This window comes from Homo sapiens, chromosome 8 (assembly GCF_000001405.40).
Source record: "Homo sapiens chromosome 8, GRCh38.p14 Primary Assembly".
In the NCBI taxonomy this organism is placed as follows: Eukaryota; Metazoa; Chordata; class Mammalia; order Primates; family Hominidae; genus Homo; species Homo sapiens.
In genome coordinates, this window is record NC_000008.11 from 6,321,925 (window position 1) to 6,893,524 (window position 571,600).

Here is a 571,600-nt window from a genome sequence, read left to right on the forward strand (position 1 = left end):
CTTGACGGAGACGGATATTGACAACAGAGGCTCCGGGAGGCTTCTGGGGTTCTGGAAGTGTTCTTTTTCCTGATGTGGTCACAGGTTTCACGGGTGTAATTTTTTAATTAAAAAAATGCAATAAACGGCTGTGCGCAGTGGCTCACGCCTGTAATCCCAGCACTTTGGGAGGCCGAGACAGGTGGATTGCCTGAGGTCGGGAGTTTGACACCAGCCCGGCCAGCATGGTGAAACCCCGTCTCTTCTAAAAATACAAAAATTAACCAGGAGTGGTGGTGTGCACCTGTAATCCCAGCTACTCGGGAAGCTGAGGCAGGAGAATCGCTTGAACCCGGGAGGCGGAGATTGCAGTGAGTGGAGACTGCACCATTGCACTACAGCTTGGGCAACAGAACGAGACTCCGTTTCAAAAAAAAAAAAAAAAAAAGCAATAAACTATATTTATGATTTGTGCATTCTTCTCAAATTTTTTTGGTGTAATAATCCATTTAAGCATTATTATAGAATACAGGGCAATAAATGATATGTTACTAGAAGAAAAAAAGACAACAGAAAGTCTTCCTAAATTGAAGTTAGTTTACTACTATCACTTCCTTAAACCCACAGGGCCTGTCATTCTGTCATGGAACCGTTACAATGCGAAGCAAAATTGAAATAATTTGCATGCAAACAGTAGGCAAGGTTGATAAGGCATCCTGTGTTGATTCTGCTGATCAATGCTGACAGGTGAGTTAAAGTACTTCTTAGTAACTCCATTTTATTGTTTTATTTATTTTAATAAGGCAACAATAAAAAATAATAAAGGACCATTAATAATTTAGTAATACATTTTTCTGGGGATAAGAAAGTCTTCGATGGACTTAATTTTTAAATGACATTTATAAATCACCTAATCGTTTTATTCTAACTGGTGCCAAGAGTGAAAATGCCTGTGCTTCTGCTTATTTCAGTGAGTCTAATTCATCCTAGATAAAAGGGAGATCAGGTTAGATACTAAAATGTCAGAGAGAGGGTAAGAGAAACTCACAGCCCTTAAAGGAAACTCTGTGGAAACTGAGACCTTCAGGAAAATCAGACATTAATAGAGATGAAGAAAATCAAATTCAGAGACCTGCCATATTTTTAAAATTTTAATATAATGTCTTTGACTGTATTTTATGATAAAATGTGCGTAACATAAAATTTACAATGGTGTCCATGTTTGAGTATACAGTTCAGTGCCATTAGCTACCATAACATTGTACAAGTATCTCCACCATCCATCTCCAGAACTTTTTTTTTTGTTTTAGAAACAGGGTCTTGCTCTGTTGCTCTGGCTGGAGTGCAGCGGCACAATCATGGCTCACTACAGCCTCAACCTCCTAGGCTCCAGAAACCCTCCCACTTCAGCCACCTGGGTAGCTGGACTACAGATGCATGCCACTGTGCCTGGCTATTTTTTTATTTTTTTTATTATTATTTTTTTGAGACAGAGTCTCGCTCTATTGCCCAGGCTGGAGTGCAGTGGCGCGATCTCAGCTCACTGCAAGCTCCGCCTCCCGGGTTCACGCCATTCTCCTGCCTCAGCCTCCCGAGCAGCTGGGACTACAGGTGCCCACCACCACACCCAGCTAATTTTTTGTATTTCTAGTACAGATGGGGTTTCACTGTGTTCGCCAGGATGGTCTCGATCTCCTGACCTCATGATCTGCCTGTCTCGGCCTCCCAAAGTGCTGGGATTACAGGCGTGAGCCACTGCGCCCGGCCTATTTTTTTTATTTTTTTAGAGACAGGGACTTGCTACATTGCCCACCCTGTTCTCAAACTTCTGGGCTCAAAAGATCCTCCTACCTCGACCTCCAAAAGTGCTGGGATTACAGGCATGAACACTGTGCCCAGCCTCCACAACATTTTCATCTTGCAAAACTTAAATTCTATACCCACTGAACACTAACATTCTCCTCATCTTCCTCCAGCCCCTGGCAACCATCATTTCACTTTGGTCTCTATGAATTTGACTACTCTAGGTACCATATAAGTGGAAACATACAGAATTTGCCTTTTTGACTGGCTTATTTCATAATGTTCTCAAGGCTTACCTATGTCATAGCACATGTCAGAATCCCATGTCTTTTTAAGGCAGAATAATGTTCCATTGTGTGAATAGAACACATTTTGTTTATGGTTTCATCAACCCAGGGTTGTTTCCACCTTTTAGCCATTGTCACACATCTTTAATTTGAGGGTTTTTTGTGATCAAATAAAGATGGCCACATATTCTTTATCACTCCTCTCATCAACAGGTGGGATTGGGCCACGAGCGGTGGCTCATGCCTGTAATCACAGCACTTTGGGAAGCCAAGGTGATTGGATCACTTGAGGTCAGGAGCTCAAGACTAGCCTGGCCAACATGGCAAAATCATGTCTCTACTAAAAAAAGAAAAAAAGAAAAAAAAAGAAAAAGAAAAATATATTAGTCAGGCGTGGTGACAGGTGCTTGTGATCCCAGCTACTCAAGAGGCTGAGGCAGGAAAATTGCTCAAATCCAGGAGACGGAGGTTGCAGTGAGCCAAGATCATGCCATTTCACTCCAGCCTGGGCAATAGAACAAGACTCTGTTTCAAAAAAAAAAAAAAAAAAGTGGGATTGATGTTCTCTGCCCTGAAATCCGGGTAAGCTTTACGACTGTTTGGCCAATGTAGGAGAGCAGAAATGAAACTGGGCTAGTGTCTGTGTCCAGGCTTAAAACGCTGACAGCCTCCTTCCTTCTCTCTGAAGACCACGATGCTGGAGAGACCGCAGATGTGTGTCCCGTCCTCTATGCCAGTTGAGCCCTGCATTCCAGCCATCCCAGACAAGATGCCAGACATGGGAAGAAAGACACCTGGGACCCGCTAGACCAGCTAGATGTAGAAGAAAACTCAGTCACTGTCACCAGTAGCTGAAGAGTCACCAAGCTGACCTGTGCTCAAATTTCTGGCCCGCAGAATCCTCAGATATGATAAAATGGTTCTGTGAAGCTGGTAAGTTTTGGGGTAGTTTGTAATACAAGAATAGATAACCAGGACTACCTTGACTCTGAACCTTCAGAAAATCCCTGAAGCCTTGCAGGGAAATCTCCCACTAAATTGGGGATATCAGATCTTTAAATACCTGAAGGAGTTCATGGCAGGAGAAACCACCCCAGCGCCAGACTATGAAATATCTGCTCATTCCCAGGCAGGTGTGAAGGAGCAGCCAGACCTCAAGAAACATTCTGAACTTTTGGCCCTATGATCCTGAATTCACTCACTCTATCAAACGCATGTTTTAGGCTAAGCATTGTGCTAGGCACCTGGGTGACGAAGGTGAGTAAGTTACCTACCTGCCGTCCCTATCACCGATCTTCCAATTCTCACCAATACCCTAACCTCAGCTATGTTCTCCGCCTCTTCACCATCCTCCATCCTCCAGCTCCTTATTCCAGGATCAACAGATACACCGGGCCGGGTGCCATGGCTCATGCCTGTAATCCCAGCACTTTGGGAGGCCGAGGTGGGCATATCATGAGGTCAGGAATTTGAGACCAGCCTGGCCAGTACGGTGAAACTCCATCTCTACCAAAAAAAAAAATTAGCTGGGAGTGGTGGCACAAGCCTGTAATCCCAGCTGCTTGGAGGGTTGAGGCAGGAGAATCGCTTGAACCCAGGAGGCAGAGGTTGCAGTGAGCCTAGATCGCGCCACTGCACTCCAGCCTGGACAATGGAGTGAGACTCTGTCTCAAAAAAAAAAAAAAAAAAAACAGATACACTAACAGATACAGTGTTTTACTGAAGGCCGGGACATTTTGTGAGCTCTCTTAATATATGACTGTAGCTCTAAAATCACCTCTCCCAGGAAAGAGTCCCTTGGCAAGCAAGGAAGCAAATGAGAGAAGGAGAGGCAGAGGGAGAGAGAGAGAAAAGGCAGGCAGGCAGGAAGGAGAAAGAAGGAAAGAAAGAAAGAAAGAAAGAAAGAAAGAAAGAAAGAAAGAAAGGGAGAAAGAAAGAAGGAAAGAAGGAAGGAAAGAAAGAAGGAAGGAAGGAGAGAGAGAGAAAGAAAGGGAGAAAGAGAGAAAGAAAGAGATAGAAGAAAGGGAGGGAAGGATGGGTGAAGAGAAAGGAAGGGAGGAAGGAAGGAAGGAAGGAAGGAAGGAAGGAAGGAAGGAAGGAAGGGAGGGAGGGAGGGAGGAAGAGAGGAAGGAAGGAAGGGAGGGAGGGAAGGAGGGAGGGAGGAAGGAATGGGTTTAGCTTTGAATATGGGTTTAGCCTACTGATTCAGGAGTCACATCATAGCTAAGGCAAGAGAATGGTGTCAACTCAGGAGGAAGGAAGGGAAGAAGGGAAGAGGGAGGGAGGAAGGAGGGGAGGAGAAGGGAAAAGAAGGAATGAAAGGAGGAGGAAGAGAAGAGCAAAGAAAGAAGGAAGGAAGAGAAAGGAAGAAAGGAGATCCAGCCAGGTACTGCTTAATACTAGCATTTTCTAGCATTTTCTAATTAATTTTGTTTGTTCATTTTGCTTGTACAGTCTACTAGAAGTTCTCCAGTGTGCATTTTAGAATTCATGAGAGAGACAGAAACTCACCGTTAACTTAGTCTAAGACAACACAGTGAATTCAAACGGAAACCTGAGCAGAATACAAATAGCTCTTAGGGAAAACATTTCTGACTTTGTACAAGATATAGCAAATCAATGTTTTTCTAATAGGACATTAACTGCTTCCCAAGCATAGCATGATCCGTTTCCCATGTTTAGATTTGTTTTATTTCAGAAGGAAAGCCAGTGAAGTCTTGCTCTAAAGGAGCTCCCTTACCTGACAATGCAGAATGAGTTCATTCTGAAGTCAGGGGACAATGTTTACATCTCCTGGTTTTCTCCTGGGGCTGTCATTTGCCATGGGCATGATGACCGCTGTGTGTAGACTCAGCGTTTCTTGTTCCAGGTCCCCCAGGTGGAAGCTGGCATATGTGAGCAGACTCATCCTCATCGGAAGAGAGTATCTAGAAGTGGCCCTGGTGACATTAGCCACTGGTAAGCTGTAGGAGCAAGCCCTGAGCACTGAGATGCCTCCACAGCAGCAGCCTTCTCCTCTTTCCATCAGATCTGCTGAGATCTGATACAGAGCTTCTCTCTCACTTCTCTTATTTACAATGAATTGGTATAGAAGCCCTGTTATCAACTTAGTTCATTCTAGTCCATTACACCCATCATTAACAGTGGCTTGATGTACTTAGAACTCCCAGAAAATACCTAGAGCCTCCTCGACCCAAGTATCACAAATTTTAAACCAACAAGATGTTGCTAGGGTACTTGTGTTAGGATTCTCCAGGGACACAAAATCCATAGAATCCATACAGATATATGAAAAGACATTTATTATTAGAGATTGACTCACATGATAATGGAAGGTGAGAAGTCCCACAGCCTTCCATCTGCAAGGGCGAGGACCACAAACTCAGGTGGTGTAGTTCCAATCCAAGCTCAAAGGCCTGAGAACCAGGACAGCCAAGGGTGTACGTCCCAGTCTGAGTAAAAAGGCTCAAGAGCCAGAAGCTCTCATGCCCAAGGGCAGCAGAAGACAGATGTCGCAGCTCAAGCAAAGAGAGCAAGCTCACCCTTCCCCCATCTGTTTATTCCATCTCAGCCTTCAACAGACTGGGTGATGCCCACGCATATTGGTGAGGGGACATCCACCTTACTCAGTCTACAGATTCAAACGCTAATCTCGTCCAGAAACACCAGCACAGACACACCCAGAAATCATGATTTACCAACCCCCTGGGCATCTCTTAGCCCAGTCAAACTGACACATAAAATTAACTATGACAGCACTCCCACGCCTGGCAGCACGCACACAACCGTAGCAGTGAACTCTGGAGAACCAGCAAAGAATATAGCTGAGGGACAAGGGGTTGGCGAGAGCTGGAACATCAATGACAGTGAGCATTGATCAATGCCTTCAGAACTGTGCTATTGCACCAAACCCACCACATCAGAACCCCTTGGAAAGGGACACAGCCCATAATAAGTAAGCCCCTATGGCCTTTGAATGTGTGTTCAGCCTACTGATTCAGGAGTCACATCATAACCAAATTGCTCCCCCTAGCTGCATCTGTACCGGGTCCCATCTCCCTCTCATTTGACGTCACCCCATCAGTGGATTCCAGCACCCTTCCCAACAGAATCTCCTGAAAGTTGTCATTAGTGTATCTATTTTTTTTTTTTTTTTTGAGACGGAGTCTCGCTCTGTCGCCCAGGCTGCAGTGCAGTGCCGCAATCTCCACTCACTGCAAGCTCCGCCTCCCGAGTTCACGCCATTCTCTTGCCTCAGCCTCCGAGTAGCTGGGACTACAGGCGCCTGCCACCACGCCCGGCTAATTTTTTGTATTTTTAGTGGAGACGGGGTTTCACCATATTGGCCAGGCTGGTCTGAAACTCCTGACCTTGTGATCCTCCCGCCTTGGCCTCCCAAAGTGCTGGGATTACAGCTGTGAGTCACCGTGCCTGGCCTCCTTTTAGTGTGTGTGTGTTTTTTTGTTTTTTGTTTTTTGTTTTTGAGACGGAGTCATGCTGTTGTCCAGGCTGGAGTGCACTGACATGAACTCGGCTCACTGAAACCTCTGCCTCCTGGGTTCAAGCGATTCTCATGCCTCAGCCTCCTGAGTAGCTTGGATTACTGGCGCCCACCACCTTGACTGGCTAATTTTTGGATTTTTTTTTTTTTTTAAGATGCAGTCTCGCACTGTTGCGCAGGCTGGGGTGCAATCGCGCAGTCTCAGCTCACTGCAACCTCTGCCTCTCGGGTTCAAGCAGTTCTCCTGCCTCAGCCTCCCGAGTAGCTGGGATTACAGGCGCTCGCCACCACACCCAGCAAATTTTTTGTATTTTTTAGTAGAGACAGGGTTTCACTATGTTGGCCAGGCTGGTCTCAAACTCCTGACCTCATGATCCTCCCGCCTTGGCCTCCCAAAGTGCTAGGATTACAGGCGTGAGCCACAGCGCCTGACCAATTTTTGCATTTTTAATAGAAATGGGGTTTCACGGTGTTGGCCAGGCTGGTCTCAAACACCTGGCCTCAATTGATCTGCCCAGCTTGGCCTCCCAAAGTGCTAGGATTACAGGCGTGAGCCACAGCGCCTGACCAATTTTTGCATTTTTAATAGAAATGGGGTTTCACGGTGTTGGCCAGGCTGGTCTCAAACACCTGGCCTCAATTGATCTGCCCAGCTTGGCCTCCCAAAGTGCTGGGATTACGGGCGTAAGCTACTGTGCCTGGCCAGTAATCAGTCATTTCTTATCCTTAGGCCTTCAAGTTTAGGAACCCGGCCAGAGACTCTTACTGAGAAGTTAAGAAAAAAAATATATATATATATTTATTACCAAGCCAATGACTGTCAATGATCATTTTCCTCTGCTGAATAGGTTAATTGTTCATGAGCTTATTTTTGGTTAGATATACCAATCATGGCCAGGCGCAGTGGCTCACTCCTATAATCCCAGCACTTTGGGAGGCTGAGGCAGGTAGATCACCTGAGGTGAGGAGTTCAAGACCAGCCTGGCCAACATGGTGAAACTCCGTCTCTACTAAAAATACAAAAATTAGCCAGGCCTAGTTGTGGGTGCCTGTAATCCCAGCTACTCGGGAGGCTGAGGCAGGAAAATCGCTTGAACCTGGGAGGTGGAGGTTGCAGTGAGCTGAGATCAGACCATTGCACTCCAGCCTAGGCAACAAGAGCGCAACTCTGTCTCAAAAAAAAAAAAAAAAAACTGCATGGTTTTAATATCACAATGATGCCATTGGACTTTATAGAAGGCAAACGGGAAATGGAGCCTGGGTTTCCAAATAAATTATCATAAAATACTCCGTAATTAGGTGTAATAAGGGGATTCACAAAAAAATCTTTAATAAGTATTTGTTCACTTAAGGGTGCTCCACCTTAAGAAATTACTGTCAGGTCTTGGCAGAGAATGGGGAGAAGTTTGTGGGAGGAAAGAAGCCTGAAATTCAAATATTTTCCTTTTCGCCTACATATTTCTCTTTTTTTTTTTTTTTTTTTTTTTTGAGACGGAGTCTCGCTCTGTTGCCCAGGCCGGACTGCGGACTGCAATGGCGCAATCTCGGCTCACTGCAAGCTCCGCCTCCCGGGTTCACGCCATTCTCCTGCCTCAGCCTCCCGAGTAGCTGGGACTACAGGCGCCCGCCACCGCGCCCGGCTAATTTTTTGTATTTTTAGTAGAGACGGGGTTTCACCTTGTTAGCCAGGATGGTCTCGATCTCCTGACCTTGTGATCCGCCCACCTTGGCCTCCCAAAGCGCTGGGATTACAGGTGTGAGCCACTGTGCCAAGTCGACCCTCCTTCCTTTCTTACTCTATTGGCAGGAGAAACTATTGTAGGTCCCTCCAAACTACTAGTGCAACAGGAAAGAAGGAGAGTGGGAAGAATCATAGATTGCAAGTAGTGGGAAGAACAGAAAGTACAAACAAAGAAAATGAGTCTAAGGCTAAGCCATCTACATCTACCAACAATCTCTGTACCGTTTTCTTTTCAGTGAGGACTTACTGGGCATCTTCAATGTTCAGATGTGTGTAAGGCCCTAGAAAAACCAAAATGAATAACACACAGTTTCTGCATGCAAGCTCTTGCCACACCGGGGAAGATGGTCTCTACATTTCAGTCCCCAGCAGTCTTATCATCATTCAGTTGCACATGCCTGAATTGCTTTTTGTGAGCAGGCTTTTTGTGAGTCTACTGAAAAAGGTCAGGAAGACAAACAGCCTCCTTTAAAATACTGAATACATTGGAAGGGTAAACAGTACGTTGAATTGGTCTTGCAATATCAGCATTTCCAATTTTTGCCATTAAATATTTATAAGGATTTTAGATTTCTGGTGACGGATATTCTTTAACAAAATTAATTATAATGAAAACTTGGGAATGGTTCCTGTCTCTTTTCCCAAATAAATGTTTGCCTTGATTTATGCCCATTTTAATGCAAAAATTTTTCTCCATCACAGTCCTGAATACTACGACTTGTCTCAAACAAGAATTCTTGTTTTTATCAACTCAAGTCATTGAGAGGGAAATGTGTTTTTTTATTTAGCTTCTCAGTTGCTAATCAATCGCTAATTATCTTTAACCATATTGACCTTCTCCCACTGGTTTTGCCATAAAGATTAATGAGTGACATTACAAGGAGTACAATTTCATGCATTGAAAAGAATGGATTCATACATTATTCACTCCACATAAATACATGCACTTTCACTTGGAACTGTAAAAGATCAGAGAAAGAAGCACTGAGGAGAGAAACAATCTGACCAAGGCAAGAACTGGGACGGGAAAATTATATACGATGGAAATGGGGAAAGACAGACCAATCTGTGTACAAATGAAGCTGCTTGGAAGGAAGTAAGAACATGAGGGAAGACAAATAAATAAGTGCCTCCAACTGTGTGTACATCCTCATGGTGTGTGGCAGAATCCTGAGCCCCAGAGTCTTCCCTGGTCAAACACCACACCTGCAGCCCCCTCTGCTGGCTCCCAATGGGTACATCTGCAAAGAGCGAGTCCAGGCAAATGAACACTATTAAGATTCTCTGGTTGGCCCCCATACTCTCTGGTTTCCTATCCTATGAATAGTCAAAAAACAAAACAAAACAAAACAAAACTTTCTTCTGAACTAGAGGAAAAATAAATAAAAATAAATGGCCTCCTGTGGGCTTCTTTTCATTGAAATCCCTTTTGTTTTCTAGTTGGCCACCTAAAGAAGGAAGAGACAGTTGGTGCATCTTCCAGATCGAAATAAACTCTGGCTTCTGTTGGGTCATGAAGAAGAGAGGGAATGGGAAGAAATCTAAAATGAGAATCCGAAGAATATCCTCCAAAAGAGCTACTATTGTCCCCAGTTCTTGACACAGAGCTTCAATAACCTTTGGAATTTTCTGAGCAGTACAAGTGCCTTTGTTAAGCTAATGAGGTGACTCAGCCTAGGCCCCCTTCATGATGGGGCTATCACCAGGAAGACCAAGCAGGTAGATATAGGGTTGGGACTTTCAGCTGCCGGACCTCCGGGAAGAGGCTGGAGATTAAGTTCAATCGGGCAGCCAGTGATTTACTGAGTCAATGAAGCCCCAGTAAAGTCTTTGAACACCAACTCAGCGCAGCTTCCTCCTGGTCAGTGCACACATGGATGTGCCAGGATGGTGAAGCGCTCCAACTCCCTGAGGAGGGTGTGACAGCTCTGCTTGCCATGACTGGATTCCTGACCCACAAAAACAGCTAACTAATAAATGTTTGTTGTTTTAAGCCACTAAATTTTGGGGTAATTTGTTACACAGCAACAGATAGCTAATATGCATCCCAAGAGGTAAAAATAAGTATTCATTGAGTAACTTCACTGTGAAATTTTAGTACAGGAAATGCAAACAGAATATATTTAAAACAACTGGAAAGGAAAATGTAGAACATCTGCAAAGAACAAAGATTAACAAACATCAGAAAATAACCAATCAATAAAAGGCTAAGAGACAATAAGCAACTGCCTAAAAGTTGACACCCAGTTACTATCATCAAAGAGTGAAGGGAAAATAAAGACACATCAGAGACTATCTGCAACTCACAGATCCTTGCTTAACAAACTTTTTTTTTTTTTTTTTGAGACGGAGTTTTACTCTTGTTGCCCACGCAGTGAGCCGAGGTCGCACCGCGGCACTCCAGCCTGGCGACAGAGTGAGACTCCATCTCAAAAAGTAATAATAATAAATTGGGGGAAATTAAAAACACGTTGGAACTAAATATTGAAGAAAATACTACGTAAGGAAGGAAGTTATTAATCAGAGATACATATTCTTTTTTTTTTTTTTTTTTTTTTTGAGACTGAGTCTCACTCTGTCGCCCAGGCTGGAGTGCAGTGGCACCATCTCGGCTCACTGCAAGGTCCGCCTCCTGGGTTCAAGCGATTCTCCTGCCTCAGACTCCCGACTAGCTGGGATTACAGGTGCGTGCCACCATGCCCAGGTAATTTTTGTATTTTTAGTAGAGACGGGGTTTCATCATGTTGGCCAGGATGGTCTGGATTTCTTGACCTCGTGATCCGCCCACCTTGGCCTTCCAAAGTTCTGGGATTACAGGCACAAGCCACTGCGACCAGCCTAATCAGAGTTAAATATTCTTAAGTCGTGTGTGTGTGTGTGTGTGTGTGTGTGTGTGTGTGTGCGCCCGTAAAGAAAGGGGTCTCAATATGTTGCTCAGGCTGGTCTCAAACTCCTAGGCTCAAGAGATCCTTCTGCCTTTGCATCCCTAAGTGCTGGGATTACAGGATTACATGCATGAGCCACCAAGACCAGTTGACCCTTGAACAACATGGAGGGTTAGGGGTACCAATCCCTTGGGCAGTCAAAAATGCACTTATAACTTTTGACTCCCCCAAAACATAACTACTAATAGCCTACTGAGAGGTGAAGCCAGCTGGACTTCCTGGGTCCAGTGGGGACTTGGAGAACTTTTCTGTCTAGCTAAAGGTTTGTAAAAGCACCAATCAGTACTCTGTAAAATTGCACGAATCAGCACTCTGTGTCTAGCTTAGGTTTGTAAACGCACCAATATGCACTCTGTAAAAATGGACCAATCAGCACTCTGTAAAATGGACCAATCAGCAGGATGTGGGCGAGGCCAAATAAGGAAATAAAAGCTGGCCACCTGAGGCAGCAGCAGCAACCCCGTCAGTCCTCTTCGACTTTGTGGAAGCTTTGTTCTTTCACTGTTCGCGATAAATCTTGCTGCTGCTCACTTTTTGGGTCCGCACTACCTTTATGAGCTGTAACACTCACCAGGAAAGTCTGCAGCTCCATTCCTGACATCAGTGAGACCACGAACCCACCGGGAGGAACAAACAACTCCGGACGCACCACCTTTAAGAGCTGTAACACTCATTGCGAAGGTTTGTGGCTTCACTCATGAAGTCACTGAGATCATGAACCCACCAAAAAGAAGAAACTCTGGACACATCTGAACATCTGAAGGTACAAACTCTGGACACACCATCTTTAACAACTGTAACACTCTCTGTGAGGGTCTGTGGCTTCATTCTTGAAGTCAGTGAGACCAAGAACCCACCAGAAGGAACCAATTCCAAACACAGAAGGATTAAAGCGAGCTGTATAAGGAGGAAGGGATCAATTCACCACAAAGATGATCACAACTTATGTGAACTCGTGTGGCCTTAACAATATAGCCTCAAAACATGGAATTGTTTTTGAAAACATTCCAAGGAAAAATGGTCAAATCTACAGTCATACTGAAGAGTTTAATATATGTCTCTTACCAAGTGATATAACCAGCAGAAAAAAAAAGATTCAAAAAGTATAAACAAAACAATAAACAAGCCTAATCTAATGAGCATATATAGAACCCTGCACCCAATAATTATAAATGAATTTTCCTTTCAAGTACATTATACAGGGAACAATTACAAAAATTGATCACATTCTTAAGTTGTTCATGAATTTTCGACCAATGTAATTGAGTCAATGTCATCCTGACCATGTTCGTTGACCATTAAGCAATAAAATCAGAAGCAAATATCCAAAAGTTCAACAAAAAAAAAGTTATATAGTTACCACTTAATGTCATTGCAAACAAAGCTTTAGGAGTCAGCATACTCCCCTTCTCCTCCTGGAAATCATAAAGAAGCAGCAAGGAGAACCAAAGCCACTTTTATAAACCCCATTTTTTTAGCGAAACCAGGAGACAGATATAACCCACAGACTACAAATTATCTACAGAAGCTTCCAAAAGCCACTGAAATGGGGCAAAAGTCACTCAAGAGGAATTGAAGACAACAAAACACAGTGGAAGTTAATCTTGTAAAACGCCAGCAAAAACATGCTCCCTGGGGGTGAGGGAAAAACAAAAGGCAACAACTATATCCCTTATTTGCAGCAACCTACCCTCGATTTGCAACAGTGGGCGTGGAAATGGTAGGGGCGGGGTGTCCTGTGTGGTTCAGTGAAACCAACAGCAGGGATAACACACATGAGTCATGTTTGTCTCTGTGACCGCCAGAATTCATCTTTCAAGTATAAAAATAACTAACAGTAAATAAACATACAAGAACTCAAGGAACATTGTTCCCATGAGTCTTCCTGAGGAGATTAATAAAGGATGAATCTCAGCCAACCAACTTAGGGAAATAACAGAAAAAAAAAATGGCTGACTATATAGAACTAAAACATAAACAACTCTAAAGTTTAAAGTAGTAGACTGTAACATGCATGTTATATTCCCTGACAGTGCAGAAAAGATTCGTTTAGTAGAAATGTGGCAGGAAAGTGAGAAGAAAGCATGGAAATTAGGATAAATTCATTGAATGCTTAATCCAAAATAGCCAGTTCTAAAATACAGCTTAGAGCTAAAAAAGTAAGTAAATTCTAAACATCCATTATAGTATTAAGACAATATGATGAATAATAATATTAATAAATGTAAAATAGGTGGTTGAGGAATGGAAATGGGGAAAAAAACAAGCTAATTTTATGATTCTTCTTAGAAACTAATAGATATTCTTTAAAGAAATAGAGTTCTGAGATAATTATATGATTATATAAAAGTAACCCTAAAATAAAAATACGAACTTTACTAATTACCCAAAAATTAAGAAAAGAAACAAAGCAAAGAGTTCACAGTTAACACTATATATATATTTTTTCTTTTTCTTTTTCTTTTTTTTTTTTTTTAAACAGACTCTTGCTCTGTCACCCAGGCTGGAGTGCAGTGGCGTGATCTCAGCTCACTGCAACCTCTGCCTCCCAGATTCAAGCAATTTTCCTGCCTCAACCTCCTGAGTAGCTGGGATCACAGGTGTGCGCCACCACACCCAGCTAAATTTTGTATTTTTAGTAGAGACAGGGTTTCACCATGTTGGTCAGGCTGGACTCAAACTCCTGATCTCATGATCGGCCTGCCTCAGCCTCCCAAAGTACTGGAATTACAGGCGTGAGCCACTACATCTGGCCAATACTATATTTTTAATATATTTCATTTTTTAGAGCAATTTTAGATCCACAGCAAAATTGAATGGAAAGTACAGAATTCCTATATACTTGACCCCACATGCTCACAGCCTCCCCCATCAAAATCCCTACACAGAGTGCTATGTTTGTTACAGTCGATGAAACTACATTGAAACGTCATTATCAGTCAGATCCCATAGTTTACATTTGGGTCACTCTTGGTATTGCACATTCCGTGGGTTTGGACAGATGTATGATGATGTGTATACACCATTATAGCATCATACAAAGCAGTTTCATTTCCCCCCAAAATCCTCTGTGTTCTGACTGTTTGTCCCTCCCTCCCCACTAAGCCCGGGCAACCCACTGGTCTTTTTCCTGTCTCTATAGCTTTGCCTTTTCCAGAATGTCTTGAGTTGAAACCATACAGGATGTAGCCTTTTCAAATTGGCTTCTTTCACTTAGTAACCTGCATTTAAGTTTACTCCTCCAAGTCTTTTCATGGCTTGATAGTTCTTTTGTGTGTGTGTGTGTGTGTGTGTGTGTGTGTGTGTGTGTGTGTGACAGACAGAGTCTCGCTCTGTCGCCTGGGCTGAATTTCAGTGGCGCGATCTCGGCTCACTGCAACATCCGCCTCCTGGGTTCAAGCAATTCCCCTGCCTCAGACTCCCGAGTAGCTGGGACTACAGGCGTGTGCCACTAGGCCCAGCTAATTTTTGTATTTTTAGTAGAGACGGCATTTCACCATGTTGGTTGGCCAGGATGGTCTCTATCTCTTGACCTCATGATCCACCCACCTCGGCCTCCCAAAGTGCTGGGATTACAGGCATGAACCACCACTCCCAGTGGATAGTTCATCTCTTTTAGTGCTAATAGTCCATTGTCTGGATATGCCACAGTGTGTATATATATCCAGTGACTTATTGACGGACATCTTGAATGATTCCAAGCTTTGGCAACTATGAATAAAGCTGCCGTAAACATCCGTGTGAAAGTGTTTGTGTGGATATCAGTTTTCATTTCCTTTGGGTAAATACCAAGGAGCACAATTGCTGGATCACATGCTAAGAATATGTTTAGTTTTGTATGAAACTGCCAAATCATCTTAATATTTGTAAACATAAAAACAATGCAAAGTGTTAAATAATATGATACAACCAAGATCAAATATCACTTTCATATTAAAAAATGCAAGGGGACTATTATAAGAGACAGATTTTTAGATTGGATCACAAAACAAAATCTTATCATTTTAATCTTTAAAAAATGCTTACAGTATAGCATGCAGCCAACATACAGGCGCTTTATGTAGCTTTGCTCTTTGGAAACAGCTATCGTGACTAGAGTAGCCACTAAACACTGTGATTTATAGTTTAATTTGATCTGTCTCCCACTTGTGTACAGTGGAGTGGATTCAAAAGCCAGACCGAGGCACACCTGGGCAGTCCAGGAGGTCGGCTCTGATCACCCACTTCCTTCGAGTTCTACTTGCCTGACCCTCCTCTGACTCCCTATACCTCCTCCACCCTTCATCCTGCTCCTATTCCTGTCTCCTAATCCGTACATGAGTTCACAGGTATCAGGTCAGGAATTCATCCTTCTCACACTCACAAAGATACACATAAGACACTCTTTAAGAGACTTCAACAATGAGATACCACTTCACACCCATTAGGATGGCTATCATCAAAAAGCAAGACCAAAAAATATCAAGTGTTTGTGAGATGTGGAGAAACTGAAACCCTCATGAACTGCTGGTGGAAATGCAAAATGGAGCAGCTTCTGTGGAAAACAATATGATGGTTTCTCAAAAAATCCAACACTGAGCTACCATATGACCTGGCAACTCTATTTCTAAGTAGGTGCCCAAAAGAATCGACAGGAGAGACTCAAACAGATACTTGTTCACCCAGCTTACTAGCAGCATTGTTCTCAATAGCCAAAAGGTAGAAGCAACCCAGCTGTCTTATATTTGGATGAATGGATAAACAAAATGTGATCTATTCATACAATGGAATATTATCCAGCCTTAAAAAAGGAAAGCAATTCTGACACGTTACCACCTCGATGAACCTTGAAGACATTACACTAAGTGAAAAAAGACAGTCACAAACAAGACCGAGGAGTGGCCGGGCACGGTGGCTCACGCCTGTAATCCCAGCACTTTGGGAGGCAGAGGCAGGCGAATCACGAGGTCAGGAGATCGAGACCATCCTGGCTAACACGGTGAAACCCCCTCTCTACTAAAAATATAAAAAATTAGCCAGGCATGACGGCAGGTGCCTGTAGTCCCAGGTACTCGGGAGGCTGAGGCAGGAGAATGGTGTGAACCCGAGAGGCAGAGCTTGCAGTGAGCTGAGATGGCGCCACTGCACTCTGGCCTGGGTGACAGAACAAGACTCGGTCTCCAAAAAAAAAAAAAAAAGTGAGGAGTTAGTGTTCAAAGGGGAAGATGAAACTGTGCTTAATGCCACTGAACTATACACTTCAAAATGGTGAAAGGGATAAATTTTATGTCCCATTTATTTTACCATAATAAAAAAAAATTCAATCTTGAACAACTGGGTTTTTGGCTCAAGGCAAATAGAAGGGAACACACATTTTGAATAGTATGCAGAACAGAGTGGTCTCAGTCAGTCAATAACTGTTGTTTAAGTGCCTACTGTCCCTTACACTATAATGGAAGTTCAACAGTCCATTTTGAAGACAAACCAGTTAAAAAAGCAATTATAATGAAGAGTGGTAAGTGCTATCAGAGGATAAATACAAGCTAGCACATTGGAATGATTACACAGAGGACCTGCCCAGACCTGTGGACAACTGTCCATGCAGTTTCTATGGAGCACAATAAACCTGGCCTGCAGTTCACACCTTTTGAAGAGTATATCAGTGCAGGGCAGGGGGACGGTCAACCAAGTAACATTTTTAATATTCCATGTGACATTAGCTTAAAAATGGGGGCTTTGATATGACATATGAGGTTGGTATTCCTTCAAAAGAAATATGCAAAATCTTTTCTCCCTTAAGCCACATGTAGGGCATCTCATTAATACTGTTAGTTGGCTTATTGCAAGGTGCATAATAGAGACCTGGAAAGGGCACATTTCTCACAGCAGCACCTCCCTTTGATAGATGCAGGAGGCAGATAAGGCAGGCTCCCTGGAGAATCTCTGACCCTCCCCACAAGTGTTTACATCAGATGCTTTTGTAAACATGAAGGAACCTTCCCAGGGCCTTGTCTGGGCTTGCCCACAATGTACTGGAGGCCCGCCTGTGCACTGGGAGAATGGGGTGGAGCCACTGGGATTTGCGCCTTATGCAGAGGGGAGGAGCCTGGCCTCTTCAGCTCACGTATGTGCATCTGTGTGTGTCTGTGTGTGTTTTGGTGGCCTGGTATTCAATCTGTGAGGTGGGAGCCTGTTGGCAGAACCCCCTTTTTGTTTGCCGACAGCTTTCTTTTAATAAATCCCGCTCTCCTCACCTTTGAGTGTATTCGTGTGCCTAATTTTTCCTGGTTGTGTGGCAAGAACCTGGATTTTACATGAACTAAGGAGCAAAAAACTCCTGCATCGCTTTGATAGCTCCCCTGTTCGGGTGGCATGTGGGTGGGGCACGGAGCCTATTTTCCTTCATAAAAGCTTCTCATAGAGGACAAAATGGAGTTGAAAATGAGTATAGAGTTCTTATTTCTTTGGTTTGATAGTAGCATTACTGCTACCACACTTAGTCCACGAAGAGAAATATCATCTATAGGGTGACATGCTCTTTTTTAATGCTTTGGTCACATGTTGCCAAGTTCCTTCCAGAAAAGTTGGCCCATTCCTAAGCGATGCATAGGAATTGGACACGTTATTTTCTGGGAAAGAATATGGGGCAATTGGGCCAGGTGTGGTGGCTCACGCCTGTAATCCCAGCACTTTGGGAGGCCAAGGTGGGCATATCACAAGTTCAGGAGATCGAGACCCTCCTGGCCAACATGGTGAAACCCTGTCTCTACTAAAAATACAAAAATTACCTGGGCATGGTGGCACACACCTGTAATCCCAGCTACTTGGGAAGCTGAGGCAGGAGAATCGCTTGAACCAGGGAGTTGGAGGTTGCAGTGAGCCGAGATCATGTCACTGCACTCTAGTCTGGTGACAGAGCAAGATTCCATCTCAAAAAAAAAAAAAAAGAAAGAAAAGAAATAGGGCAATTGGCTGGAAGATTTAAATGTTCCTAAAAGATAAACCCACTGAATTTTTTGAGGGCATATGTGCCCTTCTATTTTCTTACCAAAAAAACCAGGAACTACAAATGGTCCATTTTCTTTTTCTTTCTTTTTTTTTTTTTTTTTTTTGAGACAGAGTCTTCCTCTGTCACCCCAGCTGGAGTGCAGTGGCGCGATCTTGGCTCACTGCAAGCTCCGCCTCCCAGGTTCATGTCATTCTAACCTGCCTCAGCCTCCCAAGTAGCTGGGACTACAGGCGCCTGCCACCAAACCCTGCTAATTTTTTGCACTTTTAGTAGAGTCAGGGTTTCACCATGTTAGCCAGGATGGTCTCGATCTCCTGAACTCGTGATCTGCCTGCCTTGGCCTCCCATAGTGCTGGGATAGTGCTGGGATTACAGGCATGAACCACCGCGCCCAGCCAAATGGTCCTTTCTTTCTATCTTTCCATATGAGAGGCGAATGTTATTAATGTTGCTTTTCTTTCCTATAACACAATAAGTTGTAACAAAAAGAATCCTGGGCTGTTATGACATGAGTCTAAGGCTAAGAAAACGAGCTCCCAACACACCCTCTAGGTACCATAGTAGCTCCTTATTTTCCCTGGACCTCCCACCCAGCCATGCCACTTTTAACCATTTCCACTGTGCTTTCTCCGCATTTATGTCTTATTTGATGCCTGCCTGGTATCTCTGATCTCTGCCTGCCCTGACTTGTGGATTGATGCCTCGTTGCTACTACTCAGTGTCAGGGTTCTTGTCCACACAGCATTCCTCGTCCTCTGAGTCTTGTACAGCAGGTAGCTCTTTCCCTCATCCCAGGACCTGACCTCCATGGCAGATTCTGGCCGCAAAGGAGTCTGACCCAGGTCAATGAGCCTGGGCTGAGCCCAGCAAATATGCTCAAAACATACATAGTGTGTAATAGATTAAGAACTGAATGACATTGAATGATATATGATAGAAAGCCATCGGTTTTCTAAAACCTGGTCCTAATTTTCCCCTTATCCTACAGAAAATAGGAACAGAGAGAGAGAGAAATTCTGATTTTCTGGTTATTGAACTAAATTACCCATCTAATTAGACTGCAGGATTCTTGTTAGGTCGTCTTTCTGTAGGCTGGTGCTAGAGTTTGACTTATAATAGGTACAACAGATGCATAATCTCCTCCTCCAGGGTCAGCTGCTCTACCCACAGCCCCTTCTCCCTTCTACCACCTCTTAATTTTCTTTTTTTTTTCTTTTTTTTTGAGATGGAGTCTCGCTCTGTCATCCAGGCTGGAGGGCAGTGGCACAATCTCGACTCACTGTAAGCTCTGCCTCCTGGGTTCAAGTGATTCTCGTGCCTCAGCCTCCCAAGTAGCTGGGGTTACAGGTGCCCGCCACCACACCCAGCTAATTTTTGTATTTTTAGTAGAGACAGGGTTTCACCGTGTTGGTCAGGCTGGTCTCGAACTCCTGACCTCGTGATCCACCTGCCTGGGCCTCCCAAAGTGCTGGGATTACAAGCATGAGCCACTGTGCCTGGCTGCACCCCTTAATTTTCAATTACCATCCTCCACTCAAGTTAATGATCCTATCTTCCAACACTGAACCCAAACTTTTCATGTCTTGCCCAGCTCCCTTCATGAAGCCAAGTGCCAGCTCAATAGGCAAAGTGTTGGCCCAAAACCAAACTGCCATCTGTGCTGGGATCTCCGGTTCACTGTGGCCTGGCTCCGGTACTGGGATCTCTGACCCTGGTTGTCCAGTTATTGTTCTATCTTTCCTACAGACTTCCCATTTGCTGACCCTCTGCCTGAATTCTGATTCAGAACACGCATTTTCCTAACCAGGCCAGCCTGCTCTGATATCAATGTTTGTTAATGTTATAGCAATAAGTGACTAAGTCATGGTCAACTGATTAACCTGATAGAGTAGTTTTCCATTGCAAGAATAATAAGCCAAATAAATCTGGCCCATTTCTCTCATATCCTTACTATATTTAACAAGGAGTTGGTGGCCGGGCATGGTGGCTCACGCCTGTAATCCCAGCACTTTGGGAGGCCCAGTCGTGTGTATCACGAGGTCAGGAGATCAAGACCATCCTGCCTAACATGGTGAAGACCCATCTCTACTAAAAATACAAAAAAATTAGCCAGGTGTGGTGGCGGGCGCCTAAAGTCCCAGCTACTCAGGAGGCTGAGGCAGGAGAATGGCGTGAACCTGGGAGGCGGAGCTTGCAATGAGCCAAGGTTGTGCCACTGCACTACAGCCTGAGCGACAGAGCAAGACTCCAACTCAAAAAGAAAAAGCGGAAAAAACAGCAACAACAAAAAAATGATCATTTGTTTGTGTTTATCTGTAATTAGATTTGGAGTATTTCATCTTTGAAATTTCATCATCTTGAAAATGTCTTTTCACATAAATAGGAATGACCAAGTACTGACATAAATCCACGAACATATGATTTTAATGGAGAATATTCATCACAAGGATATTTTAGGATTCTATTAGATTCTTCTCTTGATAGTTTTAGCATGCTGCTACATTGCTACACTGCAAATGTATCACTTCTAGTTGAAAGCTAGGTAGAAGCTCTCAATTCCACAGTTTAATACATTTTGAAGTATGGAAATTTCAATCCATACTTGCATTGAGGATAAAACTGTAGTTTAAGCTTAGAAATTATACCCACTACAAAATTGTGTAAGAATAAAGGTCTTACTTCTTGCTTTAACTTTTTACATCACTTCAAGTCTATAAGTAGCTTGGCATTATTTGTGATCCAAATAACATGTTATTGTCAAAATGACTTTCCAGCAATGTAAACTTCATAAACGAGTAATGTTTTGCCTTGAAATTTTAGGTTTACTTAAAAATATTGTCGAGTCTGGAACAAACATTAATTTCCAAAGCCATGTAGTATTGAAGGGAGTTCTTCTCATTCAGATTAATTTAATCTTGACCATAGAGCTTTACCACTGTTAAGCCACTGAAAACAAGTCAGGACATTCACTTTTATATCTGACAATATTTTACAGAAGGGACAATGGTAAAGTCCACCAAGAGCGAAGAGAGTTAACATTGAAACTACTGATTCAATAATATACGATATATTCAAATATTTTCTGCATAGTGCCTGCTGATGACAAAATAAATAACCATAGGCTTTACACACTTTGCATTTTCACAAGCTTTGTAAATTTGTCCAAGACTTTTTCTGCTCCATACATATTTTACCATCATCAGCTGTAACCCATTTTATCAGATTCCACTTGATGTTGTACTTGGTGTTTTCTGTGACCCTATTCTCATCAGAAGTGTTCTCAGTAGACTATTCATCGAGCCTAATCTTTCATTTTTTTATTATTTATTTATTTATGTATTTATTTATTTTTGAGAGTCAGTCTCACTCTGTCACCCAGGCTGGAGTGCAGTGGCGCAATCTGGGCTCACTGCAAGTTCCACCTCTCGGGTTCACGCCATTCTCCTGCCTCAGCCTCCCGAGTAGCTGGGACTACAGGCACCCGCCACCATGCCCAGCTAATTTTTTGTATTTTTAGTAGAGATGGGGTTTCACCATATTTGCCAGGATGGTCTCAATCTTGTGACCTCGTGATCTGCCCGCCTCGGCCTCCCAAAGTTCTGGGACTACAGGCATGAGCCACCATGCCCGGCCTAATCTTTCATCATTTTAAACTCAGCATTGACTCCTTAAATAACAACTGAGAAGCATTAGTAACATCTGTCAACTCATTAAGAACCAACAGAAATCACTTACTTTGTTTTTGATACTGCTATTTATCCCAAATTCCCCAACTATTTGAGCAACTATTCGAGCAACTATTCTTGCTGAAAGGCTAATAGTCTTATTTCCTCTGGACAGAGTCCAGGGTTTATTTTCTCTGGACACATTCCTTTGGCTGCTAATCAAACATGATGTAATTAACTTACCATCAATAAATAGCTCTCCTTGCTTGGTTAACAAATGAGCCTCATGGAAAATCACTTTCCTTGCAGCAATTTTTTTTTTTTTTTTTTTGAGATGGAGTTTCACTTTTGTCACCAAGGCTGGAGTGCAACGGTGTAATCGTGGCTCACTGCACCCTCCGCCTCCCAGGTTCAAGCAATTCTCCTGTCTCAGCCTCCCAAGTAGCTGGGATTACAGGCACCTGTCATCACATCCAGCTAATTTTTATGTTTTTTAGTAGAGACAGGGTTTTGCCAGGTTGGCCAGGCTGGTCCTGAACTCCTGACCTCAAGTAGTCCACCCACCTCCCAAAGTGCTGGATTACAGGTGTGAGCAACCACGCCCGGCCACAGCATCATTTTTATTGTTCATTTTTGTGAACAAATTCAGCTATATTAAAATATTCTTTTTTAAATTATCTAATTTTCTAGACCATTGCCTTTCTGTAAGTTAGGAAGATTGTGATAAGTGCTTAGTCTGGTTATGATGATGCATATTGTATTTTTTAGCCTAACTACAGTGTCATTCTATTATAAATATGATTCTTTGTCATCTAATTCAATAACAAAATAATCAACACTGCTATGCCTTAGAAGTGTGACATTCCGGGAGGCTGAGGGACGAAAATGGCATGAACCCGGGAGGCAGAGCTTGCAGTGAGCCGAGACTGCGCCACTGCACTCCAGCCTGGGCACCAGAGCGAGACTCTGTCTCAAAAACAATTAAAAAAAAGAAAGTATTACATTCAAAGTCCTCTTTTTGACAGAGGGTAGTGGCTCACACCTGTAATCCCAGCACTTTGGTAGGCCGAGGTGGGTGGATCACCTGAGGTCAAGAGTTCAAGACCGGCCTGCCCAGCACGGTGAAACCCCGTCTCTACTAATACAAAAATTAGTCGGCATGATGGTGGACGCCTGTAATTCCAGCTACTCAGGAGGCTGAGGCAGGAGAATTGCTTGAACCTGGGAGGCAGAGGTTGCAGTGAGCCAAGATTGCACCACTGCACTCCAGCCTGGGCAACAGAGAAAGACTCCGTCTCAAAACAAAACAAAAAAACAAAGTCATCATTTTCTTTCCTTTTCTGTTTTGTTTTCACATAATGGGTATGCACTGGGTAATAAAATAAATATTACAGCATGCAGATATGTATGGCACTTGAAATAATGTCAAGTTTTGAGTTTACTGTGATTTGTAATGTGCTGAGAAGAGCATGACGCTACGAGGACCCCACTCAGGACTATTGTGCCTACACAATTCTGCCACTGTAACCCAAAAGTGACCACAGGCAGCTCAGAAATGAATGAGTGTGGATATGTTCTAAGAAAACTTTAAGTATGGACACTGGAATTTGAAATTCGTATGATTTTCGTGTGTCACAAAATATTAATTAAAAAGTAAATTATTGACAGGGTGCAATGGCTCATGCCTGTAATCCCAGCACTTTGGGAGGCCGAGGCGGGCAGATCATGAGCTCAGGAGATCAAGACCATCCTGGCTAACACAGTGAAACCCCGTCTCTGCTAAAAATACAAAAAATTAGCTGGGCATGGTGGCGGGTGCCTGTACTCCCAGCTACTTGGGAGGCTGAGGCAGGAGAATGGCGTGAACCTGGGAGGCGGAGCTTGCAGTGAGCCGAGGTCGCACCACTGCACTCCAGCCTGGTAGACAGAGCAAAAAAAAAGCAAATTCTTTTCAGCCATTTAAAAACGTAAAAGCCGTTCTTAGCTCATGGGCCATACAAAAACAGAGGGTCAGCTGGGTTTAAACCTCAGGCTGTAATTTACTGACCCCTGTATTAAACAGCAGGCAAGCCAAAGTTAAAAGTTATAAAAGTTAATACAAAAGGCCGGGCGCGGTGGCTCACGCCTGTAATCCCAGCACTTTGGGAGGCCGAGGCGGGTGGATCATGAGGTCAGGAGATCGAGACCATCCTGGCTAACAAGGAGAAACCCCGTCTCTACTAAAAATACAAAAAATTAGCCGGGCGTAGTGGCGGGCGCCTGTAGTCCCAGCTACTCGGGAGGCTGAGGCAGGAGAATGGCGTGAACCCGGGAAGTGGACTTGCAGTGAGCCGAGATTGCGCCACTGCAGTCCGCAGTCTGGCCTGGGCGACAGAGCGAGACTCCGTCTCAAAAAAAAAAAAAAAAAAAAAAAAAAAAAAAAAAAAAGTTAATACAAAAATTAGCTGGGCATGGTGGCAGGTGCCTGTAATCCCAACTACTTGGGAGGCTGAGGCAGGAGAATTGCTTGAGCCGGGGAGGTGGAGGTTGCAGTGAGCTGAGATTGCGCACCACTACACTCCAGCCTGGGTGACAAGAAAAAAAAAGAAAGAAAATGAGGGCGGTGGTGTCTAATCTGATTCTAACATTTGAGAAATTTTGCAGTGGCTGTACCCAATAGGCTCTCACATCCCACTAGTAAGTAATTGTGGTTATTTAAAAATGAAATTTTTTAAATTATGCATTTCTTCAAATGGCTGCTAAATTGGTAGTCCAAACTACTTATTAGTGTATTATAACTTCTCTACTTAATAAACAGAACTCTTAGATATATTTTTGAGCCTAGGAATATTTTGAAAAAATTTTGAAGACACTAAGGGATCTATGCGCCTAACAAATTTGGAAACCTATCATCCAGACTATGATTTAAGTCACAGCCAGCTCCTTCTGAAACAGGTGGGGCCTCTCTGGGAAAGAGAGCAATTCTCCCACGCAAGTCAAAATCCTCCACCAAGGAGATGGAAATCAGGATACACGTGCCTGGGACTCTTCTTTCCTAATGACTTGGAACCTATAGGGGGGAAAGTAGAAAATGGAAATAACCCAAAGAAGGTACATAAGAACCGAAAGACAAGCAAATAGAAAAATCACGACGGGGAGTCTGTATTTCCACCCTGCTCTTTTTTCTTTTTCTTTTCTCCAGACCCCCATGCCTCCTCGACAGTGTGTTTCCCCATCACTTCTAATCCCAGGCTTGTTTGTTGATTTGCTTGGGCTGTTACAGTGGAATTTGGTTTTATTGAATTCTCAGCATGAAAACGATCCTTGCTGAAAGCAAAATTGTGTGTAAAAGTTATATCTTCCTTCTAGACAGTGATATGAGCATCCTCTGTGAGTGAGCCTAATCCCTTTTCAGTGGGGGGTCTGCTGGAAGTAAATCATGGAAGGGACACTCACCACCCCCACCCCGTGGAGTTGTTCACATCGCCTAAGCATGCCTTTGCAGCCACAGAGTTGCAAAGAGGGAGAGCTGTAAGAAAATTCGCCCATTCACTTACCTGTGTCGGGCCCACTTCTCCCTTCCTCCGTGAAGTCCCAACCCCCTGTGCCATCTGGGTTCTCAAAGAGTCCTGGGAGCTCCCATCCTTCCAGTACCTCGATACACGTCACCCTTCCGCCATTCTGCTCACCGTGCGTCCCGGCATGCAGCCTGCAGAGCTATACCCTCTACCTATACCTCCATCTCTCCTGTCCTCCTGTCCATCTGATGAAAATCAACTCTTCCAAGAGCAAGCACCCTCTTTTTTTTTTTTTTTTTTTTTTGAGACAGAGTCTCGCTCTGTCACCCAGGCTGGAGTGCAGTGGCGTGATCTCGGCTCACTGCAAGCTCCACCTCCTGGGTTCAGGCCATTCTCCTGCCTCAGCCTCCCGAGTAGCTGGGATTACAGGCGCCCGCCACCACGCCCGGCTAATTTTTTGTATTTTTAGTAGAGACGGGGTTTCACCATATTAGCCAGCGTGGTCTCGATCTCCTGACCTCGTGATCCGCCCGCCTCGGCCTCCCAAAGACCTGGGATTACAGGCGTGAGCCACCGCACCTGGCCAAGCAAGCACCCTCTTAAGCCAAATAAAGGATTCCTCTTTCTCATGCCCGCAATGAAGCTGCCGCTCACTGGCTGCCTTTGGCTTTGACCTAGTCACAGTGAATTGCAATAGTCTGCTGCGCTTCTGTCTGCTGTCTATCAGGCTTTGACCTTTGGGAAGAGGAGGCTCTGTCTCTTTTATCTTTGTCTCACATTCGCCTAGAACGGTGACTGGCACTTAGGAGAAGTGGAGGAATATCTGTTGATTTATAAATGAATAACTGAGGGCTGTCATCGTCTTTCCTCTGTGCTGTTGAGGAAAGCTGAAGAGACGGCCAGCCCTTCAGCTCTATGATGACAGGTAGCTTTGATTTTGCACTTTAGAGCTTTTTCATGCACATAAATCCATTAGTTTTTCTAACAACCTCAAAGGAAGTATTATTTTCGTCACTTGCATATAACTTCTAAAATGAAGTTTGGAACCATTACAAGACCTAACCCAAAACACACAGTTATTAATTGGCAGGTGTGGAACTTGAACTCAGCCTTACTGAACACCAGTCCAGCATCCTTCCTTCAATAACAGCATTTGCTCTGTGAAGCCATGCGTGCCATGCTAGTAGGCTCTTCCTCCTACCTTGCATGTGAGTTGCATAAGGCAGTGTTTGAGCTAGGGCTCCTTGGTTAGAAACAACAGAAACTGATCCAGACTCACTTAAGCAAAGGGCGTTTATTATAATCATGTTGAGGGTCTATAAAATCTATGAGAGGCTAAAGAAACGGTCAGCCTACTAAGGGAGGTGAGATGCTACAGTCACAACTGCTTTTCTGCAAAAACAGACCTAGCAGGATACCCAGGCTGGGAAGAGTCCATTGCAGTGGCTTCTTGCACCTCTGAGCCATTCTTTCCGGAGTCAAAGTTCTGGCAGATGGTTTCATTGGCCAAGCATCAGTCACTTGCACCTCTATAGCTGTACTTGGTGGGAGAAAAAGGAGCCGGCTCCTTTAGTTTCAACAGTAGGAGAAAGGCACCCGTACTTACCATCCCCTCCATAACTGCACAAAATGTGGGATGAATAATTCCCCAAAAGGGAATTGAGTGTGGACGGGTAATAGAAAAAATGTTGCATGATAATAAACAGACAAATAAATGCAACACTCAAGAATAATATTATTGATTTTGGAGCATTTTACATAGAAAAGAAACAGAAAAGAGAATGTGTTTGTGTTGATTGTTTTCCTGAATGGAACTATAATAATCGTAACCAACATAGTCATCTATATTTAAAAGTCAAGTAACGGTGCTTTCAACTCACACATAAAATCTCAAAATGTGAAAGATTTCAGGCTGCTGTACCATAGATGTTCAATGAAATTTTTTCTCTTCCTTTCTTTCTTTCCATTTGTTTTTCCTGGCTTTATTAAAGCATAATTGACAGATACATATTTCTTTCTTTAAATATGTCTACCTTCCATTATGTGGTATGATTACATACCTTTGAGGGCTTACGTATCTAAAAAATCTTTCCTAATTTGATAATATCTTTTTTTTTTTTTTTTTTGAGATGGAGTCTCGCTGTCGCCCAGGCTGGAGTGCAGTGGCACAATCTCGGCTCACTGCAGGCTCCGCCTCCCGGGTTCACGCCATTCTCCCACCTCAGCCTCCCGAGTAGCTGGGACTACAGGCGCCCGCCACCACGGCCGGCTAATTTTTTGTATTTTTAGTAGAGACGGGTTTTCACCGTGTTAGCCAGGATGGTCTCGATCTCCTGACCTCGTGATCCACCCGCCTCGGCCTCCCAAAGTGCTGGGATTACAGGCGTGAGCCACCGCGCCCGGCCGATAATATCTTTTTATCAGTAACATTGTCTGGTTATATTTGCTTGACTTCGGCAAGTTCGCTTCTGGAACATCAGGACACTGTGGAGATTAAGTTTCTTCCCATATTGTTGTTTTTCCCCCCAAATCATCAGGCAACCTGAGCTTTGCAATACCCAGAATTGTCCACAGTCCTAGGTCCTTTTGCAATCACGATTACGTCTCCATTTCTTATGTGTCTGTAACCTCATTGTGACCTTCAGTAATTTCTCATTTGAGGTTATTTTTTCCTGGTTTGAAGCATGACTGTGGCAGTCATCTTAATGAATGATGCTTGTTGAGACTGGCCACAGTTAAAGAGTGAACTCTGGCTATCACTCAAGTTTCTATTGATCAGTGAAATTTCAGGGGGGAAATCAATAATTAGCAATTTCTTTTTCTTTCCAAAATATTGGAGGAAACAAAGACATGTGATCGGTTATTTACTACTCCAGTTGGTGCAGAGAATTCAGGAGCTTACCCACAGTCACTTAATCTTTCTCTGCTTTAATGAAGCTCCAGCCCTGACTTCAGCATCAGGTCAATTTGACTGATTGCTGGGGGACTTGCCAAAATTACCTACTGCCCTTAGTTGTTCAATTCCAGAAACTGGAAAATAACTTTGGAGGCAACTTTAGGAGGAAGACTATTTGTCCTCTATATAGTCTAACCACCACCCCAAGACCCCCTATCTTCCTCTTTAAGAAACAGGAGATAGGGCTGGAGGCAGATGGGCTGAAATCTAAAATAGGTTGCAGCAAATATTCCTACAGTCATAAAATATGCAAAAAGCATCCTTTAAATGTTAAGTATTTGGTTGACTCATATGACATTGCCGCTTTTGTAGACTAAGGACAGTGAAATACCAGTGATTTCTTATATTTTAACCTAAATAAAGCTGGCCAGGCTCTGGGGATACAGCAGAAAGTGAGGCAGATACAGCCTTTGCCCTTAAGGCAGGGAAAATGACATGAAGCTTTGTCACATGACATGTTATTAATTATGTTGTGGGCTCTGCCACAGAGCAGGTAACAGAGGAACTTTCCACTGGGGGTAGTTCTGGGATGGCTTCTCTGCAGACGTGACCTGGAGGTTTCATGCTGAATGACGAGCACAGGCTGATAAGCAGAGGCCGGAGGAGGTGGGGACATTTCCGGCTGAGGGGACCACCCCAGGGGGAGCTTGGGGAGCTGTGCAGTGACTACAGATAGAAAGATGGGGTTCATCAGAGCACCACACAGTTCCCTGGGAGGCAACCGCCCTCAAGTGAAACTCCCAATGAGACACTATAGAATTCTAAATATTTTATAATGGCATTTATCTCTAGAAGCAAGAAAAACGCTATGGTTGATGGAAAGACCAAATAGAATTAGATACGACGTCAATAACTTTGCATGGCACTAAAATGTCTTATGGAATTAATTTAGAGTTTACAAAATGGAGATTTCGGTTACACCTGATTTAGGAATTTTACCATTTATAGATGAGATTGTAGTGATTATTCAGATGCAATGAACAGAAGGGAAGAAGCCAAAATCAATCTTTCTAACAAGATTCTCTACACTGCTTGCAAGCTTTTGTGTTTCATCAAATATATATTTGGAGTTATTTTTCCTCCAGATGAATTAATTCTCCATTTCCTGGTTTAAAGTATTTCCTTTCCTGCTCAGCTGTCTCATCTCTGAGAGTGTTTTTATATTTCATCTGCATCATCAAGTATGTTTACCTAAAATGGGCCCTCTGACACAAATTTACACGTACCTGTTCCAAAATTCAGGTTCATTTTGGGGGTCAGAAGCTTTTCCTCTTTAGGAAGGCCACACAGCAAAGTGGTTAAATATAAAAACTAACAAACAGAAAAGCTGGGCTTTGGAATCCACAGGCCTGGTTCTGATTCCCACTGCTGTGTAACATGACTTTGTACAAGGCACTTGATCTCTCTGAGCCACAATTTTTGTTTATTTTAAAAAGGAAGATAATTTTAAAAATGTGCATAATAGAGTTTTTATGAGCAGTAAATGTCATAGTGCATATATTCACTTAACAGAAAGCTTGGCACGTATTGTGCTTAATAAACAGCAATCATCATTTTGTTCAATATTATGTGCAATTCATGATTTTCCTGAAGTAATCAATAATAATAACTTTTATTGAACATACCCTTTTAGGCCAGGCACTGCTTTGTAAATTTAACATATATCACCATATTATTTTAAATCCCCTCAAAGTTGATCTTATTTTTATCAGTTTGGGGAATGAAGTAGTGTAATGCAGTCTTCAGAGTACGGTTTTCAGAGCCGGAAGACCTGAGTTCCATTGCTGATTCTGTAATTTATTAATAGCAAGAACTTGGGACAGTCATTTAGTTCCTCTGGGTCTTTGTTTCCTCATCCGAAAAATGGGATACACTTATCAGCTTATATAGACTTTGTGGGAACTGACTGTGACATAACATGAAAATTACAAAGTACAGGCCGGGCACGGTGGCTCACGCCTGTAATCCCAGCACTTTGGGAGGCCAAGGTGGGCAGATCACGAGGTCAGGAGATCGAGACCATCCTGGCCAACACGGTGAACCCCACCTCTACTAAAAATACAAAAAAAAATTAGCCGGGCATGGTGGCGGGAGCCTGTAGTCCCAGCTACTCGGGAGGCTGAAGCAGGAAAATGGCATGAACCCAGGAGGCGGAGCTTGCACAAGCATCTGTTCTGCTTGCTGTAAAGACGCATCCAGGAATAAATATAGTCTTTGTCAGAAATTTACTTAAACTAGTGGAATTGGGGCAGGGCACGGTGGCTGACACCTGTTATCCCAGCACTTTGGGAGGCTGAGGCAGGCAGATCACGAGGTCAAGAGATTGAGACCATCCTGGCCAACATGGTGAAACCCCGTCTCTACTGAAAATACAAAAATTAGCTGGGTGTGGTGGCGTGCATCTGTAGTGCCAGCTACTCGGGAGGCTGAGGCAGGAGAATCTCTTGAACCCAGGAGGCGGAGGTTGCAGGGAGCCAAGATCGCGCTACTGCACTCCAGCCTGGTGACAGAGGAAGACTCCGTTTCAGAAAAAAAAAAAAAAGATAATTACAAGGTACAGCTCCTTATGCATAGTAAACATAAAAAAATCTTAGCCTGTTTTATGATTTTCACAAGGAAATTGAGGCTCTAAGAGAATAAGTAGTTTATTAAAGGCAGCAAGTGTCAACACCAAGATCTGAGGGCAGCTCTAAGTCCAAAGTCTGTGTTCTTTCCAGGAGACGATTTGAGTAAGTAACCTTGACCCCTGTTATTCTAAACACTGAAAAGCTTGTCTACTTGCCCTTGTCGGACACAAGTTGGCTAAATAGATTGTGGTCTTTCAGCTACCATATTCACTACAGTTATCAGTTGCCTTGTTTTCCCTAAGGGTGGCTACTTATACCTTACAAAATCATCCATCTGAACTCCAGGACTTTTCAGTAGCAGCTGGATAAGGAATGAGCCATGGAGATAAATACACAAGGATAAGAACTGGCTGCCCTCACATGAAATCCAACATCTTTATAAAAGTAATATGAACATGCTGAAAAAATAAGGGCTTTTCTGCTTATAAGAAGATACATTACATTCGAAATAAAGATTTTCTGCTTATTACTATTTTAATGCATTAATTAAAGGCAGGTCATTATTGAACACATTATCATTAGTTATTTATTTCAAAGATGCATATCGGTGGGCAGGTTTTGTGGTCCACAGTAAGGTTCTCTCAAATTTGAACTTGAGGTTAGATGCTATTTTCCCAATAAAATTAAAATGAAGAGTTTGTCATAAATAAGCCCAGTCATCTGGAGAAGGAATTACCCACCCTAATTGATCAATGTAGTCACTGGAAAGTGTTGCTTATTATTTAAGAAAAATTAGGTCAGGCACAGTGGCTCTTTCCTGTAATCCCAGCACTTGGGTAGGCTGAGGCGGGAGAATCACTTGAGCTCAGGAGTTTGAAGCCAGACTGGGCAACATGGCAAGATCCCGTCTCTACAAAAAAATGCAAAAATTAGCCAGGCTTGGTGGCACATACCTGTGGTCCCAGCTACTTGGGAGGCTGAGGTGGAAGGATAGCTTGAGCCTAGGAGATCAAGGCTGCGGTGAGCCATGCTTGCACCACTGCACTCCAGCCTTGGCAACAGAGTGAGATCTTCTCTCAAAAAAAAAAAAAAAAAAAAAAAAAAAAGGGAAATTATAGCTATCTTATCTAGTTTGCAGAATAATAATATTAGGAGATGAAGACTTAGAGTAATTTAGATATTAGCCACCATGCTAGATTCATTCACGTATCTTTGTTAATTAAATTTCCCCAACAATTTGAGAAGCGTCTTACTCTCACAGTAAAATGGTATACCGTATTGTATAACATATATAGGTGAGACAATCAAAGTGCAAGGAGGCTATGTCATTTGCCCAGGAGCACAGTGATGAAATTTGAATTGAAGTCTGACACCAAATCCCATATCCTCTCAATAGAAAAGTAAGAATTCGAAAGTTTCCAATGCTACCCAGAGAAGAGTATGCCTATGAGAACTTCTCTACAGCAGCTCTCTCATCGCCCTCAACAGATTTCAGTTCTGGTGACAAAGAAATTCCAATTTCTCATTGTCTGTGTCAGTCTCTGTAAGGTATGTCTAGTTAATCACTGTAAAGTCAGATAAACAGAATGTTCCAGAAACACTTATGCTCTCAACAATTCCATCAAGAGTTCAACCCATATGTATCAAGTTCCTATACGCCCAGACACTACACTAAGTGCTATGGGTAGTTTAGACTCAAATAATTCATCTTTGATGAATGCAAAGATAAATTAGAGTCCTTCTCTGTCCTTAAGTTTAGCACAGAAGCTCACAACTTCTCATCACAAGATCCAAAATCAACTGAAGAATCCAGGGAGGTGAGTTTTGTGTGGAACAGAACAGAGGGGCCTCTGGTTCAATAGCCCTAACATGATCTAAGGCTATCACAGGGAGCAAATGTAAAACCCTGTGTGAAGGGAAGGGAAATGTCACCTTGTTACTGTAAGTGAAGGCAGGAGTCTGGGTTCCACACTCAGTCTCTGTTGATACCCCACAGCAGGAGGGCCCCTCATTACTCCTGCAGGAAGCAGCAGGAGATTCTGCCCTTCCCACTGGGCTTCTGCCTATGCCAGCCTGGGAGTGTGATGCTCCTCAGGCCCTGAGGTCATCGGCCAGCGCTTGGCTTTCTTCTGCCTTCCAGGGGATTCTTCTGTTTGCTTTATGTATAACGTCCAGGGTTTTTAGTTGACTTAGCAGAAGAATAGAGAAAAGTACTTCTACTGCATCTCCCAGAAACCACTTGTCAATCCAAAGCCAGCTTGCCTTGCGGGGGCTGCACATGGCAAGGGTTGAAGGCTGTGTTCAGCGTGTGTCACCTGCAGTGAAGACAGCCCCATGGGTGCTTCCTGCCCCTCCTGCATCTTGGCCTCACAGCAAAACCATGTCCCATCATAACTAGCCAGTTCCTGGAAAGGCAGACAGGCTGGGACTTAGATGAGAAAACAGTCATTCATCTCTGGATTTAATTCTGTCGTCTCCAGCTACAAGAATAACAAGCCATATGCTGTACTGTATTCCTGGCTAATACCCAGCAAGGAGGAAATGAGCATGCTTATGAATTATCCTGCTGATGTTCTCCAGTTTGCAAATCCAAGTGTTATTTTAAGTACTATCTCTGCCAAAATAATCGTTTCCCACCACGGATGCTTCAATTTGAAAATAACCTTAGAAATTGTCTTCTTTATATTACATGTTCATCTTTACATTTTAAATCTATTTTTAACCCACAAGGGTTAATTTTGCAATAGCCACTGACTTACAAGAATCAATGCGGTATTGGCTGGCTAAAAAATTGCCCTTGCCTGCTAGTATGCAGTGAAAAACAGAAAAGCAGTTATTACCAAGGTCTACTTAAATAGTCAATTAAAAATATGTCTGGGCCTGGTGGCTTATCCTGTAATCCTAGCACTTTCGGAGGCTGAGGCGGGTAGATCACGAGGTCAGGAGCTGGAGACCATCCTGGCCAATATGGTGAACCCTCATCTCTACTAAAAATACAATAACTAGCCAGCCATGGTGGTGTGTGCCTGTAGTCCCAGCTACTCAGCAGGCTGAGGCAGGGGAATCGCTTGAACCCGGGAGGCAGGGATTGTAGGGAGCTGAGATCCTGCCACTGCACTCCAGCCTGGCAACAGAGCAAGACTCCATCTGGAAAAAAAAAAAAAAAAAAAATATATATATATATATATATGCCAAATAATAGTTATGGCCTAAAATTAAAGCAAATTCAGATGTATTACTAAAAAAGCTGTTTTTCAAGTAGAGGTCAATGCTGAATCCTCAAAAATACACAATAAACCAAAACATTCACATAAATGAAAAGATTTAAAAATCAGAAGCTAAACAGAAAACCTGGATTTACTTTTTATTCTTCAGTGTCTTTAGGTTTGAGTTCTCCTGTGTAACTATGGATAATTGCACATTCTGGCTCATTTTCCATAAGCTCCTGAATTATAGCATCTTTGTTATTATGGTAGTTAATGTGCAAACTTTGAGAATCTACTTATTGCTGGAGAGGCACTCAAGTTCTTTTCCTGCCTTTCCATACAATCCAAAAACATCCACAAGTTCAAAGCGGGGAACAACAGTTAGCTGAGTACATGAACGAAAGACCAATACTCATGGTGAACCAGCCCCCACCAAGACACACACACACACACACACACACACACACACACACACACACACACAATGTGAGCCACTGGGTGTAGCCAGAAAAAGGGGAGAGAGAAGCAGGCCATTTTCAAGATGCCCTTCATATCCCTTGAGATAGCTCCACAAGACCCATGGGTCTGAGAGCAGACTACCCAGCAGTGGAACGCCTCCACTCCCAGCCTCTAAATGTAGCACCTTAACAAAACATCTAGAACGGCTTCTGATCTGCTTGTGGATTAAATTCCAATGGATTTTTTTTGCAACGGAGTTTCTCCCTTGTTCTCCAGGCTGGAGTGCAATGGCTCGATCTCAGCTCGCCGCAACCTCCGCCTTCCGGGTTCAAGCGATTCTCCTGCCTCAGCCTTCCAAGAAGCTGCAGTTACAGGCATGCGCCACCACGCCCAGCTAATTTCGTATTTTTAGTAGAGATGAGGTTTCTCCATGTTGGTCAGGCTGGTCTCGAACTCCCGACCACAGGTGATCTGCCCGCCTTGGCCTCCCAAAGTGCTGGGATTACAGGCAAAAGACACCATGCCCGGCCCCTCCAGTGCCTTTTCTTATTGTTTGCTGCCTTTCCTAATACCACCCACCAACTGACCCACATCAAGCCTCTTACGGAGATAACACCATCCATGGGTTCCCTGTCCCTTCTACATGCCATTTGCATGCTCACCTTCACCCAGCTACACTTGCTTATTTGTTTATCCGCAAGTATATGTGAAGCGTCTGCTCTATGTCAGGCAGCGTCCTAAGCGGGGAGGATAAACTGCAACCCTGGGACTGCCTGCCTTTGTTCACGCTCGTTTATTCTCAGAGTTTGTACAAACCTCCTCCTCGCCCAAACTCCACCCTTCTCCAAAAGTCCTGCTTCTCCCATGAAAAACATGCTCTGGACCCTCGTACCACTTCCATGCACGAAGGAGCTGAGACCACACATGTTCATAGGACGCTCCTGTATAGTATCAAGTGCACATATCCACCCACCCCTACTAAGAGCTGCAAGGGGTTTTTAGGAGAATATTCACATCCCATAGCGGGTTGTAGAGTAAAGGTTCAAATCTCAACTTTAGGAGAAAACAGATCACCAAGTTTTATCCCCGGGAAAGGGTGAGAGAATTAACATTTTTTGAGCAACTGCTAGGCCCTTTGAGTCAAAATCTGATTTAATCCTCTCAGCTATCCCAATATTAGACATTATTATTTCAAGTTTTAAAATGTTTTATTGTGGTAAAACATACGACACAACATTTAGCATTGTAACCTTTTTTTTTTTTTTTTTTTTTTTTTGAGATGGAGTCTCACTCTGTTGCCAGGCTGAGGTGCAGCAGCACAATCTCAGCTCACTGCAATCTGCACCTCCCGAGTTCAAGCGATTCTCCTGCCTCAGCCTCCCGAGCAGCTGGGACTACAGGTGCATGCCACCATCACCAGCTAATTTTTCTTTTTTTTTTTGAGATGGAGTCTTGCTCTGTCACCCAGGCTGGAGTGCAGTGGTGCGATCTCGGCTCACTGCAAGCTCTGCCTCCCAGGTTCATGCCATTCTCCCGCCTTAGCCTCTGGAGTAGCTGGGACTACAGGTGGCCACCACCACACCTGGCTAATTTTTTTTGTATTTTTAGTAGAGATGGGGTTTCACCATGTTAGCCAGGATGGTCTCGATCTCCTGACCTTGTGATCTGCCTGCCTCAGCCTCCCAAAGTGCTGGGATTGTAGGCGTGAGCCACCGCGCCTGGCCAGAGTTTCCTCCTTTTTAAGGCTACATAATATTCCACTGTGTGTATGCACTGTGTTTTCTTTATCCATTCATCCCTCCACGGACCCTTGGGTTGCTTTCGCCTCTTGATTACTGTGAATAGTGCTGCTGAGAACATGGGTGTATGGTTATCCCCATTTTTCTGGGTAAAACATACAGAAAACAGGATTTCTTACCACACCACTGGGGCTGGAATTCAAACCTAGGAGAGTCGGAATCTAAAAGACATATGCTGCTCTCACCCAAGCTGCCTCCCCTGCATTTATGCAAAGGAATTGATCAATACTGTCCTGACCAGGCCTGTGCAGGACCGAGGAGATGCCAGCATCACCTGCAAGTTTGTACAGAAACTTTGCTGCTCACAAGACCTCCTCCTTTGAGTTTGAGTGTGTCTCGCAAACTCAAATCAAAGGAACATGTTGGGCATGTGGTGAGGGGAAAAGATCAGTGATTGGCCAGATATGGAGGGAAGTCCTTCAGTTGTCCTGAAGGCAAAGGCTCCCCAGGCCTTAGCTGCAGCGTGTGCCTTGAGCGCTGGGCACCAAGACTGCCTGAGTTAGTGGAGAAAGCAGGGGTTTTGATTCTGTGCAGATCCAGGCTAAGGTGACATATAAACTCTGTGAGTTTGGCCCACACTTAGAAGAGCCCCAGTTTTCTCATCTATGAAATGAGATTATGATTCCCAATGCCGCTTGCTCACCCAGTTATCAGGGAGGAGTCAAAAAAGATGGTATAGAGATAGTGCTTTTCAAACTCCAGATGTTCTAATCAAATTATCAGTGGCTGCTACCGCTGCTGTCATTTTCTGCACCTTCTCTCTCCTCTCCACTTAAACACTCCCTGCACGCTGCCACCTCTGCCTGTGTCCTTCTCTGTAGCCGAGCTTCAGGCCCAATTTCTACTCTTCTCCTCTGGGGCAGTAGAACATGACCGTACGTGCCCAGGACCTGCAGCCAGACCACCTGGATTTGAGTTCCCAAGAGTACAACTCCAAACACATCACTAAGCCATGCAATGCCTGTCTGCTACATTACACCATGGAGGAAAAATGGCACCCACTCATGGGAATCTTGTGAGGATGAAATGAACAAGCTCTTGGAAAAGCACCCAGCTCCTGCAGGACTTTCCTCTCAGTGCCTGTGGGCTTCTTCCAAGGCCACTCCTTCTTGCATGGCCATCTCTTGCCATCCTATCTGAGGTCAGCCCAGATAGCAACTCCTTCATTACACCCTTCTTTCCCTCCTTCTCTACCTCCGTGTTAAATATTCTTTTCTTCCATTTGTCTGTGGGCTCCTTAAGAGCAGAGACTATGTCTTTGTCATCCACAGAGCCTAGTCTTGGGTCTAGCACATAGCACAGTGCTCAATGAGTGCTCAGTCAATGAACTAATTAATAATTGGTGAAGAGGTAAATAAACACAACACTCCTTCTGTTCTTCACACCTCAACCCAACTCCCCTAGTTTTTTGTTTGTGTGTTTTAGAGAGAGTCTCGCTCTGTCACCACGCTGGAGCGCAGTAACGCAATTGTGGTTCACTGCAAGCTCCGCCTCCTAGGTTCAAGAGATTCTCCTGCCTCAGCCTCCCGAGTAGCTGGCACTACAGGTGCGCGCCACCACACCCAGCTAATTTTTGTATTTTTAGTAGAGACGGGGTTTCACCATGTTGGCCAGGACGGTCTCAATCTCTTGACCTCGTGATCTGCCTGCCTCAGCCTCCCAAAGTGCTGGGATAACAGGTGTGAGCCACTGTGCCCAGCCACAATTCCACTAGTTTAAGCAAATTTCTGACAAAGACTGTATTTATTCCTGGATATGTCCTTACAGCAAGCAGAACAGATGCTTGTATTGAGACCCTATGTGCTGTCACCCAAGTGATCTCCAATCAAAATCTTCATCTTTATAAAAAGACTGGTTGCTATAACTACTAATGTGATACCCTTAGAAACATATCCCTCCCACATCGTATTCAGAATTAATGGCTGCCTTAAGCCCCAGGAGTGGGGTGCCATGGAGTGGCTTCACACACAGCTAACTGCAAGCCTGCATGGGGTCATGTCGGCTTGAACTGGGTTCTTCGGATGCAGTACAGCCTTCACCTATGCGGTTGGCCAATCTTGTTATAGATCCCATTCTTTTGCCTAAAGCTTGCAGCTCAACTCAGAATCAATGAAGGCAAAATATCTGCTTTACTGGGAGCAGGAGAAAATCTTGTTGAACACAAATAGGACCGTCTCTGTGCAGCTGGTGCTGAGTACACTTGAGGAGTATGTGTCCATGTGTATTCATGCACACAGACATACACACACACTCATGCATACACAACGATCACACAAATCCATCATTTCCAGAGCAGAACATGGACCTGACTACTAGTATTCCTACAAACAGGCTCCCCCACTCCTTCTCAGTAGAGTTCAAGATGAAGTGCAGCCTCAGACCACAGTAAAAGGTCTTGTGTGTTGAGGGAAGGGAATATGGTCCTGCCATCGTCTCTGTCAGGCATCCCACGTCAAAAAGTATAATAATAATATTATTTGAGAGGCCAATTAAAACCTTCTCAATTTCATGTGGTAAGAATAAAACAAGTCTGAAGAAATATTTGCTCTTTTTGCTGATCTGTACCAAGCAATCTGAGTAAAATCAGTGTTCTCGTGCTACAAATGCAGCTTTCAGACACAGCTACTGTCCCCCCTCTTCATACTCTTCCAGCCAGATTGCCCTGTCAGCCCATCAAGCCCCAGTGAAGGCTGCCCAGGGCCAGGGATGGGCATAGAGGGTATGGCAAGGACACAGTCTAAAGCAGGAGTTAGCGCTTAGTAGAAGCAGCTGACAGTGGAAGCCAGGCTGGATGGAGAGGCAAGGGAAGCCAGACTGATAGAGATGGAGGGAACCCCACAAAGCCAGAGCTGCTGCAGTGGAAGAAGTGAAACGGGAAGAGGACTCCGATCACACGGGAAATGTCTGCATATGAGACCTGGAAGGAGAGCAATGTAGAACTCTATGTCTGGCAACAAGAAGGCTGAATACGCAGAGAGAATAAATAATGAGGCAGCTCTGTGTTGCATGTCGGATGGGGAGGAAACGAACATACTTGAAACTGAGGAAGTCTGAGGACTGTAACTGCAGAAGAGCAAAGGCTCATAGACAGGGAGGCTGCGAACCCCAGAGGACGGAGCCCAGAGTTAACTAGAAGATGGCTGTCTGGGGTGAAACTGAAAGTTGAAAACTTTATCGAAGATGAAAACTTTATTTATACACACTTTTCTAGGAAGAAACGATTCCTATTTGCATGTTTTATTCTTATCTCCAACCTAGTCATGCTGCTTTGTGCTCCAATGAGAAAGACCTTGATGATTATAATCCGAAGAAAGAACAGCTAAAAGTCGACCGCTGTATGGTGAAAAAGAAAGTCAAATAAGATGGGATGGACAGACAGAAAAGAATTAATTATATGTAAACTAAGTAGCAATAAAATTACAGCATGAGTAAAGTACTCTGAGCGCAATTTTTTTAAAAAAGTAATTCAAGTAGTTCTTTTGTATCCTCCCAAGTGATATTTTTTATGAAAAAAGAGTGCTTTCTTTTTGATTGATCTCGGTTAAAATATTGAAAAGAGTCCATAATAGAGAGAAAATTAGTTTTATCCCTTTACTCACAATAAGGATACAGATTGAGTAATAATAATACCTTCTTAAAAATAAATATGTCAGCCAGGCACAGTGGCTCATGCCTGTAATCCCAGCACTTTGGGAGGCCAAGGCGGGCGGATCATGAGGTCAGGAGGTTGAGACCATCCTGGCTAACACGGTGAAACCCCGTCTCTACTAAAAATAACAAAAAAATTAGCCGGGCATGGTGGTGGGCACCTGTAGTCCCAGCTACTCGGGAGGCTGAGGCAGGAGAATGGTGGGAACCCGGGAGGCGGAGCTGGCAGTAAGCTGAGATCGCGCCACTGCACTCCAGCCTGGGTGAGAGAACGAGACTCCCTCTCAATCAATCAGTCAATCAATCAGTTGCCTTCGTTTGAACTCTAGAGTTCGAGTTACCTGACTAGGACACTTAGGATTCCCAGCAGTGGAGGGGAAGCGCTCCTGTCCACCCTCCCTCTTCATCTGCCCTCATCCTTATTTAGAGAGACATTTCTGGAGGACCTTCCAACCTGCAGCACATGCGACCTCAAAACCACATGTCTCTTCTCTCCCCACATCTGCCCACTTGTCTTGACCTGCAAACTCAGCTTTCCCTCCAGTTCTGGGATACGACTTGTCAATGGTTGCATTTAACAACTCCAGACTGACATTGGGAGACATAACCATGACACAATTTTCCAGGCCCAGCTCTGGTAACCACAACCTCCACTCCTCTCCTGCTACTGTTACTGTGTTTCAGTCCGCCCGAGTACTCAGGACCACTCCCAAAACCACGCACTAGCTTGTTGTCACTAGATCCTTATCAACCTTCTAATGACAATTTCAGAAATCTCAGTCTGGGATACCTGTTGTGGGAAGTCAGGGACCCCGAACGGAGGGACCGGCTGAAGCCATGGCAGAAGAACATGGATTGTGAAGATTTCATGGACATTTATTAGTTCCCCAAATTAATACTTTTATAATTTCTTATGCCTGTCTTTACTGCAATCTCTGAACATAAATTGTGAAGATTTCATGGACACTTATCACTTCCCCAGTCAATACCCTTGTGATTTCCTATGTCTGTCTTTACTTTAATCTCTTAATCCCATCATCTCCGTAACATGAGGAGGATGTATGTCGCCTCAGGACCCTGTGATGATTGTGTTAACTGCACAAATTGTTTGTAGAGCATGTGTGTTTGAACAATATGAAATCTGGGCACCTTGAAAAAAGAACAGGATAACAGCGATGTTCAGGGAACAGGAGCGATAACCTTAAACTCTGACTACCGGTGAGCAGGGCAGAACAGAGCCATATTTCTCTTCTTTCAAAAGCAAATGGGAGAAATATCGCTGAATTCTTTTTCTCAGCAAGAAACATCCCCGAGAAAGAGAATGCATCCCTGAGGGTAGGCCTCCGAAATGGCCACTTTGGGGGCAGCCGTCTCTTATGGTCAAAGCTGTAGGGATGAAATAAGCCCCAGTCTCCCGTAGCACTCTGAGGCTTATTAGGATGAGGAAACTCCCGCCTAATAAATTTTGGTCAGACTGGTTGTCTGCTCTCAAATCCTGTCTCCTGATAAGATGTTATCTGTGACAATGCGTGCCCGAAACTTAATTAGCAATTTTAACTTCACCCCAGTCCTGTGATCCTGTGATCTTGCCCTGCCTCCATTTGCCTTGTGATATCTTATTAACTTGTGAAGCATGTGATCTCTGTGACCCACACCCTATTTGTACACTCCCTCCCCTTTTGAAAATCAGTAATAATAACTTGCTGGTTTTACAGCTCAGGGGGCATCACAGAACCTGCTGACATGTGATGTCTCCCCCGGACACCCAGCTTTAAAATTTCTCTCTTTTGTACTCTGTCCCTTTATTTCTCAGGCCAGCTGACACTTAGGGAAAATAGAAAAGAACCTACGTGAAATATCGGGGGTGAATTTCGCCTGATATCTGGCTGAATTTCCCCCAATAGATGCCCACCTCCAGCCCTCATGCTCATTTATTCTCGTAGCAGCAGTTCTTCAAGGCCACTGAGACTCCACCCCACTGACGCTGCCATTTCCTCCATCCTCCTCCCTGTCAGCACTTAACCTCACTCATGGCTGAGCTCCCACGGAGTCTACACTCCAACCACTCTTTTGCAAACACTGAAAGTTCCATTGTCTCATGGTTTATCCTCCTCACTGAAAGTCCCTGTTGTGTTGACTGGAAACTCCTACTCATCCCGAAAATTCCCTAAAGAGCTTCTTGTCTTTATATACAGACCCTCTGCCCTATGGAGGGGATGCCACTCATGATTTCCCAACACAATCTTCTTGTTTTCCTCCCTTGCAATAAAAGTGAGCTTCCTACCACATTACTTGCAAAATATTGAAGAAATAGGAATCCTAGTTAGACAAACTCAATCACTCTACATTTTTGATAGCTTGATCTATATATATATATTTACAATTTTTAAAAAATTACAAATAATTTCAGTTCCCTTTACAAAGGCTAAAAACTCAATCATTTAAGGTTAGGTGGGCTGGGCACAGTGGCTAACGTCTGTAATCCCAGCACTTTGGGAGGCTGAGGTGGGCAGATCACCTGAGGTCAGAGGTTTGAGACTAGCCTGGCCAACATGTCAAAACCAAATCTCCAATAAAAACACAAAAAAAATTAGCCAGGGTGGTGGCACACATCTGTAGCCCCAACTACTCTGGAGGATGAAGAAGGAGAATCACCTGGGCAACAGAGGGAAACTCCATCTCAAACAAACAAAAAGGTTAAATGATAAAGCCACCATGAATCTTTCTAGTTATACAAAGGTGAAAAATAGACAGGTATAAACTAAGTGGACCCACTCTGTTGAGTCCAAGAGGAAAAAATGGAATTCTCCTCTGTCCACGACTTTGAGTAAAGACAGAAAGATACTTTGCAATGTGTCTTCTTTACCTGCCAACTTCTGATATAGAGGCTGGAAAAAGGTTATTATTTAGTAGCCAGTGGCATGGCCAAGGCTCAGTCAAGCTAAACTAGAGACTTCACAAATACATACAGCAGCCATGTGTTGGCACACCCAAGACTCTTCTGCTTTGTGCGACTCTTTTTTTTTTTTTTTTTTTGAGACGGAATCTCACTCTATTGCCCAAGTGCGATGGCACAATCTCAGCTCACTGCAATCTCCCCCTCCCAGGTTCAAGTGATTCTCCTGCTTCAGCCTCCCAAGTAGCTGGGATTAGAGGCACGCAACACCATGTCCGGCTAATTTTCATATTTTTAGTACAGACGGGGTTTCACCATGTTGGCCAGGCTGCTCTTGAACTCCTGACCTCATGATCTGCCTGCCTCGGCCTCCCAAAGTGCTGGGATTACAGGCGTGAGCCACTACACCCGGCACCAGCAACTCTTATATCAGAGTCCAGCTGTCTGGGGAAGACAAGTGATCTCCCGAAAAATGCAGGAGAAATGAAGACACCAACATTTGTTAAGTGTGTTGTGAGCCAAACTGTTTCTATGTTCTCTGATTCTCAAAAAAGAAAAAAATAGTCCTTCAAGATGAATAACGTTACATCCATTTGAAAGATTTGGAGACATACAAAAGTTGAGTAACTTGGTCAAGACCAACACAATGCTGCCTCTAGTAAACAGCAGAGAAGAATGTGATGGAGTGGCTCTGGTCCTCCACCCGCTGCTCACCTGCGCTCAGTTTTCCACCATGAACGGAGGCGTCACGTGTTTGCCATTCTCCAAGTCATTAAGCTAAAAGAAACTTCCGGGAAGTAAATTAGTCCAGGAATATCATCAAGGCCACTGCAGAGAGATCGACACTTTACACATCGCCTAATATATGTGTTTATGTAAATGGCAATAAACAAGCCTGATTTACATCAGTGTCTTCAATATAGTTTCCCTTGACTTTGCATAATGAATTTTAACATTCGACTTTAGGTAGGTGAAATTTAGATACAAAAGTCAAAGCAGTGGGGCAACGTATGCATTCAGAAAAGGGAAATACTGGCCAGGTGCGGTGGCTCATGCCTGTAATCCCAGCACTTTGGGAGGCCAAGGTGGGCGGATCGCCTGAGCTCAGGCATTCGAGACCAGCCTGGCCAACATGGTGAAACTCCGTCTCTACTAAAAATACAAAAATTAGCTGGGCGTGCTGGCACATGCCTGTAATCCCAGCTACTTGGAAGGTTGAGACAGGAGAATTGCTTGAACCCGGGAGGCGGAGGTTGCAGTGAGCCGAGACTGCAGTGAGCCGAGACTGCACCACTGCACTCCAGCCTGGGCAAGAAGAGCAAAACTCTGTCACTCACACACACACTCACACACACACAAACACAGAAAGAAAAGTAAGAAAAGAAAAGGGAAACATCAATAAATAAGCCCTTGCCAGACTCCTGGAAGATTTGAAAAAAAAAGGGAGCAAGAGTTCTTTAGATCTCAGAGAGGGGCAAATGAGAAAACAAGTCAGAGATAATGTCCATGGTGAGGCAACTGCAGGTTGAACTACATAGTTTCCGAGCTTTCTTCCCGCATAAGAACCTATGATTCGATTCTATCAGAAGGGAAAATAGTGAGTGAGAAGGGGGACCTTTGTAGTGAGACTTCAGTGAGACCCCCAATATTAATATTGTATCTCTTTCCTGGGCTCAAAAAGCCAAGCTGACTCCCTGGAACCTTCACTGCGAATAATGAGCAATGTTGGCGCTTTGCCCAGTGAACGTTCATCTTCCAGAACCCAAGGCCACCTCCTTTTTCACTTTTCATCAAAGTGAAAGTCAATTAATGTGACTGCTCTCTCCAAAAGGAGAGAAAGCATTGGCTCAGTTAGCTTCAAATTCAGCCGCATTTATCACATATTTTAAAAAGCCAGACTCTTACAGATGTCCTCATGACAATTCTGGATGAATATTCCCTAATTTTTATTTGTAAATCATCTCTATTGAGGTATAATTATACACAAAAAACATCCATTTTAAGTGTCCAGTTTCTTGTGTTTTGACAAATGTATACACCTGTGTAACCATCAACACAATCATGACGCAGAATATTTTTATCAACCTGTGAATTTCCCTCCTTCCCCAGCCCCAGTCAGCCACTGATATGCTTTTTGTAGTTATAAATATTTTACCTTTCATTTTCTATAAACAAAACCACATGTATGATCATATTTGTATCCACTTTGTTAAACTCAATATAGTGTTTTCAAGGTTCATCCATGTTATTGCAAGTATCAGTAGCTCTTCTTTTTTTTTTTTTTTTCTTTTTTGGTGAGATGGAGTCTTGCTGTCACCAGACTGGAGTGCAGTGGCACGACCTCGGCTCACTACAACCTCTGCCTCCTGGGCTCAAGCGATTCTCCTGCCTCAGCCTCCTGAGTAGCTGGGACTACAGGCACGTACCACCACACCCAGCTAATTTTTGTATTTTTAGTAGAGACGGGATTTCGCCATGTTGGCCAGGGTGGTCTCGATCTCTTGACCTCATGATCCACCCGCCTCAGCCTCCCAAAGTGCTGGATTGCAGGCATGAGCCACCCCGACTGGCCATCAGTAGTTCATTTCTTTATGTTGCTGAATAGTACTCCATTGTATGGATAACTATGGTTTATTTATACCACACTCACCTGTTGATGGGTGTTTAGGTTGTTTGTAGTTTGGGACTCTTATGAATTAACATAAAATGAACATTCATGAACAAGTCTTAGTGTGAACACAGGTTTTGACATATCTGGGATAAATAGCCAGGAGTGAACTTTCTCATTTGATGGTATGTAAATGTTTAACTTTATAGTAAACTCTTTTCCAAAGTAGTTGTGCCACTTTACACTGCTACCAGAAGTGGGTAAGAGTTCTAATTGCGGCCGGGCGTGGTGGCTCACGCCTGTAATCCCAGCACTTTGGGAGGCCGAGGTGGGTGGATCACGAGGTCAGGAGATAGAGACCATCCTGGCTAACACAGTGAAACCCCATCTCTACTAAAAATACAAAAAATTAGCCGGGCATGGTGGCGGGTGCCTGTAGGCCCAGCTACTCGGGAGGCTGAGGCAGGAGAATGGCGTGAACCCGGGAGGCGGAGCTTGCAGTGAGCCGAGATCACGCCACTGCACTCCAGCCGGGGCAACAGAGCGAGACTCCGTCTCAAAAAAAAAAAAAAAAAAAAAGAGTTCTAATTGTTCTACATCCTCATCAGCATTCTGTATTTAGTTTCCCATTTCAGCCACTATGGCAAGCGTGAAGCAGTATACCTTTGTGGTCCTAGTTTGCATTTTTCCCTGATGACTGATGATGTGAAGGATTTTCACTGGCCATGTACTTATCTTCCATTCAAGTCTTTTGTCCAGTTTTCCCTATTGTGTTCTTTTTATTAAAGAATTTAAGTTATTTAAATATCTTTAGACTGGGCATGGTGGCTCACACCTGTAATCCTGGCACTTTGGGAGGCTGAGGCAGGAGGATTGCTTGAGCCCAGAAGTTTGAGACCAGCCTGAGCAGCACAGTAAGACTCTGTCTCCATAAAAAATATAAATAAAAATAGAAATTTAGCCAAGCATAATGGTGTGCACTTGTAGTCCCTGCTACTCCAGAGGCTGAGGCACGAGGATCACTTGAGCCTAGGAGTTTGAGGCTACAGTGAGCCATGATGACACTACTGCACTCGAGCTTGGGTGACAGAATGAAAGAGACCCTGTCTCAAAAAAAAAAAAAAAAAAAAAGTTATACAAGTCCTTTGTCTAATACAGGTATGGTGAATATCCTCTCTCAGTCTGTGGCTTGCCTTTTTCTTTTCTTTTCTTTTTTTTTAGATGGAGTCTCACACTGTCGCCTGGGCTGGAGTGCAGTGGTGCAATGTTGACTCACTGCAACCTCTGCCTCCGAGGTTCAAGCAATTCTCCTGCCTCAGCCTCCCGAGTAGCTGGGATTACAGAGGCCTGCCACCACGTCCAGCTAATTTTTTGTATTTTTATTAGAGACAGGGTTTCATCATGTTTGCCAGGCTGGTCTCGAACTCCTGACCTCGTGATCCGCCTACCTCAGCCTCCCAAAGTGCTGGGATTACAGGTGTGAGCCACAGTGCCCAGCAGCCTTTTCCTTTTTTCCTTCGTTTTCTTTCTTTCTTTTTTTTTTCTTTTGAGACGGAGTCTCGTTCTGTCACCCAGGCTAGAATGCAGTGGCGTGATCTCGGCTCACTGCAACCTCCGTCCCCTGGGTTCAAGCAATTCTCCAGCTCCAGCCTCCCAAGTAGCTGAGATTACAGGTACCTGCAGTGGGGGAGAGCATGTTTTCCAGACCCTGTTTCTAAGGAAAAATAATTAAAAAAATTAAAGAGGTAGACTGAGGAAAAGGAGAGCCCTGTGCCCTTAAGGAGCATATATTTGGGTCAAAGACAGGAAATAAACACACAATGGATAGATGAACAGAGAGCTATAGAAAAAAAAAACAGATGGGAAAAATTTCAAGCACCAACAAATTCTCTGAAAAAGATAAAACAATGTAATATGGTAGAAAAGGACTTAAAAAAAAAGGGTTATCACCTCTTTATGAAAATGTGACCTAACTGAAAAGATCAAAATAGTGAGTACGAACCAAAGGATAAGGAGAACAATAGAAAGTGTGAAGGTCCTGAGGCAGAACTGAGCATGGTACATTTAGGATGCAGAAAGGAGGGGAGAAAATATGGTAAACAAGAGAAACACAGAGGCGATGTTGGAGAGGGTGCTGGCCCACCTCACAGCCCATGGAGAGGCCTTTAACTTTATTCTGAGAATAATGAGAAGCCACTGAAGGATGCAAGCCACGCAGACATGATCTGTTTTAGACTTTGGCCAGATCCCTTCTGGCTGCTCTGTGGGTACGAACCATGCTAAGGAGGCCACCTAGGCACTGCTGGGGCCTGCAGGTAAGGGAGTGATGGTGGAGGTCCGTGTTGTGGCAGTGGAGACACTGAGGAGTGTTCAGAGCCAATATGTGTTTACAAGGTAGAGCTATCAAGATGTACTGCCATGGCCAGGCATGGTGGCTCACGCCTGTAATCCCGGCTGCTTGGGAGGCGAAGGTGCGGAAGAATCACTTTAACCCGAGAAGCGGCGGTTGCAGTGAGCCGAGATGGCACCACTGCACTCCAGCCTGGGTGACAGAGCAAGACCCCATCTCAAAAAAATAAAAAATAAAATAAAATAAAAAATAACATAACAATATGTAAGAAAACAGAAACCAGGAAGGGGCAAGGAAGCAATCATGATGAATGAGAGGTCCAGCATCTCATTGTCAGGATATTGTGATCTGGTGAGTTTCAGTTCTTTGATCCTTTCTTGAGAGCCATGAAGGTCATTTCCTGAGGAAGGAACTCAGATAAAACCAATGTAAGGTTTAAGCTCTAAGACGAGAAAAGTGAATTTCTATGTTCATTCAAAAAATTTTTGGGCCGGGCGCTGTGACTCACGCCTGTAATCCCAGCACTCTGACAGGCCAAGGCGGGCGGATCACGAGGTCAAGAGATAAAGACCATCCTGGCCAACATGGTGAAACTGCGTCTCTACTAAAAATACAAAAATATTAGCCGGGCGTGGTGGCTGGCGCCTGTAGTCCTAGCTACTCAGGAGACTGAGGTAGGAGAATAACTTGAACCCAGGAGGGGAGCCGGAGGTTGCAGTAAGCCGAGATTGCCCCGCTACACTCCAACCTGGCCACACCCCAGCCTGGCGACAGAGCGAGACTCCGTCTCAAAAAAAAAAGAAAAGAAAAGAAAAGAAAAAAAAATATCTATGTGACTATTGGGTTGGTTTCATAAGCAGGTTGATATGTCAGTAAGAAGTCCTGCATAGAGATTTTCAGCTAGTGATGCTAACTGAGACTGTGGATGTGGAAGTAGAAGAGGTCACTGAGGATGAGAGTGTTTAGAGAGGATGTGAGAATCTGGGGAAGAGAAACAAGATTTTTACATAAGAAAACTATGGATATGTTATGGAGTAAAGTTCACAACTTTTTAGCATAAATTCTGACTTTGCATGATGTCCACTTACTATAATGTCTAATTGTTCCTGGAGGGAAGGCCTTGAGAGTAAGTTGTCCAGGTCCTTGGCGTTTAGAACAAAGAATTGGACAAAACAGCACAAACAAAGCAAAAAAGGAACGAAGCACAAAAACGAAGCAGCAAGAGCAGGGATTGATTGATTGATTGATTTTTTTGACACAGAGTCTCACTCTGTCGCCAGGCTGGAGGGCAGTGGCATGATCTCGGCTCACTGCAATCTCCACCTCCCAGGCTCAAGCGATTCTCCTGCCTCAGCCTCCTGAGTAGCTGGGACTACAGGCACGCCACCACACCCAGCTAATTTTTGTATTTTTAGTAGAGATGGGTTTTCACCATATTGACCAGGATGGTCTCATCTCCTGACCTCATAATTTGCCGGCCTCAGCTTCCCAAAGTGCTGGAATTACAGGGGTAAGACACCACGCCCGGCCAGCAGGGATTTATGAAAGTGAGAAAGCACTCTGCAGGGTGGGAGTGGGCCCAAGCAAGCGGCTCAAGGGCCCCATTACAAAGTTTTCTCGCTTTTAAGTACTCCTTTTGAGGTCCCTGTCGGTTACCCCTTATCTGGATGAAAATTTGGTCTGTGACTAATTAAACGGTAGGGTGAACTGGCCCCCTATGCAGATGAAGGGATGGCTGGTGCTTGACCCACTTTTTGTCTCAGAAATATAACTAACTACCTACTTTTTAAAAAAAAATTAAAAGTCATTCTTCGCATCATTTAAAGTGTTGGTGATGATGCATTTAAGAGAATCCACAATCCACCTAAAGGCTATTATTGCTGGCCTCTTAAACCTGTTTTGCAATCATGAAGTGCTGGTATACTTTTGGTCCTGCCTCAAGAATGTTGGTAAATACACTTGCCTTGCCACCTTTCCCACCTTCTTTCAGAACCATTTGTTTTTAGGAATTACAAAAACACAGAGAGGCCGGGCACAGTAGCTCACGCCTGCAATCATAGAACTTTAGGAAGCCAAGGTAGATGAATTGCTTGAGCCCAGGAATTTGAGAGCAGCCTGGGCAACATGGCAAAACCCCTGTCTCAGCAAAACACGGAAAAAAAAAATCAGCTACGCATGGTGGTGTGTGCCTATAGTCCCAGCAACTCGGGAGGCTGAGGTGGGAGGATTGCTTGAGCCCGGGAGGTTGAAGCTGCAGTGAGCTGTGACTGCAGGCTCAACTTCCAAGCTGAGACCAAGCACTCCTTGTTTTTTCATTTTTTAAGCATTTATTTATTTGAAGACAGGGTGTCATCCAAGATAACAGAGACCCTGTCTTCAAATAAATAAATATTTTAAAAATGAAAAAACAAGGAGTGCTTAGTCTCAGATTTTTTTCCAGCAAATGTTGCCAATACTCTACCATGCTTAGAGAATGACAGCCACATCATGACTGCCACCTGGCCCTCAGAGGTGGTAAGACAGCAGCGATAGTAGAATCTATCCCAAATTCAGTGATTTAAAACGTGAAACACATGTGCATCACAGCACGATGCAATCCAGTACTGAAGGTAGAGGGAAGGGGAAAAAACTAGGAAGAGTAGTACTGCCACAGAGGCCACGATACTGCTGCAATATGAAGTACTGCCACAGATGTCACAGTATTGCTGCAATATAAAGTACCGCCACAATAAGAAGTATTGCCACAGAGGCCACGGTACTGCTGCAATAACAAGTACCACCACAATATGAAGTATTGCCACAGAGGCCACAGTACTGCCACAATATAAAATACTGCCACAATATGAAGTATTGCCACAGAGGCCACGGTACTGCCGCAATATAAAATACTGCCACAATATGAAGTATTGCCACAGAGGCCACGGTACTGCTGCAATAAAAAGTACTGCCGCAATAAAAAGTACTGCCGCAGAGTCCACAGTACTGCTACAATGTGAAGTATTGCCACAGAGGCCATGCTACTGCCGCAATGTGAAGTACTGCTACAGAGGACACAGTACTGCCACAATATGAAGTACTGCCAAAGAGGCCACGGTACTTCCGCAATATGAAGTACTGCCACAATATGAAGTACTGCCACAGAAGCCACAGTCCTGCCACAATATGAAGTACTGCCACAGAGGCCATGGTACTGCTGCAATATGAAGTACTGCCACAATATGAAGTATTGCCACAGAAGCCACAATTCTGCCACAATATGAAGTACTGCCGCAGAGGCCACAGTACTGCTGCAATATGAAGTACTGCCACAGAGGCCACGGTACTGCCACAATATGAAGTACTGCCACAGAGGCCATGGTACTGCCGCAATATGAAGTACTGCCACAATATGAAGTACTGCCACAGAGGCCATGGTACTGCCACAATATGAAGTACTGCCACAATATGAAGTATTGCCACAGAAGCCACGGTTCTGCTGCAATATGAAGTACTGCCGCAGAGGCCACAGTACTGCTGCAATATGAAGTACTGCCACAGAGGCCACGGTACTGCCACAATATGAAGTACTGCTGCATAGGCCACTGTACTGCTGCAATATGAAGTACTGCCACAATATGAAGTATTTTCACAGAAGCCACAGTTCTGCTGCAATATGAAGTACTGCCACAATATGAAGTATTGCCACAGAGGCCATGGTACTGCTGCAATATGAAGTACTGCCACAATATGAAGTATTGCCACAGAAGCCACAGTTCTGCTGCAATATGAAGTACTGCTGCAAAGGCCACAGTACTGCCACAATGTGAAGTCCTGCCACAGAGGCCACGGTACTGCCACAACGTGAAGTACTACCACAGAGGCCATGGTACTGCCACAATATGAAGTCCTGCCACAGAGGCCATGGTACTGCCACAATGTGAAGTCCTGCCACAGAGGCCATGGTACTGCCACAACGTGAAGTACTGCCACAGAGGCCACAGTACTGCCACACGTGAAGTCCTGCCACAGAGGCCACGGTACTGCCACAATGTGAAGTACTGCCACAGAGGCCACGGTACTGCCACAATGCGAAGTCCTGCCACAGAGGCCACAGTACTGCCACAACGTGAAGTACTGCCACAGAGGCCACGGTACTGCCACACGTGAAGTCCTGCCACAGAGGCCATGGTACTGCCACAATGTGAAGTCCTGCCACAGAGGCCACGGTACTGCCACAATGTGAAATCCTGCCACAGAGGCCACGGTACTGCCACAATGTGAAGTCCTGCCACAGAGGCCACTGTACTGCCACTATGTTAAGTACTGCCGCAGAGGCCACAGTACTGCTGCAATGGGAAGTACTGTCACAGAGCCCGCAGTACTGCTGCAATGTGAAGGAGTAACAGGGTTAAAAACATACTGCATTGATGTCCCTTTCAGTATTCTAGATTTTCAGTATCACCAAGGCTAGCCAGTCTTGCTGCTTTCAAAGCTATGTTGAAAGGCTATAAGTAGTTTTACTGTCATTTTGATGATCTGCATTTTCTAACTCTCTTAAATTGAATCTAGATTATGTGTGTAATATTTTTAAAGCCATAACGTGTGATTCGATGTTTTCTTGTTTCATCTAGGTTAATTTTACTATTTCTTGTACATGTCCTAACATTGATATCCAGGGAGGAGCATCTACGTACAGAATAACTACATTGGAGAAGTTGAAATAAGTGTTCGTGAGATGATTTTGCACAATGATCACCCACACTGTAACATGCACACTGCTGGCAAGCAACAGTTGGCCAGCAAGGGCTTCACAGGTAAAAGGTGCTAGTTACGTGGCTGTTTCCAGGAGAACTCTTGATGTTTTAAGGGCTTTGCAGTCCTTCCCATTTGAAAGCGGAGCAGCACCATCTAGTTGTGAAAACCAAGAGTGCAGGCTCCCTTTTTCCTTCTACTGTGGGTCTTGGCAACACTTCCCAGATTAAACAATTGGTTCTCAGACCTGCTTCCATTTTTATTAATAAGACAATTACATAGTCAAGTTTCTGTGGCTGTTAGTGATACATGTCTTATAAACAAACGCAAAAATGTCAAAACCTCAAAATTCTCTGTAAGTAGTGGCTGTACATCTCTAGTATCGCCTGTAAACAGTCATAACTTTTCAAACAACTTGTATAAGTTTTGGATTATGTTGGCAATATCAGACACATTTTGCCTAAAGATAGATGTGTTTTAATGATGAAAGTATTGTTTCTGTTCTAGAATGTCATCATCACAGAGTGTGAATCCTAGTCTATAATTCACTTGTCCTTATTAAATTATTTTACAAATTACATACTATGCAAACTCTATCACTAGACTTATTGTCTTCTTATTACCTGTCTCTCTCTCTTTTTTTTTTTTTTTTTTTTTTGAGATGGAGTTTCACTCTTGTTGCACAGGCTGGAGTGCAATGGCGTGATCCCGGCTCACTGCGACCTCCGCCTCCCAGGTTCAAGCGATTCTCCTGCCTCAGCCTCTCCAGTAGCTGGGAGTACAGGCGCCTGCCACCACGCCCAGCTAATTTTTTGTATATTTAGTAGAGACAGGGTTTCACCATGTTGGCCAGGCTGGTCTTGAACTCCTGACCTCAGGTGACCCACCCGCCTCGGCCTTCCAAACTTCTGGGATTACAGGCATGAGCTACCGCGTCTGGCCCTTATTACGTGTCTCTTAATTAATTTTTGGAAATTCTTAACTTGGTAGGCTTTATGAAGAAAATACATAAATTCTTTAAGATAGACATTTTCTGTCTATCTTATTTTCTGGTAGGTTAACAAGTGACATTTCTGAGTAATTTGTAAAATGTGACAGATAACCAATTCTATACGGCAGGGGTCCCCAAGCACAGACTGGTACCAGTTTGTGGCCTGTTAGGAACCGGGCCGCACAGCAGGAGGTGAGCTACGAGTGATCCAGCATTACTGCCTGAGCTCTGCCTCTCATTAGATCAGCAGCAGCATTACATTCTCACCCCTATTGTGAACTGCACATGTGCAGGAGAGAATCTAGCTAATGCCTGATGATCTGAAGTGGAACAGTTTCATCCTGAAACTATCCCCCTAGTCCCTGTCCATGGAAACGTTGTCTTCCACAAAACCGGTCCCTTGGTGCCAAAAAGGCTGGGTACCACTGCTATATGGGATATTAAGCTACTATAATATGTGAAGTTATACCACTTGCCAAGAATACTGGCTTTATTTTGATATTCATCTTCCCGATTCTTTTGGATTCTCAGCCACTATTTTGTAGTCTTTTATTCTTTTTCTATCTTGTTTCTGCAATATATAGCAGCAACAGTATAATGAGTTTCATCTAGAATTCTATTTGTTCAGAGTATCTCTTCACTGTTATTTCCCTATTTCCAGAGTATATTGGCAGGCAAGTGATATTCATGGACATGTCTTATGCCAGCAGGGTGCCACACTGCTCTGTTCACTTGCCACATTGAACCATAATTACTTTTTCCTCTATATTTCCACCTGGATTATGATCTGAAAGTTGTCAGACTGAGGATAGTGCTAAGGAAAGGTATTCAAACCTGGGATACAAAGCAAAAAGGTGAGTGGCACATCCTTTCCTTGTCATGTGGGAAAGAAGGCTTAAGGCAGAATTGTAAGCTGCCTGGCTGAGTGTTGAAAGCATGCCCCCAACATGCAATCACAGTCCCTTGACAAAGACTATGAGTATTTAATAAAAAATCTGGCCTGGCTGGGCGCGGTGGCTCATGCCTGTAATCCCAGCACTTTGGGAGGCTGAGGTGGGTGGATCACCTGAGATCAGAAGTTCAAGACCAGCATGACCAACATGGCAAAACCCCATCTCTACTAAAAATACAAAAATTAGCCAGCTGTGGTGGCCTGTGCCTGTAATCCCAACTACTCAGTAGGCTGAGGCAGGAGAATTACTTGAACCTGGGAGGTGGAGGCTGCGGTGAGCTGAGATCACACCATTGCATTCCAGCCTGGGCCACAGAGCGAGACTCCATCGCAAAAAAGAAAAGAAAATAAAAGAAAATATCTGTTTAATCTTCAGCTGACCACTAAGCAATATAGTTGTGACTTCAGTGGCAAAAGAAAAAAAATACAAGCTTTATGGATTTAGTTCAGAAAAGTCACTAAACAAACAACTGCAATAAGCAGTAACAACCGCAAACACTGGGGAGTGCCAGAAGGAGAGAAAAGAAAAGACAGAGAGAATATTTGAAGAAATAACAGCTGGAAACTTACCAAATTTGGTAAGCTCATTAATATCCACATCCAATAAGCTCAACAAATTCCAAGTCATATAAACTCAAACACATACATGCCTAAACATGTCATAACCAAACTGTCAAATGTCAAAATAAAGGCAGAATCTTGAAAACAGCAAGAAATGACTTATCACATACAATGAACGTCAATGAGATCAACACCTGATTTCTCATGTGGAACCTTGGAGGCCAGAAGGCAGTGGGATGATGTACTCAAAACCCTGAAAGAAAAAAAAAACTGTTAACCAAAAATTCTATACCTGGTAAAACTATTCTTCAAAAATGAAGATGAAATTATCAATACATCTGCTGATAGTTCAATTCACATTTAACACTCTGTAAAACTTTAGGGAAAACTTTTTTTTTTTTTTTTGAGACACAGTTTTGCTCTTGTTGCCCAGGCTAGAGTGCAATGGCACAATTTCGGCTCATTGCAACCTCCACCTCCCAGGTACAAGCAATTTTCCTGTCTCAGCCTCTCAAGCAGCTCCAATTACAGGCATGCGCCACCATGCCCAGCTGATATTTTTGTATTTAGTAGACATGGGGTTTCACCATGTTAGTCAGGCTGCTCACAAACTCCTGACCTCAGGTGATCCACCTACCTCGGCCTCCCAAAGTGCTGGGATTACAGGCATGGGCCACCACGCCCAGCCAGGAAAACTTCTATAAAACATAAAAATGTTCCAAAATAAGCTGACTATACTTGCTGAATTTTGATATTAAACAAAATATTTTGCCATCTTGGTAACCTAACATAGATGTTTCCATCAAATATTATGTGATGCACATCAAAGTTACTTCAAGTCATAGAGGAAGAAATTTAAAAGTTTACCCACCAATGACTTCCATAAAAGCTCCAAGTAGAGAAAAGAATTATGACAATGTGCTAATCTGGTCCAAGCATTTTTGCCTACAATCAGAACCAGAATTTTTGTTTTGTCCATTATGTTTCAGCACTATAATTTCACTAGTGATTCATTTGTATATTTATCTACTGACACAATTCTAGAAATTCTTTGTGAAATACATATACATTCTGTTAAAATTTTTATGTTTCCTGTAAAACACACAGAAGTGCATGCACACACATTGTTGTTTTTTATCAGTTTTACCTAACTGAAAAGCAAGTGAGTTGACAGTAACTTGATTTAATCATAATGTAGCTGATATGCTTTTTAAAAAATGCTTCAGCATCTATTGATTTAGTTAAGTCTATTTTCACAGAATAATAAAAATTTTTTTGTTTGTTTGTTTTGGAGACAGAGTCTTGCTGTTGCCAGGCTGGAGTGCAGTGGCGTGATCTCAGCTCATTGCAACCTCCACCTCCTGGGTTCAAGTGATTCTCCTGCCTCAGCCTCCCAAGTAGCTGGAACTACAGTGCACCACCATGCCTGGCTAATTTTTGTATTTTATTTTATTTTTATTTATTTATTTATTTTTGAGACAGAATCTTGCTCTGTCGCCCAGGCTGGAGTGCAGTGGCATGATCTTAGCTCACTGCAAGCTCCACCTCCTGGGTTCACACCTCCAGAGTCCCAGCCTCCAGAGTAGCTGGGACTAAAGGTGCCTGCCATCACAAAATACAAAAAATTGACTAATTTTTTGTATTTTTAATACAGACGGGGTTTCACCGTGTTAGTCAGGATGGTCTCGATCTCCTGACCTCGTGATCTGCCCGCCTCGGCCTCCCAGAGTGCTGGGATTACAGGCGTGAGCCACCGTGCCTGGCCTAATTTTTGTATTTTTAGTAGAGATGGTGTTTCACCATGTTGGTCAGGCTGGTCTCGAACTCCTGACTTCATGATCCACCTGTCTCGGCCTCCCAAAGTGCTGGAATTACAGGCATGAGCTACTGTGCCTGGCCCAGAATAGTAAATTTAAATGCAAAAGCTTAACTAAATTTTAACAACCGTTACCATTTATTTAGAATCTTTGAGCTAAATCTGTGGGACTCATTATTTCTAATTCTCCCATCAACGCAGCAGATGGGTATCATTATTATTCTCAAGTTACAGATGAAGAATACAAAGATTAAGTATGTTGCTGAAGCTCATGCTTAGTAAATTGTAGGGCTAAGGTCTGAAGATTGATCCCCATGTGAAGAAGAGTCATTCTCACCACACTGCGAAAACTTAAGGTTCTCACCCTGAAATCTGCTGCCTACATTTTTCAATCCCTTGAAACTGCTTTCAATAAAGCCCCCTGTGGCCTCCTTGTCACTAAGTTTAAGATGAACAATTTTTTTTTCTTTAACTTTTAAGTTCAGGGGTACAAGTGCAGGTTTGCCACATAGGTAAGCTTGTATCATGGGGGTTTGTTGTACAGACGATTTCATCAATCAGGTATTAACTTTAGTACCCATTAGTTGTTTTTCCTCATCTTCCCCCTCCTTCCACCCTTCACTCTCTGAAACGCCCCAGTATGTATTGTTCCCCTCTATGTGAGAGCTAAATGATGAACATTTTTCATCCTTATCTTCGTTGACCCTTCCACATCTGAAATTGTGACCTCCTCCCTCTCTGTGAAACAGAACCTTCTCTTGCCTTCCTCACCACCACCCTTCTGGTTTGCTTCCTACCTTCCTGGCTACTCCCTCTTACAATCCCTTGCCTATTATACCTCCTCCACCTCACTCATAAAGTTTGGAGCCCTTCAGAGCTCTGTTCTAAGTGGCTTTGCCTTTTCTTTTCTCATCATTCAATAATGCAACAAAATTTAGTGAACCTCTGTTATTCACAAGCACTTACGAGGCTTGGGTACCCTGCAGTGAGCAAGAGAGGTGAACATTGAGTAGATAATGACATGAGGAAGAGCCAAGACGGGAGGTTGGAGAATCCATGAGGAAAAAGTCATGCAGTGCCTCACGGGCTGCAGTAAGGATCTGCATATTCCTTGAGGATAGCATAGTCATTGAGGGACGTTAAACAGAGGAGTGATGTGATCTCATTTGTGTTTGTATAAGTCCACTCTGGCTACAGCAGTAAGAATAGATTGGGGTTGGGAGTGGGGACAATCACCATCATTCTTGGTCAGGCTTACTTTGAGACAGAGTCTTCCTTGTCACCCAGGCTGGAGTTCAGTGGCACAATCTTGGCTCACTGCAACTTCCACCTCCCAGATTCAAGCGATTCTCCTGCCTCAGCCTCCCGAGTAGCTGGGATTACAGGTTTGCACCACCACACCCGGCTAATTTTTGTACTTTTAGTAGAGACAGGGTTTCACCATGTTGGCCAAGCTGGCCTCGAACCCCTGACTTCAGATGATCTGCCCACCTCAGGCTCCCAAAGTGCTGGGATTACTGTCTCCCCAGATAGTTTTGGCGTTAAAGTATATTGAAGGATGGTAGTCACTGAATATTTCACATGCTAGTCTTGTGGTACAAAAATATAAATATATACTCCAAGGTCATGAACTAAATGAAAATACTAATAGGCAGGGGTTAGGGACTGATTTGTGTCTCCTCCCGCATCTTGTATGTTGAAGACCTAACCCCAATGTGACTGCTTGGAAATGGGACTTTTAAGGAGGTAATTAAGGTTAAATGAGGTCATAAGGGTGGTCTGTAATCCAATGTGTCTAATATCAGGACCTGATTAGATTGAACTTTCATAGTCTCCATTCTGATAATTTCCTCATTAATTTTATAACCAGAGGTCACGTGCTGTGGCTCACACCTGTAATCTCAGCACTTTGGGAGGCCAAGGTAGGCGGATCACCTGAAGTCTTGGGAGTTCGAGACCAGCCTGACCAACATGGAGAAACTCCGTCTCTACTAAAAATACAAAATTAGCTGACCATGGTGGTGCATGCCTGTAATTCCAGGTATTCAGGAGGCTGAGGCAGGAGAATTGCTTGAACCTGGGAGGTGGAGGTTGCAGTGAGCTGAGATTGTGCCATTGCACTCTAGCCTGGGCAACAAGAGTGAAACTCCATCTCAAGAAAAAAAAAATTTGTAACCAGTAAACAATTTTTGATTACAGTTTATTCAAACCAATAAAATTTTTGCTGCCCTGATCCTTTGATTAGAATTTAAAGGGGGTTGGCTGGGCACGGTGGCTCACACCTATATTCCCAGCACTTTGGGAGGCTGAGATGGGTGGATCACGAGGTCAGGAGTTTGAGACCAGCCTGGCCAACGCAGTAAAGCCCCATCTCTACTAACAAAAAATACAAAAATTAGCTGGGCATGGTGGCAGGCACCTGTAGTCCCAGCTACTCGGGAGGCTGGGGCAGGAGAATCACTTGAACCCAGGAGGCGGAGGTTGCAGTGAGCCAAAATTGTGCCACTGCACTCCAGCCTAGGCAAAAGAGCGAGACTCCGTCTCAAAAAAAAAAAAAAAAAAAAAAAAAAGAATTTAAAGGGAGTTTATATTAGCCTGAGTGTTATCTAGGCAATTTCTCTTCTAGAAAATATAGATGAAACCCACCACCAAATAAAATTGAAATTAAAAGAAAAAAACCCACAAATTTAAAAACACAGCTGAACTGTTCAGTGCTTCTGCCCCAGAAGAGAAAATGAAGATGGCCTTTCATCACTCAGGCAATCCCGCAATGGTTTCAGGGAAGAGCTCTACCTAGGGCACTGTTCAAAAGCACTTTGATAGTACTTTTTGATTCAGATTTTAAATTTTAAAAATCACCTAAAATTTTTCAATGGGATCATAAATACCACCTTCCTCCACAATCTCAAGGCAGTGTTTTTATTCTCTCTCCACTGTTTTTCTTTTAAATCTTTCCATTTCCTACCCATTTTTTGTTTGGCCATTTTCAGTACTTCAGAGCTGTGAGATTCAATGCTGCTCTCTGAGATGTCATTATTTATGTTATTCTTACCTGGTTGACTTGTTGTATCTCCTTTTTACTAGTGAATTGTTAAGGATTAAAGAGACCAAGAGGAAAGAGGCCAAGAAGACTATCAAAATACAATAACGGTATTTGTTTTCACATGTAATAGTAACATCCAGGGTTCTGTTTTATCCAGAGGATCCTTTCATTATCGGCTATTGAGACATGTGGAGAACATCTCCTCTTAAGAAATATTTTTAAACTATTAAATGACAAATTACCATATACCATTTCTGGGGATATATTCAAAATGATTGAAAGCAGGATTTTGGGCTGGGTGTGGTGGCTCACACCTGTAACCCCACCACTTTAGGAGGCAGAGGCAGGTGGATCACGAGGTCAAGAGATCGAGACCATCCTGGCCAACATGGTGAAACTACATCTCTATTAAAATACAAAAATTAGCTGGGTATGGTGGTATGTGCTTGTAGTCCCAGCTACTTGGGAGGCTGAGGCAGGAGAACACTTGAACCTGGCAGGCAGAGGTTGCAGTGAGTGCACTGTACTCCAGCCTGGTGACAGAGTGAGATTCCACCTCAAAAAAAAAAAAAAAGAAAAGAAAAGAACAGAAAAGAAAGCTGGATTTTGAAGAGATGTTCACACCCACATTCAGACCCCAACAAATTCCAACAGACCTGCAGCTGAGGGTCCTGACTGTTAGAAGGAAAACCAACAAACAGAAAGGACATCCACACCAAAGCCCCATCTGCACGTCACCATCATCAAAGACCAAAGGTAGATAAAACCACAAAGATGGGGAGAAACCAGAGCATAAAAGCTGAAAATTCTAAAAATCAGAGCACCTCTTCTCCCCCAAAGGAACGCAGCTCCTTGCCAGCAATGGAACAAAGCTGGATGGAGAATGACTTTAATGAGTTGAGAGAAGGCGGCTTCAGACGATCGGTAATAACAATCTTCTCTGAGCTAAAGGAGGATATTCGAACACATCGCAAAGAAGCTATAAACCTTGAAAAAAGATTAGACGAATGTCTAACTAGAATAAATACTGTACAGAAGACCTTAAATGACCTCATGAAGCTGAAAACCATGGCACAAGAACTACGTGATGCATGCACAAGCCTCAGTAGCCGATTCGATCAAGTGGAAGAAAGGGTATCAGTGATTGAAGATCAAATGAATGAAATGAAGCGAGAAGAGAAGTTAGAGAAAAAAGAGTAAAAAGAAACAAACAAAGCCTCCAAGAAATATGGGACTACATGAAAAGACCAAATCTACGTCTGATTGGTGTACCCGAAAGTGATGGGGAGAATGGAACCAAGTTGGAAAACACTCTGAAGGATATTATCCAGGAGAACTTCCCCAATCTAGCAAGGCAGGCCAACATTCAAATTCAGGAAATACGGAGAATGCCACAAAGATACTCCACGAGAAGAGCAATTCCAAGACACATAATTGTCAGATTCACTGAAGCTGAAATAAAGGAAAAAATGTTAAGGGTAGCCAGAGAGAAAGGTCGGGTTACCCACAAAGGGAAGCCTATCAGACTAACAGCGGATCTCTTGTCAGAAACTCTACAAGCCAGAAGAGAGTGGGGGCCAATATTCAACATTCTTAAAGAAAAGAATTTTCAACCCAGAATTTCATATCCAGCCAAACTAAGCTTCATAAGTGAAGGAGAAATAAAATCCTTTACAGACAAGCAAATGCTGAGAGATTTTGTCACCACCAGGCCTGCCCTAAAAGAGCTCCTGAAGGAAGCACTAAACATGGAAAGGAATAACCGGTACCAGCCACACTGCAAAAACATGCCAAATTGTAAAGATCATTGATGCTAGGAAGAAACTGCATCAACTAACAAGCAAAATAACCAGCTAACATCATAATGACAGGATGAAATTCACATATAACAATATTAACCTTAAATGTAAATGGGCTCAATGCACCAATTAAAAAACATAGACTGGCAAATTGGATAGAGAGTCAAGACACTTCAGTGTGCTGTATTCAGGAGACCCATTTCACACGCAGAGACACACATAGGCTCAAAATAAAGGGATGGAGGAAGATCTACCAAGCAAATGGAAAACAAAAAAAAGCAGGGGTTGCAATCCTAGTCTCTGATAAAACAGACTTTAAACCAACAAAGATCAAAAGAGACAAAGAAGGCCATTACATAATGGTAAAGGGATGAATTCAACAAGAAGAGCTAACTATCCTAAATATACGTGCACCCAATACAGGAGCACTGAGATTCATAAAGCAAGTCCATAGAGACCTACAAAGAGACTTAGACTCCCACACATTAATAATGGGAGACTTTAACACCCCACTGTCAACATTACACAGATCAACAACACAGAAAGGTAACAAGGATATCCAGGAATTGAACTCAGCTCTGCACCAAGCGGACCTAATAGACATCTACAGAACTCTCCACCCCATATCAACAGAATATACATTCTTCTCAGCACCACACCACACCTATTCCAAAATTGACCACATAGTTGGAAGTAAAGTACTCCGCAGCAAATGTAAAAGAACAGAAATTATAACAAACTGTCTCTCAGACCACAGAGCAATCAACTAGAATTCAGGATTAAGAAACTCACTCAAAACTGCTCAATTACATGGAAACTGAACAGCCTGCTCCTGAATGACTACTGGGTACATAACGAAATGAAGGCAGAAATAAAGATGTTCTTTGAAACCAATGAGAACAAAGACACAACATACCAGAATCTCTGGGACACATTTAAAGCAGTGTGTAGAGGAAAATTTATAACACTAAATGCCTACAAGAGAAAGCAGGAAAGATCTAAAATTGACACCCTAACATCACAATTAAAACAACTAAAGACGCAAGAGCAAACACATTCAAAAGCTAGCAGAAGGCAAGAAATAGCAGAACTGAAGGAGACAGAGACACAAAAAACCCTTCTAAAAAATCAGTGAATCCAGGAGCTGGTTTTTTGAAAAGATCAACAAAATTGATAGATGGTTAGCAAGACTAATAAAGAAGAAAAGAGAGAAAAATCAAATAGACACAATAAAAAATCATAAAGGGGATATCACCACCAAGCCCACAGAAATACAAACTACCATCAGAGTATACTATAAACACCTCTATGCAAATAAACTAGAAAATCTAGAAGCAATGGATAAATTCCTGGACACATACACCCTCCCAAGACTAAACCAGGAATAAGTTGAATCCCTGAATAGACCAATAACAGGCTCTGAAATTGAGGCAATAATTAATAACCTACCAACCAAAAAAAGTCCAGGACCAGACAGATTCACAGCCGAATTCTACCAGAGGTAAAAGGAGGAGTTGGTACCATTCCTTCTGAAACTATTCCAATGAATAGAAGAAGAGGGAATCCTGCCAAACTCATTTTATGAGGCCAGCATCATCCTGATACCAAAGCCCAGCAGAGACAACAAAAAAAGAGAATTTTAGACCAATATCCCTGATGAACATTGATGCAAAAATCTTCAATAAAATACTGGCAAACCGAATCCAGCAGCATATCAAAAAGCTTATCACCACGACCAAGTTGGCTTCATCCCTGGGATGCAAGGCTGGTTCAACATACACAAATCAATAAACGTAGTCCAGCATATAAACAGAACCAATGACAAAAACCACATGATTATCTCAATAGATGCAGAAAAGGCCTTCAACAAAATTCAACAGCTCTTCATGCTAAAAACTCTCAATAAACTAGGTATTGATGGGATGTATCTCAAAATAATGAGAGCTATTTATGACAAACACAGAGCCAATATCACACTGAATGGGCAAAAACTGGAAGCATTCCCTTTGAAAACTGGCACAAGACAGGGATGCCCTCTCTCACCACTCCTATTCAACATAGTGTTGGAAGTTCTGGCCAGGGCAATCAGGCAGGACAAAGAAATAAAGGGTATTCGATTAGGAAAAGAGGAAGTCAAATTGTCCCTGTCTGCAGATGACATGATTGTATATTTAGAAAACCCCATTGACTCAGCCCAAAATCTCCTTAAGCTGATAAGTAAATTCAGCAAAGTCTCAGGATACAAAATCAATGTGCAAAAATCACAAGCTTTCCTATGCACCAATAACAGACAAACAGAGAGCCAAATCATGAGTGAACTCCCATTCACAATTGCTTCAAAGAGAATAAAATACCTAGGAATCCAACTTACAAAGGATGTGAAGGACCTCTTCAAGGAGACCACAAACCACTACTCAATGAAATAAAACAGGACACAAACAAATGGAAGAACATTCCATGCTCATGGATAGGAAGAATCAATATCGTGAAAATGGCCATACTGCCCAGGGTAATTTATAGGTTCAATGCCATTCTTATCAAGCTACCAATGACTTTCTTCACAGAATTGGAAAAAACTACTTTAAAGTTCATATGGAACAAAGAGCCCACATTGCCAAGACAATCCTAGCCAAAAGAACAAAGCTGGAGGCATCACACTACCTAACTTCCAACTATACTCCAAGGCTACAGTAACCAAAACAGCATGGTACTGGTACCAAAACAGAGATATAGACCAATGGAACAGAACAGAGCCCTCAGAAATAATACCGCGCATCTACAACCATCTGATCTTCGACAAACCTGACAAAAACAAGAAATGGGGAAAGGATTTCCTATTTAATAAATGGTGCTGGGAAAACTGGCTAGCCACATGTAGAAAGCTGAAACTGGATCCTTTCCTTACACCTTATACAAAAATTAATTCAAGATGGATCAAAGACTTAAATGTTAGACCTAAAACCATAAAAATGCTAGAAGAAAACCTAGACAATACCATTCAGGACATACGCATGGAAAACCATAAAAATGCTAGAAGAAAACCTAGACAATACCATTCAGGACATAGGCATGGGCAAGGACTTCATGACTAAAACACCAAAAGCAATGGCAACAAAAGCCAAAATTGACAAATGGGATCTAATTAAACTAAAGAGATTCTGCACAGCAAAAGAAACTACCATCAGAGTGAACAGGCAACCTACAGAATGGGAGAAAATTTTTACAATCTACCCATCTGACAAAGGGCTAATATCAAGAATCTATAAAGAACTTAAACAAATTTACAAGAAAAAATCAAACAACCCCATCAAAAAGTGGGCGAAAGATATGAACAGACACTTCTCAAAAGAAGACATTTATGCAGCCAACAGACACATGAAAAAATGCTCATCATCACTGGCCATCAGAGAAATGCAAATCAAAACCACAATGAGACACCATCTCACACCAGTTAGAATGGTGATCATTAAAACGTCAGGAAACAACAGGTGCTGGAGAGGATGTGGAGAAATAGGAACACTTTTTTTTTTTTGAGATGGAGATCGAGACCATCCTGGCTAACATGGTGAAACCCAGTCTCTACTAAAAATACAAAAAATTAGCCGGGCGTGGTGGCATGCGCCTGTAATCCCAGCTACTCAGGAGGCTGAGGTAGGAGAATCGCTTGAACCCAGGAGGCAGAGGTTGCAGTGAGCTGACATTGCACCGCTGCACTCCAGCCTGGGTGACATAGCAAGACTCTATCTCAAAAAAAAGAAAAAAAAAAAAAAGGATGAAATGCTGCCCTTCCCAAGTCTCCACCAAATGAATGGTCTCAGATGGTGGCACCATATCCAGGCTGCTGACAAGTCATCATCACTCAGCAGCAGCACTCACTAGATCAGCCTAAGTGAGAGAGAGAATATGTCTTGGCAGGTAGTCACACATCTCTTCCACACCTACTCCATTAATGAGCCCGTTGCACAAGCACTTGAGTGGCAAGAAAAAAATTCTCGAATATTTCCTGGCTGGCCTGTCTTAACCACTTCCGTTTTTCAAAAGTCTTCTGCAATGAATGCACTCTAGTGAGCAATAATAACTTGAAACACAAAGCTTGTCGCACTTGAAGCCCACTCCCATAGGTCTATCCACATGATTCTTCCCTAGAACTTCTTGTCTCTGATTTTCCAACCTTGCTCCTTTCAGAGCCCTAGCCAACAAGTCAAGCTATTTGCCACTGCCCATGAATTTATATATATGCTTACCTCAGGCCACTTTTATCCCTTCCCAAAGTGGATGGCCAGGTATACTGGCCAAAACTCTGCCCTTGGAAGATTTTCCCTTACCACCATCTTTCAAACCACTCCTCCCCCAAATAGGCCTCGAATGCAGGTGAAGTCCATTTAGGGCTCACATCAACATACTGAGTTGACCCATTTATGACCCAAGCCTGTAGGTTTTCCTCTTCCATCAACTGGGCACAGGGAAGTCCCCCAAGATGCCATAGGTAGAGCTTTGGAGGTGCCCCAGAGGTGACAGCACCTGTTCATGCAGTTCACTCTCTGTGCCTCCTCAAGCTGATTCTAGATACACCATTTCTGTCTTACAACAGATTGTTTGAGGTTTCGCTTGACACTTGGTCCATGATGAATGCCTCTGGCCATCTAGACACTCAACGTCCACCAGATATTCAGTCTCTGCAGGGCCCAGTAGCTCACCAGAGTTGCTTCTCTTTTTTTTTGCGGGGCGGGGGGGACGGAGTTTCACTCTTGTTGCTCAGGCTGGAGTGCAGTGGCGCGACCTCAGCTCACTGCAACCTCTGCTTCCTGGGTTGAAGCTATTCTCCTGCCTTAGCCTCCTGAGTAGCTGGGATTACAGGCATCCACCGCCACGCCCAGCTAATTTTTTTATTTTTAGTAGAGACAGGGTTTCACTATGTTGGCCATGCTAGTTTCAAACTCCTGACCTCGTGATCCACCCGCCTCAGCCTCCCAAGGTGCTGGGATTACAGGCGTGAGCCACTGCACCTGGCTGTTGCTTCTTTTTTTTTTTTTTTTGAGACAGAGTTTTGCTCTTGTTGCTCAGGCTGGAGTGCAGTGGTGTAATCTCGGCTCACTGCAACCTCCGCCTCCTGGATTCAAGTGATTCTCCTGCCTCAGCCTCCCGAGTAGCTGGGACTACAGGCATATGCCACCATGCCTCACTAATTTTGTATTTTTAGTAGAGATGGGGTTTGCCATGTTGGCCAGGCTGGTATGGAACTCCTGACTTCAGGTGATCTGCCTGTCTCAGCCTCCCAAAGTGCTGGGATTACAGGCATGAGCCACCGGGCCCAGCGAGATGTGCATTTTGAATGGTATATATTGTCAGCTGCAGATGGCATGGAATCCTATGCAAGTGGATCCAGAATCCCAGGAGTCTGTTATGGGTTGAATTGTATCCCCCCAAAAATGTACATGTTGAAGTCCTAACTCCCAGTACCTCAGAATGTGGATTTTTTTTTTTTGAACTAGAATTATTGCAGAAGTAATTAGTTAAGATAAGGTGATACTGGAGTGGACCTACCCAATATGACTTGTATCCTTCTATGAAGGGGAAATTTGGAAACACACACACGCACACAGAGAGGCGGATAGACAGAGAGAGAGAGAATGCCACGTGAAGATGAAGACAGAGATCAAGGCGAGGCTTCTACATGCCAAGAAACACCAAAGACTGCTGGTAGCCATGAGGAGCTGGAGGAGAGGCCTGGAGCAGATCCTCCCTGCACAGCCCTTAGAAGGAAGCAACCCACCAACATCTTGATTGTGGTCTTCTAGCCTCCAGAACTGAGAAACAGTAAGATCTTATTGCGCGAGTCCCCCACTTATGGTACCTCCTGGCAAACTAATACAAAGTCAATGTGTGATTCTACTGCTGGTGCTTGTCAGAGACTCCACAGGCAGCTTTTTCAATCACAGATATCTCTAGTATCAAGGAATCTTAAAAAATGTAAGACAGATTGCCAGGGAATTGCTTCTAATTTAAATGCTAGTTTTTTATAATGTTGTTTTCAGTTACCTGAGTAATTACAATTTTAAAAATGTAAACGCACCCTTTCCCCTTATCTTTTTTACAGCACTTAATGTGTGTGCCTCTTCCTTCATTTATTCCACAGGTGCTTATTGACCACCTCCTATGACCCCAGTAAGAGGTGAAGCCTGCTGGGCTTCTGGGACGGGTGGGGACTTGGGGAACTTTTCTGTCTAGCTAAAGGATTGTAAATGCACCAATCAGCGCTCTGTGTCTAGCCAAAGGTTTGTAAACGCACCAATCAGTGCTCTGTGTCTAGCTAAAGGTGTGTAAACACACCAATCAACACTCTGTAAAAACAGACCAATCAGCACTCTGTAAAATGGGCCAATTAGCACTCTGTAAAATGGACCAATCAGCAGGATGTGGGTGGGGCCAAATAAGGGGATAAAAGCTGGCCACCGGAGCCAGCAGTGGCAATGCAGTGGGGTTGCCTTCCACACTGTGGAAGCTTTGTTCTTTTACTCTTTGGATCAGCACTGTCTTTATGAGCTGTAACACACCACAGAGGTCTGCAGCTTTACTCCTGAAGTCAGCGAGACCAAGAACCCACTGGGAGGAATGGAGAACTCTGGACACACCACCTTTAAGAGCTGTAATACTCACTGCAAAGGTCTGCGTCTTCACTCCTAAAGTCAGCAAGACCACCAACCTACCAGAAGGAAGAAACTCCAGACACATCTGAACATCTGAAGAAACAAACTCCGAACACACCATCTTTAAGAACTGTAACACTAATTGTGAGGTTCCGTGGCTTCATTCTTGAAGTCAGTAAGACCAAGAACCCACTGGAAGGAACCAATTCTGGACACACCAGCATGGTGTATGGAAGGATATGCAAACACAGCAGTGAACCAAATAGACAGGGTCCCTTCCTCAGGAGACAGAGAATACACCATCATCAACCAGGTTGCTCAGAAGAATTTTCTGTGGACGAAAGCAATTGTTCTTCAACACTCTTAGTCTCATTTAAAGCTAAATTGCCTCCAATTCTTTCTGGAAGCAAAGCAATAAACACAGAGAGTGACCATTGTGGGAAAATGCTCATAGTATACTGTTAAACTGGAAAAAAAAAAAGTACGGCACCAAATTATAGGTGGTATGATCTCAGATGTGTTAAAAATTCACTGTTCAGGGCCCATATTCAAACTGGGACACACTGGCAGATCTATGCTTATTGCTAAAATACTGGAATATTCCTGGGTCACTTGAAGATGCTGCTGTCTTGAACCATCTTAGGATTTGCCGCCCCACCCATCTCTACCTTTCTTCTGGTTTCCACCTGGCTTCCCAGGCATCCAGCGACTGAAGGATTAACATGGGGCCCAGCGGGGGCCTGCAGGGTTCAGCTCCACACACAGCTGAGGTCTGTTCTCATTGTTTTGCTGCCTGTGCCATATTTGAGTTCATTCCCTAAGAACTCTACTATCTTGGATTCTTCAGTCAGCCACAAAGTTGCATTTTTATTACTCAAAAACATTGCCAAGGCATAAAACTAAGATAAATCATTATTTTTCTTGCAAATAATTGGGGCTCTTTGGTTTTTCATTCCCTCTGCTTTCCCATCCTCTTCCAGTCATTCACTTAGTTCAAATACTCATGATGTTTAGAAATATTTCATGTTTGTGAGTGCAAGCATACTAATTATTCTATCCTGTCAAATAATCTCATTGTAGAACGTAAAAAGCATTTTAAAAATTTTTTTCCATTAAAGACAAGGGTATTTGGCAATTATTATTCAAGAAAAAAGTCACCTTAGCTTCTAATATCAATAGAACTGTATTTTCAATCGAAAAAGCTTCCTGTTAATGAATGATAGTCAATTTTCTACACCAACTTTTAAATTTTTTTGGTTTTATAGAAATACCATAAAGGAAAATGTACCTGAATGATCTGTGCTTCATCTTTGAAATTCATGAACTCCTAGGAAACCCAGATCCACAGCTGCCCTAAATGTTTACCCTGTGCTGGGAGAAGGGAAGATTCGCAGGTAACTTCAGACTCCAGGGCGCCAGCATTTTCTTTCTGAAGTGCGGCCCTTTCATCTGACTTGTTTGCTGGGACTTTTCAGAGAGGTTCGCGTCCTGATTCCTGTCCAAGTGTTGTCAGGCTGTTAGGAAGAAATCTCTGAAAAGGCCTCCGCCTGCTGAGCCGAAGTGTGGGCTTCACAAAAGTCAATACTTTCAACTTTTCCTTTGCCCTGGGTGTGTTTAAAGGGGCTTTCCAGTACAGATCCCTTTTATTGCAGGTGAGGGTTGGTAGAGAAATAATAGCTTTCATCTTTTGTCCTTCTGCGAAGAATAAAAATGAAGAAACAGGGATGCCCTCTTTTAGGCTTTACGAGATCCTTTTTTTAGATGGATTTATCTGATTAAAAATCTTGAATAGAAATGCTATGACAAAAAAATAGTAGACCATATTAGTGCAAACATCAGGTCTCCTTGAGCTCATTAATTTTAATTCACTTTGTTCTTAATAATGAGAGTTTTAGCCCCTAGGCTTTCGTGATGGGTAGTCCTGGTCCTATGAAGAGGGAGTGAGTCAAGTGATAAGAGGTTCATTACCATCTGGAGCCTAAGACGGCTCCTGGTGCATAGAAGATGCTCGATAAATATCTATGGAAGGAATAGCAAATGAGAAATGAACAGATCAGGCCTGATGGCAAGAGGCCCGAGTTCTAGAACGGAAACTAATTTAAGTGGCTCTCTTTCTGAGTTGCTAGCCTGATTTCTTGAATCTGTGAAACAAATAGATTGGATTTGATGATAGCACCCTTTAAATTTAGTATTTTCTTGTGTCAGGGACAGGTCTTTTTCAATATGCTATTGCTTAGTCAAGTCTTAAAGATTTCATTTTTTTAACAAAGCTTTTTGCAACCGCTCTAAAACTGCCTTAAAACAGCACTAAATCAAAGAATCTTTACACTTGAGGCTATATTCTGGACAGAGTAAATAGCTTTCCAAAGTTTATATATGGAATACCTTTCTTTTAATATAGTATTTGATAACAGTATTTTCCTAGACATCAGAATTTCTATACTAAATTCTTCCTACCATTAACAGAGATGATTTTTAAATGGGATAGCAAACTGCCTTTCTATTGATAGGGTGAGATGTTGCTATGATTTCAATGTTTGTGCCTGCCCCCAAACTCATACATTGAAATCCTAACTCTCAAACTGATGGCACTAGGAGGTGGGACTTTAGGAAGGTGATTAGGTTATGAACCCTCATGAGTGGGATTAGTGCCCTTATAAAGGAGGCCCCAGGGAGCTACAAAGCTCCTTCCACCACATGAAGATACATCAAGGAGATGCATCTCTGAAGTCAAGAGCGACCTTTACCAGACACCAAATCAGCCAGCACATTGATCTTGGACGTCCAGCCTCCAGACTGTGAGCAATATATTTCTGTTGTCTATAAGCCACACTTTTTTTTTTTTTTTTTTTTTGAGACAGAGTCTCGCTTTGTCACCAGACTGCAGTGAAGGTGGCGCGATCTCAGCTCACTGCAACCTCCACCTCCCAGGTTCAGGCGATTCTTCTGCTTCAGACTCCCAAGTAGCCGGGACTACAGGCATGCGCCACCACGCCCAGCTCATTTTTCTATTTTTAGTAGAGATGGGGTTTCACCATTTTGGCCAGAATGGTCTCAATGTCTTGACCTGGTGATCTGCCTGCCTTGGTCTCCCAAAGTGCTGGGATTACAAGTATGAGCCACCATGCCTGGCCAAGCCACCCATTTTAGATTTTGTTATAGTAGCCCTGATCCGACTAAGCCAGCTATATTCAATGGTTAAGTTTGATTTCTGGGTTGCATATTCTTGGACTCCTTATTTTCTGTTGCCATGTGCATAAGCAAACATAGTCTAGTTGGTTACAACGGTGCTGGACACGTGAGGCTGTGACTCAACAGTCACCAGTATTTGCCTTCCACTCTGAGAGGTGAGGACCATTAGGGCTAATAATGTGGCCCAGTCAGCTATTTTCCTGCCATAATTGTATTTCCTTCTTATTTTAAAAGAATTTCAGACTTATAGCAAAAGCACAAGAATAGTACAAAATGTACAAAACAGTACAAAAATGAATTCCCATAAGCCATTCACCCAGATCCAAATGTCACCATTGCTTCTTCATTATCATATTGCATATATGAATGTATGTCCGTGTGCATATATTTTTCCTTAAAATATTTGGGAGGAAGTTATAAGCATGATGTCACCTACCCCTAAATACCTCAGTGTGTATTATCCTAAAATGAGGCATTCTGGTAAGTAACCACACTATAATGATCAAAATCAGAGAACTGACGTTTATAAAACACTACTATTGAACATACAGACATTTTCCACATTTTGCTAATTGTCTCATTACTATTCCTCCTAGAAAATACTTTTGGCCGGGCGCAGTGGCTCATGCCTGTAATCCCAGCACTTGGGAGGCCGAGGCGGGTGGATCACGAGGTCAGGAGATTGAGACCATCCCGGCTAACAGGGTGAAACCCCATCTCTACTAAAAAATACAAAAAAATTAGCTGGGCGTGGTGGCAGGCGCCTGTAGTCCCAGCTACTCGGGAGGCTGAGGCAGGAGAATGGCGTGAACCCAGGAGACAGAGCTTGCAGTGAGCCGAGATCACACCACTGCACTCCAGCCCGTCGATAGAGCAAGACTCCATTTAAAAACAAAAAGAAAATACTTTTAATTTTTTGTTCTGTTTCATGATTGAGTCCAGAATCACACATTGCACTTAGTTGCTACGTCTCTTTAGTTTCCCTTAAGCTGCCACAGTTTCTCATATTTCTTTGTCTTTCATGACCTTGACGTTTTTGAAGGATACAGGCCAGTTATTTTGTAGAAAGCCCTTCTGTTTGGATTTGTGTGATGATTTCTCGGAATTCCATTTGGGTTCTGCATTCTTGGCAGGAACCCCCTGGAAGTAGAAGTGATGTGTGCTTCTCAGTGCTTCATATCATGAGGCAGCTGGTGACTCTTTGTCCCTTTACTGGTGATGTTTGGTTCCTTTGAAAGGTGCTGTCTGCTATGTTTCCCCATTGTGAAGTGACTGAGGCTTTTCTTCATAATTGATATAAATAATTGATTATACATTCTGTCTTTAATCTGTTTCCCTCCTGGCAGTTTACTATAGGCAATCAGGAGAAGCCATGCTGCACTTTGCTTAAAGATTTCTTCTGTCAAATACCCTCTTTCATTACTTGTTAAGTTCCTCCTTTCACAAAACATTAGGACCCAACACAATTCAGCTGAGGTCTTTGCCACTTTATAACAAGGATGGCCTTTCCTCCTGTTTCTAATAACATGCCCCTCATTTCTGATACCTCATCAGAATTGCCTTTATTGACCATATTTCTACCAACATTCTGAGTATAACCACTTAAGTAATGTCTTAGAAGATTGAGGCTTTTTCTACAGTTCTCTTCTTCTGAGCCCTTATGAGAATCGCCTTTTTATTTTTTGAGACGGAGTCTCGCTCTGTCACCTAGGCTGGAGTGCTGTGGCGCGATCTCGGCTCACTGCAAGCTCCACCTCCTGGATTCATGTCATTCTCCTGTCTCAGTCTCCCGAGTAGCTGGGACTACAGGCACCTGCCACCACGCCTGGCTAATTTTTTTGTATTTTTAGTAGAGATGGGGTTTCACCGTGTTAGCCAGGATGGTTTCGATCTCCTGACCTTGTGATCTGCCCGCCTCGGCCTCCCAAAGTGCTGGGATAACAGGTGTGAGCCACTGCGCTCGGCCTTATGAGAATCGCCTTCTATGACCCAACAATAGCAATACAAGCTTTTTCTAATGTGCACCTCAGTGTTCTTCCTGCTTCTGCTAATTATACAATTCCAAAGCCACTTCTACATTTTTAGGTATTGTTTTACAGCAGCACCCCACTTCTTGCTATCAATTTCCATCTAAGTCCATACAAGCTGCTAAAACAAAACATGTTAGTTTGAGAAATTTATAAACAACAGACATTATTTCTCACAACTGTAGAGGCTAGGAAGTCCAACAGCAAAGCACCAGCAGATTCAGTGTCTGGTGAAGGCCTGTTCTTCACAGATGGTGCCTTCTATGTGACCTTATAAGGGAAAAGGGTCAAGTCTGTGTCCTCACATGGCAGAAGGGACAAGGACTACTTCTCTCAACTTCTTGTTAAGGGCAAAAATCACATTCATTAGGACAGAGCCCTCATTACTTAATCACTTCCCACCTCTTACTACTACTGAGACCCTACCTCTTAATACTATTGCACTGGTGGTTAGGTTTCAACATCTGAATTTGTGGGGGACACCAACATGCAGACTACAGCAGTTGGTCTAGTAAGAATCTGCCTACCCTTGCTGTCTCTTTTTTGTAATTTTCCATCCAATGACCTCTCACTCTGTTCAATGGCCAGAAATCCCCAGTTGTCTTTGCTGAATTCAGAGTTGAGCCCAATCTCTCTTCCCTATCTCAACAGTCTTTAATAAAGTCTTCCTTCAGTGGGACTCATGCTATCTTCATTGGGTCTGGTTGTTTGGAAAGTTAAGTCTCTTATCAGAGTAACGGTTTTTCTTTAAAATTTTAGAGTTATCATTTTGGCTATTGAATAACTTATAGTGACCTGGGACTCTATTTTCTGATATCCAGTGTTTTTAAACCTTTGATATTTGACAGACCTCTCAAGATCAAATTCTAAGTTAAAAAAAAAATTAAGTTGCCTAAAGTCCAAAAAGACATATTCAGCTTATTTAAAGTACTAAAATCATGCGGTAAACATTGTCAAATATAGTGTTTAATTTTCTTTGGGTTACATTTATATAAATGTGTTATTAGTATGTATTACAAAATTGTATAAGATTATAAGAGTCCTATAATTTTGATATGCCTCAGTATATGTTATCAGTAATAATTATAATTGTTATGTTAAATTATTGTGTGTCACAGAGGTAACAAATTTCCTTGTCAATTTTTTTTTTCTTTTTTTTTTTTTTGAGATAGAATCTTGCTCTGTCACCCAGGCTGGAGTGCAGTGGCGTGATCTCGGCTCACTGCAAGCTCCACCTCCTGAGTTCACACCATTTTCCTGCCTCAGCCTCCCAAGTAGCTGGGACTACAGGCACCTGCCACCATGCCCGACTAATTTTTTTGTATTTTTAGTACAGATGGGTTTTCACTGGGTTAGCCAGGATGGTCTTGATCTCCTGACCTCGTGACCCGCCTGCCTCAGTCTCCCAAAGTGCTGGGATTTCAGGCGTTAGCCACTGCACGCAGCCCAATTGTGTTTTTAACTGTGGCTGCCCTAAAATATTTTTGTCATCCAAGGCAATTGTCTCATTTTGATCCACTTTGGAAGGTGGTTTTATAATCAGCTATAAAACTTTGACAGGTACTCTTGAATGCAAGTTTCTGATAACTTTGGAGATGATGATGACACAAGTGTAAAGGGGAAAAACTTTCAGGACTCTCATGGAGAGCTGAAATGTTCATGGATATGAAGCAGAACAAAAGTTAACTGAATGGACTGAACTAATAAAAGACTGAAGTAACCTTTTTTTTTTTTTTTTTACTTTTTTGCTTAAAATGTTGCTGATCCTTTTTCTTATCCAGAACTAAGAAAACTTATCTTTTGAGCTATTTACAGCCTTTAACAATTGGTAAAATATACTCCTGTGAACAAAATTTGGAGCATATTTCTTTCTACCTGACTTCTCCAGAATTTGGGAACTATTTGTGAGTATTCTCAATTTATGGTAGTATAGACATTTGCATAAGCATGATAAGAATCTGTTTTCTTTTGTAACAGGACACGATTGTAGAAACTGGTTATTTTACCAAGGCTTTGACTGGAATGGCATGCTTTCTTTAAGGAATCAAAGTTGATTTACAGAGCCAATAAAAGCCTCTTGGGAAATCTGGCCTCATATTTTCTTTACACAGTCCCTGTATAAGGTTTCTGACCTGTGATAAGTAAAGAATGGCACTTTCTAACAGGCCGAGGAGCCCCAAGTTATCTTGGCACCTCAAGAGAAGAATAATTTACCTAACTCATAGGTATTTGACGGTATAAACCCATGGCAGGGCTCAGCTTTTAAAAAGTCTTATCTGAGATTCCTTATAGAACAGAGCTCCATCAAAGCCAATTTAAAAATCCTATATGAAAAATAATTATTTTTGCTGTGCTTTATGCAAATAACCAGGCCAAGTACAATAAAAGTTTATTTTGCAAACCAATCAGTCCTATCATTATTTGTTTTTAATAAAAATGATGATTGGGGGGCCGGGTGCGGTAGCTCACGCCTGTAATCCCAGCACTTTGGGAGGCCGAGGCAGGTGGAACACGATGTCAGCAGATCGAGACCATCCTGGCTAAAACGGTGAAACCCCATCTCTACTAAAAATACAAAAAATTAACCGGGCGTGGTGGCGGGCGCCTGTAGTCCCAGCTACTCGGGAGGCTGAGGCAGGAGAATGGTGTGAACCCGGGAGGCAGAGCTTGCAGTGAGCCGAGATTGCGCCACTGCACTCCAGCCTGGTCAACAGAGTGAGACTCTGTCTCAAAAAAAAAAAAAAAGAAAAGAAAAAAATGAGGATTGGAAAGAGAAAAATTATACTTAAAAAAGACTTATAGGCTGGGCGTGGTGGCCCATGCCCATAATCCCAGCACTTTGGGAGGCCACGGCAGTTGGATCACGAGGTCAAGAGATTGATACCATCCTGGCCAACATGGAGAACTCCCATCTCTACTAAAAATACAAAAATTAGCTGGGCGTGGTGGTGTGCATGCACCTGTAGTCCCAGCTACTTGGGAGACTGAGGCAGGAGAGTTGCTTAAACCCGCGAGGTGGAGGTTGCAGTGAGCCCAGATCTTGCCACTACACTTCAGCCTGGCAACAGAGTGACACTCCATCTAAAAAAAAACAAAAGTTACAGTACACCTTTTGTTAGCTGTTCTTGAATTTTTCCTTCAGTTTGGACTAAATCCTAAATTCTCTGTGGGCTAAAAGTCCCCAAACTAATGCTTTCAAATCTTTACTTTTGAAACTGGGAATTGCACTCCTCACCCTAGTATTCATTATCTACCTGATAGTCACTGTTCCCTCAAATGCAGTACTAAAACTATAGATGTTAATACTAATGCCTTTGCCATGCGAGCCTTGGAACCCCAGCCAGGCCTGCATGAGTACGCTCACACAGTTGCAAAGCAGTTCCATTTCTCTCACTTTGGGGTTAACGCCTACCCCTACTATGCCTCAGATCGGCAGGAAGAAGTTAGAGCAGCCTTCGCCCTTTTTCAATTTTCATTAGCCAACACCTTAAGATTAAGGTGTTATAAAATCCAAAAGGAGTCTGGGAGCGGTGGCTTATGGTTATAATCTCAACATTTTGGGAGGCCAAGGCAGGTGGATCACTTGAGGTCAGGAGTTCGAGACCAGCCTGGCCAACATGGTGAAACCCCATCTCTACTAAAAATACAACAAATTAGCCAGGCGTGGTGGTGCATGCCTGTAGTCCCAGGTACTCGGGAGGCTGAGGCAGGAGAATTGCTTGAACCCGGGAGGTGGAGGTTGCGGTAAGCCAAAATCGCACCAAAAACAAACAAACAAAAAAACCAAAGGGAGGGATTGAAACAGCCACTGCAAAATTGTAACTGGGACAGTGAAGGAGATCTGACCTAACCAACTCCATCTTGCTTCTAACCTCCAAGCTGTCCTTGTTCTTTCCCAGGCATAGGCTGAACTAACTTTGGGAGGAACTTAGCTTAGTGTTTATAGTTTACAACCAAGAGAATAACAGTCCTTTCCAAAAACAAACCTCCTTCTTGCCTAGGGACTAGACTGCCTTTGTAGGACTCATAAATTAGCCACAAGATTAGAAACTATGGTTTAGGAGTCATGCAGTTGGAGGCTAGAAGATTCTGACCCTCCCAAAACTGCTCCTAAGATCAGCGCTTGAGATACATTGCAGACCCTGCACTTGATGGATCAGCTGGCCCCACCCAGATGGATAATCGGGCTCATCTGATCTTGTGGCCACCACCCAGTAACTGACTCAGCGCAAGAAGACTGCTTTGACTCCCTGTGATTTCATTTCCAACCTGACCAATCAGCACTCCTGACTCACTGGCTGCCCCCGGCCCAGCAAGTTATCCTTCAAAACTCTGATCCCTGGATGCTCCTTGGGGAGACTGATTTGAGTAATAATAAATCTCCTGTCTTAAATTAAAAAAAAAAAAAGTATTTACTGTTTCAACAACTTTAAGAACATTTTTTTTTCATTAATACCACCTAGAAATCAGTGACTGTGTTTTATTAGAATAATTTCTGGTGCTTTATCATGTCTTTGATTATTTAAGACAACTAAATCTTCTCACCTTAAAAAAAAAGCTATTTTTTTCTTACAATCATAGAATCTCCTATGGCTATTTTTATTGTCAGTTTAATTAAATGGATAATTAAGTGTTGTTTCACAGTGACCTGTGATCCTATTTAATCAAGTGTTCAACGCTTTTGGCATTTTTGACAACTTCCCCAAATGAAATTCTAAATGAAATTTTTTTAACTTTGAACTGACTTTGAGATTTTCCAAAGGGTCCCTAGAAGATCTCAAAATATTTGTTCTCTCATTTTGTAAAAAGAGAGATGTTAAACTAATTAGGTTTATTCAATATGTTAAATTGCACGGGAGGCACTCACTGTCAAGAAAAGATACTTAACCTTCCTTAGGTGGTATTTGCATGGATAAATGTTATTATTTCAGAAACTGAATAAAGTTCCTAGAAATTTGTCAATGCCCTTGATAACCATAATATGTCCTGGTATAATATTATCAGTCATGATTACAGTTATGATTTTAAATGTATGCCACAAAAAAACTGATTTTCCTTGTTAACAGAATTAAAATAAACCTTCATCCGATCTTTACCATGGCCATTTTTGCCTTTTTGTCATTCGCAGTTATTATTTTACTCTGGTACTTTCCTGAAAGCTCTAGCGATCAGTTATTAGCCAGAATACTTCATCTTCAACAAAAAGGACTGTTTCTCTAAGATCCATGGAAAGGCCTGTAACAGTACTGTGGGGTACAGGCTTCTGATGACATTGCTTAAATAACTTTAATCTCATACCACTGCCCTGAGGAAGGATTTCCAGAACTCTAGTTGAAAAGCTGATGGGTTCATGACACTGCTAATCCAAGATCAAGCAAGGCCAGAATTAATCATATGGAACTGAGGTGACTGATAAACAATGGTTATGATTTTTTAAATGGCCTTTGTTTGAAACATTGCTGGTTCTTGAATGTTCTATGTCCTGAATATAAGGGAAGAAACATAGATTAGAACAAGGAAACAAAATAAAAACAATGATTAATGTTCAGAGCAGAATATAAACCCAGTTTTTTTAAGTCCAGAGGGCAAGCCAGTCATGAGGTTTTCTAGATGTGGGGTTCCATCTTTAGTGAGGATGGTAGTGGTATGTTGGAGTCATGGTTATTTTCTGGAGCAGAGCCTGGAAGATGCAAGTGTTCTGGAGAAATAATTGAAAACCCCAAACTGTTGTGATACATCCTTTGATTTCTCTTTTCTCTTAAGCTATCCACAAATGATAACAATTTAATAAACTTTCATAAGTAGAAATGAAAAATTTATCTTTTTCTCCCTGCTTCCTCTAAAATTTGTCAATTCTTATTGAATATTCCTATTCTCATGGCAATATAGTTGTTTGCATAAATTCAAGAAGAATCTGTTCTCCTTAAAAAAGGACATTATTTGGAAAAATTGATTATGTTACCAAGACTTTGACTAGAAGGTCATATTTGAGACTGATGTGCACAGAATTAGACGTGACCAGACATTTTTAAGAAACTAAGGTTGACTTGATGGAGCCAATGCTTACAAAGCTCTGCTGAAATAATTGACCTGGTGCCTTACCTGACTTACAGGGTTCCAGGCTTACAGGTGAGTAAGATGGGTTACTTACTCGCAGGCCCAGGGCCTTAAGATGTTTTGGAAACCTCAAGAAGAGCAACAGTTTTAGGGTCTGAATGGATCCCCACATTTCTCTATCTGAAACTACAGATAGTATAGGTGTAGTCTTTTTTTTTTTTTTTTTTTTTTTTTTTTGAGATGGAGTCTCACTCTGTCCCCCAGGCTGGAATGCAGTGGTGCAATCTCGGTTCACTGCAAACTCTGCCGCCCAGGTTCATGCCATTCTCCTGCCTCAGCCTCCCGAGTAGCTGGGACTACAGGCACCCGCCACTACGCCCGGCTAATTTTTTTGTATTTTTAGTAAAGACGGGGTTTCACCGGGTTAGGCAGGATGGTCTTGAACTCCTGACCTTGTGATCCACCCGCCTCAGCCTCCCAAAGTGCTGGGATTACAGGCGTGACCCACCACGCCTGGCTGTGTAGGTGTAGTCTTAAAACTCTAATCTGAGATTCCTTATAAAAGTTCCAGCCAAGCAAACCTAAAAAGGCTCCTGTGGTCAATTATCATTCTTGCTGGACTTATGTAAATGATCAGGCCAAATTTAATGAGACAAGACTTATTTTGTAAACAAGAGTAATCTTACTTTGTTTATCTTTGATCTCAGTGGTAGTAATTATACAGAGAAATTTTATGTTTCAATGGCAAACTATAACCCAGTTGTGTGAGTTATCAGACTCTAGTCTTGTTCATTGTCTTTGAGCAATTTTTTTACCTCTTTAAAAGCTGGATCCTGCCGGTCAGGCACGGTGGCTCACGCCCGTAATCCCAGCACTCTGGGAGGCCGAGGCCGGGGAATCACCTGAGGTCGGGAGTTCGAGACCAGCCATGACCAACATGGAGAAACCCCATCTCTACTACAAATACAAAATTAGCCCACAATCCCAGCTACTTGGGAGGCTGAGGCAGGAGAATCGCTTGAATCTGGGAGGTGGAGGTTGCAGTGAGCCGAGATTGCACCACTGCATTCCAGCCTGGGCAACAAGAGTGATACTCAGTCTCAAAAACAAACAAACAAAACAAAAAACAAAACAAAACCTGGATCCTGCCATCTTACATATTTTGTCAGTAATCAGTATTTCCAATTTTCCTCCCACTCTACTGACTTGACGTCACTGAGAACTAAAACTGATTCCTTCTCAAAGCCTTGCAAGCTGAAGCTGGATGGCTAGACAGAAACTTCAAAAGACTTATCACAACACGTGGGTCTTTCAAATATTTCCCCAGAACACCTGCATCTTCCAGACTGTGCTCTAGGAAATAACCATGATGGCAACACTACCTACCACTACCATCCTCACTAAAGATAGCTGGAGCCCAACATCTAGAAAATTTCATAACTGGCTTACCCTCTAGACTGGGTTTATCGTCTGCTCTGAACATTAATCATTGTTTTTGTTTCCTTGTTCTAATCTATGTTTTTCCCCCTTTTACAGATCTCTCATCTTACAATTTCTAACTCAAATCATCTCCCCACAGCAATCAACTTAGCTTCTTTTTTTTGTTAATGAAATTTCTAGGGAAGTTTCAGATGGAGAAATGTGTGGACCATTCAGGCCCTAAAAGTTGGTATAAAGATTATTTTACTGTGAAAATATTTGATCTAAGAAAGACGCATCAAGAAATTTTATTTGAACTTCCCTTATTTCACTAAAGCAGAGCCCCCAGAAAATACAGCTGCCATTGGCCTCCCTCTGAGGAAGTTTCCTGTAAATTCCACTACTGTAGAGACAGATTGCCCATTCTCATAAGCATCCAAAAGCCCAAAAGAACCTTCCACAACTTCCTACTGAAACTCCAAAATCTCCCAACACATTTTGTTAAGTGGATCTATAAACCTTTATTTCTATTTAGTGAGTTACTCTAAACCTTGTCTTTTCTCCTGTTAACCTGTTGTTATCAGTTAATTTGCAGGTCTTCAAACACAGGACCGACATTGAATGAGGAAAAGCTTTCCTTCCAACATAGACAATACGACTACCTGTAGAACATCATTTTGAATGTACAAAAAATTATTAAGCAGATTTAGCAAGTTTTCAGGACATGAGATCAATTGCAGATATCAACTATATTTCCATATATTAGCAACAATCAGAAACAAATGAAAAAATCACCATTTACGATATTATCAAAAAACACAAGACCTTGCACAGTGGCTCATGCCTGTAATCCCTACACTTTGGGAAGCTGAGGTGGGAGGATTGCTTGAGCCCAGGAGTTCAAGACCAGCCTGGGCAACATAGTGGGACTCCGCCTCTACAAAGAATTTAAAAAATGAATTGGGCATGGTCATGTGTACTTGTAGTCCCAGCTACTCAGGAGGTTGAGGTGGGAGGATAGCTTGATCCCAGGAGGGTCGAGGCTTCAAGATGAGCCATGATCACACCATTGCACTTCAGCCTGGGAGACAGAGTGAGATCCTGTCTCAAAAAAAAAAAAAAAAAAAAAAGAAGAAAAAAAGAAAAACAAAATAAAAAAACAAATACTTAGGTTAAAATCTAACAACAGTTATATTTTTTTTTTTTGAGATGGAGTCTCGCTCTGTTGCCCCAGGTGGAGTGCAGTGGCAAGATCTCTGCTCACTGCAAGCTCTGTCTCCCGGGTTCATGCCATTCTCCTGCCTCAGCCTTCCAAGTAGCTGGGGCTACAGGCGCATGCCACCACGCCCGGCTAATTTTTTGTATTTTTAGTAGAGATGGGGTTTCACTGTGTTAGCCAGGATGGTCTCAATCTCCTGACCTTGTGATCGGCCCGCCTTGGCCTCCCAAAGTGGCAGGCGTGAGCCACTGCGTCTGGCCAGAGAAATTTTAAAAGACCTAAATGTTAATGGGTCAGAAGATTCAATATGGTTAAAATGTCAATTCTCCCCAAATTCATCTGTAGAGTCAACACAATCTCAATCAAAATCCCAGCAGTATTTTTTTGTGCAAAATGAGAAGTCGACTCTAAGATTTAAAAGGAAATCTGAAGAATCTAGAAGATACAAAATAACCTTGAAAAATAAAGTTGTAGGACATAAACTATCTGATTTCATCACTTATTTATATAGCTACAATAATCAAAACAGCATGGTGCTGGCAGCAAAAAGACAAATAGCTCAATGGAACACAATAGGAAGCCTAAAATGAAACACATACATATGCAACACAGATTTTGATGTAAGCACAAAGGAAATGCAGTAGAGACAAAAATAACTTTTTAATAAATGATGCTGGAACATTTGGATATGTATACATGCAAAAAAATGAACTTTGGTCCCTATCCCATACCGTATACAAAAATTAATTAAAAGCAGATCTTATCCTTTGAGTCCAGTAGGTTGAGGCTGCAGTGAGCTGTGATTACACCACTGCATTCCAGCCTGGGCAACGGAGTGAGAAACTGCCTGGAGAAAAAAAAAAAAAAAAGTAGAACCTAGACCTGATATACAACCTAAAGCAGTAATATTTCTAGAAGAAATCCTAGGAGAAAATATTTGTGATCGTGGAGATGAAGAATCTATCAAATACTAAACTTTTTTTACCACCTTGACCAAAAGTAATTGGTTTATATACTTCATCATATCATTTAATTCAAAATCTACAGAGATCAATGTCACTTTCTCAGTAAAAGTACGTGAGTCTTCAATGATGCCCTGAACTCACACTCCCAAGTAAACCATAACACCATATTTCCAGAGTAGAGTTTATTAGAACAATAACTGGTGATAATGATAAATATTGATCAAAGACTGAGCCTAGGAAGTGGGTTTTTTGAGGCTGCATATACTCAAGGCAATTCTTCAGAACCACAGAGGGCTCATTGGATCCTATTAAAAGCTGAGAGTGAATGAATAAACAGATAAAACAGAGACCTGAGTAGACGGTAGTCGATATTCTTTTACATGTATTCTACCTCTAGATTCCATAGAAAGAACTAAAAGTACATGAATTTCACTACCAACATCTCCATCAGTTACCAGCTGTATCACCTTGGATCAGTCAGGTAACCTCCCGCGAATCTGGTTGCTTCCGGGGCAGGGGATCCGCGGGCTGCAGGTTTGAGCCTGGTTGCCGGCAGGGTGGAGCAGCTGGAGGGCCAAGCCTTTGAGCTCCAGGGGGGGTGGCCGGGACAGTGGGTAGTGCCAGCCGATCGGCGTCCTGGGGATTGCCTGAATGTGAGGTCTGGGTTCACCCCGCGGTGACCTGAGTCCTGGGATGCCCCTACAGGGATTTGCTGCCTCAGGGATCCGAAGTCTCTTTCATTCCCTTACTGGGGATTTGAGGTCTGGAGGTACTCCTGCGGGGGTCTGAGATCTCGGGGTCACCCTGTGGGGGTCTGAAGCCTCGGGGTCCCCGCGTGGGGTCTGAGGTATCAGAGTCCCCTCCGTTGGGTCTGAGGTCTCGGGGTCCCCCATCCCCGGGATCGGAGGTCCGGCTCCCCGGAGCAGGCAGGGCGGTGCGTCTGGCCCTGAACAGTAACGTGGCGCGCCAGCCCCAGGTGGTGTCGGGCTAGGGGGGCATAACGGTGCCGAAAGTCCGCACAAAGCCGTCCGCTGGGGTCCCGCCGCGTCCGCGAGGGAATGACTGTGCCCCCTCCCCTTCCTGATCCTCAGCTCAGGTGAGCCCAGATGAGGCGCCGGGTAGCTTCTAAGTCACTAATGGAAATAGAAGGCTAATTCAGGGGTTAGGGGCCGTCGTCCTCCTTACTCCCAGGAGAAGAGAAAAACCCACGGCCCAGCAGCCAGAGGCGCGGCGAGGCGGAATCGGGCCCCCTCCCCGGGGGCTCAGCTCCCTCCAGCCTCCCGCCTCACCTACAGAGAAATCCCGGAAACGCGGATTCAGCGGAGCGCGGTGACGGCGGCGCGCTCACCCCGCGCATGCCCAGTGCCCGCGCGCGCCGCCAGGCTCGCAAGCACCGCGTAGGCCAGCTGGCCGGATCCCGCCGTCTGTCATGGCGGCCCCCATCCTGAAAGGTGAGGTACTTCCTGCTGCCTGCTCCAGCAGCGGGAGTTTGAGGACCGGCACCCCTCGTCGCGGGCGCACTCGGGGGATCCCGTGGGAGGAGCCCCGCTCGCCCCTCCCTCGCTGCCTGTCTCCCCCAGACCCCCTGCCGCCTCCTTCCTCCCCCGCTGCCTGTCCCACCAAAACCCCCTGCTCCTGCTCTCTCCCCCGCTGCCTGTCCCCCCAAAACCCCCGGCTGCCTGCTTCGTCTCCCGTGCTCCCTGTCCCCCCAAACCCCCGACTGCCTGCTTCCTCCCCCGTACTGCTTGTGCCCCAACCCCCGTGCTGCTAGTTCCCCTCAATCCCCCGCTGCCTGCTCCCTCCCCCATGCTGCCTGTCCCCCAAATCCCGCCTTTCCCCCTACCTGCTTTCACCCCTGCTGCCTTAGTCCCTGGATCTGGGGCTCACTGGCAGGCAGAGTCCTGCCCTCCGGAAGTTGGTGTGGGGCCCTCCTGGGTCTGGTCCTGTTCGACCCCCTCTGAGGCCCACCTGGAGGAGCGGCAGTTGAGTTTCTATGCTAATTGTTCCAATAATAGGAGCCGCCTTTTACTGCGGAGTCTTTGTGTGCCAGGCGCTGTGCTTAGGCTAGTATGGTATTGTCTGATTTTTTTAACCGCTCTATCAACTCTCTTATATCATTTTACAGGCAGAAACTAAGGCATCGGACGTTTAGGTGACTCTCCCTGTGTGTGGCTAGTCAGTGCTGACAGGGCCTTAGACCGGAGCTGCTGTCCTAACCAGTATATGATACCGCACGCAGTCCCACCCTCTGTGCACCTGGAAGAGCCCAGGAGAGGGGAATAGCGGACACGTGTCTTGTAGAGTTTGACCGTGAGAAAAAAGGGGCCTGTATTGTGGGGCCTGGAGTCATAAAACCTCATAGCCAAAAGTAAAGACTAGAGGCTTTATACAAAGTCTGTAATCAGATGTGGCTATTTTTCTAATGTTAGTATTTTGTTAAATTAACCTGGTTTTCTTTTAGCGTTACCCCCAATCATTGACCAACGGCACACCTGGAAAATGCTTTTAAACATCAGGTTTTGAGAAGAGGATATCCACTAGAACAGGGGTCCACTCACTATGCCCCCCAGGCCATATCTAGCCTGCTGCCTGTTTTTGTAAGGGTCTACGAGCTAAGAATGTCTTTTACATTTTTAAGTGATTTTAAAAAAAGGTCAAATGAAAAATTATATCACATTCACATTTCCTTCTCCATAAATAAAGTTTTATTGGAACACAGGCCGGCCCGTTAATATATTACCTATGGTTATGTTTGTGCCACAACCGTGAAGTTGAGTAGTTGTGGCAAATACTGTATTGGCCACAAAGCCTGAAATATTTACCATCTGTCTCTTTACAGAAAATAGGTTTCTGCACTGGAAAAATTAAGCGTAAGAATTTGGGGAAAGCAACTAATTTTACAAATGTAAACTCTCATGTATTGTATGGGTACAGTTGTTCTTTGCTTAAAATTTTAATAAATTCCACTGAAGCTATTTTGAAAAGGCTTTCAGTAGAAATTTATTTATGAGACAGAGTCTTACTCTCTTGCCCAGGCTGGAGCGCAGTGATGTGATCACATAATAGCTCAAGCAATTCTGCTTCAGCCTCCTGAGTAACTTGGGACTACAGGCACTACCACGCCCGGTTATTTTTATTTTTATTTTTTAATTTATTATTTTTTTGTAGAGCCAGGGTCTCACTATGTTGCCTAGGCTGGTCTTGAATTCCTAGCCTCAAGCAATCCTCCCGCCTCCACCTTGCAAAATGCTGGGATTACAGGCATGAGCTACTTTGTTCAGCCAGTAGAAGAAACTTCATTTACTTTTCTTATTTTTGAGGCAAGGTCTTTCTCTGCTGCCCAGGCTGGAGTGCAATGGTGCGATCATAACTCAGCTTCTACCTCCTGGGCTCTAGGGATTCTCCCACCTCAGCTTCTCCACCCTACCCACCCCCATTTCCCACCCAGTAGCTGGGACTACAGCCACTCGCCACCATTCCTGGCTAATTAAAAACAAAATTTTTTTTAGAGACAGGGTTTCACTATGTTGCCCAGGCTGGTCTCAAACTTCTGTGCCCAAGTGATCCCACTGCCTTGGCCTTCCAGAGTGCTGCAATTACAGCATGAGCCACCACACCTGGCCAGTAGAGTAAATTTTTGTTTTACTTTTTTCTTTTTTTTTTTTTGAAACGGGTCTCGCCCTGTCACCCAGGCTGGAGTGCAATGGCGCAATCTCGGCTCACTGCAACCTCTGCCTCCCGGGTTCAAGTGATTCTCCTGCCTCAGCCTCCCAGTAGCTGGGATTACAGGTGCCCGCCACCATGCTCGGCTAATTTTTTGTATCTTTTAGTAGAGATGGTTTTTCACCATGTTGGCCCGGCTGGTCTCAAACCCCTGACTTCGTGGATCCACCCACTTCCGCCTCCCACAGTGCTGGGATTACAGGCGTGAGCCACTGTGCCGGCCTCGGTTTACTCTTAAATGTAAATAGAACAAAATCTATTGGGCAGGGGATGCTGGAATTTCAAATGTATGTTTCATGTTCATATCTTGTTTTCAGATGTAGTGGCCTATGTTGAAGTGTGGTCATCCAATGGAACAGAAAATTATTCAAAGACATTTACAACACAGCTTGTGGATATGGGGGCAAAGGTAAGACACTTATTTTGCTGTTGATTCATATGACAGTCTTCTGATTGGTAAAAAGTTACATTTGCATTTTCTTATTTTGGGAGTTTTTACTTAGAATCTGGACGAAGCAATGGGTAAGCGGTGGGAGAAAAAAGAGCCAAAGTGTGAAGAATTTAGAACAGTAGGACTTTCAGAACTCAATGCCTGTGGGCATTGAGTGAGGAGGAGGAACCTAGGATGAAATGCTGGATTCTTACACTGGTTACTTGAATGCATAGTGCTATTAAGCAAAGTGAGGAATACAGGAAAAGGAACAGGTTTCTAAGGGAAAAATTGTAAATTTGGGCATACTGAAAAATATCTGTTAGATATTTGGATATACAAGTCTGGAGCTTGGAGTGTTCAAGGCTAGAGATGATGATCTAGGGGGTCAGGACCATAGGGGTCATGTGAAGTCACAGGTGTGGACATCGTCCCATGTCAGGCATGGTTAGGATGAAGAGTGGTGACAGAGGAGCGTTGTTCAGTATTCAAGGACAGGCGATGGGAGCAGGGACCCAGTGACAGAGGGAGAGAAGAATGCCAGGAGAAGGAGAAAGGAAGTGTGGAAGTCAAAGTAGGGAGTAATTTTTTTTTTTTGAGACGGAGTCTCGCTCTGTCGCTAGGCTGGAGTGCAGTGACGCGATCTCAGCTCACTGCAATCTCTGCCTTCTGGGTTCAAGCGATTGTCCTGCCTCAGCCTTCCAAGTATCTGGGACTACAGGCACATGCCACCATGCCTAGCTAATTTTTTTTTTTGTATTTTTAGTAAAGACGGGGTTTCACCATGTTGGCCAGGATGGTCTCAATCTCCTGATCTCGTGATCCGCCCACCTCGGCCTCCCAAAGTGCTGGGATTACAGGCATGAGCCACCGAGCCCGGCCAGGAGTAATTTTTTAATTGCCTTTCAGAACTAGAATGGAGTAATTTTAAAGATAGAATTTTTAAAAACTACAGAAAGTTCAAGAAAAATAGGATGGGCAAATGTACTTTGGATTTGAACACTGTAAGGTCATTGCTGAACTTAGTGCAGTTTTCAGTGAAATGGGCAGGAATCATTGAGCTATGAGGAAATGGAGATAGCAAACAATTTGCCTTATTCAAGGTTTCTTAGTATAGCCATCTCTGTTATCAGATTTACTATCACGTACTGCTTGTGTTCAGGTAGCCTCTATTTGACTTAATAATGTCCTTGATACCAAATAGGTATCTTTTGCCCACGCACACTAAACCGATCACTTTGATGACGGGTTTTACAAAAGGGAAAAGATTCATTCACGGGGAAGCCCAGCTAGGAGGCAGAAGAGTACTCACATCTTCATTCCCAAAGATAAGGCTTAGGGATATTTATCAGTTAGGGAAGTAGGGTGATCTAAGCTGTGGGGAAAAATGAAGTACATGATCTGCACAAGCATAGTTGGGATTCATGGAATGCATGTTTAGAAAACAGGCATTATTAGGAGGCCAAGGCAGGCGGATCACCTGAGGTCAGGAGTTCGAGACCAGCCTGGCCAACATAGTGAAACCCCATCTCTACTAAAAATACAAAAAAAAGCCAGGTGTGGTGGCACACACCTGTAGTCTCAGTGATTCGGGAGGCTGAGGCAGGAGAATCGTTTGAACCTGGGAGGCGGAGGTTGCATTGAGCCGAGATTGCACCACTGCACTCCAGCCTGGGCGACGGAGTAAGATTCTGTCTCCAAAAACCAAAAAAATAGGCACTAGTAGGATCCGATGGTGAAGATTTTGGCCTGATGTCAAAAGGTCATTTCTTGGGCATTTACACAGGCCTGGTTGAAGAGTTGGTGGTTGCAGCCTGTTTGAACTGTACGGGTGCTGCCCCAAGTTCCTGAAAAGTAACTTAAGCAACTGTTACCGTGGTGACATATCCACCAGAAGTTTTTATCTTATAAGGAAGCCAGTGAAGGTTATAGCATTTAGTAGTATGACTTGCAGCTATATAGAAATAAATAAATAAATAACAAAAAGCAAGTGACCAAAAGCAAGCAAGGCAGGTTAAATTTGGCAGAACTAATTTTCAGCCGTAAAGTGCAAGAGTGATGATGCTGGCAATTCAGATATGCCAGAGAAGCCTTAAGGTGCTTTAAGTGAAAAGGTGAAAGTTCTCCACTTTAAGGAAAGGAAGAAAATTGTGTGTTGAAGTTGCTAAGATCGACAGTGAGAACAAATCTTCTAATCTTGAAATTGTGAAGAACTATGCTACTGTTGCAGTCACACCAAACTGCAACAGTTACAGCCACAGTGCGTGATTTTTATTATAATACATTGCTACAATTACCCTATTTTGTTATCATTATTGTTAATCTGTGCCTAATTTGTAAATAAAACTTCATTGTATATGTATGTATAGGAAAAAACAGTATATAACCTGTTCAGTACTAGCTCAGGATTCAGGCATCCACTGGGAGGGGTTGGGGGCGGGACGCGGGCATGTCTTAGAACTTAACCCCCGTGGATAAGGGGGAACTAATGTGCTCTTATAGGGAGTTTAGTTATGAACAAATCCTGTTTATGTCCTTGTCTGGCATTTGGGAGGGGCTGACTGATAGGCTGAGTGAAAGAGAACCATTAAAAATGGGAGAAAAGATAATCGAAGGCAGGGCTAGGTTAGGGTGGAGCAAGAGAGCTGCTGTGGGTATAAAACTTAAGAGGCGCTCACCACCAGGCAAAGAGTGGGTGCTACTGAATACCCTAAGAGCCTTGTTTGACCTCCCTAATGCCTGTCTTGAGTAAGAGGTCAGTGGAGAGGAATCCGAATATAGGAGCAGGGCCTGCACTGCAGGAGGGGAGACATGCCCACTGTAATACACTGGAATGTAGGAACCCGAGGGAGTCTGCATGTTGCACATGCCTAACATTTACTTGGGATGAGGAGGAACTACTGTGAATAAGAAAAAAGCCGTTAGACAAGTGAGTTGACAAGGTGGTTTGAGGGTAGCATTAAGATCTTAGATCTTTTAGAACTTTTTGGTTTCACCTTTTATTTCAAAAATTGGCAAACAGTTCAAAGAATAGTGAATACAGATCAATAGTCGTTAACATCGTAAGATTTGGATATTTGTAGTACTCGTAATCCGGGATTATCTTAAGCCAATTTCAGGATTTGAGATGATTTAAAACCAGACTACAGGCCTGTGAGGGTCATTATAACTTCTGATTCACCCTTAATCTAGATGCAGCTCTTTGGGTCTCAGCGCAAGGTGTAGGGGTTTTACCAGACCCCCTTGTCTCTTTGAGGCTTCTCAATTTTCGTCCTGTTTAGTGTGTACTAAATTTGATAAAAGCCTTGTGGGAAGATGGTCTCAAATGCTAGACTCATCTCTCTAGGTGTCAGTCTTAATCTAGAATCTCAGCCCGGTAATTCTTAATTGCCTTGATAGCTCCCATGGACTTGATGGGGGTGTGGAAATTGAGAGAGAGAGAGAGTTATAAAAGTAATACATATTTATTGTTTAAAAAGACTAACGGGCAGTGCCATGAAATTCACAATGAAAAGAAAGAGAAACCAGCAACGCTTTGCAGTACATTTCCTTTTCCATTTTTCAAAGACAGCTACTTTCAAATCATCTGTTTCTTTTGGTATTTACCTTCATATTTCCAAGCATTGTACATATATTACTTCAGTATAATTGAATGCTATAAAAATTATGCAGATGAGTTCTGCTTCTGGAAAGGATACATAAAAGGTAAAATTTTTGACACCATGAGTGTCTGAGCATGCCTTTATTATACTGTTACCTTTGACTAATATTTTAGCTGAGTGTAAAATGCTAGCACAAATATTATTTTTCCTTGAAGGTATTTCCCATTGTTTTCTCAATTCCAGACTGCTGTTGATAAGACTGATTCAGTTGTCACTTATTGTTTGCATGTGATGTGTCTCTATCCTCTTCACCTTGATTACCCACTCTTTTAATATTTTTCCCTTTCGCCAACCATGCTGGAATTCTGTGATAAGCTTGGTGTAGTGCTGTTTTCGTTCTTGTGCTGGGCCTTTGTGGGGGATTCTTTTGATCTAGAATGCATATCCTTTAGTTTGAGAAACTTTTCTTTGATTATTTCTTTAATAATATTTTCTCCATTTTGTGTATTCCTGTATTCTTTAACTTCTGTTGATTGGCTGTTGGATCTCCTGGTCTGAGCTTCTGATGTTCTTGCCTTTTGTCTCCTGTTGTCCGTCTTCTGGTTCTTCTCTTCTACTACCAGTGAGCTTTACTCAACTTCATTGTCTGATATTTCTGTAGAAAATTTTTTTACTTATGTCATCTTTTCTTAATTTCCAAGAGCTCTTTAGGATCCTATTAAAAAATAATCTTCTGATCATGTTGCGTGAATACAGTATCTTTTTTTTTTTTTTTTTTGGAGATGGAGTCTTGCTGTGTTACCCAGGCTGGAGTGCAATGGCACAATCTTGGCTCACTGTAACCGCCACCTCCCGGGTTGAAGTGATTCTCCTGCCTCAGCCTCCCGAGTTGCTGAGACTACAGGCACGAACCTCCACGCTTGGCTAATTTTTGTATTTTTAGTAGAGACAGGGTTTTTCCATGTTGGCCAGGCTAGTCTTAAATTTCTGACCTCATGATCCACCTGCCTCGGCCTCCCAAAGTTCTGGGATTACAGGTGTGAACCACCACACCCAGTTTCCTTTGGTTTTAATTAGCTGAATTTTTCCAACTTTTTGAATGATTGCACTTATTTTCAACCTTCTTACTTTGTATTTATGCATTTAAGATTACAGGCGTCCGCCACCTTGCACCCGGATAATTTTTGTATTTTTAGTAGAGACAAGGTTTCACCAGGTTGGCTAGGCTGGTCTCAAACTGCTGACCTCAGGTGATCCACCTGCCTCGGCCTCCCAAAGTGCTGGGATTACAGGCATGAGCCACCATGCCCAGCCATGGATACAGTATCTTAAGATATGAGGTATTTTTAATTTTGGTTAAATATGTGTTCTGTTTTCTCTGTTGCCTCTGAATTTCATTTGGTTTTATTTTTTTGATGTAGAAAGCTTTTCTGAAATGTCCATTATTATCTGACTCTTTCCATCTTTAAAAATGTGGTGCCTTCTCATGGCCACATTTTCTCTTCTGTCCTCTTTATCCTTGCAGGGCTCCAACTCTATTCTTTCAGTAACACTTCAGAGGGTTTTTAGAGGGAGTAGATGTGAACTTGTGTGTATGATTCACCGTTGTAACTGGAACAGATATGTTTTAAGCAGCGTTATGCATTCCTTTGAGTGTTTCTCTGTCAGATGTTGAGAAACAGAATTGCTGGGGTAGAGGTTTTTTGATCAGTTGTAGTTAAGTTGTGAATGAACAGTAATGTACATTTTGTTTTCTGCATTTTGTCTACAGGTTTCAAAAACTTTTAACAAACAAGTAACTCACGTTATCTTCAAAGATGGCTACCAGAGCACTTGGGACAAAGCTCAGAAGAGAGGCGTAAAGCTCGTTTCGGTGCTCTGGGTGGAAAAGTAAGCAGTTTCTCTCTTACTTTTTTTCCTTAAGTATCTAGTATTGAAAATGTGTGGAGATATTTTTCACAGATCGCAGAACCAGATAAAGTTTGATTTTCATCTTTTCTCTGCCTCTTACCTCACCTAGTAATTTGAAATCCTCCAGCCTCAATTTCTGTGGTTCAAAAATGGTCATGCTATAATACCTAACTCTGCCTAGGGGGAAAAGGAGCCTGCAGGTCCTGAAGCTGGGTATGCAAGGTGGACTTAGGAAGCAAGAGGGAATGTGATGAAGCAGATTGTGTTAGTCAGCAAGCGCTGCTGTAACAAAGGACCACAGAATGGGTCGCTTGAGCAACAGAAAAGGACTTTCTCACAACTCTGGAGGCAGGAAGTCCAGTATCAAGTTGTCAACAGGGTTGGTATCTTCTTTTTTTTTTGAGACAAAGTCTTGCTCTGTCATCCAAGCTAGAGTGCAGTAGCTGGATCTTGGGTCACTGCAGCCTCAGCCTCCTAGGCTCAAGTGATTCTTATGCCTCAGCCTCCCAAGTAGCTGGGATTCATCTCAACCTTTGCCTCCTGGGCTCAAGTGATTCTCCTGCTTCTGCCTCCCGAGTAGCTGGGATTACAGGCACGCACCACCATGCCTGGCTAATTTTTGCATTTTTGGTAGAGACGGGGTTTTATCATGTTGGCCAGGCTGGTTTCAAACTTCTGACCTCAGGTGATCCACCTGCCTCGGCCTCCCAAAGTGCTAGGATTACAGGTGTGAGCCACCGTGCGCGGCCCACACAGTTTTGATTACAGTAAATTTGTAGTAAGTTTTGAAATTGGGAAGTACGAGTCCTGTAACTTGTTTTTCATTTTCAAGATTGTTTGGCTATTTTGATTTGAGTTCCTTGCTAAGATTGTTTGGCTGTCTTGATTGGGTTCCTTGCATTTCTATATGAATTTTATGATCAGTGTGTCAATTTATTCAAAAACAAAAAAGGCAGCTGGGATTTGGTAGGATTGTATTGAATCTCTAATTAGGGAAGTGTTCATAATATTTAATCTTTCAGTCCATGAAAATGGGATGTGTTTCTTTTTCAGGTCTCAAATTTCCTTCAGTGACACTTTCTAGTTTTCAGTGTACAAGTTTTTTACCCCCTAGGTTAAATTTATTCCTAACTTTTTTGTTCATTTTCATGTGAATGAAATTGTTTTCTTAATTTTTTTAAGTTGTTAGCTGTTAGTGTATAGAAATGCAGGTGATTGTTGTATGTTGATCTTATACCCTGCAAATTTGCTTAACTTGTTTATTAGTTCTAAATATATTTGTGGGTTCCTTAGCATTTTCTATATGCAATGTTGTGTAATTTTGTAAATAGAGATAGATTTACTTCTTCATTTCTAGTCTGGCCGCATGTTATGTCATGTCATGTCATGTCATGTCATGTCATGTCATGTTATTTGTTCTGGCCAGAACCTCCAGCACACTGTTGAATAGAAGTGGTGAGAATGGACGTCCTTGTGTTGTTGCTCATCTTTGGAGAAAAGCTTTCAGTATTTCATTATTTCGTATGATGGTAACTGTGGTTTGTGTAAATGTCCTTTTTTAGGCTGAGGACGTTCCCATTCCCTTCTGTTGCAGGTTGTTTGTTTGTTTCTGATTATTAAAGGAAGTTAGATATGGTTGTCAGATGTTTTTCTGCATGACTGATCATCATGTGATTTTTGTCCTTCATTATATTAATGTGGTGTAATTGAGGGGTTTTGTGTGTTGAAGCAACCTTGCAGTCCTAGGATAAATCCTACTTGGTCATGTTGTATACGTTGTCATCTTGCCTTTTTAATTGTTGGAACAGGCCGGATGCGGTGGCTCACACCTGTAATTCCAGCACTTTGGGAGGCCGAGGGGGGTGGATCACCTGAGATTAGGAGTTTGAGACCAGCCTGATCAATATGGTAAAACCCTATCTCTATTAAAAATACAAAAATTAGCCAGTCATGTTGGCGTGTGCCTATAGTCCCAGCTACTCGGGAGATTGAGACAGGAGAATCACTTGAACCTGGGAGACGGAGGTTGCAGTGAACCAAGACCACGCCATTGCACTTTAGCCTGGGCGACAAGAGCGGGGAAAAAAAAAAAAGAGTAAGGGGTCCTTCTCTGGCTTTTGTCAAGATTTTCTCATTATCTTTCACTTTCAGAAATTTAAGTGTCTCGATATGGTTTTTTAAAATTTATTTTGTTTAGATTTTACAGAACTTGTTGAATGTGTAGTTGCCTGTGTTTCTACATATGATTCGTTTTTGGCCATTATTTCTTCATCTATCTTTTCTGCCCCGTTTCCTCCTCATTTTTTCTGATTAGCTGTATATCTTTTTCTAATTAGCTGTATACCAGGGATTGGTAAAGTTTTCTGTAAAGGGACAGATAGTCAATATTTTAGGCTTTGCGGGCCATATGGTCTCTGCTCAACAGCTCAGCTCTCTTGTGGTGTGAAAGGCGTAATAGAAAATAAGTAAACAAATGCTTGTGTCTGTGTGGCAGCAAACTTTACTTATAAGTCTGGCAGGAAGCCAGGTAGTTTCCCAATCCTTTCTGTGTAATACACCTTTTAAACGTTTGCATTTGTCCATAGTGCTCTCCTTCTTCTTCATTATTGTTCAGTCTTTTTTTTTCTCCTCAGATTGATCTTTTTTCAAGTTCATTGACTTTTTTCTCCATCAAATCCATTCTGCTACTTAGTACCTTTATTTGAGATATTTTTGATTTCTAACATTTCTAGTTGGTTTTTGTATACATTCTTTTTATTTCGGTTTCATGTGAGATTTCTCACCTTTGGTTTTCCTGTCTTCGGTTATGAGTGTATTTTCTATTACCTCGATGAGTGTAGTTATAAATAGTTGTCTTAATGACCTTGTCTGATAATTTTGAGGTTGGTATCTGTTTTGTTTTTGTTTTTCTTTGATAGTGTGTCACATTTTTCTGGCTCTTCATATGGCAAATAATTTGAGGTTGTATTTTGCACGTTGTAAATACTATGTAGACTCTGGATTCTTTTCTATTGTCGCAAAGAGCATGAGGTTTTTGTTTTAGCAAGCAGTTAACTTGTCGTTAAAATGAAACGCACACTGTCATTATGTGGGCAGTTGCTTAGATGCGCCCTTTAAGCCTCAGGTGCAGGCTGATTTGTTTGCCTCAAACACATGTTGTTCAGGGGTCAGCCAGAGACTTGAACTTCTATACTCAGAATTTGGGGTTTCTCCTATGGTTCTCTTACTTCCTGAGTCCTTACCTCATTTCTCTAGTAGCCCTAGCTGCCCAGTCTCCTTCCCCTGGTCTCTTCAGCGAGAAAGGAGGCCGGAGCTTCTGCTTGAGTGCTTGCTGCGCCACACCAGCTCCCTCAGAGACTGTGGCTGCCTTTAGGGGACAGACAGAAAAAGTGGTGATGCCCAGATTCTTTTGCTTCCTTTTAAAATTTGCCTGTTCTTTCTTTTTCTTTTATTTCCCTCCAGCTTTCAAAGCTCTCACATAGTTGGTTTATTTTATTTTATTTTTCCTGTATTTCCAGGACGTATAGCTTATAGTTCACCTATATTTGTATATTGGTTTGTTAGGCATAAACAGAAATGGAACTTAGTATGTTATTTTTGAAGCATCTGATGCCAGTCTAATTCTTCTTCCCTTCAACATTATTTGATCTTTTTGGAGACTCCTTAGGGATATTTTTTATTTTATCATTTTTTTTTTGAGACGGAGTCTCGCTCTGTCGCCAGGCTGGAGTGCAGTGGCGCGATCTGTGCTCACTGCAACCTCCTACTCCCTGGTTCAGCGATTCTCCTGCCTCAGCCTCCCGAGTAGCTGGGATCACAGGCACGTGCCACCACGCCCAGCTAATTTTTGTATTTTTAGTGGACACGGGGTTTCACCATGTTGGCCAGGATGATCCTGATCTTCTGACCTCGTGATCTGCCTGCCTCAGCCTCCCAAAGTACTGGGATTGTAGGCGTGAGCCACAGCGCCCGGCCAGGATTTTTTTTTTAAGACTCATGGCTTTACTGTAATATGTTTTGAATTGATCATTCCAGTTCTGGCTTGGCCTTTTCAACAGATTCAGGTCTATATTTCTGCAAAAGTTTCTGGGATTATAGTTTTAAATATTCTGCTTCGTTGTTTTGCTTTTCTTCTGGGACTCCAATTATGTTTACGTTGGGCCTGCTTAGCTATCTTTTATTTCAGTCAACTTGACTTCAACCCTTTTATATTTATATACACATACACACACACACACACACACACAGACACACACACACACACACACACACACACACACACACGCATTTTTACCCCAAATACTTATTTGACAGTATTTGTTTTTGTTTTTTGAAGACAGGGTCTTGCTCTGTTGCCGAGGCTGGAATGCAATGACTCAGTTGCAGCTTACTGCAGCCTTGACCTCTAAGGCTCAATCAGTCCTCTCACCCCAGCCCTCCCTAGTGGCTGGGACTGTAGGCATGTGCCACCATGCCCAGCCATTAAAAAATTTTTTTTTTCTTTTTTCTTTTTGAGATGGAGTCTTGCTCTGTGGCCTAGTGCAGTGGCGCAATCTCGGCTCACTGTAAGCTCTGCCTCCCAGGTTCATGCCATTCTCCTGCCTCAGCCTCCCGAGTAGCTGGGACTACAGGCGCCCACCACCACACCTGGCTAATTTTTTTTTTTTTTTTGTATTTTTAGTAGAGATGGGATTTTACCGTGTTAGCCAGGATGGTCTTGATCTCCTGACCTTGTGATCCACCTGCCTTGGCCTCCCAAAGTGCAACCCGGCATTAAAGAATTTTTTTTATAGAGATGGGATCTTACTATGTAGGCCAGGCTGGGCTCAAGTGATCCACTCACTCCAGCCTCTCAAAGTGCTGGGATTACTGGTGTGAGCCACTGCACCCAGCTGATAATATTTGATTCAAGTTCAAGGGTTTTGTTATATTCTTCAGTTTTGTGTTTGCTTTTATTTTAGGGAGTGTGATGGGTTTTCCTCAGCTGAAATGATTTGCTTTTTCTTTGTTTTTTTAAAATAGATTTTTAAAATGGATGTAGTCTATTCTATTTCCATTCATTGCATAGGCCAGGCTTGTGGCCAGAGCGTCCTCTTCTGTCAGTTCTGCTGTCTTGCATAGTTTCTTTTATAGGTGATGCTGGTGAGGGAGGGAGGAGGGAGGGGCTCGTGTATCTCGTTTGCGTTTTGTTTCTATAGGATCCTTAAATGTTTTTCTCTTAGTTTCTTCTTTTTTTCACTGCCATTGGTTCAAGGGCTGCCACTCCCCCCAGAACTGATGTTTTTCAGAGCCTGCCTGTCCTAGTCTTGCTCCCATTCAGACCCCTTCCCTGGAGTGGGTGCTGTGAGCTGTGTGGGTTCTCTGTTGTGGCAGTTGTGCTGGGTGTCCTCTTTCTGAGACTTCTTTTACCTGTGCTTCATGTAAGTTCTCCAGGCTGTACTACTTTTTATGGAGTCTTAAGCGTATTCTCCCCGACTTTCTGCATCCATAGACTTGCAGCTGTGTTGGAATTTGATTATTTTTCTACTTATAGGTCATCTGAATTTGCGCTGTTATCTCCGTGTCAGTGAGAATGTAGGTCATATGTGTCTTTTATTTAAGTTTCTTTTTTATTTTCTGCTTTTTTTTCGGGGAGGGAATGGGGTAAGACTCAGTATCAGCCAGCCATCATTGTTTTCTCTACCTCATCTTCTTATGGAGTCCATTGAAATGGCTTATTGATTTTTATCTCAAAATCGATCTCTCATAGATCTTTATCTCTGCTGTTACAGTCGAGACAAGTATCATGTCTTGCTTCAGTTACTGTAGCAGCCTCATGCCTGTCTGTTTCATTTTGTTTCTTATACATAAGCAAATGTAACCCCTTTTGTTACCAGTGGAAGGTATCCAAGTTACCGGCAGCAAACACGTATGGGTTTGCAGCAACTTCAGTTCTTGCTTCCTCAAAAGAAAGAATTCCACGGAGGAGCATAAGGCAAAAGAAGAGACTGACGCAAGGGTCAGAGCAGGAGCAGAAGTTTATTTAAAAGGCGTCAGAACAGAAAGAAAGGAAAGTACACTGGGAAGAGTCCCAGGCGGGCATGGAGGTCTAATTTGATGTTTAACCTTGATCCTGGGATTTGTAGGCTCGCCCTTTTCCGCAGTTCTTCCCTTAGGGTGGGCTGCCCGCATGCACAGTGCGGGAATTGAGCACAGGCAGCTTGTTTAGGAAGTTGTGTGGGTGCCCATCTGAAGCTTTCTTCCCGTTTCTCCGCCATTTTGTCTCTTAATGTGCATGCCCGGGAAATGGCCTCTCCCTGGCGTCTGCATTCAGTTAACACTTTAGCACAACAGGTGTGGACTGTCAGGAAATGGCCTCTCCCTGGCTCTGGCTGCCAATTTATCACTTTTAGAGAGGCAATGTGATAATTGTTGAGCTATCACCCAACATTCCTAGTGGGTGGTAGAGGCCTCTCCTGCCGGGCTTATGCCTAACTACCTGTAATACTTCAACACATGGATCAGCTTTATCCTTCTGACAAAATGGCTTAGAGTTCAGTGGTCTATAGCAGAGAATGGCCAACTATCATCCCCCAGCCAAATCCACCCTGCCATACTGTTTATTTTTTTTTAATGGCCCATGAGGTAAGAATGGTTAAGAGAAAAAAAAAATTCAAATGTTTACTATTTCATGATATTTACATTATATGAAATTCAATTTTAGTATCCATAAATACCGTTTTATTGGAACACAGGCATGTTCATCTGACGATGTAGTCAGTGGCTGCCTCTGTACTACAGCTGTAGATTTGGATCCTGTGGCAGAGACCTTACGGCCCACGAAGCCTAAGGCATTCACTACTTTCCCCTTTACAGAAGTTTGCTGACCCAGGTCCAGTGTGCTGCATGATGGTCCCCTTCCCTTCCATTGTCAGCTGCTCCCCTCTCCCTTGTTTGCGTCTTCCAAATGCTCTGGGCTTCCACGTCCCCAAGGCTACACTCTTTCTGCCTTTAGTTCTTGGCCTGTGCTGAGAACTCTGCCCCGTCTTCCTGATTCTAAACCCAGTTTTGTAGTCAGCTCCTTTATACATGTTGCATTGCAAGGTCGCTTTATCAGAAGAGCTTCCTCTGTCCCCAGTTCACAGTTCAAGCCCTATTTGTTATTCTCTGTCTCAGCTCCTTTTTTCCTGTGTGTACTATTAAAACTTATTTTGTTCATTTGACTGCTTTATCTGTCTGTGTATCTAATCATGCATTTTGTCTTTCTATTGTAATGTGGATTCCAAGAGCAGCTACCTGTCTGTCTTATTTATGGTTGTGTTTCTAGTAAGTCTAACATTCATCTGGCTCATAGTAGATGCTCAGTAAATATTTGTTCTAACAAATTATGAACAAAGGAAAATTTAGTTAAGTGGCGTAGAGATACTAGAGAAAATATCATGGGGGAAAATGATTTGAAAAAAAACTACATTTTAAAAGTCGTATAGAAATGTGGAGGGGAGAGTGCAGAAACAGAGACCTTTACTAGAAGCTTGAAGTAAATGGAGATGCATGGACAAAATTAAAATAGTAGCCATTTCTGTACCTAATAGGGCCTCTCAGCTAACCCTACAATGGGGATGGTCACTGGTAGTGTGTTCTGCTGAGAGTTAGGGATTCTTACTCTGCTTTGCTGGCCCAGCCCCTGACTCATTCTCTATCCCCTTTCTCTCTCTCTCTATTTCTGCCCACCACTAACCCCAGCCTTTCTCAAGGGGCTCATGCAGACCCCATAATACTTGTAACTTCGTTATCCAAAAGCAAAGTTTTCTTTTTCTTTTCTGGAGACTGAGTCTCACTCTCTTGCCCAAGCTGGAGTGCAGTGGTGCGATCTCGGCTTACTGCAACCTCCGCCTCCTGGGTTCATGCCATTCTCCTGCCTCAGCCTCCCGAGTAGCTGGGACTACCGGAGCCCGCCACCACGCCCGGCTAATTTTTTGTGGTTTTAGTAGAGACGGGGTTTCACTGTGTTAGCCAGGATGGTCTCGATCTCCTGACCTTGTGATCCGCCCTCCTCGGTCTCCCAAAGTGCTAGGATTACAGGCGTGAGCCACTGTGCCCGGCCAATTTTTATATTTTTAGGAGAGACAGGGTTTCACCATGTTGGCCAGGCTGGTTTAACTCCTGACCTCAGGTGATCCGCCCACCTTGGCCTCCCAAAGTGCTAGGATTACAGGTAAGAGCCACCGTGCCTGGCAAAAGCACACTTTTAAGGTCCTCAGAAGCTCAAAAGTGAACTTAATCTTTTGGCATTTTTCTTTTCTTTTCTTTTTTTTTTTTTTTTTGAAACTGAGTCTCGCTCTGTCGCCCAGGCTGGAGTGCAGTGGTGCAATCTTGGCTCACTGCATTCTCCTGCCTCAGCCTCCTGAGTAGCTGGGACTACAGGCGCCCGCCACCACGCCTGGCTAATTTTTTTGTATTTTTAGTAGAGACGGGGTTTCACCGTGTTAGCCAGGATGGTCTCCATCTCCTGATCTTGTGATCCGCCCGCCTCGGCCTCCCAAAGTGCTGGGATTACTGGCATGAGCCCCTGCGCCCGGCCCATACACTTTAGTCAACTTTTTATTACAGGTCATTTTTTTGCCTGTACATGCAGATGCATCCCACTTTATATATATAAGAATATTTTGTAGTAGCTGTCCAGTAATTTATGTAAGCAGTGTCCTATTGGTGATTGAAGTTTTTCATTTCTTAGTTATTTTTTTCAATTAGAAATATTACAGCATTGAGCTTCTGTATGTATTACCTTTTTGCGGGTGATAAATCTTTCCATAGGTTTAAATCCCCAAAGTGGGCTGTTCATTTCTGAGAGTTTACATATTTAAATATGATAGATGCTGCCAAATTATCTTCTGGAAGGAGTGTACTGGTTTCCATTCTCACTGGAATTATCAAAAAAATGCATGTTTCCCAATACCTTTGCTAATGTTGTGAGTTATCAGTTCTTCTTTCTAATTTGTAGAAGAAAAATAATAGTTTTTATTTGCATTTCTCTGACTTTTAGTGAGCTTGAATTTTCTTCAGCAGAGCATAGAGATAAGAGCCAAACTGACCTGCATTTTTTATGTCACGTCTGTCCTTTCTTGGTGAACTGCCTGCCTTTCCAATGCAGTAGCTCATGGTTTCCACTGAAAATGTGAACATTAACTTCATAAGGTCACTAGGTGTCACTAGAATCCCATTCTGTTGGGTTCCTTCTGGGAGTGTTCATTTTAAGATCAGATGGCAATTGATAAAATTCTGACATTTCCTTTGGATGTAGAAATTTTTACCTTGAAGAAAGAATACATAAAGTTGAAATAAAGGTCAGCTTGGCCCCCACTCTAAGTTCTGTTGAAGACAATTTATCATTTTTAAACAACTGCAAACTAACAGCTAGGTGGGGAATACGGTTCACAGGCTTTGTCCTTGCTAGGCTGAGAGTTGGTTGCTGACCGAAGGCCATCACCCCCTGCATTTAGTGTTTGCTGGAAACAGGGACATATTCCTGCATAACCACAACACAGGCCGACATTAGGGGCTTACCACGGCTCCTTTCCTCCCGGAATCCTCAGACTCCATTCCTATCCTACCAGCAGCCAGCTCCACTTCCCGCCTCCTCAGCCTTCTCACCCTGCAGCCATTCCTTAGTCTTTCACTGGCTTTTGTGACTTTGACACTGTTTAAGGTCACTGACCAGTGATAGGAACGTCCCTCAGTTTGGAACGGTCTGATGTGTCCTCCTAATATCACATCAATGTGTAACAGTGGATGTGTAGCCATTTAGGACTGGGCAAATTACTCAACTGCTGGGCTCTAGGTTCCTCCAGTAGCTCCTGAGTTAACTTCCTACGGTTATTTAGTGCTAGACCACAGAAGTTCGCTCTCTGCTGGCAGAGCACTGTTGTGCAGACTTCTCTGAGTCTCCTGTGTTCTTCCTTGTGTGTCAGGGACACACGTGAAGGATAGCGTGCTTCGCGGCTGGAATCTTCAAGGAGATGCCATTCACTTTTTTACCTCACTAACACAGTGCCGTTTACAAAAAAGATTAATGTACTTTTCCTGAATTGACTTACTGACTGGGCCTAGAGAATAAGATACTGGTGCTGGGCAGTTTGGCACAAGAGTAGCATAAAGAATGCAGGATTGGCCCAGGTGAAGGCATCGTCCTAAGGGTAGAATGAGAGTCGGTGGTTCCTGGCCGACCTAGCAGGTGTACTGTGGGAAGTGCTGGAGTGAATCGGCTCTCTGGGGAGAATAAGCTCATCACAGCACGGCTTCCCGAGGAGAACGTTGCTGCTTTGATTTCTGTTGGCTCTGAGGCAGCAGCAGGTCAAATAGTTGGTTCTCTGTTTAGAGACATCTCTTGAAACACTTTTCGTTTTGACCACTAGATGGTGGGATAATGTTATCATTTTACATTTCTGAAGAAAAATAGAAATCTAACTGGAAGCTTTTTTGTCTGTTCAGTAGATTTTGGTTGGACCCCTGGTAAACATGGGTTTCAGTGTAGCAGCTTTAATGTGTTACCACGTGTGCTAAAGCATAGCTGTTGGCATGCAGAACGGCATTACCAGCAGTAAGTGCCACTTACTTCTTCATAGTGAGTGATGATAGTTACACCCAGGTAGATGAAATTCAGGGAGAGCATCTCTGTGCACCTTACATCTTATCACTCTGAAGGATATGTGGTTGGGAAGCTTCTCCCAAAGGAACAGAACACATCTTCCACAACTGTATAACCTATGTCAGGCACACGTTTTCCTGGGTTGAATCAAGCCCTTCCTTAAACTGCTAACTTAAAGAATACTTACTGGTTTTGTAAAGTTTGGCAAATGATCTTCTCTGCTCCTCGGTTTTCTGTGTTGTGCAATAGGAGGCAATGGTAGTGGCTTTTCCAGCACGGTTGGTGTGAGGCTTCTCATGAGCTGGGTGACCTTTGTCCTGATGATGGTGGTGATTTTAATACTGTGTATTTGATAACACGATTATCTAGGGTCTCCTCTACGTCTTTCGTCCAGATGCATCTCAGCCACCCCCCTTTTGCTGTTCCCTTAGGCATAATAGTGGTAAATCGGTGACATTTTGCTTGAGTAAGAAGAAGCTGCTAAAAACTTCTCATGCTTAAAATTGGTAATTAAGGGGACTTTTTAAAAAGAAGCACAGTTAAAAAACATTTCCTTCCTCGTTCTCTTCCACCCGCCTCCCTTTCCCATCACTTTTATTAGATACAGCATTCTGCTCACCCCATTATTGCAGGCTCAGATAGTTGGTTTGTTTTTTTAAAATCAGCTTTATAAAAACATTTACATAAAATAAAATGGACCCATTTTAAGTGTACATTCACGGGTTTTTTGTGTATACCTGTGTCACCACCACAACCAAAATACAGAGCATTTTCATCACCCCAAAATCTCCTTCGTGTCCATTTGCTGTCGGCCTCCCTGCCCCCTCCTCCCACCCCAGGGCAGCCACAGATCTGGTTTCTGTCATTAAAGATTAGTGTCACCAATTCTGGGGCTTCAGATCAGTGGAATCATCCAGCGTGTACTATTTTGTGCCTGACATCACTGAAGGTGATGTTTTTGCGATCTGTCCGTGTTGTTTGTAGCAGTGGTTTCACTTCCTTTTATAGCTGAGTAGTATTCTATTGTAGGCATGTAGCTTGGTGCCACCAGTTGATGGAGATTGGGCTAGTTTGCCATTTTAGGTTATTATGAATAAAGTTACAATGGACATTTACATTTGTGTCTTTGTATGCTTTCATTTCTCTTGGGTCATTACCCAAACTTTTCCAAGGTGGTTATGGCACTGTATATTCCCACCAGCAGTGTTCCTTTCACTCCACGTCTTCACCAATAGTTGAAATTTATCCATCTTTTGAATTTTAGCCATTCAAGCAGATGTGTAGTGGTATTTCATGGTTTTTTTTTTCCCAACATTGTTTTAAGATCTAATTCATATGCTACACAATTTGTCCAATTAAAGTATACAATTCAGTGGTTTTAAATATACAGTCAGGTATTGCTTGACGACAGGGATGCCTTCTGAGAAACGAATAGGTGATTTTGTTGTTGTGGAGACATCACAGTGTGTATTAACACACACCTGCATGACATAGCTACTGCACACCTAGGCTCTGTGGCACAACCTGTTGCTCCTAGGCATAAACCTCTACAGCATGTGCAGTTGTGAAACAGTGGTAAGTATTTGTGTCTCTGAAATACTTAAACATAGAAAAGGTAGAGTAAAAATATGGTATAAAAGATAAAATATGGTACACCTACATAGGGCGTTTACTATGAATTGAGCTCGCTAGACTGGAAGTTGCTGTGGTTGAGTCGTTGAGTGAGTGGTGAGCGAATGTGAAGGCCTAGGACATTACTACTATACAGTACTATGGACTTTATACACGTCATACAGTTAGGTTACACTGGATGTATATTTTTTGGAGCAACTGTATTAACTGATACTATAACGTTTTTTTAAAGACAAGGTCTTGCTTTGTCTCCCAGGCTGGAGTGAAGTGGCACATTTATGGCTCACTGTAGCCTCAACCTCCTAGGCTCAAGCAATCCTCCTGCCTCAGCTTCCTGAGGAGCTGGGACTACAGGCGTGTGCCACTATGCCTGGGTAATTTATTTTTATTTTTATTTTTGTAGAGACGGCATTCTTGCTACGTTGCCCCCACTAGTCTCCAACTCCTGACCTCAAACAGTCCTCCTACCTCCGCCTCCCAAAATGTTGGGATTACACATGGGAGTTATTGCACCCGGCTCCTCCCATAAGTAAATAATCTATCTCTCTGTTACTTGTGGTGGGAGGAAAAGAAAAAAAACACCTAGGTTATGTATAATACCTAATACGAGTACTTCGTAAGTAGTTATTATACTGTTTTTTTTTTTTTTTGAAACGGAGTGTCGCTCTGTCGCCCAGACTGGAGTGCAGTGGCGTGATCTCGGCTCACTGCAACCTCTGCCTCCCAGGTTCAAGCGATTCTCCTGACTCAGCCTCCTGAGTAGCTGGAATTACAGGCACGCACCACCACGCCCGGCTAATTTTTGCATTTTTAGTAGAGACGGGGTTTCCCCATGTTAGCCTGGATGGCCTTGAACCACTGACCTCCCGCCTCAACCTCCCAAAGTGCTGAGATTACAGGTGTGAGCCACCACGCCTCGCCTATACTGTATTTTTTTTTTATTTGGCCTTACTATAGCTTTTTTACATGATAAACTTTGTAATTTTTTAAATTTTTTTACTCTTTTGTAATGCCTTAAAATACATTGTACAACAGTATAAAAATACCTTATATCTTTATCAGCTTTTTCTATGTTTTAATTTTAATTTTTACTTTTAAACTTAAAAAAAACTAGGACACAAAGACACACATTAGCCTGGGCCTACACAGGGTTAGGAACATCAGTATGTCGCTAGGCGATAGGAATTTTTCAGCTCCATTATAATCTTATGTGATCACTGTTGTGTATGTGGTCTGTCATTGACCAAAAGGTTGTTATGCGGCATATAACTGGATTCACAGAGTTGTGCAACCGTCACCACAATTTAAAAACATTTTCGTCACCTCAAAATGAAACTTGCACCCCTTAGCCCTATCCCCTATTCTCCCGCCAGCCAAGGCAGCCTCTAGTAGTCTACTTTCTTTCTCTGTGGATTTTCCTTTTCTGGACATTTCCAATAAGCGGAATCATATGATATACGGCCTTCATGTCTGGCTTCTTTCTCTTAGCATAATGTTTTCAAGGTTCAGTATGTTGTCATCTGTATTAGAATTTCATTTCTTTTTATGGTGGAATCATGTTCCATTGTATGGACACGTGCGCACGCACACACACACACACACACACACAGAAGAACTAAATATTACAAGGCTTATCATGAAAAACAATGGTCTCTTTCTTGACCCTTTTCACCCTCAATTCCTGTTCCCCAGAGGCAGCTCCTTTCACACTTGTGGCTGCTTCTGCAGATAAGCTGTTCGGTGACCTCCATATTTCTAAATACTGTGGCCGTATTGCTGTTTCGGTTTTTCAGTTTCAGGTATTATCTAGTGACTTTCTGATAGGGAAGTGAGAATTTCGTTTTTAATCCGCCCCTCTGAGTGCACCTCACTCCCACATACACTCATCTGCTGTTTGCATGGACACATTCATGTGCAGGCTCTTTCCACTCTTGATTGCAGTGTACATGATACATTTTGGTTAAATCGGTAGTTTATGTTTACATCATTATGAATGTGGAAGTTGTGTGTTAGGCTGAATCTCAGAGTGAACCATGAATATATTTCCTTTCATGGAAAACTTTTTGTTTTCCCTGAGCTTGGCCTGGTGTCCTTTGAGTCCAGAGCTTCTCAGGCTCCACTTATGTGAACATGGACCCAGTGCCCCCATTGGACACAGGGTGGCAGTGAGTGGGCACAGGCAAGGAGAGAAGGAGAGTCGCTCCCTCTTTTCAGCCTTCCACCCTCTGCCCTCTGCACTTTGCCCCCTGCCCCACCCCAGACTGCTGTGGCTTCACCTGCGCCTCCTGCCCTTGAGGGGTTCTGAGCTCCAGGTTCTGAGCTCCAGATGGACTCCTCCCCCGCCCCAGCTGCCAGGCTTGGGTTTCCCTTTTTTTTTTTATTTGTTTGATTTCATTTCCCCAGACAGCTCTTATCTACTCTTTATTTTTGTTGGTTTATGTCTTTTTGTTTTCCTTTACTATCATTTTATTGGGGTTTTGGGGGTCAAGAGAAAAGCATGTGCTAAGTCCACCAGATTTAACCAGAGGTCAAAAACCTTCCATTTTTATTGTCTAAATATTATTCAGTTAAGGATTCCCCCTCCCCATCTTAGTCCCCAACTGCCTTTGCTGAATCTTTAGCGTCTCCTGCCACAGTTATTGCAGTATTCCCTGACTGGCCTCCTCCTCCTGGACCAGTGATCTGCCCACGACCCCTCCCTCACACCTGTCCCCATGCCCCAGACCCACAGGACAGGGTCCAAGCTCATTAGCTTAGAAAGTACAACCCTTGGAATCACATGAATTCTTTTTTTGTTGCTAGTCTCCTAAGTTGCATTCATTCACTCAGTCATACAAATGGTGTATGTTTTCCCCACAATGTCACCCTGTTTGCTGCACTGTGCTTGAGTCTATGCTCTGCTTCCAGATGGAAGATCTGTGTCCTCCCACATCTGCCTCCTTGTCAGAGTTGAGTCTGGTGATCATCTCTGACCTGAAGCTTTCTCTGAACCATACTCGTTATGCAACCTGTTGCTGCTTTTCTGCCTGGTTGTACTTCTCTTGTTACAATTACTGCACTGTGTTCTTTTTTAAATTTGTACATTTTTGCAGATTTCTCTGATGCCTGGCTTAATAGAAGACAGTTGCCTTCTCATATCTGCCTCTGCATTCAGTGTATTGGGGTGGCACATGTCGTTTTGCTTCGGAAAATTCCACTGCATTGTATACTGAGGGGATAATGCGAGATGAGAAAGGAAAATCACACGTTAGTGTTGTTATAAAGATAGTATTGACTTTACACACCCTCAGAAGGGGGTCAGGGATGCCAGGATGACATTCACTACCCTAGTGTCACTTACCACATTGCATAGACCATACTGTGCCGTACAGAGGCACATATTTCTGAAACTTCCTTTATTCCTAATATATTTTGTAGAAATTTCTATATCAATATGGATATGTGTTTTTTATTGCAGTGTACTTTATTTTTTCAAATAACTGTTCGTGTGTTAGATGTTGAACGGTGATAGGCCTGTGAGGGATAGTTGGAGAGGTGAGTAGAGGCCTTATAAAAACACTTAAACAGCAGATGAGTGAGAATATGCTCTAAACATGGGAGTGACAGAAGGTTTTTATCTAGGTTGGGAAGAAATTTAAGATTAATATTTCAGGAATGTATGAGTGAATTAGAAGAGGAGAAACAAATAGTAGGGCAGGAGATCATTTAGAAAATCATAATTATTTAGACTTGAGTGACAGAATGCTAAGAAGGAGATAAGGGTCACAGGAATCCAGAGATACGAAGGTGGACAGGAGAAATGGCAGGTGTGTCCACAGGGCAGGAGGAGGAGGCTTGGCAATGCGGAGCATTGGTTGCACACCTGGGCCTTGGGGCTGATGGTGGTGTCTGGACAGAAACACAAAAAGGACAACCCAATTTTGGAGGAAAGAGATGTCCTCTGACTTCAATTTCTTTACGTCCCTTCTACCTCTGAATTATCTGTTTTATGGCCTGTTTACTATTAAATGATCCATTTAATAGCATTTACCCTTAGCTTTATGAGTACCATGCACTAATAATTTTGAAGTATGCTACAAGTCAAAAATTGTTGTGTAAAAATTGTACTTCCTTTACCTGCCTCTTGCTTCTGTTATACTTAAATACCAGATAGAGATGATTTTGGGAAGTTTGATTTATACTGACTTTTGTATTTGCAGTTGTATTTATTTTTTAAAAGTCTGTTAAAATGACCTAGCTATGGATTTCTTAAATTGCTAATACATGTGCAGATTTAGTGCTGTGTCAATGTATAATAGAAGCAAATACTCATTAGACTACCTTAATTTAATTATACAGATGCAGGACAGCTGGAGCACACATTGATGAATCATTGTTCCCTGCAGCTAATATGAATGAACACTTATCAAGCCTAATTAAAAAAAAAGTAAGTACATGATTTCAATGTAGATAATGGCAATTAGGAATTTATTCGTTTTTATTTTTTATTTCTAGAAAATAAAACTTCTAGAAATATATTCAAGAGTTGTCTTAAATATGCTATTGATGATATTGTTCTTTTCACATAGCATTTTTAAGTGAATTACAGAGATTATTTTATCCTATGACTTCTTCGATAGCATTTGTATGAAATGGAAAAGCCTGTGGTTGGCCATGGGAAGACTAAAAGGTGCCAAGAGACAAGCAAACATTTAGGTGCTTTGGTAATTACTTCAGAATGAAGTTTGTTATATCTGTAGCCAAAATACCTGCATTCTGTTTAGCCAGATAAATCTCAAAAGTCCGATGGACCTACATCCAAGTGTGCAAAGTCATTTATTAGGAAAATCTGCTGTACAAATACAGTTGTCCTTCATTATCCACAGAGGATCAGTTCCGGGACCCCCACAGATAACAAAATCCACTGATGCTCAAGTCCCTTATATAAAATGCCATAGTATTTGCATGTAACCTACACAAATCCTCCCGTATACCTAAGAAAGAATTGTTTGTAGAGACAGGGTCTTTCTATGTTGCCCAAGCTAGTCTCAAACTCCTGGCCCCAAGTGATTCTCCTGCCTCAACCTCCCAATTGGGATTACAGGCGTGAGCCACTGCACCTGGCTCCTCCCATGTACTTTAAGTAATCTCTGGATTATTTAAAATACCTAATACAATGTGAATGCTTTGTAAATAGTTGTTACACTGTATTTTTTTTTAATTTGTGTTAAATTTTTTTTCTTTTGAATATTTCCAATCGCGACTGGTTGAATCCATAGATCTGGAACTTGCAGATACAGAGGGCAAACTGTAGAGTTAAAGACATTGCTTTCATTTGAGATAGAATTCACATTTTAACCACAACCTTTTCGGCTTTCTATTTATGTAAAAGTTCTAATTGTGATTTCTTTATCTGAGGGTACTTTACTCTGAAACATCACAGCCAGCTTGTTTTCACATGAGATTCTCTGTTAGAGGGAGGATTTGATGACTTTCTCCAAACTGAACTACATTTCCTGTAGACTAGAGGAGAAATAACTGTGAATTTCACATTTCCTGAAAATAGTAAATGATATTTCTTCGTTACATTTCATCTCAGACAAGCCATAGTTTGCCCATGCAGTGATAGATGAACTTCTTCAGTCTTACCTGATTATAGGTGAACAAGTGTTCAGCAGTCTCTGGACTCCCTGTGACATGCTAAAATCAAGTGTTTATTGTAAAAACACATCAGTAGTACATACATATTTTCTTTGTAAAACATTTAGTAAACACAGACATCTCTTTGATTGCCCTCCCTCAATGTAAGCAGCTTTCAATTTGATGAGTATCCTAGGTGGCATTTCTTCAGTACATTACACACATGTACACACTCACACATGCATGCTTGACGTGAAGGGGCTCTGCTATCTTATGTGTATCATTTGGTGAGTTGCCTTCTCTTCCCCAATTAACAATATGGTTTTGACCATTTCATGTCGGTAGCTTTGACTCTACTCAGTTTTCTGTATTGCATTATACATTGTGACTGTTTTTCCGGTATTCATGTACTTTTAGTCACTGTCAGTTTTTGCTAAGTATATTACTTAAGCCACATATTTGAGTTTATTTCTCCAAGTCAGATATCTAGAGATAAAATTACTGGGTAAGAATACATACACATTTTGATTTTACCAGCTCCACCAATCATATACAAGATGACCTATTTCTTGGCCAGATACAGTGGCTCACACCTGTAATCCCAGCACTTCAGAAGGCCAAGGCGGGCAAATCAGTTGAGGCCAGGAGTTTGAGAGCAGCCTGGCCAACATGGCGAAACCCCATCTCTACTAAAAATACAAAAATTAGCCCAACCTGGTGGTGCACACCTGTAATCCCAGCTACTCAGGAGGCTGAGGCAGGAGAATTGCTTGAACCCAGGAGGTGGAGGTTGCAGTGAGCCCAGATCATGCCACTGCACTCCAGCCTGGGCGACAGCAAGGCTCTGTCTCAAAAAAAAAAAAAAAAAAAAAAAAACCTATTTCGTGATACTCTGACCAATATTGGATGTTACTAATCTTTTTAATTTTTCCTAATCTGAAGCATTAATGATTGCTTGTACACTTTACCACTTTAATTTTCATGTCTAAAAACCTTCCCTTTCCTTCTCTTTTCCAAATGTAATTGCAAATTAAACCCGACTCAAGGCCTTATTCTTTTGGGTCCTTGAGATGGTTCTGTGCCTCTGTCTCCCCCCTCACCCTGTCTGCTGCCTGCCTGCCCAGCTTGCTGTTCCTCAAGCATGCCAATCGTATTTCTATTTCAGAGCCATTGCGTTATCTGTTCCCTCTGTCTGGAACATTCTTCCCCCAAAATCCTTACACATGACCCGTTTTCCAGCCTCCCTATGGCTTTGTGCAGATGTTACTTTCTCTGTGAGACCTATCCTGCCACCCGTTTATACCAGCAGTTCCTTCCCACTTGTGCCAACTATGCAAGTCTCTTTTCATCTGCAGTGCTGACTGGCTCCTCCTAACACACTGTAGTAATGTGGGCAGTTTGATGGAATACAGTTGCTAGAGAAGATTCACAGGACCCCAAAATAACAATGTGTCCAACCTGCACCGTACCTGAGAACCAGGAAGCGCAAGATGGAGTGTCTTCTTGTATACTGCTGACCCTGAGTCTATATGAACCAGCCCCACTGGCAGAGCCTCCAGGCAAATCCTTCATCTCACTACTCATAAACAATGTTGACAGGCCAGCACAATCTGTCCCCAAACTTCCCGGACCTGTGGCTATAAAGCACCACTGTCTAATTAGTACATTTTGTGTCATGCAGGTACTTTAGTGAAAGCAGTGCAGGCCGGTTCCAAGCCTGTTGAAATGAACCTCCCAAGACACATACAATTTACTTATTTATTATGTTTATTTGCTGTCATTCCTTACCAGCATACAAGCTCCATGATGACAAGGATCTTTCTAGGTTGCAAGACCAGCGCCTGACATAAAGTCATGTTTTTTGTCAATAAATGAGTGAATAACTAACAGAGCAAGATCCCCAGTATAGGCATTAGCCTTGAGTAGCTAAAAGAAGTTCTTTCTATGAGACTGGAGCAAAAGAAGTTAGCGTTTACGTGGGTAGCTAGCTACCCATGTAAGCAAATTTGGGCTGGTAGCTTCGCGCTGAAAACGAAGGAACCTAGACAGATGACTTAAATTTCCCTGGGGTCCTATAAGAAAGAAGTCAGGCATAAAAGTGTTATAGGTAAAATCGATGTGAAGTTCAGTATGTGTATTTGTGCTGATGGCTGGGCTAAAGACGGGAAGTCAATGGGCAGTTCCAAGAACAGAAAGTGGGGTGGGTAAGGCTGGGAACGTGAGGTGTGTTTCAAAGGAAACATTTCCCCTGTCTGAGGATGGTTAAGAGTAGAGTTAACCCAAGACCTTCCTGTGGATATCAGCCTGGGGTTTCATGTGTTTGTGAGTGTAGTTACAGTTTTTGGGTTTTACTGGCTGATTGGAGTTACTGTGATTTAATGACGGTAGGGCAAGCATAATCATGGTTCTTTTCTTTGGTAATTATAAAATAGAAATTGTTTTATTACTGTGTTGTGGTCTTGCAGGGAGGATGACGTGAGAATAGTGCTACCAAGCAGGCAGTGGGCGTGCTGCCAACCCACATAGAGTCCAAGATCATGCCACTTGTTTTGAGAAAAGAAAGGCTTTATTGCAAGTTGCCTGGCAAGGAGACAGGAGGAAACTCTCAAATCCGCCTCCCTGAGGTGGGGGCTCAGGCAGTTTCATAGGCAGAGAAAACAAAGTGTGATCTGATTGGATCTTGCAATGGGGTGATGCTGGGAGGTGTCATCTGACTGGGTTGTGTCACAAGGTGATGCCAGGGCTCAATCTGATTGGATCATGGATTATGCCATCAGGTGTTTACTCCTTAATTTGGCCCCCGTTCCTTGGTCTAAGTGCTTAGGTTCTGCCCGTGGTTACATGCTTGGTTCACCTGGGCATGCTCAAGTGACGTAACTTGCAACTTCAGGGGCCGTGGCAATTAAACAGTTCACCATTTTGATACACAAAGTTGAACTAGATTGGGCTGGTTTGGTGGTAAGAACAGCAAAAAATCGAAAGAGACTGGCTAAAAACTTTCATGGAAACTAAGAATGCTAGGATCATGAAAATGTCTCACAAAGCATAATACAGAGCCTTTTATACAGTCTTTTAAATTCTGTCCATTTTCTTTATAACTGCACAAAAAAATAAATATTGCCAGTTCACATACAGTGCAAGAAACACCTCTTTTAGAATTTTTTATTACTGATGTTATAAAAGGTATCAGAAATGTATGCGAAAGGGCTTTTTCTCCTGCCTTAAGCAGTTGCAGTACAGCATTAATTTTTGTGTTCTTTTTGCACAGCGTAAATGTATGCAGCCCAAAGATTTTAATTTTAAAACACCAGAAAATGATAAGAGATTTCAGAAGAAATTTGAGAAAATGGCTAAAGAGCTACAAAGGCAAAAAACAAATCTAGGTAAGCTAAGAAATATAATACAGTTCTTTGCATTTGTGTCCATACACCTTGTTTAATTTGCATGATGACTAGTGGGGTTCAGCATGAGAGAGCTGATGAAGACTATGATAGCTTTACTCTATGAAGGAGAAAACAAAATGTCAGGAGCCTGCGGGAGACTTGGCTGGGAGCCATAATAGAGCCACGCAGCTTGAGCTAATCGACCACAGTCTTAACCATTCATCAAGGTGGTCGAACTTTTTATTTTCGGGAATGATTTCAGAAGAAAAGCAAACTTTGGCTAATAAGCATTATTGAAATAAATACCTATTTATTTCTTCTTTATATATAACTTTGTATTTTTACCTAATTGGCATTTTTGTTTTGTTACCCTGAATAGGCAAATCTTAGATGATACATTATTTTAGTGATTTGGGAAAATACTTTAGAATATTATGTTCTATAACAAGATGTCTTAGAAAAAAATATATGTATTCTTATGTATATATATTGTTAAATAATATTTTTATATATAAGAATATTATGGGCTGGGCACAGTGGCTCACGCCTGTAATCCCAGCACTTTGGGAGGCAGAGGCGGGCGGATCACGAGGTCAGGAGATAGAGACCATCCTGGCTAACATGTTGAAACCCTGTCTCTACTAAAAATACAAAAAAATTAGCTGGGAGTGGTGGCAGGCGCCTGTAGTCCCAGCTACTTGGGAGGCTGAGGCAGGAGAATGGGGTGAACCTGGGAGGCAGAGCTTGCAGTGAGCCGAGACTGCACCACTGCACTCCAGCCTGGGCAACAGAGTGAGACTCCAACTCAAAAAAAAAAGAATATTATGAAACATTAAGATGCTTTGTACGTTTTTGGTATTTCTGTTTTGCCTTTTTCACTGTCGTCTAAAGTCAGTATTTCCTACTAATTCTGACACAGCATTGCTACAGATAAGCAATTATGGTCACTAGAAATTCCTAGGAAGCATTAATTCCTCTAGTTTTTGTTTTCTTTGTTTTAATCTATGTTACTATGTCACAGATTCTCTATTCTGTGTTTTGAAATTATTCAAATAGAATTGTCGAGATTTATTTTATTTATTTTTTTGAGATGGAGTCTTTCTCCATCACCAGGCTGGAGTGCAGTGGTGCGATCTTGGCTCACTACAACCTCCACCTCCCGGGTTCAAGCAATTCTCCTGGCTCAGCCTCCCGAGAAGCTGGGATTATAGGGGCGTACCACCACGCCCAGCTGATTTTTGTATTTTTAGTAGAAACAGGGTTTCACCATGTTGGCCAGGATGATCTCAAACTCTTGACCTCGTGATCTGCCCGCTTCAGCCTCCCAAAGTGCTGGGATTACAGGCGTGAGCCACCGCGCCCGGCCAAGATTTATTTTAAATCTGTGACGATAATGCGACAGAACTGGGTAGAACACTTAGCCCACATAGTGCTGCCACATAATTTTCCAGAAACATGGCCTGCATCATTTGTTTCATGCTCAGCCCTCCCGCTGCCTCACCTGGTGCGTGTCCATCCTTCCTTCACACCAGCTGTCTCGTCTTCGTCAAAGCTCAAGCCAGAAACGTGCAATCGTCCTTGACATCTCCTTCTTCCTGACACTAACCCCCATCAAGACCATGGCCCTGCTTCTGAAATAGTTGTTTGACTTCTTCTGTTTTCTCCTTCCCTCCTCTCTCCCCTGATGCCTGGATCATCCCTCCTGCACCACTGCAGCCACTCCTTACGCTGCCCTCCACTGTCTCCTTACAGTTCATCTCTGTGCTGCAGTCACAATGGTGAAAACTTTAAACCAGAAGGACATCCCCTCCCTGGTTTAAAATTTCCTGGTGTCATCCCAAGGAAAAATATTCAGGATAAAATCCTGTATTTAACATATCCTCCAATTTACTAGGTGCTTTATGATCTGGCCTCTCTTTCTAGCCTCATAGCAATATTGCACACTCTCCTATAATTCTTTATACTTTTGTCACTTTGGCCTTCTTTGCTATGTCAGTGACAGTGTATTTGAAAATACTTTGGCAACATGGTAATGATAGATACAAAATTTTCTTCTTAGACCAAATATGTATCGTAATTAAAAACTATATGTATAAAGTATTAATGATTCAACTAATGTACATTTGTATATTGTCAGAACTACAGTAAGGGTGATTCAGGCTTAAGAGTCCCAAAGGAGAATATATTAAATGATTCTTGGTATTTTTTTGTTGGGGGTGAGTATCAAAGTTCTGAAGGGCTCTTTGAGCATATGCAAGGTAGCATTCCAGAAAAAAACACAACTCTGCACCCACACAAAACGAGCTCATAACTTCATGGTTCCGGGACCATGCTGATCCCACTTCATGCAGTCAAGTTCATGTCTGGGTCTGTGAGTGTGTTTGAGGGTAGGAGTGATGGTTCATGGGGGCAGTTTCTGAAACCTGAGACAAGAAACAGAAACTAAATTGCATTCCAGCTTTACAACTTTTAACTTCTGTGTCTCAGTCTTTGTCTTCAAGTGGGGATACTGATTTGGGTTTGGATTTGAGGTTGGATGCACTAATGCATATATTGTTCTTAGCACAGTGCTTGGTGAGGGCAGTTGCTCAGCAGATGTGAGCCAGCAGCTGTAGCAGCAACATCACTGCCTGTGGAGGTGGTGGAGGTAGAATATTAGCAGGAGTAGGTAATGATGTTGAAAGGGAAGAAGGAAAACGGGGTGTGGGGGGTTGTTCTTTAAAAGGAATCACATTCCTGAAGTATGAAGGCACTTTTTGGTCTTAAAGTGGATTTTTTGTTTATTTTCAGATGATGATGTACCTATTCTCTTATTTGAATCTAATGGTTCATTAATATATACTCCCACAATTGAAATTAATAGTAGGCACCACAGCGCAATGGAGAAGAGATTACAAGAGATGAAGGAGAAAAGGGAAAATCTTTCCCCCACCTGTAAGTAATTAGTTTGTAAAATGAAAATTATGCAAATAGCCGATTCAATTATGGTGGAAAGCTTCTTTTTTCTTTGCCTAGATATTTTAATGTTTCCTGGTAGTAACACATTTTGACTTATTTCATGGCTGGCTTTGTTTTCCAGAAAATCTTATGCATCATTAAGATTTTTGAAGCATATGTTGGGTGTATAGTATTCTTCAAGTTTAAAATCCTATTTGTTGTAGCTCCTTTGTAATTTCTATTATCTTTGGAATTTTTTCTTTCTTTTTTTTTAAAAAAAAATGAATCATGTCTTTTTTTTTTTTTCTGAGATGGAGTTTTGCATTTGTCACCCAGGCTGGAGTGCAGTGGCGCGATCTGGGCTCACTGCAACCTCCCTAGTTCAAGTGATTCTACTGCCTCAGCCTCCCGAGTAGCTGGGATTACAGGCGCCTGTCACCACTCCTGGCTAATTTTTTTTTGTTTTTTTGTATTTTTAGTAGAGACGGGGTTTCACCATGTTGGCCATGCTGGTCTTAAACTCTTAACCTCAGGTGATACACCCGCCTCGGCCTCCCAAACGGCTGGGACTGTAATCCAGGCGTGAGCCACCGCTCCTGGCCGTGAATCATGTCTTTTGAAGGAATTTGCTTTAGATTAATGTATCTAAGGAATCAGTTTGTTTTTCATTATTTCTTTTATCTTTAAAATTTTTAATTACTGAAGTGTAATTCACATTTTAATAAAACATTTATCAAAGTAGCTAATAGTAAAAGTTCATCTTGATACCCATCTAATTGTACTCTTCTACCTGGGGGTAACCTGTATTTTAAGTTTAAGTGTTTTTCCAGATCTGTTTCAGTGTATCAGATATCTGTGTATACATGAAAAAGATACGGGTTTGGTTTCTGTGTGGAGGTGTAATTTCTGTTTTACCTAAATTAGATAATGACATATGTATTATTATCCGCTTTATTTACTTAAGAGTATCCTGGAGGGTTTGTTTGCAGCTTAGTTGTTGTAGACCTATTTTTGTTTTAAGATGCTCAAAGTAGTCTACAGTTTTGATATTGAAAATCTATTGGTGGGTATTTTTTTCCCAGTTATTAGAAATTGTGTTGCAGTTTTTATTCTTTTTTTAACCATATGGTTTGGTTGTTCTTGTTTTTTTGTTAAGCCATTTTCCTTTCTCTAGACATAAGTCTTTCCAGCTTCCCACCCCGACTTTTTACTGTTATAACCCCTGCATGTGCCTACGTGAATCCTTGTATTTCTGAGTACTTCGTGTATTTCAATAATACTAATTCATACATGCAGAATTTGATTTTTTAAAGACATAGAGTCTCCCTGTGTTGCGCAGGCAGGACATGCACTCCTGGGCTCAAGTACTTCTGCCTCACCCTCTCAAGTAGCTAGGAATACAGGTGTGTGCCACGATCCCTGGCTTATTGATAGATATAGTCAAATTATCCTTCAAAAAATTTGAGTCATCTTATTGTCACCAGTTGTTTATAAGAATGCCCCTTTCTCCATACTTGGAAAACTGAATGGCATTAGCCTGTAGCCTTTTTCAGTCGGAAGCTTGAAAAACTGGATCTGTTCTTGAAGTTACTTTTGATTAGAAGCAGGTTTAAGTGCCTTTTCATATTACTGACTGACTTACCGAATGCAGCTTTTAATGTGATCAACTATTACCTCGCTTAATTTTATGTCCTTTGTCCATATGTATCAGTTAAGGTTAGTTTCGGCTGCATATAACAAAGACAAAAACCAATGTGTTACAATCGATAGAATTGCCTTTCTCTGTCTTGCCTAGTTCAGAAGTAGGCAGCCAGGGCTGGGATGCCATTCCATGGTGTCTTTAAGAAACTAGGTTCCCATCTTTCTGTTGTACCTGCCTGGCTTTTCTTGCAAAATGTGTGTGCCTCCCAGCTAAGCCATCTCCTTTTGACAGCCTTACCAGACGTCTATCCAATATTCCTGTCTAATTCCATTGGCTGGAATGTGGTCATATGGCCACCCCTTTTGCAAGCAAGACTGAAATGTAGTCTTGACTGGGATGCATTGCTGTCCTGATAAAATCAAAGTTCTGTTGTTAAGAAGAAGTGAGAATGGACATTGAGGTAGATAACTAGCTGTGTCCCAGGTGGACATCCAAATTGTTTCAGTGTGCAATTATGTGTATAAACTAATTTGCCTTAAACTTTACTTTTTCTATTACTTGGCAGTGTTAATTCTGCTACTTTACTGCGTCCAGTACAGTTTAAAACTTAACTGAAAATTTTATGTGTGCTTCCCTTCCTTATCTTGGTTTATTCTCTTTTTTTGCTGAAGTTTTCTCAGAAAAGTATCCTTTTGAGTCTCTAAAAAATATCTTTGGATATAAGATCCAAACATTTCTTTTGTTTCTTGACTATTGTATGAACCGCCTTTGAAGATAATACTTACGATCTTATTTGTTAAGTCATTGACATCCTAAGTGTTTTCTATGAAACCTCTAGGATTTCTCAACCCAGCACAGCTGACATTTGGGTCTGGGTAATTCTTTGTTGGGGGCACTGCCCTGTGTGTGGTAGGAAGCTCAGCAGCATCCCTGCCTCTCCCCACTAACACTAGCAGTGTACCTACTGCTCTCCCTCACTGGCGATATCCAAAAATGTGTCCAGACATTACCAAATATCTGCTGGGACCCCAACGTCACCTCTGGTTGGGAAGCAGTGCTCTAGTTTTAGAGGTAACTATGATGAGCATCCTTGAAGAAAAATCCATGATTATCAAATAAGAAGACTAGAACAGACTGGAAATGTTCACTTAATTCTGTTGAGCTTCTGATTAGATTCAGGCAAGTTGACTTTAAGATCCCTTCTAACTTTGTGATTATAGGATTTAATAGAATCACCTATGATTAATAGGAGGACTTCCTGCTGGCTTCATCTGCTAAGAAATACTGAAACTTTATCTAATGCAGTGTCTTGGTCCTGTTTTTAGCTTCCCAAATGATTCAGCAGTCTCATGATAATCCAAGTAACTCTCTGTGTGAAGCACCTTTGAACATTTCACGTGATACTTTGTGTTCAGGTAAAATTTTTATTTTCCTTTCTGTGATATGTTTAAGTTTTGAGAATAATATGATTTTCTGATTTAGAATTTCATGTAGCAACTTCTGATGAGTAAAATAATTAGTTAAAACTAGAACTTCTAAATTTCCCCCTGAAATTAGGTATTATAATAAAATTAAGGCATGAGTTAAACTTCCTTTTTGGTTCCTATAGGTTTTTTTTCCTAGGCATTTGCTTTCTTGCTACAGAATCCATTGCTCTATTTAAAAAATTATTGTGAACGTATATGAACTAATCTGTATGCAGTTTAAACTACATAGAACTGAGGTCAGAGCTAAGGAAATGTTGTTTCACACAATGTATAATTAACACAAGGAACCTGTTATTGAACGGGGTCAGTGAAGTATGTAAAGATCGTCAATTGAGGAGATAAATAGAGGATTTCTAATTAGAAGCAGAAAGAACACTGGTAGGAATTAGTGCAGTTAGTTCCATGTTACGCACATACATGTTTGTAATGTGGGAGCCCTAGTTCCACTTAGGATGGTAATTTTTCATGGTCATATCTTCTTCGTACCAAATTTCTTACAGTTTCTTCACCTAGTCCCCAGTGGGGCTCAAGTAAGTAGCAGTGATCCCTGAAAGTACTATGTTCAAAAGTGCTTGAGATGTTATGGAAAATTTATCATGAAAGCCACAGCAATGACAAAGCGCAAGATGGCATCAAGATATTAGAAGTTTCAAACAAAGCCTCCTTTCAGCGCAGGGTTAATCCTTGTACTCTCACCTCTGTGTGCTGGAATTATTTACCCATTTCTCTTAAACAGTCTCCATCTTTTTATTTTACACTTGTTACATTTATTTCCTAGAAGTTGGAAACAAGTGATAATAATAGCTAACATTGATTTCATTTTTGTTGTTGTAGGCACTCCTCTAAGTGTCTTATTCACTGTTATCTCATTTATTCTCCCATTAGCCTTAAGAGGTAGGTTCCATCACCATCCCATTTTGCCAGTGAAAAACCAGGACACAGAGGTCAAACAGCTTGTCCAAGGTCATGTGGTTTGTGAATGGCAAACCCAAGCTTCTAACTTAGGCAGTCTGACATCACAGATTACACTCTTAGTGACATGTCACATTGCTTATCGGGTTTTTGAAAAGTGTGATAAAACATAAAACAATTTTAGGTGCTGAATAAGATATATTGAGCATCTAAAATTAAAAGTGACCTTATTTCCAACTACTGCCTTGAAGACACCTGGGGCACAGTTGGAAGGGAAGCTTTGGTGGTTACCTGTGTTCTTCCTTTTTAAAGTAGAACTTCAGTGATTTCAGACAGAGAGTTCTAACACTTACGTGACCTCCAGATTGAGTGATTTCTACAAAACACAGGCCCTCCACCAGCAAGTGCTGAGCCCCTATTGAGGGAGCCAGCACGGGACTAGAGACTTCTTCATATTCATTCCAGTAGCTTATAGCACAGTGACGGGCAGATGCCCACGTAACCATGGGGCAGTATGATGCATGATGGTGTGTAGCAGAGGGGGCAAGGCCAGGGAGAGCTGGCAAGGGCAGTGGGAGGGTCCCAGGGATGTTGACAACCCAGGTGGGTTTGGAAGGATGAATTGTATTTACCCAGAATAAAGTGTGGAGGAAAGGGGAAGGCCCAGAGGGTACAGAGGAGTATAGAATATTTAGGAGGTAGCAGCAGCTTAGCATTACTCTCAGGAAATGAGTAATCCATATAAGAGTTGAAACATTAAAGCCTACCAAATGGCTCACTTTTGAATATCAGTGTAATACGAGGACTTTACTGGAAGACAGGGAAGGTAAGGGTGAGCTGTGTTCATTGAGGGAATGTTTCATGCAAGTCTAGAACTTTCCCTAGATCTTACAACAGTAGTTCTTAGGTTTTAGAATTATTGATCTCCTGGAAAATTTAGTGACAAACTATGGATGCTCTTTTGGAAAATGTGCACATGCATATGGAAATTTGCCTAAAATTTTTAGAAGTTTGTTACACCTCTTCTCTATCCCCACTGCTATCCCATACACCCATCAAAGCCCAGGTTCTCTAGTTAAAAATACTGGCCTAAAATGTACCCTTAAGTGGAAATGAGAAGAACTCAAGTGTGGTTAATAGTCTTCTTAACTAATAGCTGTACTTTAAAAGTTGTTTTATTGGTCAACTGAAAGTTGAATATAGAATAATTTAAACCACTTTTAAAAGTTAGCTCTCCGTTAATGTTTTCCAGATGAATACTTTGCTGGTGGCTTACACTCATCTTTTGATGATCTTTGTGGAAACTCAGGATGTGGAAATCAGGAAAGGAAGTTGGAAGGATCCATTAATGACATTAAAAGTGATGTGTGTATTTCTTCACTTGTATTGAAAGCAAATAATATTCATTCATCACCATCTTTCACTCACCTCGATAAATCAAGTCCTCAGAAATTTCTGAGTAATCTTTCAAAGGAAGAAATAAACTTGCAAAGAAATATTGCAGGTAAAGTAGTCACCCCTGACCAAAAGCAGGCTGCAGGTATGTCTCAGGAGACGTTTGAAGAGAAGTATCGTTTGTCTCCTACCTTATCTTCAACAAAAGGCCACCTTTTGATACATTCAAGACCCAGGAGTTCCTCAGTAAAGAGAAAAAGAGTATCACATGGCTCCCATTCACCTCCGAAGGAAAAATGCAAGAGAAAGAGGAGCACCAGGAGATCTATCATGCCGAGGCTGCAGCTGTGCAGGTCGGAAGACAGGCTGCAGCACGTGGCGGGACCTGCCCTGGAGGCTCTTAGCTGTGGGGAGTCTTCATATGATGACTATTTTTCACCTGATAATCTTAAGGAAAGGTATTCAGAGAATCTTCCTCCTGAATCTCAGCTGCCATCAAGCCCTGCTCAGTTGAGCTGCAGAAGTCTTTCTAAGAAGGAGAGAACAAGCATATTTGAAATGTCTGATTTTTCCTGCGTTGGCAAAAAAACCAGAACAGTTGACATTACCAATTTCACAGCAAAAACCATCTCCAGTCCTCGGAAAACTGGAAATGGTGAAGGCCGTGCAACTTCGAGTTGCGTGACTTCTGCCCCTGAAGAAGCCCTAAGGTGTTGTAGACAGGCTGGGAAAGAAGACGCATGCCCAGAGGGAAATGGCTTTTCTTACACCATTGAGGACCCTGCTCTTCCAAAAGGACATGATGATGATTTAACTCCTTTGGAAGGAAGCCTTGAAGAAATGAAAGAAGCGGTTGGTCTGAAAAGCACACAGAACAAAGGTACCACTTCCAAAATATCAAACTCCTCTGAAGGCGAAGCCCAGAGTGAACATGAGCCATGTTTTATAGTTGACTGTAACATGGAGACGTCTACAGAAGAGAAGGAAAACTTACCCGGAGGATACAGTGGAAGTATGTGAATCTCCTTTTCCAAGTCACCTTCGCTAAATAAACATGTAACAGTGCATCCATATTTTAAATTTATCACAACTTTTTCATAACTTATTTCCCCATTTACTCCTCTTTTTACTTAAAGAATGTGCATTTGATCATTCCAATGATAAACTCTTTAGGAATAGATGACTTGCTGTCTTGTGGAACTTCTAGACTTATTGGTTAAGTCTGTTAGGAATCTATTTCTCCAAGACTTTTCCTTCTTATAGGTCAAAAGGATAAGTAGTCCATAGTATGAATAACTGAGGGGAGTGAAGTCTTTTTCCTTATTCCATTGGAGTCTTGGCGCTGCAGCGTGTGTAAAGATGTATACGATAGAGAGTTTTTTAAAACCTAGGTTCTTAATAGTGAGGCTATTTAAAGAAAGAAATTAAGGTAGATTAAGCCATCGATTGTATCATAGAGAAAGTGTGAAAAACTACTTTTAGAAATCTGTTGTCAATATTGATTTTTGAAGAAACTTTGGTCAGTGTTAACTATGAAGAAACATTTAAACATTTTTGATCATTTGTAACAAGCCTTGTTTAACTTGTACTTATTTTGCTTGAAGCATCACTTGAAAAGGTTTACTCCTATTCATAATTTAATTGTAATTATAATAAACCATATCATTTTATTAAAAGTCAAAACAATAAAAAATTTTGCACTTCACAGTTATAAGCACAAATAGGTTCCAGCAACCAAAATTGAAGAAATCTTGAACTTTGACCGTCTTTACCTAAAGATTAGGTTAAAATTTGAGTGAGAACGCATTCTCTCTGCATGATTTCTCTGCTCTACAAATGTTTTAACTGCCTCTTTGAAGGTGGAGAAGTCATGGTAGCGTTTGAAATCATCACAGACATGTTACATACCTTTTCCTTGAGTATACGCTCCCCAAAATTGTTTCACAAAAAGAATGAAAATAATTTTATGTTTTTGGCCTGCTATTTATATCTTGGCTTTCTGAACATATATTAAATTTGACAAGAAACTGTATTTTATGTTCCATTAGCCTTAGTATGTGTTTTCAAAATATTTATTTTAAAATGTTGACTCAAAAGTTAATATAAAACAATAGATGTGTAAAATTCTTTGGTAGTTAAGAATATCCTGTTCTGAGGTTTACATTCTCCATCTTTCCAGTTTTCACCTTGTGTATTTTTTAAGCTTTTGAATAATAATGACATGGAAATGTAAATTAAGTAGGAAAAAGCTGGTAGCAAACAGTGTGGCATGGCCTAAAATCCCCGTGTTGCTGGGAGTGTGCTAGTCCTCGGAAGCAGGTGTGTTATGTTCTAGAACACTGCCCCCCTGCGTCGACAGCCTCCGGGGTTGGGGGTAAGTAGAAGGGGGTGAGGGGCCAGCACTAGTTGACTCAAGGCACCCTGGTGGGGACGGAGAGGTTTTTTCGCTCAGTGGTGCAGGCCATCAGGCAGGGGTGTCCAGGCAGGGCCCGGGTGCAAGAAAACATTCTGTGTGCGCTAGTGCGAGAGGATCTTCTACAGTCACCTGCCTTCATGCCATTACAGACAGACGGGAAGTCACTGGGTTCTAGGACATAAAAAGACCTACATGTTGGCTAGCCTAAATCGAACCCTTTTATAGTAATAAAGATTCATCAATGTTTTAAACTGTCCACTGTCAGCCCCCTGGGACTCAGGTGAACCAACTCTCTTTGGGAATCTATCTTAGAAGATGAAACCATAAAGCCTTCAGTTTCAATGTCAGGGATGCACACTCTATATCTGGTGAAATTATGGAGGGGTGAAAACTTCTGTACAGCAAACTGTACCTCCAAATCTTTAATGTCGAAATAAAGGGCTTTTTGCCATTTCTGTTTTCAGTTCACTTTTACTTGTTGCTGTTGTCAGTATCTAAGATACAGTGTAAAAAAGGCTTCAAAAACAAGTTACAAAGAGCTTCAATACGCTGATAGAACGGGAACTGAGCGAGAAACAATTTTGGTTTTGTTTTGTTTTGTTTTTTAGTTTTTTTTGAGACATAGTCTCGCACTTGACGCCCAGGTTGGAGTGCAGTGGCACAATCTCAGCTCACTGCAACCTCCGCCTCCCGAGTTCAAGCAAGTCTCTGCCTCAGCCTCCCGAGTAACTGGGATTACAGGCACCCATCACCATGCCCAGCTAATTTTGTTGTATTTTTAGTAGAGATGGGGTTTCACGTCTTGGCCAGGCTGGTCTTGAACTCGCGACCTCATGATCTACCCTCCTCGGCCTCCCAAAGTGTTGGGATTACAGGCGTGAGCTACCGCGCCCGGCCAACAATTTTGTTTTCTAAAATCTTTAAAATCATTAATTTTTTTCTTTTTTACTTTTTTATTCTCTTAATTTTATAAACAGTACACAGATACATTCCCATTGTAACAAAGATTGCTAAGAAGACTAGAATTTCCATCTCCTCACTTGCCTCTTTTCACTAATTCACTTCCTAACTAATGAAAGACATGCACCCGTTGTGTCTCAGGTGCTCTTCAAGTTTGTGGGGACATAGAGAATGAAGCAGCGTGCACCCTCATAGAGGAAGACAAATAGTAAATAAGTGTATAACAATGTCAGCTAGCAAGCAGTTAATGATAAAAAGAAAAACAATACTGCATTGGATAGATAAGGTGACCAACGAAGGCTTCCCTGAGAAGGTGACATCCGATCACAGGCCTGGGGAGGGAGAGGGAGCCTGTGACTCTGTCAAAATCCATGTTTCAGCTGGAGGTAACAGCAGGAACAAATGTCCTGATGGAGGAAAATGCTTGCAGGAACAACGGGGAGGCCAGTACAGCAAGGACTTCCTGAGCTGCAGGAAGGAGGTTGGAGAGGGGTAAGAGCCAGAGCTTTGGGACCTTCAGTCTCTGACAAGGCGGGCAGCTGTTTTGTTTTGAAGTGTGATGAGAAGCCATTGGGGCTTTTGAACAGGGGAGCAACCAAATCTGATTTAGGTTTTAAATGTAACCATGGTCACTGAAGAACAGACTGTGGGTTGGAGTGTTTGTCTGCACGAAGCAGCCACTGTCCACAGTTTAATATTTCCTTCCACACATTTCTTGTGTGTGTGTCTACAAGCATACAACTGCAAATAGATATTTTAAGAGAATTTTTTGCATGCATAGAATTATATTGCCTTAAAAATTGCTTTTTACAAAAGCAGTATGTCATATATTTACATATTGGTACCAGTAAATCTTCATTTTCTAATAGAGCCTATAGGTAGGGTCAGCACACTTTTTCTGTAACAGATCAGATAGTAAGTTTATTACGCTTCATGGGCAAAGAGACCAAATCGAGGTATGTAGGTACTCATGAGATGATTACATAATGAGAAAAAGACATTTTCCACAAAATTTTTATTGACACTGGAATACATTTTTTTTTGTAATACAGGTCTATTAATGAGAAAAATAAAATAATTTGTGGTGGGGGAATAATAACATTTCATTTAATTGGAGTTCAGACTGAGTGTTCCCATCACCAACATTGATTGCAAATGTTTATTAAGGCTGATTTGTAATAAGATAGATTTTACGTATTTCACTTTTGAAAATATCTTTTCACACAGACAGATACTGCTGATTCGATGTCAGTCCACAGTTAGATAATTTGCATTGAGCATCTTCATTGCTTAGAAGACGCTGATGGAATTCTCTTAGATTCTTCTCTCGATGCCTGCCTCTTAGCGTGTCCTTATATTGCAGATTCATCACTTGCAATTGAAAAATAGGTGGAAGCTCCTCAATTGTGCAGTTAAATGGGTTTTGAAATAGGAAATTCCGGCCAGGTGTGATGGCTCACGCCTGTAATCTCAGCACTTTGGGAGGCCGAGGTAGGTGGATCACTTGAGGTCAGGAGTTCAAGACCAACCTGACCAACATAGTGAAACCCCATTTCTACTAAAATTACAAAATTAGCCAGGCGTGGTGGCACATGCCTATAATCTCAGCTACTTGGGAGGCTGAGGCAGGAGAATCACTTGAACCCAGGAGACAGAGGTTGCGGTGAGCCGAGATCATGCCACTGCACTCCATCCTGGACAACGAGAGTGAAACTCCGTCTCAAAAAGAAAAAAAAAAAAAGAAATAGGAAATTCCCTTTGCTCTTGCACTCAGTCTGAAAAGTGCTGCTGTAGTTTGGGCTCAGGAAGTATGTCCACAGCCAGTTTGCATGGGAATGGAGATCTTCTTGTTTTAACCTCTGACAGCACAAGAGAGAATCGTTGCTTATGTGTGGAAATGTGTCCCACCTGACCCTTAGCACTGCCAATCACAGCTCTTCAACCACCGAAAGTCAGTTTGAATTGCCAAGTAGTTAAAGCCGACTGGTCATCCTGAACTAGTGCACAGCTTGGCTTCTAGTTGCTTTTCACGAAGGAGACACAGTTGTCCTATAGGTGCCGTGTGTTCACTAGCAAAAGCAGAAAAGTCCTTCCTATCTATACCCCACTTGTCCATGGGTTTGATACAGATTTTCTTCTTTGCTGTGTGTGATGGATTTTTACATGTCAGCACCTTGTACATACGTGTTGTGAGCTTATCTGAGCAATTTGGTCATGTCCAACTACCAGGGTCTTGTTCATCGATAATAGTCACCAGTTGTTGGAGGTCAATGATGGTTAACTACTCTTCTACCTTCTATCTACCAGATCTTGTTGAAGGCAAGTATCAGAAAGACATTTATTAAACATTTATTGGCAAGCAATTAGGAAGTGGTCCACAAATTGACCAATATGCTGAAGGCCCAGTTCTCTGTCCTTTAGTGCAGTGTCCATACTTTATCTGAAAGGTTTGCTGGAGGCAGACAACATTCTATGGGCAAGTTTCTGCAAACTTGCACTCAGCACCAGACCATCGTGTATCCTTTGACCCTGTGGTTTATTATAGGGTCATTTAGGGATTAAGCCTTGGATACCACCTCCAGGGATACCAGCCACAACTCATACTAGATGGTTATGCTCTGTTATGTGTGGGTATTGGGTTCCCCTGCAATATTTAAGCCAATTCAGTGTTCTTGAATCCATGAATTTAACCAATAAGAAACTGTTTCTCACATCCATTATGCTGATTAACAAGCTGATGATGTCACCGATAACCACTCATTTTTGTCATCCATTTTGGCTTTTAACAAAGCATCTAATATTGGGCTGGATGATTTACAGGAGTTGGGGTTTTTTGTTGTTGTTGTTTTGAGATAGGGTCTCACTCTGTCACCCAAATTGGAGTGCAGTGACATGATCGCAGCTCAATGCAGCCTCAACTTACTGGGCTCAAGTGATCCTCCCACCTCAGCATCCTGAGTAGCTGGGACTACAGACGCAGGCCACCACACTCGGCTACGTTCCCCAGGCTGGTCTCCAACTTCTGAGCTCATGCAATCTGCCCGCCTCTGCCTCCCAAAGTGCTGGGATTACAGTTGTGAGCCACTGTGCCCAGCCTATGGTATAGTACATTTTGCAAATTCTGAGCATTCAAGAGGAACTGTGAATTACTATTGTTGCAAATAAATAGATAGACATATATTCATTAAGTATGTTAAATTGTTGCACTTTTGACTCTTCAAATAATTCACAAGTGTATTAAGAACCCCCTTTCCCATAGCCTGCCAGCCTAACTCACTGGGGCTGCAAAACTAAGCAATCCTAGCAACTTGATGTGGGTTAGTCAGTCTTAACAGAAGGCTATTGACCACTTAACTGTTTGGTTGATTCATTCATTCATTTACATATTCATTTTTTATCTGTCAGATGTTTACTCCGTATCTACTATGTCCAATGTATAAACAGTGAGAGAGGTAAGGTTAATAGAAAGCTCTGTCCCTTGCTTTAAAGAACTTAGCTAAGTAGGGAAGGTACAGTCAAGATACTTTACACACAAGTATCAGGAAATTCAAAAGTCAGAGCAATTACTTTCAGTGGGAATTAAAATTGATATTGGAATGACCTCTACAACGATTACAAAGGATAAAATTCCGCATTATCTATTGAAGAGTGTTGTTTTTGTTTTTTTCAGAATGAACAAAGTGAACTTGATATTTTAATAGATGAATATGAATACAGTCTCGTTAGCAGAGTTTTACTTGTGTAGAACCCGTATAACTTGCATATATACCAAAGGTATCTCTGGAAAGGAATTTTTCCTAGGTGTCTTTTAAGATTCTTTCCAGTCTTAATATTTTGCATACTACATTGTAAAATAATTTCATATTCAAATTTTTGAAGCTTAGAAGACATTTCTCATTGGATAATGTTAAGTGTATATTTTTACATGTTAAAATTATGGATTATTCAGCCTTCAGAAGCCTTTTCAACCCTTGACTCTTGCATAGTGCATTGTAAGAGTAAATACTAATTGTTTAAATGTGTTATTAATATTAGCATTGTTAGTCTTAATTCTGTATCTTGGAAGTAGGAAAGTAGGATGTGGAGGAAAATAAATGTTAAAAATAAGAGTTATTTCTTCGGCCTTAGCTCTAGACAAAATTTGACACAAGCCAAGTTTCTCCTACAGTCTTTTCATCGTCCACTTCTTCATCTCTCCCTTTCCTAGTATTTAAGTTACATGTGTCCTTATACTGTCTTGCCCTGGATCTGGCTCCAAAGTGATCATATTAGTCATTTTCTTCTCTTTTCCCTCAGTATCAATACTTTTCCTTAATCTTGCTTATCTCTGTTGAGTAGCTGAAGGTTGTGATTTAACTAATTCACACTGAGAGGTGAGTGAGTGATCATTTACTAGCTTTCATTGATGTGTTTGCATTTTGATGGTATTATTAATCCAAACTAATTTCCAAATGGTGAAATTTCAGATAACTGAAAGATAAAAATGTGGGGTCTGTCAGATTCATTTCCGTATTTGATCATTTCGTGAAAACGAAGTCAATGAATTGTGTGTGTAATGAGGTTGGGAGGAAAATGAGAGGAAGATATATGGCTTTCACAGGGAAATGCTGTGGACCAAATTGTGTCCTTTGACCCCCACATTTATTTACTGAAGGTCTAACCCTCAATGGGATAACATTTGGATAGGGTGATCTTTGGAAGATAATTAGGTTTAGATGAGGTCTTGAAGATGGGGGCTTCATGATGAGATTAGGACCATTATAAAAAGACCAGAGAACTGGCTTCCTCTCTCTCTGCCATGTGAAGACAGCAAGAAGGTAGCCTCCTTCAAGCCAGGAAGAAAGCCTTCACCGGAACCCGACCATGGGGGCACCGTGATCTCGGCCTTCAGGCCACCAAATCTGTGGTATTTTGTTATGGTAGCCCCAGCCGAAGAAGACAGACATTCATCCAACTGGGGTGTGTTGGAGGAAGAGCAGCTAAAGAGTGCATGTTCGTTGGAATTTCTTGGAGACATTCAAAATAGATGTCCATTAGGTAGTTGGATATAGCCAGCCATACCTCAGCTGGGAGGTCTAGACAAGGTACAGAGAATTAGGTCTCTTCAGTAATGGACGACTTTATGGGAAGTGATGAAATCACCTTGGGGAGTGAGAAGGGAGCTGATGACAACCCATGAAAAAACCACACTTAGGAGCAAACACGAATAAAGAGTCATCCAAGAAGTGGGAGAGTCAGGAAGAGGAGGGTAGGTGTTTGTTTACAGACCTCCTGCCAAAAGTGGAGTCCAACTAATCTTTCCACAAATGTTTTCAGAAGTACTTTGCACTCTCAACTGCTTTGGGTTTACCGATGTCAATGTTAAAACCCACTGGCAAATTAGTGTGGCAGAGTTTATGAAATGTTTTAAATAAAATCATTTACTTAGATCATTTTTTGACTTCAGGATTTGTGAAATTGTGAAAACATGTTAACAATATCAGTCTTTTTTTTTTTTAATATCAGTCTTTCTTAAGTTTTAAAAGATTGTGTTGCATTTCTTAGAACTTTATGTTTATAAAATGCTTTACAGCCTGTTTCGTTGTTCGGCAAGAACTGAGGCAAGTGGCTATTATAAAACTTTTATTGAATACACTAGGAAGCTGCAAATTTATTCATGACTCAATAACAGAGCACTACGTCCCAAATTATATCTCTAGTCCACTGCTTTTCCGATTTTGACACACTCATGCTTCAAGTAAATATTTGTTATTTAAAAAGGAAAATAAGTGCGTAGTAGATATAATTAATAATTCTAATTATTTTTAATCTTAAAGACGATAGGAGATTGCATTCATGTTCTACCCCGGGGGATAAAGTGGGCCTGGGAGAAAAGTCAGTGCAAGTCAACCATAAAAGATACCTGAGGAGGTACGGGATCAGTCAGGATGTGACTGGTTTGAGTCTCGAGTGGATTCAGTATTAGGGATTATGGCAAAGAGTGTAGGTTGGTAGGTTTGTGGTTTAGAACTGGACCTTAAAATCTGTCCAGGGCCCAGGCTGCAAATAACAACTAGCTTGAATTCAGGAAAGTATTAACATTTTTATTCTACATCCTTTTTCACTGAGATAGGACCCTGTTTTTGAAAAGAGTGACAGTTTTTACCTTAGACTCTCCAAACTTAGTTATAGCTGGCTTTATAGCATTTTATCTGCAAAGAAGTCTTTCTCATGTTATATGATTTTTAATCTCTGAGGGCACTGATGTTAATTTCACGTTGCATTATATTTATTCATCTGCATCTACATTGTCTATTGGGTTGTGAGCTCCCTAAGTGTGGGACTATATCTTGTGCATTTTGCATCTCCAGTGGGTAGATGATTAGCTATTTGTTAATCATTAGGTAATCAACAGTGCAGTTTGGCTATCACCTGCCTGGCAGGTTCTAGTACCCCCTAGGCTGCTACATAACTTTTGCGTCAAAGTTTGCATTATACCATTGAGACCATGTTATGGTCCATGTTAGCTCCTCCTTCAAAATCCCATGTAAGTCATAAAGTAGGCAAACTGTTTGAAGGAGGAGGAAGGGTGAGAGTAAGAGGCACCCTCTGAGGCAGTAGATGAGTCAAATCAAAGTACACATTTCACATTTCATCGTGGGTTACTTAGGTCTACAGAGGTTAGCATCTAAGGAAACCACATTTCACTTGAATGAGTATCCTTTTGGTTTGTGTGTCTTCATGGCAAGACGCTGGTCTAAGGTGGAAACTTGGGGGGAGTAAAATCATCATCCATCATTTGTAGGTTGAAGCCTGAAGCTCTGTACTGAAGACTATTTTCTAGAAAATCTCAAACTGACCCCAAAAGTTAGATTAATTATTGCCTCTAATATGGAACTGCCTACTCTGAAGAGCTGTTCTTTGTCATTATTTTAAAATCTAAGAATTTAAGTTTGACGAGTGCGTAAGGTATGGGTATACATTTTCTTACATTATCAAATGGACGGAGTTGATGCTGTAGAACACTGTAACCTGATTGTTACCGACCATTGAATTAAGTGAATTGCTTGGGATATTGGAATGTAATAAACTGAAAGTTCTAGATAGATCTCAAAGAGCCAGATATATACAATTTATTTAAAAGGCCTATAACTTCCTGTTTCCATTATGCATAAATGTGATTTTTGTTTTGCTTAAGTTGTATTTGGTCCATGTAAAGTTCTAACTAATTTTTAATCCCCTTGGGTTTTAGGTGTTAAAAATAGACCAACAAGGCATGATGTTTTAGATGACTCATGTGACGGCTTTAAGGACCTCATCAAACCTCATGAGGAATTGAAGAAAAGTGGGAGAGGCAAAAAGGTCAGTGTGTAAAAATATTATTTTAAACTTTCAAATGCTGATACATCATAATGTTCTTCTCTGGGTCAATGAAACATAAACCAGTCTATCTGACTTGTCTTTTATTCTAAAAAATTGATTATGGGTAAATGCTGGAAAACTCAGAATATGAAACTGAAAGCGTTGTTTGCATTCCAGACAAAGAGTTATTATTGATAGAGCAAGCTTTCTCATATCACTTTGCTAATGCATTTCTTATAAAAATGCCTGTAGCTTCTCTCAAGCAGAGAATGTTGGTTGTGCCAGTGTTTCTTGCCATTTTATAATCGGAATAAATATTTACTAGGTAGGAGGTGAAGAATCCAAACATTCATTCACTTTTGAACTAACCAAGTCTTGACCTCAAGCCATCAGAGTGAAAGGTTTATATACTAACACTCAGGTACACCCTTCCCTTTGTGGTTTTGGCTTTAAAACCTTGCTCTTCCTCTGAAAGACTCCGCTGATCCTCTTACATGAGTAATAGAATGAGGATTTTAAATGTTTTTATCATTCAATATCTACTTGCATTGCTTAAATTTAAAATTAGCCATATATATTATACCTTGTGCCTCATTTTTATGAGGCCAAAAAAGTATAATGTAGTGAAACCTGAATTCAGAATGGTAGGGAAAAACCATACCGATTGAAAAGCAACAGATGAAAAGAATGACAGAGTAGATGGGTCTGCATGGGGCTTCCAGGTCCTGATACGCAGGCTTGAACAGATGGGCGGCTGCATTTGACCTGCGGAAGAGAAACCTGACTCCTTTGCTTCTTATCTTGGCAATGGTTAAAAGACATTTAAAATTACACAGATTTCATGAAAGTTGGCAGTAACTTGTAGAAACTTAGATTTCTTTACTGATGCTTTCTGGTTTGTCTCGGAAAAAAAAGTGGAGCAAGAAAATGGAAAGGAACCCTATTTCAGGTAAAGCAACAGATGTGGAGAGAGAGAGACTGTCAGGGTCCCATAACATGTTTGTGGCGTGGGCAACACCAAGGCACCTGCTCTACAATGGCGTTGCGCACTGTGACTCCACTGCAGCCTGCGGGACCTGCTCAGCGCGCTGCCTCCCAGGGGTGGGGCCCTTCCTAGAACGCTCGCAACACTGTGGCTGAGTTTGTGTTTTGCGTCCCAGTTTCTCAGTCTTCTTCCTACTGCTACATGGCCGCTTGACCTAGTTCATTTGGAAAGAAATAAAGAACCAGTTTCCTTTGCATCTACTACCGTTCCCGTGCCTCTCCTGCTGATGCGTCGCATGGCACCACAGCTCTGTTCTGTGCCCTCCCGCTTTACTGACCCTTTACCCTCTGCCAGTGTCTGCCCAGGGAAGCCGTGGTACCTCTCATCTCTATTGGTACTCTACGTTGTACCATGTCTGGCTTTTTTTTTTTTTAAGTGCTCAGTAAATATTGAGTGTTGAGTTACTTGTTACTCACCATAAAAATACTCCGTCCTGTCTGATCAAAAGGCATGAGGTTTGACTTTCTCATTTGCCCACAGTGGAAGTTACTGTTTCAGACGAGTGGTATTGCCTCCCTGTGCCTGGGATAGCCCTGAATCTGATGGGCTGGGTCTGTGGAAGCACTGGGTTAGGGACAGGCATCCTGGGCGGGAGTGTGGCCCCTTCTTCCTTATGAGGCATCTCACTGTAAATGGCATATGAATGGGAGATGGGTACCTGTTTGACCTTCTGGCATTCTTCTGTAGATCAAATAGTAAGTGCTCCATAAATATAAGGTGGTATTACTGTCTTGAGTAATGATAAAAGAATGAGTGGTCAGAGAGGGAGACAAAATACACAATTACAAATACACACCTCCATATCTGCCTTCAACTGCTGTGCTCAGGAACAAAAATATTTTCATATATTAAACTGCCTAACTTGCTCAAATTTAAGTCTTCTTTTAAAAATATTTTAAGAGTATTAGTAAACTTTGCCCTCATAATTTAGAATGTCATTTCTGAAACGAATCCACCACTTCTGGTTCTGTGTGAAGAATCACTCAAAGCAGGTTTTAAATGCAGATTTTCTGGGCCAGTCATGGTGGCTCATGCCTATAATCCCGGTACTTTGGGGCGGGCGGATCACTTGAGGTCAGGAGTTCGAGACCAGCCTGGCCAACATGGCAAAACCCTGGCCAACATGGCAAAATCCCGTCTCTACAAAAAACACAAAAATTGGCCAGGCCTGGTGGTGGGCACCTGTAATCCCAGCTGCTCAAGAGACTGAGGTGGGAGAATCACCTGAACCCAGGAAGGGGAGGTTGCAGTGAGTCGAGATCATGCCACTGCACTCCAGCCTGGGCGACAGAGTGAGACTCTGTCTCAAAAATAAATAAATAAATGCTGATTTTCTGGCCCCACCTGAGACCCTCCTGGCCAGCAGCTCCCGACCCCAGTGCGGCACCCCGTCCTTAACGTGGAGGGGACGAACACCTAGTGAGGGCGAAGAATCCACCTTCTGTATTGCGTCTCGCCAATAGCAGAAGGAGCAAGACCTAGGTTTCCCCTCTTTCGCAGGATTTTCTTCCTAATCCAGTCCTTATTAGTGTTCACCGCACAGCCTTTGCTTGAATGAATCAAAAACTCCTAATGCCCTAGGGTAGTGCTTCCTGACTGGGCTGCGCATTGGACTCACCTGGGGATCTGTAAGGTTTGTGGCTGCCTGGCCCCAAGCCAGACATGCTGGTGTCATTAATATGGGGTGCACCCTGGCCACTAGGATTTTTTTAAACTCCTGAGGTGATTCTAATGCAAAGCAGAGTTTGGAAACTACAGCCTTGGGACTTTTAGAATTTAAACAAGTAATTTATCCTAGAAGAAGTTTCATTTCTTTATAAACATTTCTCATGTAAAGTTGTTTCATTTTTAGACTCTAAAATTAAAGACCAAGGCTTAAAGTCCTGATTTGCGGGCTGGGTGCGGTGGCTCACACCTGTAATCCCAGCGCTTTGGGAGGCTGAGGTGGGCAGATCATGAGGTCAGGAGATCAAGACCATCCTGGCTAAGACGGTGAAACCCCGTCTCTACTAGAAATACAAAAAATTAGCTGGGCGTAGTGGCGGGCGCCTGTAGTCCCAGCTCCTCGGAAGGCTGAGGCAGGAGAATGGCATGAACCCGGGAGGCGGAGATTGCAGTGAGCTGAGATCGTGCCACTGCATTCCAGCCTGGGCAACAGAGTGAGACTCCTTCTCAAAAAAAAAAAAAAAGAAAAAAAAAAATTCCTGATTTGTTTGCTTAAAGGTTGAGTGAGTGTTTTAGGAGCGCAAATTTGATAGCAATATAGATGAAGGACGTGTTTTATTATTTTACAGGTTAGAAGGAAGAATGATATAAATTTCTTAAAAGGTAACATTAAATTTATTTTATTTTATTTTATTTTTCTGAGATGGAGTATCACTCTGATGCCCAGGCTAGAGTGTACTGGTGTTATCTCGGCTCACTGCAACCTCCGCCTCCTGAATTTAAGCGATTCTCCTGCCCCAGCCTCCTTAGTAGCTGGAACCACAGGCACCCGCCAGCACGCCTGGCTAATTTTTTAAGTTTTTTGTAGAGATGGGGTTTCACCATGTTGACCAGGCTGGTCTCGAACTCCTGACCTCAAGTGATCTGCCTTCCTTGGCCCTCCCAAAGTGCTGGAATTACAGGCGTGAGCCACAGCACCTAGCCAGCAACATTAAATTTTAAGTATATAACTTCCCAGTAGTTTGAGATCTTTTGATATGAGCATGGGGAGAGAAGTTTATGTTGATATGTGGTAATGAGTCCACAGAAACACTAAAATTTAGTTTCCTGGTTTTAAAAGTATACAGTGGAATTGTGGAAGGATTGAATTGGTGAATTAAAATTAGAAGCTTCTGAGTAGCAGCCTACAAATATAATGTTAGTATCTCAACCATTCTTTTTTTCCCATTAAATAGGTTTTACCTGCTTATTTTGTTCCTTGTTAGATTTCAAGATAAACTGTGTTAAACTGAAATTTGGAACTTAACACGGCCTTTTTTGTTTGTTTGTTTGAGATGGAGTCTCGCTGTGTCACCCAGGCTGGAGTGCAATGGCACAGTCTTGGCTCACTGCAACCTCTGCCTCCCGGGTTCAAGCGATTCTGCTGCCTCAGCCTCCCAGGTAGTTGGGACTACAGGTGCACGCCACATATTTTTATGTATAAGGACATATTAAGGTATTAGATTCTATTAAGCACAAAATTGTTTCTATTTCCTAAAGAAAACAAAATCTTGTAATTGAATATTAATGTTGAAAAAGGGAGAGTTTACAGGAAATATCTTTCACCAGCTAATGACTGAAGCAATGCCTCTACTAGAATGGAGAACAGTAAGGTCTGGGCCTGACATTTTTATGTTTTCACTTGAGAGCCAGCCTACATGCTATTTCTGTAGTGAGGAAAATGATTTGAAACTCAGATGTGTCCCGTGGCCCTAATGACTTTATTTTCTTTTTAGTTTTAAATCTGAAGTAGCACTTGCAGGTAATGTCCTATCTGGGCAGCCCTGCAGACAGGACTGTCAGTCGATGAGAGCTGTCAGTCGTGAGTTCTGAGTAATGTGAAGGTGCCAGGTAGAAGGTACAAAGGCAAGAAAGGTGGGAAGGCCTGGAGCCTGTGCGAAGAGCAGCACGGCCTTGGTGTGGCCCGGGGATGGATGCAGAACCGCGAGAAGAGAGAGGCTGACTTCAGCCACGGCCACGGGCTCTGGGGTTAGACTGCTCTCATCTTTGGTTTTCTGTAGGTTCATTGTGATTGTTGTACCAGGGTATTGTTTTTGTTGTTTATTTACTTGAGAGTCACAGGCCGTCCTGTCTTTGATCTGTTCTGGAAACTTCTCCACTGTGATTTCTTTTGCCTGTTTTCTCACGCCTCCATTGCTGGGAACGCAATCTCGTGTGCTATCCTTTGCTTCTATAGCCCATGTCTCATGATTTTCCTCTATTTCTTTCCTCTTGTATCTCCTTATTTCATTCTGGATGTCTTCTATTGGTTTCTTTTCCATTTCACCTTTGACTCTTTTTAAGTCTATTCTGATGCTAAATCCATATACTGAGTTTTAACATGTATTATTTTTCAGTCCCTGCTATTCCATTTATTTTTTTTAATTATTTTTTGTAGAGATGGGGGTCTCTCCACGTTGGCCAGGCTGGTCTCGAACGCCTGGTCTCAAACAATCCTCCTACCTCGTCCTCCCAGGGTACTGGGATTACAGGCGGGAGCCTTCATGCCCTCTATTTGATTTATAAAAACCATTTCCAGTTCTCTGTCAAAATTATTAATCCTATCTTTTATTTATTTGAACATATTATGCATATTTCTTTTGAAATAACTCCCTTTTCTGGCTCCCCTCAATTTCTGTTTTTCTTATCTGTTGTTTTCAATCATACGTTCCATATCTAATATGCCTGGTTAGTTTGTCTTTATCTTCCTAGCAGGGACTGAGATGATCTGGAGCTGGGGTTCTGTCTCTGTGAGGCTAGCTGTCCCCTGGGAGTGTGGGCTTCTGACTCTGGTTCACCTCCTCTTCCATGGGTTTCTTCTTCCATGACTCACTGACTTAGTAGCTGGGCAACGTCTGCAAATAGCTGGGGCTTGTTTGTTTGTTTGCATCTTGTCCAGCTTTTCTGAGGGCTCACAGTGAGGAGCCTATTTCAAACTACTTAGTCCACCATTCCTGGAGACGATGGGTGAATTTTAACGGCCACTTAACTTTTCTAAATAGAGTTTTGGTGTGAATGCTTCTCTGAGAAGACAGCAGTAAGAGGCCAACTCAAGAGAAATGATTTTTGAGATGAACACGTAGGTCAGTTTGCAAAAGACACACTAAACACCTGAATTGACATTAATTCAGTTTCTCTTAAAGAGTGAAAAAAACCATGATTCCATGAAGAATTATAGAATCTCAGAGCTATAACTTCCATTAGCTTTTTTTTTGGTGTAATGCCCATTTTTAATGGCAAAAATCACTCTATAAATCAGTCAGAAAAAGAGTCTGTTTTTTTTTAGACTTATTTTAAATATACTTGTTTCAAATTTGTTGAGACTTTTTTTTTTTTTTTTTTGAGATGGAGTCTCGCTCTGTTGTCCAGGCTGAAGTGCAGTGGCCCAGTCTTGGCTCACTGCAACCTCCACCCCACCAGGTTCAAGTGATTCTTGTGTCTCAACCTCCTGAGTAGCTGGGATTATAGGTACCTGCCACCATGCCCAGCTAATTTTTCTATTTTTTTTTTTTTTAATTAGTAGAGACAGGGTTTTGCCATGTTGGCCAGGCTGGTTTTGAACTCCTGACCTCAAGTGATGTGCCCGCCTCAGCCTCCCAAAGTGCTGGGATTACAGGCGTGAGCCACCACACCCGGCCTGGTGAGACTTTATTTGGAGGATCCAGTTAAGCAGTTTTATTACCTCTGTAATCTTAGCTTGCAGCATGTAGGTCATTGACATTGATAGTTATACATCTTTTCAGAGGGAGAAATAGAAAATATTATGACGAATTTTGACCTGTTTTCTTTGTTACTTGTTGAATATTGTCAGACACAGAACCCAAAGAAGCTATGTATAGATACCAGCACTCTGGTAGAAATACACGAATGTAATTTTTTTTTCTCCAAGTATTTGGTTTATTCTACTACTTCTGGATTTGGTTTTTCAAAATATTGATTATTATCCTCAGGAACATTTTTAATGTGAGTTATCAACAGGATAGCTTTTTGTAAGTGGCTCAGTTGTAGAATCTCATTTTGGAGCCATCTCTGCCAATCCAGCTTGTTGCATGTGAAGGCAAGCTGTGGGTCAGAGCACAGAAATGTTTACAGAGGCTTTCCTAAGCCTGGAGGCCTGGAGAGATGTGAAGGAACAAATAGAGCATACTTATTTTGATAGTGGTTTAAAAAAATTAAAGAATTACACACCACATAGAATGCTTAAATTCCTGAAAGTTTCTCAAATAGGGTGCAAAACAAATAATAGCTTGCATATGCTGATAGTTGCTTGTTCTTACATCTTTGCTAGAATATGAGCCCATAAGGACATAGTCTATATCCTGTTAGTCTCTTAATACTCAGCAGGATATAGCATCACAAACAAAATAAGTGCTCAGTAAATATTTTCTGAGTAAATAAGAGATGCATTAATTTCCCTTTTACTTTTTCAGTGAACATGTTTAAAACATTTTTGGTGCTCTTAACCATCACTCAGTAATGATGGAATCATCATCATGTACTTCACTTATTTTTGAATATTCTTCCAAAACTTGAGAGACTGTCTTCTTTCAGTAAAAGATGGATTCTCTTCTCCAAGGCTGTGCATGGCAGCGCAGTGTTGCTAAAGCATTGCCCCCAGAGCCAGATGCCTGGGTTCAGTCCCATCTCTGTTACTCACCTGCTCTGTGGGTTCCATGGTGTTGAACAAATTACTTAATATCTGTGCCTATACTTCTTTGTGTATAAAACAGGAATAATAATAATAGTACCAGTCTCCTCAAAGGGTTTGTGCTAATTAATTGAGTTGAAACATGCAAAGAGTTTAAGATAGTACCTCATATATAGAAGTGCTCAAAAAATGTTAGCTATTTTCTTCAGCACCAGCTTGGGTGAGGGTCATGTCTGCATATTGACTGTGCTTTGTTCTGCAGCTATAACTTGGAGTAGGTCTCTCTTACCTGCCTCCTCTTTGCCCACTCCCAGAGACCACCATGTGTCTTTAATGAAAATGACCCTCAAAACTCTGGGACAGTCCACACTGTGTTTCTTGTTGGACTTACTGACCACAGGCATGCCAGAGCCAAAATAGAGTCTTGGGCAGGGGGTGAGTATAGGAGTATAGCCTTTTCTAAAAGCTCCTTCAGTGATTCTGAGCTGATGGTCATCCTCCCATTGAGAACCTTTGTTTTGGGGGTGAGATGTAGGCCATTAGCATGAAATTGTGCTCTGTCATCTCCCCCAGGAGGCAGAAGACTGAGTTCTGCGGTCAGAAATGCCCGCTTGGGGGATCTGCTTCCTCAGTTTTCGAGAGATGCTTTCCTCATCTCCAGTATCATTAGAACCTTCCTGAAAGAACTGAGATCTTTGTGAGCTGCGATAGGGTACTCACAGCTGTCATTTATTGAGCATTGTGACCTCTTTTTAGATTGAGTTTTCTATTTCTCAGTCATATGGAAAGCTGAAAAGAAAGTATATTTCAGAGAGCTCTAATCATGTCTTTATTGCGGAGGCAGTAGATTGGGAATTACAGCTCATTTGGGTGTAGCATCCCCAGAGAAGGAGCCTTGCAGTGGAAAGAAGATAAAAGGGTCCCAGTGGTGGGAATAAAAAGAGTACTAGATGCCCAGAGGGTGGGAAAGGCCTAGCCCAGATGCAGTGTGGCCAGGCCAGCTAGGGGCAGGAGGAAAGAGAGCTGCAGGGACACAGATGCCTTCCTGAGCAGAGAAAATAGAATACTTGAGCCAATTTTCATGTAAAATGGATTATTTTCCTGGCGTTTCCTGTCCTTCAAGTAAAAGGTTCTGGAATGAGTACTTCACTGCTGTAATGGAGACACTAATATTTTATGAATGCAGTTTTACAGTTTGCAGTAATGCCAGGCCTTTGGCTGTTTTCCATTAGATGGTGCACTTGGCTGGAAGCATATACTCTTGTAGCTTTGATTTTAAATTTAACTTTCAAGTTGAAAGAGCAGTGACTCATCCAAAGGACAGGTGATATTTATTTATTTTTTCTTGAAAATGCAGCACGGGTATGTTGTTATCACACGTTTAGGGGAATTGCCACACTTCCTCGAGGATGACACCCTTTGTAAATATCCATGTAAATCATTTCCATTGTTCAGACCCGCTGTACGCAGAAAGATAGGCCCTTTAGTGCCGACCAGCCGGCCAGTGAGCTCTGTAAGATCGAAGGTGCCCTTGGTTTCCAACACAGCTGTTTCAGTGATCTGTAATTGCTTTGATAAATCACTTTTGGCAGAGTGTACCCAGAGCTGGCAGTGGCGGGGATGTGCTCGTTGTAACAGGTGTGGGGTCCATCAGCAGATGTTGCTTGATGAAGCCATTTAAAAAACAGCTGCCTCTTGATAGCCTAACAGTTGCTTTCAGCCCCCATTAGCACGTTGTTTTTTTCTTGTTATGTATGAGAGAAAATATTTCTACAGAAAACATTAAATAGGATCTTCAAAGAACTCCATCTTTTTAAAAATGTGTTTTATTTGTTCACTAACTGATTTTGCATGCATTGTAAATGTGTGGTTCAGAAATTGTCAAATGTGTTTTGGACTGGACGTGGTAGAAATGAGGACCAGCCAGGGTGGATCTCCTGTGCCTCAGTGGTCGTCTTTGGCCACGTAAAGGTAGAGGCCACCGACGGAGGACATTTCCCACTGGGAGACCCACAGGCGCTAAGAGAGGAGCTAGCCGAAGAAGTCTATTTAAGATCTGCTGCTTTGGCCAGGTGTGGTGGCTCACGCCTATAATCCCAGCACTTTGGGAGGCCAAGGCAGGTGGATCACCTGAGGTCAGGAGTTTGAGACCAGCCTGGCCAACATGGGAAAACCCTGTGTCTACTAAAAATACAAAAAATTACCTGGGTGTGGTGGTACACACCTGTAGTCCCAGCTACTCGGGAGACTAAGGCAGGACAATCACTTGAACCCAGGAGGTAGAGGTTGCAGTGAGCCAAGATCATGCCACGGCATTCTGGCCTGGGCAACAGAGAAGATTCCATCTCAGAAAAAAAAAAAAAGAAAAATTCTGCTGGTAGGCATTCTATGCACTGAGCAAAGGAGAGATGTGGAGGCCCAATTTAAATAGTTACAGCTGCTAGCTCCTAAGGTCTATCTTACTATCTGCACCGTTTGCGGGGAGTCAGCTTAATGATAGTAAACTGTGCTAAATGGGTCTAGAAATATCCAATTAATCTGTTTGAGATATTCGGAAACTCAATAGCTTGCTGAAGTAGCAAACTTGAATCCTTATTTTTATTTTAAAAGGGAGTAAAGGGACTGTAGATAAGTAAAAGATGCTCTGCACTGCGCCTCTCTGGTACCAGTCCCTCTCGTTTAGGCAGCGGCCACTTCCCGCGGAGCTGTTCACGCCAAGTGACCCTGCCACTGCGCTGCTCCCACCACCCCATGTCCACCCCGTCCTCGGACGCCTGGTCTCAGCACATCACCGGTATTCTCTTCCTCTTACCAGTAATTAGTTTGAGACTGTGACTCACTTCTGTCCAACAAGATGTGAAGGGAAGTCTTCCTGGGAGGTTTCTGGAAAGCGTTCTCTCACTTGTGATAGCCCTGGGAAGAAATGCTCCCCGGGTCCTCAGAGCTTTGTTGTGGCTGGACGCATCTTCTGGAACTGCGACAGCGGAGGAGGAAGCCAAGAGAGTGAACCAAAACAAGGAAGGGCGGAGGGCGGGGGAGGCCTGCAAACCTTACGGCTTATTTCCACTGACATCAGAGACTCATGTTAATAAGTAACAAGCGGCTTTGTTTGTTATGCTCCTCAGACACGCGGTAAGGTAGACACACAGAAATGCACAGCTGTACGTATTTGTCTTGAAGGCTAGAATTTACTTTAAATGTGAGTGGTTTTCCCAGGAAAAATTTATGTCTGTTCTCTTGAGGAATAATTATTTCCTACTCAATTTTATCTATCGATCCATCCATCCATCCATCCATGCATCCATCCATCCATCCATCCATCCGATACAGAGCCTCGCTCTGTCGCCCAGGCTGGAGTGCAGTGGCGCTATCTTGGCTCACTGCAACCTCTGCCTCCCCAGTTCAAGTGATTCTTGTGCCTCAGCCTCCCGAGTAGCTGGGACTACAGGCCCGTGCCACTACACCTGGCTAATTTTTGGATTTTTTTTTTTTTTTTTTTTTTTCCTGAGACAGAGTCTTGCTCTATCGCCAGGCTGGAGTGCAGTTGCGCGATCTTTGCTCATTGCAACCTCCGCTTCCCAGGTTCAAGTGATTCTCCTGCCTCAGCCTCCTGAGTAGCTGGTACTAGAGGCACGTTCCATCACGCCTGGCTAATTTTTTTTTTTTTTGAGATGGAGTCTTGGAGTCTCGCTCTGTTGCTGAGGCTGGAGTGCAGTGGTGCCATCTCGGCTCACTGCAACCTCCACCTCCTGGGTTCAAGTGATTCTCCTGCCTCAACCTCCTGGGTAGCTGGGAGTACAGGCGCGTGCCACCACACCTGGCTAAGTTTTTGTATTTTCGGTAGCAACGAGGTTTCGCCGTATTAGCCAGGATGGTCTCACTCTCCTGACCTCGTGATCCGCCCGCCTTGGTCTCCCAAAGTGCTGGGATTACAGGCATGAGCCACCACGCGCAGCCCTTTTTTTGTGTTTTAGTAGAGACAGGGTTTCACCGTGTTGGCCAGGATGGTCCGATCTCCTGACCTCGTGATTCTCTCACCTCGGCCTGTCAAAGTGCTGGGATTACAGGCGGCAGCCACCGCGCCTGGCCTAATTTTTGTACTTTTAAGTACAGACGGGGTTTCACCATGTTGTCCAGGTTGGTCTCAAACTCCTGACCTCAAGTGTTCCGCCCACCTTGGCCTTCCAAAGTGCTGGGATTACAGGGTTGAGCCAACGCGCCCTGCCCTCAATTATATTTATTTCTTTGCCTTTCCTTACGTCTTTAACTCTTCACACTTTTAAAAAAGTTATTGCCTTCCAAATAATATTTAGGAATATAAATTATTTGATATTAATCCAGGGTAATTTCGATTTGTTTTTAAAAAAGGGGAATAAAAACATTATTATTCAGAAGGGGTTAAATACAATGACAAAAACTGCAATTCAGAATTAATGAGGCGTTATAATAGGGTTTGTTAAAAAAATTATGAGGTATTTAAAATAGATTTTTGGCATATCCTTTTGTGACTTTTGGATAGACTTAAGACTTAGTTTATATATCAATAGTGAGTCTGTATAGGAAAAGAATATAATATTCAGTGACTGTCAAACCAGTGACTGGAGCAGCTTGGTATGAAGCGCTTCTTATTCTGGTCTCCCTAATCAGTGATTTTCAATTTTGAAAACTTTTTTTTGAAGTTGTGTTGTTTTATTTTTCTGCAGAAATATCTTCTGCTTTTCATTTTAAAGTATATTTGCTATTTATTTGCAATCTAGTTCTCATCATTAAAAGCAGTACTAAAATCTTATCCCAGAATTTATAGGTTGTGTCTTTTGTCCTTTTTTTGTTTTTAGTATTTTTCTGTCACTTTACTTCCTCAGGTGAAGTTTTAACAAAAACGAGGGACCATGGATAGGAAAGTAGGAATGAAACAGTTTACAGGGTTGAAGTTGTGGTATAATTCTTTTTTTTTGTTTTGTTTAAAGACAGGGTCTTGCTCTGTTGCCCAGGCTGGAGTGCCGTGGCGAGATCATAGCTCACTGCAGCCTTGATTGCCTGGGCTCAAGTGATCCCTCCAGCCTTGGCCTCATGAGTAGCTGAGACTCCAGGCAGGTGCCACCATGCTCAGCTAATTTTTTTTGTTTGTTTTAGAGATGGGATTTGGCTGTGTTGACCAGGCTGGTCTTGAACTCTTGGCCTCAAACCATCCACTCGCCTGGGTCTCCCAAAGTGCTGGGATTATAGGCATGAACCACCATGCCTGGCCCATGGAGTAATTCTTGTGGAGTTGGAAGGTAGAGGTGTGTACGTGTCTGTTTCTCAAAATAGTAGCACTAGCCAGGAAATCCATGAATTTGCATATTTTTCCCCAAGTTCAGCCCATTTGCTTTGGTGAGTTTGGGGTTATACTTAGAGTGGGTAGTATAAGGAGTTTCTGCCCTACACCTTAGCTTAAGCAATTTGAGCACATTGCTTTTTGAGTTCACCACCAAGGATCCAGAGCTCAGAGGCAGTCTTTCCTGTGCAGATAAGAGTGCACCCTGCCTGCACCTCACGGTCTTGGGCTCTGTGGCTTCTCTCCTCCTGCCACTGCCCCTTATTGTGGGTAGGCTGGAATTCCCTATGGTCCTTTGTTTGGGGAAGGGGGATGCTTGGATGTTCCCGGGTGTCACCTGTGCATGCCCCCTATGCTGTCCTCCCACCTGCCCTGTCCTACAAGCATGACCTGCACCCTTCTCCCACACACCCAGACCGCAGGCTTATTCTTACTCTCCCTGGCCAGCCCCTCTTCTTGGAGAGGAGAAAGGATGATGTGAAAATAAGATCTAACATTGGGGCTCCCCAGCGACTTCCACAAGGAGCAAGGAGCTAGGTGCATGTGTAGACCCCATGGGAGCTTTAGTGTTAGATACCGAGTTTGCTAGATGAAACATCTTTTTAATTGAGGTGGTGCAGATGTATTGTTTGAACACTTTAGACACTAATGATGAACTACTTGGATGTACATTTTTTTGGTTTTTTTTTTTTTTTGCTATGAAAATTAGAAAAAATATTTATCCAAGACAGTAAGTATTGAAAACTGATACTGGTGCTGTATGGATCACTATTATTGTATTATTTGAAACTGTTTGGAAAAGGTATTGTAGTTTTTAGAAAAACAAAGCAACCTGAATATTAAAAGTCTGTGAATTTGAGTAAAAAACAGTCCACATAAGGGAAAAAATATATAAGGAAGGACAATGAAGTTTTGAAACTGTTACTATAAGAAAGCTAAAGGCTGAGCACAGTGGCTCATGCTTGTAATCCCAGCAATTTGGGAGGCTGAGGCAGGAGGATCGCTTGAGGCCAGGAGTTCAAGACCAGCCTGGGCAAAGGAGTGAGACCTCATCTCTACTAAAAATAATTTTTTAAAAATATTAGTTGGACATGATGGTGGCCACCTGTGGTCCAAGCTACTAGGGAGGCTTGAGACCAGGAATTCGAGGCTGCTCTGAGCCGTGATTGTACCACTGCACTCCAGCCTGGGCAAGAGTGAGACCCTGTCTCAAAAATAAACAAAAAAGAAACTTAAAGATTTTAGTCTCAATTTTCTACACTGAACCCATCTTTAGATCATAGCATGTATAAAATTAAAAATGGGGGAATATCAACATTATTATATTTAATGCTATAGCTTATTATTGTATTTAATAAGCTACTTGTTTAAAGATCTGGGATCTCTTGGGTCCACAGACTGAGTCTTTCTGAAGGTGCTTTACACGATGTAGCTGCCAGGGATCTAGGTCATATAATATCCTCAGGATGGGATTTGAAGACATTTTTCCAGAATTTATCTTTTGTCATATTGGATTTTATTTTTAAAAATTTCCTCTATAGTCAAAATTTATATAAATATATGATTCTGATAGTACCATATATATTTAGATGGGCTTATACTGGGCGTGAACAAGGTTAATAATCTTTGTGAATATGTGGGTTATCTCCTTATTTTACTTATTCTTAAGGAAAATTAATTTCACTGTTTACCAAAGAACTGATAGCTAAACCCAAAAGATTTCAAAGAATGTTTTGTTTTTGAAATGTTTCTATTTATCACTAATAAAACGGGTATATCTGTTTAACTTGACCTATCTTTGGTCTTACTAAAACAAAATCAGCTAGACCATTTCCCAAATAATCATGCATTCAATACTCTTTTTCTCTCTCTCTCCCTGCTCCCTCATCTCTACTCCTTTAGAACTTTCAGAACATTCTTTTGTGTAGATACAGTGTTTCATGTCTGTTATTGTTTCTCACTGGTCGTTGGATTCTTTCATGTGACCACCTTTTTCACGTTTGCTCTGATTGCCTTTGGATGCGCCTAACTGTGTGCTTTTCCTGTTAAGGAAAAGAATCCTGCATGTTTTTTTCTCATCGAATAACAATGTTAAAAACAGAAAAGGGTTGTTTTTCTTCTTTGCAGTAGGCATTCTGTAGTAGATACCTTGACATACTTAAATTTGTGAGATGTGTCTAGACGAATGGAAGAGTAATATCTCATATTAATATATTGCTAATAATAAGATAAAGGTTTCAGCTTCCTGGAGCTGTCCATATAATAGAATTTGTACTTGTTTTTTCATTTCTGAGATCCTCATACTTTGGGGTTTTTTTTATTTTTTTATTTTTTCGAGACAAAGTCTCGCTCTGTCACCCAGGCTGGAGTGCAGTGGCGCGATCTCCGCTCACTGCAACTTCCGTCTCCCGGGTTCAAGCGATTCTCCTACCTCAGCCTCCTGAGTAGCTGGGATTACAGGTTTCCTGCCACCACACCCAGCTAATTTTTGTATTTTTAGGAGAGATAGGGTTTCACCATGTTGGCCAGGCTAGTCTCGAACTCCTGACCTCAAGTGATTCGCCCACCTTGGTCTCCCAAAGTGCTGGGATTACAGATGTGAGCCACCATGCCAGGCTCTGAGATCCTCGTACTTTTAAATAAAATGTTAAGATACATGCTTTATGCTTTTGCTGCCTCTCATGTTTCATGAATACAAGTAAACCCATGAGTAACTCATGAATACACATAAACTTCTGGGCCTCCAAACGATGCCCTGCCAGTGGCCATGCCACAGGAATCAGAGGCTGTACTTCACTTTGTGGTTGCTTTATTATTCCACCATTATAAGCTTTAGTAGAAAATGTAAAGAGGGTTGTTAAACTGAAGGAGTGTTGTCTCAAACTGAAGGAGAAAAGTAGTGTTGCTGCTGTAAGATGTACATAAACTAAGGGGTGTCTTTTCTACCATCCAGTTAGCAATTAGGAAAGTCCTTCTTTGCTCATACCATTCCAAAGGGAGTCATCTTATTCTTTCTCTAAATTTCCTTACAATGGAGGCTGCTACAGTTTAAGTATCGAAGGTCCTTTTTTTTCAGATTTCACCTGCAGTGCCTATAAATTTGGGGGAATGCCTTTTTTGGGGGGTGACCAACATACTCAGTGGATCTTGGACCTACCACCAAGTGACCTTCCTTGCTCACCTGTAAGGCTGAGAACACCGTAAGCAAAGTACCAGGCTTCTTTCCCCAAAAGGGCTTTGTAAGCGTTGGCGCCATAAAATCAACCTGAGGACTTAGGTGGCTGGTTATTTCTGAGTAAGTGAATATCACTCTCAAATACGACATTCCAGCAAAGGCCATGGTTGCATAGCCACTGTTTTTAGTTATGTCCTGGTAACTAGGAAGATGGATTGTTTTTTAATCTATGCAAATAATTATATTGCGCTGAAAAAAATGATACTCAATTACAGTTTCACAATTCTGGAGGGATCAGGCAGGGATAATAAGATACCATTTCCAGATGTTTCCTTTCTGTTTATAAAAGCACAGTCGACTGAATTGTTAGGAGATACAGGCAGAGGGAGAAGAGAAAGGGTTCCTTATGTATCCAGAATATAGAGTGTTAAAATAGCAACAATACTGTAAACAAAAGCCGCAGTCCTCCTTCAGTAGTTCATCTGGGCCTAGTCATTAATTTTTGTTCCACTTGATCTTGGGTTAGCAGTCTCATGAATCCGTCTGCTTCTCAATGAGGGTTATAGAAATCCTCTTCCCCTGGTGGGGTCTCAGCATTATTTAGACAATGCCATAAGAAGCCTGTACCCAAAAGTACCCAGCATAGTTCTTCTCCACGGGGCTCTAACACAGCCCCCTCTTGGTCGAAGGTAAGTCACTCTGGCCTATAGCTAATTGCAGATGCTGATCAGGGAAGTGTCAGAGAAAAACAGAAATCTGTAGGTGACAAAAGATTTTAAATGGCTATGGTTCTCGTATTACTGATAATTTTCAAAACTAAATTTATTGAGAGTTCATTACAACAGTATTGGCAACTGATAAGTAAAGTTAGTTATGGTGTGCAAAACAGAGTCAACCCAAAAAAGTTCTAGATACAGCATCTAGAAACACCATAATTAACCTTATTTTAAAAGAACAGTGGATGTTGCATCTAATTTATAAAAATGGAAGAACATAATCTTTACAGAAAAAATCTTCAGATATAACAAAATAGTCCCAAGACATAATATACAATGAATATGCCAAGCATATAATTAGAATAGACCAAGAATATCACATCAAGAGGGTTATTTTAGAGGGGACATAAACACCTATGTATTAATAACATATATTTAACCTAGGGCTGGCTATCTTTTTTGATGTGACAATTTGTCCCATATAACTTATCAATAGTAACACATCAAATGGATCTCCTAATTATTTCAAGCATCTGTTTTTTATTAAAGTAAAAGCACAAATACTTTTTATTTTCCAGGTATGTCTGGGGAATCTTAGACAGTTTTTTGTTTTGTTTTGTTTTTTTGAGATGGAGACTCACTCTGTCGCCCAGGCTGGAGTGCATTGGCCCGATCTTAGCTCACTGCAACCTCCGCCTCCTGGGTTTCAAGCCATTCTCCTGCCCCAGCCTCCCAAGTAGCTGGGATTACAGGTGCCTGCCACCATGCCTGGCTAATTTTTGTATTTTTTAGTAGAGATGGGGTTTCGCCATGGTGTCCAGGCTGGTCTCGAACTCCTGACCTCAGGTAATCCACCCGCCTCGGCTTCCCAAAGTGCTGGAATTACAGGGATAAGCCACCATGTCCAGCCTCAGACAGTTTTAAGTACAAAATATATCATTTAGGATTTGATTTGCGGAAGGCAAAATATCAAAAATTATCAAGAAATTTTGAATACCTGATTCCAATAGGATCATGTAACTTAGAAACAATTTTTGACTACCTATTTAATCAAAGTGACTGTAAAAGGTTTTAAAAGTAAACAGAGAGGTAACATGATTGTAAAGAACCTTAGCTCTTTCCTAAGAGACACGATTTCTTGAATACTCAAGGGTAAAATAAAGTCAATATAAACCATAGAAGGTTATTCTCATAAAACACAGAATCTTTGGAATCTAAGCCAATTATACAGAAAAAAGAATAAGCCTTTATTTTTTAGGTGAATGTGGTAAACAGTAAACCAAAGAAACAGGCTCATCAATATTGGGTAAACTTTTCTTTGTTTTTAAATGTTTAGTCTTTAGTTTTAAGAGATCATCTGCATTTTTTCTGTAATAAACTTAAAAGATATCCACTTATATTTCTTCAGATTTATTAATTCTGTAGCAATTTAAGCATTGAAATGACAGTTTTTCTCTCAATCCTTTTTTTTTTTTTTTTTTTTTTTTTTTTGAGACGGAGTCGGGCTCTGTTGCCCAGGCTGGAGTGCAGTGGCACGATCTTGGCTCACTGCAAGCTCCGTCTCCCCAGGTTCACGCCATTCTCCTGCCTCGGCCTCCCAAGTAGCTGGGACTATAGGTGCCCACCACCATGCCCGGCTAATTTTTTGTATTTTTAGTAGAGATGAGGTTTCACAGTGTTAGCCAGGATGGTCTCGATCTGCTGAACTCGTGATCTGCCCACCTCAGCCTCCCAAAGGGCTGGGATTACAGGCGTGAGCCACCGCGCCCAGCCTGTCTCAATCCTTAACAATGCTATATTTGTTGTATTTCATATGTTTAGCTTTCTCATGGAGAAAAAGAAACATAGGCATAAACCTTTATACTATCCGCCTGCTGGTCCTGCAACATGAGTTTAATAAAGCGTTCCTGATACTTAAACAATTTCTATGATGTCAGCAGAGAGATATCAGCAAGAGTGATTGTAAAGTAGCTAGCCTTATAAGTCAAGAGTTATAATCTTTGATCCACTGCTCAATCCATTTCAAGATCTGATCTACATTATTTTCTAGCTCTTCTGGTTTATTGCTGGGCAGCCGATGCACAACTTCTTCCTTGTAGGATGCCGTGGCTTCTTCATAAAGAACTTGGAAAATCTCACACTGAATATTGTCTTTTAGTTTCTTCTCATTATAACCCCTCATTTGAAGTATTTCGTACAATATGTTGGCATCTATTCTCAACACAAAAACTATGTGAAACCAGCGTTCAGGGAAGAAATCACAACCGTGGTAATCAACAATAACTCCACATTCTCTCATTTGGTTATCTAACTCATCAGCTACTCTGTCTTCATCTAAAATGGGACAATTATACTCTTCATCATAGTCGTCATACAATTGCTTTTCTCAAGCTAAATCACCCACATTAATGTATTTCAATCCTGATTTTGATTCTGATATGTGGTTTTTCCAACCTCTGGTGTACCTGGCTTTCTATGACACGTTTCTATCACCAAGTCAGAACAAAGTGACACTTTAGGACTGAACTCAGGGAGTCTGTGGGGTCAAAACTAATTTCATAATACTACTAAGACTTTAACATGCAATGGGTTCACCTTGCTGTCTCCAAAAAAAAAATTGCACCACTGCACTCCAGCTAGGGCAACAGAGCAAGACCCTGTCTCTCAAAAGTAAATAAATAAATAATTTAAAAAATTATTGTTAAAAAAAGTTTGTCAGGTTAATGATTCAATTTGATTAAGCACAAATTTACATTTTTTCATAGTCTTAAACTTTACGAGTAACGTTCACTTATTTGATCAGTAAATCTGTATAGCTTTTGTAAGAACATGTAAAAGTAGAATAGCAATGTATAGTGTGGCTGGGCACAGTGGCTCATGCCTATAATCCTAGAAATTTTTGGAGTCCAAGATGGGAGGATTGCCGAGGGCAGGTATTTGAGACCAGCCTTGGTGACATAGCGAGAGACCCCATCTTAAAAAATAAGAATAATAATACTTAATGCTGACAACTCATAGAAGACATGACTATTTTTATTAAACCCCAAATATTCAACTAGTCTCATTTGCCAAATATTTACCTAAATGTGTGAACTTGAATTCTTAAAACATTTACGTTTCTATAGGAATACTTTTTTTAGTGCTGTTGAAAGTATTATTGGAAGTTCAATTTCCTTAATTTCTGGGAATTTTAGGAAGATTCAATTTATAGGTGTCTCTTTATTTCTAAGCCAGTCAGAACAGAACATCCTTAAGAGCTATCACATTCTCACTTGGTAAGACCATCTCATGATGGTTATCCCAGGATGAGAGACAATAGCTGCTTTGAAAGTTCCCCTGCCACACTGGGCTTCCAGTACCAGTGCAGCTAATGACCCTGCCCTAACAGCAAATGCTGGGGAGCAGGGTGCAAGTGTTTACTTGGGTGCCCTTCACGGGCACTCCTTTTACGTGGTGGACAGCCTGATGCTTTGTTCTCTAAACCAGTATCAGGCATTCCTCTCATGGGAGATGTGCTTATCCTGGCAGACGCCCTTGTGGCTCTTTTCTGACCCCTCTCCAGTTTATGACTGCCTGACCATCGCTCTGGTGCTCAGAGCCTGCCCTTGTGTTCCTCCCCAGCATCCCGGGGAAAACCCAGGTAGCCTGGGAGAGCCCCTGGTTCTTCAGATGGAATGTGCAAATTCAGCACACCAACACGATAGGAAATAAGTTCCAAGATTTATTACTTCCAGATCCTAGAGAGGGAGGGCGCCATGAGTCGGGAGGGCAATGCTCTATCCCCAGGTCACCAGAAGAATGAATGAAGTGTCAGGCATAGAGCAAGAGAGAGTGGGACCCATGGGCCACCACCTTTACTGGGGGCCAGGGCATTGTCCAAGCAGGTTTCCTGCAGGGAGTTTTAGTTGGTGAGTTTAAAACAGGCAGCCATGAGTTTCAGGATCACACAGCAACTGAGAGGTGGTCCCTGTGGCATACTCCACAGTCCATGTGGGGTGTGGGGTTGGCAGGGCAGCCAGGTAGACTGTCTCTTAGAGAGGCCGTCACCAGAAAGAGGAGGTGTATAAGGCAGATCCCTGGATCAACCCCATTGAGGACTGGGGGTGGCAGGTGGAAGCTGTCGAGGGAAACTAAGCCCTGTTTCTGGTATGAGAAGGTTAAACTTATCATCAAAATAGATGCCAAGGCTATATGAAACTGTCAGTATTCACTACAGTGGCATTTCCACAGTACAATACAGACATACAAACAGACATAGATAATTTGTAAGCTGTAATTCTAAAATTTCAGGCCAGGCGCGGTGGCTCACCTCTGTAATCCCAGCACTTTGGGAGGCCGAGGTGGGTGGATCACCTGAGGTCAGGAGTTGGAGACCAGCCTGGCCAACATGGTGGAACCCTGTCTCTACTAGAAATACAAAAATTAGCTCGGTATGGTAGTGGGCGCCTGTGATCCCAGCTAGTTGGGAGGCTGAGGCATGAGAATTGCTTGAACCCGGGAGATGGAGGTTGCAGTGAGCCGAGATTGCACCATTGCACTCCAGTCTGGGCAACAAGAGCAAAACTCCATCTCAAAAAAAAAAAAAAAAGAAGAAGAAAAAAATTCAGTCATAGACCAAACTTAAAAGCAGAAATATAAAATTTTACTCAGATGTGTACTTCCTGATGGCATGAAATTCTTAATTGTTTTGAAACCAAAGTAGAAAAGCAGACAAACGAAAAATACTAGCAAATCAGATTCTGTTATCTTTCACCCAACAGAGACAAGATCTCTATAAACCAGCAGTCCTTCCCCAAATACGTAGTATACAAACCGCTTCATGTCTGTCATTTTCGTCAACCCTGGGGTCCTTCAAATGCCTTTTGTTCCTTCTCATTTACTTCACCTTGACTTTTCAAGACATATTGGTTATACTACACAGTTGGTTACATTTGAAGTATTTCATGTAAATTACAAAAGTATATGAATAATGTGAATTCATTTTTGTTTATATATGTATATGCATGCATACACATACACACACACTCCTATAGAGTGAACATTTGGCTGAATATACTGCCAAATTGTTAAACAATAGTCATTTCTAGCTGGTGGAATTACAGGAAAATTTGTGTTTCTGATTATATATTTCTATAGCATTTAAATTTTTTGCAAGTCAGCGTGCATTTCTTAGATAAGCAAAAAAAAAATTAAACATTTTATTTAAATTTTTTTCAATTCCAGTTGATAGCAGATGTCAATAGAACAAATAAGTTCCCTTATCCATGCTTCTGTATGTGGGGGATTCACTTGACAGGTGCAACAGAAGCACAAGCATTATTGTGCACCTGTGTCTGAAATGAGAATGAGGCTGCCTAGAAGTCTTGAGAAAAGTGGCTGACGAGTCTACAAAAACACCCTTCTTACCCTTTCTCACTTTGAAGTGCATGAAGACGTTGACACACTTGGAGGTCTGCTGGCTAACTGGTGGAACAGATTCCTGGGGGAAATTTTTTTGTTTTGCTCTTGTACCTCATGTCTGGATTATTTTGGATTGCTTTGGGGACAGTATCTGAGTTTCTATCTCTTGGCCTGTTTTTTCCAGGAATATAAAGGTTTTTTTTCTTTGACATATGCTTAAATGTTTATTTTTAAGTGATGTAACTTTTCAAAAAACTTATTACAGTTTATTTCTGTGGGAAAAATATTTTTTATGTTTTTGACTGTTTTTTGTTCCTTCTTGTTTGAAATCTCTAGCCAACAAGAACATTAGTCATGACAAGCATGCCATCTGAGTAAGTACTTGTTTTGATTTCTGTTCAATGTAAAATGTTAACCTTTTCTCTCTTATACTCTAATTCTGGGTGCCTTTAGGCAACTTGTCAATCTGTCCTGTATCACTTTTACTTTATAAAATTAATATCTGAGTTAGAAGATCACTGAAAATTAAACATGTACCAAATGTGAGCGACTTAGCCTTGAAAACTCTGGGGTTGTTTAGGCAGCATTAAGAGGTGTGTGCTCGTTTTGGTGTTCTTTTGCTTGCTTGATACCAAATAGCTTCATGAATGTTCAAGAAGTGGAACATCATTGACCAAAACATTTCCCTTAAAGGTCTTAAAGCAATACTGCAGCAGAAAGCTTTCCACAGCAGTGTTAAAGTTGCTATGTATGCATTTTGTGGAAGGGTTAATAGCTTGTTGGCATGCTCTTATCATCTCCCTTAAACATTTAACACAACAAAGAACATCCAACAAAAATACAGTGCTATATTCTTTGCAACAGATTTTTGAATTCCTGTTTAAAGGGGAAAACCATGTTTTTGATATCAATCATAGGTTTTAAGGTTTTAAGACATCCATCAAAACATTGGAACATTTCAGTGAAAAATATGCTGCAGAGAGGGCACCTTTAGAACATTTTCAGTAGTGGGATCCTTTTCCTGCCTGGGGCTTAGAAATAAAAGCACTGATCATCAAACACCATACATTATATAGTGAAAAAGGGGGTCACTCAAAATTTTTGTAAATATATTATGAAATATATTGAACATTCTAAATAGTCTAATACAGAAGCGAATATTGAATATATGTGTAATATTTTTTAAAGTCTTTGTATTTTTCCAAAATAAAAGAAAAATTACTAGTTAACTGCTTATTTTCTCATTCAAGATTTAAAAATAAAACTTTTCATTTAGGCCGTCTTCTTGTCTTACTCTTTTTTTCTCCACATGGACTTCTTGTGATACTTAAGAATAAGACCTGGACATTCTGATTTTATGTGGATTAGCTGAGCCTTGCAGAGACACTTGTTACTTACTGGCACATCCAGCAAGCAGCTGCCAGCCTCAGGATGGAGTTCTAGGGAGTGTGTAGTTTAGAGCTTTTTACTTTTTGTTTTTGTTTTTGTTTTCTTTTATCATTTTTGCCTTTATTTCTTTCCAAGTTTAATTATTTTTCTTGACTCAAGCACACATTCTCGGGTTGAAGTAGTGATGAGGCCCAGATCTTGACTCACACATCTTTTCTACCCTAAGGATCTCTTAAGAATTTAAAAGCATGATATAATTCAGCCCTTTCATTTTACAGATAAAGAAACAGGTTTTGAGATGGACATACCTAAGATCACTAGAGATAAAACTAAGAAGGCTGGGTGTGTTGGTTCACGGCTATAATCCCAGCACTTTGAGGGTCCCAGGTGGACATATTGTTTGAGCCTAGGAGTTCAAGACCAGCCTGGGCAACATAGCAAAACCTTGTGTCTACAAAAAAATGCAAAAGTTAGCCAGACTTGGTGGTGAATTGCCTATAGTCCCAACTACTTGGGAGGATAAGGCAGGAGGATCACTTGAGCCCTGGAGATCAAGGATGCAGTGAGCCATGATTGTACCACTGCACTCCAGCCTGGGCAACAGAGTGAGACCCTGTCTCAAAACAATAAAATAAAACTAAGGAACACCATCATTTGGAAGGAAGAGTGTTAGAGGCAGTCTGTATAAGCATAGACAATAACCTCTTCCCCTTTGTAATATAATTTTTGGAGAGGAGAGATGTTTATTTCTTTTTCTATTTATTTATTTATTTATTTATTTATTTATTTATTTATTTATTTATTTTGAGACAGAGTCTCCCTCTGTCACCCAGGCTGGAGTGCAGTGGCGCAATCTCCTCCCACTGCAAGCTCCACCTCCCGGGTTCACGCCATTCTCCTGCGTCAGCCTCCTGAGTATCTGGGACTACAGGCACCCGCGACCACGCCCGGCTAATTTTTTTGTTTTTTTAGTAGAGACAGCGTTTCACCATGTTGTTGTATATATCACAGTGTGGCTTAGAAAGCCCTCCATTGGGGATTTTTTAAATTTTCTGGGAGAGAGAGAAAACTAATGTCAGAACTAATGGCATAGAAAGGTTATTATAAAAGGGAAGAAAGAACTGAGGGTTGTTTGGTAAGGAAGTTGGACGGAAAGAATATATTTTTTTAAAGGATATTTTAAGTATTAAGGGAATGACAGAGCAGGAGATAAGCCATAATGGTCATGAGCTTTGTGACAAATAGGTCCCAGATTTGATTTGATGATTTAATAAAAAGGGTCTTTTTTCCCCTCTTAGTAGAAAAACTATGTGTTGATACTCAATAAATATTACATTTTCAAAATAAAATAAGTGAGGTTCTTGGTTCTGAGCATGCACAGATAGGTTCAAATAGGCCTGAAAAACAAATCATTGCCCCAGTGGGAAGAGTGTTGGTCTGATGTCAGGGGCCTGGTTCCTTTTTTTCTTTTTTCTTTTTTTCTTTTTTTTTTTTTGAGACGGAGTCTCTCCCTGTCGCCCAGGCTGGAGTGCAGTGACACGATCGCGGCTCACTGCAACCTCCACCTCCCGGATTCAAGCTATTCTGTCTGCCTCAGCCTCCTGAGTAGCTGGAACAACAGGCGCGTGCCACCACGCCTGGCTAATTTTTGTAGTTTTTAGTAGAGACGGGGTTTCACCATGTTGGCTAGGCTGATCTTGAACTCCTGGTGATCCACCCGCCTCGGCCTCCCAAAGTGCCGGGATTACAGGTGTGAGCCACCGCGCCCAGCCAGGGGCCTGGTTTCTGATGCTGGCTCTGTCCCTACCCAGCCCAGCCACTGTGGGAAGCCATTGACAGCCTGTGGGCTTGTCTTCTCAGCCATTAAAATAGAATTGAGATCTGAAGTTTATTTCCCCAGGTTTCAAAGCATTGATTATAAGTCAGTTAAGATATACGTACCATAACCAAAATCAGTTTCAAATTTTGGCTTTCTAGTTTTATTAGTACTAATATTGAGTGTAACTGCTTTGATGGGCATGTGCAACAAAGTCATTCATTTTGTTAATTTTTCCCCCGATTTGACAGAAAGCAGAATGTCGTCATCCAGGTTGTGGATAAATTGAAAGGCTTTTCAATTGCACCAGACGTCTGTGAGACCACGACTCACGTGCTTTCCGGGAAGCCACTTCGCACCCTGAATGTGCTGCTGGGAATTGCGCGTGGCTGCTGGGTTCTCTCTTATGATTGGGTAAGCCCTGTGTGTGAACTGCGTATTTTAAAACAAGGCATTTTGATAGAGTGGGTCACCCTGAGGTGCCGACATCAGCACTCAGGCCGGCGTGCACCCTTGTGGATCTGCACACTTTCCTGTGAGCTGGGAACACCCGTCTTTCCTCCTGTTGGTCTCCCGTGGGCTGCTACCCTTCAACCAGGGCCAAGTTCTGGGGCAACAGGAGGACGGGGAGGGTAGAGAGCAGGAAGTGAGTAGCCTCTAAGATAAAGCAGAAGCAAGATTACAAAGATGCTGAAAGAAACGCAAGATGCATGTTCTCACAGTCAAAGAGCTTTCCTCTATGTGTGACCAAGAAACATTGTGAGCTGTGGTGGTGGTGGTTTGCAGAGCCAAAATAATTCAGTGATTGTTTGTACAGATGGATTTACTTAGGATGAAGGATGTTCTTTTAATCCCATTTGGATAGGTTTTATCCTATGTATATCTATCTGTAACATTATTTGCCCTTGTTTCTGTAGATTAAAGATAGCTTTTAAAAATACATAATTATTTTCGTTATTCATAAAAACTGAAATGAACTGTTATTGGTTCTATTATTACTTTCATCCTCAACCTAAGGTTGCTCCAAAGCATTCCTTTCTGGTGACAGTAGCATCACTTGTTACGTATGTTACCATTCTGCATCTGTGGTATCCGTCTTCCCTCCTCCTCTCCCAAGAATGTATTCTATTCATACTCATACTGTGTTCATTTAAACCAGTAGAATTATAACATGCAAAAGCTACACATGTATTTTCAAGAATGGCCGTCGTCTTTTTTCCGTGTTGTGACAGAGGTTAAAGAGATTAGTGCTTCTAGTTGTGAAGTGGAAAACGTTGAAATTCCAAAAGTAAGCACTGTTCATTTGCATTGGTGGCAATGGGGGATCACCTTACCTGATTATATATTAGTACTGCTTTATGTTTATTTGGATGAAAGACAGTAGTGCCCCTCTCATCCAGGGTTTTGTTTTGTGTAGTTTCAGGTACCATGGTCTGAAAATATTAAATGGGAAATCCCAGAAAATAACAATTTATAAGTCTTTAAATGCATTCTTTTCTGACTAGCATGAAGAAATCTCAGGTTATCTGGCTCCATTCTCCCTGGGATGTGAATCGTCCTTCAGTCCAGCCTGTGCATGGAGTAGGTGCTGCTTGCCCTCACTTAGTAGCCATCTTGGTTATCAGATAGAATCTCGTGATTTTGCAGTGTTTGTCTTCAAGGAACCCTTATTTGGCCTAATAATGTTCCCCAAGCACAAGAGTATTGATGCTGACAACTTTGATATGCCAAAGAGGAGCTCCAAGGTGCTTTCTTTAAGTGAAAAGGTGAACGTTGTCCACTTAATATGGAAAGAAAAATGGTATGCTGACGTAGCTAAAATCTATGGAAAAAATGACTCTTTGACCTGTGAAATTGTGAAGAAGGAGAAAAAACTGTGCATACTATATATATAGGGTTCAGAACTATCCACAGTTTTAGGCATCCCCCAGGGGGCCACGGACTGTGCCCCCTTTGGATAGGGTGGACTACTGTCTCTTTAATAACTCTAGCATCAGTGAATGAGTTCTGTGTTTTATTTCTCTCCAATTCAAATCGTCTCTGTGTCTTCATCTGACTACTCTCCCTTCCCTCAGGTTTTGGAGGAAAAAATGTTATTTCTAAGGATATGCATCTGTACAGGATTCCTTACCCAACTTATTCTTCTGGGACTTGGAGCAGTCCATAGAGGTCAGACGTGAGAACGTACTGCCTTTGCTGTCGACATGGATAGAGACCTGCTCCCTGGTTGTCTGCATGTCTCTGCTCAGTGTTCTGCTAGTACTCCACAGCTAATCATACATAGAAACAGAACTGGGTGAAATTTTAGGTTATTGTATCTCTTCTGGGATTACCTGATATGATAAAGGTGGGCATTAAAACACATTATTTAATAAACTTCTCACCTTTAGTCTAGACTCCTTGCCTGGAGGGAAGAACCTGGGGCACTCAGACACATAAGTGAATGAATGAGGTACAAGGCAATCAGACAAGAAAAGATAATAAAAGGCATGTAGGTTAGAAAGGAAGAAATAGAGTTATCTCTATTTATAAACCACACAATTTTCTATGTAGACAAGTCACAAGCAATCTACAAAACAGCAATTAGAGGTGACAGCTGAGTTGAGCAAGTCATCCAGATGCAAGAATTCCATTGAAACTTCAGTATAAAGCTAATAAAATAAGTGCAGGATCTGTGTGCTGAAAACTACAAAATACTGATTTTAAAGCTCAAAGAACTAAATATATTAAAAGACATACAATGTTCATGGATTAGAAGACATAGTACAGTGAACATGTCACTTCTTCCCAAAATGATGTATAGATTTAACACATTCTCATTCAAAATCTCAGTGGACTCTTTCAAGATACAGACAAACTGGTTCTAAAATTTCTATGGAGATATTAAGGAGCCAGAATAGCCAAAACAATTTAGAAAGGAAAGAACAAGGAGGAGGACTGGCACTACCTGCTTTTGGGGCATCCTTTCAAGCTGTGGTCCTCAAGGCAGTGTGGTATTGGTGGACACACAGAACAGACAGAGAATCCAGAAATAGACCCCCAAAATACATCCCATGGGTTTTCACAAAGGCATGAAGGCAATTCAGTGGAGAAATTCAGTCTTTTGAACAAGTGGTGCTGGAGCAGTTGGACATACACAATCAAGAAAAGGAACCTTCCCAACACTTTGGGTGGATCACCTGAGGTCAGGAATTGGAGATCAGCCTGGCCAACATGGTGAAACCCCGTCTCTACCAAAAATAAAAAAACTAGCTCGGCATGGTGGCACCTGCCTGTAATCCCAGCTACTCAGGAGGCTGAGGCACAAGAATCACTTAAACCGGTGAGATGGAGGTTGCAAAGAGCCAATACCATGCCACTGCACTGCAGCCTGGGTGACAGAGAGACACCCTGTCAAAGAAAAGAAAAGAAAAGGAGAGGAGAGGAGGAAGGAAGGGAGAACCTCATTCTATACCTTACACGAGCCACAAAAATTACCTCCAAATGGATCATAGACAAAATTTAAAGGTATAAAACTTCTATAAGTAAACATACAAGAAAAATGATCTTGGTGTAGGCAAAGAGTTCTTAGATACACCAAAAGCATGATGAATAACAGAAAACATAGATAAGTTAGATTTCATCAAAATTGAAAGCTTTTACTCTGTGAAAGATATTATGAAGAGATCAGAAGAAAACGTTTGCAAATCTTATATCTGACAAAAGATTTATGTCTGGAATATATAAAGAACTCTTAATACTGAACAATAAGAAAACAGAACAGCTCAAACAAAAAATGGCAAAGAAAAGATTTGAATAGACAGTTTACTGAGGACACACAGATGGCAAATAAGCATCTAAAAAGATGCTCATCATTATTGCTCACTTCAGAAATATAGTGAGATCCACTACATATCCATTAGAATGGCTAAAAGAAAAAATAACAGTCGCACTCTAGCAAGGAGCCAGGGCAGCTGGAACGGCTGCTGGTGTGTGTGGGAAGTGGTCCAGCCGCTTTGAGAAACAGTTTGACAGTTTCACAGAAAGCTAAATGTCCACTCAGCAGTCCCACTCCCAGATATTTGCCTCGGAGAAATGAAAGCTTGTGTTCACACAGAGTCTGTACGCGAATATTTGTAGCAGCCTTACTTATCATCAGCTGGACCTGGAAACAGCACAGCTGTCCCTCCAGTGGGTGAATGGATCAACCAGCTGGACCAACCATACTGTGGAGTGTCACTCAGGAGTCGAAAGGAATGGTGATAGGTACAGCAGCTTGCATGACTCTCAGGGGCATCATGCCAAGTTGAATAGCTGGTCTCAGAAGGTCACATGCTGTATAAGGCCATTTCTTTGTCATTCTAGACAAGGCCAAACTATAGGGAAGGAGAACAGATGAGTGGTTGCCGCGCATTAAGGTGGGAGTAGCATCTGCCTCTGCAGAACAATAGCAGCTGTCACATCTTTGGGGCATTGGAATTGTGCTGTGTTGTTAGTGGCAATGGTTACAGAATCCATGTATTAAAACACAGAGAACTGTACACACATATGCACACACGAGTAAATCTTATTGTTTCTAAATTTAAATTAAGAAGAATATCTAGGCGGGGTGCAGTGGCTCATGCCTGTAATCCCAGCACTTTTGGAGGCCGAGGCGTGTGGATCACGAGGTCAGCAGTTCAAGACCAGCCTGGCCAAGATGGTGAAACTCCGTCTCTACTAAAAATAGAAAAATTAGCTGGGCACGGTGGCAGGTGCCTATAATCCCAGCTACTCAGGAGGCTGAGGCAGGAGAATCGCTTGAACTTGGAGGGAGGAGGTTGCAGTGAGCCGAGATCACGCCACTGCACTCCAGCCTGGGTGACAGAGTGAGACTCTGTCTCAAAAAAAAAAAAGTATATCTTACATATCTAACGTGCTTTCCAAATGGAGATGTTTGAGCACTGGTAGGACCGGGCTAGTGTCTTGGTTTCAGAACTAGGTTTCCTTCTGTGTGCTGAAGTTTACAGGCTCCTGTACCTTCAACTGCTGCCTCTGTACCTATACTTCCTGTTAGCACTGAAGCTTCATCCCAGCTTTTCTATCTTAAAAAAAAAATGAAAAGAATTTAAAAACATAACTTTCTCTAAATTGCTCTTTGCCCTCTGTGCTACCTTTTTTTCCCCTCATTCATGGCAAAACGTCACAAATGTATGTCTGTATTGCCCTTGCCTTACTGATGATGTCGCTATTTGTTAATAGTATCAACTCTTGGGAGATTGCGAAGGCTCAGGTGGCCTATGGCTTCAGGTGAAATATCTGTTTGTGTGATTACAAGGTAACCATGATGGCAGTCAGGTATATCACACATATATAAATGACACAAACAGATATAAATATATGTTTGTGTGATTACAAGGTAAACGCAATGGTAACCGCAATGGTAACCACGATGACTCTCGCTGGCACAACAGGAGTATTGATGTTCACAGGTTGCTCCTGACTTGCACCCTCAAAAAGTTTAGAAACAAGCCGAGTCACTTTCTCTGTTCATCTCAGTCTTCAAGAAGACAAAGATGACTGCTGCTTCTTGCATGGCCCCCCTCCTTTAACTTTTAAATAAATTGAATAGTACAAACATAAGAAATTTGAGAGAGGATAGTTGCCACCACCATTTACAAAGCCATTCTACATAATTTTTAAAGCTTAGCACCCACTTTAATATTTATCTATGTCTTGCATATAACTTCAGATATAAACTTCACAGTTCCAATTTCTTTTAGGGTCAAGATTTAAAGTATCCATATCATATATTATATACATTGACTTTGTGTACAAGGAATCTCTCTCTCTCTCTCTCTCTCTCTCTCTCTCTGGCACTCTCGCTCTCTCGCTCTCTCGTCCTCCTCCTTCTAACCCTGTCTCCAATGTAGTTGGGGGATTCTTAAAATATTCTCTTTGGCTAGCAGTATAAACTGGCCTCCAAGAAAAACACTGCTGAGCATGTTTTTATTTCAGGGTTTGTGTGGTATTCTCTGGAAATTTCTTGTAAAGGAGATTTGTAGCAGTTCTTCAGAATTAGATGGTTGTATGTGGCCCAGCTAGTCTTATCAGAAACTGTGGCGATTTTATAACAAAGTTCAGTTTGAATTTTGACTTAATATTTTTGAGAAGTTTATTGGCAATTTTTCCATGTTTACAGCAGTTCACACCTCCAGTGTTAGCGCTACTGTTTTCAGGAAAGAGAATAATTTATGTTTTTCCTCCTTCATGACTGAATTGTCTGGCAGATACATGGAAATAGAAAACCATGCCAGGAGTTGCCGAGCTTCCTATTTATGGGAGACAGGAAGTAACACAACAGAAAAATAAAGAAATTAATTTGACCAAAGTGTCCCTTTAGACTCACATTGTTTTGTTATGTGTTGTTCAAGCATAGCACAATTTGAACCTTTAAATACTCTTTATCCCACTCTCACTTAATTTGATGATTCCTGCACTTTCCTGTGACTTGTCTAAAATTCTACTTTCCCTCGAAACCCTTTTGTGGATGCTAACATACAAGCAGAGTGTCCTGTGATTCAGTCTTCCCTTTTTCCAGCTACCACTCCGTGTCACTCTGTCCAGCACAGTGAGGAATAACTCAGCCTGTATTCAGATTTTAATATTTTGATTCTGAACAGCTTATGAAAAGGATCTGATAATAGAGATTTAAAGCTAATTCACTTATAAATACAAGTGTAGGGCTTAAAAGCTAAATCAGCTTTACAACAAAATGTCAAGGCCGCTAACTATCAACAGATAATCTAGTGTTTTCTTAATCAAAAATGATTTCATGATGACTATTTTCTTGAGATAATGTGATCCACATTGAACTTAGTAAGCAGTGAGTCAGATGAGATATGTTTTTATCAGTGGTGAGCATAGAATCAATGAACTGTTAGAATAACACACTCAGTTCATTCCGTTCACGCCTCTCATTTTACATTAAAGAAATGCTGAGCCGCTCTCCTAAAATTATAACTCATGGGAGAACCAGAACTGGAATCTCAGCTTTTCACTGGTGTTAGTTCATCACCCTGCATTCCTAAGTCTGTTCAAAAGGGATCATCTTGAAAAACCATTCTCTTTTTAACTTTCAGTTGGCAGATTAACTTCATAACTCATGTTAGGAAGAATCTTCAGGGACATTGTACTTGGTGTGTCACACTGACACTGAGTTTCTGAGGGTGCCCTTCAGGTCTCTCTGGCAGACATTTATTGCTCGCACTTGCAAGCTGACTAGGATCTCAGGCCTGGGTCTCTGAACTTTCACGGCTTGATTTCAAAGTCCTTTTTATCCTGCTACAGATTATACCTTGGTAAAGGACTTTATACTTCACAGAGTGTTTTCACATGCACTGTCTCACTGGATCCTGACAGAACATTTTTGCAGCCGAGAAGGACGCTGCAAATAATTAGTGAATTTAGTGATGGAGACTCTGGGCAAAAATAGCTTGTCTGACTTGAACGTGGATCTTAGAAACACATCTCTGTCAAGGCATTGTTTTAAGGCAGTGACTATGGTCTTACATTTATCTCCAGGACACCTAATTTATACTTTTTCCTGATTAAAATAATGGATTCTGGTTTTGCCCAGACATAGAACCCACAGAGTTTGTCTGCTTCTTTCACTTGAGGTGGTTCCTGAGCAGTGCCAGAGCTCATTCTCTGCGGAGGCTCCTGCAGGCTGCGGCAGCGTGGCCTCTGGCCGCTGGGAGCATGGGAAGCAGGCGCTGCGGTCTAGGTCCTCCATCCCCCTGTCTGCTGCTCCTGGCAAGACCCCAAGGTGCGCATTTCCCAGGTTGGAGCCGCTGTGCTTCCCAGGACCATAATCTGCTGATTGAGGACAGATACCAAAAAGTGATTCATCTGTAAAATTGAGGGCTGTGGTGCTGCCCTCTAGGAGGACATTTGGAAAGATGTGGAGAAACCTGTGAGTGCTAAGAATGACTGATGTTAAAGTTTGAAAGAGTCAAAGTGATTTTTTTAGTGGGAGAAGACTGTGGAGTCACCCTGAGATGCAACCACAGGCTTGATTAGAAATAAAGTTTGATCACCATTTTCAAATTTTTACATTAATATTTTTTAATTTTCGAAAGGTGCTAAACAGAATCTACTTAATGCACCTGGCACAGAAAAGGCAGTGCCCGGGTCCTAAGGCTGCACCTTTGCAAGAAAGAGAAATACCTGAGGCACCGGGAGTGAGGAGGACAGGTGTTGGAGAAGGCTGTAGGGCCCCAGTATGGCTGTGTAGTTCAAGACGAGGGATGCAGAAGCCATCGGACTATTTTAATTACAGAGTGGCAGCTTTTGTCTCTGTGGCCTCTCAGCAAAGAATGGATTGCAGGGAGGTAAGAACAGGGTGAGAAGCAGGAGGCAGCTAGGGTCATCGAGGTGAAAAATGACTGCGGCTGTGTCTAGAGGGGGGGTTGATAGGTGGAGAGGAGAGAGCAGGTCGGCGCCCTTCCTAGGAAGATCTAGTGGAATCTGTAACGTCAGGTGTGTGGGAATGGAGAAGTCAAGAAGACTCCCACCCAAATTTTTTCCTGGGGCGACTAACTATAGATAATGGTGCCATTTGCAGAGTTAGGGAATTCTGGGGCAGAAGATTGTGTGCAAGGTTTGGGGTACAATAAAAAATTGATGTAGGCATATTAGGTCTGAGATTCCTACTGGACATTCAAATAGAGATACTACATATCAGATTATATATATGTACAAATATTCAGAGGAAAGGTTAACTATTCACTCCAGCCATGGTACCTGGAAGGGAGTGTGAATGAAGAAATGAAGAAAACAGTGAGTTTAGGTTTGATCTCTGGGCTGTGCCCCTATGCAGAAGTCAGGGGGAAGGGGGAGGCAGGGGGACCCGGGAACGGCTAGCTAGCAACCTGGGGGAGACACCAGGGGAACATGGCATCAGTCAGAAGGGGGACTGTCTCAGGAAGGAAGGATGCTCAGCTGTGCTGAGTGCTGCTGGAAGGTGAATAAGAGGAGACAGAAGCCACTGTTTGATTTCTTCAGGTGGATGTTGTCAGAGACCTTGAAAAAAGCAGGATGAATCCAATGACTAAGACAGTTGAAGAGTCAATGGTACATAAAGCAGTGGAAGCACTAGGGTTATGTGTAATGGTGCGATTTGCTGAGTTAGGGATTATTATCAGACATATTGCTGATATGTTATTCCTAGACATAATGCTGCTGCTACATCAGAGAGATTGGTTGGCAGCGAATGGGGCACTGTGAAGTGTGACTCGAGCCTTCTCGTGTTGCCAACTGCAACACAGATCATCGTCCTAGTGCTTGGCGATGTGGTTGCATTATGGTGAGTTGAGTGTGGCCTTGGGAAGCATCTGAATCTGTTGGCTGAGTTATCAGGGAAAAAAAATTTAAAAAGTAAACTAAGATTATGTATATTAATGAAAAAGTTGCTGTATTTGGCAAATACTTTAAATGGATAAGGCTAAAAACCAACAAGTCGAGAGGGTACTTGTTGCCACCCATCCTTTTCCAAATCATGGCCTTCAAGGATCACACTGTTGGTCTTTCCTTTTCTTTTAACTTGGATCAACTGTGAAGTAACACAGGTCTTCAGTGTAGATCTCAGTTCCCCAACATTTGCCTTATGACTGAGACCTCCAGGACGTCAACTTGGTCCATGCTGAACTGCAGCACAAATTCCAAGCTTTGACCATACCTCAAGGTGCACTTTAACCTTTGCAGTGTTCTGCCAGACATCTGAACTTTCACTTTTGTTTCTGACATCTCAATCACACAGTTCTCACTGTAAATATTAAATAATAGCACAGAATATTTTAACTTCAGGTATTCATTGGAAAATTCAACCATGGTTTGGTTTTATCTGTCACTTCAAAAACTGTCTTCAGCTGTCCATCATTTAGATGTCATTTAGATGTTCCTCAGGGACTTTGGGGACATTGTTAACAATCTGTTATTTCAAGGCTTCTAAACTCTATCCCCAAGTTAAAATGATTTCCAAGGAACATCATACTTCTCTTACAGTCTGTGTGTAAGCACCCTCTGTGAATTCGGTTTTAGGGACAATGTTAGCTTTTGAAGAGAGCTGATGTAAGAAATACTAGATTTTAGGAAACTGTTGTACTTTTTTCAAAGCTATATTTGACGACATTGTACATTTTGCTACCTGATACTTTTGATGTATGATCCACCTAATGCCTTTCTCCTAAAATTAATTTCCAATGAATTGAATAGGAATTCCAAATGAAATGAATTTCATAGGAAAATCTCATACAGAAAATTTGTTAGGCTGTCCTTAACCAGAGAATGAGAATTATGTAATGCGGTTTTGTCAGCTAGAGTAACAGCTTGCCATAGGTTCATAATAGAGCTGTTTTTTAGTTCTTTTTCTTGGGTTCTTGTTTCTGAAAGAAAGTTTCTCTGCCAGAATATTGAAGTTGTGCCTAAGTTAATAATTTAACAAGCATTGTATATATTAATAATATAATATCAATAATGCTATTAATCATTAATAACAATTATTTAATATTAATATTAAATACTTAATATTAAATTTTTAGAATATTAAAATTTAAAATTTAAAAAATAAAATTTATCAAAAAAAATTTTTTTTTTACTTTTGAAGCATTGGTTTTATTAAACTTTCAAAGTAGTATGGCAAAAAGGTGGCCACATACCAAATAGTGTCATACATTTCTTAAAATCTCTCCTAGCAAATAAACTTAAATTGAGATCATGAGTCAGTTGAAAAGACAATTTAATTTTTTTGCCATACAATTAAAGTATTTCTGAGAAGTCAGAGTGCTTTGCAATGTTTGGTGAATAATTTACACAATTCCAGAATAATGTCTCACTTATGGAGAATACACCTACCACTTACTTCGATAAACAGAAGTAGAGTCTATGGTTTCTTTCTTTTTTTTTTTTTTTTTAGCTGCTAAAGATTATTATTAGGACAGAAGGACAATTAGCTTTAAAAGCATTGCTCAGAACATGTATTTTTTTTTCTAGTATTCTTTTTTTTTTATTATACTTTAAGTTCTAGGGTACATGTGCACAACATGCAGGTTTGTTACATATGTATGCATGTGCCATGCTGGTGTGCTGCACTCATTAACTCGTCATTTAGCATTAGGTATATCTCCTAATGCTATCCCTCCCCACTCCCCCGACCCCACAACAGGCCCTGGTGTGTGATGTTCCCCTTCCTGTGTCCATGTCTTCTCATTGTTCAATTCCCACCTATGAGTGAGAACATGCGGTGTTTGGTTTTTTTGTCCTTGTGATAGTTTGCTGAGAATGATGGTTTCCAGCTTCATCCATGTCCCTACAAAGGACATGAACTCATCATATTTTATGGCTGCATAGTAGTCCATGGTGTATATGTGCCACATTTTCTTAATCCAGTCTATCATTGTTGGACATTTGGGTTGGTTCCAAGTCTTTGCTATTGTAAATAGTGCCACAGTAAACACACGTGTGCATGTGTCTTTATAGCAGCATGATTTATAGTCCTTTGGGTATATACCCAGTAATGGGATGGCTGGATCAAATGGTATTTCTAGTTCTAGATCCCTGAGGAATCGCCACACTGACTTCCACAATGGTTGAACTAGTTTACAGTCCCACTAGCAATGTAAAAGTGTTCCTATTTCTCCACATCCTCTCCAGCACCTGTTGTTTCCTGACTTTTTAATGATCGCCATTCTAACTGGTGTGTGATGGTATCTCATTGTGGTTTTAATTTGCATTTCTCTGATGGCCAGTGATGATGCGCATGTTTTCATGTGTCTGTTGGCTGCATAAATGTCTTCTTTTGAGAAGTGTCTGTTCATATCCTTCGCCCACTTGTTGATGGGGTTGTTTTTTTCTTGTAAATTTGTTAGAGTTCTTTGTAGATTCTGGATATTAGCCCTTTGTCAGATGAGTAGATTGCAAAAATTTTCTCACATTCTGTAGGTTGCCTGTTCACTCTGATGGTAGTTTCTTTTGCTGTGCAGAAGCTCTTTAGTTTAATTAGATCCCATTTATCAATTTTGGCTTTTGTTGCCATTGCATTTGGTGTTTTAGACATGAAGTCCTTGTCCATGCCTGTGTCCTGAATATTATTGCCAAGGTTTTCTATGCTATAGAAATAGCATATTTCTATGCTATTCATCATTAATAACAATTATTTAATAATATTAATATTAAATAGTTAATATTAAATTTTTAGAATATTAAAATTTAAAATTTTTTTAAAAATAAATATTTTATATTAAATTATCAAATAAATATTAATAATAATTATTTAATATTATAAAATTAATAATCTTTCATTATTGAATTATTGATTGAGTTAAGTAATTAATTGATTAACTGATAAGGATTATTGTTAAATTATTGTACTCTTGGGTAGTACAGAGACTGCATACTGCGCTTTGCCATGTAAATACTATTGTCTACTTCCTGGTACGTGGCTCTAGGGAGGCTATGGCAGAGTCAAGTGCTTTTGCCCTTAATGTGAACAAAAAATAGTGATTGCTCTTAGTAGCCATAATATTTGGTTTATTGTCTGTGTTGGTAATAATTTCTGCTGTGTTTTCATACAGTGAAGTGATGTTTCTGCTGTTTATTTTAGTTGCATTGGAATTTGTTATATTTATTTCTTTGTTTTCCTTTTGATAAGAGAAGTACGCACTTAGTTATTTATAAAGATGTTTGGACTTCACATGTGAGTACAGTGGTGACATGCTGGGTTTTCCTGGTCATTGCTTAGCTGTATTTATAAAGTGAATATTACTGAGCAGTTAAGCCTTAACATCGAGAATCACCCATTTTCATTTTTGAAAACTGGAAAGGATTAGGTAGAATGCAAGGAGAATAAATTGAACTTAAATGTTTGTGTTCAATTGAGGTGAGCTTTTTCATAAGAATATTCAAGCCTAGGTCAACATGCAGCTTGTTTTCCCTCTCACCACCTGGAATTCAGTCTCTATCGGTCAATGTCTTCTAAAAGGGAAATGGGTTCTTAACTATATACTTTTAGTACTTTATTGCTTATCTTCCCTTTCTTGGTTGAATAGGCTGTGTTAGATATTTAGCTTCCTGCCCCTTTCTTTATGAGACAGCTAGAGCAGTGCTTTTCAAAACCTTACTAATGTGTGGATCACCTGGGGGATCTTACTGAAGTGCAGATCCTGGTTCAGTGGGTCTGGGTCTGCTCAGGCTTGAGGTGAGGTCCACGCTGCTAGTCCTGTGACCCAGCATTAGGTCCCCAGGATACAAAATATGACCGGGGATCTCTGTCGTATTCGGGGGTGGAGATGAGACAGCGTCCCAATGATGTTAGTCACATGGAACATTTAGAGATGCGGAGCTACTTTGTCAGTGTTTTACACATCGTCAAGCTGTTAGTCAAGACAGTAATCCTCTGTGGAAACTGTGGCTTGAACACTTTCAGTAAATTGCTCATGGTCATAGTGCTTGGAAATAGTAAATTTTTTTTTTTTTTCTTTGAGACAGAGTTTCGCTCTGTTGCCCAGGCTGGAGTGCAGTGGCACGATCTTGGCTCACTGCAACATCTGTCTCCCAGGCTCAAGCAATTCTTGTGCCTCAGCCTCTTGAGTAGCTGGGATTACAGGTGCATGCCACCACACCTGGCTAATTTTTATTTTTTGTAGAGACAGAGTTTCACCGTGTTGTCCAGGCTGGTCTCAAACTCCTGACCTCAAGTGATCCGCCGACCTTGGCCTCCCAAGGAACTGGGATTACAGATGTGAGCCACTGCATCCTGCCAGAAATGGTGAATTTTGAATTTGAATTCAGCTCTTCCTCAATTCATAGCCCACATTCTTTCTAGCATCTACTTCCAAAGATAGCCTAGAGAGTATTTTTTATCTTCTATAGCTGTAAACCTTGATATGGGCATTCTCTGATGGCCTGTGTGTTTTGAAAAGATTAATGGATAAGGCAGTGGATTTCACTGCTAACCTTGCTACACCGTAGCTGTGTAACCTTGGGTAAGGCAGTTTCTTTATCTGTAAAAGAATGGAAAGATCACCTAAATAAAGTACTCAGTAAACACTCAATAAATATTAAATATCGTTATTATTCAACAAGCATTTTTGACGCTGATCACTAGCCTTCATTAAAAGTATAACTTGGATGAACGTTGAACACACCGAGTGAAAGGAGCCAGACACAAAAAGCACATGTTGTATAATTCCTTTCAGACAGTATATCCAGAATAGGTAAATCCATAGAATAGAAAACTAATTAGAAGTTACCAGGGATGGAGGGGAGAGAGGGATGGGGAGTGATTACTTAACAGGTACAGGATGTTTTTCTGGGGTGATGAAAGCATTTTGAAACTAGAAAGAGGAGCTGGTTGCACAGCATCATGATATAAAATGCCATTGAATTGCACACTTTAAAATGGTTAATTGTATATTATGCCAATTTCACCTCACTTAAAAAAAGTCATATATGGAAAATAGCTTTAAGGCACCACTACAACTACTAAATAGGTTTGTATTTTTAAAAGAACTTTATGGAATTATAGGAAGCATTTCTTGATGTTATGAGATGTGTTGGAAATACAGAAGAATAGCTTATTTTGGAACAGATATTATTGGCTTGAAATTTTGCCAGTTCAAGCTGGTCTCTTTGGAAGACTAGACCTTTATTTTCTGGCTTGAAAATGCTTTGGACATAAGTACCCTATTATTTTGTTGTTAAAAATTATACTATTGACATCCCCAATTTTTTCTCCTGAAGTTCAGTATAACCTAGAAATAACTTCATTGCTACACTATTTCATTAACTACATGGGTGCTTTTTTAGTTAATAATGATGCATAATGTCTTCATGTGGCAGAAACACTAACCTGCCCCTTGTCATAAATCTGTAAAAAGATGGACATTGGTTTAAACCCAGTTGTTGAATTCTGTGCTTTTAACCAGTATGTTACACTGTCTAGTTGGGGAAGAATCCCAAATCTTCTTCTTTCTTTAGAAAAATCCAAAACAGCATACAAACTAGCAAACTCTCATAAATGTTGTTTGAGAAAATCAATTGCCCTAACTACTAAGACAAAGGATCTATAAAATCTGATGAGAACAATCTTTGTAATTTGATTTTTATAATTTTGTCAGCTTAAATTAGTAAAAAGTTAATAATTATTACTTTTGTTACGCTTATAATAAATAATGTGTTTCTACACCTTCCATAAACACCTACAACCACACTTTTTACCACAGTTGGTGGAGTGAAGGGTGGATGGAGGAGATAGTGGCAAAAACACCCCAATCACTTTCAGTGATTAAAGTAAAGATGTGTCTAACTTTACTCCTAAAGTATCATCCAGTAAAGCGGAATGTAAAACATACTTTTGAACTGTTTGAAATCAACTACATTCCTATGGCTTACGACTGTGGGACAAGTTTCTAACTATCAGATTTGATTTTTAATTAATCAGTGATATTTTATACCAGCAGTCTCCAACCTTTTTGGCACCAAGGACCAGTTTTGTGAAAGACAATTTTTCCAGGGACTTGGGGGTTGGGAGGGTGAGGGAGGAATGGTTTTGGGATGATTCAAGCACATTACACTTATTGTACACTTTATTTCTATTATTATTACATTGTAATATATAATGAAGTAATTATACAACTCACTGTAATGTAAAATCAGTGGGAGCCCTGAGCTTGTTTTCTGCAACTAGACAGTCCCATCGGGGGGTGACGAGAGACAGTGACAGATCATCAGGCGTTAGATTCTCATAAGGAGCATGCAACCTAGATCCCTCATCTGCACAGTTCACAATAGGGTTCGCAATTCTATGAGAATGTAATGCCACTGCTGATCTGACAGGAGGTGGAGCTCAGGTGGTAATTAAAGCAATGGGAAGTGGCTGTAAATACAGATGAGGCTTCCTTCACTGGTTCACCCACCACTCACCTCCTGCTGTGTGGCCCCGTTCCTAATAGGCCACAGACTGGTACCAGGACCCCTGTTTTACACGATGTGGAGTCTTTTGTATGCAAAGAATATTGTTGACTTTCGCCACACGGAAGCCCCCCCGCCCCCCTTCCCCCGCCTTTTTCCTTTCCAGTTACATTCCCACAGGTATTCTTAGTACCACAACTGCAGTTGAATTTCACAGTATGGTGGGTGGTAAGCTATGGTGGGCGGTATGCTTGGATAAGGCTGGCTATTTAGAAATTTGGAATAAATGTAGTGTTATGACTAACAGTAATGTTGCCTATCAAAAATTGTGAATGTTAATAAATGTTTTCAACACAATCGTTAATGCTTTCCAGTGAGTTAAACCAGCTTCATGTTACAGTTGTATTTTCCATCCCAGTAGGGAGTCATTATTAAATGGGGTCATGTTTTCAAGCCCAACTTAAAATCCCTCTTACAGATTGCCTTCCCCACCCCACCCCCAGTTTTCTCTCATCACTTATACATTGAAATAATTGCTTATTGTTTTCCCTCTTTAAATTTTTTTTGAGAAGTCAAAAATTGAGTACCTTGTTCAGTGTTTTTGCTTATGAAATACTTTGTGAATAAATTTTGTTCTTAGCTGAAGAAAATTTCTTAGGCAGTTAAGAAAATACTAATAAGCTAATTAATGAATAAAAACTAATTTCATTGGTCCTGATTGGAAGTGCAACATTTACCGATATTTAGCTATAATCCTTTTGATCAGTCAGAAATTTGTAATTATTCTTTGAGAAATAAAAAGTTGAGAGGGCTGGGTGCGGTGGCTCACACCTATAATCCCAACACGTTGAGAGGCCGAAGCAGGTGGATCACTTGAGGTCATGAGTTCGTGACCAGCCTGACCAACACTGTGAAACCCCATTCTCTACCAAAAAAAAACAAAAAAAAAGAAAAAAGAAAAAAATTAACCAGGCATTGTGATGTGCGCCTGTAGTCTCAGCTACACAGGAGGCTGAGTCAGGAGAATCACTTGAACCTGGGAGACGATGCTGCAGTGAGCCAAGATTACACCACTGTACTCCAGCCTGGGCGACAGAGGAAGACTGTCTAAAAAAAATAGAAAAGGAAGTTGAAAACAGCTTAGGGAAGAGCTGCAACCACTGACCAGCACCAGTACTCCATCATAATATATGCTTTTCACTTATAAGGAACTGTAATGTAAACTGTGGACTTTGGGTGATAATGATGTGTGAACACGGGATGACTGGGTACAACACATGTAGCACTCCAGTGGGAGACATCGAAATGCATATGTGGCGGCAGGAGGTGTATGGGAGCTCTCTGTACCTTCCTCTTAATTTTGCTATGAAGCTAAAGTGGCTTTAAAAATACAAATACAGAAAAAAACTTGTGCTTTCTATAGATTAATTTGAACATAGACACATTAATATAATAGATACATTGATTTGAACATAGGTACATTAAGTTGAACACTTAAGGTTTTTATGATGTCCTATACCACAATAAACTGAAGAAGTCTGCCTTACAAGTTTGTTCAAAGAACTCTCAATGCTCTCACTGCTCCTTCCCTGCCTTGAACAGGAAGTGTCATCCAGTGCAATAAGGGGGAAAATAAAATGTGCATAGCAATCAGAAAGGAAGAAATAAAGCAGTTTCTATTCACAGATGCAGTTCCTATTTAAATTCATCAGCAAGGTTTTGGTTTTATGAATGATAATATTAAAATGTAAAAAACACTATTTTCATTATGTAATGTGTCACCTACAAGATGCTGAATTCCTGTTGCAGCGGATGCTGAATTCACTCTGCCCTTCTTATAAGAAATATGTTGGGCCAACCTTTTGTTTTTAAGTTTGCTTACAGCCTTACCTGTGCTCTTTCAAAGTAGATTTTCACTATTTTGAACACTCTATTAAGGTAAAGATGTGTTCGGCCAATGAAACTACTAGAGCAAAATGTTTACACTGTATTTCTGATTTGATTGTTTTAATACAACTGAATTAGTGTTTTCTCCTATCTCTATGCAATATTAATTCCTGGGATGTCTGTGTAAATTAATTAATTTACTGACCAGAACTCTACTTTAGCTTCTTATGGTTTTGTTTTCTTAACATTTAGAAACGGCTAAATTTAGAGGACATAAATTTTCTCCATGAGATTGTTTAAATTCAGTTGACTTTTTAATGTGGATTATATTTGAACTTGAATGCCGCACGCATTTTTAAGGCTGGTTCATGGCTTCTGTCACTGGTACGTTGTATTTCTCACTGTACTATTCTTTTACGTTGCCTCTTGTCTGAAATGAACTTGATTTTAACCTTTTATTTTCTGGTCTAATTATATGAGCTTGTGGGGAGCCTCACATATTGTTAGTATATCTCCTTAAATAACATGCATTGAGGCTGAGGTCAGCAGATCACTTCAGGCCAGAAGTTCGAGACCAGCCTGGCCAACACGGTGAAACCCGATCTCTACTACAAATACAAAAAAAATTAGCCAGGTGTGGTGGTGGGCGCCTGTGGTCCCAGCTACTCAAGAGGCTGAGGCAGGAGAATTGCTTGAACCTGGGAGGTGGAGGTTGCAGTGAGCTGAGATTGCACCACTGCACTCCAGCCTGGATGACAGAGTGAGAGTTTGTCTCAAAAAATAAATAAATTAAATAAATAAATAAATAAATAAATAAATAAATAAAATAAACATGAATTGTATAATCCAGCTTTGTTATTTTAGCTCTAAACTTCTGGTGTATGGAGACAGATTTTCAGGGAGTTTGGTCCTGGAGGAGAGACGGCTGCAGAACCTCAAATATTACTGAATTAAAAAGGAAAAGATTGTATTGATCATTTTACCGTGTGGGGATTCAAATACTAAGAGGATAATGATGATGATAATGATGACGATGAAAGCTTGTTTATGGGACATTTTACTCTTCCAAAGTCTGGGAAGGAATTTCAAGTGTATTCTGGGGACTTCTGAAAATATTAGCCAATGTTAGAAACAAAGTCACAAGCCAAAGGGATTGCTTTTGAATTTAGGCTTGTGATCCATCTTCTTTTAATTCACTGTTTTAATTAATAAAAGTCTGGAATATTTACAGAGGATTGTTTATAAAACTTCACAAATTAGAAACTTGGAATTAAAAATATATATATAAAATATTTCATATGTGTAAAAACAGGATAATATTTAAATATCTGACCTCATGAGAATAATGACTCAGATTTCTTGTTATCGTGAGACTTTTTCTCAATCAACTTTTTATTAATATTCATAACATTTATGCAACATGAAGATTCTGAAGGGACTTTGTTGTCTGAGAACACATCTATTTCAGATCTGCGGAGTGTATCACTTTTTGCTGTGTCTTCAAAGTGATTCTTGGTTTATTGCCTGCTAAGGCTAATAAATGTATAATAAATCTGCTTGTTGTGTCACTTGCAGGTGCTATGGTCTTTAGAATTGGGTCACTGGATTTCTGAGGAGCCGTTCGAACTGTCTCACCACTTCCCTGCAGCTCCCGTAAGTCAGATGTTGTTTTACGATGGTAAATGCAGTTTGCTGTTCTCAAGAAATTATTATAAACATAAGGGTGGACTTAAGTTTTTATCCAGTCAAGCACAATTATGCCCATAATTAAAAAGACATTCACAGAACTTAACACCTTTTATCAATTTATTCGCGAGAACAAATGTGAGAACGTGAGACCATTGTGCAAAAAGTAGTGAGGAATGCAGTCCAAAGAAAATTTGACGATTAACATCCTCAGAACTGAGAAAAACAAAAATGAAAAAAGACTGAATTCTTGGGCAGGTAGTCTTATATCTTGCTTAATGTTTTTACTGTTAATAGAAATAGAACTGATAGGTATAAAGATTATGGCTTGCTGGTGCTGTGATAACAGTATTTATATTTTTATGGCTTTCCTAAATTCCACTTCAACTTTCAAATGCTTCATTGAAAAGTTCTGGGTTCTAATTTTTTTTAAGATTAAGTAATAATTAAGTGGATAATTTAAAGTTTGCTTGGATACAGGATTGTGCAGAAGTTGCCTTTCATGTTCAAAAATGTTAATTTGTTTGTCACAGTTTATTCATTCAAAAGATTAATAGCTGAAAGATAAATGGTGATTTTTATCTGCCACTGGTGTTGTTATTTAGCTGTTTGAGTAGGCCATATGACTAAAACATAACAAGGAGTTGAACTGTGCTCCCTGATCACTGTAGTTATCTAGGTTGTTGGGTTGTTTTGTTTTCATTTTTAAGATTACTGTTTGATTTCCTTTCAGCTTTATAAACATTTTCTTAAGGAGAGACAAAAGCTCCTCTCAGCAAAACTGTTTGTTTGAAATACCGTGTAAGGAATTGAAGTGTAAAGTAAAAACACAAATTCCCCCCATTCTCGCTCATAAGAGATTATATATGATGCACAATGACATAATGAGATTTGTCCTTGAATTTTTTATCACCTGCCTACAAAGAGAATTGATATAAATTGTGTTGTTGCCAGTTTTTCCTGCATTAGCGTTTCCCTACCTAAGTATCCATCACTCTTGTCATTGAGATATCCTAGAAACTTGTTGTTGTCTTTCGAGGCTGTGAAATTTTCTTATTTTCAGTTGTTTTTCAACTTGATACAAGGCCATGATACCGTTGTTGAATTCATAAAACCTTCTTAAATATAAAGTAGATACAGTTCTAAGATAGGGAGGTTCTTAACTAGTTAAATAGTTGTTGGAAAAGTGCACCTTGGTGGAAATAAAACAGAGCCTTGACTTTGCCAGAGTCCATCATTGACTCCAAATATGTAGCAACACCTGTGTGTTCTAAAACTACGTCAAGTGGTGGGGAGAAGTTGGGGTAAAATAAATTAGATTTTGAAATGGAATAAAGAAAAAATAATGGTAGAACACTGTAAGGTGAAGACAGACATATAGTAGATGCTAGTTACAGACTGGACTCTGAACTTCCTTGCAAATGATTCAGAAAAGAATATATGAGAAATTGCCTTTAAATTATAAAGCTTTACACAAATGTTCATTAGTATTAATTGTACTATGAAAATTTCAAAAGGAGTTAAAACTCCAGGAGTTTATGGTTTTGTAGTCCCGAGTATAAAGCTGTGTTCTCAAATTTTCTTTTCTTTCTTTTTTTTTTTTTTTTTTTGAGATGGAGTCTTGCTCTGTTGCCCCGGCTGGAGTGCAGTGGTGCGATCTTGGCTCACTGCAACCTCTACCTCCCTGGTGCAAGCAATTCTCCCTGCCTCAGCCTCCCGAGTAGCTGGGATTACAGGTGCCCGCCAGCACGCCTGGCTAATTTTTGTATTATTTAGTAGAGACAGGGTTTCACCATGTTGTCCAGGCTGGTCTTGAACTCCTGACCTCAGGTGATCTGCCCACCTTGCCTACCAATGTACTGGGATTATAGGTGTGAGCCACTGCGCCCAGCCCTGTGTTCTCAAATTTTTGGTAAATATTTAAATATATTATGAACATCAGATTTTGTTTTTGCACTTTGAAACCCTTTTTTTTTTTTCAGTTTGCTGATTGACATAAAAAAACTTACTAGTGTCAATTATTTTTTTCCTTAAGTAAATTTAAGGGTGAATCTTGAGACATATAGCTTTGTAAATTTCTTAAATAGAAGGCTTTTCTCAACCAGAAATTAAATTGTAGTCTAGTTCTATAAAAATATATCTTACTAGGAAAGAAAACAGACCTCTGTTTTAGAATAGTGAGAAGATAGTAAAGTTTCTTTGTCATAGAATGAAATGTATAATTTTCCTCATCATTAAAAGTAAGAAGTTTCCTTATCACAAGGCACAATTAGGTCTTTTGGAAACAAATTATAAAATTGTAAATATTATCATAAAAGTTAAACATAGGCATATCCCCTAATAAGTTATATTTAATTACTAAAAATACCTTCATATTTAACAATCAGGCAGAAAAAAATAGTACGGTCTGCATATAAACTAAAATGGCACGTTTCTGTTGATAATTTCAGAGATTCTGGAAGTTTCTACCATATAAATTTGAAATACGTATTTGAGCATTAACTTATAACTAAGCTGTCAACATAAATGTAAATACGCTGTTTTTGAAATAAAAATTTAAAGCACCTAAGAGATGGAGTAAAAATGCACTAACTGTTTTTCCAAATATTAAACTTCTAGTAACCCCTTCTCAGAATATCCCTGAATATGTCTTTTTATGGCTTAGAGAGTTTTTTTCTTCCTTTTAATTGTGATAGTGATGGTGAATTCAGGACATATGGGTATTTACACAGTGTATAAACAGTGCTCAGAAGAATGCAGTTCCAAGATGATCTGTATTGTATAACATAAGTGTTCTGTTTTCCAGTTATTTACTGATAAACTTGCACATAACATTCTTGGTTGTGACAGCAGCGTCTGTAAACTGTCAGTCTGATTCTCAGCCTCGGGTTCATCTTTGCATAGGTGTTCTGTCTAATCACAATTATGGATGTTTAGGGTCTTGCTTTGGTCCGTTAAGTGATGCAAGTTTAAGTGATAAAGTTTACAGGCTCTAATCTGGAGCATGTGGGTCCCGTCAGCACCGAGCACACGCCCTCTGTGGTGGAAGAGGACACAGTGCGCAGCCGTGACTTTCAGTGCACTGGGCTTAAGTCTTTGAAAATAGTTCGAGACAGTTCCTCAGGTGGACTGGGATGTTTAGAAATCTGCTGGTCGGATCATCATGGTTGTGGCCTTGAGCGAATAGCCTGAGCCTTTCCAGTAGTACCATTTAATGCCGTTGAACTTATTTGTGTTCTGCCTCTGTGGATAGTACATTCCGTTCAAGTTGGAAGGACCACATGCATCAAACCACCAGCCTGTGAAAGTAAAACACAGAAGGAATTAGGAACTAGGTGATGCCAGCTCCCACCACGAAGACAGCAATACTCAGCTAAGGCAGGAGGCACACTGCAGGCGTGTGGAGTAGGCACATGCAGATGATGGTGAGTATAGGATGTGCACTGGCAGAGGGATTGTTTTCCAGCCATACACCCATGACATCACAGTTCCATTACGGCAAATGCTTTTACAAGCCTTCTTCCACCTTTTCCCTTGTGCTGTGTGGAGAGGCCTGAATTCTCCACAGTCCTATTTGGTAAGCCCACAGTGTGTACACACTTACAGCAGGAGTAAGCAAACATCTGAGGCACAGTTGGAAAACTCTCCTTCAACCAGGATTACTTTGCAGTCCCAGCAACATGGTGGGCTGGACTCGCTCAGGCTCCCCTTGCTCTATTAAATGATTTTTTCGGTTGAAGTTTAAACTAAAATATTAAGTACTCAGTGGAGCTACATAAAAAGGAAGTCTCTATGTTTCAGAGACAAAAAGGAAATTTAAAGTGAGAGTGTGTGCTCGCTCAGCTAAAGCCAGGGCAGGAGAGGTGTCCAGCACAGGGGCTGTGGGAGTGAAGCCCCATCTGCACCTTAATTTCTGGGCTTGGCCAAAAACAGGAGCATGCTGGGGTTTGTGAGAGAAAGAAACACAGTAGTCCCCCCTTATCTGCTATTTTTGCTTTCTGCACTTTCAGATACCTGAAGTCAGCTGGGCCAAAAATATTAAATGGAAAAATCTAGAAATATTCTATAAGCAGGGGCCGGGCGCAGTGGCTCACGCCTGTAATCCCAGCACTTTGGGAGGCCGAGGTGGGTGGATCACGAGATCAGGAGACCGAGACCATCCTGGCTAACACGGTGAAACCCCGTCTCTACTAAAAATACAAAAAATTAGCCGGGCGTGGTGGCGGACGCCTGTAGTCCCAGCTACTCGGGAGGCTGAGGCAGGAGAATGGCGTGAACCCGGGAGGCGGAGCTTGCAGTGAGCCGAGATCGCGCCACTGCACTCCAGCCTGGGCGACAGAGTGAGACTCCAGCTCAAAAAAAAAAAAAAAAAAAAGAATGTATAAACCTTAAATTGCATGCCGTTCTGAGTAACGGGATAAAATCTCCTGATGCCCACTTCATCCCTCCCAGAACATGAATAATCTCCTCTATCCAGTGGATCCACGCTGTCTACATCCGGTCTCCTGATCACTTAGTAGCTGTCTTGGTTATTAGATCGATTGTCACAGTATCGCAGTGCTTATGTTCAAGTAACGCTTATTTGACTTAATAATGGCCCCAAAAGTGCAAGAGTGATGATGCTGGCAATTCAGATATGTCAAAGAGAAGCTGTAAAGTGCTTCCTTTAAGTGAAAAGGTGAAAGTTCCTGACTTAATAAGGAGAGAAAAAAATCGTACACTAAGGATGCTAAGATCTATAGAAGAACAAATCTTATATCCATGAAATTGGAAGCAATATGTTGTATATTATTCAGTTTTATTATTGTTAAGTCTCTTGTGACTAGTTTACAAACTAAACTTTGTAAGTATGTGTGAACAGGAAAAAATATACACATAGGGTTTGATACTGTGTGTGATTTCAGGCATTTGCTGGACATCTTGGAATGTTTCCCCTAAGGATAAGGGAGGACTGCTGTAACCTTGATTTTACATATGTTAAACTGAATAAATCTCAACAACACTGTGTTGGAGGAACACATACAGTATGATACTCCTTATATTAATTTTTAAAATAGAGAAAATAATTATGATTGATATCTCCATATGTAGGAAAATTAATAAATAAAGTGAATTAACCTCGACCCAAGCGTCAGGTAGGGAATGGCACTGGCAGGTCCTCTTTAGCCTTACCCGTAATGCATTATTTCTTAATAAAAACTCTATGCCAAAGAATATATATATATATATTCTTATGTATATATAGAATATATATATATATTCTTATGTATATATAGAATATATATTCTTTATATATGTTTTATATATATGTATACATATATATGTTATATACATATATATGTATATAACATATATATGTTATATACATATAGAAAGAATATATATATTCTTTCTATATGTATATAGAATATATATATTCTTTCTATATGTATATAGAATATATATATTCTTTATATACATAAAGAATATATATATTCTTTATATACATATAGAATATATATATTCTTTACATATATAGAATATATATATTCTTTATATATGTATATATAGAATATATATTCTTTATATATGTATATATAGAATATATATACTTTATATATGTATATATAGAATGTATATTCTTTTTGTATATATGGAATATATATATTCTTTATATATTTATATATGAATGTATATATTCTTTATATCTATTTATATATAGAATATATATACTTTACATATATAGAATATATGTATTCTTTATTACGTATATATATTCTATATATATTCTATATATATTCTTTATATATACGTATATATAGAATATATATATTCTTTATATATGTATATATAAAAACATGCATATTCTTTATATATGTATATATAAAAACATGCATATTCTTTATATATGTATATATAAAAACATACATATTCTTTATATATGTATATATAAAAACATACATATTCTTTATATATGTATATATAAAAACATACATATTCTTTATATATGTATATATAAAAACATACATATTCTTTGTATATATAAAAACATATACATATTCTTTATATATGTATATATATAAAAACATATATATATTCTTTATATATATATATGTTGTGTTTATACATTGGTTTGTTATTTCATCCAGGTTCCTACATTGTTTCTTGGTGGTAACAGCTCAGTGACTTCATTTGATTCAGGTGAATGCAGATTGGACGGAAGTTTGCGTGTTCTATTCAGAATCCTTCACATATTCAGGACTTTGACAGATTCATAGGTCAGTGCCTTCTGGAGCTTGTCCAACTAGAGAAGTTGCTGTCCATGCAAAATGGAGCTGCTCATTAGGCTGGTTCATTCATGGTCCAGACCACTGGCTGGAATTTGACCTCTTCACAGGCAAGACCACTCCACTTTCTCTCTTGGGCTGTTTTTCCTCTCCCCAGTCTCTTTTCCAATTACATTCTCAGTCCCTAAATCTTGATTTGCCTAAGTAAATATATTGTTTCCTTGGTTATTAATGCAATTCTCCTACTCTCCTGAGAAGCTCAGCACATACGGGTGGTCTAATAAGCACACCCTTCTCAAGGAGAGAGCTGGGTCCAGCATGTGGGGAAATGGTAGACAGGAAACAAAGTCCTAGGTGTCTGTGGCTCCTCCACCTGACCCTTTCCCTGCTGTTCAGCTTTAAAAAGGATGATTGTGCCAGGATGAAGGAAACAGGAAGCTTTTGCAAAATCAATAGGAGGGCTTTGCTCATTGGTGTAATAATGGTGTAACATAGGGAGGACCTGTGGTACCAAATAGTAGTCATATTATCTCAGGAACCAGAGGATTGCTTTTTTTTTTTTTTTAATGAGGCCTGATTCTTTCAGCATAAAAGGCATGAAATTTAAAGACATGAAAATTACTGAATTTCATATTATTTTCATTACTAAATCCTCCTTTTGACTGTTAATGATGCTTTTTTTTTTTGAGACGGAGTCTCACTCTTGTCGTCCAGGCTGGATTGTACTGGTGCGATCTCGGCTCATTGCAAACTCTGTCTCCCCGGTTCAAGAGATTTTCCTGCCTCAGCCTCCTGAGTAGCTGGGATTACAGGCGTATGCCACCACGCCTGGCTAATTTTTGTATTTTTAGTAGAGATGGGGTTTTGCCATGTTGGCCAGGCTGGTCTCAAACTCCTGACCTCAGGTGATCCATCCACCTTGGCCTCCCAAAGTGCTGGGATTACAAGCGGGGGCCACCATGCCCAGCCCTATTAATGATTCCTATAGTGTAAATGCATCATAACTTGGGTCATCCATTTGTTTAATGTAGTAACTTTCATTTATAAAACATGTTGACCATAGCTGTTACCTTTGGTTTTCCTGGGTGGGTAACATATTAATTTTTGCAGATATGATTTATGTTCTCTAGAAATTAAACCCTGCCAATTTTCCTGTTATTCTTTACATTCATTTTGCACTATTGGCAGAGTTTTTGTTGCTACTTTAAATCTTTCAGTGTTTTTCAAGAACTAACTTGACAGCATTTGTCACACTTTTTTCTTGTCTCAGTCACTAAGTAGCGTTTGTTCCTGTCAGTGAATTTCTAAACTTTTAACAAATCAGAAAAATAACACTTTCTTTTCTTTTTTTTTTTTTTTTTTTTTTTGAGTGAATTCTTGCTCTGTCCCCCAGGCTGGAGTGCAGTGGCACGATCTTGGGTTACTGCAACCTCTGCCTCCCAGGTTCAAGCCATTCTCCTGCCTGAGCCTCCTGAGTAGGAGTAGCTGGGATTACAGGTGCCAGCCACCATGCCCAGGTAATTTTTGTATTTTTAGTAGAGATGGGGTTTCAACATGTTGGCCAGGCTGGTCTTGAACTCCTAACTTCAGGTGATCCGCCCTCCTTGGCCTCCCAAAGTGCTGGCATTACAGGCGTGAGCCACCGGGCCCGGCCAGAAAAATAACATTTTCTAAAACTTTATTCCTATGTTTGAACTCTCAAATGTTTCTGAATACCAACCCATCTGTTTTAAGTGACTACTACAATGGTTTTTGGCTTATGAGTGTGGTTTTCATTGTCTGTTTTATGGCAGTGTAATACCAAACCTACAATACAAGAAAGGTCTCAAAGTAGAAGATGACTCATTTTAATTTGATTTACTAAAAAAGGTGGATTAACTCATTTGTGTTTATAGGTGTTGCTATATATTAATGGAATCTTTTTTAAAAAGACAGCTGGGGCCGGGTGTGGTGGCTCACACCTGTAATCTCAACACTTCTGGAGGCTGCGGCGGGCAGATCACTTGAGGTCAGCAGTTCGAGACCAGCCTGGCAAACATGGTGAAACCCTCCCTCTACTAAAAATACAAAATTAGCCGGGTGCACTGGTGGGCGCCTATAATCCCAGCACTGGGGAGGCTGAGGCAGGAGAATCGCTTGAGCCTGGGAGGCAGGGGTTGCAGTGAGCTGCGATCACACTCCCTTCTGGACAACAAAGTAAGACTCTGTCTCAAAATAAATAAATAAACAACTGGAGACTGTGTCTGTAAATAAATAAATAATAAATGACAGCTGGAAATTCCTTCTTTGAACATTAAATTATTAGTTGGAAATATTTCTATAATCTATATTACTGTTGTGGTTGCTACTTGGAATTTTTAACTTTTTACATAAAGCAAAATGTAATTAAACCATCTCTCTAGTATCCAGCAAGCACAAACGCAGGAGAGCTTGCTAAGAATCAAATATCCCCTCTCCTTGCCAGGGCTAGGTCCTGAGGAGACACAGTTGGCTTGCTGACAAGTCTAGCTCCATATCATATTCTCACTTAAAACTTAGTCTAAAAAAAGTGAAAAACACATTTACCTATATCAAGCTAGTGTGTCTACGTATGAAATTGTGGACATCGTTACAAATCACAATTTGTAGTCCAAATTGCCAGCCTTTCCCTCTATGAAATCATTCCTTGCCAATACAAATAGGAAGACAGAAAGTCATCCCTACCTCCTGTTAGCATTTGTGAACATTTGCAAATACATTTGTCGTTGTCTCCATCCTTTGTGCTAAAATCATTTCCTGGTTGGCTGATGCTGCTTATTTTGCCGGCTGTCCCTGTAAGTCCTTTAAGGTGAATCCTGTAAGCGTGCAAAGAAAAAAAACACATTGGCTAGGGTCATTGATTTACCGTAGTGGCAAATTTTTTGTGATGAAGAATTCCATTCTACAGAAGCGTGTTCTGTACTCGTTAATGGACTAATGCATACTCTGGACAAAATATTTTGCACTGGTATAAACAGGAACCAACTTATCATCAAATCCTTCAGCAAAGAGGGATGTTTTCATGAAACCTTCAACACATATCACTTGCACAACTATCAGAAGCGACTGTAGAGCCCTGTAATTTATTTTCCTGCTGCTTTCAGATAAACAGAAGAGAAAGAAATGCAGCACCAGGCTCCTCCTCCCAGGTCTCCAGTCATCTTCCATAGAGACGGAGTCCTGAGACAACTGGACAACCTCAAACATTATTTTCCGCAGGGGGCCCCGGGGGGGATGGAGAATGCAGCAGACAAGGAATGGCCACTGAGTTTGGGGAAGAAATCTACAGAACGGTGCTGAAAATAAATCCTTGTGGCTACATTTCCTCATGTCTGTATAGTAGGGTAATGTAATTAAACTTTTAGACATTGAGAAAGGAACAAATGTCGGAGTAAGTTAGACACTATTTACAATACAGACGATCCCTGACTTCCCATGGGGCTATGTTCTGATAAGCCCATTTTCTGTTGAAAATGTTGTATATTGAAAATGCATGGAATACACCTGACCTTTGGAGCATCATAGCTTAGCTCTAGCCTTCCTTAAATGTGCTCGGAACACTCACATTAGCCCACAGTCAGACAGAGCCATTTGGCAACACGGTGCACGCAGTGTCTGTTGTTCACCCTGGGGATCACAGGACTGACTGGGACCTGTGGCTCGCTGCCGCTGCCTGGCATCATGAGGGAGCATCGTGCCACATATCACTAGCCAGGGAAAGATCCAAATTTAAATCCCAAAGTGTAGTTTCTGCTGAATGCGTATCACCTTCACACCATCGTAAAGTCGAAAAATCTTAAGTTGAACCATTGTAAGCTGAATTGCAAAAATACGGCTTACATCGGTCATCTGTGTACCAGCAAGGAGCATATAAGGGAAGGGAGAAGACAATATTTTTGAGGTTGTTTTTTCTTTTTTTTTTTTTATTTTCCATAACTATGCTCAAGAGTTTCTGCTGCAAAGAAGCTTCTTGGCAGATGGTTCAGGACAGATCAGAGCAGGCATTCACGTAATGGGGTATGCCATGTTGGCACGTTGGGTCCTCACGTCCTGATGGAGAAACAGGCACACGAAGACCCAGGCGAGGAGCCTACAAAGCAAATCCTGCAATGGTGGCAGGAGAAGTGTACTTGAAGCACCAAGATGATGCCCTTCTTTGTAAAACCTGCTAATGTTTGCAAGCTGCCACATTGGAATAATATAATTTCTAACAGTTTGTATTGGAAGAATACAAAGAAGAGAGAAAATGTTCTTTTAGTTTTACCTGCTGGTCGGGCCAGGCCAGGTGCTTACACCTGCATGCACACTGGATGCTTATAACCACCTGCAGTGGTGGCCGCCATCTTTGTTTTGGCACTGAAAGTCACTGAGGTTCAGAGATATAAACTTGTCCGAGGTCAGACTCTTAAGTCATGGAGGTAGGATTTGCACCAGATGCAGCAAATGCCTCTGCCGTGTTTCAACACTGGTGCACACCTAAACAGAGATGTTTGTTTGTTGAAGAAGTTGTGAAAAGATGAGGGTAGGGCCATGTGATGTGGAGTTCTGTAAGTGTTGCTCCTAAGTGACTTCAGTATTAAGGCAGCCCTAGAAACTTCATCCTAAGGCATGAACTGGACATGTGAGTCTCAGTATTTTCCCACATGTTTCAAAAGTGAGACTGGCCGTAGCTCAGTCTCTAAATGCCTGCTGCAAAATGCTAATGTCATAAATACTCATCTCTGTTGGGATTTTGAAACACTGTACTTTCTTTCCATTGTCTTCCCATTAATCATAGACAGGATTGAGATGAACCACTTCCCTTGCTTATCTTTTAACTCTCTCTTGTCTCCTTTGAACATGTTTAGTTCTCATGGAACTTGTTAAATTATCCCCAGAGGCAAGAAAAATAAGGGAGAATACTATTTTTTATGAGTCTCTGTTAGAAAGGTTTTGTGTAATTTTAGGTCCTTTTGTGGCCCACTGGTTTAAAGTGCTTTCTTTAAAATTTGGTTATTAAGAATGGCCACGTTCTTGAAGTTGCTTTACATTGGTATGGGTTGATTTTTTTTTTTCAATCTCTGCAGCTTTGCCAGGGATGATTTTATATAACAGTGGAGTAAAGAGGTAACATCAACATTAACAATTAAACCTCAGTGTTATATAAAACTGCCAGAATGTGTGTGAAAAGTGATGAATTTTTAAGATTTAATGTACGCATAGCTTTTAGTTTCACTAGAAAGAATGAAATTCTATTGATGCATTTATGCATTTCTTATAACATGTATTTTCCAGTTTTCCAACACTTGGGGAACATTTCTTCTGGGAAAAAAAAATCCCTTACATGCTGCATACAACTGGCGTCTCAAAGCATTTGCAGTTATGAGAAGTTTCAGTCCCTTCACAGTTCTCTTATCATGCTAGCATCATGTTTTATTAGGATAATAATTTTCGATGTAATATCTATTTTATCTTGCCAAGCAAATTAAGCTTTAAACCAATGTGTGTGTTTTTCTAAATGGCCTATCCAAAAATTGATTGCATTTCTAAAGGAAATATCTGTTAAGAACCATCTCAGTTTAAAATATTTTTATAATGTCAGCGTACAAGGGTAATGACCCATTTTGTAAAAATCTTTTTATACAAACAGCCTAATCCTTAATTTTTGTGCTTCTTTTTTTTTTTTTTTTAATTCTTCTGTTGTAGATTCCTAACTGTTGCCAGTTGAAAAAATATTTAACTTGGAGGTAAAACACTGACCAACCACTTGTGTCTCAAAATTCATTGAAGTTTTGATCTCTTTGGAGTCAAGTTGGAACTGCTGTGAGGCCCAAACACCTATCTTCTCATTCATCTCGGTTGTTGCCTCTCCAGGAGAGCCTGATCTTTCCATAATGAGAATAGTGAATATGCTTCACTGATGTTTAAAGAGTCACATCCATGTATATCTGTTTCTCAAACATGCTTCTGAATTTTCATCCACTGTTTGTACAGCAGGACATACTGGGCATTGTAGAGTTTTCAGTTGGTTGTTCAGGCAACTTGACATTTAGCCGCTTCTCCGTGCTGCCCACCACAATCCTCCCCTGGGCAGCCTGCTCAAGGACTTTAACATTGTGTCTCCTTTCAGACTGTTCAGGTCGTGGAGCGGAGTGTCTGACTTGGGCATTAATGAGATGAAGACGAGACTGTAGGTCAGATGATGACTGTTTTTGTGATGTTCGTGTTGACCTTCATTTGCTAATTTCTGACCTCAAAGTGGGTATTTCATAATGTGTGCTCCATGATCACGAGGCGCCACCAGTCTGTGCTCTTTAGACTCCTTTAGGCTGGCGTTGGTGCCAGTGGGCACACAGTCTCACTTCTCTGCCCCTCCCGTTGCACACACATTTCGGAGTGCCTCTATGTGCCTTGTGTACCAGCATTACTGTGCATGTGGCTTCACCGTACTTATCTTGCACACTAGGTTGTCAAGTCCCATTGCTGTTCTCTCTCTCTACTCTCATGGCATTTTAGAGGCAGAAAGTAAATTCCCAGTCAAGGTTGCCCATGCTATTACTTATGATTATTGCTACCAAATGGGTGAGGACAAGGTAAACACCCAGGGAATGCTGTGAATCTGATGTATTTCCTGTAGAGGAGAGCAGAGTTGACTAACCATCCCACCTAACTCTGCCATCTCTAAACTTGACAACTAATCTTGACTTTGAGATTGAAGACAATTGAATGTGTTTAAACTTCATAAAGACAGACTAACTTTTGAAACCTTTTGGAATAAAACAGCACAGTCACAAGTATCCATCATTTATGCTATTCATGTGACATATTATCATGGGAACACTTACTATTCACTGATTTTACAAATACCTATGAAAGCCAATTATCTACCAGGCAGAGTTCTTCTAGGCTTTGAAGATACACAGTAAACACAATGGACAAAATACTGTTTGTATGAAGTTTCTTTTATATTGTTATAACCAAAGTTAGAATTTTAAACCCAGAGAAACTTAAAGAAGTAATAGTTTAGATCTTGGTTAAATCATTGTGTTTCTCATTTTCTGGAATAGTCACCCAGCAAACCTTTTAATTTTTTTTTTCTTTTTCTTTTTCTTTTTTTTTTTTTTTGAGACGGAGTCTTGCTCTGTCGCCCAGGTTGCAGTGCCGTGGCACGATCTCGGCTCACTGCAAGCTCCGCCTCCCGGGTTCACGCCATTCTTCTGCCTCAGCCTCCCGAGTAGCTGGGACTACAGGCGCCCACCACCACACCTGGCTAATTTTTTTGTACTTCTAGTAGAGACAGGGTTTCACTTTGTTTGCCAGGATGGTCTCAATCTCCTGACCTCGTGATCTGCCCACCTCGGCCTCCCAAAGTGCTGGGATTACAGGCGTGAGCCACCGTGCCCGGCCACAAATCTTTTAATTTTTTCTTTCAATTACCATGAACTCACTTACCTATAATTGAGTTCTTCACTTGAGAGATAGAAATGTTCATACAATGAGTAAGCCTCATTCCCTTCCCAGTCTTTAAGGTGTATTTTAAGCACATAGCGTTGCTGATTAGTCAGTTGCGAAACAAACTCATTTCCCAGCCAATATTCTCCTGAAGGGTTACCAAATCCCTGTAATGCAAGTTGTTAAATTCAATTATTTCATGTAATTTTTTCTTTGTATATTTGAAGTGGATAGTCCGTCAACTTAACATAGAATAACTATCAAATAGCAGAAATTCCTTCTGGTGCTGTGACAATTTAGGGTCCTTCCCAAAGGAAAATGGATTTTAAATAGGTCAGTTATTAGACACTAAGCTGCTGCTGGAAGAAAACTTGTATTAGGATAATGAGAACTACTTGGGGAGCCACCAGCAGAAGCCTTGGCATAAACAGCTCAGTTCATGGGAATGTGAAGCACCATTAAACAGTCGGCTTACCAAAAAAATGCTGAGTCCACCTTTAAAAATAAGCTAAGTAGTGGCAGCCTTGTTTATTTGAGAGTCTTACTCTGTTGCCCAGGCTGGAGTGCAGTGGTGTGATCTTGGCTGACTGCACCCTCTGCCTCCCAGGTTCAAGCGATTCTCCTGCCTCAGCCTCCTGAGTAGCTGGGATTACAGGTGTGCACCACCACACCTGGCTAATATTTGTATTTTTAGTAGATACAGAGTTTTGTTATGTTGGCCAACTGGTCTCAAACTCCTGACCTCAGGTAATCCATCTGCCTCGGCCTCCCAAAGTGCTGGGATTACAGGCGTGAGCCAGCACGTCTGGCTGCAGCTTTTGTTTTGATACAGTTTACCTTATATTGGCCATTCTTTAAAGGGGAGACTGAAGCACCAATTTTAAAAACCATGTCAAAAGTCATTGGTTAGTTTGGGATTGGTGGTTAAGGTTCCGCAGATCTTGAAAGCTATTTTTCACAAGGGAAATTCTTTTCTGATGCCTTAAAGAATGTCCTTACCACTTTATATTCTTTCCAAGTCCTCTGAAAATCAACGCTGCCATCCTCACGTCGCTGAATAATTGTCCACCCGCCTCCTCCAGCTTCCATGTCACAGTAGGCCTGCAAACAGGAATGCAGGGTATAAGTGACAGAGCCCCCCCACTCCCCCCTTACGTAGCAGAAGCAGGAGGAATGTAGACCCTGAGTGCAGGACTCAGCCGAGAGGGTTCTCTGGGATATAAGGCACGGAGTAGACCATCGGGGTTGTCTAAGAAACAGATGGTTTCAAATAAATTGAAAGTGATGGATTAAAATGATGGTGAAACATAAACAGTAATATAATATAAAGTGTTGATGAGAATATGACTCACTTGTCATCATCTGTTCCAGGCTAAAGACCCCACCCTGATGGCTGGTCCAGAGATTGCTGTTTTTTTAGAGATTCATTATGAATGGCACATTTTGGCAGATTGGCCCCGAACCCCACATCTCCATCCTGTAGAAAACCATTGACTTGTGTTCACAGCCTTGAAACCTTTCACTAAATGCCAGCCCCTGCCCCTCCACAGAGAGCTATGTGAAGGGGATACTCTTTGATCATAGGGTTTGGAGGACTCCTGTTACATTCTCGTACTGTGGGGCTGTTTGGCTTCCTTTATGTGCAATACTAATCAGATTTTTTGGTTCACATCTGAGCACAAGGGCCTTGAGGCTCCAGTGTCCTGGTGCAAGGTGTGTGACCTGGGCTTGGCTTAGCACCTTGGCCTCAAGGGCATGACTTCACGCTTCTCTGTACATAGCTCACTGCCCACAGTTTTTCTCTAAGCAACTCTTTTTATTTCTGCTCTTAAACTGGCTCTGTGGGTTTAAACTTTGTCCAGAACACAGAATTCTTTCTTAAGCTAAGCGCATGCATGCTCAATTTCAACTCAGCTGGAGTTTTATTATGAAATTAAAAACCCCTGAAAATAAGATTACATAAATAGTTTTAAATAATAAAGATTACAGTAGAACGAAACATGTTTTCCAGAAAGTAAGATAAATTTTCTGCCACATACAAGGTAGGAAATATTGAAGTTAAGGTTCAAAACCAATTGTAAATATTCTTCTTGTGTTGTGTCCCATGGTCTTTTTGAGAATAATGGAGGCGATTTGGCAGGGTAAGCTTCAACGCACACTGTTCTCTGTTTACGAGTTAGAATCCTAAAGAGGAGAGCGAAAAGAGAACCAAGAGAGTGCTATTCCTGTTCTTTCATTTCCTACATGAGGAAAGAGGGGTGCAGAGGAAGTGCAGTGGCTGCCTGATGCCTCATTGCCAGTGCAACCAGAGAACTGTCCCTGGAACAGCCTGGTCTGCAGGGGACTTCTCCCCAGCATGGTTCTGGTCTCTCTCCAGGAAGGTCACCCAGCTCGTATTGCCTTCCCCAGTGGCACTCATGTTTGGAAACATAGGTGCCATTAATGAAAGTTACATTTATTAAGAAGAAAATTATTTCCTCATTTTAAATTAATCTGATGTAGAAAATCAGTCTGCACAAGCTAACCCCTTGTTACCGCTCTGTATTGCTATGATTTTTATTATCATTGCTACACACCACTCTCATCCAAGTACTCTGCCAGATACTTTGTGTATATTATCTATAATCTCACAGCAACTCTGCTGTAGTATCATAATTCTGCATTTTTGAAAGGAGAAAAGATTTAGCAAAGTTCGATTTTGATCAGTTACTCACCTTCTAAGTGATATATAGGATTTGAATAAGGTCTCTTTGATTCCTGTTATGTTTTTTTTCCACTGACATCATGCTGCCAAAAACAGAGAAACCTGACCCTTTGGTAAATAGGCCAAAAGTCCCTCAACACAGTTCCAAGTTTAAATCAGTTCATGAATAATACTGCCTCTTATTTGCCTGCAGTCAACAAAATGGTCAGTGCTGCTCACTTCTATCAATATTTCTTTTTAAAAATCTATTTCATAAACCAGCTGAATAAGCTACTTTGGTTTGAGGATTCATGTACATATATTGAAGTTAATTCTGTATCCTAAATGGTATGCTCTTGGGTTGAAAGCATTGACGTGGCTCTTGGTGAGCCTATCCTTGTTCCAAGAATGTTTGATTCTTCAGTGTCAAAATTACTGCTATGAAGTTACCAGTACTTAAATACATGTTCTATCTTGTTCAGAGAACAAGTTTATCTTGTTATGGAAGTCAGAGGCAAAACTCTTAAATGTCTGAGAGTCACTGCCAGCACATAAATGATTTGAGCCATATGAGTATTCGCTTTGATTCCATTAGTGATGATGATAAGGTTATTAGAACATTTTCTTAGTACTTCATCCAGGTTTTTAGAAAAAAGAACAGAGGATTTGTAAAAACTGGAGTATTATGGTTAATTGGACTATAAAACTTGCAGAGAAAGATAGTGTTCAAATAGAGTTATCTACCCAGCCAGAAGATACTGAGTAAAAGTGCTGAAATTGATTATATCAGGATCAGCAAAGCAGAAGTCCTCAGATACTTCCCAAGACCTTACCACTCCAATTACAACAAACCTAAGGGCAGTTAATATCTTTAATCTGTCCACTGGTGCATGGTGCAGGAACCTGATATCTTTCTATAAAGCTTGATGTTTTTCAGCAAATAATACTTGACTTGCTTCAACTCTGAGGCAATGATTAAGTGACGGGTTAAATAGCAAACCATAGAGACAACCGTTAGGAGTCAGGTGTCCTGTGAAATTTAGGGAAGGAAATGACCATACATGCTTTTGATAAATGCCATCTTGCAGTCTCTCTCTCGTAGAAGAACCAAATGAATTTTTCAAAACTAAAGCTGCAGTATTTTGGCCTTTCAGGAAAAGATGTGCTCAAAGACCAATTGAACATTCTTTTCTTGAATTAGATAAATGAGTGCAGAATCGGGTCTCCTGCCAGGCAGAGAAGTTGTCTGGTAGTCTTTGAAGGCAGTGAAAATGGTGACCACTACCATTTACTGTCCCAAGTTCTACCCCAGGGGCTGTCCCTGTGTTGTCACAACCCCCAAGGCTGAGGGTATCATTGTTCTGTTACAGATGGGGAAACTGAGCTCTCAGAAAGGTTAAATGACTCGCCCAGAGCCACAAATGGCAGAGCTAGAATTTACATCCAAGTCTGTCTATCTCTCCCTGGATCAGATTGTGACTTACAGAGTCTTAAGTCTGGAAGGGAATTTAGAAGTAACAATTGACACCACTTATTTTTCAAGATGAGAAAATTGAGGTTTGTGAAAGCTTATTGTTCCCTGCTGTGTAAATGAGTTTCTTTTACTGCAAATGTTTAAAGGGAATATAAATCCTAATGTTTCCAACCATGACCTGAGGCTCATATAATCCCAGAGTACTATATATTTTCATCTTTCTGCAGAATATTTCAGTTATTCTGGGGGCCATGGGGTGGGACAGTGCACTGGGGTGGGAAGCTTGCACTTAGACTGAGAAACATAGATGAAACAATGTGATGGGGCTGCATGGTTAGCGGCTGTCCCTCTGCATCGGTGTCCATGGCATCCCCATTTCACATGCATCCTCTGTCCCCCCTCTTGACACTCCTGTCCCCAGGCCAAGAACACGCCAACATCTGGTGACAGACAATGGCATGCACAGAATTGTCATGAAAACCAGATAGCAAAAGAGATTGAAAGGCTTAGCCTAGAGTCTGTTCGTTGCCTTTTCATCTGCAGCAGACTGTGTTGTTTGTGGGTTTGTTCCCTTCCTTCCCTGTTGTATGGCTTCTAGGGCGTTAGGGACATTAACTAATTTTCAGGGTTGATTTAACACAGCATTAATGAATTAGAAAGGTTTCTTTGGAAAGCATTATGTTGAATAGCACAATATTTATCTTTTCCGTTCATAATCAAGATACATGTTACTGTTTCAAGTTCCAGGTCTTTAAAACCCTAATGCTTGTATTTTTAAAGTGTTTTTCTTTGATACTGTTTTAAATACTTAGGATAATACTCAATTTAAAGAGATAATACTTCCAAGAGCCTCGAAAATTTCCACTTTGGTACAGTATCCACTGTATTCTCTGTAGTTATTTGTGTTGGTTCAATATGTAGCTGCTTTTACATTTATATGCAAACATATTTATAGACATTTAATATATACAGTTATCCAGTAGTTACATAACACTTCACCACACTGATTCTCCTGTAATATCATTCTTCCCTATCAAATGTTTAAGAGAAGCCACATTGAAATATTCTCCGGAAGGGTTTTTTTTTTTCCTTATCTAAAGTTCAGTGTCTCCCAAAGCACCTTCAGGAGTCAGGCTCTCTGAGTGAGGCTGCAGAACTAGGAATGACTGAGGTAAGCTGTGTTGTGGCTTTGCCTGCTGTGAGTACTGACTGTCCACTCACGTTACATGCAGTAATTGGACATATGCCTTGAAGTGAACTCCGCTGCTGGAGAAGAAAATGAACACTGTCTTTATGGTGTGTTTCGAGTCTTCCAGACTGCGTTAGATGAGGTTAGAATCGCCTTCCCCAGCGGTTCTCATGGTGTGGACCTCAGAATCCTGCGTGTCCCTCAGACCATGTCACCAAGTCCACAGGTTGAAACTGTTTTCACGATGCTAAGACACCACCGGTCTGTGGCACTGTGTTAGCGTTTGCTCAGATAGAGCAAAAACCATGGTGGGTAAAACTGCCACCATCCCCGTGTGAGGCAGGGCAGCGGTAGCTAACTGTACAAGTCACTATGCAGTCACACACAAAAAAGAAAGGAACAATAATATCACTGAAAAATGACTTTGACACAGCAGTAGAAATTATTAATTTCATGACACCTCTATGGCTGATGCACTATGGTTGTTCAACCTTCAGTTTTTGGAAGATACTTTCTTTAAGGAAATGAGTCTGACACCTCAGGAAAAACAACTGACAGTATGCATTATTCAAGCAAAATGCAAGGAGAATGTATTTCTTGCCGAAGATAAGATAGACATTTCTACATCATTCATATGCAGCTTTTGTATTTTCTGCACAGCAGCGGCACTTAGAGCCCTTGGCAAGCACTCTAGGCGAGGTAGCTGCCCAGTAACTATGGCTTTGTACTGTGTGAGGCTGGGGAAGATCTTTGGGGAGAGACTTCTGCTCTCTGGTTCCTCACTCACTAAAGTGGCCTGCCTAGAGCCAGGGAGTTAGTAAGGGGAGACGAATACCTCACCTTGATCTCTTCTGTAGAATTAGGGAATGTTAACGTGTAGATGCCATTCGTGGTGTGTCCTGATTTGAATACTTCAGCACAGTCTCTGAAGCTGATTTGTTCTTCTTTAGCAACAGTGGGGTCCTTAGCTGCTTTTAAAAAATAGTAAGGCATTTAAACGGAGTTCATGAAAAGACAAAGACTTGTTATTTCAAGAGCCAATCATTTGGTGAGTTTTATTACTTTGGAATTCTTAAGTAAGCAAAAGGCTGTACCACTTTTTTAACCTTTCTAGAAAGTTTCCTTTCAGCCTGTTTTCTTCTTAATTCTCAAAAGATTAATACTTACTTTTTGGTCATTAATTCCATGTAATTAAAATACTTCAAATAATCCAAACTTCCTTTGCTGATGATCAATTACATGTAATGAAAGTACTTCACAATCACATAAATTAAATTATTACTTTTGAAGATCTTTCATCTTGAGCAGAATAGGGTAAACTTAGTATGGAAGAATTTAAAAAGAATGTCCCTAAACACTGTTATCTGTATCATGACCCCATTGCCTGCCCCTTCAGGCCATTATCCCACTGAGGACATAGTGGGGTGCAGTGACACATCTCAGCTTACCGCATCCTCCTCCTCCCAGGTTTAAGTGATTCTCCTACCTCAGCCTCCCAAGCAGCTGGGATTTCAGGTGCCCACCACCAAGCCCAGCTAATTTTTGTATTTTTAGTAGAGACAGGATTTCACCATGTTGGCCACGCTGGTCTCCAACTCCTGTCCTCAAGTGATCTGCCTGCCTCAGCCTCCCAAAGTGCTGCAATTAGAGGCGTGATCCACCACACCTGGCCCTTCCCTCCAATATATAAGAGACGCTGCAAAGTGAAACAATAATAAGGAAGGCAAAATGTGCTTAAGAACCTGGCAAGATAAGGGAACTAGCATCTCTTAAGTGCCATTGTATTATCTCATTTAATCTTAATGGCCATCCCATGGGTCTGATATTATTTTTCCCATGTAAAACCTAAATAAATGAATATCGGCTGTGGTTTAGTAATTTGCCCAGTCTCATCCTTCTAATTAATGATGGAACTAACTAAAAGTAGGCTCTTTACTGCCATGAATCAAAAGTATGCTTGGGGTGTTTGCTTCATAATAATTAGTATAACATATATTTCCCCTTCTCTTCTTCCTTCATTTTAATTGGTAGATATTTCATATGAAATATATGAGAAATAGCGCCTTTTCTGAAAGGTGAGAATTTTTTAGTCTTTTGAGTGTTTTACTGACTAAAGGTTATTAACGCTGAAGAAAGCATGATATGTAAACTTACAGTTTGATGTGGACATCATAGTCAGTAAGTTATTAACTGTCTCCATGAGATCATGTTGCTGCTTCTGAAGAACTGAATTATTCACCGTGGCAGTCACTATTTTTTTTTCTAGTTCTTCAATGATGGAATTTTGCTTGGATACTAACACCTGTAGCTGATCTTTCTCTTCTTTTATTGACTGTAGTTGGATGATGTGCTTGTCTTCCATAGCTAGCACCTTCTTTTCTAGGAAACTTGTAAGGAAAAGAATTGTTAGTTAGTGAAGGCTATTCTAATGAAATATTTTATATTTATTGAATTTCTACTTCTCCAAGGTACTCTGTTAAGATATTGTAGTGGTTATAAAGTAATATGATGTTACCAGAGCCCTAAGGAATCTCTGAAACTTGCTGAGAAGATTAGATATATAAATGTGTGTATATATGTAAACGTATAAGCATATATGTATGTACATGCAGACTTATGCATACACACAAGAAAAGGTACCCCATCTGGTCCAGGATAGGTGGGATATGGGTGTTTTTTGTATTAGATGCTGCAGCGCTCAGAAGAAAGGTGCTGCTCTTTCAAGCTTAGTGCTCATGAAGTGCTTTTTTGAGAAGGGAGAGTTTCAACTGGGCTGGACCCTTGGGTAGGATATTAGCTTTCTCCTAAACTATTTATATTTTAATATTAATCCTAATGATAATAATAGCACTTAATGCTATGTGAGAAATACTCCTTCATGGGGAGGTGAATACTTCTCCCAGACTCAAGTACTGGCTTACCAGCCCTGCGACTTGGAACAGTTTACTTAGTCACCCTATGCGTTAATGTCCTCACCTGTTAATTAGGATACTATCACCTAGGTCATGGGGTTGGTGTGAGGAACAAATGGGTTTTAAAATGTAAATGCTGGCCGGGCGCAGTGGCTCACGCTTGTAATCCCAGCACTTTGGGAGGCCGAGGCGGGCGGATCACGAGGTCGGGAGATTGAGAGTATCCTGGCTAACACGGTGAAACCCCGTCTCCACTAAAAATACAAAAAATTCTCCAGGCGTGGTGGCGGGCGCCTGTAGTCACAGCTACTCTGGAGGCTGAGGCAGGAGAATGGCGTGATCTCGGGAGGCGGAGCTTGCAGTGAGCTGAGATCATGCCACTGCACTCCAGCCTGGGCGACAGAGCGAGACTCCGTCTCAAAAAAAAAGAAAAAAAAATGTAAACGCTTAGACTAGCGCCTGTCATACATTAACAGTCAATGAATGTTTGTTAACGTTAATATAGACATTATTATTCCCATTTCCAATGAGGAAATTGAAACTTAGGGACATTGAGGGCCAGGCTCAGTGGCTCACACCTATAATCCCAGCACTTTGGAAGGCTGAGGCAGGTGTATCACTAGAGTCCAGGAGCTTGAGAGCAGGCTGGCCAACATGGTGAAACCCTCTCTCTACTAAAAATACAAAAATTAGCCAAGCGTGGGGGTACATGAATGTAATCCCAGCTACTCAGGAGGCTGAGGCAGGAGAACTGCTTGAACCCGGGAGGTGGAGGTTGCAGTGAGCTGAGATTATGCCATTGCACTCCAGCCTGGGCAACAGAGCGAGACATCGTCTCAAAAAAAAAAAAGAAAAGAAAAGAAATGTAGGAAGAATGAATCACATACCTAAAGTCACACACAGCAGGTGGCAGGGGCAGAATACAATCCCAGAACTTTCTGACTCTGAAATCTGCTTCTCTCCTTTTAATGTGGCCCCATTCCTTCTCTAAAAAATCTAACCAGCGCTATGGCATGTACTTAATACATAACAGTTAATATGTGAGCCAAGCCCTTGAAAAGTTTTTTTTTTTCTTTTTTTGAGATGGAGTCTCGCTCTGTCACCCAGACTGGAGTGCAAGGGTGCCATCTTGGCTCACTGCAACCTTCACCTCCCAGGTTCAAGCTATTCTCCTGCCTCAGTCTCCCGAGTAGCTGGGACTACAGGCGCATGTCACCATGTCAGGCTAACTTTTTGTATTTTTAGTAGAGATGGGCTTTTACCGTGTTAGCCAGGGTGGTCTCGATCTCCTGACCTCGTGATCCGCCCGCCCCTGCCTCCCAAAGTGCTGGGATTACAGGCATGAGCCACCACGCCTGGCAGAAAAGCTTTTTAAAAATTATTTAGAGAGCTGGTAAAATTATGCCATGTAAGTCCTAAGATACTTTATTAATGGTTATATAGTTTGCCTTCCTAATTTCAACTTATAAACATACATTGCTATAAATATGTTCAATGAAGAGCATACCACTTTTAAACTAAAAATAGTTCCTGTCCATTAAGCCAGAGGAAACAAATCCAAGAGAGTAGAGACTATGTATTTGAGAATGTTAACTGTTTCCCAGGAACAAACTCAAAGACATGCACAGTCAAGGTATTTGGCAGGGTTTTTTGTTTTTTGTTTTGAGATGGAGTCTCGGAGTCTCGCGCTGTGGCCTGGGCTGTTGTGCAGTGGCGCGATCTCAGCTCGCTGCAACCTCCGCCTCCCGGATTCAAGCAGTTCTCCTGCCTCAGCCTCCTGAGTAGTTAGGATTACAGGTGTGCCACCACGCCCAGCTAATTTTTTGTATTTTTAGTAGAGACGTGGTTTCATTATGTTGTCCAGGCTGGTCTCGAACTCCTGACTTCCTGATTCGTCCACCTCGGCCTTCCAAAGTGCTGGAATTACAGGCATGAGCCACCGTGCCTGGCTGGCATTTTTTTTTTTTTTTAATAAGATACAAGAGGAAAATTGGATAGCCTGACACTACATTATTCAGCACCTAAAGAGGCTTTCTGTGATAATTGCAGGAAAAGCAGCAACTAAAGATGTTTCAATATCTTCATTTTGTTTGTACAAGGCCAGTAAATAAAGCTTTCAAAATATAGACACTTTTAAAAATAGAAAAACAGTGACCAGATGTCAGATTCCTCTCTCTGACATTTTCCTTCCAATATAAAGTTTAGTACACATGAATTTGCACATTGCAGAGTTTTGTTTTAAAGGAAGGGGACCTCATATTCCCTTTTTTGAGTCCCGTATAAGTCAGCTGTCTTATTTAATAATGAAATATGTCAATGATGGCATCTTTATGTTTCAGAATTATTTTCTGTCTACTAACAAGTTACCACAGCTTCTGTTAATGTCACATTAGAAGCTGGTGAAATATTCTATACATTTCACTAGCTTTTCTGCGAAGGCATATGAAGAGCAGAGAAACATTATTTTCCCACCTGCTTGATAAAGAAACCTTGAACCGGCCATTTAACACTGCTGTGAGTTATCTGAAGCCTCCTGAGTCACTTTGCACTTACTTTCCTAGGAACCGAAAGCATGTGAAATTGACATACACGTTTCACTGAGTGATAGTTGGGTTCAGATCACGTCTTACCTTCCGTTTAACAGAGATGTATTGAACACCTACCATGTACGAGGTGTTTTTTAGGGTTTTGGAGAAAAATCAAGAAATGAAAGCATCATGAACCATAGTCTTAAGCCTGCGGAAATTTAGATGTTTTGATGGTCTTCACATCATCAAGCTAAAAAGACAAGGCTATGAATGTCTCCCTTGAGGAAAAACTACCCTTGTGGCCATGTAAGGTCTGTAAATAGAAGTTATCACAGGGAATACATATGAAGATCATGGTTTCACTGAAGAGAAAATGGAGACCCTGAGAAGTCACCTTTGGTGTCACGAGCACCTTCAGGTGAAAGGAAGTAGCCTTAGGCTGGGAATCCCACCTCTGCACATGGCTTCCTGTGTCACAAGGGCAGACACCCTGCTGTGGACCTCAGGTGCATGTCTGTCTAGGTGAATATCTATCTAAATAAAGCTCTATGTAAAATGAAGGCATTCGATTTCATGGCCTCTCGGGCCCCTTTTAGTTCGAATGATCTGGTAAATCCACCTTTTTTTGACAGTAACATTTTCTGACTCTTTAACCCTGCAAACAATATTAACCAGCCAAGGAACTGGCTACCCATTACATATCTCGCCCATAAGCAATAACAATCAGTATTAATAATAATTATTAGATATTCAATTGTAGCTCTTAAATGTATTCCAGCCCCCTGATCGTTGTAAATTAGTATGTAATTTTGGAGAGATGGGGGTCTGTCTTTGTTGCCCAGGTTGGTATCAAACTCCTAGGTTCAAGCGATCCACCTGCCTCAGCCATCCAAATAGGAGGGATTACAGGTGTGTGCCACCACATCTGGCTAATTTTTGTATTTTTTGTAAAAATGAGTTCTCATTATATTGCCCTGGCTAGTCTCAAACTCCTGGCCTCAAGAAATCCTATCACTCTGGCCTCCCAAAGTGCTGGGATTATAGGCATGAGCCACTGTGCCTGGCTTGAATCTATTCTATAAAGAAAGCAATTGCACTTTTGGGGAATTATAAAAGATTATTTAAAATGTGGTTTGTCCAATGTGAAACACCATTTGCATATTTTTGTAATGATATACTTGCAAATAAAATCATAGGCCAGTCAGAATTAAGGTAGAAAACACAGCATGCAGAACTCATACACCTGTAAAATCATCAACACTATTTTCTTTTTTTATTATTTATAGCTGTTGATGAAAAAAACCTTTTTATTTCCTTTCATATCTGTGACAAAAAAATACGATTTCTACAGCTGATGAGAAAAAGCTTATTCTTCCTACAGGCATAGTTGAAAGCCAATATGATTGGAAAAATATTTGCAAAGATGATATTTGGGGAACATAATTGACCCAAATTGGTAGTTTTAGCATTGTAGCATGCTAAATTTGAAACCCAAGTGGGGAAACAGTATTCAGTATTAGGGTATGTTCTACAAACTGGACATATCCTAGGTTTGTCACGGACATCATTGTATAACAGGCAAGAGAAAAGTAATCTCCAGCTCCCATGTGTTCCAGGAATCACTGCAGCATTTTGAAGAGAACATTACTAAGTAAGACTATTTTAAGAAAACGACGCCAGGTACGGTGGCTCATGCCTGTAATCCCAGCACTTTAGGATGCTGCGGTGGGCAGAAGGCTTAAATTCAGGAGTTTGAGACCAGCCTGGGCAATATGGCAAAACCTTGCCTCTACTAAAAAAAAAAAAAAAAAAAAAAAAAAAATCAGCTGGGTGTGTGACACATGCCTGTAGTCCCAGCTACTCAGGAGGCTGACATGGGAGAATCACCTGAGCCCAGGAGGTTGAGGATGCAGTAAGCTGAGATGGCACCACTGCACTCCAGCCAGGGCAACCAGAGTGAGACCCTGTCTCAAAAAAAAAACACAGAAAAGAAAATGAAATTAGCAGGATTGTTATATCTCAATGATTGGTCTCAAATGTTCATTTACTGTTTGTAGAGGAGAAATCTGAAACATGAAAGAAAAATATTTGAATTTTAAAAATCTATTTGCTTTTCAAAACCCTAAATCAATAATGACTTAAACTTGGTATCCAAAGGACAGAAAGAATTATTTCAGCTTAGTTCTTGATTAACAGTAAAGAACAATTATTGAACAAGAAGTTTATCATTTTTGGTTAAGAATAAAGAATTATTTAAATTGTGAAATAGGATATATTGTTATAGCCATGTTCCATGTTGTATATACATGTCTTCATTAAAAACAAGGAAATAGGCACACCAGGTATGTGCATAAAATTATCCTCTTTTGTCCCAAGTGGAACAGACATATGAAAACAGTCCCCACCTATCCCCTACAATTTTTTTTCTATTGTTGATCTTGAGATTTTTCTATATTTTATTTAAATATTAATATAATCATGTTTAATATTTTTGGTTTTACTTTATCGTGTGTTTGAAGAGGAAACATTGGATCATAAAATGTGCATTGGCTTACAGTATAAGTGTAGCTTTCATACTATAGACCATTCTGCGTTGAGTGAAGCTAAGTCCCCAAGGGCAAAGGATCTTGGTCAAGTTAATACTGAAATAAAATGCCTGGGCCAGTGGTTCTTTCACTCCACAGCACTAGCTGTATTTTTATAATAGATTAGCATGTAGAATACTGAGGCAGGGTTTGGAGGATTACTCTAAGAGGATCTTTTGGGCCAGTGGTTCTTTCACTCCACAGCACTAGCTGTATTTTTATAATAGATTAGCATGCAGAATACTGAGGCAGGGTTTGGAGGATTACTCTAAGAGGATCTTTAAGGGGCCAGGGAATGAAAGGTAAAATCCAGGACTGTGTTAGGAGAGCTGTGCCTGTGCAGGAATTTTCTCCAAGCCCTCTCCCTTCTCCTCCCTCATGAGGTTTCTGACCCTTACACTAGACATGAAGAAACTCACCATTCTGATAATTCATCATTTGAGACCGACTTTCATATCTGGAAAGTGTGCAGTCCTGAATTATAAATGTTTTAGTACTGTTATTACCTGTTCTTATCTTGCAATTTGTTTATTTCACTGGTCTGGTCCAAAATCTGTTTTTCCAATTTGTTTGTCGAGAGGGAGTGTTCCAAGAGCTGAAGTTCAAGTCTCGTGGTCTGATTTAATACCTAAATGTAACAAAATGAAGTTCCTATTAATTATTTTTTAATTAGTTTAACTTTCTAACTTCCTTTTCATTAAAGTACCCAAGCTACAGGAAAACATAACAAAAACATTATTTATTAACCCAAGTATCTTATTTTGGCATATTTTTCATTTTCAGAAAAGGCTCAATGTCTTAGATCACATCTGAGTGTGTTAAACCTTTTTACTCTTTTCCCCACGTCTCTATTTTTTTTTTTTTTGAGATGGAATCTCGCTCCATTGCCCGGGGTGGAGTGCAGTGGCATGATCTCGGCTCACTGCAACCTCCGCCTCCCGGGTTCAAGCAATTCTTCTGCCTCATTCTCCCCAGTAGCTGGGATTACAGGTGCGTACCACCATACCCAGCTAATTTTTTATATTTTTGGTACAGATGGGGTTTCACCATGTTGGCCAGGCTGGTCTGGAACTCCTGACCTCAAGGGATTCACCTGCCTCGGCCTCCCATAGTGCTGGGATTTACAGGCATTAGCCACTGCACCCGGCCGTTATGTCTCTATCTTGGAAAGTGGTTAGTAGTTCTGGACAATGGGGTCTGTGCCAAATACTAAATGTTATTTTTCTAGTCTGCCATATTTTATTTCATACAATGAGACAAGTAGGAGTATAAAATGGTCATATTTCATAGGTGGAAAGTATTTTCCCTTTGCCGAAAACAAAATGCTATTCTCATATTTATTTGTCACTAGACAGAGAGATTGGAAGTCACATGCTTCCATTATATAAAAATATAGATAATTTTTAGCCTGGGATTTCCTCATTTGTCACCACTTGTTTAGACTTTTATTTCTTCTTGCCATTTCTCCTTCCTGTTTTAAAACTTGTTTGAACCAATCGAAGCCGTATAGCGTGAGTGTGAAGCGGAGCCTCAGCCTTGCCGTGCGGGCCTTTGTGAGCTACTGCGTGGCATGAGCAGTGCGGCTCTCCCGCGGATTCTCTAGCGCCTGGTTGCCCTTCAGCAGGAAGAATCGACTACTCACTTCCTCCATGTCATGCTTATTCAGGATGTGATATCACATGCAAATGTCAGTCAGCATTGTTGCCAAGGAACCGGAGACCTTGAAAGAATCATTGTTTGCTGGTGTCTTTATGTCATTTGCAGGAGCCTTGGCTGGTCCACAGCGTGGGTTTCAGGGATGGTCTTATCCTTAGAGCTGGTTTAGTTCTTATCACAAAAAGTCTTCTGTGAGAATAAAGTCCTTGGCCAACGTAAGGTTTTGTTTGGGTTTTAATATTAACACCTGGAATATACATTTGGCCTACGTCTTCTTTGAGTCCAAACATTCTATGTTGGTTATTTCTAAAAGGAACTGGAAAATTGTGTCCTGTTTAATTCATAAGGGTTATAACATGAGTAAAATTCCGTGTGGAGGCAGGGAAGGATGGCATATAAGTCATGATTGGCCCAGTAGTAATTGTAACCATTTTCACATCACTTTTCTGGAGAGCATCAAACCGCTGGACCAGCCTGAAGGCGTCCATCTGCAGGGGACTGTAAATTACCCAGGCCAGGTATTGATCTCTCATTCCCTTTAAGATATGAGACCTCCAGCCACCCATTGTTGCTCAATTTGATCGTCTCTCATTCTGACAGGCTTGGAGAATCTTGCTTCTAATCAGAAATTTTCAGATTTGAATTTAAGTCTGTTTCACAAAATCAGTAACTGCTCAGCAAGTACCTTCAAACAGAGTGGGTACATAATTCAGTTTCTTTGCGGCCTTCCTTAAGCTCAGCCATTTTTCTTTTTTTTTTTTTTTTGAGACAGAGTCTCACTCTGTTGCCCAGGCTGCAGTGCGGTGGCACCATATCTGTTCACTACAGACTCTGCCTCCCAGGCTTAAGCACTTCTTGTAACCTCACTAAGCCTCCCAAGTAACTGGGTCTATAAGTGCACACAAGCACGCCTGGCTAATTTTTTTTTTTTTTTTTTTTTGGTAGAGATGGGGTTTCACCATGTTGCTCAAGCTGGTCTCGGACTCCTGATCTCAAGCGATCCACCCACCTCGGCCTCTCAAAGTGCTAGGATTATAGATCTGAGCAAGCGTGCTCAGCTGGCTCAGCCATTTTCATGTGTTTAATTGGGCTTCACATGGAAAAACTGCTTACTTTCCATCTGTTTTCTTATTTTCCTGTTATCCTGGATAACATGATATCTAGTTTCACAATAGGCGTTTTTTTTTTAAATCATATGACGCAACACAAGTACATCAAATGCTATGAAGTCTCTGACCGCTATAGGATGTAGCAAGGTTTGCATTGCTGCTCTGTCCTAACACTTTTTCATTACTATTATTATTTTTTATTTTTTTAAATTTTTGCCAAGTTCCCATGCTTGGATCTAACTATTATTTTAAAATATAAGAAATGTTGTAGTTTAAAAATGCTTATGAGACATTTTTTGGATGAGCTATTCAATTACCCATCAGTGTTAGTATCAAAAGGTGGGGCATGTGACTTAATCATTACTAATTTATTTTAATAGGTTGGTGCAATTTTGCCATTGAAAGTAATGGTGGCCAGGTACGGTGGCTCACGCCTGTGATCCCAGCAGTTTGGGAGGCCAAGGCAGGTGGATCACCTGAGGTCAGGAGTTCGAGACCAGCCTGGCCAACGTGGTGAAACCCTGTCTCTACTAAAAATACAGAAATTTAGCCAGGTGTGGTAGCCTGCACCTGTAATCCCAGCTACGCGGGAGGCTAAGGCACGAGAATCGCTTGAACCCGGGAGGTGGAGGTTGCAGCAAGTCGAGATCACACCACTGCACTCCAACCTGGGCAATGCAGTGAGACTCTGTCTCAAAAAAAAAAAAAAAAAAAAAAAGTAATGGCAAAATCTGCAGTTACTTTTGGTCCAACCTAATAATTCGCTTTAGATATATATTGATATATTGACTTTTAAATCTTTAGTTTTTATGACTTCCTAAGATTTAAATTTTTAGTACCTTATGATCCGTTATGTAAAATATTTATGTATGTTTTTCTTGAACTGTTGTGATATTGTGGAAAGACCTGGTAGTCAAGTAATTTGTTATTCTATTCTCTTATCTGTAAGTCTTTTGTTAATCTATCATTTCACTACTGTTTTCTCTGACCTCATCCAACCATTTTTAGGAAGACAATGAAAGAACAGCTGTGTCCTTCTAGAATGAGTCTTACGAGAGTGGCAGGGCTTATGGCATCTCCCCTCTCATGTCCTCTCCTGGCTGACGTCTAGCATTTCTTGATCCTTTTTGCTGAAGTAGCATTTAGGAATAATATGGAGTGGGGATTGTTTCACTTAAATCTGCTCTTTTTTTAAAAGTATTCCTTATAGCCCAGAGTAGGAAGCCACTGACTTCAGAAGCATGTAAAGAAGCCAGGATGAGGAGTCAGAAAGCGGGCTTGGCCGCCGAGAGTCACGACCACGGCCTTGAGCTTGGAGCGTCTGCATTTGTACTGCTAATAGCAGCTTTTCCCTTTCCCACCCAGGCCGTTCGCTGGGTCACATGTTGTGCATCATTTAGCATGTCTCTCGGTGAATTTTCTTCTTTTGAAATTTTCCTATTTTGCTGTTATTTTACTAGTTTCTTTCTTTCTTTCTTTCTTTTTTTTTTTTTGAGTTGAAGTCTCACTCTGTTGCCCAGGCTGGAGTGCAGTGGCACGATCTCAACTCACTGCAGCCTCTGCCTCCTGGGTTGAAGCAATTCTCCTGCCTCAGCCTCCCAAGTAGCTGGGATTGCAGATGCCCGCCACCACACCTGGCTAATTTGTTTGTATTTTTTAGTAGAGACGGGTTTTCGCCATGTTGGCCAGGCTGGTCTCGAACTCCTGACCTCAGGTGATCCACCCATCTCGGCCTCCCAAAGTGCTGGAATTACAGGCGTGAGCTACTGCGCCTGGCCACTAGTTGACTATTTCAGTCTTCTTTCTGTTATTATTAATCACTAGCTCATAGAATCTCACAGTGGAAAGAGAACTTAGCAATCACTTGTCTGGCCCAACCCTTTATATTATTTGAGGCCCAGAAAAGGTGAGTGCCTCATTGTGATGCATTTATTTGGTTAGTGGCGGACCTGGAGCCATGGCAGCGCTCAGGGCTCTTGCTCGGGCGTAGCACCATCTTTTCTGTGGCTAGACGCTTCTCACTGTCCCACTTGTCTCCTTCTCCATAAACTCATTCCACAGGCTGTGTTAGCTGTTGAGATTCAGGTTTTATCTTAACTCAAGAGTTAGATTTAAGGCCAGAGTTTCTAGCTCTTTGCCTCAGTGCTTTTCATTTCTCAAATGTTCAAAGACTTTAGGACTTAGAAATGGAAAATGATTCCCGGAGTCCAGAAAGCACCAGGGAGACAGAGGGGGTATTCATCTTGCAGTGGTTGGGATGCGTGGCATGAAAATGACTCACATGTCTTCAGTAGATAGAACACATGAAATTTAACCTCAGTATTAAAAACAAAAACAGATTTACTGATTTTTAATTCATAAGCAGCCATACATCCTTAATTTCTTATCAATTCATTCCTTTTCTCCTGTGGTGGTGCTTTCTTTAGTTTCTCATGCCTTCATTGAGGAAGCTCCTGACGCGACTGAGTGCTAGTCTCTAGCTGCAGGGACACCGTGTGCTTTATGTGGCATTACTTACTTGGGCTTCCACATCAGTTAACTTCCGCGTTTGCTCCGCTGTTTGGTTCAACAGGTTTGTCCCTATTTCTATCATCACAGCCGTCTGGTTCTGTACTGCATTCTGCTGTATCTCTACCATTTCTTTCTTCATGTTGTCCTGGATATAATTCTCAAGCTAGAAAAGAACAGTGTTAGAAGGCAGTCATTAGTCAAATGACCGGAAACCTGATTCCTAAATGTTTGTCGTCTCCTCCCTATCTTTAAAAAAAAAAAAAAAAAATCTATCAAAAGACTTGTACCTTGCCTTCCTTTTGGAATCTTACTATTTTTTTTTATCATTAGGAAAATACAGTGTGATTTTATTTTTATGCAAAATCTGGCAACTTAGTCACATCATGTAAAGGAGGGAGACAAGCTACTGGTTGCTTCTGTGTTCTTCTAGAAGTCCATGTCATGGCAGGCCACAGAGGGTGGTGAGGGCAGCCACAGGGACTGCTGGGTGCGGCCACTGTGGGGTTGTGTCTGTCCTACCCAGCTGCAACTCTGACCATGCAGTCAGGAAATGATAATTTGACACAAAGAAGCATCACTATTTCTCTCACATTCTAGACTTTTGGTTTCTCCACATAGACTTGAGAAGACACTCTAAGACAGCATATAAGGAGAGGAGCACCCTTTTGATTTTCCTTTTAACCTACGGAATCACCACTCAGTTCCACATTCTGTGGGGTCTTCCCCACCTTCCTCCGTATTGAGTTAATTCGACCTATTAAATTTTTCCTAACATGTATGCATTTTTCACAATTTTGTCATTTCATGTATCAAGCAAACTTTTAATCGCACCTTGGTCCATTTATCACCTAACGTGCCATGGGCTGGTTCTTCTCTCCCTCAGTTACTAAAGATGATGATCATGCTGACTAATTTTAGCATTAACTGAAACACAAGAGAAGGAAGAAGCTCATTTCACTGCCATTGGTATAGCTATCCCTGTCTATGGCAGTAAAATTACATGATTATGTATAACTGCAAGACAACTGAGTACGTGGGAAGAGCCTTTGGGCTTGGAGCCAGGGAAGCCTGCCCTCTGCTTTATAGTCTTGGTTCTAGGAAAGTTGCTTAACCTTTTGGGACCCTAGTTTCCTCATATGTAAAATAGGGTTTCTGGTTGGTCAGAGGAGTGTCTTAAAGAGGGGTTAAGCTGTGCTTTTAAAGTCATTGTGTATGCGTAACTCCAGATACTTAGCGTTTAGTTTCTTTTTTTTTTTTTTTTTTTTTTTAAATAATCTAATGATGGGAACCATTCTTCCATTCCCTGGTCCAAAGTATAAGCTCGTGAGTGCACAAACCATGTTTTCTTCCTTTTCACATAGTGTAACAAACATTGTTTATTACATTGAATAATTGAAAGATGATTATAAAACTGGTTCTGGTGCCCTCCTTTAAAAACTTAGAATTCTTTATAGAGAAACCATTCGTGGAGTCAGTCATCAGACATGATTTCCCCCAAAATGTTAACCACTAAATAATTCTGTGCTTTCTGTCTTTAAGAGTAGGAAAATAGGATGGGAAGGGTAGAGTTTCTCTCTTAGAGCTTCTTTGTTGATGCATTTCATAGATTGTGTCTTGTGACTGGTATCAGATGGTTTTAGGATTAGGCTGGAACTATAAGTTTCCTGTTTCCGATGCCCCCTCGCCATCGACTCTGCCCCACTTCTCTAAGCTCCCAGCTCCCTGCATGCCCCTCAGCCTGGTCACTAAGGCTGCCTCCCTGGCAGTCGTTCTCCCGTGGATATTGGATGGGTCAGATGAGCAGGATGCATGAGAGGCACAGTCAGCCCTCCATCTGTGGCCTCCACATCTACGGGTTCAACCACACCATCAATATATTTTAAAAAAAAAATAACAATACAACAATAAAAAACAAAAATTGTAAAACAATACAGTATAGCAACTATTTACATGGCATTGACATTGTGTTAGGTATTCTAAGCAACCTCGAGATGATTTAGAGTATACGAGAGGATGTGTATAGGTTATATGCAGATCTACCCTGTTTTACGGAAGAGGCTTGAGCACCGTGGATTTTGGTATTCTCGGGAATCTTGGAATCAGTCCCCCACAGACATCAAGGGACAGTTGTACTAGAGCTCCAAGCATGTGTAAAATCATTTTGTTGAAATGTTACTCAAGCCATCCACCCGCCTCAGCCCCCCAAAGTGCTGGGACTACGAGCGTGAGCCAGCACATCTGGCTGAAGCCTTAGTTTTCCATATGAACCAAAACAGAGTAGACCACTACTTTAAAAAATTAAAGTATTAAAAAATTTTTAAAAATTTAAAAAAATAAAAAATCAGTCACTGATACCCGGCAGGCCAGCAACCATCTCTATTATAGGCTTCATAAAATGTGAAGAGTCTGAAATCTTACTAACCGTTTCTCAGAGTTAGCTCAGGCTTTTTAGTGTGTGTGATCTTTCTTAATTCATTCTTTCTCCTTCCTCCCCTGCCTTTATAAAACTGTAACTTTTGTGATTGAAATAAACTATTTAAAAGAAGCCATAAATAGCAGTTCGTAATTCTCCCCTCCGCTCATCGCCATGGGAGTAATGGAATTTTTGAGGTTGCAGTTAAAGCTGTGTGTCACCCAGAGGCACTGTCTTAGTTACTCCTCACAGCACCCCAGCCAAGATAATATTTAAAAAGTTTCATTCCGGGAGGCTTGGAACTATAGAGATAGACTCCAGCTGGAGTTTAGTTTAAGCCCATACTCAGAAATAATAATTTACAAAGTGGTATAAATAAAAAGTCTTAACCTCCTTCTTGATTTCAGTACTTAAGAGCTAAATAAAAATTATTGTATTTTGTCACTCTAAATCATACAACCAGAGAGGGAAAATGAATCCTCTAATACTGCCTTCCCCCATTTCTAGAGCTACTGAGTCAGATGTGTTTGCAACTCTCCAGAGATATGAGAGGATTGTTTATAATTGAAAACTTAAAGTCAAATTCCAATTTGAAATTAAACTTAGGAACTTTGAAAGACATACAGGCCCAATTTTAAAAAATAAAATTTCTTAACCTGCCATATTGTTTTCTAAACATAAAAACAATAGAATGCAAGATCCTTTTTAAATTGCTACTTTTTAGCTATTCAGGATGACTAAGTATAGGTTCACAGTGGGTGAGCTAATGTGTGTCCATTTATGTTAATCTTACATAAAAGCAGATTACAAATACACATGATGTGTGTATATACAGATAGGTATATAGCATATATGTATATAGTGTCTATAAATATATACAGCTCTTGAAGCATGTATCATTTAAATAAAAGAAAATTCTGTGTGATACTGACTGCATTGCTAATTAATTGAAGTCTTTGGGAGAAGAATGGAACAGAACCAAAAATGTGCAGTAGTAGATATTTTGTGTTGATTTAAAAAGATATTTGAGCCAGTCGTGATGGCTCATGCCTGTAATCCCAGCACTTTGGGAGGCCGAGGCAGGAGGATTGCTTGCTCTCAGGAGTTTGAGACCAGGCTGAGTAACATGGTGAAACCCATCTCTACAAAAAATACAAAAAAAAAAAAAAATTAGCTTGGCCTGGTAGTGCGAGCCTGTAGTCTCAGGTACTGGGGAGGCTGAGGTGGGAGGACTGCTTGAGCCCAGGAGAGCAAGGCTGCAGTGAGCCATGATCGTGCCACTGCACTGCAGCTTGGGCGACAGAGTGAGACCTTGTCTCAAAAAAAGAAAAAAATTAAAATTAAAAGTAAAAATACTTATGTTCTTACTCTTGAAGTCATTAAATTAAGGTTTTAAGAGAAATATATGATGTGACAGTCAGGTACTCTTTAAAAACAAGGAAGAATACTGTATATTTAGCCCCAGAAACACTAGCGACAGGAACAGCCACAGTAATGGTAGGTACTGTTTCTTGGTTGCCGGCACTGCCTGTGCTGTATGGGAATCGCTGTGTCGGGATCCCAGGCGCCTCACATCAGCACAGGTGGATGCAGGGCTGAGCACTGGAATGACCCTCAGCAAAATGTTAGCTCAACCCAGAGGCCGCTTCATACTTTTCCAGCCTTTTAAGAGCCAAAGTGATATATCTCAAAATTGGCTTGAGTATGCCTTCCAATTCCAGGCTTCACAATGCCTTAAGAAAACAGACAGACCACCCACCCCTCAGTGGAGGGCCATTTTTACCACCAGAAAAGCCCAGAATTAAAGATGACCAATGCCAATTCTATCTTCTGGGAGCATCCTGACAAAAGAATCTGTGTTTTCTTCCAAAGATTAGTAGTAATTTTTAGAGGTACAGAAAGACTATGGATGTCCATCATATAGTATAAAAATGAACATTTCCAAATAAAGATGTCCCATTTAATGTAGCCTTTCCATAAATCACCACGTATCAAGGATAATGAGAACAAACCTAGAAACAAAGCCATCTGGCTCATCCACTTGGATAGACAGACCTTGAAATTTCCCTGTCTCTTGACCTTGATGAATTAGTTATTTTCTAGTTTATTGTCCTAGAATGTCTTTCTGTTTAGTGTCTCTCTTATTTTTACTGGCTGTGACTGAAACCCAGAAATATAGAAACCTGCCCAGAAATATGAAATTCCATTCTAAGTATAAGGAAGTCTTAGTACAAGAAAAAAAAAAAAAAAAAACCAACCCAGTAAATAAGCCATCCTCCACTGGCAGCACCAAACTCCACTTGCCTTTGGAGAATGTTTCCCATCCCTGTCATCTGCACCGAACTGCTCTCATCAAAACAGTTCCAAGATACTTGAACCTCCCGTGGGAGGGGACCCGGCTCTTTCCAATTTCACATGCATAGCATGTGAAACATATTCATGTTTCGCAGGAATGTTTGCCATCGCCTTCATATCTGAAGAGGATTATTCCATGAGCGTGATCTGTAGGCACACGTGTCTGAATAGGTCCTGCTGTATATGTGTGCGAGGACAGTGTGTGTTTATTTTGTCCTCTTCTTGATGGTTGACACAGTCGGCAAAGTGTGGGGCCTTGGGCTGTTCTTCCTTTCTCAGAACTCAAGTGAGTTATGCAAGTTTAACATTGAGGGCCACAGTGATCCTTCTAGCTGCATGGTTTGCTGCTTAGTGTTATTTGATTTGCTAAAAGAGTTGCGCCCCAGACATAGTCTTTAAAACTTGGCAGCGCATCGAAACTCAAGCAACCAGGATGAAATATTTTAATGCAACATATATATATATATATGTTTACATTAATATATATATATTTTAGTGCAAAATATGTTCTGAAGTTTTTTATTACTCCCACAACGTTTTGAATGATCAAATTTGACAGGAAAAATAGGTCCATTTGTGAGGCAACTATGGCAGATTGATTACACATTTAAAAGTTTATCTGGCTATCTTCCTTCTCACCAAGATTGTCATCATTATTTTTTATACCAAAAGAAAAGTAATCTTGAAACTGGCTCAGTAAAGGAAAACATAGATAATATATGAAAACTATCCCCAACTTGGAGATTCTGATGTTGATTTCTCACCAACTGTAGATGCTGGTTGAGAGATCCTTTCTATTTAAATAAAATTCAAGGTCCTTAGACCTTTTTACTAATTAGTTTTTGTCCATCTGAGTGACCTAAGGTGGACAAAAACTAATTAATCAGAGGGTCTAAAGACCTTGAATTTTCTGGTAAATTAACAAATAATTTGAGATTTCCTTGGAAACTTTTTACTGTTGCCCATTTCAATTTCGAAATAGGATTTTGCAACCATCTCTCACACACACATACACGTTTTTCTATCCCAATGATCCATCCATCTTCCCACCCAGCCCTTCCATTTTTCTAGTAAACCCTTGAATTTTTCTAGTAAATTCACAAATAATTTGAGATTTCCTTGGAAACATTTTACTGTTGCCCACTTCTATTTAGAAATAAGATATTGCAACCATCTGTCTTACACACACACATACACGTTTTCTACCCCCCATGATCCCATCTTCCCGCCCAGGGTCCACTGTCCTCTCTGTCTCTTGCTGGCCACGCATCCCCCAGCTGCTCTCCTTTCATCCCGCTGTCAGAGTCAGGAATCCACATGCAAAGCTGGTGACCGCAGCTCACTTTCTTCCCTTGCAGGTTTGCCTGAGGATAAGGTCCAGATTCCTTCTTTTTAAGACACACACCGCCTCCTGACTGGCGCCCCTGATCTTGTGGGCCTCAGACCTGGGCGCGCACTGTCCTTGGCTGTCCCAGCTGCCCAGCGGCCTCATACCACGGCCGCCTTTGTATCTCCTCCTTGAGTCTTCTCTTCCTCCTCAGGTCCCACCATCCCCCATTGCATGCCCTAAGCAAAGATACTCGTTTTGTGTTTCCTTTTGATATCAAAACCATTTTGTATTTGTGTCATTTCATTTTAAATCTCCACAGACAATAGGTTAATGTTCTTGCTTGCTTGGTGAAGAGTGAACAGAATCCTCAAACTCTGCAACCATTCTACATATACACCCTAGTAACAACAAGCAAAACATCCACTCTTAGAATTAGTTTGAAAACTTGAGTGTAAGATTATTAAATCCAGGGATATTCTATTTGGGAGGCTTTTGACCTAATGTTCTTGGTTCCCTGTCATGAGGAAACTCTGAAACATCATTTGAGGTCTCCAGACAGAAAAGTGGCAAAACTGGGCTCTCCTCCCCCTCCTTTTAGAGTTGGGCTTGTGTGTGTGTGTGTGTGTGTTTATTCTGGAGATTTTGCTGCCTAAGCAGCTGTGTACTCAGCAGTACTTCATGGCAGAGGCTGAGCCTAAAGAGGGAAGGGCTGGGAGATGCGGATTTTGGGCAGCACTTTGTCCTCCTAAACCCCTCGCCAGAGCCTGGGGGGTAGGCACAGTACCCACAGTGAGAGGTGATGTTCACATGCCCTGTGACGTGGGAAGCAAGTTTTCTCCATATATTGATGCCAGATTTGAATTTCTAGAACCTAGAAAAGCCCATGCCAAAGCTACTTGCCATCTGTTGACTGTTTTTATAGTCTTGGCCTTTTCTTCACGTTCAGTGTAAGGCCCTAGAAGTTGAGGCAAAAGCTAAAGGCCGAGGGAGGGAAGCCTGGCCTCTGGTGCCAATTTCCTAGTGGGTATTGTGACTTCTCTTAGGGAGCACACTTGCCTTCACCTGCCCTGACCACATGGACGCCTGCCCACATAGGGTCTTTTAAGCACTTCCTGAAATGGATCTGTTCTGATCTAGCCTTTTTGCTTTTTTCTAGTCATACTTTTTTATTGTCTTTTTTTTGAGATGGAGTCTCGCTCTGTCTCTCAGGCTGGAGTGCAGCGGCGTGATCTTGGCTCACTGCAACCTCTGCCTCCCTGGTTCAAACGATTCTCCCGCCTCAGCTTCCCAAGTAGCTGGGGTTACAGGCGCACACCACCATGCCTGGGAAATTTTTGTATTTTTAATAGAGATGGGGCTTCGCCATGTTGGTCAGGCTGGTCTGAAACTCCTGACATCAGGCCATCTGCCTGCCTTGGCCTCCCAAAGTGCTAGGATTACAGGTGTGAGCCACTGTGCCTGGCCATTTAATAATTTATGAGTGACTATCTGATACTGTATCTAGATAACCAACCCCTTTCCTACTTTCGCTAGTATAAGAGACTGAAAGTTCACTTTTGGCCACTATATAACTCCAAGATGTATTAGGAAATAAGTTTGTGGGCCTCAGCTGGTGGCATTCTAACATTAATAGTCCATGCCTCTCCTCCTGTGGATAGGTACACCCTACAGTAATTTGAGTGTACCAGAATGTCTGTGCTCTGGCAAATCCTATCCGCTTTGCTCTTCTTTGAGTGCAGCTGCATATTCTTTGCATTAATTTTTTTCACATATATTTGAATATATGTTTTTCCACATATATTCATATCATTTTACCTCTTTGTGTGTTTCCCTTACCACTACTCCAAAATTTGATAAGGAAATGTGCTTTTCCCTTCAAAATGTTCCATTTATTTTCTACTGATAAAGTGGCTATTTCTCATCAATAGCAGGCATTTTAAATATATGTAAGTTTAAGGAGACTGCTGTAGTAACCTCATGTAAATTTCTTTGGGCATTTCATATGCAAAAGGTGTCACATTTTACACGAGTGTCTTTTAGAGGTCTTGTAGGGCACATGTATATTTACCAGATGTCTGTGAGCGTGCAGCCTCATGGCACGTTATGCATACCTGACACTTGCACAGATTCCTGGAAGATGAGGAGCAAATACAGTGCAACAGACGTTGTCAGGCCACGTCTGCATATATAGATATATACACAGCAAGAATAGTTACAGCAGCTTACAATGACAAAATGCTTCTCAGTGTGTATGTGTGTGTACCTCTGTCTCACCAGATTCTCACACTGCCTTAGCTTGGGTTTCCCCAAAAGCAGAGCCTGAGACAAAGGCAGGCATGCAGGAAGTTTATTTAGGCAGTGGTCCCAGAGCGCAGCCATGCCGAACAGGCGCGGGAGGCAGGGGCGCCGCAGGGTGGTTCGCACACGTGGACTCAGGCGGCCACCGCCGCGCTGGCTGGTAAGAAGCCCCACAGGATCTCCCAAGGAGCCCTGGGACAGTGTCTCAGAACATCCACCTGGGGCAAGAATGGGGACTGCTGTCCCCAGGGGGCAGGTGGAGCCTAGTGGGCATTCATGACCCAGGTTTTGGAGCTGTGCTTGCGAGAGTGCCGAGGAGGCTCTCATGGGTGTCCCGAGGCAGCTTGGAGCCAACGTCCCTAGGCATGGCCTGGGGGTTTGTGGGAAGGCCTGAGGCAAGGCCTGTCTCTGAGATGTCCTGAAGAGCAAGTTGGGCCCAGAGGGTTAATTCCGAGCAGCACAAGAGGGTGAATTCTGAGCAGCACCAGAGGGTTTCCCTGACACAGCAGGGGATGCTTTGAGGCCCCTTTAATGAAGGAGAAAAATGAGGCTTAGAGAAAGTCAGTGCCCACCCCAAGTCTCATGGGCCCCAGGCTGTGGGCAGTGGCTAAAGACAGGCTAGTGGGTAACTCGGGGCCACGTGGAAGGGGAGCTTGTATTTATAGCCCCCAGTCAGCAGCGCTGGAGAGGAGAGGAGAGGAAAAGCAGTGCTCTGAGAAAGACAATATTTCTAGTAGATTGGGGCAGGGCAGGCCTGGAGACAGGAAACCAAAGCCAGGGTTGTCATGCAGGAGTGAGATGAGGTTGCAGCAGCAGAGCGAATGCGGAGACGCTCGGCAGGTCCTTGGTGGCCTCTGAGTTATTCTGCAGACTTCTGCCATTCGTCTATTTTTTGGGATACTTTGTTAAATTCTCAGCTTAGAAGATAGTAGTGATGTTTTCCCTACAGAGATAGAAGAAAATATAAAACTATTTTCTTTTTAAAACTGTACTGAATGTAGGGCCGGGCATAGTGGCTCACTCCTGTAATCCCAATACTTTAGGGGGCCAAGGTAGGAGGATCACTTGAGGTCAGCAGTTCAAGACCAGCCTAGGCAACATGGCGAGACTCCATCTCTACAGAAAATTTTTTTAAAAATTAGCTGGACATGGTGGCTCATGCCTGTGGTCCTAGCTACTCAGGAGGCTAAGGTGGGAGGATTGCTTGAGCCCAGGAGGTTGAGGCTGCAGTGAGCCGTGATCGTGCCACTGCACTCCAGCCTGGGTGACAGAATGAGACTCAATCTCAAAAAAAAAAAAAAAAAAGTACTGAATGATAAATGATTACAAATAGAAGCAGTTAAAATTTAGCTCTAGGAATGAGATTGATGCATTTAGGCTACAATATACCAGGAACTTCCTTTTTAAATGAAACTAGAGCGTTCTTGCCTTTCTGAATTTAAGGCACACTGAAAGAAAAAATAATAATAATGTAACAAAATGTCTCAGTGTTTTTCTATGCCAAATAGAATCTTATGTATATCTGTCTAGAGACATATATGCATACATTTGTCTACACATGTGAGGTAGGGGTGTGTGTGTGTGTGTGTGTATCTGTGTGTGTGTGTATGTATGTGTGTGTGTTTCAGTTCTCTAAGAAACAGACATTCCAAAACTTGTGTGTGTGTGTTTCAGTTCTCTAAGAAATAGACATTCCAAAGCTTGGTGGGCAATGGCGGGAGGCTTTAGACCCTGTAATATTGTCGGAGTGTCACTGTAAGAGGGACGCTAGCGCCTGGGTCACAGTGCTAGCTGGTAGCAGAGTACTAACTTAAACCCTGGTCTCCCAACACCCCATCCCGCACTCTCATCGCTGTACTGATATGCCTATTCTTATCTTAAAAAAAAAAAAGTGCTGTCTGAGGAGCATTAACATTCTTACTTTTTCATTTTTGAAATGAAGTATAAAGATACTGATGGCCTTTTACGTCTCCTCTCTGCCCTGTTTTTGCTGTCTCTTTCTGTGTTACATGGGTTTGCCAAAATACTGGGTGGAGCTCTGTGGAGGAGGTAGCATGATCATCTCTGAAGTGGGCAGTTTTTTTCTTTTTCCAATAAACTGAATTTACTTGGTCACAATGACTATCCTAAATGGCTAGAAAAGGGAAAAGGCTAGCGAAACTTAGATGATTTTCTAAATTTAGATAATTTTCTAGAAGACATTTTCCAGGCAAACTAGTTTTTGCTGTCCTTTATAAGGCCGGCAGGAAGCGTGTGTTGTTTCTGTTTTAAAAAGGGAGAGGAGCGGACTTGGGAATGCTGATGGGAATGCTTGAGAAATCTCACAGCAGGGCTGTGCGTGCCCTGCCGGGTCCCACTGCCTCTGGACAGAAACCCCCGCAACTCCACCCCCAGCCAAGACTTTCTGCTTCTTTATCTCCTCTTTCTGCTAGCACCCAAAAAGTTGAAAGAATTCCAATGGATAGAATTTTTGAGATAATATTGGAAGATGCTCAAAATACACAGGATTAATTTACACGAAGACTCAGCGGGAACACAAGCCATCTTCTGTACATGAAGATGCACTACTGACCCGCCGTCCGCAAATGTGTTTGTACAGTTACTTTCTCAGTATGGGTGATGGCTCTCCAACGAACTGCTCCTCGTCTCCTGCCTGGACACCCTTCTCTCTGTGCTTTCCTGGGTTAGAGTAAATGGATGCAAACACACATTTCCGTGCTCTGCAGCAACTTGAGACTCCTGTGAGCAAAACGCACTGACGGGCAATGTGCGTGGGTCGTGGGGAGCATCCAGCTCCCATCTGCGGAATAAACCCGCCCAAACCATAGGGAAAAGCGCTGTCGTATAAGGCCAGGGGATTTTCAGAAAAGAAATGTGTTCTTTCCTCTTTGATTTTTGTGTTCATAAAGCTGTAGGTGCAGCTTTTTTTAATGTAATGATTTCATAACCGCTGAAGTTCGTGCTTTTCTGAACTATTTAGGAAGATAATCTACCCCTTGTATTGGATGAGATGATCTGTCCCTTCGACCTCTGGTTCAGTTCCCATTCTCCCAAGTATTTAAAGCTGCGAGTTTTTTCATATTTTCATATTTATTTACATAATTTAAACCCCCTGTGTGCATGGACTTTAAGGAGCTGTACATCTGCCTGGGCTTTGCAGAAGCTGAAAGGGCGCAATCTTTTTATAACTCACATTAGAAACACAGATTATTTAACGGGGCTATGTTTTGCACCTTAATCTTTAAAGTTGCAATATATTTTAAGCATTTTAACCTTGTTTTAGATCTGATCAGCAGTAGAATGTTTTCAGATAAGAAACAATGGAGCAAAAGCAAAACAATATTCAATACCTAGATGATGTGGCAAGACAGAGAATAGTATAACTTTTTGTTTTCCAAACATAACTTTTATCTTCATCTCTTGATCTGAAATTTGGTAGGAAGTGTAACAAGTACGAATCAACATATTTACCATTTGCCATTTCAAATGTTGATAGTGAAGCTGGGACCTCTGTTTATTATGGAAGACCATAGAAAACCCCATAAACACGTTCTACTTCTGTCTGTGGCCAGCAGTCCAGCAAAAATGTTCTAAAAGCACATGCACTGTGTTCCGTGATGATTATAGTTTGACTGTGCTGGAAAGAGAGACTGTGAACTGCACATGGTGATTATGACTTTGGGCAAATCACTGAACTTGTAATTATGTCTTCCAAGACCTCCTAACCCAAAATAAGAGAGTATTTTACTACAAAATATATGTTACGTCAAACTGTTTTTTACAAAATACCAGCTCTAGGGATGTTTCCAAGTCATTTTCGGAGAGAGTTTGTCGAAGTTTTTTTCAGGGTGTGTCATTCATGTATTGGAGGGGGAGAGGGTTGAGTAAGAACCGACATGCACAACTTGGCCATGAAATGAAGCGCAAGCACATATTTTATTTCTATAGGATTCCTCATTCTAAAGTAATTTTTACAGAAAATGGCACTCTAAGAAGGAATTCATTAAGATAAAGACACAGATACAGCATTTAGAGTTACACTTTGCCATAAAAGAGCCTCCCTTACCTCCTGACTTGAATCTATAACATCTGCTGAACTGTCGACATCAGGAAGACTCGAAATATGTTTTGAGGCCAATTATGTCATTTCAGATTGAACCTGCTAACATCAGATTCTTTGGTCAGTAGTCTCACTAGTTTTGTTCTCACAATGGAATTATTATTTTGATTTTTAAATGTTGCTCCATGGAGACTGGTATGATGAGCTCATGCTCTGCAGTTCCATTTTAACAAATAACATAATAGATCGCTGTCAAATGAATGCCATCACAGACATCATGTTGGGTCACAGAAGCCACACCCTAGGAGTGCTTACTAGATGATCCATTTCCATGAAGCTCAAGAATGGACCGAACTTACTAAAGGTGATAGAAGTCAGAATAATGTCTTCCGGGTGGGAGGGGTTTGAGGCTGTGAACTGAGCAGTGGCACGAGGGAGCCTTCTGGAGTGCTGAAAATGTTTCCTAGATCTTGACCTCGGTGCTGGTTACATGAGTGAATCCATATTTTTAAAAGTTATCAAGCTGTAAATTTCAGGTTAGTATACTTTATCCATTTCCTGTGTTTTATATCTCAAAAATTCTTTTAAAAACTAAAAGACATTTAGAAATGAAATGTTTGACAAGTTTTGTTGTGACACTATGACCCTAGTTACTATGGGTGGTTTTATTTGTCTCTGCAGTTTTCATCTAGGAGCACCTAAATAATGCCTAATGAAATGAACTTTGGAAAAGTAATTTTAAAGTAACTATCTTAGAGAACTGTGGATTAAACCATTCCAGCCATCTGATGAGGGTTAAAATGTATATTCGTAATCTGACATTCCAAAACACGATTCTTTCCGGATCAAGCATAAAAGGCATTTGCTCTTGGAAGACCAAGAAAGAATTCATGTGGTTCCCATTAGTCTAAAAATAAATAATAAATAAATAAATGTCTGAGTCATGTATTGGATTTTGTTGGATTTCAGTGGCTTCAAGTATAGGAAGAAAATGATTTGTGCTATTAATAATAGTTCTACCCATTGCCCATTGGAATAAATACAAGATTACTCTGAGAAAAGTGAAATCGATTGAATTTAGTTCTGCTTTGAGCTACTGCAATGCAAGTGTTTCTGACTTTTGAGACATAGTATAAAAAACTGAATAAAATAACTTTGTTCATATTGAATTGAGTTGGGGAAGTAGCGATATTTGTGACATTGGAAGCCATTGTCATTACAGATTCATCATTACAGTACAGATTTGAGAATCAAACACACCCGGTGTGAGTCCCAGTTCAGTTCCTTAGGAACTACTGGCTCAATACTTTCTAACATCACATTTCTGGTTGGTAAAACAGGTATATAAATACCTACTGTGCTATGCTAGTGTGAAAATTAAGTGGAATGAGTTAGCACAATTCCCAAACTGTGTGCCAAGGCACCCTGGGTCCTTGCAGCAAACAAATTGGAGTAAGGGAGACAGTCTGAATATTCAAGGGCAACCCAGCAGTGTTCAATGACTGTCAGCCACTGGAAGAATTCATAGCTCAAAGCAGTTCACCGTTTCAACAGTATCAGCTTGTACCTCTGTAAAGCTAGGTTTTTGGTGGTTGCTGTTTGTGAAAAGCAAGTGCTACAGGAAAATTAGCATAGAGCGTAAAATGCAGGTGGCAGTGTCCAATTTGATTCCAAAGTTTGAGAAGCCAGGTGTGCCTAACTGGCAAATATATTCCATTCATACGTCACTGGGGTTACTTAAGAAAGAAAATAAAGGATCTTTTTTTAAAACTCAATTTATATGTATATTGGTATTTTCAAATAGCTACTAAATTGTCAGAACATAAATACTTAAATTATTTGGAGCTAACCGCTTAATACAAGCAACTGTTGGCCTAGAGATAAATAGAGAAAAAATAGTGAATCACTAAGGGTCCCATGAGCTGAGAAAGTTTGAGAACAACTAGCCTAGAAGCTTGCACTTGGTAGGATATAAACTCAACGTACCCTCTTCCTCCCCTTCCCCCAATCCAAGTATTGCCTTTAATTGTAATCTCTATGATTTGATATGTTTATCGGAAAGCGAGTAAGTCAAAAAGAACTAATAAATTGTGTAAGACCTTCATTAAGATGTACCCTTCCGTGTTTTCCTAACTTCTGAAATCACTAGGAAAAACAGCCATGTTCCTTGCAAGCTGGCTGGTTAGTCCTGTCTTCTTTCAGGTGAACAGCATTTATAACCACGGTGTACCTCGGAAGAAGCGTTCTCAGAGCAACATGCACGTGTTCCGTGTGTACCGTGGTTGCCTTCGGGCTAATGCGTTTTTGGAAGTGTAGATAGGTGCCAGTTTTACAAAACTCATGTGGCCTATTTCTGCTTGTAATTTATAGTTTGCCTCCTCACCATCCTCACTTGCTCTAAGGTGAACTAGTTTTATACCATTAGATTATACAGAAAAGTCAAATTTACTTGCATGCCACAGCAATTCGGGAAGTAAACTTTCAGTGTGATTCTCCAAATGCTTGTGGTAAAAGTACAGAGACTTGAATCATTTTCCCATAATTAGTTTCAGTTCTGGAGGTCCGCCCCCTCTCTTTAACCCTCTTGCCTTGCATATGTGTCTCTTGCAATGGAAGCTAGTGGAAATTTCCTCTCCCCTTTCACTCCACTGCCATAAGTTATAAAAAGCATGCCATTCAGAACTGACGTTTTCTTCTGCATGCTTGAATTTTTACTCAACAACTGGAAGGGGAAGAAGTTATTTCCAGAGATGTTTCTCTGTTTATCAAAGGGGCGCAGAGTCACAGTAGCACTTTGGACCACCGTAGAATGGCTGACTCACTTGCCTCATCAGTAGAGGGGCACATGTTCCTATCAAACAGTGAGTGCCTTTGAGTGACGGTGTGTGACACACAGCACAGCAGCACCATTTCTCAGAGCTGCAGCAACACTGGTTCACACAAGTCACTAGAGATTCCCATCTCCACTGACTCACTCGGTGGGAACAAAAGCTCCCATGCCGGTGGGAATGCGGGGCCAGGGGAGCACCGGAAGAAGGGAGCCGTGGCAGAGGTTTTCCTATTGTTAGGTTTGTTTGTTTGTTTCAGTGAGTCATCTTACCCCCATTTTTTTTTTTTTTTTTAACCAAAACTCACTGTGGTTACTTCTCTAGTTTGGGTTATGACTCCTACGAGCCAGTTTAATTTTATCAGTGGCAGTGAATTCTTGAACGCTTCCCTCAGTTGTAGAAATTTAGTTTCACATTTAAGTGGTCCAAGTGCCAGCTTAAACTTTGTGGTTTAGTGTCTTTACTGAATCCCCCCTAGCGGAAGAACCTACATTGGAGTTTTGGCTGCTCTTTGGGATTCAAATTATGAGTAGTTGGTTCCACTGGAATCTTGGCCTTCTCCTGGAGTGGCTTGAGGCGGCACGCTTTGACTTTAGAAGGCCAAAGTTAGAACCTACGTGAAGGCTTTGTCCAAAATGCCTTTCCTGCACCCTGGCATTTTCAGGTGGTGTGTGTAGACCTGACAGGACTCTACTCGTGCGTCACTTCCCAGCTGTTGGTCCCCTGCCACTTAGATGCCTTTCATGGGCAAGTCCATGCTAGCCTAGGAAATTTCCCGAAAATGGCAGTGATAACTCAGAATTAGGATTTTGATCCTCATCTCAACCATTATCCCCAGTGGTCGCTAGCTCTCCTCTGCCCAGCTCGAGGAAAATGCTGGGTTTTTCATTGCAGCTTACTTGCATTTCAGTGGTCCCAGCAAGCACTCAAGAGGAAAGATCAGACCAGCCAAACTTGCAAGGCAGGCTGATGAGCCAAGGTACAGAAAGTACACCTGATGGATTTTTGTAATGATGGCCGTAAGTCATAGAAGGTGAAGCTTAATGCAATTTAGAAAGATTTGAAAAAAGGAAGAAAAGTCCTCGTGCTCACAGAAGCAAGCTCCCATTGGCAAAATTATTGTGTATAACAAGCATCTCTCTCTGATGATGCTGGAAAAAAAGAAGGTGCTATCAGGGAGGGAGGGAAGATTTGAAAGACCAGAGTGAGCAGCAGATAGGCCCTTGGGTCCTTCCTTTTATTCCCACCCTCTTTTCCATTGGCTGTTGATAAAGTTTCATCACTTTTTAGCTGCCTGTTGTATTTCACTACCTCCTTGTTAACCTCTGGTTATAACCTGGGGGGAATTATGTTTAACCAGTACTTAATGAATCAATCTATTCCTCAAAAGTTGGTTCTGGGCATCACGGAATAAACACCAAGACCACTCAGCGTATTTTCTGCAGAGTGGATTTCATTAGAAGGCAGGTTAGTCTTGGAACTCAGTCAAAACAGCTTTCAGTCAGTCCAACTCCACAGATTTCAGAGATAGCAGTACAAGAAAAATGATACATGGGTTTGTACAGTTGAGTGTTGAAGTGTTGACTTCCATAAAAGAACACAAATGTCAATCTACAGCAGTACCATGGGTACGTAAATTGTGTTATACAGCGAAACACTGCACGGTGATGGAAAAGAAGAAACTTTAACATGCACAACAACATGGATCCATCACAGAAATAATAAAAGAGACCAAAAAGGAGTATGTACTGATTGTTCCAATTACATGACATTCAAAACCTAGCAAAATTAACCCATGGTGGGTGACAGAGCAGAGTCAGGATTGGCGTTGAGAAGAGGGGGATATTGACGAGGAGGGGCCTGAGGAAGCCACGTGCAGGGTGGGAAGCCTTCTGTATCTTGAGCTGGGCAGTCATTACACAGGTGCGCACATATATGGATGAGGAGGGGCGTGAGGGAGCCGCGTGCAGGGCGGGAAGCCTTCTGCATCTTGAGTTGGGCGGTCGTTACACAGGTGCGCACAGATACAGACAAAGAGGGGCGTGAGGGAGCTGCCTGCAGGGGAAGAAGCCTTCCGTATCGAGCTGGGCGGTCATTACACAGGTGCGCACAGATATGGATGAGGAGGGGCGTGAGGGAGCCACGTGCAGGGCAGCAAGTCCTCTATATCTTGAGCTGGGTGGTCATTGCACAGGTGCGCACAGATACAAAAATTTACCAAGTTGTACACTCAAGATTTGTGAATTTTATTCTGTGTAAGTTATATCTAAAAAAAGAAAAGAAAAGAAAAAGCTAGATTCCCTAAAACAGAGACAGCAGGGCTCGAGTCTGAGCTAGCTATAGCCATGCCAGCAGCTAGATCCATGAAAAGGTTGGGGTTGGCTTTGCCCAGGTGATCATTCGGGGACGGGGGACGTGCTGTGAATGGAAGATGTGCCTGCTGTCAGCACTGATGTTGCCCACCCTTTATTTCTACAACGCTGTCTTCAAAAGAATTACATTTCAATTTTATACCAACTATCGTGCCTCCTCATGAATCCCTTCCCCGCACAACCTGGAAACCCTCGCCTGGCGTCGGCTCCATCTCCAGATGTTACTCACTGGCTACCGCTAGGTGGCTGCGAAGGGTGGCGGCGTCACTGATGCGCAGCTCAGGCAGCAGCCATGGGGAGGTTGAATCCCCGGGGCATCTGCCTCTCCCTATGTGTGTGGGTCCTGGGAGTGAGGCAGTGTGGCGTGGGGCTGTTGCACACACCCCCGACTGTAGGGCTGCACCCAGACACGTGCGGTGACCCCGTCTCTACAGCCGCTTGTTGCCCTGGCACCAAGCCAACCACTCAGCATCCAGCGCGTCCTCACCTCCCCTCCGGGGTGAAGCGGAAACAAGGGTATGTGCCAAAACTGGCCTGCTCACCATTTCCCAGATTTTCCACATTTGTTCCCACTCGGGGTGAGGGGTGTGCTTCTGGTGTGACAGCTGTGGGCTGTGTAGGGTGGCGGGCGTTGGTGGTGAAGTCTGTCGGCCCTCCTGACCCACACACGAGGGGGTGTGGATTTTATATTGAAATCTTTTTAAAATCTGTTTTATTGTAAGAGGCTCTGAAAGGAAGAAATTTTATCAGAGTTTTGCGGCCTGTGTACGTTCTGATACCTCTCAGAGCTGGAGTTTCTTACCCATATAGGACAAGCTGTTGTGAAATTGAGTGAGACGATGTAAGCACATGGCGTGCACCTGATAAATGCCAGCTGCCACCACAGTGATGGTCAGCAGCGTGGTCACCACTGTCGTTTCACAATTACAGCCCAAGGAGCCCAAGGGGAAGGAGTGCCTCTCTCTGTTTTGACCTTCTCTGACTGCTGTCCTAATAAACAGTGTCCTTTCTACAAGAACCCTGTAGACTTTTGAAACCAACAAGTGAAGGCACTCCAAGGCCCTTGTTTTGAGAAGGGGTAAGTGTGCTAGGTAAGGGATTTCCTTGGGTGCTTACCTTCCACGGCTCCTGGGCCCCTGACTCGAAGCTGACCATCTGTGCTGATGCTGACTTAGGATTTTAAATCACTTAAATTTGAGCTGGATAGAGAAAGGGTCCTAGTTAAGCTGAGAGGGCTGCTTATTCGTGATTTTTTTTTTCTTCTTTCTCATGCAGAGACTGTTTATTTTAGTGGTAGCGGTATTTAGGGGTGAAGAAGGGGAAAGGAAGAATAGTGTGCCATCAATTAATTCTATGCATGTCAGCTGCAACGCCTTCATGGCACGGGACAGGCCAATTATGTAACTGTAAACAAATTATATGTATTAAAAGTTGTCCAATTAAAGGAAAAAACATGCATGGATTTATGTGTTTGTTATTACCCAGAAGGGAGCCATGCTGTACTTGAAAATATGCAAAATTTCACATCACAAAATCACCAGTTGTTGTTTGAGGGGCTGGTGTTCTGATTAGTCTTAATTTTTTTTAACTCATAACATTTTTGTCCCAGTCATCAACACTGTTAAGAACATGTCACTGGTGCAGTTAAGTTAAAAATGATTCAGGTCAGGAATTCCTGTCATTAACAATTTTTTATATTAAAGTTGGAAAAGTTTAAGGAAATTTAAGAACCTATTCCTTAATAGTTAAAAATAGTAAGGAATTTCATATACCCCCAAATATTAAGCATAGGTAATTAGCTTGTGGTTGGGATTTGATGGTTTTCTGTTTTTCAGCAAAATACAATAACGTACTTTCTCGAGCAGAATTTTTACACCAACATTTCCCATTAAGACCAGTTTGTTTAGGGAATTTTTAAGCTACATCTGTATGTAATAATTTTTTGAGATTCCAAAGACTACGCAGTCTAATAAAACTCTAATACTTCAACTATCTTCAGACTAATGTTTATAATTACCCGGTAGATGACCAAGAATTGATATCATCTGTTGATTCCAGAAATTATGGCAGAGAAAATGCTGTCAGGAACCCAAAGAAAATCAGAGGAAATGGTACCTCTAAGAAATTCTGAATCTTTTCTACTAAGATATGTGGCTTGACTGCTTAACCCCAAAATGCCTGCTTAGAAGGTAGTTTGGGGCTATCTTGTAATACTCATTTAGTTCCTGCCTTCTTCTGCCATAGAAACAACATGCAGAAGCAGCATTGCTTACGACTCACACTGAACCTGAAGGGATGAAATTACATATGACGATGGAATGTGGCCATATTCACGCAGTCACAGCAGTGTGTTGCCCAATGACAGTACTGGAGCAGTTTCCACAGAGGCACTCATGCAATATGCAGAATACAGACATTTTACACACACACTTACGATGGTCCTTTTCATTGTCGAAAAGGAATTCATTATCTTTCGAGTAAACATGTGCTTTGAGGTATATAACTCTGAGGTATAGAAGTTAGAACATTTAACCCGATTAGGGTGACTGGAATTATAACCTTTAACTAATGTGAGATATAGTATAGATCTTGATAAGTGTCTTTCTGGTGTTCCTATTAAAATTCATTATAATTACCGTTCCTGCAATTGTGTAGCATCTTACAGTTTCCAACACCCTGTGCTAGCCATCATCTTATTTGAAACACATAATAACCCTACAAGTTCACTGATGTAGGTAAGAAAACTGGTACCGTTTCTGAAGATACACAGTGATTGTTTCGGCCAGTTAATTAAGGCAAGAGATCACTCAACAATTGTTCTACAGTTATTCCTGCTTTTTTTTTTTTAACTCACTCATTAAGTGAAAGAAGCCAGTCCGAAAAGGCTGTATATTTTATGATTCCAACTGTATGACATTCTGGAAAAGGGAAAACTGAAGATAGTAAAAGGATCAGGGTTTGCCAGGGGTTAAGGGGAAGAAGGGCTGTGCAGGTAGAGCACAGAGGATTCTTAGGGCAGTGAAGCTGCTCTGTGTGATGCTACAATGGTGGATCCATGGCTTCATACATTGGTCCAAACCCACAGAATGTACAGCACCAGATGTCAACTGCGGGCTCTGGGTGATAATGATGGGTCAATGTAGATTCATCAGTTGTAACCAGTGCACCACTCTGGTGCAGGATGTTGATCGTAGGGGAGGTGGCTGTGTGTGTGCCACGGAGGGGGGATATGGGAACTCTCTGCACTTTACTCTCGATGTGGCTGTGAACCTAAAACTGCTCTAAAAAACATAGTCTTTTAAAAAATCATTTACTACATATGAAAAGGAACAAGTAAAGCAACAACAACAAAATGTTATTGTGTACTTTCAGATTGCACCAGTAAACCTAGCCAGCCCTCACTAGGGTCTTCTGATGGTTACATAGTTAAAAGTACACTAGCACACCGGGAGAATAACTTCAGAGGCTTGCTGGTCTAATGGTAATTGCGTCGGCTTCACACGTCAACATTTTTTTAAAAATTAGATTTTCTTGAATCTGATCATGTCCAAGATACCTCTTATTTTGGTATAGAACGCCTTTATTCAAACAACGGGAGAACATGAACATATCCCTTTGCCATAGTTTGGCTAAATTCCTGAGGCTGGCTGGGGCCAGAAACAAAATCCCTGAAATGGTCTCAAAATTTTTTTTTTTTTTTTTACCTCTCCCCTTTTCCTTCTGGTTGGTGGTCTTGGGGCCTACGAGGCCCCTCAGGCAGAGGGGAAATGGCAGTTTCCCCATCCCCTTTTGGGACTTCTTGAGCAGAAAAGCGAATGTCAGACGGTCCTTATAAAGTCCCACGTGATTCAGCCACTGAGGATGGCACTGGCTGTGGATTTACATGTAAGACAACTTCATGGCGTATTTTCGCCTTTTGCTGTTGAATATAACTACCAAGATATGGTTTGGGCAGACAAAATAGAAATCTTCTGTGTGTAGCATGTCCAGTTGGATACTGTTAGTGACATAGAGAGACGAGCGCACAACTCAGGTTTAACCTTCATCCCTGAAATTTGCCGGAACAGTCATAATGAAGGTGCTAATGTATTTCCTGAAATACTGAGTACTTCAGACAGGGAGATATGGGTGGTATCTAGTAGCCTTGTGATAAGACCCATATTAGACTAATAGTAGTCTTATCACCAGATTAAACCACCTGGATAGCCCACCTCAAGTCATCAAGAGTGTTAACATGGGAGTAAGTGTGACAAATGCCCAGGTGGTCTGGACTAAATGTGACAAAATTGAGAAATAGACCCTACAAGATCTGGATTTTAAAAAGAGAGAAAAAAAAAAATGGAAAGGCTGGCTGCTTGCTTCCTTTTAAGACTTTGTTCACGTTCTCGCCCCCAAAAGCCAATTATGATTATAATTTATCAGCCCACAGGAAATGATTGCTTCTCTATGAGACATCGTCAACATGATAAAATAATCCATTTCCCAAGATTTCTATATCTTAGTATCTCATCTCTTTAAAAAGCTCCATTGTCCATAAAAAATTATAAAATTACATATTTTTACATGACAGGTAATTTTTAATGTATATTTTTAATTTGGTTGTTGGTTTTTAAAATAGTAAAATATTAAATATCAACTATGAATATTTTGTGGTGGTAAGTTGTCAGGTTAATGTAAAGATTCCAAAAATAATTCACAGACATGTGGAAAGTTGCTCAGAGGGAGAACCAGTCTGATTTTGGAGAAAGTAATTACCATCAGAGGAGCCCTCGGAGGGAGCGGGAGAGTCCACAGGTTTCAATCAGGTTCTAGATGAATTGCAAAGAGAAAGGTTTTAGCTGGTTGCAGGAGGGGCTCTGGTAAAAGGATTAAGTCCAGTTCTCAGGAGTTTTTTAATAGGTTTCACATCTTTTGTCAAGTGGTGCAAGGAAGGATTAGGACAGAAAAGAAAGGTGATTTCATGGAGAAATATCTAATTAAAATATTAAAGATAGTCGGATGGCACACCTGACCTAGAGTCCAGGCAGTGGTAGGCAGAGTTCCTTCCCCTTTTTTTTAAACCACACATAAAACAGTCATTTTAATTCCAACAAATGGTTCATACTGGTATTCTAAACCACTACCCATGATTTTTTTTACTCTTTTTATTTACATCAAATCATTCAACTTCACATCATTTTCTTTTTAAGCATTAACATAATCCAAGTGCCAGGCCATTTTTGGTGATCCAGTCTGTAGAATGTGAGATGGACAATAACAATCAAACCGTTTTCAAACTCTAATAGTGGGAAGAGAAGGCCACATGGAACTTCCCTGAGGCTGAATTTCGTCGTCCTGCCTTTCAAGTGGTGTCCTGTGAAATCCAGCGTTTCCCCCTGTCAACTTCCAGAACAGGGCTGTAACTAGATGTATGGTTTGTAAGAATATCCCATGTATACTTCCTCTTGGTTATAACATAATTTGTTTTACGGGGGGTGGTTTGCCCTTTTTTTTTTTTTGGAGACAGGATCTCACTGCGTAGCCCAGGCTGGAGTACTATGGTGCCATCCTGGCTCACTGCAGCCTGTGCCTCCTGGGTTCAAATGATCCACCCACCTCATCCTCCTGAGTAGCTGAGACTACAGGCATGTACCACCACGCCTGGGTGATTTTTATATTTTTTGGTAGAGACGGGGTTTCATCGTGTTGGCCAGGCTGGTTTTGAACTCCTGAGCTCAAGCGACCCACCCGCTTCGGCCTCCGAAAGTGCTGCGATTACAGGCATGAGCCACTGCACCCAGCCACATAAATTTGTTTTTAGTCTTCTGAACGATTAAATAGTTGTACCAATTATACCAATTGCACCAATTCTATTACAAGGTGGAATTTCTTATCGTTCCTTTACAAACAGGATATTCCCAGTTGCTTGTTTTTGCTTGTTTTCCTAGCAGCTTCAGCACCATCCTCACATAGAAGGGCTGGCATCTCACCTATCTAGAGGTGAGAACAAAGCTGTGCTCTCAGCAATCGGAATCTGTCAAGTCTGCTGTGGGGACTTGGTATCTCAGGCCTGATGCTGGCCTAGGAGTGCCCTGCACTCGTCTCAAGATCGATGTCCCAGTGGGCGAGAATTGCTGCCAAGACTAACCAAGGGTGTCAACCAGTGACTTAACTTCTCAGGCTCACTTTTTTTTTTATTTTTAATAAAAACAAATTGTTAAAGAGGTAATTTAAAATATGTACTATATAATAAGTACTACAGCATATACAGTGTTTACATACATATAGGCATTAAATATTAAGAATGTTTATTTCAGAATCATATAATTATACCTGATATTTACTTTTTGTCATTCTTTGTATATTCTCCATTTTTTGCAGTATCTATATATTACTTGGGTAATAGGAATAGCAACCATTGAGAAATAGTTCTAATTGATTTTCCTTTTATAAAAGGGTTTCCGTGTAGTGACCAAGGACTTAACATCATCCCCACCCCACAGTCCCTCACACGCCTGACTCCCTTTGTGCTGTGTTTAATTTCTCATTTCATTCATTTACCCCTTCTGTGCAGCACATACTAGCTGCTGCTACACTACACGTTCTGACCAAAGCATAGTGTCCCCCTGGGGCAAGACTCTTGGGAATTGTCTTTTTTTATTTTTTTTTCATTTTTTAGGGTCTCACTTTGTTGCCCAGGCTGGAGCGCAATGGCACCATCATAGTTCACTGCAGCCTTGACCTCCTGGGCTCAGGCAATCCTCCCACCTCAGCCTCCCAAGTAGCTGGGACCACAGCTGCGTGCCATTGTAGAGATGGGGGTCTCACTCTGTTGACCAGGCTGGTCTTGAACTCCTGGCCTCAAAGTGTCTTCCCATCTTGGCCTCTCAAAGCTCTAGGATTACAGGTGTGAGGCACTGTGCCTGGCTTTAGGCATTTTCTTCCCCCTCTGACTTCTTCTAGGCACCTAGAACCAACACTGCCTGGACATGTGAAGGCACTCGATAAATATTTTTTGAACAAATAAATCAACTTGCATGGCTCCTGCCCCAAACTGGAAACCCCACCTAGGAGGGGTGGGCGGGGTCATATGGTGTTCACTCACTTACGCTAATGAACTGAGAAATAACGCACTTCTGCCCAAATTCATGTTCATTCACACTCCTCTCAGCAGTTTTCTGCAGTCTTCCCAGCCCCACGGAAAATTCTGCTTTTGTCAGAGGAGGGGATATGCGTGCTTTCCCGTGTTTGCTTTACCGCTGGGCAATCCATACAAGGCTACTAAACTGCAGAGGGTACTGGTGTTAGCATGCCCCGTGTTTATAAGGGACTTAAAAAAATATACAGGCTTGCATCCACCATACCTACCATACTTGTGTACTAGAGATATTCTCGGGGCAAAATGAGGTGAGGTGTGGAAAGTGCTTTAAGGTGACTCAGAGCCACCCTGTTGCGATTGCTGCCTTCGTGATGACTGGTGTGGCTGCAAAGTTCAGTGGCTGTCTTTATATCAGAATAATTCTAGAATAATTTAGGAGAAAATTCTCATTGTTAGGTTCCTTCAAGCCAAAGGAGGATGTAGTGAAAAGAGAATAGGTGTTGGCTGTCTAGATGGGCCCTGTTTAATTAGAGTCGACTGTATCAGTTGCCAAATGAAGCCAATCTTACAGGGCCATCCTATAGAACAAATATATATTTTTTATATTTAATATGATATATATGTGTGTGTACACACACACACACACACACACACACATACATATATACAGGGAGAGATAGAATGGTTTGCCTGCTGACTTGCCATTAAGTACCGTAAACATCCTGGAAATTGTGAACAGCTAATTGGAAAACAGTCTGTCCGTGTTCATGATTCATTGTATGCATCCTCTAGATCTCAACTCAGGAAATCCACAAAGCTGACCAGGCCCTGCTGTCATTTTGTGGCCAGATATGGAAAGATATAAACCACCTCCTTTCTTCCCTGTCAAAACAGTTGTGCCACGTCCTCCCCCTCTTCCTCATCTTGACTGACTCCCTCACAGGTGGTGTCTCTGTCTCTCCTGCCCCTGCCCCCACACGCACCTTTAGTTACCTCAGTCTTTCAAATTTTGCTCTTTGTTCCTAAGTACAGTCTTCCTTCCAACCTCTCGTCATGTCATTTTTGGGCCAGGAAAGATCCTGATTATGCTATAATGCCACTGTACGTGTTTTAAAAAGAAGGAACGCTGTACATTTGATATTAAATTTGGCATTTTAAATAAAGGGCTGGTAAAAAAATCTCTGAGTGCTAATCTCCAAGAAAGGGATGGAAGACTGGGGAAAGAGAATCTACTTCCTATTTCCACCATTTTAATAGCCTGACATATTTTTTTACCTTGCCCATATCTTACTTTCATAACATTTTTGTTTTATTTTTTAAATTACTCCCATGGCGGTAGAGTTGATTTGAACTCTTGTTTTTCAATTTTAAATGTACAAAATTTCAATTATTTTATGGATTAAAATAAGCACCCCAGACCATCCTGAGCATCTGATCACCAATGGTAAGACCATTATCCTTCTCAAGTTTCATCTACGGTAACTGGCTTACAGATAAACTTGTGGATTACAACCTGTTTGACAACTGTAAAGAGCCACATTGATTAAAATCAGAAGATTTTCAGAGTTCAGTATTTAGACTATATGGATTATCTAGTGTCTCAATAGAAGGTAAGGTTATGGAAATCCATTTCCTAGTTCTAAACTCTGCAAGCAAACAATCATCTCCCCATAGTGTGATATCTAAATAGTTAATCCAGTATGTCAGACAACCCCATTTAGTAAACAAAGACTACTTGACCATAGAAAACATATGATATATGTATAATATATAATCCATATAGAGTAAACATGTATTATATTTTATATACTGTATAGGCACATATCATACTATACATATACATATCGCATAAGAGATACAGTAAACTATATTTGTATTTTCCAAAATTAAATATGTTGCAGTTCCCCTACCATAGTGAAACTGTCTCTTCTACATTCCTTACTGCATTCCTTACTATATAGTAATACTAACACTGAGCACAATCATATTTCACCACTCAGGATGTAGCCAGCGGATACAGTAATGGTTCTTGTCCTCCGCAGGAGGACCACGGGAGACCAGTGGCTGTGAATGGGATGGGATTTTTTTCTTTCCTCTAATGAACCAAGCCCTGGGTTTTATTGTTGTTGTTTTAATATACAGCTATTGAGTGTTTTGTAGCCACACACGACAACACACACACACACACACACACACACACACAGAGTCCCTAGCAAGGGCAGGGTGGGGCTAGCGGGCTGGGTTCCCCTGGGAGCCCCTCACCATCCATTTCTCCCAGTGACGGCAGCTATGTTTGAAGAGCATAACTGCATGGTTTCCTATGCATTCATTCGTGAGTAGTAGCTCTCATATATTATTAAAAAGATACACTATTATTACTTTTAAAGAAAGAAAAGGATTGCAATTCACATTTACACTTTCCAGCCTGTTCTTGTGTTGTTTAAAAAACAAACAAACAAAAAACGATGGCAGAGGAAATGTTTGCCTCCGTAGTAGGCATCAACTTTATTTTTCAAATCATTCTGTTTTAACGTGTTCATAGACTGCAGTTGTTTATAGGTATGAGGCACTCATCAGTGTGAAATAGTTCTTTCCTTTCCATATTTCCTCTTATCAGAAAAAAAAATTCCTGTGGTCTCCTAGCAAAATACAATCCATTTTGCTAAATTATTTGTGAGTTTTTATAAAGTGTGTTTAATATCACCAGGGCAGAGGTTCACACTAGTTGCAGGATTAGCAAGAGAGACGTAGCATGAGTAGTGTTTGGTCCACTGCAGTGTGTTTTGTGTGCTAGCGATCATGAGTTTATCTGATCCTTGTTTAACTACTACACAGTGAGTAAGCTGTCCTGTATTGTTCCATTCATATTCCTCTGAGTTCATTCAGAAGCCTGACACTTCCTTTGCCGGACAGATTAAAGGGGCAGCGTGGGACCTTTTGATGATGTGAAACCTGCTTTCTTAGTCTAAGCTCCCTAGGCTATGCTGACCACTCAGAGGTTGAACTACTATTTATTTGCCCTAAAATGAACCAGAAACTTGGTCTTAGTTTCCTTCCTGACACATGTTTTAATTTCCTAAAAGTGTACGGATTTTGTAGTGGGTTGTTTTTGAATCTTTCATTTTTAGTGCTGATCCAGGAGAGAAAGGAGATATGGAAACATTTTTTTCAAAAAATAGCTCAAAAGAAAATATGTAAAACCATGAAAAACCCAGAATTGTGCTGCTGCTTTCTGTGCTAATTAAATCAGTGGGTGTTAGGTTGTAATGATAACCCTTTAACTGTGTGGCTTATCTCTCATTCCATTTTATATTATTTTCTTCCTCATGAGAAAATCAGTGTTTATTATCACAGGTGACAAAACACAGGAGAAAAACAAACAGTGAGGTTACATTTAATCACTTTAAGTGGGTTTCATCTTTGCTTTTTTGTTTTCATTCCCAAGCCAGAAGCCGTAAACCGAGCGAGAGTGCAAATTGCCTTTCTCAGGTGCACGTTGCTGAGATAGGCTGGGAGAACAGGTGTGGAGCCCGTGAAAAGATAAACATTAAGTCATTCTTGGGGAAACGGTATTTAGCTAGACAGCTGAAGACGGACTTTTGAAATACCATTGTGCTACTGCTGTTCAAATATTGACTAAGTGAACCTGGAAAGGAAGAAATTTTGGTCGCCTAACATAGAACTCGTTGTCTTTTTCTGTCTTTAAATGTTATCTCAAAGACCCAAGAGAAGGGGTAGTTTACCTAAGAAAGAAATATGAGCTTTGCTTATGGAGTTTCAGGTATACCTAATGTAAGTTAATTAAGCAAATACAATGTAGCAGCCTTGCATTTGGCCTAGCATTCTTTTATGTTTCCTGGCTGTTTCTTCGAGGAGATGACCTGCCTGTCGGGCAGATTAGAATATTTACTGCAGTGCATCTTTCATGCCTCGCTGTGACTCTGTAACCACGGTGGATGTGGGAAAGCCATTAACCATCAGCTTGACGGTTTACAAAGAAATAGGAAGTTCAAGTTAAGCAGATATTTAGGATATAGTTTGCCTTCCACATATTTCAACCTGTGTTGCTGCATACTTTTTAAGCTTAGCGTAATTATTCACACAGCTATGAATTTTAGAAGATGTTTAAAAGCAAACCACAGTGACCTGGGAAAGGAGGGAAACTTACTGGAGCGCTTAGCCAGGAGCTTAAAAAGACATTGCTAGTGAGTTTTATGTCACATGAAATCTACATTTGATAGGTCATTTTGGTAAGTTTTTGTTGTTTTAAATGACTCCTCTTGACACAGTAACCAGTGGTGCTGGGAACATTCATTCACATTCATTCATTTAAGCTCATGACTCAAATAATAACTTAGTCGTTTCCTCTCTGAAGGTAGGGGAGGTAATGAGGAGCACCGATTAGGCTCCAAGATCCGTTCTGAGATTCAGATAAGGTGTCCTAACAAAAGGTTTATGGTGAAATGAAAGAGTGAGAAAATAATTGTGCTTTTTCTAGGGTCATGCGTCAAATGAGGCTCACCAACTTTTAAAAGACTTTACATAGCTTTAGATAATCACATTCCCTGCCATGTAAGCATTGTGATGTAATGGCATCATCATGCTACTTAACAATTAATTTATGCATTTTGTTTAAACTTCCTTTAGAATATATATAGTCCATATAAAGAAAATTCCAGGTTCGTTTTGGATTTTGTATAAATAGCTCCCATGTTTACATGTGAAAAAAAATTATTTATGAAAGAAAAACAGAGCTTTCAATATCCTATTTTGGTTACGTCTCCATAAAAACTCTAGGAAACAGTGGGATCATCTGTGAAACAGTGGAATCACCCCAAGAACAAACTGTCAGACAGACCGTCCTGTCGTGGCATGACTTGAACATAACCGTCCCACGTGGGGACGCATTCCGCACCGGTTGCTGGAACTGACGGGGGCTGCAGTGCTGAATACCTCTGGGACGCTTGGGAACTGTGCCCCTGTTTACAGACGGCAAGCCCTTAGTGGTAGGGCCCTGAGATTCTGAGAAACATAAGGTCTGCTTTATTTAATTTCCTCTCGTTTACCAAGAGTCACAACCTATTTTAGTAAATAAATTCAGGAAATTGGTAAAGCACTTTACTCCATCCGTTATGCCTCGGTCATCAGCATGGTTGTCACGGTCTCTCTGGCTCACGGGCTGCTGCGGCTCACAGCCTTCCCTCACTTGCCTGCAACCAGCTGAGAGCCTCCCTGGTGATGGGTGTTACTGAGCTTAAACGATGTAAACAAACAGAACGGCACACAAGTTGTGCAGGGAAGTATATTTCCTCTACCTTGTTAATAAAGATTTCTAACTTTAGAGATTTTCTGTATTGACTCTGGCATTCTTTCCAAATAATTATTTTCACCCCGGGGACTACCCACACACCCTGGGATAGAATAAAAGAAATTATCTTTCATTTGAGGGTACCAGCAACCCGCTCTCCAGCTCTAATCCTCTTCATCCTCCTTCTTTTTTTTTTTTTTTTTTTGGTTGTTAAAACCTGAGCTGCTGCCAAGCTGATCTTAATAGCATGTTCACAAAGACAGATGGATTTTTTTCCTACCTTCATTAGCCACTGAGTGTTGTTTTCCATGATGTTCTCCAGCACTTGCAGCCTCTGCACCGAGTCATCGTATTCGAGCGGCGCGTCCCTCTGCACAGCATTGGACACGTAGGGGCTGGAGGAAGAGCGGCAGTTGTCCATCTCTGGCAGGAGGAAAGTGTAGCTGCAGGACCCATGCTGGACCTGATATTGCTTCTTTCCTATGCTGTCCATGCTCTTCCGAAAGTTGTTATAGGCTGCGGCCAAGACAAGATCACAGCTCAGAGTAAAGAAAACAATCTGCCACATTCTTTCTTCAGTAATAAACCAGCAGCTTAGCAAACTTGAGGGCAAACACACGTCCAGAGTCCCGAGCTGCTGCCGTCTAAAACGCAGGGCTGCTACGCTGCCATGGCTGGGTCCGTCAATGAAAGTCTTCTCTTTCCTCTTTTTCCAGTAGCAAACCTGGTTTTTACTGCTGTGTTCTCTCCAGGCATGCAGTAAACTGTCAGATTGCAGTGGGAAGAACAGTCCTGCTCACTTGGGAGGGCTGTGTCAGCTTTTACAGAGCAGCTTTCACGGTCCTTTGTTCCTCTCTCCCCAGATCCTACAGTGTCAGTATCCGAATCAATCACTTTCCTTTCCTTATATGATAAGTTGATAAGAGCAGCCAGACATGTGTAGTGGGCTGCTCCGCCCTCCTGGCTTAGCCGTTATCTTCCTGTAGGGGGTCACTAGCCAGGCAACAGGAAAAATCAGAGCAGAATGCCTGCCCTCCAACCAGGACCCATGCTGCAGAAACCCTCTGGGAAAAACCGATCTGTTACAGGACCCCTGGGCATTTCCTAGGCACCACCCCAATTAAGTATTTCCTAGAGAGAGCAGTTGATCTCTTTTGTCTGAAACTGATTTTTGCCGTGCTAAGCTGGCAAAATATCTGAGGTAATAACTTTAATGTTGAAGTACAATGAAAGTTCCTGTTTTTTCCTTTAGGAATAAAAATATTACAAATAGGTCAGGACTTCGGTTTATTTTTGTTATTACAAATAAAGAGGAAGAAGTTTGGCTCCTGTAAACGTGTGCCTTTTCAGAGGGAAAAATAGATTCATTGATTTTAGTTGATTCTTGAACCACTAGCCAAGTTACAAAAGATTTTCATTTCCGAACAGTTGGATAGAAAGATCTGTTATTAAGTCACGTTAGAAACATCAGTTTCTGAGCTCTGACCTTTATTCTTTAAAAAAACTCCACTTGGATATTCACTCTAAAAATACACTGTACTGATTAAGTTCATTACATTACAATAGAGAAATTAGAATTTAAGTGCCTGTGTAGAAAGAGGAATACAAACTTTTTTTTTTTTTTTTTTTTTTTGAGACGGAGTCTCGCTCTGTCGACCAGGCTAGAGTGCAGTGGGGCAATGTTGGCTCACTGCAACCTCCGCCTTCCGGGTTCAAGTGATTCTCTTGCCTCAGGCTCCTGAGCAGCTGGGATTACAGGCAAACGCCACCACACCCGGCTAATTTTTGTATTTTTAGTAGAGACAGGGTTTCACCATGTTAGGCTGGTCTCAAACTCATGACCTTGTGATCGACTCGCCTTTGGCCTCCCAAAGTGCTGAGATTACAGGTGTGAGTCACCATGCCTGGCCCACAAACTTCTTTATTGTGTCAGAATTTGTTGACATCTCAGCATTTTGTAACACATTATCAATTACATTAGTCCCCCTTGGTATTAGACTCGGGCAAGTCACTTCCCTGTTTTAATTAAGCTCTAATGTCCTCATCTGTGCAATTCAAGGGGTGCACTCACAAGATTTTTCACCTTCAATCCTATGGCTCTGTAAGTTCTGCAAGTCACTTCCTTTAACAACTAAAACTTAATACTTCAGAGATTAATAATATGTTAACTCAGCAGCCCAAGTGTACATAGGGAAAAAGCCCCCTGCCTTTGCTGCGGTTTATCTCTCAAGGTACAAGGTTTATTATTCCCAGTGAGCGCTGAATAGCTGGTACACTGACTTAACAGACCACATCTACCCATAAAAGATCTTTATTTTTTACTAAGCTCTAACCGAAAGACAGCCTTTCCCTTATCAATGAATAGTTAACGAACAACAGTGTGAATATCTGTGACTTTCTCATCCTCAGAAATCAGCTCTTTTTATTTGCTGCCACAATACTCAGAACTACATTTTTATTAAACCCAGCCCTAGATCTTGCTACTGAACATTGGAATAAAGTAGCATGTGTCTTCTTTTGAGAAGGTGTTTATAGGCTTCACCAGACAACCAAAGGGTTCTGTCACACAGAAAAGCTGGAAGACATGCTCTGGAAGGATCTCATTAGTAGAAGAGGTAGTATGATTCCACCAAGGTTCTGGACATGGTTTCCACTAAGGGAACCAATTAAAGATGCTATACCCATCCGGACAGTGCACCGTCGAAGAAAGCATATAGGTCTTAAAGATGAGACCTGTGTTAGAACCCTGCTTCTGTGTGACCTCCAGCAAATGCTTCCATTCTTGGAGCCTCAGTCTCCCTAGTCATAAGATGGAGATCATTTTTTCTCTGTAGGGTTTTTAGGATTAAGATATAATTGTATGTTTAGAAATATTTGTTCCTTTTCTTTACAGGCATGCTCCATTAAATGGGGATCAGTTCTTCCACCATCAAATAGTATAACTCTGCTATTCTCTGAATGCAAAGCAGTGGCAGTGGCATAGGGTACAATTTTTTTATTTCCTGTTTGAAAAAGCATATTGTAAGGTATTAATATCACATATGTGGTTTTACCTTTTTTCAAGATTATTTTTTGTAGAGACGGGGTCTCACTCTTGTTGCCCAGGCTGGTCTTGAACTCCTGGCATCCAATGATCCTCTTGCTTGGCCTCCCAAAGTGCTGGGATCACAGGTGTGAGCCACTGTACCTGGCCTGCATATATGGTTTTAAAAGTCATTCAGTTGTCTTCCAGGCAAATAGAGTAGTTTAAAAGGAACAAATAGAAAGAGGGCACACCACAGTACTTTTTGTCTACCAGCCTTGTGTCAGACACCATGCTATGCACTGGGGATAGAGATTAAGGCAACTGGGTGTCTGACCTAAAGAAGCTAATAGTGTATGGAGAGGGAGAGACCCATAAACAAATTGGATGTGGTAAGAGAGAGCAGTCGGAGCACAAAGAAAGACAGTGATGCTTCCGGGTGCACAATATGCCATGTGCAGCTGGCATGGACTCCATCCTTTTCAAATTCCCTCAAGTTCCGAACATGGAAGGAACAGCTCTTTGTAGATTCCTAAATGGAAATTATCGGAACCAGAGAGTCAGGGGAAGCTCTAGTAGAGCCGGAGTTGGCAAACTCTGTCCAGTGTCAGATGGTAATTATTTTCGGCTCTGCAGGCTATACGGCCACCATCGCCACCACTCAAAGGTAATGCGGTGCAAAGCAGCTGTGGGACAGCATTAACTGAGTGAGCGTGCTGGGCTCCAATAAAGCTTTATTCGTGATACTGAAATTTGAATTTCTTGTAATTTTCACATCATGAAAGATTCTATTTTCTGCAATCATTTAAAAGTTTAAAAACCATTCTTAGCTCATAGGCTGTTAGAAACCGGGCCTGGACTGTAGCTTGCTGGCCTCTGAGAGCCTAGGTGGTCTGTGGGGGTAGGAGGTGCTGGGCAAGGCCGTCCACAGTGCACGCGGTGTGGTGACCGTGTGTGGTTGGCAAGGCTGTCAGCAGTACACACAGTGCAGCAACCACCGTGTGTGGTCAGCAAGGCCATCCACAGTCCACACAGTGCAATAACCGTGTGTGGCGAGCAAGGCTATTGACACTGTACGCCGTGCAGCGACCGTGTGTGGTCAGCAAGGCCATGGAGAGTGCACACAGTACAGTGACCACCTGTGGTCGGCATGGCCATTAACAGGGCACACAGCACGGTGACCATGTGTGATCAGCAAGGCCGTGGATAGTGCCCGTGGTGTGGTATCCATGTGTGATCGGCAAGGCCATGGATAGTGCATGTGGTGCGGTGACCCTGTGTGATTGGCAAGGCCATGGATAGTGAACGTGGTGCGGTGACCGTGTGTGATCGGCAAGGCCATGGATAGTGCACGTGTTGCGGTGACCATGTGTGATTGGCATGACCATCGACAGTGCTTATGGTGTGGTGACCGTGTGTGATCCGCAAGGCCATGGATAGTGAGTGCACACGGTGCGGTGACCATGTGTGATCAGCAAGGCCATGGATAGTACACGCGGTGCGGTGACCATGTGTGATCGGCAAGGCCATGGATAGTGCACGCGGTGCGGTGACCGTGTGTGATCGGCAAGGCCATGGATAGTACACGCGGTGCGGTGACGGTGTGTGATCGGCAAGGCCATAGATAGTGCACGCGGTGCGGTGACCATGTGTGATCGGCAAGGCCATGGATAGTGCACGCGGTGTGGTGACCGTGTGTGATCGGCAAGGCCATGGATAGTGCACGCGGTGCGGTGACCGTGTGTGATCGGCAAGGCCATGGATAGTGCCCGTGGCGTGGTGTCCATGTATGATCAGCAAGGCCATGGATAGTGCACGTGGTGCGGTGACCGTGTGTGATCGGTAAGGCCATGATAGAGCATGCAGTGCGGTGACCGTGTGTGATCCGCAAGGTCATGGATAGTGTACACGGTGCGATGACCATGTGTGATCCGCAAGGTCATGGATAGTGCACACGGTGCGGTGACCATGTTTGATCGGCAAGGCCATGGATAGTGCACACGGTGCAGTGACCACCGTGTGAACAGGGGAGGACTGGTGCCTCGGCTCAGCCTTCTGTGTGGCTGCTTACAGGGGCTTACTAACGGGATAGAATAGGTGCTTAGAGAAAGTGCCACACTGAAGTGAATTAAGGATGCCAGGTGGGGAGAGGGGCCAGGAAGTGGCCTGGGATGCAAGTGTGCATGGATGGGCGCTCAGCTGTGGCCCCTAGGGAAGTGGAGACATGGTCTGCCAGGCCACTGACCAGGAAGCCTCGGGGAGCCAATGGGAGGCCCTTGAAGGCATTAGGTGCAAAGCCTGGAGTTGTGGGTGTCCAGTAACACCACCATGCAGCCTGGGGGTCTGAGGCCACCCATCTGGGACCCCTTCACTCTAAATGAGGCTTGACTAGGGGGATCTCAGAACTCCAGAGAAAATCTTGGGTGTTCCTCCCTGCTGTACTGACGGGACCACAAGAGGCAAGTGAGACTGTCAGATGAGAAACATTATTACAGGTTCCCAAAATCCACCTGCCTACCCACCCAATTTTTGTCTGTAATAGTTCTGCTGAACAGCTGTGCATAGTGCAATTTATTTCCTTAATACTGTTTGTTTTCTCCCCCATATTCTGTGTCGGCAACTGACATTTCAGAGGTTCCCATGTGTTCTCTGTGGAACTGTCTCAAGTTCTTATTACCCTGGTTGACGACACCAGAAAAACCATAGCTACCTACTCCCAGAAAGAGGCCAGTGTTACAAAGAATCTCGTGGCCAGCCCTTTTGGCTCAGTTTGCCCAGTTGGAGGCCCTAAGGCGCAAACAAGAAAAGCCAAAGGGCCTCCTGAGGACCGTGGAAGTGGGTGGCGCGTGGACCCATCGCTAGCTGAATGTGGAATGTGGACCCATCGCTAGCTGAATGTGGAATGTGGACCCATCGCTAGCTGAATGTGGAAAAGGACTTATGACAGTCAGACCATCCCAGGTTCCCCCAGAGCAATCCGTGCAGCTCTCATAAGCAACCAGAAACCAAAAAAGGATGCTAAGTCAGCACAAAGTGGAGCAGCCCCCCAGCTATGGGTTGCCAAACAGAATTTGCTTGTGGGCCCCGTGACCCCTGCTGTTGTCCAGTTTAATGCTCAGCATTTATCCAGATCAAGGGATGGAAATGGGGCCACCAGCCTGACCCAGGCCCGGGGTCGTTTTGCTTTTCCAACCTGTACCATCCCAGCAATGCATTGCCAGCGTGCAATTTGAAAAAGCCCTGCCGAGCTGAAAAACACATGGAAAGGGCTCAGACACACTTAAAGGCACATTGCTGCCCTGCATTTATACGGCATTTTGTGCTGACATCGTTTTCCATCAGGCCTGGGCAGCCCCTCCTGAGACTGTCTCCCGCCTGCCGTCCTCAGCACGGCCTGCCCGGCTACAGTCTGCTTTCCTCCCACTGCCCCTGCCTGCAGGCCTTGGAGGCGGTGACTGCTGCAGACTTATTTGGGCAGCCTGGCCTTAATTTTTGGAAAGTGCCTTGTTGATGTATGAGGAACTTCCACGGCTGAAACAGTCTAAAAAAATGAAGCTGGGACACTATGTTTTGATTTGAGCCATTTGCAGACAGAGGGGCACACTCGGGACTCTTGGGCGCCTGGCACACTAAGCTGGGAGGGACTTTTGAGACATCTTGGCCATCCAAATCAGTCAACATGTTTATATATACAATTTAATGTTCAGTATACAGGGAAAACCATTAGAAGGTTAGCTGCACATAAAACTGTTGTTAAAGTTATTTTTATTACTTCCCCCCACAAATCGTATGCAATAATTAATAAGAACTAGAGAAATAGCCACAACTGGCACAACACCTGCCCCTCTGCCAAAAGAAAAAAATCTTCTTTCTGAAGGCAGGCTCCCTATATAGTGATTCCTTTATATGCCTCCTGGAAGATCTGTTTCGACTCCATTTTGATATATGTTGAACCAGATTTGAAGACCCACAAATGCAGTCTAGAGCCATTTTGCAAAAGTGTTGCTGCATCAACCATTTCCATTCCCCAGTGCTGCTCATCATGTTACACTAGTGTTAAATCCTGACTTTGGAATGCGAGGAAGGACAGTTCCAGCCATGGGATTTCAAAAAAGTACCAAAGGAAAGCCCCTTCAAGTTACCGTAAAGACAGAAGAAAAGGAAGAAAAATATAAACACACACGTATAAACATGTAAGGTAGCTTTGGTCCCTATAACAGACAAGGAAATCAAGGCTCCGTGAAGAGAGAGACAAGAATTCCCTTAGCCAAGTGCCTGTGTGTGTCTGTCTTTTATGTTAATGGTTATGAATTTAAGGAGAATTGAAAGCAATAATTTTGCCCCTCTTTAACATGGCAAATACAGCCTGCTTTAGAGATGATCAGCAATCACCATTTAGTACTGGCCGTCACCTCTGTGCAGCACAAACACACATCCCGAGTGACAGAAGCCATTTCACTGCCAGAGACTCTTAGCGGCCTTCAGTTCTCTTGAGCTGGAGCCACTGGGTCTTGTATGAAAGCTCACCAGACATCTCATGTGGACCTCGGGCATCTGAGCCGGGACCATCCTATTACAAGTGCGGAAACCAGATCATTAATGCAGAGCTGAATTCAAATTGTTACTTGCTAGCTTAGGAAAGAATCCTTGGAAATCCAACATATTGTCTAAATGGATCAGTTAATCTTACTATGTGCATTCTACATACCCTTTCATTGTTTGGGCTTAAATAACTTTTCTGCTTTGTCTGGTTTAATTTCATCCAATGTGGATCGCTGGAAGAATATGATGTATGTTTTAGAATAGAAACAGTTCTGAGATGAAGTTGAGCACAATTTCCTGTTCTAGTTGCAATTAAATATAAATATAGCATTTGACATAAAATAGCTGGCCCGATATATTTAGAGTACAAGTTAAGTGTCATCCCCTTAGAATTGGGCATTGACTCCGTAGAATTCCCCTTTGTACAAGGTGAGCAAATGTATATTTTGTTAAAAATAAGTATCTGACTGCCAAAACGGACAGAAAGCTCTTTGCCATATGTGTTTTCAGGCCATTTCCTTTCCTGGGAAACAGCCATTTCCCCCGCATTATAGTTGTGTTTTCATTTGCGGGTAGATAGAGTAAGCGCAGGAGTTAAAGGACGCGGGCCTCCACAGCCAAGGCCTTATCTGGGACAATTATCTTTCTCCTTGCAGCTGTGTAACTTCTGTTTGACACAGAACCACAGAAACCCTGTTAGTGGGAAGGATCACAGTTAATAGGAGAAAAATCTTCATTGTTCATGAGACTTCTCAGGTGCTTGGCATTCTTATTTAGGTGGCTTAAAAAAGTTCCAAGTACTCATTCATTCTAACTTATCTGTGTTCATTGTGAAATCGTGTGTGAATGACATTTGGAGCAGATGGATTGTTGTTTTTTTTTTTTTTTTTTTTTTTAACAAACTTAAGAGATTCCCGAATCTTTCACAGTTTGTACTACCGCAAACCAGCCTAACATCTGCTAAAGAATTTCATATTTTAAAGCTGCACTGTACATCATATGGAACCTTAAGGACTTTGAAGGGAAGAGCTTTTTATTTACTGGTAGCTTGGGAAATATCCAAGTAACTATTTTTTAAGAAAAAAAAATTCCTTGAGTTTTTAGAAATAGTTTATATAACTGTTATGCTGTTTGATTTTTAAATATTTTCATTCTCTAGTATTATTATGGAATATTTTATCTTCCCATCAAAAAAATGCCAGAAGGTCAAGATAGAAGTCACAACATTAAAAGGGAGTGGATACAATTGTAAAACAATAGATGAGTACATTTGCCTGATAATATTTTTGCCAGTAATTCTGTGTCCTGTTTTCTCCCTGTAGAATGAAATGCTAAACATTTTTTTCAATGGATTGATGTCAGTGTTTACTAACATGACCTGTGTTAAGTCAAATAAAGTATTTCCTTTGACAAACACCATATTTCATTAGTGGCTTTGAGGTGGGCTTATTTGTTATAAGTCACATTAAATGTTCCCAAATCCATTTCATAAATGTTGTCGAGATCTCAAACTCCGTTGCTTCTAAAAAAATATGTCCAGTCTCTTTGTCATAACCATCCTAATAAAGATCTAAATTTCTTAGAGTGAATTTTCATTTGAAAGTGGCTTAATGCCAGCTAGATTAATTCTTGTTTAATCTAAATTTATAAAATTTTTATCTTAATTATTGAGAAACCTTTTTAAAAAGAGATAAAAATGTCATATGTGCTATTTACATTAAGATATATTATCTCTCTTGGTTATAGGTTAAGATAAATAAAATTGCTTATGTCAAAGAAGTAAAAAAAAGTCCATGACCTCCTTTTGGTATCCCCATCCATCTGGCGGACTTAATATGAAAAAATCTTCCTGTGGGAAATTAGGCTTGATTATAGAGTTACAAGTACAAAAAGTAGTTTTTGAAGAATTATAATAAATAGTTACACATAAAAGGAAGTGATGTTTGCTTGAAGTATATAAAAATATTCCTTGTCACTCTTGTCCCCTCATGAATCTTAGTTGTCTGATGATGGTTCAAGTCTTTCCTAATAATCCAGAATGTATCCCTCCACTTTTTCTCTTAAAAACGCTATTTCAAGCATTTTCTTTGGTACCCCATTAATAATAAAGCATACTTCCCCAAAATGTTCCATTTCAAGTAAGGGGTCTAAAAGTCAAAGACCGACTGATACAAAAGAGAAAAGTAAATTGTACAAAGACTGAAGAGAGGATGCAGTATTAAACGTACCAAGTTCTTGACATCGGTTTCCCTCAAGAAAAAAAAAAAATGAGTAACGTTTTTTGAAAGCCTGAAACTATTCTAGTAAAATATTTACGGAAAAAATAATATGCGCTCTCCTCCCAAATCCTGATGCGCATTTAAATCACCTTTTTCATTTATAGATCAAAAATCTTGCTTGACTACAATAAAAATTAAAAAATGGTACCTATTTAAGAATGCAAGTATCAAATCCACTTGTAATACTCACTAGCTCCCTCTGCTGATCTCCTATCAAGCGACAGGCAAATCTATCCATGATTGTTATTACAATTGTTAATGGAAATGATAGGTAATTTAGGACCTACATCAATTGCAACTAAAATACAAGCTACAATGCTTTCATTTTAATTTTAATGCAAAAGCACATCACACCATATACAGATGTTAAAGACCGACGTGCACACACACAGTGAAAAAATATTTTTAGGCATTCATTTAGCATACATAGACCTAGGAGCTGTCTCTGTATCCTCAGGTGATAAGGTTACTACTATTACAACAGCAGAAAAAGAGGTCTGTACTGTCTGTCTCCATAAGGAGCCAATTTAGAGACCCAGTCCTGTTCACCCCAAGCTTACAGTCTAACGAGGTGAACAGATGTCCCATCTGGATGCACAAGCACTGCTGCCTAAGGCCCTGGGTAGTGCAGGAGGGAGCCCCCACACGGGAAGCCTCCCAAACCACGTAAGGGCTACGTGAACAGCAAGAATAGTTTCACTGTTTATTTAGATCCACACTGTTACTTATTTAAGAAGAACATACTCTGCCCTTTCTCCCTCCCTGAAGAAAGACCAAAACTGAGGGAAATTATATTCCAGGCTGAGAAAATTGCCTGTGCACTTAAAAAATAAATAAATAAAAGGCGAGACCACGGAAGTTAAAATAAATTAACAATAATTGAGCCAAGAGGGAGGAGATGGGTGAGTCGGAGATGCGGTCTGGAACTAGCTGCTGAAGAGTCTGCTTAGGAATTGGGGTTGTACCCTGGACATAAAGCATTTGGGGCGGGGGAGTGTCCTGATGTGACTGAGAAAGGACTGTGGAGTGCTGTGTGCAGAAGGGCTTAGAGGAGGTGTGAGTAGAGGCAGAGAGACCAGAGCAGAAGCTGCTACAGTAATTCAGGTTAGATATTATAGTGGCCTGTGCTAGAATATTAACATCAGGCTCATGATGTTAAAGAGGGGTGATCAATAGGCCTTCTAGATGGATGGAATACAGGGAGTCCAGGAATGGGATTGGTCTGGTACTGGGACTGACTCTTACACTTAAAAATGCTAAAATAAAATAACTTGGCAATAGTTTTTAAAGCATCTGTAAAATGACAAGATAATAAACACATATTCTGCTCAAACTTATGTGAAGGCAGGAATCCTGTGAACTATTAAAGAGCTTTGCCATCAAGTCATTTGCCAAACCTGGCCAACTTAAGCCTACTTCAAGGCCTGAGTGGTTCAGACAGAAGACAAAGGCCAGGACCTAAAGAAATGGGAGCATCTGATGAGATACCTCCTTCCAGGAAGGCTCTACCCCAGTGTCAGGGAAGCAGAAGTAAACCTGCCCACCCCACTCTCCAGAGCAGACAAGAAAACATGCCTGGATGTTAAACAGAACTAAAAGAGGGGAGCCCATCCCTGAGAATTTAACTACAAGCTCACCCTTTTGGGTTTTACAGTACACATAAGGTGGCCAGAAAAAACCACAATGAATTGTTCTAAGGTGGTCCCAGGCTGATCATCTTATTCCCCTAGGTTTGTGGAAGAAGCAAATGAAAATCCTTTCTGGGAGAATGCACTTTCATCATGGGTCTCAAAACATTCTTACAATTTCCCAAGAATAATGGGCAACTCACAGACAAAAATAAACACACAAGAAAACATAGTGCTATTAGCAAAAATCAGCAGAAAGAAGAAATAGTAAAAACAGACCAGCCAAAAACATCTATCCCTGCTGTATTGGTTTGCTAAGGCTGCGGTACAATGTGCCACAAACCGGGTGCCTAAAACAATGGGAATTTATTCTCACAGCTCTGGAGGCTAGAAGTCTGTAATTGAGGCATCAGCAGGGCCATGCTCCCTCTGAAACCTATAGGGGGTCCTTCCCTGTCCCATCCTAGCTTCTGGTGTTGCTGGCCTCATCGTCTCATGGTATTCTCCCTGTCTACACGGCCGTCTTTTTATAAAGATGCAGTCACATTGGATTAAGAGCCCACCCCACTCCAGGAGGACCTCCTCTCAACTAGTTAAACCTGCAGTGACGCTACTTCCAAATAAGCCCACATGCTGAGTTGCTGTGGCTTAGGACTTACATCTTTCTATCAGGAATGTAATTCTATCCATAACACTTACGATGTTTAAAGATGAAAGTAAAATTTTGAAAACACCTAAAGGGGACAGAAAACTAAAGAAGAAAATCTTGCAGATTTAAAATGAAAACTTATAGACATGAAAAATACGATGGTTGGAATTTATAATTCAGAGTCATGTTTAACAAGATTAGACACACCTGAAGCTGAAAGATAAGTGAAAACGAGTCATCCCAGGTGTAGGACAGAGAGACGAGATAAGGACCAGGAGAGAAAGTGAAGGAAGACCTGCAGGATGGAGGAAGAGTGTCTGACAAAGTCCATCCAAATTCCAGAAGAAGGGAGAGAGAACAGGGCAGGCAATATCCAGGGAGATAGTCACTGAAGCTTTTCCCAAAGTGATGAAAGATATCAAGTTACAGATTCGAAAAACGGCAAAAAATGACAAACAGGATAAATAAAATGATGAGATAAAGCAGTAAGAGGGAAGTCAAGAATTACTGGTTCTGCAGTTTCTGGCCTGGCAGCTGCACAGATAGGATTCTCAAGGGCTCGGAAGGGGAGAGCTAGCAGAGAGGCAATGCATGCAGCTTGCACACATTCAGTTTAAATTGGCTATGAGACTTCCGGTTAGAGTTTTCCTATTGCATGTTTGGGTCTGAGCTCAAGAGAGCCACCTGGGTTGGAAGCAGCAGGAAGACCTATTTTCCTGATTAATCTCAATGCCAGCCTCATTACACAATCTTAACTAATATTAAACAGTATATGAAACAGGTGAAGAAGAACAGCTGTATAAATTGCATAAAGCTTAGCAATGTGGGTTTTTCTAGACAAAGTTAAGCAGCAAAGCAGCTCCATTATGAGGGACCCTTGGCCACGGTTTCACAGGTGCAGGTTCTGCAGATCATGGCATGTTGTCCTGTTCTCTGGATTATGGCTCTAGAAGAGATAATGATAAAGAAGACCCAGGGTGGTCAGTAAAAAGGTCCTACGTGGTGTCTATACAATGTTGCAAGTGACTAAAAATGAGTAAAACTTACAAGATATAATTAGTAGCATGCAACTCTTCATAAATTTGTCACTTCTTTGAAGGTCCTTGTTATGAGTTGAATTTTGTTCTCCGAAAATTCATGTTGAAGTCCTAAATGCCCTCAGCACGTGACCGTCTTCGGAAGTAGGGCCATTGCAGTTGTAATCAGTTAAGATAGGGTCATACTGGAGTGGAGTGGGCCCCTAATCTAATGTGACAGATGTCTTTATAAGAGGACGGTCATGTGAAGACAGATACAGGAGGAACGCCTCGTGACAACGCAGGTAGGGACAGGGTGAAGCTTCTACAAAACAGGGAACACCAAAGATGAGCAGCCACTGCCAGCAGTTAGCAGAGAGGCCTGGGACAGATCCTGCCTCGTGGCTTTGGCTTCCAGAAGGAACCAACCCTGCCCCACACCTTCACCTCAGATTTCTGCTCTCCAGAACTGCGAGAGAGTGGATTTCTGTTTAAGCAAGTTTGTGGTACTTTGTTACAACAACCCTAGCAAACTAATACAGCCTTAAAAAAAAAAAAAAAAAAAAGTAATAGGAAAGGAATTAAAATATAACGCTACCTTGCAGCCTCCACCAAACACTGTTGCCATTTGGTTCTTCTCCTTCTTGTTCAACCTCAGGAGGGGGTGAAAAAAGTCCAGGCAGCTCCTGGTGATAGCTATGCAAAGCTTCATTCTGCAGCAGTAAAAGTGTTTCCTAGAAGTACTAAGGCTCGTTAATTGCAGCCACCCTATAAAAGAAGGTCCTCTTTCATGAAGAGCCTGTTTCTCTGCAGGAAGATGGGGCTGACCTCAGGGCCTCCAGCACTTAGGCACTTATCCATATGTCTGTAACCATTGTTGTGAGGTTAGTTGATAATGGCTCATTATCCTCGCTAAAATGAACTCGTTGAAGTATGAGGCCAGGCCTTATTGGAATCCTTCCCTTTCCCTTTCCCTTCCCGTTTCCTTTTCCCTTTCCCTTCCCCTTCCCCTTCCCCGTCCCTTTAGATGTAGTCTCCCTCTGTCCCCCAGGCTGGAGTGCAATGGTGCGATCTCAGTTCACTGCAATCTCCACCTCCCGGGTCAAGCGATTCTTCTGCCTCAGCCTTCTGAGTAGCTGGGATTACAGGTGCCCGCCACCACGCTCTGCTAATTTTTGTATTTTTTTTTTTTTTTTTTTTTTTTTTTTTTTTTTTTTTTTTTTTTAGTAGAGATGGGTTTTCACCATATTGGTCAGGGTGGTCTCGAACTCCTGACCTCAGGTGATCCGTCCGCAGGTGAGCCACCCGCCTCGGCCTCCTAAAGTGCTGGGAGAGGCACAGGCGTCAGCCACAGTGCCTGGCCTACTGTCTTCTCTAAAATGGCATCTGTGCATTCATCTCAGCCGCCCCTGCTCAGATAAAAGCAATGGCGCCTCCTTTGAAATCTGAGAGACGCAGGGCCCTGCCCATTCTGCGGAATTCCTTCTCCCTGCTGCCTGCTGTGAGGAGGCCCCCTTTGCCACGGAACCTGAAATTCCTGCCACTGGAATTACGCTCTGGACAAGCGGCAAGATACTCCTTTCAGTCCCAGCCACTGGGTTCCTGCTGCACAGGAGGCCAGGGTGCTGTGAACCTGCTCTCAGCCCCGGGCAAAGGGAATCTCGTTAATCCAGGTGGCCAGCGCCTCTTCCTCAGAGCATCTGCAGTGCTGCAGACAGGGCCTCCCTGCGTGGGGCTTCTGTCCTCCACACTGTGGTGCTGCTGGGATGTTTTCATGGGGCCTTTCCCTTCCCGTCACCACGTGTGCTCCAGAACCCGGTGCATTTGGATGAAGCCACTAGATGTATAGGTCAGCAGCTCCACATAGAATCAAATTATCAAATGCACACTACCTGATCCAGAATAGATCGTCCTGGGGTAAACACATTCACATATTCTGAATGTACAAATGGCTGTCTAGTAAACACACTGGAACTTCCATAATTATTGTCCTTCCAGATAATTTTTCAAGATTATATGCACGTATTCTGCCATTCCTTTTCAAGACAACTTTAGAACTTCCTTTGGACAGCTACTGTAAGCCAAAGGGCTTGCATTTGAATATCTTGCATGAAGCTAAATCTTTGTTCATGAAAGGCAGAATAATTTTATATGCCACAAAGCTGCAGTAGTGTGTTAGGTTTAGTAGATGGCTAAGCACTACACTGTATTATTCTAATCCTATTTTCACAATTTAACAAATGTGAGACACCGTGCTACTTGTACAAGAGATACAAATTAAGGAATCTTCAATGACCTTGTAGCCTAGAAAGACCTTTAGTAATTCTTCTTAATCTCCCTACAGAGCTAAGTGATCCAGAGCTGAATTAATCCAGAATTTATGTCTTCCTCCGCCTCCGGAGTAGCTCTAGAAAGGTCAAACCCTTCCGAGATGGAGTGTCTGTGGGGGTAGGTCCTCTTTGCTGTGTGCGATCCTGTGAGACAGCGGGATGTCCTGCATCTCTGAATTTGAAGCGAGGAGTTTTTCTGCTATGTTTGGGGAGAGCCTCACTCCCCTGCTCAGTAGATCAGACGTGTTCTCTTCTTTCACCACAGCTACAAACAACACACTGGCATTGTTTCCCAGACACTCGACTGTCCCGATGGGCATTTGGACATGGTCTATGAGAGGAATAAGCTCCAGCCACTGTAGTGGCTCATGGGAGAGGGAAATGGGTAGAAATTCTTTCCCAAACTGGTATTTCTAGTAAAGCACTCAGCCAGAGCCTGCAGCTGTTCACTATTCCATATCAATTCTAAACAGCATTTTCGTTGGCAAAAGAAAAGTGAGAAAACAACAAAGCTTGAAGCCTAAAACTTTGGGAAACCCCTTTCCTGAATGTGTTTACTTAGGGCTTAAAAATATGCCTGTTTTCAGAACAGAAGAACTAATATCCATGTTTTCTATGCCGATTTTTCAGAGTACATTTTAAATGTAAGTACATTTAGTGATTAAAAGGGAAAAATACTTGATCATTTTCTAAACATAACCAAAATCTCACTATGTAATTGTTTTTTCCTCTATTTAAGAGCAGAATATTTCATTGCTACCAAAATGCTAGTATTTTGGAGAAAATAGAAGAACTAGAATAAGTAGTCAGCAATACAAAACCCTGCGTGGAAGATGTGTATTTTGGATAGGTGTCAACATGTCCAAGCTCTCAGTGACAAACACAGGCTCATTACAGGTCTGAGCAAATGTGCCACTTCTCAGGAAGACAAGGCAGATCAATGTAAAGGCAGGTGGCACCTGGTATGGCTCAGACTCGCACGTGGTTCTCCACAGAGCTGCTCTCGGCTCCTTTGGAAGAGGTTCAACGTTGGGAGCACAGGTTGCTTCTCTGGCCCATGTTATTCCTGGAGCTACTACTTCCCAGGGCAGAGTTCATGTTTTTCGTTCATAAATGGCCTGGAAATCCTAGCATTGGGCCAGCCATCCAGAACAGTGGAGCTGCATGATCTGGTCTGGGGATATTTCAAAGGGAATAGAATACTGAGGCCCTGTGGGATGGAGGCTGCTTCCCGATATTGAGAACTGCACCAGACTGAGCTGTGTCCAGAGGAAGGGAGAACGTCTTTCATTCACTTAAAACTCACCTAACACCTGACACCTCCATCTTGGCATCATCCACCTGTAGCCTCTAGCCCTCTTCATCTGTTAAGTGAGAGTAACTGGCAGGTTATTTGGAGAGTGAAGTGACATCGGCAGAGTTCCAGGTATGGTGTCTGATGCGTGAGTTCGCCCCCTTTCCCGGTCCCCTTCTCCTCCATTTGACTAATTATCAAAGAAAGATTGCTTTAGTGAATGAGACAGTTTAGATCCATTCCCTTGGGAAATTATGGTGGTCAGCCCTCCGCTCGGTCTCACTTTTAGATACCAGAAACTATATGTCCTTGTGTTGGCAGAGCTGGATTGTCTGTCGCCCTCTGGTGCAATCCTGCATTAGTAAGGGAAGTGTTTTTCTGGGGCGTTCTAATGAAAAGTGCTTAAGCATTTGTTTTGGTGCCCAGATAATGTGACTGTAGTTAGTATGTAGTGTTTGGACTTTTTGCTCATGCTTTTGTTGTTGTTGTTGTCATTGCAGAAATAAAATTAACCCCTTAATCTTATGCTTAATGTACACACCAAGTGGTTTGCATATTATACTGAGAAAATAAAAAGATTGTTTTAGAAAAACCAAAGGACACCAACAGCTCTTTACAGCCCCAAAGCACGTGTCGCCAGAGGTCACAGGAGGGGTTCTTAGTTATCAGCAAGGGAAACTGAGGCTTTCTCGTTTATGCAGAAGTGGAATTTATTGAATAATATTAAGGGGGCTATGTCGCCAATGCCACAGTCACACTGCCCACACAGAACTGGCCTGGCGAGGTGTTACTTTGACCACCATTGCTGGGCCAGGACGCTGCCACCAAGGCCGTGCCCCTGCCAGAAACTAAATGTGGCTGCCCCATCCCTGGCCCTTTCTGTCAGTAGGGTCAGGTTCAAACTCCTGGGTAGTCAGCCCAGCTCTCATTGACTCAGTCTGAACAGCTGCCTGTTCCCTAGAATCCACATGCGCTGGGACAATGGGAAGTATCGGTAGACGCTATGGTGGGAAGATGACTCTGTGTCCACCAAGGTTCTTGGGCTGGGGAATGGTCTGAGCATATGACGGCCTCAGACCCCAGCCAACCAAAGGGAAAGGTCTCCCCTGTACTCACGAAGCCTCCACGATGTCCATCAGCACTTTCTTCCTCCGTTGCAGTGTAGGTCAGCCCTTCGCAGATGCTCACAATTCCCTGATACAGCCGGTTGCCCTTTGTTGTGTTAAACTGAAAGAATTTCAGAGTTGGGGCCAGGCATGGTGGTTCATGCCTGTAATCCCAGCACTTTGGGAGGCCGAGGCGGGCAGATCACGAGGCCAGGAGTTCAAGACCAGCCTGGCCAACATAGTGAAACCCCGTCTCTACTAAAAATACAAAAATTAGCTGGGCATGGTGGCGTGTTCCTGTAATTCCAGCTACTCGGGAGGCTGAGGCAGAATTGCTTAAACCGGGAGGCAGACGTTGCAGTGAGCTGTGATCATGCCACTGCACTCCAGCCTGGGCTACAGAGCAAGACTCTATCTCAACCACAAAAACAAAAACAAAACAAAACAAAAAAAAACTCAGAGTTGGAGAAGGACTCGGACAAATGTCACATTATAGAGGAGGAAAAAGACCCAGGAGGCAGAAAGACTTCCCTGAGGGCCATGATGGTAGTTAGTGCATCCCTTAAATACAAGTCTTCTGCTTCCTATTCCTGTAAATAACTTTGCATTTAACATTTTTGTACATTAAACGTTACTGATTCATAGTCAATGATTATGGTCAGCCCTCCACATCCGCAGGTTCTGCATCTGTAGGTTCAACCAATCGTGGACCAAATATATTCAAGAAAATGAAATAAAAATACAACAATAAAAAAGTACAAAAAATCGAGTACAACAACTATTTACATAGCATTTACATTGTATTAACTATCATAAGTAATCTAGGGATGATTTAAACTATGTGGGAAGATGTGCCTAGGTTATATGCAAATACTCCATTTTATATAAAGACTTGAGCATCCATGGATTTTGATATCCAAGGTGGGGGTCTTGGAACCCCACAAATACCAAGGGACAACTGTGTATTATTTTCATAACCCATTTCTGCCTAGTGTTCCATTAGTGGAATGCTAACCATGTGGGAATTATTTATATCCTACTGTTCAAGGTCATCACCAAGGTCTGATTTTTCACACACACACAGAATTGCAACCTCCAGCATAAATGGGGATGAATTTACTACTAACATGTAGTTTCCATCCACAAATCCAATGTCCCTATGCTATTTGTAACTGTGGAGCCAAGAGAAGCTGTTGAATCATGTGGTGAATATGATCAAGAACTCAAGATTAGGGATAAAAGCAATCATTCTGTTATTCCTTTTTAAAAATTATTAGCCTGTAATTTAAACATCAGGATCTCATGTAATACAGAACAATATCTTCTGACATTTTTACAATACTAGTATTCTTACAAAACACAGTTAGGAAGTTACATGAAGAAAACACGCAGACTGTGTGTGGCTAAATCTTTAGTACCTCATTTCCATAGTCTTAGAGAAAGTTTAAATTATATTGAAACTTTTCTCAACTGCTATCTTAATGTGTTCAGGCTGCTGTAACAACATATCATTCAAACTGGGTGTCTTATAAACGATAGAAATTTATTTCTCACAGTTCTGGAGGCTGAGAAGTCCAATATCCAGGCAGATTCCATGTCTGGTGAGGGCCTGTTTCCTGGTTCATAGATGGCGCCTTCTCTGCGTCCTCACATGGCAGAAGGGGTGAGGGAGCTCTCTGGGGTCCCTTTTATAAGGACACTAATCCCATTTGTGAGGATTTTCACTCTCATGACCTGCTCACTTTCTAAAGGCACCACCTCCCAGTACTCTTGCATTGGGGATTAGGCTTCAACATGAATTTGAGGGAGGCGCAAACATTCAGACCATAGCCACTGGTCAACATTAGGTAACCTGCAGTGCTTGGCTGTGGGATGGGAAGCCTGTGTTGTAAAGGACGTCTGAGTGGGAACAGGGGTCTCAAGCTGCCTTCACATCTAACGTCAGCACACTAGAGATGGACATTGCAGCTGCAACCTACTGTGCCTGTAAAGCATTTAGAATTACGCCTTGCATACACAAAGTGCTCAATAAATGTTAACTGTTATTATGGTTGGGCATCAGCCACTTTAATTATCTCTTTCAATCCTCATAGTAACTCTTCAACATAGGTAGCCTTATTTTGCAGTTGAGGAAACTGGAGCTTAGCAAAGTTTAGTGACGTTGCAGAGCTAGAGTTCAAACCCAAGTCTGACTCCAAAGTGCATCTATCTGTGTATTTGCTTATTTAACCTCAGACACACAGAATCGGATTAATTAGAGTCCTTGATTCAGCACACGTTCTCTTCATTGATCCTTACTCCTTTATTTTATTTTTTAATGCTATTTTTTGTTTGTTTGTATTTAATAGTAAGATAAACACTGTGAACTCACCACTTACCTCTCACCATGAGAGCGCTGGTGCCCACCTCCACCTCCGAGTTCCACATATCCCATTACCCTGCCTTCCCCGTCCAAGGAAACCACTGTCTGGAATCCTTCGTCATTCAAGCCTTTTCACAGTATGGCTCTTTCCAGCCTTTTATTTCTCTACTGTTTCGCTTGGAAACTCTACATTTCTAAGACAGTGTGGTGCCTCTGAGCTCTGTGGCTTTTGCTCCTGCTAGCCTTTCTTCATAAAGTCTTTCAGCCCCACAAGTGTCGCAGCTTTTCAAAGCCTTTCCCATCCTTTAAGGTCCTACTTTTCTTTTCCATGAAGTCTTCTCTGGGCCACGATGACTGGGGAATCCTCACTGTCTTCTGAAGTTCTGCACGTACTTACTCTGCACATAGTCGGCGGTGAGGTATTCATCACATTGAAATCGAGTTACATGTGGTCCTGTTCTATAGTCAACCAAAACTCCTGGGGTAAAAATGCTGCTTTTCATCTTGGCAATCTCTATCCTAACCAGCACAGTGCCTCGCTGAATATTAGAGGCCTGAGAATTTTCTTTGTTTTTTTTTCAGAGTGATTTTTTTTTCTCTGCTTTATTTAATACTTTGAAGCAGCACACATTTCAGTTTGCTTTATGCTTGATTTTTTTTTATTTCTTCTAAACAAACGAGATACATGTGCAGAACGTGCAGGATTGACACAAATAATAGCTGGCAGAGTGTCCTAGGAAAGACTCCTCAGATGTTATAAATAATACACAAACAAAAACACACACAAATATTTACTGAAGACTTTTCTTGCGCTGCAAGGCACTGGCTGTGTAATGCAGAATAAAACCGACAAAATTCTTGCCATCTGGGATGTGCATGTTATGTCAGCACAGGGAAGAGATCAAGTGTGTGTGCATAGGACATCAAGAATACAATAAAACAAAGTGGACAAAAGGAAGCGAGGGTGGTGAACACAGGACACCTGAATGAAGGACAGAGTTGTTGGAAAAGGACCCCTGAGTGCCCAAGGGAGGAGCTGGCCTGGAGTAGTGAGGGCAAGGTGATTGCAAATGAGGCCTTGGTGATTGGAAATGAGCTCATCCCCACGTCTTATAAATAGTTCTCCAAGTTATCCGAGGCAGGTTATTCTGTGGCAAAGACGCCTCAGCTAACTGGATGCAGAAGAGACAACTGAATAGAGCCTCATGGTCTCGGAGTCTTTTTTTTTTTTTCCTAGGTTATTGGTGTTCATTTCTTGTTTTGTTTTTTTTTTTAAGACATATCTTTGGCATTTTGTACCTACCTTCTGTTCTAAATTTTGCATTTTTACTACTTTCAAGTGGGTGGACTTTGTTGTGGTGGGTAGTTCAAGATTCATCATACAAATGTGATTGTGCTTCGAAACTCCCACCAGTCTGACGCACGCATGGGTTTTCTGGCAACATTTGCCATCTACAGCACTCTCTTTGATCACCTTCATCATCTTCCAACATTCCTGCCACAGTCACTTCCCAGAAACTTGCTAATCTGTAATAGAAACCCTCAGATTCCTATGGTGAATTTGTAATCAAAAGTCACATATTGATTTCAAAATCAATACACACTTTAAAAATAACACTACAGATTTAGCAGCTCAGGGAGGAAGGAAACCGTAAGTTCATCTGGTGCAGCTACCCGTCTGGGATGTGAATTCCTCCTCTTCATGAAATGTTTACATTCATATCACAGTCTAGGGTTTAGTGAACCATAAAAAGCTGAAAGTTAATGCAAACAGTAGTCGCCCCCAAAACATATACCAACTGATTTAAAAGGAGACACAGCAGATGGAGATTATTGTGAAAAGAACTCTTACTGGCCAATTTTTTTGTTATTTTAATCTCTGCTTATCCCAATTCTTTTAGCTGCATATACTGAGACACTTCACATCTATAATAAACTTGGTACCAGAACACAATTCATTCCAGACCTAACTCTTTTAGATCATTATAACCGGGGGAGGAAAAAAGTTAAAAAGGCTTATCTATCTTAAGAAGTATTTCTCAGTGTTCGCTACACGTCACTTAATCTTTTCCAAAATTTGACAATATACAAAGCAGTTTGTAGTGACTTTTCATAGTGACTCTACAATAAAATGGGCCTGTCCTCCTTGCTTTTCCAAATGCAGTCATCATCTGACAAGGTTTAGCTATTTGGGGAAGTCCTTGCTTGCAAACGTAGTTCTTTTGCCAAACAGGTTTGGTCAAACTGTGTCCCCTAGTTGCACAGTTACCCCATATTTGATTAACAAATAGCAAAACAGAGATAATCTCAGAAATATTCAAGAGTCTCAAACCCCAAATAAAATATAGGCATCCTCCTGTTGAGTCGAATTGGCAATTTTGATTAGCAAGGCTCATGAAGCAGTAGATATCCCCTCTGATCCCCATCCCAGTGCGAGGGCACAGTGAGTTGTATTTTCTAAGTATAAACTATTCTCTAGCAGTTCGGCTGGAGTATTGGGAGCAAAACTGTATTTTTCTAATATTTTCAGACTAAGACAGTGTCTCTGTTTTCCGGACTTTTCCGTGGCTAATGAAGGATTTATCAGCAATACAAAGAAAGTTCTCCCAGTGGGTACTCCACGGGGAGAGGAGCTGGGGTCTCACTAGTGCACAGCCATAAAAGACACCACAAGCATATTACACGTGAAGCAGGATCCGTGCCCACCACAGCAGTTGTCCCAGGAGTTTCCTGTTTGAATGAGACACTTTGGGTGGATACTGCAGGGAGGGAGAAGCTGTGTGTGGCCACCACAGCTGGAAGCGTGGCCTGGTGCCCTCACAGCTGTCTGGGAGCCCCTTCCCGGGAACGCCGGCTTTTCCCGGGTGCACCATTGCAGCTGGAGCCATTGTCGGCCGCCTCGAAAACATGCAGTTGGGCTGCTCTGGCAGGCTTCTCCAGCCCTCCTCCCAAGGTTTACCTCTCTAAATGTCAAAAGGGAGAGAATACTGTATTTGTTTTTCCCTCTACTGAAATTTATTTGTGACATCAGGCATCACTTTCACCTTAGTCATTTTGGCTGGATTCCCATACTCAATTAAATATCCTTCCTTCCATATGGCCCATAGGAAGAGAGAGAAATTACATGTAACTGGTCTTTCCTCCTCTTTATAAAGTCTGGTGGCTGAGCAACTTGGCCTGTACTTCCTTCATGACCCACCATCCCATGACTGCAGGGCAGTTTTAAACACAGCAGCTTGGTTTCTATTGCACGGAAGCTGGCCAACAGTCACAGTGTGCATTTTTCTATTGCACCTCCTTGTGTTAACCCAAGTTCACTCACAGCTGTAACTACAGAAGTTTTTCTGAAAGCAAGTGAAGCCATCCTTCTTTTATTGAGTTTTTGAGCTAGGGTCTCACTCTGTCACCCAGGCTGGAGTGCAATGATGTGAACATGGCTCACTGCAGCCTTGACCTCCTGGGTTCAAGTGATCCTTGTACTTCAACCTCCTGAGTAGCTAGGACTGCAAGCATGTGCCACCATGCCCACGCTTTCTGATTTTTTTTTGTAGAGACAGAGTCTCTCTATGTTGCCCAGGCTGGTCTTGAACCACTGGGCTCAAGTGATCCTCCTGCCTCAGCCTCCCGGAGTCCTGGGATTACAGGTGTGAGCCACCATGCCCAGCTCATCCTTCCTTTAAAACCGGCAGCTGGGCAATAATACAGATGGGACCAACTAAGTTTCTCAGACCACTCAGGGAAGCTAGTCTTGCATAGACAAAATATACACCCTCTTACCTGCCCCACCTTTAAGGCTGGTCCCCAGGGTCCGCGCTCTGTCCTCCAGCCTCCACGCTTCCCTGTGACTAGCCTCTGTGGTCAAAGGTGCTTGCTGATGCAGCCTCTGTACAGCCTCCATGCAGTGCGTGTCTTTATGTGGAGGAGACCGCCCTTCTTTCAGCAGTTATTGAGCATCTACCCACTCTGTGCCGGTCATAGGGCTTAGAACTGCATGTCTGGGGGGAATTCTGCAAAGAGAGCCTGAAATAAAGGCAAACAGTGAGAGACGGCCAGGAGAAACCATGAGCACTGCAGTGAGTATCAAGGGACAAAGCTGAAAAAGGAAGACTGAACGCTGAGCTTCAAGCCATTCATTTCTATGGGCCGCGGGAGCCCTTGAAAGTCTGTGGGCAAGTTTTGGTGAGATTAAGCTGGTAGTTCTGTTCAGGACAGGTTGAAGGGATGAGAGATTAGGACACTTACCACCTGAATCCTGTCGCTGGCTTTAGTTTAAACCACCCGTAATGTAGACATCCTGACTTAGAATTCCCTGTGCTGCTTCCTTTCTGATGGAAACAGCTCTGCTAACAGAGTGCAGGCTGTGGGAGCCGAGCCCCGTTGCAGGCAGCCTGCAGGCCGCAGTTTCCTCGGCTTACCACCCAGCGCTTTTCATTCGGCTCAGCGCTAGGGACCTCTGCTTCCACTTCTCGGTGTTGGAAATTGCCATTTATTTTTGCTGTCGATGATCTGTATTGACTTGGCCTGAGTATGCGTGCACGTCTCTGGTGGTCTGAATTATATAGACCAGAAGGGTGTCTGATGCCGCTTTTATAAAAAATAATAATAATTTGAAAGGAAAAATGACTCACTGAAGTCTGGCAAATACAGAGCCCTCTCTCTGAATCGACTTCTCACTTGGCCATGTTGAATTCCAACTGGGTGTCCTCAGACATTTCTATCCCAAGATCTACTCCTGGCTTAGAATCTGTTTTGTTTTGTCTTATTTCAGCTCATGGTTCTTGTTCCCCCAGCTTTATGGGGTATAATTTCCATACAATAGAATTCAACACTTTCAATGTGTGGTTGGATGGCTTTTGGCAATTGTATACAGTTTTGCGATCACCCCTACACTGAAGATATAGAACACTGTTTCTCGTCTGGTGATTGCTGGACATTGAATTCTTTCCAGTTTTCACTGTTATGAATCTGACTATGATTTTTGGCATGGATTTGTATGTAGCTATAAATCACTTGGTAATTTTTCAGAAGAATAGCAGTCTTGGGGCCTGGATGGCTTATTGTGGTCTCAAAAAGTTCCTGATGATAAGGTTGCAGCCTCATGCTTCTTTATAAGAATGCAGTATTACTTGCAAGGGAGCTTGGGTAGATAAGAAAGCAAGAAAGTCCATGTGGAGACCCTGTCCAGAGAGCACAGACATGGACTAAGTTAAAGGATGGTAAATTAGCAATGCCCAAAAGCACATGGAGGAGATACTTCCCCTCCTGACTCTATTGGTGATGCAGTTTATTTGTCTGAGCTATCTGAGCAAGTTTCCTCTCACTTACGTGCTGGGGACAGCAGATTCCAATGCAGAGTCCTTAGAGCTCAGGCTCCCCTCAACCTGACGCATCTCTCAACCATTTGTCTTAAGCTGTCTGAAGTCAGCTTCCCATCTTGGGGAGGTAGAAGTGAAAGGGTTTCCACTTTGCCAAGTGAGCGTATATGGGGAGACTGAGGGTGTGGAGTTGATGATGGTTGTGGGGTGGCTGACAGTGTCCACAGGGCTAGTCTTGAGGCAGGCTGACACTGGGGCCAGATGGGACCACTGTGCCTCCTGTCCCCTCCACCTTCTCCTAGTCCAGGAAGGGAATAGCAGCAGCTGCTCTCAGTGGGGCATTCTTTTTCCAGAGCCAGGCCAGCCCAGCAGTGATCCCTTGATAAAGCAAGTCACCGTTATCAGAGCAAGAACTATACATTCACTTAAAACTTTTTTTTTTTTTTAAGTGTAAAATGGGACTGCAACAAAAAGAAAATTGTGCTTAGGAGAATGTCCCTCAGAAAATGTACTTTATGATTGCGAGGAATATTTGCCAAGGTCTTTGGGGTAGGCTGAGCCCCTTCACCTCCCTGGGGACATGCTAGGATGGCAAGAGAGGATCAGACATCTCCCAGGGAGGCTGTGTCCAGCCGGGCTCCTGGAGTGGCGTAAGTCTGGTTGAACCAGCACTGAACTGCCTGAGTCCATGTGAACGCATTGAACTGTTAAACCGTGTCTCTGGCGGCCACATCTCCGGGCTTCACCCGCTGCTCTCCCCTGTCCTGCAGGTACAAAGTCAATAGTCAACCTCAGTTTTGAATGTTACAAAATTATTAGCCTCTCCATAGTTCTTCCCATGGCTTCTCACCCAAGCCTTCTGCTCCTCTCTCCTCTCTGCCCAGGTCTCACCAGCTGCCCTTGGGCCAGGTCACTGCAGTGTCTGCCAGCACCACGACAGGCAGGCTGGAGGCCCAGTTCTCACAGAAAAGACTCGAAAGGGGGCTTTCCATCCTTTATAGTCTACCTGCTACTTATAGGCCACCAGGACAAAGGATCAAGGTGGCAAGGCAGAAATTGCAGCACAGAGCGAATGGAAAGGCAGTCACTGAAGGGATTCTTTTGCTTTTACAAGTAGATTTTTCTTAAACAATCACTGTATGAAAACAAAAGTACAAAATTATTAAAACACCTGGATGATGAATTGACAACAAGAGTTTTTCTGGAACATCCTCCTGTGGGCTCGGGGAAGACAGTTTTTTTCTGTGGTGATAGATGGTCAGGAAATGTAGTGACATAGAAGTGAAGGCATTTTACAGAGCTCACCTTAATCAATGGCTTTTTCACTTATTAAGTTTTCTTTTATTTTTTCCTTCTTCAAAAATGACTGATACCTTAATTTATGGGAATTGTTTCCAGTAAAAATTGGGACAATGATAGTGAGTGGAGAATATTTATATGCTATACTTCCTGTCTTCCTTCATCTTTTATTACTGAGGATATTGACATGAAAACAGGATCTTTGTATCCAATGAGTTCATCGACGGCCGATTTCCCACCAGAAATTCCAGGCTTTCTGACATCAGCGTGCATTGCTCTGCATGTCACTTGGAGCACCGGCATCTGGAAATGATGAAATCCTGAACAACAAAGTTTGTTTTCAGGAAGACAAGGCAGTGGGGAAGGGAAGGGTGCTAAGCTTCAGTGACTGCCTACTGTGTGCCAGGCATTTTCATCTTCCATCTCGATAGAATGTCTAACTGTGCTCTGAGATGAGAACTATAAATAGCTGGTCAGCCAAAAGTTTTCTGCTTTTTCTTAGTGATCTCAAGTGTTTCCATGACACGTGCTGCAACCAAATACATTATGTGTAAATTGCCAAAGACCTGTTGATTTCCAAACCATTATATAGTCATGGGAATGCTTGTATACCTGAATTGTCATAAAATTGATGAGATGCGAAGATACAGCAGAATATATCAGATAATTCTGCAGAACTCTTATTATGGAAATGAAAATAATTCAATAGAGAAGTCTCGATTCATAAAAGACTAGTTTTACTCTAAAGTATCTAAAAGACATGCATTAAAAAGACATGGCACTGTCCCCGAAACGATCTTGCTGTGTTGCATTTCAAATGGTACCTTCATTTTGAAACTTTGCACATTAGCACGTTCTTTATAATAGCAAAAAGTGGGGGAGTGAGGAACATTTGGTGCCGGAAGAATGATTAGGTAAAGCACACCAAGCTGAAAAAAGTATTTTTGCAGAGCGTTTTCAAGAGCATGGAAGAGTGTTATAATGTTAAGTGAACAACAAAAAAAAAAAAATACAGATCCAACTATGTAATCATTACACATAGAAATAAAAATGAGCAATAAAGCCAGGATGTCAGTGAGGATGGAGTGGAGGGAATGTCCTAAATGTGCGTTGGCCCATCATCACCTCATGCATGAAGTGAATGGAAACATTTGGTTTATGTTTTCTGGAATGTCTCATAAGCCATTGTAACCAAAAACTACACCATGAACAAAAAGCAAAGCAGGCCCTGCAGGCCCTGGGTGGGAAGCTGAGGAGGTTGGCAGTTTCTCAAACTCATGTCAGATGCCCCTCGGCCACTAGACAGAATCTGCTGCTATCTGGGTTCTGGTTGACCAGAGGCCTAATCTGGAATCTGGTTCTAAAAACCAATTTTTGTTATAGGGCTTGCTGGATACAAATCTGCAATGAGACATTGTCACAAGCAATAGCTTAAGAAAAACATAAAGGAAAAAATAATAATAAGTTTTTGGAAATAAGCCTGGAAAAGCAGTTTATTGCCATCTGCTAACTCATTTGATTCTTGCAGTAACCCTAGGGTAGGTATGATGGTGATCTCTGCTTCAAAGATGAGAAAATCGAGGCTGCCTCAGGTCACTTGACCTCCTCACAGGCCAGTGGAGACTGGCTTCAGACTCGGGCCTTTGGACCTCAAGGCCCTGGTCTTCTTTTGTTGTTTGTTTGTTTTTGTTTTTGTTTGTTTGTTTTCCTGAGATGGAATTTTGCTCTTGTTGCCCAGGCTGGAGTCCAATGGCGCAATCTCGGCTCACTGCAACCTCCGCTTCCTGGGCTCAAGTAATTCTGCCTCAGCCTCCCGAGTAGCTGGGATTGCAAGCATGTGCCACCACACCCGGTTAATTGTGTATTTTTAGTAGAGACGGGTTTCTCCATGTTGGTCAGGCTGTTCTCAAACTCCTGACCTCAGGTGATCAGCCCGCCTTGGCCTCCCAACGTGCTGGGATTACAGGCGTGAGCCACCACGACCGGCCAAGGCCTTGGTCTTCCTATCGCATTTTGACACCTTGCTCAGTACGATGAGTAGTTAAAATCACTGTCATTGGCTACATGCCTACTTTTTATAGTCACTCTACTTATTGTGGTTTTGGCTACATCCTAGTTGAACTCTAGGGCTAGTGTTTATTAAGGTCTTGATCTCATATGGCATTTGTAGACAATCGAATGTTGAGTGATAAGCCCTGGTAACGTGATTTCTCACTGCTGGCCCGTGAAGCCATGGAAATGTTCCCATGGAAATCACCCCATGTGTGGAATGAATGGTCAGTGGAACATAGGCATCTTTCTCTCCTGTCCTCTAGGTTTTAAAATACCTGAATGTCCTGAAATGCAAGAGTATCCTAAGAGCACTTTAGAAATATCTTTGCGGTTTCTTTCTGGTGTGCTTTGTGGGTTGGGTGAGGTACCGTATTCCAGGACACGTGGCCCTTAGAGAAACAAATAATTTCCTTTCCTCCTGCTTCAGTGTTATTGGTAAAGTGGGAAGGTAGCCCCAAGACACTCAGCTCCTGCACTGCATTTGGATAGAAGGGCGTTCAAATTCCACCAGGGACAACTTCGTCTAACCCCCTAGAATTCCTCATTTTGACCCTTGGCATACTCTATATTTGTTGAAATACAAAAAAAGGAGTTGAAAGTGAGTCTATCTATATGTAGTAGGTATATCGTGTTCACTGTAAAATTCCTTACTGTATGTTTAAAATTTTTCAGAATACAATGCTGGGGGAAACCTATGGAACAGAAGTAGGGAAAAAATTCGACAACGCAAAGTGAGAGTGGGAAACCATGTGAAGCTCTGTTAGAGTATCATCACTAATCTCTTTTTTCCTTATACCTATATTCATGAAAGCAAATAGAGAACAATACAATATAGTGTAACACCGTGTACCCATCACTCAGCATTGCTCAATCTTAGTTATCATTATGGTTATTATTATTATTATTATTTGAGACAGGACCTTGTTCTGTCACCCAAACTGGAGTGCAATGGGGTGATCCTGGCTCACTGCAGCTCAACCTCTCGGGCTCAAGTGATCCTCCCACCTCAGCCTCCCAAGTAGCTGGGACTACACGTGCGTGCCACCACACCCGGCTAATTATTTTTGGTAGAGACAGGGTTTTGCCATGTTGCTCAGGGAGGTCTCAAACTCCTGGACTCAAGCAATCCTCCCACCTTGGCCAATTTTAATATTTTATTATAGTTGTTTCCATTTTTTGTGTTTTTCATAAATTAAATCTTGTAACTATTATATATTTCACAGAATATTATAAAGTTAAAGCTCCCTTTGCATCTTTCCCTCTCCAATTCCATTCTTCCTCTCTCTCTAAAAGTAACTGCTGTCCTGAATTTAACGATGATTTTTAAAGTCATCTAGGCTCTCGTTTTTCTTTCTTTTTTTTGTTTTTTTTTTTTTTTTTTTTGTTGCTGTTGTTGTTTGTTTGTTTTAATTGAGAAGGGGTCTCACTCTGTCACCCAGGCTGAAGTGCAGTGGCGCTCTGTGGGCTCACTGCAACCTCTGCCTCCCAGGCTGAAGTGATCCTCCAACCTCAGCCTCCTGGGTAGCAGGGACCACAAGCACGTGCCACCACACCTGGCAATTTTTTTTTTTTTTTTTTGTATTTTTGGTGAAGACGAGGTCTTGCCATGTTGCTCAGGCTGGTCTCAAACTCCTGAGCTCAAGTGATTTGCCTGCCTTGTCCTCCCAAAGTGCTGGGATTACAGGCGTGAGCCACCGTGCCAGGCCGGCTCTTGTTTTTCTCTTCCCCCTACACCCCAAATAAACACAGAGCTTTATTCCTGCCTCAGTCAAATTGCTGCTTCAAGGCCGCAGTTTGGACACTATGTTTTTTAGGGTGTGGTTTTTTTTTTTTTTTTTTTTAGACAGAGTTTCGCTCTTGTTGCCCAGGCTGCAGTGCAATGGCACAATCTTGGCTCACTGCAACCTCTACCTCCCGGGTTCAAGTGATTCTCGTGCCTCAGCCTTCCAAGTAGCTGGGATTACAGGCATGTGCTACCATGCCCGGCTAATTTTGTCTTTTTAATAGAGATGGGATTTCTCCATGTTAGTCAGGCTGGTCTCAAACTCCTGACCTCAGATGATCCGCCCACCTCGGCCTCCCAACCTGCTGGGAATATAGGCATAAGCCACCAAACTCAACTTATAATTTATGATTAAGGCTGCAGTGCAATGGCGCGATCTTGGCTCCCTGCAACCTCTGCCTCCCAGGTTCAAGTGATTCTCCTGCCTCAGCCTTCCAAGTAGCTGGAAATATAGGCACACGCCACCACGCCTGGCTAATTTTGTATTTTTAATAAAGATAGCATTTAATTATGTTGTCCAGGCTAGTCCCAGACTCCTGACCTCAGGTGATCCACCCACCTCGGCCTCCCAAAGTGTTGGGATTATAGGTGTGAACCCCTACAGCTGACCCAGACACCATGTTTTTATGGCTGGATTTTGTCTTTGCTCTGGTTGCGGTCTTAGGCACCCTTATAAATAGAGCTTTGAAGAGAACATTACCAATGTATTTTTAATGAGGTCATGTTATAAAATTGTCGCATAGGACTTCTCAAGAAAAGACAGCCTCTTCCTTGCAAGATACTTTCTTTTGCAAAGATTGAGATCATTCCACAACAATAGACCTCTGTTCATTGCTTCCTTCTTATGCAAAAGTGGCCGTCCCTCCCATCAGAAGGACCCCCGCTGGCACTCTGTCAGGTAGACAGAAGCATGGATAGAAGGCTGGTGGTGAGCTCCAGGTGCCTTCCCTATTGTCTCTTCTCTCCTATAACCTCGTATAACCTTCCTGGGTTTTCCTGGGTGCATGTTTTTTTGTTGTCATTGGTGTTTTGACAGCTGGCTGTCCAGGCAAGGCTGCTGTGTTTGAGCAGAGGTTTGCTGAGTTGAGCAGGGGTGTGGCTGCAGGGCCTAGCCTGGCCTCCCAGGAGCCCCCGCTCCCCGTGTGCCCAGGTCATACCCAAACAGGAGCATTCCTTATGCTGGTCCTGGACAGCGTTTCTATTAAAGGGTTCTTTGTGTTAGGAATGTTCAGCAGAGCGCCATGAGCCGGGTGAGAGTGGAATGAGTGGTTTACCCAGGGCACCTCTGGACCCTGGGAGTCACAGCTGTGGAATTTTACTGGAGTTTTCACTGCAGTGCAGCCCAGGGTAGGACACAGAGGGCTTCCACTCCCTTGGAGCATGCTAATCTTTCCAAAACACTCATTCGTGGGCCCTCATAGAAGCTCCTAGGGCATTACCAAGAAATAGCAGTCCTTGATCATATCCAGTGAATTCTGAAACAGTGAAGGAATTTAGATCTCATGTGTCCATGTTGCTGAGGGCGTCCTGGGCACAGAGCCTGCTCGCATCAGGCCAGATTGTTTGGAGTATTGCCAACTGGCCTTTTTTCTGGAGAAGAAAGTACTGACGCTACGAAGACTTCAGTGTTCTCCTGCAGGGGACTGCAGGGGACTGCAGGGGACTGCAGGGGACTGCAGGGGAAGGGAGGATTGGCCTGTCACTTGCCATCTCTCATTTCTGCGATGCTACAGAGAGGGAAGGGGAGGCATACATATGTCAGAATCTAAATTACAGCATGTGGAAAGACCTGCCCTCGGGGTCAGAGCACACCAGGCTGGGGAGGACCTAGTTTAAAGGGATAGAAGAGACATTACTTTAGCTCCTTCTCTTCAGGGGCTCCATAATGGTTTTAAACTGTTCTTTAAAATCGAAGTTTTTCTAATCTACTTTTGACTTATGTATTAACCAAGAACCTCTTGTAAATCTTAAGACTATATAGTTGTCAAAGACAGGCAACTTGAGGTTGAGTCTGTTGCTAACTAACTTACTGACTTCGCACAAATCACTTTGTCTTTGGGAACCTCGCTCCCCTATCAGTAAAACAGAGATGATTGATTGATTCAAAAGCATTCACTGAGCACCCACTCAGCTGCGAGGCACTGCCTGCATACTTGGGATATGTCAGGGAGTGAGAGAGGCAAGGATCCCTGTCCACATGGAGACTTCATTCCAGCAGAGGAGACACACAGGAATGAGTGAATGGAATAAGCAAATAGGGTATGTACTGTAGGAGCAAACAAGGGATAGAAACATGGGAGATGGGTCAGGAGTGTGGACTCGAGTCCACAGCGCTAAACTGTCCCATTGAGAAGGTGAATGAGTTAAAAGAGATCAGGAAGTTGGCCAAGTAGATGCAGGGGAAAAGTGTTCCCTGGAGAGGGAGCTGGCCAGCTGCATGCACAAGGCCTGATGGACGGCTGAGCCAGTGGGGAAGAGGAGGCAGCAGCACAGTCGGGATGAACTGGCAGGTGGGCTTCTGCTCCAGAAGAGATGCGGGAGCCCTGCAGGTTTGAGTGAAGAGTGCATGGTCCAACACGGTCTTCAGAGCATCGTTCCAGCTGCTGCAGGTTTGAGTGAAGAGTGCACTGTCCAACAAGGTCTTCAGAGCATCATTCCATCTGCTGCAGGTTTGAGTGAAGAGTGCACTGTCCAACAAGGTCTTCAGAGCATCATTCCGGCTGCTGCACAGGGAAGAGCATCAGGGGCAAGAGTTGATGCAGACAGTAATAGATGGTAATAGAGTCAGATACAATTGGGCAGGCAACGGCCCTTTACAGATGACGAAGCATCAGAAAAGTTAGGGTGCAACCATTTGTTTTCAGTTTACAAAAAGGGAAGACGATTAATCCCCAAAAAGGAGCCTGTGAGCGTCAGATGAAGAATTTAAGAAATGAATAATATGGGTCACATGAGACAGTCTCTTTCTTTTTATTCATTTATTTATTTTTACAAAAAAGTATGTTTCTGTGTCCTTCAGCACAGTTTGCAGGAGCATTTAGAGCACACCCGTGGAGTGGCCCTTTTATGCTTGCCAAGCATGCTGAACACCGTAAGCCACGTGTGACACATCTTCCATGGACATGAAAGATATGTTGATCATTTTATTGGGCTCCAGTCTCAGCTCTGCCACGAACTGGCACTGTGCCTTGGACCAAGTCACTTCATCCCTTTGGGTTTGCGTTTGCTCCCCTGGAAGGTAGGGGAGGGGTGCAGTGAGCTCTGGCGTTCTTCTTAGACTCTGCTGCAGCTGCATGAGTGGGTCTATGGCACAGCCCCCTGCCTGCATCATGGCAGGTTATACACAGTAAAGAGATGAAAGGAATTTTTCTGCTAAGGGAAGTAGCCCCATCTGTCAGGATAGTTGGCTCCATTGTGTCTAACGTAGGTATCTTATAAGCCTGTACACATGGCAGCCAAGGGGACCTGGCCGCCAGAGCCGTAGGAGATGACCCAGCACAATGGGCTGGGCAGTAAGGAAGCCAGACTCTGGAGCCAGCGTGGAGGTGCAGGAGCTCGTGAGTATGAGGGCATGATGAGGGGTGCACAGAGGAACCCCTGGGCTAACAGGGGCCCAGGAGACAGTATTACGGCATTGGGCTTTGTATTGCCGGAGACCAGCACAGATCCCACAATGCAACGATGCCAAAAAACGGTAGAACTGAAAACCCCAGCCAGATCAACGCGAGAATAAATCTCTTTTCTGCTGAAATTGATAGCCTCCTAAAATGCTAAGACACATGCAGCGGAGAATAATCATTATTGACCATGAAATAGCTAAGAACCAGCTGAGAAAATACAGAAGGACACACAGTAAGAATGAATGAGAAAACTCTTGTATAGAGGATACGGTCAGAGTTAGCAACCAGTTGCTTCTTCATGTAAATTAAATCAGCGGAGAATCTAAAACCATCCCGTAGACCACATTTAGAGGGTAGGAAGGATGCAATGGGGCCAGGTGGGCAGGAGATGGGCTTAGCATCCAAGCAGGCTGGACTCACAGCCCTCTGCCTGGTGTGTGATCTCAGCACTTCTTGTACCTTATCTAAGCCTCAATGAAGGTAATAAAATCACCTGCCTATAAGCCTGCAGTGAGAATTAGAGGAGCAAATGGATGAGCCTCAGTCCTGTGTGGGGTCTGGCTGCTCACAAGGCACCATGGACGCCGTCTTTACCATCATCACTGTCGACCCGGAGCCAATGGTGAAAGCAGGACACAGGCAAGCCCCAGCGTTTCCCACCATTGTCTTATTTTTTCGGCTTCAGGAAGACATTAGACTTCTAGGAAGAGATTCCTTAAAGCCAGGACTAGAAGGTAGACTCCAGATTTTGGCTACAAGTGGCAAATATGTCTTGTAAGATGAATTTTATGTACTTGTGCCAAGTGCCATTGGAAATACCGAAGACTGTGCAAAAATAAAAGACAACAAACAGCCCCAGGAACCCGGAGCCCTCTCCCAGCCCAGAACATTCACCAGCTCGGCCAAGAGTTCTGCTGGGTTTTCTCTGGGGGCTGGTGCTGCTGTGGACACGACAACCCGGAACACGGAGGGAGGGCTCAGCGCTAGGAAGGGAGAGGGAATGAAGAGGAGTTTCCCTCTCTTTGCTAATTTCTTCGTCTCTGGGAACATTTCCTTCAACAGAGTCCTGCTTTTCTCATCCTCACACCTCACTGCGCCCCTCCTGAACCCACTCCTTTCTGAATATGGTCTACTGTCCTTCCGTGACCCACATCACCTTGGTCCTCTCCCTCATAAGCACATCCTAGGTGGGCCTGCCCTTCACTTACCCATCTCCTTAGAAGAAACGTGAGCTCTCCAAAGGGAAGGGCAGAACCCTGCTTGTTGGTCTTTCTGCCCCCAGCACTTGACCTAGAGCCTTGCACTGAGGACGTGCCACTCATGTCTGCTGAATAAACAGCCACATTTCCAGATGACGATGTCCTTTTCCAGCCAACATCAGCTCAGCGGGCCTTCACGTATTTAGTTATACTTGTGCCTCCGCTCAACAGGGTGAGGATGCTCCTGGACACAGAAATTAGCTCTGAGGCAGGAAGGAGGAAAGGGGATGCTTCTGGGAGGCAAAGGCGGTCAATCAGAGTGAGCACCAGAGACTCCGTGTACCTGGGAAATACGTGGGTTCCCACACCAGCCTTGGGGAGCCAGGGTGGGGAAGAGGGTCTGTAGAGCAAGTTTAGGATGCAGCACATGCCAAGCTTTTCAGAGTCTCACAGTCAGGAACAGAACTCATGCAGGGAGGGGAGGGATTGGAAAGTAGGAGGCAAAGCAGAAGCCCCGAACCCAAAGACAGAGCCGGCGACCGGCCAGAGTGCAGCTCTGAGCCTCAGACATGAGGGGAGAAGAAGGGGATGGGGTGGGGGGCGGTCGTGAGGAATGTCGTTGTCCAGGCTCCACCCGGCCCACCAGCTCCGCAGAGGAAGGAGTGGGCTGGGAGAGGCACACACCAGAACAGCTCTCCTCGGGGCAAAGCAGGCTTTCTTCCCGAACACCCAAGGCTTTCCAAAAGGTAAACACCATTTCCCCCAAGCGACCCCAATGTTTGCTGAAGCAAAACCTCTCGTGTGAGCCGGCGGGCGGCTTCACGACAGGCGTGAGAAGGCCATGGCCCTGTGTGGGTGAGGAAGCGCAGTGCGGCTCCCCCCTGCGTGGTGGGACTAAGAAGAGCCCCCTGCCACCCGAAAGGCGCCCTAACACTTCAGAGAGCGGATGGCTGCCGAGGGTGGCCAGGCTGGAGCTGCGGCTTCCCGCCCGATGCATTGCAGAATGTAACTTTCCAAAATGCATTGCTCTCATCTCAGCTCAGCGTGAAAACACATGTGTGCACACACGCACATGCAGCCCCGCTGAGCTGGGTGGTGAAAAGACCCTAATTAGTTCTGATTCCTTAAGGCATGTATTTTAAAAAGCGTGAAACCTATTGAGATGCTACTTCCTAGCGCGAATACGGGGCTCTTAAAAGTCCTGATAAAAGTGAAAATCCGAGGCGCGCCTGGGAAGTGGGAATGTTCCCTCCAACTCAGGCTTCCACGGTCATGAGTAGGAAGTCCTCTTCCTAATCTCAGTATCTTAAAAAGAAGCCTTGATGTTGTTACGTGATTACCTAAAAGGAATGCCTTCCTCCGCGGACCGGAAGGATATTTTTAAAGGAATGTGAAGCTTGTGACAGGAATTATCGATACCTTTGGAATTTTTTTTTCCAAGTGACTCAGGCTTACTTGAAGCCATTACCTCGGAGTTAGTCAGGGACTGCATGACGCCAGGCCCCAACTGTTTAAAGCAGAGCGCGGCTTAGTGAAAGAATGAAAAAACCGAGGATGTTCTTTGTCCATTATTCTCACCGTGATGAATGATGCTTGTTTTCCTCTCCACTTTAATTAGAATGTTTCTACATTTGCCAAAGAAAATGTTGGAATGGAGACAAAAACCTGAAATTATAGGAACAGGGCTTGATGTAATAGCTTATTTGTAAAGGAAACACAACTTGTTTGGCATTTTATTGAAACAGGAAGTTCAGAAGCTTAGTACACACAAGTACAACAAATTCTCAGGTGCTTGTTGAGTCATCTGTTGTTGGAAATAGTCTCCTGGTAGTTTTCCCCTTGATTTACTTTTTATCTTCATTTTGTTTTTTTGAAAGTAGTGAGGGTAGGAAGTTACAGAGAGATTCAATTAGAGATTATGTGTATTTTTAAAAATCAGCTATCAAGATTAAATAAAGCAAGCGGGAATTCTCTCCTTGCTCCCATATACCAATTTTTGTAATTATGTACAAGATGAGGGAAACCAAAGAAAAACAATAACTTGCTTCAATGCAATTACTAATTCAAAAGTAACCATTACTCTGGGGAATTGTATTAGAGATTAACAAAGAGGAAAAGTACTGTGGTTTTCTTTCTCTATGTTCTATTTGCTAGGAAGCGGTCAATAAAGTAACCTTTTCCCCACAGGAGCTGGTTAATAGTTCGCTTCATGCTAAATAAAAGTTACAGAAATATCTGGAGCTGAGTTGCTGGAGACACAGAAATCTTCAGGTTGGAATTTCTTGTCCTTTTCCAAAGGATTAGGCCAGGACATTGCTGTCAAATCTGCAAAACCTACTCATCCTGGCAAGAGTGCGGTATTTTTAAGACTCACTAGTGTGCTACTTCTAATAGTGCTTAGTCAGGGACCCCCAGGGGAGTGCAAGGGAGAGAGGGTCCCCAGCAGGGATGCCAGACCTTCTCTAGCTGGCCGTGGGTGCTGGCCTGGCCACCTGTAGCCCTCAGCGCACAGGTGGAGGTGTAACTGGTATTCCTGTGGGAGTGACAGTGTCCATCTTTGACATTTAAGAGCCTGCTCCTTCAGATACATTTACCATTGCCACCACTGGGGATTGGGGCGGCACTGGCCACCCTTGGCGGCACATCTCCAGCTTACAGCAGAGTCTGAGTGTCTCTAGCATACCTCTGACTGAGGCACGTTAGGCTTGTGACATCACATCTTCCTAGGTGGGGCAGGGACTTTACAATACATGTGACAAGAGAAAAACCTTACAGCTTTGTATTGAAAGATTTCTTAAGTTTTTAGTTTATTGACTAAATAACACTGAACAAAACGATTCTACTATGAAACGAAAGGATTGGACCTCTGTGAGGGTTGTGGCAATGTTTCAATAGCTGAGCAACGCAGGAGGCACACAGGCCATCGTTGGGGGCAGGTTGGAGGCCTTCAGTTCCTTTACAGCTATGGGCTCCCATCAAGGGTGAGTGCATTGAGGAGACATTGCCTAGAACTACTGGACAGACATCTCACCCAGGAGACGGGAGCATGGTACTTAACACACTTCCATGCACCGTTCAGAATCGCTAAACACAGCAGTGCAGAGGCAGATGACAAGGGCCATTACGGGGTCACCAAGGGAGGAAATAGGGACTGGAGCCCCCAGGAAGGAGAGCTGAGGCTCCCTGTGGGCTGGGGGCTGGCTTTGTGGCCCTGCAGCCAGCACCTGGAGATGAGAGACCTGTCCCTAGGCCTCCCTGCAGCCACCACCTGGAGACAGAGTCCATAGACCTCCCAGCTGTGCCCACCTGGGCAGCTGCACTTTCCAGAGGATTATTCCTGCAGCTTCCACCCTCACAGCTCTCAGCTGTCTTTGCAGGTGCATCTCTGGAAAACAGTTCTCATCAGGGCACCCTGTGCTTCCCAGTTTCTAGTCATTTCCCTTCTCTGAAGGTTCTAGTTCAGACTCTTGAGCAAAGCCTTCAAGACCTCTCCTTAAACTGCCCTCCTCCTCTTCCGTCCAGCCACCTGGTTGCCTCCTGGCTCTTCCTGCCCTAATACCGGCTGCCCGTACGGGACTGCTCACCTCCTGCAGGGAGCCGGACGTCTGTGGCGATCTCCCTCCCGCCATGACACCCCCTACCTGTCCTCCATCATATGGGACACACACACACACACACACACACCCCTACGCACACCCACACCCCACATGCACATCATACATGCCCACCAGAAATACACACACCATACACACCACCCACCCACATGCACACCATACATACACATACACACAACACAGACATTAAATACACATGCCACTACACACAGTGCATACCACACACAACACACACCACACACACACACCCAATCACATACCACATATACCCACACCACACACACACACACACCCAATCACGTACCACATATACCCACACCACACACACACAAGCCTTTCCTAATTATCTAAAGGAGAAGCTTTTCTGGAAAGCATTCCCCAGAGCTTCTAGAGAAATTAGTGTCACCCTCTTTTATGGTTTCATAGTAATGTTTTTATATCACCAGTATAAATACTATCATATAAAAAGGGTAATCAGTGTACCATAGTAATTAATTCTTTAAGTATGTCTCTTCTGCTAGATGATGAGCTTCCTGAATGCAGGCTCTGAAGAATTTTTTCATAGCTTTAAATCCACTGCATGGAATAGAGAAGGCTCTCCATAAACTTCCTGAGTTTAAATGGAATCGGATTGGAAGGCAGTAGCAAGGCACAAAGTGCAGTGAGAGCCAAGCTCAGGAAAACCAGTGTCCTTGAGCAGAAAGACTTAGGAAGGGTGCTCGCTAGCGAGGAGGGAGGCAACAAGGGGCCAGCCCGTGGGGAGCCTTAAGCACCAAGAGCAGGGCGGTGCACACTTTGTCTGGCACGGGCTGGAGCAGGAGAGGGACCGTCCTTGCATTCTGTGCGGATTTCTATGGCAATGACATGGAGGGAAATGAAGGTAGGATCAAGAGTCCCACTGGGAAGTGGCCTGGCAACCAGAGGTGTCCGCAGGACACCTGAGCCTCAGCAGTGTCTGTGAGGATAGGAGGGAAAGCCAGACCCCAGCCTCTCTGGGGAGAATCTGGATGCATGCGGGAGGAATGGATGGAAGGGAGGGTGTGGGGCTGAGTGGCGGCGGCTGGGCTGTGCTCTCCCACTCAGAGAGCCTTCCCCAAAGCGGGGAAGGCTGCTTGCCTTTTGGTTCATTTCCTTTCTTTAATACACAGCAAATTCCTGGTCACCCTTTGTTGTTGGCTGGTTGGGTTTGTTGCTTTCCTTGTTGTTTACAAGCTCCAGGTATTTGTGACAGATCTTATCATCTCCTTCCCTCTTAGTCACCTCTTGGCCCAACTCTGCATATTTTACTCTTTTTAACTCTGCTCCTGTTCTGACCTCCCCACTCTCGGAAGCATATTTGCTTGGTGTTTTCAGATTTTATTTCATTTTGGCTATTTAAAGAGATGCAATAAACTAAATATGGCCTGGCAAGTCTGGTCTTAAAATAGAAAATATATATATATGTATATTTGTGTGTGCATGTGTGTCTGTGTACATAGGCGCATGTGTGTGCCCTTGAGTGTGCATCCGTGTGTGTGTGTGTGGCCGGTGTACTATAAACCCAGGGCATCAGTCTCCTGACGTCATTGCTTGCACTTTTTGCCATTCTCCCCCAAACACTAGTTTTCAGCCTGTATTTTCTCAGTTTCCCCAAAAATGATTTTTTAAGAAAAGTCAAATCAGAAAGTGATCAGCCTCTACCGCCGGACTCTGCTTTAGTATCCATCCATGTCTCTGAGGTCTTGGGGCTCATAGGAATGTGCTTATTTTCATAGTCCCATTAACATGAATAGTTTCAGAAGGGCCAGCTCAGTTTTGTCTTCAGTTTTCTCACTGGTGATTGTGCAGGGGTGGAATGGCAATGGAATGCATAGGGGCATGAGTGAACTTTTCGGGATGACGGAAGTACTCTATATTTTGATTGAGGTGTTATTACTTCAATGTGTCAAAATCATCAAAATTTTTACATTTCATCATTCTTAAATTATACCTCAGTAAAGTTGATTTTAAAAGTTAAACACATACCCTTTGCTCGAAAATGATCCTGTAGAGCGTTTATGCCTTTATATGAATTTAGCTAATGCATTCTCTCCCCAGGGCCATTTGCATTTTAGGATATAACTGATAATGTGGAAGGTACTAGCAAGGAAGTATGGGATGGGAATCTGGGGATGGAAGTACCTTCCTGCTTTCAGTAAGTTACATAGGCACTCCTTATTCATAAGGCTGAGCTTGGTTTCAGATAAATAATCAGAAAGTAGGTTGTGCAAGGTTTTAAGAAGAGGATCCAAACTGGGACTTAGTAACAAACTCTGAAACTGCCACTTGCATTCTCTGAACTTCACATCAAGTCAATACTCTGTATGCTACAATTCCATCTTACATTAAAAAGCAGGTCTACTAAGGGACCCGATTCCCAAGAAATAAATGTGCTTTTTACAATGCTTGATTTGCAAGTCAGTTTCAAAAATAATTTGGTGAAGATATCAGAGTTATTTTTACAAGATTAAAAATCAGTATTCAACAAATTATTTTATTCACTTTGACTTTTTTTTTTTTTAACCTGTCTGTGACATATGTCTCCTTTGATCCGCACACACACCCTGGCCAGTAGGAAACAGGCACACTCTGCTGGTGGCCTCTGGATGGGGACTGGAGCCTGATCTTGGACCTTCCCTGTCTCATCTAGCTCAGCCCCCATGCTGTCATAGGCCGCAGCCAAGTGGCCTTCCAGGTTTGCACTGGAAGGAGCCACAGCCCCTCCATGGAGCCATCCCAGACACAGCTTCTCCACGGAGCCCTGTTCTCAGCCCTGGAGGCCGGCAATGTGCTTCACCCACTGCCTGCCACATTCCAGCCAACAGAAGAACTTTTGACCGAGAAGTAGAAACTAGGTGATTCAGATCAGATCTCTGTTGTAGACTCCACTACCCTAATGATGAATTTTTAAAATTAAACATTCCCTAACAAACCTCCAAGACTCTTTGCTTGGGTCGGTCAAAATACAGTGGAATGTGAGAGCACATGTCAGAATTCTCCAGCCTACGTTTGCTGTTGTTGTTGTTTTGAGACGGAGTCTCACTCTATCGCCCAGGCTGGAGTGCAGTGGCGCAAACTCGGCTCACTGCAATCTCTGCCTTTCAGGCTCGAGTGATTCTCCTGCCTCAGCCTCCTAAGTAGCTAGGACTATACGTGCGTGCCACCACGCCTGGCTAGTTTTTGTATTTGTAGTAGAGACAGGGTTTCACCATGTTGGCCAGACTGGTCTCGAATTCCTGACCTCAGGGGATCTGCCTGCCTCGGCCTCCCAAAGTGCTGGGATTACAGGTGTGAGACACCACATCCAGCCCAGCCTACTTTTATACTATGAACAAAACTTCTTAGAATTACCAACTTAAGTACAATAGAAGCTTTTGAAATTAGCTGGGGGGAAATTGAGTCTCTAAGTAAGGAGGAGTAAGAGCAAGAAGATCAGAAGGAACCACAGAATCAAACACTTTCAAAAGGAAAGAAAATTAGGAAATTGTTCGGTGCCATCCCTTCATTTCAGAGGGGAAGAACTAAGGACTAGAGAAGTCAGGTCACCCCGACAGGACCCTATGTCCCTCCTTGTCGCCTGACCTCTCCCTGTGAGTCTCAGTGGTCCTGGTCCCACAGCAGGTGCTTGGGGACCCAGAAAGAGGCCAGGTCTCCTGACACCCAGCCCCGCTCTTGTTGGGTCCCTGAATCTGGAATGGTTACTCATGTTGGGGGAATTTTATATTCTTTTTTCCAAAAGTTGATATCCAGCTAGAATCTGTCCTTCCTGAGAGCTTGTCACTGCCCTTTCTCTCCTCCCTGCCTGTACTCCTGTTCGCTTGGGACTCACACTCCTTGCAAAAAAGCTTGTTTCACCCAGGGGTGAGTTTTGTAACTAGAGCAGGGAGTCCTTGCCTTTCATTCCAATGCATTCCCCAAAAGCAGAAAAGTGTTATGCGATGGGAGTTTGCATTTTGGACCAAAGACTCCGCAGCAAATAAATCATGGAAACGAACAATATGTCCTTAAACCAAGATGTAACTGTAAACCTCTACTGTCTTATGAAATAACAATACTGTGCTTTGAGTAGCCAGACCACATAGTAGCTGGACTCTAGACTCTAAGCAGGGATGAAGTCAGTGGCTGCTGATCTGGGCCTTCCCCAGAAGGATGCCAAGAGATCAAGTTTTGTTTTTAAGTTCTGTGAATCACAGACATTATTTTTGTAATCTTTTTTTTTATGACACAGAGTCTCACTCTGTCACCCAGGCTGGAGTGCAGTGGCACGATCTCAGCTCACTGCAACCTCCACCTCCCAGGTTCAAGCAATTCTCGTGCCTCAGACTCCCAAGTAGCTGGGATTACAGGTGTTTGCCACCATGCCCAACTAATTTTTGTATTTTTAGTAAAGATGGGTTTCTCCATGTTGGCCAGGCTGGTCTCGAATGCCTGACCTCAAGTGATCTACCCCCCTTGGCCCCCCAGAATGCTGGGATTACAGGCATGAGCCACCATGCCTGGCTTTGTAAAAAATTTTTAAAGCCAATTTGCTTGTTTAAAAAACTGAATCCACACTGGTAAGTTTTGTTTTAATAAAAAAATTGTGAGTAAGTTGTAAAGCTTTTGATAAGTTCAGTGGCTCCTGTAGGCAGACAATAAATTGCTAAGTCCCAAAGTGTTGCAAGATTCTGGAGAGTACTTTGTTCATACTTTGAAGAATATGCCTGATTATAAGGCAACACAAATTACTGAAGCCTTGAAATGATGAGGTTGTTTCCATTTACTCGCACATAAAATAATATATCTAAAACATCTAGCAACTCTCAAAAGAAGAGAGTAAAAAGCTTTTGAGAAATCAAATACAATTCATTCCAATTCAACTTGAAAATTCCCAACAGTCCGTGTTGCATTTTATACATCTTGAACCAAACCATGGCTTTGAGTAAAGGCTTCATTTAAAAACCTAACCTATATATGGTGGGTGTTCATGTTCTATTAAAGCAAGGTCCCTGTCCTAGTTGGAGGGAACTTCCCTAGGTCCGGCAGCATAAACCAGTGCCTGTCGACCAGGGAGTGTCAGGAGGATGTGCTGCTTCCTGCCCCCTCCCACACAGGGAGCAAGGCTGTGCTGAATGGAGATATTCTAGTAAGGAGGAGAGTGTATGTGAGAAGGTGTATGTGAGAAGGTGTGGCATCCACAACAAAACTAATAAAGCATCAGCAACCTTAGGTGATGCGGTTTGGCTATGTCCCCACCCAAATCTCATCTTGAGTTCCCACATGTTGTGGGAGGTAATTGAATCACAGGGACAGGTCTTTCTCATGCTGTTCTCGTGATAGTGAATAAGTGTCATAAGAGCTGATGGTTTCATAAGGGGGAGTTTCCCTGCACAAGCTCTCTTCTCTTGTTTGCCACCATGTGAGATGTGCCTTTCACCTTCCACTATGAGTGTGAGGCCTCCCCAGCCACATGGAACTGTAAGTCCATTAAACCTCTTTCTTTTGTAAATTGCCCAGTCTTGGGTATGTCTTTATCAGCAGTATGAAAACAGACTAATGCATTTGGAAACCAAGAGGCTGATGGTGTTCAGGACACACTGTCCCCATTTATAGCACCTTGGCATTTCAGAAAATCGCAAAAGCAGGAAGGCCCCTCTCACTTTCCCCTCCTTGCCCTTCTCCCCTGGGGCAGGTTATAAGATCCTCATTTGGGAGAGTCTTTCCCAATACTTGGAGGAAAGGAACATCCTTGTCTCTGAAGACACAGAGCACAGAGAAGAATCAGAACAAACAGGCCTTTCTCAGTGACCCCAGTTTATCACCATTAGCTCACTCCCAGTTTGTCTAATCACCTCCTCCACCACTATCCACTCTTCATCAAACCTAAGTACAAAATACCCAAGTTTGCCTGTTTCTGTGGGTCTTCCTTTCCTTGTGATAACTCCTGAGTCACATGAAACACATACTAAATATGTGTGCCTGTTTTCCTCTTGTTACTCTTTAGTTACAGGGAAGGGCCCCAGCCATGAACCTAGCAATGGGTGAGGAAAGAAATCTTTCCTTCCCTACTGATATGGTTTGGCTGTGTCCCTACTCAAATCTCATCTTGAATTGTAGCTCCCTCAATTCCCATGTGTTATGGGAGGGAACCAGTGGGAGATAATCGAATCATGGGGGCAGTTTCCCCCCATACAGTTCTCATGGTAGTGAATAAGTCTCATGAGATCTGATGGTGAATAAGGGGAAATGCCTTTCACTTGCTTCCCATTTTTCTCTCTTGTCTGCTGCCATGTAAGACATGCTGTCCACCTTCTGCCGTGATTGTGAGGCCTCCCCAGGCAGGTGGAACTGTGAGACCATTAAACTTCTTTCTCTTTATAAAGTATCCAGTCTTGGGTATGTCTATATCAGCAGCATGAAAACGGACTAATACACCTACCAGGCCCGGATTTGTTTGGCAATAAAGTGATCCATTCACGCCCAAGAAGTGGGTGGAGCTGGGAAAGGCCAGACCAACCATTTGGAATAGTGTTTTTTGATCCACCCCCAGGAGGTGAGGATTGGCAGGGGCTGAGGGGAGTGCTCACCTCCAGCAAGGTGAGCTGGAGCCCACAGCAGGACTCCAGCCTCAGCAGAGGAACTGGAGAGCAAACCAGGAAAGGCAGACAGAGCTGACTCACGTGCGAGGGTGGGAGAGGTCGCACGGCCTGCCCGGACCCTGATGAGCTGAGCACAGTGAAAACAATGCCAGGCCTCACCTGCCCGTGCTTACCGGCTGGTGGCAGGGGGGCTGAGCAGGTGTTGAGGTGTTCACAGGTGAGTAGGAGAGGAAAGGCAGACGTCGGCCTAAAGGCAATCGCAAGGAGAAATGCGTTGAGAATTGTAGCACTGTATCCATCAAAAAGGAAGCTCATCTTTCACTGGGTGTCTTTCTAATTGTTAGACTTGACACTGCATTTGCTGCCCTGATTTCTTGTCCTAACCTTCAAGCTTGTTAGAACAGGGACTCAGGGACTCTGTTTTCTTCTCCTGTGCTCAGTGCAGGGCAGCAGGACTCACTTGCTAAGTGCTCACTGACAGATGTAAGATTATTGTTAGAGATATGGACCCGCTTGCTCTTCTGAGCCTCCGTGATTCTCATTCGGTCCTTTGCTGTCATTAGAATCGTCTGGGGAGAATTTTGTCACTCCTGCTACTCTGGCCAAACCTCGTATACTTCAATCAGAATGCTCGGAGTTGGGGCTGCAGCAACTGGAATTGTTTCAAACTCCCCGGGTGACTGCCCTAGCAGTCAAGTTTGAGAACCACGGGCATGGTAAAATCTTTTCTCAGCCTGAGCAGCCCATTAGCTTCACCTAGGGAGCTTTAACAATCACTAATGCCTAGGCCTCACCACCCTCCATCCCGTGTTCTGACTTAATTAGCGTGGGGTGGGGCCCCTAAAACAACATTCTAACAGCTTCCCAGGCGATGAGAATGCACAGCTAGGATGAGCTTCTCCTCTGAAGCATGAAGACCCACAGAATACTGCAGAGTTGCTGGGGGTGGCCCTGCCCAAATTCTCGCCTAAAACCCCAACTTTCAATGACATTGTGGACCTGCTTTCGTGTTATTATAAGGTTTACAAATTTCTATGCCACCTATCAGACCATTTTTTAAGGATGAAATCAAAGTTTCTATAAGTTGTGTAGTTCTTTCCCTGTGCATTTTATCGTAATATTGAAAAACGACAGTGAAAAGCAACCAAGGCATCTCGGCAGCATGCTGCTGACTAGTTCACGCAGTTACCACCAAAGCGCATGGACGGGACCCAGAGCATGAGCGTGTGCCCACTATCGGGGACAGAAACCTACCGCGTTCGAGTTTTGACATATTTCTCGCAGTTGTTGAAAACTATGAGGCATGAAATCCAGATTTATGACTTTTTAAAAAGTTATTTGTGGATTCCCAAGACGATTATGTTCCCATCACTTATGTAGCCTTAAAAGAAAAAAACCTCAAATGATGCTTTAAAAAAATCCAAGTTTGGCGCTCATTGAGTTCCAGTGTCAGTTGTCTGAATCGCCTTCAGCGAAAGTCAGGGGGAAAAAATACATTCCGCCTTCCTTTAACTGCTAGTTCGTCATGGAGAACAGAAAGTCCCATTTGCATGTGGCTTTTGGAAAAGCTAAGCCGGGAGCGATTATCCTGATGCGCTTTTACTTTTTGCATAAAATAAGAATTTGAGGAGGATGTCCCGGGAGAGTGAGCCACTTCTCATTTCCCAGGCCTCGCCTGCCATGCTCTTTGACAACATCATAGATTTTATTTTTGCCGGGAATCTCATTATCAAAGCAATGCCCCCCGCCCCCCCCCCACACACAGACTGCCAGGTAAACCACAGAGGGTGAGGGGGGTGCAGGTCATGGTTGCCTTATTACACACCCTCCTCTGCCATCACCTCCTTTTTTGTCTGGATAAGTTCTTTGGCAGTTCTCTCAACTTTTATTTCTGAAACATCCTGAAACATCTCAGTATTAAAAGCAAGGCCGATTATATAAACGATACTCCCAGGCCTGACAACACATGGTTTTGCCTGAGGCCTTTACTGCCAAGAGCCGTAAGGACCCTCTAAGTCATGTTCGCTATTTTTACTGGCCTTGAGAGTCTCCTTGCTTTGACATCCTCTTGTCTCCATTGTCAGACTGTTAAATGCTCATGCTTCTGGTTCTCTTAAATAGATGCAGATGTGTGGGGCTGGGTTGCCACTGAGCCCTCTTCTCTTTTGCAAGAGCTGGGATGCAGACAGAAGGCGGTTTGGAAAACACGAGCCACCTTGATTTTAGACAAACTCTAAGTTACAATCAGGTGTCTTCATTTATGACATTTAACTTTTACTTAACCTAATCAAGCCATGTTGTTGGCTACTGATTAGAATATCCTTTTATAACTTACCTTAAATCTCACTACTTGTTCCAACCATCCCAAAGTCTGGCGTCAACTGTCATTGCATGCTGCTCTTTTCAGCCTTTCTAGTTCGACTCTTAGCAAAAGCCATAATCTTCCTCCAGTCTGTTTCCTTTCTGCAGTGACAAAATTGCCCAGGGAAAGGAAAAAGAACAGCATCTATCTTCTTTCTTTTTAGCTCCCTGGTTTAAGGCTTTCTTTTCCCCCATGATGAAAAACTATAATCATTCTGCTTAGAAAGTACAGACCCCTAAGCCCACTTCCAAAAGAAGGATGCATTTTCAAGTCTGTTATCTTTACTTTCCCAGAGCCTGGGGGTCTCCCAGGCCAGAAGTTGACAGAACTGTCTTCATACACTCGAGACAACTTCATGCCCATTTCCTTAAAACTAAGAACATAAGACGCTGATTTTTCTTCCAGAAAAAAAAAAACCTTTCTTGTTCTTTCAAGAACTGTTTCACGGACAGTGTTTCATATTACAAAATTGAAACTTGGGACTTTTGAACTGCAAATTTAGCAGAAAATGAATCCATGCGCTTGTGGCTTTGCTTGTCACCTCTACTCAGATGTCTCCCAGACCCCTCTCCAGCTGCAAGCTGCAGGCAGAACTGTTCCTCTAAAAGAAAACAAACTCCTGTTTTTCCTACTACTGCTACTGCTTCTACTGTTGCTACACACACACATACACACACACTCTCTCACACACACACTCACACACACACACACACACTCAGAAAACACTTCTGACACCAAATGTATGGGTTTTTTTCATGCCAAACAATTCTGCAGTTCACTGCAGACACCAGCTGAGTGTCCTACAATCCAATTGTGGCACCGCCTGCCTGGAGTTAGCAGGTGAAGGACTCAGCCCCGCAAGCCTGCCCCCCTACCCATGCCAATTGCTTGTCCCAAATCCCCGTTCTAACTGACCAGCGGTAAATCAGGGGTTGCCACAACCCCCTCCTGGGATTTGTAACTTGCTGCAGCAGCTCACAAAACTCAGAGAAACACTTAACATTGACCAATTCATCACAAACGTTATTTTGAAAGGATGTGAATGAACAGCCAGAGAAGAGATGCACAGGGCCCGGGGCCGGGGAGCAGGGCATACGGAGCTGCCATGCCCTCTCAGGGGGCATCACCTCCTGCACCAGGGTGTGTTCAACCCCAAAGCTCCTGAACCCTTTAACGTCAGGATTTTTTTTTATTTTTTTTTAAAGACATAGTCTCACTCTGTCTCCCAGGCTGGAGTGCAGTGGCGCCATCTCAGCTCCCTGCAAGCTCCGCCTCCCGGGTTCTCGCCATTCTCCTGCCTCAGCCTCCCCAGTAGCTGGGACTACAGGCGTCCGCCACCACGCCCGGCTAATTTTTTGTATTTTTAGCGGAGACGGGGTTTCACCGTGTTAGCCAGGATGGTCTCGGTCTCCTGACCTCGTGATCCACCCACCTCGGCCTCCCAAAGTGCTGGGATTACAGGCGTGAGCCACCGCGCCCGGCCTGACGTCGGGATTTTTAAGGAGCTTCATTACATAGGCAGGACTGATGAAATCATTGGCCATTGAGTGAACCCCAGACCTTGCGGGGGTGGGGCTGAAAGTTTCAACCCTCCAAAGATTGGGCACGTTCCTCTGGCACTCGGCCCCCAGCCTCCAGGAGCCACCTCATTAGCATACACGCAGGTAGGGTTGGAAAGGGCTTGTGATAAATGATGAAGGACGTTCTTCTGCATCGCTCGGGGAATTCCAAGGGTTTAGGGGCTCACTGCCAGGAACCCGGGGCAGAAACCAAATACATATTTCTCGTTATAGCACAGTGTCACCCCCTCACTCTGCCTAATTTGGTGACTAGCTGCCCCATCACATTCTGCCTATTTAAGCCAAGCCCCCCTTCCCCAAGGCCAACCTCCTCTCCTCCACAGCCAGCCCACTTCCCGGGCGTGATAACTCTTCTGCCCCAGCTGGAGAGTTGTTCTGAGGCTTTCATCCTTCTCCACGTGCCGCCTGGCAGTGCTGCTGCCTGTCTTTTGAGGGCTACCCCTTTCTCCATTACCTCTGCGACCTGGCTAGTCCACATCCTCCCCGACCCGTGCTCTTCAGCACCGGTGCCTGCCCCGCTCAGTGCATGTCCTCATCCCTGCAGCCTCCACCCTGGGCTTCCTGACCCCCACTGCGTCCGGCACCGCTGGTTGCGGGCCTGCTCCGGCTCTCTCTGCCCAGCTGGCTGGCCTGCCTCTGTTCCGACCTCCCCTGCCTGGCCTGGTGTTCTGGGCGCCTCCTCCGCTCACATCGCCGCTTCACCTGCTTTTGCTATCTGCACTTTCCATGTCCTGCTCCTTCTCCCAGCTGGTGGTGCCTCTGAGAAGAGGACTGAGAACCGCCTGTGAACCCCGCAATTTCGTGGGTGTGGTGGAAGCAAAGGCAGAGCGTGTGAGTTTAGTGGGCGTGCGCCACTCTTTCAAGAAGTTTTGTTACAAAAAGATGCAAAGGAAGTGAAGAGGGAAGGGGTTTGCAGGTTGGGAGAAATAACAGCATTTGTGTTCTTTGTTGTTGTGACGGTTTTGAGCCAAAACATGACAAACGGGACAGAAGGAAGACCTGATGGAGCGTGTCCTTGAGAAGGCGAGAGGCATGGGGTTGGCCTGCTGGGGGATCGGCCTTCCATATGGGGGTTCCTCTCCAGCAGCCTGGGGTTCTGAGGAAGGCAGGCCTGCAGCAGGTGCCGGGTGCCGGGAAGCAGGAGACATCTCTGTTACTCCACTGTCCTCAGTGGGGAGCCACGGCTGAGCGTGAGAAAGGGCTTATAGGCTGAAGGCCAGGCAGACGGGAATGGCCAGGCAGAGGAGGGGAGGACGAGCCGGGTAGAAACAGTGGATAGAAACACGGAGGGCCACACGGCCAACGGTCAGGGGACTGGCACACCAGCCAGATTCACCCGCGGCGATGCCGGTGCAGAGAAGCTCGGCATCTGAATTTAACCCGGGTTGTGGTTTGACTCAGTCTGACGTGGAGAGAAGGGCCAGGGAGTCACGGGGGGGTGGTGGGCTGTGTGCTGGTTTAGGGGCTGGGACATGGAGGGGTGAAGGCGGGAGTCAGTCGCATCCGCTGGGCAGGGGCCTGGGGCTGCAGACAAGGTGGGAGGTGGCAGCTACGGAGGAAGCTGCAAGGGATTCTGCAGTTCCCCGGGGAGACAGGAGCCCAAGGGACCGGGGGGTGAGGGGGTTGGAAGGGGCACCTGTGGATGTCCTGAGACTTCCAGGAAGTGGGACAGGATCAGTGATGGAGATAGAGACAGAGTCATCAGGGCCGAGAGGAATGACAGTAACAGCGAGGTTGAAGTGGGCACCCCCGTCTAGCAGCACGGGGTGTGGAGCTGGCTTGTGGACGGCCAGGGAACAGGACGCTTTGAGGTGGCAGCCAGGGGCAGGGATGCTTTTGATCGCCAAGGGAGAAGACTTGATGCAGAGTTTCAGGAGCCTCCATGACTTCCCCATCTGAAGACCTTTTTTACTTTAATGGGATTGAAGTGATCACCAGAATAGTTAATGGTGTGCTCCGTTCCTATTTCTCTGGTTTTTCTAAGGTCCACAGGCTGCAGACATCGTTTGTACTTCTCCCTGGTGCCAAAGACCAGTTAATGCCGACTTTGATGGGCTCAGTGCAGGCCACATTGTCACGTGTAACTCTACACTGAGAATTATTTTAGAAGGTTAGACTCCTAAAAATGTTTTGTTTTTCCAAATGGTGGCCTCTGGGTCTGACTTCACCTCTTTTGCAATGATCAGCACTAGGATATGGTTTTGGAGACGGTTGTGCAGAGCCAGGGCTTTCACCAAAGCTTGGCCGCTCGGACAGGACTCACGATGGAAGACGGTCAGGTGCCCCAGGTTTCAGATGCCTGCCTCCTCCCATGCGTGGTGAGGGGCCTGCCTCCTTTATAGCTTTCCGCTGCCAGGCTGGCGCCTCCTCCCCTCACCCCCATCTCCTCCAGAGGAAGACCAACTTAATCAAATCTTACCACAACTACGTACTGCCTCCTGGAAAAAGCCTGATTTCTCGCCCCCTCTTGTCCCTCCCTGCGTGGAGGCAGGCCCTTTGTCCAGTGCCCATGTGGCTTGGTGGGTGGTCTTTCTAAGTTATCAGAGGACATTAGCAAACACACACGTCCGTTGGCCTAACGCCCAATCTGCAGCCAGCCTTATGAATAATCAACGTGACTTGTCTCTGTAGTTCAATGCCTATATCTGCCTCTCAGTTGTTATTGAAGCTGGGGGCAAAAAAGATGGATTATTCATTGGAAACCTCAAAACCTCGACAGCTGAGCTTTCTTACACATGCCTGTGTGGCCCCCGTGGTATCTTAGTGTTCACCTCCCCATTTGCACACAGGAAGCCAGTCACATTACTGGATTCCTGGTGAGTTTGACTTTTCATTCTGTCTTGAATCTCCCTCCCTTCCCCAACCCCATACCCCACCCTACTCCATCCCTTTTTCTTGGGTCTTCCTGATCTCAACCCCTCCATCTGTCCTCCACGTTGTCTGCATAGTGAGCCTCCTAACACACGGATCCCCCCATGGCCTTGTCTGCTCAGGTTTCTAAGGTCCCCAGTAACCACGCTCACACTGCGTAAGCACGAACGGTCTGGTCCACACCTCATCACTTGGCGTGCATGTGAATGTTTTAGCAAGTTAGCTCTTGCAATTATTGCCTGCCGATCCCCTGGGCTGCATTCACACATGCCGTGAGTCTTCAGACACCCAGGTCTCAGGACCTGAGGGGCTCCTGTGTGCTTTCCGTGAGGAACTGTCTTTCTGCTCACGACTCCATGTCACATGCCACCATCAGGAAGTCCTCCCTCAATGCCCCAAGCCTACTCAGGCTCCCACTTTCCTGCCCATGAAATGTGTGTAACTTCTAGGGTGTCCTGAGAAGCAAAGACCATGTCCCTGCATTTTTGCATCCTCAGAACTTAGCCTGATACTCACAATGAAATGAGTTCACTTAACGACACAACGAACGAATGTGCAGGTACTTCTGCAGGGGGTGATGTGGGGATGCGTGCATTGATTCTGTGGCTCAGCCCTGAGTTGGGGGCAGGAGGCAGGTGCTGGGAGGAGGATTTTATGTCTTAGGAAGCACAGGAAGGCCTTGCCAGGATCCAAGAAAAAATGGAAAGTAGACCAATGTAAGCGTTAAAAGAACACATTTTATCTTTTAAATGTGTGTACACAGTACAGTTGACTTTTTTGTATACAATTCTATGAGTTTAAACACACATATAGATTAGCGTAACCACTAATTATAAGATTGTAGGGAACTGGGGAAAAAATGCATGCATTAAGGAATGATACGGCATATTTGGGGGACAGAGAACAGGCTTGATGAGGACAGAGTCTATTTAAAAGAGACAGTGGGCACCGCAATTGGAGGGGAAGGCGGGGCAGGGTTTTAGAGAACCCCTGAGTGCTGGGCTACAGGATTCAGTAAAGTTATTGATGAGATTGGCTGCATTGTGGATTCTGAAATATTTATTTAATACCTCGAGGAGGGTGTGAGTAGATTGTGCTGATGATCGCATAACTCTGACTATACTAAGAACCACTGAGTTGCACCCAGAGCTTGCATTACTGAGCGCTTTACCAGTTAGGAAGGTTTCGCGTATTCCGTACTTTAAATCTAAGGTGACTTGACTGTAAGGCCTGCGAGTATTTCCTGGACCACTCAGAGGAAGAATGCTGTGAATGAGAACTACAGCCCTGTAAGACACGTCCTGTATCATTGTTGAGATGGGAAAGTGCATCTTAAGACAGTTAGCAGGCCAAGGAGCGACTTTAAAGGGTGAGCTCTGCCTAGAGGGAAAAGCGAATGCACTAATTGAAATCCAACACCCTGGGCTGGAGTAAATGAACCGTCAGCCACCCATGGGGCTTCATTTCTTGGTGATGGATAAATAGCTGGGATTCCTTGAAGCTAGAAGCCATGGGGAAATTCTGTTCTGCTTAGCTTTGTCAACAGTACAGTCTGCCTTAACTGACTTGGAGGTAAATAGATTCGGAGAGTGTGAGCTAAAACCCATTAAATCAGGTGAAGACACAAAGGCAAGCACAGCCAATGTGGTTTAAGGCAAAGCTAATGTCCCTTCGGCCTTAACTGACGGACTTTCCTAGCAGTCCTCACCCTCTGCAACCCAGGGCTCCTAGGAGGAGCTCATGGCAGAGAAAGCCTTCTGGCTTCTGCCACTGCCTCCTCAACTACATGTATACATCAGTGTATATGCATGGGTATGAAATGAACATTTTATGTCACCATTAGCAGAGGAAAGCTGGAACTCTTTCAAACCCCACCCAAAATTCACTCTGACTACTGAGCAGTCCTGTTGTTTATTTTGGAGGCCACTTAACCCTGGAGCAGTCCATAAGCTCCACTTAATCCCCTCTTCTTTCATGATTTCTTTTAAAGAGACATCTTGGGTTCTGTAGGGGAACATTTGTGCTTCACTGTAAAACTCCATTTGAGGCCTGCTCACGGCCTGCCACCTTATCTGCTTGCAGCCTTCATTGCTTGGGAGCTGTTTTACAGCTTCATAAGTTGTAAATAGCTGCTGGCAATGCAAACGCGCTTGTCTGTGGGCAGGAAATGAATTCTGTCTGGTAGAGGGAATGCTTCCTACCTTGTAGGAAAGCCAATATTTTTTGTCCATTAGCAAGTTTATATCAGTATTCCTAATCATTAAATGTGTTCTTCGGATTGTCCTTTGAACCAGTTATAGCATTTGAGTTAAGTAAAATGAATACACTGTTGTTTATTTTATACCTGTATGAAAGTTATGGGTTTTTTGGTGGGGGGGGGGTGTTTTTTTTGTTTTTTTTTTTGTTTTTTTTGAGGTGGAATCTCGTTCTGTCGCCCAGGCTGGAGTACAGTGGCGCAATCTCGGCTCACTGCAAGCTCCTCCTCCCAGGTTCACACCATTCTTCTGCCTCAGCTTCCCAAAAGTTATGATTTTTAAAAAATTATCTTTTAACATTTTTTAGCTAGAAACTTCTGGGTCAATATATAAATAGATGAGCCTGGTTATATCTGAGGTTTTCACTGAGGTAACAACAAAAATAAAACAACACGATGCCACCGAGCCATCGTTCCCCAACTTACGTCTGTCCCCTCCACATGTCCTGCACGCACTCCTGTTTCTGGGGTGTGTGCATGTGTGTGTGTGTGTAAAGGTTTGCAATGAAATTAGAATCATTGGTTTTTGTTGGGGGTGGGGAGTTGTATTGTTTTGAGACAGGGTCTCGCTCTGTCACCCACGCTGGAGTGAAGGGTCACAATCACAGTTCACTGCAGCCTCAACTTCCTGGGCTCAAGTGATCCTCCCACCTCAGCCTCCCAAGTAGCGGAAACTATAGGCATGTGACACCATGCCGGGCTTGCTTATCTATGTCTGTCTGTCTGTCTGTCTATCATCCATCTATCTATCTATCTATCTAATCTATCTATCTATCTATCTATCTATCTATCTATCTATCTATCTTTCTATCTATCTAGATGGGGTCTGCCTATGTTGCCCAGGCTGGTCTCAAACTCCTGGGCTTAAGCAATCCAACTACCTCAGCCTCCCAAAGTGCTGGGATTACAGGTGTTAGCCACTTTGCCCAGCTGAAGTTAGAGTTTAGAGCACATTGCTGTAAATTGCGATTACCAAGGGTATTGAAAAATCCATGAAAATAATAAACAGCAAGTTGACTTCAGAATTTGTGCGTTTGAGGCTTTTCGCCTTGATCTCCAGGTAACACACAGGCTCCTTGGCGAGAGCCAGTGGTGATACAATGAGAACACCGCCTGCTGCATCTAATATTTGCAGCTTAGAATTCACAGCTAACTTTTTAAAATGTACCAGTGTGGGGGAAATGGTGCTTTATTTGCTGGATAGGAAAATTGGCCAAGATCAGAATTCTGAAGGCAGTGTCACAGCACAAAGAAACTAGCTACTGAAGTCACATCCTAAACATTCGAGAGGTTGATTTCCTTTTCTACTGCATTACAAAAAGGTTTATTTACTGCTTATCCATATAGTGAGATAGAGATTAGATCTCAGTTTTTGGTTAAGAACAAGCATTATCATAAATGTGTGTGTGTGTTGTGTGTGCATTTTACAGGATTTTTAAAAATACACAGAGAATTTTTCACAGTTGTTAACTCTGGTAAATGGTGGGGAAGGCAGGGGTGAGAACTGATCTATTATTCATAATCTCAATGATGAACAAGCTATTTCCAAAAATAGGTGGATTATTTAAAATTATTATTATTAGGATATTTTGGGCTTCTAGAAACAAAAACTTAACAAAAAAGTCACTTAAAGAATTTAGGGGTCTTTTTTTCTGACATGAAAAGAACAAAATAAAGGATGATTTCAGTTTGGTCCGTCAGTGACTTAGAAGTGTTTTTCAGGACCCAAGGCTTTCCGCCTTCCCACTGGGCCATTTTCAGCGTGTCCCGTGGCCTCTGGGGGCTTCAGTGATCCAGGCGTCACATTAGACATGACAGTGTCCAGCAAAGAGAAGTATTTCTGCTTTGCATCTGTTTATAACAGTGAGAAAAACTCCCCCAGAATCCCACCAGCAATTGATTCTCACGTTGCATTGGCCAGGATTGAGGCCAGCTGTGCCATGCTTAGCGCAGTCATTTGTATTGCGATCACCGTGATTAGCTCAGACCCATCCTGGGACTTCTCCTTGGGCTTGAAGACATGGCCAGGTGGAGATCGGTGCCCCCCAGAAGAAGTCTTTGTTCTGCCAATAAAGAAGACACAGACAACAGTGTCTAACAGGAAAAGCCCCTTTTTACTTTATACCCTTCCGTATTGCTTCAACAATCAAATACTTTATTTTATTGTTTGAGACAGAGTCCTGCTGTGTCGCCCAGGCTGGAGCGCAGTGGCGCCATCTCTGCTCACTGCCACCTCCACCTCCCAGATTCAAGCGATTCTCCTGCCTCAGCCTCCCGAGTAGCTGGGATTACAGGCGCCTACCAAAATGCTCGGCTAGTTTTTGTATTTTTAGTAGAGATGGGGTTTCTCCATGTTGGTCAGACCGGTCTCGAACTCCTGACCTCAAGTGATCCACTCACCTCAGCCTCCCCAAGTGCTGGGATTACAGGCGTGAGCCACTGCGCCCAGCCTTTTTTTTCTTTAGATAGAGTGTTGCTCTTATTGCCCAGGCTGGAGTGCAGTGGCACAATCTCAGCTCACTGCAAGCTCCACCTCCCGGGTTCACACCATTCTCCTGCCTCAGCCTCCCGAGTAGCTGGGACTACAGGTGCCCACCACCACGCCTGGCTAATCTTTTGTATTTTTAGTAGAGACAGGGTTTCACCATGTTAGCCAGGATGATCTTGATCTCCTGACCTTGTGACCTGCCCGCCTCAGCCTCGCAAAGTGCTGGGATTACAGGTGTGAGCCACCGTGCCCGGCCAGATACTTTCATAATTAACTTTTTGAATGTATGTGTGTCCTACTTTAAAATGAAAGATACTCTTTCTTGATTCCATTTCCATGCAGCTTGGCCCCGTGATGCTAGGGACCATGGCTTTTTCTTGCAGTGTGACTCACCATTTGCCAAAGCAAATCTCTTGCCTTGCATCAGCTCAGTCTCTTTGTCTGCAAATTAAATCAGTAGCCCTTTCCACTGCCTATCTCGCAGGATATAGTGCCAAAAATACTCACAAAGTCACCATCCAGGAAGAATCATTTGCCCCTGCTGCCACTGTCTCCTGCAAGGCACATGAAAGCTGCTGAGGCTCGGTATTTATTATGCTATAAAATTCAACACAAGGGGAGAGAACAAGCAAATTCCATGAGCATATATAAGTGTATCGGATCTACTCCATTGATGCTGGAGCTATATTTTCACAGTAGGATCCTCTTTTGTTAAATATTACAGTAGTAGGAAAACCTAGCAGAAGAATAGTTCACTGTTTCTCTGATTTTGTGAGTGATGTGGGCTGTGGAATTTACTCTTTGCTGCTCTTCCCCCAACCTGCACCCTACCCCTGCCTCCGAGGTCAGCCTTGCCTGCTGCCCCTGACTGAGAGGACCCCGACGTCACCCCACCCCAGGTTATACTCCTCTGAGAAGGTCCCTTCATCCCTTCCCCGAAATACATCCCCTCAAATCTCTAATTTGTGTGAACCATTAATTTCAGATATTGTAGGAAAAATAAGCAGGGAAAATACGCAAAACAAAACGTGGATGGCACATAACCCATAGCATCTCGCAGGGTGTGTACACTGAAGAAGTCTTTACCAACCCGTAGTTAGGAAAATGCGTGTTCAGAATAACTGGGCCTTCCCGCGGTCCTCTGAGTCAAACAGATGACCACACATTGCCAGAATGAGAAGCAGAGCAGCTTCACATCCCTGCTTCTGAAATGTTTCCCAACAGCTCATTGAAACAATCTCGAGACACCTCTCTCCCCCAAACCCAGCGTGTTTCGGGAATGGCTCTAGGAATTCTACTTTTGCATTGCCTCACTCTCCCTTTCCCCGTCCAGACCATGGTATTGGATTTACAGCATTTCTTACATCCTATAAAAGTCCTTTTCTGCCAACAGCCTGGAGCGCGCTGGATTGAATGACGCTCTCCCAGCACAGCCGGCATTTGCAGTGCATTAGAATCTTGCCGTCACTTGCACACGTCACCAAGTTACTTTAGTGAGAGTTCAGCCTAGCTATGGCTCTGCTGTGCTAACAGTTGCTTTTCAATATTTTGTTTGAGGCTTTGGAATAATTCAAAGGCCTACACTTTTTTTTTTCTAATTTGTTTCCTTGGAGTTTTACGCATGGCTACTTCAGAAAACGTCAGTTTTATGTCATTAATGTCATCATCTTCTCTGGATTCTCAGAATTCAAAATTCACAGGAGCATGGCAGCCTTACATTCAGTCTATTCTTTTCATAAAAAAGGAAGTAAACTGCAACAGTTCGCCTACGCTATGGAGACTGGAGTGGTCCCACCTCTGTAATTCTATCTCTGTCTGCCCCACAGCTGTGCCGAAGCGAGTGCCACTTGTCTGCAGGGCCGTACCGCGGAACCCTCTTTGCCGACCAGCCAGCGATGTTTGTCTCGCCTGCCAGCAGCCCCCCAGTGGCCAAGCTCTGTGAACTAGTCCACCTGTGCGGAGGCCGGGTCAGCCAAGTCCCCCGCCAGGCCAGCATCGTCATCGGGCCCTACAGCGGAAAGAAGAAAGCCACAGTCAAGTATCTGTCTGAGAAATGGGTCTTAGGTAAGAATCCAGGCACACAGACGCTGTGGTGTGGTCCAGATCTGTGGACAGGTTTCCAGGGAGGGCGGCGTCAGGCTCACACCCCCTTCCACGCAGCTGGGGCACCTGGGTTGATGTCTCAGCCTCCAGCATCTGCCCTGGCAGCGTCGTGTGGTCACCCTCGGCATTCCCGCTCCTTGCTGTTAGCAGACGTACAGTTCACGAGGAAATGGGAACTCTAACTGGACTTCCCCACTTGACTTCCCTGGCTCGTGTGAAAAATCCAGGCTACCCAAAGCCACCCCGGGCCACCCCTGTGGGCACAGACTCTCCGGGCACCCCTCTTAGACCCTCCCTCCCCAGTGCCTCCTTGTCCTGCTTCAGGAGTCCCTGGCAGCGCCCGGCACTGGGGCCCAAGCCCCCGTCCCTGTCATCTCCTCTCCCAGGTACATCTCATGATCACTCCGTCTGCTCATGTGCTCAAAGGGTGTTAAAAGACGTCAAACGACTCCATCTTTTATTTGACAAAGTGAGCACAGTGTGACCGTAATGTCCCACTCTGGCGTTCATGGAGCTGCGCCAGGCGCCGTGTGCGATTCTGGGGAGGAAGAGGTGGTAGGAGCTGAGCTGAGATCGGAGGAGGCTGGAACCCCACGCCGTGCTAACACACGGGCTCCAGGAGACTTGCAGGTGATCCCCGGAGAAGAGGGTTAAGGAAGAGTGTGAAGCAAGGACGGCCTGGGGAATGCGGAGGAAGCAGGGGCAGCGTCTGTGCTAGAAATTACCTGCCCTGTGGTGGAGTCATATGTGGCGGGACAAGCCTAGGGCTCCACTGTGGGGAAATCCCACACCCTCCTCCATGGGGTTGTGATAAACATGTTAGTTTGCTTGGGCTGCCATCGCAAAATACTACAGGCTGGGTGGCTTCAAACAACACGCATTGTCTCTCAGTTCTGGAGGCTGGAAGTCTAAGATGGGGTATCGGCAGCGTTGGTTTCCCCTGAGGCCTCTCTCCTGGGCTTGCAGACAGCTGCCTTCTTCCTGTGACCTCACGTGGCCTTTCCTCCATGCACACACATCCCTGGTATCTCTGTGTGTGTCCAAATGTTCTCTTCTCTAAGGATACCAGTCAGATTGGATTAGGGCTCACCCAATGGCATACTTTTATTTGCTTTTATTTATTTTTTTGAAACAGTGTCTCGCTCTGTCACCCAGGATGGAGTGCAGTAGCATGATCACAGCTTACTGCAGCCTCAGCCTCTCTGGCTGAAGTGATTCTCCTGCCTCAGCCTCCCAAGTAGCTGGAACTACAGGTGCACACCACGATGCCCAGCTTTACTTTCTTTTTTTTTTTTTTTTTTTTGTAGAGATGGGGTCTCCCTATGTTGCCCAGGATAGTCTCAAACTCCGGGGCTCAAGCGATCCTCCTGCTTTGGCTTCCCAAAGTGCTGGGATTACAGGTGTGAGCCACTGCACCCAGCCCCAGTGGCATCATTTTAACTTGTCTTTTTCAAGGCCCCATCTCCAAATACAGTCTCATCCTGAGTTACTGAGGGTTAAGACATCGACATACGAATTTTGGGCAGACACAATTCAGCCCATAACAATGAATCACTCTAGTTTCAGCCCCTGGGGCCAAGATCCTTACCCGACTTTAGAGGTACATCCCCTCTCTCTCTCTCAATCTCTCTCTCTCTCTCCTGTTCTCTCATTCTTTTTCTCTCTCTTTGCTTCCATCTCCTTCCATGTTTCCTATTCAGTCTCCTTTCTTAGTACTTTTGCATGTCTCTAAATCCTAAACTTCTGGCTTTTCTCATCATCTGCTCAACATTATCCCTTAATAGACAAGTAGATACTGTGTTTGTTCAAGTTACATTCGTATCTAACTACGGACATTTTACAAGTATCTTTTACATGACTGATGGTCATCCTTTCATATATTTTAGAAGTGTGGCAATCAAAAGTAATTTTTTACTCTGGTGCAGAGTAATTCATCTTTTGCCTGGAAACCAACTTCCAAAAAAAAAAAAAAAAAAAAAAAAAAAAAACTATTGATTTTAGTCACAGTCCAAAAGCTAAGAGGCTGTTTACTCTTTTCTAAATGCCAAGAATATAACCTTCAAAACATCCTATGTTCTGAAACAGAGGTTGTTGTTTTGTTTTTCTGGAGAAGTGTATTATCAAAATGCCACGGACTGCAGAACAGAACTGGGCCTGAAAGCATGTCTGGGCCAGCTGACGGAACTGTGCACACGATTGATATCCACAGTGCATATCAACAGGCAGTCTTTTTGGAGTTTGCAAAGCGTGTGCCGTGCAGTGCCCGAGCCTGCCTCTGCACTCGTGTTTCCAGGTTGGGTGGCTCTGACAGCCCCTTCCTGTGGGTCCTGCGTCCTTGTGTGGAGTCACGCTTGCTCGGCAGCTGCTCACTTCCTCCGGTTGTTTTGCCGCTCGGCTCTCCCGCCCGTGGGTTTTCAGGAGGCGAATGTCTACCTGCTTAATCCTGAGGCTTCGATCCCGCAAAGCCCTTCAGAGTTCTCTGACTTCCAGGCCTGGGCCACAGGCCCCAGCCTCTTTTTCTTTCCTCCTGTAACTTGTGTCCTGTTTCTGATTTCTCACCAATTATGCCATCTGCCTGTGCCCTTGGTAACATCTGGGTATTGTGTGTGCTGCAGACCTCACCCATGTGAGACAGGTCCCCTCACTCGCCGGCCACCAGACCCCAGTGTAGTGGGCGTCTCCAGCGTAGTGGGCGTCTCCAGTGTAGTGGGCATCTCCAGTGTAGTAGACCTCTCCAGTGTACCAGGCCTCTCCAGCCCACACTCTCTGAGATGTAAGATCACGTAGTTCTCAAGTATTTATTGGCTTGTATTTTTCTCTTTGTGAAGTGAATTCCAATCTAGTAGCTGCAGCTATGTACGAATAAAGAAGGGTTTATTTTTCTGTCCGTACATACTTCTGGCTTTTCTCACCCTCTGCTAAACATTATCCTTTAATAGACAAGTAGATTTTTTTGTATTTTTCTCTTTGTGAATTGAATTCCAATCTGGTAGCTGCCGCTATGTACAAATAAAGGAAGGTTTATTTTTCTGTCCATACATACACACGTAAACCTACAGAACACACAGTCCAGGGCATTGCGTTTCCTGCCTCATCCAGGTCCAGGCTATTTGCTTATTCTCTAACCAGAAACAAATCATATACTTTTTTTTTTTTTTTTCTGAGATGGAGTCTCGCTGTGTCACCAGGCTGGAGTGTGCAGTGATGAGATCTCAGCTCACTGCAACCTTCACCTCCTGGGTTCAAGTGATTCTTCTGCCTCAGCCTTCCCAGTAGCTGGAATTACAGGCCCCGCCACCATGCCCAGGTAATTTTTGTATTTTTAGTAGAGATGAGGTTTCACCATGTTGGCCAGGCTGGTCTCAAACCCCCAACCTCAAGTGATCCTCCTGCCTCGGCCTCCCAAAGTGCTGGGATTACAGGCGTGAGCCACCGTGCCTGGCCGAAATCACCTATTTTCTGTGGAATGCATTTACTTCATGTATAAAACAGAGTCATAGCCTCCACCTTGCTTACCCCACATGCTGGTTAAAGGAGGAAACACAGAGAGCGCAAATGCCCTGTGGCAGGCGTAGGCTTCTTAAGTGTGGCAGATTGACGGTATCCATGGATGTGTCCTCATCATCCCTGCCCCTTCGACAAAGCACATTGTGTCTTTTGGAGACTTTTTTTCCTCCCGTTCATTTCCATTATAACAAATGCTTCTCTGGACAATGTTTCATTCTCAAAATATCGCAATATTGAAAAACTAGGAATATATCAAACCATTTTAAAGCACCAAATCGAAAAAGAAGTTATTTTGTTTAAATAAATTAAATTATGAAAAGACAATACTCAAAAAAAAATCAATTAAATTTATTCAAACTGGAATATCAACTGCTTTGTAAGGTAGGGTCCCTGAGCGTCTTAGAGTAATTTGAGCCGGGCGTGGTGGCCCATGCCTGTTGTCTTAGCTACGTGGGAGCTTGGCTTGAGCCCATAAGTTCAAGGCTGCGGTGAGCAACGATCCCACCACTGTACTCCAGCCTAGGCAACAGAGCAAGACCCCATCTCTAAAAAGAAAAAAAAAAGAATCATTTTTCAGTGCCTTTATATTGTTTCTGTATCTTAACAGTCTTGTTTTGCAGATGTCGTAAACTCACAGGGGGTGGAGAACCAGGAGTTTTTTAGCCACTAGGAACCTCTCTGAGAAGTTTCTTTTCTTTTCCTTTCTTTATTATTATTAGTATTCTGTGGCCAGAGGAGGGAAAGGAAGGTGGGTACTGAAACGACAGCTCTTCCCCTGGGACTGCAGCATCCGAGCACCACAGTCCACCCGCCAGCCTTTGTTCCTGCACAGTCTGCCTCTCAAGACCAACAACTCCATATCTATGACGATAAAAATTGTTAGTGATTATTTTACTTGTAAGAATTTCTTTCGACCTCAGCTCTGAGGTGACCCTCAGCTCGCCCGCCACCCCAGCTGCCCCACCTTGCTGGCATAGAACAGGGAGTGGAGGTGTGAAGTCACTCAACAGGGCTCAGTATACAAAATGTAAGCCACGCCTCACTCACTTGCTCCCTGGAGAATTTCATCTGCGCCGCGTTGCCTAATAACGGGGTTATCGGAAAGGGCATGATTACGTTCCCTCTTCATTCCCTGGAGTCTTTTTTCCCTGAAACTGTATTGTACTTGGGCCAAGATTCTTGATGAATCATTCAACCAGAAGGAGAAATGGGGTTGTTGTTTGGTTTTTTTGTTTTGTTTTTTTTTTTTTTTTTGCGTTTTGAGAGAGCACACTTGTGGGTGGTTGAACATGGATAAAAATAAACGGGAAAACAAAAATCAAATTCCCGGCCCTAGGAAATAAAATGTTACCTTTACCTGATATTGATAATACATATTATATTTGAAAGCATTTGCTAATGGTTGCATTTTCCCCCCAACACTCCCATGACATATAATTCCCATTTTATAAGTCACGAAACGAAGACCCTGGGGTCTGAAGGAACTTGGCTGGGGTGAGGATCACAAGCCCTTGGGTGGAGCTCTGAGCCCTGGCGCGGTCCTCAAGGGTCTGCGACATTTGTGCTGTGGTCAGCTCTGTGCACTCTTCCCTCCCTGCTGCTGTTATCACGAAAGGCTGGCTTGGCCTTTCTCATAGGCGTATTTCCACTCTCAGGCGCCCTTTTATTGTCTGGGCTCCATTCAAGTGATAAGACATACATTTATGCTATTGTGGGAACATAATGTAATATTCTCAACAGCATTGCCAAAAAAAAAAAAAAGTTTAGCCTCCGCCTGATTTTCTTATAACTTATAAAGAAAATTTGGTTTGAACATGTCCCATGTCGATGTTTTCAGGAAAAAGATCCGATAGCATGCAGGCCTTCTCATGCTGGCCTGGCTCATTCATCGTTTCCCCTAATGACTGACTGACCAGAAAAATGCACGACGCTCCCATGGGGCCACTCGGGAGGCCTCAGGCCTTCGGGCTTCCTGATTCAGTAGATATGTGAGGCTTGATCAGTCACCGCAGTCCACATCTCCATTGCCTCGATAAGGAACCAGTCGCAGAGAGGGGAGGCCATCTGCAGAAGCTGTGGAGAGTGGCAGAGAGGAGAGTGAGGACGGGGACTGCCCCCTTCCAGCCCCTCTCCTCCAAGGACGGCCTCATTTTATCCCCACCCAGGTTTCCACACCCAGGAGCTCAGCAACCGCTCAGAAAATGTTTGTGGAATTCAAAGACACAATTCAGACAATATGAAGAATTATTTTTCCTTTGAGTTGTTCTTAAAACAGACGAAATCTACCAGCATATAAATGAATGAGAACTAAAACTGGTGGGATTTGGTAATGTCGACATCTGAGATGTTTAGGCTTTTAAATATATATCTCAGCCAGGTGCGGTGGCCCATGCCTATAATCCCAGCACTTTAGGAGGCCGAGGCGGGTGGGTCGTTTGAGCCCAGCAGCTCGAGTCCAGCCTGGGCAACATGGTAGAATCTCGTCTGTACAAAAAAGTACAATAATTAGCGGGCATGGTGGTGCAAGCCTATAGTTCCAGCTACATGAGAGGCTAAGGTGGGAGGATCACCTGAGCTCAGGGAGGTCAGTGCTGCAGTGAGCTGTGATCATGCCATTGCACTCCAGCCTGTGCGACAGAGTGAGAACCTGTCTAAAAATATATATGTGTTTATATATATATATTTATATAAACATTAGTGGGTTTTAAAAAAAATTAACTAACTGCTAGCTCCTAAAACAGTATTTTGCCATTAGCTTTGGAAAGGTTTGCTCAGAAAATGAATTTCTAAGCACTCCCTTCATTGCATTTATTGGTCAAACTAATGGTCCTGGATGGTTATCTTTGAAACTTCCTAACCTGTTGGGTCCCCGTCGTTAAACTTATGCCAACAGAACTAAACTCACTGGATGTGAATTGCATCAGAGATGTAAACATTTAAAAGCGTATTAAGGCTGGGCGCAGTGGCTCACTCCCGTCATCCCAGCACTTTGGGAGGCCGAAGCGGGCGGATCATGAGGTCAGGAGATCGAGACCATCCTGGCTAACACAGTGAAACCCCGTCTCTATTAAAAATACAGAAAAATTAGCCGGTCGTGGTGGCAGGTGCCTGTAGTCCCAGCTACTCAGGAGGCTGAGGCAGGAGAATGCATGAACCCGGGAGGCAGAGCTTGCAGTGAGCCGAGATCACGCCACTGCACTCCAGCCTGGGCAACAGAGTAAGACTCTGTCTCAAAAAAAAAAAAAAAAAAAAAAAAACATTAAAAGCAGACCAAAAAAATCCTAGAATACAGGAGTCAGCTGTCTATTCAATTCAGAATAAGAAATATTGTAGACAAGGCAACATTTTATGTGTATTAGAAATGTGGTGGTTGGTTTGAGAAGTGAAACCAGCCATGTATATGCTGCTCCAAGCATTTTGGTTGTGGCAGGAAACTTTGAAGACTATTTTGCTGTACAAATTCACAAAGCCCCCTGCAAACACTCCCGTGCTTGGGGTGAATGCCCAAGTGTGTCACAGCTGCCTTGCAGCTCTGAGGATCAGAAAGGTTAATGGACATAAAAGAAACTTCAAAGCTCAACCTCCTAATGGGAAGCTGCCCTTGGTTTTAGGCTGTCTTTGCTTACTGACCGACTTAATTCATGCTTTGGGTTATGACTGTAGGAGAGATTTTCCTGTGTCTTTGGAGTATGCTGAACTTGTGTTTCTTTTTGTTGTTGCATATTAGACAGTCAGTGTTGAAACTAAAGTGACCTAAAGTGACAGAGCTCATGTTATGGGCTGAATTTTGTCTCCCCAGAATTCATAGGTTGAAGCCTTCCCAGTCCTTAGAACATGATTGTATCTGGAGCTAGGGCCTTTAAAGACATAAATAAGGTAACATGAGGTCATAAGGGCAAGGCCCTAATCCAATATGACTGGTGTCCTTATACGAAGAGGAAGAGGCCAGGCGTGGTGGCTTACGCCTATAATCCCAGCACTTTGGGAGGCCAGGGCCGGCAGATCACTTGAGGTCAGGAGTTTGGGACCAGTGTGTCCAACATGGTGAAACCCCGTCTCTACTAAAAATGCAAAATTAGCTGGGCATGGTTGTGGGCACCTGCAATCCCAGCTACTTGGGAGGCTGAGGCAGGAGAATCCCTTGAACACAAGAGGCGGAGGCTGCAGTTAGTCGTGATCCCACCACTGCACTCCAACCTGTGCAACAGAGCAAAACCCCATCTCAAAAAAATAAAAATAAAATAAAGGAAGACAAAGAAACACCAAAGATATTTTTGCACAGAGAAGAGTCCAAGTGAGGACTCAGGGAGAAGGTGGCCATCTGCAACCCGAGCAGTCTCCCAGGAAGCCTCAGGAGAAACTAACCCCTGTGACACCTTGGTCTTGGACTTCCTGCCCTCCAGAACTGTGAAAAAATACATGTCTGCTGTTTAAGCCACCCACCCTGTGGCATTTTGTTATGGTAGCCTGAGCAAACTAGTTCAGCCCAAAATGAATTCTGATATCACCTGCAGAAATCTGCTTTTAGACAGCAGGAAACTGAGGGCCTCTGAGTTTCTAGGCCAGAGTCATGCAGTGAATTACTGAAAGACCCAGAACCCCAGTCCTGGCCCCTGATTTTCAGTTTAGAATCTTCCTTGGTAAGAAGCAGGATCTTAGGCTGGGCCCAGCAAGTGGAAAACTCTTTTTTGTTTACACAGCCACTGACTGTTGTGGTCTCAGACTGTACCACAGAACCTGGTGTTCCACAAACTTCCCCAGTTTGGAGCAAGAGAAAAAAGTAGTTGGATGAAATGATCTCATTTTATTTTTTAGTCAATTTTTCTTAAATGTTGGTGCTTGAAAACAAATGGATGGCAGTAAAGTAATCCTGAAGAACACAGGAGGAAAGAAATAAAAGAGGCAATACCAAATGTTAGCAAAATGGCAGCAAGGCAAATAAGAGGCTCAGCAATAGCAAAAAACTGACTTCTTTGGCTGGGAAAAACTTATAAATATTAAAAATCCTGACAATGTTGAAAAAGAAAGGCAGAGATAGGGTTCCAGGAGAAATACTAAGAATGAAATTGGAGCTGTCACTGCAGTTATCGTAAGGATATTTTAAAATCATAAGAGAGCATGATGAACAATTTAATACCAATAAATTTGAAAACAGGTAAGATGGATGATTTTTAGAAAAATGTTACCAAAATTGATTCAAGAAATAGAAAATCTAAACAAGCTCAAGCGTTAAAAAAATTAAATAGGTAAAATATGTACATCAACTGGGCACAGTGGCTCACGCCTGTAATCCCAACACTTTGGGAGGCTGAAGTGGACAGATCACTTGAGGTCAGGAACTAGAGACCAGCCTGACCAACACGGTGAAACCCTGTCTTTACTAAAAATACAAAATGAGCCAGGCATGATGGGGCATGCCTGTGATCCCAGCTACTTGGGAGGCTGAGGCAGGAGAATCGCTTGAACCTGGGAGGTGGAGGTTGCAGTGAGCCGAGACTGTGCCATTGCACTCCAGCCTGGGCAACTAGAGCAAAACTCTGTCCTAAAAAAAAAAAACAAAAAAAAAAAACAATTATATATCAACAAAAAAAAGAAAATTTTAAAAAGTAACAATTTGAAAAAGTCAAATAGGCAATCAAAAGTATTCCTTTCACCAGCCACTAAAAAGGCACCTGTACATGGGAATGGTAGCAAAATGACAGAAGAGGAAACTCTAACCTCTCATCCAACACAGAAACCGCTAAAATCAGGCAGAAGCTGTCTGCAGAGATGTTGCAGGTGCTCTAAAAGGTGCTCTAAACAACCACCAAATGCATACGGCAACCAGGCAAATGCCTGATAGAGGAAAGCCATCTTCAAGCCCGCAGGAAAGTTTTGTGGCACATGGTGGCAACCCAGTTCCCAGTTCCCAGTTCCCTTCCTCAAGCTGCAGGGAGCAGACCAGACATGATCTGTTCTAGTCTAGCTGATTCATACCTGAAGGATTGATCCTCATCTCCATCTCACATAACATGCAAGGTGGGCAAGAGAAAGAGGTGGGCACAGCTCATGAAAGCCACAGAGAGGCAATTAAGGTAAAAATAGATAAATTGCACTATATACAAATTAAAGACTTCAGTGCATCAAAGGATACAGTCAACAGAGTGAAAAGCAATCTATGGAGTAGGAGAAAATATTTGCAAATAACGGGTTAATCTTCACAATATATAAAGAACTCCTGCAACTCAACAACAAAAAAAAAACCCCAGTTTCAAACTGAGCAAAGAACTTGAATAAACATTTCTTCAAAAAAGATGATATAAATGTCCAATAGGCAAATGAAAAGATGCTTAACATTACTAATCATTAGGAAGATGCAAATCAAAACCACAATGAGATAGCACCTCAGCACCTCACACCCATTATGATTGCTACTATAAAAAAAAAAAAAACCCAGAAAATAACAAGTGTTAGTAAGGATGTGGAAAATTGGAACCTTGTGTCTGCCTCATGTAATGTTGGGAATGTAAGATATTGTAGCCACGATAGAAAACAGTGTGGCAGTTCATCAAAAAATGAAAAGTAGAATTACTGTATGATCCAACAATTCCTCTTCTGGGTATATGCCAAAAAAATTGAAAGCAGGATCTCAAAAGAATAATTGTACATCCACATTTATAGCAGCATTGTTCACAATAGCCAAAAGGCAGAAGCCCAAGTGTTCATCAGTGGATGCATAAGAAACAAAATGTGGTCTATCCATACAGTGGAATATTATTCACCCTTAAAAAGGAAGGAGATTCTGATACATGTAACACTGTGGATGAACTTTGAAAACATCATGTTAAGTGAAATAAGCCAGAAACCAAAGGACAAATATCATACGACTACACTTATAAGAGGAACTTAGAATAGACAAAGTCACAGAGACAAACTATAGTTGAATTACCAAGGGTGGAGTAGGCAGGAAGGGAGTGGAGAATTATTGTTTAATGGCTACAGAGACTCAGTTTTGGATAATGAGAACATTCTAGAAATTAATAGTAGTGATGGCTGCACAGCATTGCGAATGTACTTCATGCCACTGAAGTGGACACTTAAAAATAGCTAATATGGTAAATTTTATGTTATGTCTATCAAACTTTTAAAGGCACCCTCCACAGATAGTTTTAGTAGTAAGTTTTACCAAACATTATAAAGTTTTACAGGAAAAAAAAAGAAATCTATTCACCTCATTTTACAAGGCTACATTGATCTTGACCTAATACTGGTTTAAAAAACTCATTTGTAAACAAGTACATAAAAATCTGAGGCTGAGCGCAGTGACTCATGCCTGTAATCCCAACACTTTGGAAGGCCGAGGGGGGCGGATCACAAGGTCAGGAGATCGAGACCATCCTGGCTAACACAGTGAAACCCCATCTCTACTAAAAATACAAAAAATTAGCCGGCCGTGGTGGCACGTGCCTGTAGTCCCAGCTACTCGGGAGGCTGAGGCAGGAGAATCACTTAAACCTGGGAGAAAGAGGTTGCAGTGAGCCAAGAGTGCGCCATTGCACTCCAGCCTAGGCAACAGAGTGAGACTCTGTCTAAGAAGAAGAAAAGAAAAAAAAACTCAGAAATAAGATATTTCATCAAGTCAAATTTGGTAGTGTGTTTTTAAAACACACACACACATAACCAAGTGTGGTTTAACCTAAGAATGAAAGGATAAATGAATAGCATTAAGTCTTCTTTTTTCTAATCCATTAATTTTCTTAGTAGTGTTAAAAAGCAGTAGGGAAGATTCAATGCCGAGTAATGATTTAAAAAAAAAAAAAACTCTTCAGAAACCAGGAATAGATAACTTTCTTAACTATGGAGGTTATCTATAAAAAACGTACAACAAATATTGAATGGTGAAAACCTTAGTTTAAGGCTTAAATCATGTACAAGACACACATGAATGCTATTACTCTTCAACAGTGTTCTATGATTCCTAGTCAAGGGAATAAAATAAAAAAAAATTACAAGAATTATACAGGAAGGGACACATTTTGTTTGCATGTCATACAGTTGTCTACATAGAAACATCAAAGAGAGTCAATAAACTGTTACAACTCATTCAGCAAAATTCCTCTTTGTAAGATCCACTCACTGAAATCTTTAGCATTTGTATACCCAATGATAAACAATTATAAAATGTAACAGAAAACATAGTAAATAATAGTGGATTCAAGGCTAGCCATGTAATACAGGTTGAACATTCCTAATTTTAATCTGAAATGCTCCGATATCTTAAACTTTTTGAGTGCCAATCTGTCAACACAAGTGGAAAATTCCACACCTGACCTCATGTGACAGGGCATAGTCAAAGCACAGGTGCACGACACAGTTGATTTAGCGTCCCCAAGGGAAAAAAAAGACCCACCCAGCCCCCTTCAACTATAGTATAACTTTTCCATGCACACCCAAATTCCCCCACACAAGCACGCCCACAATGTGTAATAAAATGGCACGTGTGCAGGCTGGACGCACCCAACGCAGATTCCCCACGATACCTCACGTGGGGCCGAGAACTCCATGCATTACTCACTGTGGTTTTTTGCTTATTCTCTGCAGTGTCATGTAAAAATATTACTGAAAATGTCGAAAAGGCCTGCAGATCCCCCTATGTGTAACAGTGATCAGAAAAAGAGGAATAATTTATGTTTATCAATAGCACAAACAGTCAACTTGTTGGAGGAACTGAACAGCAGTATAAGTGTGAAGCGTCTTACAGAAGAGTATGGTGTTGGGATGACCACCATACATGACCTGAAGAAACAGAAGGATACGCTTTTGAAGTTCTATGCTGAATGTGATGAGCAGAAGTTAATGAAAAATAGAAAAACTCTACGTAAAGCTAAAAATGAAGATGTGAATAGTGTATTGAAAAACTAGATCTGAAGGCATCACACTGAACCCGTGCCACTCAGTGGTAGGCTGATCATGAAACAAGCGAAGATCTATCCTGATGAACTGAAAATTGAAGGGAACTGTGAATATTCAACAGGCTGGTTGCAGAAATTTAAGAAATGACATGGAATTCAAGTTTTAAAGCATCTGCAGATCACAAGGCAGCGTCGAAACTCATTGACGAGTTTGCCAAGATTATCGCTAATGAAAATCTGATGCCAGAACAAGTCTGTATTGCTGATGAGACATGACCATTTGGGTGCTACTGCCCCAGAAAGATGCTGACTACAGCTGACGGGACAGCCCCTACAGGAATTAAGGATGCCAAGGACAGAATGACTGTGCAGTGCTGTGCAAATGCAGCAGGCACGCATAAGTGTAAACCTGCTCTCATGGGCAAAAGCTTTTGTCCGTGCTGTTTTCAAAGAGTAAATTTCTTACCAGTCCATTATTATGCTAACAAAAAGGCATAGATCACCAGGGACATCTTTTCTGATCGGTTTTACAAACACTTCGTACAGGCCTCTTGTGCTCGCTGCAGAAAAGTTGGACCGGATGATGACAGCAAGATTTTCTTATGCCTTGACTACTGTTCTGCTCATCCTCCAGCTGAAATTCTCATCAAAGATAATATTGATGCTGTGTACTTTCCCCCAAACGTGACTTCATTAGTTGAGCCTGTAACCAGGGTATCTTTAGATCAATGAAAAGTAAATATAAAAACACTGTCTTGAATTGCACGCTCGCAGCAGTGAACGGAGGTGTAGGTGTAGAAGATTTTCAGGAGCTGAGCATGAAGGATGCCATACATGCTGTTGCCAACGCTTGCAACACAGTGACTAAAGACACAGATGTGCGTGCCTGGCGTGACCTCTGGCCTACGACTGTGTTCAGTGATGATGATGAACCAGGTGGTGGTTTAGAAGAATTCAGCTTGTCAAGTGAGAAGAAAAGGATGTCTGACCTCCAAAAAATATACCTTCAGAGTTCATCAGTCAGCGGGAAGAAGTACACATTAATGTCATTTTTAACATTGATAATGAGGCTCCGGTTGTTCATTTCATTGACTGTTGGGGAAATAGCCAGAATGGTTCTGAATCAAGGTGATCGTGATGATACCGACCATGAAGATGACGTTAACACTGCAGAAAAAGCACCCGTGGACAGCGTGGAGCTCAGGTGTGATGGGTTAACTGAGGCCCAGAGCAGCGTGCATTCACAACAGAACAAGCAATCATGTCAGCTTATAAAATCAAAGAAAGAATCCTAAGACAAAAAAGAAAGAAAAAAAATTAGCCGGGCATGGTGACACGTGACTATAGTCCCAGCTGTGTGGGAGGCTGAGGTAAGAGTCTTGCCTGAGCCCAGGAGTTAGAGGCTGCAGTGAGCCGTGATCATGCCACTGCACACCAGCCTGGGAAACAGCGAGGCCCTGTCTCAAAAAAACCCAAAAAACTAAGTAAATATTTTGTACATGAAACAAACTTTGTGTACACTGAACCAACAGAAAGGAGCTGTCGGTTCTAAGACCATTGTTAGTGGTGCAGATACCATTAAAAAGCCCCCCAGCAGAATGCCTCCTCGTCCCCAGAGGACCCACTTCCTGGGCCTGTAACTGCTTCTTATGTTCCTTCTCACCTAAAATGTAAAATGCCGTGTCCCGTAAGCTTTGAATCAAAGCACAGCATGGTTGGGAGAGCAGAGGCCTGCTGTTGTTTGTTGTTGCTGCTGTTGTTCAGCAGCTGATTGCGGTCTCTGCTGATGCCACTGGCTGCTTAGCTCCCCTGAGCACGTAAGTCTTCACTGTGTTAATGGCATGTCTTATTTTTTACTGTGAAGTACTTATGTGTGAATAAGTGTAAGGAAATGACTGCTTGGTAGTAGCATATAAATTCAGAGTCACGGGCAGGCACGGTGGCTCACGCCTGTAATCCCAGCACTTTGGGAGGCCAAGGCGGGCAGATCACTTGAGGCCAGGAGTTCAACACCAGCCTGGCCAACATGGCAAAACCCCATCTCTACTAAAAATTACAAAAATTAGCCGGGCGTGATGGCACATGCATGTAGTCCCAGCTACTTGGGAGGCTGAGGCAGGGGAATCGCTTGAGCCTGGGAGGTAGAGATTGCAGTGAGCCAAGATTTCACCACTGCACTCCAGCCTGTGTGACAGAGAGACTGTCTCAAAAAAAAAAAAAAAAAAGTCACAGTCAGGAATGAGGGTGATGCCACACAACCACTGATTGTCCACATGGGGGTGAGGGCTGAGATAGTGATACCTCTGCTTTCTGATGGTTCCATGTACACAGACTTTGTTTCATGCACAAAATTTGTTTGTTTATTTTTTGAAACAGAGTTTGGCTCTGTTGCCCAGGCTGGTGTACAGTGCTGCGATCATAGCTCATTGCAGCCTCTAACTCCTGGCCTCAAGCGATCTTCCCACCTCAGCCTCCGTTGTAGCTGGGACTACAGTCATGCTGTCGCACCTGGCAATCACACCAGTCTATGCACAGAACTATTTAAAATACTGTATAAAATTACCTCTAGGCTATGTGTATAAGATGCAGATGAAACATAAATGAATTTTGGTTTTAGACTCTGGTCCTATCTTCAAGATCTCTCATTGTCCATTCCAAAAATGCCACCCACCACCCCCCAAAAAAAATCTGGAATTCAAAACATTTCTGGTCTCCAGCATTTTGGATAAGGGAAACACCACCTGTAATATCCTTTTACACATTTCCTGGATGGGAAACAGAAGTTGGTGTGGTAGGAGTCACACATAAACGGCAGACTTTCTTGTCTGTGACACATTCTTAGGATGTCCTAGAGAAGTATCAGCGATGTGAATGTCTCCAGTCAAATATCAGAGCAGAAAGAATATGTTGAGAACTGCTGTATTATTAGACTGGGCTACTTTCTTCAAACAACACATGGTATCAGGTCATTCATTCATTTACCCAGTAGATATTTCCTACACACTCGTCATATGCCGAGCATATCCTAGGCACTGCAGGTACAGCAACTGACAGGAATATACAGCCTTTGCCCTTGTGGGACTTAACATTTAAGAGAGAAGACAGGCAGCAAACAATTTCTTTAAAAATCCTTCTGGTGGTAAATGCAATGAAGAAAACAGGGTGAGTATAGAGAGGAGGAGTGAGGTAGGCCCCTTGCAGGTGAGTGGCATTTGAGCTGAGGCCCAGATGATGAAGAGAAGGATGGACTCTTGTAGGTCTATTGGACTGGCCCTTCCAGGAATGGTAAGGGCTGAGAGGTCAGGAGAAGCGGTAAGTTTAGCGTGGCTGAAATGAAGGGAGAGAAGACAAAGCAATAGGAAATGAAGCTGGAGAAGCAGGCAGCTTCAGACAGGACCATTCCAGACCACTGACACCTTAACAGACAACAGCAAGAAGTTTGGGTTCTGTTCTAAGGATAAATGGAAGTCACAGAACGATTTTAAGTGGGAGGATTAGGCTGCGGTATATGTTTGTTTACTCTGTTTGTGTTTATTTTTGTTTTAATGGATACAGAGTCTCCCAATGTTGCCCAGGCTGGTTTTGAACTCCTGGGCTCAACGGATCCTCCTAACTCGGCCTCTCAAAGTGCTGACACATGTTTTTTTAATGGAAGCAGAGAAAGCAGTCTCGGACCTTTGCAGTGGTTCAGGTGATTAGTGATGGGGGTTAGGACCAGGGACGTATCGATGGAGGTGTTGTGAAGTTGTCATATTTTAAATATACATTTCAGAGCCAGGTGCACTCGCTGATACATTGGATGTGGCATATTAGAGAAAGAAGACTCGAAGGTGGCACCTAGTCTTGTGTTCTGAGCTTCCAGAATGAGGCATCTAGAAGCCAGGACCCGGGAGAAGCACGGAAGGAGCAGTGGTTTATTCAGTCTGCAGAAGCAGTGCCTACAGGACTGCTGTGTGAAAGAGGACACATGTGATATGAGCAGATGAAAATCACACAGCAGGCAGCTCTGGGCTCATTATGAGAAACGACTCTAGGAATATTTGTAACCTGCTGGGCTCTACTGCTAAGGGCTGCCTTAAGCCATGAAGCCGCAGAGGCTGGGTGACCACCGTCCCACAGTGAGGGAGCTGGGCAATTCCTTACCAGAGTGGAGATGTGGCTAGATCTCCTAGCCCTAACATGCTTACTTATTTTGATAAGCAAAGATGAAGCTCACATGGGTCCCGTGTGCTCTTGAACTTCTGTACATTGTACCATTAACCACACTTGGATGCTGGCAATCGCAGTTTTAGTTAAATAAAGTGACTTGCCCACCATACTATAAAAAATTAATTTTGGTAGCATGTTGATTCTGTATCCTAACCATAAGACCACACAGAGCCATGGCTAGTAAACTTTAGCTTGTGCGTAAATGCCTGCCAAGACCTGCTAAATACTGTTGCTTACATTTAAAAAAAAAAAAAAAAATTTTTTTTTTAATTTAAATTTCACGGAGCTGCTCAAGGGCAGTTCAGCTTCCTATTCATCTCTGTCTCCACCGGCCAGGACTGGCATTACTCTAACATCTGTCCTACGGCCACATTTTATGGGATGTTTGAGGATTATTCCTATGAAGTGACATTGGAATTTGGGGATGTGGCTATGTTCAGATGCCAAATAAACTTGGATAGAAATCATTTTTCCTGTGTGTGTTTACAGTTAGGAACGTGGGGCTGTGAGGGGCTCCCTGGACATGACCCTGGAGCTGTCGGCCCTTGTTCAGTGGTCAGATGCGCTTCAGACCTCCCAGAGTGCTGCCCGCACACTCAGTCACAGCCCCATGCGCACCTCAACGCCACTGCTCAGAAGTCCAGTGTAATTCCTCAGGCAGCATGTCCTAGAGCAGGCCATGAGAGGTGTAAGGTACAGACTTTGTTGTGAGGTTACATGTAGGCTTCTGTTCCATCTTGTCTCTGTTTAAAGATCGATACTTCTGGCAGCCTTTATCCCCACCACGATAAATACGTGGATGGAAGGATACATGCGTGGAAGGGTGGATGGGTGGATGGTTGGATGGATGGGTAGACGGGTGCATGGGTAGATGGGTAGATGGGTGGATGGAGTGATATTTGATTTCATAGTCAAAGAACTCAAACAGTAGACAAGTACACAGGGTCCTCCAGTCTTACAACCCTTCCTTAACTACAATAAAGATAGAAGTGTATCTTCTAGATTTCTTTTAAAAACATATTTATGAATGTAAACATATTATGGTCAGGTCCAGTGACTCACATGTATAATCTAACACTTTGGGAAGCCAAGGTGAGTGGACTGCTTGATGCCGGGAGTTTGAGACCAGCCTTGGCAACATAGAAAGACCGTGTCCCTACAAAAAAAATTTTAAAAGTAGCCTGGTGTCATGGCACATGCCTGTAGTCCTAGCTACTCAGGACGTCAAGGTGGGAGGATCACTCGAGGACAGGAATTCCAGGCTGCAGTAAGCCATGATCATACCACTGCACTCCAGTCTGGGCAATGGATCAAGATCCTGTCTCTTTAAAAAAAAAAAAAAACATATTTACATAGAAATAAATGTATATAAACACAGATATTGTTTAGGGATTTGTTTTTATATATATTGGAGAATGACATGCTTTTTCAGGAGCTTTTATTTAACCCTATGCCTAGAAGATCCTTCCAGCTTAACACATATACAGCTACTTCATTCTTTTTAACCATTGGGAGGTACTGTAATTAATTTATGTGCTTTCTGTTATTTTCATTGTTTTGCTATTGTATTTACTTATTTATTTTAGAAACAAGATGTCACTATGTTGCCCAGGCTGGCCTCAAACTCTTGGGCTCAAGCAGTCCTCCCACCTTAGCCTCCCAAGTAGGCGGGACTACAGGCATGAACCCTGCAATACGGCTGGCTTCTGCTATTTTAAACTCGTGTGTGTGTGTGTGTGTGTGTGTGTGTGTGTGTGTGTGCGCGCGCGTGTGTGTGTGTGTGCGTGTGTGTGTGTGTTTTCTAACTGAACAATCTGAATTCAATTTTAAGAGATTTTCTTGAGCTGGAATTATTCTAGTCCGAGCCCAGGCTCATGAAGATTTCTGTAAAATACATTCCAAGCAGTGAAATTACTGTGCCCTAGGATATGTGTACTTAAATTCTGATACACAAGGCTGCAGCAATTTACACTATTACTAACGGTACATAAAGTCCTATTTCCTATGTCCTATAAATTCCCATGTCCAGTACTGGACATAACCCATATTTTCAATATTGGGTGATCCGATTAGTTAAAAAAATAGATCTCATTAATTTCTAATTGCCTGATTACTAAATTATGAATGAGTCTGAATATCTTAGATAGGAGATTTATCATTCGTGAATTACCTGTCCTGATCCCTTAACTGTTTTGAAATTGGGTTATTTATATTTTTCACATGGTTTTACAGCAATGTTTACATAATATGGACATTAAACTTTTGTTGTGTTATAAAACTCTGTCTCTTTAGCTGTGCTTATGGTGTCTTAAGTATTACCAAGTTTTTAATTTTTAACTATTATTTTTTACAAAATTAAACACCTCTTTTCCTCCATGGCACCTACCCTTGTGGTTTTGCTTAGAAAGGCCTTCCTCACCCTCTGAGCTTTAAAAATAATCTCATATTCTCCTATTTATAGTTTTAAAAAATATTTAGACCTTTAATGCATGTGCATTTCACTTACTGTATAATGTGAGGGGACCATGTTGTTTTTAATAACTAATTTATTGACACTGACCTATATTGCCCCCTGTGAGTCATCTCTTACATTCCCACATGGTATGGGTGTGTTTCTGGTTATTCTCGTCCATTGATCTGTTTGTCTATTCTGTGCTGACCTCTATTTTACTGCTATAATTGTACAGACTGTTTTGATATCTGGTATGTCAAATTTTTTCTCATCATTTCTCTTTTTAAAAATCATCTTCCTATGCATTTTTTTCTTTCCTATAAACTTTAGAATAAACATGTCGTTTTCTTTTTGAAAAGTTTGAAATTTTTGGATTACATTGAATTTCTAGATGAATTTGGAAAGAGCATCATTTTTTCTGCATTTTTTTATGATTTTTCAAAACTGACACCTAGTCAGAAAACTAAGTGTAAAAATTGAATCCATAGAGTTTTTACAACCTGGAAGAAAATACAAATGTGGCTGAATGACTTTAAACCCTGAGTATCGGAAAAGGCTTCCACCTACCTATGACTCAAAAGCCAGATGCAATAAGACAAAGTGTTGATATAATTTGAATACATAAGAAATTGAAACTTATACATGGCAAAAGTTTGCATAAGAAAAGTCAAGCCAGGTGTGGTGGGTTATGTCTATAATCCCAGCATTTTGGAAGACTGAGGCACAGGAAGATTGCTTGAGCCCAGGAGTTCGAGATCAGCCTGGGCAACAAAGTGAGACATTGGCTCTACAAAAAATCAAAACATTAACTGGGTGTGGTGGTGCATACCTGTAGTCCCGGCTACCTGGGAAGCTGAGTCTGGAGGATCACCTGAGTCCAGGAGACTGAGGCTGCAGTGAGTCATGTTTGCACCAATGCAGTCTAACCTGCGTGACTGAGCAAGACCCTATCTCAAAAAAAGAAAAAATATGTAAATCATAATAATACCTGCTTCACTGTTGTGGAGAGAATTAAGTAGTATGCCTAGTACTAATAATATTGTTATAATTATATACAATGTTTTTAACTATATCATTTCTTATATATATAAGCTATCACAAATGTTAGTGTTCCTCCCTTCTGAAATTCATCTGAGGGTCCCTCACTGACCCAGGCCTCCTGGGTAGAAGCACATTTGTATTGAGAAGACAACAGTTAAATTCTGGGACACTATCTTGAGCTATAACTAAGATAAGTCATTTTTTTCTTCCATTTCTAAAAATATTTGTAGATTAAACCCATTTTTTTCTTTTTTGTACCATACCACCAGGATAGCTTTCCACCTTCCATCACTCATCTGTGTGACTTCTTAAGTTCCTTCAAATGTAACTCTGTAATTATAATTATATATTCACACAATCATTGTGATTCTTTAATTGCAATTGATTTAATCTACCTTATCATCCAATCGGTGCTGACAGTGGATTTCATTCCTTTTTTTTTCTAACAGTAGGAATAGAATGCAGTGCGCTTGCCAGGACTGAGGAAAGAGGGAGGGGTTGTTTCCGCCAGCTGCCAGGATCACCTGTGCTGACCCTTCAGCAGCACCTGCAGCGCTATCCTGGGCCAGGCGCAACTTGTGATTTTCATAAAATAGTCGAGTTTCAAACGGATGGGACTTTAGAGCTTCTTTAATTTGAGCTATGAAGAACAGAGTTTTAGAAAGTATGCTTATTCACTTGGAATTCCATAAAAAATACCTATGCTGGGTAGATAGGATAGCACGGCCTACCTCTCACCACTGGTGTCATAATTAAAACTCATATATGTATTTACTTATACTCTGCCTTATGCCAAGAGTACTGGAAGTGGTGAGCTAAGATTAGAAATTCTTGGCTCCTATGTCACAGACTGGCAAGCTTCCCACCCTGCCCACTGAGTGTCCTGACACAACGGGAACGTGCCCTGCATCTAATGGGACATGTGGCTACCAAGCACTTGAACTGGCCAGTGTGACTGAGAACTGAATGTTTCATTGTATTGAATTTCGTTTCACGTTAATTTAAAAAGGTATGTGTGCTCTATGGACGTGGGGGGGCCTATGGACAACACAGCTCTTGGCTATTTGTTTTTAAATATAGTTTCATGTATATACAAACAGGTTATCACTTTCCTATGTGGCTGGCTATTATGAATGCTAAACTGCTTTTCGCTCTCTCTCTAGATTCCATCACCCAGCACAAGGTCTGTGCCCCTGAAAACTACCTATTGTCACAATGACAGTGACCTCACTGGCCTGTGGTGACTGCACACAGCTCGCAAAACTGTCTTTGGATGTTCAAATGAGAAACAAAACTGTGAAGAGAAGGAACTGGCGTATACAAGATGACTTCTGATATCATGTTTGCCATGTGTTGTGGTTCTTAAGAACTCATAGGTGACTTTCTGATGACTGAATGTCTGTTTCAGAGACGCTTCGGGCCTTTTTATTTTTATTTTATTTTTTATTTTTTGAGACGGAGTCCTGCCCTGTTTCCCAGGCTGGAGTGCAATGGCACAATCTCGGCTCACTGCAACCTCCACCTCCCAGGTTCAAGCGATTCTGCTGCCTCAGCCTCCTGAGTAGCTGGGATTACAGATGTGTGCCACCATGCCTGGCTAATTTTTGTAGTTTTAGTAGAGACAGGGTTTCGCCATGTTGGCCAGGCTGGTCTCAAACGCCTGAGCTCAGGTGATCTGTCAGGCCTCTTCTATAGAATTCCAGTCTTTGTGTCTTAGTCATGATCATAATTGAAAGGTCACAGAACCTTTGTCATTAGAGCACAGTACTGCCAAATAAAGAATGGAAATTCAATGACATTGTTTTATTACTGAGAACAACTAGAGAACTCTGCAAGTTTCTTGGCTTAGACTCGATCTTTATTAATACATTATCTATTAGGTAGGAAAGACATTTGTCAGCTATTAAGGTGACTTTTATCTAGCGGAGATTCCTCTCTTAAAGTAATGAAAGGAGATAGGTATGGGGGGTGTTATACAGGATAATTGGTGACATCTGAGTGTCTTACTTCTGCAAGCCTGCTTTATGGTGAGCAAAGCATCACCAGCAAGTGATCACAATGTCCACTGGCCGCTTTTTGCCTGCCGTCCTCGAGATGAAATTGGCAGTTGGGGCTGATTCACAGAAACACCGATTTGTGGCTGAGCACGGTGGCTCACACCTGTCATCCCAGCCCTTTGGGAGGCTGAGGTGGACAGATCACTTGAGGTCAGGAGTTCGAGACCAGCCTGACCAACGCAGCAAAACCCATCTCTACTAAAAATACAAAAATCAGCTGGGTGTGGTGGCACACACCTGTGGTCCCAGCTCCTCAGGAGTCTGAGGCAGAAGAATCGCTTGAACCCAAGAGGCAGAGGTTGCAGTGAGCCAAGGTTGCAGTGAATCAAGATTGCTCCACTGCACTCCAGCCTGGGCAACAGAGTAACTCTCCTTCTCAAATAAATAAATAAATAAATAAGAAACACTGATGTGTCTGTCACCTTCTAAAGAAATGAAATGCTAGGAAGTCCTAGCCAGAGTGATCAGGCAAGAATAAGCCATAAAAGGCATCCAAATAGGAAAAGAAGTCAAACTGTCTCTCTTCACTGCCGATATGATTCTATACCTAGAAAACCCTAAAGACTCTGCCAAAAGGCTCCTGGAACCGATAAATGACTTAAGTAAAGTTTCAGGATAGTAAATCCATGTACAAAAATCAGCATTTCCAAACACAGTAACATTCAAGCTGAGCACCAAATCAAGAACGCAATCCCATTTCCAATAGCCACGGAATGAAATACCTAGGAACACGTATAACCAAGGAGGCAAAGGATCTCTACAAGGAGAACCATAAACGAGATGCTGAGTCCCAGCGAGGTCGGAGGTGCCACTGAGCCCTCATCGTGGTGCCGTTCCCGCTCTGGGTTATTTATCTGTTGCTCATCTCAGCTGTTGTTCCTACCTCAAATTTCAAGTCCCTCAACAAATATAACAGAACCACTTCTAGAATGAACCTTTGAGAAGGGAGGTAGCAGTGCATTGTATAGGAATTGGCATTCTATAGAAAACCACAGAAACTGGAAATAATGAAGGGTTGTCTCTTGGTTTTAAAATAATGTATACACCTAAATCATCCCCTTATGATACTCATCCTCTAACAGCAATTGAACTTCAATACAATGAGTCATTCCTGAGTTCACTCGCTTCACATTACATATGTTTCTCTATAACCACAAGCATCCTGGCTTGGTAGTGCTCCCACAGCACCAAAAATCCCTGAGGAGGCTGACAAACATTGTGCTGACTCATGCTGGAGACAAGCCACAGAGAACTTCCATCCCCCACCACATCAGCCACGGAGCCAGCCCAGCCTCTGCCCACCCAGGCCTCAGTCCCCAGTGTTAAGTTCTGATCCCTGATGCTGGCCTGCCAGTGGCCAGTCAAGATTCTCTTTCTGAAAGCTAGTATTTTATGAGGACTGACTGTTGCTAGACATTACACTAAGCACATTATATGTTGTACTTCATTTTACCCTTTCAACAATCCTATTAGTAGCTTACTGTGGGTCTGCAAAGCCTTACTCAAAACATATAGGGCTAGAGGTTCTCAGGATTCTGAATTTTAAAAAAAATTTGTAAAGGCTTATGGCTCTCACCACTGTTATTCAACGTTGCATTAAAGTTTCTACCCAGAGAAGGCAATAAAAGGAAATTAAAGCTATACAGATTGGAAGTGAAGAAATAAAAGTCTTTATTCTCAAGAATACAAGACACTATGTATAGAAATTGTAAGGAATGCAAAAAAAAAAAAAAAAAAAAGCCCTACAAGAACTTATAACAAGTTTAGCAAGATTGCAATATACAATCTTGCAATCTTCCTAAAGATTATATACAAACCTAACAGAATTGTATTTATATATACTGTCAATAAGCAATTCAAAATGAAATTAAGACCACGATTCCATTTAAAATTGCATCTAAAAATAAACAAAATAGGAATAGACTTGGCAACAGTTGTAACATCTGTATACTGAAACCTGTAAAACATTGCTGAAAGAAGTTAAAGACTTCTTTAAATAGAGACATATACAAAGTTCATAGATTAGAAGATGCAATATTGTTAAGATGATAGTCCTCAAATTGACGTATAGATTCAATGCAATCCATTAAAATCTCAGATGGCTTTTTATAGAATTTGAAAAGCTGATGCTAAATCTTTTATGAAAATGCAAAGAACCTCTAGTAGACAAAACAATTTTTTTAAGAGCAAAGTTGGAGGATTTATAGAACCTGATTCCAAAACTGTCAGTAAAACTACAATAATTACAAAGTATCAGCCAGGTGCCGTGGCTCACATCTGTAATACCAGCTCTCTGGGAGGCTGAGGCGGGTGGATCACTTGAAGTCGGGAGTTTAAGACCAGCCTGGCCAACTTGGTGAAACCTTGTCTCTACTAGAAATACAAAAAATTAGCCAGGCATGATGGCACACACCTGTAATCTCAGTTACTCAGGAGGCTGAAGCAGAATAGCTTGAACCCAAGAGAGTCCAGCTCAAAAACAACAACAAGAACAAAAGTATCACATTGGCATAAGAATAGACATGTAAATCAAATAACAAAATAGAGAATTCAGGTATAAATCTTCATATTTATGGCTGATTGACTTTGAACAAAGGTGACGAGGCAAGTCAGTATAGCAGCATATTCTTTTCAACAAATGGTGCTGGCAGAAGAAAAAAAAAGTACTTGGATCCTTACCTCACACCATGCACAAAAATTAGCTCAACGTGGACTATATCAGGGTTTCTCAACATCAGCAGTGTTGGCGTTTGCTGGGGTGGATAATTCTTTCCTGTGGAGAGCTGTCCTGTGCACTGTAGAATGTTTAGCTGCATCCTGGCCTCTGCCTATTAGATGCCAGTGGCATCCCTCCCCTGACACACACCTAGTTTTGACAATCTCTGTCTCCAGATATTCCCAAATGTGCCCTGGAGAGCAAAACTGTTTCCAGTTGAGAACCATTGACCTAATGTAAAAAATAAAATGTACAGAAGAAAGCATAGCAGGAAATCATTCTGACCTCAGGTTAGGCAAAGCTTTCTTAGATATGACACTAAAGGCATAATTCATTAAAAAAATAAGTTGGGCTTTGTCAAAATTTTAAGTTTTGCTCTTCTGAAGAAACCATTAAAAAAAAATGAAAAGACAAGCCACAGACTATGAAAAAATACTTGCAAATCATATATCTGATAAAGGACTTGTACCCAGACCATGTAAAGAACTCATAACTCATTAATAAAAGGATAAAGAAAAAGCTGAAGACAATTCATGCAAGAAGATATACAAATATTAAGCACATTAAAATGCTCAATATTATTAGTCACTAGGGAAATACAAATTAAAGGCCCAATGAAATACCTATTACACACCCATTAGAATGACTGTAAACAACAAGACTGATAATTCCAACATCTGACCAAGATATGGAGAAACTAGAACTCTCCTACATTGCTGGCATGAGTGCAAAATGATACAGCCACTTTGAAACACCATTTGGCAGTTGCTTAAAAAATTGAACATTCAACTACCATATGACCCAGCAATTTCACTCTCAGGTATATAACCAAAATACATGAAAACATGGATCTGCACAAGGTCTTGTATACAAATGTTCATAGCAACATTATTCATAATAACCAAAAATTAGCCCATCAACTGAAAAGTAGATAAACAAAATGTATATCCACACCATGGAACGCTACTCAGCAAACTTCTAAAAAGCAACAAACTACTAAACACGTGCAACAACATGAATGAGCCTCAGAAACATAAGTGAAAGAGGTCAGACACAAAAGACTACAAATTGTAAGATTCCATTTAGATACCATTTCTACAAACCGCAAAACTGTAGAGGCACGAAACAGATTCATGGTCTGCTGCAGCTGGGGATGGGAGTGGGAACAGAGAGCAAACATTTTGGGATGATGGAAACATTCTAAAACTGGATTGTGATTTTGGTTACACAACTGTATACATTTACTAAAATCAATGAACAGAACACTTTTAATGGGTAAGCCTTAAGGCATGTGAATTATACACCAATAAAGCTATTTTTTTTAAAAAAAAGAGAGAGAGAGAACGAGAGCTACATGGCAGCCCCAGGGCAATAGCTCTCAGATCTCCCTTAGAGAAAGAACTTTCTCTTCCACAGCAATGAGTGCAGGTAGCTAACACTGACCAACCTGCATCTGGTAGTTCATTTAAGGTCGGCCTTGGCTTTCAAGTTAAGGCCATGGTCTTTCTCTGCAGTCCCCAGCCAATACGTGGGCACAGAAAGGCACAGGGCATGGCTGATTCAGCCCAACATGAGGCTCCACACCCTAGAACTCCCTGTGGAGTTGGCCGATACTGCCTGTGACCTGCAATGTGGTCTAAGCTGTCAGACCTCCACAGTGGCCAGAAGGTTTTCCATACCTGAGCCTGCTTCTACCCACTTTTATTTTTCCCAGGAGTCACGCTTAGTCATCTCTTGCTCTTTGAACTCCATGTCTGTATCAGCTACCCAGAGGACCCATCAGACAGAAAGTAATATGCAGATAACAGCCCAGGGGAATCTGGGCAGCACTGTGAAACCAACATTTCTTCAGTGAAACCTAGAACAAAAGTGGAATAAATAAAAACTAACTGTCTCATTTCAGCACTGGCAGTCTCACTCTGGAATCTGTGTTCATGCTACCCAGGCCTATACTACAAGCTCGTTCAGCCATAACAGGGCAACTGTGAGGCTGTTGGATGGGATGATGTTGGAAGTAAATGCTCAGTGCTGCCAAGTGAAAATAGCACTCAGGCAGAAGTCTTCTCACCAAGGCAATTTACTTTTATAGAAGGGTGCATCTCGCGGATGGAACAATGGCGAGAGCACACTGGACAAGGGAGGGGAAGGGGGCCTTATTTCTAATGCAGCTAGCCCTACTGCTATATCTTTCCCCCACTGACTAGGGTTGGACCGCACAGTCTAAGCTAATTCCAATTGGCTATTTTAAAGACAGCAGAGGTACAAGCCACACTGGCAGGACAGTTACAGAACAGGTGACTAAGGATGACTAAGGACAGAACAGGTGACTAAGGATGACGAAGGACAGAACAGGTGATTAAGGACAGAGCAAGTGACTAAGGTTGACTAAGGACAGAGCAGGTGACTAAGGACAGAACAGGTGACTAAGGATGACTAAGGACAGAACAGGTGAGTAAGGACAGAACAGGTGACTAAGGATGACTAAGGATAGAACAGGTGACTAAGGGTGACTAAGGATAGAACAGGTGACTAAGGGTGACTAAGTACAGAGCGGGTGACTAAGTACAGACCAGGTGACTAAGAATGACTAAGGACAGAGCAGGTGACTAAGTACAGAACAGGTGACTAAGGGTGACTAAGTACAGAGTGGGTGACTAAGTACAGAGCAGGTGACTAAGGATGACTAAGGACAGAGCAGATGACTAAGTACAGAACAGGTGACTAAGTACAGAACAGGTGACTGAGGATGAATAAGGACAGAACAGGTGACTAAGGGTGACTAAGGACAGAGCAGGTGACTAAGGACAGGTGACTACGGATGACTAAGGACAGAACAGGAGACTATGGATGACTAAGGACAGAGCAGGTGACTAAGGACAGAACAGTGACTATGGATGACTAAGGACAGAACAGGTGACTACGTATGACTTAGGACAGAACAGGTGACTAAGGACAGAACAGGTGACTAAGGACAGAGCAGGTGATAGAGGCTAGGAGCGGGCTGTTTACTGAAACTAGGGGTAAAGAGATGTAAAGAATGAGAAAGTTAAACTTTAAAATGGAGAACAAAGAACAGGGAAGCTGAATATACTGACACATTGGTTCTTTGGAGAGGAACTCAGAACTCAGCGTACTTAACAATTTTCTCCCTCTTGAATTTTAAAAGACATTAACAGGCTAAACTTCGAAGAGGAATTTATTGTTTCCTACAGATGACAATTAATAATCAATCTTGCAATGTTTACTGAGGTCACTATCCTCAGTGCTATACGTGTTCTGTGTCCCATAGACTTCAGGGTAACTACATGGTCCTTAAACTTACAATCTAAAGTATTTCCATGAGACCTTCCTTAATAGACGTTTGTTCTCAGCCTTCTTTCAATAGCAACATCCTTTGTTCACATGAGGATGCATAAAGAAATACAATACGTAAAAACATGTTATCAGGACCGCTCTCATTAAGCTGGGTAGGGGGTGGTCACACGAGGGTTTCAGATCCTCACCCAAGGATCTCATCTTTCTCTGCACAAGGGTAGGCTGCACAGCGCCTTTGTAGATACTTCCGAGATTGCTTGAAAACTGCCGGTCTGGCCCAGTCCCTCCTATCACTGACAAAGAAGCTGAGATCTCGAAAGACACGCCACCCATGAGCAGTAACTCAGTGCAAAGAATCTAAATACCAGAACTCCTGACCCACAAGGCTTTCTCTGTGCATCCAAGATGTCCCAAACTGAAATGGTCTATGCACGACAGAGAACTTTGATCACACTCAGAAAACGTCTTTGAAAATGAAACATGGCACATTGCAGAGATGTCACAAATGAGACTTCCCTTGATGGTCCCTGAGAGCGTCTTTGTGTTCCATGTAGCTGCTCCCATTATTTTGGGCAGACATTGACAGTCTTTGATGAAACATTTTTCACCTTGAGTTACAGTAAATGTTATCATCTCATGTTTTTGGAAATGCCATTCAAGGACTTGAGAGATCATTTCTAGATAATTGTTTATAACCATGCCCCTTATAATTTCATTTGAGATTATATGAGAAAAATCTAAGCATACCTATTTAATAAAGGATTTGGACAACTGCATCTCAAACTTTAATACAAATTCAAATCACCTGGGGATATTGTTAACTGGCAGATTCTACTTCAGCACATCTGGGGCCAGAAAGGCTGCGTTTCTCTCCCCTCCCCTCCCCTCCCCTCCTCTCCCCTCTCCTCTCCTCTCCTCCTTCCTTCTCTCTCTCCTCCTTCCTTCTGTCTCTTCTCTGTCTTCTCTCTCTCTTCTTTCTTTCAAGATGGGTCTCCCTCTGTCACCCGGCTGGAGTACAGTGGCACACTCATGGCTCACTGCAAAGGCTGGATTCTAACAAGCTATCCGGTGATGTGGATGCAGTTTCAGAAGCAGGGAGTTAGAATACGCAATGGGATATTATAAATGTACATTTCATTTACTTCTGCACAAGATGTAATGTCTTGTTAAACCAAACTGCTATTTTTTTTTTTTTGAGACAGAGTCTCACTCTGTCACCCAAGATGGAGTGCAGTGGCCCAATATCGGCTCACTGCAACCTCCGCCTCCCGGGTTCACGCCATTCTCTTGCCTCATGAGGTCAGGAGATTGAGACCAAATTGCTATTTCTTACAGTGTTGCAAATACCTTGTGAGATTCTTATCAAGGTATTGGAGAATAACTAGGGCACTGATTATGAGAACATCAGAATTGTCAGAGGCGTCCTAACTAGGGTGACTCCATCCTGAATAAAGCCTGGATAGAGCCAAACCTGATGGGGGACATTCCCTGAGGGATGATCACTCTCAGTCACAGGATGTTTATAGTTGAGGGAACGAGTTAATGATGCTGACTACCTACCTAAAGAACCAGAACTTACAGAAATGTCCCAGTATTTGAAGAACAAACAGCATTGTTAGTTTAAGAACAGGGTTCGTTTTAGAGATAACAGCACATTCATAAATTCTTGCTGAAATCAATAGTTGCACAAGAAAATAACAGTATTAATAGCCTGTCGTAAGCTGATCACAAATCTTTGTAATATATTACACTCTTCTAAGCCAACAAAGATCAAAACAGACAAAGAAGGGCATTACATAATGGTAAAGGGATCAATTCAACAAGAAGAGCTAACTATCCTAAATATATATGCACCCAATACAAGGGCACCCAGATTCATAAAGCAGGTCCTTAGAGACCTACAAAGAGACTTAGACTCCCAAACAAAAATAATGGAAGACTTTAACACCCCACTGTCAACATTAGACAGATCAACAAGACAGAAAGTTTACAAGGATATCCAGGAATTGAACTCAGCTCTGCACCAAGCGGACCTAATAGACATCTACAGAACTCTCCACCCCAAATCAAGAGAATATACATTCTTTTCAGCACCACACTACACCTATTCCAAAACTGACCACATAGTTGGAAGTAAAGCACTCCTCAGCAAATGTAAAAGAACACAAATTATAACAAACTGTCTCTCAGACCACAGTGCAATCAAACTAGAACTCAGGATTAAGAAACTCACTCAAAACCACTCAACTACATGGAAACTGAACAACCTGCTCCTGAATGACTACTGGGTACATAACGAAATGAAGGCAGAATTAAAGATGTTCTTTCAAACCAACGAGAACAAACACACAACATACCAGAATCTCTGGGACACATTCAAAGCAGTGTGTAGAGGGAAATTTGTAGCAGTAAATGCCCACAAGAGAAAGCAGGAAAGATCTAAAATTGACATCCTAACATCACAATTAAAAGAACTAGAGAAGCAAGAGCAAACACATTCAAAAGCTAGCAGAAGGCAAGAAATAACTAAGATCAGAGCAGAACTGAAGGAAATAGAGACACAAAACACCCTTCAAAAAATCAATGAATCCAGGAGCTGGTTTTTTGAAACGATCAACAAAAGTGATAGACCGCTAGCAAAACTAATAAAGAAGAAAAGAGAGAAGAATCAAATAGACGCAATAAAAAATGATAAAGGGGATATCACCACCGATCCCACAGAAATACAAACTACCATCAGAGAATACCGCAAACACTTCTATGCAAATAAACTAGAAAATCTAGAAGAAATGGATAAATTCCTCGCACATACACCCTCCCAAGACTAAACCAGGAAGAAGTTGAATCTCTGAATAGATCAATAACAGGCTCTGAAATTGAGGCAATAATTAGTAGCTTACCAACCAAAAAAAGTCCAGGACCAGATGGATTCACAGCAGAATTCTACCAGAGGTACAAGGAGGAGCTGGTACCATTCCTTCTGAAACTATTCCAATCAATAGAAAAAGAGGGAATCCTCCCTAACTCATTTTATGAGGCATCATCCTGATACCAAAGCCAGGCAGAGACACAACAAAAAAAGAGCATTTTAGACCAATATCCCTGAGGAACATAGATGCAAAAATCCTCAATAAAATACTGGCAAACTGAATCCAGCAGCATATCAAAAAGCTTATCCACCACGATCAAGTGGGCTTCATCCCTGGGATGCAAGGCTGGTTCAATATACACGTATCAATAAACGTAATCCAGCATATAAACAGAACCAAAGACAAAAACCACATGATTATCTCAATAGATGCAGAAAAGGCCTTTGACAAAATTCAACAACCCTTCATGCTAAAAACTCTCAATAAATTAGGTATTGATGGGACATATCTCAAAATAATAAGAGCTATCTATGACAAACCCACAGCCAATAACATACTGAATGGCAAAAACTGGAAGCATTCCCTTTGAAAACTGGCACAAGACAGGGATGCCCTCTCTCACCACTCCTATTCAACATAGTGTTGGAAGTTCTGGCCAGGGCAATCACTTAGGAGATGGAAATAAAGGGTTATTCAATTAGGAAAAGAGAAAGTCAAATTGTCCCTGTTTGCAGATGACATGATTGTATATCTAGAAAACCCCATCGTCTCAGCCCAAAGTCTCCTTAAGCTGATAGGCAACTTCAGCAAAGTCTCAGGATACAAAATCAATGTGCAAAAGTCACAAGCATTCCTATACACCAATAAGAGACAAACAGCCAAATCATGAGTGAACTCCCATTCACAATTGCTTCAAAGAGAATAAAATACTGAGGAATCCAACTTACAAGGGATGTGAAGGACCTCTTCAAGGAGAACTACAAACCACTGCTCAATGAAATAAAAGAGGATATAAACAAATGGAAGAACATTCCATGCTCATAGGTAGGAAGAATCAATAGCGTGAAAATGGCCATACTGCCCAAGGTAATTTATAGATTCAATGCCATCCCCATCAAGCTACCAATGACTTTCTTCACAGAATTGGAAAAAACTACTTTAAAGTTCATATGGAACCAAAAAAGAGCCCGCATTGCCAAATCAATCCTAAGCCAAAAGAACAAAGCTGGAGGCATCAAGCTACCTGACTTCAAACTATACTACAAGGCTACAGTAAACAAAACAGCATGGTACTGGTACCAAAACAGAGATATAGACCAATGGAACAGAACAGAGCCCTTAGAAATAATGCCACATATCTACAACTATCTGATCTTTGACAAACCTGACAAAAACAAGAAATGGGGAAACGATTCCCTATTTAATAAACGGTGCTGGGAAAACTGGCTAGCCATATGTAGAAAGCTGAAACTGGATCCCTTCCTTACACCTTATACAAAAATTAATTCAAGATGGATTAAAGACTTACATGTTAGACCTAAAACCATAAAAACCCTAGAAGAAAACCTAGGCAATACCATTCAGGACATAGGCACGGGCAAGGACTTCATGTCTAAAACACCAAAAGCAAGGGCAACAGAAGCCAAAATTGACAAATGGGATCTAATTAATCTAAAGAGCTTCTGCACAGCAAAAGAAACTACCATCAGAGTGAACAGGCAACCTACAGAATGGGAGAAAATTTTTGCAATCTACTCATCTGACAAAAGGCTAATATCCACAATCTAAAATGAACTCAAACAAATTTACAAGAAAAAAACAAACAACCCCATCAAAAAGTGGGCAAAGGATATGAACAGACACTTCTCAAAAGAAGACATTTATGCAGCCAAAAGACACGTGAAAAAATGCTCATCATCACTGGCCATCAGAGAAATGCAAATCAAAACCACAATGAGATACCATCTCACACCAGTTAGAATGGCAATCACTAAAAAGTCAGGAAACAACAGGTGCTGGAGAGGATATGGAGAAATGGGAACACTTTTACACTGTTGGTGGGACTGTAAACTAGTTCAACCATTGTGGAAGTCAGTGTGGCGATTCCTCAGGGATCTAGAACTAGAAATACCACTTGACCCAGCCATCCCATTACTGGGTATATACCCAAAGGACTATAAATCATGCTGCTATAAAGACACATGCACACGTATGTTTATTGTGGCACTATTCACAATAGCAAAGACTTAGAACCAACCCAAATGTCCAACAATGATAGACTGGATTAAGAAAATGTGGCACATATACACCATGGAATACTATGCAGCCATAAAAAATGATGAGTTCATGTCCTTTGTAGGGACATGGATGAAGCTGGAAACCATCATTCTCAGCAAACTATCACAAGGACAAAAAACCAAACACCACATGTTCTCACTCATAGGTGGGAATTGAACAATGAGAACACATGGACACAGGAAGGGGAACATCACACACCGGGGCCTGTTGTGCGGTTGGGGGAGGGGGCACAGATAGCATTAGGAGATATACCTAATGCTAAATGACGAGTTAATGGGTGCAGCACACCAACATGGCACATGTATACATATGTAACAAACCTGCACGTTGTGCACATGTACTCTAAAACTTAAAGTATAATTAAAAAAAATAAATTACATTCTTCTTTGCCTTAATATGCTATATAGGCAAGCATTACGTTTAAGGTGCTCCTCCTTGCTTTTCGAGGACACCCTACTCGGTAATAGTTTCTAATAAGCAGTTTTAACTTTACTATACTCTGCAACTTGCCCTGAATTCTTTCCCATGTGAGATCCAAGAACTCGCTCTTGGCATCCTTCTGGGACAAGACTCTTTTTTTTTTTTGAGACAGAGTCTTGCTCTGTCGCCCAGGCTGGAGAGCAGTGGCGCGATCTCGGCTCACTGCAAGCTCCGCCTCCTGGGTTCACGCCATTCTCCTGCCTCAGCCTCCCGAGTAGCTGGGACTACAGGCGCCCGCCACCACGCCCGGCTAATTTTTTGTATTTTTTTTTAGTAGAGACGGGGTTTCACCGCGTTAGCCAGGATGGTCTCAATCTCCTGACCTTCGTGATCCGCCTGCCTTGGCCTCTCAAAGTGCTGGGATTACAGGCGTGAGCCACCGTGCCCAGCCGACAAGACCCTTTTTTAGATAACTGAGTTTAAAAGTACATCTAAGGAGGCTGACGCAGGAGAATCGCTTGAACCCGGGAAGCAGAGGTTGCAGTGAGCCGAGATGGCGCCACTGCACTCCACCCAGGGTGACAGAAGGAGACGCCATCTCAAAAAATAAAAATAAAAATAAAAGTACATCTATGTCAACTGGGAGCCTGATATAACTTGTCCGGGCGTCCGTGTATTTGAGGTCTGTGCGAGCGTTTGTCTGTTTAGTGTGTAAACTCGTGTAACCACCACTGTGGTGAAGACACAGAGCAGCTCCGTGACCAGAAGGTTCTGTCCTGGGGCCCTTTTATAACCACGGAACCCACCAGCTTCTGTCCCTTCCTTAACTCCTGGCAACCACTCATCTGCCTTCCACTTCCATAACTCTGCCATTAATAACCTGTTACTTTATTTCACATGACAAGTAGTGACTTAATTGCAGATAAAGGGAACATTCATGTTTGCGCTTTTCTTGTCATTGCTTCCTTATGTGAACCTTTCTCTGCTTACAGGGAATCATATCGAGAAGTACAGTTTCTGTTTGGAGAGAATGGAAAGAGAAAAGAAAAATAAACACAATGGTCTCAATGTTCGAAAAAGCATGCAGTGGATATAATCACCTAAACCTAAACACCCTTTTGCACAACAGACCTACAGATAGTGATGGAAATGTCACAAGCTTCCTTCCAAAAGCACTGCAGAACTCCTAATAAAGAATGGAAATCCTCAGGCGGTGGGGAGTCAAGAGAGGCAGCCGGGATGCCGAGTCCAGGTCCTGGGGTCCGGCCGCTGCCAGGTAGGGCAGAGCAGGCTCTTGGGGAGCAGAGGCTTGGGTTTTCATGTCGAACAGGATCAGCAGATGAGGAAGTGGACCTGTGAAAAGTCGCTGGCATTGCAGCTGAGATCCCCTAAAGAAAAGCAAACTCCTGGAAGGACACGCTGAGAGGAAGAGGACTAGGAAAAACTGCACAAGAGGCCAAAGAAGCCAGACCGGCCCAGAGCTCCAATCAGGGAGAGCAAAAAAGAGACTCAACAGGTTTAAGTTCATATACGGTCATACAGGCCATGTTTTCTGAACTAAGCATAATGTAGGAAATTAATTGTATGAAGAAATCCAAACACTAGGCTGGGCACAGTGGCTCACGTCTGTAATCCAAGCACTTTGGGAGGCCAAGGTGGGCAGATCACTTGAAGCCAAGAGTTCGAGACCAGCCTGGCCTCCATGGTAAAAGCCCATCTCTACTAAAAATACAAAAAAAAATAGCAGGCATGGTGGCGCACACCTGTAATCCGGCCACTTAGGAGGCTGAGACACGAGAATCAGCTTGAACCAGGAGGCGGAGGTTGCAGTGAGCCCAGATCGTACCATTGCACTCCAGCCTGGGTGACAGAGTGAGACTCTGTCTCAAAGAAGTCCAAAAACTGTATTTGTAGGTTGAAAACATAAATAATTGATACATCAAAAGAAATCATAATGGAAATGAAAAAATATTTAGAACTGAAATAAAACCTTCTGGGACATACCTAATGCAATAGTTAGAGGGGACTATGCAGCCTTAATTGCTTATATTAGTAGTAAAGGGGGAAGAAACCTAAAACTTTGTTAGCTAAATATTGAATGAAATAAACTGGGGAGGGCCAGGCGCGGTGGCTCATGCCTGTAATCCCAGCACTTTGGGAGGCCGAGGTGGGCGGACCACGAGGTGAGATCGAGACTATCCTGGCTAACACAGTGAAACTCCGTCTCTACTAAAAATACAAAAAATTAGCCAGGCGTGGTGGCACACGCCTGTGGTCCCAGCTACTTGGGAGGCTGAGGCAGGAGAATCGCTTGAACCTGGGAGGCAGAGGTTGCAGTGAGCCGAGATCTCACCACTGCACTCCAGCCTGGGCAACAGAGCAAGCACTGTCTCAAAAAAAAGAAATAAAGAAATTGGGGAAATAGCTACATAGTAAATCAAAGAAAGTGATAGGAAGAAAATAATAGCAGAAAGTAACAAAATCAATATAAAGAAAAAAGAATCAATTAATCCGAAGATGATTCTTTGAGAAGACTAATAAAATAGACAAATTTCCGAAAGTTTGACCAAGGGTTGGAAGAAAAGAAGGAACAAAACAATGTTAGGCATGAAAGGGAAACGTAACTACTCACTACACTTACATACGCCTTTAAGTTTTCAAATCTTGAAGAATTTTGAAAGCATATGACAATAATAAACAATGGAAAGTAAAAGAAAATCTAAAAGGATGTTACATTAGAGGTTATATTAGAAATAATTAGATATAATTCAGCAAAAACAGACTTAAATCAAAAATTGCAATGAAATAGCGTGAAGTCTGGGAGGGAATGCAAAATTTTGATGCCCTCTCCCCGTGGAATCTGAACACATCACCCTCCCAGGGCCAGGACATCAATCAGTGCGTTCATGAACTCCTCTAAAGAACTTCCACCAAGGCTGTGCTGCAGAGTTTTTTATTGATGTGTCATTATGTGGGCATGAGATTGATTAAATTTATTAAGTTGGTTGATTGACCTCAATCTCTGGTCCTCTCCTCCATCCCCATGGTCATGATCAACCGAAGTCCCAACTTTCTAACCAAGTGCTTGGTCCTTCTGGTGACCAGCCCCCATCCTGAAGCCACCTAGGGGCCACCGGGGGTCACCTCATTAGCATCACAAAGACACTCCTAGTGCTCAGGAAATTACAAGGGTTTCTGAAGCTCTGTGCCAGGAACTAGGGACCAAGAACATGTATCTATTAGCCTCATTTAACAGATGTCCATTTTTGTTACACCACACATGGCAAGCCTGGTAAGGAGAGCCTTCCCCAAGAAGGTATGTAAGCAACTAGGAACTGGGTGGGATGTTTAATCCTCTTTCATGGAAGAGGAAAAATAATTGGAAATAATAATACATGGCATGACGAGAAAAAACTTAAAATCCCATGTTGAGGCCGGGTGCAGTGGCTCACACCTATAATCCTAGCACTTTGGGAGGCTGGTGGTGGGCAGGTTGCCTGAGCTCAGGAGTTCAAGACCAGCCTGGGCAACATAGTGAAACCCCGTCTCTACTAAAAATACAAAAAATGTGCTGGGTGTGGTGGCGTGCACCTGTAGTCCCAGCTACTTGGGAGGCTGAGGCAGTAGAATGACTTGAACCTGGGAGGCAGAGTTTGCCTCCAAAAAAAAAAAAATCCTATGTTGAACATGTTATGTTTGAGAGGTCTGAGTGACATCCGAATTAAGATGTGAAGTAGAGTGGTGTGTGTGTGTGTGTGTGTGTGTGTAGTCCGGACACTGCATGAGGACAAATCAGTAGGTGTGTGTGTCTTTTACGTCTCAGGAATTGATAAGCTCACCTGGAAGGAGAAAGCAACAGAGCCCCAAGCTTTAGCCATAGGGAACTCCAAACATTAGATCTGGTAAATGTAGAGAAGCTGTGTCTGGCAAAAGAAATACTTCAGCTGAGTTAAATTTAAAGGACCTTCATTGGGTAATGAACGGCAAATCAGGCAGCCCCCAGAATCACAGCGAATTTAGAGAGACCCCAGCACAGCCGAAGAAGATTTATAGACCAAACAAAGGGAGGTAATGTACAGAAATCAGGGGTAATGTACAGAAACAACTGGGTTGGTTACAGCTCAGCATTTGCCTTATTTAAACACAGTTTGAACACTCAGCAGTGTATAAATGGTTGAAGTATGGCTGCTGGGATTAGCCGAGACTCAGCTATTGTTACAGGTGCATACTCCTAAGTTAGGTTCTCAATCTTGTCTACCTATTAAGTTAGATTGCAGTTCGTCCACAAGGACTCGAATATAAAAGTACTGGAGTCCTTCTCTGGCCATATTTAGTTTGCTTTAACACTACCCAAGATAGAGAGTTCAAAGTCACAAAATCTAAGAAGAAAACATATTTCAAGAAGTCACTGGTTAGTTAACTGTTGAAAGCTAGCTGAGAACAATAGATCTGAGTAGAACCTCTTTAGGGGATCACATTGCTGAGAAGTAAAGCTCTTTGTCAACCAAAAATCAAGATCCCAAACATCTCTCATCTCTGCTCCCTTCCCTCCAATGTGATTGTTCCTCCCCTTCTTTGCTTCTCTTTGTTCTTTAAATTTATTTTTCTATATTCAACTCAATTCTTTTTCCTTCTCTTCCACCTCCTATGTTCCCTTCCTTTCTGGAGGCCCAAATGATTTCATTAAAATCAAGGTGTCAGCAGAGATTCCTTACTTTCTGGAGGCGCTGGGTGGGAATGCGTCTCTTGTCTCTTCTGGGATCTAAAGGTACCGCCTTCCTTGGCTCATGGCCCCTTCCTCCATCTTCAAAGCCAGCAACGGCAGGGGAGTCGTTCTCATCTTACTTCACTCTGACACTCACTCTTCTGCCCTCTCTTCCCCAATTAGGAACCCTTGTGATTACATTGATTACCTTGGGCTCCCCAAAATAACCCAGGTGGACTTGTTTTAAAGTCAGCTGATTAGTACCTTTTCCACCTACCACCTGAATCCCCCCGGCCATGGAAGGAAACATATTGACAGATTTTCAGATTAGAACATCTTTGAGGAGACCTTACTCTGCTGCCAACACTGGCCCCTGATTGCCTCACACTAAATCCAGGACGGATGCACTGACCATGGGTTCTCACTGGCACCCAGCCTGAAACCTCAGATAAGGCATTTGTCTTCTCAGAGCCAGGGTTTCTTCAACTGGCAATTTTCACAATAATCCCTGTCTGGTGCCTGAGAGCACAGGATGATGGCCAGGGAGTCGACGCCCTTCTGAAAGGGGGAAGAAGCAAAGGCATCTCGGTTTGCAGTATTCAGTGAGTTATGCTGACTCAAAGACACGAATCAGACACTGACTGGTAGGAACCCCCAGCACAGATTAAGAAGTGCATAGCCAACAGGCCTGACTCCAAACAATTCAAACAACAAGGAAAGAATAGAGAACTTATCATTATTGTGTCTGTTTGACAAATACTTAATTGACCATAATGTAAGGCTGGAATTTGCCTATTTTAAAGTTACCTGTGGTTGTAATTAAACTGTTTTGTTCAGTGTTCTCAATTCTAATTCTACTACTTTATTTAAAACTATAAATTTTTGTGTCAGGAAGACAATATCTACTTTTATCCCTCTAATATTTAACCCCTTAATGGAGACAGTAATTAGAATTATTGACCTGAAACTACACAAGATCATACAAACATTCTTCAGGCTAAACTATTATTTTGTTTGGTATGAGTTCCCAGTCTAAGCGTTAATATTTTCCCAAAGCCTCAGGACCTTGCAGGGACCAAACTCCACCTAGAACTCTAAGATACTGGCGGCAGCTGTCAATTTCATTAATCTGGTTTCAATTTTTTTAATATTTGGATTACAGCTTATCTATGGGAACTCATAGTTGTTCCATCTTTAATATTCCAGATAGACGATTTACTGAAAAAGCTAATTCAGTATTGTCTCCCGTGAGCCAGCCAATGAAACCTCAGCCAACGCTGAGGAGGGAGCACTCGAGGGGAGGAACGCCATCCTGGGCTCTCTAGGGCTGTTGTCTGTCAACAGCGAGATGAGAACAACGGGCAACAGCAGCAGCTCCGTCGGCCCACGGCCGCCCCAGGGGCCCTGGGAGGGCGGGAAGGGAGACACTGCCAGACCTCAGAGCTTGGCACCAAGAGCCAGTTATCAGCCAGATAATGTACTCAACCAATGGCGAGAAACCCGACCATGAACTTATTGGGAACTGGTCACAGAAAAGAGAAGGACTCTTTGTCCTGAGTGTGTGAGGCTGTGATGGTAGGAGCCGCAGGGCTGTGACTCACACGATGCCACAAGGTTCCTTCCAAAAACAACTGGGGATGCTGTGTGGGGAAAGGGCTGATGGCACAGTAGGAGGTAACGGGCTCAAAACTGACCTCCTTTTTAGGGGTGAGGAAAAGACTGTCACCTCATCTTGTGGCTTCAGAGCCCAGAAGAGATTGTGGAGCAGCGGTTAGAGACTTACGGAGGAATTCTGATATTTTTAACTCTTCGGCACTTTGCTTTTCTTGAGCAATTCCCACACCACCCCTTTTTAAAGATTTATTAGATTCAGGGGCTACTTTATAATATCCTTGGAGCCCAAATTAGACTTTAAGCACATAACATATCTGAGCTTGAGGAGTTTAACTTCTTCAACAAAGGAGCAAAGAGATTTGGTGAAATGACCCCCATGGTCCCTAATGCTGATGGACCCACCGAAGTTAGCCTGTCACCAGAAGCAAAGGGATACTATTTTTAAGATATGAGGATCTTTTCCACATTTCTGTTCAAAGCAGTAACTTTGCAGCTTCATCTATTGAAGGCCTCATCTCCACCTGCTTTTCCTACCCTGGATTCACAGGGCTTGTGGTGCCCTCTCCCTGCCTCCACTCACCTTCCAACAAGTGCTGGAGTTTGATTCACACCAAACAGAAATAGCCAAAATTTGTAAGAACTCTATTGGGCAGCTCTTCTGTATCAATGACTGTACAGGCTCCAAGGGCCAGAAATAATGAAGATACAGCACCTATCTCAGCGAGCTGACAGCCTTGAAGGGGGATGAGGCTGGAAAACAAATGACAACACAGTGTGATAAGTTCACTGCAGACCAGGGAGAGCGACAACTTTGAGAAAGGGTGATTGCTTTTAAACGGAAAGGAAAAGAGCTTGGGAAATACTTCCAGAAGAAACTGACATCTAACTTAGGTGAGTTTTCTTTTTTTTTAGGTGGGGTCTCACTGCGTTGCACAGGCTGCAGTGCAGTGGCTATTCAGAGGCATGGTCATAGCTCACTGCAGCCCTGAATTCCTGCACTCAAGCGATCCTCCTCCCTCAGCCTCCTGAGTGGCTGCAACTACAGGTGCATGCCACCATGCCTGACTCTCTAACATAGGTTTCAAAGGAAGCATAGGAGTTCCGAGTGGAAAAGAGACCAAGGGAGAGGCCCGTGCCAGTCCCGAAGGTGAGGGGAGGTCTGAGGGCCTCAGGATTGCTGGAACTTCCAGTGGAAGGGCACGTTGAGGGGACGCAAGTGAGATATAAGCGTTGGGTAGTTAAGAAAGGCTATTGAAATTTTCCAGACAAGAAATGTTAAGGCGCAGAACACAGTGCTCACAGAGAGGGAAAGGAGGAGGTGGATTAGAAATGAAATTTTGGAAATGAAATTATTTGCTGCCTGAGTGGCTACGCAGGAGGAGCAGGGGGACAGAGTCAATCTGGATGAGTCTTGGACTCAGGCATAAAGTGTCAGCAGTCTTGGGAGGATCCACATCCTCACGGGAACCAGCTCCTTCAGCTAAAGGGAAAAGGTGCTTGGTGCTTCAGCCGGCCCAGAGCGTGCCCTCCATGGACACAAAGAAGCCAAGTTCTTGTTGCTAAAGGTGTTCAACAGAGAAATGTTGGAGGGCCAATTAAAGGCAAAGCCCACCACTTTATAACCACATTTTAGGCATATTAAACATTCTAGAATGTAATCATCAGACTTCTAAACTGAGCCATTTGTGTTATCCAAGAAAGTAAATCAGTGACTTATGTTTGCAGCAATATAATGAACATTATAATGGACCCCTGAAAATGCAGAGTGAATGGTAGGGAATTTGCAAGAAAGGTAGAGAAACGCTCTACCACTGGAGACAAGGTGGAGAAGCAGGTTGACATCCAAGCTGGGGAACATCATGTTGACCGAGCATTGTGTATACACAGGGCGTGTGTGCATCTGCGTGTGTGTGCATGTGTGTATATGTGCATTCATGTGTGTGTGTATGGGAGGTGGGCCGGGACAGGGGAGTTGGAATGGAGACCAACCTGATAAAGCTGACACTCTGGAAGGGTTAGACTCCCAGGAAGAAAGTTAAGAAGGGAGAAGGATAACATCTGCACAAAGGCAAACACAAAGCAACATCCTTTGTCAGCAACATCCTTAGGCACCTGGAAGAAGCAGACACACAACTTCCAGGAATAATGTCCCTGAACCTGGGCTTCTGATGATTCCCACCAATATGACCATCAATTAGAATGCGTGCACACACACAATTCCAAATAAATCATCAAGACAATCATTAGGAAAAATAACAGGACCAGATAGACCAAGACTTCAGGTGTTGGCGTCATCAGATACGGATGATACATGTTAAAAGAAATAAAAGGACGGAAAACCATGAGAACGGAACAAGAATGATAAGATGGAATTGAAAAGGAGGCAGATAGAACTTACAGAAAAAATTTTTTAAACTTAGAATTTAATATTGTTTAAAACGTTTTAGGTCCCCACATAAAAATAGATGGCCTGGGTAGCAAACCTAAGCCAAGGGCACCTTATGAGCTCCTTACAAGGGGCAAATTACTGCCAGCCACGAGCCCCATGAGGTTCCAGGTTCTGCATGGGTGGAAGAAGGAAACTCCAGGCAGCAGCAGACAGCTCTGGGAACAGCAGAATACCACACAGCTCAAGGTTATTCTCCATCTTTTGCTCTGTATTACCAGGAAGCCCAGCAGGGCCAACTGGACGAAAGCGCTTGGGTTTTGCCCAATGCAACTGCATATAATCGAGAGCAAGGGACCCACAGCTGGAAGGGCCCAAGAGTCTGGAGCTCTCTATCTCCCATGAACTCTCAAAACTGACCCATCTGAGTGCCTGTCTGGGCCAGGGCCCTACCCCGAGGAGAAATTCCTGGGAGTAGAATCAAAATCAATCAAGACAGGCATGACAGAGACAAGAGAAAAAGAAGGTCCACACCAGGCCAACAAATCCCTCTGTTATGAACCAGATAGTAAACATCGTAGGCTTTGAAGTCCAGACGGTCTTGCTGCTACTACTCGGCCCTGCGGTTATAAGGTAAAAGCAGCCACACATGACATGTAAATGAATGGGCATGGCTGTGTGCCAAAAAAACTTTATTTATGAACACTGAAGTTTGCATTGTACACAATTTTCACGTGTGACAAAATAGTATTCTTTGTTTGTTTGTTTCAACCATTTAAAAATGTAAAAAGCATTTTTAATGCACAGGCTATACAAAACTGGTGGTGGGCCAGAGTTTGATTTCTGTCTCCTGGTGTTGATGAAAGAGGCTTTGAGAAAAAGATGCAGGAAAACTCAAGACAGGATGCCATGCTGCTTTTGGACATTACCAAAAACAGCAGAAGAGGGAGCCCCGCAAAGGTAAAAGAGCACTCCTACACCCAGCCACATCCTAAAGGCTCAGGCAAATGAATTTCCCATAAAAATAAGCAACAGAAAATATCCAAGTCAAATCCCATACAAAACTATTATAAGAAAAAGGTCCTAAGAAGCAGAATAACAGCCCAACAGACAATAAGAGCAGACACAAAGATGTGGCCGTCATGGGGCTCAGAAGGCCCAAAGTGCAGCCTCAGAAGCCAAGTTTCCCCCTGACCTTCCCTTGCCCTCCTGTCTCTCACCCCTCATGCTCCCCTGAGGGAAGCTATAGAAACTAGAATTCTTCCTCTCCCGAGGTGAGTCATAAAAACCAGAACCCCTTTGCCTCAAGGCCAGCCATAAAGCCTAAAAATATGACTCTAGCCTCCCCCTGCTTTTCTGTGTAACAGCTGGCAATAAAGAAATTAAGACCCTCATTGTAGAGGGACCCTACCCTATGCCCAGGAGGAGGGAATGTGGCACAGAGAGGCTGAGAAAGATCTGAACGCAGAGGCCTTGCTGAGTTTCCCCACACCATCTATTACATTCGATCAGGACCTTTCTGTCCAGTCTTACATTTCGACATGGCTGGCTGTGCTTCATCAAATCTAAGTATAGAAATGCACAGTTCACCCTGTATCTTTGGGTCTTCATTCTGAAGGTTCCCACATCACATCAAACTATGATGAAATAAATGTGTTATACTTTTCTCATGTTAATCTGTCTTTTGTTATAGGGGCACTGGTATGACCTTTATGATGGAGAAGAAAGTGATTACCCCCTTTCTGCCTCTGCAGCCACAAAACAGATCAAAACCTATTTCAGAACAAGCTAACAGACTCTAAGAAAATTATGTAAGACATGAAAGTATGTGAATTGTTACAGCAATCAGAAAAGAATTAAAAAATTTAAAAATGCATTTTAGGAGCAAAGACTAAACAACAAATAAACACAACATGTAATGCCCTAAGAAAAACAGAGGGTGAAAATGAGGAAAGTTTTCTTGTGTGTTTGTTTGTCTGTTTTGGAGACAGAGTCCACTCTGTTGCCCAGGCTGGAGTGCAGAGGCACAACCTCAACTCTCTGCAACCTCCACCTCCTGGGCTCAACCAATTCTCCTGCTTCAGCCTCCCGAGTAGCTGGGATTACAGGCATGCACCACCACGCCTGGCTAATTTTTTTTTCTATTTTTAGTTGATATGGGATTTCACCATGTTGGCCAGGCTGGTCTTGAATTCATGATCTCAAGTGCTCTGCCCACCTCGGTGTCCCAAAGTGCTGGGATTATAGGCGTGAGCCACTGTATGCAGCTGATAATGAGGAAAGTTTTAAAAGTAAAAAAGAAGTGAAAAAAAAATATGTCAGAAAAAGTGGAACATATTGAAGACAGGCAAAGGAGATAGAACATAGGAGGTCTCGAGGAAGATACCAATGCAAAGAAGAAGACTGAATACTAAAAACGACAAGAACTATACCACATTTTTAACACTGAATTTAAAAAAGGATTTGAAGCTACATATTGAAAAATTATACCACACACTCGAAAATATTGACCCCAAATGGTAAAATTACCAAACTTAAAAAAAAAAAAGAAAAAAAATCCTTTGAACATTTTATTAGTTACCTAGGGCTGGCATAACAAAATACACAGCCTGGGTGGCTTAAACAAGATAAATTTGTTTGCTCACAGTTCTGAAGGCTGGAAGTCCAAGATCAACGTGTTCGCAGGGATGATTTCTTCTATGGCCTCTCTCCTTGGCTGCAAAGGGCCATCTCATCCTGTCCTCATATGGCCTTTCCTGTGCACCTGCATTCCTGGTGTCTCTTCCTTTTCTTTTAAGGACACCAATCATATTATATTACCAGCCCCTCTTATGGCCTTAATTACCTCCTTAAAAGCTCTGTCTCCACATACAGTCACACTAGGGATTAGAGCTTCAACTTATAAATTTGGGTAGGATGCAATTCAGTCTACAACAGATATCCCAAACAAGTGTGTAAGGTATAAGGAAAAAAAATTAATTATCATCACGCTTGTCGACAGCAATGCTTTATGCTATGAGAAAATGAAATAGCATATTATTTATTTAACATACAATATTTATATACAAGATAAATCATACAGAATACAAATATACAGTAATGCAAATATATACAAATAAATAATACAAATATCATATGTTATTATATGCTATTACAATATACAATATTAAAATAACATATAATAATTAACATACTCAAGGAAAGAATATATGAAACAAGAATTTTATATCTAATTAATAAAAGACAAACTTTTATCAACATGCCAGAACTCAGGGACTATTATTGCTGAGTCTTTCCTGAGAAATCTAGTCGACATCAAGCTTCAGACAATCAAAATGGAGAGAGAGATAAGTGACTTATGCAATGGTAGTAAGTAAATAGGTGGTACGCCTAGGCAACATAGGAAGATCTCATGGAAAGAAGGAAGAAGGGAGGAAGGGAGGGAGGAAGGGAGGGAGGGAGGGAGGGAGGGAAAGAGAGAGAGAAAGAAAGAAAAAAAGAAAGAGAAAGAAAGAAAAAGAAAGAAAGAAGAGAGAGAAGGAAGGAAAGGAAAGGAGAGGAGAGATAAACTCCCAAATTTTTAAATGGTCAAAGATAAAAAACATTTTATGAAAACATAATCTGCTAATTAGAGGCTGCAGTGTGCTATGATGGCACCACTGTGCTACAGCCTTGGCAACAGAGCAAGACCCTGTCTCTGAAAAAAATTTTAAAAAATAACACATTAGACACAGCTCAAAAGAGAATTTGTAAACTGGAAATTATATCCAAAGACATTGCTCAGGATGCGTAACAGAAAGACAAATTAAAAATACGCAAGAGAAGTTAAGAAAATGAAAAATAAAGTCCAACATATATTCATTTTAAGTTTCAGAATTAAATAGTAGAGTAACAGCAAGACAGCAGTATTTAAAGAATATTTAATAGACTAAGAAATAATGGCCAAGAATTTTTCAGAGTTCAGGAAGCAATATAATATATCAAGCAAGAGAAATAAATTAAATTCATACATGATGAAATACATAGATGAAATTCATAAATAGATTAAATTCATACATAGATAAAATAGTGAAAAAACAGATTATCTACAAAAGAATGTCAATAAGACTGACAGGAGTCTTTTTAATAACAATGGAACATGGAAGAAAGTGAAATACCTTCAATGTGCTAGAAAATAATTATAGATTTAAAAATCACAAATCCAGTGAAACTACCAAAAATGAGGTAGAATAAAGGCACTTTGAGATAAACAGAAATTGAGACTGTTTGCCACCAAACTTAAAGGCACATTTAAATGATGTACTTCAGGAAGAATGAGACGCTCCCAGAAAGAAAGTCTGAAATGCAATGACGTTTGGCAGCTAAACAAAATGGTAAACATATGACTAATCTAAATACATATTAAGCAGATACTGATAATTACACAATCTGTGAGGTTAAAAACAGAGATTGATTCAAAATATTGTATCCCAGTAGCACACAAGCTAGAAGCAGTGATCAACGGAGGAAAACCATTCTAAGACAAGGTCTCCAACCCCTGGGCCACCAACGGATATGTTAGGAACTGGGCTGCACAGCAAGAGTTAGGAGCCGTGGGCAGGCAAATGAGCGAAACTTCATCTGTATTTACAGCTACTCCCCACTGCTCACATTACCACCTGAGCTCCACCTCCCATCAGATCAGCGGTGGCATTAGATTCTCATAGGAGTGTGAACCCTATTGTGAACTGTGCATGCAAGGGATCTAGGTTGCATGCTCCTTATGAGAATCTAATGCCTGCTGATCTGTCACTGTCTCCCATCACCCCCAGATAGGACCATCCAGTTGCAGGAAAACAAGCTCAGGACACCCACTGATTCTATATGATGGTGAGTTGTATAATTATTTCATTATATATTACAATGTAATAATAATAGAAATGAAGTGCCCAATAAATGTAATGTGCTGGAATCATCCTGAAACCATCCCCCTGCACCCTGGTCCATGGAAAAACTGGTCCCTGGCGCCAAAAAGGCTGGGGACCACTGTCCTAAAATCTTTGTGTTATTCAGAAGGATGGTAAATAGTCCTTCACTGTAGACTGTTAAGTATATATAAACAATTTCCAAGATAATCATTAAAAGAAAAGAAGTATAATACACATCTCCCAAAGCTGTAAAGAAAAATAAATGGAATACAAAAGCAAATGAAAAATTGTAGCTGACACTGTCCTTTGAGCAAACAGAGGTTTAGAATTAGTCAACCAATAAGCCTCTTGAGATTTTCCATGAGAGCTTAGGATGGTATTTGACTGTTTAGAAGAGGCACGCGAGTGGCTGTCTTTTTGATAGACAAAGAGGACAATTAAACGGAAGGAACAGTTCCTTAGGCATTCCTAGTTGGAGCTGTAATTTATGAACATTTGATACATCCCCGATTATTCAAATATTTTGTATTAATTTTTAAATCTGCACCCAATTTAAAAGTTCCATGGGTAGCTTCAGCAGGGAAAATGGACTTTTGATGGTTACATCCTTCTCTCCACCACCCCATCTCCTGCCCCCGAATCCTCCACTGCCCCCCTCGCTGTCTGAATGATGCTTATGGGAGCACCTGACGGCCAGGCAGGGCAGTGCTCCTGTGTCCAGGACGGGGGCTGCTAGTGGAGACTGCTTAGACATTTTAACAGTGAGAAAAGATATTTTATGTTTGGAATTTAACAGAGATTTTGGTTGATAGCATGAGGGCTCCCTTTAGCCCTCCTGATCCTCTAATTCAACGAGAAAATTTCCCTCACCATTTCTCCCCAGTCACAGTTTCTTTGTATTTTTCCAAAATTTTAACTGAGTTATCGGTTGTCTTCTTCAGTTTTACATTGTAATTTTGGCAGATAATTTCTTTGGCAGATAATCCAGGAGATAATAACTCCTGGACCAGCGGATTTTACCAAGAGGTTCTCATTTCTTTGGTTCTAGAGAACAGCCGCAAAATGTCAAATCCTCTAGTCTTTCTGACCAGCTGGATGCCATAGTTGTTGACAGACTGCTGCCTAGAAGTAAAAGAATTCAAAAGAAATCACTCATTTCTGCATCTCAACAGTTACAAAACACCAACAGCCCCCAAATTACAGGGTGTTATATAAGTCAATGAACCAAGCATTTGGGATTCTACAGAAACACTGTCTCAGCGGGTACTGGCTTCCTGGCCTGACCATTATATAACTATTATCCATAGCATAATTGAGGTGCTGTATATTTGAAATAAATGATAAAAAAATGCTGTAGATTATCCGTTTTTCTTAGCCATTTTTTCCAATAAGACATAGCCCACAGGGCCCTGGATAATTAACCTAGGCCTCCTCCATTTTTTTGCCAGGCCATTTAGACTTTCTCCTAAACTGACTACTGGCCTGAGGGAGGGTGTGGAGATGGGAGGAGCTGGTCCCATTGGGTGGACACTGTGTCGAGTTGGGAGGAGGGTCTGTGGCCTCCCCACAAGAAAGGCACCTTCTCTCTGCAGCTCCACCCACACCCTTTAGAGGGAGCAAGAAAAGGAAGCAGTCAGGCAATAACTGAACCCCACTGGCCTGCAGGGCAGCCAGTCAGTGGGCAGACATAGGGGCCATAGTGGGCCAGGGCCCCCCATTCTTAGGGGCAGACATAGGGGCCATAGTTGGCTGGGCAGGGGGTCGGGGGTGGAGGGTGGTGCAGGGTGGAGGGAGAAAAGGCAATTCCCACAGGATGACCTGCAGATCCTCCAAGCATCTGAAGATTGGGAGGGACCGAACATTTCACCCAGGTCAATCATTCTTGCCTCCCCACCCAGAGTTCAAACTTCTGATAAAATATTCAGTTTTAGCTCAAATACTTCCAATGTCCTGGCTGCTCCCATTCGGGGGACCACTGGGATGGCAGAGCTTGAGAGGATTAAGACTTGGGGGATTAAGAAATGGAGCCAGGTTGCAGTGGCCCTAGGAAGAAAAGAGAGCAGAGGGAGTGGATGTGGGAGGAATCAGGGCTTCTGCAGTAGAAAAGGAAGTGGATTAGGAAAGTGTTCCAGAATATGGGTGTTCCCAATGCCCGAGGAACAATGGGTAGGTAGAGACACAGGCCTCAGGATCCCAGGTCGGCAGTGTGGCTGCCAGGATGCCCTCGTGTTTTCCAGCCTGGAATATGGGTAGCCCAAGGCCTCTTTCTAGTTTCCTCCACACCCCTGCAGAGGCACAGTGAGGTTCATGTGGCCAAGCGCTCCAAGAAGCAGTGCAGCTATGACTTTACAGGGGAGGTGATGCCAGCAAAGGCATGACACACTCCATGGGGGCAAAGGTTGCCAGGACAACCTCTGCAAGGACAACCTCTCCCACAGCCAGGGTCTGAAGGGGATAAAAGAAGCTCTCTGAGGGCTAAGAGTGATGTGCCTGGGAAAAGAAGTGTGGTGTATGCTAGGCCAGTGCCCCCGAACCCCCAGCACTGGGGCTACTGTGGTACATGGGAAGTCCACCCGCCAACTTGGCTGCAAGATGCCCAACCCTTTTCAGCTCCCCCAACCACTGAGCCACTGCCTCAGAAAGAGCTTCAGGTCTTTTGAGTGCACCCAGGCGAGTGGGGAAGACAAAGGGTAAATGAGTCCCTTCTTCCAATGAGACCCAGAAAAGTAGCAAGGGGTCTGTTAGTCCTAGAATGGCAGAGGTGGGATGGGATCTGAGGTCCTGCATCCTCAGCTCTCTATCAGTGTTTGTCAGAGATACAGGGACATCCCCTGTGCCTGCAACTCAATGAGGCACCATATAAATAATACAAAGGGCAGGGAGAGGTTGAAGATGCAAGAAAACACTTAAGTTCTTCTCTTTCTCTCCTCTCTTCATTGGAAGAAATATAAGATTTGGATCACAAAGACTGGAACAGACTTAAAGGGAGAAAGGACAGGACAGATTAAGTAGGGGTGAAATTTTAAGGCAATATGAGAATAAAAAAGAAACGTAAACATTCAGATAAGTAATAGGCAGCTCAGACAAGAGTGAAAAAGTGAAGAGGGGAAAATATTTGAAGAAGTAGTTCAGATCAGTTTCCCAGAATGAAAAGACTGACCTCAGATTTAAAGGACTCGTAGAGCACCACAAAAGAGAATAAGGAAAACCTCACCTACACGTACTAAACTGAAATGTAAGAGCATGAAAAAAACAGAGAAATTCTAAAAGCCCACAGAAAGAAAGAAAGAAAGAGGCTATATGAAAGAACAAGAATCAGCTTGATATCATCTTTGTTAACAGCAACAATGGATGCAAGATAACTGGAATCTTATTTTCGACATACTGATGGAAAAGAACTTAAAAATGTAGAATTTTATATCCAGCCAAACTATCATTCAAATAAGATGAGATGATGAATTTCCTCAGGCATACAAGTGCTTTCAAGATTTTGTAGAAAAGGTCACATTGAAAATAGTTTTGAAAAACTAACTAAAAAGTGAAGGAAATTCAAGAGATATTCCAAGAAATTCTTGAAGGAAAAATGACTTTATACCTTAGTAGAGTTGTTATCTTTACAAATTGATAAGACTAACAAGAAAAAATACATCCTTACAACTAAGAATTAAAAGTTAGTTAATGCCAATATTAATGGGTTGGCAGAAGATGGCAAGAACAAAAGATATGAGAGCATAGTAAAGTTCTTGTCTTATTAGAAGATATTTGTAGATATCAAACTGGTTTAAAAGAAGCTCAAACCTAAGACCTGTAATTAGAAAACTTCTAGAAGAAAACAGGGGAAACACTCCAGGATGTTGGTCTAGGCAAAGAGTTTATGGTTAAGACCTCAAAAGCATAAGCAACAAAATCAAAAATAGACAAATGGGACTATATTAAACTAAAAAGCTTAGGTACTTCAAAGAAAACAACAAAGTGAAGAGACAACCTGTCTCTGATCATTTGAATATTGGCCAAACTTCACCTGATGAGGGGCTAACACCCAGAATATACAAGGAACTCAACTCAACAACAACAAAAATAATTCCATTAAAAACTGGGCCAAGAATCTGAATAGACACTTCTGAAAAGAAGACACACGAATAGCCAACAGGTACATGAAAACATGCTCAGCATCACTAATCATCAGGGAAATGCAAATCAAACCCACAATGAGATATCATCTCATCCAAGTTAAAATGGCTATTATAAAAAAGTAGAGATGCTGGCAAAAATATGGAGAAAAGGGAACCCTGTACAGAAAACAGTATAGAGATGTCCCAAAAAAACTAAAAATAGAACTACCAAACGATCCAGCATTCCCACTACTGGATATTTATGCAAAGGAAAAGAAATCAGTATATCAAAGTACTGCCATGTTTACTGCTGTGCTTTCCACAGTAGCAAAGATATAGAACTAAACTAAGTGTCCACCAATGGATGAATGAATAAAGAAAATGTGGTCTGCATACATAATAACATACCATTTGGCCATAAAAAAGAATAGAATTTTGTCATTTGCAATAACATGAATGGAACTGGAAGTCATTAAGTGAAAAAAGGCAGGCACAGAAAGATAAGTGTCGCATGATCTCACTCAAATGCAGCAGCTACAAATGTGGACCTCATGAAGCTAAAGAGTAGAATGATGGATACCAAAGGCTGGGAAGGACGTATGTGTTGCAGGGTGGGGTTGGGGGTGGGGGATGATGAGAGGAAAGTCAATGAGTACAAACATACAATTATGTAGAAAGAGTAAGTTCTAATGTTTAATGGCATAGTAGGGTGACTATAGTCAACAATGTATTGTATATTTCAAAATAGCTAGAAAAGGCTTTGAAATGGTTCCATCACACATGGTTACTCCTCGAAGTGATGGATATCCTAACCTAACCTGATCATTATCTACTCTATGCATGTACCATAATATCCCATGTGCCCCACAAATACGTACAAATCTTATATATCAATAAAAAAGAAAAATTAAAAGAAAAGAAATAGACTGAGTGGGGCTGGTGGCCCTCCCACCTACACTGGCTTCAGCACTGACTTGACCCAGTGGTATTACCTGCAAAGAGGTGCCCACGCAAAACTGCAAAGCCAGAGTGGTTTCCCAGTCCCTCTCCCTGGCCCTTTATGAGACTCCTCCTTCCATCTCCCTTGTGTGGCCCCATAGGGCTTGCTGGGGTCAGCACCCTGCTCAGGCCAGCCTGTAATGTCCAGAGTTTGTTCCCAAATCAGAACTAGCATTCCTTGACCATCTTCATCAATGATCTGAGGAAAGTTAAGTCACACTGAGGTTAAAAAGTCAACTGCATTTTAAGAGATTAGTAGCACAGATGAAAGGGACTAACAGGCCCCTTTCTGTGTGGGGAAGCTTTCCTTAATTACCTCATTCAATCCGCAGAACCACTATTAGAGAAGAAGAAATGCCTGCTATTAAGGGTTAAGTAACTTGCCCAAGGTCACCCACGTCTAAGTAGCAGAGGGGAGATTCAAATTCCATCTCTCTGGTTCCAAAGCCTATGTTCTTTCCAAATAAATTCCCAAAAGACAGAATGAGTGAGAGGACTCTCTTTTTCAGGATGGAAAGGCTCTTCATCTGTCAGTGACTTCCGCTTCACAATATTTTGCGTCCCGTAGCCCCCTACTTCGTCCGTAGTGAAACCAAGGCATGGGATTAGTGTTGCAGCCACATACCACTCTCTGGCACCCCAGGGAAATCTCTGTAACAGAGTCTTTACTTGGAAGAGGGGAACGTGGGTTGGCACAAGAAAAGCACAATCGCAAATCACGAATGTGCCAGCCCCAAGTGCTTGCTACATCTTGACTGGTACACAATTTCCTTTCTGGAGTGCCCACTTGAGATGCTTGCCAGCAGGTACCAATGAAACCAGGATAACTCACAACAGCTTCTGAGGGAAAATGGGAGGATTTAAATCAGTGTAGTACATTTAGTTGTTCCCATATGAATGTTCTTAAACCAAAATGCTAACTCTAAGATTATTTAGAATTAACTAATAATATATACTACCTTTGCCAAAAGTAACTTACCCCCAAGATAACTTATCCAATGGGGGTAAAAATAACAAACGAATTAAATATAATGGCTGCATGCTTTTCATGAAATGAATTAGATTCTCAAAGTATAGGCAAAAAAATATAGTCATGGATAGACGAGAAAATTTAAAATGATGTAAAAAATTAAATATTCCATCTAAATCTAATTATGTTAATACAATAAAACTAAGTTGAAGGGATTTAGTGAGGGAAGTGGAGTTCAGAATCTCACATAAGTTCACAGTTAAAACTCTAAGAAATATGTCACATTATTTACTGTTTTCAAATTTAATATATCTTCAGCTAACCATGATATTCAGAGACAGGAATGTCATAGTTTTCTGAATTCCCTGGTTAATATTGTAACCAGAAACCCTGCTTGAGTTCAATCCACCTTTTTGAAAATCTTTCAAAAATTTTTCTTTGTTTTCTTGTCCTAGTAAATACACTGTACTCACCAGAAATCTTTATTCCAGAACCTCAGAATTATTGTACCATGTTGTTTGTAGAAAGTCTATGAGATAGGGCTAAATTTGTAGCAACCCTGGAACACAGCCTGTTGCTTTTTAGATAAATGTCTGATAGGAATACACTGAGTTGTGAGTAAACTCTTCCAAGTAGAAATGTGGGAAGTAAAACCAAGGGATCTATTTGAAGTTTCAGTGAGTCCCATCTCAGTAAATCAAGGCCCCCTCAAGTTTTCCAATTCGATTAAATACACATTGTCTAAGCACCTACTTGACATGGAGGCTTAAAAAAATAGGTATAATCCTTGCACGTGAGCAGCTCAGAAACCAGGATAAACAAATAGCTGTCATTGAGTCTGTCACATAGAAGTATATCAAGTGCAGTCAGGATAAGTATTAAATTGGATGAAGGATTAAGAAGGAAGAATGGGAAAGAGCATTAGGGCAGATGGCACTTGGATTGGTCTAGAAAACGTGTAAGAGATTTCTGGACAGAGCAAAGGGGGAGAGGCCATTCTGGAAGAAGGTAATAACACTGATAAAGACATCTAGATAGAGGTATCTAGATGGCACTTACAGAAGTAGTAATTTACCCAACCATGTAGACCAGAGTGTGTGGTGTGAGAAGCAGACAGGATGGCTGTGATGCCAGAAATGGGGACTGGAATGAGTTAGTGAAAAGCTGGATATTTCATGCTAATACAGCTTGTCTGAATTTAGTGAGCACTGGCAAGCTATCAATAGCTTTCATGCCCGAGAATGGGGAGAGTCAATTTGTGTTTGGGAAGGTCATTCTGGTAAGAGTGTGGTAGATGGCTTGGGTGGGGCAAGACTGGAGACCAAAAGATGTATTGGGTTATGGCAAGTGGCTGTTTAGAGATTATGAGCATCTGGACTAGGGCTGCGGCAGCAAGGATGGAAGGGAAGAGAGAGATCAGGGCACCTTTTTGAAGTAAGATCAAAAGGACTTACCGATTGCCTGATTTAGATGGCAGGGAGTCCAAGTGGGTAGATGGATAGTTTTACTTCCATAAAATAAGGAAGACAGAGGATGAAGAGGCTTAGAAATGAGATTATTAATTTGAATTTGCACTAGATAAATCTGAGGTGCCCAGAGCGTGTTTAAATGGAGATCTCTAGGAGGGAGTTCAATCATGAATCCCAAAAAGAGCATCTTAATGCCACACTTAATGACTCAGAGAAGTTTAATGGCCATGTAATACTAAATAATACAAATATTCAACATATGCAATATGCAAATAAACACTGAGAGACCACAAAACCCATTTGGCACTCCCAACTGAGAAGTTTGAAGATGTACGTGGTGCTTTGTTTGTGATCCAGGCCTGATTCCCCACTATCTCAAGGCTCTACTGAACCCCTCTTAACTTTACCCGAGCAGAACCCCATGAAACAACTGCCTTTGCTGCTTTTGCTGGCTCCAATTGATCTCCCAGTTGAGGCTCAAACTTGTTGATTCCTTAACAAGAAAATCATGGTGACCCAGTTATGTGTTCTGTTTAGTGGATTTCATCTTTCTCTGTCTATTTTCAGGTGCTGACTATGTGCAGCTCCCCAGTCAGTTCTTCAAGGCCTGCAGATGCCCAGCCTCTAACCAACTCTGCTTCTTTCTACAGCGCATTCTGTATTCACACCCATTAGACTCCATGGGCTATGGAAGTCATTCCCCTGTGCGTGTGTGCTGAGTTCAATCTCAGCTCCTTGCCTGGGTACAGCCCTCACTACCAATGACCATGCAGATGTACTAGATTGTTTGCTGGCTTAAAAAAAAAAATAGCAGCTTTCTTATCTGAGCATACAAAGGAGTTTTATCGTAAACATTCAAGCACCGTGTATAATCAAATTACCCATAAAAAGATAGGGAGGGTCTTTTCATTATTGCTGTGGTCCTGCTGTTAAATCGCTTTGAAATGAGGTGCAGTGAACGATGGGATTCCTTCGAGGATTCTGCCATAGCGGCCCCGGGATAGAGCACGTTGGAAAATTGATCCAGTGTAAAGCAAGATTTGTTAGGAGATGGAGACTAGTGAAGCCAAGGACAGAAGATCACTGGCTGAATCACTTGTTTTCTTGTCATGACTCCAATTCAGTGGATTTCAATCCTGGCTGCAGATCAGAGTCACCTGGGCAGGTTTTGTTTTTCCCCAAAATACTGTGCCTGGGCTCACAGTCCCAGAAATTCAGTAGGACCCTCCCCATCCCCCATCCATGTGTACTTTTAGAAGAGGCATCATTCTGGTGCCTTTTACACCTGACACATGAAACACTAGTGACCATAAACATGCTTTCATTTAGGCAACGTGTGAATACCCAGAGTATACAGGAAGGAGCGGGGAATGCGGCCTGGATGGCATGGGGTGGACTCTAGGAAGCAATGACACCTTTCAGAGACAACCCTCACTACTCGAGGGTTTCCTGGGTGTTTCTGAAGCTGCAACTGGGATCAGGCCTTAGTTCATGTGCCTCAAGTACAATGTAGTCCTTCCCCCACCTCTCTCCCCATCTAAAAAATATCACCAAATCTACTCAGAGACACAAGTCCACCTGTAGGAGAAGAGGTGGAGGCACATATTCCCAATCCTGGGCTAACAAGGCCTAGGGGTCACTGTAGTGGGTCGGGAGCTGTGAATGTTGCAGGGAGGATTTAACCGGAATAACAAGGGGTGTTGTGTCCCTAGGGCTCTGTCCCTCTTTCCCCATCCAAAGTTCTGTCATGGAAATGATGAATGAAGGCATGGGACCTTTGCTGTCAAGCCGTCTTAGCTGGGGACAGTGACTCCCAGGGCCACCATCAGTGAGCATGCCTGGGACCCAGGGGAAGGGAAGCTGCTCTAGGACCTCGGCTCTGAGGACACACAGATCCTGCTCCCAGTGGTCCCAAGCCTCCAGTTGTGATCCCTATCTGTTGACAATCTGGACTCAGCCCCACTGTTACAAAGAACCATCCCCTGGGCAGGCACGGTGATTCATGCCTATAATCCCAGTGCTGTGGGAGGCCAAGGTGGATGGATCTTTTCAGGCCCGGAGTTCAAGACAAGCCTGGGCAACATAATGAGACCCTATCTTGAAAAAGAGAGAGAGAGAGAAAGTGAAAGAGAACAAAGGAAGGAAGGGACGGAGGGAGGAAGAAAGACAGAAAGAAAGACAGATAGGAGGGAGGGAGAGAGGGAAGGAAGGAAGGAAGGAGGGAGGGAGGGAGGGAGAGAGGGAAGGAAGGAAGGAAGGAGGGAGGGAGGGAGGAAGGAAGGAAGGAAGGAAGGAAGGAAGGAAGGAAGGAAAGAAGGTTGGTTTAAAAAGAAAAAGAAAACACAACCATCCTCTCCAACCAGCCCCACTGAAGTGGATCCTGCCCATCCAAACAGGATGAGGCAAAGTCCAGCAGACTTGAGCCGATAAGGTTCAAGGACAAGGCACAGGACGTAGAGTCATATTCCACAACATCCTCTCCAAAGCCTCTGGGCTAAAAGTTTTACATCTTGATATCATCCAACGATGTAAAACACCACTTCAACTTCCATGAAGGCCAAGTTGACTCTGTGAGCTGCTATTTCTGCAAATTTCTCAAGTGGTTTCCTCGGGCCCTTTAAGGGAGCCAACAGCTTCTGCATGAGACCAGTCATCTCTTCATTAACCAGTTTAGATTCCCTTAAAGCCACTCTTAGGTTTTCTTTTGGGTTGTGTGCTTGTAGATATCATCTAGAGGTTTGGGAAACTGGTTCTAAGTGGGACCATATAGTCCTCAGAGTTCGGTCCAGTCGAGAGAAGGGGCATAAGGGGAGGGAGTGAAGCCATTTAGAGTTAGAGAGGCCTTAGAGAGTACTTGGCCCAGTCTTTCATTTCAGAACAGAGGAAACAGAGACTTAAAGAGGTTAAGTGTTTGTTCAGAATCACTTCAAATGTTGATAGCAAAAACAGGGCGAGGACTTCAGGAGCCTAACTGTCCACCCCAAGTTCCTTCTGGTTAATGCGGCACATGTGGTTTCCAAGGAAATCAGTCAACTCTTCAGCAGGAGGAGGCGAGGCTGCAGAGCAGAGGTTACTTACGGTGGTGCAGGCAGACACACCATCGTGGCCACAGGAAACGAGTGCTTCAAATGGGGCTGCTACAGGAACAAATAGCAAGGACACTGGCGTCAGAGGTGGCGTAGGACAGCATGTCACAAAGTGACAAATGGATGGCCCACGCAGCCCGCGTTTTGGGAGCTGAGAAGAAGCAATCACTGGGCTTAGGTGGATGGAAGTTATCAGGTAAGTTTCGTCCTCCAGTTTGCAGGCATGAATGTGTCATGCTCACTTAGAGGTTTACGCTGCATTTTTACGTGATACTACCCAGGCAGCAGAATGGAATTTAATAAAAAATGAGAATCGTAGTTGAAAAGGCTTCAGAGTATTTTGCATTTACAATTGCATTTCAGAAGTCTGATTTTTCTAACCTGATTGACACAAAAGCATATTGAGTTCTGTGAGTTCTATTTACAGATTTGCATTAATGATGATTAATAATGTCTGCTATTTAAGTCAGATTTTGTGTAAGGAGTATGCAAAGAATGAGCTGTTGAGGCAGCAACCTGATTTTGTTGTTTTTTTCACCACTGCATTTATCCATTCTTTAATTTTTTTTTTAATTATTTGAGACAAGGTCTCACTCTGTTGCACAGGCTGGAGTGCAGTGACACGATCACAATTCACTGCAGTCTCAACCTCCCAGGCTTGAGCAATCCGCCTGCCTCAGCCTCCAGAGTAGCTGGAACTACAGGCATGCACCACTATACCCACCTAATTTTTTTTTATTTTCTTTTAGAGATGAGGTCTCATTATGTTGTCCAGGATGACATTTATCCATTCTTAATCATCTCTTCATTTTTATACAAAGCCAAAGTTCACATTATTACTGGGGCAAAATTTCCCCCCAGTTTTCCCCCTAGTTAGCAATCAGTCCTTCCCTTCCTTCCTTCCTTCCCTCCCGTCCCTCCCTTCCTTCCTTCTTTCCCCCCAGTTAGAAGTCCTTCCTTTCTTCCCTTCCCTCCCTCCCTCCCGTCCCTCCCTTCCCTCCTTCTTTCCCCCCAGTTAGAAGTCCTTCCTTCCTACCCTTCCCTCCCTCCCTTCCTTCCCTCCCTCCCTTCCTTCCTTCTTTCCCCCCAGTTAGAAGTCCTTCCTTCCTTCCTTCCTCTCCCTCCTTCTCTCTTTCTTCCTTTCTTTCACTCCTCTCCCCTCCCCTCCCCTTTCCTGTCCTTTTTTCTTTTTTTCTCTTTCCTTTTCTTTCTGAGATGGAGTCTTGCTGTGTCGCCTAGGCTGGAGTGCAGTGGCGTGATCTCAGCTCACTGCAACCCCCGCCTCCCAGGTTCCAACGATTCTCCTGCCTCAGCCTCTGGAGTACCTGGGATTGCAGGCACGTGCCACCATGCCCAGCTTATTTTTGTATTATTAGTAGAGACGGGGTTTCACCATGTTGGCCAGGCTGGTCTTGAACTCCTGACCTCAGGTGATCCACCTGCCTCAGCCTCCCAAAGTGCTGGGATTACAGGCGTGAGTCACCGCGCCCAGCAGAAGAATTTCATTTTAACATGCAAACACCTCAACAAAGCCAACTGAGCCTACTTCTAAAAAGCCTCCAGACATATCCCTTCCTCTCCAGTCTTGCTGGCCACTGACCTCTCCCAAATTCTCATATGCACTTAACATTCATTTTACAGCAACAACCTCCTAACTGGTCTTTTTGCCTCCAGAAAAAAAAAAAAAAAACATATTCAGCAACTAAAACAATTAAATTCCTAAAGGCCAATAGATTATATATTCTACACTGCATAGGTGTAAATTCTGTGCCATATATTCAAGGCCAGAGCAGAGTTTGAGGTTATAGCCTGGCAGAAATTTCAGAAATGGGTATTCCCCCAAGGAAGGTTTAAATTCTGCGTTTGAAGTCCAGTAATTTTACCTGGCCTTCTTTTTATTCAGATGACCAACCAGCACTGGAGATTTACTAGCCCGTGTGCAAATTTTTGTCAATCCCACTTGTCATTAGAAATCCCACATGCTACAGAGAGAATGCGATTTGCAGATAACTCGAAAACATAAGAAACCCAAACACAAATCACTTAATCGGAGAAAACATTACTCTCTTAAATTTAAACAGTTTTTTTTAAAAGCCAGATGTACTTATTGTCATTTCCAGAATTACTCTTATAAGTATCTGGTTATCATAACCACAGAAAGACAGTTTATTAGTTTTAACTGCTGGATAAAAGCATGTAGCATTTTCAAGATTTCTGGTTTCACCCTTTTAACCCAAAGAGTAACTATAAATAGATGGCAAAGTCTGGGATTTCCACAGCTAAGTGCTGCTATAAATAGTTTTAAACATTTTCCCACTTCATGCTTTCAAAAAGAACATTCTCCACTTCCTTTCTTGGATAACCTCTGGGAATAAAGTGAATCACATTCAGAATTTTATTAAGGGAGTTTAACAAAACTATTTTAATGAACCTTTTAGCAACTCTAAACATATCTCAGACGCTGAAAAAACTGAGAATAAAATGATTTAACAAATGTGTTAATTTAAATAGATATTTAAATTGAAATAGATATTTTTGACAAATGCATTTAGAAATACATTTCTAACCACCGAAGTGGTGACTAAACGAAAGAAACATATTTCTTTCAACATTCCTTCCATGATAACATCTAGAAAAAGGGGTGTGAATTCATGCCTGTTGTCAGGTATCCAGGCTGACTTCTTTCTCAGGGAATATTCATAAGACAGAGACACAAAGAGATACAAAGATCCTCAGTTCTTTGTGAAATCCCTGCCATGGATCGCTTTCCCAAGGGACATGCCTGTGGCCGTCAAAGCAAAGCGAGCACTGTGCAGGACCGTCCCATCTCTCCACAGCAGAAAGATTCCTAATGCCTGCCTTCTAGCAACCTCTGCTGGTAGTTATTTCTGACTGGGAAGAAAGTAGAATTAGCCAGTCTTCCCCATGGCAGGAAAATTAAGCAAAGAAAAAACAGCCACGAAAACAGGTCATATCAGTGAAACACATGTTTCTGTTTTATATTTTAATGAAAAGGGACAATGGAAGGATTATAAATGATTTTTAAAATATTCGTGTTTTCTAAAAAAAAATAGCTATTTTTGAGCAGTTTTAGGTTTAAATATTGCACAAAAGGTATAGAGCGTTCTCATATATCCTGTCACCCTCAATTTTCCCTATTTTTAATATCTTGCAATAGTGTAGTACATTTGTTACAATTGATGAGCTAATATTATTATTATTAATGAAACTCCACAGTTTACATTAGGGCTCACTCTTATGTTGTACATCCTATGGGTTTTGACAAATGTATAATGATAGGTATCCGCCATTATAATATCAACAGGAATGATAGTTTCACTGCCCTAGAAATTCCCTGTGCTCCATCCATGCACCATCTTCACCACAACCCCTGGCAACCACTGATCCTTTTACTGTCTCCATAGTATTCCAGAATGTCACATATCTGGAATTCTACAGTAGCAGCCTTTTTAGATTGTCTTCCTTTATTCAGTAAAATGCATTTAAGTGTTTATCCATGTCTATACATAGCTTGATAGCTCATTGATTTTTAGCACTGAATAATGCCCATTGTCTGGATGCACCGGAGTTTCTTTACCTGTCACCTCTACTCAAGGATATCTTGGTTGTTTCCAAGTTTTGGCAATTATGAATAAGGCTACTATAAAGATCTGTGTGCAGGTTTTTAGGTTGACATGAGTTTTCAGCCCTTTGGGGTAAATGCCAAGGAGTATTATTTCTGGATCGTATGGTGAGAGTAGGTTTAGTTTTGTAAGAAACTGCCAAGCTGTCTTCCAAAGCGTCTGTGCCATTTTGCATTCCCACCAGCAATGACTGACAGTTCCTGTTGCTCCACATCCTCGCCAGCCTTTGGTGTTGTCAGTGTTCTGGTGTTAATTGCTTTAGTTTTTCAATATGTTTTTGTCTCCTAGGTATGTAGTGGTATCTCACGGCTGTTTTACTTTGCATTTCTCTCATGATATATGTTGTTGAGCATCTTTTCATGTGTTTATTGCCATCTGTATATTTTCTTTGGTGAGGTGTTAAGATCTTTTGTCCTTTCCTTAATGGTTTGCCTTCCTATTATTGAGTTTTAAGTGTTTTGTATATATTTTGGGTATAAGTTTTTATCTTATATATACTTTGCAAACATAGACTTTTTTCCCCTAAATCCTGAATATAGTGGATATCCTAAAAAACAATCCTTCTTCTTTGTTTCCTTCATTCATTTAGTCATTCAGTCGGCATTTGTTATGTAACCTACTACAAATACTAGGTGCCAAGAGTACAGGATAAAAGGATGGTCCTGACACTTAAGGAGCTCATCCTACAGTACGGAATGTTAAGAAAGTATAGATATGCTGCAAGAAGTATCACATAAACCTTGAGGACACTATGCTAAGTGAAGTAAGCCAGTCACAAAAAGACAAATACTGTATGATTCCACTCATGTAAGGAGCCTAGAGTAGTCAAATTCATAGACAGAAAGTAGAGCGGGGGTTATTAGGGGCTGTGGAGAGGTGGGAGTCAGGGGTTGTTGTTTAGTGGGTGCAGGGTATCAGTTTTGCAAGATGAAGGAGGTTGATGGTACAACAACATCAATGTGCTTAGTGCTACTGAACCGTATACTTAAAATTGGTTATGATAGTAAATTTTAATTTATATGTATTTTGCCACAAAAATACATTAATTTAAAAACTAACTGTTATGCAGAAGTGTGGATAAATGGCACAGGAAAACAGGTACAGGAGAGATTAAACTTCTACAAGATGTATATAATCACATAGATCACTATACTAAATACGGCAAGAGCTTCAGGTCAATTTGTCTTTTATTCTTTAAAAGGTTTTCTGGGGCCGGGCACCGTGGCTCATGCCTGTTATCCCAGCACTTTGGGAGGCTAAGGCGGGTGGATCACGAGGTCAGGAGTTCGAGATCAGCCTGGCCAACATGGTGAAACCCCATCTCTACTAAAAATACAAAAATTAGCTGGGCGTGGAGGCGTGTGCCTGTAATCCCAGCTACTTGGCAGGCTGACGCAGGAGAATCGCTTGAACCCGGGAGGCGGAGTTTGCAGTGAGCCGAGATCGTGCCATTGCATTCCAGCCTGGGTGACAGGGTGAGGCTCCGTCTCAAAATAAATAAATAAATAAAAATATAAATAAATAAATAAATGGTTTTTTGATATAAGTGCAAAAGATGAGACAAAGGGAATGGCACGCTAGAACCTATACTAGGGACGGAAGTGGAATAAAAAGCAAAATGTATGCTTTGAAGATCTAAAATCTGAAAATTGAGCAAGCTTTCTTGCATCCAACATGACAGCAGAGGATCAGTTGAACAAATCCGTGTCCAAAAGAAAAAAAGACAAGCCATTCGCTTAGCGGAGGAAAACTTATCCTAATTAAAAACAAAATCCCAACCTTGAAAGAGCCACAGATCTTATCGTGATCTTACTACCGTTATACCAACATTCATGTCATTAAAAGCAATTATCTGGAGCAATTATCCAACTATATACATATATATGGGCAAGAACTAGAAGAAACCAGAGAATTAAGAAAATAGTTTGACACTGATATATTCATCTAATATTATACTTAGTGTCTTCTGTGTGCCAAGCACAGTCCTGGGTGTCAGGGACACAGCAGTGAACAAAACAGATAAAACTCCTTGCCCTCATGTGGTTTATATGCTAATGTGGAAGACAGAAGATAAACTACATAGATAAGGGTGGTAGGTTGTCTTCAAAGATGACTGCCAACAATTCCTCTAATTGCTGCACACACTTGCCACTCTCCCCATCAAGAGGTGGAATCTATTTCCCTTTCATTTGTATCTGGTTGGCCCTGAGACTTGCTCCAACCTATAGGATATGATGCAGTGCACACATGCCTTTTACAGGACCAGCTCCTGAGAGACCTCACAGCTTCCACACTCCCTCACTTGAAGCCTAGAGTCATCAGGTAAGAAGTTTGGCTGTCCTGCTGGAGGGAAGAGACTCAGCCAGCCCCCAGCTGAAGTGCAGATGTCTGTGTGAAGCCAGGTGGGTGTCCCAGTCCCAGCTGAGCTTCCAGATGAAGGCAACAGCGTTGTGACTCCCACTGGCACCATGTCCAGCAGAACGACCATCCAGCTGAGCCCAGTCAAATCACAGAATCTTGAGAAACCATAAGTTGTTGTTTTAAGCCCCTAATGCAGCTAACTGAAATAATAGGCTAAATGTAGTGTAGGTTCATTACTGATAACCCAGGGCAGTGCTAGAGCCTGTGAGTATTGCCTCACAAGAGGCAATAAATTTTCAGGAGTTCTGTGAGCCATTATTAAGAATTACATTATATAAGCTTATAATTACAAACATTTAAACAAATAATATTCAAATATGTGTAACTATTTTACTACTATCTCTTCTTGAGGTTATTTGCATGCACTGGGTCTGCACAGTGGAAATACCATGTCACGGTACGCTACTGTGCATCTCTTCCCACCTCCATGTTCAGCCATGGTATGAGTATTTACACCAGGGAAACTAGCAAGCTCTATAAACCAGAGCTTGATTGTTTTCTTGTTTCTCTGGACTTAAGAAAATGATAGAGAAAAATGTTACCGTGGATTAAACTTAAAAGTGTATTATGGCAGGGTGCGGTGGCTCATGCCTGTAATGCCAGGACTTTGGGAGGCCAAGGCAGGCGGATCATGAGGTCAAGAGATTGAGACCATCCTTGCCAACATGGTGAAATCCCATCTCTACTAAAAATACAAAAATTAGCTGGGCATGGTGGCGCATGCCTGTAATCCTAGCTACTTGGGAGGGTGAGGCAGAAGAATCACTAGAACTTGGGAGGTGGAGGTTGCAGTGAGCTGATATCGTGCCACTACACTCCAGCCTGGCGGCAGAGCGAGACTCCATCTCAAACAAACAAACAAAAACTGTATTATGTCTATAACTGCCACATTATGAATAGCACAAAAATTTGAGGAAATATTCTTCCAGAAAAGCATCAATCAATTCAGGAAACAAATGGGTGAGGTTTTAATATACATCTTTGTAGCCATTTTACTTTGGTCTTCCTCATAAACATAAATAAATGCAGCAATCAACATTCATGCTGGAACTGTATTCACTTGACAATTGAAACCAGAGGTTGGCTACAAGATTACTGCAAAAATTAACAAAAATGCTCTATGAGAATTAATTATTTGGAACTTATAAGACATACAGTAGGGAGTAGTGGGTTTTTTTAATTTATAAATTGATGCCTTTTCTATCAGTAAAATTTATAATAAGCTTATTCCCCAGATATATATGTGTATATATATGTGTATATATATGTATATATATGTGTGTATGTATGTATATATATATATGAATGTCTTCCCCTGCCCTGCTCCACTCCCCCCACCCCTGCTCCAAAGAACCAGTCGTTAAACAGTTACCAGCATTCTTCCGGTTATTTCTCACTGCAGTACAACCTAGCCTCTTTAGCCTATCTTCACTGATACATTAGTAAATCAAATAGAGTGACTTCACCTAGTTGGTTTCTACTTCATCTCTTCTCAAACCACATTTTTGTTATGTTTAATGTGTTTTATGTTCAGCATATTACATCCTTCTCTTTAGAAGCCTGGTGGAAGTATTTCTTTAGTGGCAGGTGACGTGGTGTTCTGGATTTCAAAGCATTTCCAGTGATGCTGTGCCATGCTACACTCTAAACAGCCACTTCTCACTCCCCTTCCTAGCGCCTCGGGGCCAAGCATTTGCTCCCTGACTCCTGAGAGCTGAGGGAGCCTCTTTTTCTATAAAAACAGTCTTATTCGCCACATTCAGGGCACTAGGGTCTGGACAGTCATTCCCAACATGGTCAGTCTCTATGACTCTATCAATTAACATATCTCTGGACCCTATGATGGGTTTTTGACAGTCTAAGAGATTACTCACATGTATTAGATCAGCAGACATTCAAATAAGCATAAAAGAATAAAAATAAGTGAATTAAGATATAAATGGGGGTGTAAGCCATTACATCTGTTTTACACATGAACCTGCAAATCGGGCAGGGCTCTGGGGGCTGGCTCCTTGGGTTGACCTGCAGGGCTGGTGGTGGGATCATTTACAGGCTCGCCCCCTCACATGTCTGGTGCCTGGGATAGGAAGACTCAAGCATACAGAGTTGAAGGGAAGAATTAAACCATTTCTAACTTTAATTTTGTTTACTTTCCCACACTGCACTGATGTACATACTTTAAATTTAGAAGAAGTCCAATTTACCTATTTTTTTCATTTATTGCCAGTGCTTTTGGTGTCATTTCCAAGAAATTACTGCCAAATCCAATGTCATGAAGGTTTTCCCCTGTGTTTTCTTCTACGAGTTTTATAGCTTTAGCTTTTACATTTAAGTCTTTGACTTATTTTGAGTCAATTTTTGTATGTGGTATAACGGAAGAGTCCAACTTCATTCTTTTGCATGTGGATATCCAGTTTTCTCAGCACCATTAATAAGACTACCCTTTCCCTGGAGAGGGTTTTTTGGAGCCCTTGTCAAAAATCAACTGATGATATATGCAGTGGCTTATTTCTTGGCTGTCTTCTCTATACCATTGGTTTCTCTGTCTATCTTTAAGCCAAGATCACACTGTTTAATTACCATGGCTTTGTAGTAAGTTTTGAAATCAGGAACTGTGAGTCCTCCAACTATAGTCTTCTTTTTCAAGATTATTTTAGCTATTCAGGGTTCCTTAATATTCCATATGACAGACAGGTGGAGTAGTACACACCTGTAATCCCAGCTATTCAGTAGGCTGAGGTGAGATGATTATTTGAGCCAAGGAGTTCAAGTCCAGCCTGGGCAACATAGTGACACCATGTCTTATAAAAAGAGAGAGAGTGACAGAGAGAGAGAGAGAGATTTTCTGTAAACTTTAGGATGGGCTTTTCTGTTTCCATAAAAAATACAGGCCACGAGCAGTGGCTCACTCCTGGAATCCCAGCACTTTGGGAGGCCGAGGTGGGCAGATCACCTGAGGTCAAGAGTTCAAGACCAGCCTGGCCAACACAGCGAAACCCTGTCTCTACAAAAATACAAAAACTAGCCAGGCATGGTGGTGTGTGCCTGTAATCCCAGCTACTTGCGAGGCTGAGGCGGGAGAATTGCTTGAATCCGGGAGGCAGAAGTTGCAGGGAGCCGAGATTGCGCCATTGCACTCCAGCCTGGGTGACAGAGACTCCATCTTAAAAAAAAAAAAAAATACCATTGAGAGAGATTTCATTGAATCTGTATATCCCTTCAGGTAGTATTCCCACTTTAGCAATATTATGTCTTCTAGTACATGTACATGGGGGTAATTTTTCATTTACAATTTCAATATTTTGGGGGTTTTCAGTGTACAAGCCTTTCACCCCCTAGGTTAAATATATTCCTAAGGATTTTAGTCTTTGTATTGTAAATGAAAGTTTTAAAATTTCCTTTTTAGATTGTTATTGTTAGTTACAGAAATGTAACTGATTTTTTGTATGTTGATTTTATGTTGTGCAATTTTGCTGGACTTGTTGATTGGCTTTCATTCAAAAACGTATTTTGTCTTCATTTCTGAAGGACATTGTTGATGCACATAGAATTCTGGGATGACAGAGTATTGTTGGAGGAATGGGGTTTGGCTGCTTGTTTTTTTCTTTCAGCACTTAGAAGATGTTCCACTCTCTTCTGGTCTCCACGGTTCCAGTGAGAAATCTTCAAATTTTTCTTCCCCTATATACAATCTGTTGTTTTCATCTACCTGCTCCCCATCCCTCTTCTTCTTTTCCTCTTGCAGTTATTGTGTCTTGGCACAATATTTTTCATGTGTATCCTGATTAGGGTTCATGGAAGTTTGTTTTTCCCTGAATTTGGTAAGTTTTAAGCATGCCATTATGTTTCAAATAATTTTTCCACACCTATTTCTCTTCTCCTCTGGGACTCCAAGGATATAAAGGTGAAACGTTTTGATATTATCCCACAGGTCCCTGAGGCTCTGCTCATTTTGTTTTAAATCTTTGTTCTTTCTCTACTTCAGACTGGATAATTTCTATTGATCATTTTCCACTGTTTCTCTGACACCTCCATTCTACTATTAAGCCCATCCAGTGAATCATCTTCTTGCACTATGTTGTATTTTTCAGTCCTAAAATATTCATTTTGTTCTTTTTTATAGTTTTGATTTTCCTACTGAAAACTCATTTCCATTTTTTCATTTATTTCAAGTATAGTTATAATAGCTCTTTAAACTTTGTGTGCTAATTTCAATATCTGGGTCATCTCATGGTTGCCATTTGTTGATTGTCTTTTCCCTTGGGAAATGGGAATAGTTTTCTGGTTATTTGTATATCAAATAATTCTGCATTCTATCTTGGACATATTAATATGTTGAGCAGCTCTGGGCTTTGTGTGATCATGCTGATTTTTTGTGGTTTGTTTTGCAGCCTGTTTTGGTTCAGACGGCAAGTTCCTTTTTGCTTTCTGTGGGCGGTGTTTTCTATCTCAGTTCTCCAGGCTTTTCTTATGCTTCTCTGGGTCTGTTCTGTGCACTCACAGCTCTGGATGAGCTCGAGAGTTGGCTAGATTCATACACATAATTAGGGGGTGCCCTTCTCCAATGCACTTCTCTCTGAGATGTCCCCCACATGGTCTGACTCCCAGAAGCCCCTTTTCCTGGTTCCTCTGATCATAATGATAGTTTTATCTTGGGGTTTCAGCTGCCCCCATCATCACCACAGTAGTATAGCTGTGCAAGGTGAGCTGCCCTTGTGGCTGGACCAAAATAGAAAAAAAGGAAGAAAAGAAACGTAAATAGGGACTTCCCATCCCCTGCACTCTTGACTTGTTTTTCTGTGGTCAGAAAGGAAGGGTTTCTTTCTCTTTTTTTTTGAGACAGAGTCTTGCTCTGTCACCCACGCTGGAGGGTAGTGGCATGATCTTGGCTCACTGCAACCTCTACCTCTGAGATTCAAGCAATTCTCATGCCTCAGCCACCTGAGTAGCTAGGACGACAGGCACACGCCACCACACCAGGCTAATTTTTGTATATTTTGTAGAGACAGAGTTTTGCACGGCTGTTCTCAAACTCCTTGTCTGAAGCAATTCTCCTGCCTTGGCCTCCCAAAGTGCTGGGATTACAGGTGAGAGCCACCACACCTGGCTGAAAGGAAGGGGTTCTCTTAAGAGTTTTTGCTCTCTGTGTCCACTGTGAAGCTCTATAGTTCATGCTGCAGGCCACCCTTGTGTGGAAGGCAAAAGATGAAGAAAGAAAAAAAACTTGGAAACTCACTGGTATTGGTCATTTTTCAAGTTTTTATTTCTCTCCCCTGCTGTTGTTTACTTTTCAGAGTCTTCAGGTAGATGCTTTTTGTTCTCAAAATTAGTTGTAATCAGTGGAAGAGTTAGCGACTAAAATATTCTCATTGAATTTAGAAAAGAGTTCTGGTCAATCTCACTCACTGGGCTGTTAGCTCCAAGAAGGCATGGACCATGTCTGTGATACATGGTAAGGTCAAAATAATTGTTAAGTTAATTAATATTGGGCAAAGAAAAATGAACAACAAAATATTGAAGTAAATTTTTGAAAACTTTAATTTAGGTTCAGTGGCACATGTGCAGATTTGTTATATAGGTAAACTCATAACACAGGGGTTCGTTGTACAGACTATTTCATCACCCAGGTACTAAGCCTACTACCCAATAGTTATTTTTCCTGATCCTTTCCCTCCTCCCACTCTTTACCCTCAAGTACGCCTCTGTGTGTGTTGTTCCCCCTTTGTGTCCATGTGTTCTCATCATTTAGTTCCCAGTTATAAGTGAGCACATGTGGTATTTGGTTTTCTGTTCCCGTGTTAGTTTGCTAAGGATAATCACTTCCAGCTCCATCCGTGTTCCTGTAAAGGACGTGATCGTTCTTTCTATGGCTTCATAGCATTCCACGGTGTATATGTACCACATTTTCTTCATTCAATCTGCCACTGATAAGCATTTAGGTTGAGTCCATGTCCTTGCTATTGTGAATAGTGCTGCAATGAACAGTTGCCTGCATGTGTCCTTATGGTAGAATGATTTAGACTTCTCTGGGTATACACTTAGTAATGGGATTGCTGGGTCGAATGGTAGTTCTGTTTTTAGCTCTTAGAGGAATTGCTACACTGTTTTCCGCAATGGTTGAACTAATTTACATTCCGACAGTGAATAGGCATTCCTTTTCCCCCACAACCTCGCCGGTGTCTGTTATTTCTTGACTTTTAATAATAACCATTCTGACTGGCATGAGATGGTATCTCATTGTGGTTTTGATTTCTCTAATGATCAGTGATACTAACTTTTTTCATATGCTTGTTTGGCGGTATATATGTCTTCTTTTGAAAAGTATCTTTTCATCTCTTTTGTATTAATTTTTAAAAACACTTTATGTAAACAGAATATATGTAGTGTGTCTAAGTGTGAGATAATGTTGTAGGAGTGATATATCTTTTGCTTAAGACTTGCAATTAATGGCAAAATTTCTGTAGGCACACCATGGTTTAGAAAGATTTAAATGGGAGGAATTTTTTTACCGTTGTAATATTAAATAATAAAGCTCTTGGCAGAAAAAGATAAATCTGAAAGTAATATACTATTGAGGAAACAATAGAAATTGGCATGGAGTTACAAAAGAGAAAGAAAATCATTTAAAAATCCAAGTTTCAAGTTTTGATAACAAAAGTAACAATAATGTGCCGTAGAGAAAATAAAGGAAGCAAGGAACCTTATTATCCCCTCTTAACAATATGTGACACAAGCCTTGACAGCCGAAGTCAATGGAAGCTGTACCTTTGAACTCTTCTTTGAGGTATCAGTGCCTGTCCAAAGGAGACAAAGCCATCAGAAAGACATGGAGAAGGCCGGGCGCGGTGGCTCACGCCTGCTATCCCAGCACTTTGTGAGGCTGAGGCAGGCGGATCATGAGGTCAGGAGTTCAAGACCAGCCTGACCAACATGGTGAAACCCTGTGTCTACTAAAAATACACAACAAATTAGCCAGGCATGGTAGCACACGCCTGTAATCCCAGCTACTCCGGAGGCTGAGGCAGGAGAATCGCTTGAACCCGGGAGGTGGACGTTGCAGTGAGCTGAGATCGCGCCACTGCACTCCAGCCTGGCCAACAGAGTGAGACTCCGTCTCAAAAAAAAAAAGAAAGACATGCAGAAGCCCGATAATAAAACGGTCGCAGGCCAAGGCCAGAGACACATATCTGGGGTCATCTGTCCACAGAGAGTAACATTACATAAGATGCTGTTGACATCTTTTGGCAGAGGCGAAGGGGGATTATCACGGGGGTCCCCTCGTAGGCTGGAAGAGTGATTGATGTTCAGGCGCAAATAACTATGGCTCATTCCAGTGGTTTGTCTCCAGTGTTTTCTTTACAGAAATGAAAGGAATCAGGGCAGGGGACATTTCCAAAATATATATCTTTCAACAGAAAAGAATAATTTGTTTAAATGACAGAAATTATTAGAAGATTACAGAAGAGAGAAATGGTTTGGTTAAATCTTTTTTTTTTTTTTTTTTTGAGATGGAGTCTCGCTCTGTCGCCCAGGCTGGAGTGCAGTGGCGTGATCTCGGCTCACTGCAAGCTCCGCCTCCCGGGTTCACGCCATTTTCCTGCCTCAGCCTCCCAAGTAGTTGGGACTACAGTCGCCTGCCACCACGTCCAGCTAATTTTTTGTATTTTTAGTAGAGATGGGGTTTCACCGTGTTAGCCAGGATGGTCTCGATCTCCTGACCTACTGATCCGCCCACCTCGGCCTCCCAAAGTGCTGGGATTACAGGCATGAGCCACTGAACCCGGCTGGTTAAATCTTAAGGGTCTCATTGTTTCAGAATTTTTGAAATGATTTATAAGAAAAAAAATTTTGAAAAATAAAGTGATTTTCAACACATTTTAAATAAAGCATATAGATCCCTGAACACTAAATATGACCACACTGTTAAGTATTAAAAGTAGTGTTGAAAAATAATATTAGACTATAAAACTAAAAGCTAGGAGTGAAGGAAAAAATGGAAGACAATTTAATGTTTTTAAAAGGCAAGCTAAATGCAAGGGGTTTATTGGATTGGTGCCCGGACCATCCATAGCGAACGGCAGCAAGTATCATTCGATCATACACAGAAAGAAAAATAGGTGGTGAGTGGTGGAGGTGAGGAGGGACAGCTGGCAGTCATGACGCCTGCAACACACTTCCCCAGAGTATCATAAGGAAGCTGGAAGCAAAGCCTTCTACATTCCTACACCCCTGGCCGACCGATCGAAAGGTCTTCAAACCTGTAATTGTACACTTTAGTTTGCAAGGCAATCAAAGACTGGATTTCACTCACAATAGTCTTTCAATGTGACTTTTGTCCTACTGGATATGCTATAATAAAACCTAAGTTACAACGCAAAGAAAGAAATCAAAACAATCACTATAAAGTCCATTTTCTCTGCCAAGATGAGTGGAAGTATATGAAGTCAAATTTGAATCTGCATGGAGGATTGACAATATGTACAAACACGTAAGCCAAGGTGAGGACATAGTGGAGGAGTTAAAGGAATGGTGAGCAGTGACCTGGGAATTAGAAGTCGTGGGGCTTGGCCCCAGTGCCATTGGTACCAGTTGTGGGACCTAAGCAGACTGTGGCTCGCTTGGCCTTGATGTCCTGGTTGTTAAAATTATAGGCTGGCTCAACATCCCAACAACCCTTTCTGGCTCCTCTTATGGTAACTTTTGCATAAGTGGAAACTGCAGAAAAGAGAACACAAAGCCTCTGACATGCAGATGGCAACGCTTTAATATCACCAACTCAGAGGTTCCAAATAGGCAACAGGCCCTGCAACCTAATCACCATCAGTAGGAAGGGCTAGTGGGCTGAGCACGGTGGCTCACAACTGTAATCCCAGCACTTTGCGAGGCCAAGGCAGGAGGACTGCTTGAGGTCAGGAGTTAAAGAGCTCCCTGGGCAACACAGTGAGATCATGTCTCTACAAAAAATTTTTAAAGTTAGCTGTGAGTGGTGACATATGCAGTCCCGTCTACTCGGAGCCCTTGAGTTCAAGGCTGCAATGAGCTATCATCACACCACTACACTCCAGCCAAGGTGACAGACAAAGACCTTGTCAAAAAAACCAACAAACAAACAAAAAACAAGAAGCAGCAGGAAGAAAGAAGAAGAAAAAAACTATACTAACACGAAAGTTGTCAAATTTTGTAGCCTGGTCAACATAGCAAGACCCCATCTCTAGGGGAAAAAAAAAATTGCCAGGCATGGTGGCATGCACCAGTAGTCTTAGTTACTAAGGAGGCTGAAGCAGAAGGATTGCTTGAGCCCACGAAATAATGGCTGTGTGACCCGAGATCATGCCACTACACTCAAGCCTAGGTGACAGGGTAAGACCCTGGTCTCTAAAAAAAAAAAAAAAAAGACTTGTGGATACAGCTAAAGAAGTACTTGCAAGAAAATGTATGGCTTTAAATTCATTTCTGAGAAAAAAAGGTTAAAAATCAACAAGCTTCCAACTCAAGAAGCTAAAAACCATCAAATTAAATACAGAGAAAGTAGAAGGAAATAAATAAAAAGTTAGGTCAGCTGGGCACAGTGGCTCACACCTGTAATCTCCAGTACTTTGGGAGGCCAAGGTGAGTGGATCACGAGGTCAGGAGATCGAAACCATCCTGGCTAACACAGTGAAACCCTGTCTCTACTAAAAATACAAAAAAAAAAAATTAGCCGGGTGTGGTGGCGGGCGCCTGTAGTCCCAGCTACTCAGGAGGCTGAGAGGGGAGAATCGTGTGAACCTGGGAGGCGGAGCTTGCAGTGAGCTGAGATCTTGCCACTGCACTCCAGCCTGGGCGACAGAGCGAGATTCCCTGGGCAACAGAGTGAGACTTTGTCTCACAAAACAACAACAACAACAAAATTATAAAATTGACAAAGTCCTTGCTTGTTTGTTCAATGGGGAGAAGGTGGGAAAACAAGATCACCAATATCAGTTATGAAAAAGAGGACATAATTACAGAGATAAAGAATATTATAAACAATTTTTTTGCTAGCAAATTTGACAACTTAGATGAAGTGAACAAATTTCTTGAAAACCACAACTTATCAAATTTGACACAAGATAAAATAAGTTCAATTGTATATATCTGAAAGCCACTAAAACATTTAATTTTTAATTTTCAAAATCAGTGTGTATGTGTGTGTGTGCGCGTGTGTAAAATCTACACTTAAAAACCCTTCTACAGAGAAACCCAGGCTGGGCTCCAAAAGCTTAGCATTGACTTTAGCCTAAAGTTGTGCCTAACCACAGAGGGTCTGTGCAGCACTGACTTCATCTTGGCCCCCCGTACTTGCCTACTCTTCACAGTCTTTTGCCTCATTTCATTCTTTGTTTTATTCTACTGTTTTGCATGCATCATTGTAAGTCACTGTGCAGCTTCTTTGCAACAAAGTGAAATATAGTCATGCTATACTTAAAGATGGAGATACTATAAACACTGTACACTTACAGGCTACATTACATTTATTTTTTAAAATCTATTTCTTCAATAATAAATTAACCTTACTTTGCTATAACTTGTTTTAAAACTAATTTTTAAAAACGTTTTGATTCTCATAACAGTTAGCTTAAAATACACCTTGTACAGCTGTACAAAAATATTTCCTTTCTTCATATGTCTATTCTATAAGCCATTTAAAAACCTTTCTATTACTTTCTAAACTTTTTTTATTAAAAACTAAGACACAAACACACACATCAGCTTTGGCCTACACAGGGTCAGGATCATCAATATCACTGTGTTCCATCTCCACATGTTATCCCACCTCCACATGTTATCCCACTAGAAAGTCCTCAGGGGAAATAACATGGATGGAGCTGTCATCTCCTATGACCACAATGCATCCTTCTGGATTTCTCCTGAAGGACCTCACTGAGGCTATTTAGCAAGTGCTGCTATTTTCAGAAATATGTCTTCGGTGGTTTGCTTGGTTTGTTTCTTTTTTACATCACAGATTTGCCTGCAAACAGATAATGCACCATATACAGTCCTCTCTATTAATGAAAACCTTTCAGTGTTGGGCTCTATGTTTTCAAACTTTTTAAGGAGCTTTCTGAGGTCTACAAAAGCTTCTGCCAAACCCTTCATTGTTACTCTTCTTAGGAGTTCTTTTTTCTCTGTTTCCTCTTCTCTTGCCTCTTCTTCAGCTATGCATTCCTGTTCCAGTTCCAACAGCTCCTCATTCTTCAATTCCTCAAGAACCACCTCAAAGAGCTCCTCTACATCATCCTCATTCACACCTAGTTGGAGTCGTTTGCTATGACAACCACAGCCTTGGTTTTTGCAACCTCCTCATACTGGCTAATCCTTTGAAGTCATAGACAAACCTCTTGAGTGTCTTCGTCCAGATTCCATTCATACACGCCTTGGTGACCATGCCAAAGTTCTTGATGCAGTCATAGTAAGGGAGGAGACCACCCTTCATATTGTCTTATGCCCAATTTCTGCCTCCAAAGAAAGAAGTAAAAACTAAAAGGCAGAAATGAAATCCACAGGCAGACAGCCCGGCGCTGCCTGGCTGATCCACAGGCAGACAGCCCGGCCTGGTAGTTGAAGATCGACCCCTGACCTAACTGGTTATCTATAGATTCCAGACATTATATGGAAAAGCATTGTAAAAATCCCTGTCCTGTTCTGTTCCGATCTGATTACTGGTGCATGCAGCCCCCAGTCACGTACCCCCTGCTTGCTCAAACGATCACCACCCTCTCACGCAGAACCCCTTAGAGTTGTGAGCCCTTAAAAGGGACAGGAATTGCTCACTCGGGGAGCTCAGCTCTTGAGACAGGAGTCTTGCCAATGCTCCCAGCGGAATAAACCCCTTCTTTCTTTAACTAGGTGTCTGAGGAGTTTTGTCTGCAGCTCATCCTGCTACAATAGATGTTGTAATCCTTCTAGAGTTGCATCAGTGTCTTCTCAGCATCTTCCTCAGCCACAGCAATAGCCTAGGCAAAAGTCCTTCTCAGGTAGCAGGCCTTAAAGGCGCTATAAGTCCTTGGTCCATTGGTTGAATCAAAGAAGTGGTTTTAGAGGAGAAACACCACCTCAATATTGGGATGAAGATCACCAATAAAGGGAGTATGTGCGGGAGCATTAAGGGTAAGCACAATCTTGAAAGGTACCGTACGTTCTTCTCCAAACAATGCTGGCAGCTTCATTACTTCCTGCTCTCCCAAAGCATTAACATGTATGTGGTTTTGGGTTTCCATGTGATATGGTTTGGCTGTGTCCCCACCCACATCTCATCTTGAATTGTAATCCTCATAATCCCCAGGTGTTGAGGGAGAAACCAGGTGGAGATGATTGGATCATGGGGGTGGTTTGCCCCATGCTGTTCTCAGGACAGTGAGTGAGTTCTCATGACATCTGATGGCTTTACAAGCATCTTGCATTTCACCTGCTGGCACTCTCTCTCCTGCTGCCTTGTGAAGAAGGTAGCTGCTTTTGCTTAGCCTTCCACCATGACTGTAAGTTTCCTGAGGCCTCCCCAGCCATGCAGAACTGTGAGTCAATTAAACCTCTTTTCTTTAATAAATTACCCAGTCTTGGGTATTTCTTTATAGCAGCATGAGAATGGACTAACAATACACCATGGTACCAATTATGACTGTAATTCTCTATTACTTCTGTGCTCCAGTGCTTAGTTCTGTTTGGCAATTATTTTGTTGTTTCCAGTGACTTAATTATGTGGTCTATGACTTAATTACCTTGGATCCAATCACCAGGTGCTGAAGGGGACAATTTCCTAGTACAAACCTGGTTTTGTAGCTCTATCTCATAGAGCAGTGCCTCCAGGGAGTGAAACCACCTTTACAAGAGAAAATCATGATGGTGAAGGAGATCTGATCTAACCAACCCCCATCTTGCCTTTAACCTCCAAACTGCTCTTAATCATTCCTGGGCTCAGGCTAAGCTAACTTTAGGAGACATTTAGTTTACAGTTTAAATGATAATATCTCTTCCCCAAAACTAAACCGCCTTTGTAAAGCTAACAAAAGGCCATCAGATAGAGAGATGAAGGGAGCCTGAGTTCTGCTCAGGAGAAGATGTGAATGGTTACCAGCCATTATTCCAGAGGTCACAAGATTTGAAATTTCCCCAACTACTCCTGCAGGTAACATCACTATTGTAGAACCTAAGACTGGCCTTTTGAGATGTCCTTTCAGGTATTTGCATTTTTGACAACTGACACACTGGGACCATCAACTGGTCTTGTGGCCTCACCTAGAAGTAGACTCAGCACAGCATGGATGGGGACCATTTTCCACACCCCTATGATTGCATCCCCAACAAATCAGCAACACCCAAACTATCCTTGAAAAACTGTAGCCTCTGAACTTCCAGGGAGACTGATTTGCATAATAAAACTCTGGTCTCCCATTCCGCTGGCTCTGCATGACATTAAACTCTTTCTCTATTGCAATCCCCGTCTTGATAAATCAGCTCTATCTTGGCAGCAGGCAAGATGAACCCATTGCATGGTTATAGGGGCACCTCCCATGAGTGGGAAGGATTGGGAAAGCACCCATGTGCATCCACACAGCGGCAGTGTGCCGGGGACTTAGCATGGCACACAGATTCCCTCACATAGAGTCTAAGGTCAAAGGAGGGGGTGGCCCTCGGAGTGGCCGGCCAGGTCCCACACTCACTCGCTCATGTGCTCCCTCCCTCGAGGGGCTGAGTGCAGTGGGCCGAGTAGACCCACCCCTGCTGCAAGTCTGGTAAAGGGGGTCGAAACAAATCCCGTGTCAGTATGGGATCTAATTGATATGCGGCAAATAACTGGAGGGCACAGCTAGGCAAGGGTCTCAGAGCAAGGTGAGGCACAAACAATTCTGTGAGAAGCACCTGTGGGATCTATTGTCCTGAGAGGGCTGTTTACCCAGAGAAGCCTCCTGGTGTGCTGGGAAGGGGCTAGCCCGGCAGTCTATTGTTTGCATAAATGGACATTTAAGCGATTCCTGAAGAAAACAACAAGTTATTGACTGGTTTTATAGCCTTATCTTCCTGGACAAGAATTTCCTGCAACAAAGAGTTGAGAAAAGAAAAGAATTTTTATCTGAGGAATGCTAGTCCTTTTAATTATCAGGCCAAGAGAGACATTAAAATAAGATCACAGAAGTCCAGCAAGGAGGTGTGTGCCTGTAGTCCCAGCTACTCAGGAGGCTGAGGCAGGAGGATCACTTGAGCCCAGGAGTTCAAGACCTGCCTGGGCAACATAGCTAGACCCTGTATCATAAAAAATAAAAAAGAACATATAACAAGACCATGGTCACATCCTCCTTCCCCCTTGAGCTATATATTCATCTCTTAAAACTGTTTGCTATTGCCACAAGTAGCTATAAATTAACCTAATAATGCTGCAACTGACACTATAACCCACAGGCTACAGCTTAGCAATACATAGCCAATCACTAATCTATGTTATTTATGTGAACCCCAAAGAGATTTCCTGACAAACCACTTTGTATCAGCCCACTCTCTGTCCCCATTTCCCTTTAAAAATCCACTTGTAATCGCCGCTAATTGGAGTGTATATTCAGGGTAACTTGAAACTATGCTCCCGGGTTGCAATCCTCAAGCTTGGCCCCAAAACACTCCCTATTTATGTTAATTTTGCCCCAGCTTCTTCCTTTTAGGTCAACAGAATCAAGTCACATTGAAGTTGGCTTAGTCCTGACAGTCAGGTCATGGCACACCTAGGCATCCATGGTCTGGGTAGAGCTGTGTACTGAGGTCAGAGAAGCAGCTCATGGTACAGCCTTGCAGGCCACAGGCAGGACTTAATTTGGATTTTTTTCTGGGCTGGGAGTATTTCAAGCACAGAAGTGATAAGAGTTTGCTAGGGCTGCTGTAACACAGTACCACACACTGGGTGGCTTTAAAAAAAGGGCATTTATTGTCTCTCAGTGCTGGGAGCAGAAAGTTTAAAAACAAGCTGTCAACAGGGTTGGTTCTTTGTGAAGGCTGGGAGGAAAATGACACCAAATATTTCACCCCAAAATAGACTTCTTTGACATACTTCAAAATGGCTATTCAGAAGGCCTGTAAACACAAGAATTGCCCTGCAAATCTAGGCTCCCCTTTTGAGTTGGGGAGAGGGGAGGAGGTTTGCATCTGCAGAGGAAATAAAGTGAAGTCAACAACAGCTGTAAGAAGGCTTTCTCTGAAGCCCCTTTGTCCAGATCTAGGAAAGATGACCTGAGAGTCTCAAACCTTTAAAATCTGACATACACTTCCCATCGCCTACCTACCCTCTATTCTTCCTGAGGGCTGCTACCTTGGTTTCCTCTGTATAACAAGACTGCCTTAGGTGCGAGGTCTCCTCTTCTCTCCTCCCATAACCTGTTTTGCTTCTCGCTCTAACCTCAAGATGGTATAAAAGCATCAACTGGCCTGGAGCGGTGGCTCATGCCTGTAATCTCACCACTTTGGAAGGCCGAGACAGGCAGATAACTTGGAGGTCAGGAGTCCAAGACCAGCCTGGCCAACATGGTGAAACCCTAAAAATACAAAAATTAGCTGGGCGAGGTGGCGCATGCCTGTATTCCCAGCTACTCAGGAGCCTGAGGTGGGAGAATTGCTTGAACCCACGAGGCAGAAGTTTCAGTGAGCCAAGATTGTACCACTGCGCCCTGGCCTGGGCGACAAGAGCCTTGAGACTCCATCTCAAAAAAAATAAAATCAAAAAAAGCATCATCCAACTGGCCATTTGAGTTTTTCATATTTTGTATGACTTCTGTGCCTGAATGCATGTTAATAAACATGCTTTTTTTTCCTTGATCTGTCTATTCCCAGCGGTGTTTTTGTTTTTGTTTTGAGACGGAGTCTCGCTCTGTCACCAGGCTGGAGTACAGTGGCGCGATCTCAGCTCACTGCAATCTCCGCCTCCCGGGTTCAAGCGATTCCCCTGCCTCAGCCTCCCAAGTAGCTGGGATTACAGGCACGTGCCATCATGCCTGGCTAATTTTTTGTATTTTAGTCGAGACGGGGTTTCACCATGTTGGCCAAGATGGTCTTGATCTCCTGACCTTGTGATCCGCCTGCCTCAGCCTCCCAATCCAGTTGGCTTTATAGGATCAAATCAGTGAAGTCTGAGGGGGAAAAATAAACCCTATAGAGGGAAGGATCTGTTCCAGGCCTCTCTCCTTGGCTTGTGGACAGCCCCCTTCTCCCTGCAACTCTTCACACCATCTTCCCCCTACATGTCTGTGTCTAAATGTCCTCTTCTCAGAAGGATTACGGCCCATCCTAATGACCTAATGACCTAATTTTAATTGGGTACCTCTGTGGAGACCATAGCCAAATAAGGTCATGTGCTAAGGCAAGGCAGGGGGCTAGTCCTTCACCATGAGTTTGGGCTTTATAACATTGTGCCATTGTGCTTAAAATACTATTTTCAAAAACAATAAAAAATTTAGGAAAGGTAGCATTGTTTTACTTATTTTTTCACATCTTTCAGTTAGATTCCCATACCTGCTTCTGCATTCAATCTGCTGCCATGTTTTGTGCTTTGCTGTTGTTGTTGTCATTTTTGGCTGAAGTATATAAAGAAAATCCAGCCTTATATAGATTTGTAATTGGAAAAAGGGAGGGTTTTTTTGGGGGGTGCAGGGGAACCGGGTCTCACTCTGTCCTCCAGGCTGGAGTACAGTGGTGTGATCTCAGCTCACTGCAACCTCCTGGGCTCAGGGGACCCTCCTACCTTAGCCTCCTGAGTAGCTAGATGAGACTACGGGTATGCACCACCACACATGGCTAATTTTTGTATTTTTTGTGGTGAAACATGGGGTTTCGTCATGTTACCTAAGGTGGTCTCAAACTCCTGGGTTCAAACAATCTGCCCACTTTGGCCTCACACAGTGCTGCGATTATAGGCATGAGCTACCTGTAGTGCCCAGCCTGGAAGGGGTATTTTTAAAGCCTTTTCAGATAATGTGACTATTCTTCTTTCATATTACACTAAAACTCAGGAACTGGTAATTGCTTAAAGGTTAGTAGCCATGTAAAGTCTGAAATTATATCAATGAAATTTTTGTAGTTAAATTAAAACCTATTGGTATATCTTGTGCTTGCAAGAGCCATTTACCCATTCATCATTTTAAAATATCATGCATTATTTAAAAAACATTGGTTTGGTTTACTGCATTGTGCCAACCTTCCAAATTCTGACACATTGCATCATACAGTATTGAAAAATCACAATGGTTGCTATTACCACAGTCCTCATGAAAAAGGTCTTCAAGAACTGAGAAGGTGTCAAGCTCATAGAGCAATATAAGTTTTCCAAGATTCAAGTTTTCACTTGAAAGCTTCAATTTTATTGTTGGCAACATTACCCACTGTTTTCTTTTGAAGTGAATTTGTTTTTGAAAAAAGTGTCTGCCAGACTCACCACTTTATCTGCTAGTTATTCTTTCAAGCAAAAGTGATGTTCCACGAAAAAAGTAGCTCTCAGCTTGCAGCTCAGAGGTTGTTTCCTACAGGGGAGCTATTGAGCTTTGGTATGCTTCCCATGTGCTTCATGCAAGTTCCATTTAGTCACATGGAGTATTCATAAGATGTGTACTCCACAGTTGACATTTAATAAAATTGACTTTTTTTTTTTTTTTTTTTTTTTGCTATCACATTCAGGCTATTCTTAAGCGTTTTTCTGCCATGATCACATTGTGATGAAGAACATGATGGTCACTAGTAGGTAACTTTCTGTGTCATTGCCTTACTCTCAGTGAGGTGCTAGTGGATTTACCTACCCCTGCTTTTGCATCACCACTGTAAATCTAATAGTGAAAAGGCAAATGATGTCTCAGTATCACTGTGAAAACATTTTTCCCTTGGACCAGCTGAAAGCATCTTGAGGAGCCTGAAGGCTTCAAGGTCCACACGTCAAAAAAACACAGCCCTAGACTGATGGTGGCCCATTATGGGTGGGGTCAGCTTCCCCCTAGATCACATGGGTTCTGTTGGGAGGGGTGGCTTGTCTGCATGACCATCTTAGTCACCTCAAGGAGGGAAGGGGCAAAGGATTGCCAAGCATCTACTGCGTAAGTAGATAGCTGTAACCTCTGGGTAAGAAAGTGGGATTGGGTGCGGCATGAGGGAAATGTCCACATTTCATTCAATATTCAAAACATAGGATTGCTTACACTTTTTATAACAGGAATGCCTTCTTGTTTTATCTGTGCAAACAGCAAAATAAAAGCATGAATGGGAACTGACCAAAGTTTTATTTAGTTTTTACAGAAATAGGATCATAGTGCATGTATTATCCAGCAACTTGCTTTGTCACCTAGTGTCCTGGAGATCTGTCCACGACTACGCATTTAGTGCTACTTATTCCTGTCCAACTGCTGCATACCATTTCACTTATCAGTACTGTGTATCCACAAAGCTATTCTGCTACTGATGTGCACTTAGGTAGATGGACTGATTAAAAGGGTATCTGTCTGTATTAGGCTGTTCTTGCATTGCTATAAAGAAATACCTGAGACTGGGTAATTTATAAAGAAAAGTGGTTTAATTGGCTCACATTTTGGCTGGCTGTACAGGAAGCATAGTGCTGGCATCTGCTCAGCTTCTGGGGAGGCCTCAGGAAACTTACAATCATGGTGAAAGGAAAAGGGAGAGCAGGAGCAAGAGTGAGTGGGGAGGTGCTACGTGGTTTTCAACCACCAGATCTCGCGAGAATCACTCACTATCCTGAGGACAGTGCCAAGAGGGACGGTGATACCTATTCATGAGAAAACTGCCCCTGTGATCCAATCGCCTGGCACCAGGCCCCACCTCCAACATTGGGGGTTAAGACTGATAATGAGATTTGGGTGGGGACACAGATCCAAACCATATGGCTGTCCATTCTTAGAACATACTGTCAAATTTCCTTCCAAGAACACTGTACATGAGGGATTCGTTTTTCTCTCCATACATGGTCACCACCAAAGGCTAAGCTACCATCATCCTTTCTAGCTGGGAGTCTAGCTATAGTCTCCAAACTGTTTAAAATATACTCTCCACAATGCCTGAACAACTTTTAAAAAGATCAAATATAAGCATGTCACTCCTCTCCTTAAAATCTCAGTAGCTTCCCTGTCCTTTGGGATAAATTCTAAAATCCTTATGTGTCCCCCAAGACCCTGCTGTCATCTGGTTCTTGCCTATCTTTCCAGACTCAATCCCTAGCATCCTTGTCTCCTTTCCTTACCCCAATTATTTCTGTAAAAACAATCTTCAAATGGAGGCATGCGTATCCCTGAGAATATGGACACGTGGTCATGAGGAGTTTCAAGGGATTCAGTTTTCAGATCCCAACTCTTCTAAAAGTGATCTGTCTGAGGACTCCTGCAGTCCAGGCCCACCTGGCATTTCATAATGGCTCCTCTCCCCCCTGGCACATCCTAAATCTTACTACATTGTGCTGCCCTGCTGAGGTAGAAAGGTGTAATAAACCTTAGGACACCAACAGAGATAACTTATTTAAGAGATGCATTTCTTGTAACTTTTTTTTTTTTTTGCCTACAATTCCTTATCAGATTTTGTGAAACACATTGATTAAACTGTGTATTGCTAATAATAGTAACAGTTCAATCCAGAAGAAAATTTGCTTCTTAGGACCCTAATGATACAGTCTGATCAGTAAAAAACTTTGAAGGATAGAGCATATTCAATTATGATAGAATCCTGTGGTAGAAGTGAAATAAAAATATTTTCAGGGAGAAAAATAATCAATGCAAAATTTTCAACTGGTCAAAGGCTTAAGTATTTTTGAAATGAATGATGGGGTGGATATTAAGTCACTATAATATTTATAACTCACTGCATACATTTAAAAATTTTCTGTAATCACTTTATTTTCAAAACATCATTCATAACTCATCAGAACTTCATAACTACTTAAATTTATAATTAAAAGCCTTTTTAAATTTATCATTAAAAGCCCCCCTCTCCCCACCTTTTTTTTTCTTTGAGATGGACTCTTTCTCTTTTGCCCAGGCTGGATTGCAGTGACGCGATCATGGCTCATAGCAGCTTTGAACTCCTGGGCTCAAGCAATCCTCCCAACTCAGCCTCCTGAGTAGCTGGGGCTACAGGCATGCACAATCACACCCAGCTAATTAAAAAAATATATTTGTAGAGATGGAGGCCTCACTCTACAAAGCGCTTAAGTGATCCTTCCTCCTTGGCCTCCTGAAGTGCTGGAATTACAGGTATAGGCCACCATGCCCAGCTGAGAAAAACATTTAAATATCAGTTTAAGAATGTGTGATGGGAATACACAGCATTCTTTCAAGGGGCATCTCAACAAATTTTAAAAAGAACACTGTGGCCCACTCCAGTGCTATGCATGAGAATATGGTGATTTCTCAGCTTCAGGCGTTCAAATGTGCCATTCTCCCATGGAAAGCCCACTAAGTCCCTCAAGCTTCACCTGAAATACCATTTCACTGAGAAGTCTTCCTTGTCTCCAGACTAAATTAGATTGCCTTGATATATGCTCCCAGAGAACCAAGAATGTCCCCTTTTCATCCCACAGGTAACTCCTTGTTAAATGTTGTACAAGGAAGGCATAGACAGAATTCACCTTTCACTGTTCCACTGGTGCCCAGCAGGGTATGCAAAGGAGGAAATCAGCTGTGCTCTGAAAGAAGCACCATTCCAGTAAAGGGGAGGAAAAGGTCATCAGACTGCAAGGGCTCAACAAAAGTACAAGGTAAGGAGGCAGAGGGTGTGGGCTGATTATCAACTAAGAGGTTTGCACGGAAAAAGGGAAAAAAAAAAAAACAGAAAAACAGGGCCGGGTAGTGGCAGAAAGAGAGGGTGGATCTGTGACTGTTCGCAGGAAGAGAGGAGCGGGAGCAGGACAGACAATAACTGATAGTCAGGAGCTGGGTTTGGAGATAAAGAGGGAACAAGAGAAAGTTAAGTTCTGTGTTTTCATGGCAAACATTGCACAAAAGTTTACAACTTCGTGACTAACAGTAATCTGGGGTGATTCACAACAAATTTACACATAAACACATATTTACTGACTTTATACACAGCAATCCTAACGTGAACACAGAACCTGCTTTATCTTTTCGCACACTGTTCTAGTGTAGAGATGTCTGGTCTCAGTTAAAGAAAGCATAAGGAGCATTAGTTGTGCACACTGTCCACACCTGTGACTTTTTTCCACCAGTACTAAACCTAGTGCTTCTTACAGTACAGGACAATGACAGCCACAGAAAGAGAGAAGCTCCTTTTACTGTGTAATGCTTCCTGCTGGCCTTCAAATACTTGTTACTTGAGAGATCTCCATTCACCTGGCTTTGTCCCCAAAGGTCATCATCTACCAATGATGTTGTTATTTGATGTTAATCATGTATAAAGAAAGTAGCTACCATCCTGGCCCTGATTAGAACTTCCCACTGAAATACCGTCCTGCCTAAAGGTAGCACAGGCTCCCATTATGGTGGTGGTGGGGAGGGGGCGGGAATATATATATATATATATATATATATATATATATATATATGGTAAAGCATTCGGCATTCTTTTAAAGTACAACTATCCTTGAAAAGGGTTACATATTAAACCATTTTTACCACAGCCAAAGGGGAGGAGAAAGATCCAAAAGTCCTGTGGATCTGCTTTAACATCAATAAAACAGTTATCCACCCTTCGTAGCTTTTAGTGAAGGCTACAAAAGTATGCTTTTTATGGATTACACATGTGCACGCAACTACTTTAATTACTACAGAAAAAAACGAGGCTCCTTATTAAAAAAAAATCAGAAACAAGTCCAACAGACTCTGAGGAAATGAAGCAAGAGTGAATTCTGAAAAGGTCTAATAAACAGTATGGAAATATCCTTGTGGGATTGTTCTTCAGCTATGCATAAACATGTAATTATCATCATTACTGTGATGGGGAAAAACACGGACCCTAATTCTGAAACACCCTGGTAGCGAGAGACGGGCAGGAGGGGCTGCTGCGCACTCAGAGCGGAGGCTGAGGAGGCGGCGTCCCCTTGCAAAGGACTGGCAGTGAGCAGATGGGGACACTCGAGCTGCCCCGCGACCTGGGCCGAGCTGCCTACAACCTGGGCCCAGGTGCCTGCAAGAATTAGACCTCCGATAACGTTAACACCCACTTTCTCACTGCTCTAATTGTGTGCATCCCGGCGCCCAGGGGCTTGTGAGCAGCAGGTGCGCGTTCCAGGCAGCTCCAGCGACCCTTAAACCTGACCGCGCGCACGTCCGGCCCGAGGGAGCAGAACAAGAGGCACCCGGACCCTCCTCCGGCCAGCACCCACCTTCACCCAGTTCCGTCAGTCGCCACCACCTCCCTTCCCGCGTCCGCAGCCGGCCCAGCTGGGGAGCATGCGCAGTGGCCGGAGCCGGGTTGCCCGCGCCCCAGCAGGTAGCTGTACTGCAACTGTCGGCCCAAACCAACCAATCAAGAGACGTGTTATTGCCGCCGAGGTGGAACTATGGCAACGGGCGACCAATCAGAAGGCGCGTTGTTGCCGCGGAGCCCCCTGCCCCGGCAGGGGGATGTGGCGATGGGTGAGGGTCATGGGGTGTGAGCATCCCTGAGCCATCGATCCGGGAGGGCCGCGGGTTCCCTTGCTTTGCCGCCGGGAGCGGCGCACGCAGCCCCGCACTCGCCTACCCGGCCCCGGGCGGCGGCGCGGCCCATGCGGCTGGGGGCGGAGGCTGGGAGCGGGTGGCGGGCGCGGCGGCCCGGGCCCGGGCGGTGATTGGCCGCCTGCTGGCCGCGACTGAGGCCCGGGAGGCGGGCGGGGAGCGCAGGCGGAGCTCGCTGCCGCCGAGCTGAGAAGATGCTGCTGTCCCTGGTGCTCCACACGTACTCCATGCGCTACCTGCTGCCCAGCGTCGTGCTCCTGGGCACGGCGCCCACCTACGTGTTGGCCTGGGGGGTCTGGCGGCTGCTCTCCGCCTTCCTGCCCGCCCGCTTCTACCAAGCGCTGGACGACCGGCTCTACTGCGTCTACCAGAGCATGGTGCTCTTCTTCTTCGAGAATTACACCGGGGTCCAGGTGAGCCGCCTCCCGCTCCCGGGTCTCGGCGTCCACCCGAGCTCCCGGGGGCGCGGACCTCTCCGCTCCCCCACAGCTGGCGAGGGTCACCCGGCCGGCCCGGCGGACCCAGCACGGAGAGCACGTGCCGCCTCCCCGCCTTCCTCTCCGCATGCTTCCTGCCGTTCTGCCGAGATCGCTCTCTAGGAAGCTGTGGCTGCGTCGTCCTGAGGCTACGAGTGGGACCCGCCGCCCCTTTCCCCGCCCCTCGCCTGGGTCTGATGCTGCTTAGCAAAGTGGGTGCAGATGCACGTTTTAAATAATAGGGCACGCGTTTAGCAGTTTCTGGCCTTTGGTCCAAAGAGGTGGTCATGTTGGAACAGATCGGAGACGTCTACACTCCGAAGTGCGCTTTTACAGTGACCTCTTGAAACAGAAGTACAATTCGGTCTTGTGTTCTTTCCCCTGGACAAGTGAAAGCTGGGCGAAGAAATGAATACATTTGTTAACCGTAGAAGCCTAACTAGATACATTTCTTGCCAACTTTAACTGGGCTTGAATGTGTGGGTGATCTGTTGTCTGATTACTTTCTTTCTGTTACTGTTTCTCTGTAGAGATTGGATTCGTAGATTAAACTTGAGAAACAAACCATAAAAGTGGAAGGCCCTCTTTAACAGTAGGTATTTGAAGTGTTATAAAAAAAAAAAAAAGGTGAATTTTTCTTTTATTTCTCAGTTTGAAAGAACAGCTTTATTCTTGGTTATTCCTAATGTCCACCTAGTCCTCTTTTACTTTTCTTGGTAGGGTTAGGGTGGCATGGGGAAATGGGACGGTATCATTTTGTCTTTTTAACTTTTTTTTTTTCCACCTACAGCAGCTGTTTTTACCCTGTGGTCAGTCAGGTACTATATTTAGTTTGCAGTTGCACTGCTGATCGACCCTTGATGGCCCCAGTTGGAAGTTGTTTGGGGGGAAGGAACTAGGAGAGGCCAGGGCCTCCATTTAAACCAGTGTCTGTAAGTGTCTCCTTGGAAAGAAAAAAAGATACTGTTCCAGGTCATGGTTTCCTGGTAGTTGACGTTTAAAATGGGCCTCATTTAAAAATTTCAATAATTCAGGCTAATTTTTTCCCTTTATATGGTAACTCCACCAAGTTTGTCTAAATGTATGATTTTTATCATGATTAAGTTTTTACTTCCACATCATGTGACAACTGGCCTGGGATGGGATATAAGCTCAGAACACAAAGTCATTCACCTCTTAAAAAAATAATTCTATCTGTGGCGGGTTATGTTATTTTTGTTCAAAGAGGACACAATATGATGCAGAATACACCATTGAAGGATTTTTTGGTTTGGCAAGTTCTTATTTTTTTAAATGGCTGTAAAACCTAGCAGTGTTTCTGAAATTGCATACCTTACCTGATGTTCAGAGATCCGATTTACTTCTTGATTTCCCAGCAAGTGATTTTGAAAACATTTAATCTAATCATTCCCCCCACCGTCTGTTCAAATCAAAGGAAGTGGCATCCAGCACTAATTTTCATGCATTTATGAAAGGATGCCTGAGGACCCTTAAGTATAATTCAAAATTTTGTTTAATGTGTGTTCCTTGATGAAGTTCTTTAGGAGTCGTAGAACGAACTGATTGCCCACTGATCATCAAATGCAAGTTATGAACATTTAATAAAAATTTAAAACCAAGAGTTTCTTGTTCCTGCATTTTTATTTTTATTGTATGGAGGGGACAAATAATTATTTTCTGTTTAGTAACAGAGCAGGGTATTTTGAATTTATTAGGGTCTTTTTCTGCAATCTGGGTTTCCTGTGTACACAAAGCTACCTTTCAATATTTTTTATTGTTTCTGTTAAGATTAAATCAATAGAGGAATAAATAGCTATCTTCAAACATAAGACCCAAAGGAAAAAGATTTATAGTGATGTTCTGTCACCTTATTTTTTACCTGTGACTTTGTACCATTAACTTTGTCACTGAGATGTTTTGATTAAAATTTTTAGCTTGCTTTTCTTGTTTTGTTAGGACACTCTTTTTTTCTTGAATTGTTTTTATCAGCTTTCGTTTGCAAGGCTAGTGATGATTCTCTTGTTCTGTATAAAGTATTGTTGACTCATTTCTGAAGGGAGTTTTAGTAATTTAAGAGGTTATAAGTTTTTAAATAAAAGGTTTATTAATTTATATATATTAAAGAGGCATTTTAAAATAAAATTTTTTTTAAATGACATTTTTACACCTTTCAACTCTAGGTTTAAAAAATAAGTGGTTCACAGTAGTTCTTGCAGAAGAATATTTTCTTTTACATAGAATTTTTAAGCTGAAGAGAAGTAGTAGTAGGTCCATGAGATTTATGATCTGTGCTTGGCAGGTAAACCTGCTTCCAACAAATTTAGTTGGATTTTTCTTGGATTCTGGGTAAATACCTTTTTCTTCCCCAATTTCACTACTTTATTTTCATATGTATCTCTGAGATAGAGAAATATTTCAGTCAGTGCTGCTAAAATTGTTCCTTATAACTCGTTTATCCTTTTAGGTCCTTCCAGAATCTCTCATTGGTACTGAAACTCAAATGGGTACTTTCTTCACCATTTATTTCTTTAGAATAAGTAATAAGAATTTTATAAGCTTTTTTATATTTCACGTAATTTGAGACTATTGAAAATCCAGTTAAGTCTCTCTACTGTGTTGAGAGGCATTGATTCAAGTACCTGTGTTACTTTCCTGTGCTGCCAAAACAGATCACCTCAAACTAAGCGGCTTAAAATAATAGAACTTAAGTTCTCGTGATTCTGGAGGCCAGCACTTTGAAATCAAGGTGTAGGCTCAATTTTACTCCCTCTGGAGGCCCTAGGGGGAATCCGTTCTTGTGGGTTTCAACTTCTGGTGACTGGTGGCATTCCTTGGCTTGGGGCCCCATCACTTTAACCTCTGCCTTACAGTCCTTGCTGCCACCTCTTCTGTCTCACATCTCACTCTCCCTTTCTCTTAGAAGGATGCTTGTCATTGGGTTTAGAGCCCACCTGGATATTCCGGGATGATCTCTTCATCTCAAGATCCTTAATTATAACTGCAAAGAGCCTTTTTCCAAATAAGAAAACATTCACAGGTTCCAGGGCTTAGGATGTGGACACATTTTTTGAGGGGCTGCCCTTCATTCCCCCACAACAATGAACTCCATAGTTCTGCCTATTCAGTATTTTGTAGTTATTTCGTAGTTTAACTTGCCTTATTTCTTTAGGTATTTACGTATTAAAGCATTTTGGTCTCTGCTTTCTTTAACAGAGAACCTGGTTTTCTGTAATAAGTTTACTTACTTTCCCATAATCTTTTAGTTTCTTATTTACAGATTTACCTTCACATATCCCTTAAGTAGAACATTTGATTAACTGTTTTATTTTCGGAACAAATCTGCATTCTGTATAATAACCAACTTATTCATATTTCGGTATTCTTTTAATTCTTATCTGATTCTGAAATTACCATCTTGTGATTATATATATATATATATGGAAATAACTGAAATCCTGATAAATTAAAGGTGATATAACTTCTAAGACAATTAATTATGTATGATGTGGTGAATATACTGGTGTTTGGTTTGTTTGCCACTTAAAAGCCCTATCTATAGGATAGGAAGTAACTTGAATGTGGAATGCTTAGAGACTCAGAGTAAGAGGCCGTATATATATCCTTGAGCTGGAGTTTAAGGAAAACTTATGGGAAATTAAAAGGAAAGTTGGAGTACTGACAGAGGATTGGGTAGGACTCATGAAAAAGGAATGAAGTTACCTTAAATTCTATCATCGTGAGTTAACGTGAAACTAGATTTATGTTAGTTTATAGCCTAGAATTCTATCCTAGGAATCTAGATATATCCTAAATGTTGAGATAGCTGCATAAACAATAACTGTAATCGTTATGATAAATAATGACAAATCTTTTTAGCATGTTCTGTGAAGCTGATAAATGTTAATAGGATGTCTTCAAATGTCAGAATTCTTTTTTCTTTGCTTCTTTTTTAAAAAATTTCTTTTCCCCCATTCCTATGCAATACACTGAAAACTGATCATTGAAATTTGTAGGCCAAAAAATTAATCAACACGTAATAGATTGGGGTTTGGGTTTTTTTGAGTCAGGGTCTTCTTCTGTCACCCAGGCTCTGGTGCGGTGGCACCATCATTGCTCATTGCAGCCTTGAATGCCTGGGTTCAAGTGATCCTCCGGAGTAGCTGCCGTGCCATTATTTCTAGCTAATTTTTAAAAGTTTTTGTAGAAATGGGGTCTTTCTGTGTTGCCCAGGCTGGTCTTGAATTCCTGGCCTCAGGTGATCCTTCTGCCTTGGCCTCCCAAAGTGCTGGGATTACAGGTGTGAGCCACCATGCCTAGCCCCTAATAAATATTCTAATTACCGATTTATCTTGCTTAAATCAGTTGGTAACACTTGGAATTTACTTCAGAATATATTTTACATTAGTGGCTCTGACTGCTAATTCCCCCTTCTCCAAATGCTAATGTAATATAACAATAAAATGCACAGTTCTTAAGTTTATATAAAATAAACAGGTTTTCAGTTGACCTGCTTTAAGTGTAAAATAGTGTGAAAAACACAAGAAAGAAGATAAAGAATTTAAGATTTTGACATTTCTCTAATATGCCCTTAACTTCTCCAAGGATTCATACTTTTTTTTGTAAGACAGAATCTCACACTGTTGCCCAAACCAGAGGTGCAGTGGTGCAGTCTCCACTCACTGCAACCTCTGCCCCCGGGCTCAAGCGGTCCTCCCACCTCAGCCTCCTGAGTAGCTGGGACTACAGGTACACAGCACCATGCCCAGCTAATTTTTTTTTTGGTATTTTTTAGTGGGGGTAGAGACGAGATTTTGCCATATTGCCCAGTCTGGTTTTGAGCTCCTGGGCTCAAGTGATCCGTCCTTGATCCACCATGCTTAGCTGATTCATACTCTTAACTGAAACATTGTTCCAAGTTTCTCAGAAACAGTCAAGGCTTTTTATCTAGAGAACATTTATAACTGGATCTTTCTTTGTGTAGCACTGATTCATCAAACTAATCCTAAACTCCTAATGAGTTAAATTTATATTCTGAATCTTGCTGTAAAAGCAGCCATTCATTAGAATGAAACATGTTTACTTAGAATTGGAGAAGGGAGCTTATAAGTCATCTAGTCTACTCCCTTTTATGACACTTCTACATTCTTTCTGCACTTCTGCCAAAATGTTGCCCAGCGTCGTCTCTGATACCTATAGTCCTAACAAGAATATGAATCATACCTTGTATCCTTAATTTTACTCTTCTCTGCTTATTTGCCATTCATGTGAAGACCTTAAATAGATCTTAAATTGCTTCCTTCACTTTAGCTGAGAGTGACAGGACTGTGTAGGTGTGGGTGTGTTTCTGCATTTGCTTATTTAAGCAGGATAATAAAAACTTTTACTATAGGAAATTAAACATTTCCCAATCAAATACAATTCCAGTCTAACACAATTAAATTCTGGTTAGGGAACTGCTTAACTTACTAGACTTATAGGAAAATACTAAAAAAATGTAACTAGAACTCTATTTTTACACTTTATAAATATAAACCTCTGTGAACAAACCAGTTATTTCAGGTTGCATTTGTGTATAGTTTTTTAATGCCTGATTTTTCTATTTTAAAATCACAGATGCAATTATACATTCAAACACTGCCACAATACTTTGAGAAAGTTAAAGTTTCCCCTACTCCTACACTGCGTACACCTTTCCTAGGTACATCCCAGTTTGGTGTGTAACTTTAGATTTCTTCCAAGAGCTTTTGAGTAAGTGTTTGAATTGTGGGAAGGTTCTTTAGTTAAATGAACTTCTTACAGATCAGTTTTTTAGTACAGTAGCACGAAATATACCTGCATACCTATGGGGATACCTCTGTGCCATTACGATGGAAGGCACGGGAAAACAGCACTCCGTATATACCTAGTTTACTTTCCCTCTTTTGTATATTTGTCTGATTTTGTGGAGCTGATGCTTCTCAAGTGGAATCAGAAGTTAACTTTTCCTTTACTATTTTCTCATTTTATTATGGTTTCTTAACTAGAGGTTGATGTTAGTGGTTGGACCATTCAATAGTAAGTAATGACTTTTCAGTAAGGGATCTCTAGAACCCAGATCCCTTAATTCCTGCAATATTCCCGTGTGTACATTGTTCCAGGTGCTGTCCTGGGTACCAAGGGGTACAATGTTTGATAGACAATGTACCTGCCATTATGGAGGTCACATTCTAGTGTGGGAAGACAAACAATAACAAGAAAATGAAAATTTACTGTGCCATGCCAGGTTGTTTAGCCTGGTGGGTGAGAGGTAGGGGTTTGGAAAATCTTACTGAGCAAGTGACATTTGTGTGGAGCTCTGTAAAAGGGCCAGCTTGGAAGGTAATGTAGTCATCCAGGTGAGAAATGATGGTTAGGGGAGTGGAAAGAGTGGATGTTAAGATTGAAAAGAATTCCAAATCTATTTTAGTGGTAGCTGATAGGGCTTTGTGATTGAATGTGGAGGAAAAAGAAGAGGGTGGGTTAGTAACACACTCAGTCGCAGTTAGTGAGTGCTGCTGTGTGCAAGTATTGTTCTATTATGTAAATAATTCCATCTTTACAAAGTAGGCACCATTCTTCCTCTTTTACAGACAAGGAAAAGGGAACACCCATGGTTCACATCTGTAGTAGCCTAGCCAGGAGTTTCAGGCACTTATTTTCTGAAGATGCTCTGCCTGGCAATGTGGTTATATTGGTTGAAATGAGACCCCCTACTTTCAAGGTATTCATCTAGGAAAGACATGAACTGCCAATTACAATATAGGATAACACTGAAATTAGAGACGTGTTTATTAACTTTGCCATACAGAGGTAAAGTAACTCTTTAAAGTAACTCTTTGCTTGGGTTAGTGGAGAAGGCTATAAAAATTACTTGGAGTTTTTACTTTGAACATGCGTAATTAACATGGAATGTTTAGGGAAAAGAGGTTTTCAATTGATAACATAATAAACATGAGGAGTTTGAAGCATGGCATTCAAGGTTTTCTAAATTCTGCCCCGGTTAACTTTTCCATTCGTTGGTTTCATTCTAGTCTAGCTTTTCCTTCTGGGCCGCCCCTCCCCACATTAGACCGCTCCTCTCTGGAATTCCAACTCAAGCCCTTGCTTTTCTCCATCTGTCATGATGTTACCCCATCTCATTGTCAGGGTAACTTTTATGTAATATTAACATATATAATACTGATATAACATTAGCATATTTTAATGTATGGATCATCTCCTCTGCAACATTGTAACCTCTTGGAGATGGCAATAATGGGAAGAATGACTTGATTTTACTTTTTCTTTTAACAAAAATGGTGGAGTAGTCTGGGCACGGTGTGGCTCATGCCTGTAATCCCAGCATTTTGGGAGGCCAAGGAGGGTGGATCACTTGAGGTCAGGCATTCGAGACCAGTCTGGCCAACATTGTGAAACCCCATCTCTACCAAAAAAATACAAACACTTACTGGGCATGGTGGTGTGTGCCTGTAGTCCTAGCTACTCAGGAGGCTGAGGTGGGAGAATCACTTGAACATGGGAGGTAGAGGCTCCAGCTTGGGCGACAGAGTGAGACCCTGTCTCAAAAGAAAAAAAAGGTAAAAGGGCCAGGTGCGGAGGCTCACGCTGGTAATCCAAGCACTTTGGGAGGCTGAGGCAATGGATCACCTGAGGTCGGGAGTTCGAGATCAGCCTGACCAACATGGAGAAACCCCTTCTCTACTAAAAATACAAAATTAGCCGGGCGTGGTGGTGCCTGCCTGTAATCTCAGCTACATGGGAGGCTGAGGCAGGAGAATCACTTGAGCCCAGGAGACAGAGGTTGTGGTAAGCCAAGATGGCACCATTGCACTCCAGACTGGGCAACAAGAGCGAAATTCCGTCTCAAAACAAACAAACAAACAAAACAAAACAGAGAGAAAAGGCAGAGTACTCTAGGGAATTCTAGTCTGTGTTTCTGTGGAAATGTATATGAATCTCACTTTTAAGGGATGGAGATTTTTGAATGGCATAACTAGTTGATAAGTTTTGCTCTAACAGGGTACCCAAGTCTAGTGAGTCCGATTCATTCTTTCCTTAAATAGATGAAGGAGGAAGAAACATGACTCCACCCTCAAGAGTAAGGCAGAATGAGCAAAGTCAGAGAAGTTAAAAAAGAATTCTCACGCAGCCAGCAGTGCAGAGAAACCTTGGTTTAGTTGTGAATCAAAACCAGTACTTTTTGTAATTTTTGAGCCTATGCAATTCTCCAAGGTTTTATGTTGTTTCTTCTGTTTCTCTGTAGGCACCAGAAATCAAAACCCCAAATAAGAAAGTGTTACTTGAAGATTTTAGAGTACTTATTTGTGTATAAGTGTAAGTAATATTTGGAAGACGACTTTACTGCGCTCCTCCAGCTTGGCATGAGAATTCCAGGGGCGGAAAGAAAGGAGGGTGATGGTACCTGGAAAGGAGAGTCATGTTAAGTCCCAGCCACATATTAAGTGCTAACCACCTACTGTTAAAAGGTGTAATGTTCTAGACTGACAAAATACATAGTCTCTACCGTAAAGTAACACATAATTTAGCAGTGCAGAAAGATGTCACTTAAAAGAAAACTTGAATATATGCTGAGATAGTTCACAAATTAAAGAAATGAACAAAGAACTGAGGAAATAAAGGAGGAATACAACTGTGTCCAAATGAATACTTAACTGGGTGGGAGCTGTTGCATATGTAAGCAGGTGGTTCACCTAAAAGTTGGATGTAACGTAGTTAACGCCAGCTCTTGGTGCACTTACATATTGCATTGCTTCCGGGCTTAATTTGTGTTCATATAGGAATAAATTTTTTGTTGGTTTTTAATTTTACTCCTTGTAATTCCGTAGTTGATATTCAAAGTGAAAAAAATTACATAAGCTTCTAATATATGAGAAGTCTTCTCACTTGACATTTTTTATTTGGAATTTTTGCAGAGAGTAGTTTTGTCACAGTCAAAAGATTTTGGGATCTTGCAGTGAGAAACCTAGGTGTAATTCCTATTTCTCTGCCATTCCGTATGTCATCTGGATTAAGTGTCAACTTCTCAGTCTCAAGATTCTCGTCCTTAAATGGAATACTTTTTGTCATGCTATTTTGAAGACAAAATGAGATAATACGTGAAACTGCCTAGCTCAGTGAATGGTACATCATAGATACTCAGAAAAAACACACCCTCTAAAATAAGAACAGTACCAAAAGACAGGATGTAAAATAAGGGCAGTACCAAAAGACACATGCATGCTGAGTGTATGAGAAAGAACTTTGTGGCCTTCTTGGGTGGCACAGGCCATGGCAGTTCCACAGCATGACGTGGTTGCTGTGGGTGGTAGAGCAGACATGCCGCTCCCCGTCACTGCCTGGCTTTGATGCTTGCTTTCTTCAGCTGAGAGGACGCAGCTGTGATATGAAGGTCTTGTGTGTACAGTCGTGACCTCACATTTCCAATTTCCTGCTGGCAGAACCCACAGTCTACAACGTACGAGCACCAGAGTTGACGTGAGACAGACAGCATACAGAGGCTTGTAACATCCTTCTGGAAAACACTGTGTAAGCTTTCAGTGCGAATAAACATGATCAGTGGCAAGTTCTGTTAGATGTAGTCTGCAAGCATCCTGATTTTACTGGGCAAGACTATGTTGATTTACAGGCGGCTGATGATTCCATGGATAGCCCACTACTAGTATTTTTACAAATTTCACAAGACATTCTTACTGGAAGATTGCCCTGTTCTTATGATACTGCTGCCCTTTTAGCTTCATTTGCTGTTCAGACTAAACTTGGAGAGTACAGTCAGTCAGAGAACTTGCTAGGCCACCTCTCAGGTTATTCTTTCATTCCTGATCATCCTCAAAATTTTGAAAAAGAAATTGTAAAAATTACATCAGCAACATATAGGCTTATGTCCTTGAGAAGCAGCAGTTAATTACCTAAACACAGCAAGTACCTTAGAACTCTGTGGAGTTGAATTGCACTATGCAAGGGATCAAGTAACAATAAAATTATGATTGGAATGATGTCAAGAGGAATTCTGATTTATAACAGGCTATGAATGAGTACCTTTCCATGGTCGAAGATTGTAAAAATTTGTTTTAAGTGCAAACAGTTTTTTATTCAGCTTTGAAAATGACTTGCATAAATCTGGAGAAAGATTATCAGGATTTAATATGGTGAATTATATGGCATGTAAACATTTGTGGAAAGCAAGTTTAGAACATCACATATTCTTCTGTTTGGACAGACCACTTCCAACTAGAAAGAATTTTTTTGCACATTATTTTACATTAGGTTCAAAATTCCTAATGCATGGTGGGAGAACTGAAGTTCAGTTAGTTCAGTATGGCAAAGAAAAGGCAAATAAAGACAGACTACTTGCAGGATCCTCAAGTAAGCCATTGACGTGGAAATTAATAGTTTGGGAAGTAGTAGGCAGGAATTCAATATCTGATGAAAAGATTAGAAACATAAAGCCTTCCATCACAATTCCCACCCGGAACAGGAATTCCTACTCATCAAAATTCTGCATTCATACAAGAGGGAACCTGATTATGACCATCTTCTGTTGGTCATTTGGTAGATTATGTGGTTCACACTTCTTCCAAATATTTGCAAATCAGACATCACCATTATCAGCACAAGCTAATAGCATCATTCGGGAATCATCACTATTACAGGACACCCCTGGAGATGGGTAGCCTCCAGCTTTACCACCCAAACAAGCTAAGAAAAACTGTTGGAACCAAATTCATTATTTACATTTTCAACAAGATCTGGAAGATCATATTAATGAAACGTTGATGTTCTATCTTCTCTTAAAAAATCTGCTCCTAATGGTGGTATTCTACATGATAATCATGTTCTAATCCGAGTGAACCTGACGAAAATGGAAGGTTTGGAGTCAATGCAAAGGGGGATATGATCAGAAGATGTCTGTGATCGTGTCCTGAGAAGCACCAGGAACACCTTTGACCTCAGTGACTCTCGATTGAAGAGAAGACCAAGTTGTATTGATCAGTGGTTGGGACTTTACAGAACACACCCATGATTGGATTGTCCTGCTTTTTAAAGCCAACTGTGAGAGACATTCTGGGGAACTCATGCTTCTAGTTCTACCTATGCTGCATATGATGTAGTGGAAGAAGTGCTAGAAAATGAGACAGACTTCCAGTACATTCTGGAGAAAGCCCCACTAGATAGTGTCCACCAGGATGACCATGTGCTGTGGGAGTCAGTGATCCAGCTAACCGAGGGCTTATCGCTGGAACATTCTGGACACAATTTGATCAACTTATCAAAAAAAAAACTTGGAATGACAATTTCTGGTGCCAGATTACCTTAGAACCTTTGCAAAAATAGATAGAGATAGTTTTCCTTATGATGTTACATGGGTTATTTTTAAAGGTAATGAAAACTACATCAGTGTAATTCCAGCATCATAAGTCAGAACAGTGCTTGTCAAGGGGCGTTACCACACACTTGAACAGATTTTTGGCAGATGACTTGGGAACAAGGCTCCTCCATGTTTGTAATGTTGACCACACAAGTTGAATGTGGCAGAGTTAAATGACCCCAATATTGGCCAGAACCCACAGGAAGTTCATCCTATGGATGCTACCAAGCCTTCTGCCACTGAGAAGAAGGAAGCACTGTCTTTATCTTCAGGAAGATCACACTGCTGTTTAACCAAGAGAAAAATTAGAGAGTCATCAATCACGCAGATCCAGTACAGAGGGTGGCCTGACCATGGAGACCCTGATGATTCAGTGACTTTCTGGATTTTGTTTTTCATATGCAAAATAAGAGGGCTAGCAAGGAAAAACCCCTTGTTGTTTCTTGCAGTGCTGGAGTTGGAAGAACCAGCGTTCTTAATACTATGGAAACAGCCATGTGTCTCATTGATCTCATTGAATGCAGTCAGCCAGTTTATTCACTAGACATGGTAAGAACAATGAGAGAGCAGTGAGCCGTGATGGTCCAAACACCTAGTCATTACAGTTTTGCGTGTGAAGTACTATTTTGAAAGCTTATGAAGAAGGCTTTGCTGAAGAAAGCAAAAGGAAAAAAAGAACTTTGTCATCTGTTAGGTTCCATTTATTGCATGATAATTGTGTTTGTATTGATTATTGGGCAAGTAGCTGTTTGCTATTTTGATCTTATTTCAGAAGGGCATAATAATTTTACTATTCAATGAAACGTTTTAAACGGGGTAGAAAAAGACTAGTTTTTGTATGCTTTACAGCAGAAATCTTATAATGATTAACTGGTAATATATTTCGTTGGCATAAAAATACATTTAAAAGTTCAAGTAATTATAAACATTGTAAATTGTATATGTAATCATATTGAAATTGAAATTCTTTATAGCTGTACTTCTGTGTAATCAAAGACTGGGGAGAGATAGACTAGCTAGCTCTTTCTCTTATCCATTAATCACTTAACAGAGTTTTGAATAAAAAGTTCCATTTCATGGGATAAGAATAATGACAGGTTAACCTATTTTAGTTGGTTACTATGTTCTAGGTGTTGTATGAAGTAGTTTACATAGTTTCACTGATTTCACTACAATCCCAGGAGGAGTAGTTACTATTATTACACTCATTTTACAGGCAAAGAAATAGGTTTGGAGGGGTTGGGTGTTTTGCCCAAGTTCTCATCGTAAAATGACAGATGAGGATTCAAATTCAAGTCTTAATTGAAGTCCATTACTTTAGAACCTACCTCTTAGTGGCTCTTATGTTACAGTATAAGGGAGAGCAGACTGTTCCTTTACCCTTGTAGGGTAGCTAGGGCTTGTGAATTAAGAGACTGATTAACAGGAGAAGAGGCATACACATTTTTTTGACGTTAGTATTTTTACATGCACAGGGAAGGAGGGTTTTATTTTTATTTTTATTTTTATCTTTATTTTAAAGAGACAGGGGTCTTGCTGTGTTGCCAGGGCTGGACTCAAACTCCTGAAGCCAAGCGATTCTTCTGCTTGAGATTCCTGAGTAGCAGGGACTATAGGTGTGCTCCTCTGTGCTTGGCTAAAGAAGGGGTTTGTATGTGATTTTTAACAAAGGCTGATAAATTGTGAAAAAGTGACTAGTCAAAGGAGAAGAGGATTTCAGCTCCCAGGGGTGGTAAATTGTGGGAAGATGACTAGGAAATGTATAGTAATAAGGTTTGCTATGCAGGTTTATTTTGCCAGTTTCTGGTCTCCTAATAAGGGACAGGGAAACACCTTTACAGATGGAAATTCATATCACCTTTCCACAGGGAAATTTATGTCCTGCCTTAGGCAGTTAGGGGAAGGGCAGAGAATTCTTCCTGTATCTGCTGTGTCTCAGGTGCCTTCAGCTCAAAATAATCCTTATGCCAAAGTAGCATATTTGGGTGTGGCATATTCTCTGATCTCTTTCAACAGCATCATCTATACTTAACAACAGCAAAAGTTTTTTTTAAAAAATCATGTTTCAAGATTTGCATGTGGAAGACAAATGGACATGATTGAGATAAATGAAGAATATATATTTTTTAACAAAGAATGCTGTATATTTATGTCTCTGTGACATTGTGTTATGGAGGCTAAGGTGTTAAGCATGTGATTACTTTAGATGCCGTATGACTACCTGTTTTTAAGATTAAAAAAGAATCAATAGGCAGTTTATATGTCATGGGAGCAAGTTAAAAACAACACAGATGTGATGAAGGCGAGGTGAAACTGGTCCGCATCTAATTCAGGCCTTCTCCTGAAAGCCAGTGTGTGCAAGATAAATAAGTTTTTTTGACGAAAGCAGAATAACTAGTTTGTCCTTTGTGATGAAGATAGTTATTCAGAAATCATTTTTATTGGCTACCTCTGAATTAATAAATGAAAAGAGAAATTTTTTTTTCTGTAGGGGATGTCTGATGAGTTCTTAAAAAGTGGATGAACCTGAAATTATCATGAACAAGCAATCATAATGAACTTAAAATTACTTAAAGAGTTATGAAAAACAAAAAGAAAAGCCGTATGTTTTCTTGTGCCTTATTTTGAAGTGACAAATTATTTGCAGGGTACATTTGTAGACGGAACTAATGTGATTTAAAAAATGAGTACTAGATTTACAGAATGAAGCCTTTAAAAAGTCACTGGTGCACTTTAATTATTTTATTTATGTTTATTCTGAAACTACCTTTATTTTGAAAATGAGGTATAGCTTTGCCTACTGGTGACAAAAGTGTAAATAATTCAGTAAACATCTGTTAAAAACCAGCTTGGTGCTAGGCTCTTGGGGTAGAAAACTGATCAGGCCATTGAGGAGCTCATAGTCCCTAAGGGGCTGGGGACTTGTCATTAGGTGTGCAGTGTGTTCTGGATGCTCCTGAAGGAGTGTGGGCAGGTGCGCACCACCATGCCTGGCTAATCTTTTTATAATTATGTAGAGACAGGGTCTGGCTGTGCTGCCCATGCTGGGTTTGAACTTCTGGGCTTAAGAGATCTTCCCTCCCTGCCCCTACCGACCCCGCCCGCCCACTCCACCTCAGCCTCCCCAAAGCACTGGGATTGCAGGCATGGGCCACTATGCCTGGGCTGTGCAAAACTTTTAAATCAGTGCATACTCAATGGTCTTGATGCAATTCTGGCTTGTTGGTAAGAGAATGGGGATTTACTCACAAGCCACGATGTCACTTTTAACTCTGAACAGATCAAGCTATTGGTATTACTCATTTATGTCATCGATAAACTTTATGAATAAAAACTCATTGTGCAAATGTTTAAACATACTACATACATAGCACTGTGCAGTTTCTAAGGAAAGTAATGGAAACCTTTGTCACATCCCTGGCTTCCAGAACTTTATGTTATCTAAGTGCATTTGTCTGCAAAGTTGTTGGGTTAATTGCCCCTTTCTTTCTTCTCTTTTTAAGATATTAATAAATAGTGTCATGACCAAAAGATAATCCTTATGGACAAGATAGATCTAAAAAGCCTTAGCTAATTTATAATCTTGCATAATCCATGATGACAAGATGCAGAAACAAAAATGCCCAGAATAAAAACTTAGCACCATTAGCAGCCATTTCCTTTTAAGTCTTTACAAGTATACTCCCAGTTTCTTGAAAAATTTATTCTAAAATATGTAAGACACACAAAACAGCAGAAGGACTAATACAGGTACATCGAACACCTGTGTGCCTACCGCCCAGTTTAAAAATAAACTGGAATGATGTTTCTCTCATACTTACAGAATAAAGTTTTAATCTTTAGCATGGAATTCAAAAGACTTCTGCCATTCCAGTTCAGAGCCACCCTTCTGGTCTCCTTGCTCCTCAGCCGCGACACTGCCCATGTTCCCAACAGGCCTCCAGGGTTACTGCTTCCATTCGTTCTTATTCTCATGAACATTTTCCTTCATCTCATCTGCCAGAATCCTACCTAATAATACTCCTGCTCTGCAGTTTACAGTTCTTTAAAATTAAAAAAGGTTGTGTACCCTTTAGTGTCCTGAAAAAAGAAAAAACAAATTTAAAACCTTAAAAAGGTACCATATTTTCATAGTATTTGCGTTATGTCTCATTACAGTTCCTGTGGACATGTCTGTCTCTTTTACTAGATTGATTGTGGGCTCTTTGAAGGAAGATATATCTTATGAACAGTGTTTTATATATTGTTAGCAATCAATGAATGCTTGCTATATTTTTCTCATGAGGATATTGATTATTCTATTTTAATTTATTACCGTTAACCTGTACTATACATAACTGCTTTCTGTACCTGCGCTATTTATGATCTCTGAGGCTCCTGTGAGAAATCTAATTTTTGTTAATCATGGATGGAAATATTCACAACATCATTCGTCAGTTTCTTCACATTGTCTTCCTTTGTATATTACAGATGTTTTAAAATATCAAAGTAATGTTTTTTTGTTTTATCTTTTAGATATTGCTATATGGAGATTTGCCAAAAAATAAAGAAAATATAATATATTTAGCAAATCATCAAAGCACAGGTTTGTATTTCATTTGCATGAAACATAGGTTTTTCTACAGATGGCACATGGGCATTCAAAATACCGTTCTTATATTTAAATGAAGTGGGTTTTTTAAAACAGCAATTTTCTGTGCAGATATTACACCTGTTCTTGTATTTTTGTGATTTTACTTTTTGGAAAGTCAGAAACTTGAAAGCTATGAATTTTCCTAAACTTACCTTCTCCCTCTGTTGGATGTAAGTAAGCTATCTTCTTACTTGCTTGCTTTGTTTTTCCTTTGTGTAGCTCTTTAAAGAGTGTATTCATTCTTTTTGTAAGTGATGTTTCTAGAAGTAGCATTGGTGGGTCGAAGTGTGTATACATTTTACATTTTTGATTGCTAAGCTGCAGAAAAGCTGTATTGGTATGTAAGTACTCGTTTCCTTACTATGCTCGTCATTTCTAGTGTCTGCTCTTCCTTTCCTTCTTCAAATGGGTTTGGTTTAATTCTAGTTGCTACTGTTCCATCAGAGGAATTGCAGAGAACTGGTCTTCAAAACAGTGCAGTATATACTTTAGGTGAAGATACTTCTAAAAACCTTTGTATTTTGAGGTAATTCTAGAGTCCCAAGAATTTGCAAAAAGAGTACATTGTCAGCAATATTTTTCCCAATGGTGACATCTTAATATAACTGTAGCACAGTAGCAGAATCAGGAAATTGTCATTGGGTAAGGTACTTTTTAATTCTCCAAATAATTCAGCCCTCCAAAAAAATCCCACTTCTTATGTTTTCAAACCTGTAGCTACTTTTGATGCGTACTTCCTAAATTGCATTTTTATTACTTTAAAAAATATAATACCTAGAAGCTCAAAGCTGGAAACAGCCTGATCAATATAGTACTCTTAAGCTAAAAACAACCTGATCAATATAGTACTCTTAGGGAAATCACTTATGCCTGTGGCTTTTTTTAAATTTTCTTCCTGTCAGCTGTCTCTTCATGATTTTGTGGTTTTTATTACTGCTTATACCATAGATGAGGTATAGAAAGTAAAAGAAGTTAAAATGCATTTTTCTCAATTTAGTGAATTAATGATTACATTCAGATTTATAGGACAAGGGTTGAAGCTACAAGGGGTTGATAGGAATCTTGATGTATCTGAGTATTTTCCCCAACTTTATTACATGACTGGTTCAGACTATTTTATCTAATTACATTTCACTCTTGGCAAAAATAGCAAAACAGTCAACCAATGGTCAATGCTGCTGAGAACTCTGGCCTGTGCAGACATATTGGCTGTTTTACTTCTAATACCATTCTGCTTTTCCTGTCCTGCTGCTGATGGATGTTTCTTCCAGGTTTTAAATATCAAACAAAAGGGATCTGTGGGCCCAGTACAGGGAATGGCTCTTGATAGATTTGATTTTCCTGCATTTCCTTTATTTTGATCCAGTGTTAATTTCATGTAGAGTTGTCTGTTTAACAGGATTCTCTTAAAATTCCTTCTTCAGTTTACCTGCCAGCTTTTCTTTGTCCAGGTTTCAGTATGAACTCCACTCGATTAATAGAGCTCTCTAGTAGTGACTTGTGGAGTGGGTTCTCTGAACATTTCTGGAAGTGTTGCTGATAGTGATAATATTGATCACTAGTACTGTTAATTTGTGTGCTTACTACATGTTGGCTTTTATATGTATTCCTTCAGATTAAGGACTTCTAGAAAACATCCATGAAAAAACAGATTAAAAAAAACAATTCTGCATGTATTTGGGACTAGAAGGTACTATGGGAAGGATAATCTTCATACTCAGACCATACTGACCTGAATTTCATTTATCAGTTTAGAGAACCACTTCCCCTTCCCTTCACCCTACCTCCGAGTGCCTGTGACTTTGTATCACCGCTCTGGCACCACATCCTCATCCCAGCAGGATTTGGGAAGGCTGCTTTTTGAAAGCCTTTTAAAATTCTGTAAGTTGAGAAAATACTAGGGGAATGATTTTAAATTTCTTTAGAATTACAGGCTTTAGTCAGTATATGACAGAGCCTTTTCCTAGAAAAATGTGCATATAAAAATTTGCATGTAGTTTTAGGGTTTCAGAGACCCCTAAAGCCTATCCATAGACGTGGTTCATTGTCTGATTGTGTTTAGGTACCCTTCTAAAACCCTTTTGAGATGTTAGGAATCACAACAGAGTATCTCTGAAAATGTAATTAGCGGAAAGAATATTTCAAAGACTGTTGTTCTGCTTAGACTTTCTAGTTTGTCTTCTGCCAGGCTTGCCGGAATAAATGAGTTTCCTGGCCTGATACTCAAAAGAATTGACATTTAAATTAGTCTCTCTCTTCCCTTGTTTTCGCTTGACACATCCTTGTCTCTACATTCTGTCTCTGTCTCTGTTAGCTTATTTCTCTCTCGAGTCAGCAGGATATAGTGGCTGTTATTTCTTCCCCTTATCCTTCAACTATCTACTTTTGACAACACTTTGCCTTTTTTTTTTTGAGATGGAGTTTCACTCTTGTTGCCCAGGCTGGGTGTAATGGTGCAATCTCAGCTCACTGCAACCTTTGCCTCCCGGGTTCAAGCCATTTTCCTGCCTCAGCCTCCCGAGTAGCTGGGATTACAGACATGCACCACCACGCCTGGCTAATTTTGTATTTTCAGTAGAGATGGGGTTTCACCATGTTGGTCAGGCTGGTCTTGAACTCCTGACCTCAGGTGATCTGCCTGCCTCGGCCTCCCAAAGTGCAGGGATTACAGGCGTGAGCCACTGTGCCCTGCCTGCTATTTGCCTTTTTAATCTCATGAAATGTTCTCTTTTCTTGGCTGAAGTGTCACTTTTCTTGTTGAACAGCATGCGTGGTGAGTAGAATGTTATAAAAAGGGATGGACTTTGGAGTTAGAGAGACCCAGGTTCCTGTTCGGCATTGCAGAAATGCTGTTCTGCAATAGGCTGTGTGTCAGTGGGCAAATTACTTATCTCTCAGAGCCTTATTGGTAAGGTGTGAGTGATAGCTCCTTTCAGGCACCTTACAGAGGCTGTCTCCTAATCCTGGTAGCGTACCTGGCTCATAGATGGCATTTAAAAGTGGTTGTGATGACAGTCATAGCTCACCATTAGCATAGCGCTGGATCCATGGCAGGGAAGCGCTGCACATGCAGTATCTCTTGGACTACACAGGGCCCTCATGAATTAGGAACTGCTGTTTCATGAGGATAGGGATGAGGAAATTAGACTTGCTGCCCCTCACTGCCTTCCACTCCTCTCCTCCAAGTTAATGGGAACTATGACTCTGCTTTGGCTTGATTGCCATGGAAGATTCTCACACAGCCAAATTTATTGCTATCTTAGTTAAATTATGCCAGAACACAAAATATGAAGTTATTGTCAAAGTAATATAATCTCAGCTGTAACTGAGATAGTCAGAAACTGTCTGTAATCTGATGTCCTATCTGAAAGGTAGCTGAGAATAAACAAGAAATAAAGAGAATTCAGTAGCAAATATTGGTGACACAAAGCTTTTATATTTTGACTAGTTAAGCTAGTTCTTAAATGTTTCCACTAAAATATTCAAGTTTAAGGGCATAGCCCAGGGCAGCTTATTATGAACATGATGTATTTTGGAAATCTTACACTTTCTCTTAAAAGTTCTTGGGAGGGGCATGTGAGGCCATAATATAACCATAAAACCATTTGTTTTAAAATAAAACCCATTTTTAAAATTCTTCCAAATAAAAAAATTATTGCAGGAAAAAATGCTAAACCTGGTTTTTAACTTTGTACGCCAACTATATTTCCAAGATGTGCTGTAGCCTGGTAACCATACAGAACCATACAGAATTAGTTCTCAGAATTTATTGTCTGCTTACTTTTGCATTTGGTACAGGTATAACAGGGTCGATTATATGGTTTCTAAGACATGACTAGAAAGAAATATGTTTATCAGTTATTATTTCTTCCATCTAAATTAGAAGGGGCTAGGGAGAGGGCTTCAACAGGAATTTATATACTTTAGAGAAAAGTGATCATTGATAGCCCAATAGTATAGATATCTCAACCCAATAACACAGGTTGTGTCTGTCTCTGGGATCATACACTGTAGGGGAGAATCTTTGCAAGCAACATTCTACTTATAGGGAGCCATAACAAAAGTTTCATATGTATAATAATTATAAGTCTTAAGTCATCAAGAAAAAGTTAACTTGTGAATGATAATCCCTGATTAAAAAGAGAGATGTATAATAATGGATAAGAGATTTTTCTTGGTTAATTTTTAGTATTAAAATGGCTAAATCTTTTTTGGGATATTCTGACTAGTATGGTGCATTGTCTAATAGATTTCCCATAGCTGAGAGCTAATCATCTTGTAATCTGTGGAAAACTGTCCTCTTTGGCTAAAACTTTATTGTAATTCCTCTAAATCCTCAGCTTTTATTTTCTACAGACTTTTTTTTTTTTTTAACATTTCCTTCCTCTGACTCACTCCTTTTGTTCTCATTTTCATGGCCTGAGAACATGGGTGATGATAGAATTATTCTTTTCACAGATTAACAGTTTTCTTTTCGAGTATCGTTGAGCTCATGTGTGTATTAACTAGAGAAGTCTCCCTTACATTTCATTTTTATGTTTTCTTTCTCATCAGGAGATAGTTTGTAGCCATTTACTTTCAAATCCAAGTTTCTGCGGTTCTTAAGACCTGTATCATTTGTCTCCTGAATTTCACTTCATTTCCTCTTTAAACCATGTCCTCTGTTTCCCATCTTCTGCACCCACTTTGCCACTTCCTGTTTGTTTAATTGGCAAGGGCCACTCTCTGTGTTGGAAATTTTTTCTTTTTGAAAGCTCAACTAACAACTTCTAGGAAGTTTTTTATTGCTACTGTTATCAATTCATACCATCTTACCCTTGTTTTTGCAACCCTTTGTTAATAACATATTTATTTAACTATAGTTATTAGCAGTCTGAGATCATTTTACTTGGTTACATAAGGAGCACATATATCTACCCAGCATCATTGTAAGGCATGTGAGACCTTTGTTTGATTGCTGTCCTAACCTAGTACCGAGTCCTAAAAACTCATTAGTAGAAGATGAAGTGTCCTTGCCTTTTGCTGAACATATATATACACACTGAATATTTAGTGGCAATTCATAGTTGCATTTGGCCATTTTTTGTTTATAATTTCCCCTTTCTCATTAAAAAAACTTTGTTTTCTAGACTTTAGGATTTAGAGAAGCTCATTTTGTTCCATACACATGCTGCTGTTGGATTATTTAGGTATTTTGTGACTGTATTTTATCTTTGAAATAAAAAGCCTTTCAAGAAATGCAAAAAAAAAAAGCTCAAAAAACAGAAAATGTATATTTTTTAAATATCTCAGATAGATTTAAAGAAATTTTAAACATCCTAATCATAGGACTTTTTTTTTTTTTTTTTTTTTTTTTTTTTTGGAGACGGAGTCTCGCTGTCGCCCAGGCTGGAGTGCAGTGGCGCAATCTCGGTTCACTGCAGGCTCCGCCCCCTGGGGTTCACGCCATTCTCCTGCCTCAGCCTCCCGAGTAGCTGGGACTACAGGCGCCCGCCACCTCGCCCGGCTAATTTTTTGTATTTTTAGTAGAGACGGGGTTTCACCGTGTTAGCCAGGATGGTCTCGATCTCCTGACCTCGTGATCCGCCCGCCTCGGCCTCCCAAAGTGCTGGGATTACAGGCGTGAGCCACCGCGCCCGGCCATCATAGTACTTTTGAAGCCCATTCATAGTACAACCTGTGAAGAGCCTCATGTACGCGCTAACTGGGTCCTGTCTCTGCAGTTGACTGGATTGTTGCTGACATCTTGGCCATCAGGCAGAATGCGCTAGGACATGTGCGCTACGTGCTGAAAGAAGGGTTAAAATGGCTGCCATTGTATGGGTGTTACTTTGCTCAGGTAACTTGTTTCCATGCTTTTCTCTCTATATATGTAGTTTATAAATTTTTTTTTTTTTTTTTGGAGACAGTCTCACTTTATTGCTCAGGCTGAGTGCAGTGGTGTGAACACAGCTCACTGCAGCCTTGACCTCTGGGGCTCAAGTGAACCTCCTGCCTCTGCCTCCCAAGTAGTTGGGACCGTAGGTGCCCACCATCATGCCCGGCTAAATTTTCTATTTTTTGTAGAGATGGGGGTCTCGCTGTGTTGCCCAGGCTGGTCTTGGACTCAAGCAATCTGCCTGTCTCAGCCTACCAAAATGCTGGATTATAGGTGTGAACTGCCATACCCAACCCTATAAAAATGTTATATTTTAAAATTTAACAATATACTTCATGTGAATGTATGGTTTTTAAAATGGGTTTAATAGTTTATTCTCAGTTGAAGTAATTTTGTTTGGCATTTTTAGTGGTGTGTATTTATATACGTCTGATTATCCATATGCGGTTTTCCTTCAGCATCTGTGGGGATTGGTTTTAGAACCACCACAGATACCAAAATCTAAGGTGTTCAAGACCCTCATATAGAATGGGATAGTATTTGCATATAACCTGTGCACTACTTTAAATCATCTCTAGATTACTTATAATATCTAATACATTATAAATGCCATGTAAATGGTTGTTATACTTTATTTTTTATTTGTATTATTTTAATTGTTATATTATTTTTAATTTTTATTTGTTCACATATTTTTGATCTGTGATTTGTTGAATCTGCAGATGTGGAACTCATGGATGTGAAGGGCCAGCTGCAGTAAAATGAAAGAGCAAAAATGCAAATGTACAAAGTTCAAACAAATAGGAAATTTAAAGGCATAGAATTTGATAGGCAATTACATTAAACTGTTGATAACAGTAATTAGTGATCTGTATGATATTAAAAAAAAAAAGCAAACTGTATATATAAAACTTACTTTCTCCAGTTCTGGAGGCTAGACATCCAAGATCAAGGTGTTGACAGGGTTAGTTTCTCCCAAGGCCTCTCTCCCAGGCTTGCAGACAGCATCCTTCTTCCTGTGTCCTCAGGTGGTTTTTTTCCCTGTGCCCAAGCACCGCTGGCACTGCTTCCTCTTCTTAGAAGGACTAGTTACACTGGATGACTAATCCTTCTACAGAGACTGCTAAGGTCCCACTCTGAGGCCCTTTTTTAACCTTAATTACCACCTCTAAGTCCCTCTCTCTGAATACAGTCACAGTGGGAACTATTAGGGCTTTAGTAGACTGATTTGGGGGAACACACTTCTGTCCGTAACAGTGCCACATAAATATCTTTAGCAGGATTGATTTTTTAAAATCCCTAAAGATCGTGAGACATGTTAAGGACGCTTTTTAGTGACTCTGTAATAAGTGGGTGGAAGAATTGGGAGTTAAATCCATCTGATGGATCAGGTTTTTTATTTTTAAAAATGTGTATTTAAGAAAGAAAGCATTTTCATTTTAACTGCCAACAAAACTAAACTTCATGTGTTTTCCAATACAGTGTCACATGCAGTTTTTTTGAATTATGTTGAGACAAGGCAATTTTCAGCTAAATGTTCTTTAGAAGCTAATGTTTGAAGATATTAAATATAGATTAAATTCTGAAATGTAGTTTTCATTCTGTACTTTTTGCAAGAGAAGTTGCCTTTTTGATGACTCTGGCCAATTGTTATTTTAAAAGTAAATGCTCTTTCTCCCGATTTGATTGTGGCAGCATGGAGGAATCTATGTAAAGCGCAGTGCCAAATTTAACGAGAAAGAGATGCGAAACAAGTTGCAGAGCTACGTGGACGCAGGAACTCCAGTAAGAGCCTACCCGTTTTTATTTTTCTTACCAGCTCTCAGTTTCTAAATTTAAGAATTAAATTAAAATCTAAGAATTGTTTTGACAATGTATTTTCCCATGTGTAATTACTAATTCAGGGTTATGCTGAGGTAACAGAAACCCTCTATGTACAGGTAGGCAGGTTTTTCAGCCATCAGAAAGATTGCTGTAAACAACTAGGTCCTTTGCTGGTCAGTGGACCTTAAAGAGGAATAAAAAGAGCATTTGGTGTCGTTCAGAGTCTATAAATAGAACTAACTGCATTTTAACCTGACATTTAAGCTAGTTTACAAGCTCATCTTACTTCTTGTCTTCTTTAGTATCAGATTTGGTTTTAGAAGCAGCAACTGTTTTCTGTTAGTGCAAATTTTGAATGTCTTACATGTACAGAAAAACCAAAAAAGGATGAATCTCTACAAATGTTAAATCATTCAGTGTAAATAATATTTTATAAAACTTTATTCCACAAAAGTGGGGAGAGTTCAATCTGCTTTGTATAGAATGCTGATTGCTGCCAAAGGCTTTTCCCCTGGTTCCCTCCGGAGACAAAGCACCATGATCACCGGGGCGACTTGGGCTTTCTCTTTCAGTACATGACATGTGCTCAGAAGCTTAGCTCGTGTGCACAGGCTTTCCCTTTCCTTTCTGGCTCCCTCCCTCTGTCTTCCCTCCTCTCCTCCTGCCCTCCCCTCACCAGGGGTCCTGGGCAGCAGCTGGAGCTCATGGTGAAGGAAGAATTCTTCACGGTCAGCTGGCGAAGTGCCTGGTGTGAGCATTGTTTATTCACATGCCTCTTCTAGGTGTTTTTACATTAGAACATTGCATCTGTTTTGGGCATGTGTTGGGTGACAGAAGCAGAATGGAATGAGATGAACAGTGACCCTTTATCCTGTTATAGCTAACCCTTGAGAACCAAGCTTGGTGTCTTCAAAGGGTCTGTTTAGTCTGAAACAGTGTGGTGAATTTGGGCAGAATTGTGGTCATTGCATGTAGGTCTCCAAAAGACAGAATAAGTTGGTAATATGGTTTATCGACTTTTTACAAAAAAAATTTAAAAATCATGAATTTATACCTTAAAATGTCCATCCCACTTCTCTCCCAGCTGTCCAGTCACCCCAGCAATGGATGACTGCTGTGGAGTTCCTTCTGTGTCCTGCTGTGGGCATTGTATATATGAAGCAAATGAAGATAGCTGCCTTTTGGGTGATGTTGGCATCCTATGCACAGTGGCCCCTTGCTTTTTTGCCCCCATGAATATAGCTGCCAGTGGCGCTAGGGCTGAAAAAATCAGCTCTTTACACTTGTCATGTGTCTTGTTTATGTGGCTGCCTTCGTGAGTTTCTTCTTGTTTTTGGTTTGCAGCAGTTTAAGTATCATATATCTGAGTGTCATTTAAAAATTTTTACCTGGATTGGTCCTCTGAGCTTGGATCTATGATTTGGTGTCTGTTATTAATTTTGGAAATTTCTTTGCTCTTATTTCCTTAAATATTATTCCTACCCCAGTCTTTCTTCTCCAGTTATGTTTGTGTTGGTTCATTTCTCGCTGTTCTTTAGTTCTTAGATGCATTATTCGTTTTTTGTTGGTTTTTTTTTTAATTTTTTTTTTTACGCCCCCTCCCTTTTTTCTTTTTGTGTTACATTTTGGATAATTTCTGTTGACCCACCTTTGAGTTCATGGATTCTTCCTTTGGCTGTGTTGAGTCTACTGGTGAGCCAGTTTAAGGCACTCTTCATCTCTGCTACTGCGTGTTTCATTCCTCACATTTCCCTTTGACCCTGTTTCATAGTTTCCATCTCTGTGCTAGTGTATCTATCTGATCATAAAGCTTAGTCACGTTTTCCAGTTGAACCTTTATCATTTTATTATACTTGCAGTTCTCTTAAATTCCCTGCTTGATAATTCCAACATCTGGGCCATATCTGAGTCTGCAAATTTTGATTACTTTATCTCTTCAGATTGTGCTTTATCTTGCCTTTGTCATACTTCCTAAGATTTTGCCTAACGCTGGGCCTTTTTTGTAAGACAGGAGAAATGGAGGCAAGTTGTCTTGATACCTGGAAATGGATAGACTTGTCTTTCTGCTTGGCCTTTAGTGTTGAGGAGTGGAGTCAGTCCACTGAGGAGGTGCACTGCATTTGGGTTTTGCTCATGTGCTTTTTCTCACAGCTTCAGGTTTCTGTAGAACTCATTACTTTGTTTGTAGGTTGGGGATGTCCTCCCGCTAGAGCTTTTCCTCAGTGTCTATTTCACACTCAGCGTTTTCACATAGCACCTTGGAGTGGCTCTCTTCTTTATGCCTTTCCCCACTATACTTCTTGGATACTTGTTACTGAACTCTCGCTAGTTTGGTGGTAGAAGGAGAGGGAAGGGAAGTGTCTTTTCATTCTTAGGGAGAATCTCAGGGGTGGAGCCTTCTCTGATCCTGCCTTGCTTCTGGCTGTAAGTCTGTGCCCAGTATGTATTCCTGCCTTTACTAAGAGTTTTTCCCTGTTCTCTTCACCCAGCCTCATCGAGTATTCATCCGTGCCCCATGGGTAGCAGGGTTTTGTTGCCCCTGTTCATCAGTTTCAGGCTGCTGTTCCATAGGAAAGGTAGAAAGAAGGATGTGGGCTGGGCCCTGAGCCCTTCCCACAGGGCTGCTTTTCCCTCCCACAAGCCTACATCCAGTCTTCCCTGACCGCAGTGTGTTTTCCTTTTTCTTTGTCTTGTGAGTACACAGGAGGTCTGTGGGTCGAGCCTGTGAAATGTGCTGCATTCTCCTTGTGTCTGTAGCCCAGGGGTTCGTCTGTTCCACTGGCTCATACTTGGCTTTCTGCAAAATTGTTAAAATTTTTAGCTAAATTCTTTTTACTGGTATCTGTTACATTGGCCCCCAACTAAACAACCACTTGCATCTTGTTTCTCCTTTGAGTTTTCCATGTTTCCTTAGACTTTTGGGTTAGTTGGTTGCCTTGCAACCTTGCAGCTCTCTGAAGGGTCTAAGAAAAGTCATGAATCTACAGCTTGTCAGTGTTGTTGTTGTTGTAGGGTTGGCAGTAGTATTCCTTCAGCATTCTACATACTTAATGGAAGCCGCCTCCCATTTTTGGTTAATAAATTTCAAAACTTGGAACAATGTTAGATTTACAAAAACGTCAGAAAGAACAGAGTGTTCCTGTTTATTCTTTATATAGCCTTTTTTTTTTTTTTTTTTTTTTTGAGTTGGAGTCTCGGTCTGTCACCCAGGCTGGAGTGCAGTGGCACGATCTTGGCTCACTGCAACCTCTGCCTCACGGGTTCAAGCAATCTCCTGCCTCAGCCTCCTGAGTAGCTGGGATTACAGGCGTGCACCGCCATGCCCGGCTAATTTTTGTATTTTTAGTAGAGACAGGGTTTCACCATGTTGGCCAGGCTGGTCTCGAACTCCTGACCTCTTGATCCGCCCGCCTCGGCCCCCCACAGTGCTGGGATTATAGGTGTGAGCCACCACGCCCAGCCTTCTTCATCTAGCTTTAACATCTAATGTTGACATCTTACATAACATGGTATATATTTGTCAAAACTAAGAAATAAACATTGGTACCACACTATTAATTGTACTACAGATTTTTATTCAGACTTTACCAGGTTTTCCACTAATGTCCTTTTTCTGTTCTAAAATACAATCCAGAATAGATACAAATCCATTCAACTTCAGTGTTTTAAATTATTGTTTTTCATTATATGAAGTGCTGTGTGGTTTTTGTCAAATCTGTTATTTTGGTTTTAATCTTCAAGCTTGTCTTTGTTTCTTTAAGTGATAAAGGCATAATTTAAAAGGTGTGTTGGGTTATTTCAGTGCCTAAAGTCTTGTCTGAGTCACTTGTTTTCTGCTGTTCTTGCTTATGGTACTTTCTTTCCTTGTTTGCTTTGTTATCTTCCTTTGCTGCTGGCTGTGTTTGGTTAAGTTATTTGTGGAAATCAGTTGAAGCCTCAGGTGGGAGTGTCTTTCTCCGGAGAACATTTCTACCTGTTTTAGCTGGGCCCCTTAAGGCTCCTCTAGCGTGGGCCCCACCCAAACGAGATTCTGAGTTGAAGGTGAACTGAGCCATTCAGGCAGTGCAGCCAGGGTTGCAGATGCACGTGAGACCTGCTCACCTCTCATTTACTTTCACCCTGAGAGTAGAGCCTTTGGTGTTTCGTTCACTTGTCTGATTCTCTCTTCACAGTTCTATTAGAAGGTCCATGGGTTTTGGTTTCTGTGCCCTTCATCTTATGAGTCTTGTAAATCAAAGTTCTGTTTTATGCTTACTTCTGCTTTACTGTGTTTGCTTAATTTCAGTCTTAACATCTTGCCAACTCTTGGGTACTTTTAAAATAATGTTATATCCAGCTTTTTAAGTTGTTTTCAGTAGGAAGGTTGATTCAAATAACCTAGTCTGGTTATGGGCTACGAGAATAGCCTCCCTGTTTTTTGTGGGCAAAATTCCAGCCTTTTATGTTCCTAGCGCAGTGTGGATAACAGACTGGCAGGTTCAAGAGGCCGTGCTGAGCAGCTTTCACTGTAAGGTCACTGTCCCAGGTCGGGTTTCTAAGAATCTGGATGGTTGTTTCATTTCTTAATATGTACGCCCTGTGAGAGCGGATACATCTTGCTCAGGTTCTTATGATTCTTTTGTTTCTGAAGGTGAATTAAGTAAGTGACATGGTAGAATATGTTAAGTCAACTTTCGTGTGGCTTACTAGTTCTCATGAATCTATTCCATGATTGTATCAGTTCTTATTCGGTATTAGTATTTAAGAAATGCAGAATTTTGTTTCAAAAAATATATTTGTATTATAAGTTGTGAAGAAATACATCTCCATAATTATTGCTGGGACAATACAGTATTTTCTTAAGGAACTTATTGGTTGTGGATGCAAATGAAGCATATTTGTGATAAAAATAACTAATAGAAGTCATTTTGTTAGACTATGAGCTAGTAAAACTTATGGCACAAACATGGAGACTTAACACTTTTTCTTCCAGCTTTCACTTAAGTTCCTTTTCAGATAGGAGGCAGCCTGGTGGATAAGAGTATTGGTTTTGAAATTAGATTCAGGTTTAAATCCCAGATCTTCTGTTTAATCTTTATTTTATTTCAGGTAGATTTTCTGGATAACTTGCTATAGCTTATACATCAGTACTTGCCACTTCAATTTTATGTTATGGAGAGACGGCTTCTTTCCTTAAACCTCACGAACCAACCTCTGCTAGCTTCTAAGTTTTTTCCTGCCACTTCTTTACCTCTCTCAGCCTTCAGAGAATTAAAGGGAGTTAGGGCCTTGCTCTGGATTAGGATTTGCTTTAAGGGAGTGTTGTGGCTGGTTTGATGTTTTATCTAGAGCACTCAAACTTTCTCCATATCAGCAATAAGGCTGTTTTGCTTTCTAATCATTCATGTGTTCAGTGAAGTAGCACTTTTAATTCTCTTTAAGAACTTTTCCTTTGCATCCGCAACTTGGCTGTTTAGTGGAAAGGACCTAGCTTTTGACCTACCTTGGCTTTCAACATACCTTCCTCACTAAGCCATTTCTAGCTATTGATGTAAAGTGAGAGACATGCAACTCTTCCTTTCACTGGAACGCTTAGCAGCCATTGTAGGGTTATTAATTGGCCTAATTTCAATATTGTTGTGTCTCAGGGAATAGGGAAACCCAAGGGGCGGTAGAGAGAAAGAGAGACAGGAGAACAGGCCATCATTGGAGCAGTCAGAACACACACGACATTTATCAATTAAATTTGTCATCTTATATGGGTGCAATTCATGGCACCCCCAAACAATTACAATAGTAACATCAGAGATCACAGATCACAATAACAGATATAATAATATGAAATATTGTGAGATTACCGAAATATGACACAGAGACGTGAGGTGAGCACATACTGTTGGAAAAATGGCACCAATAGACTTGCTCGATGCAGGGTTGTCATAAACCTTCAATGGGAAAAAAATGCAATTTCCGTGAAGCTCAGTAAAGCGAAGCATGATAAAATGAGATGAGCCTGTCACTCCTAAGAATGTTCCTGTACAAGTTTTTTGCATCTGTTACTTACCTTTTCCTATTTGTGAATAGTATCTTTTTTGAGTACGTGTGTTTTTTTATTTTTATACATTTATATGTATCTTTTGAAGAACATACTTTTAAGCTTAATTTATTGATTTTTTTTCTCTCATAATTTCCACTTTTTGTATCCTATTTAAGAAGTCCTTGCCAAACTTAAGGTTGCTAAGATTTTCTCCTTTGTTTTCTTCTGGAAATTTTAGAGTTTTGCTTTTACATTTAGTTCTAGGATTTATTTATAATTAATGTTTTCATATGGTGTAAGATCGAAGTTCATATTTTTTTAATATAGGTAACCATCACTATAGAAAAGATTATTTCCCCCCAATGTTTGAAATAAGTAGACTGAATATAGATGGGTCTGTTATCCCTAGATCAATGGAGCATTTGTTCTGTTATATTGATCTATATATATATATCCTTATGCCAATACCATACTGTCTTAATAATGCTTGCTTTGCAGTAAGTTTTTAAATAGTGTAGTTGTCTTCTAAATTTGTTCTTTCTTTTCAAAGTTGTTTTGGCTATTTTAGGTTTTTTGCATTTCTGTGTGAATTATAGAATTAGCTCGACAATTTCTACCCAAAGTTTGTGGGCTTTTCATTTTGATTGTATTGAAGATATAGATGAATTTGGGAAGAATTGATATAACAGGATTGAATCTTTGGATTCATGAACGTAGCCTGCATTTGTTTACTTAGGTCTTCTTTATTTATCTCAGTGTGTTTTGTAGTTTAATGTACAGATTTGCACATCTTTTGCCAGATATATCCCTAAGAATTTCAGTTTTTGATACTATTGTAGATGACATTTAAAAAAATTTCAAGTTTTTGTTTGTTGACCTAGGCATATATTTGACTTTTTAATATACTAACCTTGCTAAACTTATTTATCATCTAGTAACTTACAAAATATATTCCTTAGGATTTCCTACATAAACAATCATGTCATTGTTATAGAAATAACAGTTTTACTTTGTCCTTTTTAATCTTGATGGCTTTTATTTCTTTTTCTTGCTAAATTTTCTGGCTAGACCTCCTAGTACAGCCTTGACTAGAACTGGTGTGAGGGAAATCCTTTCCATATTCCTCATCTTTAGGGAAAAGCACTCATTCTTTTATCCATTCTTTAGTTCCTAGCCCCATTGCCCTTCCTAAATTTTTTCTCATCATTTTCCTTCATCACACCTTGTTCTTTTTCTTTGCAATCATATCATGATATGTAACGACATGTTTTTATTTATCTGTTTAATGTATTTCTTTTCCTCACTTGTCCATGAAGGGAAGGACCATATGTGTTGTTATCCTTTGTGCAGTTCCTGGAACATAATAAGTATATAAGAAATAGTTTCTGAATTAGCTGTGAATGAATTCATGCCTTCCTGCTGTCTGTCAATGTTCTTTTAAATTAAACATCTAAGACAGCAAATAATACCACATGAGTTATTAACCTGAGAAATAATCGTTTTATTTATAAATGACTGAGTTGAAAGCTGATAGCCCACAGTAATTGCTTTCATGGCTTTGAATATAAACCTTACTGTTACAAAACACATTTTCATGAAAATGAATGTGTGGTGTTTGGAACTAGCTTTAATGTTTGTCTTCCTGTTTTTCCTTCTAGTTGCTATAATATAATAAGGAATTTTGTATGTTTTTCCTAATTGTACCCACTTTTCTACATTTTCTTAACAGATCTGGTGAATCTTCATTATTAAATATAATTATACATATAAATTATTGTTTAATAATAATATTAATTATTAAAAATAATATAAATTATTAAATATAAAGATACATATAATATTATCTGTTAATTTCTAAGTTAGGTGTGGGTTCTGAAGACTATTATATGAATGAACAAAAAGCTTGCATATTTGCGTGGAAGCTGAAAGTACGAAATTTTTAGATACCATTATACCAGTATCTAAAGAAAAAATTCAGTACCACATAGGTTTTTAAGTAGGAGCTGTATGATCATAGGTCATCCAGATGAAGGAAGGCTTCTGTACCAGACGTACAGAGGTAGACAGTGTTGTCTGAGTACTGTCTGAGATCTGGCAAGAATGAATCCAATAAACGTAGTTTTCTCCCATGAGCTCCTGTCTTGTTTCCTGTATTCTGTTTGTATTTGAAAAGATTTGGTGTGCATAACTTATTTTTGTCTTTTGGCTGTCAATCAAAGTTATTAGTGTAGTTTTTGTAACTCAGTTCTCAAGCTAGGAGTTTTTGCTGTATAATTTTAATGTTTCTGTTTTTACTTTCCTAAGCAGATAAGCGTAAAAACTTAGACTAATTGATTACTTATTAAACGTCCAGCTTGATATTCTTCTTTATATTATTTTAGTTTCAGTTTATATAACAAATGAGGTTTCTTATAAATAAAATTTAAAATGCACTAAAGGAGCTGTGTGAAATAGGAATTCTGTGTGAAGCTTTTGAATGTGAACATTTAGAACGTTTCACATGGTGGGAATTTACTATATGATTTTCATCAAATGAGGTACTTTTTAGTGTTGGTACTTAACGATACTGATTTCTAAAATTTGTATTTCTAAAAATGACGTATTACAGGATCTGAAAGGGCAAAAACTCATTGAGGCTTTGTATGAGTCAGCGTTTCATGGCCTATTTTTAATTAGTGAATTATTAGCATATAATTAGAAATGTTTTTAGATTCTTCATGGCTGACCTACCAATGAATGTAGCACTGCATTTAAAATATAGTTCACGTTATGTTCATATTTAATTGTTGCATTTTGTTTGCCCCTCTTGAAACGAAGGTCACATGTAAATAAATATACATTTTCTCCTACTGTAGGAAATACTCTGTTAGCATTAGTAGGTTTAGCTTTTTTAGGTTAACAATAACAAAAACAAAGCTCACACAAAATAAACCAAATTTGCTCTATGTCCCACAGATGTATCTTGTGATTTTTCCAGAAGGTACAAGGTATAATCCAGAGCAAACAAAAGTCCTTTCAGCTAGTCAGGCATTTGCTGCCCAACGTGGTAAGTAAAAATTTGAGTGTTTGAACAAATAATTTTCAAAGATAATAACATTTTTAGTTTTTCTTCCTGGAAAAGATACTTTTGTTTTACAGTTGAAGGAATGAATGTATTCATTCCTTGAATTAGTGTACATATTATCTCTTAGGAAATGAAGTTTCTTCTCCTTAATTCACTTTCATGCTATTATTACATATATCTGAGAAATTAAGTTGAAGTGCTTGTTACGATACATATTCTTGTGCCATGGATTTATTTAAAATCTATCTAAGTACATGATTATGTAGATGGAAGCTTTTTCTACAGTGTATGGGTTATATGTAATGGAGCTTCTGTTTTGTAAGATGACAGACCTAAGTTGGAGTCCAAACTCGTACTTTTATTAGCTGTATGGTTGCAACTTGGAAGTTGTGTAATGTTGCTGAGCTTGCTTCTTCATCTCTTAAAAGAACATATGCCTTATAAGTAGATCTAAATCTGTGTGAGGATTAGATTAGAAAATATGTCAAGTTTCTATTGGAGAAGTTACACAAAGTTGGTCCACAGTGCTTGGAAGCTGTTAATGTCTTCAACAATGGTAATGTTCTTAATATCCATATTTTAGAAAATTGAATAATTGGTACACCAATAAGCTATGCAATTTAACCAAATTGGGAAGTATACAGAAAACAGTGGCTATGCTATGTTCTTAGAGGTGTCTTTGAAGCTTGACTGTGATTTAGTGTGTGATCTCCATATGTTGATAGTCACTCACTGAGCAAATACCTTGTTGGTGACATTACAGCAGGGCCTATGACAGTGCTGTCTAATGGAACTTTCTGCAATAATGGTAAAGTTCTTCATCTGTTCTGTCCAGTGTGCTGGCTCCTACCAATGTGGTTTTTGAGCATTCAACATGTGACTAGTGCATGAAACTAATTTTTAATTTTATTTAATTTTAGTTTAATTAAAAATAAGGGGGAGTTTTTACAAGGTGCTTACAAGAGCAGATATGTCATAGGTATATGACATCATTTGTAACAGTACTTTTAAAAAATGCCAGTTTGTTTTTAAACACATGTCCTATTAAGTAAGGAGTGTTTCAGAATAGGAGGGTTCAGTTGGTCTCCCCATCTGCCAGCTCTCTTTTGACTTTCATTGCTTCCTCTGTCTAATAGACATGACGTTCTGTCATTTCAGTTGCTCTTTTGCAATGCCATTGTCTCTTTTGCCCTTTTCACATTTATTAAACAGAACAAAACAAAAACCACTCTCGAATCTGTAGTCTACCTTTGTTGTAAGCACTTTTTCCAGTACTCACTCTGCCCTCAATTTGTTTTGGTCTGATTTGAAATTCTCTCCCTAGACTTCTGTGGGGCTGTTCTCCATTATCCTCCCAACTCTCTGGCGATTACTTCCTAGCCTCCTTTCCAGCCTCTTTCTGCTTCATTTCTCCCTGCTACATGTGTTATTTCCAGTGTCAGGTTTTGGTGTTTGATTAATTTCACTTTTTGTTTCTCATGGTGGCCTTCCTCTAAATCCATGGCTTTAGCCATCGTTTCCTTGACTGCTGATGACTCGCAAAAGCTTCCTCCCCTCCATGTCTCTCTGCCTAACTCTGGACCCATTTGTACAATTGTCCATTAGAGAGCTTCGCTTGACTGGCCCAAAAGGATGTCTCAAACTCAGCATATTGAAGATAGAATTTATCCTTCCATGCATACACTCATATTTCTTGTCTTGGTAACTCCATCATTCAGTTTTTTTGCCTAAGTTTTATTCACAAAAAGAACAAATTGATAGCAGTTGCATACCTCTTATAGGAAACTTAGACATGGAGGAAGAAGCTGTTCAGATGGGGTCCTGCAGAAGTGCAGGCACTGTGGTAATATTTAAACTTTTCTCAGCTGTTCGAAGGGTTTTGTTTTAACTAATTTTCCTTAGACTTGTTTTAGGTATTTGGCTTTCTAATGGTTATAAGGGATGTGGAATTAAATGTATCTTAATCTGCCACCTGGACCCATTAAAGTAAGCCCCTATGGTGGTTTTTTTTTTTTAATTGCCATGGTTAAAACCATAGTTGCTAGCGAAGGTGACATACTTAAGCTTTTTGAACTCTCTTAAAAGAAAACAGAAATTTAATGATGTGTCTATAATGGCAAACCAGATACCTAGAATTTCCATGTTATTCATAGGGTGAATAACACTGGCGATTGTAGAGATTTGAGAGTTCTTTCAAAACAGGAGAACAAAGGGAATAAGCTACAAAGCAATTTTTTTCTTTGTAGACTTAACTGAATAAAAATTATTTTTATGTCTCAAACATCATATGAACAAATTTAGTTGGCAAATGGCAAGCTAATAATATTTTATAATATAGGATATTAATATACTTAATATTACAAAAGTGCTTCATAATTAGAAAAGACATAAACTAGAAAAATGGGAAAAGGGCATGAATAAGAAATTCAAGAGATACAAATGACCCACACACTTGAACAAATGTTTATTCTTTCTCATAATCAAAGAAGTAGAAATTAAATGAATACTTTGAAGCCAACTTCTGAGAAAGCATAGCAAACAAGAAAGCTAGTGCTCAGCTTTGTGTGGTAACGGCACTCTCGCTCTTAAGAAGGTGTGTTTGCTCCCTGTGGCTGCTCTCAGGCAGGGCCACAAACTTGGTGGCTTAAAACACCACAGATTTCTTCTCTTACATTTGAGAAGTCTGAAATGGGTCTTACTCAGCTGAAATCAAGGTGTTGGCAGGGCTGCAGTCCTTTGTGGAGGCTTGGGGGGATCTTGTTCTCCTGTACGGGGTCCTGTGCTTGGTTCGGGGTCCTGTGCTTGGTCTGGGATCCTGTGCTTGGTTCGAGGTCCTGTGCTGGGTCCAGTGCTCTGCTTTTACCACCTTGAAGTTCATCTGGAAATGGCACTGGCTCGCCCACACCATATAGCTGACTCTGGTTCTCCCTCCTCCTCACTCGCTCTAAACCTGTGTTTTTGGCTGATTTCTAATCTCTCTTTCCTTGGCCCTTCTGCAGCTTGCAGGGCCTTCTGCAGCTCTTGTCTGCCCCAGCCCCGGGGTCTGCCCATCCCAGTGCTGGGCTGTTCTGTTCCTGCCCTGCCTTTCCTCAGCCCTTGGCAACCCTGTTTGTTTTCTCCCTTCCTTAGCAGTGGAGAACATCGTAAGATCAATGCTGACTGCCTTCTGCAGCCAAGCCAGGCCATTTCATTTCAGCCGAGCCAAGTCTGTGTGGAGCAGTTCTTTTATTTTTCTCCTTTTGACTACCTCATGGTTTTCACGGATTTTTGTTCTCTTCACATTCAAGGATTTTTTGCTTTCAGAAAGTTATATTTCTCTGGAAAGAGTGCACCCAATATCCCTTTTGATTTCAAAATCTTAATGTGGAGTCTCTTGACTTGGATTTCTTTGGAAGAAACTGCTGAAGCTGCCATGTCTAAGAAGAAAACTTTGGAGAAAAATTTTCTTCTTAGACATGGCAACGTCAACAGTTTCTAAGCTCTTGATTCCGTCTACCCTGTCTCCATCGTTGCCTCAGTCATCTGCCTTACTTCTCTGCAGGGGTTTCTCCCAGCTTGCAAATGTACTCCAATTCTGAAATAACTAAGTCTATAGCTGTGCAAAGAGAAGTCTGGGCCCCTTGCTTTCTTGTGTTTGACTCCATCCACTCTCCAGAAATGAATCCCACTTCTCACTTAACCACTGACCTCCAAAGCATCGTATCATTTGTGTCAGTTGTCATATTTGTTAACTTTCACATAACTTTTGACATTATTTATACCTTTATAACCAGGAAATAATTTTAACTTTATTGTAGAAATAAACAATGGAGTATAATTTTTCTTGTTGAAGATAAATATCACCTCCTCTTCCTTTAAACATCTCTTCCCTTTGTTTTTGTATTACATTGGTTTCCCCCCTTTTTTTATTTCCTGGGTTGTCGTATTCCCTGTTATTATTTTTACCTTTTTTTTTTTAATGTGGATGTTTCCGGAGTCTGTATTTCTTGCCTTTTCATCTTCTGCCCTTTATTATTCTCAGCCACTGCCATTACTTCAGTTATCCATTCCCATGGTTTCCACATGCTTAGCTTCGGTTGATTCTTGCCATTTTACAGACCATATTTCCAACTACTTCTAGAATGTTTTGTTCCTTCAGCCTCAGTATGCCCAATTTGAACTCATGTTCTCTCTCCCCCTTCTTTCTTCCTTCTTTCTTTCGCTCTCTCTCCCTTCCTTCTTTTCTTTCCCTCCCTCCCTTTCTTCCTTCCCTCACTCGTTCTCTCTTGCTTGCTTGCTTTCTCTCCTCTCTCTCTTTTCTTTCTGCATTCTTCTCCCTCCCTCTCTTCCTTCTCTCCCCCACTCCCCAACTTCCAGGCTAAAGCAGTCCTCCTGAGTAGTTAGGACTACAGACATACACGTGCCACCGCGCCCGGCTCCGTGTTCTCTTTGTTTCCCTGCCTCCTGCTCTTCCACTTATCTTTGCATGGCAGGTGGGTGCACGCAGGCATGCTCTGCATGTCTTCCTCTTGGCCATTCCCCTTCTAGTTATGGTGTGGCTTTATCTACGCGTTCTGGAGCAGAAGCCTAGTCACAAAGCTATTTTTTTAAAACATTCATGATAATTCATTTCCTTTTATGTTTTAAAAATACTAGCTTTCTGTCTTTATTTCCTTACTAACTTACTTGGATGCCAGTAATTAGTTGTTTTAGTGAACACCACAGAGTGATATTTTGAAACTTTGGACTTCATAAAGTTGGATGAGCTCCAGTAGCAAAGAAGGAAGTGTTAACTAGTTTAACTGACAAATAAATGCTTCCCAGCTTGGTGTGCGATTGAGATTTTTGTTGCAAGTTTGTGAATCAATTTAACTGCCCCTGCCCTGGGGACTAAAGTCAGATACGTGCTTGTGGGAATCTTTGTCTTTCCCACACCACCCTGCATTTTAAAACCTCTTGTGTGGGACAGTCCCACCATGTAATAGCTGTTCTTCCTTACTCAGCTACTTTCCCTCCAGAGAGGCCAGTAGAAAATCTAGACTAGTTTTTTATAGTCTATTTTCATGTCACTTATTGAGAGCTACTGTTTTCTGTTAAATTGTCAGTAAATATTTTAATCAAGGAAAAGGGAGGTAATAGGAAGGAGAGAAGAACAAATCCTTAACCCTAGTAGGAACCTAATGAATGGGATTTGTTCTGGATAATTGCAGTAGTCCCCCAGCTAAAGAACCTTTTAAAAATATGTCAGATATACCCAAGAGGATTGAAATCGTATGTTCATACAAAAGCTTGTTCACCTGCAGCCTTCATATGCAATTCCTATGAATGTTCATAGCAGCATTATTCATAATAGCCAAAGTATGGATGCAACCCAAATGTCCATGAAGCAATTAATAGGTAAACAAAATGTGATCTGTTCACACAGTGGAATACTAACTATTCAGCCATAAAAAGGAATGAAGCACTGAGTCCTGCAGCCACACAGATGAACCTCAGATCCATGCTGAGCGAAAGAAGCCAGAAACAGGAGGCCATGTGCTGTGTGACTGTATTTCTAGGAAATCTTGAGTCACCATGGGCAAGATGCTATCACCTTTGTTCAGTGGCCAGAAGCGAGGGCACTAATATTTACCCTTGCCGGGGTCTACTAGATTGAAGCGTTTCCGCTAGGCCATAAACTTCCAACACGGTGACTTGTACATGTAGATATTTGATCAATATATAGCAAATGAATATTGATTTAAACAGAAAAAGGCAAGTGAGAGTGCTTTCTAAACTTAGAGCCCTAAATATATGAGGTTGTGGAATTAATAGATTCTGTTGTGTGTGTTTGAGGGAATTTAAAAATAATTTAGATGTTAAACAGTATATTGTGGAGGTGTTTTGTAACTAATTAATGACGGCACTGAATTGACTTCTAGGCCTTGCAGTATTAAAACATGTGCTAACACCACGAATAAAGGCAACTCACGTTGCTTTTGATTGCATGAAGAATTATTTAGATGCAATTTATGATGTTACGGTGGTTTATGAAGGGAAAGACGATGGAGGGCAGCGAAGAGAGTCACCGACCATGACGGGTAAGTGTGTTCACGCACCTGAAATGCCTGTACACGGTATATACAGTGCACATGTTTATGTAGAATTCAGTTTTACAAAGTAGGTTAAGTGTACTTTTTTCCTTCATTACATTTACCCGGTATATTTTTCAAGATGTTATTAAGATGTAACAGTGGAGATTTCATTAGTCCTGCAAAGTGTGGTATTTCTTGGCTGTCGTGTGAGTCCTGTGGACTCACCAATTATCATTAATCCAGCCTCTTTCTACTCAAAGTTCACACTTAAAAGGAAAGCTCTGTAAAAGGGAGGAAGACGTGAAGAAGGAGCACGCCCGGCAGTACTGAGTGCACGTTATTAGTCAGTGCTGCCCTTTTGCTGTATTTTTCGTAAAATATTTATTAAATTTGGGTGTCATTGTGACAAGAAGAAATGCAGTTAAGTGTGACCTTTTTTTTTCCCCAAACATGTTAGGTTTTAAGAACCTTTGAGCTATTGTCAGATATAACCAGAAAAAAATAGAATTTTAAGTGAGCAGGATAACTTAGTTAAACTAACCAAACATAGTGTTAGCTGTTAGAGAAATGTAAACATGGAAATAGGCAAACAGGGAAGTGTGTGGAGTTTCTGTTTCCTTTTCAAAATATCTGTTTGAGCTGGGGTTGAGAGAGAACACTAGGCTTCATGGGGTTTTTTTGTTTTTCGTTTTTTGTTTTGAGACAAGAGTTTCGCTCTGTCGCCCAGGCTGGAGTGCAGTGGCGCAATCTTGGCTCACTGCAACCTCCGCCTCCCACGTTCACACGATTCTCCTGCCTCAGCCTCCTGAGTAGCTGGAACTACATGCGTGTGCCACCATGCATGACTAATATTTGTATTTTTAGTAGATATGCGATTTCACCTTGTTGGCCAGGCTGGTCTCAAACTCCTTACCTCAGGTGATCCACGCACCTCGGCCTCCCAAATGAGCTTTGTGTTTTTACCTCATCAGCTGTTTGGGGTTGAGCCACTATGTATGTCAGTGTGCTTGTATCAGTAGGATCTACTGAGGGCAGATGTTCAAAATATGAGCCTCCAGCACGTTTTACATGGAAACCCTCACCTGAAGCATTCGTCTGAAGTTGATGTGCCTTGGAAATTTTATAGAGTAATATTTTTAACTACAACAAAACATTTATAAAAGTAGACATTATTAAAGCATTCAGAAGTGAGCAAGGATAGAAATTATTCTGCCCAACCTTACACGTAGGCCTTCTAGACGTAGTACTGTGCACCGTTACATTATCTAACACTGTCTGTGTGTCATCTTTGGATGTTAGGGATTTTTCCAAAGTTCAGTGAGATTATAGTTGTCAAATGATTAGTCTGTTAAATAATGATAAGATGAGGGTCACTCAGGTTTTAAAAGAAAAGCTCTTTGACTGAAAGAGAGAGCAGCTGTCTACTGCAGAAAGTTAGGGAGGGAGGCTGGAGGAGTGAGGCCCAGGGGCTAGCTAGTATAAAAATTGGTTATGGTCGAAGGAAAAAAAAATGTAACATATTTATATCTGAAAGATGATTGTTCTCATAATTGTATATAACACAGAGTAATTGTAAAGTAGAAAACTAAGGTGTTTTTCATTTTAGATGTAAATGTTTAGAATATGTAATGCATCAGTTTAAAAATTAAAACTGTACGAAATGCACAGTGAAACGTCTTCCTTGCTTTCCACCCTGCTACCTGGCCTTCCCTTCTCCTTCCTAGCGATAACCAGTTTTCTTAATTTGTTGTGCGTTGTATGTGCAAATTTAAGTATATCTTCTTATTCTACCATCCCTCCCTTCTTACAGAAAAGTGGCATATTAATATTTTTCTCTTTTAAACTATCGAAGGAGTTACTTACCTATTTTTGCATTTGAAAACAGACAGTTCATCAAGATTGTCGTTGGTTTATTAAACATAGTTTAAGATTAAACAAGTGTTTATAACCAATGAAAAACAGATAGACTCCCCATAATAACCTTGTTTAAATGCTGCTACTTTTATCATGTCCCCTCCTGTCTAAGAACCCCTTGGTTCAGCAGAGCTCATGGGTAAGGCCAGCCTCTGTTGCCTGCCATCGGAGGAATGCGTTCCAGCCGTGATCTCTGCCTTGCCTTCGCTTCCTCCTGTGCTGTGCCGTGAAGCCTCGGCCGTGGTGAAGCTGGCTGACTGAGTCCTCCTGCACCCCATGCATATTCAGTAGTTGAAGGCTTTGTGTGGCCAATCCTGCTTTCCACAGGAAACCACCCTCTCTTTTGTTGCCCTCATCCAAGGCTACTGTTCTCCCACAGTGACAGGCGGCACCTTTCCCAGCATAGCACTGTGCCTTCTCCTGCCCCTGCTCTTGCAGTACTGCTGTGGCACTGATGGCGTGTGTTACAGTGCTGGCACTTAGCACAGGGCTCTGCCTTTCTCTCTTCCCAGCCGCATCATAAGTGCCTTGAGGAAGCCAAAACCTTCTGTGAGTTGCATTGCCTGGGTTCCAACCTCCCACTGCCCTGCTTATCCTCTGCTACATGTGAGCTGACTGTGGCTTTGGGGTGGTCACTGCCTATGTGTATTCATTACAAATTGTCTCCTTTTGAAAGATTGACCTTTCTGACTTACCCAGATACCATAAAGAAAATAAAATCTTATCACTTCAGTCAAGGATAAAGTATTTCTGAATTAAAGGAAAAATACACCAGAGTAAAATCAAGACTGAAAGACAAACTGGGAAATTATTTACAACCTAGATCATAGAAAAGGGGTCATTTCCTTCTTGCGTAAAGTGCACTTACAAATTGATAAGAAGATGACTGATAACTAGAAAGAAAAATGGGTAAAGAACAACAATAGACATTTCACATTTAACCTCATTCATGATAAGGTAAGTGCAAATGAAAACTACAGGGGATACCTTTTTTTTTTTTAATCCATTAGATTGGCAAACATCCCAAGGTTTGATCATAGGCTCAGTGGGTGAGATTCAAGTATTATCAGGCATTTTTATACTTTGCTGTTAGGAATGCAATGTAGTACAAACCTTTGTAGAAGTTGCTTTGGAAATGTCTCTCAGATGTACAAATGCATTCACATTTTAGATTTAGCATTCCCGCTTTCTGAGACATTATTCAACATGTATACGTGTGCACATAAGATATAATAATAACACGTTTTTCCTTCTAGTGTGTTGCTTTTAACCTGTAGCTTGAAAAAACTCTGCTTTCATTGTTTTTTTTTGTTTTCTGTCACTGGCTCAGCCCTGCTTTCAATTGTTTATATGAATTGATGGGTGTTCTGGTCTGGTTATAATCTACTTTAGTTTAAGAGTCACTTTAAATTATATGACATCTGATATAAGTTGTGTTAGGTAGAAAATTCTGTAACTTGGAATACTGTAAGTACTTTGTGGCCACATTTCATTAGTATTAAATATTATCTCTATATATAGTAGGCTATTTAATATTCATATTTTATGATGCAATTAAGAAATAATTTTTTTCTGAAGTTGGTAGATTGTTGATATGCCATGGCCCAGTGTTTCTCAAAGCATTCTGGGGGATCACTGTTTGTCAGAATTAGCTGCAGTGATTGTTGAACATGCAGGGCCTCTGCTCCACTCCACGTTGCTACCAGGACGCTCTGCAGGTGAGAGCTGGGAAGCTGTAGAAGCTGCAGTGCTAACAAATGCTACAGGAATTCTTGTAGTCACCTTCATGAGGTCTTATGTTGAGGAGAGGCAGCCAGTAGTGTCCCTTGTCCTTCCCGTTTTATGGTGTAAGTTTCATTTTAAGGGAGGTATAAATCAAAGCCCACCTGGGCATTCTCTCATGGTTCACTGCTTCTTGTAATCATGGAAGATGTCATTGCGGCAGAGACGAAACAGTGTAGTTTGATTACTATTGATTTTTTTTTAATTATTTTTCTGAAGTGGCTGTTGTAATGTAATAAATTGTGTGCTTAAGGACAACCTTTGGTATTCTATTTGAGTATTGTGTATGATCCTAGTTAAGTTTTTTCTACCAGTATTTTCATATTACAACATATTTACTTTCCATTTCTATTAATATTTTTATATTTAAAGTATGGAGGCCGGGCACAGTGGCTCACGCGTGTAATCCCAGCATTTTGGGATGCTGAGGCGGGTGGATCACAAGGTCAGGAGTTCTAGACCAGCGTGACCAACACGGTGAAATCCCATCTCTACTAAAAATACAAAAATTAGCCGGGCACAGTGGTAGGCACCTGTAATTCCAGCTACTCAGGAGGCTGAGGTAGGGGAATCACTTGAATCCGGGAGGCAGCAGTTGCAGTGAGCTAAGATCGTGCCACTGGACTCTAGCCTGGCTGACAGAGCAAGAATCCGCCTAAAAAAAAAGGGATCAGGGAAGAGGGGATTACAGATAACCCAAAGAAGAAGGAAAAATCTCCACAAGTTCACCTGTCCAGCGGTAACCCCAATTTGGATATTTTCCTTTAACAATTTGGATATTTTCCTTTAAATCCTCTTTTTTATAATGTCTATATGTTGGAGAGAGTATGTGCCTTTACGTATTTTTTAAAGATGAGATTTCTGTGTGTGTCTATATCTCCTGTTCTTCATATTTTCTTGTGTGTTATAAACAGCTGTACATGTCAGTATATATACTTCCGTAACTTTTTTTTAAAGGCTATATAGTGTTCATTGATGTGATTTAACAGCAGTTATCTCCCCGGCTTCATCTTGTTGGAATGTGGGTCCTGTGTGTTGCCTTCAGAGCAAATGGGGCTTGGTTTTGCAGCAAGTAGACCTGTGACCTGTACGAATAGTTGGAAGACTTTCTCTATTACCCAAGTGTATCAGTATACTTTAGTGCCTACTAGAAATTTATGGGTAGAAAAACAATAATATCTTAGAGTATTTTTTCCTAGATTCCCTAAGGTGCTATAGGGTGATTTTTACTCATGTAACATGAACTATCCTTCAACTAAGATAGTTTTTGCAAATGTGGATATATAAGTACTTTATTAAACCTATAGGAAGTATTTATACCACTTATTTCCTCCCTTCAGTGTTAGAACCTCCTAAATGGCATTTGACATTGAACTGCTTTCCACTTTGTCGCATGCTCCTCTCATTGTCCCTACCTGGGTCCTGAACCTTAGGGACTTGGCTGTTATAGCCCCACCATGGCTACGCTGGGCCTTGGTCGTCTCTGAGACTTAGTTTCTTCATCTTACAAGGAGATAATAACAGCCCCTGCCTGCGTAGAATTGCAGAGATCAAATGAAATAATTAACATACTCAAAAGCATGCCGTAAACACATTCTGAGCACATGTACGTTTTAGGAAAAACAAAAGGACCCATGCACATTTCGGAGTGCTTTTGTCTCAGCAGCACTGCCTCTTCTTCCAAAGCTGACGTCTTAGTAGAGGCCCTGCCACGTCCTGAGCACTGTACTCCACGAAGCATTCTATTTCTGACATTCGAAATGCAGTCTGTTCCATCTTCCTTACAATCTGTATGCCAGCACTTGAAATACCGGGTATCTGCAGTGTTGACCAGGTGATTACTTAATTATGGAAATGTTGAGGTGGAGATCTAGATAATTCAGTGAAGGCAGGAAAATTGGTGTCGGAATCTGTCTTTTTATGTGTCAGAAATAGAAATAAGATAGGGTGAGAAGTAATTTGTGGCTAAAACACTATAATAGCTAACACATAGTGCATACTGTGTGCCAAGCACTCCTGTAGGTGCTTGAAATCTTCTATTATTATTATCCCTACTTTATAGACTTGCACCCTTAGGCACAGAGAGGCGGACAGTTGTCCAAGGTTACCCCAGAGGTGGAGATCCAGGCTACCTGACTCCACCATGTGTGCTCTTCCCTAGGGCACAGTTGTGCTGCTAAAAATACTTTTTAAGCAGTTCTTTGATTATTCAGATGATAGTACTGTAGGAAAATTAAGACAAAAATAATGAAAAATTAAAATCTTTATTTTAGTGTTTTGCACATGTATTATTAAAGCCAGTTTACTCCTGGAAGTGTGTAAGAATACAGGGTATTTTTGATCACCTAAATGCTGCATGTTACTAAGAGCTCGACACTGAAGTCAAGAAGAGCAGTTGCAGAGAGTACTTAGCAAAAACGGGAAGTGTGTGGGGTTGAAGGAGCAAAGACAAGTCTTCCTCGGACGGTGGAGTGTAGAATTCATCATTTCTCAGAACACGTCTTTGAACGCATTTTCAATTTGAGGCCAAAGGTCTCAGCCTCCCACTCGGCATACCTCCCTACCTTAGTCAGCTCTTAAATCTTAGGAATATTTCTTTGTTCTTCAAGGAACTTAAATATGTTAACATTCTTACCTGTCCACAGGGAGCCCCCTACAAAGAAGGGAGTTTCTAGTCTCCGTTCTTTCTTGGAATAAATAATAGCCTCATACCTTGTGCAATCGAGGCTGAAAAAGACTGTCTCCTTTTTTCAAATAAGCAAGTCTTAGAAACTACAGTTGTTTACAGGGCTCATGGCTATTCCACAGTAATAATTTTGGTTCTTTTACCAATTATATAATATGTTAAAATATGGCAAGTATCAGGAAAGCAAGGAGTGGCAATGATTAGAAACCAATGGCCAAGTTAGAGAGGAGGGGCAATTGCTCCCCCAAGTTTGTTGTGGCTGTGTAGCAGTCAGTGACGAGAAGCTGTGTGTCAGGCGACAAGCAAAGTTGAGGATTATCAGGCGCCTGTGAGTGCCCAGCTGTGTGCCAGGTCAGGAGGTGCCATCGTGAGCCAGACCAGCTTCCTCTCGGCCCCTGTGGAGCTCGCAGTCTGGTGGGGAGGCAGCAGTCACCATGGTGACAGGTGACACACTAGGATGGGGCTGGTGGTGGTAGGCATTTGCGGGTCCCTTCAGAGAGGTGAGTATGGACTTAGAGGAGGCTCCAGCTTCCTATTCCTGGGCTGTCTATAGCACTAAAAGTTGTCACATGAAAAATAACATTTGGTACTATTGATTTAACTTAATGACTTATGTAATTGTAGTTGACTTAGAAATTATAACATGCTCTTCTACTTCAGCTTGAAACCCCCAACCACCAGTTTATAATCCTTTTTTTTTAACTTTTGTTTATTTTTCCTAAGGAATCTGTACTTTTTCTTCATTTTACAACTTTTTTTGTCCTGTTACCTTATTTTCATTTTTACTTTATATGACCATGAGTTCTAAAATAGTAAAAAAAAAGAATTATTTTTGTTCTTTGTTAGAATTTCTCTGCAAAGAATGTCCAAAAATTCATATTCACATTGATCGTATCGACAAAAAAGATGTCCCAGAAGAACAAGAACATATGAGAAGATGGCTGCATGAACGTTTCGAAATCAAAGATAAGTGAGTAACAACAGTTCCAGCACTTCCGGAACTTCGGTTCAACTAGATTTCAGTATAGTCAACAATTTGAAACCAATGTAAATGGTTATATTGTCTCAAGAATACATTTTATAAATTCAAATCAAATTTTATGCATGTCTGATCGTGTTTTAAACTTTACTTGTACAAATCAGTCTAAAAGAACTTGTTACAGTGGGCCCATCTACTTGCATTGATAGTATTTCTTGGACAATACTACGTGATAACATAGCAAATTAAATTAAAAACAACAACAAACACACAAAAAAACTTTCCAGTGTCAGATGCCCGGACCTACCTGTCAGGTCACATAAAGTGGTGTTACTGTGTGAGGTCTGGCTGTTGGGCCAGTGTGCGCAGAAAAGCAAGGGAGGGGTAGAGGACTATGCGGACGTGCAGGTGGACATGATGCTGTTATATTTGTTGGAAATAGAAGGGGGCAGTTGACAGCGTTATATCCAAAGTGTCTTCTGTGGTTAATTATATTCAGAAATTTTAGCCAATTGTTTTATTCTCTAAATATGTACTTTCTGCTCAAGAAACTATCATTGTTCTTCTTTTCCTTGTTTTACAGTACAGTGTTTTTAATTAACCCTCCTGGGTTAACTTTACCAGGTGAAAATGATTAAAAGTGTAATAGGTTAACAATGAAACTTTAAGCTTCTATTTTTCATTGACTCTTAACTGTACATGATGTAATGTATTCAGCGAGCCATTCAGGACCACTTTGGCCCATGGAAGAAATTTAAAAGTAAGATCTACATGTATTGACATGAAAATATGTTCTCAGAAAAAAGACTAATGTATTTAATGTCCTACTTATTTTATAAGTATTTAGAATACCTCTGGACATTTTAAAACAATGATTATTGCTAGGGTGTGTGATTTATAAAGCAATAGAAGCGCTTTCCCTTTCTGTTTGTGTTTTAGATTATTATATCGGGTATGTTCTGCTATCATAACTTTACAAATCTTATGTAATATGGGAAAATGAGTTAACTATGCTGTTTTCCTTCTTTTACCTGCCTTTCTAATTCTGTGGGAATAAAGGCGTTTTTGAGACAGCCCAGGTGCAGTGAGCAGTCCATATCCATGGATTCCACATTCATGGATTCCACCAAGCACAGACCAAAAATACTCAGAAAAAAAGGGGGCTGGCTGTGGTGGCTCATGCATGTAATCCCAGCACTTTGGGAGGCTAAGGCAGGCAAATTGCTTGAGCCCAGAAGTTCAAGACAGCCTGGGCAACATGGCAAAACCCTGTCTCTACAGAAAATACAAAAATTAGCCAGGCGTGCACCTGTAGTCCCAGCTACTCAGGAGGCCGAGGTGCGAGGATCACCTGAGCCTGGAAGGTTGAGACTGCAGTGAGCTATCATTGTGCCAACTCCAGCCTGGTAACAGAGTGCCTTTTTTCAAAAAAAAAAAAAAAAAAGGATTTGGGAGGATATGCATATGTTATATTCAAATACATGCCATTTTATTCATATATCAGGGACTTGAGCATCCTTTGATCTTGGTCTCTGCCGGGTATCCTGGGACCAGCCCCCTGTCGATACAGAGGGACCGCTGTCTAAGAACCGCTGGTCCTATCTTTGACTTCTGGCGGAATAGGAGCTCCATGTAAAAAGGAGGAGAAGCTGCAGCGGGTTATTAGCCATTTGTGAGTCAGGTCACTGTAAAACTTTATCAAAAGTTTAAAAGACAAAAAGCATCCTCATAAAATGCCTTAAAACCACCTGTTGAAATATTACATATACAATTCATGTATACTAATCATAGAGCATATTAAAGATATTTTAGAAGACTAGAAACTTCTATTAAACCAAGTTTCTGGATGTTTCCGTATTCATCCTTATTTTCCAGGGACCTGCATAACTTTTCCAGCGTGTAATAGCTACCTGATTGATATTTTTTGAATTGAAATACTGAAGTGACTAAAATCTAAACTTTTTCCATTCTGGCCATAGGATGCTTATAGAATTTTATGAGTCACCAGATCCAGAAAGAAGAAAAAGATTTCCTGGGAAAAGTGTTAATTCCAAATTAAGTATCAAGAAGACTTTACCATCAATGTTGATCTTAAGTGGTTTGACTGCAGGCATGCTTATGACCGATGCTGGAAGGAAGCTGTATGTGAACACCTGGATATATGGAACCCTACTTGGCTGCCTGTGGGTTACTATTAAAGCATAGACAAGTAGCTGTCTCCAGACAGTGGGATGTGCTACATTGTCTATTTTTGGCGGCTGCACATGACATCAAATTGTTTCCTGAATTTATTAAGGAGTGTAAATAAAGCCTTGTTGATTGAAGATTGGATAATAGAATTTGTGACGAAAGCTGATATGCAATGGTCTTGGGCAAACATACCTGGTTGTACAACTTTAGCATCGGGGCTGCTGGAAGGGTAAAAGCTAAATGGAGTTTCTCCTGCTCTGTCCATTTCCTATGAACTAATGACAACTTGAGAAGGCTGGGAGGATTGTGTATTTTGCAAGTCAGATGGCTGCATTTTTGAGCATTAATTTGCAGCGTATTTCACTTTTTCTGTTATTTTCAATTTATTACAACTTGACAGCTCCAAGCTCTTATTACTAAAGTATTTAGTATCTTGCAGCTAGTTAATATTTCATCTTTTGCTTATTTCTACAAGTCAGTGAAATAAATTGTATTTAGGAAGTGTCAGGATGTTCAAAGGAAAGGGTAAAAAGTGTTCATGGGGAAAAAGCTCTGTTTAGCACATGATTTTATTGTATTGCGTTATTAGCTGATTTTACTCATTTTATATTTGCAAAATAAATTTCTAATATTTATTGAAATTGCTTAATTTGCACACCCTGTACACACAGAAAATGGTATAAAATATGAGAACGAAGTTTAAAATTGTGACTCTGATTCATTATAGCAGAACTTTAAATTTCCCAGCTTTTTGAAGATTTAAGCTACACTATTAGTACTTCCCTTTGTCTGTGCCATAAGTGCTTGAAAACGTTAAGGTTTTCTGTTTTGTTTTGTTTTTTTAATATCAAAAGAGTCGGTGTGAACCTTGGTTGGACCCCAAGTTCACAAGATTTTTAAGGTGATGAGAGCCTGCAGACATTCTGCCTAGATTTACTAGCGTGTGCCTTTTGCCTGCTTCTCTTTGATTTCACAGAATATTCATTCAGAAGTCGCGTTTCTGTAGTGTGGTGGATTCCCACTGGGCTCTGGTCCTTCCCTTGGATCCCGTCAGTGGTGCTGCTCAGCGGCTTGCACGCAGACTTGCTAGGAAGAAATGCAGAGCCAGCCTGTGCTGCCCACTTTCAGAGTTGAACTCTTTAAGCCCTTGTGAGTGGGCTTCACCAGCTACTGCAGAGGCATTTTGCATTTGTCTGTGTCAAGAAGTTCACCTTCTCAAGCCAGTGAAATACAGACTTAATTTGTCATGACTGAACGAATTTGTTTATTTCCCATTAGGTTTAGTGGAGCTACACATTAATATGTATCGCCTTAGAGCAAGAGCTGTGTTCCAGGAACCAGATCACGATTTTTAGCCATGGAACAATATATCCCATGGGAGAAGACCTTTCAGTGTGAACTGTTCTATTTTTGTGTTATAATTTAAACTTCGATTTCCTCATAGTCCTTTAAGTTGACATTTCTGCTTACTGCTACTGGATTTTTGCTGCAGAAATATATCAGTGGCCCACATTAAACATACCAGTTGGATCATGATAAGCAAAATGAAAGAAATAATGATTAAGGGAAAATTAAGTGACTGTGTTACACTGCTTCTCCCATGCCAGAGAATAAACTCTTTCAAGCATCATCTTTGAAGAGTCGTGTGGTGTGAATTGGTTTGTGTACATTAGAATGTATGCACACATCCATGGACACTCAGGATATAGTTGGCCTAATAATCGGGGCATGGGTAAAACTTATGAAAATTTCCTCATGCTGAATTGTAATTTTCTCTTACCTGTAAAGTAAAATTTAGATCAATTCCATGTCTTTGTTAAGTACAGGGATTTAATATATTTTGAATATAATGGGTATGTTCTAAATTTGAACTTTGAGAGGCAATACTGTTGGAATTATGTGGATTCTAACTCATTTTAACAAGGTAGCCTGACCTGCATAAGATCACTTGAATGTTAGGTTTCATAGAACTATACTAATCTTCTCACAAAAGGTCTATAAAATACAGTCGTTGAAAAAAATTTTGTATCAAAATGTTTGGAAAATTAGAAGCTTCTCCTTAACCTGTATTGATACTGACTTGAATTATTTTCTAAAATTAAGAGCCGTATACCTACCTGTAAGTCTTTTCACATATCATTTAAACTTTTGTTTGTATTATTACTGATTTACAGCTTAGTTATTAATTTTTCTTTATAAGAATGCCGTCGATGTGCATGCTTTTATGTTTTTCAGAAAAGGGTGTGTTTGGATGAAAGTAAAAAAAAAAATAAAATCTTTCACTGTCTCTAATGGCTGTGCTGTTTAACATTTTTTGACCCTAAAATTCACCAACAGTCTCCCAGTACATAAAATAGGCTTAATGACTGGCCCTGCATTCTTCACAATATTTTTCCCTAAGCTTTGAGCAAAGTTTTAAAAAAATACACTAAAATAATCAAAACTGTTAAGCAGTATATTAGTTTGGTTATATAAATTCATCTGCAATTTATAAGATGCATGGCCGATGTTAATTTGCTTGGCAATTCTGTAATCATTAAGTGATCTCAGTGAAACATGTCAAATGCCTTAAATTAACTAAGTTGGTGAATAAAAGTGCCGATCTGGCTAACTCTTACACCATACATACTGATAGTTTTTCATATGTTTCATTTCCATGTGATTTTTAAAATTTAGAGTGGCAACAATTTTGCTTAATATGGGTTACATAAGCTTTATTTTTTCCTTTGTTCATAATTATATTCTTTGAATAGGTCTGTGTCAATCAAGTGATCTAACTAGACTGATCATAGATAGAAGGAAATAAGGCCAAGTTCAAGACCAGCCTGGGCAACATATCGAGAACCTGTCTACAAAAAAATTAAAAAAAATTAGCCAGGCATGGTGGCGTACACTGAGTAGTTTGTCCCAGCTACTCGGGAGGGTGAGGTGGGAGGATCGCTTCAGCCCAGGAGGTTGAGATTGCAGTGAGCCATGGACATACCACTGCACTACAGCCTAGGTAACAGCACGAGACCCCAACTCTTAGAAAATGAAAAGGAAATATAGAAATATAAAATTTGCTTATTATAGACACACAGTAACTCCCAGATATGTACCACAAAAAATGTGAAAAGAGAGAGAAATGTCTACCAAAGCAGTATTTTGTGTGTATAATTGCAAGCGCATAGTAAAATAATTTTAACCTTAATTTGTTTTTAGTAGTGTTTAGATTGAAGATTGAGTGAAATATTTTCTTGGCAGATATTCCGTATCTGGTGGAAAGCTACAATGCAATGTCGTTGTAGTTTTGCATGGCTTGCTTTATAAACAAGATTTTTTCTCCCTCCTTTTGGGCCAGTTTTCATTACGAGTAACTCACACTTTTTGATTAAAGAACTTGAAATTACGTTATCACTTAGTATAATTGACATTATATAGAGACTATGTAACATGCAATCATTAGAATCAAAATTAGTACTTTGGTCAAAATATTTACAACATTCACATACTTGTCAAATATTCATGTAATTAACTGAATTTAAAACCTTCAACTATTATGAAGTGCTCGTCTGTACAATCGCTAATTTACTCAGTTTAGAGTAGCTACAACTCTTCGATACTATCATCAATATTTGACATCTTTTCCAATTTGTGTATGAAAAGTAAATCTATTCCTGTAGCAACTGGGGAGTCATATATGAGGTCAAAGACATATACCTTGTTATTATAATATGTATACTATAATAATAGCTGGTTATCCTGAGCAGGGGAAAAGGTTATTTTTAGGAAAACCACTTCAAATAGAAAGCTGAAGTACTTCTAATATACTGAGGGAAGTATAATATGTGGAACAAACTCTCAACAAAATGTTTATTGATGTTGATGAAACAGATCAGTTTTTCCATCCGGATTATTATTGGTTCATGATTTTATATGTGAATATGTAAGATATGTTCTGCAATTTTATAAATGTTCATGTCTTTTTTTAAAAAAGGTGCTATTGAAATTCTGTGTCTCCAGCAGGCAAGAATACTTGACTAACTCTTTTTGTCTCTTTATGGTATTTTCAGAATAAAGTCTGACTTGTGTTTTTGAGATTATTGGTGCCTCATTAATTCAGCAATAAAGGAAAATATGCATCTCAAAAATTGGTGATAAAAAGTTATTTCTTGTATATGTGATAAAGTTTACATGTTGTGTATATATGTTGTATTGCCAAATACGGCTATTAAATACTACGTCATATTTTAAAGGTTCAGTTTGTAGTGATAGTAAACAAGCAGTGCACTAAGCCTCTTGCGGGCATCATCTCATCTCACTGTCATCACAAACCCCATGCCACAGCGTAGCTTGACCACTAAAAGTAATGCATCTGCAAGCATACTGCCAGGTTTTGGATAGTTTGTACCAACAGTTACCTTATCAAGGTAAATCCCAGACTCTAAAAGAGTTGGTGCTGTGTCACTACATGCATAACTTTAAATAAATTTCCTGCCGGGCGCGGTGGCTCACGCCTGTAATCCCAGCAGTTTGGGAGGCCGAGGCAAGTGGATCACTTGAGGTCAGGAGTTTGAGACCAGCCTGGCCAACGTGGTGAAACCCTGTCTCTACTAAAAATACAAAAATTAGCCAGGCGTGTGGTGGCAGGCACCTGTAATCCCAGCTACTTGGGAGGATGAGGCAGGAGAATCATTTGAATCCTGCAGGCGGAGGTTGCAGTGAGCCAAGATGGCGTCATTGCACTCCAGCCTGGGCGACAAGAGCGAGACTCCGTATTAAAAAAAAAAAAAAAAAAAAAATTCCTCTCCTGTTTGAGCTTTCCCTTACCTGTAAAGAGGGGAGAATATGTATTTACTTCAAAGAGTTCAGGGAAATGACTCTCACTAGTTTGAGATTCTAGGTATAAAAATACATTCTTATATAATTTTAACACCAATGTGAGAGATTATTATTCTTGCTAAACCAATTCAGTTTTATTTGCTGTCTAAAATGTGTGAATAAGTAATTGTCCATTATTTTCTGAAGTGTTTTGGAACTCAACACATGATTGTGAGGAGGATTTGTTGCTAAACATCTTTCTGGTTATTCAAGCTCGTGTATACTGTGCTCTGTTGAGACATGCAGAGTTACTTTCTGTCTGGGTCACAGGTCAGTTCTTGATAGTTTTCGGACAATTAACCAGTTTTCATTTGCCCATGACCACCTTTATTCTTTTTCCTCAACTGCACCCATCTTTTATAAGGTCTTTCAGTTTATTGCAGAGAAGATGGTGGAGAAAAGCCGGAATTCCCACCCACCGCTGCCATCCCCATGTTTTATCATTGGCTAGAGTGGAAAATAGCAGTAACTACTGTGAGAGATCATTTGTTTATATAATGGAAACAAAGATGAGGAAAGAACCTGGCTTAGATCAGAGAACTGATGTATTTAGATTCTTTTTTTTTTTTTTTTTTAAGACGGAGTGTTGCTCTGTTGCCCAGACTGGAGTACAGTGGCTCAATCTCGGCTCACTGCAACCTCCATTTCCCTGGTTCAAGCAATTATCCTGCCTCAGCCTCCCAAGTATTTGGGATTACAGGCGTGTTCCACCACACCTGGCTAATTTTTTGTATTTTTAGTAGAGACGGGGTTTCGCCATGTTGGCCAGGCTGGTCTCGAAATCCTGACCTCAGATGATCCACCCGCCTTGGCCTCCCAAAGTGCTGGGATTACAGGCGCGAGCCACCGCGCCTGGCCCAATGTATTTGGATTCTTAAAGAACACTTTCAAATTAAATATCAGTTGAAGAGAACTAGAACTAAAGAATTTCTGTGTCAAACTGTTTAGCAAATGTAAGTAGAAGCTGGGAGATGTGTCCTGGAATGAATGAATACATCAGTAAAATACCATACGTATGTTATGATGTTATTGTTTCCTTGCCTTGGTTGATTTGGTTTTACTGTGAAATAATTTTCAATATAGAATTGTGATCGTTGGAATTTGGTCATCTAGTAGAAAATGAGAAAGAAGTTAATAGCTATCTTCCTTAAAGATTTCTGAGGTTGGGATTAAGGTAGTGTTCCCAAGGTGTTCTAAAACGGCAGCGAGAGCTGTGCACTCACTTCACAAATTTGAATTCCTGCTCTGTGTTAGGCGCTGTGCTAGGGGCTTAGCTTAGCACAGTTATTTCCAGAGGTTCCTGTGTATGGTGTGAAGAAAGCTTCACAAAGACTGTAGTGAAGCCAAAGATATAGTAGGGAATGAAAGCAAGGCATCACCACTTCCTGTGAGGACACGTTACTGCACAGGCACCCGAGCTGTGTCATCTCTACCATGTGCCTTGTTCAGGTTTTGGCAGAGCCCCTAAGCATATGCCCAGGAAGGGATCTATGTGGAAGTTGGCTCTTTCTGATGCATTCGGTGTTAGCTGGTTCTCGATGGTCGGTGATTCTTAGCTGAATCCAGAAGGGTGAAAACAGTTGCTGCTCCGGTGTAGTTGAGCTGGAGCATGGCGGCACATCAGGGCCACGTCACTGATGACACCATCAGTAACACACTGTGTTTCTCTTAAAACAGGGGCTTTCTGTTGTCCAGATGATCAAAACACAAGGTTCTTCATAACTCATTCTGTGTATCAGTGTTTCTTGTTTGGGAAGGAGATTGGGGAGGAGTGGCTGGGAGTAGATGGAGAGCCGGGCTTACGGGCATGGATTCTAGAGCCAGGACACTTCGGTTTGAGTCCCTGCCCTGCCCTGCCACTGGTCAGCAAGGGACTGTGGTCAGTTTTTTATTTTTTATTTTTATTTTTTCAGACAGAGTTTCGATCTGTTGCCCTTGCTGGAGTGCAGTGGCGTGATCTCGACTCACTGCAAACTCCACCTCCTGGGTTCAAGCCATTCTCTTGCCTCAGCCTCCCAAGTAGCTGGGATTATAGGCGTGCGGCACCACGCCTGGCTAATTTTTGTATTTTTTAGTCGAGATGGGGTTTTGCCATATTGGCCAGTCTTGTCTCAAACTCCTGGCCTCAAGTGATCCACCTGCCTCAGCCTCCCAAAGTGTTGGGATTACAGGCATGAGCCACCGTGCCGGGCCTTGTAGTCAGTTTCTTAATCTCTGTGCCTCAATGTCCTGAAATACAGAATGAAAATAACAGTGATGGAACCTACCTCACAGGCTTGTGAGAATTAAGCGAAATCATCTATGTGAAGCACTTGGATTAGTGCCTGTCACATTCTGAGTGCGCAAATGTTAGCAACTTTTGTTACACACACACACACACACACACACATACACACACACACACGTCCATAAGGGCATTCTGCCTTATACTAGAGCTAATAACTTTGTTACATTTTAGGTTTTTGGTATGTTGCTCTAATAGGGCATGTAACAAATGCAAAATAGACATTTTCAAGTAAAATGAAGTATACAAAAAAAACCCATAAACGATGTACCCCCTCTTCTTGTGTACTAACATCTTTATCCTTTTTGTTTCCATATCTCCTCCCCTCTTTCTGTTTCTAGAAGTTGACATAAATGAAAGATAATGAGATTAGAAATAAATCCAATATAAAGTATGCCTCCATGTGTCTAAGTACCTGGTAATTTCTGGCTCTGTTCTCTCCAACATGGTTTTTATTCCTGCACCCACTCTCACTGGCTCGTGGATAGATTTTGGTTCCTGGTGTATTTTATGACTTGACTGGCAGCTCCAGTCTGACATAAAACTGGCAATAGAACTTAAACTGAGCTTGGCCTCAGAGTGGTACAGTGAACAACGACATTGTTCTGAGGGTCAGGAGATCTAGAGTTGCGGTCGGGTCCCAAGTATGTAGCAGTGGGTCTCTTCTTTCTGGACTGCAGCGTCCCCTGGGACGTGGCTGCTAAAGACCTTCCCATCCTACAGTTTCATTCTGCATGCTGTTCCCCGGTGTTGTGCCAGCCACCTGGGCCCAATGCCTGGGGGTATCTTCAACCACCCCTACCACCTGTCTCTCTAAGCAAGTCTACTTGGTGGTTTCTTCATCCACCTCCATCTGCTTCCCCTCTATCTTCACCCGCTCAACACCCTCCCCACCCCCAACGTCCATTACCACTGAGCTCAAGGCAATGCAGCCAACAGCTTCCCCAGTTGCTCTGTTAGGACCTGTGAGCCACAAACCCACCCTCCACATCAGCACTTCCTAGTAGGGCAGCCGGAGCCCCATGTGGCTATAGAGTCCTTGAAATCAGAGAAGTTAGTGTACAATGCCAGACTTGGAAAAATAAGTACAAAAAATAAAATAGTTCATTAATCTTCATGTTGATTACATATTTGAGTGATATTTTGGACATATTGTCCTCAATAAACTATATTAAAATTAATTTGACCTTTTTTTAATGTGGCTACTAGAAGGTTTAATATTCGCTATATGGCATTATATCTCCACAGGGCAGACCTGATGTACAAGATGACTTAAAGGCGAGGAACTTTCACCCCAACCTTTGTGTCTCAAAACTGCCGTGATTCCTGGCACTGATTAGGCAATCAGCAACAGTTTGTTTAACTGATTCAGTAGGCATAATTTGAGATAACATTTTAGGGTTACCTCAATCATAGTTATATCATTAAGTATCACCTGAAGATTATTTTATTTTATTTCATTTTATTTATTTTATTTATTTTATTTTATTTTATATTTTTGAGGCGGAGTCTCTCTCTGTCGCCCAGGCTGGAGTGCAGTGGCGCGATCTCGGCTCACCTCAAGCTCCGCCACCCGGGTTCACGCCATTCTCCTGCCTCAGCCTCCAGAGGAGCTGGGACTACAGAGGCCCGCCACCACGCCCGGCTAATTTTTTCGTATTTTTAGTAGAGACGGGGTTTCCCTATGTTGGCCAGGATGGTCTCCATCTCCTGACCTCGTGATCCGCCCGCCTCGGCCTCCCAAAGTGCTGGGATTACATGCGTGAGTCACCGCCCCCGGCCCACCTGAAGATTTTCTAAAGCAATTGTGTTTGAATTTTATAGTCCGAAGTCAATAGATTATTTTAAAAAGTAAATGGCATAATCAATAAACATTTAATAAATGATATGGAAGTTACGATTTCAAAGAATATTCCAGGAATTCTTGGAGTTCAAGAAAAAGCACAATCAAAAAATAAGATCTGAAGCAAATATGAGAATATTGAAATGTGTTCATTCTGAATTGGCCTTATACTGAATACTATGTTATACTATTCTCTGGGTTTTTTGGTTTTGTTTTGGTATATTTACATTTTTTTCCGAATTAAAAAATTTTGTCAACTAGGCATATCAGTTATTTTGTCTAAAAATATTCTGAGCGGATTCCATACCGTATTATGGTTACTAATTAAATATGTCACCACTCTTCTTTGATCACTAATTCAAGTATGGGTGGAATCTGTCTAAAGCTTGTAATCTTCAAGGAATTGTAAAAATCCTCCTGTTTCTTACTGGTGTATTTCAATGAATGTAATCAATTAATGGTACTGTGATTCCAAATAGTAATTACTGAGAATATCTGTTTGCTCTTGCATCTGCTTATAATGAAGAGCTAAATTTTTGTTGCTTCTGTCTACTCCTTTCATTCTTCCCAAAGGAAATTACTTGGGATGAACTGTGTTGAAAGACAGCGCGTTTATAGTGGCCTCACAAGTCACCTAAAGAAAGAAGCCAGAGCGATCGATGGCATTTTCTCATCTTCCTAGCCCACATCTTTAGATTAAGGTGCTATAAAATCCGAAGGAAGGGATTGAAACGGCCTTTGCAAAATTATGACTGAGACAGTGAAATAGATCGGACTTAACTGACTTCATCTTGCTTCTAACCTCTAAGCTGTCCTTGTTCATTCCTGAGCCCAGGCTGAATTAACTTTGGTAGAAACTTAGTTTATAGTTTAAACAAAGATGGTAACAGCCCTTTCCCAAAGCAGACCTCCTTCTTGCCTGGGGACTAGATTGCCTTTGTAGGACTAACTTAGCCACAAGATTAGAAATTATGGTTTAGGAGTCACGCAGCTGGACCCCTACAAGAGTCTGACCCTCCCTAAACTGCTCCTAAGATCAATGCTTGAGATATTTTGCAGACCTTGAACTTGATGGGTCAGCTGGCCCCACCCAGATCAACAAACTGGCTCATCTGATCTTGTGACCCCCACTGAGGAACTGACTCAGCGCAAGAACACAGCTCGACTCCCTAGGATTTCATCTCTGACCAATCAGCACTCCTGTATCACTGGCTCCCCGCGACTCACCAAGTTATTCTTAAAAACTCTGCTCCCCAAATGGTCAGGGAGACTGATTTGAGTAACGATAAAACTCCGGTCTCCGGCAAAACAAACAAACAAACAAACAAAACCCTAAAGTGTGCCAACAGCAAAAGAACAAGCTGAGCTACTTTAGCAATGTCGCAGTTGGTAATTCCAAGATGTGCACAGGAAAAAAAAAATAATTCTCCCTGTGTTGTTAAAAGAATGCTCTTGAAATTAGCTGGGCATGGTGGTGTGTACTTATAGCTACTCCTGAGGCTGAGGCGGGAGGATCACTGGAGCCTAGGAGTTCGACGTTGCTGTGAGCTATGATTGCTCCACTGCACTTCAGCCTGTGCAACAGGTGAGACCCCGTCTAAAAAAAAAAATAATGCTCTTGTAATCTAGGAAATAGTTTTGGCCCTTTAGGTTAGGAATAATAGTCACGTGTAAGATAAATGTCTAAATAGTTCAGTGTAGTGATACAACTGGGAACAGACTTGGAGGAAGCCTCAGAGAGGGAGTTGAGCACAGTGGGCTTCACCATACAGAGGAGGAAACCACAATGACTATAGCAAGAGGAAATATCATGACTTCATAAATATAAATATCTAACACTGGAGGTGTAGAGGTGGGAAGCGGTAGAGACAGAAGGGTGACCATCATGTGACTTTATTATAAGGAGTATTTTATTTATGTATAAAAGAAATACAGTTGGGCCAGGCACGGTGGCTCACGCCTGTAATCCCAGCAGTTTGGGAGGCCAGGGCGGGCAGATCACCTGAGGTCAGGAGTTCAAAACCAGCCTGACCAACATCATGAAACCCAGTTTGTACTAAAAATACAAAATTAGCTGGGCATGGTGGCGCATGCCTGTAATCCCAGATACTTGGGAGGCTGAGGCAGGAGAATCACTTGAACCCAGGAGGTGGAGTTTGCAGTGAGCCGAAATCGTGCCATTGCACTCCAGCCTGGGCAACAAGAGTGAAATTCCATCTCAAAAAAAAAAAGAAAGAAGGAAGGAAGGAAGGGAGGAAGGAAGGGAGGGAGGGAGGAAGAGAGAGAGAAAGAAAGAAGAAAGAGAGAGAGAGAAAAAAAGAAAGGAAGGAAGGAAGGAAGGAAAGAAAGAAAGAAAGAGAGAGAAAGAAAGAGAGAAAGAAAGAAAAAGAAAGAAAGAAAGAAAGAAAGAAAGAAAGAAAGAAAGAAAGAAAGAAAGAAAAAGAAAGAAAGAAAGAAGGAAAGAAAGAAAGAAAGAAAGTTGACCTTTGTGCAATGCTAGGGTTAGGAGGCCCAATCTCCCATGCAGTTGAAAATCCTCATTAAACTTTTGACTCCCCAAAAACTTAACTACTAATAGCCTACCGTTTTCCAGAAGCCAATGACATAAATAGTTGCTTAAGACATATTTTGCATGTTACATGTATTACACACTGTATTCTCACAGTAAAGGTAGAAAAAGGAAAACGTTATTAAGAAAATCATAGGGAAGAGACAATATATTTACTATTAAGTGGAAATGGATCATCATTAACGGTCTTCCTCCTCATCACCTTTGTGCTGAGTTGGCTGAGGAGGAAAGGGAAGAGGGAGGGGTTGGTTTTGCTCTCTCCAGGAGTGGCAGAGGAGGAAGAAAATCTATGTCTTAGTGGACCTTCACAGTTCAAACCCGTGTTGTTCAATGGTCAGCTGTATATATAGAATAAATCTTATTTCATATATTTGAAGTATATCTCATATATGTGTTTGTGCATGCATGTGTGTGTGTGTGTATATATATATATATATATGACTTTCAGTTGATAATAATTTTTCAGACAATGCTGAATTGCCTCTCTGCCCATCTCCAGTGTTAAACCCAGGATCTAGGTGGTCATCTTGGAAGTATCCCTCGTGTTTTATTGGTGGCTGACTTCCGACTCTAGGTACTCAGTGACACAATGACATCTTTTTTAAAAAATTCTTCTGGGCACATAGTAGATGTATATATTTACAGGGTACATGAGATGTTTGGATACAGGCAGGTAATGTGAAACAATCATGTCATGGAGAATGGGTATCCACCTCCATAAGTGTTTGTATCCTTTGAGTTACAAACAATCCAATTTTAAATTTTAAATAAAAAATTTAAATTTAAAGTTATTATTGAGTATAATCACCCTATTATGCTATCAAATAGTAGATCTTATTCATTCATTCTATTTTTTAATACCCATTAACCTTCCCCACCTGCCATTCAACCCCCATCTACCCTTCCTAGACTCTGGTAACCATCCTTCTTCTATCTCCAGGGGTTCAATTGTTTTAATTTAATTTTTAAATCCCACAAATAAGTGAGAACATATGATGTTTGTCTTTCTGTGCCTGGCTTATTGCACTTAACATAATGATATCCAGTTTCATCCACGTTGTTGCAAGTGACTGGATCTCATTTTTCATGGCTGAATAGTACTCCACCATGTATACGTACCACATTTTCTTTAACCTTTCATCTGCAATATTTAGGTTGCTTCCAAATCTTAGCTATTGTGAACAGTGCTGCAGCAAACATAGGAGTGCAGGTATTTCTTCGATAGACTGATTTCCTTTCTTTTGGGTATATACCCAGCACACAATGACATCTTTAACCAAACTCTTGTGGCCTCAGAGTTAATTTGGAGGCAGCTGAGTTTGAGATAAATGGCATATCCTTTGTGTTCCATAATTTCCATACATGCCCAATTACAATCTTTCTGAACACTTTCTAGAAATCATATTAAAGCATTACATGCATCTCATGCCATGTCCATCTGTCTCTCCTGGACTGGGACAGTGATAGGTCTTCATATAATCTTGTTTAATAAGTGTTAGGTTGGTGCAAAAGTAATTATGGGTTTTGTCATTACTTCCAATGGCAACAACTCCAATTACTTTTGCACCAACCTAATATTTTACAGTTGACAAAATTCTCAGAGCATCAGCCATACCCACATTCAAATAAAAGCTGCATTAAAAACAGATTAGCAATCATTTGGTGAGTATTCACTATTCAATAGATAATGTGCAAGGTTCTCTGCCTTGCTCTACCCAGATGCTACTTTAATTCTCACAAAAGCCCTTTGAAGTAGATAGGGGTCCCCCAATGCCCTACCATGAATGCTTATTACCTTTTAAAAATCTCATCATTAGCCAGGCACGGTGGCTCACGCCTGGAATCCTAGCACTTTGGGATGCCGAGGTGGGCAGATCACCTGAGGTCAGGAGTTCAAGACCAGCCTGACTAACATGGTGAAACCCTGTCTCTACTAAAAATACAAAAATTAGCCCGGTGTGGGGGTGCACACCTGTAATCCCAGCTACCCGGGAGGCTGAGGCAGCAGAATCAGTGGAACTCGGGAGGCGGAGATTGCAGTGAGCAGAGACCACCACGCCACTGCACTGCAGCCTGGGCGACAGAGCAAGATGCCATCTCAAAAATAATAATATTGAATAATAAATAATAACAATCTCATCATCCAAAAGCAGAACTGGGTCCTAGGAGACACCTGACTGTTGCTTTGGTGCCACATAAGAGAAATGAAGTGTGTCTGTGGGGGCTGGGAGCAGAGAGCCTTCTCTTCCGGTGCTGGGAGCCATGGTTTCCCCAGTTCTCCCCCTGTGGCCTCCCATGGGGTGGGGGACGGGATGGGGTTGAGGGTTGAAAGGAGTAGAGATCCTTAACAGCGAGGTAGAGTGGATGGATGGGTGCTGGGTCCTCCCCACGTCACTTAGGAAAGACACATGGTGCTTTTTTCACTGGTTTCAAAAACTGAAGGCAGCTGTGCCCCATGGGCTGAAGAACTTAAATCTGAGAACTCGATGTCACTGGCGGCAGCTCCCCCAACTTGAGTGAACCTGTTTTCTCACCCAAGAAACATTTGAAGATGGGGAAAACCTGCTTTGCAGAGGTTGTTGTGGGGATTAAGTCAAACAGTGTGACACCCTGGGCAAAGACCAGCACACAATCTTGTGAGAATTTACGTAGGGTATGGTAGTGGTTAGGAGAAATCAGCAACAGAGAAATCAGTAATCCTTTACTTGCTGCAGGTGACTGTGCAGATTAAATGAAGTGTTGTACAAGGACAGAGCACAACTGCCCAGCACATAACGGGTGCTCCATAGACGCCCTCTCCCATCTTCATAACACAATTTTTTTTTTTTTTGAAACAGAATCTAGCTCCATCACCCAGGCTGGAGTGCAGTGTCACGGTCTTGGCTCACTGCAACCTCTGCATCCCAGGTTTAAGCAACTCTCCTGCCTCAGCCTCCCAAGTAGTTGGGATTAGAGGCTCCCGCCACCACACACAGCTACTTTTTGTATTTTTAGTAGAGACTGGGTTTTGTCATGTTGGCCAGGTTGGTCTCGAACTCCTGACCTCATGCGATCCACCCACCTCAGCCTCCCAAAGTGCTGGAATTACAGGTGTGAGCCACCGCACCCGGCCCGTAACACAAATCTTAAAGTCTTTTTAGGGGCTATAAACTCGAACCACTTCCTAGGGAGGTGGATGTTCTTGCTTTTGCTAGAAAAGCCAATGGCTGATGTGGGAGGAGTTAAAAAGAAATTGAGAAAATGACTTCTGTCCAGGTTTGGGGGAAAGGTCTATTTTACAGACCTGCACTCTATTCTGCTTCCATGGTCTCATGGGCCGGTAGGGGAGGACTGGGGTGCTAGGAGCAGGCACCTTTGCCTCTGGCAGTTATACCCCTGGGAATGGAGAGGGAGAGACTGAGAAATCAGCCCAGCACCGCCCTTTCCGGCCTCACACATCCAAGCCCTCACACATGGGGCACGAGGCTCTGTGCCTGGCCAAGCCTCAGTTGTTAGGCCCAGTTAGTGCTGAGGATCCAGAGGCTCAGGGAAGCCCAGGGAGTGGCGCAGGTCACCCCACAGGGAAGCGACAGAAGCGACTCTCATTTGTCTGACAGCAAAGCCCAGATGTCCACCCTTTACATATACGTAATATGGGACAGGTTCTGGCTCTGTGGCCTAGGCTGGAGTGCAATGGTGCGATCACAGCTCACTGCAGCCTTAACTTCCTGGGCTCAAGCGATCCTCACACTTTAGCCTCCTGAGTAGTTAGGATGACAGGCGCACCCCCCATGCCTGGCTGATTTTTGCATTTTTTGTAGAGACGGTGTTTCACCATGTTGACCAGGCTGGTCTTGAACTCCTGGCCTAAAGCAGGCCGACCATCTTGGCCTCCCAAAGTGCTGGGATTTCAGGTGTGAGCTGCTGCGCCTGGCTGTTCACCTTTATATTATTATTGCCCCACATGCTTGAGGCCACACTAAGCAGAAAGCCAGCTCTAAAGACTGAAATGACAAGGGTAGCCTAGAGTCACAGGGGTAAAAGAAGCTCCTGGTATTTTATTTTGAAACCATAGAAGATGAGAAAAGGCCTAGCTAACGGACAAGATCAGACACCCGAGGTTTCTCATTAAGCGTGACCTGAAAGCCTGTCTGGACAGCCGCAGATGAGGAGCAGCGCCTGCGTTCATCCACGCTGGGTGAAAGGTAAGAATTCAGGGTTACATGCGTGAAGGGGAAAGCAAGCGGGAAGCCCTTAGCATTCAAGCCCCTGAGCTCTGGTGTTGTCCACCCCTGGGGGCTGCCTGGTGGCAGGACGGCACTTCACGAGGGGAGATGGACCCCAGTGGGAACCACACTCAATCCCTCTACGCCCAGGCCGCTGTCAGACACTGGAGTCCTCCGCACAGTCCTGCAGCCGGAAGCACACGCTGCCAGTATCCCCTCCCTCCCACTCCCAGCCTACAGACAAGCGCATCTCTGCTGCATTCATCGCCGCACACGCCCTAAAAATGTCCTCACGTGAGTCTGTGCCAGCCTGCGCGCAAACCGTGAGCCCACCGCGCTGTGTGCACGCTCAGCTTCCCCCAGGCTGCGTCCCTCCCCCGTGGGGTCGCATTCCCTACTGGGAACCACTGCCTTCAAGCTGGAGCTCGGTCCCAGCTAGAAACACCCCCACTCCTTCTAATGGGGCAGTAAAAAAGCAAAACTAGCTCTGTGGAACGGTCTCTTTCAGATGTGCTTCCAGTCCCCTGTAAAACGTGTCAGCTCCATTTAGGTGAGGTCATGTTCTCTGGGGGCAAGCTCATAAACTCACGGCCGATGCAGCATCCCGGGGATCTCTGCGGGGGCCTGGACAGCCTGTCCCCACCTCCTGGAGGCCAGTCAGAGTCCGGGCAGCCCACTCCCTGGTCTCACAGGACCTGAGTCATGGAGCAGAGAGAACCTGCAGAGAGACTTTCCCATATGGAGGCTGAGGCTAGAGAGCATGAGAGCGTGGCCCTGGGCTCACCTGGTTAGAGGCAGCATGGGGTCCTCTGCAGGTCCCCAAGGCCTCAACCAGGCCTGGGGGCGGTGGGAGCAGCTCACTGATGATGAGGAACCAACTTCAGTGCCTGATGCTGTAGCAGCTGAGTCACAGATAAGCAGGCACTGGCAGCTGGCACATGCCCAGACCAACCCGACCCAGCCCAGCCCGGGCAGCGGCAGTGAGAGCTGCCAACCCCCACAGCTGCCCCTGTCTCTCACCTGCAAGCCCTGCCTGCCCCTGCCACTAGCGTGGAGCCTGTCTTCTGGGGAGGCCGGGGCAGTCCTGGTGCTTGTCATCTCTTGCAGCAGCTGCCTGGGCTGGGCTGAGTTGGGCTGGGCTGGCCTGTCTTCCTGCCATGGCTGGATATTTATATTAAACTTGAGGAAGGGAGAAAGGGGATTTACAAGGCACACTCAATTCTTTCTAACTCTAAGGTCCTGGCCTTGTCTATGTCCTTGTGGAGGGGCGATCTTGGCCAAAATCACTGTCCTTCGAAGGTCAGCATGTGCTTGGTGTCTTCCTGAATAAAGGGAAGGACATGCTGATGCCTCTTCCCCAGGCTGAAGATCTTTGGATGGTTAAGAAACTCCTGACCACACTCTTGAAAGCCGACATGCTGGCTGCCATCAGCAGCACCCCTTGGGCCTGACCTCCAAGCCACAATTAATCCTGCAAGCTATGACCCAGAGTATTGATGTCCTCACATTCCCAGATTAGCGCCCCCACCCATATCCCTAGCACCGACTCTGCCCCATGCCACCTGAGCCATGATTCCAGCCCTCAGCACACAGGTGCACACGCTGCCTGGACAATGGCCAGAGAACTGCCACAGGTCACACTGTGTCTCACGGCTTCTCACTTCCGTAGAGAAACCGGAAGACAGGTCTCAAACCAGACCTGAGGCAGCAGCAATAGCCACAGCAATGAGTGGTCATAGCTCAAATGCCTACTGCACCCCAGCCTGCCACCTGCCTTATTTAACCCTCGCAATTGTATAGAGTTGGCGTCACTATTCCCACTGCACAGAAAAAGAAACAAAATCCCAGAACAGATAGAAGATGCCCAAGGTCACAGACCTAACCATTAGAAGTGCTGCCATGTGAGCATAGGTGTAATTGTCTACGGAGCTCTAGAAAACAGATGAACTAGCAGGAAGGGTCACTGCAGGCCGGGACAACACCCAGGGAAAGGCCTCACTATGGCTGGGAAGAGCGCGGTGTGTGCGTCTAGCAGGAGTCCAGGTGTGGGGCAGGAGAGGCCGCTTGGGGAAAGGGAGCGACCACACACTGGGTCCTGCCTCATGTGCACCTGGCCATGTGTCGGCACTTGGTGTCGTTATCCTGCCCGCTCCTTACGAGAACCCTGTGAAACAGAAACTCCTCCTGATTTTACAGCTGAGGCCAAGGAAGCTCACACATCACAGATTAAATAATCGATTCAAAGTTACTGAAAGAATAGGAGAGTCCAAATCTATTTGCTTAATCCCCAGACCAGGGCTTTCTGCACGTGCCTCAGAGCCTTTGGTGCAGCTCCAAAGGGAGGCATCGAGAAACACCACCGGCTGGAAATGTGGCTCTGCTCCCGATCTTTGTCTGCGTTGGCGAGACACCGGCCGCTCTGGGCCGGAATCTCTCATCTACGAAAAAGTGGGTAGATGGAGACCACCCTCACGTTCCCTTCCAGCTATAGAAACAGTAACTTCCAGTCCTTAACTCGATGCTGTGTGGGTGTGTGGCTGAAACTGCTCACAGAGCAAGCTGGACAAGCGGACCTGGATTGAAACCCGCCCCTCCCTGGAGAAACAGGGGTGGCCTCCCTCCCCCATGGCAGGGACCTGCTGGGCAGGACTGAAGCCTGGCTCCTGACAAAGATTCTATTCTTCTCGATGCTTTCTCATTGTTCTTTGTGTTTACAAAGTGTCTTCCTTCAAGGGAACAGTGACTTGGACAAGCAGTGCCGAACTCTGAAGGCGCAGGGCTGTGATGGCTGCAGCCTCTTGCAGTGTTTCTCGGTGTCTTTCCTTGGGTTCCAAAGCCCTTACCAGGCAGGCTTCTGGACAGTGAGTGGGAGTTGGCTCTGTTGTTATTTGCCACAGGTGACATCAGGGTAAAGGATGGATTTGGGGTGAGCCGTGAGTAGGCTATTATCCACTGCACTTGAGGTGTGAACCTCCTGGTCCCCCTCAGCAGGTCCTGGCTTGTTCATGGAATGGAGGAGTCTGGGAAGGCGCTGAGAGGCATCCGCTAGGGAACCTGTTCCACCTGGGTGCTCAGACCCTGGCAGGAGCCCTTGCTGAAGTCCAGAGAGCCCCTGGCTGTCCCCTCTCATGACACTCAAAATCTGCCGGAGCCTGCAGCCCAGCCCTGCCCAGCACCCTCTTATGGCACTCAAAATCTGCCCGAGCCTGCAGCCCAGCCTTGCCTGGCAGAGCCCAATCCACAGATCTTCCTGCCCTCAACCTGCCAGTTAACAAGTTAGCCCTGTTTTCCAGGGCCTGAAGCTGTTTAGCAGAAGTAAAAAGGCCTTTAGGCTGACCAAGTAAACATGTGCAAAACACATCCCTGTGCCAGGTGGTTCTGGGGTCATGGAGATTGTTACGGGCTGGATTCGGTCCTCCTAAAATTCTTCTGTTGAAGTCCTAACCCCTAATACTCAGAAGGAGATATGACTTTAAAGAGGTAATTAAGGTAAAACGAGGTCATTACATGGCCCTAATCCAATCTGACTGGGTCCTTACACATGGAGGAGATTTAGGACGAGGATACACCTGGGGGAAAATCCTGTAAGGACACAGGGAGAACACACGTCTAGGGGCCAAGGAGAGAGGCTTCAGGACAAACCAGCCCTGCCAATACCTTCTACTCTCCAGAACTGTGGGAAAATCAATTTCTATTGTTTGAGTCATGCACTCTGTGATATTTGTTATCGCAGCCCAAGCAAACTAATAAAGAGATTGATACAAAATCACCCCTAAGCTCTGAGAATCACTGTGTAGCAGGAGATGCCAACACATAAGACGTGATGTGTTCCGTCGGGAAAGTCACACACCTCTCCTCTGACCACTCCACTCCCCACTCTGGATGCGGGTGGGGCCTTTGGCTTTTGGTGAGGCCCCTCTGGTGTCTCTGCCCACAGAGCTCCCTCCACACCTGTATTCAGGCCCCAGCTCAGGAAGCTTCCCAGGAGAGTCAAGTACACACAAAGCCTGTGCCAGACAGAAGTAAATTAAGACAACCTGGATGCTTTAAATCTCCCCTCCCTCCTACAGTTACTGTGATCTATACGCCTCTAACGTCTGACATTCTCAAAGCAACTCGGTGCGTGTCCATCTGTCTAGAGAGCTCTTAAAAGGCATAAGAGCAGAACGATCACCAGCGATTCCGCAGGCACGTTCTCACACGGACGTTAGTAACAGCTGAATTAAATGCTTTTTGAATGAGTGATGTATTGGATGCATTTGTTATTATTTTACTCTATGAACTATAAAGAAAGATTGATGACACCTAAACTCTTGGGCAGGATCCCCTTTTCCTTGCTCTGTAATGCACTTCCCCTGGCAAACTCCTACTCACTTCTCAAAACCCAACCCGAGGGTTTGTCTTTCTGAAGGCTACGCTGTCTCCACAAGCTGAGCTGATCAGCCCATCCTTAGAACAATCACTTGTTAAACCCAATGACAAGGGTGTGATGGGCTATGTGTGTCCCACCCCTAATTCACACATTGAAGCCCTCACCCCTAATGTGATGGGATTTGGAGGCGGGTCCTTTGGGAGGTGATTAGGTTTAGATGAGGTTGTGAAGGTGGTGTACGAAGCCATTCTTCACTGTTCTAAAGAAATACCTGAGATTGGGTAATTTATAAAGAAACGAGGTTGGCTTGGCTCATTGTCCTGCAGGCTGAGCAAACATAGCGCTTGCCTGTGCTCAGTTTCTGGGGAGGTCTCAAGGAGCTTTTACTCATGGTGGAAGGTGAAGTGAGAACAGGCACGTCACATGGTGAAAGCAGAAGCAAGAGAGAAGGAGGAGGTGCCACACACTTTTCACAACCGGATCTCGCAAGTACCTGCTCACTATGCAAGGTCAGCACCAAATCATGAGGGATCTGTCCCTATGGCCCCCACACCTCCCACCAGGCCCCACCTCCAACACTGGGCATCACAATTCAACATGAGACTTAGAGGGGGCAACATACAAACTGTATCAGGTGGAGCCGCATGACGGGACTAGTGCCCTCAGGAAGAGGAAGAGATTCCAGAACTTTCTCTCTGTGTCACTTGAGGACACGGCCGGAAGGCAGCCCTGCCTGGACCTTGAAGCTGGACTTCCAGCCTCCAGAACTGTGAGACATAAACGTCTGCCGTTGAAGGGGCTCAGCTTGTGGTGTGGGATTGTGGTAGCCCTAGTGAGGCACTGGCCTGTTAGATGGAAACTTCTGGAGCTAAGGGGCTTTCACCTTTGCACCCAGCACCTGGTCAGAGCTTGGACATCCTCTCCTAAAGATTTCCCTAAGCTTGGGTTAAATTAATGAGCTGCCCAGATGCCACAGACCATGTCTGAGAGCCTGAAGCAGCTGAGGAGGTTGTGTTATTTAAGTTGGGGCTTGATTGTTTCAGTTCATTTTACTCTAGAGGCAGGAAAAACAATAACGGGTAAGGCCTCTCACCCCGATGTTTTAGGGAGTGAGGCAAAGCAACCACCCCTGACTTGACAAGAAGACCATTCTCAAAGGTGATCAAAATAGACTCAGGGAAGCAGGCCTGTGGTTCCTTGACGCTCCTCCCAGGCCTTCCTGTTTGTCCCAGCCACCAGCATCCTGCAGGTACCGAGAGGGTGGATGTGGACTCACTGCTCGCAGGCCGCCAGCCTGCTAGCCCAGTGTCCCAAGTCAAAAGTCACAGCGACATGCCGGAAAGACAGTTTCCACAGGACGAGTGGAAAAGGGGGCGTCTCTTCTGCCCATCGAAGGGTGCATCCACCTGTGGTATTAAAGGATTTACAACTGGCCTCAGAAACGCTGCCGGAGCTGCTCCTTGGGGTCTGTCCGATGGGAAGAGGCCCCTCCTGTGGCTCCCCAGGTGGTAAACAGCTCCAGCTTCCTAAGGGGGTGTGGAGCAGCCCAAAGGCCACACTGATTAAAAAAAAAAAAAAAAAAAACAGCCCCATTTCCGATCCAGAGCTCTTGGGTAGAAAGTGACTCCATGTGCCAGTCTGGGCACCAGAGTGAGACCTCACCTCTCCTAAAAGTAAAATAAAAATGAGCTGGGTGTGGGGGCTCACCCCTGTAGTCTCAGCTACGAGGCTGAGGCGGGAGAATCGCTTGAGCCCTGGAGGTAGAGACTGCAGTGAGCTGAGATGGCACCACTGCGCTCCACCCTCAGGGACAGAGAGAGAACCTGTTTCCCTCTTACCAAAAAAAGAAAAAAAGTGACTCAATATGGAGAGAGGGCATGAGGGCATCAGGGAGCTGGTGGGCAGCCCTTGGCACTCTAGTGGGTCCAGTGCATGAGCTGCTGCTTCTTGTTCTAAGGCTTCTCATTGGGGGTGCCAGGATTCATGCACACTTTTTGCGTTTTGTTGGGGGCTGGGGGAACACTTGTGATGATTCTCACGGAAACAGGCCAGCTTCTGTGACCCACTAATTATTTGGGCACCCAGCTTTTTCCTAGACTGCCTTCCAAATTTAGTACACTTATATTTGGCCCTTTTTTCCTAGTTCCTTTTGAAATGTTCCGGGTTTGACTTCCCTTCTAGTTTCTCTCCTTTAAACTGCCTCCCGGCTAAAGTGGGACACAGGCCCCTTCCAATGGGTGAAGCTCTTGCAGACCACAGTTGGGATCTGGCACCATCTAGTGGCGAGCAAGGAGCTGCCAGCTTAGCTTTTGAATAGCCAGGTACCAATCCAAGTTGTTAAGCAGTGAGCTCGAATACAAAGCTCAGGCATACGTGGGGGCTAAGGGATGTGCACACGGGACATAGCGTGCGGACTGCACACACTGAAGACTCGGAAGGGTGGGAGGGTGTGGGGGAAGCGGATGATGAGAAATTCCTGAATACGTGCAAAGTACATTTTTTAGGTGATGGATACACTAAAAGCCCAGACTTCACCACTATCGAAGATATCCCTGTAACAAAATAGCATTGTGCCCCTGAAATTTATACAAATAAAAAATTAATACAAAGATCAGAAAACAAAAGCAGCAACAACTACAGACACCGCACGCATGTGCGTCCTGCTCACGGGAACGGGTCCGTGGTTTTGTCCTGTACAGGTTCTCGGGAGGACAGTGTCACTGCCCAGCAGCCAGGCCCCATCAGGCTGGAGGTCTTCAGTTCTATCTCTGGCCCTGCTTTAGAAGACGAGCTGTGAGCAGGGTGTCCTGGTTTCACTCAGGGGTGATTGGTGCCATCCTCCACCTTCCCGGTTTCTGCTCCTGCCTACTGCCTGCTGTGAGAACAGAACTCAATTTTCCCATCGGCATGGAGAGCAACTCCCCAGCGCATGAGAGCCGCTCTCGGTCCGAGGTGCCTCAGCTGCGGGCGTCTCCCTGCCAGCAGGGCAGAGGATAGGGCTAGACTGTCCCCATCTCTCAGGTCCATCCTCTGAGGCTGAGTCAGTGCCCCTGCCGAGAGCCCAGAAGCTTCATTACTGTATCTGGCAGGTGGTTCGGAGACAGGTGGTGGCTGCACGTAGGGAGGAGCCCGTTGGGGAGGAAAAATGGCCCCGACTGGTAAATGTGGGTGTTTGGAGTATTGTTTGTTATCATCGATCTCACTCTCTGCCAGGGCACACACTTTGTGTCAGTGAGTCATTGTGTCAATATAAAAGATTACCCATGGTTGGGTAATTTATAAAGAAAAGAGGCTTCGTTGGCTCACAGATCTGCAGGCTCTACAGGAAGTGTGGCGCCAGCATCCGCCTGGCTTCTGGTGAGGCCTCAGGAAGCCTCCAATCATGGCGGAAGGCAAGCGGAGCTGGCGCTTCACATGGTGAGAGAGGGAGTAAGTGCGGGAGGGGTCCCTTTTAAACAGCCAGATGTCGCCTGAACTCAGAGTGACAACTCACTCACTATCACAAAGACGGCATCAAGCCACCCATGAGTGATCTGCCCCGACGACCGAAACACCTCTCCCCAAGCCTCACCTCCAACATTGGGGATCACATTTCAACATGAGGCTTGGAGGGGACACACATCTGTACCATGTCACACTTCCCCAATCTCACAGCCCAGGAATTTGGGTCAGTCCTTCCCATCGATCTATGACTGTCTTTTGCATGACTGGGGGCTTTCTGAGGAGAAAGGGATGTCCCCCCAACAAATGGCTTAGATGGAGCCGACACATGGTGGGGGAATCGGTTTTTGCTCCTCGCAAAAACAGGTATTTCTGCTTTCTCTTTGGGCACCCAAGGAAAGATATTTGCTGCAAACACAAACCAAAAAGACGGTGTCCAAGAGCTGCAGAGAAGGGGCATCACAGCACCCCAAGCCTTTGAGTCCTGTGGTGTTTGGGGATTTCAGAAGCCACAGACATGGAGAAAATGTCCCACATGACTCTCTTTCCAGTCATTCCTTTGCTTTCACAGGATGAGAAATAATGCTCCTGAATGCACATGGCAAGGTCTGAAGAAGGTCTTGGGAAGAAATGTGCTGTGGAATGTTATTAAAACGTGGTTTGAGCCCACGTCTCTATGGATATGCATAGTCCCACATATGAACATGATGCTTAGATCATTATTCTTGGGCTTACTATTAATAGTAAAGTGTGTCCATTTCCAGGTTGATCGAAGCTGGCAGAGGATAGAAGAGCTCTGTGGCCGAGTGAGCTGTTTCTGGAGCCAGATGAGTCTTTGGCAGAGCCTGAGGTCCCCTGCTACTACTGGGTGAGTCTCTCTGAGCCTTGGTTTTCTTATTTGCAAAATGTGAGACGGTAACAGTCCTTTTCCTGTGGCTTGTTGGAAAAATCAAGTGAAAGAGTGTATCATGTCTGGCACATCGTGTGCTAAATAAAGTTTGCAATTATTATCTGAAGACAATAGAACTCACTCAAAGAAGTCCCAGGAAATCAATGTAGATTTTTTTTTAACTTTAAGACCTGGATACATGTGCAGAATGTGCAGGTTTGTTACATAGGTATACATGTGCCATGGCGGTTTGCTGCACCCATCAACCCATCATCTAGGTTTTAAGCCCTGCATGCATTAGGTATTTGTCCCAGTGCTCTCTCTCTCGTTGTCCTCCAACCCTCAAGAGGCCCCAGTGTGTGATGAATCAAAACCACAGTGAGATATCATCTCATGTCAGTCAGAATAGCGATTATTAAAGTCAGGAAACAATAGATGCTGGCGAGGCTGTGGAGAAATAGGAACACTTTTACACTGTTGGTGGGAGTGTAAATTGGTTCAACCATTGTGGAAGTCAATGTGGTGATTCCTCAAGGATCTAGAACCAGAAATACCATTTGACCAGCAATGTCATTATTGGGTATATGCCCAATGTAAATTTTTAACAGGGAGGTTTTTTCGTCGAAAACTATCAACTTTAGGCTAAAAGCAAGAATTGTTTTATTTTTCTTTTTTTGGCTCAGTTTTTCATTAGAAAAGAAACCTCCCCAAATGTAAGGAAGCAAATGAATGAAAGGAAAATTACAACTGTGGGGAGTCATTACATTGGAAGGCCTCTCTTGGGACAGCGTGAAATAGAATTGCTCCATTGCTGCAGCCACGAAACCATTAGAGAATGCCCCTCCCGGGACCGGACAAACTGATGCAGGCTAATTTTCCATGGGTGATGTCTGCATAGCTGCGGGGATGGGTCCTATTGGCCTCTGAGGCCTGTGTTTAAGTGACTGCTGTCTTTCCACTTGGAAAATCCCATTTGAATATGGGAATCACGGCCATGGAATCCTTCACATCTCGTGATGGTCAGGCGCACTTCCTATTTCATTGCCCTGAAGTCCCAGCGGCAAAAGGCATTGACCTGTTGAAAACATGAAGGTCAGTCTGATATAACCAGAGCTTTTCTGAACCCCAGCCACTGGAAAACCTTGCTGGTACGATACCCATCCATTACCATTACTGGTACTACGGCTCCAGGAATGAACAGAATTTAGCCTTTGCATGGGCAACATGGCTCAAAGAGCCCTGGATTCAGGGTCAGAAAACCTGGTTTTAAATCCTGTTTTACAGACTGTGTGATCTGCAGAAAGTTCTTCTTTCTCACCTCCATGCATTTTTATATAAAATGGGGTAATAAAAATATCTAGGGGGTTACAAGTAAGGAAAAAAGGTATATGAAGTTTTGTTGTACAATGCTTATGTATATATGGATGCATAATGTATATATACATACATATATACACATTAAGCATTGTACAACTGATATAAAATATATTATGTCTGTCTCCAGAGGACAACGTAGGTCACTAGCAAGATGGGAGAACGTGATTCGGCCAGTCCAGCTAGCATTCATTTTCTCAAACAGATTTTAAAAACTGCTATTGCCTTCTGAGGCTTTAACTTCTTCATTCTAACAGAGTCTATTATTGTTAGGATGAAATAATTCTTCAATTATTGAACAATGACAAACCATTGCCTCCCACTAATCTACCTTTGTGGAGTTTCATCCATGCAACGAACAATTATTTACCAAACTCTTTTGTTTTTTTTTTTTTTTTTTTTTTTTGAGACGGAGTCTGGCTCTGTCACCCAGGCTGGAGTGCAGTGGCTCGATCTCAGCTCACTGCAAGCTCTGCCTCCTGAGTTCACGCCGTTCTCCTGCCTCAGCCTCCCAAGTAGCTGGGACTACAGGTGCCCGCCACCACACCCGGCTAATTTTTTGTAGTTTTAGTAGCGGTGGGGTTTCACTGTGTTAGCCAGGATGGTCTCGATCTCCTGACCTCGTGATCCGCCCGCCCAGGCCTCCTAAACTGCTGGGATTACAGGCGTGACCACAACTCCCGGCCTTACCAAACTCTTTCTTATGTGTTCCATGCCATGCTAGTTTATTATAAATCAGACACAGCCCCTGCTCTTGAGGGGCTTACTTGTTTAAGTCACTGAGCACACAGGCAAATCTCTTATGATGAATTGCCGTGAGCGCCAGGAGCAAAACAGAACACAGAATGGAGAAGACGCACTGAACTCCCGCCTCAGCCCTTTCTCCTGGTGGGCTTGTCCCCCTCCCCACTCAGCCACTCATGCTAGTGGTTAAAGCCTGATCTTATTACTGTAATAAATGCAATCGTTCCAAATCCCAATGTCCAATATCCCACTGTCAAGCTTCTTTCTCTCCAGCTCACTCCTGCTACCACCCTGCTTTCAACAATCCTTCAACATTTGGGGACCTGCAGTGGGTTGGCCTCAGCTCCTTTTCACTCTTCCTCACCCTTTGACTTCCTCCCTTCTGACTCGGCTTAAATCCCATAGCAGCCACTCAGGTTGCTGCTTCGAATTCCTCTCCAGTGCCCTGTAGCGCAGCAGTCAGGTCCCCACGTAAATGCACCCTCCACTCAGCACCTGCTTAACCCCACAAGGCTGGGGCACATTGCACAGCCATGGTGACCAGTTCCCCATAAGGTCTCGATCATTAAACCCCGGAGGCCCCTGAGCCAGCCCAGAAACCATGTTAGATGCTCCTGGTCCAGTCACTGCCCCCTCTCCCAGGACGTGCTCCTCAAACTGGTCTAGCACCTCCTCCACCATCATCCCACTCAGCTGACACCCTCGAATTTTGCTTCATTGAAAAAAGAAAACTGTAATTACTAGTCAGGGTTCTCCAGAAAAACAGATTTATTATGGGAATTGGTTCATATGGAGGCCCACGATTTGCGAGCTGAAAACACAGGAAAGCTGGTGGTATCATTTAGTCCAAGTCTGAAGGTCAGAGAAACAGGAGCTCCAGTGTTCAAGGAATGGAGCAGGTTGATGTCCCAGCTCAAGAAGAGAGAGGACTCCCCCTTCCTTTGATTTTTGTTCTATCCCTGCCCTCAGTGGATTGGATGCTCGTCCACATTGGTGAGAGTGGATGTTCTTTCCTGAGTCTCTAAATCTGAATGCCCATCTCCACTGCAAACGCCCACACAGACACACCCAGAAAGAAAGTTCTACCAGCTATCTGGACTCCCATAGCCCAGTCAAGTTGACCCAGAAAATGAACCATCCCATGGGAGCAATCCAAGAGGAACTTCCACACCACCATCCACTCCTTTGTTCCTCTTCCTGCATGTGTCTCACTGTGTTGGAGACAGAGTCTTGCTCTGTTGCCCAGGCTGGAGTGCAGTGGCACGATCTCAGCTCACTGCAACCTCTGCCTCCCGGGTTCAAGAAATTCTCGTGCCTCAGCCTCCCGAGTAGCTAGGATTACAGGCACCTGCTACCATGCCTGGCTGATTTTTGTATTTTTAGTAGAGACAGGGTTTCACCATGTTGGCCAGGCTGGTCTCAAACTCCTGACCTCAAGTGATCCAACCGCCTCGGCTTCCCAAAGTGCTGGGATTACAGGCGTGAGCCACCGTTCCCCGCCTACCTTCCTATGTTTAGAGGGACAGGGGGATAGAGGTTCCCCAGATTGGTCTCAAACTCCTGGGCTCATGTGATCCTCCCACCTTGGCTTCTCCACGTGCTGGGATTACACGTAAGAGCCAGTGCACCTGTTCTATCCAACTTCTTTCCTGCATCTGTGGATGACCTTTTTGTGCTGGCCACACCAAGCCCTCCCTGTGTGTGCTATCCCCTCTCATCTGCATAGGGGCACTGTGGAGCACTTTGCTCTTCCGCACCAATGCAGTACAGAAACCCTGCCTGAGCCCAGAGGAACCAGGAGAATGGACATCCATAGAATTACTAAGCAGCTCCTCATAGTTTTAAAATTTATCTCCTTAATTGAATTTTTGTGTTAAAATGAAGCCAATGAATAAACTTGGCAAATCTTTTGAAGACTTTTAGCAAATCAGTATGATAATTTAAGTGTTATTTTCAATGTTTTATACACCGTATTTAAATATATCATCTTTGAATTATGTCAAATTTGTTTACATATTTGAATAAATGTGTCTATATGATAGTACTAATCAGGTGGGCTAGGTATGTTATGGTGGCAAACAAAAAACTCCCCCAAAAAACACAAAATCTCAGGAATTAGGAAAAAAAAAGGGTTAGCGGGTGTGGTGGTGCATGTCTCTAGTTTCCAACTTCTCTGGAGGCTGAGGTGGGAGGATCACCTGAGCCTGGGAGGTCAAGGCTGCAGTGAGTCATGACTGTGCCACTGCACTCCAGCCTGGGCAACAGAGCAAGACTCTGTCTCAGAAAATGAACAAAAAAGGCTTTTTGATCTTTGTTTTTGTTGGTTTGCTACAGCTACCAGGCCAGAGGGGCTGGCAAGGTATCCCTAAGGATTATTACAACCTTTAGGGACCCACATTTAAGGAAGCCCATTGCAACATGTACTCCCAAGGTGGCTGTCCCAGGAAAAGGAAAGGTAGCAAAGACTCTCAAAACTGCCCCCAGAGGCAATGTGCAGCCTTGGCTTTCACATGCCATTGGTCAAAGCAAGTCCCATGGCCAGGCCTAACTTCAAAGGGGACAGAAAGTACAATAATTCCATGTAATATTTGTGAAAGGCCCTAATGGCATCATAATGAGAATGGATCCCATTACTAGCACTTTTATAAAACGTGTATCAACATTTTATGTTTTAGGGTGCAGATGCTCAAATCTTTGTTTTACATCCTGATTCTCCAATTTGCCAAATACTATCACCTTACTCTACCGTCTTTGTTAGGAACATTGCTAACACCATCTGCATAATTGGCACCCTTTCCTGGTATGGGAGAAGCACAGTTGACAGCCAGTGTTTTGGTGGCAAGAGGTGATTTGTGTGTGCATTTGGGTTCGGCAAGTGCTTCGTCCTAGGTGGGGAGGATTCCTGAGCACAGTCAAAAGATCAGCAAAGCGTGGCCGGGGAAATGCGGGGGACTTTGGAGAGGAGAGTGAGTGCAGGGTCTGTAGTGGGTAAAGGAACCCTTGAAAAGGTGTCTGGGAGATGAGGCACCCCAGAAGCAGCCTTAGGAGATGCTTGGGTGGGGTGGGGGAGTAGATAGGAGCACCAGGCTGGACAGAGCCCATTCCACGCCTGCTTCTGCCAACTGCCAGTCTGGGATGCTGGGTGAATCCCTCAGTTTTCTTTTTTTCTTTTTTATTTTTTTTGAGATGGAGTCTCGCACTGTCTCCCAGGCTGGAGTGCAGTGGTGTGATCTTGGCTCACTGCAAGCTCCGCCTCCCAGGTTCACGCCATTCTCCTGCCTCAGCCTCCCGAGTAGCTGGGACTACAGGCGCCCGCCACTACGCCGGGCTAATTTTTTGTATTTTTAGTAGAGACGAGGTTTCACTGTGTTAGCCAGATGGTCTTGATCTCCTGACCTCGTGATCCACCCACCTCAGCCTCCCAAAGTGCTGGGATTACAGGCATGAGCCACCGTCCCCGGCTGAATCCCTCAGTTTTCTAAAGTGCAGTTTTGTTATCTGTAAAATGGAAATAATAAGAGCAATGCAAGGATTAGATTGAGCTGATGCGCGTGATACCCTTAGCACAGCACCTGGCTCAATCAATGACAGCCACGATTGGATCAGATTCTGCTTGCTTACAGTCAGCCGTATAATTAACCCTCCTCCCTCCACTTGCCACCCTCCACCAAAAACCCAGAGCTAATATTAAGAAGCTTTGATAGTTCTAATCTGCTCTTCCCTTCCTCCAAGGGGATAAATAAGCTCTCCACTGGCTTTAAGCCAACAGCCACCCACACCTTGACCGCATGAAGTTTCTCCTTGTCTGCCTCCCCAAGCACGAAACAGGCACCATTTGATGTGTTTTCACTGTTCCAATTTTCCATTTTCCAGGCCAAGACGAATTGACAGAACTTCCAAAACACTTTGCAAAGACAGCGAGTGCACAAAGCTGCAGCTCACAGCCTTGTCCCGTGGCCGGGAGACAGGATGCATGCTGAGCTGCTGGGAGGAGGGACAGGAGGAAAAGTGCCTGCAGCTGCAGGAGCACCCACTTGAGATGCCTCCTGTGTTCAATCAAGTTCAGAGTAATTGCTTCCTCACTCCTCCTGGCAAAACTGTTCAACTTGGCACAGTGACAGCTCCTTGTAGAGTTTTTCCAGCTGATGTCATTCTTCCTAAGGTCTGCTAGGGTCCCAGCTAACACGACTGTGTTGCACTGGCATCCAGACCTCCACCAGGAGCAATTCAAAGGCCTATTTTTGTGAATATGTGGCAAAGATCCCAGGCTCCATGGAGGCCTTTTGCACTGGGGACATGGTGGAAAATTAAGCCCCAGAGGTAACTACCTACCTGAACGGCATGAGACCAGCTGATTAGATGACAGAATGGGCAGATCCGTGGAAGGGATTGAGTGAGCACTAACATCGAGCATTCTTATAAACTAAGTGAGACTGCAAGAGTCAGGGGCCACTGTGCACAATTGTGTGAGCTGTGTTTTGCAGCAGGTGTCTGGGGAGCTCAAATCCACCCACAAAGGGAAGCCTTTCTGACTTGTACAAAGGGCCATAAGTGGTGGCTCGAACCTGAGGCTCTACCATGCAGTGAGTGTGGAGATGTGGAGATGGGTACACAGGAATGGACAATCTAGAGAGGGGAAGAGACTAACATCCAGCAGCACGTTAACTGTGAAAGCAAACTAAATATGGCCTGAGAAGGACTCCATACTTCTATATTTGAGTCCTCGCGGATGGACTGTAACCTAGCTTAATAGGCGGACAAAATTGCAAACATAACCTGGTAGTATGCACCTCCAACAATAGCTAAGTCTTGGCCAACCCCAGTGGCCATACTCAACCAACCATACACTGCTGAGTGTTCAAATTAGGCATACGCCAAGCAGTAACCAATCCAGCTGTTTTATACTTCACTTCTAATTTCTGTACATCATTCCCCCCCCCCCACCTTTTTTTGTCTATAAATCTTCTCCACCTGGCTGTGCTGGAGTCTCTGTGAACCTGCTGTGATTCTGGGGGCTGCCCAATTCTCAAATCGATCATTGCTCAATTAAACTTTAAATTTAATTCAGCTGAAGTTTCTCTTGCATCAACTGCTATAGTATTTCAGTTTAGTTTCTTTCTCTTTTCTTGAAACTAATATGTACTTAGAGTCTAGTATGGCAAATGCCACGGTGGGCATTTTACTTATATAATCTGAAAACTGCTTATGAGCTCCCTGCAAGACAGATGCTAGCATCCGGCCCACTGTATGGAGGGGGAGACGGAGCCACGGATCCCTGACCAGAGGTAGGTGCTCAAGCAGCAGGCCTGCTCGACTTGAAATCACGGGTTTTCCTTCACATTGACTGCTCTGTCCTTCTTGAAGGACTGCTCAATGATGCATTTTATTTTCCACCTGCATTCATAGATATTATGTAAATTTTCAAAATAGTATCTTTCTGTGAAATGGCAAAAGCATGATGAAAAAGTACCTTGAAAGTGGCTAAGTCTTACAAATATGGCATTTTAAATAACATCATTAGACACTATTGCACAAAGTGCTATAGTTATCTCTCATTACGATGCAGTGAACAGGTCCTAAAGTTGCTTTTTCCCTTTTCTGCACAAGGACCAACTTGGAGATATTTGGGAAAGAAAAGAAAGAAAAAGATTTCTCTGACTAGCTTCTCCCGACACAGGCTAGCCACGTGTTATGCCATTAGTACCTGTGCTACATCCAGACAGAAGTCACTCTTGTGAAAAGAGGATTCGGTTTTTTAAAAAATGTGCTACTGATTCGGTGAGCAGAAGAATCTTGACGCTAATTGTCAAGTAGATTCTACTGTATCCAGTGTCTGGCACAAAACCCAACAGGGGTGCTTTAACTCAAGAATTCCTTTAGAAGGAGGCTAAAGAATTTGATGAGGGGCCAGGTGCAGTGGCTCACACCTGTAATCTCAGCACTTTGGGAGGACGAGGCGGAGGGTGGTGGCGGCGGGTGGGGGACGGGGATCACCTGATATCGGGAGTTCGAGACCAGCTTGGTCAACATGGTGAAACGCTTTCTCTACTAAAAATACAAAAATTAGGCAGGTGTGGTGCCATGAACCTGTAATCCCAGCTACTCAGGAGGCTGAGGCAGGAGAACTGCATGAACCTGGGAGGTGGAGATTGCAGTGAGCCAAGATCACACCACTGCACTCCAGCCTGGGTAGCAGAGTGAGACTCCATCTCAAAAAAAAAAAAAAAAGAATTTGAAGAGGATTAGTGAATCTGTCCTCTAAAAAGAAAAGTAGATATTGTTTAAAGGAAATTATGAAAATATTTACATGTGGCAAACTAATAATTGGATAGTAAATCATTTAAAAATCTCTTGCCTCTACTGTTTCTCCTACTATTCAAGGAGCAAGGAGTCTTTCTGTAGTCTCTGATTTCGCAGTTATTGCAGAAATGGCCAGGTGCGGTGGCTCACACGTGTAATTCCACCTGCTTGGGAGGCTGAGGTGGGAGAATCACTTGACCCAAGAGTTCAAGACCAGCTTAAGCAAGATAGTTAGATCCCAAGTTTCATAAAAAAAGAAAATAAAAATTATTGCCAAAATGCTACAAGATATTGCTTGAGCTTGGCTTTGAATATCAACAGCAAAGCCTAGAAAATGAACCACAGAGAACTGGCACCACGCCTTGGATTGCAGAGAAGAAGCGATGATATCGATGGCCTCACTGATACAGTGATGGGCTGGAGTGCGCTGGCTGAGGGAGGGGTCATTGGGTGATGATATCAACGCCGTCATCGGTACAGTGATGGGCTGGAGTGCGCTGGCTGAGGGAGGGGTCAGCGGGTGATGATATCAACGCCGTCATCGGTACAGTGATGGGCTGGAGTGCGCTGGCTGAGGGAGGGGGTCAGTGGGCGGAGGGCAGCATCTTGAGGGCTGGGGAGAAGATTAGCCAGAGTAGGAGAGTCAGAGAGACAGGAGAGGATGGGGGAGCTTGGACAGTGGAGGCCAGCTGTGCCAAGAGTGTGGTGAGCCTGGGCAGGGGCATTTGATGGCATCGTAAGAGGAACTATCTGGTCAGTGGTCCTGCGATGAAAAAGCTGTCTAGGGGCTGAGAGAGCTCTGAACATGACAAAGGAGATCAGTGTCCCGATCCTGAGCCCTGCCTAACTCCTGCAATTTTGGGCAGGTCGTGTCCCCTCCAGCTCCGTCAACCTTAAAAGCGGTGGGGGGGGGGGTTGGATTGGATGCCTCTGGGGTTTCTTCTAGATCATACCTATTCTGTGTCAACTGGAGGTCACTGGCTGTTTGGGGAGAGCCCTGAGGATGAAGGCCAAGGCAAGGGGTGGAGCTGGAATTGGTGAAGATGCAGGAAAGGGAGAGAAAGGTGGCTTTGGCTTGAGGAGGGTCCCAAGAGCCATTTCTTCCTGGTGGACCCTCAGAGATGTTTGGAGTCTTGGGGGAAGCATCTAGAAAGTGAGGTGGGGTAAACCACGGAGGAAGGGAGGGAGGACGCAGGGAGAGTCAAAGGTGCTCGGGCAGGGAGATGGGTGTTTGTGGGAGCAGGAGACAGTAGATGGGGAAGTGAATGAGAAATGTGGGGCGTTAACGGAGCTCCACTCGGATGGGTTCCATCTTCCCAGCTAAGCAGGAGTTTCAGGGAAAGCACAGAGGACACTGTGTGGGGCAAATGCCATGGGGGAACATGAGGAATTAAGGGCCAATGCATCAAGCATTTCCAGAAAAGCATAAAGAGCCCCACTCAGAATGAAGAGGGTGCATTTACACTGAAATTCATGTCCTGCCTTGCTGATTTTTCTCCTGGATCCTAGAAAATGGTTATTATTGAAGCATGAGGTTAAACTTGCCATCATGTCTCTGATTTATGAGTCACAATGTGGCCTGTTGTGATCTGGATGGGGTAGGGAGAGGCTCTGTTCCCATCAGCAATGGGTTGTGTCTCCTTGCTGTGGGGTGGGCCCGTCCAGCACACGGCCTATTTTACCTGTTTTGGGGACCTGCAATTCGCTTCAAATACCAAGAATCCATCCTCGTTTTACTGGATAGAATTGTCCAGGTTCCTGGTGCGTTGAACAAAGAATCGAACAAAATGCACAGAGCAATAAAAGAACAGATTAATGAAAGCATAGATTTATTGAAGACATTTCAGGGTGGGAGCGCACTCGAGCAAGTGCCTCAAGAGCCTCCTTAATTAGGGGTTTCTGTTGAGCTAAAGAAACTCAGCAACACCAGTCCGTGCCCTTTAGAGGCCTCCAATTGGCTACACCCCATGAAGGATTGGCCTGCGACCAATCAGAGGCTGAAGTGGCTTGTTATTATGTGAGTGAGGATGTAGCCTATAAACTGCACCTGCTGCTCTCCTGCTTCTATGAACTGGCTGCACCTGCTGAGCCCCGTTCCCTTAATTCCCTATTCTTCTGTCACACACTCCAGGAGTGCTCCTTACTTTGGGCTCATTATGACTAAAGAGGAGGAGCTGAGGCCTTGTTACCACTTCATTGCAGAGACAAAGGCATAAACAGTATTTACTAGGCATGTATTGAGTACATGTGATCTTCCAAGCACTGCTCTAAGTCCTGGGGTGCAACAGTTAGAATGTGTCGCCTCCAAAATTCAGATGTTGCCAATGGGATGGTGTTGAGAGGCGAGGCATTCAGAGGTGATTAGGCCGTGAGGGATGCTCCCTCGTGAGTGGGATTAAGGCCCTTTTAGAAGAGGCTTGGTCCAGCATGAGGACAGGCCCTCCTGTCCTCACCACCTGAGGACACAGTCTTCCTCCCCTCTGGAGGGTGCAGCCTCATTTGAGACCGAACCTGTTAGGGCCTTGATCGCGGACTTCCCAGCCTTAGCAATATATTTCTGTTCTTTATAAATTACCCAGTCTGTGGTATCCTGTTAGCACAACATAAAACAAACTCAGACTTGGGAATACAGTGGGGGGCAGGGTGGGTGAGGACCCTGGTCTCCAGGAGCTCACATTTTAGCAGATTTAACACCCGCTGCTATACGTGCTCAAATGCTAGTTCCTTTTGGAGCAGGAACACAGCTGAAAAGATGGGTTGATTTTCAGCGTGGAGGGCTCCGTCATCTACCTGGACTCTGGCCAGCTTTTCTGCTCCTCACTCCGAGATGAAGCTGTTTTCCATTTTGATTAGGCTCAGAGATTCCAGGCCCGATGCCTTTGATCTGTGTGCTCCTACATTCTGCTTGATCTTCTGAGGTGGGAGGGCAGAGTCTGAAGGCTCCATCCCCATTTGGAATATCCCGGTCATCTGAGGCCATGGCTGCTGGTCCTGAGTCATTATTTTTCCCTGAGGGAAGGAGACAGTTGTTCAGCTGCTCAACCCCTTTGCTCTGGCTTTGCCGTACCCTTTTCAGATGTTTCAGGAAAATAAAAAGATGCACCCTGGGAGGCGTTCCGCAGAGTAACCGCCAAAGACGGTAACTGTTAATAGCAGGAGACAGGGGCCGAGCGCGGTGGCTCATGCCTGTAATCCCAGCACTTTGGGAGGCCAAGGCAGGCAGATCACCTGAGGTCAGAAGTTCGAGACCAGCCTGGCCAACAGCATGGTGAAACCCCATCTCTACTTAAAAAAAAAAAAAAAAAAATTAGCCGGATGCGGTGGCACATGCCTATAGTCCCAGCTACTCAGGAGGCTGAGGCTGGGGAATCACTTGAATCTGGGAGGCGGAGGTTGCAGTGAGCTGAGATCACGCCACTGCACTCCAGCCTGGGTGACAGGGCAAAACTCCGTCTGAAAAAAAAAAGGAGACAGTGTGTCTTTGTCCACCCCGGCTGCTGTCACAAAGTGCCACAGACTGGGCGGCCCATAAACCACAGAAATTTCTCCATTCTGGAGGCTGGAAGTCCAAGATCCAGGCACTGGCAGATTCCGTGTCTGTGATGACCTGTCTCCTTAATGACAGATGGGATCTTCTCCCTGTGTCCTCTTCTCACTGTTAGCCCCCTTTATAAGGGCACTAATGCCACTGAGGAGGGCTCCACCCTCATGACTACACCACCTCCCCAGGCCCCACTTCCTGAGAGTAAACACTGGGAGTTAGGATTTCAGCAGATAAATCTGGGAGCACAAATATTCAGTCCTTCACATCGGGAAAGGTGGGGCAGGGCCACCTGGTTTGGAGGTCACCTTCCCAGCTTATAACAGGGGCTTTGGGGACTGGCTGGCAGTCAGCCCACCCAGGGGTGCCTGTTTGGAATCTCAGGTGATGAGTATATTTCCTTCATCTTGCAGGACCACAGCCATCCAGCCAGCTGGGATTTGGAGGCTGGGGGAGGCTTGAGCTAAGTCAGGGTCCTCTGGACTCATGTTTTCCTCTGACAGCACTGAGGGGCCCCCGCTCCTGGGCGGCCCACGCCTTCCTGCCTCTAGCATCAAGGCAGCTGCCCTCTGGAGCTCACCCCAGGGACCGGGGTTCCCAAGGCTGGAAGATACTTTTCGTAGTGTGGTGGCTGGAAATGTCCCAACTTGGGGCTGGAGGAGGCCCGCCAGTCCTGTCTGTCCTTTCCAGCAGCCCCGCAGAGGCTGAACCCCCTGGCAATGTGGCACTGCCACATGCCCCAGCACCCGGGATGTCAGGCGCCACCAAGGCAGGCTGCTGTGGTGCGGCACTGGTGAGTCAGAGCATTTGCTATGGTGCTGTCTGGGCATATTCTAGGAGCCTGCTTTGTATTCAGTGGGTATTTTCCTTGGCCTGTCACCAAAACACTTGCCTTGAGGTGGAGGAAAACCAACGTAACAATTCTCAGGAACAAGAGGGCAGCCGTTGGGGAGAATCTAGAGGCAAAATCCCAGGGCAAAGACCACAGGCTGAGTGAGAGCCCCCTGTCCATTCCCCTGGCCTTGCATCTGTGTCCTGCCCAGAGCCAGACACTCACCCGCATCCCTCAAGTCCTCTGCAGAGCCTCCTCCACCAGGAAGCCTTCCTTGTCCTCCATCTCCTAATCAACACTGTCCCCACAGGATGGGATGTGTGCTTCACGCCAGTGAGTAGGATGTGTTATTTGATTGGATTTTGTGTTTGTTAAGATGGTGCAGCCCACTTTTAAAGCAATTTGCTCCAGAAGTGCTGGGATGAATATTTCCTAAGCTCAGGGCATCATTTTGCTCTTTTAGGGTTTTAAAACAATTCTTTTTTATTTTTTTGAGACTGAGTCTTGCTGTGTCACCAAGGCTGGAGTGCAGTGGTGTGATCTTGGCTCACCGTATCCTCTGCCTCCCAGGTTCAAGTGATCCTCCTGCCTCAGCCTCCTGGGTAGCTGGGATTACAGGCAGGCACCACCATGCCCAGCTAATTTCTGTATTTTTAGTAGAGACAGGGTTTCACCATGTTGGCCAGGCTGGTCTCAAACTCCTGACCTCAGGTGGTCCACCTACCTCAGCCTCCCAATGTGCTGGGATTACAAGCGTGAGATACTGCGCCTGGCCTAATACTTTTTTTTAAAAGCATTTTTAGGGTCATAGCAAAATGGAGAGGAAGGTACAGAGAGTTCCCACAGACTCCCTGCACCCCCTGGAACCTCCCCCACCAGAGTGGTGCATTTGTTACAACTGATGAACATCCGTTGACCTGTCATCATGACCCAAGTCCAGTTTACCTTAGGGCTCAGTCTTGACGTTGTGCACTCTGTGGGTTTGGACAAATGTATAACGACATGGACCCAACATTACAGTATCATGCAGAGTAGTTTCACAGCCCTAAAAGTCCTGTGTTCATCCGTCCCTCCCCACTAAGCCCTGACAACCACTGGTCTTTTTTCTGTCTCCATAGCTTTGCCTTTTCCAGAGTGTCATAGAGTTGGAACCATACAGGAGACAGCCTTTTCGGACTGGCTTATTTCACTTAGTAACCTGCAGTGAGTTTCCTCCATGTCTTCTCATGGCTTGACAGTTCATTTCTTTTCGTACTGAATAATATCCCATTGTCTGGGTCGGGCGCGGTGGCTCACACCTGTAATCCTAGCACTTTGGGACACTGAGGCAGGAGGATCACTTGAGGTCAGGAGTTCGAGACCAGCCTGGCCAACATGGTGAACCCCCATCTCTAATAAAAATATAAAAATTGGCCGGGCGTGGTGGCAGACACCTGTAATCCCAGCTACTTGGGAGGCTGAGGCAGAAGAATTGCTTAAACCTGGGAGGTGCAGGTTGCAGGGAGCCGAGACCATGACATTGCATTCCAGCCTGGGCAACAAGAGTGAAACTCCATCTCAAAAACAAACAAAAACACAAATCCCATTGTCTGGATGTACCACAGTGTATTTATCCATTCACTGACTGAAGGGCACCTGAGTTGTTTCCAAGTTTTGGCAACTATGAGTAAAGCTGCCTCAGACATCTGTGTGCAGGTTTCTGTGTGGACCTAAATTTTCAACTCCTTTGGGTAAATATCAAGTAGCACCAGCTTGATCATATGGTGAGAGTAAGTTTAGTTTAGTGTCTGTGTGTGTTTAACAGATACCACGCGGGTGTGCAGTGGCTCTTCACAGGTACAATCATGGCACACTACAGCCTCAAACTCCTGGGCTCAAGTGATCCTCCTGCCTGAGCCTCCTGTGTGGCTTAGACTACAGGCATGCACCACTCCACCCTAGTTTTGCAAGAAACTGCCAAACTCTCTCCCTAAGCATCTGCACCATTTTATGTGCCTAGCAGCAATGAGTGAGAGTCCTGTTGCTCCACAGCCTCCCCAGCATCTGGTGTGGACAGCGTTCAGGGTTCTGGCCACTCTACTCGGTGTGCAGTGGTATCTCATGGCTTAGTTTGCATTTCCCTGATCACCTAGGACATTGACATCTTTCCATCAGCTTGTTTGCCACCCAGGGCACTTGTTCCCCAGACAATGACAGTGTCCTATGAGGCAGTCACTGGTATCTGAGCACCAGCCTTGTTCTCAGGATCCCTGAAGTTAGAGCATGGGCTTCTTGAGGACAGAAGCTTTTCTTTCCTGTCTGCTCCCACCGCCTGGGTTGATGGCCTTCCCTGAAGACTCTGGACACAGCCTGGTGAGTATGAGCCAAGTCCACTGTGTGATCATGGAGGCTGCGGTTAACTCTCTGAGCCTCAAGCTTCTCATCTGTGAAATGGGGAGAACAAGAGCACCTGCTTCATGGAGCAGTTTTGAGTGGTAAATGCTCATTAGCAGCATAGAGCCTGGCACATGAGAAATAACTTAGAAAAGGTTAGTTAACGGTGACAATGATTATTCAATTTGCTTTTGGAGGGATGACCAAATTCTATTAGTCCAGAGAAGAGCTGACTTTGGGCAGGACAGCCCATACCAGTCTTTGGTACCAAGAAACGTGAAGCCTGGCAACTAGGGTGCCTTCTTGCCTTGTTGTACTACGATTTTTTTTCCAAAGTAGATGGCTAGGAGCTTTTGGATGATGGGTAGAAAAGGTTAAAACCAACCAACTGGCCCATGGTGGCAGCCAAGCAGCCTTAAACCCCAAAGCCAGAATTCAGCTGGAAAAATACACAGTTCCAATGTAAGAATTAAATTTAGAGATGAAGACAAATTACCTAATTTTGGGACTTTACCCAGGAATCCAGCTCAAATAGCGGCAATGGGGTCAGCTGGTTAATAGAAGGCTGGTTCCTGTGTGGCTCTCTCACTTTCTCCATGCTAGCCAAGGCCAGCCTGGCCTGGCGTCTTTCCTCACACCATTAACACAGACAACTAATGAGATGTTGGAACAAGCCCAGAGAAAAAACTTGTTTAGAGCACTTCCTCTCCACTTCACCGGTACAAACATCTATTCTGGGTTTGGGCTATTTTCCAAGTTGGGTTATATGATGATAAACAACAGGTTATTTTGGCGAGTAAAATTTTAGCTGGGTACTTCGCAAAACAATTTTTAAATAAATTTGAAGAAACTATTAAGTGGAAAAGTTAAAGGCATAAAGAATTGTCGGTGGTTCTAAAAGTGTTTTTCCCTAAGCTTCTTGTTTATTTCTTGATGTTGTGGAAAGACCTTCTTGGCCACGTTTTTCATGAGTTATCTGTGTTTCCCATAGATTTGGGGTCTAGACTCTCAATTATTTATCTTATTTGAAGGATAAAAGTGGAAAGTTCAAGAAATCGATAGTTAGCTGGCTTGAATTTGCTGAGAATTCAGAACAATGTTCACAACTAAAATTTGCAAAGTAAATCAACAGAATACAAAGAAGTAATTTAACCCAGAATGACAAAATGAAAGGATGGTTCCCATGTAACCTCATAAATTTCCTGCTTGATGCATCTCAAGTCTCTGATTTCTAATAAAATTCTCATGAGAACATAGTATTGCTCCATAAAAACTCCTGAACTCTCCCCATGAGAACGGGCTGGTTTATGAGGGTGCATGAGTTCAAGTCTGTGGTTTACTTATTAAAAATTTCTCAGTAAATATATCATGGTCCACTGGAGAGCACCCCTCAATTGTGGGGAGGCCATGTATCATTTCTGCCGTCCCTAAGTATGAAGAAAAACAAGAAGAAGCACGCCAGGAACTCTCTGAACCAGAAAAAAACGGGAACCTTTTATTTTTCTAAAGAAAATTCTAAGACTTTCTGTTTACCTTTGACCCAAAGAGACCTCATGGGAGTTTCACATTTGCTTTGCGAAAATCTGAGCATTCTTGCCAAAAGGGGTGACAGGCAGTCCTGTGAGGGGCTGCGAAAATCTGAGCATTCTTGCCAAAAGGGGTGACAGGCAGTCCTGTGAGGGGCTGCGAAAATCTGAGCATTCTTGCCAAAAGGGGTGACAGGCAGTCCTGTGAGGGGCGAAGGAAGCTTGTTTTGGTTCCTGCCGCTGTTGTGGGTCAAGCCCCTCCCGGGGAGCACACGGCAGAGCAAGGCTGCTCAGTGGGTGCTGGAAGCGCTTTTGAGGAAAGATGTAACTTACACGTAGTCACAAAGGCAGTAAACTCGTGGCTCGCTCACCTTTCCCCACATGCCTGCCAACCGGAAAAATAATGTTCACTCACGTTGTGCTTTTAATCTGGGCCAGTTACTGCTAGAAGCTTTGTGGGTGTCCCCTCACTCGATCCTGCACACAAGCTTATGGCACAGGCCATTGTTATCACCTTCATCTTAGAGAGAGGGAAACTTCACCCAGGAAAGTTAAGTAAGTTGCTGAAGTCACACACCTGGTCAGGGACAGAGCAGGTTGATTGCACCTTCATGCTGCTATACATCACAAGACTAGATCGGAGAGAGATGCCCCGCCAAGGAGGGTGGCCGGGAAACCTGGGAGCCCTTCTCATTTCAACCTACTCAGCCAGGGTCCTCTTCAGACAAACCCACAGGATTGGAGCAAACACGTGCAGAGCACCCGTCACGGGCTACACCTGTGCTGGTGTGTTCACGGGTGGGCCTCGCGGATACTCGCAGCAGCCCGTGGGAAGGGGATACTGGGCTATTGTGCAACTTTCTTCCACTGGGCTCAAGAGCTGGACCTCGTATTTCTAGCACTAGGTACAGGCCTTGATGCATGTAGTTTCACTGGATAAGAACAGGCTTTGGTCTGTGGCTGAGACAGCATAATTAACAATTTTAAAAATAGATTTTAATTTTTTAAAGAAGCTATAGGTTTAGACAAAATAGAGAGGAAGGTACAGAGATCTCCCATCTCTCCCGAGCCTCCCCTGTTATCGCCAGAGTGGTGCATTTGTCTTTTGTGTTTTGTTGTTTTTTTGAGATGGACTCTTGCTCTGAGGCCCAGGCTGGAGTGCAGTGGGTGATCTCAGCTCACTGCAACCTCCACCTCTCGGGTTCAAGCGATTCTCCTGCCTCAGTCTCCAGAGTAGCTGGGATTACAGGCGCCTGCTATCACGACCGGCTAATTTTTTTTAATTTTTTAATTTTTTATTTTTTATTTTTAGTAGCGACGGGGTTTTGCCATGTTAGCCAAGCTGGTCTCGGACTCCTGTCCTCAGGTGATCTGCCCAACTCGGCCTCCCAAAGTGTTGGGATTACAGGCGTGAGCCACCGGGCCCGGCCCAGAGTGGTGCATTTGTTACAGTCCGTGAACCTGCACAGACCCATCACCATCACCCGGAGTCTATCGTTTCCATTACAGCTCACTCTGGGGTTGCACGTTCTATGGGTCTGACACATGTACCATGCCATCCATCCCTGGCTACATTGCCAGACAGGGGACTTTCACTGTCCTAAGAATCCTCTGTGCTCCAACTATTCACCCTCCCTCATCCCGAACCCCTGGCAGCCACTGCTCTTTTTCCTGTCTCCATAGCTCTGCCTTTTCTAGAATGTCATAAGTTGGAATATGCAGCCTTTTCAGATTGGCTTCTTTCACTTAGTAACATGCGTTTAAATTTCCTCCTTGTCTTTTCATGGCTTGAAGGCTCATTTCTTTTTAGCACTGAGTAACGTCCCAGTGTCTGAGAGGGGCACCTCACAGAAATGAAAAGCACTTTCTAGATCTATAGAATTTAGAGCTGAACATGGGCAGCCCTGGTGACCCGTTCCAGAACTCACTGTCCCTGAAGAGACACAGAAGGTGACCTTATTTTCCTTAATGACCACAGCACCTGGAGGCTGACGTGTCCGTCCCCACAGTAACCACCCGCCCGTGGATGAACAAGCAGAGAGCCCTGGACGCTTCGTCAATGCTCACTTCACCTTTAAGGGCACCTGCTGTTGCAAATGAAAAGCTGTCGTATTCCTTCTTACTGAAAGTTGGTAACTGCATCTGAACACCTAATTATCTTCATAAACCCCGACACACAGCGCTCTGACCAGGGCAGGCCGGCAACTTGCTGGGAAAATGCAAAATGTCCTGCACTGCTGAGCTTTTCACAAGCCCCTTGGTGGGGTCCTTACCGGCGTTTGTGCGTTTGAAAGCAACTGATTGAAAATCAGGCCTCCAAGCTTGTGCTTGAAAGGACGAGAGCACCAGCCTGGGTCCGCGAGGGAGGGCGCCAGTGCCACCTGGTGGCCGCGCCGGGGAGCCCAGGTTCCAGCCTGGGGGCGGCTCTAAGTTCAGGGTCAGTCCCATCATTCCACAGGGCTGAGAATTAGTGAGCTTGCAGCCCCAGCCGCTCCTGCAGCCAAGCCTGAACGTGAAATACGCTGAACTCCGTCACACGCCTATTTCGCTAGCTCACCGCAGAACGGCTTTATTATGAGAGTCAACAGGATGTCGGTGTGATGATGATGTCCACAAAGAACGGCTTTTTGCAATGTAGAATTACGGCTCAATGTTACCATGAATTAAGTGAGAGAAGGTGGCCGTGGAACATTTATTTCAAGACGAAGTCAAAACTAAGCCAGACTAAGCTTTTCGCTGACAGTCACTGAAAATAAATGACTACAAATCCTGAACGTTTTTGATAACCTTACGAAATTCACCTTAGGCTTTTGTCCACCTAACTCCATTATTCAGATTTGTCACATGACTCCCTACTGCTGGAGCAAAAAATATATGTGTATTGACCTCAAAACTCTTAAGACATTTGAGAATGGAACGTTGGGTCTGATGATCTAACTGGAACTTTATCATTCATTCTGCAAGGGCTGTTACTTAAAACAAACAAACAGGCCACTCACGGTGGCTCACGCCTGTAATCCCAGCACTTTGGAAGGCTGAGGCAGGCAGATCCACTTGAGGTCAGGAGTTCAAGGCCAGCCTGGCCAACGTGGTGAAACCCTGTATCTACTAAAAATACAAAAATTAACTGGGCGTGGTGGCACATGCCTGTAGTCCCAGCTACTCGGGAGGCTGAGGCATGAGAATCACGAACCCGGGAGGCAGAGGTTGCAGTGAGCCGAGATTATGTCACTGCACTCCACCCTGGGTGACAGAGCAAGACTCCATCTACAAAACAAACAAAAAGAACAAATGACAACAACAACAACAAAACTAACAACTAAGATTGATCCCTTTTTCTTCACTGTTCCTAGAAGTTCTAGGGGTAAGAGGGGAAGACAGGGATCTCACATTCCATGGATGACGTTGTTGCCCTTGGGAAGCCTCCAAGGTCACCAGATGAAGGCAAGATCTCCTTAGATGATTTTATGGCTTTGGCATAATTACTGTAAAACTATCAACAAAAGCAAGCTTGACCCTCCTCAGGGTGCAGTGTGCATTTGCCTTTGGGATGAACCAGGTGAGGCAGTATCGGGGAGGGAGGACGGGGTACAGGTGCCGCCCTTCTTCCCTGGTCCCAGTCAACAACAGACCCCTGACTGCAGACGATGACTCCATCCTCTCGGGAGGGACCTGGGGGACTCAGCTTGAGAAACCAGAAAAGCCAAAAGGAGGCTCCTACCACATGGGTGAGACAGCTCACATCCACTGCCTTTGTAGATATGCATGGGAATTCCATGACCTAGCCAGACGAATGATCATATCCCTGTTTTACAGAAAAGGAAACTGAGTCTCAGAAAGATTAGGTCATTTATCTTTGGTCACAGGATTAGCTGGAAAAAGAACCTGGAAGAGAACCCAGGTCTCACATCCCACGTCGCTTTCCACAGTTCTTTGCTTTGCCCTCAAAGGCACAGTGAGCCAAAAAAGTACATGTCTTCAGTACTTGGCCAAACTTCAGGTATAAGAAAAAAAAGAAACAACAACAACAAAGACGAAGAAAGAACAAATCTCCCTTCTTTTCTCTAAATGCTCTATCTTTTAAAGTAACTTAAAGACAAAGCATCCCTTTGAATCTAAGACTTTAGGGTCTGAAAGATATCCTTAATTGGTCTTGGTTGTTTGTCTTTTTGTTTGTTTGTGTTCCCTTATTTCAGTTTAAAGGGCACACTAAGAACAAAATTCCATATGGTTTATTCTGTTCCCAATCTCATCTTCCCCCTCTTTCCCTTCCCCAACCCCAGCCTTGCCAATTTGTAGACAAATCAGAAAAATCCCCAACGGGCTGAAAACCTGTCCATGGTTCACTCCAGCTGGAAAGAATTGCGTTCCACCAAGATTCAGATCCCATTTATAATGGAAACCCTGACAGGCAAAGTTGTAATTACGGTTGTGCCATAATGAATGTATCTGTGTGGTCAAAGTAGTGGATTTTTCCATGGTATTTTTCCATGGAAGATTTCCTCCCTGAGAGATGTTAACTTAAAATCTGGATGGTAGCTTTGACTTTAGAGTAGGATCACTCCTGGCATTGCTATAGCTTGAAGTTAACTATTATATAGACTTTGGTAGTCATGATTAGCAAGCGGGATGTTAGTCAAATTGATATTTTGCAGGACTGATGGCAGTTGGGGGGTTGGGGTTTGGTGGTGTAGGAGCTAACTTAGGTAAGCTTGTATTGCCTTTCAGATTTTTTTAACCAGGAAATACTGTCTTTCTTTTCTGACATGATGTCTAATACGAAAGTAGAAAGGCTGAATATGGCTAACTGGTATTAGGGTGACCAACCATCCCAACTGGCCTGGGACCATCCAGTTTTGGCACTAAAATCTCATAAGCCAGGAAATCCCTCCATCCTGGGGAAGGCAGGACAGTTGGCCATCCCACATCCTATGGAAAATAGAATCAAAGTTAGGAGGACAGCCGAGTATTATGTTGGTGTGAAAGTAATTGTGGTTTTTGCTGTTATAACAGTCCGTGTTAAAGAGAGCAAGCGGACTTGAGTTTTCAAGTAAAATTCTTTCTTGGTGCTTCGAAAATCCTACTTAGTGTCAGCGGCATTAGCTTGAGAGCTGACTCAGGAAAGGGCTCAGAAGGAATGTGAAAATCCCTGCTTGGTATGGCAGAATGTCATATGGAAAACCAGACAAGTCATTGTTCTGCCCAACAATTTCATGGGTTAACCCATCCTCTGGCCATTTGGAGGCATGAAGAGAATGAGACATTTCACGGGTATCAGGCCCTCCCCAGAGGCTACTGCTGAGGGTTTTTCTTCTGCAAGCCCTACCTAATAGGCCCTTGGCTGTTCTTCCAAAACCTCTTCTCTATGCTGAAAAGGAAAGGGCGCAGGAAAGAAGGAATGTGGGGGCTGATTTGTGGAGCTCCAGCTTCCTGTCCAGGCCCCACATCCTGCCTCACTCAAGGGGCCTTGCCTTCTGGATCTTCTCCTTTTATGAAGCTCTCAGATTGCTCTGGTTGCCTTTCCAAGTACTGTGAAAATGGCCGACTTTTAGGAATTGGGGGACTGGGTGAGGTTAAAAGAAAGGAAGGAATACAGAATCAAAACGAAGGCAAGAATAGGGCAATGGCCAAAAACACCAGCTGATGAACTTGACAACTCTGTAGAGTGGCAGGAGAACATCTCTATCAATTTAAAAATGTAAGTCAAATAGATTTCTACAAACAGACCCTTCAGGACATACATATTGAATCTATTTGTGGATTTATAAATCCTGACCTTCAGGGTATGTATAGAATCCACTTCTGGATCTGGGCCTTCGGTGACTGTGTTGTGAGCCATTTCTGCGGCTGTAATTTCTATTGCTATGAGTTCCAGGGGCATAAGATGGAGGAAAAGGGCAGACATGGAGCTACTGACCTTGTGTGACAGAACATTCTCCCATCTCACCCACCGCCATGGAAGGAGTGTGCTTCCTGCCCCATGGGAGCTGGGCTTGTCGAGGCCATGCATGAGGCAGGATGGCAGAGTTTCCACTCGCCCCTCGGGGAACTTCCAACCTCTGCCTCCAGTCTGGCCACTGCCCCGAAGCCTGGGATGTGCGCAGAGGTGACTGGAGCCACAGCCCCATTAGATGACATGCAGACCCCAGTGGAAAATGCGTGCTCGCTGTTTTACGCCCATGAGCTTTTATGCTGTTCAATCTGCTGTTTATGCTGTTAATAGATCCATCTTTAAAAAGTGAACATAATTCAATTAGGAGGTGTAGCTGGTTCTTCTTCAGTCGCGCTGCTCCTATAGGATAACTGCAAAAGGGTCTCAAAATTATATTTTTTTTCTAGGCTTTCTTCTGTTGTCATAGGGAGACAGAAGATGTAAAATTTCCGTTCCTTCTTTTCTGCTTCTTAATAGAAGTGTCTAAAGGAGTTATGTTGCGTGCGCCTGCAAAGGGCACAGAAAGACAATCACCAGCAGTCCAGAATCCAAGTCCTAGATACATAAAATAGTTTTATTTTCATATGCATGAAGAGAGAGGAAACTGTGAGAAGTGGACACACAAATTTTAAAAGGCCACAGTTTGGGGGCCATTTGGTGCAGGGGCCAAGTGCTTGGCGGCGAGTAAGACAAGTCCCCGAGGCATCTCAGCACGGTAGCAGTGCCAGTTGTCTTCAGTTCTCCCCTCCAGACTGACTCTTTGCCCTGCCCCGGGCCATGGGAGCTGGTTTTTATAGACTGCCTGGAGACTCCACGTCTTTGGTTAGGTCTGGCCGATGCTGGTGGCCCTAGCAGAAGGGCAGGGCAGGTATCTTCTCCTGCCAGGTCCCTGGGGGTTGGCTGCAGTCCTTACCAACAGCACCGCCCAGACCCGGGGGACCAAGGGCGGCGAGCACTCTCTCTGGGGGTCGACAGCAGCCCCACGCCCGCCCTCAGGGATGCAGGCGGAGCGCTCTGCCATTCCTCCTGGGTTTCCTAACTCTACCCCACACTTTGTAAACAGCTCCTCTGAGCAGGAAAGAGAGAAGCGGCCATGTTCTGAGATGTCAGAGTTCTCCGCTACAGAGGACAGGGGAGGGAGTGAAAATGTTTCCACAAAGACCGGCCTACAAAATGGGTGTTCAGAAGCTTTGCTTCTGGAGGTAAAATCCTGAGTCATTCAGAAAAGCCTGGAAATCGAATTCCACGGTAAGAGTGCTTGCCATGAGCCATTTATCAAGCAGGGTCTCAAGGGGACAGAGAGTTGAACAAAATTTCCTGCCCTAAGGAGCTTATAATCGGTATGGAAACATTCATTGAAATCGAGCCTAATTTTCCACAGGTCCTGGATAGCAGAGGTTCCCTGCTTTTGGTGGAGACAGCGGTGCAGTGCAGTCTGTGGTGTAGGGCATAAGAGGGGTACCTGCACGGGACAAGAGGGGGGTGACGTGGACTTAAAAAATGAAGAGAGGCGACCTGGTAGCTGCCGCAGCAGACGGAGGATCAGTGCTCTGAGGGGAAATGCCATTGTGAAGCTGTGGGTGACGGCCACCTCCTGAGGAAGAGGCATCAGAGGAGGAGACAGAGACAGGAGAAGACTGCAGCCCAGGAGAACGGCCCACAAGTTCCCTGGTGTTTGCTTGAGGATGGATCTCCGCGGCACCAAGTCAGGGCAGCCACGGCGCACGAGTGGAGGGAGGAGTCCCTGAGGCGAGGAGCGATCTTTCAGGGCGCACAGTTTTATGGCGGGGGAGGCTGGAAAGGACCTAGTGGGGGTGGGGGATGCGGGGTGAGTGGATGGGACAAGAGTGAGTGCGGGGGGATGGAGGGTGAGAGGGTGAGGATGGGGGGTAAGTGGGTGGGAATGGGGGTGAGTGGGTGTGAAGGGTGGGGATGGAGGGTGGTTGGTTGGGAAAGAAGGGCGAGTCTGGTGGAAATGGAGGGTGAATCTGGTGGAAATACGGGGAGAATCTGCGTCCTGCTCACTGTGGACTTGGAGAGTTCTCCCACGAGTATGGCTTTGCCTCCCATACTCCCTGTGTCAGGGAAAGGAGGAGGTCGTACCTCTGTCGGGACAGACGTGGTGACTCAAGCGGGAGCTTCTCACGCACTGGACGTGGCACAGCCTGGGCAGCGCCGGCCCCTGTCCTTCCTGCGGACCTGTGAGGAGCATCCGGCTATCTGCACTGGCTCAGCCTCGCCCCCGGGCAGGTGGGTCACGGTTGTGTGACCTTGGGCTTCTGTGATAGACATGGCTGTTTCCGCTGTCTCCGGACATCAGTGTACGCTGTGGACAAATGCAGCCGGTCTACGTGAGGTCCGCTCTGCACTAAGGACGGGATGGGCTGAAATGCAAACTCGGGTCCAGACATAGCTGGAAGATGAGTGACCCGCCGCTGGGACTCAGGAAAAGCTACTGTTTTGGTTGTGATCCAATAGATAATATTTAGGCTACCAAACATCTATAAAACTACCACTAATATGATGAAGAAAAGAGCAGTCCCGGAACTCTGGGACCTGGTCCGATGCTTAAGGCCGGCCCTGGTGTTCTCCTGTTGGCCACAAAGCTTCTCACAGGACACCTCTGTGAGAAGCCTCTGACGTGGCCACTGGAGACCGTGACACAGCAAGACCAAAGGTCACCATGCAACCACAAAACACCAGGCTCCCCCTTTCCCACTAAGTGAGTGATGACTGCTTCTTTACCCATGGCAGCTTTATGCTTGCTCGACTCCCTCCCTACAGATGCAACTGACTGCAATACCGGGTCACAGCATTGCCCCCAAACCTGAGTAGACCCGGCTTCCCTAGACTCACCCAGATTCACCCAGCAAAGCCCAAATCCTGTAACTCCTTTCCAATCTCCTTTCACTGAGCGGCCCCGCAGTCCCCCACGGTGTGCGTGCTTCTTTGCCGAGAAGAGTCATAAACCCAACTGGTTCAGTTACAGGGGGTTCCTGGTGGTCTTTGTCTGAAGGGCATTAGCACAGCTGTCTCCAGATGTCATGGTCGTGCTCTATGGGCCCAGCCATAAAGATCCAGATGGGGGCTAGTGAGGTCCAAAGCACCATCCAGTCCCTTCTCCCCAAGACAGCAGTCAGTATTCAGTCCTGGGAGCTGGTGACAAGGAGAAGGCCCTTCTTCCATCCCCACTGAGGTCCTCTGTGTCCTTCCACAGGCAGAGGCATGAGTTCTCCTGGGGTGAAGCGTCATGGATACTCAAGGCTGGTTATTGTGGATAATTGCAAAACCTGACCCATAGAGGCTCCACGAGAGCAGGGAGCCGACATGCTCGTCTTCAGGTCTCCCGATGCACTGGTTTTCATTCTCTGGTTCTTCCTTTCTTCTCAATAGTGAAAGTGGGCTGGGCACAGTGGCTCATGACTGCAATCCCAGCACATTGGGAGGCTGAGGTGGGTGGATCACCTGAGGTCAGGAGTTCGAGACCAGCCTGGCCAAAATGATGAAACGCCATCTCTACCAAAAAACAAACAAACAAACAAAAACAAAAAACAAAAAAAAAATGGAAAATGTCCTGGAACAGACTTGAAGTCTCCAGCTGCTGTGGCTCCTTGCTGCCCATGCGCAGCCACTGAAGCTCCAGGTCAGGACCTGGAAAGTCACTTTCAGCTGCATCTTCTAGTCCTCGAGGTTCCTTCTTAGTCATTTCACGAAGGGGCTCTTCTGGCTTTATGCACTTGTCTGCAGGGACAGCCTTGTCCACCTTTGGGTAACTCTGTCTTAAAGAACCTGTCTGGAGCCCTAAGGAGTTTCTTCATGGCTCATAAGAAACTGCAGGAAGAAAATAGAATCTCTCGCTACAGAACAGTGTCAGGTCCCTGAAGATGACAATCATGTCCTTGTTAAGCTGACCTTCTGTGGGTTCCTGCAGCCGTCTCAGAGGGGACTCCATAAAGCTCTCACCTGCTTCTCCCACTGACGCCGTGAGCACCTGTCACATTTCTTCTGTGTAGCTCTGTGATCCTAATGACTAGCATTTGATAGGTGCTCAGCAGGCATTTTTGAATTAAGTGTCCATTTATTAGTCTTCTCTAATAAATATAGTGTATATTTTCTGATCCTTTTCATCACCGGGCAATATGCTTTCTGGAGGCATGAAGTGAGGAAGCCATCTGAGAAGCCGATGTTGGTCCACAGGGCCTCGAACAGCAAGTACATGCCTTGATTTCTGCATACTCAGTGCCTGTCATACTCAACTAATATTCCTTAAATGAATGAATGAATGAAGAGTATTTCTAGCTTTCCAGGCTATTCAAGGGCTAGAAAGTTTGAAAAGAATGAGCAAATTCCCCATATCCCACCCTTACTTTTACCCCATAACACAAATGCCGTTGATCCAGGATATGCACTCAAGCTGAAATTCATGCCCACAGCCCCGCTCGTTAGTGAATTCATGCTGTTGAATGCTCTAACGCCTACTTTTGCTGGACACTCTGCTGGACCTTGGAGTTAGCCCAGAAGGAGGACTGCAACCCTTAATTAGCCTTCAGGGAGGCAGGGCTTCAAGTTTAGGAAGAGGTCACCAGAGGGCAAAGGGCAGTGGAATACAACCTGGGGACAGAGGGTAGGTCTGGGAGAGCTGGAGCTGGGGAGGGCCCAGGAAGGCACCAAGAGGAGATGTTTGAGTGGAGTCTTGGAGGACAAATGGGGAGGGCTGGTGAGGACTCAGGGAAGTGCTCATGCTCTCACCTGGCTGGGCGAGAGACTGCATGGAGGAAGGACTGAGATGCTGGGATAGCACAGTGAATGGAACTATGAATGATTTTGTTCTATTAACAAGCTTTTTTTTTAGATAGAGTCTTGCTCTGTCGCCCAGGCTGGAGTGCCATGGTACGATCTCAGCTCACTGCAACCTCTGCCTCCCAGTTCAACTGATTCTCGTGCCTCAGCCTCTCGAGCAGCTGGGACTACAGGTGTGTGCCACCACACCAGGATAATTTATGTATTTTTAGTAGTGATGGGGTCTCACTACATTGCCCAGGCTGGTCTCGAACTTCTGGCCTCAAGTGATCTTCCCGCCTCAGCCTCTCAAAGTGCTGGGATTACCGGTGTGAGCCCCTGCATCCGACCCAAAGTCTCGTTATCTTCACCTGTTGTATGGAAAGTTTGTAGCCACTTGTCTGCATCCCCGATTGGCTTATGTGGCTGGCCAGGAGGATGCTGATGGTCTGAGAGCTTATTGCAGAAAGTGTCTGCAGGTGCCCTTAGTATGTGTCAGGCTGAGCTAAGTTATTCTACTATTCCTTTTTAGAGCTCTAATATTGTACCCTAATCCAAAAGTGTTTGGAGAGAATAAAAACTACCCATTCTGGCTGGGCACGGTGGCTCACGCCTGTAATCCCAGCACTTTGGGAGGCCGAGATGGGCAGATCGCTTGAGCTCAGGAGTTGGAGACCAGCCTGAGCCACCTGGCAAGAACCTGTCTCTACAAAAAATACAAAAAAGTAGCCAGGCATGGTGCCCACCTGCCAGTAGTCCCAGCTACTCGAGAGGCTGAGGTGAGAGGATTGCTTAAGCCCTGGAGGTTGAGGCTGCAGTGAGCCATGATCATGCCACTGCACTCCAGCCTGGGTGACAGAGAGGCCCTGTCTCAACAAATAAACAAATGAAATGAAACAAAACAAAACAAAAATACCCATCCCTAAATAGCATCCAGCTCTCTGTGTGCCTTTCTCTTTGATAGTTTATGACTAGACTTCCTTAATCAGCTACAAAGGAAGGCTTAAAGAAATTATGGAAATACCTAGCCACAAAGAACACTTTAGAGTGGAGGAGTCAGAGAGAAGGAGAGTGCGAGAGGAATGGACGTTTCCTCCCTTCTTTTTGGATGGGCTTAAATCATGGATAGTGTCTCACATTGAATGGAAGTGGGAACAAAGCTTGGACATAAAGGAGATGGGGTGGAAAGCAGCAGTGGGAGCTGGAAGGGAACTCTTGGCTGGCCAGCCTGCACAAAGGGGAGCAGCACATTTCACAGAAAAATACATTTATGCAGCTGGCCAGGAGGATGCTGATGGTCTGAGAGTGAATTGCAGAAAATGTGTGCATGTGCCCTTAGCATGGGTGAGGCTGAGCTAAGTGAGTCTACCCTTCCTTTTTAAAAGCTCTAATATTGTCCCCTAACCAAAAGATATGGGAATCTTAGAATGACATTTGCACTTTCAGTTATGTTAGTTATTACAAGCACACAGGCCTTACCTACTCCCAGAAAGCATGCAAATTATCTTACCAAGAGATTTCATAACATAATACAGTTAGAATATATTAAAATGAGATTCATAACCGCTAAATGTGAGGCAAAGCTAATTGTAACAAGAACCTCAAATAAAATAGGAATCTGGGTTTTACCTTTGTGTTTCCTAGAAGCCACAGCAAAAAGATAAAATAAGGGAACCTACAGCTCATAAAAGGTAGCAGACAATTTTGACTGGAATCTCTTTCTCCTCCTCTAAAGTATGTTAGAGTCTCTCCTATGCATGGGTGGGGTCTGTGATGTTTGCATTGGACCTGCAAAATCATCCAGCCCTGTTTCTTCATTTTTCAGGGATGCAGATGGAGATTCAGAGGTGACAGTGATGTGCCCAAGGACACAGGTGTCAGAAGTGGGATTTCCTTTCTCACGGTACCAAATGGCCAGCTTGGTTTGTCAGCCTGTTGTCTTATCCCACCATGACTGTGGTCAGATGAAAAAACTCGGCTCTTGCTTCATCTGTTCCCTGCAGCTGCAGTCCGTTTGGATAGACTCAGACTTAGGGGTGGACGTGAGGCAGGGCTCATGGGCAGTCCTCAGCTGTGGCAATGACACCCACACACCAACAGCTGCATGGTGACTTAGCTCCCTTTTGGGCTCCAGCGGCTCCTCTAGCTCTGAGATACTGAGGGTTCTTCCAGGGAAGCCTGCACTGGGGCAGAAGCCTCTACATGGGCCTGTGCCTAGGATGGGGCTAATGTCGGCCATGGTGTCGGGGAAGGGCGCCAAGCCCACTGGGTGGGGCGATGCAGGCTGGGCAGGGCTGCTCTTTCCCAGCCTCCTTCCAGAGTGGGCCGTTTGCAGAGTAGCTGGGCTGCCTTCTTGTTGTGAGGATGTGGCCACTTCTGCAGTGGCGCTGAAGTACAACGTGGAACTCTGCTGTCCTTCCCCTCCTCTCTGCTGCCCACCTGTCCCCTTCCCCTGTGTCCCAGAAACAGCGTCAGCTCCTTCCTTTGGGGTGCCCTCCCCCTGCGTGGCTGCTGGGTTCTGGGTAGGTGCTTCATCCTGCTGATCGCTGGCAAAAGATACGTAACTTGAGGTTTCCAATGGGTCGGCCTCTGCTTTAGGGACACCTTCAAACGCAGAGCTGTTCTCTAAGGTTGAGGGGTCACGGGATGAGGATGGGAGCTCTTGCTGGGCAGACAAGGCCTTTCTCTGCAGGTAGTCCTGTTGACTCAACCCCCATGCAGGTGGACAATAGGCAGGACTGTTATCTCCAAAGGCGGCATTGATCTTAGACACATTTCCTGTTTTTAGGGCAAGTTTCACCCACAGCCAGTGGTGATGACTGAGGAAAGAGTCCTCCACAGCAACCTGGGTCCCCAGCCCAGCCTCTGGGGGGACCTGCTCAGGGGTAGGGGGCTTCCCTAAAATGGTTGGTTCATAACTTGCCCCTTGGCATGAGCCTGAGCTCTCGGTTCTCTTCCCAGCTAGATCTGTGGCCCGGGGAGAATCTCTTCTCTCTGTTTTATCACCTCCTGCAATGCCACAGGACTTCCTTAGGCAGCCCTGCCAGATGTCTGTGGATTTTGGATGCAGCAGGCTGTAATAAATTACCAGTGAGACACTGCCTGAAAAAGAACAAAAAGACCACAAGGTTATGTTCTTTGAAGTCTGCATCCTCCCTCTGGTGTGCAGTTTCAGGTTCTGGCCCTTTTGTGTAGAGGAAGATAATTTGGGATCCAAAATAGGACTCTTGTTGGAGCCTCAGAACTGGATATTTCGGGGGAATTTAAGTAGGTTCCAGCTTCTGTAAGCTGTAAATGTTTCTAAAGTTAAACATGAATAACAAGGCTTAAATCCGATTGATTCTATGCTTTTGTCTTGAGGGCAGCTCCAGTTCAGTCATCTACGTGTGTGTGTGTGAGTGTGCATTCATGCATGTGTGTGTGCGTGTGTACACACAGGTACAAAATGTTTGGCAGAAATAAGCATTCTACTTTCAAGTAACTGGACCATACACTGCAAATTCGACTGTCAATACAGTGGTTGATGGGTTACAAAGCTGGGGGAAGGGAGGGCATTAAGAAATAACCTCAAAAACAAGTAAGACCTAAACAGAGGTTAATCAGATTCATCAAAAACCCCATATCAAGGAATTTCCATGAACAACAACAACACTTCCTTTGTGCATAAACATCTTAATCACATTGTTGTCAGTTTAATTTATTTTGATCAGAAGTGTTGACTGCTGCAATAATTTCTTTAACAGAGCATTCCAGTAAGCCTCCCACGTTATTTCCAGTTTCCTGTTGTACTGGATAAAGTGCCTGGTTTCAGGGTGCTCATTATAAACAGCACAAAACCTGAAGTAATGCCTGAGAAGGCCAGGAGATTGCAGCATGACAGAGCTAGAAAGACTGCCTGAAGGACATCCCCAGCCCCAAATCCTCTCTTGTGTCTTGGGGGACTGGGAGACCCAGATCAAGCAGCTGGTTAGTGGCCAGGCTCCAACCTTGGAAAGGGAGGTGGACTTTCTCCATGTTCAGTGCCACCTCTGCAGTAGGTCCTGCTCAGCCAGTTTCTGCACTGTTTTGAATTCTCACAATTGCCTGGTGAGGGACATATTGTCACCCTTCTTTTACAAGCAGCCACCCAAGGCCAGGAAAGATGAACAAAGGCCCCTGATCACAGAAGTCCTGGGCACACTTATTCAGTGAACACAATCTTTCCAGAGGCCATGTGGTTTGAGGGTTCTTGGTGGCATCCCCAGGCTGGCACGCAGTTGGTACTCAGTGAATATTGGTCCCAGGATGGAAGGAAAAGGGGAGGAGCCTGGATGCAAGCTTGTGCTCCTTGGACTACAATTTGGGTTCAATCTTCCTGCCTAGGATTCCCAAGGGTCGGCTGGGAGTCAGGGGTTTGGCAGCTCCATCAGAGGCCGGAGGAGGAGCGGCAGACAAGGCTCTGAGCCGGTGGCCACCTGGGTGCTGAGTGCTGCCCGTGGCTATGGGCTCCCTACTCACTGCCCGTGGCTATGGACTCCCTACTCACTGCCCTCCAGCTGTGCCGTGGGCCAGCATACTGGCTGTGAAAATGTCTTCTCACTGGAGTGGAACTGGAAGGAAACCAGGCATCCACTCTCAGGAGTGTGACAGGTTTTCGGAGTGGTGTAGGACATCTTTTCTGAGTCAGTGTTAAAATCCAGAAAGTAGATGAGGGGACATTTTCCCTCCCACCACACTGCCCCCAGGACTCAGCTATACCTCCCGTGAACTGGAAAATCCAGATGAGTTGTTAGACCTCCCGGCCGGCAAGGCCCCTTCATTCCAAGTATCACATGGCCCCTCCCTGAAGGAAGGATTGCTTGAAATATGCCAGGAACACCCAGACCACGATGCAATGTGGTGAGAGTGGTGCTTCTCACCCGGGCAGCGCGATGTCCTCAGTTTCCCATAGGCCATTTATCCACACACACAGCTTAGAAATCAATGCTCTGCGATTCAAATGATTATTTTAAAAAGGATGAACCAGATGCCCGTCCATGGGTCGACGATGAAACAAGCTGTGGTCCGTCCAAACCATGGGATGCGACTCAGCCATCAAAAGCAAGGAGCAACCCGGGAGGCTCTCCGGAGAGCTCTGCCAAGTGAACAAGACCGATCCCCAGGGTGCACACACTGTGTGGTACTTTCACAACGCATTCTCCAAGTGATAGAATAATAGAAACAGAGAACAGAATAATGGTTGCCAGGAGGGAAGGAGGTGGCAGGGGCGAGAGGAAGGGGGCCACATGAAGGGTCCTCGTGGTGATGGAAGGGTTCTCCCTGCACCTCGACGTACTACTTTGAGATCCTGGCTGTGATGTTGTGCCACCGTTTTGCGAGATATTACCACTGGGGGAAAACCTGGTAATGGGTACGGGGAGCTCTGTATTATTTCTTAAAACTACAATTATCTAAAAAGTTTGATTTGAAAAAGAAGGGGTTGTCTCAGCTACCTGAAGCTGGAAGAAGTGAGGACCCGTGACGTCTCATGAAGAAGAACAGAGCTGAAACCCAGGGTGGCCTGTGGCTCTCAAATGCTTGTTACGAAGCCACAGTGTGTGACATTTCTCTGACCCGTGAACAGCCCCTGCATCTCACTAAGTGTTTGTGTCCAGGTCATTCCTTTCCCAGGTCCAGGCCACTCACACAGGCCACATCCAACCCCCGGCTGCTGTGAGCAAGAAAAGAACCCGAGGCCACTTCCAGGCACCTCTTCAGGGTGTGGGTGACAGAGAGCAGGCTCTGGAGGGAGGGCAGGAGTTGTTGCAGAGGACTGGGGAATCTCTGTCCTGGCCCATGTTGCAGAAGCACGAGGCCCCACGTGAGAGGTGCAGGTGCTGGCTTTGACGGTCCCACCGCAGGCCTGAGAGTGACAGTGGTGGAAGCCTGCTGTGCTGGGAGAGGAGGCTGGTGTTCGCACCTTTCAAGTGGGGGGCGGAATCCCTGCGGAACTCATGCCAATCTGGGAAGCGAGGTCATCACCGTGGGTGTGACACAGACCTTGGGGCCATGCATTCATAAAACACGGCTGATGACAGTGCCAGGCCTGTGCTCAGGCCTGCACTGGAGCTGGGCTTGAATCTCAGCTCTATCTGTTACAAACCATTGGATCTTTCGGGGACTCAACCTCCTCTGTGCCTCACCTTCCTCTCCTCCTCTGCTAGGGCACCCACTTCCCGGGGTGCTTGTCTATGGGCTGCAGGGGGTGCCATGTCAGGAAGATGTGAGGAGCTCCCCTAGGTGGGAGGGGAGAGAGAAGTCACGTCCTCAACCCTGCAGGAAGCTCCGGGGAGGACGGGGGCTTTGGGGTAGAGAGGGATAGCCCCAGCTTTGCTTGAGGTTCCGAGCACAGTCAAGCAAGGCAGATGAGGCTGAGCTCAGTATCTCATGCTCTGATGGGCATGGCTCTGCCCCCCACATCGCAGTGAGCCTGGTTCCTTGGTCTCCAGTTAACCACATCTGAACTCAGTTTCCTACCCTTTGAGCCCATTGTAAAAAAAAAAAATACGTTGGGGAGGGGATGCAGAGAAGAAGGTGACATTGGGACTTACCAATCAGAAATCCAGACAGGACCCCAGCTATGGTCTGCAGGCTGGTCCACGATGCCCCCTGGAGAAAGTCGGTGGCCAACAGCAACAGGATGATGTTCTCCAACAGCATGACCTGCGGGACCCAGGACAGAGGCACCACACCTCGTCAGGTGCACACTGCCTAGGGACCCCCGTCCCGTGAGTCTGCAGCGGCTCCCCCTCCCCTCCATCCTGAGTGCCCACTGGAGACTCCAGGCTGCTGAGGAGTACCCAGGAGCAGGGCTATGTCCCACTGAGACCTTCTCTGGCAAAGAGAGAGCCACCCTGTTCTCAGGGTGGCTCATTAAAGTGTCTGCAGAATCATAAAGGCCCAGGAAATGTAAGGGCATCCCTCAAATGGCTGTGGGGCTGCCTTTAGAGAGTCATTATGGGCTGAGAGGGGACTTTTATTTTCTACTTTGCATATTTCTCCATCCTCACACTAACTGCAGGCACTCATTAGTGTTAAAATGAAAGATAGCTGCAGAGCTCATGATGCCACTGAATTCCAGGGAGCTAGGGTCACAAACTTTCTAACAACTTTAGGATTTTGTTTCCTTAAAATAATTGCTTTGCGGCCACCAGGTGGCAGCCGGAGACGGGAGCTCGCAGGCTGACAAAGGAGCCTGGCCCCGTGGCTGCAGCTGGTCAAAATGGCAGATGGTCCAGAAGGCTCTTTGTACGCCCATCTGGGTCAGCTTATTAACTTTGCTTTCCAATTTTTAAATATAAAAAGATACGTCTTCATTAAAATAAGTAAACAAATGACATAATTCAAAGACGATATATTTAAATACTGTGTGTTTTATATTTAATATATATTTTAATTTATTTTTATTTAATTAAATAATTATTTAATTTAATTAAAAATAATTTAATTTTATTTAATTAAAATATAATTAATATATATTTTAATATATTTAATATATATTTATATTAAATACTGTGTATTTTATTTATTTAAAAATAACACTTAAATTATATACTGATTTGCTAAAACTCTTCAAAAGATTTGCCAGGTTATTCATTGGCTTCGTTTTTCACTCTCAAAAATTCAAATAAGGAGAGAAATAAAAAAAATTATGAGGAGCTGCTTCGTAATCCTATGAACATCCATTCTCCCAGTCCCTCTGTGTGCAATGGGCAGGGTTTCTGCCCTAAATGCCTTGGCCAGCAGCCAGTACAGAAGGCATCTTTCTCTCCCCACTCCTCAGCTGTGTGGTTCTGGTGGTTCAGATTCTTAAGTTTGTCCCAACTCCGTCACCTGCCTCCTGTCTTTCCCGCCATTTCCGTGGTTCTGGCCCCATGCCTCCTGTCTAGGCAACCCCTATCTTCATTCTCTCTCTGAAATCTCTCCTCCACACCAATGTCAGGGTGACCCACTTCACCCAGAGATTGCATCTTGCCATTCCTCCCCGATGCACCTTGAAACAGCCCCACCTTAACTTCAGGATCCAGTCCCTACTTCTCAACAGAGCAGATGGTCCTGTTTGCCACTTAGCGCAAGTTTTCCTTTCTGGGGTCATCTTCCAGCATGCTCTTCCCAAACGACATTCCACTGACAAACAGTCTTTCCTCAACCAAACTCCAGTCAGCCTTCTCTGAGCCTTCTTTTCCATGAGTCTTCAACCCTGGCCAACGAGAACTCCAGACTCAGCACATATGATTCCCCTTACCTCCCCACACCGAGAGACTTGAACAAACACTGACCGAGTTTCCAGCAGCTCAAGGCCTCACCCCTACGATGCTGACCTCAGTCTCCTTTAAGTTCCTGCCTGAGAAAGCGCAGTGCTGCCAGGAGAAGGTACTGTTTGTTCCAGCCAAAACTTGGTGCTGGGTGGATAGGACCCTGGACTTCCTTTCCGAGCAGTTCCTTTAGAAAGCTTGCAGTTGCAAATCATTTCGCTGCGCTCTGAGATATACATCCTCTATTACCCAGAACTGTCTCCTCAAGTACCCAAGAGCCATCTATTCAAATACAAACTCCAAGCCTGGTGGGTGCATTGCCCTAACAGGACTGACTCCTGCCTCCTGTCATAAAGAAATGAGAAATTTGTTTCTGCTCCCAGCAAGTGACAAGCGCCAATGAACAAACACAGATGGCACACTCACATTTACGATCCCACTTTCCTGCTTTTTGTAAATTTCCACTTCCCTGTCTCTGGCCAAGCCCCCGGATGTTCCTCCTCCTTCCTCCCTTTTTCTCCCTTTTAAGCCCTGTCACCTCTGCACAACTTGAAGGTGGGTTCAGTTCATGCAGGGCTCTTCCCTATGGCGATACACTCAGTGCAATCTGTTTTCATTGCTTTTAACTAGCGCAGGGCTTTTTTTCCCTCGGACGCTGTGCGCACTCACTTTCCTGTGGATTTCCAGACACTCCAGGGTCTTTCCATTACTTCCGCAGCTTTGCCTGAAACGTTCTAGCGCCGTCCACACCTTTTCTTCAGGTGAACCTTGCTCACCACATAGCACATCGTGCAGGTCCCCTCTGTAAACCCTTCCCTGACTTTCCCAAGCTCTGCCTCTTGTGTCCTGTAGGGTTTTGATAGCGTCACTTCTCTGATCACAGTGGCTGCATGGATTTGCTTATGTCTTTGTGGCACTGAGACATGACCCTCTCACACTGTGGTGTCTAACTCCATTTTCAGCACAGGAGGAAGCTCAATGTGTGCTGATGTGAATAAACCCATAACGGGTGAAAGAAGTGAGACGGGGTCTTATATTACATTCAGAAGTGATCAACAGGCAGGCTTCCGCCTCTGAGCAGGAGGTGAGGACAGTTGAGTAGATCCTGAGCTAGGCCAGTCATAGTGTCACCTGTGGCTGTCTCCAGACGTGGATTCCCAGGTTGCAGTCACACCTACTGAGACAGAATCTCTGAGGGGGAGCCTGGGAATCGCCACTTTATAAAAGCTCCCCTGAGTGCCACTGACAACCAGCAGGGCTGAGGCCCAGCTGCACTGGAGGCCCCCAGCCCCCAGCCCCTGCCAGACCGTTCCAGCAGAAACCTCTGAACCACTGCCAGGCGGTGGCCTGTTGGTTAAAGGCCCTACGAAAAAGTATAAAAATTAACCAGGTATGGTGGTATGCACCCGTGATCCCAGTGACTCGGGAGGCTGAGGTGGGAGGATCACTTGAGCCTAGAAAGTCGAGGCTGCAGTGAGCTGTGATCACACTGCTGCATTCCAGCCTGGGCAACAGGGCAAGCTCTGTCTCAGAAAAACAAAAGCAAATACAAAACACCTTATGTTCCTTCTTGAAGGGATGTGGGGGTGGTACACTCTCCAGTGGCCCAGGAATAGGCTCAACATAGCTGAGCGATGCTTGGGTTGGCCCTGGGCTACGCTGCCCAAGTCTGGGGCTTCCAGACAGGAATTGCAGCTTCTTCTGGGGCCCATCCAGGGCCTGGGGTCTGGCAGCCTCTTTCCTGTGTGAGCTGCTGTCTCGAGGGCTGGGGCTGCGTGGGTCCCGGCACCCTCCGCAGAAGGTAATGCTTTCGGATGGCAGCACGGGTCTGTGCCAGCAGGGTGCACATCTCAGGGAGTGGCGCCCCAGTCTGTCCACTGCACTGTGGCCTCAGGCTTCCAAGATCACAGTCTGGGCATTTCTAACCTGCCCAGAGGCACTGGTTTCAGGTGCTGGCCACTCAGCCACATTGGATCAATGGAGTTTAGCTGGGGGTGTTGAGGAACAGTGGGAGAGGCTGCCTCACACTCTGAATGGCCCGTGCCACGGAGCCAGGGCTGCCCAGCACTGCCTGGCACAGGGAGGGGCCCAGACTCAGGTCTGGGCAGTGTGCATGGTGAAGTGCGAGGTGAGCATGTCCACCTGTCATCTCCGCCTTTTCTTCAGTTTCATGGTTGCAGCCCCACCTCAGAATGTGACTGGCAGGCACTCTTGAAATGTCAGGAGTTTAATAGGTTATCCTCGGAGTTATGTGTTATTTCACCTCTTTATGGTGATATTGGCTATCTTTACCCTCCACTTCCTTCCTCTTCCCTACCTTCCTTCCTCTTCCCTACCTTCCTTTCCTTCCTTCCTTCCCTCCCTCCTTCCTTCCTTCCTTCCTCCTTTCCTTCTTTCTCTGCTCTCTTGCCCCCGATGTCTGTTTCATTTATTGTAAATTATTTATTTATCTTTCAGAGCATCTACATCTATCTACCTGTGCCAGGCACCAGGCTCTTGGCTTTCTATCCATCACCTTATCAATCCTAGCAACAACCATTTCAGAGATGCAAAAACTGGGTGTGGGGGCAGGGGGAGCCCCGGTGACTCTCATACAGTTCAGAACCGAAGGATCCTGGTATCAAGCCTTAGCTGGTCGGGCAGCAAGGCCTAAAGCCCATGTTCCCCATCACATGCTGTAGGGATCCAAGCCCCCGGGCTAGGACTGCCCGGCCTGGATGGGTCTGTGCACAGCGAGAGAGATAAGGACACTCGTGCCACTGTGGTAGATCTCACTCCAAATGTAATGGTGTCTGATTTCTGCTTTTCCTATTTAATCGCTCTTGACTCAGTGATCTAGTGACTGTATGAGATGGTTGGGAAGAATGAAGGATTTGCTTTCTTTCCTTCTCTAACAGCCCTCAAACTCCTGGGAGATGACACGGCAACTGACATGTGAGTGTGACAAATGCAAGCAAACAAGGTGGCAGGTGTCAAACTCCTCCTTATTGAGCTCCTGCTTATCTGGGCATTGGCAGGCGGGGTGTCCACCTATGAATAAGCCACTTCAGCAAATTGGATGAGAAAATCAATATTCCACTTCTTTGTTCACTTGGGGATCATGTTGGTTGGGAGGCTGCTCATGCATGACCTGGGCCCTGCCACAAGTGAACCTATCTACAACACGCACGCTGTTATGCTCGGTGTTCAGATGTGGACGCTGAGGTTGGTGAGGCTCAGTAATGTGTCCAACATTGCAAGTCCTGTGAGCTCTGCCTGGCTCTATAGCCTGTGGGGTCACTGTGCTATATGGGTCCTAAAATCAGCAGGTGTCTAGGACGCTTCCCTTTCCTGGACAGGAGCTGCATCCTGCCTTTACCTTCACCCAGGTCTCTACCCTGGAATGCCTGACTCCTCCCACAGAAGTCTCTCCTTTTCATATGAATAATGGCCACAATTTATGGGTTATTTTGTGCCAGCTACTTATGTATATTATTTTATTTGGTCTTTACAGGAACCCTGAAGAGTATGTAGATCTTATTTAATCTTCACAGGAACACTGAGAGGGGGGTGACTTATTCCTAGCGTGTGCATGAAAAAGTAGGTTCAGACAGTTTAAATTCTTGGCTGAAGCCAGCTGGTGGTAGCAGTCAGCAGAGCTGGGCTCCAGTGCAAGTTTTTTCTGACTCTAAAACCCATGCCCCACCAATGTGATTGTATTTTCTCTCCTTTGCCCATTATAATCCAGCTCAACCTCCACTGTCCTGCCAAAAGTGTCTGTGGTCATCCTGACGAGAGGTGATGCTGGCAGCTACTCCTATGAGTCCCAGACATTTTTTTCTCTCCTGGCATCTAGCTACGTTCTGTCTGATTTTGGTTATTTGGGTGTCTACTTACTTACCAAATATTATAAGTTCTTCAAATATGAAGAAATCTCTACGGGACTCAAAGCAATCTGAAGAAGTATTAGGCCACTTTTGTGTTTCTGATACTCTCTAGGGCCATGCCTGGATCTTATTCATAAACCCCTAATAAAAATGGAGTTGATTAACAGAGACATTGAGTATATGATATTATACAGTTGAACTGTAATGATATTCAGCAGGTGGGCTGATGTAGAGAAGACATCACCAAATATGCCTCAGTTGTTGCCACATTGAATGCAGGGCCACAGCTGGAGGTTGGGTTACTATTTTCAAAGCCTGTCATCTCTGTTCAAGACTATCATTTCTTTAAGAATTTTTCTTAAACTAAGCTATTCCTTTTCAATAGATAGGTGTGCATTGGTGCACACACACACACACCCCCCACACACACCCACACACACCCCACTTGCTGTATACACTGTAAAAGTTAGGATAAAGAAAAGTGCCACTTGCCATGTAGAACGTGACCATCCTATTTCTAGAAGGGCTGTCCCAGAAGCTGAGGTAGCAGAGGATGTACACGGCCCCCACGAGCAGGTTGAACAGCCTCCAGTGGCAGGTGCTGTCGATGATGTCACTCTGCTGGGCGACAAGCCAGAATGTCATCACCAGCCAGTGGGCACCTGCAGAGAAGCCGGGTGCAGACGTCAGGGTCCATGCAAGGAGATGGGGGGACAGGCAAGGACACAGAGACCAGGGGCTGGAAGGCTCTCCGACCACATTTGACTCAGCATCCAAGAAGAGATATCAAAACCCAGAAGAGATTTGAGGGGGACAGAAAACCAACACAGTTTATCTTTGCATGTATTATCCCATTTTATCCTTATAAAGGGTATCTGACCTAATTTGAATATGACACAAGAAAGAGTAGCTTCAATAACACTTGCCAAATATTGTATACCTATGACCTTTTTATTCCAGAAAGTGTTTAAAGGGGCAGTTATAAAACTGACTGCCAATTATTTTAAAATTGTTACAAGAGCAAAAAACCTCCACATGCAAAGGAAAGAACTCTATGTGGTGCAGCTTTAATTTTTATGCCCATATTTTAAGACGAATAAATCATTTTGGATTTCAAGCTGATTTTTTTTAAAAAAAGAATAACAAAATAGCTAATCTCTCTTTAGAAGCACAGTTCTTTTTTTCAAAAAAATTATCTTTTTGGCCAATAACTGTATTCAATGTTTGCTCTAGGCCCAAGGGGCAAATATTTCTTAATGTCTCCAATTCTCTTAAAACAAGAGTAAACTGTTCCTTCTTGCAGAGTATATTCACTGATGACCAGAGATGACAGCTCTCCTCGGCAGGGACACACAGGCCCTATTCAGGGAATCTCCAGAGCCAGATAGACTCTCTGTCATTGCCATTCATATTGCGTGTGCCTAGACTGAGGGAGGAGGGAGGGCTTGGATTTAGTGGAGCTGTCCTATTTGCAACAGAGGAGATGTCCAAGATTCAGCATTCAAAGGAAATGGTGCACTTTTGGAAGCTATGTGCAGTATGACATATAGACTGTATATTTTTATATCAGGTGAGGCAAGTGGGACCTTGTACCTCCCTCCTGTTTCAGTGACAGTTTTTCTACATAAAAGATTTTGGCCTGTAACACAGAACAGTCTCCTGAGAAGTTCTCTGCTCCAGATTTAGCTGGGAGTGTTGAGGGCTGGGATGTCTAAGCTATGGCAGAGTATCTCCCAAGACAGCCAGCACGCGTTCCTTCCTGCCCTGGATGTGTACTCATCGGGAGCTGCAGTCTAGTCCTCCATGCTCTTGAATCTGGGCTGGTTGTGCTTGCTTTGACTGGCAGAATACAGCAGAAGCAATGCTGAGCCAGTTCTGAGCCTGTTTTTATAGAAGACTAGCAGTTTCCAGTTCCTTGCCATTGCAATTCTCAGCTGCTAATTCCTGTCAAGGCTCTTTATGAATCTGAACATCTGCTACCCCATTGCCATCTCTGAGGCCACCCAAGCAAGATCCATTCAGCAGAGAGCCCAGTCAGCCTTCAGGCCTGGGATTGAGGATCATATGTGGTTATTCTTGAGACCTTCATTTCTGGGTTGATTGGTTATGCAGCAACAGATGACCAGATCATTAGCTCAGCTCACCTGCAACCACAAAAACCCAAAAGTGGTAGGCTTTGTAGAACAGAACCAGACTCAGCACGCGGGTTCCCAACATGCCCATCCTCCAGAGCTGCTGGCAGAAGAGGGCGGCCCATGGCATGGCCAGGTGGCCTGGCTTCATGAAGCCCATGAAGCGAGTGTAGGACACCAGTGCCCAGGAGAGTGAGGACCAGGAAAACAGGGTGCTCACCCCTGAAAGGGAAGCAGAAAGATGTGGTATGCTCTGAAGATTCCGAAGTAACAGTACCTTGTGAAGATTCACTCATGGCATTTCTTTAATGGGATGTGTAACCTCTTGTTAAAGCCTGGCTGCACAGAGAGTATTACTAACCCACCACTTTGACCAGTAGGTAACATAACAACTCTATGTCCAAATACACCTGTCTATATTCAGGAAGAAATGGGGATATGCAGGAAATATTTCCACTGCTCAATGTACTAAATGCTCTTCCCAGCAAATGGGCTGGACTCTTCCTTTCTACGCCCTTTAAGAAAAACGTCCCAGCTCCTGATCCTCTAAGTCCTCTGTATATAACAAAGCTGATTCTACAAGGCTCTGAACATGGTTCCACCCCAAATGTACTTTGCTGTTTTATCCATATGAAGGAGGTTTAATAAAAGAACGAAAACATCAAATGGTGTCAGGCTCTTTGATAAAGATGGATGGAAGGACAGTGCAGGCATATATGTGAAGCATTTAATTTGTGCATATGCAATTGTGGACACTCAGCAAAGAGGAAGGGAGAGATGAAGATGGAAGGGGAGAGGTGGGGAGGGAGAGAAGGGGGTGAAGGGGAGGGGAGAAAAGGGGATAGCAGGAGGGAGAGGGAGAGGGAAACAAGAAGCAACTGAGAGAAACAGGGAGAGACATAATGAGAATGTGAATGGCCTGAAATGAGTGGGAGCTGGAGACAAATGTTGCTGGGGCCTGAGTTGTTCTCAGTTTCCACATGGCTTTGAAGGTATAAGCCTCTGGCTTTGTTAAGAATTATTATTATTATTATTATTTTGAGACAGGGTCTCACTCTGTCACCTGGACTGGAATGCAGTGATGCAATCATGACTCACTGCAGCCTCAAACTCCTGGCCTCAAGTGATGCTACCACCTCAGCCTCTTGAATAGCTGGCACTGCAACTGCATGCCACCATGCCTGGCTAATTTTTGTATTTTTTGGTAGAGATGGGTTTTTGCCTGGCTGGTCTTGAGCTCCTGGGCTCAAGCAATCCACCCACCTCAGCTTCCCAAAGTGCTGGGACTACAGGTGTGAGACTTGTGCCCGGCCAAGAATTATTCTAATGATTAAAGACACAAGAAAAACATGTGCAGTGAGTTTATGGAGAGGCAGTCTTTCCAAGGCATTTTGAGGATAATTTTGATTATGGGCAATTTCTATCTTATGGGCTGACTTTAGAACATGACCCTTAAGAAAGAAGGGAGCCAACTCTCTGTAAACTCAATGCACCAGCAAAAGCCAGTTTTAAGCATCATCTGTGCCAGTGAGCTCAAGGTGCCCTAATGCTCCTAAGCAGAGGAAATCTCGAAGGGAGGGTTTTGCTAAACAGGCTCACATTCCTGTCCCCCTTCGGCAGTCAGACAGTCTGTGCTCTGTGGTGACAGTTACTCACCTGGCACAATATCTGTGAAGTCTGAGGCTAGAAAAACATATGTCTGAAGCAGCAGGTGGGGCCCAGTCTGCAGCAGGGCCTCCAAGAGTCGAAGGGCCGACAGGTCGGCCTCCTGCAGCTGCAGCCAGCCTCGGTGGGGAGCCTCCAGTTCCTTCTGCAGACTGGTCAGTGCAGCGTCCCAGTGCCTAGGGAACAGCAGAGGGCACGTGACACGGAGCCAGGCTGTGGCGAGATTCAATAGGACGAGCTTTCATTTAGAGACATACTACATGCTAAGCAATATCCTATGCCCTTACTAGTCACCTAGAGTTACTAGTTAGGCTGTTGCCAGCCTCTGACTGCAAGCAGAAGACGTCACTTCTATGTAAGTTCCCCGAGTCCTGTGGTGCTCAGCCAGGCCACACTCTCCCCACGTCTGGTACCCCAGTACCTGACCTGGGGGCTCTTTGAGCTGGAGCGGCTGCATGGCAAGGGAACCCAGACTGCCAGCTCTGTGAAGCTCGGCAATCACCCCGACCTGAGTCCCACCCCGGATCCTCTTGGGATGGGAATTCATTTATCGACAGATGTCTGTTGCAAGGTACTGTGTGTTATCATCTCTTTGAAGGACAAAAAGTAGAAAAAACCCTTGTCTTCATCCTCACAGAATGTAGAACTCTGTGCTGCGAAAACTGGGGCACATGAAGAGCAGACAGGGAAGAAGGATCTGGAGGCTTTGCTGGGGAGTGGCCAGAGGTCCAGGTGGCTGGAGCACCATGCGGAGCTTGGAGGCTGATGTGGTCCCGGTGAAGTAGATCAGGGCCCTGAACTTCAGGCTATGGGGTTTGGATTTTGCTCTGGAAAAATGAATTTGGCAGAGGTAATATGTACTGTCTGGGGTATGAGATGAATGTGTATGGATTTGTGTGTCTATGTATGTGTATGTGCATGTGCGTGTATATGGGTGAACACACATGTGGTGTACATGTGCTTGTGTGTGTGTGTATGTATCTGCATGTGCATGTATGCATGTGTGTGTGCAAGTGTGCAAAACATATGCATATGTATATAGGCATTATGTGCTTGCATATATATAGTGTGTATGTTTATATATGTGTGTGCATGAAGGTATATGTGTGTATATTCATGTATGTGTGCAGTGTGTATCTGTAGTGTGTGCAGTGTGAGTGTGTGTGTGTGCACGCATGTAGTGTGGGTGTATGAACAGGGGATAGGAACATCAGGAGGAAACAGAGCTAATAGAATACTTCCAGCAGTAATTGGTGAAGGGAGTCCTAGGAATGGAAAGTAGGGAGCAGGTGCAGGAAATAGTGGAGTTGGAGATCAGGATTTGATGACTGAACAGGGGAGATGAGGGAAGTTGCAGTGGCTTTGAGGTTTCAGGCCTAAATGACTTGGAAATGGTGGTGCTACCGACGGAAATAAGCCAGGTGAGGAGTGCTGGATTGGCCACGATATGAATTTCTTCAGCAGTGAGGAATGTGAGGATGGGTGGAGCCCCCATAAGGAGAGATCTGGATGACCAGTTGTGGTTGAGGGACTGGAAGTGGCCAGAAGAGACTGTGTGAAGACAGCATAGACCAAGGACAGCACCCTGGGGACTGTTCCCACTAAGGGGCCTGGATACGAAAGGGACACCAGCAAGGGTGGGTGGAAGCCGAGAACCAGGCAGCGGAGAGAGCTGCTGATCTCTGCACTGTGGATTACAGGATGGGGTGGCCCAGGGCCACGGGGACACATCTGCTCACCCAGCCTGGGTGGTCCTCCGAGGCTCTCGGAAAAGGAATCAAGCAACAAGAAAGAAGTCAGAACATGTCCTTGCTTCAGTCTGTTTCCCATGAGCCTATGCCAGGCACCTTTACTGGAAACTTCATCTCATAAGTAGAAAGTGGCACAGACCACCTTCCTTACAACCTGAAGATCCACATAGAACCCATGACCACGAAGCCACTCCCCACCACACCAGCGGGCTCTCAGGCTTCGAGTCTCACCTGGAGGTCAGATTTCGCCACCACCCACCAATTCCTCTCTGGGTCTACCTAGCAGCAGCAATAAGGAGATGACCACAGCCGCCTGCACACGAGCCTGCTGCCCAGCAAACCCACTGGATTCTGCTTCCCTGTCTTGTTCAATTTAAGAACTAGAGGTCACTTCAATTTAGCAACTCCTGAAGCCAAGCTGGATGCATCTCGAAGGTCACCTGCAAAACTCCCTGTAGAGACCCCTAAGGCTCTGACTGGCAGGTGACAAGCTGGACCCTGATGGGTGGCAAACATTTCTATGTCCAGAGCAGAAGATTCGGGGACTCCTCTTTGAAATGGCTTTATTCATGGTGCTGAGATCCCAGGACAGATGTCTAAGAAAAACAACTTTCCTTTTTCATGATTTGGAATCCTGGAGTGAACCCATTTCTTACTGTGTCTTGATTCCTGACATAAACTTAATGTTAAGAAAAACATATGACACTAAAAAATGTAACCATGAGGGCAGGCAGTAGTTTTCTTTTCACTCTCAAATCATTTGTTCCTGACATGGGGTAGTTTCCTCTTCTTGCTCTTCCAGAAAGCTTTGTTTGTTCAACATGCATTTTTCTTGGGCTTTGAGAGGCCCACCTGCTACAGACCACAGGCGAAGTAAGAGAAATGAATCCCAGCTTTTTGGGAGGCCAAGGCAGGAGGATTGCTTGAGCTTGGGAGTTTGAGACCAGCCCTGGCAACATAATGAGACTCCATGTCTACAAAACAAAACAAAACAAAGAGCTGGGATAGTGGTGGGTGCCTGTAGTCCCAGCTACTCAGGAGGCTGAGATGGGAGGATCACTTGAGCCCAGAAGTTCAAGGCTGCAAGTGAGCCATAATTATGCCACTGCACTCCAGCCTGGGTGACAGAGGCAGAAGACTCTCGTGAAAAAAAAGAAAAGGGGGGAAGTGAAATGAAAGATGTCTTTTAGAAACCTAAGATTCAGTGTGGAAAGAAAACATACAAATGCGAAAAGCTTCAAGAGGAAGAAATATAAGTATCAACATGAGTGGCTTGGGTAGTGGTGGAATCAGAGTCACAGGCAGAGAGAATAAGGTGGTCAGGGAATGCTTCCTGGAAGAGGAGGACAGGCAAACTCTGGACAGGTAGATGGTAGGAAGAGCCTAAAGGAGTGTCTGGGGTCAGTGGCACAGGGTACAAGGCACTGAAATGAAGGTCCATGTCTGGGAATAGCGAATATCTGGTGCTTGGTAAGGCGGGGGCCAGGAGAGGCTGAGTTGTGGGGCTACTCTTGTAAGAAACAGAGGACCAGTGGGAAGGTGACTAGCCCGGTTTTCTGAAACGAGCTGTCTCGAACCCATTGCAGAGGGAGAAATTCAGGCTGAGACCCCTGGACAGCCACTAGGGAAGCCGGGGAGGAAGCTGAGGCGGGATGGAGAGCGTGGGGATTTGGTCACTAGGTCCTATGAGATGGTGTCCGACATCTGTCCTCACAGTCGCTGCATCATTCCAGGTCCTTATCAGCACTTGCCTGGATTTCTGGCTGCCTGCATGGACCCCGTCCCTCCCAACTCTGTTGCATTTTATTGTCCCTGGTGCCATCTGTCTACAGGCTCATTTGCCCATATTATTCCTTTGCTCAAACCCTTCCAACAGGTCTCCAATGCCTGAGGATAAAATCCAAACTCCTTAATCCAGTAGAAAAGTTTCTTCATGGTCCAGCCCATTTATCTCCTGCCACATTCCTGCCATCTAGGAAATTCTTACCCTTTAGTCTCAAGAACCTCATCCTAATTTCCCATATACACCACTTCTGGCACGCATCTATGTCTTTGCACCAGCGGCTGCAGCTTGCTGTGTCGGAAACGCCTGTTCCCTCCCTACATTGATGGAAATCGCAACAGCCTTCAAGCCTCACTCGAGGGATCCTGAGGCAGGACTGGGCCCTCCAGGGCTAGGGCTATATTTTATATACTTTTAAATATTAAATCTCCACCCATTTATGCTGAACCTGTCTTACATACCTTTAGAGTTTACCTTAACTTTCCTTTTGACAACCTTGAACTTTCACTAAAGAAAAATTGCTAAACCAAGGTGCATGCTAAGGATGAGATAGGCCTTCTTCTGTCATCTCATGCTGCATTTACAAGTGGATTTGTGGGCTTAAAAAGAAAGATGAAAAAGATGTTGGTAACATACAGTATTAAAGTGTAAGTAAAAAACCTAAGTAGAAGAAAGTAATGGTCTTTGTTTAAATAAGTGGTCACCAATGTCAGGTTCTCTTGAACAGAGTCAGACTTAAAATGAACATAGTATGTATTATTGGGAACGTTAAAAAGAATACACTTATGGCTTAAATCCTTGCCTTTTTATATTTATTTATTTATTTGAGATTGAGTCTCATTCTGTTGCCTAGGTTGGAGTGCAGTGGCGTGATCTCAGCTCACTGTAACCTCTACTTCCCAGGTTCAAGCGATTCTCATGCTTCAGTCTCCTGAGTAGGTGGCATTACAGGTGTGCGTGACCACGCCTGGCTAATTTGTCTATTTTTAGTGGAGATGGGGTTTCGACAGTGTTGGCCAGGCTGGTTTAGAACTCCTGGCCTCAAGAGATCAGCCTGCCTCCACCTCCTAAAGCACTGAGATTACAGGTGTGAGCCGTCACGCCAGGCCAAATTCTTGCTTTTTTTTTTTTTTTTTTTTTTTTTTTTTGAGACGGAGTCTCGCTCTGTCACCCAAGCTGGAGTCCAGTGATGCAATCTCGGCTCACTGCAAGTTCCGCCTAACGGGTTCATGCCATTCTCCTGCCTCAGCCTCCCAAGTAGCTGGGACTACAGGCGCCCGCCACCACGCCCGGCTAATTTTTTGTATTTTTAGTAGAGACGGGGTTTCACCGTGTTAGCCAGGATGGTCTGGATCTCCTGACCTCGTGATCCGCCTGCCTCGGCCTCTCAAAGTGCTGGGATTACAGGCGTGAGCCACCGCGCCAGGCCTCAATCCTTGCATTTTTATAAGCAACTTTGTGTTTTACTGGATTCTCAGTTAGCAGATTCTTTTGTATTTTGTGATGAGGACACTCAAAGTGACCTATTCTTAGGCAATTCAAAATTGTGCCAAACGCAATTGTTTTGGCTCCCCCTACAGGTCCTTTTCTAGAATTGCAATTTGGAAAGCTGGATTGCCTCACTAAAAATACTGCTTCACTCAGTGTTGTCTTTGAACCCTATGTGCTAGTTTCAGGATGAGGAATGGATCCACTGCTGTCTATTTTAACTTTCAAAGCTTTCCTCTATGGAAGTAAATTTCTGTTTTTTGGTTCATGTTTAACCTGAGAAACACTGCAAATCTTGCGGCCTTTATGCTTGCACTGGCTGTTATAAACCTTAGGGCCAAATTGTGACCCGCTTCCGATAGCTGTGCATTCTGGCTCTATCTTGTTTTCTAACATTTCATCTCGATACCTGGCCTTTCTCATTTCTTTTCTTTTCTTTTTTGTTCTTTTAAGGATGTGTATTTTTAAAGTCATCTTAACTTCTTTTTCAAAACAAGAATAAATATATATGACTAATGGTTTTTCCTAATTTATAATTTTCATGTATCTCTTCACTTATCTATATGATTTCACTAGTATATACCAGATTATTCAAGTTCGTTTTTTTATATACACCAGAAAATCATGGCATCACTTAAGAAAATTAAGAGTGCATGGGAAAGACAGTGTGGGGTCCACTGTGAAATACCAGCAGCATGAATTTGGACACACCGTGGTCCCCTGGCAGCCCTCATCTCTGAGGAAGGCAGTGGATTCCATGAGGCCTGAGGGTCCACACAGCCTCAGAAGGCAGATTTGTCTAACCGTTCATTACCCAGGAAGCTTCTCTAAGTGACCACCTGGGCTTACCTCTCTCTTTGGGCTGCCAAACATGGGCTCATGGTAGCTGACTCACTCAACAGGCCTCTGTCCTCGAGGGCTCATGCCTTACGACTGTGATGGTCAAAGCCAAGTAAGACCCAGAGCCCTTAAGGATTGATTACTGGGCTGGGCCGATCAGGGAAGGAGACGACAATGGCAGCTAGGGCACAGGAGAGGCTCTGACCCTATGAGGCCCTCCGAAAGATCCTTCTCTGCCTTCTCCGCCATGGAAGGAAGGGCCCTGTCTTTTCAGGGGAACGGCACTGCTTGAACACCAAGGCCGAGCTTTTGGCAAAATGCCTGTGGCTGCAAATATGCTTTCGGTGCTGTTAGAGGTTTAGGGTCCAACTCTGAGGGTCCAGTGAAACTGAGAGTGGGTGCTTGAAGTCTTTCTCAGAAGCACCCTCTACCTCCTAGCTGAGATTCTACTCTGGGCGGGACGGCACCATTCCCTGCTCACAGTGATGCTCTATGTGGGGCTCATCACTCATTTCAGTGCCTCCGGAGAAAGTCTTGGGAATAGCTTGCAGGCATAAACCCCTAGGACACACAGCAGCATTGGCCACGACCCCTTGAACACCTTTCCAACCCTCAGTGCCTATGATTTAATGAACACTTGAGCTGCAGGGCTTCACCGCTCTGATCCCTGAATTTTTCTCCCTTAAAAAAAATCCTGTGGCCAGGTGCAGTGGCTCACGCCTGTAATCCCAGCACTTTGGGAGGCCAAGGTGGGCGGATCACGAGGTCAGGAGACCGAGACGATGCTGGCTAACCCAGTGAAACCCTGTTTCGACTAAAAATACAAAAAATTAGCCGGGCATGGTGGCACGTGCCTGTAGTCCCGCCTACTCAACAGGCTGAAGCAGGAGAATCGCTTGAACCCAGGAGGCGGAGGTTGCAGTGAGCCAAGATCACACCACTGCACTCCAGCCTGGGTGACAGAGTGAGACTCCATCTCAAAAAAAAAAAAAAAAAAAAACAAACCTAACAACCCAATGGAATTATGAGGCAGCAGCTGCCAGCTGAAATGTGCCCTTGATATAAACTCACTGACACATCTCTTCTCATAGCTCCTTGAATCCAGGTTCTCAAAGTAGAAAAAAATCAGCCCTCACCTGTCGTGATGGTCTATGGATCACGGATAAGCCCACCAGGCCCCAGAACTATCCCTGGCTACTTCTTTAGAGAAAAAACTAGCCCTGGCATCCAAATGACTTTTTCCTGAGACGAAGTCTTGAAGCAAATGTCAACAGGCTGGCTTCATTGTCTAGTCTGTGGTTCACTAAACTATGCCACCTTCCTGTTCTAAGGTGACAGGTGTGCAGATGGAACTGCCTTAAGTAAGTTGCTTTATATGGAACTAACGGCTCAACCAACAAATCAAAACAGCAAGACAGGGCTTCATCTGAAGACAAGAAAAAGCCTTTCGTAAGGTCACAGCTTCACAGAGAAAGAGCCCCTGAGGTTGGAGATGCTCAAAAAAGTGCAGGCTGGACCCGGGCATGCCAATATCAGAGCAGGGGTTTGCTGTGGCCGCTTTGAACCTCTTCCCAATGCTGAACTTTTATGAGCTTGAGGACAGAATCCACATGGAGAGAAGATTCCTCTCACTGCACTTGTGCAATTGTGCTCCAGAGGTGAAAGAGGCAGCTGTTCTTACCGCTTCCAAACACCAAGCTGTAGGAGGTGCAGCATCATCAAGGAGCAATGCCCTGGATGCCCGTCTGCTCGGAACCACAGGTAGCTCAGGGCCTGGACCAAGAACCCGGGCAGGAGGACAGCAAGGGCCAGCCACCCCCACAGAAGCCGTCCTGTGGTGAAGTAGTAAGCCACGGTGTAAAGGCCTGGGTGAGAAGGGGAAAGGCAAGCAGGTTGTTGGAAGGCTGGAGTGAGACTGGGTACCTGCATTTTAAACAACTGAACATTTTCTGGATGTTATGATGTTCTGACCTCTTAAAATCTTTCTGGCTGGGGAGTGACTGTCCCTCCCAAGGCTAGCAATTATTTCAGCTAGCAAAGGGCCCAGCCAGGAGCTTGCCTTTGACATGCGAACTAAATCTAGCCAGAGCCAGACCTCCCCTACCTGGCCCATACCCCCGCAGAAGGCAATCTTCTTTTGCCTTAATCATCCCAGGGCCCAGTGCCAGGAAACTAGGGACCACCCTTATACCCCAAAGCCACAGAAATTATTCAAAGGGCTAATCTGAAGCTGGTGCTCTGCCCTAGCAAAGCGTCTGGCCTCAACTTCCCCTGGTTCCTGTCTCCTGCCTCCTGACCACCCTGGTGACATTCCCCTGTGGCCCGGCATGGTGTGCCATGTCTCCTGTCCTAGGACCTGTGAGTACAGCAAACTTTGCTTTCCAGAGTCTCTCCTGTGTCTCATCTTGTGGCCACACCTAATTATCTCATTAAAAACAAAACCAAAGCACTTTGGGAGGCCGAGGTGGGCAGATTGCTCGACGTCAGGAGTTCAAGACCAGTCTGGGCCTCTCTACTAAAAATACAAAAATGAGCAAGTTTGCTGGCTGCGTGCCTGTAATACCAGCTACTCGGGATGGATGAGGCACCAGAATGGCTTCAACTCAGGAGGCGGAGTTTGCAGTGAGTCGAGATTGGGCCACTGCATTCCAGCCTGGGCCACAGAGCAAGACTCTTGTCTCAAAACAAAACAAAACAGTAACCAACCAACACAGTGTCCCCATCACCAGCAAGAGTCTCCTAGGAGCAGGCTGGGAGCCAGCAGAGCCTCTGGCAACAGGGACAGGCATTCACTAAATGACATTGTCAGGGCTTTCCAGAGCTGTTGGGCAATATACGACATGTGTGAAGCGCCTAGCATCTTGTGCATCCTCGAGAACGATGAAACCTCCTCTCTGGTTTGTTTGCTTGTTTGTTTTTGATGGTGGTTACGCAGTGGAGAGAGAATGTGCACTCCGCAGTCAGTAACTCCGCACTACGAAACCGTTAGTCCCTGTGGGGTCACAGCTCTCTCTGTGGGGTCCCTTTTCTCCTACTTTCACATGGGGAACTCCCTGGCCTGGAACTCTGGGCCTCCCCAATACTCCTAGCACGGCCTCCTCAGGGTTGTCTGAGGCTGATCTTGGAGGCGGTGCGCTGGTAGAGGCACCGCACACAGGCATCGTTTCACACAACTGTTACTTAGGTTTTCCAATAGTAAAGTTCTAAGTGGATGAATGAACACAAGCCGCGGATTTTAGGGAAACTGGGAAAACTGCCCTGAGGTACAGCTGCAGACGCTGCAGCTCTAGACCGCGGGGTCCGGGCTCAGGCAGCCCTTAGCGCCCAGGCTGGGTCCGGCTGTCACCACCCCGAGCGTCCTGCGGCAGCCTCCCTTGCACGAAAAGCCTTCGGTGCTGCAGGGCTGGGGAATGCTGACACCCAGTCCGTGCCCAGCTGGAGGGCAAGGGAGGACACCTGGGGTGGGTGCCGACCCCCGCAGGTCCTGTCTCAGCCCTTCCAGTCCGGGGCGCGGAGCCAGGGCGCTTGCGCGTCCTCCGTGTGCGTCCTGCTCGGCGCGCCTCGGAAGCAGCGGGACCTGCGGGGACGCCCGCGAACTCAGGGAAAAGTCCCAAGGCGGCGTTCCCAGGGTACCCCCTCTTCCACCCCAGGGACTCTGCCCGGGAAAAAGCTTCCGCAGGGAGCCCGGCGGAAGTGGGCGGAGACGCTCCTCCCGGCACTGAAGGAGTTACGCGTTCAAACCAGAAGGGCGCGAAAAATGGGGCCATCTTGCTCCGCCGCGGCTGGCGGGCTCTGGGTTCCCCCTGCGACGGAGGTGGCCTCGAAGGGCCGCGTCCCGCCCCGTCCTAAACCCCGAAGCGGAGTCGCCGTCCTACAGGGCCGCGTGGATGCGGAGCCCTGTCCCCCTCCCCCCGCCACCCCTTCTGCGAGCGGCCTCCAAGTCGCAGGGTCCCCCTGGACGGCCGGGGGTCGGGGGAGAGCCCGGGCGCCCCCAGACTTGCGCTCAGCACATCTTGGCATCGCAGCACTTTGCAAAGCTTGTGATGGAAGGAAGGGCGGATACATCTCCCCTGCTTCTGCGAGGGGATCTTGCATGCGTGGGGCGGGGGGATCGTGCATGGGCGGGAGGAAGTCAAGCACCAGTCGGGAGGGGGGGGAACCGAGCATGGGTGGAGGAAAATCATGCATCCTTGGGGGGATGGTGCATGCGTGGGCATCTACTAAGGACGGGAGGACGTGCTCTGCAGGTGGGATGGCCACCACCGTGCGTCACCGGCGCGCAGTGCTGGGCGCAGGCTGGGGCAGTGCCCGCCCGGGCATAGGCAGCCTGTGCGGCTCCCGGCGCCGGGGTGGGGTTAGGGGCTGCAGGGGTGAGCACAGCCTCGGGCTGCCGCACTCACGCGCGCTCTGCTCGGCCGCCTGCAGCAGGGCCGAGAGCCCCAGGAGCCTCGCGTGCATCTTCCGTGCCGACCCCGCAGCCTGCGCCCGCCCCTTCCCCTGCACGCGGCCCCGCGTCGGGGAGGTTTCCGGCCCGGGGCCCGACTGCGGGTGGCATTTCTGGCTAAGCCGTTAGGCGCGAATTGTATGTCTGGTTTATTCGTAGTGGCCAGCAGGGGAGGGAGGGAGGATGCTTGGGGTTTCTGGCTTCCAGGGTGGGTGGGGACGAGGTGGTGGAGTCCAGCTCAGGTCCGGGCTCCTGATAAGGGCAGAAGCGGGTTCTGCGCTGCCCCCAACCCTGTAACCGCCAGGAAAGCGCTTGGTGAGCGTCGGGACTGCGCAGGTTCCTCGGGAGGTGGCTAAACTGGCCACCGCCTCTGGGGCCGCCTAAAGCAAGTCCGTTAACCACTAGTCAGGGAGGAATACTGTGTTTGAGTAAATATATGTAGAGTTGGGTTAGAATCATTGATTGGGTCTTTTTGAAATCTTACAGTTCTGTGTCCAGAAAACACAGGGCACGTTACCCGGTATCGTGGTCTACACCTCGCCCACAAATCCATCCCAGGCTGTATCCTCATGGAAGCTTTTTCCAGATGTGCTTGAGGGTTAAGATCGCAATGTGCAAGAAGAAAAAGTGCACATTGGAAAACCTTCTCTTCGGAGATATCTATATCTATATTTATATATATTTACAGATATGGAGATATATACACACACGTATCTGAAAACATTCTGACGTTTTAAAAACGGTAAGACAGACTTTTATTCAGAACCATTTCCTTAGATGTAAGGGACTGCACTGAGGTTTTGCAGCAGGGGAGAGAGATTGGGGTCCGAAAATAATAAGGAAAAGTGGGGATTTATAGCCAAGGAGCAGTGTGGGGGACGGTGGATGGAAAGTCATTGAGAAGGGGACATCAAGTGGGGGTTCTGGCTTCCCTGACCTAACAGGATTCCTGCTGAGGGTGGGCCAAGTTGATCCACATCGGGGATGGGGGTGGGGTGGAGCAGGTGTTGGAATTTGGTCAGATATGGAGGGTATTCAGACACCTGAGGTGGGGAATTGGGATTAAACTGACTTAGCAGGATTCTTGCTAAAACTAGACTCTGCAGGAACAGAGGAAGGAATGCCCAGGTTGGGCCCAGTCGTGCAGAGAGCTCGGAGGAGGCTGTCCAGAGTCTGATCAGGGAGACATTCTTTGTCATTCATGTATATACCCATATATTGTAATAGGCTGTTCTTGTATGACTATAAAGAAATACCTGAGACTGGGTAATTTATCAGAAAAGAAGTTTGATTGGCTCACAGTTCTTCAGGATTTACAGGAAGCACGGTGCTGGCATCTGCTCAGTTTCTAGGAAGGCCTTGGGAGCTTATGCTCATAACGGAAGGTGAAAGGGGAGCAGGCACATCCCATGGCGAAAGCATGTTCAAATTAACATAAGAAGAAAGAGAACTTGGCCAGGCACGATGTCTCATGCCTGTAATCCCAGCATTTTGAGAGGCCAAGGCAGGCGGATCACCTGAGGTCAGGAGTTTGAGACCAGCCTGGCCAACATGGCGAAACGCTGTCTCTACTAAAAATACAAAGATTAGCTGGGTGTGGTGGTGGACACCTGTAATCCCAGCTACTTGGGAGGCTGAGACAGGAGAACCGCTTGAACCTGGGAGGTGGAGGTTGCAGTTAGCCGAGATCGTACCATTGTACTCCAGCCTGGGTGACAGAGGGAGACTTCATCTCAAAAAAAAAAAAAAAAAAAAAAAAGAGAGAGAGAGAGAGAGAATTTGAATAGTCCAGTGAGTGTTAGAGAAATTAAACTGGTAGTCAAAGACTATTCAGGTCTAGGTACTTTTACAGATTAATTCTGCCAAAGTTTCAATGAACAGTTAACTGCTACCTAATATAATTTGCTCCAGGAAACAAAGACCGAACTTTACCCAGCTTATTTTAAAAGACTGCTGTAGTTTTGATTGTAAACAAAGATATACATAGAAAGAAAATTATTTTAATGACAAGCACAGATGCAAAAATCCTAGGTAAAATGATAAATTCAAAATATATTAAAATAGTATTATATGATAAGGTGGGTTTTACTATGAATTTTCACAACCCAGAAATCCTTTGATGTCACTCCATTATCATTTTGAACAAGAAAAATCCTTTTTTTTTCTTTCTTTCTTGAGGCAGTCTAGCTCTGACATGAGGCTGGAGTGAATAGGCGCAATCTTGGCTCACGGCAACCTCAACCTCCTGGGTTCAAGCCCTGTTCTCATGTCTCAGCCTCCCAAGTAGCTGGAATTGCAGGCGTGTGCTACCAGACTCAGCTAATTTTTGTATTTTTAGTACAGATGGGGTTTCTTCATGTTAGCCAGGCTGGTCTCGAACTCCTGAGCTGAAGTGATCTGCCTGCCTCGGCCTCCCCAAGTGCTAGGATTGAAATAATCAAATGATTTTTCTTGGTTGGGCACAGTGGCTCACAGATAAGAAGACAAGCATGCTCAGTATCACAACTACTGTTTAATATTGTGTTGGAGGGTATACCTAATGTATAAGGAAACTGAAGGAAATAAGATCATGTAACTAGCAGAAAGGAAGGGTGAGACACTCATCATCTACAGATGCTTCTCTACCTAGAACAATCAACCTTGTCAAGCTGATGAAATAGTTCAAAACGTGGCCGGGTGCGGTGGCTCACGCCTGTAATCCCAGCACTTTGGGAGGCCGAGGCGGGTGGATCATGAGGTCAGGAGATCGAGACCACCCTGGCTAACATGGTGAAACCCCATCTCTACTAAAAAAAAAAAAAAAAAAAATAGCTGGGCGTGGTGGCAGGCACCTGTAGTCCCAGCTACTTGAGACGCTGAGGAAGGAGAAAGGTGTGAACCCAGCAGGCAGAGCTTGCAGTGAGCCGAGATCACGCCACTGCACTCCAGCCTGGGCAACAGAGCGAGACTCCGTCTCAAAAAAAAAAAAAAAAAAGGCCAAAAGGCCTTCTAATATAACTTACAAAAACCAATAGCGTTTCTCTGTACACGTACTATACAAAACTGGAAAAATTAAGATAGTTGTAATAGTTAGAATGTCTATAAAGTGCTTAGGAATTGATTTAAAACATACATAAGATTTGTCTGGAGCACACCATAAAACTCTAATAAAGAATATAAGAAATGATCTGAGTAGATATATTCTTGTTTTTGATTCAAACAGCTTAATAAAATTGTCAATTCTTCCTTAATTAATCTATACATTCAGTGGAAACTTATTAAAAATTCCAAAATGATCTTTACGAAACTTGATAGACTTACTCTAAAATGTGAATGAAGAGAGGAGGTCCACAAATTAGCCGACTTTGTGAAGAAGGATAAAGAGGCATTTGTACCCTTCTAGATATTAATATATATCAAGAAAAAGTCATGTTTATAGAACGTTATGGTATTGGCACAGAACAGACAAAAAATCTATAGAATGCAGTGGAGAGCTCAGAAGCTGACCTACAAATACATAGAACTTAAAATATATGACCAATAGCGGCACCACAAATCAATGGAGAAATACAAATTGTTTAGTGAATGTGTGATAAAATGAGCTCATTAGATCCAAACAATAAAAGTAGATCTCCACCTAGCGCATGCCCACAGGTGGACGCCATGTAGAGTAAAGACCTACATATGAAAGATAAGACTTTAACAGAAAGAAGTACAAAAAATAGCAGAATATTTTTATGACTTAGTAATGGAGAAGGATGTCTTAAACAACACCTCAAAACACAAACCACAAGGGAAAAATGGATTGCATTTTTTTGTGTGTAACAACTGAAGCCTTCTGTTTAGTGAAGGACCTTGTGGACGTTAACGGACAGAAGTTAGATACAGTGGGAGAAGTGTTTTGCAATGTCTCAAACTGACAAGTCATTAATATATGAAATATACAAGTAACTCCTATATTTCAACAAAAACGAGGAGGCAGCAACCTCAGTAAAAAAGGGGAAAAGGCAATTTATGGAAGAGAAAAACCCGAAAAGGCCTAATTTACTGAAGAAAATGTTTCCAAACTGAAGATAATTTAAGTGATGCTGAAACCTATCAATATTTTAAAAAGTGCAAAGTGAATGACATCACTTTATTTATTTATTAGACAAGATCTTGCCCTGCCATCCAGACTGGAGTGCAATGGCGCGATCTCAGCTCACTGCAACCTCCACCTCCCGGGTTCAAGCGATTCTCCTGCCTCAGTCTTATGAGTAGCTGGGATTACAGGCACGTGCCACTGTGCCTGGGTAATTTTTTTATTTTTAGTAGAGACGGGGTTTCCCTGTGTTGGCCAGGCTGGTCTTGAATTCCTGAGCTCAAGTGATCTGTCTGCCTCCGTCTCCCAAAGTGCTGGGATTACAGGCGTGATCCACCACTCCCGGCCTGACATCACATTACTTCTTTAGATTGGCAAAAATTACAAACTGGGTGATGCCTAGCCTCAGTAGCCACATAAGGTCCCAGGCTCCAGGGACCTCTGGCACTGCTGCTGTGATTAGAGCAGTTCAGGTTAAGTGTGGTACAGTCTGATTAAAAATCAGAAGCAGCGTCTTCATAATTAAGGCAATTCTTATTTTAATGTTGGGCATACATTTTCTAATCTTTATCTGTCTATCTTTTCTGTTACATTAATGAAATAAGAATGAGCCTTGAAGTTAATATTCTGCATTTTACACTCAATGTATCAGGAATACATTCAAATATTCGTATAGTACTTATTATTGTCAGCAAATCCTACGCAGCTGAAGATTTTATTTGTTTACCTATTTTTGTAGTGTTGATACCACTGCAACAACCATTTGGGGAACACAGTTCCTCCACTGTCCTCTGCTGGAATGTTTACTTTTAGATAAATTTCCAGGAGTACGTTATGAGAAATGAGAGTAAACGGAATGTTTTGGCTCTATAAATTTGTAGCAATAGTTGAAGGAGTTGATGTGGAAGATACTGGTGTCTTCTGTGGTCGCTAACCCTGGGATGATCCACGAGCCAGTCGGGCCACCCACCTTCTTAAGCATCCCTCTTCTAGTGCGTAGGAGAAAGCCATGGTTGCCAAGGCTTTTCTTGCCCCCTCCTCCAAGCCATGTAAACTAATCGTCCCTCAAGCCCATCCGGACCCTGTAATGCCATGGCTTGTTTGCACCTGCATAGATAGCAGATCATGAGAGTGTGCACAGCGTATAATGCCTTCTCAGTGCATGTTGGGTGTATGAATGAATAAGTGAATAAACAAGTAAGTGAATGAATGAAAGCAAGCAGCCAGGAAGCGCTGCAGCTCAGTCTAGTCTTTTCCCAGGGCAAACACCCAGTAGGTGGCGCTGTTGCACCGGCGGTTGCAAACCCTCAGAGCACGTTTAAACAGAGCTCTCTGACTCTGGGACAGAGGATGTGGAAAACCTGTGTCTTCAAATCACGTCATTAGGTTTGAAGATGACTTAATGTGAAAATAAATGTATTTTAACGTCATTAAAATAATCCTTAGTACTTTAAAATCTCAGCTAGCTTCTGAATGCTTTGGGAATACTTTCTCCATAGTTAACTGCACACAAGCCCGTGGGGTGGGCAGGGCAGGTATTTGCTCTCTGAGATCCAAAGAGGGCAGTTTCTCGGCTGGTAGAGGCAGAGCTGGATGCAGAGCCAGGCACAGAGCCAAGGCGCGTCTGACCCCAGTCCAGCGGGATCTCCTGCAAGCCGCAGTGTTTCCAGAGGCGCACTTCAGTGTGTGGAGTGAAGGGAGAGTCTCCGGACATGAGAAGAGCTGCTCTGAGCAGTGTGGCGGCCGTTTTTGTTTCCTTTCTCTTTCTCCTCCTGGGGCTAGGCAGACACCGGGCACAAAGAAGGAAACAGGCCTTCTGTGAGTGCAGCAGCAATCAATAAAGAAGCAGCCCAGAGCGGCCATCCCTCTTCTGTCTGCTGTGACGCTCCGGCCCAGGTGTCCCTGGGGCTGCCCTCCCCAGGGCCTGTGTGTTGCATATATGGGGTGGGGTGAGGGCAGCTGGAATTGAGGTGGGGACCCTGCAATTGTGAGGGGCTGCGTGGCAGAGGTGGGCGGCTCTCGCAGGCCTCTTCCTGGACACTTGCACCCCCTCATCCTGCTCTCTTTTTCTTCCTGCACTTACATCATCTCATTTGTTTATTTTCTCATTGTCCGTCTCCCTCTACAGGAGCACCAGAGGAGGGGGACTTCATCTGACTTGTTCAGCACTGTCTCCCAGGCCCTGGCACAGAGGGAGCACTCGATACACACCGATGGGCTGAAGGTGTGAATGGATCTGGGGACTAGAGTGATGGTTATTTGGCAGACAGCATGCCCCGCCTGGGCAGTAGCCGTGAAGACTCTTCTTTTCCTCTCCTCGCCTGCACTCTTTAGGATTGAACAGCATTGGTTCAATGCATATTCTGGGAGCACAGAGAAAAAAGGGATCAAGTTCCACCATTATGCAAAAGGGACTCCTGTAAGCCAGGTGAAGAAGGGGCAAGGCCCTTCTTGGTCAGCAGGGATAAGGCAGTTGTGTATGGGAGAGCATGCGAGGAGGGCGAGGGCTGGGGGAGATGGAGCAGGAACATTTGGTTGGGGCTCTGAGGCACTCTTCTGCTTGGGGAGTGTGTGGGCAAAGGCAGGGGCTGTGCAGGAAGGATTTAGCTAAAGCCATAAAGCTGGAAGAGGGTTTGGGGAACGGCTTTGAAGTTACATTTGTTTTGCAAGTTCTTTGTTTTTATTAATGTTTGCATGTTATTTGGGTAGCTGTAGGGAGTAGGTTTTCGGGGAGTTAAAGTGCACTCTCTCACCCCTCCTTCAGTCCTACTACTGCCCCTAGATACACAATCACCTCAAGTGACTTTCACGTCACCAGGAATGGGCAAAGTCTAGATTTTGGAACAGAAAATATTTTAGGTCCCCGTCCCTCTCTGTAACCAATAACCAATGCCATATAAATGGAAAAGTATAAAGAAGTCCAGAAATTCTTATTTTCCCCTCAACGACTAGTCATGCATGACATTTTAAAACTAATACTTCACTGGCATCAGAGCTCCTGGGCTGTGCTTGATCAAACAATTGGGATCTGGCTCTGAAGCACATCCTTGATCCGTACGGATTTTTGTCAGAGAATCTTCCGCTTGAAAGGCAGTGTTCGGGGTCTTCCAAGGCACACTGAACTACGTTAAGCCCCTCATACACACCCAAAGTACGTAAGGCAGAAGGAACCTGGATACCCTTTGTGGTTGATGGTGAGGCGGGCCACCACTGTGGCCCTGAATCCCCCACTGAATCACACCCTTTGTGATCTGACTCTGCAGCTCTTTCCATCTGCAGTGGTGTCTGTTTCCCCAGCTCAGGAATCTAGTTGGCTTTTTGACTTGTTTTGACCAATAACAGCAGCAGAAGGGGCCAGTTATGAAGCTAGGCCTCAGGACACCTTGCGCGTGGCTCTACAATTCACATTGCCTTGGCGGCAGCCAGCCTCCAGTGGACCTGGAAGCTAACTGCAGATGCAGGGGTAAGCCCGGTGGGAAGGGCTGAGTTGTGTGCACCCGAATTCCTATGTGGAAGTCCTAACTCCCAGGGCCTCAGAATGTAACCGTATTTGGAAATAGGGTCTGTGCATAGCTTATTAAGTTAAAATGAGGCCTTTAAGGTGGCCCCGATTCAGTAGGACTGCTGTCCTTATAAGAAAAGGAAATTTGGATACTGACACACACATGCACCAAGGGACGAACACACAAAGATACAGGAAGAAGGCGGCCATCTAGGAACCAAATCAACCCTGCGGATAACCGGATGTCAGACTTCCAGCCTCTGGGACTGAGAGAAGTAACCTGAGGTTACTCTTCACGCACACACAGTATTCCTTCCTTCTCTGCGTCTAGATACATGTCTCTCCCAAATAAGCATCGTAATCGCCATTCCTAAATCCAGCACCTGGTCATTTATTTATTTTCAAGAGGTAATACGGTAGAATCTTTAGAGCTAAAGTGAGCGTTCTATTTCGCTCTCCAGGTTTCCTGTGCTCAGGTGATCTTCAGCCCGTCACAGGCCCTGGCTGCATTTCTTTCTTCCACTGTAGGAGGAACCAACGGGGATCTGCTGTATTGTGCAAGAAAATATACATTGGCCGCCATTCTGGAAGCACTCAGGGGTTTTCGAAGGCATTGGCCATGGCCTGTGGGGAGGGAAGTATATTTCAGCTCCTCAGCTGACAATGGTATTCCCTATGAAGCCCGCACTGCGGTCTGTGTCAATCTGTGCCACGCTGTCGGTGGTTCTTGGCTTGCAGGACAGCCTCAACTCTAAAAATGCCAGATTCCATAGTATCTGCCCCAAATGCTGACTCTTAGCTCCCTCTTGCACCCCAGCTTCCAGTCCCTGCTAAAGAGATAGAATGGGGTGGAGATTCCGTAACAGGAATCTCTGCAACCTTCTATGAGTGTGAAGACAAGCCAGAGCACAGCCCCTACTTGCCCTGCGCATAGAAGGGCAGGAGGCACTGGGCAGAAAGAGTGGACAGGACTCCTCGGGGGACTGGGACCCCATAGGCCACTGAGATACATCCACGGCCTCAGGAGGCCGGCATGGTGGGCCGGCTTGGCGGGAGAGGAGGCAGAGAATACAGAAAACAGAAGCCGGAAAGCAACAGCAACAGAAACACCGCCACTACCTCCAATGTCTGTGATGCTTTAAGAGGCTCTTCCTGAACCTAGCCTCAGGTGTCATCAATGAAACCCTCTGTGCCACGTGGGGTTTTTATTCCTGTTTTACAGAGACAGGGTTGAATTTGAGGACAACTCAGTTACTCGCAGGAAGGCCCACTGCGAGTGAGTGTCAGAGCTGGGAACCACACACTGTACTTTGGCTCCCAGGCCGAGCCCTCTTCTGTATCCTGCACTTTCTCGCAGGCTGAGCCCTCTTCTGTATCCTGCACTTTCTCGCAGGCTGAGCCCTCTTCTGTATACTGCACTTTCTTCCAGGCCGAGAAATGAATCAGGTGGGAAATGAGCCCTGGGGACAGGTGCCTCCTATGAGGCAGTTATCTGCAAGGCCTATTTCTAGCGCTAACCATATCTGCTGTCCTAAAAGCCTGGCTCATTCCTTTCACTGTCTCCCTGGTAAGTCGGTTCTTGTTCCAGGGAAGCAACCCTCAGTCTAAAGAGATCCTGGAGGATGTCTCAGTAAGTTAAAAAAATATATATAAGCATTTTCCTTGAGTCTGTATTATTTTGATCCTCTCCCTGATGCTCAGATTTATTACTTATTTCTAGACCCTGAGCCGTTGTCAAAACACAGCTTAATCCCCATTCCCTGGGCCCGAGACCCTGCAGCCCCCACGCTGCCCGGCTTCCGGTCTTACCTGGGGCAACCTGACCAACAAGAACGCGGAAGGCCAGGAGCCAAAAACAGAGACTCCTGATGGGTAACAGAAGGAAAAGGTATGTGCCCTGCTGAGACCACGAGGCTCGCTGGAAGAGCCTCTGTTTATACTGCTTCTGGCTGCTTACACAACAGATCTGGAAGTGTTGCCTGTTATGAGACTTAATTATAGAGAATGATTCTTTGTTTTTAAATTTTTTTATTTCTTTTTTATTTTATTTTATTATTATACTTTAAGTTCTAGGGTACATGTGCACAATGTGCAGTTTAGTTACTTATGTACACATGTGCCATGTTGGTGCGCTGCACCCATTAACTCGTCATTTACATTAGGTATATCTCCTAATGCTGTCCCTCTCCCCTCCCCCCACCCCACAACAGTCCCTGAATGTGATGTTCCCCTTCCTGTGTCCATGTATTCTCATTGTTCAGTTCCCACCTATGAGTGAGAACATGCGGTGTTTGGTTTTTTTGTCCTTGCCATAGTTTGCTGAGAATGATGGTTTCCAGTTTCATCCATGTCCCTACAAAAGACATGAACTCTTAATTTTTTATGGCTGCATAGTATTCCATGGTGTATATGTGCCACATTTTCTTAATCCAGTCTATCATTGTTGAACATTTGGGTTGGTTCCAAGTCTTTGCTATTGTGAATAGTGCCGCCATAAACATACGTGTGCATGTGTCTTTATAGCAGCATGATTTATAGTCCTTTGGGTATATACCCAGTAATGGGATGGCTGGGTCAAATGGTATTTCTAGTTCTAGATCCCTGAGGAATCGCCACACTGACTTCCACAGTGGTTGAACTAGTTTACAGTCCCACCAACAGTGTAAAAGTGTTCCTATTTCTCCACATCCTCTCCAGCACCTGTTGTTTCCTGACTTTTTAATGATTGCCATTCTAACTGGTGTGAGATGGTATCTCATTGTGGTTTTGATTTGCATTTCTCTGATGGCCAGTGATGATGAGCATTTTTTCATGTGTTTTTTGGCTGCATAAATGTCGTCTTTTGAGAAGTCTCTGTTCATATCCTTTGCCCACTTTTTGATGGGGTTGTTTGTTTTTTTCTTGTAAATTTGTTTGAGTTCATTGTAGATTCTGGATATTAGCCCTTTGTCAGATGCGTAGGTTGTGAAAATTTTCTCCCATTCTGTAGGTTGCCTGTTCACTCTGATGGTAGTTTCTTTTGCTGTGCAGAAGCTCTTTAGTTTAATTAAATCCGATTTGTCTATTTTGGCTTTTGTTGCCATTGCTTTTGGTGTTTTAGACATGAAGTCCTTGCCCATGCCTATGTCCTGAATGGTATTGCCTAGGTTTTCTTCTAGGGTTTTTATGGTTTTAGGTCTAACATGTAAGTCTTTAATCCATCTTGAATTAATTTTTGTATAAGGTGTAAGGAAGGGATCCAGTTTCAGCTTTCTCCATATGGCTAGCCAGATTTCCCAGCACCATTTATTAAATAGGGAATCGTTTCCCCATTGCTTGTTTTTGTCAGGTTTGTCAAAGATCAGATGGTTGTAGATATGCGGCATTATTTCTGAGGGCTCTGTTCTGTTCCATTGATCTATATCTCTGTTTTGGTACCAGTACCATGCTGTTTTGGTTACTGTAGCCTTGTAGTATAGTTTGAAGTCAGGTAGTGTGATGCCTCCGGCTTTGTTCTTTTGGCTTAGGATTGACTTGGTGATGCGGGCTCTTTTTTGGTTCCATATGAACTTTAAAGTAGTTTTTTCCAATTGTGTGAAGAAAGTCACTGGTAGCTTGATGGGGATGGCATTGAATGTATAAATTACCTTGGGCAGTATGGCCATTTTCACGATATTGATTCTTCCTACCCATGAGCATGGAATGTTCTTCCATTTGTTTGTATCTTCTTTTATTTCATTGAGTAGTGGTTTGTAGTTCTCCTTGAAGAGGTCCTTCACACCCCTTTTAAGTTGGATTCCTAGATATTTTATTCTCTTTGAAGCAATTGTGAATGGGAGTTCACTCATGATTTGGCTCTCTGTTTGTCTGTTATTGGTGTATAAGAATGCTTCTGATTTTTGTACATTGATTTTGTATCCTGAGACTTTGCTGAAGTTGCTTATCAGCTTAAGGAGATTTTGGGCTGAGACAATGGGGTTTTCTAGATATACAATCATGTCATCTCCAAACAGGGACAATTTGACTTCCTCTTTTCCAAACTGAATGCCTTTATTTCTTTCTCCTGCCTAATTGCCCTGGCCAGAGCTTCCAACCCTATGTTGAATAGGAGTGGTGAGATAGGGCATCCCTGTCTTGTGCCAGTCTTCAAAGGGAATGCTTCCAATTTTTGTCCATTCAGTATGATATTGGCTGTGGGTTTGTCATAGATAGCGCTTATTATTTTGAGATACGTCCCATCAATACCTAATTTATTGAGAGTTTTTAGCATGAAAGGTGGTTGAATTTTGTCAAAGGCCTTTTCTGCATCTATTGAGATAATCATGTGGTTTTTGTCTTTGGTTCTGTTTATATGCTGGATTACATTTATTGATTTGCATATGTTGAACCAGCCTTGCATCCCAGGGATGAAGCCCACTTGATCATGGTGGATAAGATTTTGATGTGCTGCTGGATTAGGTTTGCCAGTATTGTACTGAGGATTTTTGCATCAATGTTCATCAAGGATATTGGTCTAAAATTCTCTTTTTTGGTTGTGTCTCTGCCAGGCTTTGGTATCAGGATGATGTTGGCCTCATAAAATGAGTTAGGGAGGATTCCCTCTTTTTCTATTGATTGGAATAGTTTCAGAAGGAATGGTACCAGCTCCTCCTTGTACCTCTGGCAGAATTCGGCTGTGAATCCATCTGGTCCTGCACTTTTTTTGGCTGGTAAGCTATTGATTATTGCCACAATTTCAGAGCCTGTTATTGGTCTACTCAGAGATTCAACTTCTTCCTGGTTTAGTCTTGGGAGGGTGTATGTGTCGAGGAATTTATCCATTTCTTCTAGATTTTCTGGTTTATTTGCGTAGAGTTGTTTGTAATATTCTCTGATGGTAGTTTGTATTTCTGTGGGATCAGTGGTGATATCCCCTTTATCATTTTTTATTGCATCTATTTGATTCTTCTCTCTTTTCTTCTTTACTAGTTTTGCTAGCAGTCTATCAATTTGGTTGATCTTTTCAAAAAACCAGCTCCTGGATTCATTAATATTTTAAAGGGTTTTTGTGTCTCTATTTCCTTCAGTTCTGCTCTGATTTTAGTTATTTCTTGCCTCCTGCTAGCTTTTGAATGTGTTTGCTCTTGCTTTTCTAGTTCTTTTAATTGTGATGTTAGGGTGTCAATTTTGGATCTTTCCTGCTTTCTCTTGTGAGCATTTAGTGCTATAAATTTCCCTCTACACACTACTTTGAATGTGTCCCAGAGATTCTGGTATGTTGTGTCTTTGTTCTCGTTGGTTTCAAAGAACATCTTTATTTCTGCCTTCATTTCGTTATGTACCCAGTAGTCATTCAGGAGCAGGTTGTTCAGTTTCCATGTAGTTGAGCGGTTTTGAGTGAGTTTCTTAATCCTGAGTTCTAGCTTGATTGCTCTGTGGTCTGCGAGACAGTTTGTTATAATTTCTGTTCTTTTACATTTGCTGAGGAGTGCTTTACTTCCAACTATGTGGTCAATTTTGGAATAGGTGTGGTGTGGTGCTGAAAAGAATGTATATTCTGTTGAGTTGGGGTGGAGAGTTCTGTAGATGTCTATTAGGTCTGCTTGGTGCAGAGCTGAGTTCAATTCCTGGGTATCCTTGTTAACTTTCTGTCTCGCTGATCTGTCTAATGTTGACAGTGGGGTGTTAAAATCTCCCATCATTATTGTGTGGGAGTCTAAGTCTCTTTGTAGGTCACTCAGGACTTGCTTTATGAATCTGGGTGCTCCTGTATTGGGTGCATATATATTTAGGATAGTTAGTTCTTCTTGTTGAATTGATCCCTTTACCATTATGTAATGGCCTTCTTTGTCTCTTTTGATCTTTGTTGGTTTAAAGTTTGTTTTATCAGAGACTAGGATTGCAACCCCTGCCTTTTTTTGTTTTCCATTTGCTTGGTAGATCTTCCTCCATCCCTTTATTTTGAGCCTATGTGTGTCTCTGCACATGAGATGGGTTTCCTGAATACAGCACACTGATGGGTCTTGAGTCTTTATGCAATTTGCCAGTCTGTGTCTTTTAATTGGAGCACTTGGCCCATTTACATTTAAAGTTAATAATGTTATGTGTGAATTTGGTCCTCTCATTGTGATGTTAGCTGGTTATTTTGCTCATCAGTTGATGCAGTTTCTTCCTAGCCTTGACGGTCTTTACAGTTTGGCATGTTATTGCAGTGGCTGGTACCGGTTGTTCCTTTCCATGTTTAGTGCTTCCTTCAGGAGCTCTTTTAGGGCAGGCCTGATGGTGACAAAATCTCTCAGCATTTGCTTGTCTGTAAAGTATTTTGTTTCTCCTTCACTTATGAAGCTTAGTTTGGCTGGATATGAAATTCTGGGTTGAAAATTCTTTTCTTTAAGAATGTTGAATATTGGCCGCCAGTCTCTTCTGGCTTGTAGAGTTTCTGCCGAGAGATCCGCTGTTAGTCTGATGGGCTTCCCTTTGTGGGTAACCTGACCTTTCTCTCTGGCTGCCCTTAACATTTTTTCCTTCATTTCAACTTTGGTAAATCTGACAATTATGTGTCTTGGAGTTGCTCTTCTGGAGGAGTATCTTTGTGGCATTCTCTGTATTTCCTGAATCTGAATGTTGGCCTGCCTTGCTAGATTGGGGAAGTTCTCCTGGATAATATCCTGCAGAGTGTTTTCCCACTTGGTTCCATTCTCCCCGTCACTTTCAGGTACACCAGTCAGATGTAGATTTGGTCTTTTCACATAGTCCCATATTTCTTGGAGACTTTGTTCATTTCTTTTTATTCTTTTTTCTCTAAACTTCCCTTCTCGCTTCATTTCATTCATTTAGTCTTGCATCACTGATACCCTTTCTTCCAGTTGATCGCATTGGCTTCTGAGGCTTCTGCATTCTTCACATAGTTCTCGAGCCTTGGCTTTCATCTCCATCAGCTCCTTTAAGGACTTCTCTGCATTGGTTATTCTAGTTATCCATTCGTCTAATTTTTTTTCACAGTTTTTAACTTCTTTGCCGTTGGTTTGAATTTCCTCCTGTAGCTCGGAGTAGTTTGATCGTCTGGAGCCTTCTTCTCTCAACTCGTCAAAGTCGTTCTCCATCCAGCTTTGTTCCTTTGCTGGTGAGGAGCTGCATTCCTCATATATAAATGCAGAAATCACCTGTCTTCTGCGTCGCTCACGCTGGGAGCTGTGGACCAGAGCTGTTCCTATTCGGCCATCTTGGCTCCACCCGAGAATGAATCTTATCTGCACAGGGAGTGCTTTCCGATTGAGCAGCTCCATTCCTACCCTTCTGCTGGCCAGCCACACGTTTAGATGGGAAAGACCTCATATTTAGCTCCAAGGGTGGACGCTTGGCCTACATACCTGACCACAGAGGTCAATGGGCCTCAGGGAACACAGACAGCCAGGGCCAGAAGAGGGATGGAAATGTCTGTCAACTTCTCATTTAAAGAATTTGAAGGTGATCTCTGTTGTGGCCCTGCACAGAACCAACCTGCTTGGTGCTGACTTCTGCAGTGAGAAGTCAGCTCACTGCAGAAGTTAGTACCAAGTATCCACCTGTTCCACAAAGCCAGATTCTAGGACAGCTGGTGACAGACAACTCAGCGAGGGGAGACCAGGGGCCCAGGGCAGGTCACTGCAAGGGGAATTCCCACACACCAGAACCCACTTCCCACCATACATATGCAGATGCACACACCCATAGCTGCACATGTATGTGTGCACTCATACATGCACACACACACACACATGCATACCCAGTCACACTGGAAGATGCACACATGAACATACATGCCTGCCTGCACACACCTACATGCACATACACCCCATACACACACCTGCACATGCACACCTGCGCATATACACACATGCACACCTGCACACACCTACATGCACATGCACCCCATACACTCAACCTGCACATGTGCCTCTGCACATATACAGACATGCACACCTGCACACATATGCACATGCACCCCATACACTCATACCTGCACATATACACATATGCACACTTGCACATAGACACAAATGCATACCTGAACACACCTATATGCACACACACACCACATACACTCATACCTGCACATGTGCCCCTGCACATATACACACATGCACACCTGCACACACCTACATGCACACACACCCCACACACTCACTCCTGCACATGCGCACCTGCACATATACACACATGCACACCTGCACTTCCTGCACCTGCATGCACACACACCCCATACACTCCTGCACATGCACACCTGCACATATACACACATGCACACCTGCACACACCTACCTGCACATGCACCCCATACACTCACACCTGCACTTGTGCCCCTGCACGTATACACACACGTGCACCTGCACACACCTACATGCACGCACACACCCCATACAATCACACCGGCACATGCGCACCCGCACATATACACACATGCACACCCACACACACACCTATATCCACACACATCCTGTACACTCATTCCTGCACATACACACACATGCACACCTGCACACACCTACATGCACACTCGTACCCTCAAATGCAGATGCACACTTGCACAAATACATGCACACTTGCACACACTCATACATACACTTGCACATGCACACGTCGATACATGCACACCTGCATAAACCTACATGCATACGTGCACACTTATACACTGATATACATGCAGATACACATGCACACCTGCACACACTCAAGCATGCATGCACGCACACCCCATACACTCACACACATCCACATGCATATACATGCACACCTGCAAACACCCACGCCCACATATGCACACACACACACACACACACACGGTCTGAGTGTCTGTTTTCCCATTTACTAGTAGGAGGGTGTCTGCAGAGGGCATCTCTGTCTCCTGCAGGAATCCGTTTTCACCTTAGCTGGATCAGGGTTATCCCGTGACTCCCTCTCTTAACCTGGGAAGCTTTCTGAATCCAACCTTTGGGGCCAAGTGGAAACTTCTTTGGGCTTCCTCGTCTCTGTACCAGCTGGAGACCCAGGCAAGAGGGGTTCTTCTCGGGCCTGGGGTTAAGAGGTCTTCTGTCTGGCCAGATCTATGTCCCTTCTCATTAATCATTCTCTGGGCTCCTATGACCTAAGAATTACTTGCCCCCAGCCTTCGTCTAGGGCCTTTGGAAGTTTCTTCCTTGGGTTGGAACCCCAAGGTGAGACGTGCTCCCAGGGTGTGTCATAGGCCAAGTGGTGGCTGCTGTGAGACTGTGACACAGCTTAGAGATGCAAGCCAAGAGGTCCTGTGTGGGAGTGCATGAGACCCTGGAGGCTGAGGATGGTCTTGGCTGTAGGGAGAGAAAGGGGAGGGGCTGCAAGCCAAGGCCCTGCCCTCTTTGTGCTGTCTGATTCTGGTGCGGGAGTTGTGGGAGTGCAAGGATCCTACATTTTTCCTGGAGGTCCAGGTTGTCTTGGAAGTATATTTGTTTAGGGTGGGAGGATAGAACACGTTTTAGTCAACAGTGTGATAGTTTGATTTATAGCTGTTAAATATTAGTCTCTTGGCACATAAGTCTCTGTTTGTTCTTCCCCACTATTCTCAAATATTTGTGGTGGGACTGAGCGGCCTGCAGGGAAAATCACTCATCCATCCCAGGGCAGGACTGCAGCTTCTGCCTGCATTGACAGTAGGGCTCAGTGCTTCTCAAATTATGGGTGTTTCCTGAGTCTCTAAACCTTGGAGTCTTTGTGCACTTCTACAACCTCCTCGCTTGGCTTCTCCCTCTTATCAGCTGCTAAGTCTTTCCACACAGCCTGTCAAAGGGAGAAAGACATGTTTCTAACTGCCCGCATTCTGTTCTGCTGCATTTCTCATGGTTTATCTGATCTCTGAACTGGGCCCCATCCCAGGGAGCCAGAGAAGCTGGCTTCTGCACTGGAGGAGAACCACTGCCTTCAAAACAGCCCCAACCCTTCATGTCTTGTTCCAGGAAACTTTCCCCAAGGGGAGACCACAAGTTAAATCATCTCCACCTGGTTCTTTCACTATCTTGTTTCAAGAACAAACAAGTCAAGTTGCAACGCCCACTGAAAAGAGTGGAGCAGGATGCAGTTTGTAATGCCTACCTGCCTGGGGAGCCATGGTCCAAGCACCTCCATAGACTTTCTACAACCTTCAGACAAAGCTTTCAGGACTTGACCGCAGGGAGTCCATCAACTCCCTGCTTAGCCTCAAATGTCTTCCTTGCACTCCTTGGTCTAGAAACAGCAGTGAGTTTGGAATGCTCCATCTGGCCTGTGAACCCCCAAAATCTGAGACAGGTCTCAGTTAATTTAGAAAGTTTATTTTGTCAAAGTTGGGGTTGTGTGCCTGTGAAACCGCCTCAGGAGATCCTGAGGACATGTGCCCAAGGTCTTCAGAACACAGTTTGGTTTTACACAATCTAGGGAGACAGGAGACATCAATCAACATGTGCAAGATGAACATCGGTCCGGTCTGGAAAGGCAGAACAACTTGAAGCAAAGGCGAGAAGACAAAGCAGGGAGGGGCTTCCAAATGATAGGAAGGGCTTCCAAGAATGCAAATGGTTGCATTCTTTTGAATTTCTGATGAGCCTCTCCAAAGGAGGCAATCAGATATGTATTCATCTCAGTGAGCAGAGGGGTGACTGAATAGAATGGGAGGCAGGTTGTCCCTAAGCAGTTCCCAGCCGGACCTTTCCCTTTAGCTTAGTGATTTGTTGGGGGACCCCAAGATATATTTTCCTTTTGTAGGCCCTAGATACTTCTGCTGAATTTTCCATTCTGCAGATACGGCACCTGGGTTCAATGAGGCTTCTGTCATCTCCTAGATTTGAGTTTTTGGTGTGTCAAGAGGATATGAAATTTTAGGATGCTGTGATAGAATCAGAGTTTTGCTGGCTTTAAAATATAGCACCAGAAATACAGTGAGGCCAACGGATCAGGACACGGTGCCATTGAAAAGGGAGTTTGTTAGACCCACAGATCGCAGGAGGGGCACACAGAGCAGGGGGGCCACATGGGGAAGCCTGGGGTTAGGAAGTAGATGGAGACAAAAGGAACTGTGGGCGAGAGCCTTTCTTGTGATTTCCATGGGAAGAAATGAGAAGACAGGGCAAGCAGGTTTGGGATTTGCTAGTATGAATAATTTCAGCAGTTCTGGGGCACAGAGGGTGTCCCTAGTCGTCTGGTACCTGGCCCAGGGTAGATAAGGGCTGGTGGATAGAGACCAGAGCATGAGAGCCTCCCGAAGAGGGCAACTGGGGGTGTGGACTTTTGATTGGTTGGTTTGCATTTGAAAGGGGTGCTCCTGGGAGAGTTGCCTACTATCTCTAAGAATTGGCTGACTCTGAGGGGGCAAGTCCCCAGATATCAAGGCATGAGAATTCAGACAACAAGAGATACGGCGAATCCACTGCTCCAACATGCCTTCCCTCAGCCGTGGCTTGGCAGTGGCTCTCAGCAGGTAAACTGTACTCCCTGACCCGCCGACACAGGGCCTGACAGTGTGCCTTGTGTCCACCAGCAGGAAGCAGTGGCTGCGTGCCTGTTCCAGAAAGGGCAGCATGTGTCTCAGCCCACAGCCTTCAGCCCTCAGCTCCCATGGGGAGAGCGTGTCATAGGCAGCCCCTGTTCACTGAGCATTTGTCCCCGACAGGGCCACACACAGAGCAGCCCTGAGCCCAGTCCAGAGCCGGCTGCAGAGGCCACAGAGCCAACTGTGAATGGCGACATGAATGTTTGTGACTTCCAGAATCTGAGATTTGGGGACGTTTGTTCTTGCAGCAAAAGGCGATCAGTACAGACACCTGGGATTTTGGATGTGCGGGAATCTCTAAGAGCTGCAGGGGCTTCATATCTATACTGCAGGCTTCACCTTTTCCCGCCACCTTGAAAACTGCTCTTGGTCCTATGGGACTTCCAGACTGCAGGAGGAGATCTTCGAGGCCGTCTTTGTCTTTGACCTCACACAACTCACCGAAGCAAGTTTACCTTGCCTGTTTTTACCTCCTAAATGTTTCTCGAATCTTTGTCCTCCTCTCTGTTCTTAGTATCTTAGGTCTGGCTTCCATTGTTTCTCCCAGGATCAATACAAGAGGCTCCCACATGGGCTCCCCACCTCCAGAATTGCCTTTGGACCTCACATCTGTACTCCACCCAGCTATTAAAGGGATCCCTCTAGGATTAGTGTCCTCGGGCTGCTGTAACAAAGTATGAGAAACTGGGTGGCTCAAAACCACAAAATTGTACTGCCTCACATTGTTCTGGAGGTCACAAGTCTGAAATCTGGTGTTGGCCGGGCCATGCTCCATCTCACAATGCTGAGAGAGGATCCCATCTTGCCTCTTCCAGCTTCTGTTAATGGCTGGCAATCCCTGCCTTCCCTGGCTTGTAGAGGCATCATGTCCAGTCACACGGCCCTGTATGTCTTCACGTCGTCCTCTCTCTGTATGCCCCTCTCTCTGGGTCCAATTTCTCCTTTATATAAGGACACCGGTCCTATTGGATTAGGGCCTCCCAAATGACTCCATTACAGGTTGATTATCTATGCAAAGACCCTATTGCCAAATAAAGTCACACTCTGAGTGGCTGGAGTTAGGACTTGAATGTCTCTTTTCCTGGGGACACAATTCATGCCATAGCATAATGTATCTGAATTTCATGTCTGACTGTGTCACCTCTTCAAGGACCCAAAGTTTTCTGAGGCTCCTCATCTCCCAGGCTGTGCCCCCACCAAAGGTCAGGAGCTGTCTGCTGGAGCTTTGACAGCAACAGGCAAACATGGTCTACCTTCCTGGAGCATTGTTTTTCCTCTCAGGATTCAAAAATGATTACCTTGCAATGCAATGGAATGGAATAGAATGGAAGGGACACATGCCTTTGCCTGATAAGATGCGGCTTTGAAGGTATTTTGAACATCCAGCAGGTAGCCCCTTTGGCACCAGTGGGGCTTTTGTTCTCATTTGCCCACGCAGGTGAAGCATGTTGCAGAGCATTTGAACAGCTCTCACCTACAGGAAAAGGCCCAACATTGTTAAATTGTGCAAGGTCATGCTGCACAGATTATTTAATCTTAGCTCAACTCAGCCATCAGCTCTCTTGCTAACACTTTCCAATGAGGCACCATCAAACTGTTCTTGCTCATGCCTCAGCTCCTGGACTGTTTGCTGATCCCTACTTTTCCCTTGTCCAACAGGCCTGACTCCCAGTCAGTTAAAGAACGCCTTCTCTGATCCTCTAGGTCTTTCCCACTTTGTGACAGTTACATTCCCCGTGCTTGCGAAAGACATTGATAACGTCTTTATCTTTGTATGTTCTGTATCATATTACAATTTGTAATTACCTTTGGAATGTGACAGCTCACATTAGCAGGTGAATTCTTTAAGGAAAGCAATTTTTAAAAATATTTTAAATCCTTCACGTCCTTGACATTCGGTGGAGTTCACTTCCTGGGATATACTAGACACTTAACACATGTTTGTGGAAAGCTGGTGATGTTTTACTTCCTGACACTACAATTTAAAAAATCTCTATCTCACTTTTCAAAACCTTGAAAATAATGCAAAAAACTTTGAGGCAAAAATACATTGTTTTGTACTAATATTCAGAAGACTTATGCAACTATTACGACATAATTGATTTGTTGGAATTTTTTCATTTTCAATTACAATAGCATCCATTTTTTATAATAGAAAAATTATGAATACATATACAAGGAAAATAAAAATCACAGAGAAAAATAAGCCCAGATGGATTTAGGATTTGTTTGTGAAGGCAGAAATTTAAGTTAATTTGAGTAAAGTAGTGTGCGATCATGATTACCTCAAGTAGGAAAGAATTTATTTATTTATTTATTTTTTTGGTGAGATGGAATTTCTCTCTTGTTGCCCAGGCTGGAGTGCAATGGTGCAATCTTGGGTCACCGCAACCTCTGCCTCCCAGAATCAAGCGATTCTCCTGCCTCAGCCTCCCAAGTAGCTGGGATTACAGGCATGAGCCACCACGCCCGGCTAATTTTATATTTTTAGTGGAGATGGGGTTTTACTGTATTGGTCAGACGGGCCTTGAATTCCTGACCTCAGGTGATCCACCTGCCTCGGCCTCCCAGAGTGTTGGGATTACAGAAGTGAGCCACTGCGCCTGTCTGAGGAAAGAATTTTTCTGAAGTCATGAAAACTACGAACTGATGGGAAAAAGTCTGATATGTTCTACTCCGTTAAAATCAAGAACTTCCTTTTTATGCTAAAGACACTATAATGGAAGTGAAAGCCAGTTCAAAACTGGAGGAAGATATTCTTACAAATATATTTTACAAAATGTAAGTACGTCTGAATGCAGAAATGACAGAAAGCCAGTTCACTGCAACCCTCCCCACTGGAAGCATATCTTCTGCCCAATGGTGAATTTGCTAAAAGTGGACTAATCAAATGACCGGTGTGCTGGACGTAAGAATTTTCAAAGTCCTCAGCTTCTCTGTGTCTTCACCATATCAGTTTTGTTTCTGTGATTTGTCACAAATATCTGTTTCATATTTCACATCCAGGTGCATCAAAAATGCTCAGTGTTGGCCAGGCGCAGTGGCTCACGCCTATAATCCCAGCACTTTGGGAGGCCGAGGTGGGCAGATCACTTGAGTTGAGGGGTTCGAGACCAGCCTGGCCAACATAGTGAAATCCCATCTCTACTAAAAACACAAAAATTAGCTGAGTGCAGTGGTGCACACCTGTAATCCCAGCTCCTTGGGAGGCTGAAACAGGAGAATTGCTTGAACCTGGAAGGCGGAGGTTGCAGTGAGCTGAGATCATGCCACTGCACTCCAGCCTGGGTGACAGAGTGAGTCTCCATTTCCAAAATATAAATAAATATAAATGCCCAGTTTTATAGATAGAGGTGTGTGAGGTTGTCCTGAGATGAAGTTTGCGATCTGCATTTTGGCAGGTTCATGCCTGCCTGGGTCCCGTGCTATTCCCACCTCTGATCTTGCTGTGGTGCCTGCCTCTACCCCTCCCATTCCACCTTCATCCCAGGGACTGCCCTACTCCCCTCCTTCCCCATCTCCAGCACCCCTTCCCCCTCCCTCATTCAGCCCTGTTTCACCCTGGTCCTTCTTTGCTCTGGAGGTTAAAAGAATCTGGTGACTTGTCTTAGGCACAATTTAAAGTTGCGGGACAATAGGTCATTGGGAAAAATGTATTCAGAGAGTTGTTTTTTTGGAAAATTAAATAATGGAAAATCAGTCATTCAGGGATTTGACTTGGAGCCCCAGGGAAGAGACCTGGAGCCCAGATTACCCAGGCTACCCTTACTGGCCACTAGAAGGCGGCCTTGAGAAAGCGAAGATTTGGACCCTGCAGAAACCAGCTCTTCTTCCACCAAACTTTCTGTAAAGAGCGGGTGCCTGAAGCCCGTGGGTTTTGCATTAAAAAATGAAATGCAAGGCCAGACGCGGTGGCTCATGCCTGTAATCCCAGCATTTTGGGAGGCTGAGGTGGGCGGATCACAGGGTCAGGAGATGAAGACCATCCTGGCCAATATGGTGAAACCCGGTCTGTACTAAAAATACAAAAGTTAGCTGGGTGTGGTGGTGCGCACCTGTAGTCCCAGCTACTTGGGAGGCTGAGGCAGAAGAATCGCTTGAACCTAGGAGGCAGAGATTACAGTGAGCCGAGATCATGCCACTGCACCCTAGCCTGGTGATAGAGCAAGACTCTGTCTCAAAAAAAAAAAAAATTGCAGATGCTCACCCAAAATTGTAGGGTGAAGTAATGTGGAATCTGAGACGTAGGACTACTTCATTTAAAAATGTCGTGTAAAAAAGAGTGGCGAAGGAGGTGGTTTTCTCTTAACAGTGCCCTGTGAAGGTTCCCTGGTGGGGGCGGTGGGTGGATGAGGGGCCCCTATAGCTACAGATGGACAGATGGACAGCACGGCAATCTCCTGCGTCATGTCCATCTTCAGAGTCTTTTCTCATTTAGTTGGTAACAGGGCTGTTCACTGGCAAGAAGGAAAAGGAAAGGGTTTTAAGAGATTCACAGAAAAACACAGGAATGATTTAATTTTGTTGAACAGATTTAGAATTCAAATTTGTTAAGAGCTTAACTTTAAAAGTTGCCGTTCAAGAGGACAGCAGGAAAAGTTAAGGATGCTCCATGCAGAGGTATAGTTTTAGTAATCTGAGAGGTCAGCCCTCAGGACCTGGGATGTCAGTGGTTCTGTTGCTTGGTTGCCCAGGGGGAATTCGTAATTCAGGATTTATGACTCTGTAGCTTAAAGGACTTTTATGGTCCTCTGTGATTGTTTTCTTTGTTCTGGCAAATACCCAATCATGATGATGCCTATAGAAAAAGAAAAGAATAATCAGTGTCAAAAAGATCAGACTAAAATTCAAGCTTTTCTTTTTTCCTTCATACTTTTTTCTTTCTTTTCCTGGCTCCCTTCTTTCTTCCCTCTTTCTTTCTCCTTCCTTCTTTTTCTTTCTGTTTTTCCTTCCATCTCTTTCTTTGCTTTCTTTTCTCTTTTCTTCTCTTTCCTTTTATTTTCTCTCCTCTTTTTTCCTTGTCAAATGACTTGATTACTTTTTCCTTACATGCTGGAACATTTTAACTAATTGCATCTAGTTTTCAATATTATATTTCTCCAAATTTCTTCATTCAAATTAAGACTTTTCAGGTTCTGTTTTTTCGTTTGTTTGTTTGGTTGGTTGGTTTTTTTTTTTTTTTAGACGGAATCTCACTCTGTTACCCAGGCTGGAGTACAATGACGGGATCCCGACTCACCACAACCTCTTTCTCCTGGGTTGAAGCAATTATCCTACCTCAGCTTCCTGAGTAGCTGGCATACAGGTGCCCACCACCATGCCCAGCTAATTTTTGTATTTGTAGTAGAGTCAAGGTTTCACTATGTTGGCCAGGCTGGTCTCAAACTCCGGACCTCAAGTGATTCTCCCTCCTCGGTCTCCCAAAGTGCTGGGGTCACAGGCGTGAGCCACCGCGCCCGGCCCAGGTTCTCTTTTGAATTCGTTCCCACTGGCCTTTGTGTTTTTAGTAAATTTGGCCCTCTCTGTCTTTGTGATGTCATCAGCCTTTGCGGACCTGCAATGTCCCACTCCTCTGCCAGTGTGGAGCCCAAATACACATCATGTCCTCTTTCTCTTTGCAAGCCTGGAGGGCATCCTTAGACTAGGCTAACTTGAGCTCAGCTCTTGTCTGGACATTGCTGACTGTGTGGAGTCTATTATTCTGAGGTGGACAGGGAGGAGCAGGGAGGGAGGGGCTGAGAGCTGAGGTTTCTGTCGGGGTGGGTGGTCTAAACACCTGCTGCTTGCATTCAAGGATCTGTTAGTTTCTGCTAGGGTCACTGTGAAAGCGGCTGGACTTAGATCATTTAGTTGACATGTTGTCCTGTAACTACCCAATGGGTTCACCCTGCCTGCTGCCTAGACAGAGCCAACTTATCAAGACAGGGGAATTGCAATGGAGAAGAAGTAATTCATGCAAAGACTGGAGTTTTGTTGTTACTGAAATCAGTCTCCCTGGCGTTTGGGATCAGAGATTTTAAGGATAATTTAGCAGGTATGGACTCAGAAAGTGGGGAGTGCTGACTGGTCAGGTTGAAGATGAAATGACAGGGGGTCAAAGTGAGTTTTTGCTGACTTCTGTTCCTGGGTGGGATCACAGAACTGGTTGAGCCAGATTTTCAGTCTGGGTGGTGTCATCTGCTGCACCGGAATATAGGATCTGCAAAATACTTCAAGCACTGATCTTAGGTTTTACTATAGTGACGTTATTCCCAGGAGCAATTGGGAGAGGTCCAGACTCTTGTAGCCAGAGGCTGCATGGTCCCTAAATCATGATATCTAACTGTGTAGCTAATTTGTTCCTACAAAGGCAGACTGGTCGCCAGGCAAGAAGGAGTTTTTCTGATATCTAATTTTGTAGCTAATTTGTTAGTCCTACGAAGGCAGACTGGTCCCCAGGCAAAAAGGGGTTTTTTTGGGGGAAAGGGCTAGTATCCATTTTGTTTCAGAGTTTAAACTATAAACTAAATTCCTTCCCAAGGCTAGCTCGGTTTAGATGGGGTGGGGGAATGAACAAAGACAGTTTAGACGTTAGAAGGAAGATGGGGGTCCGGGGGTCTGTTAGGTCTGATCTTTCACTGATATAATTTCCTCAGTTATAATTTTGCAAAGGCGGTTTCGGTCCTGCCTCTCATTACAGGGCCACTTGTTGAGTAAAAGGGTCTCAAAAGATAAAGATATTGGCTTTGATGGGGGTGATGGAGGAGAGAGGATGAGCCTGACGTCATGTCCCATGCCAGTGAGTGGGGCGTCAGGAAAAAGAAGGAGATTCTTTAACAATGGAAAGCTGCTAAAAATCTATGGAATTGGACTGAGAGACCATTAGCAGTTTTTGGAAGAAGAAACCACTTCAGGTTTGCTCCCTGGGAAAGAAAAATATCTTGGGCCCCCAAAACTCACTAAGCTAAAAGGAAAACTCAAGCTGGAAACCGCTTAGGGCCAACCTGCCTCTCATTCTATTCAACCTACCTCCCATTCTATTCAACCTACCTCCCATTCTATTCAACCTACCTCCCATTCTATTCAACCTGCCTCCCATTCTATTCAACCTGCCTCCCATTCTATTCAACCTGCCTCCCATTCTAGTCAAAGTTATCTCCCTGCTCATTGAGATGAATGCATATCTGATTGCCTCTTTTGGAAAAGCTAATCAGAAACTCGAAATAAGGCAAGTTTGTATTTCACCTATCTGTGACCTGGAAGCCCCTCCCTGCTTCAAGTCTTCCTGGCTTTCCTTCAAATTGTCCTATCTTTCCAGACCGAACCAATGTACTTTTCACATATATTGATTGATGTCTTATGTCTGCCTAAAATGTGTAAAACCAAACTGTGCTCCAACCACCTTGGGCACATGACGTCAGGACTTCCTGAGGCTGTGTCACGGGTGCGCATCCTCCACCTTGACAAACTTTCTAAATTAACTGAAACCTGTCTCAGATTTTGGGGGTTCCCATACCTAACGAGTCACATCAGTCAAATCAGTTATAACACTTTGCCGAGTAAGTTCCCATAAACGTTTTATTACCATGTTTGCCATAATTTTAAGGGAGAAAAACAAGGGCCCGAGAGTTTTAAGTCCTTGTCCAGGTAGACACGCAGGTGGGTGGTGGCAGAGGAACTGGACCCAAGGCCTTCGCCTTCACCTCTCTGGATGGTTTCTAGTCTGTTCAGCTTCAACTGTGACATCCTTTCTGCTCCAAAGCCTTTCAAGTGTCCAGTTGTACCTGACTTCTGTCTTCTTGTACATATATTCTGATTCAGCCCTGAGCCATACTCTAGGCCACAGTTGGAGGCTCTTCAATCCACAGAAAGAGCAAAACCACCTTATGAGAGATGGAGGCAGATGGAGGCAGCCAAGGAAACCATGTGTGGATGGGCCAGTCAGGCTCCTTCACGCTGGCCGGCTGGACGAGGTGACTCAGGTGTCCCATCCATGACACCTCCAAGAGCAAGATGGAGAATGAGGAAGGAGACTGAGATGAGCTGAGTTCTGATTGTATGTCAGGGGCTGGCTGGGCTGGATGAGTGCCACATAAAGGTTATCTCACTGAGTCCTCACACCTGTCCGGGGGGGTCCATTTATTCTACTCACTTTCATACACCCAAGAATGCAAGAATCAGAGAAGTTGTGCAGCTTGTCCAAAGGCCCAGGTCTGTCTGACTTGAGAGTCAGCCTGTGGTTTCCTGCCCCACGTGGGGTTCACGGTGACCTGCTTTGGTGCTGGGTCATAGTCGCTGGATGAGAGATTCTCTAGTAGCTGGAGGAAGGGGATCTAAGGGGGGCTGGGCTCACAGAACATGGGGAGGTGAGGAAAAACACACTAGAAGCTCTGGCTCAGGTGGAGGCAGGAACGCTCTGGGGTGAAATGTGTTGTCAACCATGGGATGACGGCTGCCCCGGGACAGGACATGTCTAATCACACTCTGCCCTGGTTTCTGCAAGAGTCACTGGGCTGGTTACGAAGCTATTGTTTCTCAGCCCCAAGTTCCCTACTCAGTACCTGCTTTGCGGTGGGGCGGATCTGGGAAGGTCCTGCTCAGCTCTGCCCACAGGGCAGGGAGCGGGTAGGGAGGCTGGTGGGGAGTGGGGGAGGCTGGTGGGGAGTGGGGGAGGCTAGAAGGGACGTGGGGAAGCTGGTGGGGAAAAGGGAGGCTTACGGAGAGTGGGGAGCCTGGCAGGGAGTAGGGGAAGCTGGTGGAAGAGGGGAGGCTGGCGGGGAGTGGAAAAGCTGGCGGGGAGTAGGGAGGCTGATAGGGAGTGGGGAGGCTGGCGTGGAGGTGGGGATGCTGGCAGGGAGTGGAGAGGCTGGAGGGGATGGGGGAGTCTGGCAGAGAGTGGGGGAGGCTGGCAGGGAGTGGGAGAGGCTGGAGGGAGTTGGGGAAGCTGGTGGGGAGTTGGGGAGGCTGGTGGGGATTGGGGGAGCTGGTGCAGAGGTGGGGAAGCTGGAGGGGAGGGTGGGGAGGCTGGCGGGGAGGGAGGCTGGCTGGGAGGTGGGGAGGCTGGTGGGGACGGAGGAGGCTGGCAGGGAGTGGAAAGGCTGGCGGGGACGTGGGAGGCTGGCGGGGACGTGGGAGCCTGGCGGGGACAAGGGAGGCTGGCGGGGAGGGGCTCCTCCTGTGGCTGCTTCCTGAGGCCTCCAAAGTCTCTGAGCAGGCCCCCTGACCTACGTGTACCCCGACCTGGCAGCAGCAGTTTCTTCTTGTGGCAGCAGCTGGATTTGATTTTGCGTGTTTCCCACTTAGAATCAGCCTCATAATACCCTGTTGGGACTCAGTAAGGGCCTGTGAGGTGAGGCAGGCGTGTTAGCTGGGTCTGCATCTCTTGTTCTTCCTGCCACTAGCAGACTGCCTCTAGGCAAGTAGCAGACCCAGAAGCATGATTTACCCCCAGGGGGTGGTCTGTTATTCACTCCTTGTTAGGTCGCTATCAGTCTGCATGGAAAGTCTGCTGTGAATAGGACTCTGCTAGACCCAGGGGTACAAAGTGCTCTGAGACGCAGGGCTGCTCTGGGCTGCGCTGGGGTCCAGGTGTGAGAGGTGGTAGAAGGTGCAGGGTGCGTGTGCAAGCAGAGAATGCTCAGGAGGTTTCGGTGGTTTAAGGGGAGAATGTGTCAACTTAACATAATAGAAAGGGTCAGAAACTAGTTTACAGAGGGTTTATTCAAGTGCAGAGGTTGAAAACGGGACATCTCTGGGAAGCACAGATTCCAAAGAATGGAAGTCAGTGTTACCAAGTGTAGAGATTTGGGATTGCTTTATATAAACAAAGCTTAGGGGAATTTCACAGAATTTCAACATCTGTGTAAGGCTTAATGCATAGTTCCAATGATCTGATTACTTGAGGGGGGCCTCTTTTGGAAAGGTATATCTAACATTCCACACTGCCATCTAGGCTGAGTTATGGTCGGGACTCTTAAAGAGGTGGTAAATCTGTAACAAAGGTCTGTGATTAGAAGGCGGAGATCTGGTCTCCGGTGTTTCCTAGCCATTACAGAAAAAGAAGAATGAGGAAGAGTTAAGCTGTAATCCAAGCAACAGAATTGCAAAACATGTTCCATGACCCAGATCATAGCCACACCTCTCTCAAGGCTTGAGGAGTCCTGGAAGTTCCAACAGCTTTTAAATGTAATTTATTTTCACAAATGCAAATACATATTTAAATATCCTGGCTAGGAAATGTCCAGGAATGCCTGGAGCATATATTTTAGAATACTCTGTAAGACTAATTAACAGGGGAGAACTGCCCAGAACGGGTTTGGAGGCACAGGTTGGCGGACAGAGAGCCGTGCCCAGAGCGGAAGGAAAGTGAGAGCTGGAGTGCTGCCTGGGAAAGGCCCAGAGGGGAGGAGCTCTTAGCGAAGGAGGTGAAATGGGATGTGAGGTTTGTGGGATTCGAGACACCAGGAGAAAGTTAAGCTTTGCCCAGTAGGGCTCCATAGGGAGCCACAGTGATTACTGTGGTGACTGCAGCCTTAAACAAATGGTAGGCGACTTTGTTAAAGGTGTGAGTTGAGCTTATCTAGGCAGGTATATTAGCCAGTATGTGAAAGCCAGGTATTTATAGTCGAATGTATTTATAGTTGCAATGTGTATTTCTAAACTAAGTCTACTGTGCCCAGCAAAGTGACATCAGAGACTTTAGACAGAATGCCCCACAGGCTTGGGGTGGGGATGGAGCCCCGCTGGCAACAAGCGTGGATGCTTACTGTGTGCTGAGAGTAAGTGGGGTTCTGTCTGGGGGGCTGCAGAGACAGCAGAAAAAACTATCTTTAGAGTCCCTTACAGGAGACCTGTTTTTGTGACTTGTCTGAAGAAGACCAGTCAGGTCAGACTTGACTAAGCCCAGGAGCAATCATTTCGGCAGTTCCCGCGTGTTTATCAGTGAACCTGGTTTTTAGAAAACAGCAAAACAAAACTGAAACAAAAACAAAATCAGAAACCCAATTAAGCAAGACTCTTTACTTACCTCCGTAGGTGTCTGGTCTCTACAGGTAGAATGAGTCCAGGGAGCTGGGAGGGGGCAGTGATGACACCTCTCTGCATGTCTGGTCTGATGTCAGTTACAATAATCAAACACGGGCCGGGCACAGTGACTCACGCCTGTAATCCCAGCACTTTGGGAGTCCGAGGAGGGTGGATCACAAGGTCAAGAGATCGAGACCATCCTGGCCAACATGGTGAAACCCTGTCTCTACTAAAAATATAAAAATTAGCTGGGCGTGATGACAGACGCATGTGATTTCAGCTGCTTGGGAGGCTGAGGCAGGAGAATTGCTTGAACCTGGGAGAAGGAGGTTGCAGTGAGCCGAGATCATGCCACTGCACTCCAGCCTGGTGACAGAGCAAGACTCCATCTCAAAAAACAAAAACAGAAAAAAACAAAAATAATAATAATCAAACACACAGCAGGACCCCTGGCCAGCTGGGGAGGGGGCCAGTGTGGGTGCGTCTTCCTGGGGCCAGCCTAGGAGAAAGTGCTTTTCCTGGGTGTGTGCCCAGGTCACCTGGCTGTGGGACATGCTTCAAGGAATGGGTCTGCCAGGTCACAGTGTTCCTGGACCAAACTGTGGGTCAGGCTGCTATTTCTTGTGGCCCAATAATGAGAGGCCAATGAACTGGGGAGGAAGAGAGTTTTTATTTCTGTAACCAGTTACAGGAAGAAGGCCTGGAAATGATAACCAGACCAACTCAAAATTACACAGTTTTCCAGAGCTTATATACCTTCTAAACTGTAGGTCTACATGTAAGTGTGCACTCATCGAAAGACATAAGTGATTAACTTCTTTTAATCTATAACTAAGGTCTCCATCCTGAAGACTTTCTTCTGGATCCTCAGTAAATTTACTTAATCTAAATGGGTCTAGGTGGTGGGGTGATTACCCTTATCTTGTCTCCTGATGAATCATAAAGGTTTGGGGAGTTCTGTAGACCCCAACAAACTTGTCTATGGAGGCCTGGGGGGTTTATTCAGACCCCCAGTAAAACTTGTTTAAACTTGAAGGTCCTGTTAAGAATCCCTTCATTATCTTGTCATGCTCCAAGGCCCACGAAAAGCCTAGAGAAAACTTTTGGTGGGCTCGTTGTTACATTCCAGCCTTTGTATAAGGGCACTGGCTCAATTAGCTTTAATGTTTAATGTAGCTGCTCAGTCAGTGCTGGGACAGTTGTAAGGGAGGCCTACATTAGTGAGACCTGGCCCACCACAACAGGGCAGCAAGGGAGGCAGGGGAGAACCAAGTAAGGTGAGGCTGAGATGGGGGGTCAGTCCCCAGCCCCATGGTGGACCTCTGGTCCTCCTGCACCTGGGTGAGCTCCAGCGAGAGCCAGGTGGCTTTCCTCTAGAGAAGAGCCTGTAACCCCTCCTGCTATGGGAGTCTCCTCCTCCTCTTCCAGGTCTTGTGGATGATGACCAGCGGGGTGATCCCCAGTGGGCACCAGTGTATTTGCCTGTCAACAAGGGAACAAGCGAATCAAGTCCCTGTGTGGTTCACGGAGGGGGAAGATCAGGTTTCACTTGTAAAGAATGGCGGGTGCTTGCACTTGGAGACTATGCCAGTGAATGTGGAGGGCTGCACCCTGACTAGGCAGCAACAGGGTCTTTAGTCTGCACACATTTGGTTAAAACATTCTACGCTGTTCATTTTTCAGAAAGGAGTCTTCCTTTAGGTGAATGAGGCACTGTCGGAGTCACTCTGAGTTCTGAGTCACCGTTCAGTCTGGGCTGGTTGGAAGAAATTGGGTTGAATCTCAGCATTCAGGTTTGACATGTTCTGGGCAAGGACTGCTCTAAATGGAAACTTTTCCCTTTCTGTTCCTTAAGGATGTGAAGAACCCAGCAGCCTTTCCTGAGGCTGTGTCTTCTGTGCACAGCATCTACTAAGGCCATTCAAAAACACCCCTCCATGGATCTTAAAGCACCCCCTTTTTCCCTTAGGAGGGGGAGTTCTGCAGCTCCTTAAGCTAAAGCCAGATGGATGCAACTAAGAGAGAAGAGAGAACTCCATGCTGCCCCCTTGGTGAATAGGCTGGGCCCAGCATGGTGCAGTCCTTAAAGAGGACCACGGTGGATGAGATGAAGCCACCAGGGCACTGTGTGTACAGAAACAGCAGGAATCAAAATGCCATATACCCGATGAGTGCAATGATGAAACAAAAAATTTATGTGCCGACTCAGATTGGAGAAGTATACTGGGAAAAACAGGCCAATAGTAGATTTGATTGGAAGAGTAGTATTTTGAGCAATTTTTGTTATAGCACTGTTTTGTATTTTGACTGATTGTGACAAGCGTGTATTTTTCTGCTGATATTTGTGGGTTCTCAGGCTTTCGTGGCATAAAACAACCTTGATCAAAAATGTGAATGGTATAAGAAGTTAGTGAATCAGCTTTCATGCCTGTCCAGAACAGAACAAAGGGGCACCCACATGACAGCTCACTAAATTTCTTTTAAAAACCTGTTGTCTTCCAAGATTTGGGACTAATAATAAAAAAGCCTCAAGTGGCTTTTGTTCATAAATTACCATCAGTCCGTGATCTAACAGAAGAGATAAAGGCAGGGGAATAACTATTTCTCCCAAGGCTTTTTATTATTGTGATTTTAAAAAACTATTATTTTTCAATATTTTGGATAGTTCATGTATTTTCAGAAGAAAGCAGCCATGAACAAGTGTATGTATATTGGGAGTTAACTGGAAATATCCATTTTCATGGAAGTTCTCCTTCTAAACAATGGACAGAATCAGGTCTATCCCCTAAACCAGAGGTTGGAAAACAATGACCTTTGGCCAAATCTGGCTTGCTGCCTGTTCTTTTGAACACAGTTTTATGGAAGCACAGCCACTCCCATTTACTTATGTGTCAGACAAGGATTCTTTCACTCTGCAGTGACAGAGTTGAGTACTTGCAACAGATGGGATATGACTCACAGAATTGAAAATATTTATTATCTGGCCCCTTGGAAATATTTGACGACCCATGTGCTGAGCCACTGACATAGCCATCTAATCCCATGTGGCAACCACTGGCGGTACATCTGTGGTTTAAACTCCTCCTGGCCACTACTAAAAGTGTAATCAGGGTCCATTGATACAGGAAGACTTTTTTTTTTTTTTTTTTTTTGGACAGAGTCTTGCTCTGTTGCCCAGGCTGGAGTGCACTGGCACAATCATAGCTCACTGCAACCTCTGCCACCCGGGCTCAAACAATTCTCCTGCCTCAGCCTCCCAAGTAGCTGGGATTACAGGCGCCCGCCACCAGGCCTGACTTTTTTTTTTTTTTTTTTTTTTTTCCAGTAAAGATGAGGTTTCACCATGTTGGCCAGGCTGGTCTCGAACTCCTGACCTCAGGTGATCCACCGTCCTTGGCCTCCCAAAGTGCTGGGATTACAGGTGTGAGCCACTACACCCGGCCAGGAAGACTGTTCAATATAGGGGCCACACAAGACCACATGCTGGCTGTTTTGTCTCCTTTCTCTCTTTTTCAACAGTCATGCTCCTTTTTTTTCATCATGGCATTGGTTTCTTGGAGAAACAAGGTTATTTTTCCTGTAGAATGTCTCACACTCTGGATTTGACCCACTGCTTCCTGTGCTGTTGTTTCGCTTGTTTCCGAAAGTCCTGTATTTTCCGTAAACTAGTAGTTAGATCTAGAAACTCAATTAGTTTCAGGTTCCATTTCTTTGGGCAAGAATAGTTCATGGGTGGTGCTGTGTAATTCTTATTACATCACAACAGGAAATCCATTAATGTCTGGTTGTCTCAGTTTTAGGGAGGGTAAGACTGATGATCGAGTGCACCCTTAACCCTCAGTTATCAAATTCCCTGCCAAGCTTTTCACCAAATGGTTCTAAAACAGTCCATTGATGATTGCTTTAGACCTATAATTTCATTCAGGGTTGCAATATGGTGATTTTATTATTCTATCATCCCTTTTTCATTTATTAGTTGGGGAAATTCTATAAAGAAGGCATTTCCTTAACTATTGTTCACCCTAAAAGGCAGTTTGTACTGAAAATGCAGAATAAATTTCTGAAGTGATAAGTTGGTGCTGTAACAAGCTCTAATTATAAATGAAACTATTTAATTGTCATCATGAACTCATGGATGTTTATGTATTTGTGTGCGTCAATCAATTGTTATCATTAGTTACTGCAGTTAGGAAAAATGTCTCATCTGTGGCCATTGGGCTCCCCTTTGATTTGGAGCTGGTGTTCTTTTGGTGCGACCCTTCAGTCTTTGAGATGTCTTATTTCTAGCACAGCAAAATAACTCAGGCTTGTCTTGTACATCTTATGTTCCAGACTTGGAGGCTGCCATTTCTCCAAGTAGTCCTGGAGATTCTCAAATGCTAAAGTTAACCAACACAGTGCCCTAAGACCAGAAAGGAGAAAAAATGGAAGTTCTGGGTCCTGCCAAAGGACTATTTCACTGAGCAGACTGCTGAGACCTCTGAATTATGTGGACACTTGAGAATCAGTCATGTGTTGGGGCCGGCGTCGTGGCTCATGCCTGTAATCCCAGCACTTTGGCATTTTGGGAGGCCAAGGCGGGTGGATCACCTGTGGTCAGGAGTTCGAGACCAGCCTGGTCAACATGGTGAAACCCTGTCTTTACTAAAAACAAAAACAAACCCCAAAAATTAGCCAGGTATGGTGGCCGGCACCTGTAATCCGAGCTAGTCGGGAGGCTGAGGCAGGAGAACTGCTTGGGCTTGGGAGGCAGAGGTTGCAGTGAGCCGAGATTGTGCCACTGCACTTCAGCCTGGGCGACAAGAGTGAAACACCAGCTCAAAAAAAAAAAAAAAAAAAAAAAACCAAAAAAAAAAAAACCAAAATCAGTCACCTGTTGGTTTGTGGATCAAACAAAGTGGAGGTGACATCACTGAAGCCTAGGACATCACTCCCCTTTTCCAGGCAGGCTTTGTGGTTCGACCTGTCTCACGTTCCAACCCATGCACCCTAACCCCCTACTTCTTTACCTCTTCCAATTGAGACACAAGATTCATTTTGGCCCAAAGGAGGTATACTTCAAAAGCAATTTTCCTTTATTAAAAGAATGCTTATAAAAAGTTCATTTCACTTCTGCGTCATTTCTTCTGGTCACTCCCAGCTCACTTGCAGCACTTGGCCTTCCCTCTGTAACAGGTGCCTTGAATTTTGGTAAAGATCGGGCAGGCAGAATAGAGACATTGCCCTCCACTGCTGACGCAATTGTAATGATCAGATCTGTGGCCAAGGCCTGTGAGAAAGTTACCACCTGTAAGGAGGGAACACAAACACTTCAGACTCATGGCTTGTAGCTGCAACGATTTGAGAACATCTCGCGAAAGCAGAACAAATAACTGCAAAACACCGGAGAGTCTTCTCTTCCAAGAAATTGGCCCATGATTGATCTTTGGGGCTACTCATGAAATGAGGTGTCTGAACAGCTTACTCAGTCTGGGGCTATGCCAGCTGTGGCCAAATACAAGCCAAGGAATGAGCAGTGGGGTTCTGAGTGGGGTTTTCTTCTGCTGAGAGATTTTAAATGTGCAGGGAATTCAAGTTATTTTTCCAAACAAGTTTTCTGCCTTGTCTCAACACACCCCAAAATCACATCCTGTGTTTTAGAAATGTGGAAGCAGCTGCCACTCTTCAAACACAGCCTACACTTCCCTCCTTCCATGCCTTCAGTTACGCTGTTCCCTCTGCCTTGAATCCCGGCCCCCTCACTTCCCACATCACTATTTCAGCTGAAATCTAGGATCGTTTCACATCGGGCTGAAATTATGGTTACTCTCTAAAACTTTCATAGTTTTTTTTTCTACTTGGACTTTATTTTGCCCTTCTCCCAGTATCCCAGATCTGATAAATAGAGACAGTACTCTGGAATAGCCTTCTATTCCATGCAACAGGGAACAGTCGCCTGTGATATTCCTGGCGAGGGACCAGCAGGCCGCCATGTTGCAAGTCTCCACTGGTAGGCGTTTTGGACTGAACTGAATCCCCTAGGAAAAGAATTCCTGTGTCGAAGCCCTAACAGTGCCTCAGAAGGTGATTGTATTTGGAGAGAGAAACTTTAAAGAGGTGATTCAAGTTAAACACGGTCATTGGGGTGTGCTCTGATCCATAAGACTTGCATCCTTATAAGAAGAGATTGGGACAGACACACACAGAGGAAAGACCATGTGAGGACCCAGGGAGGCGGCGGTCATCTACCAGCCAAGGACAGACACCTGAGAAGAAGCCAACCCTGCTTCCACCTTGATCGCAGACTTCCTGCCTCCAGGACTGCGAGGAAATAAATTTCTGTTGTTTAAACTGCCTGGTCTGTTTATGGGCAGTTTAAACGATAAATCTGGTAGCCTGAGCGGACTAATACAAGAGGCCATCGCTACCCTAGGAGACAGTACATTCTCATGTTGCAGATCTCTGTTGGAAAGATGGCTTTCACACCGATGGAAATTGTCTCATCAGTAACTTCCATCCAAAGGCTATTTTTCCACTTTTTGCAGTAATTCCACTTTTGAAAAACTCTTCTCATTGTCCTCAATGCCTGGTTTCTGGTCCCTTCCCAAACCTCTTCATTCTCCTGTGGATGTGTTTAAGTTGGCCAGTACACTTCCCAAAGTTTGAAGCCTGGTATCAATACAGAGTCCCTTCAATGTGTTCCGCCAACCAAGGTAAATAGAGGCTTCATTTCTCTCATTTTGTTCTCAAAGCAGCACCATCCAATATGGCAGCCACATGCTCCCTGTGGCTGTTCTCTTTTAGGTTAATTGAAATCACCCTAGCCGCATTGCAAGTGCTCACGAGCACTATGTGGCTAGTGGGTGCTGCATTCATTGAACAGCAGATATAGAATCTTTTTACCACTGCAGAACGTTTTATTCAACTTCATTTCAATAGAAGGTACTCTGTATTGATACCAGGCTTCAAACGTTGGGAAGTCTATTGGCCAACTTAAACACATCCACAGGAGAATGAAGAGGTTTGGGAAGGGCCCGGAAACCAGGCATTGAGGAGAATGAGAAAAGAAGAGTTTTTTTGTGTTGCTGTGGAGATGGAAGGGAATTGAGAGGCACTCTGGTTCTCCCATCCCAGTACTCAGGGAAGCATCTTGGGCCAAGGCCACTCATTTGTTCATACAAAACACAGTCTCTTGATTGCCAGCTTATATTCTTTTTCTCTGACTGATTCCTAATGAGGCTGTCTGAGATTGTACTATGTTTTAATAATCTCGCCATAATGTTGACCTCAAGTAAGATCATGACCAGCTAGACTCTGCCAAAGTCTCCACTTTCTGCTTTAGTCTCCCTGCACTGGAGGCTCCCAGTGCTGGAAAGATACTTAGAGGATGCCTACTCCAACCCACACTGCGAAAGATGGAACCTCTCCAAGTGATTATCTGTTATTAGAGAGATCAACTGAGCATATAAATTTGAAAGCACTTTGAAATCGAGAAGGTTTATACATCTTTGTTCTTGATTGTTCTTCTCAGTAATCAAATGGTTGGGTGTATATATGCTGATTAAGCAGAGGAGGCCCAAATTTAATATGGATGTAGCTTTTTAGAGCCAGGATGGACTTCGGAACTCAATTAATTCAACCTTTCTGTGATCCTCTCCCCAGATGAAGGAACAAGGTCCAGTGATGTCCCCAGAGCATGTAGCTGGTCAAAGACCAACCCCGGACCAGAATGGATGCCTCCTGATCTCACTTCAGTTCTCATTCCACTTCACCACACTGCTGGTTGACTGTGGTGTCACGGTGCATAACCAGAACTAATTTCTGGCATTACCTTCCAGGATCTAGTACATTATGGGACACAAAAGGAATTGCAGCAAAGTTAGTGAGAGGGTACTTTGATTACATTCTGTGTTCCACATCTAATCTACTGTGTGATCTTTTGCAAACCACTCAACCTCTCTAGGCAGCAGCTTCTCAAATTTAAAACGGAGGAGACTACGCAGCCATAAAAAAGAATGAAGGTGTGTCCTTTGCAGCAACACAGATGCAGCTGGAGGCCAATATCCTAAACAAATTAACACAGGAAAAGAAAGCCAAGTACCACATGTTCTCAGTTATAAGTGGGGGCTAAACACTGAGACACTGGGGGCTACTAGAGGGGAAAGGAGGCAGAGGAGTGTGGAAAACTAACTGTGGGGTACTATGCTCATTACCTGGGTGACAAGATCACATTCCATTCCTCAGCATCTGAGTGGGTCTGGGTTGGGGCTGATAATTTGCATTTTAAAACAAGCTCCTAGGTGACACTGAAGCTTCTGGTCCAGAGGCCATACTTTTACAACCTTTGGTCTGGAATATTGAGGTTCCTTCCTGTTGGAGCAGTCTATGCTGCTTTCAGTCTAGGGGCCTTTTAAAAGCACTTGCCTTTAACATTTTCATGACATTTGCCTTCACCTTGTGTTAGATATTGCTGTGCCTGTGTCTGTTTCTCTTACGTGCTTCTTAAGGATGTTAGTGTAATCTAAATGCTTCTGAAGGTTTTTGTTTTCCAATAATTGTGGACCAGGCAGCCCAAAAAGAACAGCTAGAATATCTGACATACACACACACACACACACACACACACACGCACACACACGCACATGTGCACTTTGTAGGTATTAGAGAACCAACAGTAAAGAATTACTAGGTCAAGATTTGAGAGAAAGACCGAAACAAAAGCAGGAACATCACATCCTACTAACATAAAAAAAGTTATTATGAAGGCCTGAAACATTTTGAAATGAAGAAGACCTAAATGAGTGGAAATGCTCTGTTAAAGCATTTGAAGATTACTTTTTTAAAAAAAATTAATCTTCTGGTTCAACCAAATACCATGGGAATCCCCAGAGGTTCTAATTTGACAAAGTGATTCTAAATTTTATTTGGAAATTCAAAGGGCCGAGAATAGCCAAGACACATTTGGAAAAAAGGTGAGAGGTCTTGCTTTACTGTATTTCAAGACTAAGTGTAGAGCGTCTGTAATTAAGGCAATGTGCTTATGGCACAAGGACAGAAAAATGTCCAAATGGAATAAGATAGAGTGTAGAAAGAGGCTCATGCATACATGGAGAATTGATGTAGAATAGTAGTGGCTCAGCAGAACAGTGGGGAAAAATAGTCTTATCAACAGTTGGTTCTGGGCTGGGCATGGTGGCTCATGGCTGTAATCCCAGCACTTTGTGAGGCAGAGGCAGGCAGATAACTTGAGGTCAGGTATTTGAGACCAGCCTGGCCAACATGGTGAAACCTGCTCTCTACTAAAAATACAAAAATTAGCCAGGTGTGGTGACAGGCGCCTGTAATCCCAGCCACTCGGGAGGCTGAGGCAGGAGAATCCCTTGAACCTGGGAGGGAGGGGTTGCGGTTAGCCAAGATTGTGCCACTGCACTACAGCCTGGGTGACAGAGCGAGACTCAGTCTCAAAAAAAAAAAAAGTTGGTTCTGGACAATCAGATATTCATATTGGGGAAAAAAAGTAACTTGACCGTTACTTCATACCGAAGCCACACACACACACACACACACACACACACACACACACACACACACCCCATTGCCAGATGGATTGTAAGTCTAAATGTAAAAAGAAAAAGGATAAGCTTTTAGAAGACAATATTGGGGACTATCTTCATGTCTTTGATGTAAAGAAAGTCTTCTTAAACAAGATAGAAAGTGCAGTAACCTTACGGAAAAAGACATGACACATTCGACTACATTGAAATCATGATAAAAGCCTCTTTTCTAGGAAAGTTTCCATTAAGAGAGTGAAAAATCAAAACACAAAGCAAGAGAAGATATTTGTGATGTATATAATTGACAAAAGGCTTGCATAGAAAATACATAAAGAACTACAAACCAATAAGAAAAGACAGATAATCCAAAAGAAAACATGGACAAAAGACAAACAGGTATTTTACAAAAAATAACCCAGTTGCCTGTAACTATGTATAAAAGGGCCCAACTTATTATTTATCAGGGAAATGCAGATTAAAACTCCAGTGAGCTATTGCTACACTCACCAGGTGGTTAAAATTTAAAAATAATTGATGTTATCAAATGTTGGCAAGGATACAGAGCAAGAGGAACTCTTATTCACTGCTTGTGGGAGTGCAAGTTGGTGTAAATAATCTTGGAAAACAGTTTGGCATTGTCCAATACAATTGAATATATGCATAGCCTATGATCCGGTGATGCAACTTTTCAGCATGTAGAAATAGAGGCATAAGGGCACCTACTGGCCAATAGAAATGTGTGCACAAACCAAGCTGTACTATTCAACCTGAATATTAATTAGTGTGGCAAAAGTGTAAAGAATATGAAAAGTTACCACCATAAAAGTCAAGTGAGTGATTATTCTTGGGGGTAGGAGGGAGTTGTGACTGGGAAGGCTCGAGAATAGCTTCTCATAATTCAATTTAGATATAATAGACTGAAAACAAAAATTCTTTATGTTAACAAAGTGCCTTTCAAACCCTTTTGAGTTTGGACTGAACCACCATCAGAAAGAAATTTCTCACTGCTACTCAGTAAAAACATATGCACACACCCCAAACTGAAATATGGGTGTAATTAAATAGCATCTACTTTTACTACATGGCATGAAGTAATATTTTCTATTCCTTTAAAAAAACATGGGCTGGGCGTGGTGGCTCATGGCTGTAATCCCAGCACTTTGGGAGGCGGAGGCAGGCGGACCATGAGGTCAGGAGTTAAAGACCAGCATGACCAGCATGGTGAAACCCCGTCTGTACTAAAAAATACAAAAATTAGCCAGGCTTGGTGGCATGCACCTGTAATCCCAGCTAACTCAGGAGGCTGAGGCAGGAGAATTGCTTGAACCCAGGAGGTGGAGGTTGCAGTGAGCTGAGATTGTGCCATTGCACTCCAGCCTGGGTGACAGAGCAAGACTCCATCTCAAAAAAACAAAACAAAACAAAACAAAAAAACACGGTAGGCTGAGTGGAGTGGCTCATGCCTATAATCCCAGAACTTTGGGAGTCTGAACTAGGAGGGTTGCTTGTGCCCAGGAGTTTGAGACCAGCCTGGTCAACACAGTAAGACCTTATCTCTACGAAAAAATAAAAATAAAAAAATTAGCCAGGTGTGGTGGTGCATGCCTGTAGTCACAGTTTCTTGGGAGGCTGAGGTGGGAGGATGGCCTGAGCTCAGGAGGCAGAGGCTGCAGTGAGGCGAGATCACACCACTGCACTTTAGCCTGGGTGACAGAGTGAGACCCTGTCTCAAAAAAAAAGCAAAGCAAAAACAAAAACCAAAAACCAAAAACCAAAAAAAAAAACAAAAAAACAAAATCCATTGTAGCAACTGGCAGCATGAAAAGTTCTGCATTTAGAATGCTTTTGTACTCAGCTTTCAGATGGAAAAACTGAGGCATAATTGGAATAAATTAAGCCTATCTGCTGGATACAGTGATGGCCTAGAGAAACTTACAATAGGATCTTACAGAGACTTTCTGAACTGGAGTGCTTGCTTTCAGGATCATCCTTCCCAGCCCCTCATTCTGCAGATGAATAAACCAAGGCTTAGCACCATGTGACTCGTGTGAACAAGGATAGGGCTGGGATAAAACATGTTCCCGATTCCTCCTGCACGTCCCACCATCATGTCAGGGTCATGGCTGCTTTGGCCCAGAGAAGCTGACATACACCTGGCTCACAGGAAGCCCCCTCCTATTGACTGGGGAGACTGCTAACCTGGAGAATGTGGATGCATTTCTCAGGAGAGGGAGAGGACCGCCTGCCTGCACAGGAGGTGAGTCCAAGGCACCGGCTGAGCTGGCCTGATGGGTGGGGCGGCAGCACCTCACCTGTACCAGGGCACCCCAGGAGGCTGCACCCAGTGACGTGGGCTGAGGATGGGGCCGGCCCCTCTCTCTGCATAGGAAGCTGGCCTCTCAGTGTGAGGAGTCGTCTTGCAGGGGAAGCAGCAATCTCATCCACATAGGATACTGTCTACATGTCCAGGACAAGGATGCAGGCAGCTGCCTGTGACAAGCGCCATGACCCTGCCAGGCTCACTCCTTGGCGGCTCACAGACCCTGAAGGCTTGGCAGGGCTTGCCTGCTGCCTTCTGCCAACTGCAGGCCACTCAACCACGGGATGCTTTCCTGCTGCTTGTTCCTCGTCCCTTGGGACACGGAGGCAGCCATCCGAGACTCACATCAGCCCCATTGTCCCCAGCCCTGGGGATGGGAAACTCTTGCAGGTACCAGAGCTTACCTGAGGCCATCTCAGACAAAAGTAAGCAGAGAGTAAACAGCAGAAGGTAGGAAGTTCTCATGGCGACTGGCAGGCAACACCCAGGATTTCAGGAACTGGGGAGACGCTGGCTCCTTTGGAGGCTGAGCTGACAGAGGCTTCCAGAGGCTGGAGCGTCACTGTATTTATAAGACTGGTGGATTGCACAACCTCGTCGACGGAACTGAAGGGAGGTGCCACAGTCAAGGGTGAACTTCTAATCGCTAACCCCTGGTGTCATTTGCCCTGAGCAGTCAGCAGTCACATGGCACATTGTCTCCATCTGGCTGCCGCTGGATTTAGCTTTCAGCCTGGAGCCCTGGTGCCAGCTCCTCCTGTTTGGTTTTCTAGGTTAGGCAGTTCTGATGGGGTTTCTGGAACAGGCAGTTCACACTGGAGTCCCTCCTTCTGGATCACATGGAGGAGAGCCACAGGGAAGCTCTGAGCAGGGGGCCGCTCGGCTCTAAGCTGGTGTTGGCCTCTTTAGTTTGATTGTCTTCCTGCAAGACAAACTCAAACTTCACCCTCTTCCCTTGCAGAAGGAGAGCTGGTTGTAATGAAGTTTCTTCCTCTGGCCAAGGCTACCTTCTCATCTCTCCCCTTATGCAGAACACTCTCCTCGATGGACCAACTTTTCTCTTTTCCCACTAGACGTGTTCCTGGGACGTTTCCAAAGGGCACTCCTCAGAAAGTGAGCCCCCAGTGTGGCCCTTGGAGGGTGAGGGTCTGGGCCAGCCTGGGCCCACCCTGCAGAGCTACAACTGCCAGATTGGGGTGCTGTTAGCGACTCTCCAAGTATCCCTCAGGTTTTCCTTGATTCTAAAGATTTAAGAAACATTTTATTTATTACTGATTTTCATTGTAATTCTGTGAGCAGCTTTCCTGATGTCTCAGTGGCTTATTTGCAAGCAGCAGACGCTGGCTCTCGCTGACCAAGGAAGGGAAGAGTTTATTCGGAGGATATCAGGGTTGGTGGGGGGTGGTGGCATTGCTGGAGAACCCAGCTTGAGGCTCAGTTTCCAGGAATGACATCCACCCTACACTGTCACGGTGGTCCAATGAGAACCCCATACTGCAGCCACATGGCATGAGACACCCAGAGTGGAGTGACCCTCAGCCACTCTACCGCTGGCAGAATGCCATTCTGCACCCAAACATGAACCTGCCGTATACTCCCACTTCAACCCTGCCAGAGAAAGACAGAGAGAGATCCAGAAAGATGGACAAACAAAAACAGAGACAGAGGAAGAGACAGAGACATGCAGAGAGACAGTAGAGAGACACAGAGAAACAGAGAGATAGAAACAGACAGAGAGAGATGGAAATAGAGAGAGAGAGAGAGATAGAGAGAAATAGATTCAGAGAGACAGAAAGAAGGAGACAGAAAGATGCAGTGGGATCCTGTAGCTAGCTCATTGAGGCAGTTCACAAAGGGTGTTTGGGAGAAAACTTGGAAGAGGCTGAGCCATGCCTGACCTAGGAGCAGTGAGATTGTGGAAAGAGAAAAGAAAGAACCGAAACACAGCTTTCCTTGCTGGTGCTGGGTAAGACATGGCTCAGCCTCTTCCAAGTTCCTCCCAAACACCGTCTGTGAACTGCCTCAATGAGCTAGCTACAGTATTCTATCGGATCTGTTTCTGTCCCTTTCCTTCTGTCTTATTGAAGCCACACTATGATTCTTTGACCAGGCAATATAATCCTCATGTTAGAGAAGAAAAACACTGGGGTTCAGAGAATTGAAACAAATTGCCCAAGGTCACCCTGCTGGTAAATGGAAAACTGGTGTAATGGCCTGGAAAGCCTCATTCCCTAGCCTCTGTGCTGACCGCCTCCTGGGGAGGCTTCCAGGTTATTACACCAGGTGTGGGTTCAATAAGATTGTGAAAGAAAAATATCTCAGGCACCTTCAAGCTGGGAACTGCTTATTGCGAATCTGCCTCTTTTTCTATTCAAGTCATCTTTTTGCTCCCAGAGATACATGCGTATTTCGATTAACTTTTTTGGAAAGACTTATAATAAATTCAAAAGAATGCAACCGGTCAGGGCGCAGTGGCTCACGTCTGTAATCCTAACACTCTGGGAGGCCGAGGCGGGCAGATCGCCTGAGGTTAGGAGTTCGAGACCAGCCTGGCCAACATGGTGAAGCCCCGTCCTTACTAAAAATACAAAAATTAGCTGGGTGTGGTGGCACACACCTGTAATCCCACCTACTCAAAAGGCGGAGGCCGGAGAATTGCTTGAAACCAGGACACATTGGTTGTAGTGAGCCGAGATCGCACCACTGCACTTCAACCTGGGTGACAAAACCGCACTCCGTCTCAAAAATACAATAAAAAGAATGCAACTGTCTGTCTCTCACATACCTGTGACCTGGAAGCCCCCAGTGGTGGGGGCCTTGCTTTGAGCTGTCTCTGCCTTTCTGGACAGAACTATTGTACTTCTTATACATTGATTGATGTCTCATGTCTCCCTAAAATGTATAAAAGCAAGCTGTGCCTTGACCACCTGGAGCACATGTTGTTAGGATTTCCTGAGGCTATGTCAGAGGTACATCCTCAACCTTGGCAAAATAAACTTTTTAAATTAAATGAGACCTGTCTCAAATTTTGGGGGTTTACAAGATAATAAAGTAAAAAATCTCAGAATGCTGCCGGGCACCATGTGAGGTCCGATGGTGTCTGTAGATCCTGGGAGTGAAAGGAATCTAAACCCTGGAATCCTGATTTTCAGGACTGATGTTTTCTGCTCTGAACCTGGAAAACTTTTTTTCTAAATTTTATTTTTATTTTTTATTTATTTTATTTATTTTTTTATTATACTTGAAGTTCTAGGGTACATGTGCACAACGTACAGGTTTGTTACATATTTATACATGTGCTGTGTTGGTTTGCTGCACCCATTAGCTCATCATTTACATTAGGTATTTCTCCTAATGCTATCTGTCTCCCCTCCCCCTACCCCACAACAGGCCCCGGTGTGTGATGTTACCCACCCTATGTCCATGTGTTCTCATTGTTCAATTCACACCTATGAGTGAGAACATGCGGTGTTTGGTTTTTTGTCCTTGTGATAGTTTGCTCAGAATGGTGGTTTCCAGCTTCATCCATGTTGCTGCAAAGGACATGAGCTCATCCTTTTTCATGGCTGCATAGTAGTCCATGGTGTATATGTGTCACATTTTTCTTAATCCAGTCTATCATTGATGGACATTTGGGTTGGTTCCAAGTCTTTGCAATTGTGAAAGTGCTGCAGTAACATACGTGTGCATGTGTCTTTATAGCAGCATGATTTATAGTCCTTTGGGTATATACCCAGTAATGGGATGGCTGGGTCAAATGGCATTTCTAGTTCTAGATCCCTGAGGAATCGCCACACCGACTTCCACAATGGTTGAACTAGTTTACAGTCCCACCAACAGTGTAAAAGTGTTCCTATTTCCTCACATCCTCTCCAGCACCTGCTGTTTCCTGACTTTTTAATGATCGCCATTCTAACTGGTGGGAGATGGTATCTCATTGTGGTTTTGATTTGCATTCCTCTGATGGCCAGGGATGATGAGCATTTTTTCATGTGTCTCTTGGCTGCATACATGTCTTCTTTTGAGAAGAAACACTTTGCTTTTTAAGGTTACATTTTCAGGATTTCAAGCATCCTGTGAGGGTGCTAGAAGAAGGTCATTTTAGTCCCAGTGTCCAGGGCATCACCCTGTTCCGCTCACGTCCATCAACAGGGTGATGCTGGAGAGCAGAGCTCACTCCTGGGCGCTCTTGAGGAGTGAGGCGTGGTAGCCAGCTCGGAAGGCATGGGAGCCCGGGCGAGATGATAAGGAGGCCAGGTCCTGTGCCATGTGCCCAGGAGAAACCACATACAAGCAGAATGCAGCATCTACTTTCACATAAATATTGCAGTGAGACTGGCCAGAGTCCTGGCTTCATCACTCACAATTGACCAAAGTGTGGCCTTTGTGGGTGGGCGCTGACTAAGGAGACTGATGGGGGCTGTGGTGGCAGAAAGTGCACAAGCCTTTGACAGCCCAGGGATGAGGCTACTGACCCACCTGTGATGAATGACAGTCTAATGGAGGAAATGACACCCGGGATGAGGTTGTAGAGCAGATGGGGGCCAAGTAGATGAAAGTGTGGTGGGAGGACCACGGACATCTCAGGAGAGCAGGGACCAAGGCCTATATAGGAGATGCATGCGTGTGTGTGTGGTGCATTAAGGCTTATGTGTGGTTTGCATTTAGGCTCATATCTTTGTGTGCGTGTGGTGCACATTTAGGCTTTTCCGTGTGTGCATTTAGGCTTGTGTGTGTGTCTGCCTGTATTTGGGATTGTGTGTTTGTGTGTGTGCATTTAGATTTGTGTGTGTGCATTTAGGCGTGTGTGTGTGCATGTACGTGCATTTAGGCTTGTGTGTGCGTGTATTTAGGCTTTTGTGTGTTTGCATTTTGGCTTGTGTGTTTGTGTGTGTGTCCATTTAGGCTTTTGTGTGTGTGCATTTAGATTTGTGTGTGTGTGCATTTTGGCTTGTGTGTGTGTACGTGCATTTAGGCTTGCGTGTGTGTGTGTATGTGTGCATTTTGGCTTGCGTGTTTGTGTGTGTATTTACGCTGTGGTGTGTGCGTGCATTTAGGCTTGTGTGTGTGTGGAGGGTGCACATTTAGGCTTCTGAGTGTCTTATTGAGCAGCTTTGGTTTTCTTCTTAGGCAATAGGGAGACTTTGGAAGAGGAATTACATGAGCCTGTTGCCATTATAGAACTAGTCTAATATGGAGGTGTCGAGGATGCATGGAGAGGGCGTCAGCTTGGACTTGGGAAGACCCAGGAAGGGGCTGAGGAGCCATTAGGGTCTCACACAATATGGGGAAGGGGGAAGAAATGAGACAGGAACTTGAGAGGAATTAAGAAGCTAAAGTTAACCACCCTCCACTGGCAGATGGAAGGAGCTGGATTTCTGGTCCTGGATGGAAGGAGCTGGATTTCTGACCCTGGATGGAAGGCGCTGGATTTCTGACCCTGGATGGAAGGCGCTGGATTTCTGGCCCTGGATGGAAGGAGCTGGATTTCTGGTCCTGGATGGAAGGAGCTGGATTTCTGACCCTGGATGGAAGGCGCTGGATTTCTGACCCTGGATGGAAGGCGCTGGATTTCTGACCCTGGATGGAAGGAGCTGGATTTCTGGCCCTGGATGGAAGGAGCTGGATTTTTGGCCCTGGCTTGACTGAGTGTGGTGTCAGGCCCTGAGCTGGGTGAGGGGAGGAAGAGCCGGTATGGGAAGATGTTGAGTTATGTAGACAAGTGAGTGTAAGGGGTGCCCTCATTCGCCATCACAGTGGCTGATGTGTCCTCTGCATGCTGGTCTCTCCCTCCAGTCATCAGTGAAGGCTGACGGAGGGGAGGGGCTGCGTGGGATTTCCACAGTCTCCCCTCACTGGAGGGTCCAGGGTCTGGCATAGATAATCAGTCACTGTTTTGGAATAAATGAATAAACAGAAGAGTGTTGCTATGGACGGAACACATTCCCTGCTTGCATAAATATATAAAAGGATATTTAAGGAGGTAATTAGGCTAAATTAGGTCATAGGACTGGTGGCCTAATAGTTAGACGAAGAGAAATCAGAGCTCTGGGACATGGCGAGAAGGCGTGACGCACAAACCAAGAAGCGTCCCTCCCGGGAACCGAATCAGCCTTCATCTTCATCTTGAGCTTCCAGCCTCCAGAACCATGAGAAATAAACTTGCATTTACCCAGCCTGTGGCACATTGTTGTGGCAGCTGGTTAGACTTATACAAGTGTTGTCTGTATTCTTGGTGAACTCTTCATTTCTTCTAGGACAACAAAACTCCGGGGACTCCATTCCTGGCAGCACCCCAACCTCCTGTTACCCTCACCCCTATGGGGGCTTCCTCTTCAGGGAGGAACTTCAGGTTTTTAAGACATGGATGCTTTGTTTTGGCTTGAGACTTTGCAAGTCCCATAAGTGGTGAGCACAACTTGGAACACTATTGCTTATTCCCTTATCCGCAATAGTTTGTTTGTTTTTTTTTTTTTGACAGAGTCTCACTCTGTTACCGAAGTTGGAGTGCACCGGTGCAATCTCGGCTCACTGCAAGCTCTGCCTCCTGGGTTCTGGGCATTCTTCTGCCTCAGCCTCCCGAGTAGCCGGGACTACAGGCAACTGCCACTATGCCTGGCTAATTTTTTGTATTTTTAATAGAGATGGGATTTCACCATGTTAGCCAGGATGGGGTTGATCTCCTGACCTCGTGATCTGCCTGCCTCGGCCTCCCAAAGTGCTGGGATTACAGGTGTGAGCCACCCCGCCTGGCCTTTTTTTTTTTTTTCTTTTTTTTCAAGACAGACTCTCACACAGTGTCGCCTAGGCTGGAGTACAGTGGCGTGGTCTCGACTCACTGCAACCTCTGCCTCCCGGGTTCAAGCAATTCTCATGCCTCAGCCCCCCCCAAGAAGCTGGGATTCCAGGCGTGAGCCACTGCACCTGGCCACTCGCAGTAGATCTTGATTATGATCTGCTAAAGGCACGTCCTTGACTGCTGACCTTACAGGCCACGCCACTGGCAGCTGCCCAGAGCAGGAGCTGTTTGTGTCAGGTGCTTGTCACAGCTCTGGAGCATGAGACCTGAGTGTGAAGAGGGGAGGGGGTCTGGGGTGGGACAGAAGCTGTGTAGGGCAGTACCTGCCCTGGGGCTCCACCTGCAAGGTCAACAGGACACAGTCCTTACATGGTGGGGTTGAGCTGGTTTCAGTCCCAACTCAGGAGCTCCTCAGAGAGTCAGTTCCACCCACGTAGGTTGGAGCTAGCTCCTCAATGCCACTGTGAAGGAAAACGAAGGACACAGCCTCACCAAGCACCACCCCAGCCAGGTGTGACGCCACTGTGAATGTGTCTAGTCCTCAGGACCACGAGAGGCTGTGTTTGAAGGGAGCTGGGCCAGCCCCTGAGTCAGACAGGATGGATTCAGCTTCTGTGCCTCTGTGGAGAGGCAGGGCCAGCTGGGCCTGGCACTCACCTGTCCTGCTGCTAGTAGCAGTGGTAAACTGTCTAACACCAGAGGATTACGTGGGTTTAACACATTTATGCGCACAGATGAGGAGTGTTCAATTAGTGCTGGTTCTTACCATGATTATTTCTATTCTTTCCCATATTATGAGGTCATCATTACCCCATTTCCTAGATCATACACCTAGACTGGCAGAGAGTAATGTACAGGTAATGAGTGGTACATCCAGAACTGACCCAAGCCATCAGCATAGGGGGTTGAGTGTCATCCTCTCTTTTGCAGGCAGGACATCCCAGTGCTAAGGAGAGTGACCTCAGACACCAGAGACACAGCAAGTGCAGCAGAGCTGACGGCTCTGGGAACACTGGTCTTCAAAGTCTTCCCCGTTGTTGGTTTTGTTGTCTTTATTTACAAATAAAGTAAATATTTCTTATTTATAGATAACATTTTATTTATAAAAATAATATACGTGTTGCAAAAAGTTAAAACAATACTGATGTGTAGCAGCAGAAAAGGAAAGTTGTCTTGAATCCTATTTCTCATGGATAAACAGATTGCTAACAATTGGGTTTCTCTCAGTTAATGACATTCTCTTCTACACACATAAAGGTATCTATTCATGTACACTTCAATACTTACAGATTGTAAAAAGGAAACACTTTGTAATGCTGATCTGCAGCTTGCTTGTTTTCCTTTCCACCTAGTAGTTGTACGTCTTTCAATATTTTAGATCAAATCCATTTTTATAGTGCATGCATTTTCAGTTGATCCTTGAACAACTCGGGGCTGAACTGTACAGCTCCATTTACACATGGATTTTCTTCCACCTCTGCCACCCCTGAGACAGCAAGACCAACCTCTCCTCTACTCCTCCTCCTCAACCCACTCAATGTGAAGATGATGAGGATGCAGACCTTTGTGATTATCCTCTTCCACTTAATGAAGAGTAAATATATTTTATCTTTCTTATGTTTTCTTTAATAACTTTTGTCTCTAGCTTAGTTTATTGTAAGAATACAGTATATAAGACATATAACATAGAAAAAGTATGTTAATTAATATTTTGTTTTATTGATAAGGCTTCTGGTTAGCAGTAGGCTATTAGTAGTTAAGTTTTTGGGGAGTTGAAAGTTATATGTGAGTTTTTGACTGTGCCTCATGTATAACTTTTCATGTACTTATTACCCAGTGTGATCTACTGATACAATGCAATCCCTATCAAAATCTCAATGATTTTTTTGGCAGAAATAGAAAGTCCATCTTAAAATTTATAGAAAATGCCAAGGAACTCTAAATAGCCAAAACAATCTTGAAAAAGAATGAAGTTGGAGGACTCAAACTTCCTGACTTTAAAACTCATTACAAAGGAACAATAATCAAAACAGCTTGGTACTGGCATAAAGACAGACATATAAATAGTGGGATAGAATAGAAAGCCCAACAGTAAATTTTTGCATATGTGTTCAAATGATTTCCAGCAAGGGTGCCACTCCACTGAAAGGGAGAAAAGACAATCTTTCCAATAAATGGTGCTGGGAAAATTGGATACCCACATGCAAAAGAATGAAGTTGGACCCTTAGCTAACAGCATATACAAAAATTAACTCAAAATGGATCAAAGACCTAAACACAAAAACTACAACTACAAAACTCTTAGAAGAAAATATAGGCGAAATAGTTCACTATAATAGATTTGGCAATGATTTCTTGGATATGACACCAAACACACAGACAATAAAAGAGCAAATAGATAAATTGATCTTCATCAAAATTTAAAAAATATTTTTATGCATCAACATACATTATAAATGGAATAAAAATGCAAGTCATAGAATGGTAGCAAATATTTGCAGATTTTATGTCTGACAATATTTTTATGTCCAGATATATAAAGAGCTTCTAAAACTCAACAACAAACAACCCAACATGATTTAAAAATGGGCAAAATAGACATTTGTCCAAAGAAGATATACAGATGCTCAGTAGAATACTTTTTAACCACATTCCTATAAATGGACATTAGATTGTTTCTATTTTTTTTACTACTATAAGAGTGGTGCAGTAATCACTGTTATAATACCAAATGTATGTATATACATGTATTTACTTGTTATAATTACTCATCTAAATTATTACTCATGTAACAAATATATACTAAGAACCTGTAAATGCTTGGTCCCTGCTTTAAAGGAGGAGGACTAGTGAGCCTATTTAATTATTTTGATGATAAATATTATGAAGAAAAAGCACAGGGAACCATGAGGATGAATAACTTGACTTGGGCAACTCACCGGTGGGTTTTCCTGAGGTAGGTAATATGGGGTTTACTGCATTAATTCTTAGGCTTGGAATTGTTGGCTGAAAGGTTAAAGGGGTTTCATCTTTAAAATTTTAATACATATTGCCAATTTGTCCTCCACAAGGTTTACTAATTTACAATCACATGCAAAAAAAAAAAAAAAAGTATAGACTTGCACCTGTTTCCAATATTACCATTCATACTGGCCTGGGTTTATCCATTCATTTATAAATTATGAACTTTCTTGGATACTGACTACATGCCAGGCACCATGCCAGGGTGAATTAGAGACATAGTTCCTTGTCTTGACAACTTCACTGTGGGCTGGGGAGAGACAGACAATAAATACGACAATAAATACATTACTTTAAATGACTTAGTTATGTTTCCACACCCAGCTGAAATGGGCCCGGGAGAATCACTGTGTTTCTTGTTGTCGATCTGGGATGAAATTAGGGCAGCTGGGTTAAAAACATAGTTGAAAGCAGTGGTTTTCAAGCAGGGGTGATTTTGCCACTCAGGGGACTTTGGTGATGTCTGGAGACACTTTTGCTGCTGCAGCTTAGGAGGGAGCACTATGAGCATCTGGTCACTAGAGGTCAGGGGTGCTGCTGAACATCCTGCAAGGCACAGGGTGGCCTCCTATGATAAAGAATTATCGAGCCCCAAATGTTAATTGTGCCAAGGTTGAGAGACCCTGGCAAAAGAAAGAACCAGACAAGGCAGGGTTCAAATCCTAGGCTAGCCACTGTAAAGGCATCTCAGCGGTCGTCAACATGCTTGTCTTTTGCATAGGGGACGAGATTAGATGTTGTGATTATTAGATGAGAAAAATGAATTGAACTGTGGAGCACAGGACACAGCAGAAGTTGTCCATGAATGGTGGGTCATAGTATAATGATGACACACCACAGTGGAAGAAGGATGGGAGATGGATATTTCTTAATGTGTAGCTCTGGGACCACTTTAGAGGAAGCATGGTAGGAGCAGGAGGAGCTGTGGGGCTTGGTGACTTAGGGAAGGATGGATCCGTGCCTCTCGTTGTTTCTCTGCTATCTTGTTTGCGTTGCATTTTCTTGGTCAGTTCTGTTTGTCATTTTTGAACAGTTTCTTGGATCATTTAAAAAATTGTTTTGCAGCTTTTTTTTTATCCTTTGAAATCAGTGCTGTTGTTTCTCATGCATGTTACCAGTGTTTCCCCCACTTTATCATTCAACCTGATTCATTATGTTTCTTCTTTGTTCTGCAGGATAGAATTGCTCAGTGTAATAACAATGTTTCAATGTCTTCTATTTTGAATATAATCACAATGTCCACTCCTTTGAGTAAAAAATGATAGGTCCGGTGATGGCCATTGGCCCAAATGGTGGCCTTACTGAGCTACACAGCTCCAAAGGGAGCCAGCAGTAGAATCCTGGCTTTCTGGGCCACATTTGGGCCACCGTGGAGATAGATGAGTGTGTGATGTCAGTGTACCTTACAGAGGTGATGCAAGTAGCTCAGACTCACACTGTGAATCCACAGTGCTTGGTGCTTTCAAAGGGTTTCAAAGGATTTCTTGAGAAGCAAATTCTATTTGCAGATAATTTCTATTTCAGTTCCTTTCTGAAATATGAAGGCAAAATGTTAAAAAAGTGACATTGATATTATAACTCATAATTCGCATAACAACCTTTTTGTTGGCCGGGTTGGAGACGTTACACACACTTTGAAGAAACACAAAGCCAGTAGTAATTCTACAATTCAGAAAAAGCTTTATCTGGCAGCATCTTTTTGTTCTACATCCAAATCCCATTGTGATATCTAATAGAAAAAGCCTTAGAGGTGGCAAAGAGGTGGATGGATGGTCTTAATGTCCACCCTAGCTCCCCAGCGATCCTCCTAGGATGTGTTGCAATGCGTCTAATATTCTTTCCAGAACCGAGTGTTGAATGGTGTTCCCCACTGCAATAGAAACACACTTGGAATAGGATAGCATTTATAGTCATGACCAACCTGTACCCCGCAGGGAGTTGCAAGCTGTGCTCTGGCAGATGGAACCGAAAACACACCTCTGCCAGGGAAGCTTTGAGCCAAGCGAGGAAATCAAATTCTTCCTGTTGTGCCCAGAATTGTGATTTACTGCCCATCCGAATCATAGCCTCATAATATCTCAGCTGGAAGGACGTAGCCAGTGTCTACTCCAGGGAGTTTCTGGGAGTCCCTGGGACTTAGAGTTCTGCCAGTACCAACAAGGCTGCGCTCGACACCTTAGCCCACTTCCTAGCCATAGCCATTTCTTCCACAGGCCAGGACTTCTGAATGGCTTTTGTGTGACAGACAGTTTCTGGCAGTTAATAAAAGGAAAGGTAGAACTAATCTAGCTCAACATCATCAGATAATTTACAGATATAGAAGATAATTGCAGAGTGTAAAGAGATTTGTTCAAAGTGACAGCGTGAAAGCTAAAAAAGGGACAATCAGAGGCTTCCCTGAGCCTCTGAAGTGAGGTGACTGTACCTGCATCTGTCCCAGCACCGGGCCCAGCCAATCCCACTTGGCTGGGGTGGGTGGTGCTGCCTGAGAGTCCGGGCAGTCCCTTTTCACCCCTGAGCCTGACCCTGGTTTCTCAGAATCTCAGAATCTAGCTATTTTGAAATATACAATACATCATGGTCAACTATAATCACCCTACTGGGCAGTAGAGCACCAGAACGTTTTCTTCCTGTTTAATGGTAACTTTGTGCCCATTGACCAACCCCTCCCCATCCCCCCTCCCCCTCCCCTCCCCATCCCCCCTCCCCGTCCCCTCCCCAGTCTCAGGTAAGGCTATTCTCCTCTCTGCTTTTGTGAGATCCACTTTTTGGTTTCTGCATATGAGTGAGATCAGGTGGTATTTGTCTCTCTGTGTCTGGCTTACTGATGATTACACAAGGTGTACATATGTCAGTATCACAGTGTAACTCATACATATGTACAATTATTATGTGTCAATTAAAAATAAAGCAAAGAAAAATAAAAACAAACAAAAAAAATCTGAGCATACATAGGGCTCTTCAAGGTCCTTAACTTTTGGGGACTTCTTTTTGTTTCACACCAAAAGGAATCATGGTTGTCCTCTGCCAAATGCCAGCCAGGTTGTTTCATACTGTTTTAACCTTGTTGAAAACAAAGGCAATTGGAAGCATTTCAGCAACTCAAGAGATCATGTGTTTATGTGATTTATTGTGAGTGTGGAGTAAAAGGGTTACTAGACGCTAAAGGAAGTAAAACCAATTTTGTGTGTGCAACTATCAGCTCCCATCTGAAATCCCCCCAGACAGCTTCCTGCTGTAACCAGCTTTTTCCTGTGAGTGGTTTGTTCATTGGCTTTGCAGAAATGAGAACAGCCAATGATGTCAGGAGTCCGGATTTGCCGAAGTCATCAGCATCTGGCAAAGCCTGAGCTGGAGCCAGAAGGAGGCGCCATGGCCTGGTGGGAAGCCCCGATGAAGAGTGGGAGGTGAAGCTGGAGTCAGGGTTTTGTGGAACCGCCTGTGCCCGATCTGTGAGAAGCTATGGGTTATCAGCCACCCCCGGTTTCCTCCCTTTTAAAAGAAGAGGGTGAATTTTATGTCTTTTTAGGGACCAATTTTCAAACTAGGCAGCTCATCAGAATCACCTGGTGATTCTTCACCCAAAAAAAAAATCACCCTCGAATCAGAATTTTTGATAATGAGGCTCTAGGATCTGTCTTTTTAACAAACCCCCCAAATGGCCACAACTCACACAATGTTACTGCTTCATGCTTTTACACATCTTGATGTATTTCTAGGATTTGTGAATGTATGCTTTTTCAATTTTAGCATTTTGAAGTTAAGGTGAATCTTATAATTGATGTAAATAATTAATGTGGTCTTCTCTCCCCTTCCCCCGATTCTCCTTGAGAAGTGGATAATGAATTGTGAATCTTATATGCGGCGGTATTTTTAAGTGAAGGAAACACCTCCTCTCATTTCCAACTTTACAACAACTACGTGAAGTAGGTTGTGCAAGAATTATTTATCCCCTCTTCCCAGAAGAAGAAACGGGCTTGAATAGGTTAGGCACATTACCCTTTGATTTATTTATTCAACCCACGTTAATAATAAGCATCTTCTGTATGTAGGGGCTGGGCTAGATTGGGAGAAAGCAGAGATGAAGACCTGGCTCCTGTCCCCAAGGAGCTTGCAGGCTTGTGGGGGCATCAGAGCAATAATTCGTGCCCGTGGCTAGATCAATATTGGCTCTAGAAGTCTCCTCTGGGAGGTGAGGGGAAGAGCGACTGGTTCTCATGGGGCTTAGGAAAGGCACCGTTGGAGAAGTGGCATTTAGAGGGAGCTTGAAGAATGGGTAGGGCATGCTGGACACTGTTATAGTGCTATCCTCGGAGACTGCAAAGCCAAGGAATCAAACCGTAGACACACAGCAGGATTCTGGTGGTGGAAACACATGTTGGCATCCTTGCTCTCTCAATGTGACTTGGGGCAATTTGTGACCATCTCTCCTCTGAAGAACGGAGGGCTGTTGTTGGAGTTAGGTGAGACGATGTTGGCCAAGAGCTTGCATAGTGTCGACACTTCAGCAACACAGGAAGTGGGGTAGGACCCAGGTGTGATGGGTAATTTTCTTTATCAACCTGACTGGGCTGTGTTCAGAAAGCTGGTAACACACTCATTCTGGGTGTGTCTGACGGTGATTGGGAGAGCTGTTAGCATTTGAATCTGTAGTAAAGAAAATGTGCACTCACCAGCATGGGCGGCATTGTGCAATTTCTTGGGGGAGGAATAGAACAAAGAGGCAAACTCGCTCTCTTTTCTTGAGCTGGAACATCCATCCTTTCCTGCCCTGGGACATTGGAACTTCTAGTTCAGGCGCTTTAAGACTCCGATCAGGATTTTCTCCGTAGACTGCCCTGGTGCTCAGGCCCTCGGGTTTGGACTGCACGACATCTGCAGCTTTCCTGGGCCTCTGGCTTGCAGATGGCAGATAGTGGGACTGCTCAGCCTCCGTCATCACATGAGCCAGTCCCTCCTAATAAGCATCTTTCTATCTATTTATGAATGTGCTTTTGGTTCTTTTTCTCTGGAGAACCCTGACTAATGCACCAGGATAGGAATGATTCGGAAGGAGGGAAGAGGCTTAGGGCCCTGCCCTGCTGGGTTCTGTTGCAAGTGGAGGGCAGGCTGAAGGGGAGCTGGCTTTGTGATAATTCATGGGGTTGAACACTTGGTAGGCTCTTCGGCGTGAAGAGATCAGACCCATCCTGCACTCCTGCCCTCAGCCCACTTTTGCTCTTTTGTCCACTGTCACTGAGGGACTTGGCGGCGTCAGAGCCACAGAGAGGGAAGGCTTGGACTCAGGAAAACAGTGAGCATGCCACCTCTTCTGTCATCCAACAGTAGGCCTGGAAGGACTTTTATCAATGCTGTGCCTGGCACTACACACACACACACACACACACACACACACACACACACACACACAAACACACACGGATGAGACAGAGATGGGTCTCATTCTCAGCACGGCATACAAGTGTTAAATAATTTTGCAGGTGTTAAATCTCTTGCAGGCGCAGCACACGGACTAGTATTCATGTGAATCCAGGGTCGTGACATCGTTTGGGTGTGAGGGAAGTCCTTTCAGAGCTTGGGGTGTTGAAGTTGAGATTTGAAAGATGAGCAGAAGCTGTTCAGGCAAAAGGAGTGGTGCAGGGAGAGAGGGGCTATGAGCACTCTAGGCAGAGGACATAGACCCTCAGAGGCCATCCATGTTAGGAACCAGCAAAGTGCATTGCAGCTGGCCCTGAAAAACGGGGAGAGGAGGACAGCAGGCTCAGGGGCTTGGCCACCATGCCTGGGGAACCCTGCCAAGGATGGGGAACTTTTCTTTTCTTTTTTTTTTTTGAGACATAGTCTTTCTCTGTTACCCAGGCTTGAGTGCAGTGGCCTGATCATGGCTCACTGCAGCCTTGACCTCCCAAGCTCAAGAGATTTCCAGGCCCCACCTTAGTCTCCTGAGAAGCTAGGACTACAGGCAGGTGCCACCACTCCTGGCTAATTTTTTGTTTCTTTTTCTGTGTGTGGGCAGATGGGGTTTTACCATGTTGCCCAGACTGGTTTTGAACTCCTGGGCTCAAGAGATCTGCCTGCGCAGCCTCCCAGAGGCTGGGATTACAGGCATGAGCCACTATGCCTGGCAATGTGGAACTTTTCTACAAGGACAAGAGGAAACCGTTGAACAGTTTCTTTTCTTTTTAAATATTGTGGCAAAATACACATAACTCAAAATTTACCATTTTAACAATGTTTAAGTGTGTAGTCCAGTGGCATTAAGTAAACTCACGTTGTTGTTCAGTCATCACCATCCATCTCCAGAACTTTTTT

At 43.2% G+C, this 571,600-nt stretch overlaps 6 protein-coding genes, 4 long non-coding RNA genes, 3 other non-coding genes and 2 pseudogenes across 40 annotated transcripts, besides 54 other annotated features; 6 read left to right on the forward strand and 9 right to left on the reverse strand.

Annotated features, from left to right (window-relative positions):
• Positions 9,701-10,207: an enhancer, noted in NCBI's record as "NANOG hESC enhancer chr8:6189146-6189652 (GRCh37/hg19 assembly coordinates)". NCBI's record gives its function as "activates a minimal SCP1, AML or CMV promoter by ChIP-STARR-seq in naive H9 embryonic stem cells {active_cell/tissue: H9 hESC(naive)}" and the evidence as "EXISTENCE:reporter gene assay evidence [ECO:0000049][PMID:30033119]".
• Positions 68,113-69,312: an enhancer, noted in NCBI's record as "BRD4-independent group 4 enhancer chr8:6247558-6248757 (GRCh37/hg19 assembly coordinates)". NCBI's record gives its function as "activates an origin of replication core promoter dependent on BRD2, P300/CBP, MED14 and CDK7 cofactors, and independent of BRD4, by STARR-seq in HCT116 cells {active_cell/tissue: HCT116}" and the evidence as "EXISTENCE:reporter gene assay evidence [ECO:0000049][PMID:35650434]".
• Positions 77,850-78,050: a silencer, noted in NCBI's record as "peak6892 fragment used in MPRA reporter construct". NCBI's record gives its function as "represses an SCP1 promoter by STARR-seq MPRAs in K562 erythroleukemia cells {active_cell/tissue: K562}" and the evidence as "EXISTENCE:reporter gene assay evidence [ECO:0000049][PMID:32103011]".
• On the reverse strand, positions 81,632-84,624 carry MCPH1-DT (MCPH1 divergent transcript). Its single transcript, NR_040040.1, has 2 exons — positions 83,782-84,624; positions 81,632-83,196 (listed from the first exon to the last, which is right to left on the reverse strand). It is a non-coding gene; the product is annotated as an MCPH1 divergent transcript (long non-coding RNA).
• Positions 84,445-84,524: a silencer, noted in NCBI's record as "silent region_18880". NCBI's record gives its function as "represses an Ori minimal core promoter by ATAC-STARR-seq in GM12878 lymphoblastoid cells {active_cell/tissue: GM12878}" and the evidence as "EXISTENCE:reporter gene assay evidence [ECO:0000049][PMID:35858748]".
• On the forward strand, positions 84,703-326,584 carry MCPH1 (microcephalin 1). 19 transcript variants are annotated; one of them, NM_001322042.2, is made up of 15 exons: positions 84,703-84,765; positions 87,355-87,446; positions 92,841-92,959; positions 109,575-109,662; positions 114,124-114,238; positions 117,029-117,172; positions 120,143-120,232; positions 122,469-123,623; positions 133,219-133,328; positions 155,670-155,707; positions 158,790-158,952; positions 177,928-178,005; positions 299,530-299,767; positions 302,972-303,113; positions 321,070-326,584. In NM_001322042.2, exons 1-15 carry the CDS (start codon positions 84,744-84,746, stop codon positions 321,101-321,103), a joined length of 2,628 nt encoding a protein of 875 aa, NP_001308971.2. In that variant the 5' UTR covers positions 84,703-84,743; the 3' UTR covers positions 321,104-326,584. The 19 variants fall into 19 exon arrangements, 18 of the variants coding, with proteins under 18 accessions (NP_001308971.2, XP_016869318.1, NP_078872.3 ...); XM_017013829.3 differs by lacking the exon at positions 321,070-326,584 and adding an exon at positions 304,033-304,674; NM_024596.5 differs by lacking the exon at positions 302,972-303,113.
• Positions 84,785-84,964: a silencer, noted in NCBI's record as "silent region_18881". NCBI's record gives its function as "represses an Ori minimal core promoter by ATAC-STARR-seq in GM12878 lymphoblastoid cells {active_cell/tissue: GM12878}" and the evidence as "EXISTENCE:reporter gene assay evidence [ECO:0000049][PMID:35858748]".
• Positions 96,187-96,236: an enhancer, noted in NCBI's record as "active region_26946". NCBI's record gives its function as "activates an Ori minimal core promoter by ATAC-STARR-seq in GM12878 lymphoblastoid cells {active_cell/tissue: GM12878}" and the evidence as "EXISTENCE:reporter gene assay evidence [ECO:0000049][PMID:35858748]".
• Positions 106,635-106,744: an enhancer, noted in NCBI's record as "active region_26947". NCBI's record gives its function as "activates an Ori minimal core promoter by ATAC-STARR-seq in GM12878 lymphoblastoid cells {active_cell/tissue: GM12878}" and the evidence as "EXISTENCE:reporter gene assay evidence [ECO:0000049][PMID:35858748]".
• Positions 106,635-107,018: a biological region, named in NCBI's record as "Sharpr-MPRA regulatory region 14576".
• Positions 106,724-107,018: a silencer, noted in NCBI's record as "tiled region #14576; HepG2 Repressive non-DNase unmatched - State 23:Low, and K562 Repressive non-DNase unmatched - State 5:Enh". NCBI's record gives its function as "represses a minimal TATA promoter and a strong SV40 promoter by Sharpr-MPRA in HepG2 and K562 cells {active_cell/tissue: HepG2 | K562}" and the evidence as "EXISTENCE:reporter gene assay evidence [ECO:0000049][PMID:27701403]".
• LOC101928016 (adenylate kinase isoenzyme 6-like) lies at positions 151,918-154,763 on the reverse strand (annotated as a pseudogene).
• On the reverse strand, positions 177,708-241,321 carry ANGPT2 (angiopoietin 2). 6 transcript variants are annotated; one of them, NM_001118887.2, is made up of 9 exons: positions 240,723-241,321; positions 210,408-210,563; positions 205,631-205,752; positions 199,254-199,486; positions 197,940-198,067; positions 192,753-192,854; positions 191,754-191,920; positions 187,008-187,138; positions 177,708-181,337 (listed from the first exon to the last, which is right to left on the reverse strand). In NM_001118887.2, the coding sequence occupies exons 1-9, from the start codon at positions 241,008-241,010 to the stop codon at positions 181,177-181,179; spliced, it is 1,488 nt and encodes a 495-aa protein (NP_001112359.1). In that variant the 5' UTR covers positions 241,011-241,321; the 3' UTR covers positions 177,708-181,176. The 6 variants fall into 6 exon arrangements, with proteins under 6 accessions (NP_001112359.1, NP_001138.1, NP_001373264.1 ...); NM_001147.3 differs by having other exon boundaries at positions 197,940-198,070; NM_001386335.1 differs by lacking the exon at positions 210,408-210,563.
• Positions 206,275-207,474: an enhancer, noted in NCBI's record as "BRD4-independent group 4 enhancer chr8:6385720-6386919 (GRCh37/hg19 assembly coordinates)". NCBI's record gives its function as "activates an origin of replication core promoter dependent on BRD2, P300/CBP, MED14 and CDK7 cofactors, and independent of BRD4, by STARR-seq in HCT116 cells {active_cell/tissue: HCT116}" and the evidence as "EXISTENCE:reporter gene assay evidence [ECO:0000049][PMID:35650434]".
• Positions 238,984-239,278: a silencer, noted in NCBI's record as "tiled region #12768; HepG2 Repressive non-DNase unmatched - State 2:TssF". NCBI's record gives its function as "represses a minimal TATA promoter and a strong SV40 promoter by Sharpr-MPRA in HepG2 cells {active_cell/tissue: HepG2}" and the evidence as "EXISTENCE:reporter gene assay evidence [ECO:0000049][PMID:27701403]".
• Positions 240,138-240,663: an enhancer, noted in NCBI's record as "H3K4me1 hESC enhancer chr8:6419583-6420108 (GRCh37/hg19 assembly coordinates)". NCBI's record gives its function as "activates a minimal SCP1, AML or CMV promoter by ChIP-STARR-seq in naive H9 embryonic stem cells {active_cell/tissue: H9 hESC(naive)}" and the evidence as "EXISTENCE:reporter gene assay evidence [ECO:0000049][PMID:30033119]".
• Positions 240,664-241,190: an enhancer, noted in NCBI's record as "H3K27ac-H3K4me1 hESC enhancer chr8:6420109-6420635 (GRCh37/hg19 assembly coordinates)". NCBI's record gives its function as "activates a minimal SCP1, AML or CMV promoter by ChIP-STARR-seq in naive H9 embryonic stem cells {active_cell/tissue: H9 hESC(naive)}" and the evidence as "EXISTENCE:reporter gene assay evidence [ECO:0000049][PMID:30033119]".
• Positions 254,693-255,239: an enhancer, noted in NCBI's record as "NANOG-H3K27ac-H3K4me1 hESC enhancer chr8:6434138-6434684 (GRCh37/hg19 assembly coordinates)". NCBI's record gives its function as "activates a minimal SCP1, AML or CMV promoter by ChIP-STARR-seq in naive H9 embryonic stem cells {active_cell/tissue: H9 hESC(naive)}" and the evidence as "EXISTENCE:reporter gene assay evidence [ECO:0000049][PMID:30033119]".
• Positions 256,796-256,968: a silencer, noted in NCBI's record as "fragment chr8:6436241-6436413 (GRCh37/hg19 assembly coordinates)". NCBI's record gives its function as "represses an EF-1alpha promoter that drives an FKBP-Casp9 reporter gene in an ReSE screen in K562 erythroleukemia cells {active_cell/tissue: K562}" and the evidence as "EXISTENCE:reporter gene assay evidence [ECO:0000049][PMID:32094911]".
• Positions 265,122-265,291: an enhancer, noted in NCBI's record as "experimental_103492 CRE fragment used in MPRA reporter constructs". NCBI's record gives its function as "activates a minimal promoter by MPRAs in K562 erythroleukemia cells, with activity observed for the non-introgressed 8:6444652 variant allele {active_cell/tissue: K562}" and the evidence as "EXISTENCE:reporter gene assay evidence [ECO:0000049][PMID:34662402]".
• Positions 266,770-267,269: an enhancer, noted in NCBI's record as "H3K27ac hESC enhancer chr8:6446215-6446714 (GRCh37/hg19 assembly coordinates)". NCBI's record gives its function as "activates a minimal SCP1, AML or CMV promoter by ChIP-STARR-seq in primed H9 embryonic stem cells {active_cell/tissue: H9 hESC(primed)}" and the evidence as "EXISTENCE:reporter gene assay evidence [ECO:0000049][PMID:30033119]".
• Positions 271,085-272,001: an enhancer, noted in NCBI's record as "OCT4-NANOG-H3K27ac-H3K4me1 hESC enhancer chr8:6450530-6451446 (GRCh37/hg19 assembly coordinates)". NCBI's record gives its function as "activates a minimal SCP1, AML or CMV promoter by ChIP-STARR-seq in naive and primed H9 embryonic stem cells {active_cell/tissue: H9 hESC(naive and primed)}" and the evidence as "EXISTENCE:reporter gene assay evidence [ECO:0000049][PMID:30033119]".
• Positions 272,002-272,917: an enhancer, noted in NCBI's record as "OCT4-NANOG-H3K27ac-H3K4me1 hESC enhancer chr8:6451447-6452362 (GRCh37/hg19 assembly coordinates)". NCBI's record gives its function as "activates a minimal SCP1, AML or CMV promoter by ChIP-STARR-seq in naive and primed H9 embryonic stem cells {active_cell/tissue: H9 hESC(naive and primed)}" and the evidence as "EXISTENCE:reporter gene assay evidence [ECO:0000049][PMID:30033119]".
• Positions 276,663-277,862: an enhancer, noted in NCBI's record as "P300/CBP strongly-dependent group 1 enhancer chr8:6456108-6457307 (GRCh37/hg19 assembly coordinates)". NCBI's record gives its function as "activates an origin of replication core promoter dependent on BRD2, BRD4, P300/CBP, MED14 and CDK7 cofactors, with strong dependence on P300/CBP, by STARR-seq in HCT116 cells {active_cell/tissue: HCT116}" and the evidence as "EXISTENCE:reporter gene assay evidence [ECO:0000049][PMID:35650434]".
• Positions 280,482-280,981: an enhancer, noted in NCBI's record as "H3K4me1 hESC enhancer chr8:6459927-6460426 (GRCh37/hg19 assembly coordinates)". NCBI's record gives its function as "activates a minimal SCP1, AML or CMV promoter by ChIP-STARR-seq in primed H9 embryonic stem cells {active_cell/tissue: H9 hESC(primed)}" and the evidence as "EXISTENCE:reporter gene assay evidence [ECO:0000049][PMID:30033119]".
• Positions 293,679-386,285, reverse strand: MCPH1-AS1 (MCPH1 antisense RNA 1). Its single transcript, NR_125386.1, has 5 exons — positions 386,217-386,285; positions 305,227-305,386; positions 299,499-299,711; positions 298,211-298,300; positions 293,679-297,278 (listed from the first exon to the last, which is right to left on the reverse strand). It is a non-coding gene; the product is annotated as an MCPH1 antisense RNA 1 (long non-coding RNA).
• Positions 294,151-294,652: an enhancer, noted in NCBI's record as "NANOG hESC enhancer chr8:6473596-6474097 (GRCh37/hg19 assembly coordinates)". NCBI's record gives its function as "activates a minimal SCP1, AML or CMV promoter by ChIP-STARR-seq in primed H9 embryonic stem cells {active_cell/tissue: H9 hESC(primed)}" and the evidence as "EXISTENCE:reporter gene assay evidence [ECO:0000049][PMID:30033119]".
• Positions 300,200-300,296, reverse strand: MIR8055 (microRNA 8055). Its single transcript, NR_107022.1, has one exon. It is a non-coding gene; the product is annotated as a microRNA 8055 (primary transcript).
• Positions 301,733-302,233: an enhancer, noted in NCBI's record as "H3K4me1 hESC enhancer chr8:6481178-6481678 (GRCh37/hg19 assembly coordinates)". NCBI's record gives its function as "activates a minimal SCP1, AML or CMV promoter by ChIP-STARR-seq in naive H9 embryonic stem cells {active_cell/tissue: H9 hESC(naive)}" and the evidence as "EXISTENCE:reporter gene assay evidence [ECO:0000049][PMID:30033119]".
• Positions 326,218-327,417: an enhancer, noted in NCBI's record as "P300/CBP strongly-dependent group 1 enhancer chr8:6505663-6506862 (GRCh37/hg19 assembly coordinates)". NCBI's record gives its function as "activates an origin of replication core promoter dependent on BRD2, BRD4, P300/CBP, MED14 and CDK7 cofactors, with strong dependence on P300/CBP, by STARR-seq in HCT116 cells {active_cell/tissue: HCT116}" and the evidence as "EXISTENCE:reporter gene assay evidence [ECO:0000049][PMID:35650434]".
• Positions 342,901-342,950: a silencer, noted in NCBI's record as "silent region_18882". NCBI's record gives its function as "represses an Ori minimal core promoter by ATAC-STARR-seq in GM12878 lymphoblastoid cells {active_cell/tissue: GM12878}" and the evidence as "EXISTENCE:reporter gene assay evidence [ECO:0000049][PMID:35858748]".
• Positions 343,311-343,390: an enhancer, noted in NCBI's record as "active region_26948". NCBI's record gives its function as "activates an Ori minimal core promoter by ATAC-STARR-seq in GM12878 lymphoblastoid cells {active_cell/tissue: GM12878}" and the evidence as "EXISTENCE:reporter gene assay evidence [ECO:0000049][PMID:35858748]".
• Positions 343,641-343,740: an enhancer, noted in NCBI's record as "active region_26949". NCBI's record gives its function as "activates an Ori minimal core promoter by ATAC-STARR-seq in GM12878 lymphoblastoid cells {active_cell/tissue: GM12878}" and the evidence as "EXISTENCE:reporter gene assay evidence [ECO:0000049][PMID:35858748]".
• Positions 343,881-343,930: an enhancer, noted in NCBI's record as "active region_26950". NCBI's record gives its function as "activates an Ori minimal core promoter by ATAC-STARR-seq in GM12878 lymphoblastoid cells {active_cell/tissue: GM12878}" and the evidence as "EXISTENCE:reporter gene assay evidence [ECO:0000049][PMID:35858748]".
• Positions 368,451-368,830: an enhancer, noted in NCBI's record as "active region_26951". NCBI's record gives its function as "activates an Ori minimal core promoter by ATAC-STARR-seq in GM12878 lymphoblastoid cells {active_cell/tissue: GM12878}" and the evidence as "EXISTENCE:reporter gene assay evidence [ECO:0000049][PMID:35858748]".
• Positions 368,931-368,980: an enhancer, noted in NCBI's record as "active region_26952". NCBI's record gives its function as "activates an Ori minimal core promoter by ATAC-STARR-seq in GM12878 lymphoblastoid cells {active_cell/tissue: GM12878}" and the evidence as "EXISTENCE:reporter gene assay evidence [ECO:0000049][PMID:35858748]".
• Positions 386,472-386,811: a silencer, noted in NCBI's record as "silent region_18883". NCBI's record gives its function as "represses an Ori minimal core promoter by ATAC-STARR-seq in GM12878 lymphoblastoid cells {active_cell/tissue: GM12878}" and the evidence as "EXISTENCE:reporter gene assay evidence [ECO:0000049][PMID:35858748]".
• Positions 386,718-439,579, forward strand: AGPAT5 (1-acylglycerol-3-phosphate O-acyltransferase 5). 4 transcript variants are annotated; one of them, XM_047421939.1, is made up of 9 exons: positions 386,718-386,963; positions 387,557-387,618; positions 402,946-403,015; positions 408,787-408,902; positions 410,637-410,726; positions 419,737-419,827; positions 425,746-425,904; positions 433,127-433,250; positions 435,239-439,579. In XM_047421939.1, exons 5-9 carry the CDS (start codon positions 410,685-410,687, stop codon positions 435,462-435,464), a joined length of 642 nt encoding a protein of 213 aa, XP_047277895.1. In that variant the 5' UTR covers positions 386,718-386,963; positions 387,557-387,618; positions 402,946-403,015; positions 408,787-408,902; positions 410,637-410,684; the 3' UTR covers positions 435,465-439,579. The 4 variants fall into 4 exon arrangements, with proteins under 4 accessions (XP_047277895.1, NP_060831.2, XP_047277894.1 ...); NM_018361.5 differs by lacking the exon at positions 387,557-387,618; XM_047421938.1 differs by lacking the exons at positions 387,557-387,618; positions 402,946-403,015.
• Positions 386,872-387,111: a silencer, noted in NCBI's record as "silent region_18884". NCBI's record gives its function as "represses an Ori minimal core promoter by ATAC-STARR-seq in GM12878 lymphoblastoid cells {active_cell/tissue: GM12878}" and the evidence as "EXISTENCE:reporter gene assay evidence [ECO:0000049][PMID:35858748]".
• LOC100422495 (protein tyrosine phosphatase non-receptor type 4 pseudogene) lies at positions 396,403-399,086 on the forward strand (annotated as a pseudogene).
• Positions 398,893-399,162: a silencer, noted in NCBI's record as "silent region_18885". NCBI's record gives its function as "represses an Ori minimal core promoter by ATAC-STARR-seq in GM12878 lymphoblastoid cells {active_cell/tissue: GM12878}" and the evidence as "EXISTENCE:reporter gene assay evidence [ECO:0000049][PMID:35858748]".
• Positions 414,561-414,750: an enhancer, noted in NCBI's record as "active region_26953". NCBI's record gives its function as "activates an Ori minimal core promoter by ATAC-STARR-seq in GM12878 lymphoblastoid cells {active_cell/tissue: GM12878}" and the evidence as "EXISTENCE:reporter gene assay evidence [ECO:0000049][PMID:35858748]".
• Positions 422,531-422,810: an enhancer, noted in NCBI's record as "active region_26954". NCBI's record gives its function as "activates an Ori minimal core promoter by ATAC-STARR-seq in GM12878 lymphoblastoid cells {active_cell/tissue: GM12878}" and the evidence as "EXISTENCE:reporter gene assay evidence [ECO:0000049][PMID:35858748]".
• Positions 422,841-422,920: an enhancer, noted in NCBI's record as "active region_26955". NCBI's record gives its function as "activates an Ori minimal core promoter by ATAC-STARR-seq in GM12878 lymphoblastoid cells {active_cell/tissue: GM12878}" and the evidence as "EXISTENCE:reporter gene assay evidence [ECO:0000049][PMID:35858748]".
• Positions 423,240-423,320, forward strand: MIR4659A (microRNA 4659a). The gene has a single exon (NR_039803.1). It is a non-coding gene; the product is annotated as a microRNA 4659a (primary transcript).
• MIR4659B (microRNA 4659b) lies at positions 423,244-423,316 on the reverse strand. Its single transcript, NR_039807.1, has one exon. It is a non-coding gene; the product is annotated as a microRNA 4659b (primary transcript).
• Positions 424,343-424,392: a silencer, noted in NCBI's record as "silent region_18886". NCBI's record gives its function as "represses an Ori minimal core promoter by ATAC-STARR-seq in GM12878 lymphoblastoid cells {active_cell/tissue: GM12878}" and the evidence as "EXISTENCE:reporter gene assay evidence [ECO:0000049][PMID:35858748]".
• Positions 424,533-424,582: an enhancer, noted in NCBI's record as "active region_26956". NCBI's record gives its function as "activates an Ori minimal core promoter by ATAC-STARR-seq in GM12878 lymphoblastoid cells {active_cell/tissue: GM12878}" and the evidence as "EXISTENCE:reporter gene assay evidence [ECO:0000049][PMID:35858748]".
• Positions 425,184-425,478: an enhancer, noted in NCBI's record as "tiled region #12268; K562 Activating DNase matched - State 5:Enh". NCBI's record gives its function as "activates a minimal TATA promoter and a strong SV40 promoter by Sharpr-MPRA in K562 cells {active_cell/tissue: K562}" and the evidence as "EXISTENCE:reporter gene assay evidence [ECO:0000049][PMID:27701403]".
• Positions 426,401-426,550: an enhancer, noted in NCBI's record as "active region_26957". NCBI's record gives its function as "activates an Ori minimal core promoter by ATAC-STARR-seq in GM12878 lymphoblastoid cells {active_cell/tissue: GM12878}" and the evidence as "EXISTENCE:reporter gene assay evidence [ECO:0000049][PMID:35858748]".
• Positions 432,180-432,681: an enhancer, noted in NCBI's record as "H3K4me1 hESC enhancer chr8:6611625-6612126 (GRCh37/hg19 assembly coordinates)". NCBI's record gives its function as "activates a minimal SCP1, AML or CMV promoter by ChIP-STARR-seq in primed H9 embryonic stem cells {active_cell/tissue: H9 hESC(primed)}" and the evidence as "EXISTENCE:reporter gene assay evidence [ECO:0000049][PMID:30033119]".
• Positions 432,682-433,181: an enhancer, noted in NCBI's record as "H3K4me1 hESC enhancer chr8:6612127-6612626 (GRCh37/hg19 assembly coordinates)". NCBI's record gives its function as "activates a minimal SCP1, AML or CMV promoter by ChIP-STARR-seq in primed H9 embryonic stem cells {active_cell/tissue: H9 hESC(primed)}" and the evidence as "EXISTENCE:reporter gene assay evidence [ECO:0000049][PMID:30033119]".
• Positions 441,970-442,019: an enhancer, noted in NCBI's record as "active region_26958". NCBI's record gives its function as "activates an Ori minimal core promoter by ATAC-STARR-seq in GM12878 lymphoblastoid cells {active_cell/tissue: GM12878}" and the evidence as "EXISTENCE:reporter gene assay evidence [ECO:0000049][PMID:35858748]".
• Positions 445,510-445,760: a silencer, noted in NCBI's record as "fragment chr8:6624955-6625205 (GRCh37/hg19 assembly coordinates)". NCBI's record gives its function as "represses an EF-1alpha promoter that drives an FKBP-Casp9 reporter gene in an ReSE screen in phorbol 12-myristate 13-acetate-treated (for megakaryocytic differentiation) K562 erythroleukemia cells {active_cell/tissue: K562(+PMA)}" and the evidence as "EXISTENCE:reporter gene assay evidence [ECO:0000049][PMID:32094911]".
• Positions 449,156-449,215: an enhancer, noted in NCBI's record as "active region_26959". NCBI's record gives its function as "activates an Ori minimal core promoter by ATAC-STARR-seq in GM12878 lymphoblastoid cells {active_cell/tissue: GM12878}" and the evidence as "EXISTENCE:reporter gene assay evidence [ECO:0000049][PMID:35858748]".
• Positions 449,326-449,435: an enhancer, noted in NCBI's record as "active region_26960". NCBI's record gives its function as "activates an Ori minimal core promoter by ATAC-STARR-seq in GM12878 lymphoblastoid cells {active_cell/tissue: GM12878}" and the evidence as "EXISTENCE:reporter gene assay evidence [ECO:0000049][PMID:35858748]".
• Positions 452,198-452,698: an enhancer, noted in NCBI's record as "H3K4me1 hESC enhancer chr8:6631643-6632143 (GRCh37/hg19 assembly coordinates)". NCBI's record gives its function as "activates a minimal SCP1, AML or CMV promoter by ChIP-STARR-seq in naive H9 embryonic stem cells {active_cell/tissue: H9 hESC(naive)}" and the evidence as "EXISTENCE:reporter gene assay evidence [ECO:0000049][PMID:30033119]".
• LOC124901872 (uncharacterized) lies at positions 458,944-467,097 on the forward strand. Its single transcript, XM_047422507.1, has 3 exons — positions 458,944-458,999; positions 459,788-459,891; positions 465,904-467,097. The coding sequence occupies exons 1-3, from the start codon at positions 458,997-458,999 to the stop codon at positions 466,199-466,201; spliced, it is 405 nt and encodes a 134-aa protein (XP_047278463.1). The 5' UTR covers positions 458,944-458,996; the 3' UTR covers positions 466,202-467,097.
• Positions 478,909-479,088: a silencer, noted in NCBI's record as "silent region_18887". NCBI's record gives its function as "represses an Ori minimal core promoter by ATAC-STARR-seq in GM12878 lymphoblastoid cells {active_cell/tissue: GM12878}" and the evidence as "EXISTENCE:reporter gene assay evidence [ECO:0000049][PMID:35858748]".
• LOC107986909 (uncharacterized) lies at positions 483,082-485,978 on the reverse strand. Its single transcript, XR_001745769.2, has 2 exons — positions 485,391-485,978; positions 483,082-484,860 (listed from the first exon to the last, which is right to left on the reverse strand). It is a non-coding gene; the product is annotated as an uncharacterized LOC107986909 (long non-coding RNA).
• Positions 483,450-483,950: an enhancer, noted in NCBI's record as "H3K4me1 hESC enhancer chr8:6662895-6663395 (GRCh37/hg19 assembly coordinates)". NCBI's record gives its function as "activates a minimal SCP1, AML or CMV promoter by ChIP-STARR-seq in primed H9 embryonic stem cells {active_cell/tissue: H9 hESC(primed)}" and the evidence as "EXISTENCE:reporter gene assay evidence [ECO:0000049][PMID:30033119]".
• Positions 485,979-486,592: 614 nt separating the features above from the next.
• On the reverse strand, positions 486,593-513,600 carry XKR5 (XK related 5). 2 transcript variants are annotated; one of them, NM_001289973.2, is made up of 8 exons: positions 513,512-513,600; positions 510,793-510,976; positions 507,245-507,382; positions 503,241-503,425; positions 501,597-501,806; positions 499,945-500,114; positions 493,883-493,994; positions 486,593-490,415 (listed from the first exon to the last, which is right to left on the reverse strand). In NM_001289973.2, the coding sequence occupies exons 5-8, from the start codon at positions 501,742-501,744 to the stop codon at positions 489,274-489,276; spliced, it is 1,572 nt and encodes a 523-aa protein (NP_001276902.1). In that variant the 5' UTR covers positions 501,745-501,806; positions 503,241-503,425; positions 507,245-507,382; positions 510,793-510,976; positions 513,512-513,600; the 3' UTR covers positions 486,593-489,273. The 2 variants fall into 2 exon arrangements, with proteins under 2 accessions (NP_001276902.1, NP_997294.3); NM_207411.5 differs by lacking the exon at positions 507,245-507,382.
• Positions 489,728-490,227: an enhancer, noted in NCBI's record as "H3K4me1 hESC enhancer chr8:6669173-6669672 (GRCh37/hg19 assembly coordinates)". NCBI's record gives its function as "activates a minimal SCP1, AML or CMV promoter by ChIP-STARR-seq in primed H9 embryonic stem cells {active_cell/tissue: H9 hESC(primed)}" and the evidence as "EXISTENCE:reporter gene assay evidence [ECO:0000049][PMID:30033119]".
• Positions 511,982-512,850: an enhancer, noted in NCBI's record as "H3K27ac-H3K4me1 hESC enhancer chr8:6691428-6692296 (GRCh37/hg19 assembly coordinates)". NCBI's record gives its function as "activates a minimal SCP1, AML or CMV promoter by ChIP-STARR-seq in naive H9 embryonic stem cells {active_cell/tissue: H9 hESC(naive)}" and the evidence as "EXISTENCE:reporter gene assay evidence [ECO:0000049][PMID:30033119]".
• A 29-nt stretch (positions 513,601-513,629) lies between the features above and the next one.
• Positions 513,630-520,530, forward strand: GS1-24F4.2 (uncharacterized LOC100652791). The gene is made up of 3 exons (NR_045217.1): positions 513,630-513,693; positions 514,042-514,297; positions 519,744-520,530. It is a non-coding gene; the product is annotated as an uncharacterized LOC100652791 (long non-coding RNA).
• Positions 518,823-518,972: a silencer, noted in NCBI's record as "silent region_18888". NCBI's record gives its function as "represses an Ori minimal core promoter by ATAC-STARR-seq in GM12878 lymphoblastoid cells {active_cell/tissue: GM12878}" and the evidence as "EXISTENCE:reporter gene assay evidence [ECO:0000049][PMID:35858748]".
• Positions 518,823-519,472: a biological region, named in NCBI's record as "H3K27ac-H3K4me1 hESC enhancer GRCh37_chr8:6698341-6698918".
• Positions 518,895-519,472: an enhancer, noted in NCBI's record as "H3K27ac-H3K4me1 hESC enhancer chr8:6698341-6698918 (GRCh37/hg19 assembly coordinates)". NCBI's record gives its function as "activates a minimal SCP1, AML or CMV promoter by ChIP-STARR-seq in naive H9 embryonic stem cells {active_cell/tissue: H9 hESC(naive)}" and the evidence as "EXISTENCE:reporter gene assay evidence [ECO:0000049][PMID:30033119]".
• A 28,137-nt stretch (positions 520,531-548,667) lies between the features above and the next one.
• On the reverse strand, positions 548,668-556,012 carry DEFB1 (defensin beta 1). Its single transcript, NM_005218.4, has 2 exons — positions 555,873-556,012; positions 548,668-548,902 (listed from the first exon to the last, which is right to left on the reverse strand). Exons 1-2 carry the CDS (start codon positions 555,931-555,933, stop codon positions 548,757-548,759), a joined length of 207 nt encoding a protein of 68 aa, NP_005209.1. The 5' UTR covers positions 555,934-556,012; the 3' UTR covers positions 548,668-548,756.
• Between the last annotated feature and the right edge of the window lie 15,588 nt (positions 556,013-571,600).

Excerpts from the sequence above, each read along its gene's own strand:
- DEFB1 (NM_005218.4), bottom strand. The coding sequence starts at position 555,933 with ATGAGAACTTCCTACCTTCTGCTGTTTACTCTCTGCTTACTTTTGTCT. Across the intron at positions 548,903-555,872 it reads TTTGTCTGAGATGGCCTCAG|GTGGTAACTTTCTCACAGGC; the intron begins GTAAGCTCTGGT and ends CCCTCCTTACAG.
- XKR5 (NM_207411.5), bottom strand. The coding sequence starts at position 513,569 with ATGCACGCGAGGCTCCTGGGGCTCTCGGCCCTGCTGCAGGCGGCCGAG. Across the intron at positions 510,977-513,511 it reads GGCGGCCGAGCAGAGCGCGC|GCCTTTACACCGTGGCTTAC; the intron begins GTGAGTGCGGCA and ends CTTCTCACCCAG. Across the intron at positions 503,426-510,792 it reads CAGCTTGGTGTTTGGAAGCG|GCACTGGGACGCTGCACTGA; the intron begins GTAAGAACAGCT and ends GCTGTTCCCTAG.
- ANGPT2 (NM_001147.3), bottom strand. The coding sequence starts at position 241,010 with ATGTGGCAGATTGTTTTCTTTACTCTGAGCTGTGATCTTGTCTTGGCC. Across the intron at positions 205,753-210,407 it reads TAACTGATGTGGAAGCCCAA|GTATTAAATCAGACCACGAG; the intron begins GTAAGTAATGCC and ends TGTTACATTTAG. Across the intron at positions 181,338-187,007 it reads TTCACAAATGCTAACAGGAG|GCTGGTGGTTTGATGCATGT; the intron begins GTAGGGATGACT and ends TTACTTTCACAG.
- AGPAT5 (NM_018361.5), top strand. The coding sequence starts at position 386,745 with ATGCTGCTGTCCCTGGTGCTCCACACGTACTCCATGCGCTACCTGCTG. Across the intron at positions 408,903-410,636 it reads ATGGGTGTTACTTTGCTCAG|CATGGAGGAATCTATGTAAA; the intron begins GTAACTTGTTTC and ends TGATTGTGGCAG. Across the intron at positions 419,828-425,745 it reads GGCATTTGCTGCCCAACGTG|GCCTTGCAGTATTAAAACAT; the intron begins GTAAGTAAAAAT and ends ATTGACTTCTAG.
- MCPH1 (XM_017013829.3), top strand. The coding sequence starts at position 84,744 with ATGGCGGCCCCCATCCTGAAAG. Across the intron at positions 114,239-117,028 it reads AAGGCAAAAAACAAATCTAG|ATGATGATGTACCTATTCTC; the intron begins GTAAGCTAAGAA and ends GTTTATTTTCAG. Across the intron at positions 299,768-302,971 it reads GTCTGAGAAATGGGTCTTAG|ATGGAGTCTCGCTGTGTCAC; the intron begins GTAAGAATCCAG and ends TTTTTTTCTGAG.
- LOC124901872 (XM_047422507.1), top strand. Across the intron at positions 459,892-465,903 it reads AGGTCCCCTGCTACTACTGG|GCCAAGACGAATTGACAGAA; the intron begins GTGAGTCTCTCT and ends TCCATTTTCCAG.